This window comes from Bos indicus x Bos taurus, chromosome 5 (genome assembly GCF_003369695.1).
Source record: "Bos indicus x Bos taurus breed Angus x Brahman F1 hybrid chromosome 5, Bos_hybrid_MaternalHap_v2.0, whole genome shotgun sequence".
In the NCBI taxonomy this organism is placed as follows: Eukaryota; Metazoa; Chordata; class Mammalia; order Artiodactyla; family Bovidae; genus Bos; species Bos indicus x Bos taurus.
In genome coordinates this window covers 77,802,555-78,336,264 of record NC_040080.1, presented here as the reverse complement: position 1 = coordinate 78,336,264, position 533,710 = coordinate 77,802,555, and the positions used below count along the sequence as shown (strand labels likewise).

The window sequence follows — 533,710 nt, the reverse complement described above, 5'->3', positions numbered from 1 at the left end:
TTTCTGCACAGAGGGCGTGTCTCAGGGCTACCAAACATGGTTGCACACATTGTGCACTGCACAACTAAAGAGATACCATTCACTTTTAGACATGATCAATTTATACATTTGTTAAAAGCTTAGATGACATTAAGTCACTTGTTATTAAAAGTAAAAGAATACAATGATAATTTCAGCATATGGAAGAAAAACTGTGTTAAGAAAGGCATCTTTTTCTAATTTGAACAAGGGGTGCCTATGGCCTAGTGCCCTTTGATGTGAAGGGGATAAGCTCAGGAACCCCTGGCTTCATGTAATTTTTCATTAAAAATTCAAAATTTTAAGTACCACAATATTTTCTTTCACACACCTTTTTTAAAAATGTGATAAAAATAGCTGTTTGAATGGAAAGATTTGGATGAGATGGCATATTAAAATTTTATCTATGACTAGTACCCAAATGTTCTGTGAATAATTGAAATTTTTGATCAGAATTTTATTTAATACAGATTTTATGTTGTCTCTGGATCCCACATGGTGGCATGGAAGCCACTGGGCAGGACACTGTTGCTGCACTTGCTTTCTGTCATCTCCACTAAGATGCTAAAAAGTCTGCAGATGTGCACTTGAACAGTGTGTAACTTTTGCACTTGCCTCCTCCATACATACATGAAGGCCAAAAGGAAAGTGAAAGCTGAGTATAAACACATAAAGGAGCCTAAGTCTGGATCTAGTAGTTACCATTTTTTTTTAATTCTTGCAATTTAACTGACATCTAATTGACATTTAGCACTGTGTAAGTTTAAGATGTAAGCATAATGATTTGAGTTTTATATATCATGGAGTGGTTATGACAGTTTAATGAACATCATCCATAATCTCGTATATATACAAAATTAAATAAACAGAAAAAAAATGTTTTCCTTGTGATGAGAACTCAGGATTTGCTCTCTGAACAATTTTCATACATAGCATATAGCAGTTTTAACTATCTGTTGTATATTACATCCCTAGTCCTTATTTATCTCATAAGTGGAAGTTTGTATATTTTGTACAAACTTTATCCAATTCCCCCTCTCCCTAACCCCACCTCTAATAATCACAAATCTGATCTCTTTTCTATTGTTTGTTTCGTGGGGAATGTAATGACCTACAACACTATGGGTGTGTGCGTGCTAAGTCGCATCAGTCATGTCCAGCTCTTTGTGACCCCGTGGACTGTAGAGTCTGTCAGGCCCCTCCGTCCATGGAATTCTCCAAGCAAGAATATTGGAGTGGATTGCCATGCCCTCCTCCAGGATATCTTCCAGACCCAGAGATCAAACCTTAGTCTCCTAAATATCCTGCTTGACAGGCGGGTTCTTTACCACTAGCACCACCAGGGAAGCCCCTACAATACTGTACTAGTTCCTGTTACACAGTATAGTGATTGCATATTTCTATACACTTCAGAATGATCACCACGATATGTCTAGTTGCAATCTGTCATCATACTAAGATATTACATAATTATTGACTATATCCCCCCATTATTATTTGAAATATTAATTTCAAATTAATTTGAAATATTATTATTTGAAATTACTGTGAAATTGGAAGATTATACCCCTTATATCTCCATCACCTATTTCTTTCCTCCCTGACCCACCTGCCCTCTGGCAACTGCATTTTTGTTCTATATACCTGCAACTGTTTCTGATTTGTTTTGCTTGTTCATTTGTTTTGTTTTTTAGGTATCCCATATAAGCAAAATCATACAGTACTTGTCTTTCTCTGTTTGACTTATTTCTCTTAGCATAATGCCTTCCAGGCCCGCTGAAGTTCTTCCAAGTGGCATGGTTTTATGTGGCGAATGTATGTGTACACACACATATGCCATGTCTTCTTTACTCATTCATTTATCAAGGGGCACTACAGTTGCTCTCATATCTTGGTTACTGTATATAGTGCTGCAATGAACACCAGTGGGCATATAAATTTTCCAGTTAATATTTTCATTATCTGGATAAGTACCCAACGGAATTGTGGCATGATATGGTAGTCTTATTTTTAATTTTTTGAGCACCTTCCATACTATTTTCCATAGTGGCTACATCAGTTTACATTATGACCAAGCACTCCCTTTTTGCCACATCCTCACCAACCAACACTTTCTACTTGTTATCTGTTTGATAATAGCCATTCTGACAGGTGTGAGATCTCATATTGCAGATTTTACTTTACATTTATTTGATGATCATTGATGCTGAGTATCTTTTCATGTGCCCATTGGCCATCTGTATTTCTTTGTCACAAAAATGTCTATAAGATCCTTTACCCATTTATTAACTGTTTTTGTGATATTGAATGGTATAAAATTTTTGTATTTTTTGGATATCAACTCTTTATCATATATACTGTTTGTAAATATCTTCTCCCATTCAGTAAGAGGTCTTTTCATTTTGTTGATAGTTCCCTTTGCTATGAAAAACATTTTTTGTTCGAAGTGTTCCCATTTTTTAATTTTAGTTTTTGCTTCCCTTGTCTGAGGAAACATCCAAGATTGATGTCAAAAATATACTTCCTGTTTTCTTCTAGAAGTTTTATACTTTCAGGCCTTACATTTAAGTCTCATTTCATTCTGAATTTATTTTTGTGCATGGTGTGAGAGAGTAGTCCAGTTTGATTCTTTTGGATGTAGCAGTCCAGTTTTCCCAGCACCATTTATTGAAGAGACTTTCCCCATTGCCAGCCAACCCCACCAGTGGTGCAAGTGGTAAAGAATCTGCCTGCCAGTGCAGGAGACATAAGAGACACTGGTTCCATCCCCGGGTCAGGAAGGTCCCCTGGAGAAGGAAATGGCAATCCACTCCAGTATTCTTGCCTGGAGAATCCCATGGACAGAGGAGACCAGAGGGCTACAGTCCAGAGGGTCTTGAGTGGCCCTACATGGCATGGCTCGTAGTTTCATTGAGTTAGACAAGGCTGTGGTCCATGTGATCTGATTGGTTAGTTTCCTGTGATTGTGGTTTTCACTCTGATGGAGAAGGATGAGGCTTATGGAAGCTTTCTGATGGGAGAGACTAATTGAGGGGGATATTGGGTCTTGTTCTGATGGGCAGGGCCGTGTTCAGTAAATCTTTAATCTAATTTTCTGTTGATGGGTGGGGCTGTGTTCCTTCCCTGTTATTTACCCTTCACTTTAATGTGATTGATTTCCTTTCTTTGCAGCTTTAGAAAAAAACTCATTTAAATTTTCAGATATATCTGAAAAATAGTTGCCATATCATGAGGTTATAATGTAAATTTTAGATTTTCATTGATTGAAAAGATTGACTATAGTATCAAAGACTGAACAAGGTGTTTTTTTAAAAAATATTCTTTGGAGAGCTCTCTTCCTCCCATGTTCAAAAGAAACTAAGGTTGTGTTTTTCTAACAGTGAGTCCCAACACTTAGTGTATTCTGAAATAAGTTCAGTGGCTTGAAACCAATTTACTATTTTTTTAATGGATAATAAATAGTAGTTTAGAAAACATGAGAACATCTTTATTGGTAAGGGTAATATTTCTGGTGAAGTATGTATTTGATTTTTTGCCTCTGAGTCCAGGTGACATGTTAAAGGTATTTCTCACAGTGGGTCATGATCAAAATTTTTGTTAAACTGTGGGCAAGAGGATACTGTGAATAGAACCAAGACAGAGATCAAACTACCTGGGACAAGAGGAAACTTAATCAGAGAAATTACTGATGATACATCTGATGAAATTAAGTTTCTCAGCTGTCTGGCTTAGAGAGTTAGGATCCTTAGTCAAGGGTCACTTCCATATCTCCGGAGTTGAGTTGAGACTTCCTTCTCTTATAGGATTTTCCTACTATAATCTGCACGAATGATGATACAAACACAAAGTCATATAGTATCTGTGCCACTGGGAAGTAAGGAAAACACTCTGATTAAACAAAAAATTGTAAATAATTTCTTAATTTACAATCTTGTCTTGTACAACAAGAAGCCTATTCAGAATTGAAAACAATAAAACTTGGATTCATGAAATCTTCAAAATATTAAAATGTCACCATGCAAGTAAATTATCAATGTCATACTCTATTAATGTTGCCTAGTTAACACTTGACATTCACCTGTGAATTTTGATACTCTTGAAAATTGTCCAGCACAGAAAAGAATATATATTCCTATCAATTTGTCATTTTATCAAAACCAAATAGTTCCATAGGAAAAGATATCAATTACATCTATTTTGTAGTTATTTAACACAAGAAAGAATGCCGGTGTTTTGCTGCTGAATAAAGATTATGACACAAGATAACTAGAGTGATACAGCGGCACCTCTGTATAGAGGACAAACATTATCATTAATTTTGGGTTTGTGTATTCTCTTATTTACGTTGTTATTTGAGAATACCCAGTATTTGCTTATTAAATTCTGCTGCTAAGATAATTTAGACATTGTATTATTGTATCTGTGGGAACTATGACAAGGTACATTTATCAGAGCTAGTTAATCTATTTGAGGCATCTGCTCCCTTTTGTAGCCTTGCTACTTATATTAGATGATAACCTTAACTGTAAGTGTAAATATATTAGGAGAACCCTATGATACTGATGGGAAACAGACCAAATACAGATCTGACCTTTGCATGGAGAGGTCTCCTGCTGGGTTAGAGTCAGGTGAGGAAGTACGTGAAATGTGAGCAGGGTTTCAACTCATTCATTTTATGGAGAATTCTTCTAAGTCAGTGTTGTCTGATAGAAATACAATGTGAGCAACAAACATAATTTAAAATTTTTTAGCAGCTACATTAAAATAAAGTAAAAAGGATAAGTGAAATTAATTTTTAAAAAACAAATTTATTTATTTATTTGGCTCTGTTGGGTCTTAGTTGCAGCATGCAGGATCTTCATCGTGTCATGCAGGATCTTTCACTGTGGCATGCCATCCCCCACATTGCAAGGCAGAGTCTTACCACTGGATCACCAGGGAAGTCTTGGTAAAATTGTTTTTAATAATATATTTTATTTAGCACAATCTATCCATGGAACAACAGACTGGTTCCAAATAGGAAAAGGGGTATGTCAAGGCTGTATATTGTCACCCTGCTTATTTAACTCATATGCAGAGTACATCATGAGAAACACTGGGCTGGAAGAAGCACAAGCTGGAATCAAGACTGCTGGGAGAAATATCAATAACCTCAGATATGCAGATGACACCATCCTTAAGGCAGAAAGTGAAGAGGAACTAAAAAGCCTCTTGATGAAAGTGAAAGAGGAGAGAGTGAAAAAGTTGGCTTAAAGCTCAACATTCAGAAAACAAAGATCATAGCATCTGGTCCCATCACTTCACTGCAAATAGATGGGGAAACAGTGTCAGACTTTGTTTTTCAGGGCTCCATAATCACTATAGATGGTGACTGCAGCCATGAAATTAAAAGACATTTACTCCTTGGAAGGAAAGTTATGACCAAACTAGAGAGCATATTAAAAAGAAGAGACATTACTTTGCCAACAAAGGTCCATCTAGTCAAGGCTATGGTTTTTCCTGTGGTCATGTATGGATGTAAGAGTTGGACTGTGAAGAAAGCTGAGCGCCGAAGAATTGATGCTTTTGAACCGTGGTGTTGGAGAAAACTCTTGAGAGTCCCTTGGACTGCAAGGAGATCCAACCAGTCCATCCTAAGAGACCAGTCCTGTGTGTTCATTGGAAGGACTGATGCTGAGGCTGAAACTCCAATACTTTGGCCACCTCATGTGAAGAGTTGACTCATTGGAAAAGTCTGATGCTGGGAGGGATTGGGGGCAGGAGGAGAAGGGGACAGCAGAGGATGAGATAGCTGGATGGCATCACCGACTCAATGCACATGAGTTTGGGTGAACTCCGGGGGTTGGTGATGGACAGGGTGGCCTAGAATGCTGCGATTCATGAGGTTCCAAAAAGTCAGACAGGACTGAGCCACTGACTGAACAGAATCCAAAATATTATCTCAGCATATAATCAAAATAAAAAATTGATGAGATATTTTATATTATTTTTTCACTGTTTTTGTAAACCTAGGGTAATTTAACACTGATAGCATATCTCAATTCAGACATTAAAATTTCATTTTCAGACAGTAAATTTTTTTTAGGATTCTTATTGTAGAGACCATTTGAAGATGAATTAATTAAGGTGACTGAGGCTAAATCAAGATAGATACAATGTATGATTCTCCAGGCGAGAATACCTGGAGTGGGTTGGCACGCCCTCCTCCAAGGGATCTTCCCAATGCAAGGATGGAACCCAGGTCACTCACATTGCAAGCAGATTCTTTACTGTCTGAGCCACATGGAAAGCCCAAGAATACTGGAGTGGTAGCCTATCCCTACTTCAGGATATCTTCCAAACCCAGGAATCGAACCAGGGTCTCCTGAGGAACTTGATCGGCTGCAGTCCATGGGGCTGCAAAGAGTTGAACATGACTGAGTGACAGAATGATCTCTGTTCATTTCCAAGGCAAACCATTCAATATCACAGTAATCCAAGTCTATGCCCCAACCAGTAACGCTGAAGAAGCTGAAGTTGAACGGTTCTATGAAGACCTACAAGACCTTTTAGAACTAACAACCAAAAAAGATGTCCTTTTCATTATAGGGGACTGGAATGCAAAAGTAGGAAGTCAAGAAACACCTGGAGTAACAGGCAAATTTGGCCTTGGAATATAGAATGAAGCAGGGCAAAGACTAATAGAGTTTTACCAAGAAAATGCACTGGTTATAACAAACACCCTCTTCCAACAACACAAGAGAAGACTCTATACATGGACATCACTGGATGGTCAACACCGAAATCAGATTGATTATATTCTTTGCAGCCAAAGATGGAGAAGCTCTATACAGTCAGCAAAAACAAGACCAGGAGCTGACTGTGGCTCAGACCATGAACTCTTTCTTGCCAAATTCAGACTTAAATTGAGGAAAGTAGAGAAAACCACTAGACCATTCAGGTATGACCTAAATCAAATCCCTTATGATTATACAGTGGAAGGGAGAAATAGATTTAAGGGCCTAGATCTGATAGATAGAGTGCCTGATGAACTATGGAATGAGGTTCATGACATTGTACAGGAGACAGGTATCAAGACCATCCCCATGGAAAAGAAATGCAAAAAAGCAAAATGGCTGTCTGGGGAGGCCTTACAAATAGCTGTGAAAAGAAGAGAAGCAAAAAGCAAAGGAGAAAAGGAAAGATATAAACATCTGAATGCAGAGTTCCAAAGAATAGCAAGAAGAGATAAGAAAGCCTTCTTCAGCAATCAATGCAAAGAAATAGAGGAAAACAACTGAATGGGAAAGACTAGAGATCTCTTCAAGAAAATCAGAGATACCAAAGGAACATTTCATGCAAAGATGGGCTCGATAAAGGACAGAAATGGGATGGACCTAACAGAAGCAGAAGATATTAAGAAGAGATGGCAAGAATACATAGAAAACTGTACAAAAAAGATCTTCATGACCCATATAATCATGATGGTGTGATCACTGACCTAGAGCCAGACATCCTGGAATGTGAAGTCAAGTGGGCCTTAGAAAGCATCACTACAAAAAGCTAGTGGAGGTGATGGAATTCCAGTTGAGCTATTCCAAATCCTGAAAGATGATGCTGTGAAAGTGCTGCACTCAATATGCCAACAAATTTGGAAAACTCAGCAGTGGCCACAGAACTGAAAAAGGTCAGTTTTCATTCCAATCCCAAAGAAAGGCAATGCCAAAGAAGGCTCAAACTACCGCACAATTGCACTCATCTCACACGCTAATAAAGTAATGCTCAAAATTCTCCAAGCCAGGCTTCAGCAATACGTGAACCGTGAACTTCCTGATGTTCAAGCTGGTTTTAGAAAAGGCAGAGGAACCAGAGATCAAATTGCCAACATCCGCTGGATCATCGAAAAAGCAAGAGAGTTCCAGAAAAGCATCTATTTCTGCTTTATTGACTATGCCAAAGCCTTTGACTGTGTGGATCACAATAAACTGTGGAAAATTCTAAAAGAGATGGGAATACCAGACCACCTGATCGGCCTCTTGAGAAATTTGTATTCAGGTCAGGAAGCAACAGTTCGAACTGGACATGGAACAACAGACTGGTTCCAAATAGGAAAAGGAGTTCATCAAGGCTGTATATTGTCACCCTGTTTATTTAACTTATATGCAGAGTACATCATGAGAAACGCTGGACTGGAAGAAACACAAGCTGGAATCAAGATTGCCGGGAGAAATATCAATAACCTCAGATATGCAGATGACACCACCCTTATGGCAGAAAGTGAAGAGGAACTAAAAAGCCTCTTGATGAAAGTGAAAGAGGAGAGTGAAAAAGTTGGCTTAAAGCTCAACATTCAGAAAACAAAGATCATGGCATCCAGTCCCATCACTTCATGGGAAATAGATGGGGAAACAGTGGAAACAGTGGCAGACTTTATTTCTTTGGGCTCCAAAATCACTGCAGATGGTGACTGCAGACATGAAATTAAAAGACGCTTACTCCTTGGAAGGAAAGTTATGACCACCCTAGAGAGCATATTCAAAAGCAGAGACATTACTTTGCCAACAAAGGTCCATCTAGTCAAGGCTATGTTTTCCTGTGGTCATGTATGGATGTGAGAGTTGGACTGTAAAGAAGGCTGAGCACCAAAGAATTGATGCTTTTGAACTGTGGTGTTGGAGAAGACTCTTGAGAGTCCCTTGGACTGCAAGGAGATCCAACCAGTCCATTCTGAAGGAGATCAGCCCTGGGATTTCTTTGGAAGGAATGATGCTAAAGCTGAAACTCCAGTACTTTGGCCACCTCATGGGAAGAGTTGACTCATTGGAAAAGTCTGATGCTGGGAGGGATTGGGGGCAGGAGGAGAAGGGGACGACAGAGGATGAGATGGCTGGATGGCATCACTGATCGATGGATGTGAGTCTGAGTGAACTCCGGGAGTTGGTGATGGACAGGGCGGCCTGGTGTGCTGCGATTCATGGGGTCGCAAAGAGTCGGACATGACTGAGCGACTTATCTCTGATCTCATCTGAGTGACAACGCACAGCACAGAGGCTAAATCAGTGGTTGAGAGGTTAGTGAGGGAAAAAAAGAAATCGAATAATAGGGACTAAGCTCCTCTGACCTTTTTAACTTGTAAGTTTCTAAAGGGTTAGTTTTGTTTTTTTTTTTTTTTTCCTGTTGAGCTTGCAGTTTTTGTCCTGAGATTTTGATCTTTATGAGAACAGTCTCAGAAACAAATTTTAGTTTTTCCACCAGGGGGCAGTGATGTCCTCTACAATTTGGTGATTATGGTTGAAGAGCAATATTTATTTATTTCTGACTTGAAGTTGGTGTGAGTGGGAAAAGCTGATTAATTTTGACTGCCCATGAACCTTAGGGTGGATTTGGAACTGAATTCCAACAGAAGATAAGAGTGAGAAAGGTTAAATTGTGTCAACTACAAATTGGCTCTTGCCATCTACCTCTGTGCACGTGCATGCTAAGTTGCTTCATTCATGTCCAACTCTGTGTGATGCCATGTACTGTAGCCCACCAGACTCCACTGCCCTTGGGATTCTCCAGGCAAGAATGCTGGAGTGGGCTGCCATGCCCTTCTCTAAGGCATCTTCCCTACCCAGGGATTGAATTCATGTCTCTAATGTCTCCTGCACTGGCAGGTGGGTTCCTTACCACCTTACCTGGAAAGCTATCTACCCCATGTGCTGCTGCAGCTGCTGACCTTCAATACACCCTGAAGGGAGTTTAGGGTAGAGATGAGGAATGAGTTACACTGTGCTCTGGAAAACCAGCAGAATGGGTCTTCAGATAGTTAAGTATTTTCAGGAACTGATTTTATTAGATCAATTCTTGCTTGCCTCATATCTAGAACAGCACTAAATTCCTTTGTAGTGACATCTGCTCCTTCTGACTAGCAGAAACCTACAAAGATATTATGCTTGATTGCATCAACTCCCCCTTCAAAATCATATATATATTGACGCCCCCCATCCCCCACTTCTTTGGAGCAGTTTCTCAGAGCTATCTGAGGTGCTGTCTCCTGGGCTGCAATCTTCATTTTGCCCCAAATAAAACTTAACTCACAACTCTCATGTTGTGCTTTTTTTTTTTAAGTTGACAATAACATTGGTAGAACTAGAGTCTTTTAAAATAGAATTACCACTTGATTAAAACAGTTGCCATGGTTAAATTGGGTAGCCATCTTAAGACAGAAAATTCATAATTTTTAAAGTTCTTATCTAGCAGCCATAGGAAATTTGAGGACTTTGATTTGCCAAGAATTATGTGCCCTCATGTCCTGGGCAGCCAGCGCCAAGCAGTGAGACTGCAGTGCCCTCCCACTCATGGGCATCTTCAACATCGGATCCAGACTTTCCAAGACCCCCTTCCCAGCAACTTCATCAGGACCTCTACCTTGGCCCCAAAGAGGACCAGCTGTGGGAAAACCAGGGCACTGGGCTTGTCATTCACCTTTGTGGAGTGACTGACGGGTATATCCCTGCTAGTCAGGGTCTGACAAAATGTGGTCAACTGGAGATGGAATTATCAAACCACTTCAGTATTTTTGCTTTAGAGACCCATGAACATTATGAAAAGGCAAAAATATATGACATGGAAGATGACCCTCCAGGACAGTAGGTGTCCAATATACTACTGGGGAAGAGTGGAGAAATAGCTCCAGAAAGAAGGAAGAGGCTGAGCTAAAGCAGAAACGACACCCAGTTATGGATGTGTCTGGTAGCTTCCCTGGTAGCTCAGAAGGTAGAGTCTGCCTGCAATGCGGGAGGCCTGGGTTCAGTCCCCGGGTCAGGAAGATCCCCTGGAGAAGGAAATAGCAACCCACTCCAGTACTCTTGCCTGGAAAATTCCAGCCTCCTCCAGCCTGGAGGAGGCTGATAGGCCACAGTCCATGGGATTACAAAGAGTCAGACACAACTGAGCAACTTCACTGGTTCACTGGTGGTGAAAGTAAAGTCTTATAAGACTGTAAACAGCAGTACTGCAAATGAACCTGAAATGTTAGATCCATGAATCAAGGTAAATTGGAAGTGGTCAAACAGGATATTGCAAGAGTGAACATTGTGTGACATTGTTCATGAGTGTCATTTTAGGAATTAGTGAACTAAAATGGATGGGAATAAGCTAATTTAATTTAAATGATGATTATGTCTACTACTCTGGGCAAGAATCCCTTAGAAGGAATGGAGTAGCCCTCATAGTCAACAAAAGAGCCCAAAATGCAATATTTGTGTGCAATCTCAAAAATGACAGAATGATCATTTGTTTCCAAGGCAAACCATTCAATATCACAGTAAACTATGTCTATGCCCCAACCACTAATGCCAAAGAAGTTGAAATTGAAGGATTCTATGAAGATCTACAAGACCTCCTAGCACTAACACCACAAAAAAATATGTCCTTTTCATCATAGGGGACTGGAATGCAAAAGTAGGAAGTCAAGAGATACTTGGAGTAACAGGGAGGGTTTGCGTTGAAGACAATGAAGCTAGACAAAGGTTAGCAGAGTTTTGCCAAGAGATCACACTGGTCATAGCAAACACTCTCTTCCAGCAACACAAGAGATGACTCGACAGATGGACATCATCAGATGGTCAATACCCAAATCAGATTGATTATACTCTTTGTAGCCGAGGATGGGGAAGCTCTATACAGTCACCAAAAACAAGACCGGGAGCTGACTGTGGCTCAGATTATCGGCTCCTTATTGAAAAATTCAGCTCAAATTGAAGAAAGTAGGGAAACTCACTAGGCCATTCAGATATGACCTAAATCATACCCCATACAGTGGAGGTGACAAATAGATTCGAGTGGCTTAATCTGATAGACAGAGCGCCTGAAGAAATATTGATGGCAGTTCATGCCTTTGTACAGGAGGTGGTGACTAAAACCATCCCCATGGAAAAGAAGTGCAAGAAGGAAAAGTGGTTGTCTGAGGAGGCCTTGCAAATAGCTGATGAAAGAAGAGAAGGGAAAGGCAAAGGACAAAGGAAAGGATATACCCAACTGAATGCAGAGTTCCAGAGGATAGCAAGGAGAGATAAGAAAGCATTCCTCAGTGATCAATGCAAAGAAATAGAGGAAAACAACAGAATGGGAAAGACTAGATAAAGATCACTTCAAGAAAATTAAAGATACCAAGGGAACATTTCATGCAAAGATGGACACAATAAAGGACAGAAATGGCAAGGACCTAACAGAAGCAGAAGATATTAAGAAGAGGTCGCAAGAATACATAGAAGAACTGTACAAAAAAGGTCTTAATGAGCCGGACAACCACAATGTTGTGGTCACTCACCTAAAGCCAGACATCCTGGAATGTGCAGTCAAGTGGACCTTAGAAAGCATTACTAGAAACAAAGCTAGTGGAGATGATGGAATTCCAGCTGAGCTATTTAAAATCCTGAAAGATGATTCTGTTAAGTGCTGCACTCAATATGCCAGCAAATTTGGAAAACTCAGCAATGGCAACCGTACTGGAAAAAGTCAGTTTCCATTCTTGTTTCAAAGAAGGGCAATGCCAAAGGATGTTCAAACTATCTCACAATTGCGTTCATTTCACATGCTAGCAAGGTAATGCTCAAAACCCTTCAAGTTAGGCTTCAGGAGTCAGTGAACTGAGAAATTCCAGATGTATAAACTAGGTTTTGAAAAGACAAAAGAACCAGACACCAAATTGTCAACATCCGTTGTATCATAGAAAAAGCTAGGGAATTTCAAAAACACATCTGCTTCATCGACTAAGCTAAAGCCTTTGACTGTATAGATCACAATAAATTGTGGAAATTTTTGAAAGAGATGGGAATACCAGACCACCCTACCTGCCTCCTGAGAATCCTGTATTCAAGTCAAGAAGCAACAATTAGGACCTTACATGGAACAACAGACTGCTTCAAAATTGGGAAAGGAGTACATCAATCTGTATATTGTCACCCTGCTTATTTAACTTATATGGAGAAATCATGCGAAAATGTCAGACTGGATGAAGCACAAGCTGGAATAAAGATTGCTAGGAGAAATATTAACAACCTCAGATATGCAGATGATACCACCCTAATGTCAGAATGCAAAGAGGAACTAAAGAGCCTCTTGATGAAGCTGAAAAGAGGAGAGTGAAAAAGCTGGCTTAAAACTCTACATATACACAATGGAGTATTACTCAGCCATTAAAAAGAATACATTTGAATCAGTTCTAATGAGGTGGATGAAACTGGAACCTATTATACAGAGTGAAGTAAGCCAGAAAGAAAAACACCAATACAGTATACTAACACATATATATAGAATTTAGAAAGATGGTAACAATAACCCTGTGTACGAGACAGCAAAAGAGACACTGATGTATAGATCAGTCTTGTGGACTCTGTGGGAAAGGGAGAGGGTGGGGAGATTTGGGAGAATGGCATTGAAACATGTGTAATATCATGTATGAGACGAGTCTCCAGTCCAGGTTCAGTGCACGATGCTGGATGCTTGGGGCTGGTGTACTGGGATGGCCCAGAGGGAGGGTATGGGGAGGGAGGAGGGAGGAGGGTTCAGGATGGGGAGCACAGGTATACCTGTGGCGGATTCATTTCGATGTTGGGCAAAACTAATACAATATTGTAAAGTTTAAAAAAAAATTTTTAAAAAAATCTACATTTAGAAAATGAAGATCATGGCATCTGATCTTATCACTTCATGGCAAATAGATGGGAAAAAAATAGAAATAGTGACAGATATCATTTTCTTGGTCTCCAAAATCACTGAGAATGGTGACTGCAACCACAAAATTAAATGAATATTGCTCCATGAAGGAAAAGCTATGACAGTGTGTTAAAAAGTAGAGACATCACTTTACCAACAAAGGTCTGTATAGTCAAAGCTATGGTTTTTTTCCCAGTAGTCATGTACAGATATTTGAATTGGACCATAAAGAAGTCTGAGTGCTAAAGAATTGATGCTTTTGAACTGTGGTGCTGGAGAAGACTCCTGAGGGTTCCTTGGACAGCAAGGAGATCAAACCAGTCAGTCCTAAAGGAAATCAACCCTGAATATTCTTTGGAAGGACTGCTGCTGAAGCAGAAGCTCCGATACTTTGACTACCTGATGGGAAGAGCTGACTCTTTGGGAAAGATTCTGATGTTGGGAAAGATTGAGGGCAAAAGAAAGAAGGGGCTGACAGAGGATGAGATGGTTGTATGGCATCACTGACTAAATAAACATGAGTTTGAGCAAACTTGGGGAGATAGTGAAGGACATGAAACCCTGGCACAGTGTAGTTCATGAGGTCACAAAGAGTTGGACGTGACTTAGGGACTTAACAACAACAACAACGACATGTTCCATGAACTCTAAGGAGCAAAATTTGTAGAATAAATAGCAAGGGAGAATTACTTCTGAACTCGGTGAATTCAGCCTGCATCTTGTCACTAATTCCATCTTAGCTAGTTAGGGTGTTACTAAACACAAGTTCATGTGTCTGACACACAGTGAGGCTAAACAAACTGGAACATTAGAGTTTGGAGCAAAGAAAGATTTGTTGCAGGGCCAATTAAAGCAACAGGTGGCCTGTGCTCAAAACTCCTGAACCCCCAAGTGGTTTCAGGGGGCGGGGTGTTATAGACAAAATTTGGGGTGAGGGCTGCCTGCTGTGTGACTTTCTTCTGAGTGATTGGTGGTGAGCTAACAGGGCAGTGGCCCTGGAATCTTGTGCTCAGCTTGAAGTTGCCATCCTCCTTCTGGAGGGGAGCCTTAGTTCCAGCAGAAGAACACAAAGATATTGTTACATATATATCCCTTGACGGAGAAGGCAATGGCACCCCACTCCAGTACTCTTGCCTGGAAAATCCCATGGATGGAGGAGCCTGGTGGGCTGCAGTCCATGGGGTCGCTAAGAGTCGGACATGACTGAGCGACTTCACTTTCACTTTTCCCTTTCATGCACTGGAGAAGGAAATGGCAACCCACTCCAGTGTTCTTGCCTGGAGAATCCCAGGGATGGGGGAGCCTGGTGGGCTGCCATCTATGGGGTCGCACCGACCCCATAGAGTCAGACACGACTGAAGTGACTTAGCATAGCATAGCATAGCATAGCATATCCCTTGAAGAGGAACTAAGATACTGCTTTAATCATGGCACTATTGTTTCTTGATTGTTCCTCTTTTGTTTCTGCCTTTCCTTACTTCCCTGATCAGCAACTGTTTAAACCTGCCCTTTGGTATTCAGGGAAGGTTGAGGAGTTTGAAGCTTTTTTTCCTACAATCGAAGTAAGGTTATGGAGAGGATTTGTTCTCAAGAGGCCTCACAAGGTCCTGCTTGGTTTCAAGGAGATATTTGGTTGCTAGAAAAATAAGCTATGTTTCTACTCAGGTAGGTTTAATTGGCAGGGGCCTTAGCAAGACTGTAAGCAAAGATATTTGAATCCTGGTATAGCCCTTTTAATGACAGAGAACCATGACTGAACTATAATGGGTGTGGAGTAGGATCCCACAATCCGAGCTTTTTTCCTGGCTCTGCCACTAACTGTATCATCTTGACTAAGTCATTTGGGCCCTCTGCTCTGTTACAGCTCTTATCTGCAAAGTGAGTCACTTGGTCCAAGTGAGCTTCTGGATTCATCATAATTATAAAATTCTTAACTATATGAAAACACAAATCATTCACACTGTATGATTTAGCTACCAGCTTAACAGCTCAGAGGAACTCTGGAAGAAGAGGTTCTTCAGCATGATATGGAGGGTGAGTCCAACTAGTTTTATCTTGCAACACAGAATTTGAACTCAATTATAAAAGAAGAATCGAGAAGGCGATGGCAACCCACTCAAGTACTCTTGCCTGGAAAATCCCATGGGTGGAGGAGCCTGTTAGGCTGCAGTCCATGGGGTCGCGAAGAATGGGACATGACTGAGTGACTTCACTTTCACTTTTCACTTTCATCATTGGAGAAGGAAATGGCAACCCACTCCAGCGTTCTTGCCTGGAGATTCCCAGGAATGGGGGAGCCTGGTGGGCTGCTGTCTATGGGGTTGCACAGAGTCGGACACGATTGAAGTGACTTAGCAGCAGCAGCAGCAGCAGCATAAAAGAAGGCTCCTTCTTGAATTCACTGGGCTAAGAGCTCAGAGAAATGGATCATATAAAGTTTCATTTAGAAAGCTTTTGTACTTTTATTTCTTCCCCATTACTTTACAGTTGAGGAAGAGGAGTCACAACGAAATTCTTCAAGATTCATTCATGCAGATGCTGTTGTTAATGAAGATAGACAAAGGACATAAAGTCCCTGATCTCTTGAGTTTAAGTCTCATTTGGAGGAGAACTACCTGTATAGTGCTGTGGAGGATGGGAAATGGGAAAGTTAAAAGTAGAGTAAGGAGGAAAGGGAATCCCAGGTTTCCAATTCATTTATGTTGTCCAGGAAGGCCTCTCAATATATTTGAACAGAGCCCTGGGAATATGGGCTTCCCTGGTAGCACAGACAGTAAAGAATCTGCTTACCAATGCAGGACACATGGGTTCAATCCCTGGGTCAGGAAGATCCCTGGAGAAGGGAAAGGCAACCGGCTCCATTATTCCTGCCTGAAGAATCTCATGGAGAGAGGAACCTGGTGGGCTACAGTCCATAGGATCACGGAGTCAGACGTGACTGAGCAAGTAACACCTAAGTACTTATTAGGGAATACATCTGGGGGAAGATTGTTTCAGGTAGAGAGGATAGTGAGTGCAAAGGATTGGTGGCAACCCAAGAATAATAAGTAGAGCCAGGATTTGCATATTCACTTGTCCATTCATTTCAACAGTGCCTATTCTGGACTATGGACTGTTTCAGCTCCAAGTCTGGAAACTTGTTTAATTCTAAAGCATTTGTATTCAACTACTTCAAATGTTGCCTTGCTTGCAGAGTACCCTTTTTCTGAGCACCCACACTTTGGTAGGTACTTTTTAGATGTCTTATTGAAAATAACTTTTATAACAACTCCATAAGCTTATTTCATAAAGAATAAAAAGAAACATACTAGGAAATGAAACCTAATGCCATTGATTTTGAGAAACGAGATAGCTGGGCCCCCGACTGAGCAGTTGAAATTTACTCCTGTAGACACTTCAAGATAAAGATAAGGCAGGAGCAGAGAGGAGCTGGACCCTGTTTCAGTACAAGGAGGCCACATAATTATCATCCTTGGGGTTAAGGAGACCTCTCAGATCATACATACACAGAAAGGATCTTGAGGGGTCAGAGAATGGAGGGGATGCCAGCCCATAATAGGTCCTGCCAACCTTCCAGAAACCCTTGTGCTAGAATCCATCTTAGCTACAAGATGCACATGCACATCAGGGAAGGCCCTGAGTAAAATCAAATATGGACACGAGCTGGAAAATTGGTCAGAGATAATCTGGAAAACTGTCCCCCTTATAAATGATTTTAACTACCCCATTGACTGTAGCCCACCAGACTCCTCTGTCCATGGTATTTCCCAGGCAAGAACACTGGAGTGAGTTGCTGTTTTCTTCTCCAGGGATTCTTTCCAACCCAGGAATTGACCCCAGGTCTCTTGCATCTCCTGCATTGCAGGTGGATTCTTTACCACTGAGCCAACAGGGAAGCCTCTTTGCTGAATTCTTTCTCAAGGAAGACAAGAACAGAGGTTCTGCTTCAAGTCTGCTGACCCTTGTAGTCCAGTAGATAGGATTCAGTGCTTTCACCATCCCAACAGGATTTGATTGCCAGTCGGGGAACAAATTTCTGCTTCAAGATGCTGTACCTTAAAGCACTCCCAGATCAATTTCAGTTCAGTTCAGTTCAGTTCAGTCGCTCAGTCGTGTCCGACTCTTCTCGACCCCATGAATCACAGCATGCCAGGCCTCCTTGTCCATTACCAACTCCCAGAGTTTACTCAAACTCATGTCCATCAAGTTGGTGATGCCATCCAGCCATCTCAGCCTCTGTCGTCCCCTTCTCCTCCTGCCCCCAATCCCTCCCAGCATCAGGGTCTTTTCCAATGAGTCAGCTCTTCGCATGAGGTGGCCAAAGTATTGGAGTTTCAGCTTTAGCATCAGTCCTTCCAAAGAACACCCAGGACTGATCTCCTTTAGAATGGACTGGTTGGATCTCTTTGCAGTACAAGGGACTCTCAAGAGTCTTCTCCAACACCACAGTTCAAAAGCATCAATTCTTTGGCGCTCAGCTTTCTTCACAGTCCAACTCTCACATCCATACATGACCACAGGAAAAATCATAGCCTTGACCAGATGGACCTTTGTTGGTAAAGTAATGTCTCTGCTTTTGAATATGCTATCTAGGGTGGTCATAACTTTCCTTCCAAGGAGTAAGCGTCTTTTAATTTCATGGCTTCAATCACCATCTACAGTGATTTTGGAGCCTGAAAAAAAATAAAGTTTGACACTGTTTTCACTGTTTCCCCATCTATATAAATTAGATGGAAAGACTTACCATTTATCTTGTGAATAACTACTGTATTGTTATCTGAGTGACTTCATTGATAGTAAATTCACACGAGCATTTATTGAATTTATGGTTTGTGCCTAGAGTACTATTATAAAGCTGTATAAAGTATGAAGTCACAAAAAGAGTTACATTGGAATTGATAAATCTTCCAAGTGTTAGGATGAACTCTAAGAGAATGAGCAAAGTGCCATTGATCTGAGTAAAGATCTGAGTTGTCCTGGGGAAGTCAGGAAAAGCTTTATAAATTAAGACTTGGGCAGGAAGTTGAAGTTGTGCCAAGGGATCATGAACACACACCATGATCACAGCATGGAGCAGATATTTTAAAGGGAGATATTGGGAGGAATCTTAACAAGCAGAACATTAGTGGAGAACATACAAACTGCTGATTTCTCACTGACCCACAGTTCAGACCAAAGGGCTGCATATGTGATGGTGAACATTCAGACTGAAAGAGGTTCCAGCCCTGTAACTATGTATTTATAGGGTCAGAGGAGTAGCCTGCCACTATGTAACAAGTTGTAACATTGTTAGAAAGGCAGAACCTCTGAAGATTAGAAGCTGGTATCATCCAGGAGCAATTCAGACCTACTGACTCCTCTTTGCTAATCTAACCAAGGCAGAAGCCATGAGCCTGTAGGCCCATCAGGACCTGTCTTTCTTGGATGGATGAGTAGGAGTTTCAGGGTGCTCAAAGGCATTCCAGATAGAGGGAACAGCATGTGGAGCTGGAGGGAAACCAGAGGTCATGGTGTGTTCGGATGATTAAAGTATGCAGTATGAGGGCAGTTGGAGATGGGCATCAGAAGGTGAGGGGACATCTGGAAGAGAATGATTCCAGAAAGGTTGCCCTGAAGATGCATAACTGTTAGATGACTTTGTATGTCATGTTAAAGTATTCAGATTTTGCTTTTTACAAAAAGTAAAATAACCAGTTATATAACCTAAGTGACTGACATGGGCTGGGGCTGGAGCTCAGGACACCCAGTCTATAGGAAGTAGGTGGTGTTTAGTTCCCTGTGATGGCTATGTGGAAATGTGTGTCCAGTGTCACAGTTCCGTTCAGTTCAGTTCAGTCGCTCAGTCGTGTCTGACTCTTTGCGACCCCATGAACCACAGCACGCCAGGCCTCTCTGTCCATCACCAACTCCCGGGGTGTTACAAGACACTTGAATTTTTCAAGTGGAGTCGTAACTTTTGTACAACGAATATTCCAATTTTAAATGTTGAAAACTGTTTCAAATTTACTTAACAAATGTACGGGGCTGACTAAACATCGACTGAATTGATCTTTTGTTTCTAATAGATCCAATGGGAAGTGAAAGGGCATGCAAAACATTAGAAGGCATATCAATGTTACCAGATTTGCTTAGTGGAAGGATTATTCTGAATATGATGAGCAGAATAAATTGAAGGAGGCTAGAATAGAGTCAAGAAGAGTAATTACGATCCTTTTGAAATAAAAATTGAGAAGCTGAACTAAAGCAAGGTAGCAGGGATAAAGCACAGATATATTTAGAACTGGCAAGATCAGTAACCAGGGGGATATAGGTAGTGAAGAAAATTGAATGCAAAATGATATTTAGATTTATGATCTGGATGGCTAAGTAAATGATCATTCCAGTTATTTCACAGGAAATGAGGGGCAATGTTGTTTTACAAAGCAATATTAATAGTTATTTTTGTGTATGTTGAGTTTGAGGAATCTACAGTACATCTAAATGAACATCTCATAGCCATTATAGTGAATCCGGAAGCTTAGGAAAGAAATCAAATTGGGACAACATACTGGGGAGTCATCAGTGAATGGCTGATATTCATTCTTTCAACAAATACAAATATTTTCTCATCATCTGACATTTTATTAATATCATTCACTAAAACCTACTTCATCAGAGTCTTCTCCACCTCAGCAAATGACAAATCCATTCTTCCAATTGCTTAGGCTAAAAAGCAGTAAGCCCTGTCAGTTCTACCTAAAAAGTACATCCAGAATCTAATTACTTCTTATCACCTCACTGCTACCACCTTGATTGAAAACTACTAATATTTATTATTTGGAATATGGCAATCCAAACTGATCTTCTTCCTTCAACCCATGAACTCCTTCATTCTATTCCAAAAGAGCAGCTAGAGTTATCCTGTTAAAATAGGTCTTACGTCACTTCTTTGTTAAAATCTCCCAAAGAGTTCTTGCCTCAATAGGAGTAAAAGAGAGTTAGTTATGTATGACTCTTTGTGACACAATGGACTATAGAGTCCATCGAATTCTCTAGGCCAGAATATTGGAGTGGGTATCTTACCAACCTAGGAATTGAACCCAGGTCTCCCACACTGCAGGCAGATTCTTTACCAACTCAGATATCAGGGAAGCCCTCCAAAGTTGATACAAGGTCTTATATAATCTGTTCCTAAATACCTCATTTCACTCAATTTCTGTTTCTCTGCCCTGTGTTTGCTTGGCACCAATCACACTGGTCTTGAAGTTCTTCTAATATAACCCACACATTGAACCTCAGGGCTTTGAAATTATGTTTTCTCTGCCTGGATTGATCTTGTCCCAGAAATCTACATGGTTAACTCCCTAACTTCTTTCAGGATTTTCAGTTCAGTTCAGTCGCTCAGTCGTGTACTACTCTTTGTGATCCCATGAATTGCAGCATGCCAGGCCTCCCTGTCCATCACCAACTCACAGAGTCTACCAAAACTCATGTCCATACAGTCGGTGATGCAATCCAGCCATCTCATCCTCTGTCGTCCCCTTCTCCTCCCACACCCAATCCCTTCCAGCATCAGGGTCTTTTCCAATGAGTCAACTCTTTGCATAAGGTTGCCAAAGTATTGGAGTTTCAGCTTCAGCATCAGTCCTTCCAATGAACACCCAGGGCTGATCTCCTTTAGGATGGACTGGTTGGATCTCTTTGCAGTCCAAGGGACTCTCAAGAGTCTTCTCCAACACCACAGTTCAAAAGCATCAATTCTTTGGAGCTCAGCTTTCTTCACAGTCCCACTCTCACATCCATATATGACCACTGGAAAAACCATAGCCTTGACTATACAGACCTTTGTTGGCAAAGTAATGTATCTGCTTTTGAATAGACTATCTAGGTTGGTCATAACTTTCCTTCCAAGGAGTAACCGTCTTTTAATTTCATGGCTGCAATCACCATCTACAGTAATTTTGGAGCCCTCAAAAATAAAGTCTGACACTGTTTCCACTGTTGCCCCATTTATTTGCCATGAAGTAATGGGACAAGATGCCATGATCTTACTTTTCTGAATGTTGAGCTTTAAGCCAACTTTTTCACTCTCCTCTTTCACTTTCATCAAGAGGCTTTTGAGTTCCTCTTCACTTTCTGCCATAAGGGTGGTGTCATCTGCATATCTGAGGTTATTGATATTTCTCCTGGCAATCCTGATTTCAGCTTGTGCTTCTTCCAGCCCAGTGTTTCTCATGATGCACTCTGCATATAAGTTAAATAAGCAGGGTGACAATATACAGCCTTGGCGTACTCCTTTCCTATTTAGAACCAGTCTCTTGTTCCATGTCCAGTTCTAACTGTTGCTTCCTGACCTGCACACATGTTTCTCAAGAGGCAGGTCAGGTGGTCTGGTATTCCCATACCTTTCATAATTTTCCACAGTTTATTGTGGTCCACTAGTCAATAAAGCAGAAATAGATGTTTTTCTGGAACTCTCTTGTTTTTCCCATGATCCAGCGGATGTTGGCAATTTGATCTCTGGTTCCTCTGCCTTTTCTAAAACCAGCTTGAACATCTGTAAATTCATGGTTCATGTATTGCTCAAGCCTGGCTTGGAGAATTTTGAGCATTACTTTGCTAGCGTGTGAGATGAGTGCAATTGTGTGGCTGTTTGAGCATTATTTGGCATTGCCTTTCTTTGGGATTGGAATGAATACTGACCTTTTCCAGTCCTGTGGCCACTGCTGAGTTTTCCAAATTTGCTGGCATATTGAGTGCAGCACTTTCACAGCATCATCTTTCAGGATTTGAAATAGCTCAACTGGAATGCCATCACCTCCACTAGCTTTGTTCGTAGTGATGCTTTCTAAGGCCCACTTGACTTCACCTTCCAGGATTTCTGGCTCTAGGTCAGTGATCACATCATCGTGATTATCTGGGTCATGTATTCTTGCCACCTCTTCTTAATATCTTCTGCTTCTGTTAGGTCCATACCATTTCTGTCCTTTATCGAGCCCATCTTTGCGTGAAATGTTCCCTTAGTATCTCCAATTTTCTTGAAGACATCTCTAGTCTTTCCCATTCTGTTTTTTCCCTCTATTTCTTTGCATTGATCGCTGAGGAAGGCTTTCTTATTTCTCCTTGCCATTTTTTGGAACTCCGCATTCCGATGCTTATATCTTTCCTTTTCTCCCTTGCTTTTTGCTTCTCTTCTTTTCACAGCTATTTGTAAGGCCTCCTCAAACAGCCATTTTGCTTTTTTGCATTTCTTTTCCATGGGGATGGTCTTGATCCCTGTCTCCCATACAATGTTACAAACCTCCATCCGTAATTCACCAGGCACTGTATCTATCAGATCTAGTCCCATAAATCTATTTCTCACTTCCACTGTGTAATTGTAAGGGATTTGATTTAGATCATACCTGAATGGTCTAGTGGTTTTCTCTACTTTCTTCAATTTAAGTCTGAATTTGGCAAGAAGGAGTTCATGATCTGAGCCACAGTCAGCTCCCAGTCTTGTTTTTGCTGACTCTATAGAGCTTCTCCATCTTTGGCTACAAAGAATGTAATCAGTCTGATTTTGGTGTTGACAGTCTGGTGTTGTCCATGTGTGGAGTCTTGTCCTGTGTTGTTGAAAGAGGGTGTTTGCTATGACCAGTGCGTTCTCTTGGCAAAACTCTATTAGCCTTTGCCCTGCTTCATTCTGTACTCCAAGGCCAAATTTGCCTGTTACTCCTGGTGTTTCTTGACTTCCTACTTTTGCATTCCAGTCCCCTATAATGATCAAATATCACATTTTCTGGCTACTTTCTTTAAAATTACAACTCCAAACTGCCTGAACTCTTTATCCCAATTTTTCCATTTTATTTTTCTTATTCTTAGCCGTTCTCATTTTATAGTATATGAAGTGTTTTACTTATTACTCTATGTCCTTCTTTATAATGCAAATTCCATGAGATTAAGCATTGACTGTTTAATTTACTATTGTATTCACAGAATTTGTAAGCATCTGGCACATAATAGGATATCAATAATTATTTTTCAAATGAAAGAACACAGTGTTAGGGAACCAGCAAAAGAGCAACCCTTTCTAGGAAAATTCATTTTCAAGAAAAGAGTGGATAATAATCCTCAAAGTACAGAAACAATAAGAACTGAAAGATAGACTATATATTTGGCCAGTGAGAGGCCACTAGTAACTATAGTGAGAAAGAGTAAGGGAAGTGGAGGTTGTTAGAGTGCTACAAAGAACCAAACCAGAAAGAGTGGTGAGGAAGCAGCAGCAAAGTATGCAGACCTTGCTCATGAATCAGGCTGGGAATTAGGGCAATAGCTAGAGTGTTGTTAAATAGAACAGGACAGAGAGACTTGAGGTCTTAGTGTTTCTTTATAGTAGTGAGATGTAGTCTCTCAGATTTGATTGTGCTAGACTTTGTAATTTCCCACGTTCTCCGAATTTTTACCTGTGATAAAATAAAGTGGGGTGGAATTGTTAAGTTCTTGAATACTTCAGAAATAGTTTCAAATGTCCCAGGTATTTTGAGGCTTGTTTGTGTTCAATCAGTATTTAATCTTTGATTATCTTAGTTTTGTCAACATACAAATATCTTTTCAATAATGTTGTTAGCCACTTATGTTATTTTGGTGTTTTCCCTGGTCAAAGCTTATGTGAATTGCCGCTAGACTTCTTTGTTGATTTGAAGGACCTGGCTTGGTTTGATTAAAAACCTCATTAAAAAAAATAAAATCCATTATTTACTGACAATTGTTTTTTAATCTCTTGTGACAGAGTATACTTTCTTCACCCTAGATCAATCATTAAAAGTCATTTTCTAAACTTTGATGTATTGAGATACATACAAAAATAAGATCAGACTACTTTTACAGTCTGTATTATTTTGTCAGAAAATATTATAAAATATTATAAGTATTATAAATATTTATATTATATTATAAATATAAAATATATTATAAAATACTTGTGTCAGAAATGTCAGAATTTAACTGACTTTTATCTCTTTTTTGGGGGCTGTCCTGGTGGCTTAGACAGTAAAGTGTCTGCCTGCAATGTGGGAGACACGGGTTCGACCCCTGGGTTGGGAAGATCCCCTGGAGAAGGAAATGGCAACCCACTCCAGTACTCTTGCCTGGAAAATCCCATGGACAGAGGAGCCTGGTAGGCTATATTCCATATAGCCTCCGTGTCGCAAAGAGTCGGACACGACTGAGCGACTTCACTTCACTACCTTTTTTGCTTTCTCTTTTATTTTTTTGAATGTTTAAGACCCTATCCATGGGTGCTGGGCTGTACTGCTTATTAATGTGGTTCAAGATAACAGTAACCCATTACATTCCTCAAAAAAGGAAAAAAAAAAAAAGCTTCTTTCTAAGGAGTAGAGGTGAACCCAAGTAGAAATTCAATTTCTGACTAAGAGTCAGCCTGTATTTTTTTAAGAAAGAAGAAGAAAATAAAAAGATAGAAAATTTGACCTCAGAATTACAATTTCATGCTTCTATATAAAATGAAACCCTTATGGTAGAAGACAAGTTGTCACTAATTCTATGGAACAGATGGATTTTTTTTCAAGTGACAAAAGAACCTACATCTTTATTCTTAAACTATTATGAAGTGGAAGAAAGCAAGATTTATTTTCATCATCATTTTCCATTTCACTGATGTTTTTTTAAAAATCACTAGGCATCAGCAGGAAACTCTTAAATAAATTAGCATTAAAACACAAAATTGTTGCATCATCCATTTTATAGGAAACACAGATATTTTTTAAAGTGCATTTACTCTTAGTTTGCTTTTTTATTTCTTCATTCATTTCCATTTTCTTTTCTGCTTTTCACTAATTTAAAATTTTAAATTTAATTCCATAAACAATGAAAAGCAATAAAGTCTTATTTACCCCTACCTATTCTTCAAACACATACTTTAGAAATAAACTCTTTGGTAATTTCTGTTTTTGCCTTTTGGTGATTACTTCAATGAACCAGAAAATATGACTATCTTTCTATTTTTACTTCACCAATAAATAATTACCAATTTAGATGGAAGTGTAAAATAGATAACATTGATGGAAGTTCTGTTGTGAAAGATGAGGCTGTGGTTTCACTGACTCCTGTTTCTTTCTACTTCTTCCTGTCTATGTCTAATGGTTATATTACTCTCATATTACTCAGTTACTTAACTTGGTAATTTTAAATAGAAACTTTGATTGTTTCTTACTTTCTTTATTTCCATTGGGTGTTTTCACATCCCATTGTGTAAGATACATATATTGGCATCTTTCTCCTTTTGTCTGATCTTCCTCCCTTCTGTATCATCTACTATAAAATCAATTAAGATTTTGCTTTATGTTATATAGGTTATTAGGAGAAGGAACTGGCAGCCCACTCCAGGGTTCTTGCCTGGAAAATTCCATGAACAGAGGAGCCTGATGGACTACAGTCCCTGGGGTTGTAAAAAGTAGGCCATGACTGAGAGACTGAGCACATTAAAGGTTATTAAAATTTGTTTTTTTGTTCAGAAACCACACCCAAATCTTCCAAGTTTTTTTCCATATATTAAATCAAATGTTGGACAATGGTATAGAAAATTATATTGCTATAACAAAATGCATAAAATTTAATTTGTGACCAGAGTATGCATTGATTACAATTCTTCTCTTCTAGTGTAAAGACATGGACCAATTATCTAAAATAATGTTGCATTTAATTTTGTTTTATATTTGGACCTTGACTTTTTGTAGTGCCTTTTTTGTTCCCCTTTGTTCTCTATTTTAGGAACTTTCTGTAATCAGTGTTCAGAACTTATTGCCAAATCCTGTATCTTTTTCCTTCATATTATCTGTCACTTCTTTTTTGCTGCATATCTTGGAAAATTTACTGGACTCTTTTACAGTATTTAAAAAAATATTTTTAAATTTACTTTATACAATTTGTGGTACCAGAACTCATAATCATACGGATGTCTAAGAAGATACTGAGACTAGAGACCACACTCTCATTCTTCTCAATTCCCAAAATGAGCCATGTAGGTCCTCCCAAAACTAGAAGCCATTTTGGGAAGCAGGGGTATGAGGGATATACTTTGAGAGAAAAGACAAAAATCTTGTGAGAAATTTTAAACTGTCACAGTTTTTAGCATTTCTTCAGAAGAGAAAGCATCCTCCCCTACTCATAGACATTAAAGCCAGAAGAAACAGAAAAAACTTTGTTAAATTTTCAGTAAAAATTAGGCTCTAGAACAAAATGAAATCAACTTTAGAAACAAACATAACTACTTGATTTTGCACATGTGAGACTCATGAATAAATTTGACTCCTATATTATAATTTCTTTGAGTATTCAGTTCAGTTCAGTCAGTCATGTCTGATTCTTCGTGACCCCATGGACCACAGCATCCCAGGCCTCCCTGTCCATCACCAACTCCCGGAGTTTACTCAAACTCATCCTCATTGAGTCCATGATGCCATCCAGCCATCTCATCCTCTGTCATCCCCTATTCCTCCTGCCCTCAATCTTTCCCAGCATCAGAGTCTTTCAAATAAGTCAACTCTTCACATAAGGTGGCCAAAGTATTGGAGTTTCAGCTTCGACATCAGTCCTTCCATGAACACTAAAGATTCTTAGGATTGACTGGTTGGATCTCCTTGCAGTCCAAGGGATTCTCAAGAGTCTTCTCCAACACCACAGTTCAAAAGCATCAATTCTTCGGTGCTCAGCTTTCTTCACAGTCCAACTCTCACATCCTTACATGACCACTGGAAAAACCATAGCCTTGACTAGACGGACCTTTGTTGGCAAAGTAATGTCTCTGCTTTTCAATATGCTATCTAGGTTGGTCATAACTTTTCTTCCAAGGAGTCCATGTGTAGTCTTCTCTTATGCTGTTGGAAGAGGGTGTTTGCTATGACCAGTGCGTTCTCTTGGCAAAACTGTATTAGCCTTTGCCCTGCTTCATTCTGTACTCTAAGGCCAAATTTGCCCATTATTCCAGGTGTTTCTTTACTTCCTACTTTTGCATTCCAGTCCCCTATAATGAAAAGGACATCTTTGTTAGGTGATAATTCTAAAAGGTCTTGTAGGTTTTCATAGAACTGTTCAGCTTCTTCAGCATTACTGGTTGGGGCGTATACTTGGATTACCGTGATGTTGAATGGTTAGAGTACTTTTATATACTCTCAAGTTGAGAGTAAATCAGAATCTCTGGGGATGAGACCCAGACACCAGTAATTTTTAAAGGTCCCAGATCACTTCAACCTAAAGCCAAGTCTGATAAGTAGTGAAGTAGAATCGTGACAGATTGATATTTGTGAAGTGGTTTTGTTGGTAGTGTAATGCTAATGAGATATAGTTTTACCTCCAAATTTATTAAAACTTTGGAAGCTCGAAAATACACCTTGATTTGAAAAAGCTTTGCCAAAATCCCTCTTATATTAAATTTTATAGGTAGGCTAGGTGAGTTCAGTGTTTGAGGATATACGTATAAACATCTGTAACAAGTTGTCTGAAGAACAATCCCAAAGTACATTGGGATTGAAGAGCAATCAGTAATGGGCAAAAATAGAGAAAAAGTTTGTTCAACTTTCCTGTAGTTTCTATAAAGCTACAATTTATATTTTTTGCTTTGGAGAGTAAAATTGAAGAAATGTAATCACAGCAGCATGGAGGAGCAATAAGTGGTATTTAGAAACATTGTCTCAAAAGTGACCATTGAATTGGGCTAAGATAGGAAACAAAGGGCTCAGCCAGTGTTTACAGGGCAGTGATTTCAGGGAAGTCAGCTCCTGGTGGTGATCCCCTGACACCACTGAGCATTTTCTACCTTTCTATCTCCTTCCTACCAAACATCTTAATAGATACTGTTTGGCAGGCTTAAGTAACCCTTTCTACCCTGGATTTTTTTTAATGCATCAACATTTTAGGGTTATATGCCTTTTAACCTTAATTCTTGTTTTCTTGCTGTTGATCTCAGAATATGCAGTTGATGGGAAAGCTTTCTTACCAAGTTGCTCTGTGGTCCCAATTAACAAGCCACAGGCTAAGAGGAGTTTTAAGTGTTTAACGCTGAGCTCTTATTATATTTGATATACCAGTTTGGGTATCTGACTCCTATAGCTTTTTTAATATTTATGTACCATTGCCAAAGACTCACAGAAGAACCATCAGGAAGTGACTCCATTTCCTGTTTCTAGGTAAGATAACCCTTTTCTATACAAGTGATAATATCTTTGTGTGTAGCAGGCAGTTTCCATAGTAGTCTGTTACAGTATTTCACAATTTAGCAACCACATCCCTAATGTTATATATCTAGCCAAATTAGCACAGCAAGAATTCTCATTTTCATATATTGTGGATCTTTTGAAAAGTCATAGTACTCTTTCAGTTAATTTATTTTCTTCATTTTCTCTTTTCTTTTTCTTGGCAGCATCATACAGCACATGAAATCTTATTCTCAGGCCAGGAATGGAACCCATGCCCCATGCAGTGGAAGCTTGAAGTCTTAACCACTTGACAGCCAGGGAAGTTCCTAGAGTAAGTTCTTGACTATTAAAATAATTGGCAGAATCTGTAAGCAAGAGAGCCAAAGGAAAACCCTAAGGAAAAATATAGACATATCAGATTACATAAAACACAGATATTTGTTGGCAAAAGATTCCACAAACAAGCTCAAAAGAGAAAACTTAGAATGGAATCCTTTATATATAAAGAAGGTAGGTAAATGTGGGGACTTCACTGGCAGTACAGTGATTAAGATTTTACACTTCCATTGCAGATGGCATGGGTTAAATCCCTGGTGGGGGAACTAAGATCCCACATGCCATGTGACATGGCCAAAAATAAATAAATAAAGAACAAGACACATCAAACTGATAATATTAGTTATTTCATGGAGATTGAAATTGGGGGTGGTGTTGGGCTAGAGACTAAAGATAATGGAAAATGTCTTCGTTTTTGGTCTGTTTTCTTGTTACAGTTAATTCATATAACTTTTATAATAACAAAACTTTAAAATAACATGTGTTAAAATGGAAGAGTTAAATGTAAAATCAAGCTATGATACATATCAGAGTCTAAATGTGATTTGGAAGATAGACTATGATGTAAAAATTTCCTAGTAGATTTCTAGAAACAATAGACCATTCAAAGTGAATAAAATGGTTGGACAGTTAGGATGATGGAGTTTAGGAGAGACTTGAAAAGAAGTACTTCGGGGAGAGTTGCCCAAGGTAGTGGCTTTCTGGTGGCTCAGTGGTAAAGAATCTGCCTGCTAATGCAGGGATGCAAGAGATGCAAGTTTGATCTTTGGATCAGGAAGACTCCCTGGAGGAGGGCATGGCAACGCACTCCAGTATTCATTCTTGCCTGGAAAATCCCATGGACAGAGGAGCCTGGTGGGATATAGTCCATGGGATCGCAAAGAGTTGGACAAGAGTGAACACTGGGCCGTAGAGAATGACCAATCCTGCAAACAAGCCTAGTAGGGAATGGGGGCTTCAGTGGAAATCCTGAAGAGCTTTATGTGCGATCTTCCCTTCCTCCCTCCCATTTTTCAGGGCTCCTTGGCTGTTGTCTGATTTGTGCCTGGAGAATCTCATGGCCAAGAAAGAAGTTCCCTTTGCTTCCCTGGTGGCTCAGATAGTAAAGTGTCTCCCTACAATGCGGGAGACCTGAGTTTGATCCCTGTGTCCAGAAGATCCCCTGAAGAAGGAAATGGCAACCCACTCCAGTATTCTTGCCTGGATAATCCCATGGACTGAAGAGCCTGGTAGACTACATCCATGGGATCGCAAAGAGTTGGACACGACTGAGCGACTAACACTAACACACTTGAAGCCCAAGCAAAAGAGAGTTGCTGCTCTCCCAGAGTATTTTGGTAAAGGATGGGCAATGAGATTCCAGTAGAGAGAGTTCCATGGAGTTGACTACTGGAAACCTGAGGACTGATAAGAGAAAAGCAAGAATAGAATCCATCAACAGCTTTACAGGAATTTCAGTCAGATAATTTTCCCCCAGAATAAGCATTATCATTAAATGGGTTGCCCAGAGATTTTGAAAACAAAGGCTTCTTATATTTTAAATGAAGTAAGAACTTTTTTACTACTCTTCAGAAACATGCCCAGGCAGCTGTGGAGGGAGGGGCTGAAAAAGGGATGTTAGTTTCAAATCAAGTGTGGAGTTTTGATTATTATCTAGAATCAAAAATGTTTATAAATGCTTAGAGACTATGTTGGTAATTTGAACTGGAAAATACTAGGGAGCCTGATGGAGAAATAACTCCACTAGGAGATGTGATTTGAAAGTATGTAGAAACTGGTCATTTAATTGAATCTTCTGTCCAAAATAACTGAGATGAGGCTAAAATATATATTCCTTTAATTAATTACATTATTATTTGAAATCTTTCTGATAGGGAACAATTATTAGTGAACCACTATGGTCATGAACTGAAGTCTATTCCTGAGAAATAAAGGGCTTTCTTTTCCTTAAAGGAGGTACTCAATGAAAAAATGATTACTAGTTCTAACACCCAGGTGTTTTAATGTCATACTCCTCAGGTGAGTTCCTATTTATGATGTCTCCTCCAACTCTTGGGAAACTGGCTGCATAAAAGTCCTAAAACCTTGGCTCCAGTTTACGAACAGATATCAGTTGTTGAGATTGGTGTCTGAATCACTAGCATCCAACTCAGGGAGACTGAATTCCTCTGTTCTCTAGGTCTTGATAGAATTTACTTCAAAAAAGCATAATGTTAGCATATTGCCAATAAAAATAACAAATGATTACATTAATTGAATTGAGTACATTTGTGACAGTTTGTTTCCTCAACTCCTATTTTAATGCTAGTGCTCTTTCTGTTCCCTGTACTTCAAATTACTGGATCTCTATGGCTATTAATGAGAACTTCATCTAGCCTTTTCCTTAGGCTAACATTTAGGATCTGCTTTATGCTAAGCACTGTCTACAGACATTTCTTCTTGTACTCAGAATAAGAGATGTTAGAGTTCTTTAGCTTTCATTTCTGTTTTAGTTATGCTTATTTTTCCTTTACTTTTTTGAAAATATGGATTATATATATAATACCTGTTTTAACGTCTTTCTTTACTAGTTTCATAATTGCTATAAATTCTAAATATATTTCTATTGATTCTTTCCTTCTCCCCCCACCATTTATGTGCCATATTTTCATATTCAATTAATTATTTTTTACTGCATGCTAGACATTGTGTTACAATATTCATTGCTGTATTTTGCTATATTATTTTAGATATGATGTTGGATGTCTTTCTGACATAAATTTTAGTTAATTAGAATCTGTTAGATCTTCTCAGGGCTCTTTTGGTGGCTCATTTGTAAAGAATCAGCCTGCCAATGCAGGACATATGGATTTGATCCCTGGGTTGGGAAGATCCCCTGGACAAGGAAATGGCAACTCACTCCAGTCTTCTTTCCTGGAAAATTGCATGGACAGAGGAGCCTGCTGGGCTATAGTCTACGGGATCACAAAAGAGCTGGACATGACTTAGCAACTAAACAATAACAAAGATCTTCTCAAGCTTTTTAAGCTTTATTAGGATAAGTCTTGGAGAAGGCAATGGGACCCGACTCTAGTACTCTTGCCTGGAAAATCCCATGGACGGAGGAGCCTGTAGGCTGCAGTCCATGGGGTCTCTAAGACTCAGCCACAACTTCACTTTCACTTTCACTTTTCACTTTCATGCATTGGAGAAGGAAATAGCAACCCACTCCAGTGTTCTTGCCTGAAGAATCCCAGGGACAGCAAAGCCTGGTGGGCTGCTGTCTATGGGGTCACACAGAGTTAGACATGACTGAAGTGACTTAGCAGCAGCAGGATAAGTCTAATGACGCTTTTAAGTCTAGGGTCAATTTAGCCCATTACTATAGCTATATCATTTTTAGGATATAGTCAGTGTCTGATTCTGTGCGGGCTCCAAATGTTCTGCTGTTGCAGAAGTTGAGAAACAAAGCACTGCACTCAGAGAGTTGGAGAACTCAAGTTTATTACACTGGCGGACCCAGAGGAGTTAATACTCCAAGCTCTGAGCCCCGAACAGAGGGGTTACAAGGATTTTATAGACAGTGCATGACATCAGACTATAGTGGGCAATGCTAATTGTTAATAGGCTGGTTTAAACCGAGGGTTTCACGTGTGCGGGAATAGCAGTTAGGACACGTCGGGGAACGCCTGACCTTTATACAGACAAGCATAGTTAAGCAGGATTACAGGGTCTGGGCAATTGAAAAAGCAGGGCAAGGGTGAGTGAGATAAGCTTCAGTGCCTAGCATTGTTGTGTACGTCTCCATTTTCTCGAGGTTATGTGACTTTCCAAACGTTGGAAGGAACAAGTGGAGTTACAGAAGCAAAACGAGCAGGAAGTTATTGTAAATTTTAACTTTTCCTCTTCATCCCACACCACCACCCCCCCCCACCCCCCACCATGCTCCTTAAATCTTATAAGGCATCAACCTCTAGATCTTCTTGGCTCAGGGGCTGATAACCCTTCAGGGCTAGGAGGTATGTGGTGGCCCTCCTGTCTGTGATGGTCTCAGGTAGACTGGAAATGGCCTTCGTGAATAATGACAAGAGGCAAGGTAAGAGGAGACAGGTGCCAAGGAGGAGCAGGACTAATCCCACTAGAGTTTTGAATATTCCTAGATAAGAAAACCATTCCCCAAATAGCTCTCCAGGATTGCATCCTTTCCAAGTCTGGACTGGGACATGAGCTCTGTTAGTCATCTTTCTGGTTATTTCTTCTATAACCTTGCCCTTATCATCTATCTGTAGACAATAGTTGCTAAGACTGAACTTTCCACAGACGCCCCTGTCTAGGTGGTGAACTTCTAACTAATTTTCACTAGGAGCAACCAGGGGTCAAAACAAATATATTGGCCTTCTTGTTGACAAATAGAATAAGTTGTTTTGTTATGTATGCAAGTTTCCTTGACCTCTCCTTGGCAAAGGAGTATGGTAAAGCAAGATCCAAGTAACCCCTTGACCTGATCTAGTCACATGGATGCATGGAGTGCATGTGGGGTCTATTTTACTTCCTGATCCACGACAGCTCAGCAGGATATAAACTGCTATTACACAAAACATTTGATTCCACTTAACAATCCCACTACTTCTGGGTGGATCATAGTCAAAGTGACCTCTTGTATCTGACCCACAGAAAGCATTAAGGCCAATGGTGCAACCAGTCTCTATTCGGCAGGCTTTCAGCATAACCCTGATTCTCTGATGTCCCTCATCCAAGGGTGGGGCTGACTGGAGAGTGATTACAAGAGGCACCTGATAAGGATGATACTTCCCACTATGATGAGATAATAGACAGCTGACAGCAGCCTCTGACCAAACTCCATTTTTGGGGTACAGCTGAGGCCAGTCCTATAGCAAAGAGCATGGCAGTAATACTGATCGGGGAAAGAGACTAAGTGTGACAATGGTAGCCGATTAATATCTTGATAAACAGATCCTCAAGTTTCTGCTGTGCATCAACCAGCCAGCTGCCGGGATGTGGCTGGAGCATGACCAAAGAATCCTCAAGCTTCTGCTGTGTGTTGACTAGTCAACTTCTGGAGTAACTAGAGCAGGGCTCGGAGTCCTTTGTAGGTGAGGGCTGTAGCTTTTGGATCCAGACTTTGAAAGGGTTCTTGGGGTCTTGAACTGCCTTCCAGATGTCTTTGTCATGCTGCTGTCTTGACTCTGATGTGGTGGTCCAGGCGTGATACCTGTAACTTTAACAGCAGTAGAGGTTGCCAGGACTTCCATAGAGGGCCGTCCAAACTGGCTGAAGTGGTCCCTTTTTCCAGTCTTTAACCCATACCTCATCTCAGGGCTGATGAACCCAGTTGCCTAAAGGAATGAGTGTCCTTTCTAAGGTTTCTTGGGTGATAAGGTGGAAGACTTTTCCCAGGGCCTGGAGGTGTCGCGACATCTCCACATCAGCTAGCTGTTGGAGGTCTCCGTTGAGCTTTCCTATCACTGGGGGCATTCTCCTGTATAAGATCTCAAAGGGAGAATAGCCTGAGGACCTTGGGGTGCACTGGGTTCAGAGCAAGGTTAGGGGTAGCATGTCAACCCAAGGTAACTGGGTCTTCTGACAGAGCTTAGCTAACGTAATCTTGAGGGTCCAATTCATGTGCTCAGCTTTATGGCCTGTAGGCAGTGTGGAGCTTCCACTTAACTCCCAGTGTCTTGGACAAAGTCCAGATTATCTCCAACACAAAGGCTGGCCCATTGTCAGACCCTATGGAGAGAGGTAGCCCATATCTCAGGATTATGTCTCTTAGTAAGGTCTTGACTACCTCTCATGCCCTTTCAGTGCATGTGGAATAGGCCTTAGCCTGTCCCAAGAAGGTGCAGACTACCACAAGTAAAGGGTTTCCCTCATAGCTCAGTTGGTAAAGAGTCTGCCTGCAATGCAGGAGCCCTGGGTTCGAATCCTGTGTCAGGAAGATCCCCTGGAGAAGGAAATGGCAACCCACTCCAGTATTCATGCCTGGATAATCCCATGGACAGAGGAGCCTGGCAGGCTACAGTCTATGGGGTTGCAAGAGTTGGACACGACTGAGCGTGTCCAAGCACACAGCACCACAAGTAAATACATATAGCCCCTATAGGGCTTGACTTCAGTAAAGTTCACTTCTAAATCTTCAAAGGGCAGTGTCCCAACTGTCTGCACCCCTGGGTTGGGTCTTGGTCCTTGGCTGGCATCGTTCTGTGCACAAGTCTCACATCTAGCACTGATCTGGGTATACAGGGTTGGGAGCTTAGGAACGAAATAGTAGTGGCTCAGTAAACTTTCGAGTGCAGTTTTCCTAAATCAGTTGTCTCATGATGCTGTTTCACCAGATCGACTGCTATATTGCTGGGGACAAAGAGTCTTTGGTCTGGGAGCTTCCACCAGCCCTCTTTTCCTTTTGTTCCTCCATCATCTAAAGCCCACTGATCTTTTTCCTTGCTATATCTCAAGGACGCAGGCAATTCTGGTGCCAAGAGGACCTTAAAGATTGGCTCAAGGTCTACTGTGGGGCTCTGTTGGGTTGCTGCCTCCTTGGCTGCCTGGTCAGCCAACCGATTCCCTTTGCTGACTGAATCAGTTCCTATTTGATGGTCTTTGCAATGGATGACTGCCACTTGGGAAGGCTTCCAGACTGCCTCTAACAGCTGAAGGATTTTTTCTTTGTTTTTGATCTCCTTTCTCCCTGCTGTCAGTAGTCCTCTTTCTTTATAAATGGCTCCGTGAACATGTAAAGTAGCAAAGTCATACCTCAAGTCAGTGTAGAGGTTGACTCACTTTGCTTCAGCAGGGCTTAGTGCCTGGATATGTGCCCACAGCTCAGCCTGTTGGGCTGACCACCCTTATGGCAAGGCCTCAGCCTTCACTATCTTTGTTATGGCATAGCCTACCTTGCATTGTCCATGTTGGATGAAACTGCTTCCATCAGTGAACAGTCCCAGTTCTGGGTTCTGGAGGGGAATGTCCGTCAGGTCTGGTCTGCTGAAGTAAATTTCAACTATGACTTCCTCGCTGTTATGATTGGGGGTTCCCACTTCCATAGATAAGATGGTGGTGGGGTTCAGCGTCTGCACAGTCTCAAGGCAGATCCATGGGTTTTCACAAAGCAGTCCCTGATAGTGTGTCATCCTGGTGTTGGTCAGCCACTTATGCCCCTGGATGTCCATCAGGGCAGTGCATGGGGAACTTTTACACTTATATTTTGTCTCAGCATAAGCTTATCAGCTTCCCTGACCAGGACCACAGTGGAAGCTAATGTCCAGAGACTGGTAACCATCCTGCAGCCATAGGATCCAGTCATTTGGACAGATATGCGACTGGGCACTGCCATGGCCGAACTGTTTGCGTGAGGACCCACAGTGCAGTGTGACTTTTCTCATGCACGAAGAGATTAAAGTCCCATGTCACATCTGGCAGCCTTAATGCTGGAGCACTGGTCAAGAGGCTCTTTATATCGCTGAAGGCTTTTTCTTTTTTAGGCCCCCACTCTAGGGTGTCTTTACCAGAGCCTGCTGTGGCTTCATACAATGGCTTGGCAATTTCAGAAAAACCCAGTATCCAGATCTGGCAGAATCCAGCAGCTCCAAGAAACTCACGGACATCTTTCTTGGTGCTTGGATGAGGTGTTGAGCAGATGGCGTGTTTTCTCTCATATCCAAGTGCCTGATGCCATTTTGAGATGACAGACCCAAGGTACTTGACCTCCTATCTGCAGATTTGAGCCTTTTTCCATGACACCTTGTACCCCGTGGTAGAGAGTAGAGCCTGTAGGATTTTGGTGCCTTTCCAGCAGTCCTCTTGGGTGAGACTAACTAGCAATAGGTCATAAACATACCAGAGTAGGGTGTAGCTCAAGGTTTCTCCAGGGAAGGCAGAAAGATCCGTAGTCAGGACTTCACCAAACAGGGCAGGTGAGTTCTTGAAGCCTTGCAGCAGTCAGGTCCAAGTCAGCTGTGTCTTTCTCCCTGTGTGGGGGTCTTCCCACTCAAAGGTGAACAAGGGCTGGCTGGCCAGTGATAGCTGGAGGCAGATGAATGCACATTTGAGATAGAGGCAGGTGAACCAGCTTGCTTGAGTGACTAAAAGACTCAGGAGTGGAAGGGTTCAGGACAACTGGATGGATGGTGATCACTGTGTTGTTGATGGTGTGGAGGTCCTGGACAGGGCAGTAGTCATTTCCTCCAGGCTTCTTGACTGGTAGGAGCCGAGTGTTCCAGGGAGACTGACACTCAGTTAGGATTTTGGCTTCTCACAGGCCCTGGATGTGGTCCTGGATCCCCAGGTGTGCTTCCTGTGCTACTGGATATTGTCTCTGCCTGCAGGACAGGCCCTGGCCTCAGGTCCACCACAATGGGCACATGGTTTTGGCCAAACCTGAGGGCCCCTTTTCTGCCTAGAAAGCAGGGAATTCTTTTAGCAGGCTGGTTGGATTTATTTGTTCTCTCTCTGAAGAATAGAGGTTCCATTCATCTTCCCTGGGCATGGTCACAGCCATCATCAGAGCTGATGGCTCCCCAGGGTGAGCTTGCAGGCTTCCTGGGGGGGAAGATGATCTGTGCTCCCAGTTTTGTCAGTAAGTCTCTGCCCAGCAGGGGAATGGGGCATTCTGATGAACACAGAAATTAATAATTCACTATTGGCCCCCTAATTGGTATCAGTGGGCCTTGCAAAATGAGAGGGTAGTCACGTCCCTTGTGGCTCCAATGATAGTTGCTGTTTGGCCTGTGAGGGGAGCCACAGGTGTGGTTGCCACGGAGTGTTCAGCTCTGGTGTCCACCATAAAAGTCATTGACTGGGCCCCCTACTTTCATGACTGTAGGTTCCCGGGGGCCCAGGATCAGGGAACCCGGTCCTCCCTAATGGTTCTAGGCTGGAGTCTTGCTCATGAGGTGGCACGGGGGACATGGAGGGAGGTGGACTGTCCAGCAATGGATCTAACACTGGTTGTGCTGGAACCTGTGGAGCATGGGAATATATGGCAGGGGCAGCGGCAGATCTTCCACTGGGTCTCCTTGGAATATATATTTTTTCTTCTTCCTTCTTCTTTTTGAGCAGTTGAGCCGTAAATATCCTACTCTGTCTCGTCCATTCACGCAAAATCTTGCCTATGGGTTCTGTGCTCTTTGGAGCTAAGAGTCTATGTACAGAAATTCATCTGGATGTCCTGGTGCCTTGATAACTACCCAGTACACGGCTTGGATGGTGGGCAGGTCGAGGGTGCCCTCTGGTGGCCATTCAACATCAAAGGATGGGTATTCGAGCTCACGTAAGTTATGGAGCTTCCAGGGAGTCATCTTGACTCTGTAATCTCCTATGAAGCCCTTTTCAAAGTTACCATGCAATCTAAAATCGCTGGCCTAGAGAAACTTCCCCCACGCTTACAAATGTAATCTACCTCTTTGACGAGACAGAAGAAGGGCATGCACAGGAGGGGGCCTTATAACCTAGGTAACACTGATGTTGCCACTCCTGGAAGGCCCAGTATTCCTACACAGCATGATTACATGCCTCCTTGAAGATGGCCCTAATTGCTAAATGTCCCAGAGAGAGGGGACTGAAGGAGGTGATCCCTTGTAATGGGGTTTGCAGAGGAATAGCTTCAAGTGGGCCTCCAGAGGGGGTCTAAGGTGATTGACCCTCTTGAGGACACTGAGCAGGCAGAGAGAGCAGTATGCATACTCTTTACCTAGGTAAAGGGCCTGAAATGCTCGGGGAATCAGGGAATTATGAAGGAAAAAGGTGCCAGAGGAAAGCAGCCTCATAATGAGATTCCAAAAGTATGCAGGAGCATGTCAGAGTGTGCCAGTCCACACAGGCTGGCTCAGGCTGCCAAGAGAGAGGAAAATACAGATATACCTGGCAAGTTTTCTGAAGAAAGCCTAATTTCTCAATAAGGTGACTCAAGGAGTCAGCTGACAGAGGGGAGAGTGAGCCTTAAAAATTTCAAGAAAATAATTTTGGCGGAGGGCCCTAGGGCAAAAGTGCCGTTTGGATATACACAACTATTAAATCAAATCAGTAACCAACTGTCCCTCTTCCTGTGTATCCTGTCCTATGTCAGTGGTGCAAAGGCAAACAAGGGTGGTTGCCCCCTGAAAAGAGGAGACCATTCAAGTGCCCACCTGGCCACATCCCTATAGGGAACTTAGGTGCCTCTTAGCTCTGATGGGTCTGATAATCCCCTGATCCAGATCTGACTCACAGGGATGGACTGGGTCCCCCGGAGACAGACATTGCTTTGAGCCATATGAGGTCTCCATGGAACCGCAGGTTAGGGCCCATGCAGACTCTGTAGCCACGAAGGCCGTGGAGCCACATAATTGAGTATGAACCAGGGTGCTCATTCACACACATTTGGACCAGAGTTTATCACAGTGTTTCTCCACTCTGGGAAGGTCCCTGACTGGTGGTCTTCTTACTGAAGACTAAAGAAAGTGATCAAACTCCTCTTCCATCTGGAGCCGAGACCTGACTGGGTTCTGTGCCCTGCGGCCTTGCCTTAAACTGTGACCATTCCTGGTGAGTTGGTCTATTCCTCCAATGAGTCCGATTGGGGCTTGGCTGTCCAGAGAGTCAGAACACAGGTCTGAAAGAGAAACCGGAAAACCATTAGGTGGCACACCTCCTTGATTGTCTCAAAGTTCCTCTGCCTAGGCCCAGCCAAGGCACTGGTCCAGCAACTCAAGGGGCTGGCATGGTTGGAATCTTGCTGGGGCCTCCAGAAATGTTGCAGAAGTTGGACCATCAAAAAACGAAGCACCGGACTTGGAGAGTTGGAAAACTCAGTTTTATTACACCAGCAGGCCCAGAGGAGTTAACACTCCAAGCTCTGAGCCCCGAACAAAGGGATTACAAAGATTTTATAGACAGTGCATGACATTAGACTATAGTGGGCAATGCTGTTAATAGGCTGGTTTAAACTAGGGGTTTTGCACACATGGGAACAGCAGTTAAGACAGGGTAGGGGAATGCCTGACCTTTATACAGGCAAGCATGGTTAAATAGGATTACAGGGGCTGGGCAACTGAAAAAGCAGAGCAAGGGTGAGTGAGACAAGCTTCAATTCCTAGCATTGTTGTAAGTCTCCATTTTCTCCAGGTTATATGATTTATGTGACTTTAGAAAGAGCAAGCTGAGCTACAGAAGCAGAATGAGCAAGAAGTTATTTTAAATTTTCAAATTTCCTCTTTACTTCCTGCTCATTTTCACTGTGAAAGTGCTGCACTCAGTATGCCAGCAAATTTGGAAAACTCAGCAGTGGCCACAGGGCTGGAAAAGGTCAGTCTTCATTCCAATCCCAAAGAAAGGCAATGCCAAAGAATGCTCAAACTACTGCACAATTGCATTCATCTCACATGCTAGCAAAGTAATGCTCAAAGTTCTCCAAGACAGGCTTCAGCAATACATGAACCGTGAACTTCCAGATGTTCAAGCTGGTTTTAGAAAAGACAGAGGAACCAGAGATCAAATTGCCAACATCCATTGGATTATAGAAAAAGTAAGAGAATTCTAGAAAAACATCTACTTCTGCTTCATTGACTATACTAAAACTTTTGACTGTATGGATCACAACAAATGGTGGAAAACACTTAAAATGATGGGAATACCAGACCATCGTACCTTCCTCCTGAGAAACTTGTATGCAGTCCAAGAAGCAACAGTTAGAACCAGAAATGGAACAATGGACTTGTTCCACACTGGGAAAGGAGTATGTCAAGGCTGTATATTGTTACCCTGCTTATTTAACTTACACATAGAGTGTATCATTCGAAGGGCCAGGCTGGATGAAGTACAAATTGAAATCAAGATTGCCAGAGAAATATCAATAACCTCAGATATGCAGATGATATTATTCTTATGGCAGAAAATGAAGAGAAACTGAAAAGCCTCTTGATAAAGGTGAAATATGAGAGTAAGAAACTTGGCTTAAAACTCAGTATTCAAAAAACAGAGATCATGGCATCCAGTCCCATCACTTTATGGCAAACAGATGGGGAAACAATGGAAACAGTTACAGACTTTATTTTCTTCAGCTCCAAAATCACTGCTGATGATGACTGCAGCCATGAGATTAAAGGACACTTGCTCCTTGGAAGAAAAGCTATGACCAACATAGACAGCATATTAAAAAGAAGAAACATTGCTTTGACCACAAAGGTCTGTATAGTTAAAGCTATGGTTTTCCCAGTAGTCATGTATGGATGTGAGAGTCAGACCATAAAGAAAGCTGAGAGCCAAAGAATTGATGTTTTTGAACTGTGTTGTTGGAGAAGACTCTTGAGAGTCCCTTGGACTGCAGGGAGATCAAACCAGTCAATCCTAAAAGAAATCAACCTTGAATATTCATTAGAAGGACTGATGCTGAAGCTGAAATGCCAATACTTTGTCCATCTGATGCCAAGAACTGACTCATTGGAAAAGATCCTGATGGTGGGAAAGACTGAATGCTAGAGGAGAAGGGGATGACAGAGGATGAGATGGTTGGATGGCATCACTGGCTCAGTGGACCGGAGTTTGAACAACTCCAGGAGATGGTGAAGAACAGGGAAGCCTGGCAAGATGTAGTCCATGGGGTCACAAAAAGTCAGACAGGACTGTGCCACTGAACAACAATAACAAAATTCTCTTTCAGATTATAATTTATTGCAAGATATTGAACATAGTTATTTGTGCTATAGAATAGGACTGTCACTGAGCCCAAACTTGCTCTACTCACTGCACAACAGGTTTATGAGTCTGAGAGATGAGGTCTTGAGGCAAGGAAGAGACTTGTTGTTTATCTAGTTTATGTATGGTAGTTTATATCTGCTAATCCCAAACTATTAATTTATACCCCCTCCCCATTTTTCCTATAAGCTTATTTCCATGTCTGTGAGTCTGTTTCTGTAGAACTTTTATAAACAATATTTTTCTTGTAATATTTTGACTCGGCCGTGGTGTTGTATTCATGTCATTTTATTTTGCTTTCTATTTTTATTTCTTATACCTGGGGTACTTTGCACTATCTTGGTGACTCAAAGCAAAATGACCAAAAAAAAAAAAAAAAGTTTTTTTCCCCCTCCCTATTATGTTTGTATCTTAATCATTTGATCAAAGCTCAACAGCTGAAGAGGAAGTTACAACTAACTTTATTTTTTCTCTATCAGGCTATAGATATTTCTCCATCCACCCCTGCTTGATATTCACATATACGTATTATTTGTACAGTGGGGAGTTTCACTGGAACCCAGAAAGAAATACAAATCCTATTAGATGAAAATCTTTTCTAAGTTATTGTTGAAACTCAGATGGTTAAAGAAAGTCTCTTGATTTTTCTTTAATAATACTGTTCCACTAAAAAATATACTTGCTATACATTAAGATTTTAAAAATAATCTATCATGAATATTAATAATGTGATTGATTTACATATATAAGATTGATTAAAATTTAATTCCTATAAGAATTTTTTAAAGAATAATACAGAAAATTGAAAATTTTAAGTGTATCTCTTTTCTCTACACTTAACCAGGAAGTATGCCTTTATATAAGAGCTGTTGTAATTATTATATGAGAAAAATAAATATTAACCATATATCTATACATTACATAGGAAAAATATTTGTTATTCCATAGGATTACTCTAATGAATGCCAAAGTCATAAATAAAGCAGATATCACATATTGTTTGTATGAATTTTATGTGTCTGCCTATTTCTACAAGCTATATTCTTTTCATGTTTTTATTAAAGGATAATTTAGGTACAGTAACACTCAAGTATTTTACAGTTCTGTGAGTTTGATAAATGTGTATGGTTGGGTAACTTCCACAATGATCAAGATATACAGCAACGGTTACTCCCCCCAATTCCTTTACAAATCTTTGTAATAAACACTGTATACCACTTCCAGTACCCAACAGTCACTGATCTATTTTTGTCCTTATGAAGTTACATATTCTAGAATGTCGTATAAATGAAAGTAAGTCTTTTGGATCTTGTTCCTTTCATTCAACATAGTGCTTTTGAGATTCATCCATGTTTTTGCATATATCAGTAGTTCTTTTCTTATTAAGCTGAGTGGGTTCAATCCCTGGGTAAGGAAGATCCCCTGGAGAAGGAAATGGCAACCCACTCCTATATTCTTGCCTGGAGAATCCCATGGACAGAGGAGCCTGGTGGTCTACACCCCATGGGGTCTCAAGGAGTCGGACACCACTGAGCAACTAACACACAGACACAATATTCCACTGATGGATGTGCTATAGTTTATACACTCTCAGCTTTTTCTGATATTAATATAGGTAGTCTAGCTTTCTTTTGAGTAGTGTTTATGTCTTCCTCCATCCATTTACTTTTCTCCTATCTCCATTCATGTAAAATGAGTTTTTTGCAGACGTCTCATCATGTATCTTTTAAAATTTATCTATAACTTAATTGCCATGTTAAGAATCCTTGTATTTAATATAATGATTGATATAATTGGATAATTAGATTAAGATGTACTATCATACCAAGAGCTCTTTCTCAAAAGGAAAGTAGTTCTCTGCAGAGGATGGCAAAATTTTGTCTCAAAATTGTAAGGGCCTGGGCTGCAATTCACAGGTAGGGGCCTACTAAAGCTTCCAAACAACAAACCTATCTGCCACTGACACTTCAAGGAGTATGTCAAGGCTGTATATTGTCACAGCCTTTAAATTTCATTAGATCTGGTGATTCATATTGCCCAAGTAGCAGAGCCAATGTAGCACCCAAATGAAAAATACATTACCTCAAAAATCCAAAGATTCTCACACTGAGCATCAGTTCAGTTTCAGTTCAGTTTAGTCACTCAGTCGTGTCCAACTCTTTGCAACCCCATGAACTGCAGCACGCCAGGCCTCCCTGTCCATCATCAACTCCCGGAGTTCACTCAAACTCATGTCCATCGAGTCAGTGATGCCATCCAGCCATCTCATTCTCTGTCGTCCCCTTTTCCTCCTGCCCCCAATCCTTCCCAGCATCAGAGTCTTTTCCAGTGAGTAAACTCTTCGCATGAGGTGGCCAAAGTATTGGAGTTTCAGCTTTAGCATCATTCCTTCCAAAGAACACCCAGGAACGATCTCCTTTAGGATGGACTGGTTAGATCTCCTTACAGTCCAAGGGACTCTCGAGTCTTCTCCAACACCACAGTTCAAAAGCATCAATTTTTTGGTGCTCAGCTTTTGTTACAGTCCAACTCTCACATCCATACATGACCACTGGAAAAACCATAGCCTTGACTAGATGGACCTTTGTTGGCAAAGTAATGTCTCTGCTTTTAATATGCTATCTAGGTTGGTCATAACTTTTCTTCTAAGGAGTAAGCATCTTTTAATTTCATGGCCTCAGTCACCATCTGCAGTGATTTTGGAGCCCAGAAAAATAAAGTCTGACACTGTTTCAACTCTTTCCCCATCTATTTCTCATGAAGTGATGGTCCCAGATGCCATGATCTTCGTTTTCTGAATGTTGAGTTTTAAGTCAACTTTTTCACTCTCCTCTTTCACTTTCATCAAGAGGCTTTTTAGTTCCTCTTCACTTTCTGCCACAAGGGTGGTGTCATCTGCATATCTGAAGTTATTGATATTTCTCCCAGCAATCTTGATTCCAGCTCGTGTTTCTTCCAGCCCAGCATTTCTCATGATGTACTCTGCATAGAAGTTAAATGAGCAGGGTGACAATATACAAACTTGATGTACTCCTTTTCCTATTTGGAACCAGTCTGTTGTTCCATGTCCAGTTCTAGCTATTGCTTCCTGACCTGCATACAGGTTTCTCAAGAGGCAGGTCAGGTGGTCTGGTATTCCCATCTCTTTCAGAATTTCCCAAAGTTGATTGTGATCCACACAGTCAAAGGCTTTGGCATAGTGAATAAAGCAGAAATAGATGTTTTTCTGGAACTCTCTTGCTTTTTTGATGACCCAGTGAAGGTTGACAATTTGATCTCTGGTTCCTCTGCCTTTTCTAAAACCAGCTTGAACATCTGGAATTTCACGATTCGTGTATTGCTGAAGCCTGGCTTGGAGAATTTTGAGCATTACTTTGCTAGCGTGTGAGATGAGTGTAATTGAGCGGCTGTTTGAGCATTCTTTGGCATTGCCTTTCTTTGGGATTGGAATGAGCACTGACCTTTTCCAGCCCTGTGGCCACTGCTGAGTTTTCAAATTTGCTGGCATATTGAGTGTAGCATTTTCACAGCATCATCTTTCAGGATTTGAAATACCTCAACTGGAATTCCATCACCTCCACTAGCTTTGTTCATAGTGATGCTTTCTAAGGCCCACTTGACTTCACATTTCAGGATGTCTGGCTCTAGGTGAGTGATCACACCATCATGATTATCTGAGTTGTGAAGATCTTTTTTGTATAGTTCTTCTGTGTATTCTTGCCACCTCTTCTTAATATCTTCTGCTTCTGTTAGGTCCATACCACTTCTGTCCTTTATCGAGCCCATCTTTGCATGAAATGTTCCCTTGGTATCTCTAATTTTCTTGAAGCGATCTCTAGTCTTTTCCATTCTGTTGTTTTCCTCTATTTCTTTGCACTGATCGCTGAGGAAGGCTTTCTTATCTCTCCTTGTAGGACTTCTCAGACATTCATTTTGCTTTTTTTGCATTTCTTTTCCATGGGGATGGTCTTGATCCCTGACTCTTGTGCAATGTCATGGACCTCCGTCCATAGTTCATCAGGCACTCTGTCTATCAGACCTAGTCCCTTAAATCTATTTCTCACTTCCACTGTATAATCATAAGGGATTTGATGTAGGTCATACCTGAATGGTCTAGTGGTTTTCCCTACTTTCTTCAATTTAAGTCTGAATTTGGCAATAACAAGTTCATGATCTGAGCCACAGTCAGCTACCAGTCTTGTTTTTGCTGACTGTATAGTGCTTCTCCATCTTTGGCTGCAAAGAATATAATCAATCTGATTTCGGTATTTGCCATCTGGTGATGTCCATGTGTAGAGTCTTCTCTTGTGTTGTTGGAAGAGGGTGTTTGCTATGACCAGTGTGTTCTCTTGGCAAAACTCTATTAGCCTTTGCCCTGCTTCATTCCATATTCCCAAGGCCAAATTTGCCTGTTACCCCAGGTGTTCTTGACTTCCTAGTTTTGCATTCCAGTCCCTTATAATGAAAAGGACATCTTTTTTGGGTGTTAGTTCCAAAAAGTCTTGTAGGTCTTCATAGTTGAATCAATTCAACTTCAGCTTCTTCAGCGTTACTGGTTGGGGCATAGGTTTGGATCACTGTGATATTGAATGGTTTGCCTTGGAAACAAGTAGAGATCATTTTGTCGTTTTTGAGATTGCATCCAAGTACTGCATTTCAGACTCTTTTGTTGACCATGATGGCTACTCCATTTCTTCTAAGGCATTCTTGCCCACAGTAGTAGATATAACGGTCATCTGAGTTAAATTCACCCATTCCAGTCCATTTTAGTTCTCTGATTCCTAGAATGTCGACGTTCACTCTTGCCATCTCCTGTTTGATCACTTCCAATTTGCCTTGATTCATGGACCTAACATTCCAGGTTCCTATGCAATATTGCTCTTTACAGCATTGGACATTGCTTCTATCACGGGTTATATCCACAACTGGGTATTGTTTTTGCTTTGGCTCTGTCCCTTCACTCTTTCTGGAGTTATTTCTCCACTGATCTCCTGTAGCATATTGTTTAGACTGTTTTTTCTTTTTTGGCTACACTGTTGGCCATGCAGGATATTAGTTCCCTGACTAAGGATTGAACCAGTGTCCCTTGCAGTGGAAGTATGTTTTCTTAACCACTAGCTCTCAAGGAAAGTCCCTTGATCACTTATCTTTACTTCACTTAGCTCTCTTGTGATTTATCTTGTTCTTTTCCTCTGTCTCTTCATCTTGCCAAATTCTCTGTGTTTATTCTCATGTATTAGATAGGTTGGTTATATCCCTGATCTTGGAAAATGGCCTTATTAGGAGACATTCAATAGGCCCATTAGCATCACCAGAGCTATATGCTCTATGGTAGCACCTTTGTGGGCTAGGTGGACCCTTCTTTTGTAGTGGAACCAACTATAATGGGCATACAAGTAGGTGGGGCTGACCCTGGCCTCATTGGTTGTCAGGCCTTGCCTCATCTGGTGGCTAGTTGACCTGCTAATAGGTGGGGCCAGGTCCTGTGGCAGCTGTGTGCTCAGCCTAAGGAGTCCCAGAACCTATGCTAGCTCACTGATGGCCTGTAAGTCTTTGGCATTAATAGTATAGAGGGAGGATATTTAAGTGGCACTTGTCAGCCTTCATATCATCATAGTAAAACATGCTTCTAAAATTGACTGTGAGTGTTCCTAGGGGGATCCCATGCTCTCTTCTGCCTCTCTGGGATGTTCTCTAAGATCGACAAGTCTAACCCTAGTTTCTTTTACATTTCTGCCTCCACCATGGGACTCAGAGCCTGTGAGATTTTTGCAAGTACCATTTAAAGTGGAGTCTTTGTTTCCTACAGTCCTCTGGCTTTTCTGTTCACAAACTGTGCTGGCCTTCAAAGCCAGACTTCAAGGGACTCATCTTCCCGGTATAGGATCCCTGGCTAGGAATCTTAATGTGGGCCTCAGACGCCTTGCTCTTTAGGGGAACCTCTGCAATTGTGATTCTGTTCTCACTGATGAGTCACCTATACAGGAGTGTGGGTCTAGACCACCACAACTCTGCCTCTTCTACATATCTCATTGTAGCCCATTCTTTATATCATTAGCTGTGAAAAATCTTTTCTGCTAGTCTTTAGGTTGTTATCACTGATAGTTGCACTTATATAGTTGTAAATTTGCTGTGTCTATGGGAGGAAGTGAGCTTGGGATCTTTCTACTCTGCCATCTTGGCCACACCTCCCTCTTCATAATCTTGATATAATTTTCTTTGGCTTTATATTCACAACTGGCATGGCTGTATCATATGGTAATTCTATTTTTAATTTTTTGAGGAACCTTCTTAATATTTTCCATAGTGGCTGTGGAAATTTCCATCTTACTAATAGTGCTGCAGGATTCCCTTTTTCTTTATAATCGCTTCATCACTTGTTATTTTTTGCTTTTTTATAATACCCATTCTAATGGGTATTAGGTGATATTGCATTGCCGTTTTGATTTGCATTTCCCTGATGACTAATGTGGAGAAGGCAATGGCACACCACTCCAGTACTCTTTCCTGGAAGATCCCATGGATGGAGGAACCTGGTAGGCTGTAGTCCATGGGGTCCCTGAGAGTCCGACATGACTGAGCAACTTCACTTTCACTTTTCCCTTTCATGCATTGGAGAAGGAAATGGCAACCCTCTCCAGTGTTCTTGCCTGGAGAATCACAGGGATGGGGGAGCCTGGTGGGCTGCCGTCTATGGAGTCGCACAGAGTCAGATTGACTGAAGTGACTTAGCAGATGATTAATGATGTGAACAACTTTTTCATGTATCTATTGGCAATTCTGATGTTTTCTATTAAAAATAACTATTTAGACTTATTCAGGGCTTTTGCCATTTAAAAAGTTAGATAACTTCTCTCGTGTTCTTGAGATGTATGAATTTCCTATATATTTTGAATATTAATTCTTATTTTCTCCCATCCGTGGGTTTGTTTTTTCATTTTATTGTTTTGCTATGTATACGCTTTTTAGTTTGATGTCATCTCACGAGTTTATTTATTTTTTTGCTTCCAGTATTCTTTCCAGAAAAATCCTTACCAAGATAAATGTCAATGAGCATATTCTCTATGCCTACTTCTAGGTATTTGCATTTTCTCTGCGTTTTCTTCTAGGAGTTTTACAGTTCCAAGTTTTGCATTAAAATTTTTAATTCACTTCAATTTTTTAGAAGCAGATTCTCAGGATCTAATGAATCACAAACTCCTCTAGTTGTAGATTTTTGAAAATTCACTGGAAATAAATGTGTAGAGTTCTGGAATAAGCCTTGGCTGGGAGAAGCACGCTGGCTTCGATGGACCGTGCAGAAGCATGGCCTAGAGGAGCTAACCCTCGCCCAAATCAGGGGTGGCAGCCGAGAGGAGCTACCCCACGTCTGAGGTCAGGGGCGGTGGCCGGAAGGAGCTACCCCACGCCCAAAGTCAGGAGGGGCGGCTGTGAGGAGATACCCCTTGTCCAAGGTAAGGAGCAGAGGCTGCACTTTGCTGGAGCAGCCGTGAAGAGATACCCCTCGTCCAAGGTAAGAGAAACCCAAGTAAGACGGTAGGTGTTGCAAGAGGGCATCAGAGGGCACACACACTGAAACCATAATCACAGAAAACTAGCCAATCTGATCACACAGACCACAGCCTTGTCTAACTCAATGAAACTAAGCCATGCCGTGTGGGGCCACCCAAGACAGATGGGTCATGGTGGAGAGGTCTGACAGAATGTGGTCCACTGGAGAAGGGAATGGCAAACCACTTCAGTATTCTTGCCTTGAGAACCCCTTAAACAGTATGAAAACACAAAATGATAGGATACTGAAAGAGGAACTCCCCAGATCAGTAGGTGCCCAATATGCTACTGGAGATCAGTGGAAAAATAACTCCAGAAAGAATGAAGGGATGGAGCCAAAGCAAAAACAATACCCAGTTGTGGATGTGACCAGTGATAGAAGCAAGGTCTGATGCTGTAAAGAGAAATATTGCATAGGAACCTGGAATGTCAGGTCCATGAATCAAGGCAAATTGGAAGTGGTCAAACAGGAGATGGCAAGAGTGAATATCGATATTCTAGGAATCAGAGAACTAAAATGGACCGGAATGGGTGAATTTAACTCAGATGACCATTATATCTACTACTGTGGGCAGGAATCCTTCAGAAGAAATGGAGTAGCCATCATGGTTAACAAAAGAGTCCAAAATGCAGTACTTGGATGCAATCTCAAATGTGACAGAATGATCTCTGTATGTTTGCAAGGCAAACCATTCAATATCACGGTGATCCAAGTCTATGTCCCAACCAGTAATGCTGAAGAAGCTGAAGTTGAATCGTTCTATGAAGACCTATGAGATCTTTTAGAGCTAACACCCAAAAAAGATGTCTTTTTCATTATAAGGGACTGGAATGCAAAACTAGGAAGTCAAGAAACACCTGGGGTAACAGGCAAATTTGGCCTTGGAATACGGAATGAAGCAGGGCAAAGGCTAATAGAGTTTTGCCAAGAGAACACACTGGTCATAGAAAACACCCTCTTCCAACAACACAAGAGAAGACTCTACACATGGACATCACCAGGTGGTCAACACCGAAATCAAATTGATTATATTCTCTGCAGCCAAAGATGGAGAAGCTCTATACAGTCAGCAAAAACAAGACTGGGAGCTGACTGTGGCTCAGATCATGAACTCGCTATTGCCAAATTCAGACTTAAATTGAAGAAAGTAGGGAAAACCACTAGACCATTCAGGTATGACCTAAATCAAATTCCTTATGATTATACAGTGGAAGTAAGAAATAGATTTAAGGGACTAGATCTGATATAGAGTGCTTGATGAACTATGGACGGAGGTTCTTGACATTGTACAGGAGACAGGGATCAAGACCATCCCCATGGAAAAGAAATGCAAAAAAAGCAAAATGGCTGTCTGAGGAGGCCTTACAAATAGCTGTGAAAAGAAGAGAAGCAAAAAGCAAAGGAGAAAAGGAAAGATATAAGCATCTGGATGCAGAGTTCCAAAGAATAGCAAGGAGCGATAAGAAAGTCCTCCTCAGTGATCAGTGCAAAGAAATAGAGGTAAACAACAGAATGGAAAAGACTAGAGATGTCTTTAAGAAAATTAGAGATACCAAGGGAACATTTCATGCAAAGATGGGCTCGATAAGGGACAGAAATGTTATGGACCTAATAGAAGCAGAAGATATTAAGAAGAGGTGGCAGAAATACACAGAAGAACTGTACAAAAAAGATCTTCACAACCCAGATAATCACAATGGTGTGATCACTCACCTAGAGCCAGATATCCTGGAATGTGAAGTCAAGTGGGTCTTAGAAAGCATCACTACGAAGAAAGGTAGTGAAGGTGATGGAATTCCAGTTGAGCTATTTCAAATCCTGAAAGATGATGCTGTGAAAGTGCTGCACTCAATATGCCAGCAAATTTGGAAAATTCAGCAGTGGCCACAGGACTGGAAAAGGTCAGTGTTCATTCCAATCCCAAAGAAAGGCAATGCCAAAGAATGCTCAAACAGCCATACAATTGCACTCATCTCACACGCTAGCAAAGTAATGCTCAAAATTCTCCAAGCCAGGCTTCAGCAATATGTGAACCGTGAAATTCCTGATGTTCAAGCTGGTTTTAGAAAAGGCAGGGGAACCAGAGATCAAATTGCCAACATCCACTGGATCATCGAAAAAGCAAAAGAGTTCCAGAAAAACATCTATTTCTGCTTTATTCACTATGCCAAAGCCTCTGACTGTGTGGATCACAAGAAAGTGTGGAAAATTCTGAGAGATGGGAATACCAGACCACCTGACCTACCTCTTGAGAAACATGTGTGCAGGTCAGGAAGCAACAGTTAGAACTGGACATGGAACAACAGACTGATTCCAAATAGGAAAAAGAGTATGTCAAGGCTATATATTGTCACCCTGCTCATTTAACTTGGGGAGAAGAAAAACTTCTAGATGTTCATTTAATTGGCTTTGGCCCACATTATAAACAGCTTATTTTATGTTGGGTATACCTTTCAACATTTCATGCAAAGATGGGCACGACAAAGGACAGAAATGGTATGGACCTAAAAGAAGTAGAAGATATTAAGAAGAGGTGGCAAGAACACACAGAAGAACTATACAAAAAAGATCTTCATGACCCAGATAACCATGGTGGTATGATCATTCACTTAGAGCCAGGCATCCTGGAATGCGAAGTCAAGTGCATCACTACAAACAAAGCTAGTGGAGGTGATGGAATTCCAGTTGAGTTATTTCACATCCTAAAAGATGGTGCTGTGAAAGTGCTACACTCAATATGCCAGCAGTTTGGAAAACTCAGCAGTGGCCCCAGGACTGGAAAAGGTCAGCGTTCATTCCAATCCCAAAGAAAGGCAATGCCAAAGAATGTTCAAACCACTGTACATTTGTACTCATCTCATACACTAACAAAGCAATGTTCAAAATTCTCCAAGCCAGGCTTCAACAGTACCTGAGCCGTGAACTTCCAGATGTTCAAGCTGGATTTAGAAAAGACAGAAGAACCAGAGATCAAATTGCCAACATACATTGGATCATAGAAAAAGCAAGAGATTTCCAGAAAAACATCTACTTCTCATTTATTGACTATGTTAAAGCCTTTGACTGTGTGGGTCACAACAAACTGTGGAAAATTCTGAAAGAGATGGGAATACCGGACCACCTTACCTGCCTCCTAAGAAACCTGTATGCAGATCAAGAAGCAACAGTTAAAGCTGGACACGGGACAATGGACTGGTTCCAAATTGGGAAAAGAGTATGTCAAGGCTGTATATTGTTACCCTTCTTATTTAACTTATATGCAGAGTACATCATGAGAAACGCTGGGCTGGATGAAGCACAAGCTGGAATAAAGATTGCTGGGATAAATATCAATAACCTCAGATACACAGATGACACCATGCTTATGGCAGAAAGCAAAGAAGAACTAGAGGAGAGTAAAAAACTGGCCTAAAATTCAACATTAAAAAAACGAAGATCTTGGCATCCAGTCCCATCACTTCATGGCAAATAGATGGGGAAACAATGGAAACAGTGACAGACTATTTTTGGGGGGTTCCAAAATCACTGCAGATGGTGACTGCAACCATGAAATTAAAAGATATTTGCTCCTTGGAAGAAAAGCTGTCACCAACCTAGACAGCATATCAAAAAGCAGAGACAATACTTGACCAACAGAGCTAGTTGGTAAAGTCAAAGCTGTCTATCAAAGCTATGGTTTTTCTAGTAGTCATTTATAGATGTGAGAGTTGGACTATAAATAAAGCTGAGAATGAAGAACTGATGCTTTTGAACTGTGGTGTTGGAGAAGACTCTTGAGAGTCCCTTGAACTGCATGGAGATCCAACCGGTCAATCCTAAGGGAAATCAGTCCTGAATATTCATTGGAAGGACTGATGCTGAGTCTGAAGTTCCAATACTTTGGTTACCAAAGAACTGACTCATTGGAAAAGTCCTGATGCTGGGAAAGACTGAAGTCAGGAGGAGAAGGGGATAACAGATGATGAGGTGGTTGGATAGCATCACCAACTTGATGGACATGAGTTTGAGCAAGCTCTGGGAGTTGGTGATGGACAGGGAAGCCTGGCGTGACGCAGTCCATGGGCTCACAAAGCTCTGGACAAGACTGAACAACTGAACTGAACTGTTACTTTTCAAGCCCAGTTTTTTTGGTCTGTTTTGTCTTTATGGTAGTATTCAAAAGCCTTCTGAAGCTAAACTATTATTTATTACTTTTTTGAAACTGCTAAGTCAGCAAATAGACTAAGTAAAGAATAAGACAACTGTGAAAACACCTGCTAATTATCTCTTAATCATTTTCTACTCCTCTTGTGTTTAATCTCTAATTATGAGCTATGCTTATTACATTTTAGTCATGTAGAAAAATATTTTACTTTAAAAAATAAATTTATATGTTTCTATAATTATATACAATGTAAATATTTTAGATTATTTCAAGTGAGATCACTGAGCTTGTTCTATTGTTATTTACATCAGTTCTTCTCAAACCGTAATTTTCATAGGAATCATCTCAGAATCTTATTAAAATGCAGATTCTGCATTTCTAACAAATTTCCAGGTGTTACTAATGTCGCTAGTTCATGGGGCGCACTTTGAGTAGCACAGATTCAGGTACAATAGACTAAATTGAAATGCATCAATTCAAATGAAATGCATCAATTCAAAAAATATCCTATTTTGGAGCTATTTAAAATAATGAGGTTAAAAATGGAGAAATCTGCAAGGTGTACTGTTTATATGAAAAAGCTAAAATGAAGAACTCAGTGTGATTTTTTTCCCATCTAAATATTTATAAGTTCATTGGTTTCACAAAATTTATTTTTATCCTTAGCACAATTCTAGGAGGTAGACTCTCTGATAATCATGTTTCACCAGAATTAAAATTTCATTGATTGTAACATGCATCTTTATTTTTATGTACCATTAACCACAAAACAAATGTGTCAATTAAACCCTATCACAATGCCTTCTTATTTATTAGAACTAGCACTTTGTACTTATTGAAATTATATTTTCTAGGCTTATTTAGACTTTTTTGGTCATACATTATGTTGTGCAACAGAAATGGAAAACATGAATGAAATAAATTGGTATTACTAAAACTTTTTCCCAAAGTCCATTTCTTCTGAATCATTGGCCTAATTGCTTACCATGAGAGGCCCTAGCCTTGCATTCTAGGTCCTAAGCAAACAAGTAACTGCTGTAATTTAGAGTGGTGTAACTCCAATCGGAGAAGGCAATGGCAACCCACTCCAGTACTCTTGCCTGGAAAATCCCATGGGCGGAGGAGCCTGGTAGGCTGCAGTCCATGGGGTCGCAAAGAATTGGACACGACTGAGAGACTTCAGTTTCACTTTTCACTTTAATGCATTGGAGAAGGCAATGGCAACCCACTCCAGTGTTCTTGCCTGGAGAATCCCAGGGACAGGGGAGCCTGGTGGGCTTCCATCTATGGGGTCACACAGAGTTGGACACGACTGAAGTGACTTAGCAGCAGCAGCAGCAACTCCAATATTGAAGTTATAGCCATTATCTGCTAATTTTTCAAGAAAAATTCCAAATGCTTTATTTATACTTCATTTGGTTTATTGATGGTTGGCATGCCCCAACATATATCTTTCAGCTAAGGGATTATTCTGTTTTTAGAGAGATGAATAAGACGAGGCCAACCAAGGCCTAGTCCAGAACTGTAAACCTTTATTAATATTTCCAATGAATTCTAAAAATCTACACCTGGATGAGCCACAGACTATTCTATCACAGTGATTTTCAAATTTCAGATGCTTCAGCATTATGTGTATTGCTTGTTATTAAAAAAAAACAGAATGATAGGCTTATCTTCAGAGTTTCTGATTCAGCAAGTCCTGAAAATCTGCTTCTAAGAGGATAGAGGATATATTACAGATGACTCTGAGATTATTAAGCTTTCTTGATTAGCTATTAGGCCTCTTAAGCTTCTTATTTCTCCAAATTTTGCTTTTTTTCCACAACTAATCAAATTCAATGATAGTTACTGCAATATATATACTGTGGTCATCAAATAGAATAATAAACATTTTCATGCAAATAAAGGTTTCTCCTTGTGAAATTGTTTTTCACGATTTCTTTTGAGTGATTATAGCTCTTTGCTTACATTTCCTCAGCATTTACAGAAATTCACAAGTGCTGTGATTCAGTTCCCACTGAATCATGATAAAAAGGAAGACAAAACTGAAAGAACAACACTAAAATTCTAAAAATGGTGTTACCATATTTCTCTCAGACTTTTGGAGGTAAAAGGATCTTCATCTCTCCTCATCAGGTGATACAAAGAAACAGGAAAATCTGATATGAAAGCTACCCTGTGCTTTCCTCAATAGAGTACTGAGCACAGGAAGTGAGGACCAAGAGAGATGGAAAGTCAGCTTAGCCATCTAAAGCAATGTGCTTAAACCTACTGGGAGCTGGGAGCCGAAGAAGACTCACCACTCACTCACCAGTGATCTCCAGTCATTCTTCTAAGAGGGTGGAAAGTAGGCTTTTGATGCCATCAAGATGATGTTAACTGCCTTGATTCTGCAAGATGGCCCAAATGGTAAATTAAGTAATTTAAAAAATTAAACAAGTTTTTCTTATGTGGCAGGAATTATGAATGATATTGGGATAAAATGAAGAGCAGCAAACCAACATGCTTCTCATCCTCATGAAATCTATAGTCTAGCAGGACAAAAGAGATGTCAACACTTAATGGTAATGAGTGGTAATGTGGAATAAGGGGAAAAGCACAGGTTTTGGAGACAAACATACTTGGATTGGGTTTTTGTCTCCGTCACTTGTCAGGTGTTTAAGGTAGAATAGACTTTTCAAAAGGCTTTTCATACTGGCATGCTGAGAATAAAAACTCAGGGAAACAATAGAAGTTTCCAGATTCTCAAGGCTATTTTTCACTGTCACAAAAATAACAAGGCCAATTCCATTTTTTTTTTGCAGGGGGCAGAACATTAATACAAAATGTCCAGATCACTCTGCCATTGTTTTCCATTTCTATGCACATCCTTCAAGTGGTTTTGACTTGAGTTGAAGATTCATGACCAGATGAAAATTTTAGTCAAGAAGATATACTTGGTAATGTGTTAAAGAGCTGTTTAATACATAAAAATTTAACCATTTCATTATATTTTGTTTTTATTTTTATTTTGAAGAGGACAATTTTGAAAACTAACTGACAATAAGTCAAATTTAAAATTTTCAGAATTAACTACTAAAAATCTTAGAGTAACTCATTTTCTTCATAAATAATCAGGTAGAATTAATGTTTTTTTCACTTTATTCCTGCTTTTCTAAGTAGTTCAGAGAAATTTTGCATAAATGGGATGATTTACCTTCAAAACTTACTTAGAATACAACTAGGGAAATGCCATCATAATCTCAAGTTTGAATACATATAAAAAAGAGAGAAATTTATCCTGGACTAGACTTAGGTGCCCTAGTTCTTTCTAATTATCTTGCTGTCCTGCCAATGAAGGCTATTGGTTCAGCTAAAAATGAGATTTTTTTCCCCTGAAAGGCATTAACTGCCTTGATTCTTCAAGATGGCCAAAATGGTAAATTAAGTAATTAAAAAAATTAAACAAGTTTTTCCTATGTGGCAGGAATTATGAATGATATTGGGATAAAATGAAGAGCAGCAAACCAACATGCTTCTCATCCTTATGAAATCTATAGTCTAGAAGGACAAAAGAGATGTCAACTGATATTAGATCAGGAGATTAGAGGCAAGGCTGGACCAAAGATCTAATTTTGGACTCAATATAAATAGTAATTGAAGCTCTAGGTAAGAATGAGATTGGCTAGATGAGTATTCCTCAACACTTTATTGCATATTAGAGTAACTTAGGGAATTTAAAAAAATTCTGAAGCTTAGATTCTATCCTAGACCAATTAACTCAGGCCATCTCCTGGGTTTGCACTCCCATACTGGTATTTTAAAAGTTTCCCAGGTAATTGCTAATATGCAGCCAGAATCGAGAACCACTTGTCTAGAGAGGACAAAAGAGACACATAAAAAAAGAACCTGTGGGAATGCATAAATTCCAGTTACTAATTAGATTCTTAAAAAAAAAATCTCTTTTAAAGAGGAGTTGGCATATCAAGTTCCTAAGTGCTGAGGAAAATGATTTGATCTGCATATGTGTGTAATTTGGAGTTTTGATGACTTTCCTAAAGCATCAGGACGATAAACCATTCTTACAGCTTCCCAGAATCAGCATCGTTTTGACAGCTGTGGAATTGGCCCTGGGTGTGAACTTTGACCAATGAAAGAGTCAAAATAGACCTGGAAATAACATTTCTATGCTTGACCATTTCTGTTCTTCTACTACATAAAGATTTCTGGACTTACGTGTGTCTGATTATAATACATTATCTTCTGGTGTGTTTCCTCCTACCACACAATTCAGATTTTATACCATGCACAAAAGGCTTTGGTAGGTTTTTATTTCAGGATTAATAGGTATTATTACATACGTCCAAAATCCACAGTGTAACATAATTCGTGTCTGAATTTAAATAACTCCATGTTCAATTTGGTAAGTATCTTTTATTTTAGTGTTTACCACTGTAATAAGTTCAGGAAGTGGAGAGGGAAAGAAGGGCCATCTGACCCCGCATTCTCAAGGAGCTTACCAAAATGATTAAACAGCAGATAAGTGCCACATGTTATAATAAATGTGTTAGAAGAGTTATAATGTATATGAAGAGGGTATTTTTCCCTGTGCTGTGGTAACAACTGTGTTCAGAGAAGGGCAGAGATGGAATGTCTATCTTTAACTTTGGGCTCGACAGAGGGCTTAAAACATTTCATCTCCTGAAACAGTACAACTTCCTTTCTTCTGCTGTGTGCCCATTTTGCTTTATCCAATTACAAAGAACTCTGACTATTGCCATCTAGGATCCTGTCATTTTGGTAAAGTGTTTCTTCAAACCATTCCTTCAAAAACAGAAAGATTCCCTAACTTGGGATTCTACCTCACGGAAGTACCAGCGCACTGTGTGGTTTATATGTTTTTCTAAATTGCTTTTCTCTCAATAGTAGGTCATGACATTTTTCTAACTAAATGCGATCACCACCTTTGCTTTGAGTTGTGAGTGGGCAGGATCTAGGTGTCAGGCAAACTGAAGGACAAAGCCAGAGCCCTAATAGATGGCTGAGCCTGGCATTCATAGTATAAATTGGGCACGAAAATCCATCTCTTTGTCAACCTTACCAGGCATCATGCTCAGTGCTTTTTACTTATTGTACCATCAAGTACTCTCATGATTCCTATTGAAAAGGCCCTCTTAAACTCCATCTTAAACATGAGAAGTAAAATATCATAAAGAATAAGGTCCCATAAATTCTTCATTGCAAAGCTTAGATTTAAATCCAAGTCTGAGTCCAGAGTACCTCATACATCCTACAGTCAAAATATGTGTCAATTCAATATCTAGAAATCTAATCTGGGGATAGGAGACAGGATCCATAGCTGGAATTTGTGTTGCAATCTCAGCAAAGTGTGGGTGTTGTAAAATCCAACAGATATGGGCAGACAACTCTATACAATTAGTGTATGCCTGTCTTCTATTTAAAACACAAATATATTTTCCCCTGACAAATGAAAAACTTCTTTTTAAAACTATCCTTTCACTTAAATATTTCAGAAAAAAAAAAAAGGACAGACACATATATCCTAGTCATATAACACTTGGTAAACATGGTGCTCTTGGCTTAGCACTAGGGATAATATAACTTCAGGCACAGAAAAGAGAAATTTTCAAAAAATAATGACACATCTCTAAAGTTGAATGAAGAATGATAAAATGTTTTCCTAAATAATTATTTTTGTGGTAACTCAAGGAGTCAACTTGCCTGGAGAATTCCATGGACAGAGAAGCCTGGCAGACCACAGTCCATGGGTTTGCAAAAAATTGGATATGACTAAGTGACTAGCATACACAGTCTAAAGAATATTCACATGGAACTCAATGCATTCCTCACTAACAAGGACATGATTATGAAGGAAGATTGTCTTTATAGTAATCAGTCAGTATTTTACTACTCCTCAAATCTTGAGCATTTCAGTTATTATGTTAGCTTTGTTTCAAACACTAAATCATATATTGGCATTTTCCGTGGTGGTGATTAGAGTATATTTCATCATCAATAAACACAGCCTAGATAAATTACAAAATTCTGGGACTTATTAGGTCTAATGTAAACAGAATGATTTTGGTTATATCAGCCTTCATAATCATGTCCTTGTTAGTGAGGAATGCATTGAGTTCTATGTGAATATTCTTTTTTATTTTATTTTATTTTTAAACTTTACAATATTGTATTGGTTTTGCCAAATATCGAAATGAATCCGCCACAGGTATACCTGTGTTCCCCATCCTGAACCCTCCTCCCTCCTCACTCCCCATAGTGAATATTTTTTAGACTATGTGTGATAGTCGCTTAGTCACACCCAATTTTTTGCAAATCTGTGGACTGTGGTCTGCCAGGCTTCTCTGTCCATGGAATTCTCCAGGCAAGAATACCATTTGTATTTGTAGGTTGCCATTCCGTTCTCCAGGGGATCTTCCCCATCTAGGGACTGAACCTGGGTCTCCTGCATCACAGGCAGATTCTTTACCATTTGAACCACTAGGGGAAGCCCAGAGTAAGATTTTATTTGAGAAAAAGAAAATCTATAGTAAAAAAAAAAAAACAAAAAAACCTCAGAAACTCACTAATATAGATTATACTGATACTTCCTCAGATCATGACAGTATTTCTTTTTCTTTTTCTTTTTTCTGGGTATAGGGTACTTTTATTGATGGTACATGACAAGGCAGGTCTCTCTAAGCCCCTCCCCTTCCTTAGGGCTTTGGGGATGGAAACATGTGGAGGTCAGAAGATTCTCAGTGTGGTGGAGGAGCGAGGTGGGGAAGGACTCCCCAGCAGCTGAGGAACTCTCTCTTCCTCTCGTGCTCCTGCTGGGGCTGGGGGTCTGGGGACCTTACTCCTTGGAGGCCATGTGGACCGTGAGGTCCACCACCCTGTTGCTGTAGCCGAATTCGTTGTCGTACTAGGAAATGAGCTTGACAAAGTGGTCGTTGAGGGCAATGCCAGCCCCAGCATGGAAGGTAGAAGAGTAAGTGTCGCTGTTGAAGTCGCGGAAGACAACCTGGTCCTCAGTGTAGCCTAGAATGCCCTTGAGAGGGCCCTCTGATGCATGCTTCACCACCTTCTTGATCTCATCATACTTGGCAGGTTTCTCCAGGCAGCAGGTCAGATCCACAGTGGACACTTTGGGGGTAGGGATGCGGAAGGCCATGCCAGTGAGCTTCCCGTTGAGCTCAGGGATGACCTTTCACATGGCCTTGGCAGCTCCAGTAGAAGCAGGGATAATGTTCTGGGCAGCCCCTCAGCCATCATGCCACAGCTTCCTGGAGGGGCCATCCACAGTCTTCTGGGTGACAGTGATGGCGTGGACAGTGGTCATAAGTCCCTCCATGATGCCAAAGTGGTCATGGATGACCTTGGCCAGGGGGGCCAAACAGTTTGTGGTGCAGGAGGCATCACTGACAATCTTGAGGGTGTTGTTATACTTCTCATGGTTCAAGCCCATCACAAACATGGGGGCATCGGCAGAAGGCACAGAGATGATGACTCTCTTGGTGCCACCCTTCAAGTGAGCCCCAGCCTTCCCCATGGTAGTGAAGACCCCAGTGGACTCCATCACGTACTCAGCACCAGCATCACCCCACTTGATGCTGGCAGGATCTCGCTCCTGGAAGATGGTGATGGCCTTTCCATTGATGATGAGCTTCCCGTTCTCTGCCTTGACTGTGCCGTGGAACTTGCCTTGGGTGGAATCATACTGGAACATGTAGATCATGTAGTGAAGGTCAATGAATGGGTCATTGATGGTGACGATGTCCACTTTGCCAGAATTAAAAGCAGCCCTGGTGACCAGGCACCCAATGCGGCCAAACCCTTTCACTCCGACCTTCACCATCTTGTCTCAGGGATGCGGCTGGCACAGCACGGAAGTTACGGCTATCTGTCGAACGGGCAGGAGCAGAGAGCCCATAACAGTATTTAATTGTAGTATTTCATATAGTATTTTATATTCATATAGCATCTCGTGTGTCATTTATATGCATGATGTACTCTGCATAAAAGTTAAATAAGTAAGGTGACATTATACTGTCATGACATATTCCTTTTCCAATTTGGAAACAGTCTGTTGTTTCATGTCCAGTTCTAGCTGTTGCTTCTTGACCTGCATGCAGATTTCTCAGGAGGCAGGTAAGATGGTCTGGTATTCCCATCTCTTTAAGAATTTCCCACAGTTTGTTGTGATCCACACAGTCAAAGACTTTAGCATAGTCAATGAAGCAAAAGTAGATATTTTTCTGGAATTCTCTTGCTTTTTCTGTGATTCAATGGATGTTGGCAGTTTGATCCCTGGTTCTTCTGCCTGTTCTAAAATCCAGCCTGAACATCTGGAAATTCTCGGTTCACATACTGATGAAGCCTAGTTTGGAGAATTTTGAGCATTATTTTGCTAGCGTGTGAGATGAGTGCAATTGTGCAGTAGTTTGAACATTCTTTGGCATTGCCTTTCTTTGGGATTGAATGAAAACTGATCTTTTCCAGTCCTGTGGCCTCTGCTAAGTTTTCCAAATTTGCTGGCATATTGATTGCAGCACTTTCACAGCATCATCTTTTAGGGTTTGAAATAGCTCAGCTGGAATTCCATCACCTCCGTTAGCTTTCTTCATAGTGATGCTTCCTTAGGCCCACTTGACTTCACACTCCAGGCTGTCTGGCTCTAGGTAAGTGATCACACCATAATGGTTATCTGGGTCATTAAGATCTTTTTTGTATAGTTCTTCTGCGTATTCTTGTCACCTCTTCTGAATATCTTCTGCTTCTGTTAGGACCAAACTATTTCTGTCCTTTACTGCACCCATCTTTACATGAAATGTTCCCCTGGTTTCTCTAATTTTCTTGAAGAGATCTCTAGTTTTTCCATTCTATTGTTTTTCTCTATTTGTTTGCATTGATCACTTAGGAAGGCTTTCTTATCTCTCCTTGCTATTCTTTGAAACTCTGCGTTCAGATTGGTATATCTTTCCTTTTCTCCTTTGCCTTTTGCTTGTCTTCTTTTCTCAGCTCTTTGGAAGGCTTCCTCAGAGAATCATTTTTCCTTTTTTACATTTCTTCTTCTGGGGGATGATGGTTTTGATGACTGCCTCCTGTACAATGTAACAAACCTCCATCCATATTTCTTCAGGCATTCTATCCTTTAGGTTCCCTTTCTCTCCTTCTTAAGAGTGAAGTACCAGAAAGTACAATGAAAGATCTATGATCTACAAGTGGGCTTCATTGCAGGATGGTCAGGCAACTTGCCAACCTTGGGGGACTGGTACATATCTGAGGTAGTTCAGTTTCTGAAAGAGAGAATGAGTCTGGCTCATGTACGTGTTTACAGTTTTCTGGGAACAGGTGTGAGAAGGAGGCTGAAATATTCACTGTTTATGATAGAAATACTCATTCCATATCCTTTTTTTCATCTTGTCACCTCATTTCAGTTGTAAATGCTGCCTGGAGTCCCTGGGCATGGTGATAAATTTCTAATCTCCTGTAGGGAATATGGGAATCAAATGGGGGGAAAGGAAGTTTTCCGCATTTGAAAAAGCTGGGTACAATAACATGGTTGATAGGTGGTTGATGGATTCAGATATTTTCATTTTCATAAGGAAGAACTACAAATATTGGTCCTGGGGCCATATTAGTTAGTTGTAGTAATTAAGATGAAAGTGACTTTGGGGCATACAAATTAGAATTCATTATTCTATAATCATGAGTTTTGTGTATGATCATTATCAAGAGCTATATGTTTGGAGAACTTCATAAATTTATTTTTTGTAATCAAAATGAAAGAGAAATAGAGTTTGGGACATGATTAAGGAAACTGATGCTGCTTATCCACCATTAAATTTTTGAACAGTATTACATTTTAATTTTTCATTTATTTGGTTTTGATTTATCTGGAAAGAATGATTGCAAACTTTGACTAAATATTCATACTAATAAAAACAAAAATGCTGCACAAAGAAATAGACTTGTCAATTTTATTTTTAGGATGAAATGATTTTATGTATTTGAAAGTTTACCACATGGAAATAATTTAATACTTTTTACTACACCATAAAAGACAAAAAGGCTATGTTTTCCATAATTATTTCAAGACTTTTCCATTAATATACTGTCTCAAGTTTCACAATAAAAATGCAAGAATCCTATTCCTATTTCCAACTCAGCATTAAAAATCCTCCCTTTAGACACCACTATTTACATACATGCTTTCCAAGTGAAGGAGGAGACAGACAGAACAGGCTCCATCTTGAAAGCAGGACTCCATCTTGGGCCACACTCTGGGCTTTGAGCTATGTGCCCAGTATCTATGGAAATGATGTACCAAGTGGAAAACCAGACCCCCTGGATGCAAGAGCCCCAGGGCTCATACCTTCACCCAAAAGAATACCTTAATTATCTGTGTAACCGAATAGAATCATAAATTCTATTATGCTTATTGGGGTATGACCACAGGCCTATTGATAATTGTCCACTATTAACTACCTAGGCTTAAGGCATACAAATCACGGGTTTAAGGCATATGAAACACAAGTTAACTTTAATTGTATCTTTCTCTTCCTTTGTTCAAACTAGTTTCAGAGAATTTGGGGAGGTGGGTTTGAACACGTACACTTAGGGTATATAAAGTTTTCACAAAAACTGGTTGGATCCTTGGCTAAGAGGAGACTCTGCCTTGGGCCCGCTGGTGTAATAAACTGCACTCCACTATCTGCATTGTCCTTCTGAGTGAGTTTGTTTCCCGGAATGCGTGGCTACAACACAAGAACTGGCAATTATGTATCTGTAGCCAGTTAGAGTTCATAAATAAGCATGAACTTTCTTTATATGTGTATTTTTCAATTTGAAGAGGTATAATTCTAAGACTTTCATAAATTATGAGTAAGAATAACATTACTTTCAAAATCTGAACTTAATGAAATTAAAGTTACTAAAATTGCTTACTGGAAGACACAAAAATTAGATGTATCTTCACAAGGCAAAATTTTCTTACCTACTGTACTGATTTTCTAGGGTTGTCATAATAAAACACTAGAGACTGGGTGGCCTAAGCAATGCAACTTTAATTTTTTTATTATTATGGAGGCTAGAAATCTGGGATCAAGGTGTCTACAAGATTGCATTCTTCTGAGAACTGTCACTTAGCTATGCAGACATCCATCCTCTCCCTGTATCTTCACATTGTCTTTCTTCTGTAAGTGTCTATATGCACACATCACTTAAAGGCAAATAAGCTCATATAATCTGTTATCAAAACGACATGTAAAAAAGCTTTCTTGAACAGAAAGAAAAACCAAATCCAAGTCTTAGCTTACTCTCAAACCAGATTCGTTCACTCAAATAAATTCAACCTAGTTTTAGGAGATTTTGATTATGTGTAACTCTTCCATATTTTTCTTGTTGATAAATCTGTGACAAAATACTGCCTTATTTATTTTAAACCCAGGCACAATTGAAGTATTATATTTAGTATATATTTAATGTCTTGATGATTCAAGACATGTCTATGTTATTACTGTTAGATCAATAAACTTAAATATTAATATCAGGTACTAATTTAATATTAAATATTTCCCAGTTCATGTGAACCTGAAACTCATTTAATTTAATTTATTTTGTATTAAAAAATTTTTTTGTTTGTTTGTAAGCACTTACTTTAGTTTAAGCCAATCAAATAAAGCTCTTCTGCAAATTAACCATTGCAATGTGATTTAAAAAAAATCAGGACCTATATAGACACACAGTGAGGCCTCAGCTTTTATTTTGTTTCCATTCTGAGTCAGGTACAGTAATATAAAACTCATTAGTTTACAAAAAGTTTAAAGATTGGATTATAGGCAGATTTTTATTTTTCCTATTCTAAAATCGCATTCCAAAGGACAGCAGAGATGAGACCAGATAGGACATTTGCATCTCAAAGACATAGAGAAATGTAAGTTTATCTCTACAGAGTCTCCATACAAACTCACTGGGGGCTCTGTTTGTTTAGAGCATTTTTCTGTCTTCCCTCTTATGCAGTGGTGGACAGCACTGCGTGCCCCTGGCAAGCCTCAGGTAGGGGGATGTGTGAGTTTCACTTCCTTACAGTCATTTCATGGATAGTGTGAAATGGAATATCTCCTGTCATATCAACAAAGATGTCACATCTATCTGTGATTCTGGCCTCCCCAGATGTAAGTTTCTGGGCTCTGTGGATAAACAGCAGCAGAAGAGAGATGGGTACACAAAGACTTAGAGAATGTTACAGTCCTTCACAGGTGGGCAGGGTCAGGTTATCTCCCTGAGGCAGGCCCTTACGTATGTTTATAATAACAAAAGTGGCAAGATAAAGGTTAAAGTCACAGAAGCAGATCCAGGGTAATTTAAAATTAACCCTTCCTGGTTACTGGACAGTGTGTGCTGCTTAGGAGCTTACTCCTCCCGTGTTGTCCCAGAGTTTTTTCAGCCCTTTCTTATGTTCCTCAGGTTTCCCAGCATAGTACAAGACTTCCATGAGTGCTCAGATCGTGGAATGGCTACCTCTTATGTGCATCCCTGGTTGAGCAGTTTGTTAATTAAGTGAATGGGTTTCCCTACAGAAGCAAGCTGTGCATGATGTTTTGCCTCCACCACTCCTGCAAGTTTTCAGTAGCCTGAGAAAGCTCTTGCTGGTGAGGAGAGAGTCCCTTCTTTGGAGCACAAAAGCTCTCATGAGATTTCAGTTTTATTTTGACAAACTCCATTAAGGTAGCCAATTCATGGAAAAACGACAATCCAATCTTCCCCTAATAACTCAGTCCCACTTTACTCAGTGTTTAACTGAGCAAGGTCTTCTCATTCTCTAAAGTGAGGCTATCCCCTTGGTATCCTAACTAAATCTTCCCAGTGCCTTCTCCAAGAGTCCCCTGCTTGAGCAAAATCTTCCCAGTACATTCTACACTGAAGATCTCCTATATAGTCTAAACTGAGCAACCCAGTTTCAAGGATCACATTTTTCCCCCAGTGAATAGAACTTAGGATCATCAACCAACAATGGGAGATCCTAGAACCAGGAGAGACTCACTTAAGTCCATCTCGACTTCCTGAGGAGGTGGGAGGGCACAACAGGCCTCTGCTGGTACTAAGGTTCCAAATAGAGAGTTCAGGAGTAGAAGAGGAATTTGCTCTGGGTCCCATCATGCTGGTCACCAAACCTGTCAACTAAAATATAGTCATAACCTGGGAGTAAATAGTATTTATTTGGTGGGAATTCTTAGGACTTCAAGCCCAGGAGGCATCACTTTAGGTAAAACTGCTCCAAGGAGGCAGAGGAAGAAGTCAGATATATAGAAGTTGGCAACAAAGGGGTCAGGCAGTCTGAATGTTGCATGGAGGAATACAATTCGGACTCCATGTTGGAAACTGTTTCTTTGACTTGCTTTTACTATTACAATCATACTCAGTGGCTTGCCTGGAGGACCCTGCCCTCTGCTTGACTGTAAACTAAAGTGCCTTTGTTCAGCTCACGGAGAGATAGTTTGTCCCTGCTCACCTGTGGATAGAAGAGATGAGCACACCCCTTCGGAAGGCTGGACATTCCCTTGGAGATGTTTTACAAGCCTGAAGACCCTTTCACTTTACTTCCCCACTGCATCTCCCTCTCTATACAACCTTTTGACTTTAGTTCCTCATCGCTTCTTTCTCTCTGATCTATAAAAGAACCTGGCAACCAGGCCCCCAAAAGATGGTTATTTTGAGGCACTAGCTTGCCGTCTTTTAGGCCTGCCAGCTCCCTGATTAAAGTCTCTTCCTTGCCTTGGCACCTCATCTCTTGGATTCATTAGCCTGTCATGTGGCAAGCAGAGAGAGCTTGAACTTGGTAACAGTTTGGTAACAGGAGCCTTGCTACCCGTGGCTAACTGGCCCCAGTCAAGGAATATTGGGGCAAGACCATAGCAGCTGCTGGGGCCATTTGTTGTCCTGAGGGTCATTCCTTCAAAATTCCCTGAAGTGGCACCTGCTACCCCCAGTGCTTGGCTGTTGAGACAAGAAACCAACAGACTTCTACAGTTGATGGACTCAATTTTGTTTGTCGGGTAAGTCTACCCAATTCGATAGTTGGTTCAGCCAGTTCACTTGTTTTGTGTGTCCTTTTGTGTTAAGAGCCGATGAGCTTAATTTTGGAGGGTAAGTCGTTCTGGAGTGCACACCAAGAATATGTTTTCCCCTCAGTTTGAGCTTTTCCTTTACAGGATTAGCCAATTTGGTTAGGTACACATTTGCAGAGGGGAGGTGTTGTTGGACTCTACCCTGGTTCATTGGGAACTAGTCTTCGTGGGGTGAGCCCACCCAAATTGGAATTAGCTCCTTTGTAAGGTAAATTTATTTACCTGATTTGGGAACTGGTACAGTTGGAACCAGTTCATTTGGGAGCAAGTTCTTGTGAGGGTGGGTAGCCTAGTTAGAATTATTTCATTTGTTTTTATACAGTACATTTATTTACCCTAGCTGGGAATTGGTTTGTTTGGATGCATCAATGCTGGAATTTGTACAGTTTGTGTAGGAATTTGTCTGCTTCTTTTGTGTTTGGTGTTATACAGCTTATAAAAGTGGGAAATATTTCATCTATTCTGAGGAAAGATCTTCGGGGTTCACATTAGACATGTTAAGGTCAGAAGAACAATGGCCCCTGAATGGCTCACAGTTAAACAATCTGGCAGTCAAGGAGCACATTACAAGGCGCTGATAATAAACTTGCCCAGGGGGGCTCCCTTGGACTTGAGACATCCAATTCTAAATTTCCCTACAGGAGCCCCAGGTAATTTTGACAGTGGGAACAAGCTGACTGTCTCTCTAATAGACACTACTCTCCTTTGTAAATTAAATGCTCAAATAACCTTTTGCTCAGAATAGCTTGACATCAGGGCCCCACGGTGGCCTGTTTGACCCTGTCCAATCTGGGGAGCTTTGGCTCCCATCTGAGCTGCTTTGGCTCCTATTTGGGGTGTTCTCCCTGTGAAGGGAAACTCCCTTTATAAGGCACTTTGGAGAAAGGTCACCAGTCAAATGGGACTGGGAACCCATGTTAATGAGACTTTTTGGCTGATTGGGTTTTGGTTTATTCTGATCACCTTGGTGATGTGCACATATGTGGTACTGCTTCCTGTAAGGCTTTCTCTATGGTTTTCTTCTTGTTTTTTCTCCTCACACCCTCTGGGAATAGGTCAGTGGCTGTGGAAACAACTGAGAGATTCTGGCCAGAATCACCCTCAGACATATTCCAAAGGCCCCAGTTCTCACTGGGCCCCAGTAGCTACTGCCCAAGTGGGTGAGTGTCTATCCTTCTGACTCCTTTCTGAGGACTAGGCCAGTGGCTCTCAGGGCAGATTCCTCAGTCTTCCCTATCTTTCTTGTTACATTTGCCTCTTTTGTAGGAGGCTGAGTGTTGCCCCCACGCCTTCCAGAGAGGCTTTCTCCCTTAGGCTAGAGGAAGAGAAGTGAAGCTTTCCAACATGGATGAATAGATGTGTCAATCCTTGTTGAGGCAGCCACCCAATTCTTTTGGGAAAGGAGGGAAAAATAGAACTGTCCTTGGCTTACAAATGTAGCCTTTTAAGGACCAGAAGCATGGTTCCAAAAATCCTTTCACCACTCCCAAAACCTCTGTTCATCTTATGAAGCTTATAACTACTAAGCAAAGGGGAAACAAAGCCATCCTAGGAAAAATTTGCCTGTATCTTTGAGATGAAAATATCCTCTCTGGTCATTCTTGGACCTTATATCTGCCATCTTTTTGAAATGCAAATTTTAGAGAGGGTAAACTCTTGAGAGTCCCTTGGACTGCAAAAAGATCCAACCAGTCCATTCTGAAGGAGATCAGTCCTGGGTGTTCTTTGGAAGGAGTGATGCTAAAACTCAAACTCCAGTACTTTGGCCACCTCATGCGAAGAGTTGATTCATTGGAAAAGACTCTGATGCTGGGAGGGATTGGGGGCAGGAAGAGAAGGGGACGACAGAGGATGAGATGGCTGGATGGCATCACCGACTCGATGGACGTGAGTTTGAGTGAACTCCGGGAGTTGGTGATGGACAGGGAGGCCTGGCGTACTGGGATTCATGGGGTTGCAAAGAGTCTGACACCACTGAGCGACTGAACTGAACTGAAAGTAATTTAGAAATTGGCTTGTCCAAGGTAATCAGAAATTGCTTTTTCTGCAAAGATAATATTCAGCCATCTAGCCAAGTGAGCCTGACTTGTTTCATCTGTAAGAACCCCAATTTTAATCCAACCTCTTTTGTAAACAGATGGGTTTGCTGTACCTGAGTCAGAAATGAAATCTTGAAGTAAGAACTGAGGCCTCACCATTTGTGTGTGTGTGTACCTATATATATATATATATATATATATATATATATACACACACATATTTGAATAACATTGCCCCAGTTGACTTGTAAAAACAGCTCTATTTAATTGGCTTATATAATAATAATAAGCACTTACAAACCAAACAATTCTAAATACAAAAAAATTAAGTTAAGTGAGTTTCAGGTTCACATGAACTGGGAAATATTTAATACTAAATTAGTACCTGGTATTAATGTTTTAGTTTTTTGACCTAATTATAATAATAAAGACTTGTTTTGAGTCATCAACATATCAAATATATAATAAATATAATGCTTCCATTGTGCCTGTTAACATAAATAGGTTATTACACATTTTACAAATTTGCCAGCAAGAAATGTACTTCCTTGTGGAAAAATCTTTAGGGAAAATAAGATGTGCTTTTAGTAGAAAAAGATGTGAAGAAAAAGAAATACTGAAAATAGGTATGCATGATCACAATTTCCTAAGACTTGGATTTGGCTTTTTCTCTCTGTTCAGAGGAAAGTTTTCTTTTTTTAAGTGATTTATATTTGCTTTTGAGATCTCTTGTTACTTTGATTAAAGAATAAGTATTGTTCAAGTGTCTTTATAATTTATTAAATGCTTTGCCATGATTTTTAAGTTTTTTGTCATTTGTAGATACTTTTTGCACTGTCATGCTATTACAGAAAGGGCTTCACTATCAAGGAGATTTACAGGAAGGCTATAAAAGCACTTACAGCAGTTCCACATCAAAATGATGGCTATGTGAGCCAAGATAGTGCAGTAGTCGACTTCCACTAGACCTTGAGCCTCAGTGTATGCTCTTTGTAACACTGAAGGAGGAAACAGAACAGGCTCTCTCTTGAGGACAGGACTCCACCGCAGGCCGGACTAAGGACTTTGAGCTATATGCCCCGTATCTATGGAAACAACGTGCCAACTGGAAAACCAGGCACCTGAAAAGAAGAGCCCCAGAGCTCTCCATCGCCTAAAAGAATACCCTAATTATCTGTATAACCGAATAGAATCATACATTCTATTGCCTTATTGATACTTGTCCACTGTTAACTACCTAGGCTTAAGGCATATGATCGCGGGTTAACTTTGATTGTATCTTTCTTTTTCCTTTGTTCAGACTAGTTTCAGGGAACCTTAAACACTTAGGGTATATAAGGTTTTCACAAAAACTGGTTGGTGTCCTTGGCTAAGAGGAGACTCTGCCTTGGGCCCGCTGATGTAAGAAACTGCACTCCACTATCTGCATTGCCCTTCTGAGTGAGTTTGTTTCCCGGAACGCGTGGCTACAACGTTTGGTGCATTGGCCGGGAAACTCCTCACTTTGAGGAGACAAGTCTCATTTGGGACTACTCCGAGGCCTTGCAGCTTGAATCTTCTAGAAGGGGAAAGGCCCCTCACTCTTCTGGAAGGATTCTGCTTCTCAATGCCTGGACCTTTCACATTAGCAGGTAGTGAGCAGCAGCAGGGAAACTGAGTGCTCAGGTGAGGAGGAACCCACCTAGTAGGGTGGAAGAGGGGGCCTGTGAAGGAGTCCTTTGGGCCCAGAAAAGAAAACAACAGTCTCAAAGGCCCTTGTTGAATTATCTAACTTCGGAGAAAACAAAACAGAACTTTAGGTCCTGCCCTGATGCTCCACGCCAGTTGCATCTATCCGGGACTTATCACTCCCTGTCCATAAACCTTCCACCCCCTACACCTGTCCAGAAGACTTATCACCTCCTGTCCAGAAACCTTCCACCCCCTACACCTGCCCAGAAGACTTATCACCCCCTGCCCAACTACAAATGCCATCACAACTAAAGAATACCTGAAATATCCCACCTGATGAACGTTTCCCTTATTGCTTCCACAAACCTCCCTATAAATATGGAACCTCCCTGATCCCTCTCTATTCTCAGCCTGGTCGTTAGGCCGACTGTTGCCCCTCCTTGCCTGAATAAAGGTAACCTACTTCTTTTTTTTTATTTTTTAACTTTACAATATTGTATTGGTTTTGCCATATATCAAAATGAATCTGCCACAGGTATACACGTGTTCCCCATCCTGAACCCTCCTCCCTCCTCCTTCCCCATACCATCCCTCTGGGTCATCCCAGTGCACCAGCCCCAAGCATCCACTATCGTGCATCGAACCTGGACTGATGACTCGTTTCATATATGATATTATACATGTTTCAATGCCATTTTCCCAAATCATCCCACCCTCTCCCTCTCCCACAGAGTCCAAAAGACTGTTCTATACATCAGTGTCTCTTTTGCTGTCTCGTAAACAGGGTTATTGTTACCATCTTTCTAAATTCTAAATATATCCGTTAGTATACTGTATTGGTGTTTTTCTTTCTGGCTTACTTCACTCTGGCTTACTTCACTCTGTATAATAGGCTCCAGTTTCATCCACCTCATTAGACCTGATTCAAATGTATTCTTTTTAATGGCTGAGTAATACTCCATTGTGTATATGTACCATAGCTTTCTTATCCATTCATCTGCTGATGGACATCTAGGTTACTTCCATGTCCTGGCTATTATAAACAGTGCTGTGATGAACATTGGGGTACATGTGTCTCTTTCAATTCTGGTTTCCTCAGTGTTAAAGGTAACCTACTTCTGTTGAGGTCTTCTTTCCTTTTTCTGCCTTGGCCTGAACTATACCTTACATTCTTGGTGCCGAAACCCAGGAAGGGGCAAGGTACTCATCTCACTCTCTCTCACTCTCCCTTCCTCTCATTGTTTTCCCTTTTCTCAAAGTCAGCCTGGGAGCATGAACATCCACCGAGCTCACTTTTCTGCCAGGGCTCAAGTTCCCCTCGGGGACTCCTAATGCCTTCGTGAGGTGTAAGCCTTGTGCTAAGGCTTTATTGGTGCTTTGCGTACCCCCAGGCCTCAGCTTTACCCCCTTTTCCTCTCTCTCTCTCTCTGATGACCTCCAGAATAGGGAACTCTTGCCATTCGACTGCTTTACATGCAACACTCCACTCAAGCCGGCCTAGATTAAGGTAAGATCCGGACGGTGTTCTAGAGGCACCCTAGAACTCAGTCCTCTCTGGGTCTGGGGGACCCCCAGCCCGGGGCTACTCTGTAGGCTACGGTGGGGGATGCTCCACCTCGACACAGAGCTCTCTTCTCATAACTCCTATTGCGACTACCGGTGATGACTCTAGCTCTCAATAGGAGCTGCTGCTTGCCTTTCAATTATAGGATCTGGCCAATCTGTCCCACAAGATTCCCCTCTGACCTGTGTTCTCAAAAATCTCAAACCACTCTCACTCACTGAACTCAAAGCTAACCGTTTAAAACAACTCTGTACACAGATTTGGCCTCAATACCAACTAGATAATTAAGACCACTGGCCTGAAGTCGGCACATTTGACTTTAACATTCTTCAAAATCTCTCCGACTTCCTTAAACGAAATGGCAAGTGGTCGGAGGTCCCATATGCCCAAGCCTTTTGGGCCCTTCAGAGCAGGCTCTCCCTATGCAAGGCCTGCTCCACCCACGAGGTCCTTCTATGCACCTTGCCTCCCAAGCAAAAGGGCTCTTCTTCCTCAACTAACCGCAGACCTCGACCTTCTGCAGACCTCGACCTTCCCGCGGACGAGTTCGACCCTGTGGTCGAGCCCCCTCCCTACCCGCTACCCTGCCACCCCTCTCCTTCCCCTTCATCCAACTCACCTACTGGCCCAGAAACCTCTCCTGACTCCCCCTCCACCCCGCTACCCCATCTCCCTGACTCCCCTCCCCCCTTCCTTCCCCTGCTTCCACACAGTCAGGTACCAAACACATGTTTCCCCTGAGAGAGGTGGCAAGACCAGATGGCCCCACCAGAGTCCACGTGCCATTTTCATTGTCAGATATGAGCCAGATAGAAGAAAAGTTAGGATCACTTTCTGAAAATCCTACCAGATACAGAAAAGAATTCCTGAGACTCTCCCAGGCCTATAACCTCACACGGAGTGACGTATATTATATCCTAAATGCCACTCTCACCCCTGATGAAACAGACCATATCTGGCAAGCGGCAAAAGCCCATGCTGATCATTTACATGACCAAGACCGGGATAGCCCAGTTGCTGATGAGGCGGTGCCTCAGTTAGATCCCCACTGGACTTACCAGCCTGGTGACCCAGATATCAGGAGACCCAATAATATGATTACCTGTATTCTAGATGGAATGCATAAAAATACTCATATCCATGTCAATTATGATAAAGTCAGAGAAATCACCCAAGGGGCAGACGAAAATCCAGCCTTATTCTTGGCACGTCTCACAGAGGCAGTCCAGAAGTATACCAACCTAGATATCACCACCCCTGCTCAGTTACTCTACCTTCATGTTCAATTCATCAGCCAGTCTGCCTCTAACATCAGACGCAAGCTTCGACAACTAGAAAAGCGCCCTGAGACCCCCCAAAGAGACCTTCTAGAAGTAGCCTTCAAGATGTTCAATAATAGAGAGGAGGAGGCTAAGAAAGAAAAAGAACGTGAGAGAAAAGCGAAATATGCCTTTTTGGTGGCAGCAATTAAGGGAAGAGATCAGCCTGGCCCAAGTTACCCCAGAACGGGGCTTAAGACCTCCCCCCAGACCCTGCTTCTGATGCAACCAGTCAGGACACTGGGCAAAGTCATGCCCAAACCCGCAGCCCCCCACAAAAGTATGCCCAGCCTGTGGCCAATGGGGACACTGGAAGATAGACTGTCCCCAGGGATGCCCTGGCACCCCTGGGGAGGTCCCCACTTCCCAGACCTGGAGAGTGGAATGTCCACAGGGACGCCTTGGCACCTCTGGAGAAATCCCCACTTCTCCCCAGAACCCCAGCCCAACCCTACGAAAGTTGTTCCAATGACAGGGCCTGGGTTCCAGCCTCTCAGCCCGTGTCCCGAACACGAGCTTGGAACTTAAGGTAGACGGGGTACTGGGCAGAAAAAAGACCTCTTTTATAGTAGACACTGGAGCCACTTTCTCTCTCTTAACTTCCTACTCTGGCCCACCTCAAGACTCAGAACTCACAATCAAGGGGGTCTCCGGAATTTCCCTAAGGCCAAAAATCAGCTCTCCATTACTCTTTCAATTTGGAAAATCGACCCTTATACACTCATTCCTCATAATGCCTCAGTGCCTGATGGCACTCCTAGGGAGACATTTGTTATCCAAATTGGGGGCCTTTATTACCATACCCCCCCTCAACACAGTCTCTATATTCTGCATGCAGATGGCACCTGGAAGGTCCCTATCCCTCACCCCTGACCTTCCCTTGGATCTACCCACCTTAGACCCCGAAGTCTGGGACACTGATCACCCATCCATAACCAAACATCATCCCCCAGTTCACATTACCCTAAAAGACCCCTCGACTATAATCACCCAACAACAGTACTCTGTCACCCCAGAGGCCCACAAGGGACTTAAGCCTATAATAGACCATCTTCTTCAAGCCTCTATCTTAATTCCTACCCATTCACCACACAACACCTCTATTCTGGTAGTAAGGAAGGGACCAAACTCTTGGAGATTGGTCCAAGATCTGCGAAAAGTCAATGAGGCCATCACATCAACATTCCCAGCAGTCCCTAACCCTTACACCCTTCTGTCTACCATACCCCCGACTGCAACCCACTTCATGTTATTAAATCTCAAAGACGCCTTTTTCACCATCCCCCTCCACCCCCTCTCCCAACCCTTCTTCGCCTTCACCTGGCAAGACCCTGAGACTCACGTTTCCCAACAACTAACACGGAGAGTTCTCCCCCAGGGGTTCAGAGACAGTCCCCACTTTTTTGGACAGGCTTTACAAAAGGACCTACAGACACTCGACCTAGCCCCGAGTCATCTCCTCCAATACATAGATGACCTCCTCCTTTGTAGCCCAACCTGAAAACTCTGCCTCCAACATACTCCCAAACTCCTTGGGGTCCTGGGATCCTGGGGTTATCGGGTATCCCAATCTAAGGCCCAAATAGCCCAGACAAACGTCACCTACCTGGGGCTCTCCATATCCCATCAACAAAGAACTATTCTCTCAGATAGAATCCAGGCCTTAATTAACTGTCCACTTCCAAAAACGAAAAGGGAACTCCTATCTATCCTTGGCCTCCTAAACTTTTTCCGTATCTGAATCCCTAACTTCTCCCTAATTGCAAAGGCGCTCTATGAGTCAACTAAAAGATGTCTGGATGAGCCCCTCTTTAATCCCTCCTTGCTGGCCAATTCTTTTCGTCAGCTTACCCAGAGCCTCCTCCGAGTGCCAACTCTCCACCTGCCAGATCACACCAGACCATTCTTTCTCTTTGCACATTCCAACCGAGGACAGGCCCTGGGACTTCTGTGTCAGCGGGCCAGAGACAACTGGGCTCCCATAGCTTATCTATCAAAACAGCTTGACATGGTGACCAAGGGGTGGCCTCCCTGTATACAGGCCATGGCTGCTATCGCAGCCCTCATACCCAAAGCAAATAAACTCTCTAGACATGCCCCTTTAATAGTCTGTTCTCCACACACCTTCCGAGACTTACTATCACATAGGGCTTTCCTCTCCCTTCCCCCTTCCAGGGTACTGGTCCTACATGCCTTTCTCCTCGACCCTCAGTTCTCATTCTCCCCCTGCTCTCCCCTTAACCCCACCAGCTTATTACCCATGTCCTCTACAACAGACTCTTTCTTACATAGCTGCAGTCTAACAGTAGGTCTTACCCAAACCCCTTCCAACATTTAACATATCAGCCCATCCTAGACCCAGACACCCCACACTGGTTCGTTGATGGCAGCTCTCAAAAATCCCCACCTTTTGCAGCAGGATATGCCATCATCCAGGGGGACCTTTGTCACAATCACAGAACTCAGACAATTGAAGCTTCATTTCTGCCACCTCACACCACCTCCCAATAGGCAGAACTGATAGCTCTCACCAGAGCTTTAACTCTGGCTAAAAATCTAAGGGTTAACATCCACACAGACTCCAAATATGCCTATAATATGCTTCACTCAAACATCCTAATGTGGAGAGAAAGAGGATTCCTAACCCAAAAGGGATCCCCCATTATTAATTCAGACCTGATCCACAAACTTCTACAGGCAGCACTCTTATGAAACAAAGCCACCATCCTCCACTGCAGGGGACATCAAAAGGGAAGTGTCATATCAGCCTGCAACAATGCTGCAGACCAGAAGGAAAGGAGATAGCACTGTCCCATCCTTCCCTCCAGTCCCCTGTCATCTTAGCTCTGACTCCACCCGACCCTCCCACCACCAGAGAAATCCTCTTATCTACACTCACTTTTTCATCCCTCTTCCAAGACACTCCAACAATTCCTCCCTAACCACTTCCCCATGTCCAATGCCGGCCAACAATATTTAGATAAACTTATCCGCTCCTGTTAAACATGTCAACGTACTAACCCCAATTCCAACCTCAACTGGACATCCTTTCCAATCCATCAAATGTGAGGCAGCCTCCCAGGACAGGATTGGTAGATAGACTTTACTCAAATGCCCCCGGTCCAGAGAGTCAGATACCTCCTGGTCCTTGTGGACACCTTTTCAGGATGGGTGGAAGCATTTCCCACTACAAACAAAAAAGCCCAAATTCTCCTCACAGAATTATCCCCAGGTTTGGTCGGCCTTCATCCCTACAGTCTGATAATGGCCCGGAATTTACGTCCAAGATCACCCAACAACTTGTGCAATTCTTACAGATACCCTGGAAATTTCACATTCTATACCGTCCCCAGTCCTCAGGACAGGTAGAAAGGATAAATAGAATAATCAAAGAAACTCTTACCAAACTAACCCTCAAAGTACATCTGGATTGGACTAAACTTTTGCCAATTGTTCTCCTCAGAATATGGACTTTGCCCAGAAAGCCTCTGGGGCTGAGCCCCTTTGAGGTGATGCTTACAAATAGCTGTGAAAAGAAGAGAAGTGAAAAGCAAAGGAGAAAAGGAAAGATATAAACATCTGAATGTAGAGTTCCAAAGAATAGCAAGAAGAGATAAGAAAGCCTTCCTCAGTGATCAATGCAAAGAAATAGAGGAAAAAAACAGAATGGGAAAGACTAAAGATCTCTTCAAGAAAATTAGAGATACCAAGGGAACACTTCATGCAAAGATGGGCTCGATAAAGGACAGAAATGGTATGGACCTAACAGAAGCAAAAGATATTAAGAAGAGGTGGCAAGAATACACAGAAGAACTGTACAAAAAAGATCTTCACAACCCAGATAATCATGATGGTGTGATCACTCACCTAGAGCCAGACATCCTGGAATGCAAAGTCAAGTGGGCCTTAGAAAGCATCACTACGAACAAAGCTAGTGGAGGTGATGGCACTCCAGTTGAGCTATTCCAAATCCTGAAAGATGATGTTGTGAAAGTGCTGCACTCAATATGCCAGCAAATTTGGAAAACTCAGCAGTGGCCACAGGACTGGAAAAGGTCAGTGCTCATTCCAATCCCAAAGAAAGGCAATGCCAAAGAAAGCTCAAACTACCACACAATTGCACTCATCTCACACGCTAGTAAAGTAATGCTCAAAATTCTCCAAGCCAGGCTTCAGCAATATGTGAACCGTGAACTTCCTGATGTTCAAGCTGGTTTTAGAAAAGGCAGAGGAACCAGAGACCAAATTGCCAACATCCACTGGATCATCAAAAAAGCAAGAGAGTTCCAGAAAAACATCTATTTCTGCTTTATTCACTATGCCAAAGCCTTTGTGTGGATCACAAGAAACTGGAAAATTCTGAAAGAAATGGGAATACCAGACCACCTGACCTGCCTCTTGAGAAATTTGTATGCAGGTCAGGAAGCAACAGTTAGAACTGGACATGGAACAACAGACTGGTTCCAAATAGGAAAAGGAGTACGTCAAGGCTGTATATTGTCACCCTGCTTATTTAACTTATATGCAGAGTACATCACAAGAAACACTGGGCTGGAAGAAGCACAAGCTGGAATAAAGATTGCCAGGAGAAATATCGATAACCTCAGATATGCAGATGACACCACCCTTATGGCAGAAAGTGAGGAAGAACTAAAAGCTTCTTGATGAAGGTGAAAGAGGAGAGTGAAAAAGTTGGTTTAAAACTCAACATTCAGAAAACGAAGATCATGGCATCTAGTCCCATCACTTCATGGGAAATAGATGGGGAAACAGTGGAAACAGTGTCAGACTTTATTTTGGGGGGCTCCAAAATCACTGCAGATGGTGACTGCAGCCATGAAATTAAAAGATGCTTACTCCTTAGAAGAAAAGTTATGATCAACCTAGATAGCATATTCAAAAGCAGAGACATTACTTTGCCAACAAAGGTCCGTCTAGTCAAGGCTATGGTTTTTCCTGTGGTCATGTATGGATGTGAGAGTTGGACTGCGAAGAAAGCTGAGCACCGAAGAATTGATGCTTTTGAACCATGGTGTTGGATAAGACTCTTGAGAGTCCCTTGGACTGCAAGGAGATCAACCAGTCCATTCTGAAGGAAATAAACCCTGGGATTTCTTTGGAAGGAATGATGCTAAAGCTGAAACTCCAGTACTTTGGCCACCTCATGTGAAGAGTTGACTCATTGGAAAAGACTCCGATGCTGGGAGGGATTGGGGACAGGAGGAGAAGGGAACAACAGAGGATGAGATGGCTGGATGGCATCAATAACTCGATGGACGTGAGTCTGAGTGAACTCCGGGAGTTGGTGATGGACAGGGAGGCCTGGCGTGCTGCGATTCATGGAGTCGCAAAGAGTTGGATACAACTGAGCAACTGAACTGAACTGAACTGAACTCAACTGACGAAAGGCCCATGCTCCCTCCTGAACTGCCGCCTTGAACCTCCTCCCATACCAAGCTTCTTACACTCCCCTCTGCTGGCGGAACTCCGCAATGCGTCTGGAAATCCATCAACCACAACTTGCCTGTCCCTGACCCCCAAGCCTCCCTGCCCCCTTTACAAACTGGGGACATGGTCTATCTGTCTGATAATCCCCAGGGTGACCTAACCCCAAAGTGGCAGGACCATTCAAAATCATCCTCCTTAACCCGACTGCAAATAAACTCGAGAAGGTCACCTCCTGGGTATACCTCTCTCGCCTAAAACGGGTCACCTCCAATGCTGCGCTGCCGTCCTTAAATGACACCTATCAGGTCTCCCTCACAGGACCCAGTTCCTTAAAATTCATGCTGTGACAACCTCTGTCAACTATCCAAGAAGACACTGAATGATCTGGACTCTCTTTAACCTACGACTGTTCCTGACCCAATTACTACAAGACCTCTGGAGCAGCGCCCTGACAGGAGCCTCCTTCAAAGACCTGACTACACTGGTGTCTCAACTGTGGCTCCAGGGAACCTTCTACAACCTGACTCCAGACGAAAATGATTTCTTTACTCTCGTTCTCTACATCATTCTACATCCTAATGAACATTGTTCCTCTTCAGATTCAAACAACCACCAACTTGGGGCCTTTTCCCCTCGCCCTGACTGGCTTCTCTCTGTCTCTCTAACTATAACAGCACTCTTAATCTTAATCCTTGCTATAGGCCTAGTAACTGTCTCCCCTCAGGACTGGCCACCTATCCTTCGTCTTTCCGTGGGTATCGCCTACATTGCTAGCTGTGTTCTACTCTTGTGTGCTGTTTCCTCTGGACTGCCTAACTAACAGCCCCATGACTCCTCTGTTCCTTATCCTTGCTGCACTCCCCAGCCTCTGGCTACTCTCTGCCCCTGCTCTGACATTTATTCCTATGTACATTCCTCATGTTATAATACAGCTCCAAAACCATATACCATGAACCTTGGGGGTGGGAAGTCCAAATCCCTACTCACTGTTAAAGTACAAAAGAGAGGGAGTTTCGTGAGTACCTGCTATAAGCCAAATGGAAGAAACATATGTTTCTATCCCATTACCCACTGGGGGTACTCAGACGGGGGTAGGGTACTAGATCAAAATCGGGAAAAGAAACAAGTCATAAAGAACATAATTTCCCGGTTACAGGCAACCCCTGAGCCTTATAAAAACCTAGATCTTCTTTTCCAATTATGGCCTCTCCTAAAACCTCCCTCTGGCAACCAACACCTTACCCGCCTTCTCAACTCTTCCTTCCAATTCTTCCAGTACACACAACATCCCAGTGTTGGATACGCATGTCACTGTCTCCCTCACTACACATAGCAATTCCTTTACCTTCAACCTGGCTGTCACAGGGCAACTATACCTCCCCTTCCCAACAAAAAACTACACAACTCATTGGGCCAGTCTCTGACAATGTCCTACTCTCAGCCTCTTCAAAACTAACCTGTATTAACTACTCTAGTCCCAACTACACTGGTCTTACAAACTCCGCTCCCTCCTTCTGTTCCACTTGGGTTCTCTGGAACAGCACAAATAATTGCACCAATCCGGGAATCTTCATTCTCTGTGGGACCTATGCATATTCATGTTTCCCCTTGGACCCCCCTGGACCTTGCATCTTGGTCTTCCTGACCCTGGGCTTAACATTCCTCAAAGAAGAAGAGGTAGAACAAATAGTCTACCCACAAGGGGAACTTTCCCACAGGAAAAGACGAGCTGTCATAGCCCCTATCCTGATTGGAACTGGCATAACAGCAGCCTTAGGTACCAGGATTGGAGGCATCTCGACCTCTGCCCATTTCTACTACAAGCTGTCCCAAGAACTTAATGAAGACATGGAGCAGGTAGTGGAGTCCTTCATTTCAATCCAAAGACAAATTAACTCATTAGCTTCTGTGGCCCTACAAAATAGGTGAGCCCTGGACCTTCTCACCACAGAAAAGGGAGGGACCTGCCTTTTCCTAGGAGAGGACTGCTGCTATTTTGTTAATGAAACAGGCATTGTCCAGGGCAGAGTCAAAGAACTTAGAGACAGACTTGAACGCCACAGAAAAGAGTTTCAAAACCTTTACAGTCCCCAAAACCTGTTCCAACAGATCCTCCCTTGGTTGCTCCCTTTCCTGGGACCACTGGTACTTATCATTCTATTCCTCTTTTGGACCCTGTCTCTTCAATCTCTTTCAAAGGTTTCTCCAAAAATGGATTCAGGTCATCTCTCAAGATCAGGTCAAGACCATTCTTCTTCTCAAGAGCCTCACCCCAAGCTCAGAAAAAGGAGACCCTGGGCCCTAGGAAAATCCTCCATTCCAGACCTAAAATTGTCGCCCCTATCCAGCAGGAAGTAGCCAGAGAGATATGGCGCCCTTTCCCCCAATTTTTTATGATTTCAGGGTCTGGAATGAAGAAGTCTTTGGGGCCTAGAAAAGAAAACAACAGTTTCAAAGGCCCTTGCTGAATCATTTAACCTCGGAGAAAACAAAACAGAAGTTTAGGTCCTGCCCTGATCCTCCAGGCCAGTTGCATCTATCTGGGATTTATCACCCTCTGTCTGGAAACCTTCCATCCACTACACCTGCCCAGAAGACTTATCACCCCCGGTCCAGAAACCTTCCATCCCCTATACTTGCCTAGAAGACTTATCACCCCTTGCCCAACTACAAATGCCATCTCAACTAAAGAATACACGAAACATCCTACCTGGTTAACGTTTCCCTTATTGCTTCCACAAACCTCCCTATAAATATGGAGCCTCCCTGATCCCTCTCCGTGCTCAGCCTCGTCGTTAGGCCGACTGTCGCCCCTCCTTGCCTGAATAAAGGTAACCTATTTCTGTTGAGGTCGTCTTTCCTTTTTCTGCCTCAGCCTGAACTATACCTTACAGCCTGATCAACCCCTGGGAGGGACTAGAAGGGGCATGGACCCACAGAAGCCTCGAATAGGCAGTGATTGCTTGGTACGCAGGTCGACGAACATGTTAGGGCTTAGGAAGGATATTTATGAAGGTCATTTAGGAGATGTGTCCATGTCGTCTTGGGGAAAATTATTACCAAGCAATCACCAGGGGATTTAAAGGAAACTTGGTCTTTGTGTGCTCGTATTCTACCCTCCCCTAGGTGTCCCATCTGCTGTCCCCCTTGGAACTGTCAGGCTAAAAGGAGGGGGATACATAAGTGAGTATGAGTTGGCTTTTCCAGAGAAGGCCTAGACCTGGGATATTTAACCCATCTGTGTTTTTATCCACACCTATCAAGCCCACCAAGGAAGAACAGACTTTAAGGGAGAAACAGTCTTGGACCATGTGGTGTTCTGCTTCAGCAGTGCTGCCCCACAGGTGAAGACACGCCAATCCCCCGTCTCCCTCTGGGATCTGACAGGATTTAGACAAGGATGACCCGCCCCTCCCCCATACTGGATGATGATGCACCTGCCGCCCAGTGCTCCACCAGGACCGGAGGCTGCCTTAATGCCTGATCCAGGGCCAGGTGAAGTTCCTACAGCAGCCACTGCTCCTCTGCCAGCTCTCCCAGAGGTCGTAGAGCTGCCACCTCGACAGGTGCCAATCCCAGCGGCAGAAGCCTCTGGCCAACACTTCCAGGATCTGGCTCCAGCCAAACCACCCAAGCTATACCTGCCCCCAGTGAGTACTGACAAGAAGGGGAAAGGAAACACCAGAATCAAACAGAGGCTGCACTCCACTAAGGAGCCAGAGGAAAGGGCCCCACTACAAATGCCCCTCAGAGAGTTACAGCAGCTTCTGGTTCAGGGGGCAGATGGCCACCACCATCAGCCCCCTGTAGCCTATTATTACCAGATTAGGGTAATGGAGACTATTTTTCGAACCCACTGCCTTACATGGGATGACATAATCCAACTTCTAGTCTCCCTCTTCAGCACTGCGGAAAGACACAGGATCCTGAGGCCAGAAAATGGTTAAGAGAAATGGTACCTGAGGGTACTGCAAACCTGCAGTGGTGGGCAGAACCAGCCACCCCCTATCAGAGGCCCAACTGGGACTGTAACACAGAGAAAGAGAGGGGCCACCTGGAGAGATATTGGGCAGCTATTTTCCAAGGTCTCAAGAGGGGGGGCCAAAAAACCCATGAGTAGGGCAAAACCCTCCAAAATGATTCAAAGGGAAAGCGAATCACCCTCTGAGTTCTACAAAAGACTGTGTGAGAACTGTATACTTTATATGCCAATAGATCCAGAAGCTGCTGGGTCTCAGATAGTGATAAATGAAGACTTTGTGTTTCAAGCCTACCCTGAAAATATCAGATGGGGGGACACAAAGTGACTCATGAATTTTTATACATCCCTGAATTCCCAGTACATTTGTTGGGAAGAGACTTGCTGCCTAAATTGGGGACACAAGTGACCTCCCCCCCAACCCCCCATGAAAGACTACTTTTTGAGTGGGCTCAACCACTTACTTAAGGATGAGGAGGTAGCACGATCTCCTGAAAGGGAAACCGGACAAGCTAAACAGTTGAGAGAGAGAGAGTTAACTCAACAATTCCCTGAGGTCTGGGCAGAAGACAACACTCCCAGGCTTGCAAAACAAGTCCCAGTGGGAACAGAACTCAAACCCGGTATAATTATGTCAGCACCCGCCTTGGGCCTGCCAGACCTTGCTAAGCCATTTACTCTTTACATGACTGAAAAGGACAAGGTGGCTATGGGAGTGTTGTCCCAGACTATGGGGACATGGGACAGACCTGTGGCTTATCTCCTGAAATGGCTGGACAATGTTGCCACTGATTGGCTGGGATGCTTATGGGCAGTTGCTGCTGTTGCCTTACTGGTCTGGGAGGCAAGCAAGCTGAATTTGGGCCAAGATTTGATCATAAAAGTCCCGCATGAGGTCAACACTCTCCTGCGAGGGGACCTCCATAAATGGCTGTCAACATCCTGGATTACTCAATACCAGGGCCTGTTATGTGAGAATCCCGATGTTACTACTGAGCCTTGTCAATCCCTGAATCTGGCCACTCTCCTTCCTGTGGGAGAAGGTGGGCCCTCACATCATTGCAAGGAAATCCTAGAAAAGTTTATGCCAGCAGACCTGACTTGCGAGACCAGCCAATCCCAGACCCAGATTGGGCCCAATACGCCAGTGGCACCAGCCCCGTAAAAGAAGGACAACGACTGTTGGGATATGCAGTAGTCATGGAAGAAACCATTGTTGAGGCTAGCTCTCTGCCATCACACTGGACTGCTCAAAAGGTCCAAATATATGCTCTAATCCGGGTCCTCCAGCTGCCAAAAGGTAAGAAGACAAACATTTACACAGACTCAATGTATGCTTTTGCTACTTTACATGTACATGGGGCTTTATATAAAGAGAGGGGTCTTCTGACAGCCAACAGAAAGGACATTAAAACTAAAGAAGAAATTCTGACCCTATTAGATGCTGTCTGGGAACCAAAAAGAGTTGCAGTGATACATTGCTGAGGACATCAAAAAGGATACCCCCCAGGCTTGGGGAAACAAACTGGCAGATAAGACCGCTAAACAAGCAGTCAAGGGCTTGGGGGTGACCAATGAAGCCCCTATTAAAGCTCTCGTATTGGTGGAGCTGCTTGAGCTAACGCTGGAGTCTCCAAAATACATTGAAGGCCAAAACCAACTAGCCAAAGTGGAAGGGGCCATCAAGACTAAAAAGGGATGGTGGGAATTGCCAAGTGGCCAGTTATTGGTACTGGAGGAACTGGCACCCACTCTGGTAAGCCAAACACACCAAACGACCCACCTAGGCCATGATAAACTTGGAAGAGCTAATTCGAAAATATTTCTTGGTTCCCCTGCTTCTCTTCTCTGTGCAGGATAGACTCTCAAAACTGCACTGCCTGCTCACAGGTTAATGCTGCCTCTCAGCACAGACAAAAACCTCTGGGGATTCAGCTGAAAGACACACAGCCCTTTGAACACCTGGAAGTGGACTTCACTGAAATGAAACCTCACTGACACTACCGTTTAAACATCAAATGGAAGCTACACATTGCATGTAGGCCCCAGAGTTCTGGGATGGTGGAACAAACCAACCAGACACTTAAAGAGACACTCTCTAAGTGTCTCATAGAGACTGACTGCTCCTGGGTGGACTTGCTTCTGACGGCTCTGCTCAGACTCAGGATGACCCCACGGTCCCAAGGCTATTCTCCATACGAAATTGTGCATGGGAGGCCCTCTCCCATAATAAAACAGGTGTCAACAAATTTGCCTCAGGTAAAGGGAGATAGGATTTCTCAGCAGATGGAACTGGGTAAGGTAATAAATCAGGTAACTAAGTTTGTACAAGAAAAGCTGCCGTTCCCTCTTGGGGAACAGATTCATGAATTTACGTATGGTGACCAAGTATGGGTCAAAGATTGGAAACATAATTCACTAGCCCCTCGGTAGAAGGGCCCTTATACTGTTATTCTAACTACCCCTACTGCAGTTAAAGTTGCAGGTGTTGCTCCTTGGATCCATCATATGAGGGTGAAGAGATCATACCACGCAGACCCAGAAAACGTTGAGCGGACTGCACAGAGGGACCCCACTGACCCTTGAGAGACTAAGATCATCCTTAAGAAGAAGAAGGAAAAGAAGATCCCGGATGAGCTCCTTCGGGATGAAACCGCATGATCAACTCCTGCTTCTTGACCTCATCGACATGAACGTTCCTACGCCAACTTCCACAATACCTCCAACTGTTGGGTATGTGGGACAGTGCCTCTGCCTGTGATGGATGGATTTCCTGGTGAGTGTCATCCCTCTGCCAAGGAGATTTTAAACCACTCTGCTCTTTTCTGGGACAAGAAAAAGAGACTTTCCTTTCTCTTGTCAATCATAATCTCTCCCTGCTCTCTTGGTGTAAACCAGACCTACAGTCAATAGACTCGGGTCGTGGGGTTACATATTGTGTAAATACCAGTTTCATAGAAGTAAGAAAAGAGGTAATTCAAAATAGAATGGTTTTGGACATGCTCACAGCTGCTCAAGGAGGGATCTGTGCTATAATTAAGGTTGAATGTTGTGTATATATTCCTGATTTATCTGCCAATGTATCAGCTGCTTTAGACGTCATGAAAAACCAGGTAAAAGCAATGTCAAATGAAAACATTCCTTTCTGGACTTTGGTACTTTGGTAGCTTGGGTGAAGGGTGATTGATGGAAAACTATACTTACCATTGTTATAGTTGCCTTGCTAGTTCTGCTCTGTGGACCCTACATTTTACAATGTATTATGAACTTTGTAACCCAAAGATTGGTGTCATTCTCCAAAACTGGCTATTGGAGAGCCAGGGTGCAATATATACTTATGAATGATGCTCATACTATGAGTTAAGAGCATCAAGAGCTGGGAATGAAGGAGGAAACAGAATGGGCTCTCTCTTGAGGGTGGGACTCCATCTTGGGCCAGACTAAGGACTTTGAGCTATATGCCCAGTATCTATGGAAACAACATACCAACTGGAAAACCAGGCCCCTGAAAGGAAGAGCCCCAGGGCTCTCCATCACCTAAAAGAATACCCTAATTATCTGTGTAACTGAATAGAATCATACATTCAATTATGCTTATTGGGGTATGACCACAGGCCTATTGATAATTGTCCACTGTTAACCATCACTTCATGGAAAATAGATGGGGAAACAGTGGAAACAGTGTCAGACTTTATTTTTTGGGCTCCAAAATCACTGCAGATGGTGACTGCAGCCATGAAATTAAAAGACGCTTGCTCCTTGGAAGGAAAGCTATGACCAACCTAGATAGCATATTAAAAAGCAGAGACATTACTTTGCCAACAAAGGTCCGTCTAGTCAAGGCTATGGTTTTTCCTGTGGTCATGTATGGATGTGAGAGTTGGACTGTGAAGAAGGCTGAGTGCCAAAGAATTGATGCTTTTAAACTGTGGTGTTGGAGAAGACTCTTGAGAGTCCCTTGGACTGTAAGGAGATCTAACCAGTCCATCCTAAAGGAGATCGGTCCTGGGTGTTCATTGGAAGGATTGATGCAGAAGCTGAAACTCCAATACTTTGGCCACCTCATGTGAAGAGTTGACTCACTGGAAAAGACTCTGATGCTGGGAGGGATTGGGGGCAAGAGGAGAAGGGGACGACAGAGGATGAGATGGCTGGATGGCATCACTGACTCAATGGACGTGAGTCTGGGTGAACTCCGGGAGTTGGTGATGGACAGGGAGGCCTGGCATGCTGCTATTCATGGGGTCGAGAAGAGTCGGACACGACTGAGCGACTGAACTGAACTGAACTGAACTGAACTATCTAGGCTTAAGGCATATGATCTCGGGTTAACTTTGATTGATTGTATCTTTCTTTTCCCTTGTTCAGACTAGCTTCAGGGAACCTTAAACACTTAAGGGTATATAAGGTTTTCACAAAAACTGCTCGGGGTCCTTGGCTAAGAGGAGACTCTCCCTTGTGCCCACTGGTGTAATAAACTGCACTCCATTATCTGCATTGCCCTTCTGAGTGAGTTTGTCTCCCGGAAAGCATGGCTACAACAACATATCAGCAAGCTAACTGATGCACCCACAAGTAGATGGTGTCTCAATTCAATGTAAAGAAACTTCTCCAGATATTCTACAGCTTGATAGTTAAAATTGTGCTGAAATAAGTTGTGATGAAAGGTCTGTGGAAAATGGACCACCAAAAGGATTTTGTACATGATTGGTCAGGATTTACCAAGACTAAAATAAGTTTCAACTAGATTACAGCTAGTAATACTAATCATTGTTTAAATTTGTTCTTTGTTTTCAAATTGTGCTTTGTGTCTCCCTGCTGCACTATGTCATTGTCTGCATTATTTATATCCTGTTTAATTTTTAAATAAGATTTTGGTCTCTTGCAATAGCTAATGTGTAATCAGGCCTCCAACAAAACTTCTATTGCTAAATGTTTTGAGAAAATCGCATTTGTAACATAAAATAATTGCAGTAGTGTGATTCTAAATATGGGAAGAAGCAACAAGGGAATCTGTCTTCTGGATTTTAGTCAAAATAGAGAATTTTAATTATTGATGGGGCCTGGTCCAAAACTTAACACTTGGAGTGCCATATCAAGAATGTTTGACTGAACTGGGATGAGCCTCCCAGCGCTGCTGACAAAAGTTGATCATGAAATGTCTCCCAGATAATGGCCATTCATAGCCAAAAAGGGAAGACCTGAGGAATGGAATCAGTGGTTGCAGCCCTTCAATGTGAACCAATGAGCCCCGAGGAAGGGGAATACCTGCCACCTGGCAGTCATCCCACTCCAGCCACTCCCTATGGTGAACTCTGAGGAAACTCAGAATGCAAGATTACAGGCCCCAGATGGCTGAGGTTCATACCAAGGAAATTAAATTTTAGTGAACTCTGACTCTTGCATCTTCCTATATGTAGAAAAGTGCTAAATTTCTTAACTTGAGATCTTGTCTCATGGATTTGAAGTTCAGTGTTCCTAAGTCTACAGGTATAAAATAGACACTTTTCAAAAGAGGATCAAAAAGAAGACAAATCTCAACTCTTGGAACACTGGCAAAGATGGTGGACACTCCCAGAAAGATCCATCTGACTAAGCATAAAGGGCATCACTCCCTTTTCCCACAAGATTGTGGAATGGACTTTGACAGTGTGGAATTGTTGCAGGGTGGAAGCCAGTTCTGACTCCACATTGGAAACTGTTTCTTGTTTTTGTTATTGTAATCATACTCAATGGCTTGCCTGGAGGACCCTACCCTCTGCTTGACTGTAAACTAAAGTGCCTTTGTTCAGCTCATGGAGAGGTAGTTTGTCCCTGCTCACCTGTGGATAGAAGAGATGAACACACCCCTTCTGAAAGCTGGACATTCCCTTGGAGACATTTTACAAGACTGAAAACCCTTTCACTTTACCTCCCCACTGCATTTCCCTCTCTATACAGCCTTTTGAATTTAGTTCCTCATTGCTTCTTTCTCTCTGATCTATTAAAGAACCTGGCATTCAGACCCTAATAAGATGGCTACTTTGAGGTGCCTGCCTGCCATCTTCTCTGTCTGCCAGCTCCCCGATTAAAGTCTCTTCCTTGCCTGAACACCTTGTCTGTCAGATTCATTGGCCTATTGTGTGGCAAGCAGAGTGAGCTTGGACTTGGTAACATGAGATCGGAATATTATAAATTAATAAAATCAGATGTCTCAAGGGCTTTAGCTCTCTGAACTGTGGTGTTGGAGAAGACTCTTGAGAGTCCCTTGGACTGCAAGGAGATACAACCAGTCCATGTTAAAGATCAGTCTCAGGTGCTCACTGGAAGGACTGATGCTAAAGCTGAAACTCCAATACTTTGGCCACCTCATGCAAAGAGTTGACTCATTGGAAAAGACCCTGATGCTGGGAGGGATTGGGGGCAGGAGGAAAAGGGGGCGACAGAGGATGAGATGGCTGGATGGCATCACCGACTCAATGGACATGAGTTTGAGTGAACTCCGGGAGTTGGTGATGGACAGGGAGGGCTGGCATGCTGCAATTCATGGGGTCGCAAAGAGTCGGACACTACTGAGCGACTGAACTGAACTGAACTGATGTATAGGAAGATGCAAGCTTCTGGATTCACTGAATTCATTCCTTTTATGTGCATCTCAGCTATTTGGGGCCAGATCCTACTTTACATCTTTAATTACTCATTTAGTATAGGGAGTGTTGGATGTGGTGGATGACTGCCTCTTGTGCTTTCTTGCAAGCCTGTGAGCTCCTCACCTGGGGAGCACTTACTGGGGAAGTGGCTGATGGCTGCTGCTGCTAAGTTGCTTCAGTCGTGTCCAACTCTGTGCGACCCCATGGACTGCAGCCTACCAGACTTCTCCGTCCATGGGGTTCTTCAGGCAGGAACACTGGAGTGGGTTGCCATTTCCTTCTCCTGGATAGCCATTATTATTTTCTTGGCTCAGAAATGTACATTTAAAAGGCTGGAGTCCCTAATGACATCCTTGTGATTGCTGTGTTTACCAATATGGCAGGAAATATTCCATTTCACACCACACTGATAAGTTGATGTTCTTAAAATATTTTTCTGGAAGAACCACTGAATAACATACATTCAACTCATTGCTGTAAGTGTGTCCTGGGGTTTGTTATAACTTTCTTAAATTAACATTTGTTAAGTGGAACACAGGATGCCAGATGGTGAACCATGGCTCAACAACTGACAATAGAAATTCAAATAGAGAAGTTTATTACTCATGGGTCCTGGAGGAAATACACAGCATGCCTGGAGGGCATCAGCTTATCAGTGTAGTGTGAAATGGAATGTTTTCCTGCCTGTGTTTACCTCTGTGGTAAACACAGAGGTCACAAGGATGTCACCAGGGATTCAAGCAGCCATCAGCCACTTCCTCAATAAGTACTCCCCAGGTGAGCGCTGAGGAGCTCAGAGGCATGGAAGAAAGCACAGGAGGGTACAGAGAGAGTATGGAGAGATACAGGACCTGGAGCCTTTGCCTTTACTAGGTCTACAGGTAGAGTGCTTCAGTGTTCCTGGGCTAGGGTTGAACTGATCTATTCAAACTAAAATAACAAGGCTTTGATAAACCCACAGAGGTCTTATCTAAGGTGAGCACAAGGCATACAGGTAGTGGGAGGCAGAGGAAACTGTAATCATGAGGGCTGTTGCAAAAATCATATTGTTACAGCAGGCAGATAGCTAGATATGAGCAGAGAAATGGGGGCAAGCCCAGATGCTTGTATCTTCACAACTATATTTTTTTCATGTGAGAAATTTAGCTTTTAACAGTAGTCTTTTAATATTCAGATTACCTGCTCCTCTTTGCAAAACTTGTATATAGCTTAGCTCCTCTCCTGTCTCCTTGGAGTCAGCTTTCTCAGGGTCACCAGAGATGCTGCCTTCTGGGCTCAAGTCCTAACATTTCTACCAAATAAAACCTAACTCTCAGCTTTTAGGTTGTGCATATTTTTCTGAGCCAACAATTTGGTGACTATGAAGGGACCCAGAGCAGACTTCCTTTTTTTCACCTGAACGCTGGAGGAGCTGGAGCCCTGGTACCAGCAGAGGCCTCTTGCACCTGTCTCTTCCCCAGTTGGGAAACCTGTTTCCTTCCTAGTTGGGATGAATTGAGTAAGTCTTTCCTGGTCTTTAGATCTTTGAATCTAAGCTAGGTAAGGACATCAACCATACTGGTACTGTACAGGGACACCCGGTGGGAAGACACCAGGAAATACCCACCTGGGGGCTAGATACTGGGTGGGGCTCAGTTGGAAGATACTGAAGGGAATTGTCACCAAGTTGAAAGACACTGTTGTGGGAGGGAGACAGTTAATGACACCCAGAGTTTGGTTGGAAGAAACCAAGGTTACTTGGTGCAGAACACTGAGTGGTCTGTGCTGGATAGTTAGATAAGAAGCTCATCTGACTCTTCCTCAATTCAGATGCATTAATAGAAATTGTTGGGATAAAAGTGAAGCTACAGATATTTACATGAGAGTCTTGCTCTGAAGAAAAGTTACAAAATTACTCCCAGCTGTAAAACATTACACATAAGAACTGGCCATTCAGTGACCTGAGCACCCACAGCAGTCTTAGACTGCTGGAGGGAGAATCTGATGCACCTAAGATGAGATGAAATGATTCTGGGATGACTCCTGGAGGAGTTAAGTTCACAAGAGGTCCACTACACGACTTCAGTAGTAAATTTTATTCCTGACAAATTCAACTTAAGATCGGAAATAGTTCAGTTCAGTTCAGCTGCTCATTCGTGTCTGACTCTTTGTGACCTCATGGACCGCAGCACACCAGGCTTCCCAGTCCATCACCAACTCTTGGAGTTTACTCAAACTCATGTCCATCGAATTGGTGATGCCATCTTACCATCTCACCCTCTGTTATCCCTTTCTCCTCCTGCCTTCAATCTTTCCCAGCATCAAGGTCTTTTCAAATGAGTCAATTCTTCACATCAGGTGGTCAAAGTATTGTACCAGTCCTTCCAATGAATATTCAGGACTTTAGCACCAGTCCTTCTGATGAATATTCAGCAGAGATTTCCTTTAGGATTGTTTGGTTGGATCTTCTTGCAGTCCAGGGCTCTCAAAAGTCTTCTCCAGCACCACAGTTCAAAAGCATCAATTCTTCCATGCTCAGCTTTCTTTATGGTTCAACACTCATATCCATACATGACTACTGGAAAAACCATAGCTTTGACTAGATAGACCTTTGTCAGCAAAGTAATATCTCTGCTTTTTAATATGCTGTCTAGGTTGCTCATAGCTTTTCTTCCAAGGAGCAAGCATCTTTTAATTTCATGGCTGCAGTCACCATCTGCAGTGATTTTGGAGCGCCCTCCCCTGCAAAAATAAAGATAGAATGTAGAATCTTCCAAAAACAAAAGAAAAGGGCATCAGAAAGCCACCCTCCAACTAACACCCCAGCCAATTTCATATATAATATATATGGAGCTCATACTTGCAAGTACTTAATTAAATGGGGAAATTTTAGTAAAAGAGATCTCAATGTAAAGTGGCCTAATTGGGATTCATTTGATATTACAAAGCTGGTATTTTTGAATACACAATTAGGAGAAGAAAACAACAACAACAACAACAACCATAAGATCAAACAGATTGAATGGAATGCTTATTTTTATTCGTATTTAGAAGCTTCTAAAAGAGGAAATGACAGAATAACTTCTTTGCAGTAAACCAACCAAAAGGTTACTTGAAACTGTATCAGAATTTTTAAAAAGCCGCAATTGTTAACCCTGTCTGTCCCCCTGTTCCTCCTTTATATCCTTATCTGAGCTTCCTATCCCAGAAGCTCTCTCTCTCTCATCCATCAGCCACACCTCCTATCATTTCGTCTTCCCCAGAAAAGGAAGTCAGAAAATCAAAAGTAATTGTGGCTCTCTTCAAGGAGAAACCTAATACAGGAAGGGGCCAACTGCCCTCCATTCTTACTTATACACCCTGGACCTGAATAGAACTTAGAGATCTGTTGTTGTTGTTGTTGTTGTTGTTCAGTCACTCAGTCGTGTCCAACTCTTTGCCACCCCATGGACTGCAGGACACCAGGCTTCCCTGTCCTTCACCATCTCCCAGAGCTTGCTGAAACTCATGTCTATTAGTCAGTGATGCCATCCAACCATCTCATCCTCTATCATCCCCTTCTCCTTCTCCTGCCTTTTCCAGCATCAAGGGCTTTTCTAATGAATCAGCTCTTCTTATCAGGTGGCCAAAGTACTGGAGCTTCAGCTTCAGCATCATTCCTTCGAAATGAATATCAAGATTGATTTCCTTTAGGACTGACTGGTTTGATCTCCTTGTAATCCAAGGGACTTTCAAGAGTCTTCTCCAACACCACAGCTCAAAAGCATCAATTCTTCAGTGCTTAGCCTTCTTTATGGTCCAACTCTCACATCATATATGACTACTACAGAACTTAGAGCTCTAACTAAGGAATTTCCCAAACCTAGCCAAGATTCAGTGGAATTTACTAAGGAATTTGAGCTAACTATTCGAATCTATGACCTAAGGTACTCAGATCTATATCAATTAATACACCTATTAGTTTCTGAGAGTAAAACAAAGGAATGGATAGAGAAAACAGGATGGAAAGATCCTTTAGCAGATTTTGAATTATATAAACCACAGGATCAAGAAAACTGCAAGGAATTAACCCATAAATTACTTAAGCTTATTCCAGAGCTTTTCCCACAAGTAGAAGATTGGTTAAAGATTCAACAATGCAAACAAAGACCAGATGGATTAATTCCAGATTACTATGAGAGGTTCAATAAAACCCTTAAACAATATTCAAGCATGACACCAAAATGACCTCTAACCACCAAAATGATTCTTTACTCAACTTTGCCTTTTTAGAAGGTTTGGGTGAGGATTTGCCTACCCTAATTAAAAGACATAATTTAGGTTGGTCTGGATTTCATACAAATGCCCTAGTCACATTGGTAGGCAATCTTTTCAGGATCATTGAAAAGAAAGAAAGAATAAAAAGAAAATAAAAATTATAAACCTTCAAATGCACCAATTAAGTACTCAACATCAGGCAAAAGTTAATCAACTCCCATTTAATTTTCAACTTAAAAAAAAAAAAGAGAATGAAGGGTTTCTTCTACTACAAAAAACCAGGGCATCCGAAAGGGAACTGTAAGTTTAAAAAGTGAAACCTGGGGAGAGAACTGGATTTTAAGCCAGAATTTCAAGTTAAACAAGAATAAGGCTGCTCTGAGGGTTCATGAGGAGTCTTCCTGCTTCTCTGTTCTAACACTTTTGGAGAAGTGGGGCCACCTTTTCAGTTTTAAATGCTACCAAAATCAAAGGCTCCATCCCTCTGAGTAAAACTTAAGTATAAATGATGGGAATTTCCACTGTGCCCATTAAGGTATTTAAATCATTACTTTCAGAATTTTACTTAGAAGAACTTAAAGGAAAACACTCCTTTTTCTTAGTAGAAAGTGCCCCATTCACTTGATAGGTAGAGATTTGTTAGAAATCTATGAAGCCCACATTTCTTTTACTCCCAAGGGAGAAATGTTTTTGGACTTGAAAGATCAGATTTTTTTTTTAAATCACATAATGTTCTTAGTTCAGTTCAGTTCAGTCGCTCAGTTGTGTCCAACTCTTTGCGACCCCAAGGACCACAGCATGCCAGGCCTTCCTATCCATTACCAACTCCCGGTGTTTACTCAGACTCATATCCATTGAGTCAGTGATGCCATCCAATCATCTCATCCTTGGTCATCCCCTTCTCCTCCAACCTTCAATCTTTCCTAGCATCAGGGTCTTTTCAAATGAGTCAGTTCTTCTCATCAGGTGGCCAAAGTATTGGAGTTTCAGCTTCAACATCAGTCCTTTCTGTGAATACTCAGGACTGATCTCCTTGCAGTCCCAGGGACTCTCAAGAGTCTTCTCCAACACCACAGTTCAAAAGCATCAATTCTTTGGCACTCAGCTTTCTTTATAGTCCAACTCTCACATCCATACATGGCTACTGGAAAACCATAGCCTTGACTAGACTCATGATAAAGATAATGCAAAAAGGGGAAAATTGATAGACTTAGTCCCCCAAAATTTATAGGCATGTAATTCTACTGACATAAGGAGAATATATTCTACATCGCCCATTAAAATTACCATAGACCAAAATAAACTCCTGCCCAATATTCACCAATTTCCATTAGGGCAGAAAGTTATAGAGGGAATAAAACCCTTGATATCAGTATACATTAATAAAGGGCTTATCATACCATGTACTAGCCCTTGTAACATTCTCATTCTACCAGTTAAAAAATCTAATGGCAAAGGTTGGAGATTTGTACAAGATCTGAGATCTATAAATGCCATAAACCCCACACCTTACTATCCTATATTCCTGAAAATAGTGACTTCTTTTCAGTGACAGATATCTGCAGTGTATTTTTTAGTATCCTTGTACATCCTGATGACCAATGTCTTTTTGCCTTCACTTGGAATGAATGGTTATATACATGGGCTGTGATGCCACAGGGCTACATTGAAAGCCCCACTTACATCCCTCAGATATTAAAGACAGATTTAGATGATCTAGTTTTTCCTCATAAATCAGTCTTGATACAATATGTAGATGAATTGCTATTGTGTTCAAATTCTTTAATAAATAATCAGCAATACACTCTGTACTTACTCCAGAAATTAGCTTCAAAAGGACATATGGTTTCCAAAAAGAAATTTTAATTTTGCAAATCCAATGTAAAGTACTTAGGATATGTGACATCAAAGGATGGGCTTTTAATTTATCCAGATGGAGTGAAGGGCGTTTTGGCCTTCCCTACCCCAAGAACAAAAATATAGCTAAGAGGATTTCTAGGCCTCTCAGGCAACTGTAGGAATTGGATCCCAAATTTTTCATTAATACCTCAATCATTATATGATTTACTTAAACAATATCAAACTGAACCTCTTTGCTGGGAAACAGAACATTCTAACGCCATGGAGACTCTAAAAGCTCTCCTGGTAAAGACCCCAGCCTTAGGGCATGCAAACTATGGTTTATCCTTTGTCCTCTTTGTCCATGAAAACAAGGGAACTGCCCTAGGACCACTAAAACCCAACAGCATGGTGGCTACTACACAGACAGCAGCTATGCATTTGGAGTGGCACATGGTTTTGGTATGCTATGGAAACAAAGAGGGTTTCTAATATCCTTGAAGGAGCAAAACAGGCCGACAGATTCCATCTTGGAAATTAGTCTCCATCTTGAAACTACTGTGAACTTTGGACTACATGCCTGGGTGCCTTCCTATGGACTCTGAACTATGTGTCCGGTATCCAGAGAGACAACAGACTGGAATAGACACCCTAGATAACAGGCCTCCAGGACTCGTACCTTGACATCCCGTCGCCAAGGAATGTACTAATCTACCCCAAAGCAAAACAAATTGCTATTTGTACAATGCCTATTGAGATATGTTACCCTGTTTAGCCAACTAAGACTTATTGCACGTGAATCATAGTTAGCCTTGATTGTATCTCTCCTTTATATTATCCAGACTAGTTTCAAGGAATGTGGGGATGTGAACTTGAGCATATACACTTATGGTATATAAGGTTGTCACAAAAACTGGTTGGGGTCTCTGGCTAAAGAGGAAACTCTGCCTTGGACCCGCCGGTGTAATAAACTGCACTCCATTATCCTCAGCGTCCTTCCGAGTGAGTTTGTTCCTGGAGAGCATGGCTACAATATCCTCAGGGCAACCTATCAAAAATGGAAAACAAGTAGCAGAACTATTGGATGCAACCCTGCTGACAAGTCCGCTTGCCATTAATAAGGTATAGGGCCATCCAAGGACTGACACTGCTGAGGCCAAAGGAATTCTTCAGCTGATCACACTGTCAAGGCAGCAGCCTCTCAAATCATCAGTGACCAACTAACATCTGCTTTCCCTGTCAGCCTCCCAGTAACCTTACTAACATGTTATCAAGATTTCAGAGAACAGCACCAGACAAGGAAAAAGACACCAGGATACAGAAAGGAGGAAGATTCAACTCTAAGAGAGAGCTGTGGGTAGGCCCAAATGGGAGGCCCATCCTTCCATTTGGAGCTCAGTATACTGTTTCACAATACATTCATAAGTTATTGCAACCCAGATAAGATGGTGTGGGGTAAACAACATATTTGGAAACCATCCTTTACTGTAGCTTGGAAGGTCTATTAAGGATGCAGTATGTGTCCAAAATATAATCCAGAAAGGCCATTGCATAGTTCTCAGGGAAGTGTTCCATTACCTGCAGGTCCTTTTGAAATATGACAGATCAATTTTATACAGCTCCCTCCCTTGCAAGGTTATCAACATGTTCTTGTTAGGAGAACGTATTGATGTTCTCCTGCATGTTTTCATACTGGGTAGAGACATTCTCATACAGAAGGGCTATGGTACAATCTGTAGGGAAGCTACTTTTAGAAAGAGTGATTCCCTTCTGGGGAATACCCTCTGAACTACATCGTGACAGAGGAACTCATTTTACTGGACAACTTGTTAGGGAAATTTGTAAAATTTGGCTGATTATGCAACATTTCCATTGTGCCTATCACCCCTGATCTTCTGGGTTAGTGGAAAGGACAAATGGAACAATTAAAACACAATTGGCTAAAATTACAGATGCTTATTCCTTACCCTGGCCTAAAGCCCTTTCACTGATTCTCCTCAACTTCCGATCTACTCTTTTAGGCAAACATCTTTTGTCTCCCTTTGACATTATTATAGGGAGACCAGTGAGACTAGATGAAGGATTGCATGATCCTATATTACTAAAGGGATATATATTATATTATTACAAGGATTTAATAAAATTATTGGCAGGTCATTCTTAACTTGTCTCTGAAGCTTATTACAGTAATTTATCTTCAAATGAAGACCAGATGTCTCATGACTTACAACCAGGAGATTATGTATATTGAAAAAGACACCATTTCAAGGACTCCTTCCAACCTAAATGGAGGGGCCCTTTTCAGGTTCTTTTAACTAGCTCAAGAGCAGCAAAACTGAAGAGAACTGACTCTTGGACTCATATTTCCCACCTGTACCAGACTGGTCTATAGAGAGAACAACTGATCTCAAACTCGTCTTAAAGCAATGCTCTGATAATAAGGAAACACCAACACCAGGATGAGAAAAAGACAACATTAGAGGTAGACAGCTGACCCAAGATGCTGGAGACCTGTCTGACTGTTCATAGCATTTGTTTCTTGATCACTGGACTCTTGCACATGAATCAGATGCTTTTTCTATCATGGGCATGATCTTATGCAAATTTTAGAAATCAATAAAATTGTTGAGTTTGTGGTCAATTACCTGCATCCAGCACCTCTGGATGGTGGGTTTCTCCCCTCCAAGGCTCTGACTGGAAGGCTGTTAGAAACCTTATTTTAGAAGAAAGGAGTTAGAATTCTGTCTGGGCTAGTACTGACATCACTAGATGGGACACACTCACTTGGCTAATCGAACATACTTATTCTGACGCTGGCCATAAATATGACATTTTCCTTAAGATTACTCTTGCTCAGTCAGAACAACAGGCTAAATTCCACTAAAAAAAAAAAAAAGTGTAAACTCTAGATTATTAGGAGTGATGCTTCCTCAGTTATGGATGGATTTATCTGGCTAACATCAGGCTATGGTCATCTAAGCCCAAAGGCTCCCCTATACGGGGAACAATGGCACCCCACTCCAGTACTCTTGCCTGGAAGATCCATGGACGGAGGAGCCTGGTAGGCTGCAGTCCATGGGGTCACTAAGAGTCGGACACGACTGACCGACTTCACTTTCACTTTCCACTTTCATGCATTGGAGAAGGAAATGGCAACCCAGTCCAGTGTTCTTGCCTGGAGAATCCCAGGGACAGGGGAGCCTGGTGGGCTTCTGTCTATGGGGTCGCACATAGTCGGACAGGACTGAAGTGACTTAGCAGCAGCAGCAGCATGCAGGGAACAATTAAACAATACCAAAGATAATCAATCTAATAACACTAGAAAATTAGGCTGAGTGTCTTATAAAAATTGCTGATATACCATTTCTCTTAAAGAGAGTGATTGGTATGGGATAGTTGCGTTAGATGACCAAAAATATACTGGCTAGCACCTAAAGGAATTCAATGGCTTTGTAGATTCAATTTATGGCCCTGGCTTCTGCCAGGATGACTCGGGGAGTAAGTTAGGGTTCCCTTGGGCTCAAGGTCACTTTCATGCAAGCTTAGATGTGACTCCAACAAATTTACCATCAGCACAAGCCTGATGGGGCAAGAGATCTGTATTTCATTGGTATGATCATTTAGCAGCTATTTTTGTGCCTTCAGTAGGATTGGAAAGTGTTATTTCTCACACTGAAACTTTAACAAAAGTCACTCAAAAGGCCTTAGATGATAGCAACAAGGCTATTAGCCTACTAAATTCTGAAGTCTTTGTGACAAGAAAAGCTGTCTTACAAAATTGTATGGTCCTTTAATATCCTTACAACATCTCAGTGGGCACCTGTGCCATAATTCAAACTAAATGTTGTATTTACACACCAGATGAATCCTCTAATATAACACATTTAATGACTCACATGAAAAATCAGACTGTTGCCTTAGATGAGCCACTACCTAGCCTTGGTGATCTTTTACGAAGTTGGTTTGGTTCTGGAAGTTCATCGCTTAATTATCTACTTGTAACTTTAACAACATTATTAGCTGTATTATTTGTAATCAGTTTATCTTATAAGATTGTTGTCTTTTGTATTACCAGGCCTCTGGCCAAATTAATGATAGCTAAACATATTAAAGAAATAGATTGTATTTATAACAGAATAATTGTGCCAGTGTGATTCCAGGTATGGGAAGAAGCAACAAGGGAAATATCTCCTCGATCCTATGAGGTTAGAAGATAGGGGATTCAGAAAATCTTTTATTATCTACCAATGGGCCCAGTCTGGAAATTAACACCTGGGGGGACATATAAACAAAAAGCTTTCACTTGATCTGGGATAAGCCTCCCAGCAATTTGAGACAACAGGAAATAGTGGTCATAAAATGTTTCCCAATATGGTTGAATTTCCCAAGGGGAGGGACTGTCAGATGAAATATTTTCTGCTCTACTTTTTACCAGGAAACAAGCCTCTTCCAAATGCAAATATCTGAGCCCAGGTGAAACAAAGCCAGCTATTTGGAAGCCATCAACTACTTCCTCCCTGGTAGCACTGAGGAAAGTGAAAGTTGCTCAGTTGTGTCCGACTCTGTGTGACTCAATGGACTATACAGTCCATGGCATTCTCCAGGCCAGAATACTGGAGTGGGTAGCCTTTCCCTTTTCCAGAGGATCTTCCCAACCCAGGGATTGAACCCAGGTCTCCTGCATTGCAGGAGTATTCTTTACCAGCTGAGCCACAAGGGAAGCCCAAGAATACTGGAGTGTATAGCCTATCCCTTCTCCAGTGGATCTTCCTGACCCAGGAATTGAAACGGGGTCTCTTGTATTGCAAAAGCATATTCAAAAGCAGAGACATTACTTTGCCAACAAAGGTCCCTCTAGTCAAGGCTATGGTTTTTACTGTGGTCATGTATGGATGTGAGAGTTGGACTGTGAAGAAAGCTGAGTGCTGAAGAATTGATGCTTTTGAACTGTGATGTTGGAGAAGACTCTTGAGAGTCCCTTGGACTACAAGGAGATCCAACCAGTCCATTCTGAAGGAGATCAGCCCTGGGATTTCTTTGGAAGGAATGATGCTAAAGCTGAAACTCCAGTACTTTGGCCACCTCATGCGAAGAGTTGACTCATTGGAAAAGACTCTGATGCTGGGAGGGACTGGGGGCAGGAGAAGAAGGGGAAGACAGAGGTTGAGATGCTGGATGGCATCACTGACTCGATGGACGTGAGTCTGAGTGAACTCCGGGATTTGATGATGGACAGGGAGGCCTGGCGTGCTGTGATTCATGGGGTCACAAAGAGTCGGATATGACTGAGAGACTGAACTGAACTCCTGTATTGCAGGTGGATTCTTTACCAACTGAGCTATCAGGGAAGACCCAGGACCTTTGTCAACAAAGGTCCATCTAGTCAAAGCTGTGGTTTTTCTAGTAGTCATGTATGGATATGAGAGTTGGACCATAAAGAAAACTGAGCACCAAAGAACTGGTGCTTTTGAACTATGGTGTTGGAGAAGACTCTTGAGAGTCCCTTGGACTGCAAGGAGATCCAACCAGTCAATCCTAAAGGAAATCAGTCCTGAATATTCATTGGAAGGACTGATGCTGAAGTTTAAGCTCCAATAGCTTGACCACCTGATGCAAAGAACTGACTCATTGGAAAAGACCCTGATGCTGGGAAAGATTGAAGGCAGGGGGGGAAGGCGACAAAAGAGGATGAGATGGTTGGATGGCATCACTGACTTGATGGACATGAGTTTGAGCAAGCTCTGGGAGTTGGCGATGGATAGAGAAGTTTGGTGTGCTACAGTCCACAGGGTCACAAAGAGTTGGACATAACTGAGCGACTAAACTGAACTGAACTGACCACTGAAGAGCTGGGGTGATGTGAGAGATGGATATCCACCAAATCCACCATTCCTTACAGTAAACAAGGAATTAGGAAGTTAACAGTAAGGAAAGCAGGATTGGCCCCAGATAACTAAATGCATATGAAAAAAAAAAAAAATGATTTCAACAAGCCCAGGTGCTTGCAACTTCAGATACATAGAAGATCACTGTATCTTTCCATGTGAGAAATTTAGCTTTTAACAGCAGTCTTTTAATATTCAGATTACCTGCCTCTCTTTACAAAACTTGTATATAGCCCAGATCCTCCCCTACCTCCTTGGAGTCAGCTCTCATGATTGCCAGAGACGCTGCCTCCTGGGCTCCAGTCCTAACATTCTCACCAAATAAATCCTAACTCTCAGCTTTTATGTTGTGCATATTTTTTCCTTTGACACCCTCATAACTGACTTTCCAAAGAAACCCAGTGCGGCAGTTCCTCTCCTGCCTGCCCCCTCTCCCTTTGAGGGCGTATTGTTGCTAAATAAACTTCTGCTTTACTTTCTCAACCTCTCTGCTTTGTCTCTGAATCCTTTCGTGATGTCAACTACAAATTGGCACTTGCCAAAGGCATTTGCCATCTGCCTCTGTGGAGATTGAATCCTGTGCTGCTGCAGCTGGTGACCCCCAACGTACTCTGAAAGGAGTTTGAGGTGAAGAGTGAGGGACTCTGTACTCTAGGGAAACTGGTGAAACAGATCTTTAGATAGTTAGACATTTTCAGGACTGATTTCATGAGCCCAATTCTTACATCTCCTCATATCTAGAAAAGCACTAAATCCCTTAATGGTGACATTAGCTCCTCATAACTAGTAGAAAACTTATTGTAAAATAAATGCTTGATTTCACTGAACTCCCCCTTCACCAAAATCATATATATTGACTTTCCCCCATGCCTTCTTTGGAGCGGGTTCTCAGAGCTATCTGAGAAGCGGTTACAGAATGAGAGTGCTTCCCCTTTCCCTGGCAGCCATATTCTCCTAAAAGAAAAACAAGGGAATGAAAGAGTTAAAGCTTAGGCAGGCAGTCCAAAGGGCTTTAAAAAGGTGAACATTCTTGCTCATGCTTTCCTTAAGCCATGTATAACAATGTATCTTGATGGAGAACTGGCCTTTCTTTAGGTCCCAACTAATGACTACAAGCACAATATATTACTCATGGAAATGCTTTTCTTAGGCTCTATGTTAATGATTATAATTGTAACAAATCTTGCCTGGGAACCTGTTTTTCAAGACTTGTACCGCTGATTTCACAGCAACAGTATATCTTGCCCAGAGACTGTTGCCCAGAACCCATTCTCCCTGGCTAATCTTGTGCCAAAGTTATCTCAGGATGTGTGCCTTGGGAAAGGATCTGGTGGAATTTTTACAAATCTTGAGGCATTCTTATCTATTCTCAGTCACCAGTTGAGAAGTATATTACTTAAACTAGTGAGGGTGGGTACTGTCCTGCCCCCTTCTGATGTCTAGGTCAGAAGCTTTTTCTGTCACTTTCACTTTAAATAAGATGGCAAGGTGAGCTGTGAAGACATAAATAAACAAAGATGTATTAGAAGTTCTTTGAAGTCAGTAAATGACAGTTGAATGTGCCTTGGGAAAGTAATCCAAATTAGATGTATAAGATGATGGAGTCTTAAGAAATGAGGTTTTGTGCTTTGAAGATTTCATTCCAATGAACTACAGGTCAATGTGGTCCCCAGAACAGAGATAAAACAAAGCAGGGAATTATACCACAGTTTCTCCCCTATGAAATGTCTACCAAGGAATGTGAAAGCTTTTCAATTAAATGAGGGCAAAAGAAGGAGCGGGTAAAGAGACAGGATGGAGAGATGACTGAGCTTGGATCACACAAGCAGTTGAAAGTCTCGTTAAGATGTTTGGGCTCCCTTTTAAGATAACTAGAGGATAAGAAATTGTTTTATTAAACTTAAAAAAAAAAATCTACACAAAGCTCAGAGTGACTGAAACTGTCTTTGGTCCTGGAATTAACTCTTCTCCTTCAGAGACCACAAATCTTGCAGCACCATTGCACCATTCTCCGTATGCTTAAGTATCATCACTATATTTTGCTGGGCATATTTCTGTCCCCAGCCTCACTCCCTAAATGCGGGCACAGTTATTAAGGAAGAAGGGTACTAGACTAGCAATGGCCACAAAGTACAGTTGGCCCATTAATAATTGATTCACTTACTTATCAAATATATATTGAGAGCCTATTATGTATGTAACAAGAGGTTTTCTGGATCCTGGAGATAGAACAGGAAACAAAACAGACACAGGTTGGCTCTCAAGGCTTTCATGTTATTATGTAGAACACTCATATTTGTGGGTTAAAAAAATGAAAAAAAACAAATATCAGAAATTTCATATGCTCTAATTTTCTAACAACTATGTATGCTCCTGGAATTGGTGATGGACAGGGAAGCCTGGCATGCTACAGTCCATGCGGTCACAAAGGTCAGTCATGACTGAGCCACTGAACTGAATGACTGATGTAAGCATTACTTACTATGTATAAATAATTATTTGATGATGATGCTTCTTTTTAGTAGAGCCTAGAAGGCATTTTAGTTTACAAAATAGACTCTTGTGATGAGTGCTTGATTGCACTGGGTATATAGACAGACGTGTTCAAACTAGTTTAAATAAAAGATTTGTTGTTTTTAAGAAAACACATGGACAGAAGGAATCAAAGCAGTCTCATGAAGATTAGTGATAGAAGATAGTTTTGAATTCAAGTTGGCTACAAAGAATTAAATGGCAATAATTTGTGAATATTTATTCTAATTTTTTCTATTAACTTTCCTTGGCCTTTGCATTATGGCTTTACTTCTATTAGTATTTTCATATGAGCTGGATGTTGATGACTTTATTTTATTATAGTCTCTCTGATCTGCATTCTTCCTATTGGCATACTTTCCTTCACCTTTTCTCCCCTCTCCCCTGCGTGCCACCCCCCCCCCCCCACTTTAGCCAGTGGAATTACTGGGAAAAATAATATTTTTTCCCTGCATTCCTCACTTACAGACTACATATTTGTGTTCCTCAAATTTCAAATATTGAAACCATAACCCCCCAAAGTGATGATATTAGGAGTTGGGCCTTTGGGAGCTGCTTAGGTCATGAACATGGAGAGGGATTAGTGCTCTTTTAACTGTAGCCCCAAAGAGGTCTTTTGCCTCTTCAATTGCATGAGAGGTTATAGCAAAAAGTGGCTGTGTATGAATCAGGAAACAGGTTATCATCAGACACTGAATTTACCAGAGCCTTGCTCTTGGACTTCTCAGCCTCATGAACTGTGAGAAATAAATTTCTGTTGTTTTTAAGCTACTTAGTCTATAGCATTTTATTATAGCAGCCTGAACTATAAGACACTCATATTTCTGATTTTAAATTACTGAAAGGAAAGGATAACATTATTTACCAAAATCAGTTTTTTCTTTCTCCCAGGTTGCATATAGTTTGCCCATGGTTAGATTGCCTTTGGGTCACAAGTTCACCCTAATTTAATAACATGTCACCAAAGTAGAATTACTTAGTCTTATTTATAGCTGCTGCTGCTAAGTCACTTTAGTCGTGTCCAACTCTGTGCGACCCCACAGATAGCAGCCCATCAGGTTCCCCCGTCCCTGGGATTCTCCAGGCATGAACACTGGAGTGGGTTGCCATTTCCTTCTCCAATGCAGGAAAGTGAAAAGTGAAACTGAAGTCGCTCAGTCCTGTCCGACTTTTAGCAACCCCATGGACCGCAGCCTACCAGGCTCCTCCATCCATGGGATTTTCCAGACAAGAGTACTGGAGTGGGGTGCAATTGCCTTCTCCACTTATTTATAGCACTTACTTTAATACTTCTTATACAGAGCACGGTTTTTTAATAATTAGATTATTATTAGTAACTGCATTACTTCATTTGGTGAGACATAATGCTGACACATAATGCCAGCAAATATGGAAAACTCAGCAGTGGCCACAGGACTGGAAAAGGTCAGTTTTCATTCCAATCTCAAAGAAAGGCAATGCCAAAGAATGCTCAAACTACTGCACAATTGCACTCATCTCACACGCGAGTAAAGTAATGCTCAAAATTCTCCAAGCCAGGCTTCAGCAATACACGAATTGTGAAATTCCAGATGTTCAAGCTGGTTTTAGAAAAGGCAGAGGAACCAGAGATCAAATTGCCAACATCTGCTGGATCATGGAAAAAGCAAGAGAGTTCCAGAAAAACATCTATTTCTGTTTTATTAACTATGCCAAAGCCTTTGACTGTGTGGATCACAATAAACTGTGGAAAATTCTGAAAGAGATGGGAATACCAGACCACCTGACCTGCCTCTTGAGAAACCTATATGAAGGTCAGGAAGCAACAGTTAGAACTGGACATGGAACAACAGACTGGTTCCAAATAGGAAAAGGAGTATGTCAAGGCTGTATATTGTCACCCTGCTCATTTAACTTTTATGCAGAGTACATCACGAGAAACGCTGGACTGGAAGAAGCACAAGCTGGAATCAAGATTGCTGGGAGAAATATCAATAACCTCAGATATGCAGATGACACCACCCTTATGGCAGAAAGTGAAGAGGAACTCAAAAGCCTCTTGATGAAAGTGAAAGTGGAGAGTGAAAAAGTTGGTTTAAAACTCAACATTCAGAAAACGAAGATCATGACATCTGGTCCCATCACTTCATGGGAAACAGTGGAAACAGTGTCAGACTTTATTTTTTGGGTCTCCAAAATCACTGCAGATGGTGATTGCAGCCATGAAATTAAAAGACGCTTACTCCTTGGAGGGAAAGTTATAATCAATCTAGATAGCATATTAAAAAGCAGAGACATTACTTTGCCAACAAAGGTCCATCTCTAGTCAAGGCTATGGTTTTTCCTGTGGTCATGTGTGGATGTGAGAGTTGGACCGTGAAGAAAGCTGAGCACCGAAGAATTGATGCTTTTGAACTGTGGTGTTGGTGAAGACTCTTGAGAGTCTCTTGGACTGCAAGGAGATCCAACCAGTCCATTCTAAAGGAGATCGGTCCTGGGTGTTCTTTGAAAGGAACGATGCTATAGCTGAAACTCCAGTACTTTGGCCACCTTATGCGAAGAGTTGACTCATTGGAAAAGACTCTGATGCTGGGAGGGATTGGGGGCAGGAGGAGAAGGGGACGACAGAGGATGAGATGGCTGGATGGTATCACCGACTCGATGGATGTGAGTTTGAGTGAACTCCAGGAGTTGGTGTTGGACAGGGAGGCCTGGCGTGCTACAATTCATGAGGTCGCAAAGAGTTGGGCACGACTGAGCGACTGAACTGAACTGAACTGAACTGAATGCAGACACTAGTTGAATTTATGAAGAATTGACTGAGATATGAAAAAATAAACAATATTATCTGTGATATAGATGATTTTCATTGAACATATTGATTAGAGAAAGTTAAAGTTGAATAAATATCACATTTATCACTGCTTCTCTCACAGTCTTATTTTCACAGGTCTTAGTTCCTGCAACACTTGGCAGGAGAGAATAGGAAAAGCATAACCTCCAGGAATACAAGAGTATTTCTGTTTCTGTTATCTCCTGTGTGATGAAAAGTTGATTCTTTTTAATATCTTAATGAAAATAATCTAGGATATGCAAGTGCTCATTTTTTTGTAATGGATTTCTCAAATGCCTCTTTTAATCAATGCTATAGCAAGAATATTGAGTAATTATTTCTTTAAACTTTTGTCTTTTAAATGGTTTGTCCCTCATTTAATGGAAAAAAGCATATATATATATATGTATATACATATACATATATATATACTAAGTAAGCTCTTAGATATCATAACAACACATAACACAATTTACACAAAATTTTATTATTTTCAAAGAACTTTTGTTAACATTGCTTCATTTTCTCTTGAAAAGAATTTCAAGAGGTAGAAAGATGTTACTTATTTTTTTCTAGTTGGAACTGCAACTAAGAAAATTTAAATGATGTAAATAGGTTCATATGACTGGTGGTTGAGAGTAGTAAAGAATCCTTTTCATTTCCAGGCTTGTGCCTTCTTTACTACTCAAGGATCTCTTATAAACAAAGAGTTTAGTTATTTTAAGGACAGATCTTCTTTGGAAAAATAGCACTGAAAGTTTGTGTTTGCATATATGTGCATCAGATAACAAGTAAGATAAAAGAGAGGGAATTTGATAAGCCATACAGGAAAAAAAAATACCTTTGCATTTTTGAATAACGTGTTTTCAAAGAAATACATTTAATGGGAATGTTCTGATTTTCCAAACTTTAATATTATACTGCACATACAAGTGTTAGACTGTGTGTATCATTCAAACATATGGATAAGAATTTTCTGATGAATAATATCTGATGGTAGTAATATAAGTTAAATATTTTTTGAGATTAAATTTCAGTCAAGGCTATATTCTATTGGTGAATTTATTTTCTCACTTTCCTTTTTTAGATTAGAAGGTGGTCAGAAATATTTTGGACTTGTATATCTGTTTCTCAGAAGCAGGCAACTACTCTTGAAAAAAGCTGTTTAAAACAAATCAGTGCAGAAACACCTTCACAGTTGTGAGCTAAAATGTTTGTGTATACTTCAGTATTCATCTTAATTCTGTCTTTTATTCATTACTCATATTCTCTGGCATTGTCACTTTTTAAAGGATTTGTTGGGAGTAGATTGGCCAAAAGCTCCATTCTTTGAGGCTGATGTCTGTGAAAGGATTCTGATAGTGAACACTATTATCTTTTTTGCTTTGTGAAGTCAGTCTAGGAAATCTATTCCATGAATGCTGTAGTCCTTAAGAGTAAATTAAGTTCTGGCTAATGAGAAACCTTTTAAAATCAATGAATGAGGTGTCAATCTCAGATAAATATATAGCTTGAAATCTTATCTTTACATCAGAATAGTTGTTTTTCTTTTAAGTTGAAGACACATCTGTGATTTTAATTATATATTCTCTGAATTTTAAAAAATAAATACCTACACATTATAAAAAGCAAATAATTCAGAAACCTTATGGTAATAAGTTACAATTTCTTGATCACTCCTCATGTCCATTCCAATGCTACAGTGAACATTTCAAAAAGAGCTCCATTTTTTAACATTTCTAGTGACTCTTTTCTTTACTATATGTACTTCTTCTTTTTTTTTTTTTTAATTTTAAAGAATGTTTGACTCCTCCACTGGAAAAAAATAAAGTAGTAGATTACTCCTATTATATCTTTACTCTTCCTCGGTATTTGGAGAGTAGCTCATTTTTAGTGGAGGTGTCAAACATTGTCTAAAACATTTAACATTTACATTGTGTTTGCTACTCCAATTGAGATGCTTTGTCAATTGATTGACTTGAAAGGTTGACATCTTGTAAATGAAAAGATGTAACAAAAGGCTTTTTCATTATTAAGGATTATGTAAATATCATTCACTGTCCTATGCAGTGCATCAGTGTTATATTTCCTTTACTATTGGCCCAATTTCTAACAAGGCAAATAGACTCTTCCTTCTTATACTTTTCCCATACATAAAATGATACTTTTGTTTGCCTTGTTCTTGAACCAGTTTTCTCATGACTGTTCAGCATGTTCCTGATGGTTAAATTTCTAATTGCATATTATCTAATTAATAAGGTCTCCATGTCTGCAATCATTTTTATTCTGTAAATTGTATGATGTATTACGCTTAATTATTTGCCTGAAAACACCCTTTGTAAGTAATTTACCATTTCATACCAATCTTAATCAGTGGCCCAGCTATGCCTGCTACCTTGCTGTCTTAGGATTTAGGATGAATTTCCAGAATTTCCGGAATTGGGTCCTAGCTTCAATTAAAAAGATCTCTGCTGAAAATATTTGTATTTCTTTTATAAAAATTGAATTATTTTTATTAATTTATTTTCATTGGAGGATAATTGCTTTATAATGTTGTGGTGGTCTCTACTGTACAACATCATAAACAGTCATAACAATATATATATACACCCTCCCTCTTGAGACTCACTCCCATCCCCATCACATCCCAACCATCAAAGTCATCAAAGAGCACCAGTCTGGGCTCCCTGTGTTATATAGCAGCTTCCCACTAGCTATTTATTTTCTACATTGTAGTGTATATATGTCAATGCTGATTTGTCAATAAGTCTGACTGTCTCCTTCCCCACTGTTTCCACAAGTTTGTTCTTTACATCTCTGTCTCCATTTCTTCCATGCAAATAGGTTAATCAGTATCATTTATTCAATCCCATGTATATGCTTTAATATACTATATATATATTTTCTCTTTCTGACTTACTTCACTCTATGTAACATACTTTATGCTCATCCACCTCACTACAACTGACTCAAATTTATTTCTTTTCATGGCTAAGTAATATTTTCTTGTATATATGCACCACAAATTCTTTATTTATTTATCTGTTAGTGGACATCTAGGTTGGTTCTATATTCTGCCTATGTGTCTTTTTGGATTGTGCTTTTCTCAGTGTACATGCCCAGTAGTGGGATTGCTGGGTCATATCCCAGCTGGGTAGTTTTATTCCTAGTTTGTTTTTTTTTTTAAGAAATCTCCATACTGTGCCCCATAGAGTCTGTATCAATTTATATTCTCAGCAAGAGTGAAGGAGGTTTGGAATACCCTTTTCTCTACTTCTTCTCCAGCATTTATTGTTTCTAGATTTTTTTGATAACGGCCATTCTGACTGGTGTGAGATGATACCTCATTGCAGCTTTGATTTGCATTTCTCTAATAATAAGCAATGTTGAGCATCTTTTCATCTATTTATTTGCCATTTGTATGTCTTCTTTGGTGAAGTGTCTGTTTAGGTCATCTGCCCATTTTTTTGATTGAGTTGTTTGATTATCTGATATTGAGGGTATATGAGCTGCTTATATATTTTGGAGATTAATCCTTTGTCAGTTGCTTTGTTTGCAATTATTTCCTCCTATTCCTGGTGTTGTCCTTTCATCTTGTTTATAGTTTCTTTGCTGTGCAAAATCATTTAAGTTCAGTTCAGTCCCATTTGTTTATTTTTGTTTATATTTCCATTATTCTAGGAGGTGGGTCAAAGACGATCTTGCAGTGATTTATGTCAAAGAGTTTTCTGCTATATTTTCCCCTCAGAGCTTGTACATTCTGGTATTACATTTAGGTCTTTAATCCGTTTTGAGTTTATCTTTGTGTATGGTGTTATGAAGTGTTCTAGTTTCATTCTTTCACATGAAGCTGTCCAGTTTTCCCAGAACCACCTATTGAAGAGGCTGTCTCTTCTGCATTGTATATTCTTGACTCCTTTGTCAAAGATAAGGTACCCATAGGAGCATGGATTTATCTCTGGGCTTTCTACCTTGTTCCATTGGTCTATATTTCTGATTTTGTGCCAGTACCATACTGTCTTAATGACTGTAGCTTTATAGTGTAGTCTGAAGTCAGAAAGGTTGATTTCTCCAGTTCCCTTTCTATTTCTCAATTTTGCTAGTTATTCTGGGTCTTTTTTTGTTTTCATACACACTGTAAAATTTTGTTCTAATTCTGTGAAAAATACTATTTCTAGTTTGATAGGGATTTCATTGAATATGTAGAATGCTTAGGGTAGTATAGTCATTTTCACAATGTTGATTTTTCCAATCCAAGAACATGGTATATATCTCACCATTTGTTTGTGTCATCTTTGATTTCTCTCATTAGTGTCTTATAGTTTTATGTGTATGGGTTTTTATCTCTTTAGGTAGGTTTATTCCTACATATTTTATTCTTTTTGTTTCAGTGGTGAATGGGATTGTTTCCTTAATTTCTCTTTCTGATCTTTCATTGTTAGTGTATATAGGAATGCAAGGGATTTTTGTGTATAAATTTTGTATCCTGCAACTTTACTAAAATCACTGATTAGCTCTAGTAATTTTCTGGTGGCATCTTTAGGGTTCTCTATGTATAGTATCGTGTCATCTGTAGGCTAGGACTTCCAAAACTATATGGAATAATAGTGGCAAAAGTGGGCAGACTTGTCTTGTTCCTGATCTTAGAGGAAATGATTTCATTTTTCACCATTGAGAAAATGTGTGCTAAGGGCTTGTCACATATGGCCTTTATTATGTTGAGGCAAACAAAACCATCACAAAGAAAAAGAAAAGCAAGAAGGCAAAGTGGTTATCAGAGGAGGCTTTACGAAGAGCAGAAGAATGAAGAGAGGAGAAAAGCAAGGGAAAGAGGGAAAGGTACATCCAATTAAATGCAAAGTTTCATAGAATAGCTAGAAGAAACAAGAAGGCCTTATTCAATGAACAATGTTTAAAGGGGAAAGACTAGAAATTGCTTCAGGAAAATGCAAAATATTAAGGAATTTTCCACCCAAAGATGGGAACAATAAAGGATAAAAATGGTAGAAGCCTAGTAGATGCTGAAGAGATCAAGATGAAATGGAAAGAATACATGGAAGAACTGTATAAAAAAGATCTTAATGAACTGGATTACTACGATGGTGTGGTTAGTTACGCAGAGCCAGACATTCTGGAATGTGAAGTCAAGTGGGCCTAAGGAAGCACTGCTGTCAATAAAGTTAGTGGATGCATTGGAATTGCAGCAGAACTATTCAAATCCCTATAGGAGGATGCCATCAAGGTTTTGCATTCATTATGTCAACAAATCTGGAAGACCCAGCAGTGGCCACAGGACTGGAAAGGGTCAATCTTCATTCCAATTCCCAAGAAGGATAGTACCAAAGAATATCCTAACCATCAGACAATTGCACTCATCTCACATGTTGGTGAGGTTATGACTAAAATCTTGCATGATAGGCCTCAGCATTATGTGAACCAAGAACTTCCAGAACTCCAACCTGGTATTAGAAAAGGAAGAGAAACTAAATATCAAATTGCCAACATTGGCTGGATTATAGAAAAAGCAAGGGAATTTTAGAAAAACATATATCTCTGTTTCATCGACTACACTAAACCTTTGACTGTGTGTATGTGTTAGTCGCTTAGTCATGTCCGACTCTTTGTGACCCCATAGACTGTAGCCCACCAGGCTCCTTTGTCCATGGCATTCTCCAGGCAAGAATACTGGAGTGGGTTGCCATTTTGTAGATCATGAAAAACTATGGAAAGCTCTTAGAAAGATGGGAATATCAGATTATCTTAATGTCTCCTGAGAAACCTGTATGTGGGTCAAGAAGCAATAGTTAGAACCCTTTACAGAACAACTGATTGGTTCAAGATTGAGAAGGGAATATGACAGGGCTGCTTGCTGTCACCCTGTTTGTTTAAACTATACACTCACCACATCAATTCTGAAAGAGATGGGAATACCAGACCACCTGACCTGCCTTTTGATAAACCTATATGCAGGTCAGGAAGCAACAGTTAGAACTGGACATGGAACAACAGATTGGTTCCAAATAGGAAAAGGAGTACGTCAAAGCTGTATATTGTCACCCTGCTTATTTAACTTATATGCAGAGTACAACATGAGAAATGCTGGGCTGGATGAAGCAAAAGCTGGAATCAAGTTTTCCAGGAGAAATATCAATAATCTCAGATATGCAGATGACACGACCCTTATGGCAGAAAGCCAAGAAGAACCAAAGGGCCTCTTCATGAAACTGTAAAAGGAGGGAGTGAAAAAGTTGGCTTAAAGTTCAACATTCAGAAAACTAAGATCATGGCATCTGGTCCCATCACTTCATGGCAAATAGATGGGGAAACAGTGGCTGATTTTATTTTTCTGGGCTCCAAAATCACTGCAGATGGTGACTGTAGCCATGAAATTAAAAGACGCTTACTCCTTGGAAGGAAAGTTATGACCAACCTAGACAGCATATTAAAAAGCAGAGACATTACTTTGTCAACAAAGGTCTGTCTAGTCAAGGCTATGGTTTTTCCACTGGTCATGTATGGATGTGAGAGTTGGACTATAAGGAAAGTTGAGCACTGAAGAATTGATGCTTTTGAACTGTGGTGTTGGAGAAGACTCTTGAGTCTTGGACTGAGTCCGACTGCAAGCAGATCCAACCAGTCCATCCTAAAGGAGATCAGTCCTAGGTGTTCATTGGAAGGACTGATTTTGAAGCTGAAACTCCAATACTTTGGCCACCTGGTGCAAAGAGCTGACTCATTTGAAAAGACCCTGATGCTGGGAAAGATTGAGGGCAGGAGGAGAAGGGGATGACAGAGGATGAGATGGTTGTATGGCATTACTGACTGAGTGGACATGGGTTTGGGTGGACTCCGGGAGTTGATGATGGACAGGGAGGCCTGGCATGCTGTGGTTCATGGGGTCGCATAGAGTCAGACATGACTGAGCCACTGAACTGAACTGAACTAATTGAGCACATCATGAGAAATGCCGAGGTGAATGAGTTACAAGCTAGAATCAAGGTAAGTGGGAGAAACATCAACAACCTCTAATGGCAGAATGGCAGAAAGTGAAGAGGAACAAAAGAGCCTCTTGATGAGGGTAAAGGAGGAGAATGAGAGATCTGGCTTAAATCTAAATATTAAAAAAACTAAGATCATGGCATTTCATGGCAAATAGAAGGGGAAAAGGTGGAAGTAGTGACAGATTTCCTCTTCTTTGGCTCTAAAATCACTGCAGATGGTGACTTCAGCCATGAAATCAGAAGACAATTGCTTCTTGCAGGAAAGCTATGACAAACCTAGACAGTTGTGTTGAAAAGCAGAGACATGACTCTGCTGACAAAGGTCCATATAGTCAAGGCTATGGTCTTTCCAGTGGTCATGCACGGTTGTGAGAGCTGAACCATAAAGAAGGCAGAGTGCCAAGAATTGATGCCTTTCTGACTCTTTGTGACCCCATGGACCAAAGCATGCCAGGCGTCCCACTCCTTCACCATCTCCAGGAGTTTGTTCAAATTCAAGTCCACTGAGTGGGTGATGCTATCTAACAATCTCATCCTCTGCTGCCCCTTCTTCTTTTTCCTACAATCTTTCCAAGCATCACAGTCTTTTCCAGTGAGTTGGCTCTTCGCGTCTAGTGGCCAAAGTATTGAAGCTTCAGCTTCAACATCAGTTCTTCCAAAGAATATTCAGGGTTGATTTCCTTCAGAATTGTTTGGTTTGATCTCCTTGCAGTCCATGAGGCTGGAATCAAGATAGGCGGGAGAAACATCAACAACCTCAGATATATGTATGATACCACTCTGATGGCAGAAAGTGAAGAGGAATAAAAGAGCCTCTTGATGGGGGTGAAGGAGGAGAGTGAAAGAGCTGGCTTAAGGCTAAATATTTAAAAAAGCTAAGATCATAGCATCTGGCCCCATTACTGCATGGCAAATAGAAAGGGTAAAGGTGGAAGGTCATACCAAATCTCCTTAGCAGCAGGCAGAATCAACTTTTTACCAATAGTAAAGGACTTCTTAGCTTTAGTAATGCAGTTAGTTACTAAGAATGATACTCTTAATGCAGACATATTTAATAAAGTGGTGACTTTCAGTAATTGCTTCTGTTCTTCATGTTTTTTTTTTTTTTTTCTTTTGAAAAACTCTAAAGACTTGTCTTTTAATGTTGAGGACTTGGTTACTATGTGGCAAAGAAGTTTTGAAGGTTTTGTGGCTTTGTTGCATAGCCAGTTGCTACATGTTATACAGGACAGGCTTGGAGAATGCCAAATCACCTGTTGCAATAAACCCATAATGTTTACTGGGTTTATTTAAAGGACTCAGCATTTTCTTTCAAATGCAGCTTTCTTTTTGTTGGCAGTATAATAGAGCCTTCTGTCATCTCATCATTGCATCTTTTCCCCCTTTCCAAGAAGCTCTCCAGTGATGTTTGTTTTTCACTCTTTTTGGCTAGTATTAACTTGTGGGCTTGCCAAAACTTTGACTGAGACAAGTGCAGTGTGGGAAAGAGGCACAGATGGAACTGGTAAATAAAATAACTGGCAGATCATATATAGACTAAAATAGTGTCTATTTTTTTAAACCTGCCACAACATGCAGCTATACAATTGAAGCACATCAACTCACTTGCCACTAAAAAGCCTGCGATCAGATGCCAGTCCTCATTTGCCACTCACTGATATGGTTTTGATATGAGCCTGCAAGCAATCGATTTACTATGGTCTCTGTGCAATCAAACTTCTTAGCTAATGATAATCTGCATTTTCAGTCACTCCCCAGTGGTATCATCACTGCCTCAACTCCACCTCAGATCATCAGGCATGAGATTCTCATAAGGAACATGCAACCTAGATCCCTCACATGTGCAGTTCACAGTAAAGTTTGCACTCCTATAAGAATCTAATGCTGCCACTGATCTGACTGAAGGCAAAGCTCAGGTGGTAATGCAAGTGATGGGGGGTGGTTGTAAATAGAAATGAAACTTGACTTACTCACCCATCACTCACCTCCTGCAGTGTGGCCCAGTTCCTAACAGGCAGTGGACTGGTACATGTCTATGGCCTAAGTTTGGGGACCCCTGCTCTAGACCAATGACTATAAATATGAAAAGTAAAGATATGTACTGGCTCCACACTTGGAAGAAAAATGAAAAAAAAAAAAAGATTATTGAAAGTATAGACTACCTTCCCCTTTTATGGCTGTTAGTATTTACCATATATATTGGGGTGCTCCTATGTCAGGTGTACTATATTTACAATTGTTATATCTTCCTCTTGGATTGAGCACTTGATTGATTGATCATTATTTCGTTCTTTTTATGGCTGAGGAATATCCTATGTCCAATATATATGTATATACATCTACGTATATATACATATACATCTATTCTTCCATTGATGGACATTTAGATTGCTTTCATGTCCTATCAATTGTAAATAGTGTTCTAATGAACATTAGGGTATATATATATAAAATTATGTTTTTCCCTAAATATGTGCCGAGGAGTGGAAGTGCTGAATCATATGGTGACTTTACTTTTAGTTATTTAAGTAACTTTCATACTGTTTCCATAGTGGTTGTACCAATTTACATTTCCACCAGTGGTGTAGGAGAATTTGCTTTTCTCCATGCCCTTTCCAGCATTTATGAAGTGAAGTGAAATTCACTCAGTCATGACCCCATACGACTCTTTGTGACCCCATGGACTATACAGTCCATGGAATTCTCCAGACCAGAGAGTCCTTCAGGCCAAAGGGTAGCTTTTCCCTTCTCCAGGGGATCTTCCCAACCCAGGATCAAACCCAGGTCTCCCACGTTGCAGGTGGATTCTTTACCAGCTGAGCCACAAGGGAAGCCCAAGTATACTGGAGTGGGTAGCCTATCCCTTCTCCAGCAGATCTTCCCGACCCAGGAATCAAACTGGGGTCTCCTGCATTGCAGGCAGATTCTTTACCAACTGAACTATGAGGGAAGTCCTCTAGCATTTATAGCTTTTATATTTTTTGATCATGGCCATTCTGACCAGATATGATTCACTTTTCTATACAGCAGAAATTAACACAATATTGCAAGTCAATTATACTCCAATAAAAATTAATTAACTAAAAATACATGAGAACATTTTAAAGTGCAAAAATATAATTTATGAATATAATTCATGTATCAGTCTCAGAAGTATTGTTCTTTAAGACAATACTTCTTCCTATTGTGGGTAATAATGGAATGAAGGAAAGGAATCTGTTCAGATGTATTCTGTTTTAGCTTGATAAGATTAAGTCCCCAATGAGCTTACCATATGGAGTTTCCGGAAAAAGCAGTCCTCTGACTTTTGACATTGTCATCCCAGCAGACATATTATTAAATTATCTCCTTGCGTCATCACCAATTCTGTTTTCCATTCATCACAACCTTCTCCAAAGTTGCTATGACAACAGTATGGTACTTATAACAAAGAGGTTGGTTAAGTCTATGCCTATAGACAGTATGAAAGTGCTAGTTACTCAGTGGTGTCAGACTCTTTGTGACCCCATGGGCTGTAGCTCACAAGGCTCCTTTGTCCATGGGATTCTCCAGGCAAGAATATTGGAATGGGTTGCCATTTTTTTCTCCAATAGACGGTATGAAGCAATTGTAAAATATCATCATCTATTGAATTTCAAGAGCTTCTGGCTGTTTTAATAATTTTAATGAAGTTTACTGAAATCCAGATTGATTCTAGGATTGAATTATTTGAACCAAGGATGTACATATCACACTGTAGAAAAAGTTTAGTATTCAAATTCCTTATTGTGCTTAGAATCCAGTACTTTTATGGCACAGGCTATGGTATAGTTTCACTGCAGTGAACAAGGGAGAAAAGGGCAAAACAAATGATAATATTTTAAACTTCTCAAGAAGGTGATCAGGTTTTTCAGATAAATAACCCTATCCAATGTTTTCTGTCCTTAATTCATTCTACAAAATAAATTATGATCCTTCTCTTTCCATCTCGATGCGTCCATCTCTTACTTTAAGTAGCACAGAGGATAATTCCTGGAGCCAATGATGAATAAACACACCTCTCTTCACTCAAGAATATATAAAGTGTTCCTAAAATTTGAAGATACAATGGTAATCAAGTTATGATTTTGTCCTTTGAGAGCTTTGGTTCAGTTATTTACGTGAAATAAAGCAGAAAAAATGAGAAGACTGAAGGCTTTGTGTCAAACACCAGGAATCTTTTGTAACTTCTCAGATGAAGAGCCTGATTCTAAGTGACATTTTTAAGTTCCTGAAAGGGTAAATCATTCATCTGAAAGATACGGCCATAAAAGTGCTTCATGAAACTTTAGAAAATCACTTTGTACTGGAGAACATTTACAACTAATGTTAAGAAAAATGAACTTGTGAGGATGTGTTCCAAGTTCCAAGGGAAAAAGAAGATATAAAAAGACATCTTCATAGTGGTGGTCTTGCTAGCTTATAAATGGCACAAGCTAGTTCCAATCCCAAAGAAAGGCAATACTAAAGAATGTTAAAACTCTCGCACAATTGCACTCATTTCACATGCTAGCAAAGTTAATGCTCCAAGCCAGGCTTCAACAATATGTGAGCTGAGAAATTCCAGATGTTCAGGCTAGATTTAGAAAAGGCAGAGGAACCTGAGATCAAATTGCCAACATCCATTGGATCATAGAAAAAGCAAGAGAGTTCCAGAAAAACATCTACTTCTCATTTATTAACTATGCCAAAGCCTTTGACTGTGTGGATCACAACAAATTGTGGAATATTCTTAAAGCTATGGGAATACCAGAGCACCTTATCTGCCTCCTGAGAAACCTGTATGCAGGTCAAGAAACAACAGTTAGAACTGAACATGAAACAACGGACTGGTTCCAAATTGGGAAAGAAGCCATATACTGTTACCCTGTTTATAAAACTTTTATGCAGAGAACATCATGAGAAATGCCAGGCTGGATGAAGCACAAGTTGGAATCAAAATTGCCAGGAGAAATATCAATAACCTCAGATAATCAGATGACACCACCCTTATGGCAGAAAGCGAAGAGGAATTAAAGAGCCTCTTGATGAAAGTGAAAGAGGAGAGTGAAAAACTTGGTTTAAAACTCAACATTCCAAAAAAAAAAAAAAAAAGATCATGGCATCCAGTCCCATCACCTCAAGGCAAATAGATGGGGAAACAATGGAACAGTGACACACTTTATTTTCTTGGGCTCCAGAATGACTGCATATGCTGATTACAGCCATGAAATTAAAAGACACTTCCTCCTTGGAAGAAAAACTATGACAAACCTAGATAGCATGCTAAAAAGCAGAGACATTACTTTGCCGGCAAATGTTCCTTTAGTCACAGCTATGTTTTTTCCAATAGTCATGTATGAATGTGAGAGTTGGACCATAAAGAAAGTTGAGGGCCAAAGAATTGATGCTTTTGAACTGTGGTGTTGGAGAAGACTCTTGAGAGTCCCTTGGACTGCAAGGAGATCCAACATGTCAATCTTAAAGGAAATGAGTCCTGAATATTCATTGGAAGGACTGATGCTGAAGCTGAAGCTGAAGCTCCAATACTGTGGCCACCTGATGCAAAGAACTGATTCACTGGAAAAGACCCTGATGCTTGGAAAGATTGAAGGTAGGAGGAGAAGGGGATGATAGAGGATGAGATGATTGGATGGCATCACTGACTCGATGGACATGAGTCTGAGCGAGCTCTGGGGGTTGGTTTTGGACAAGGAGGCTTGGTGTGCTGTAGTCCATGGGGTTGCAAAAAGTCAGACACAACTGAGGAACTGAACTAACCTGATTTAATTTGAGAATAACTGATACCAAGAGCAAGGGCACAGCTAAAGCAGTGCTGTATACACTTTTTCATTAGAAATCACTAAAGTCCAAATCAAATTAATTTTAACAAAAGTGGAAAATTTGTTAGAATACTGGGATTTCTTATAAAGTTGAAGGAAGAATCACTGGAACATAACAATACCAAAAACCTCAGGATTTTGACATCAGAGTTGGCCTGAGGATTCTCCACATTTTGTCCTCCATTTGTGCCATTTCATGGATGGGATTATTATAGCCAGGAGCTACGTTATCACATTTGTATCCTTAGAAGGGAAGAAGGCTCTATTATTTCCACATAGAAAAAGGCTGTAGATTATCTCCAACTTGACCAAATTGTTAGCAACATGCTTGAGCCAATCGCTGTTGTTAAAAAAAACACAACACATGTTCACTAGTGCATGGAATGTGTGTGTGTCAGTTTCTCAGTCGTTTCCAACTCTATGTGACTTCATGCACTGTAGCCCACCAGGAGGGTTCTATTATAATCTGAGCAAGAGATTCAATTGCACTGGGTAGACAATACCATAATTGGTAGACTGTTGTTATTTGGTTGCTAAGTTGTGTCCCACTCTTTTGTGACCCATGGACTGTAGACTACCAGGATGCTCTGTCCATGGGATTTCCCAGGCAAGAATACTGATATGGATTGCCATTTCCTTCTCTAGGGGATCTTCCTGACCCAGGGGTTGAATCTGCATCTCCTGCATTAGCAGGCAGATTCTTTCCCACTGAGCCACCTGAGACGCTCCAATTGGCAGAGTAGTCCTATTTAAATTGAGGATATCTATTCTTAGATTATGTTTATTAAGGGCTTGAATAAAACTATTTTTAAATATGATGACTAATTTTTTGTCGGAAATGTGGAGGTTTAATTTTTAATGGGGCACATGTAGCTTTTCTGCTTTGCATTCAAAACTGGGAAAGTTGGTATAAGCTTTTTTATAATATATGTCGAAATGATCATTGTCAAATCACAATATCCTTACTTGCCCTCTTGGCTCCATCTCTTTTTTCAAAGAGAATCTTGTTCATGTTAAAATAGATCATTTCTTGAGGCTCTAATTATCTACAACAGAACACACAGCTATGAATTCATCATTGTTATCGAAACTTCCATATATTACAAGTGCACACTTACAGTGTTAGCTGCCTCACAGACAAAATAATTGTCAGTAATCTTGAATTTGAATATGTTTGCCACTGGCAAGGATAAATTTGTAGGTGACTTAGAGATATGCAGATATAGGTAGATTTAAGTTCATTTGAGAATGATGGTGATAATTCCAGAATCTTATACATACATCATTGGTCAGAAGAAACCCTTGGTAACAGATTTAGCCTAGGAATGCCCATGAAGATTTTATAAGGAGATAAAAACAAAAGATAAAAACATAATGCTAAAGAATTAAACAAAAGACAAAAAAAGTTTATCTGGAAATAATGTATTTTTCTTTAAAAAAAAAAAGTAAATTAATAAATAATTTCAAATTTCCCACACCTGAAATTCATTTCATATGGACAGAATTTGGAGGACTTTTCACTGTTCTATGCAAATTATCACAAAAAAATATGGTCTCTGCTTTTCCAAAAAAATTCATAACATTACTTCAATAATAGCTGCAATTATTAAAGAAATCATTTAAGGGAGAAAAGGTAAATAAATCAATTTTATTTAACAATTTCTATATGCCACACATTCTGTCAGATACTTAGATTTCTTATCTTAACCTCTCATGTATCTGAAAAGTATATAATCATTCCCCTTTCAAGAATATGGGAATTAAGATTCCAGAGATTAAGCGATTAGCCAAAGGAATACACCTATTAATAACCAATATTTAAATCTTATCTGCAAATTATCTGTTCATTTATTGAGCCAATATTTACTGAGTATCAATAAGAGCTAGGAGTACAAGAGGAACAACAACAAAAGACTGGAAACACTTCCCAGGGGAGCTTAACTGAGAATGCCATGAATACGGCCTCAGCTGCGATGTCTGTCCAGTGTGGACACACATCAACCAGTGTGTCTGGTCCTTTATAGTTGAGCCTCTTGATTGTCATTGGATTATTCTGAAATGGAGAAAGCCTAGTCCCACGTCTTATCCTGCAATTCTATCTGACTTTATTGATCTCTACCCTAAACCCCAGTAAGGAGTGAGAGTGAAAATCATCAACCACCTATTTGGTCAAACCAAATTATATTCCTGTTTAGTATCTGATTCTTGATTCTGGTTTTTGGTTTTTGGCTTTTTTTGGTCCTAATTGCTATTTCTGTGAGTTCTATTAGAGTAATTTTAGCTATGATGAGTATATAAATCATGTTTAATTTCATAGATTAAACCTAAGCGGCACTTAATCTATTTTAAGAAGAGGCTGACCTTTCCTAAGGCAGATTGTGAGAAGAGGCCCTTTTAATTCTAGTGTAGAGTTTTCCCTTAATTTTAATGAAATCATACAGATGTGACTAAACCTCTGAACAGAATATGGATGTGGAGGAAATCTGAGATTGTTGGCCAATTCTGCCTTGGGGAGGAGGAAATCTTTCCTAGTGACAAATTTTAATGACTGAGCAGGTTTCTGACTATAGAGCAGGGTTCAGGGCATTCAGGCCAAGATGCTGAGGAGAGCCAGAGGCTCTGAACACTAAGGCTGGGGGTGGCAGGGGTGGGGAGGTGGGTCAAATTGGCTGATTTGAGGAACTAAATTTAGAGAGGTTAAATTACCTGACAGAAGCCACTTGTTACAACCCAGTTTTTAATTTAAATTTAATGTTTGTTTTTTTTCTGATAAAGCATTCCTTCTTATGTTTTAAAAAGTATTTTAATGTATTTTATTCTATAGTGCCATATTTTAATAGGAATATAGTGTTTTTATTACCTGTTACCTGTCTCTGGTACCTTCCTGAGAAACATGTATGTTTCCTGAGAAATTGCTATGTGGGTCAACAAGCAGCAGTTAGAACCGAACATGAACAATGGACTGGTTCAAAATCGAAAAAGGAGTCCATCAAGGCTGTATATTGTCACCCTGCTTATTTAACTTATATGTAGAGTACAGAATGCAAAATTCCATGTTAAATGAATCCAAGCTGGAATCAAGATTGCTGGGAGAAATACCAACAACCTCATATATGCAGATGATAAACACTCTAATGACAGAAAGTGAAGAGGAGTTCAAGAGCCTCTTGATAAGGGTGAAAGAGGAGAATGAAAAAGCTGGCTTAAAACTCAACATTCAAAAAACTAAGATCATAGCATCTGATGCCATCATTTTATGGCAATTAGAAGGGGAAAAATTGGAAGCAGTGACAGATTTTATTTTTGGGGGCTCCAAAATCACTGTGGATGGTGACTGCGGCCATGACATTAAAAGACGCTTGCTGCTTGGAAGGAAAGGTGTGACAATCTAGACAGCACATTAAAAAGCAGAGACATCTCTTTGCAGACAAAGGTCCATACAGTCAAAGCTGTGGTTTTTCCATTAGTCATGCACCGATATGAGTGTTAGACAGTAGAGAAGGCTGAGTGCTGAAGAATTGATGCTTTCAAATTGTGGCAATGCAGAAGACTCTTGAGAGTTGCTTGGACAGCAAGGAGATCAAACCAGTCAATCCTAAAGGAAATCAACTCTGAATACTCATTGGAAGGACAGGTACTGAAGCTGAAATTCCAATACTTTGACCATCTGATGTGAAGAACTGACTCATTGGAAAAGGCCCTAACGTTGGAAAGATTGAGGGCAAAAGGAGAATAGGCAGCAGAGGATAAGATGGTTAGATAACATCACTGACTCAACAGACAGGAATTTTTAAAAATTATTTATTTTAATTGGAGGATAATTACTTTATAATATTTTGATGGTTTTTGCCATACAGTGACATGAATCAGCCACAGGTAAATTTGTGTCCCCCCCATTCTGAACTCCCTCCCACCTCCCTCCTCACCATATCCCTCTGGGCTGTCCCACAGCACTGGCTTTGGGTGGAATGCTTCATGCATCAAACTTGCATTGGTCATCTGTTTTACATATGGTAATCTACATGTTTCAATGCTATTCTCTCAAATCATCCCACCCTTGCCTTCTCTCATAGGGTCCAAAATCTATTCTTTACATCTGTGTCTCTTTTACTGCCCTGCATGTAGTATCTTCATTACTGTCATTCTAAATCCCGTATATATGTGTTAATATATAGTATTTGTGTTTCTCTTCCTGACTTACTTCACTCTGTATAATAGACTCCAGTTCATCCACCTCATTAGAACTGACTCAAATGTGCTCCTTTTTATAGCTGAATAATATGCCATTGTGTATATGTACCACAACTTCCTTATCCATTCATCTGCTGATGGACATCTAGTTTGCTTCCATATCCTAGCTTTTGTAATTAGTGCTGCAATGAACATTGGGGTTCATGTGTCTCTTTAAATTCTGGTTTCCTCAGGGTGTACGCACAGCAGTGATATTGCTGGGTCATATGGCAGTCCTATTCCCAAATTTTTAAGGAATCTCCACACTGTTCTCCATAGTGGCTGCACCAGTTTGCATTCCCACCAACAGTGTAAGAGGGCTCCCTTTTCTTCACACTCTCTCCAGCATTATTGTTTGTAGACTTTTTGATGATGGCCTTTCTGACTGGCATGAGATGATACCTCATTGTGGTTTTGATTTGTGTTTCTCTAATAATGAGTGGTGTTGAATATCTTTTCATGTGTTTATTAGCCATCTGTATACCTTCTTTGGAGAAATGTCTGTTTCGTTCTTTTGCCCACTTTTTGATTGGGTTGTTCATTTTTCTGGTATTGAGCTGTATGTGCTGCTTGTATATTTTGGAGATTAATCCTTTTCAGTGGTTTCATTTGCAATTATTTTCTCCTATTTTGAAGGCTGTCTTTTCAATTTGTTTATAGTTTCTGTCATTGTGCAAATTATTTAAGTTTAATTAGGTTCCATTTGTTTATTTTTGTTTTTAGTTCCATTACTCTGGGAGGTGGGTCATAGAGGATCTTGCCGTGATTTATGTCAGAGAGTGTTCTGCCTATGTTTTCCTCTAAGAGTTTTATAGTTTCTGGTCTTATATGTAGATCTTTAATTAATTTTGAGTTTATTTTTGTGAATGATGTTAGAAAGTGTTCTAATTTCATTCTTTTGTGTGTGGTTGATCAGTTTTTTCAGGATCACTTGTGGAAGAGACTGTCTTTTCTCCATTGTATATTTTTGCCTCCTTTGTCAAAGATGATGTGTAGTGGACATGAATTTGAGCAAACTCTGGGAGATAGTGGAGGACAGCTGAGCCTGTTGTACTGCAGTACGTGGTATCACAGAGTTAGACATGACTTAGTGACTAAACAACAGCAACAACAAATGCTTTTATTTGGCATCTTTAATGAGTTTGTTTTGAAACAATTCTGTATTGTACCAGATTTGATGATTATTGATACCATTTGTTTGGGTAACTCTGCCAACAGGGGACAAGTTCCATTTGATTTCAATTTGTCTTGCTGTATATATTCATACAGCAACCTGGAGAGTGGGTGTGTGCTCAGTCACTCAGTTGTATCCGACTCTGTGACCCTTTGGATTGTAGCTTACCAGGCTCTTCTGTTCATGGATTTTTCAGTCAAGAATACTGGAGCAGTTTGCCATTTCCTCCTCCAGGTAATCTTTCTGATCCAGGGATCACCAGCTAATATAGTATTATCATATTTGTCACGAGAACCAGTTACAACCTCTGGTGTCTCTGCTGTGTCATTATTTGCTGAATACTTTAAACTTGGAGATGACTTAGTGTGCTTTTTGTCAAGGGAAATGTCAAGAAGTTGAAGATGGAGCTGCAACAACTGTAGCTGGTTTTGTGAAACTCTTTTCCAGGTAAACTTGCCAATATTTTTAAAAATTGTAATAAACACATAATGAAATATACCCTATTAACAGTATTATTAACTATAATCACAGTGTCATACAGCAGAGCTTTAGAACTTATTCAGTTTGAATGACTGAAACTCTATGTCCACAGAATAACAACTTGTCATCCCTCAAGCAACCACTTGAAATGTAATTCTATTTTTTTCTGTGAGTTCCACCACTTTATAAACCTTATGTAAGTGGACTCATGACACCATTCTTGCCTATTTTTAATCAGGTTATTTTTTAGTTTTTAAAATTATTTTATTGAAATATTGTTGACATACAATATTATTTAAGTTCAGTTCAGTTCAGTTCAGTCTCTCAATCGTGTCCAATTCTTTGCAACCCTATGAATCACAGCACACCAGGCCTCCCTGCCCATCACCATCTCCTGGAATTCACTCAAACTCACGTCCATCGAGTCGGTGATGCCATTCAGCCATCTCATCCTCTGTCGTCCCCTTTTCCTCCTACCCCCAAGCCCTCCCAGCATCAGAGTCTTTTCCAATGAGTCAACTCTTCGCATGAGGTGGCCAAAGTACTAGAGTTTCAGCTATAGCATCATTCCTTCCAAAGAACACCCAGGGCTGATCTCCTTTAGGATGGACTGGTTGGATCTGCTTGCAGTCCAAGGGACTCTCAAGAGTCTTCTCCAACACCACAGTTCAAAAACATCAGTTCTTCAGCGTTCAGCTTTCTTCACCGTGCAACTCTCGCATCCATACATGACCACTGGAAAAACCATAGCCTTGACTAGACGGACCTTTGTTGGCAAAGTAATGTCTCTGCTTTTGAATATGCTATCTAGGTTGGTCATAACTTTCCTTCCAAGGAGTAAGCGTTTTTTAATTTCATGGCTCCAATCACCATCTGCAGTGATTTTGGAGCCCCCCAAAATAAAAGTCTGACACTGTTTCCACTGTTTCCCCATCTATTTCCCATGAAGTGATGGGACTAGACGCCATGATCTTCGTTTTCTGAATGTTGAGCTTTAAGCCAACTTTTTTGCTCTTCTCTTTCACTTTCATCAAGAGGCTTTTGAGTTCCTCTTCACTTTCTGCCATAAGGGTGGTGTCATCTGCATATCTGAGGTTATTGATATTTCTCCCGGCAATCTTGATTCCAGCTTTTTCTTCTTCTAGCCCAGCGTTTCTCATGATGTACTCTGCATAGAAGTTAAATAAGCAGGGTGACAATGTACAGCCTGACATACTCCTTTTCCTATTTGGAACCAGTCTGTTGTTCCATGTCTAGTTCTAACTGTTGCTTCCTGACCTGCATATAGGTTTCTCAAGAGGCAGGTATGCAATATAGTAATTCACAATTTTAAAAGGTTGTACTCCATTTATTGTTATTATAAAATATGGGCTATATTTCTTGTGTTGTATAATATATCCTTGTATATATCTTTTGTCCCCTTCTCTTGTGATTTGATGACTATCTTCAGTGTTATGTTTGGTTTACTTTGTGTGTGTGTGTATCTATTATAGATTTTTGGTTTATGGTTACCTAGAGGTTTCTATACAGCAATATATATCTATTTCTCTATATCTATTTGTCTACATGATTGTTTTAAGTTGCTGATCTCTTCATTTCAAATGCCTTTTAAAAACCCTGCATTTGTACTCTCCTCTCCTCATGATTACTGCTTTCACTATCATACTTTACATCTAATTGTTCTGTATACCCTTTAATTGATTATTTTAGATATAGAATATTTTTTACTACTTTTCGTCTGGAACATATTTTTTGGTTACCTCATTTTGTCTTAATTTCAATTTATATTTTTATATATGTAATAGGTGAGTTATGTTTCTCAACCTTGGGCTTTCTGTAGCAGATCTCTTATGCATCCCAGCAGTACATTCTCCTCTCATGACCTAAGCTATATGCTCTAATAGTACCCCCTGATAAGGTTGTGTGGATCCTTCTGTTGTGACAGGCATATTGTGTGGGCAGTCTTCCAGACTTAGTTGCCCCCTGGCCTGTTCATTGCCAAACCCTCTTTGGGTGCCTGCTGGTTAGTGGGGCCTGGTGTTGAGATGGCTAACTGCAGAACCCCAGGGGTCCCTAGCTCAATGGTGGGTGGAGTCAGGATCCAGAAGATGCTGAATGTGTTGCCCATCCACTGGTAGGTGAAGCCAAGCCTTGTGGGTAGTGCTGGAATACTGGCAGGCAGAGCTGGGTCTTAGAGTCTGGTTGCTGGGCCTGCTGCTGCTGCTGCTAAGTTGCTTCAGTCTGACTCTGTGCGACCCCATAGATGGCACCCCACCAGGCTCCCCCATCCCTGGGATTCTCCAGGCAAGAACCCTGGAGTGGGTTGCCATTTCCTTCTCCAATGCGTGAAAGTGAAAAGTGAAAGTGAAGTCGCTCAGCCGTGTCCAACTTGTAGCGACCCCATGGACTGCAGCCTACCAGGCTCCTCTGTCCATGGGATTTTCCAGGCAAGAGTACTGGAGTGGGGTGCCATTGCCTTCTCCGGGTTGCTGGCCTAGGGATCCAAAAACTAATGTCAGATTGCTGGTGGGGGAAGGCAGTTTTTTACATAGCTGGGTATGGAGTTTGGAGTGCTCTGAAGATTATGTTGGGCTGCTAAGGGGGCAGTTCTGGGGCCCACTAGACCCAGGGTAGGGTCAGGCCTGCTATAGGTGGGCTAGGTCCACAGGCTTTGAAATTGTGATTTTCTTGCATTGAGTATCTAGACTGTGGTTGGGGAGGTTGGTCTAGAGGCCGTGCAGGCTTCCTGGAAGGCAAGGCTAGTCCCTGCCTACCAGCAGGTGGAACTGGGTCCTGGCCCTCTGTTGGGCAAGGCCATGTCTAGAGGAAGCTGTGGGCTCAGGAAATCTTTAGGTAACCTGTCTGCTGATGGATGAGGCTGTATCCCTGCCCAGTTAGTTGTTTGGCTTGAGGTGTCACAGTTCTGGTACCTATAGGTTGGATAAGGTCAAGCCTTAGTGACAGTGAGCTTGAGGATGGGCCCCATGATGGCATCTGCCTATGGAAGAGCCCATTCAGGAGAAAGCTCCCAAATATAGCTGCTGCCAGTGTCCATGTGCCTAGAGAGAGCTATACCTGCCTCTGCCTCTCCTGGAGAAGCACCAAGACCAGCAGGTAGGTATGGCCCAGGCTCCTATTGAATTACTGCTTTTGCTGGGTCCTGGTGCTCATGAGATTTTGTGTGTGTCCTTTAAGAGTGAAGTTTGTGTTTTACCCAGTCCTTTGGAATTCTCCAAATTAAGCCTTTCTGGCCTTCAAAGCCAAATGCTTTTGAGGTTTATCTTCCCTGTTCAGGACCCCAGGCTGAGGAGACTGACATGAGGCTCAGAACTCTCCTGTGGCAGAACCTCTGCATTATAATTATTCTCTAGTTTGTGGGTCACCCACTAGGGGATATGGGACTTGATTATATTACTAGTCTAGCCCCTCCTACCTCTATTGATAGTTGTATTTCCTTCTTTATATATTTATTTGTAAATCATTTCTGATAGCTTCTGGTCTTTTTTGTTGATGATTGTTCTGCAGGTATTTGTGTGTTCATGAGAGGAGGTGAGTTCAGGGTCTTCCTACTTTGTTATTTTGGCCAGTCTCAATCTACTAGAGAAGCTTTCTGTGGAAAGAACCTTTCATGGTCTTGGGTTCCAATGAGGTGCAGACTTTATCTTGCCAAAGAGCTGCTTTTCCACAGGCCCAGTCTTTCCCTGTAGTCAACTAACTGATCATAGTCTTCAACAGAATACTTCTGAAACTCTAATCAGGTTATTATTATTATATTTTATATATTATTATTATTATTATCAGGTTATTGTTATTACTGCTATTATTTGTTACTATTGAGTTGTATGAGCTTCTTATATATTTTAGATATTAACCCCTTATTAGATAGATGGTTTACAATAATTTTCTCCCATCCCATAGGTTGCTTTTTACTCTGTTGATTTTTCCTTTGCTGTGTACAAGCATTTAATTTGGTATTATCCCACTTATCTATTTTTGCTTTTGTTTCCTGTGCTCTTGGTGGTATCCAAAAAATTGTTGCCCAGATATAGCTCTTTCAGTATTTTTCTTCTCCTAGTCTTACAGTTTCAGGTCTTGTGTTTAAGCCTTTAAACTATCTTGAGTAGTATAAGACGGGTCCAATTTTATTCTTTTGCCTATGGATGTCTAGTTTTCTGAATATCATTTATTGAAGAGAATATTATTTCTTCATTATATAGCTCTTCTGGCTATAGCAAGCTGCTCCCAACTCATGTTAGTTCTCAATGGCCCCTAGGTTTCCAAACTATGCTAGGTGTACCAGTGCTCTGAATATACTGCTAGTGTTATGTGAGGCAGAAAGAAACCAGTCCCTTAGGTAGCCTGTCAAAAAGCTAAAATATTGGATGTAAGCTCCTCTCTTTATTTTCCTCTCTGAGTGAGAAGTTGGGGAATTCTCTCCTGGTGCTAAGCTATGGCAGGTTTGGGAAAGGTCTGTATGGGGAGAGAGCAAACTAGCCAAGATGACGTGTTCAGGCTCTCTCACTCCACGGTTTGTAAATAATGACTACGTAACAGCTAAGATAGTTTACAGCACTGCACATGCGCATCACGAGGTACTCTTCTGATCACAGGTTTGTGTGTGGTACACTTGTATAAATGGGCTTCCACGGTGGCTCAGCAGTAGAATCTGCTTGCAATGCAAGAGATATGGGAGATGTGGGTTCAATTCCTGGGTGGCGGGGGGAAGATCCCCTGGAGGAAGAAATGGCAACACACTCCAGTATTCTTGCATGGAAACTCTCATGGACACAAGAGGCTGGTGGCTACAGTCCATGGGGTCTCAGAGTTGGACAAGACTGGGCAACTGAGCACAGTACACCTGTATAAGCTTCACCTGGAAAAGCCCTGAAGGGCTGTATGCGATTATGTTGTGTTACGTTACGTCTGCTGCAATAACTGCTATGCCAGCCATGAGAGAATAAATGTGTCTGCAGTTCCTATGGCTCCTCCTGTCTTCTTCCAGCCTTTCAGCTCAAGCCTTGCCTACTCTGGGTTCAGTGAACAGTGCACACAGTGAGATATAGTGAGACAACTGGCATCACAAACGGGATCAGCAATATAATTGGCATAGTCGACAGGATCCCCAGCAGGTAGAAAAGCCTGAGGTTCCATTGGATGGAGAAAGTCAGTGGCCACCATACAGCATGTGGCACCGTGTGGCCACAGTCCTCTCAGGGTGGACTCCAGCGGAAGACTGGAAGGCAGTGGACAGGTCACCAGATAGCATTGAAAAGGTGTTATAGGTGGTGAGTTCCCATTTGCTGAACAAGGTGGCACAGACTGCTGCTGGCACCATGGGGTGGATTTTCCTGACTGCCCTGAAGGCAAATATGGATAGTGCTCTCCATGATGCCACACCAGCGTGCAATGTGCAGAGATGCTTGGAAGAACTAGAGCAATGAATATTGACATTAGAGCAAGAACCCCATGGCCCTGAAGAAGCCAGCGTCTCTGACAGTAAGGTGCTAAGTGACGGTGAAGGTGAACATTATGAGACTGTGTCTACCTGCTTGGCAGCAAGGCCCATTGTGCAGAAAAAAGTGAAAACTGAGCAGCCTATGGCAAGAGGTGGGGACATCCTCAAGGAGCCCCCAATGTGTCTGAGTTCACGGTGTATCAACCATATACTCAGGAGGAAATGGTTGACTTGAGTAAGCAGTTTCAGCCAATGCACGGGGAAACTCGGGCAGCTTGGCTTTTGTGACTCTGGGACACAGTGTTGGGCCCAGCACCTGTGGGGGTTTTGCAGGTCCTCACTGAGACAAGCAGAGGCATGACACGTGAGACACCACTTTGAAAGTATGAAGACCCCAAAGGGGGCCTAAGCTGGCAGGGATCCCATCGGGTATGCAGATGCAAATGTGAGCTGATTTGTGCAGAGGTATTCTGTAAAGACTGTGTCCTATATTGAACATAGTACTGTAAGGCTGTGTCCTATGATGTAGATTTAGTAGAACACAGTATACTGTAAAAGCTGTGTCCTGTGATGTAGGTTTAGAACAGTGTACTGTAAAGGCTATGTCCTGTGATGTAGATTTAGTAGAACCGTGTATAAAGTCTGTGTCCTATTATGTGCTACTAACCTCTGACTCTCTGGCAGATTTAGAACAGTGTGAAAGCATTTGGAATCCTGTGGGTGGGCTGCAAATGCCACAAAAATTCCCTCCTTGAAGGGGTGAGCCTGGCACCTGTGGGGGCTTTTGCAAGGTTCTTAATAAAAAACTCCAGAGAGGAGGAGTTGCCTCTCTGGAAGCTTTCCTGCAATTTCACAAGGACAGACAGTAGACTGGACTTGGCCATGGAAGATAAAGGTACTCCAAGTGCAGTGGGTGGCTCTTCTAGCCCCATAAGGGCAAGGAGTGCAACATGAGTTCCAGGTGATACCTGGCATTGGGTTTTGTTGTGTACCGGGGTTGTAACTGTTTGTTGTTGTAGCTTCTGCTGTTGCAAAACATAAATCCAAGGGTCAGTGTTACTCGCCAAGGGAATATTGCAGAAGATGGACTATGCAGAATGTGAGGTGAGAGACAATGAAGGGATGGAGTGTGGTGAGAGAGGAAATTAGCCGAGATAGTGTGTTCAGGCTCTCTTGCTCCACATTTTGTAAATAATGACTGTGTAACAGCTGAAATCATTTATAGCACTGTGCATGGACATCATGACGTACTTGCTTTTATGGCTCCCTGCGCCTTCTTCCAGCCTCTGAGCTGGAGCCTTGCCTACTGTGGGTTCAGTGAACAATGTGGACAGTGTGAACAGCAAGACAATTGCAGCTCTGAGCAGGATGAACTGCGAGACAGTTAGTGTCACAAACAGGATCAGCAACACAGGCTGGTATCAGTGAAGTACAATTCCTCTTACCCATTTCAATCTGAGTGTTCTAGATTTTTGCTCCTGTGGGATACTACAACTTCTTAACTGGATTCTAGAGATCTCATAAGGTATTTCAGCAGGTCTATCTTTGGTAAATCAGTGGTTCCAGAAGGAAATAAAGGCTGACTTTCTATTCTGCTGTCTTGCTGATATCTGTTTTTAAGTTTATATTACCTAGGAAATTATATTACAATGATAGGTAAATAGAGCAATTCCCTTATGTTCAATAGAGCTTCTCCAACTTCATCATAAAATTGTCAGATAAAGTGATAATAAGCTTACATGTTCAACAGGGTTTTACTTCATGTGGCTGTTAAGTTACTATCAAATAACTGCCAACCTCTGTAAAATATTTCTGAATAGACTATTTAAAATTTAGTTAATAAAATATTTAGACTTCCAGTACTAATGTAAGATAGGAAGTCTTTCTTATCAAGTGTACGGAATAAGTACAGGACTGTGAAACAAACTACTTGAATTTGAATCCTAGCTCTGACCTTTGTTAGCTTTTCAAATTTGGACTGGTTTTTTAACCTGTTTCCTAAAGTTTACTTGTAAAATGAGGATAGTGAAGCTACTTACTAACTTATATCATCTTGGGGATATTCCATACATATACAATATCAATATATGTAAAAATTTAGAGTAGTACATCAGATCAGATCAGTCGCTCAGTCATGTCCAACTCTTTGCGACCCCATGAATTGCAGCACGCCAGGCCTCCCTGTCCATCACCAACTCCCGGAGTTCACTCAGACTCACGTACATCGAGTCAGTGATGCCATACAGCCACCTCATCCTCTGTCGTCCCCTTCTTCTCCTGCCCCCAATCCCTCCCAGCATCAGAGTCTTTTCCAATGAGACAACTCTTCACATGAGGTGGCCAAAGTACTGGACTTTCAGCTTTAGCATCATTCCTTCCAAAGAAATCCCAGGGCTGATCTCCTTCAGAATGGACTGGTTGGATCTCCTTGCAGTCCAAGGGACTCTCAAGAGTCTTCTCCAACATCACAGTTCAAAAGCATCAATTCTTCGGCACTCAGCCTTCTTCACAATCCAACTCTCACATCCATACATGACCACAGGAAAAACCATAGTCTTGACTAGACGGACCTTTGTTGGCAAAGTAATGTCTCTGCTTTTGAATATACTATCTAGGTTGGTCATAACTTTCCTTCCAAGGAGTAAGCATCTTTTAATTTCATGGCTGCAGTCACCATCTGCAGTGATTTTGGAGCCCAGAAAAATAAAGTCTGACACTGTTTCCACTGTTTCCCCATCTATTTCCCATGAAGTGGTGGGACCGGATGCCATGATCTTCATTTTCTGAATGTTGAGCTTTAAGCCAACTTTTTCACTCTCCTCTTTTACTTTCATCAAGAGGCTTTTGAGTTCCTCTTCACTTTCTGCCATAAGGGTGGTGTCATCTGCATATCTGAGGTTATTGATATTTCTCCTGGCAATCTTGATTCCAGTTGTATTTCTTCCAGTCCAGCATTTCTCATGATGTACTCTGCATATAAGTTAAATAAACAGGGTGACAATATACAGCCTTGAAGAACTCCTTTTTCTATTTGGAACCAGTCTGTTGTTACATGTCCAGTTCTAACTGTTGCTTCCTGACCTGCACACAGATTTCTCAAGAGGCAGATCAGGTGGTCTGGTATTCCCATCTCTTTCAGAATTTTCCACAGTTTCTTGTGATCGACACAGTCAAAGGCTTTGGCCTAGTCAATAAAGCAGAAATAGATGTTTTTCTGGAACTCTCTTGCTTTTTCTATGATCCTGCGGATGTTGGCAATTTGATCTCTGGTTCCTCTGTCTTTTCTAAAACCAGCTTGAACATCAGGAAGTTCACGGTTCACATATTGCTGAAGCCTGGCTTGGAGAATTTTGAGCATTACTTTACTAGCGTGTGAGATGAGTGCAATTGTGTGGTAGTTTGAGCATTCTTTGGCATTGCCTTTCTTTGGGATTTGAATGAAAACTGACCTTTTCCAGTCCTGTGACCACTGCTGAGTTTTCCAAATTTGCTGGCATATTGAATGCAGCACTTTCACAGCATCATCTTTCAGGATTTGGAATAGCTCAATGGTAATTCCATCACCTCCACTAGCTTTGTCTGTAGTGGTGCTTTCTAAGGCCCACTTGACTTCACATTCCAGGATATCTGGCTCTAGGTCAGTGATCACACCATCGTGATTATCTGGATCATGAAGATCTTTTTTGTGCAGTTCTTCTATGTATTCATAGTATATAATATATGCTATGAATTAATTATGGCTATTATCTGAATTTTATTAAATAAAGTTTAATAAAAGATGCCATTATCTTTTGTTTTGAGGCAACAAAGTCAGTTCAGAATCTCACATATTTTGTTAGAGGAAATCTTTCTACAATTTATGAAAATATTTAAATAAATTTACATGAACCAGTGAAACATAATAAAATATATGCAAGATAATAATGAGGCAGTTTTAAAAGATGAAAACCTTAATCATTTGGAGATAGGAAATTATAATTGACATCTAACAAAACTCAGTTTGTTTAATAAATCAGCAGTGAAGACTACAGATAGAAAACAATAATCACTGGTTTGGAAGCATGGATAAAGATTTGTTAGACTCTGTATCTGAGACTGTATCAACAGAGATTGAAAGAAAAAAGGATTATTAATTTGTCATTAAAATTTATAAAATATTTGATATTGACATTTAAAGAATCTATAGAATTTTCTTTTCTTCATTTAAAATGGAAAGTGTATGGCACATTGATAACATTAAAATTATTTAAATTTCCCTCCATTTTGATCTTTCATAAGCATTCCTAATGCTAACTTACATGAGTGGCTCTGTTGAGGTTGAGAAATATATTAGACATTGTTGATTTCCTATGCAGCTACTCTTTCTATACTCAACCATTTTCTTCTTAATGAAATCTTGTTGTATTCGGAATATCAGGGACTCATGAATTTCAGAGGAAACTAGGCCACCTTTGATTTCAAGGGATGCATCTTACTTTTTTATTCAATTGTTAAAAATCTGATAAAATACACATAACAAAAAATTTACCATCTTAACCATTTTTAAGTGTAAAGTGGAAACAAATACAGTCATGATGTTGTGCTATCATCACTACCATGGAGGGAGGAATCTTGGTTAATCTAATGCACTCATGGAAATTCTAAACCCTCTTGTCAGAAATCGGTTTAACTATGAGCATGTGATGCAATTCTGGCCAATGAGATATGAAAAACAGTACTTCTAGAGGGCATCAGAAAGATTTCCTCATCCTAAAAATAAGACACAAAAAAGAGGTACTCTGTCTTCTAGCTTTCAATCATAAAAAGAAGTGTCTAAGGACAAAAATCAGCAGACCAAAGATGGCAGAAATAGAAGACGGAAAGGACAGGGGTCTATGATGAGGTTATAGAGTTCTTGAACTAGATTTCTCTGGAATCATCTAATTTCAGAATTTTTCTTTTTATGAGTTAATAACTGTCTTATTGTTTAAGGCTTTTTTAGTAGGTTTTCTGTTACTTGACACTGAAAATTTACTCAAGAAAAAAGGGAGAAAGGAGTATGTGTGTTGTGCATTCAGTCACTCAGTTGTGTCCAACTCTTAGTGACCCAAAGGACTGTAGCCCACCAGTCTCCTCTGTCCATGGGATTTCCCCAGCAAGAATACTGGAGTGGGTTGCCATTTCCTCCTCCACAGGATCTTCCCAACCCAAGGACTGAACCCGAGTATCCTACATCTCCTGTGCTGCATCTCCAGGTGGCTGGATTCTTTGCCCCTGAGCCATCTGGGAAGCCCCATGAATGGAGTATATCTGCATGTAATAAAGAATGTAGTCTTCACCTACTAACAGAAGAAAACTTGTCATAGTTGAGAAAGAAAATTTCTCACTTTTATAAACTAAATGGGGTTTTTGGTGAAAAGAAACAACAAAACAATCACAAGACTTTTCAGGATCTTCTTGGTAGAAAATCTGTAGGTTTTATTATATAGTACAGTCTTCAATCTTATGGGAGCTTGCACTGAAGCCTTGGATAGAAACAATGACTATACCACTTACTTGCTGTGTCAGTTCAGTTCAGTTTAGTTCAGTCACTCAGTTGTGTCCGACTCTTTGTGACCCCATGGGTTGCACCACGCCAGGCCTCCCTGTCCATCACCCACTCCCAGAGTCTACTCAAACTCATGTCCATTGAGTCGATGGACTCAACCATCGACTCAACTCAACCATCATCCAACCATCTCATCCTGTGTCGTCCCCTTCTCCTCCCGCTTTCAATGTTTCCCAGCATCAGGGTCTGTCAGTCTCCGGGAACCACGTTAAGCATTACTGACAAGGGTCTTTTCAAATGAGTCAGCTCTTTGTATCAGGTAGCCAAAGTACTGGAGTTTTAGCTTCAGCATCAGTCCTTCCAATGAATATTCAGGACTGATTTCCTCTAGGATGGACAGGTTGGATCTCCTTGCAGTCCAAGGGACTCTCAAGAGTCTTCTCCAACACCAATTCAAAAGCATCAATTCTTCAGTGCTCAACTTTCTTTATGGTTCAACTCTCACATCCATACATGACTATAGGAAAAACCTTATAGCCTTGACTAGACAGAACTTTGTTGGCAAAGCAATGTCTCTGCTTTTTAATATGCTGTCTAGGTTGGTCATAACTTTCCTTCCAAGGAGTAAGCATCTTTTAATTTCATGGCTGCAGTCACCATCTTTAGAGCATTTATTTTGGAAAATTTGTGATTGTAAATTCTTTCTTTACCCCCTTAAAATGCATACAAATCTTCTCCCAACCAATTGAAACATTGTTGAACCGTGAAAGACACCGAGATTCTTGGACTCCGGAGGACAGGAATTCAATCCAAAGCCAGTGAGGAGGCTTGATCGCTCAGAGCTTTTGTGTAATAAAGTTTTATTAAAGTATAAAAGAGATAGAAAAAGCTTCTGACATAGACATCAGAAGGGGGCAGATAGAATGCCCCTCTGCTGGTCTTTAGCCAGATGTTTTATGTCTGTTAGAAAGCTATTAATCAGATAAGAGAGACACCTCAAGGCTGACGGAGTTTCACCAGGCCCTTTTCCCACAATATGCATTTTTGAGACAGAACGGCCCTAGGGGTGTCATCCCCCAGTCATAAAACAATTGATATGAATACTGGTTTGTTGAGCTATTATCAGCCCAAGGTTTTAGAAAGGAAAAAAGTTAGTCTTAGGTGGAACCATTTTGAAGAAAGGCAAATTCCAAAGCAAATACATAGTTTCATTAACATAATTTAAGAAAAACATTTCCATAAGAAAAACACGTTGGTTAGCTCAAAGTTTGAGAAAAGTTTAAGTTCAGATGAAATCAGGTGTCATCATGGCAACACAGAATTTTTTTTTTATTGTTTCAATTATTTCTTTATTTTGCTGCATTGTTTCTCATTTTTCAATGTTTTCTCGTGACATACATGGAACCTGATATTTTGTTTTTACCTCCTTAATAATTTTTTTTCCATATTTTTAAATATTTCTCTTCAATTAAAGAATTTTTAAAAGAAAAAAATCTGACACTTGCGGTCTATTTCCTCAGTTTGGAGATCCTTGCCCTTCCTGCCTGTTGCCCTCTCACTATGACCAACTTTATGGTGCAGGAATATCTTTCCCAACGACCTGGGTGTCATCCCTTTGAAATGTACTCGTTTACCACAGATAGTCTAATCACAGAAAAACACATTTGCCCACTCAATATATTGGACACATCCCATTGATCAACCTCTCTCCTTGTTTCTTTTTTGTCCCATTGAACCAGTTGGAACTGCCAGTAAAATGTAGGATACAAGTTGTGAGATTAATTTGCCTAATTCCCAATGTCAATGAGAGAGATGTAAATATTTCACTGTTACATTTTATGTCTATTGTAGGCTTTTCATAGTACTCATATCAGAATGAAGTTCCATTCTATTCTTAATTTATTAAGAATTCTTTTCATCTGTACATGTTCATTTCTTTTCAAATGTTTTTAATTTGCAACATGTATTCATGTGATTTTTTTCTCCTTTATTCTGTTAAAATGGTGGATTATAATAGTTGATTTCACACCTTAATATCTTGCATTCTTGTAATTAAAACAACTTAGTTGTGAGATATTATTTTATTTTATATATCTCTGGATTCATTTGATAATGTTTTGGCTTAGTATTCTGTGTATGTTTATGAGACATAATGACCTGTAATTTTTTTACAATTAAAAAAATTTGATGTCAATTTATGCTGGCTTAGAAAAAATAAATCCAACTAGGAAATGTTCATTTTATATTTCAGAAAAAATTTGTGTATTTTTTCTGGGAAGCCATTACAGCCTGTAGATATACTTGTGGGACAATAATAGATTCACCTTCTGTAATATATATAGGAGAATTCTGATATTCTATTTCTTCTGTCCATTTCAGTAATTATGTCTTTCAAGAAATTTATTTCATGTAAATTTTATTTTTTTCTGATATAAAGTTGTTTATAATTTCTTATTTTCTTTCTAATGTTTTCAAGATATGTAATGTTATATTGGGAATGTCGGAAAAGCCATTTCTTTCCCATTGAGCTGTCTTGGGACCCTCTTGTAAAGTTAATGATAAATGGAAGAGTTTTCTTCATTCTACTGCATTGATCAATGTGTTTAGCCTTATGTCAGTACCACACTATCTTGGTTACTTAGCTTTGAAATGAGTTTTGAAATCCAGTTGTGAAGGAGCAAACAGACAGAATAGGCTCCATCTTGAAATCAGGACTCCATCTTGGGCCGGACTGTGGACTTTGAGCTATATGCCCAGTATCTGTGGAAACGATATACCAACTGGAAAACCAGACCCCCCAGATGGAAGAGTCCCAGGGCTTGTACCTAGACTCTTCTTTGCCTAAAATAATACCCTAATTACCTGTGTAACCAAATAGAATCATAAGTTCTATTATGCTTATTGGGGTATGACCACAGGCCAGTTGATAATTGTCCACTGTTAACTACCTAGACTTAAGTCATACGAATCACAGGTTAACTTTGATTGTATCTTTCTTTTCCTTTGTTCAGACTAGTTTCAGAGAATTTGGGGAGGTGGGTGTGGGCACGTACACTTAGGGTATACAAGATTTTCACAAAAATTAGTCGGGGTCCTTGGCTAAGAGGAGACTCTGTCTTGGGCACCCCTGGTGTAACAAACTGCACTTCACTATCTGCATTGTCTCTCTGAGTGAGTTTGTTTCTCAGGATGTGTGGCTACAACATTGTAACTCCTTCATCGTTTTTCTTTTTAAAGATTTTTGAGCTATTCTGGGTTCTTTGTATTTCCATATAAAGTTTAGTAGTAGCTTTTCCATTTTGCAAGAGAGGCAGCTGAGATTTTGATAGAGATTACATTGAGCTATAGATCAATATGAAGATTATTTCCATCTTACAATATTAAGTCTTCTTATTCATAAGTATAAGATATTTTGATCTTTAATTTCTTTAAAAAGCATTTTGAGATTTTCACCATCCCCTACAGATAATACTTCTGATGTATTGATCACTACAGTAATGGAGCTGAAGTTGTTTTTCAGGAATTCAGAGTCAGCTTTTGTCCAGTTCAAGCTAGCTGAAACTGATGGCTTGGAGCACCAAGCCTAAAACTGGGCCTGTTCATTTGTCAGATGAATGGCCTTTTCATGGCAGAGAGTTAAAAATTCCTACCTCAGATCATGCTAAGTGCCTTCATTTTTTGAACATACTTCCTGTAAAGAAGGATGTCATTCAGATATGCTTGTACAGAACAATGATTACCTCATATTTTTCCTACCTCTGTTAAACTTTCACAACACCTACTCTTCACCCATAAATACGCAAAGGTTCTATTATTTGGGGGAGGTTAATTTGGATCCTAATCCCATCTCATTGTTTAGCTGTCTTGTGACAGCTTTCTCTGCTGCAAAGCTCGGTGTCTCAGTGTTTGGCTTTGTGTTTTACATTTTGGCTTAGTTTGTCTCATCTGTTTACAACTGACTGTCTTGTCTGCTAAGAACTGGCTATCTGGGGCTGAGTTTTTTGGTGGTCCTAGCAAAACTCCCCTATGAATCAAATTTATGAGGGTCTTTTAATTCCAAAGAAATAGGCACTGTTCTTCTCTGGTCTTTTGGGATATTTCTAGGCAACTGGGGGATTTAAGGATATGTCAGGCATCTGCCTGTGACATATAATGTCCTCACAGAGACCTTCTTGTAAGAAATCACATCTTTCAGGCCTTTATCATTCACAGCAAAGCAGTTGGCTGTGGCAGCTCATCTAGGGCCAACTTTCATGGAATTTGTTGGCTCTGAATAGTTTCTGCAAACATTACATAATCAGGACTTAATTGAAACCCTTAAAAGATCATATCGCTGTAGCAACCTGGAGGAAAACCCCTTCAAAATGGGAAATTGCATTTTGAAAGACTAACTGACACCACCCTTATGGCAGAAAGTGAAGAGGAACTCAAAAGCCTCTTGATGAAAGTGAAAGAGGAGAGTGAAAAAGTGGCTTAAAGCTCAACATTCAGAAAACGAAGATCATGGCGTCTAGTCCTATCACTTCACGGGAAATAGATGGGGAAACAGTGGAAAGAGTGTCAGACTTTATTTTTGGGGGCTCCAAAATCACTGCAGATGGTGACTGCGGCCACGAAATTAAAAGATGCTTACTCCTTGGAAGAAAAGTAATGACCAACCTAGATAGCATATTCAAAAGCAGAGACATTACTTTGCCAACAAAGGTCTGTCTAGTTAAAGCTATGATTTTTCCAGTAGTCATGTATGGATGTGAGAGTTGGACTGTGAAGAAAGCTGAGTGCCTAAGAACTGATGCTTTTAAACTGTGGTGTTGGAGAAACTCTTGACAGTCCCTTGGACTGCAAGGAGATCCAACCAGTCCATTCTGAAGGAGATCAGCCCTGGGTGTTCTTTGGAAGGAATGGCGCTAAAGCTGAAACTCCAGTACTTTGGCCACCTCATTCGAAGAGTTGACTCATTGGAAAAGACTCTGATGCTGGGAGGGATTGGGGGCAGGAGAAGAAGGGGACGACAGAGGATGAGATGGCTGGATGGCATCATTGATGGACGTGAGTCTGAGTGAACTCTGGGAGTTGGTGATGGACAGGGAGGCCTGGTGTGCTGCGATTCATGGGGTCACAAAGAGTCGGACAAGACTGAGCGACTGAACTGAATTGAAAGAAAAAAAAAAGGCGAAAAGAGGCCTTTTAAAATCAAGTGAGTAAACTTAACTGATTCCAACTGTTATTTATAAACTAATGAGTTTTATATTACAATACCAGATTCATGACTGTCTTAAAAAGAAGCTACAAGATCTCTGATATTGTCTACCTTTATGTCTGTGTCTAAATTACAAGTATGAAATATCTTAAACTCTGGATGATTTTACCAAAATTAATTTGTAAATGAGCTCTAATTGGCTTAAATGAAAATAAGTGATAGAGAAATTCTCGGAAATTTAAATAAAACTACTCTGAATGAATTTCAAGTTCACATGATCTGAGAAATATTCAGCATTAAATTGATATCTAGTATTAAAGTTAGCTTAAGTTTGTTGTTTTAATTACTACAGACATGTATGTAGAGTCACCAGTCTTAAGTATGATATTTTTATTTTGCCTAGGTTTATGGAAAGACAGTAAGTTCCTATTATTTTTGCTGTAAATTTTCTCAGCAAGAAAAATAACATGATATGATAAAATTTTAAGTAAATAAAATGTAAATGAGATAATGTTTTTAGGTGAACTCTTTAGAAATGATTATGTTTTAGGGCTATCTACTTAAAAATAGTTTTTTCAGATTTTTGATAATGTGAAACTTTAGAGTTTTGCTAAATTAAGTATAAAGATGAGCATTCATTGAATATTCAGGTCATTCCAAATAAGATAAAACACTGGAACAATAATCACTAAACAGGTCTATCTCCTTTGTCTCCTTATGAGAGAGCAACTAAAGATGTTTGGTTTTATTATACACATACCTTGTACCACATTAAGGAAAGAAATTATGTTGTGAGAAAATGCATATTTCTAGAAGTTGTCATATATGTTCATAAGTTTGCCAAACAGGAAATGCTAGTATGACAAACCATCAACAGTTATTTACTTCTTGGTTTTTGCTAGAAATTAAGGTTTGTGAGGGTTAAAAATTGTAACATATAATTAAGTCCACTAAAAATAGTAAGGGAAACATTTCAATATGCAAGAAAAGTAGGACATGTGTTTCAGTAAAATAAGGCATAAGGAATGGAAATGCACTTGTTAAAGGAAAAGAAAGTGATTTTTTTAAAAAGCTGGTTATTTATAAATGTGAAACAAAGAAGGGAGAAACTAATATGGATACATAAAATTATAAAATTTGGTAGACAAGGAACCCTGAGGAAAAATGTTTTGTGCATGGTCAGGACTGGCTAAGATTAGATTGAATTTAATTAAGTAAATGAATTTTGTTATTAAAAGTAAGCTGATCCAAGACTGGAGTTTGGTTTTCTCTCTCTGTTAAGAGAACTGAGTTTTCTTGGACTATTGAGCTGTTTTTTTTATTACAGATTGTAAATTTCTCTACCTTTTAAGTGATCTTTTGTAACATTCTGTACTTGCATTTCAAATATTTTATTGTCACTATGGTTAAGTGAATAGGTATTATTTCACAGTGACCTATGATCACATTTATCCAAATATTTTAAAGCCTTTTTGATATCTTTAACATACATCCCAAGGATTGAATTCAAATTGAAATTCTTGTGACCTCTAGCTAACTCTGGGATTCTTCAGAGGGCCCCTTGGAGCATTTCAGGAAAAAAAAAAAAAAACCTGAACTAATTAGAAGTATTTTGTACATTAAATTACATGAAAAATATTATCACGGGGTCGTGATGAATCTTCTTTGGTTATCTTGTATGGTAAACGTCATAAATGTTATGAAAATTATATGAAATTTGTAAAAATTAGATATGTCCTGGTATAATGTGATAGTCATCTTAAAATGTATGTTACAGCAATAGCTAATTTTTTTGTCTAGTACGTTGTAATCAGATGTATCCTTTAGTCTTTTGTCATTCATAGACAGCTATTGTGTCACTGATGCTTTTAAAAAATGTTTTATCTTCAAGACATAACAATAGAAAGGACTTTTTGACAAGTATAGATTTCTGATACCTTTCATATCATATGGCTGAAATTAAAGAAATCTAATAGGTCTAAGGGGAACCCTGATGGCTTCATAAAACTGCTAAAAACTAAGATCAAGGATTAGTTACATATGGCCTAGTGAGCTGATGAATATGCTTATAGTTTTTATAGTTTTTGTCTGATATACTATGTTTTTTGGATATAAGGAAATGTCATACCTTAAGTAAATGATGACTTAGAACATCTTGGACCTTATACCTTTGTAAGTAGAATTGAAACATTTATCTATTCTAACCTAGTTCTCCCAGAATATGGAAACTCCTAGTGAGTATTCTTATTTTTGTGGATATGGTTATTTGCATGAGTTTAGAAACAATCTCTTCTCTTTATAACAGGACACAGTGGAAATATGGGTATATTATCATGGTTTTGACTGAAAATGTCAAATTTGGAAATATACATAAATATAACCAGATAGTTTTAAAGAACTAAGGTGACTCTTTGGAGGTATAAAATTTCTTGGAAAGACAACCTAGTACCTACTTACAGAGTTCCCAGAAGGATTTCCTGGTAAGTAAGAAAAACCACTTCTTTGTAGGTACAGGAACCTATATATTTTGGATCCCAAGAAGAGAGGCAGTCACCCAAATCTATAGATATTGCAGGCAAAATCTGTAATGTTCTTGGCCTTGAGACCTCTTTTAAAAAATTCAACTTGAAATTCCTTATGAAAAGTCCTAGCAAAAACCCATTTTAAAAGAACCTATGTGAAAATAAATAAATAAATAAAAGAACCTATGTGATAAATTACACTTACAGAAATAATCAGGCAAAATTTATTGAAACCAGGTTATATTGTAAGCAAATTGGTCTTCATCTGACTATATTTGGTAGAAATGATAATAATTTATGGAAAGAAATTATGTTTTAATAATATACTTTTGTGGATATTGAGTTTTCACATACACTGAGGTTTTGCATTTATTATTGTGTATAAGACGGCTCCTTGTTGTTATGATACATGATTGTAAGGTTCAACTGAATTATTAAAAGGATGTTCTTAGCTTGTTTCTGAAGCTGATCATAATAATTTAGCTTTGAAGATCAGATGCCTAATGGCTGTCAACCAGGAAATTTTGCATATTGGAAAATAAATTACTTAAAGAATTCTCCAACCTAGATGAAAGTATGCTCATGAGGTATTCTTAAGTAGCTCATACACAGTGAAACTGAAGGTAATTTACTCTCCAATTCATATTTCCCACTTACGAAGGGTTTTGGCATTGGTCTAGTCTCTTACAAGGACTGTTGACCCCAAATGACATCAACACCAGGACGAAAAGATGACAGCAGTGGTAGACAATTAACTCAAGAATCTAGACTGGACCTGTAAGAACCATGCTTCTAATTCAAGTAAACTGTTACCAAATGTTTGTCCCTCAATCAAAACGTAAAGTTATTGTTTTACTTCTAATCATACTTTTGTCCACAGTGTTCAGGATGGAAAGAAAATTCTCTAGTGTAGTTGTCACAGAGTATAATCACTCATGACATGTACCACTGCTTGCGCTACATCTACTACTAATGGATTAAATGCCTCAACTGAAAGACACAGACTGGATGAATGTATTCAGAAACAAGACCCATGTATATGCTACAAGAGACACACCTCAGACTGAAGGACACATGTAGACTAAAAGAGGGTGGAAAAAGATATTCCATGAAAATGGGAATCAAAAGAAAGCAGTAGTAGCAATATTCATATCAGGCAAAATAAACTTTAAAATAAAAACTGTTACAAGAAATAAGGAAGGATACTATATAATAACCAAGGGATCAATCCAAGAAGATATAGTATTTGTCAATATTTATGCATACAACATAGAAGCACCCCAATACAAAAAAGCACCCCAATACAAATACAATTGTTTTATACCAACAACCATAAAAGGGGAAATCACAATAATCATAGGGAACTTTAACACCCCAATTACACCAATGAACAGATCATCTGAACAGTAAATTAATAAACACAAGCCTTAAATCACACATTAGATTAGATGGACCTAATTGATATTTTCAGCACATTCCATCCCCAAACAGCAGAATGCACTTTTTTCTCAAGTACACATGGAACATTCTCCAGGATAGATCAAATCTTGAGTCACAAATCAAGCCTTTGTAAATTAAAGAAAATTGAAATAATATCAAGAACCTTTTCTGACCACAACACTATAAGATTACATATCAACTACAGGAAAAAGAAATGTAAACCACAAAAACACATGGAGGCTAAACAAGACACTTCTAGATAACCAACAGGTCACTGAAGACAACAAAAAGAAAATAAAAAATAATTAGAAACAAATAACAACAAAAACACAAAGACCCAAAACCTATGCTATGCTAAGTCACTTCAGTCGTGTCTGACAGCAGCCCACCAGGCTCCCCCGTCCCTGGGATTCTCCAGGCAAGAACACTGGAGTGGGTTGCCATTTCCTTCTCCAATACATGAAAGTGAAAAGTGAAAGTGAAGTCACTCAGTCGTGTCCGACTCTCAGCAACCCCATGGACTGCAGCCTACCAGGCTCCTCCGTCCATGGGATTTTTCAGGCAAGAGCACTGGAGTGGGGTGCCATATGGGACACAGCAAAAGCTGTTCTAGAGGGAAGTTAATAGCAATACAAGCCTACCTTAAGAAAAGAGAAAAACATCAAACACACAGCCAAACATTACACCTAAAACAACTAGAAAAAGAAGAACAAAAAACTTCCAAAGTTAGTAGAAGAAAAGAAATCATAAAATCAGACCAAAAATAAATGAAAAAGAAATGAAAGAAACAATAACAAAGATTAATAAATCTAAATGCTGGTTGAGAAGATAAACAAAATAGGCAAACTACTACTGAGATTCATTAAGAAAAAAGGGAGAAGAGTCAAATCAGTAAATTTATAAATAAAAAAGGAGATACAACAGAAAACGGGGAAATACAAATGATCATAAGGGACTACTATGAGCAACTATATGCCCCAAAAATGGACAGTCTGGTAGAAATGGACAAGTTCTTAGAAAAGTACAACTTTCCAAAACTGAAACAGGAAGAAGTAGAAAGGATGAACAACCCTATTACAAGGACTGAAATCAGAAATGTAATAAATAATCTTTTGACAAACAAAAGCACCAGTCAGATGAAGTCATAGGGGAATTCTAACAAAAGTTTAGAGAACAAATAACACATAACAATATGGACATCACCAGATGGTCAATGTGATCATTGATGGTCAGTGTGGTCAAAGATGGTCAAAATCAGATTGATTATATTCTTTGCAGCCAAAGATGGAGAAGCTCTTTACAGTCAGCAAAACAAGACCTGGAGCTGACTATGGCTCAGATCATGAGCTCCTTACTGCAAAATTCAGTCTTAAATTGAAGACAGTAGGGAAAGCCACTCAATCATTCAAATATGATATAAATCAAATCCCTTATATTACACAGTGGAGGTGACAAATAGTTCAAGGATTAGATCTGATAGATAGATGCCTGAAAACTATGGACAGAGGTTTGTAACACAGTACAGGAGGTGGTGACAAAAACAATCCCCAAGATAAAGAAATGCAAGAAGGCACAATGGTTGTCTGAGGAGGCCTTACAAATAGCTGAGCAAAGAATGAGCCATGAAAGGCAAAGGAGCAACAGAAAGATATACCAAACTGAATGTAGAGTTCCAGAGAAATTAAAAAGGATTTATTAAGTAAACAATGCAAAGAAATAGAGGAAAACCATAGAATGGGAAAGACTAGAGAACTTTTCAAGAATATTGGAAATATCAAGAGAATATTTCATGCAAAGTAGACATCATAAAGGACAGAAATGGTAAAGTCTGAAAAAAGCAGAAAAGATTGAGAAGAGGTGGCAAGAATACACTGAAGAACTATTTAAAAAAAGGTCTTAATAACCCAGATGACCATGATGGTGTGGTCACTCACCTAGAGCCAGACAACTTGAAGGGTGAAGTCAAGTGGGCCTTAGGAAGCATTACTATGAACAAAGCTAGTGGAGGTGATAGAATTACAGGTGAGCTATTTAAAATCCTAAACAATGATGCTGTTAAAGTGCTACACTCAATATGTCAGGAAATTTGGAAAGTTCAGCATATCCACAGGACTGGAAAAGGTTCCATTCCAATTCCAAAGAAGGGCAGTGCAAAAAAATGTTCAAACTACCACACAATTTCATATGATAGCAAGGTAATGCTCAAAATCCTTCAAGCTAGGTTTCAGCAGTACGTGAACCAAGAAATTCCAGATGGACAAACTGGATTTAGAAAAGGCAGAGGACCAAGAGATCAAACTGCCAATATCCATTGGATCATTAAAATGTGAAAAAATTCTAGAAAAATATCTACTTCTGCCTCATTGACTACATTAAAGCCTCTGGAAGTGAAGATTACAACAAACTGTGGGAAATTCTGAAAGAGATGGAAATATCAGACCACCTTATCTGCCTAATGAAAAACCTATACATGGATCAAGAAGCAACAGTTAGAATCAGACATGGAACAAAAGATTGATTCCAAGTGGGAATCCTTTCAAGGATTTCAGTATGTTAAGGCTGCATATTGTCACCCTGCTTATTTAACTTATATGCAAAGTACATCCTGTAAAATCCAGTCTGGAAGAATCACAAGCTGGGTACAAGATTACTGTGACAAATAACCACCTCAGATATGCAGATGACACCTCTCCAATGGAGGAAAGTGAAGAGAAACTAAAGTGCTTCTTGATAAGGGTGAGGAAGGAGACAGAAAAAAACTGGCTTAAAATTCAACATTTAAAACACTAAGATTACAGCATCCAGTCCCATCACTTCAGGGCAATAGATTAGGGAAAAGTGGAATCAGTGGCAGATTTTATTTTCTTGGGTTCCAAAATTACTGTGGATGGAAACTGCAGCCATGAAATTAAAAGATGTTTGCCCCTTGGAAGAAAAGCTATGACAAAACTAGACAAGCATATTAAAAAGCATAGACATCATTTGCTGACAAATGTCCATCTAGTCAAAGCTATGGTTTTTCCAATAGTCATATATGGTTAAAAGAGTTGGACCATAAAGAAGACTGAGTACTGGAGAAGTGATACTTTTGAGTTGAGATTCTGGAGAAAACTCTTGAGAGTCCCTTGAACTGCAAGGAGATCCAACCAGTCAATCCTAAAGGAAATCAGTCCTGAATATTCATTGGAAGGACTGATGCTGAAGCTCCAATATTTTGGCCACCTCATGGGAAGAACTGACTCATTGGAAAAGACCCTGATGCTGGGTAAGATTGAAAGCAGGAGGAGAAGGGGATGAGAGAGGATAAGATGGTTGGGTGCCATCATATACTCAGTGGACATGAGTTTGAGCCAACTTTGGGAGATAGTGAAGGACAGGGAAGCCCTGTGTGTTATAGTCCATGGAATTGCAAAGAGATGGATATGACTTAGCGACTTAATAACAATTATAACAACATCTATCTTGCTCAAACTCTTCCAGAAAATTGCAGAGGGAGGAAAGTTCCCAAACTCATTCTACAATTCCAACATCACCCTCACACCAAAACCAGAAAAATGTATCACAAAAAAGAAAACTACAGGCCGATATCATTGATGAACATAGATGAAAAGTCCTCAGCAAAAAATTTCAGCAAATGGAATTCAACAACACATTAATAGTATCATACACCATGATCAAGAGGGATTTATCCCAGGAATGCAAAGATTCCTCAGTATACACAAATCAATATGATACTCCATGTCAACAAACTGAAAAATGAAAACCTAGGATCATCTCAATAGATGCAGAGAAAACTTTTGATAAAATTCAGCATCCATTTATGATTTTTAAAAACACTCCAGAAAATAAGCATAGAAGGAACGTACCTCAACATAATAAAGGCCACATACAACAGAACTACAGCAAACATTATTCTCAATTATAAAAAAACCTGTAAGCATTTCCTCTAGATCAGGAACAAGACAAGTGTCTCCACTCACCAGTATTATTTAATATAGTTTTGGAAGTCCTAGCCATGGAAGTCACAGAAGAAAAAAAAAAAAAGGGTGAAATCACCTTTTTGGAGCCTAAGAAAATAAAGTCTGTCACTGTTTCCATTGTTTCCCCATCTATTTGCCATGAAGTGATGGGACCTGATGCCATGATCTTAGTTTTTTGAATGTTGAGTTTTAATCCTGTTCTTTCACTTTCCAATCTATATTTCACACCCTGCCCCCCCCCACCTAGATTTCATGAGGACAAGGGTATGACATGAGATGGTTGGATGGCATCACAGAAGTGATGGACATGAGTTTGAGCAAGCTTGAGAGCTCGTGATGGGAAAGGAAGCCTAGCTTGCTGCAGTTCCTGGTGTCTCAAAGAGTCAGACACAACTGAGTGACTGAACTGAACTGAACTGGATTAGAAATGAAGTAAAACTCTCACTGTTTGCAGATGATATATTACTATACATAGAAAACCCTGAAGATTCCTCCAAAACTACTAGAGCTAATCAATGAATTTAATAAAGATGCAGGATATAAAATTAATACACAGAAATCCCTTGCATTCCTATACACTAACAATGAAAAATCAGAAAGGGAAGTTAAGGAAACAATCCCATTTACCACTGCAGTAAAAATGATAAAATACCTAGGAATACACCTAAATAAAGGGACAAAAGATCTGCATGCTGAAAACTATAAGACACTGATGAAAGAAATCAAAGATGATAAAAATAGATGGAGACATATACGTGTTCTTGGATTTGGAGAATCAATATTGTGAAAATAAGCATATTACCGAAAGTAATCTACACATTCAATGCAATCCCTATCAAACTATGCAGGTCAGGAAGCAACAGCTAGAACTGGACATGGAACAACAGGCTGGTTCCAAATAGGAAAAGGAGTACATCAAGGCTGTATATTGTCACCCTGCTTATTTAACTTCTATGCAGAGTACATCATGAGAAATGCTGGGCTGGAAGAAGCACAAGCTGGAATCAAGATTGCCGGGAGAAATATCAATAACCTCAGAGATGCAGATGACACCACCCTTGTGGCAGAAAGTGAAGAGGAACTAAAAAGCCTCTTGATGAAAGTGAAAGAGGAGAGTGAAAAAGTTGGCTTAAAGCTCAACATTCAGAAAACGAAGATCATGGCATCTGGTCCCATCACTTCATGGGAAGTAGATGCGGAAACAGTGGAAACAGTGTCAGACTTTATTTTTGGGGGCTCCAAAATCACTGCAGATGGTGACTGCAGCTATGAAATTAAAAGATGCTTACTCCTTAGAAGAAAAGTTATGACCAACCTAGATAGTATATTCAAAAGCAGAGATATTACTTTGCCAACAAAGGTCCATCTAGTCAAGGCTATTGTTTTTCCTGTGGTCATGTATGGATGTGAGAGTTGGACTGTGAAGAAGGCTGAGCGCCAAAAAATTGATGCTTTTGAACTGTGATGTTGGAGAAGACTCTTGAGAGTCTCTTGGACTGCAAGGAGATCCAACTAGTCCATTCTGAAGGAGATCAGCCCTGGGATTTCTTTGGAAGGAATGACGCTAAAGCTGAAACTCCAGTACTTTGGCCACCTCATGTGAAGAGTTGACTCATTGGAAAAGACTCTGATGCTGGGAGGGATTGGGGGCAGGAGAAGGGGACGACAGAGGATGAGACGGCTGTATGGCATCACTGACTCGATGGACGTGAGTCTTAGTGAACTCTGGGAGTTGGTGATGGACAGGAAGGCCTGGCGTACTGCAATTCATGGGGTCGCAAAGAGTTGGACACGACTGAGCGACTGAACTGAACTGAAGCCAAAATTTTTTGCAATTTCTTTGGAAACACAAAAAACCCAGAATAGCCAAAGTAATTTTGAGAATGGAAAAAGGAGCTAGAGAAATCCACTTTCCTGACTTCAGACTATACTACAAAGCCACAGTCCTCAAAACAGTATGGTACCAGTATAAAAACAGAAATATAGACCAATGAGGCAAGATAGGAAGCCCAAAGATAAATCCACATACTTATGAGTACGTTATCTTTGACAAAGGAGGCAAGAATAACATACAATGGAGAAAAGACAGAGTCTTCAACATGGGTGCTGAGAAAATTGGGCTGCTGCTGCTGCTGCTGCTAAGTTGCTTCAGTTGTGTTCAACTCTGTGCGATCCCACAGATGGCAGCCCACCAGGTTCCCCCATCCCTGGGATTCTCCAGGCATGAACACTGAAGTGGGTAGCCATTTCCTTCTCCAATGCATGAAAGTGAAAAGTGAAAGTGAAATCACTCAGTCATGTCCCACTGTTAGCGACTCCATGGACTGCAGCCTACCAGGCTCCTCCGTCTATGGGATTTTCCAGGCAACAGTACTGGAGTGGGTTGCCATTGAAAACCACGAAACTAGAACACTTCTTAACACCACACACAAAAATAAACTCAAAATGTATTAGAGACCTAAATGTAAGTTCAGAAACTATAAACCTCTTTGCAGAAAACATAATCAGTACACTCTTTGACATACATCACAGCAAGATTCTCTTTGACCCTTCTCCTAGAGTAATGAAAACGAAAACAAAAATAAACCAATGGGACTTAATTAAACTTAATTGCACAGTAAAGGAAACAATGAACAAGATTAAAAAGAACCTTCAGAATGGGAGAAAAGAAAATAATAATAAATAAAACAACTGACCAAGGATTATTCTCCTAAGTATATAAGCAGCTCATGCAGCTCAATAACAGAAAAACAAATAGCACATTCAAAAAGTGAGCAGAAGACTTAAACAGAAATTACTACAAAGATGACAAACAGATGGATAATAAACATGAAAAGACGCTCGGCATCATTCATTATTTGTTGTTGTTCGTCACTCAATTGTGTCTGACTCTGTGCTTTCCTGTCCTTCACCATCTCCCAGAGCTCGCTCAAACTCATGTCCATTGAGTTGCTGATGCCACCCAGCCATCTCATCCTCTGTAGTCCCCTTTTCCTCCTGCCTTCAATCTTTCCCGGCATCAGAGTCTTTTCCAAGGAGTCAGTTCTTAGAATCAGGTGGCCAAAGTACTGGAGTTTCAGCTTCAGCATCAGTCCTTCCAATGAATATTCAGGACTGATTTCCTTTAGGATTGACTGGTTGGATCTCCTTGCAGTCCAAGAGAGTCTCAAGAGTCTTCTTCAACACCACAGTTCAAAAGCATCAATTCTTCGCACTCAGCTTTCTTCACAGTCCAACTCTCACATCCATACATGACTACTGGAAAAACCATAGCTTTGACTAGATGAACCTTTGTCAGCATAGTAATGTTTCTGCTTTTTAAAATGCTGTCTAGGTTTGTCATAGCTTTTCTTCCAAGGAGCAAGTGTCTTTTAATTACATGGCTGCAGTCACTATCTGCAGTGATTTGGGCAAGCAAACCAAAGCTTAGTTTGCTACCAACTGGATCTATTAATCAGCCTGCTTTTTTGAATTTGCCTTTCAAAGCAGATTTTAAGTAAAAATATTTTTTAAAGTAGTGCCCCTACCCTGAAAGGCTAAAGTGGGAGCCCCAAATAGACATTATTGAATAGATTAGCAGGAAAGTGCCAGTGACATTTTATAATCAGAGCTTGCCAGTGTTCTTGAAATTCAAAGTGGGAGAAGAGGGAAGGATTAGAAAACTCTAATTTAGCAACACGCCTTTGCCCATCTCTAATAAGCTGCTTCCTTTCTTGCCTGGGAGTTTCCTAGGAAATAAGCTGCCTGTGACATAGTTAGGGCAACTTCAGTGGCTTTATTTTTTTGTCTCCTGATTCAATGAACAGGCAGTACACAAACCTATGAAGCTAGTCAATAATTTAATTTTGTTATCTAGCCTGGGAAGTTTACCCCTTGAAACTAAACTAAATCCTTTAAAATGATCATATCATTAATCAGCTACAGACACTGCAGAACAACCAAATGTATGGCCGTGGGAAAATCAGGCTTAGAGAAAACTCAGGGCTAAAGCAGGAAGAGTACTTCTTGCTTCAATTTTTACAGGTAAGTTACCAGGGAGGTGATTTAGTAGTGTCTTCTTGCTCAGCTGTTGGAAGATATATTTTTATTATTCTTTCTCTGAACCAAAGAGCTTCCATGGTGACTCAGACAGTAAAGAATCCACCCACAATGCAAGAGACCTGGGTCCCATCCCTGGGTTGGGACAGTCCTCTGGAGAAGGGAATGGCTACCCACTCCAGCATTCTTGCCTGGAGAATTCTTTGGCCAGTGGAGTCTGGCAGGCTATAGTCCATGGGGTTGCAAAGATATATTTTTACTATTCTTTCTTTCAACAAGTTACCACTGGGTTTAACAGTGCAGCATCACATACTATATATAATAATACCTTTTGTGAATGGATGGGAAAATGATGCTACCCAAAGTGGAGAGAGCCATCCAGAAGGACTTTGTATTTTTGGTCACTATTTAATCATTTTCTAAAATTAAGCAAGATGATTAAACCTAGATATGATTAATCATTCAGTCCATACAAAGACATAAAGTAAGGTTCCCATATGAGTGGATATTAAAAGATATATTTTCACCAAATCACTCTGGGGAATTTACTCAGAGGGAATGGGATGGAGTCCCACCTCTGCCTTTTACTGGTAGCAGGAACTTGGCTCTGTCTCTTTATCCTTGTTGGGTTTAGACTTCCCATATGCAGACAGGGATAATGATACCAGGCCTGCCTCCTCACAACTTTCTGTGAGCAACTCCTAAGAAAATAAATTAAAAAACTTCTGGAAAGCACTGGGATACCACTGAATATGAGAGAGTAGTACTAATAATTTTCTACTTTTTGCCTTAAAACTTGACAGCTAAAAGTGTGTTAATTCTGTGTCAGATAAGCTGTTTTCCTTTGCAGCGTAAGCTGCTTAGTTAGTTCAGCTGAAACTGAACATAGATGTTTGTAAGAAATTGATTCTCTAATCCAAATGTCTTCCATCATTTATCAGTTGATTTCATAAGCTTCACAGAGTTGGGAAATATTTAATAATAAAATTCTGATATTGGTAGGGGTTGAGTTCCTTGGTTATATCATATTTTAGTTTGAAAAATCTTGATTATTTGCATATGATTTTTTATAGACAATTTTCTGGCTCAGAGGAAATTAGAAACTTATTTTCTGTTTTCTACCCAAATTCTGGTCCTATTTTGGTTTGACTGTAGCAGTTTGAACTTGTGAAGCTATAGTTTACATTATATGGTGAGAAAGCAATCAGCCTTGTGTTATCTGCTCTGTCCAGTTCTAACAAATGTGTAGTGTTGCATCAAGCTTCTCTGTAATTTAGATTTCCTGTGACTAACCAAAACCATTACTGTAGCTAATTTTAAAACATTTCTCCTAATTAGCTTTTTATAGCTCCCTCTTACATTTGTTACTAAGAAAAAATTTAGGCGAATATCATAACAGCGGCTTCCCAGGTGGCACTAGTGGTAAAGAACTTGCCTGCCAATATAGGAGATGTAAGAAAGGCTGGTTCAATCTTTGGATCAGGAATATCCTCTGAAGGAGGAAATAGAAATCCACTCCAGTATTCTTGCCTGGAGAATCCCATGAACAACGGAGCCTGAGGGGCTATAGTCTATAGGATTGCAAAGAATTGGACACAACTGAAGTCACTTTCACTTTTCACTTTTATGCATCGGAGAAAGAAATGGCAACCCACTCCAGTGTTCTTGCCTGGAGAATCCCAGGGACGGGGGAGCTTGGTGACCTGCCGTCTATGGGGTCGCACAGAGTCGGACACGACTGAAGTGACTTAGCAGCAGCAGCAGCAGAAGTGACTTAACACACATCATAACATCTTAAGTCATGAGTTATGTAACTCATTTGAAGTCTTGGAATTTCAAAGGAAACTTCAGAGTAAATCCATAGGTACAATCCTCCCTGAAGCTTATCATGCTAAAAAAGTGAAAACCACTTACTCAGCTTTTGGGCTTTGCATTTCATTTCCAAAGTCTATACACTGCTGGTATGAGGCTCGCTGTAGCCAATCATAGAGGAAAGAAGAGACTTTTATTCAGCCTCTTTACTGACTAATTGAGAAGACAGAGCTCTGGAGAGATAAACTGGCTTGCTTAAAGTTACACAGCTGGCCCTGAGTACAGAGCTGGAGTCAGGATGCAGGTCTTCAGTACAGAGAAATGCTTTTTCCACTACTCTACTACTTCATGGAGCCTATCTAAATTCTTTACTGCTTCATGTGCCTTTCTATTGGAGAAGGCAATGGAACCCCACTCCAGCACCATTGCCTGGAAAATCCCATGGTTGGAGGAGCCTGGTAGACTGCAGTCCTTGGGGTCTCTAGGAGTCGGACACGACTGGGTGACTTCACTTTCACTTTTCACTTTCACTTTTCACTTAAATGCATTGGAGAAGGCAATGGCAACCCACTCCAGTGTTCTTGCCTGGAGAATCCCAGGGACGGGGGAGCCTGGTGGGCTGCCGTGTATGGGATCGCACAGAGTCGGACACGACTGAAGCAACTTAGCAGCAGCAGCAGCAGTGCCTTTCTATAAGAAAGCTCAGAAATGCAGGAATTTTGCCTGTTTGAATACTTTATTTCCTGACAAAATCTATTTGACTACTATGGAAATGTTGATCAGTGGAGATGCAACTGAATTTTACAGCTTCCTGCTGTAAATATAGGCTTTCTTGAAGTACAAACACAAATGGGAAAAGATAATAAAAACTTTTTAATTGTTATCAAATCAAATTATAAGAAAAGAAACTTTCCCACCTCAATGAACAACTATTCAGAGAAGCATCAACTTGAAAATACATTTCTTGATATATGAAAAGCAAATTAATTCTTCCTGCTTCTCAGAACTGATTTCTTTAACCTCTGTAAGTGCATCTAATTGACTTTGAGTAGAATAAATAATCTGATGATTTATTTAATAATAAGGAGAATTACCCATGTCCTCACTTAGTACTCAAATTCTTGCTTAGTACTAATGAGATTTTTGGTTAACAAGCATGTTTTACCTTTCTAGTTAATATATTCACATTTATGAGAGCAAAATTGTCAGTATTAGACTATGATGAATAATTCCTGAGCACTGAAATCTTTAACAGTCATCAGCTTTTTATTTACCATTAAGTTATGGATCAGGCCCACAGAAATTTGGGCATAAGAATTTTTCTAAACATACTGAAGGATTATTTGGAAGATTATTTTTTCTTTTACTTCTCTAGAAAGCATATATTAATAATGTGGGGATGTTTTTCTTGTTTAAAGATTAAGAAATTACTTGAAGTTAATTTTCAATAAATTTGAAATCACAGAATAATCTCATGTGATGAAACCATCATAGTGCAGTGGAAAGAGTAATGTATTTAGAATAAAAGCAGCTGATTCAACCTCTCATTGATTGAGAGATTAAGGGAAAGTTGTTTAAGGTTCTCATTTGTTCAAATTGAGGTAAAAATTCTTATTCAGAGTTGTTCAGACAATTGCATGAGAAGATTTTTTTTGAAAATAAATAATAGGACCTAGTGCATAGGGAATCCATAAATGAAAAATTATTCAATATAAAAAATTTAATTCAATGTAAGATAAAGTAAGGAAAGAGAAGTCATTAAAATAAAGTAGGTAGTGATGACAAGCTTTCAAGTTTATTTTTTATTTCTCAGAATATTTTGACATTTTGTTTTACTGAAGTTCTATTAATGTTAGAACTTATAACAGGATTAGTTTTCATTAGCCAAACTACTGTCTATTAAATTTTGTCTTTAATTAATGTCTTGGCCTGTAAGAGTGCTGAGTGCTGACTCAAGCAGATCAAAAGGACAATGTTCAGAGCTGGAGTAAAAAATGAGGCCATTTAAACTATGTCATGTTCAGTTATACATGATTAGTAACAATTATCAAATGTCTAAAATCTTTCTTCAAAACAAAACTAAAATACTTATTTAGAAATAAAATGTCAAAAAAACTTCTGTGACAGTGTCCAAGCTTTCTCTGCTCACCGCATGGCAGGCCAATGAATCCAAGAGACAAGGTGTTGAGGCAAGGAAGAAACTTTAATCAGGGAGCCAGCAGACCGAGAAGATGGCAGACTGCTGCTGCTGCTGCTAAGTCGCTTCATCATGTCTGACTCTGTGTGACCCCATAAATGGCAGCCCACCAGGCTCCCCTGTCCCTGGGATTCAGACTAGCACCTCAAAATAAGCATGTTATTGGGGTATGGATGCCAGGTTCTTTTATAGATTGGAGAGAAAGAAGTGAAAGGTTGTTGTTGAATCACGTGAATACACCGGGATTCTTGGCCCCGGGAGGAGAAGAATTTAATCCGGGGCCAGAGACGAGGCTTGATCGCTCAGAGCTTTTGTGTAATAAAGTTTTATTAAAGTATAAAGGAGATAGAGAAAGCTTCTGACATAGGCATCAGAAGGGGGCAGAAAGAGTACCCCCCTGCTAGTCTTCAGCTGGATGTTATATAGTCACTAGCAGTCTGTTAATGAAAGAAAGGAATGTCTTAAAATTCAGAATGGCACCAGGCCCCTCACCCATAAGATGCATTTTGGGATAATCTTGGCACCAAATGGCTTATCCTGGGCCATAAAATGATTAACTTGAATCTTGAAGAAGGGCAGACCACCATACAAATAGTTTCATTTACAATAGATTAGGGGAACAATATCTGAGTATAACATACTGGTTTGTCAAGTAGGTTCTGGGCCAAGAGGCGGAACCGACTTGGAGACAGAGTTTGGGGTAAAGGCATAGTACATTAGCATAGCTTAAGACAAACATTTCCATAAGAAAAAGGCATTGGTTATCTCTAGGCTCAAGAATAGCTAACTTCAGGCGAAACCAGGTGTCATTATGGCAACACGGTATTTTAAGAGAAACCTCCCTTTAAATTTATATAGAGAAGGAAAAAATATTGCTAGTTTGTTTCCTCCTGCCGCTTAAGAGAGATAAAAGTGTCTGACACTTGCAGGCTATTTCCTCCATTTGGAGACCCCTGGCCTTCCTGCCTGTTACCCTCTCATTTTCATCGACTCCAGTCCCCAGGTCCTGGTCTACAAAGACTGTGAGAAATTTGTCCTTTCTTCCTCCTTGAGAATTCCAGACCCCTCTCTCCTTGGGGACCCCTAGATTTCCTATCAACCTGCCTAGGAAATGACTCTCTTAGAAGCAATGGGGAACTAAAGTCAAAAGACAGACTAGAGAGGGAGATGCAGTGGGGAAGTAAAGTGAAAGGGTCTTCAATCTTATAAAACATCTCCAAGGGAATGTCCAGCTTTCAGAAGGGGTTTGTTCATCTCTTCTATTCACAGAAGGGCAGGGACAAACTATCTCTGAGCTGAGCAAAGGCACTTTAGTTTACAGTCAAGCAGAGGGCAGAGTTCTCCAGGCAAGCTATTGAGTATGATTATAATAATAAAAACAAGTCAAAGAAACAGTTTCAAACATGGAGTCAGAATTGGCTTCCACACTGCAACAATTTCCCACTGTCAAAGCCCATTCCAAAATCTTGTGGGAAAAGGGAGTGACAACCTTTCTGCTTAGTCAGATGGATCTTTCTGGGACTGTCCACCATCTTTGCCAGTGTTTCAAGCATTGAGATTTGTCTTCTTTTTGATCCTCTTTTGGAAAGTGTCTATTTTACACCTGTAGATTTAGAAACACTGAACTTCAAATCCATGAGACAAGATCTCAAGAAATTCAGTGCTTTTCTACAAATGGGAAAATGCAAGAGTCAGGGTTCACTAAAATTATTTCCTTGGTATGTATCTTAGCCATCTGGGGCCTGTAATCCTGCATTCTAAGTTTCCTCAGGGTTCACCATAGGGAGTGGCTGGAGTGGCTGCAGTCCAATGACTGCCAGGTGGCAGGTATTCCCCTTCCTCAGGGCTCACTGGTTCAGGCTGAAGGGCTGCAATAGCTGATTCCATTACTGAAGTCTTCCCCTTTTGGTCACGAATACCATTATCTGGGAGACATTTCATGATCAACTTTTATCAGCAGCGCTGGGAGGCTCATCCCAGTTCAGTCAAACATTCTTGATATGGCACTCCAAGTGTTACATTTTGGACCAGGTGCCATCGATAATTGAAATTCTCTGGATTCTAACTACAACCCAGGAGACATTTTCCTTTGTTGCTTCTTTCATACTTAGAATTGTTAGGTAGTTAGAATAGGAAAAAGGAGTCCAGAATGGTGGAGGCTAAAAGACAAGGAATGGAAAAGCCTATGCAAATAGAACAAAGGAAAGTCTGAGGATGGGAGTGAGGACCTCAAGTAGAACAAACAGCACTCCTGGCAATTTACATAGGGCAACCCCAGGGGGAAGAAAAAGATGTATAAAAAGAGGAGCCAAAGGGCCGGGTGTCTCTCTCTCTCTCTTATCTTTGAGTCTTTTGGTCAGCATGCCCTCACACCTCAAGGATGCATTTTCCTTTATTTTCTAAATAAATCTGAGCTGTAACACTGAGCTGTAACACTGATCTGTCCGAGAGCTGTGACACAGTCTGTCTGAGGACTGTAATGCTGGTCCGCTGCTTCAAATTTTTGTTGTGATGAGACAGAACTGAGGAAATTACACACTCCTCTGACAGAATCATACTACTGCAATTTTTTATGTTACAAATGTGATTTTCTCAAAACATTTAGACATAGAAATTTTGGTGGAGTCCTAATTATACATTAGTTATTTCAAGAGACCAAAATCTTATTTATAAATTAAACAGGATAGAAGTAATGCAGACAATGCCAGAGTGCAGCAGGGAGACACAAAGCACAATTTGAAAACAAACAACAAATTTAAACAATGATCACTATAACAAGTGTAATCCAGTTGAGGCTTACTTTAGTCTTAGTCAATCCTGACTGATCATGTACAAAATCCTTTTTGTGGTCCATTATTCACAAATCTTTCAGCACAACTTATTTCAGCACAATTTTAACTATCAAGCTGTAGAATATCTGGAGAAGTTTCTTTACACTGAATTGGCACACCACCTACTTGTGCGTGCATCATTTAGCTTGCTGATGTGTTACAAAGGGCATGTACTGAGACTTAAGGTTCAGTTTAGCCACTATCATGGCTCACGTAGCCATCATTTTGATATGGAACTGCTGTAACTGCTTTCTTAGCCTTCCTGTAAATCTCCTTGATAGAGAAGCCCTTTCTTGATATCATGACAGTACAAAATAATCTACAAATAACAAAAAACTTAAATTCATGGTTAAACATCTGATAAATTGATAAAGACATTTAGACAATACTTTAATCAAAGTAACAAGAGATCTCAAAAGCAAATATAAATCACTTTAAAAAAGAAAACTTTTCTCTGTACAAAGAGAAAAAGCCAAATCCAAGTCTTAGGAAATCCTGATCTTGTATAACTCTTTTCAGTATTTCTTTTTCTTCACATCTTTTTCTACTGAAAAGACGTCTTAGTTTCCCTAAAGTTTTTTTTCCTTAATGAAGTACATATCTTGCTGACATATTTGTAACAGATGTAATACCTTATTTATGTTAAACTTAGGCACAATGGAAGTACTATACTTAATATTATATTAAATATGTTAATGACTCAAGATATGTCTATATTATTATAATTAGATCAGAAAACTTAAACATTAATACCAGGTAGTAATTTAATATTAAATATTTCCCAGTTCACATGAACCTGAAACTCATTTAACTTAATTTTTCTTATATTTAGAATTGTTTGGTTTGTAAGTGCTTATTGTTATTTAAGCCAGTTAAATAGAGCTCTTTTTACAAGTCAACTGGGGAAATTTTATTCAAATATATCTATATGTAGATACGGAAATATGTACACACACAACACAAACAGTGAGGCCTCAGTTCTTACTTCAAGATTTCATTTCTGACTCAGGTGCAGCAAAGTAAAACCCATCTGTTTACAAAAGAGGTTGGATTAAAATTGGGATTCTCACAGGTGAAACAAGTCAGGCTCACTTGGCTAAATACTCTATTTGCAAAAAAAGCAATTTCTCATTATCTTGGACAAGGCAACTTCTAAACTACTTTACCCCCCTCTAAAATTTGCATCTCAGAAAGACAGCAGAGATAAGGTCCCAAGGAAGACCACAGAGGGTAGTTTCATCTCAAAGACAGAGGCAAGTTCTTCCTAGGATGACTCTTTCCCCCCTTTGTTTAGCATTTATGAGCTTCATAAGATGAAGAGAGAAGGTTTGGGGAGTGGTGAAAGGATGTTTGGAACTACCCTTCTGGTCCTGAAAAGGCTACAATTGTAAACCAAGGGCAATTGTTTTTTCCTCTTTTCCCAAAAGAACTGAGTGGCTTTCCCAAGAAGGACTGATACATCTATCCATCCATGTCAGAAAGCTTTACATCTCCTCCTCTAGCCTAATGGAGAAGGCCTCTCCAGAAGGCCTGGGGAAACACTCAGGCTTCCACAGGAAAGAGGCAAAAATAACAGGAAAGATAGGGAAGACTGAGGAATCCATCCTGTGATCCACTGGCCTGGTCCTCAGAAAGGAGTCAAAAGGAGAGACCCTCACCCATTTGGGTGGCAGCCACTGGGTCCCAGTGAGCATTGGGGCCTTTGGAACATGCCAGAGGGTAATCCTGGACAGAGTTCCTCAGTTGCTTCCATAGCCACTGGCCTGTTTGCAGAGGGTGTGAAGAGAAAGAAATGAGGAGAAAACCATAGAGAACACCTTAGAAGAAGCAGTACCACATGTCTGCACATCACCAAAGTGATCAGAATAAACCAAAACCTAACCAGCTGGAAAGTCACATTAACATGGCTTCCCAGTCCCGTTAGACTGTTGACCTTTCTCCAAAGCACCTTATAAAGGAAGTTTCCCTTCACAGGGCAAATACCCTCTGTTGGAGCTATAGCCCGCCAGATGGGAGCCGAAGATCAGATTGTTCAAGGTCAAAAAGGCCACCATGGGATGTTGACGTCAAACTGTTCAGGGCAAAAAGTTATTTGAACATTTAATTTACAAAGGAGAGTAGTATCTATTAGAGAGACACTCAACTCCTTCCCCACTGTCAAAATTACCTGGGGCTTCTGTAGGGAAAGTTAGAATTGGATGCTGCAAGTGCAAAGGAGCCCCCGGGCGTGTTTATTATCAGCACTTTGTAATGTGCTCCTTGAGTGCCAGATTGTTTAATTGTGAGCCATTCAGGGGCCATTGTTCTTGTGATCTAACATGTCTAATGTGCACCCCGAAAATCTTTCCTCAGAATATATAAAATATTTCCTATTTCTATAAACTGTCTAACACCAAACACAAAAGACACAGACAAATATCAACAAAAATGGCACAAACAGATTCTAGCATCAATGCATCCAGACAAAGTGATTCCCAGATAGGGTTACCCTATAAAACAAATGAATTAATTCCAACTAAGCTACCCACCCTCACAAGGACTAGCTCCCAATTAACCTGTTCCTACTGGACCAGTTCCCAAATAGGTAAATAAATACCCTACAAATGAGCTAATTCCTAGAGTGGGCTTGCCCCACGAGGACTAGTTCTCCATGAATCGGTACAGGGTAGAGTTCAACAACACCTCCCCTCTGAAAATGGATACCCAACCAAATTGACTAATCCTGTACAGGAAAAGCCCAGACTGAGGGGAAAAAAATGTTCCTGGAGTGCACACCAGAATGACTTACCCTGCAAAATTAAACCCGTTGGCTCTTAACACAAAGGGACACACAAAACAAGTGAACTGGCTGAATCAGCTATTGAATTGGTTAGACTTAACCGACAAACAAAATTGAGTCCATCAGCTGCAGAAATTTGTTGGTTCCTTGCCTCAATGGCCAACCATTGGGGGCAGCAGGTGCCATTTCAGGGGATCTTGAAGGAATGAACCTCAGGACAACAAATGGTCCTGCCAACTGCTACAGTCTTCCCTGATTGGGGCCAGCTAGCCACAGGTAGCAAAGCTCCTGTTAGCAAACTGTTAGCAAGTCCAAGCTCTCTCTGCTCGCCACATGATAGGCCAAGGAATCCAAGAGATGAGATGTCAAGGCAAGAAAGAGACTTTAATCGGGGAGCTGGCAGGCCAAGAAGATGGCAGGCTAGTGCTTCAAAATAACCATCTTATTGGGCCCTGGATGCCAGGATGTTTTATAGATCAGAGAGAAAGAAGCAATGCAGAACTAAAGTCAAAAGGCTGAATAGAGAGGAATATGCAGTGGGGAAGTAAAGTGAAAGGGTCATCAGTATTGTAAAACATCTCCAAGGGAATGTCCAGCCTTTAGAAGAGGTGTGTTCATCTCTTTTATTCACAGGTGGACAGGGACAAACTATCTCTCTCTGAGCTGAGCAAAGACAGTTTTGTGCCTTTTGCAGTCAAGCAGAGATGCAGGGTCCTCCAGCAAGCCATTGAGAATGACTACAACAATAAAAGCAAGTCAAGGAAACAGTTTCCAACATGGAGTCAGAATTGGCTTCCTCACAGCAACACTTCTTTAAAAAATATAAAAATTAAACTCAGAAAATTAAGAAAAATTGAAAAGAAAATTAAGCTCAGAAAAAAATAATGCAACATTGATACAACTCAGCTGACATCAAAAGCTAATCTGCCATTATCAAGTGTGACTGCCTTGGGGGAGTTTTCCTTTGCAACAAAAACATGTGGCATGCAGTGAACCAGGTAACTTGTTGCATGTGTTCCAGCAATAGAATTTGTAATGGCCTCTTTTCTTAATATCAATTCTAAACATGTATGCCTAAATGCCACACCTCCAATACAAATTTACTTTTTATTATTTCCAGCCTAAATTCTCTACTTCTGTCTTTAGGCATGAATGTTACTCACTTCTGCCTGTTTCTCTTTGTACATTTCTGTTAGTTACCTATCTACCTAGGAAAAGCTATATTTTCCAGTGCTTCTATGACATTTTTTAGCTTACTCCAGGCTTTTCAAATCTTCTTTTTTAGCTCAGTCCTACTATGGCACTGATGGTGCCATATGGTATTTTATCTGTTCCAGACATTTTGCTACATGATTATCTTCTGACCAAAGAATTTCATATTTGTATATACACATATACATATATATACTTAATAGCAGACACATTAAAGGCAAGAATAAATATCATATATTTTATCAATACTTACTAAATTATTTTTTATTGAACTGAATAAACACTTGTATCTCAAGAATTTGGATATTCCTTATTGCATTTCTACCTCTTATTTACTTCCCAAAGTTCTAATATTTGAAAAATGTGTTAACTTGCAGTAATAATAAATAAGTTTTCTGTCAGAAATTGGAAATGAGAATCTTCTCACTTCTTACTGGAGGTAACCATACCATCAGAAAATAAAGATTTAACACAGGCTTTGTGTCTTCTTTTCTTTTTGTTTCTCTCTGTGTTCTTTCTATTCAATCTGCCATCTGATATTTATCATCCATCTACTTGTAGCAGGAGCTTCCCTTGTAGCTCAGCTGGTGAAGAATCCTGGGTTTGAGACCCTGGGTTGGAAAGATCCCCTGGAGAAGGGAATGGCTACCCACTCCAGTATTCTGGCCTGGAGCATTCCATGGACTGTCCGTTCACAAGTGCAAAGAAATATGATACCTAGTTATTTGGGGCTTCCCTCGTAGCTCAGTGGGTAAAGAATCTGCCTGCAATGCAGGAGATTCAGGTTCAATTCCTGGGTTGGGAAGATCCTCTGGAGAAGGAAATGGCAACCCAGTCCAGTATTCTTGCCTGGGGAATCCCAAGGACAGAGGAGACTGGCAGGCTACTGTCCATGGGGTCTCAAGAGTCAGACACAACTTAATGACTAAACCACCACCACTTGTAGCAGGCACTATACTAAACAATTTATATGTATATCTCCCTGTTTTCTCCATTTTTTAAAATACAATGTCTCTAACATTCTCTGAACCTTGATTGTTCCACCTGTAGGATGGAAGTCATAGTATCTCACAAAGTTATAGAAGGATTACATGAGATCACGTCACACCTTGCACTCAGTCTATAAAATACAACCATCTAACTTATTATTCCATGATCCAGATAATCATAATGGTGTGATCACTCACCTACAGCCAGACATCCTGGAAGTGAAGTCAAGTGGGCCTTAGAAAGCATCACTATGAACAAAGCTAGTGGAGGTGATAGAATTCCAGCTGAGCTATTTCAAATTCTGAAAGATGATGCTGTGAAAGTGCTGCACTCAATATGCCAGCAAATTTGGAAAACTCAGCAGTGGCCGTAGGACTGGAAAAGGTCAGTTTTCATTCCAATCCAAAGAAAGGCAATGCCAAAGAATGCTCAAACTACCGCACAATTGCATTCATCTCACACACTAGTAAAGTAATGCTCAAAATCCTCCAAGCCAGGCTTCAGCAATACGTGAACCATGAACTTCCAGATGTTCAAGCTGGTTCTAGAAAAAGCAGAGGAACCAGAGATCAAATTGCCAACATCTGCTGGATCATCAAAAAAGCAAGAGAGCTCCAGAAAAACATCTACTTCTGCTTTATTGACTATGCCAGTCTTTGACCGTGTGGATCACAAGAAACTGTAGAAAATTCTGAGAGATGGGAATACCAGACCACCTGACCTGCCTCTTGAGAAACCTGTATACAAGTCAGGAAGCAACAGTTAGAACTGGACATGGAACAACAGACTGGTTCCAAATGGGAAAAGGAGTACATCAGGGCTGTATATTGTCACCCTGCTTATTTAACTTCTATGCAGAGTACATCATGAGAAAAGCTGGACTGGAAGAAACACAAGCTGGAATTAAGATTGCTGGGAGAAATACCAATAACTTCAGATATGCAGATGACACCACTCTTACGGCAGAAAGTGAAGAGGAACTAAAAAGCCTCTTGATGAAAGTAGAAGAGGAGAGTGAAAAGTTGGCTTAAAGCTCAACATTCAGAAAACGAAGAACATGGCATCTGGTCCCATCACTTCATGAGAAATAGATGGGAAAACAGTGGAAACACTGTCAGACTTTATTTTGGGGGGCTCCAAAATGACTGCAGATGGTGATTGCAGCCATGAAATAAAAGATGCTTACTCCCTGGAAGGAAAGTTGTGCCCAACTTAGACAGCATATGCAAAAGCAGAGGTATTACTTTGCCAACAAAGGTTCGTCTAGTCAAGGCGATGGTTTTTCCTGTGGGCATGTATGGATGTGAGAGTTGGACTGTGAAGAAAGCTGAGTGCTGAAGAATTGATGCTTTTGAACTGTGGAGTTGGAGAAGACTCTTGAGAGTCCCTTGGACTGCAAGGAGATCCAAACAGTCCATTCTAAAGGAGATCAGTCCTGGATGTTCTTTGGAAGGACTGATGCTAAAGCTGAAACTCCAATACTTTGGCCACTACATGCGAAGAGTTGACTCATTTGAAAAGACCCTGATGCTGGGAGGGATTGGGGGCAGGAGGAGAAGGGGATGACAGAGGATGAGATGGCTGGATGGCATCACCGACTCGATGGACGTGAGTTTGAGTGAACTCCGGGAGTTGGTGATGGACAGGGAGGCATGGCGTGCTGCGATTCGTGGGGTTGCAAAGAGTGAGACACGACTGAGTGACTGAACTGAACTGAACTTTTTATAGTCTTCCTTGCTTACATAATCTTTTACTTGAAGGACAAATCAGTAGTGCCGTAAAACTGCAGGCATCTAGTTATGGAAACATTTCTGTTTGTTATTTCAAAATTCCAGAGAGGTTTCTAAATGTGGTTTTTAATTAATCAACTCTTACAAGGATTTAGTATTTTGCATACAGAGACACATGTCATTTACACAGTGTCATTTTGTAAAATCAAATGTTGCGCTTAAGCTTATACTAAGGATATATCCTGTAGAAGTGACATGCTTATCTTTGTATTTTGAGATTCCCTCAGAGGATAGGTTGGATGAAATGGAATGTAAAATATAACTTGAGAATCCACTTTTTTCCTTCTTCTTGCATTTTAAATACTAGATTGATTTTAATTCTTTTTTTAAATGTTGTGTCCTCATGAGGGTTTGAATGTGAGGGCATTAGGGAGCTTTGGCATTTTGATTTTCCATCAATTTCACAATCAGGGAAGACAGGTGGAGTCATCCTTGTGTTTAAGCAATTTCTTTGCATAAAATTAGAATCTGTTTACATATCCCTATTAAATATTTCCACCCATAATACAACTCATCATCTCACTTTTCGTTAACTGTTGCAGTCAGAAAACCTTCATTTTGTGATATTTTTTCTATGCTGTGCTATCGTCCATTTATCTAGAAATATGGGATTTTTATTTTTTATGAGCAATAGGCACTTGATTTTATAAACACTCTCAAATTATTATTGTCCAAATTTCATAACTTTGACAAATGAAAAAACCTGCCATAGCTCAGAACAAAAAATTGCTAACATTATGATTTAAGAGAAGAACGTGAACTGAAAATCCATTTCTTTTTTCCTTTCCTGTCTCTGTTCCTACACTTTACATGTGTACTGAAGACAGGTTACTTTTCCTCCCTTAGTTTCAGTTTCATCTTTAGTAAAACTGGAAAGATAGCTTGTTCATTCCAACTGAATTTAGGTTTCACTAAAAATTTCCTTTTAAAATGGATCCTTTGAAAAGTTCCTGTAATTTTTATATTTTGTTAGTGTAACAGCAATGATTACCCAAACATAATGGTATTTGCATCCACCTTATTTTCAACTCTGCCCAGAAAAAAAATATAAGCCAGAGAAATATAAAGACATTGGAATTTTTTTTTTCTTTTCTTGGGTCTGGCAATATAGTGTTCTGGAGATGAAAATTTATCAGGTTCTGAGTCAGTTCTGATTCAAGGCTCAGTCAACTTATACAATAACTTTGACCAAAGATTTGTAACCTTTGATAATTTGTAACCAAAGATTAGATCCTTTGTGAACATCCTCACCCTAATATTTCTTTTGCATTTTTCAGCAGGCAGGATCCAGGACTTTCATCAGACAAATCAAAGGGTCTATGAGATAAAACTTGCTAAGAACACTGTTTCCTGTGGTTTTCCAAATTATAGATTGCTTAGGAACCTCAGAAAGTGACAGTCAAAACACTAAGTTCAACAAAGCTGTTATAATAAAAGGAAAACAGAGTTGTAATTTTCCAGAACTTGGATACTGGAAACATTACTCTTCAGAGATGCTTCAGTATTATGAATAAGAGGATGTTTAGTGCTGAAAGTGAAAGTGAAGTTGCTCAGTCGAGTCCGAACTTTTTGCGACCCCATGGACTGTAGCCCGCCAGGCTGCTCTGTCCATGGGATTTTCCAGGCAAGAGTACTGGAGTGGGTTGCCATTTCCTTCTCCAGAAGATCTTCCTGACCCAGAGATTGAACCCGGGCCTCCAGCATGCAGGTAAATGCTTTACTGTTTGAGCCATCAGGGAAGTCCTTTTTAGTGCTGAGTGAGAAGGTAAACCTATGAGGATATAGCAGACCACAGAATAATGATTAGGAGCAGAACACCTTTCCTAAAGCTGAGAAACGGTAGCCTATCACATCATAGCTTGTGATATGTGTTGAATATGAGGCTGGTCTTTTTTTTTTTTTTTTTTTACATTAATCTCCCTTATTTTACCTAAAATATTATCATGGGATATTTGTTCTTTCTATTAAGAAGGCTGGCTTCTGAAAAAATTATATTAAAATATATGCATCTGTAAAAATGATTCTTAAAAGTCTGTTCTGGGACGTCTATCCTAAATATATATTAATCACATTGTTTTTCAGTTACTAAGTCATGTCCAACTCTTTGCAACCCAGTAGACTGCAGCATGCTAGACTTTCCTGTTTTTCACTATCTCCTGGACTTTGCTCAGACTCATGTACATTGAGTCAATGATGCCATCCAACCATCTCATCCTCTGTTGCCCCCTTTCACCCCAGTTCTCAATCTTTCCCAGTATCAGGGTATTTTTCAATTAAAAATATTAGAGCATCAGCATCAGTCTGTCCATTGAATACTCAGGGTTGATTTCCTTTAGGATTGACTGGTTGGATCTCCTTGCTGTCCATGGGACTCTCCAGAGTCTTCTCTAGCATCACAATTCAAAAGTATCAATTCTTTGGCACTTAATCTTCTTATGTTCCAACTCTCACATCCATACATGGCTACTGGAAAATACATAGCTTTGACTATGTGCACCTATGGCAGTAAAGTGATGTCTCTGCTTTTTAATATACTATCTAGATTGTCATAGTTTTCTTTCCAAGGAACAAGTGTCCTTTAATTTCATGGCTATAGTCTCAGTCTGCAGTGATTTTGGAGATCAAGAAAATAAGATCTTATACTGTTTCCACTTTTCCCCCACCTATTTTCCATGAATTGATGGAACCAGATGCCAGGTTTGAATCCTGGTTCTGGAAAATCCCCTGGAGTAGGGCACAGCAACTCACTCCAGTATTTTTGCCTGGAGAGTTCCATGGATACTGGAGCATGGTAGGCTGCAGTACATAGGGTTTTACAGAGTTGGACTTGACTGAAGCAACTTAGCATGCATGCATGCACATACACAACGGGACTGGACAGCATGATCTTCATTTTTTAAATGTTGAGTTTTTAAGCCAGCTTTTCCAGTCTCATCTTTTACCTTCATCAGGAGGCTTTTTAGTTCTACTTCACTTTCTGCCATTAAAGAGGTATCATGTGCATATCTAAGGTTCTTGATATTTATTTCTCCTGGAAATCTTGATTCCAGCTTGGGATTCAGCAAGCCCATCATTTTGAGTGATGTACTCTGCATATAAGTAAAATAAGCAGAATGACAATATATAGTCTTGACATAGTCCTTTTCCAATTTTGAACCAGTCCATTGCTCCATGGTCAGTTCTAACTGTTGCTTATTGACCTGCGTACAGGAATCTCAGGAGACAGGAAAGGTGGTCTGGTATTCCCATCTCTTCAAGAATTTTCCAGTTTCTTGTAATCCACACAAAGGCTTTAACCTAGTCAATGAAGCTGAAGGGGATGTTTTTCTGGAATTTCCTTGCTTTTTCTATAATCCAGTGGATGTTGTCAATTGATCTCTGGTTCCTCTGACATTTCCAAATCTAGCTTGTACATCTAGAAGTTCTCAGTTCATGTACTGTTTAAGTCTAGCTTTAAGGATATTGATCATTACCTTATTACCATGTGAAATGAGCACAGTTGTACAGTAGTCTCAACATTCTTTGGCATTGCCCTTCTTTGTTTGCAATGAAAACACTTTTATTAGTCCTGTGGCCACTGCTATGTTGGCAAAATTGTTGACATAATGAGTGCAGCACTTTAATGGGGTCATCTTTTAATATATGAAATAGCTCAGCTGGAATTCCATCACCTCCACTAACTTTGTTTGTAGTTCAGTTCAGTTCAGTTGCTCAGAAGTGTCCAACTCCTTGTGACTCCATGAATTGCAGCACACCAGGCCTCCCTGTCCATCACCAACTCATAATCCACCCAAACCCACGTCCATTGAGTAGGTGATGCCATCCAACCATCTCATCCTCTGTCGTCCCCTTCTCCTCCTGCCCTCAATCTTTCCCAACATCAGGGTCTTTTCCAATGAGTCAGCTGTTTGCATCCGGTGGCCAAAGTATTGGAGTTTCAGCTTCAACATCAGTCCTTCCAATGCACCCAGGACTGATCTCCTTTAGGATGGACTGGTTGGCTCTCCTTGCAGTGAAAGGGACTTGCAAAATCTTCTCTAACACCATAGTTCAAAAGCATAGATTCTTCGGTGCTCAACTTTCTTTATAGTGCAACTCTCACGTCCATACATGACCACTGGAAAAACCATAGCCTTGACTAGACAGACATTTGTTGGCAAAGTAATACCCCTGCTTTTTAATATGCTGTCTAGGTTGGTCATAACTTACCTTCCAAGGAGTAAGCGTCTTTTAATTTCATGGCTACAATCACCATCTGCAGGGATTTTGGAGCCCAGAAAAATAAAGTCAGCCACTGTTTCCCCATCTATTTGCCATGAAGTGATGGGACCAGATGCCATGATGCTAGTTTTCTGAATGTTGAGCTTTAAGCCAACTTTTTCATTCTCCTATTTTGTTTTCATCAAGAGGCTCTTTAGTTCCTCTTCACTTTCTGCCATAAGGGTGGTATCATCTGCATATCTGAAGTTATTGATATTTCTCCCAGCAATCTTGATTCCAGCTTGTGCCTCATCCAGCCCAGCATTTCTCATGATGTACTCTGCATAGAAGTTAAATAAGCAGGGTGAAATATACAGCCTTAGCGTACTCTTTTTCCTATTTGAAATCAGTCAGTTTTTCCCTGTCCAGTTCTAACTGTTGCTTCCTGACCTGCATATAGGTTTCTCAAGAGGCAGGTCAGGTGGTCTGGTATTCCCATCTCTCAGAATTTTCCACAGGTTATTGTGATCCATACAGTCAAAGGCTTTGGCATAGTCAATAAAGCAGAAATAGTTGTTTTTCTGGAACTCTCTTGCTTTTTCAATGATCTGGTGGATGTTGGCAATTTGATCTCTGGTTCCTCTGCCTTTTCTAAAACCAGCTTGAACATCTGGAAGTTCATGTTTCACGTATTGTTGAAGCCTGGCTTGGAGAATTTTGAGTATTACTTTGCTAGCATGTGAGATGAGTGCAATTGTGCAGTAGTTTGAGCATTCTTTGGCACTGCCTTTCTTTGGATTGGAATGAAAACTGACCTTTTCCAGTCCTACGGCCACTGCTGAGTTTTCCAAATTTGCTGGCATATTGAGTGCAGCACTTTCACAGCATCATCTTTCAAGATTTGAAATAGCTCAACTGGAATTCCGTCACCTCCACCAGCTTTGTTCATAGTGATGCTTCCTAAGGCCCACTTGACTTCACATTCCAGGATGTCTGGCTCTAGGTGAGTGATCACACCATCATGATTATCTGGGTCATGAAGGTCTTTTTTGTACAGTTCTTCTGTGTATTCTTGCCACCTCTTCTTAATATTTTCTGCTTCTGTTAGGTCCCTACTGTTCTGTCCTATTGAGTCCATCTTTGCATAAAATGTTCCCTTGTTTGTAGTAATGCTTCCTAAGATCCACTTGACTTCACATTCCAAGATATTTGGCTCTAGATTCAAGCCAGCCAAGAAGTCCTTTGTCATGGTAATGTTCCATCATAGTATTAGTAACCTTGCATGCTACTTGAGTAGAATAGTCACATACAGTGCTATTAGTATCATCTGAGCAGTTAGACAACCACCTACCATGGGGTCTCCAATCAACAATGGTGTAATTAAGTATTAATTTCCCTGATTTAGCTTGACATCTGTCCCAATGAACAAGAGTATATTTAAAGTTCTTATATGTAAACCCTTCGCATAATGATTTTTGTCCTTTTCCTACTGTTTCAGTAGTGTTGACATGGTTCTTATAGAAAGAAGGAGCAGTAAACAGTCCAAGCAATGTCTGAAAGTTCTTTTTTGGAGGCAGAAAGAAAGCCCATGTTTATCAGCTAACATTAATGCATAATTCTGCTGGACCCATGCATAGACGAAGGACTTCATATCCTAGAGAAATATTAATTAGTCTCCCTTTTTCCTCAGGATGAAAGGGCCCCTCCAAGCTCCAAGGAGGAGGCATATGTACTGAGTCATTGGTGGATATGATCAGTCCTTTATCTGTCCATTCTACAACCTGCAGTAAAGGGGGGTTGAGTATATAGGCCCAGTAAGTATGATTAATTAATTCAGCTTGAGCAGGGGAAGCAAAATCAAGCAAAGCAAGCATTGCAACAAAAATATTTTCCGGATTCCGAGGCATTCCCTATTGAGAAACCAGATTTTCATCTTGATTAGTAAGAATTTTTATTTGTCCCCAAGTAGGGAAATCATGAGGTCAATGACATCAAGGGCGGTGCTTCTTGGAGATTTTTAGAGCTGCCATGGCCTGTATTGGAATTTCTTCCTCCTGGGAGTTTTGTCTTTTCATCTTTATTTTGAACACCGGAGGCTCCCCTGGGACGGATCTTCTGAAGAGAAAGCCAATTGAGTTCGTTGGATCCCTCTAGAGAAATACAAGCATACCCCTTTTCCTGTAAGATTAATTTCCCAGATTTCCATTGCTTAGTTAGCCCATCTTGATACCAAATGGGCAGAGGAAGAGAGGTATCCTTCAATTCCTCGAAATGTTTTTCTGCTCATGTCAAGATATCTCCTTGTGGTAAGCTTAAAAAATTTAAAACAAATAAAGCTGTATTAACAATAGTTATAGGATTAGAGAGTATATAGTGTTGAGATCTAGTAAAATCTGCTCTGGATAAGCAGGATAGAAATGTTCCTGTGTATTCCCCCTTTTTGAATTTTTTTATTTGTAGTTTCAGTGTGTTACATGCTTGTTCAACTATGTCCTGTGCTTGTGGATTGTAATGAATGCCTATAATATGTTAAGTAGAAAAAGATTGTAAAAATTGTTTGAATTGCCTAGAAGTATAGGCAGGGCCATTGTCTGTTTTTATAGAGTTGGGAGTTTCCATTAGTGCCGTGTAGCCTCACCTGGAAGAGGTGTGGTCCATATAAAAGAAGAATTTGTGTCGATACAGACATGTAGAAAAGAAGATGGAGAAAGTTCAGGGCAATGAGTTACATCCATTTGCCATAATTCATTGGGTTTTAATGCTCGAGGATTAACACTCTGTGCAATGTGTCAAAAATGTAGGGATCTACAAATAGAGCAATTATTAATGATATCTTTAGCATGGCGGTATGGAATTTTCCAAATTTGGTGTTAAGAGCCAGCATTATTGTACAATAGAGCATGTTGTTCCTCGGGAGTAACAAAAGAAACAAGTTTATCAGCTTGTTCATTACCATGAGTCATAGGGCCAGGAAGGCAGGAATGTGCTTGAATATGGGTAATATAAATGGGGGAAGTGTGGTCCCTAATAAGAGACTGTAGTTCAAGAAAAAGTTGTTGAATAATAGGTTGATTGGAATTTATAATAAAGGTTTCTATATTTCCTAATATAAAAACTGAATATAAGGAGTCAGAGACTACATTAATAGGGTAAGGATATAGGTGAATAACTTGAATAAGAGCATATAATTCATTTTGTTGAACAGAATGAAATTTAGTGTAAAAGACTTTATATTCTTTGAGAGATCAGAATGAGGCTTTGGCGTTTTTAGTCCCATTTATATAGAAAACATCAGCCTGAGGTATAGGTTCTGATGTGACAATGTGAGAGATAATAAATTCAGTATTTTTGAAGAAATTCCAGAGTTTGTTAGAAGGATAATGAAATGAAATTTTTCAATTTATTTTGTATTAAACAGAGTTCTTCTCGTGCCTCTTGTGAAAGTAAACGAGGGCTATTTAAATCGGGATCTCCTTTCAAAGTATTAAATAGATTAGTCAGTTGATAATTTGCGATGCCTAAAGAGGGCCTAATCCAGTTTATATCACCTAAAAGTTTTTGAAAATCATTCAAGTTTGATAATTTATCAACATGAATCTGTATTAGTTGGGGAGTAATACGTTGTCTATTAACAACAGATCCTAAGTAATGATAAGGTGTAGAGGTTTGAATCTTTTCAGGGGCAATGATTAATCCAGAGTCCTTTAAGTATTGTTGAGCTATGTCAAACATTTGTTGAGTTTCTATAACAGATGGAGCAGAAAACAATATATCATCCATATAATGAATAACAAGAAAGTTAGGAAATTGTTTTCTCACAGGTTCAAGGGCTTTGGCTACATAATATTGACATATGGTGGGAGAATTCATCATTCTTTGAGGCAATACAGTCCATTGATATCATTTATGAGTCCTGATATGATTAGGATAAGGAAGAGAAAAAGTAAATCTCTCATGGTATAGAGGGTGTAAAGTTATAGTAAAAAAGCAATTCTGGAAATCTATAATAATAATATGCCAGTTTTGAGGAATAGTGGTAGGTGGTGGAATTCCTGGTTGCAATGCACCCATAGGTTTCATAGATGCATTAACTTTTCTAAGGTCTGTTAAGAGATGTCAGTTGCCAGATTATTTTTTTATTACAAAAATGGGAGAATTCCAAGGGGAATAAGATTTATCAATATGTTTTAATTTCAATTGTGCATCGATAAGTTTTTTAGTAGCCTCTAATTTCTCTTTTGTAAGGGGCCACTGCTGTGTCCAAATAGGCTCGTCATTTTTTCAAGTTATTTTAATAATTGTATTGTTTGTTAAGTGAGCAGTGGCCCCTAGGAAAAATGTGGAATATATATTTGAGTTTTTCATTGCATAAGTAAATCTCTTTTTACTAAATTAAGGGGTGTATCTATCACATAAGTTCGTAATGTTGCAGGCTGGCCTACTGATCCCTCACATGGATATATTTGGACACTTTGATAAACCTCTTCTACTTTGGTTTGAGAAACTCCTGTAATTTTGCAAGAAATTTTCTGTATAGGCCAAGATTTGGGCCCTAAGTGTTTGGAAATAATAGTAATATTGGATCCAGTATCAAGAAGACCAGAAAATCTTTTGCCATTAATTTTGATATTTATATTTGGTTGTGCATATTCATTACAAACAAAGCTAGTGGAGGTGATGGAATTACCGTTGAGCTATTTCAAATCCTGAAAGATGATGCTGTGAAAGTGCTGCACTCAATATGCCAGCACATTTGGAAAATTCATCAGTGGCCACAGGACTGGAAAAAGTCAGTTTTCATTCCAATCCCAAAGAAAGGCAATGCCAAAGAATGCTCAAACTACCACACAATTCCACTCATCTCACACACTAGTAAAATAATGCATAAAATTCTCCAAGCCAGGCTTCAGCAATACGTGAAACATGAACTTACAGATGTTCAAGCTCGTTTTAGAACAGGCAGAGGAACCAGAGATCAAATTGCCAACATCCACCGGATCATGGAAAAAGCAAGAGAATTCCAGAAAAACATATATTTCTGCTTTATTGACTATGCCAAAGCCTTTGACTGTGTGGATCACAATAAACCGTGGAAAATTCTTCAAGAGATGGGAATCCCAGATCATCTGACCTGCCTCTTGAGAAACCTATATGCAGGTCAGGAAGCAACAGTTAGAACTGGACATGGAACAACAGACTGGTTCCAAATAGGAAAAGGAGTATGTCAAGGCTGTATATTGTCACCCTGTTTATTTAACTTATATGCAGAGTACATCATGAGAAATGCTGGACTGGAAGAAGAATAAGCTGGAATCAAGATTTCCAGAAGAAATATCAATAACCTCAGATATGCAGATGACACCACCCTTATGGCAGAAAGTGAAGAGGAACTAAAAAGCCTCTCGATGAAGGTGAAAGAAGAGAGTGAAAAAGTTGGCTTAAAGCTCAACATTCAGAAAACGAAGATCATGGTGTCTAGTCCCATCACTTCATGGGAAATAGATGGGGAAACAGTGGAAACAGTGTCAGACTTTATTTTTTGGGGCTCCAAAATCACTGCAGATGGTGATTGCATCCATGAAATTAAAAGACGCTTACTCCTTGGAAGGAAAGTTATGACCAACCTGGATAGCATATTCAAAAGCAGAGACATTACTTTGCCAACAAAGGTCCATCTAGTCAAGGCTATGGTTTTTCCAGTAGTCATGTATGGATGTGAAAGTTGGACTGTGAAGAAAACTGAGCGCTGAAGAATTGATGCTTTTGAGCTGTGGTGTTGGAGAAGACTCTTGAGAGTCCCTTAGACTGCAAGGAGATCCAACCAGTCCATTCTAAAGGAGATCAGTCCTGGGTGTTCTTTGGAAGGAATGATGCTAAAGCTGAAACTCCAGTACTTTGGCCACCTCATGCGAAGAGTTGACTCATTGGAAAAGAATCTGATGCTGGGAGGGATTGAGGGCAGGAGGAAAAGGGGACGACAGAGGATGAGATGGCTGGATGGCATCACCAACTCGATGGACATGAGTTTGTGTGGACTCTGGGAGTTGGTGATGGACCGGGAAGCCTGGCATGCTGCTATTCATGGGGTCGCAAAGAGTCAGACACGACTGAGCGACTGAATTGAACTGAACTGTGCATATTCAGATACTATTGATTTCTATAAGGATTGTTTTTGATCTGTACTGTCAAATCCACCTGTCCATATGTCATTAGAGGAGTTAATAGAAATGTAAGTTAAAGGAAGTAGTTGGGCAATTTTGTCCCCCTTTTTGCATTGTCATAGTATCTGAGATGACATCATAATTTGAGTTTTTCCCTTATAATCTAAATCAATTATTTTAGGATGAATAGTAATTCCTTTATAAGTCAAATTCGATCTGCCAAGTAAAAGGCCGAAGGTTTGTCCGGGTGGGGGTCCAAAAAGTCTGGTAGGTATTCTAGAGGGGGCTGCTTGAGGAAAAAGAAGAAAATCATTTAGGGGTGGTGTATTGATGGCAGCATTGCTGGATGTTGAGGGTTTGATGGAAAAGATGGAGTTTGTCCCTGGTTTTTGTTGATGGGGACCTGGAGAGTCCCCACATTGCAAATTCCTTCTAATCTAATGTCATTTATGTGCTTCCTTATTAATTTTATGTCTGGATGATCTATTTTTTTATGTAAATGGAGTGCTAATGTCCCCTACTATTATTTGCTGCTGTTGACTTATCCCTTTATATCTGTTGATATTTGCTTTATATGTTGGTGTGCTTCTATGTTGAGTGCATATTTGTTAACAATTGTTATATTTTCTTCTTGGATTGATCACTTGATCATTAGGAAATATCCTTCATTTCTCTTGTAACAATCTTTAATGGCTATTTTATCTATATAAATGTTGATACCCTGGATTTCCTTTGATTTTCATTTGAATGGAATACCTTTTTTTCATCTCTTCACTTTCCCTCTGTGTATATATCTTTATATATGAGGTGATTTTCTTGTAGACTGCACATATATGGGTCTTGTTTTTGTATTAGTTTTGCCACTCTATATTTTTTGATTGGAGTTTTGTCCATTTACATTTAAAGTAATTATTACTATATGTGTTCCTATTGCCATTTTGTTCATTGTTTTGCAGTTTATCATTCATTTTTGTTCCTTTCTTTTGGTTTAAAGGCTCTCAGTAGGGTTATATTAGAATTCCTTTGCGTGTTTGTGTATCTGTTATAGATTTTTGGTTTATAGCTATCATGGAATATGTATATATATCTTATTTTTAAGTGTATTTAAAAACCTTGCATTTGTATTCTCCTCCCTTCATAACTATTGTTTTTGACACCATATATTATATCAGAATTTTTTGTGTATCTTTTAACTGCTTATTTTGGATATAGATGATTTTACCACTTATTTCTTTTAACTTTTCTACCAGATTTGTATGTGGATAATTTCCTAACTTTACTATATGTTTGCCTTTGTTATTGTTCAGCCACTCAGTTGTGTCCAACCCTTTGTGACTCCACGGACTGCAGAACGCCAGGCTTCCTTGTCCTTCACCATCTCTGGAGCTTGCTCAAACTCATGTGCATTAAGTCAGTGATGCCATCCAACCACCTCATCCTCTTTCATCCCCTTTTCCTCTTGCCTTCAATCTTTCCCAGAATCAGTGTCTTTTATAATGAATTGGCTCTTTGCATCAGGCGCCTAAAATATTGGAGCTTCAGTTTCAGTATCAGTCTTTCCAGTGAATATTCAGGATTGATTTCCTTTCGGATTGACTAATTTGATCTCTTTGCAGTCTGAGGGACTCTCAAGAGTCTTCTCCAACACCATAGTTCAAAAGCATCAATTCTTCATCATTCAGCCTTCTTTACAGTCCAACTCTCACATCCATACATGACTAAAGGAAGAATCATAGCATTGACTATATGAACTTTTGTTGGCAAAGTAATGTCTGTGCTTTTTAATATGCTGTCTAGATTTTCCTTTACTGATAGACTTTACTTTCATAATTTTCAGAATTCTAGTTGTGTTCTTTCTTTTTCACTTAGAGAATTCCCTGAAAGGTTCTTGTAAAGGTGGTTTGTTGGTGCTAAACTCTTTCAGCTTTTGCTTTTATATAATTTTTATTTTCCCATCCAATCTTAATGAGAGTCTTTCCAGGTAAATTATGCTTGATTGTAGGTTTTCCTTTCATTACTTTAAATATATTGTGTCACTCCCTTCTGGCCTGCAGTGTTTCTGCTGAAAAATCAGAGGATAGACTTATTGGAATTCCTTGTATGTAACTTGATTTTCTCTTGCTTCTTCTAAGATTCTTTAATTTTTGCCATTTCAATTACAATCGCAAGATGTCCATTGTGTTCCTTTAAGGACTTTTCCTGTACAAGATTCTCTGCACTTCCTGAGCTTGACAGTCCATTTCCTTTCCAAGTTAAAGTTTTCAGCTATTATATCTTCAAGTATGTTCCCAGAGCCTTTTCTATCCTCCTTCTGCAACCCATATAATTGAATATTAGTGTCTTTGGTGGTGTTCCTGTTTTTGTTGTTCAGTCACCAAGTAATGTCCAACTCTCTGCAAGCCCATGAGATGCAGCAAGCTAGGCCTCCCTGTCCTTCACTATCTCCCAGAGTTTGCTCAAACTCATGTCCACTGAATCAGTAATGTCATCCAACCATTTTATCCTCTATCACCCCTTCTCCTCTTGCCCTCAGTCTTTTCCAGCATCAGTGTCTTTTCCAGTGAATCAGCTCTTCATATCTGGTGATCAAAGTATTGGGCCTTCAGCATCAGTCCTTCCAATGAATATTCAGGGTTGATATCCTTTAGGGTTGACTGGTTTGATCTCCTTTCTGTCCAAGGAATTCTCAAGAGTCTTCTCTAGTATCACAGTTTAAAAGCATTAATTCTTCAGCCCTAACCTTCTTTATGGTCCAACTCTCACATCTGTACATGACTACTGGAAAAACCATAGCTTCAACAATATGGACCTTTGTTGGTAAAGTGATGTCTGCTTTTTAATATGCTGTCTGGGTTTCTCATAGCTTTTCTTCCAAGGATAATTGGTAGGTTTCATGGTGTCCCTAATGTCTTTTTGTTTCATGGTGTCACTAATGTCTCTTAAAAAAAAAAAAAAAAAAAAACCTTCATTTTTTTGGTCTTTTTTTTCCTGTTCAAAATCAGTAATTTTCACACCTCTGTTCCAGCTCACTGATCTGTTCCTCTGTTTCATTTAGTTCAATGTTGATTCAGTCCAGTGTATTTCTCATTTTGTTACTGTATTCTTCATCTATATTTGGTTCTTCTTTATATTTTCTTTCTCTTTGTGGAAACATTTTAACTTCTTTAAAATTTGTTGGACTTGTTGAGCTTTGTTGACCCCCAGTTCAGTTTGTTGTCATGTCATGCTTTATGTGGAGACTGTCAGCTACTGGTTGTAGGAACGGAGTCATGAGGCAGCTGACTGTGGAATCCTTGGAGTCCCTCAGCCTAGAGCTGGATCACTGGTTGGTGGTATCAAGTCCAGGAAACCCTGGGGCTATTATCCACCCACAAGTGAAGCCAGGCCCTGTGCCTAGTGCCAACCTATAGTTGGGCAGAGCTAGGTCCTGTGATTTTTTTGCAGGGCTCAGGGATCCTAGAGTTCACGTCAGATTGTTTATGCTGCTGCTGCTGCTGCTAAGTCGCTTCAGTCGTGTCTGATTCTGTGCGACCCCATAGACAGCAGCCCACTAGGCTCCTCTGTCCCTGGGATTCTCCAGGCAAGAATACTGGAGTGGGTTGCCATTTCCTTCTCCAATGCATGAAAGTGAGAAGTCAAAGTGAAATCGCTCAGTCGTGCCCAACTCTTAGTGACCCCATGGACTGCAGCCTACCAGGCTCCTCCGTCCATGGGATTTTCCAGGCAAGAGTACTGGAGTGGGTCGCCATTGCCTTCTCCACAGATTGTTTATGGATAGAGCTAATTACTGATATAGTTGTCATTGGGGCCATGTTATCTTGAAGCCTGTGTTGACCTGCTAATGTCTGGGACCATGGCTCATCTAAGATCTAGCCTACTGTTGGTGGGCTAGTATCGTAGGCTGTGGCATTGTAGATTTCTTGTGTCTGGTATCTGCCCTTTGGTGGGCAAATCTTATCCAGAGTATAGAGAAGCCTTGCTAAGTGAATGGGGCTGGGGCCCAAGAAATCCCATGGTCTGATCTGTTGGTAGGCAGGCCAGTTTCTCAGACTGTGGGATTACAGTTTTCTTGCAACTGGATTCTATCTGCTGGTGGGTGATGCTTGGCCTGAGGTTAGAGCAGGCGTAGGTGAATGAGGCTGGGGCCCAGTCAGTCTCAGTGCACCATCTGGCCTGCTGTTTGATGGACTAGATCTGCAGACTATATGTCTGTAGTTTTCTTGTATTTGGTTCCCTTCTCCTGATTGTTGGGACTGGACCAAATGCTAGAGCAGTCTCTGGATGGGAAACCCAGGGCCTAGGGGATTTGGAGGCTGGTGCCTACCCACTGGTGTGTACAGCTGGGTTCCAGCATTTTCAACTGCATGGCCCTGGGGGTCTCAAGTCTAATGCCTACATATTCATGTGTAGGCTGGGTCTTAGCTCTCTGGCAAGCAAATACAGCTGTGTGCTCAGGGATTCTAGAAGTAGAATCTAAAGGATTCTGTTGATAAGAAGAATTGTGTCCCACCCCAGTTAGTTGCCTAGCCTGAGGTATCTGAGCACTGGCACTTACAGACTGTTGGGCCAGTGCAAGAAAGGGTCATGGGGCTGATCACCTAGGGAGAGGATTGCAAAACAGGGTGTGCTAGCACCAGTGCTCATGTGATGTGTCACATTCATTGATTTGCATATGTTGAATCACCCTTCTGATACTGGGATAAATCCAACCTCATCACAATATATGATCTTCGTTATGTGTTGTTGGATTCAATTCACTGTTTTGTTCATAATTTGCATCTAAATTCATCAAAGATATTGGCTTATAATTTTTTTATAGTGTTTTTGTCTGGCTCTTGTATCCATGTGGTGGTTGCTTCATAGAATGAATTTGGAAGTGTTCACTCTTTTTGGTATTTTGGAAAAATTGGAAAAGGATCAGTATAAGTTCTCATGTTTGGTAGAATTGATCAGTGAAATTATCTGATCCTGGACTTCTGTTTGCAGGGAGTTTTAAAAATTGTTATTACAGATTCTATTTGACTTCTAGTGAATGGTCTGTTCAAATTGTCCATTTATTCAGTATCCCATTTTGGTGTGCTATATATTTCTAAAATATCCATTTCCTCTAGGTTGTCCAACTTGTTGCCATATAATTGTTTTTCAGATTCTCCTATGGTTTCTTTTACTTCGGTGGTACTGTTTGTTATTTCTCCCCTTTTGTTTCTTATTTTGTTTATTTGTATCCTTTCTTTTACACTTGGTGAGGCTGGTCAGAAGTTTATCAATTTTGTTTGCCCTTTCAAAGAACCAAATTTTGGTTAATTTTTTTCTATTTTTTTAAATCTCTGTTTTATTTACTCACTAATCTTTATTATTTCCTTCCTTCCACTAAAGTTAGGTTTTATTTGTTCTTTTTCTGATTTATTTAGATGGTTGGTTAGGTTGTTTATTTGATTGATTTTTTTTTTTTCCTTTGAGGAAGGATTTTATGGCTATGAATTTCCCTCCTAGGACTGCTTTTGTAGGCACCCTGTAGATTTTATATTGTGTTTTCATTATCTTTCATTTCAACTTTTCTTTTTTTTTTTTTCCTCTTTGATTACATCATTGACCATTGGTTTTGTAGTAGCATGTTGTTTCTCCTCCAAGTAATCTTTTTTTTCCCTAATTCTTCTGTCTGTTTTAACTGCTAGTTTCACGACTTTGTGGTCAGAAAAAAATGCTTGAAATCATTTCTATCTTCTTAAATTTGCTGAGGTTTGTTTTTGACCTGGTATGTCATCTATTCTAGATAATGTTCCGTGTGCATTTGAAAAGAATGTGTATAGTGGTTGCTTTGAATGTAACATCCTGAAAAGATCAGTTAAATTATGTCACTTTGGAAAAGACTATGATGCTGAGAAAGATTGAGGGCAGGAAGATAAGAGGGCAACAGAGGATGAGATGGTTGGATGGCATCACCAACTCAGTGGACATGAGTTTGAACAAATTCTGGGAGATAATGAAGGACAGGGAAGCCTGGTATGCTGCAGTCTATGGGGTCTCAAAGAGTTGGACACAACTTGGTGACTGAACAGCAACATTATGTCACTTAGAATCTCTTTTGCTTTATTTTTTTTTCTGTCTGGAAGATCTGTTCATTGATGTCAGTGGGGTATTAAAATGTCCTATTATTATTATATCCCCTTTATTTTTTCCCTTTATGTTTGTCAGTATTTGTTTTAGGTTATTAGGTGCTTCTATAATCAATTCAGTTCCGAGTCGGTTCTTTGTATCAGGTGGCCAAAGTATTTGAGCTTCAGCTTCAGCATCAACCCCTCCAATGAAAATTCATGCCTGATTTCTTTTAGGATTGACTGGTTTGATCTCCTTGCTGTCCAAGGGACTCTCAAGCGTCTTCTCCAACACCACAGTTCACAAGCATCAATTCTCCTATATTAAGTGCATACATGTTAATGAGTGTAATATCCTTTTCTTGTACTGATCCTTTCCTCACTATATAGTGCCCTTCTTTATTTTCCCTTATGACATTTGTTTTAAAGTCTATTTTAACTGATATGAGTACTGCCACCCTGACTAGCTTGTCATTTCCATGTACTCAAAATATCTTTTTTAATCCCATCGCCTTTAGTCCATGTGTGTCCTTCACCCTAAAGTGAGTCTCTTGTTTTGTTATCCATTCTGTCACTCCATGGCTTTTCACTGGAGCATTTAGTCCATTTACATTTTATGCAATTATTAATAGGTATGTATTTATATCCTTTTTAAACCTTGTTTTCCAGTTGATTCTGTATTTCTTCTTTGTTCTTCTTTATTGTTTTCCCTTTTGTTGTTTAATAGTTTTCCTTTGCATTTTGTGTGTTTGTGTTAGCCTCTTTTTGGTTTTCGCAAATCTACTGCATGTTTTTGATTTGTGGTTATCCTGTTTGTCATGTATGTCTACCCATTGCTATATCCACTTTCTTTAGACTGCTAGTCATATAGGCTCAGACACTTTCTTAAAAATCTGCATTTTCTTACTTCCCTCCCCCAACTTTTATGATTTTGATATCCTCTTTTACATCTTAGTGTTTATTCTTTAGCTATTCATTGTAGTTATCATCATTTTCAAACACACACACACAATTGTTAATCTGTGTACTGGCTCTTTAAAGTGATTTACTTTCCAATTGTGATTTTTTTATTTCCTATAGATTCTTACTTCTTTTATATTTAAAGAGGATAGGTTTAGTATTCTGTATTCTTTTAGTATTTACTTGCCTTAGAAATTCTTAATCTCGCCTTCTTTTCTAAATGATAATATAGCTGGATAGAGTATCCTAGGTTGCAGGTTTTTCCCTTTCAGAATTTTGAATGCATCTTGCCACTCCTTTCTGGCCAGTGACATTTCTGTGAATAAATTAGTTGATAGTCTTATTGAGGTTCCCTTGTAAATAACTCTGGTTTTCTTTTGTTGCCTTTAGAATCCTGTTTTTATCTTTAAATTCTGCCATTTTAATTATTAATATGTCTTGATGGAGCTTTCTTTATCATGTATGAGACCTCTGTGCTTTTTGTGCCAGATTATCTGTTTCCTTCTTTAGGTTTGGGATGTTTTCAGCCATAATTTCTTCAAATACTTTTTTAATCCCCTTTTCTTCTTATTCTTCTGGGATCCCTATTATGCATAGATTGGTGCACTTGATATTATCTTATAGGTCTTATATATTGTTTCTATTTTTTAAAAATTTGTATTTCTGTCTGCTGTTCTGATTGGGTGATATCCATTAATCTGTCCTCCAGATCACTTATTTGTTATTCTGCATTATTCAATTTGCTGTTTATTACTTTTAGCTCAGTTTTCTTATCGGCAAATGAGTAGTATAATTTTATTTGACTACTCTTTGTAGTTTCTAGTTCATTTTTACAGTAATCTGCATTTCTATCAATAGCCTTTCTTAATTCCATCAATAGTTTTATTACTTTCTTTTGAACTTGGGGGTCTAGTAGACTGGAGTGGTCTGTTTCAGTGTTTATTCTTTTAGGGGAATTCTCTTGATTTTTAATTTAAGAATGGTTCCTCTTCTTCATTTTACTTATATTTCTCTGACTCTATGAGTTTAGAAGTTATCTATTGTGGTCTTGAACGATTGTTTTTTATGCAAGACTGCCAAGTACCTTGAATGAGCTTAATTTTTTGGCATGAAGGCTGTTTTTTATAGGGAAGATTTCCATGTCTTTCCTTGGTGTGAAATTGCTGTTGTATCATTGATAAGGGTTGTGATTGGTATTGTAGTGACCAGAACCTGAACTGAATATTGGATGGGGTCTCCTCTTTTCTCTGTGGTTGTCACAGCCCTATTGGCATGTGGTGTGCTCCCCAGTTGTTAGAGTAGAAGCTCCCAGACTTGTTTCCGAGCTGCAGTGCTTGGTAGGCAGGACTGGATCCCTCCCACTGAGAGAGGAACCCTTGAGTGTTCCTTTGTAGATGTCCACCAGAAAAGTGCACTCCATAGTGTTGCCTGTCACCTGTTGTGTGGGCTCACAAAGTACAGTTGTTGGCACTGTCCTCTGCCTCACCATATTCATCAGAATAAAAGCCACTGACCCATGTCTCACTCAAGTACTGACCTTATGAAGCCAAAAGCAAAAGATCTGCAGAGGCAGATCTGCTGAAGTAGGCACTAGGACCACAGTAGTCATTCACCTGGACCCAATATATGAGCTACAGAATCAGTGCAGAGCCTGGCCCTGCATGCATTTAGGCAAAATCTGCAGCTGTTAACCCTGAACCCACCCCAACCATGGGAGCACCAGTAATCTGTCCAGACATCCTGCAGGTGCAATAGCAAAACACATTTGCTATTGGTGTGTAAATCCAAGGATTGCACATCCACTAAGTCATGCCTCAGATTTCATCCCTGCTTTCAAACTGGCATGTGGGGATTATCTCAGATTTTATCCCAGCCTCCACTCGTGGGTAACACAAAAAGGTATGTATCCTCCCAGAGCTTGCACCTGCTATGCATATGATTTTCCTTTTGTGCATCTGCCAAGAAGAGGGTTTTCATGGCAGACCCAGGCCCTGTCCTGAGCACATCACTAGCAGTGGCCCAGACCACATTCCAACCACCTCAGGCTCTCTTCATACAGCCAAACTCAGTCCTCTCCTTGAGTCCATCCACTGAACTTCAAGCCTCAGGACCCAGCCATTGCATGTACCTACAGATACACATCCCTGGCTAAAGAGTGTAGTGAAGTGGCCAGGACTTTTTGTACTGGTCCCTCTCATTTCTGCTCACAGCAAACCAACACAGCACTATTCTCTGGGCCACTAAACCTCCCATTCTGTCCCGACCAATCTCCCAGTCCTTAAAGGGGTCTCCCAGAGTGAGAGAACCCCTCCTTCTCCATAGTGCCCTCTAAGGTATACAGGACCCATCCCAATTCTCTTCTTTTTTTTCTTTTGTCTTACCCAGCCATGTGGTGATCCCTCTGTAACTTTGGTTCTATGAGATCTTGTGTTAGTGTTCAGTAGGCAACCTGTGAGAACCATTATACATGTAGAAGCATCATGATATATTTGTGGGAGGTGGCTGCTCCATGACCCTCCACACTGCCATTTTGATCTCCTCCATTAATAGCATTTATTATGTTGATATCTGTTCTCTCTATACAAACTCTGATGATGAGAGTTTTTATTATGAGTAAATGTTGAATTTGTTCAAATGCTTTTTTGGAGTCTATTGAGATGATCGTGTGGTTTTTATCCTTATTTTTGTCTATATTGTTTATTTTGACTATTGCTAACCCTACTTTCTTGTCATTTCCATTTCTATCCATGGCTTTTTTCATTCTTTCACTTTCAGGCTTTGTGAATTTTTAGTTCTCAGGTGAGTCTCCTGTGAGCAATATATAGATGGATCTTGTTTTTCATTCAATCAGCCATCCTCTATCTGTCGCTTGAAGCATTTAGTCCATTGCCATTTGAAGTAATTATCGATAGGTATGTTCTCAATGCCTGCCATTTTATTACTTGTTTTCTGTTTGTTTTGTAGTTCTCTGTTCATTTTGTCATCATTACGTTTCTTCCTGTGGTTTGATGATTTTCTTTGGTAGTATCCTTGTGTTCCTTGCTTTCTAGTTTTAGCATTATCTATTGTAGGTTTCTGATTTGTGATTACCATGGGGGTTCATTGTGCTAACCTATAACTACATCTATTTGTTCTAAACAGGTAGTTGTTTAAGTTTAAACATATTCCAAAAGATCTACATTTTTTACTCCCTTCCCCCATATTTTGCGTTTTGATTTTACATTGTCATGTTTACCCCTTTACAGATTATTATAGTTATACTTGATTTTACATTTCTTGTCTTTAATAGTCATACTAGCTTATTTACTTTGACCACCTGATGTGAAGAACTGACTCCTTAGAAAAGACCCAGATGCTGGAAAAGATTGAAGGCAGGAGAAGGGGATGACAAAGGATGAGATAGTTGGATGGCATTACCAACTTTATGGACTTGAGATTGAGTAAACTCTGGGACTGGGTGATGGGCGTGGAAGGCTGGGGTGCTGCAATCCATAGGGTCACAAAGAGTCAGGAATGACTGAGCAACTGAACTGACTGATCTTATTTAAGTGATTAATCCTCAGCCTTTACTATATATTTTCTTTTCATAGTGAAAATTTTGCCTTTCTTATGTATATTTACTTCTTATTATAACCTTTTCTTTTCCACTTAGAGAAGACTGCTTAACACTTCTTTTAGGGTTAGTTTAGTATTTATGAATGCTTAGTTTTTCCTTATCTTAGAAGTTATTTATCTCTCCTTCCATTCGAAATTATAATCTTGTTTGGTAGAAAATTCTAAATTGCAGATTTTTCCCCTTCAGCACTTTTAATATATTATGCCACTCCCTTCTGGCCTCCAGATTTCTCATACAAAAATCAACTGAAAACCTTATGGGTATTCCCTTAAATATGACTCTACTTTTCTCTTGTTGCCTGTCAAAATCCCTCTTTGTCTTTGTCATTTGCCATTTTAATTATATGTATTAGTGTGGGCTGTGCCTGTCTCAGGTCATTTTGTTTGGGATTCTCTGTACTTCCTGTACCTGGGTATCTGTTTCCCTCTTCAGGTTTTAAGAGATTTCAGCCATAACTTCATTAAATTAATTTTAAAATCACTTTTCTTTCTCTATCTTTTTAGAACCCCTATAATGCAAATGTTGGCTCACTTCCTGTTATCTCAAATATCCTTTAAACTGTTATCATTTTTTAAATTGCTTTTCTTTTTGCTATTCTGTTTGATTTCCAAAATTCTAAATCCCAGATAATGTGTGTATTTTTCTGTGTCATGTACTCTGCTATTCATTCCTTCTACTGTGTCTTTTGTTTTATTTACTATATTCTTATGTTTTGACTCATTCTTTTTTTATGTATTTTTTAGTTCCTTATTAAAATTCTCACTGTGTTTACCTCTTCTTTTCCCTAATTCAATTAGCATTCTTGTTTCTAATGCTTTGAATTCTTTTTCTGGTAAATTATCTATTTCTTTTTTATTAGTTCTTTTTTATTAGGAATTATCAGTTGAAATCAGTTTTTCTCTTTCTTTTCATTTTGTGTAAACTCTTTCTGTCTCTATGAATATAGATGAAACAGTTACCTATGTCAATATTGATGGGATTTCCTGTTGGGAACATCCCTATATTGTCTGCAGGTGCTCAGTGGTTCTGTCGGGAGAGCTGGATTTGACATGGACAGAAGTCATATGTGCCCTCAGGTAAGGCTGGCAGCTATCACCTCAGTAGAAGATAGGGTTGGAGATGGAGTGGCTAAATTTGAGCCAAGTGTGAAATGGTGGCCATTACTGCCCCAACAGGGGTGGAGTCGGTGGAGTCAAGTCCCAGGGTTTTGAAGCAGAAGTCCTGAAGTTCAATTTTGAGTTGGCTCAGTTTCCTTTAAGGTGTGTTCTTCACTGCCCAAGCATCAGCACCTTCACTCTGAAGGGGCAGTGGTGGAGCACAAATGTCTGTTTTAGATATTCAGCAAGGTTTCAGGCACTGACTGTGGCAATCTAGTAGCCATCAAAGATCTGGTCAACTTCTGGTATGCCACTTATACAATTGCCAGTAATGGCTCCCCACTCCTGGCTAAGATGCAGCTTAGGGTTTGAGCCACCTTGAAGTCTCATGGCCAAGTTTTTCTCTTGATTGTGGTGGTCCTTGATCTACTGTGATACTATGGTGCTGAAAAGTAGGGCTGGAGCATTTGCTTGGCTCAAAATGGGGCACACCCAGGATAGTCATAGGAAACCAGATAGATACCCATGCAATTTCAATCCATCCATCTGCCATACTTCTGGAGCAAAGAATCATGTGTGTACTCCACATGAGTGGAGTACAGGCTTTCCACAGCCCTCCAATTAGTCCTACCAGCCCTCCAATCAAGTGTCTCATCTTCTTTTTCTCAGACCCCAAAGGCTAGGGCACCCAACATGTTGCTCAAATCATTCACTCCTGAGAGAGGGTCTCCACCAGTGTAATCCTTTTTTTTTTTTTTTTTTTTTTGCTGAATCACCTCCCAGAGGAACAGGTCCTTACATGATTATTTCTTTTCCCTTCATACCGGATGCCATGTGAATGTTCCTTATTCCTTTGTTTGTACAAACCTTTCTCCTAGTATCCAGTTAGTTTTTGGTGAGAATTGTTCCACATGTATATGTATTTTTGATGAGCTCATGGGGAGGAGGTGCGTTCCACATCCTTCCATTCCTGCATCTTGATTTGAGTCCCACAGCATGATTTCTAACACAAATACAGATAAGCAACACAGAGCTCAATATATTGAATTTTCATTTCCTTTGTTAAAAAATTAATAAATAATTGATAACAAAGTCATTTGAATAATAACCAATCAAAACTTATACTCTTATAATTGGACAAATTTTCTCTCTAGGGAATTTTGTTGAGTAAATTCTTTGATATCTTAATCATAATAATGATTCTTTACTTAAAGTTTTATCATTTACAGAGCACTTTTAACAACCTGATTCCATTTAATTCTCCTGGGAATATATCAATATGGTCAATATTATCATCCAGATTTTAGACAGTGAGAGAGTCATTTCCTAGGCAGGTTGATAAGGAGTCTAGGGGTCCCCAAGGAGAGAGGGGTCTGGAATTCTCAAGGAGGAAGAAAGTACAAACTTTTTTTTCTTTCTCCACATTCCTTAGGATTATATAACAATAATGTATCCTACTTAAGGACAGTTTTTGGATTAAACCTTCTGTTATCTTAAAATGTAAATTATGGGAGTAGACCTGGTCTTTACAAGGATGTATCTTGCCTGAGGACAGTGTTACCTTAAAATGTAAATTATGAGAGTAGGTCTGATGAGGTCTTTACAACATCCAGACATTCTTTGGATTATATAACCTCATTGTTAACACTAGCAAGCGGGTACTCTTTCTGCCCCCTTCTGATGCCTATGTCAGAAGCTTTCTCTATCTCCTTTATACTTTAATAAAACTTTATTACACAAAAGCTCTGAGCGATCAAGCCTCGTCTCTGGCCTCGGATTGAATTCTTCTCCTCCGGGGGCCAAGAATCCCAGTGTATTCATGTGATTCAACAACAACCTTTCATCTTGGGGGTTTGTCCGGGATCCTTCAGGACAAGGTAAGGATGCTTGGAGCTTTAGTTCTTTGTTCTCTTAGCGAACATGTTTTCTGCCGTGCTTTACTAACTCTATGGTGTGCTTGAATGAATGAATGGCATGCCCTGTGTGAAGAAAGTAAGGGGCCCTGCTCTGCGGTTCCACGGTGATCTCATACAGCTTATGGCAGAAACCTGTCGGGGCGTTATACCGACCTGCCAATGCCAAGAGGCACCCAATGTCTCCTTCGGGAACCAACCAGAAATGGGCAAAGCGTGTGGACCAAACTCTCCTTTCTCGGTCAAAGTTTTCGGTCTCTTTGATCATTTCATAACTCCTTGGGAATTAGAAGTACTAACCTAATCTATCAGATCATAGACTTTCAAGGGACTTGTGATCTATACTCTTACTGTGTACTGTGGCTTAGGTCCCAAACTTGGATTGGTAGTCAAGAAAGTGTCTAGCCTCGCTAGGAATCGAAAGTTCGGAAGCTAGATGGAGCTCTAGCTCCCAGAACATCTCTGAGGTTAAAGGTTACTCAGATTGGGACTGCAATGGGTTTTTTCCTTTGGTAATGCTGGCTCTTAGTGGATCAGAGGAGGCTGTTATACTGGTGTGGTGATGCTTGGAAAGAACATCTCAGTTTTATGTTCGCGTCGGTCTTATTGTGGTCAAGAAATACTCAGGGTCGTGCACAGGCACTCAGGTGACGAATGTTTCCCCCGGTAGTCTTAGCTTGGGAGGCATTCTGGAAGGTTACTCTGACTCACCCCGGGTGACATCAGAGGCAAGCAAGGTTAAGGGTGAAGAGCTGGACGTCAAGTAGGGATGCTATCAAGTCTATCCCTGGTACGTCCCCACCCCATCTCGGTGGTAGAACCGGGAGGGACGAGTACGGCGCCTGCGTCAGTAAGGGACAGACTAAGTCTGACCAGGAAGGAAAAGCTTTTGGTGTAACGTCTGTCTACACCCCCATCTAGAGCAGGGAGGGACGCCTCCGGTAGAAAAAATGGCGCTGGTCGCTTTTTTTCTCTCTTACAGATGGGAGCTAACAATTCCAGCCTCACTCCTTTGAACTGTATCCTGAAAAACTGGGATAGATTTGATCCCCAGGGCTTAAAGACGACACACCTGGTCTTCCTATGTGATACTGCATGGCCACAGTATCCATTGGAGGACGGCGAACGGTGGCCAGTTGGAGGGTCTCTTAAGTATAATACTGTTCTACAATTAGACCGGTTCTGTAAGGAACAAGGGAAATGGGTAGAAGTAGCATATGTGTTGCCCTTTTTCTCTCTGCGAAATATGCCAGACTTATGTCCTAAGGGTATAGATTTGGGCGTGAAATCTTCAGCTCCCTCCTGTCCTCTTACTTTGCCCTGTACCAGGAACTCCAAACTGGGATTCAAACTGCCCACATGGAGGTCCAAACAACTCCTGTCTCAGTACGACCTCAGACTACTCTGGTTTCAGTAGAAACTCAGACCATCGAAGTAAGCGATGAGATGGAGGACAGGAGACAAAGAGAAGAGGAAAAACAGGTTTCTCCAATCTATCCCTGGGATCATATGCGCAGAGCAGCCAGAGAGACTGAGGAACAGCCACACAAGCTGTTGCCTCTTTATGAAACACCCACCGGGAGAAATAATCAGTCCATGAGAGTTAATAAGCCTTTTTCTTATCAAGAAATACAAAGAATCAAGGAGGATCTGGGAGACTATTTAGAGGACCCAGAAAAATATATTAGAGCTTTTAAAGGTGTTACTCTGCTTTATGACCTCACTTGGAAGGATGTGATGTATATCTTGGGACAAACGCTGACTCCTGAGTCAAAGACTTGAGTTTTGGGAAAAGCGGTTGCTTATGGAGATGAATGGCTTGGTAATGAATCAGTAGAGAAGAGGGAGAATGAGATAGTGGCCCTCCCCACTGGGAATCAGGCGGTCCCAACTATAGAACCAGACTGGGACTACAACACAGCTAAAGGAAGATGGGATCAGAGTCATTTTGTTAGATGTATTCTTGAGGGACTTAGGCTGGCGCGTTCTAAGCCTTTAAACTATGGCAAATTGGCAGACATAGAACAGGAGGAGAAAGAAGCTCCTGGTAAATTCCTAGATAGACTGGGAGAAGGCCTTCTCAGATTCACTGAGATTGATCCCGAAAGTGAAGAGGGAAAAGTGATCTTAAAGGATAGATTTCTCACTCAGTCGGCTCCAGATATCCTTCATAAGCTATTAAAACAGGAGTATGGACCAAATCAGTCTTAAGATACTCTGTTACAACTGGCTCAGACAGTCTATTATGGTAGGGAATATGAGGAAAAGAAAGAAAGGCAAAAAAAGACAAAGGAAAAGGCGGAAGCCTTCGCCATGGCTATGAAAAACGTTCTTAAACAGCCTGAGAAAAATGCCCAGAGGGGCCCAGGTAAAAGGGATGGGCTTGCTACTACTGTGGGCACCTCAAGCGGGATTGCCCTCAGGCATCTAAGCCGCCCCTGGCTCCATGTCCAGTCTGCAAAGGACCACACTGGAAGACAGACTGCCCCCAGAGGCGTAGGTCTCCCGGGTCGGACTCTCAAGACAATCAGGACTGAAGGTGCCCGGGGGTCCCCACACAAGCTCCCGTCCTAATTACACCTGAGGAACCCTGGGTATTAATAGTTGTGGGGGGCCAATCCGTCGATTTCCTTTTAGATACTGGGGCAACTTATTCTGTGCTTACTGAAGCCCCTGGCCCACTTTCTTCCTGATCCGCTTCCATAATGGGACTGTCTGGACAAGCCAAAAGGTATTATTTCAGTTATTCTTTATCTTGCAACTGGGATTCTGTGTTGTTTTCACACGAGTTTCTGATCATGCCAGAATCTCCCTCACCCCTTTTGGGAAGGGATATACTGAGCAAGGTCCATGCCTCTGTTTTCATGAATATGGAGCCCTCCCTTTCTCTCCCTTTAGTTGAACAAAATGTAAATCCTAGAGTATGGGCTGATGGAAAATCTGTGGGTCGAGCACAAAAGGCTATTCCTGTAGTTGTTAAGCTCAAAGACCCACACGTATTTCCACATAAGAAGCAGTATCCACTGAAACCTGAAGTTAAGGAAGGGTTAAAACCCATCATCAAAAATTTAAAAGAGCAGGGACTATTAATTCCCTGTAACAGTCCTTGCAACACTCCTATTTTTGGTATAAAAAAATCGAATGGTAAATGGAGACTAGTTCAAGATTTACGAATAATAAATGAGGCTGTAGTTCCTTTACACCCCGTGGTGCCTAATCCTTATACTCTATTGTCTGAAATTCCTGAACGGGCCAAATATTTCTCAGTAATTGATTTAAAGGATGCCTTCTATTCAGTGCCTTTGGCGGAAGAAAGTCAATTCCTATTTGCCTTTGAAGACCCTGCACAGCCAGCTTCTCAGTTAACCTGGACAGTTATGTCCCAGGGATTTCATGACAGTCCTCACTTATTCGGACAAAGTTTGTCACGGGATCTACAAAACTTTAATAGCTCTGAAGCAGTGGTGTTACAATATGTAGATGATATTTTGCTCTGTGCTGAGACAGAGGAAGCTTGTTTGCGAGCCTCAGAAGATTTCTTAAACTTTCTGGCAGACTGTGGTTACAAGGCATCAAGAGAAAAGGCTCAGCTTTGTCAACAATCAGTTAGATATCCGGGCCTAATCATATCAGAAGGGACTAGGGCCATAGGCCCTGAGAGAATTAAACCTATACTAAATCACCCCCTACCTATGACTTTAAGACAAAATTGAGAGGATTTTTGGGAATTACAGGTTACTCTCGCATTTGGATTCTGGGTTACGGGGAACTTGCCTGGCCTTTATATAGGGTTACGGGGAAATTGCCCGGCCTTTATATAAACTTATAGCTGAAACTCAGCAGGCCCAAACCGACAAACTGGTTTGGTCTCCAGAAACTCAAAAGGCTTTTAAGGTTCTTCAGACTGCTCTCCTGCAAGCTCCAGCTCTGAGCTTGCCCACAGGGTCAGAATTTAATTTGTTTGTCACTGAAAGAAAAGGTGTGGCATTGGGAGTTTTGACACAACCCCAAGAGCCTCACCAGCAACCTATTGCTTATCTAAGCAGAGGATTAGATGTAGTTTCACGTGGGTGGCCCCACTGCCTAAGAGTAATTGGGGCAGCGGTTTTATTAGCACCTGAAGCTTTAAAAATAATTAATGGACGAAACCTTACTGTACTGACTTCTCATGATGTGAGTGGAATCTTAACTTCTAAGGTTAATATTTGGATGACAGACAGTAGGCTTCTTAAGTATCAGTCATTGTTGTTAGAAGGACCAATAACTAAGCTTAAAGTTTGTGGAAATTTAAATCCTGCCACTTTCCTTCCTGAGAAGGAAAATGAAACACCGGATCACGATTGTTCTCAATTCCTAACTTTAAATTATGCAGCTCAGGAGGATCTAAAGGATACCCCATTAGCCAATCCTGACATGGAAATATTTACAGATGGCAGTTCTTTTGTTCAGGATGGAAAGCATAAAGCAGGTTACGCCGTGGTGACTGCTGAACAGGTTTTGGAAATAAAATCTCTCCCCCAGGGAACCAGTACTCAGTTGGCAGAGCTTGTGGCTCTGAAAAGAGCTCTAGAGTTAAGCAAAGGGCAGCGGATGGGCCTGATAATCTATGTGAGTCTACTTCTGCTGACTCCAAATATCCTGAGTCTGCCGTTGGATCCTCAAGACAATGTATTCCTGTTCTGGGCTCACTCCTATGCTGCATTCCACAATCGGTCTAACTGCTGGGTCTGCAGAGAGCTCCCCTCTTCATCAGTGGAAGGCTTCCCGTGGTGGACATCCCCACTCCAAGGAAAAGACTTTCTCCAAGTCTGTGAATACCTTCAACAACAATCACATGCGATGCCTCTTCTTCATCTGATGACATTTACCAACCCTAAAATGGACTGGTGCAACACTTTGCACTTTAACTATAGACATGATGTGACTTTTAATTTTGATTCTGATTGTTTTGTTCTTGCTGTTTGCTCCCTGCATCTGTAATTGTATAACTGGATTTGTTTCTAGCCACATGAAAGCTTTTAAGTTACAAATGGTTGCTCAAACTCCTGCTACTGCTGTAGCTTCCTCCAACTACTATTTGGGGCCCCTGGATCATATATCCTCAATATGAGGATTAGGAGAATAAGTTGCCTCACCAATTTAGGGACAACGCCCCTTGTCAGCTCAGAAGTAGTTATGGAATGAGAACGACGCCCCTTTTCCCTAGGCAACATAATTCTCCTAAAAGAAAAGGGGGGAATGAGAGAGTCATTTCCTAGGCAGGTTGATAAGGAGTCTAGGGGTCCCCAAGGAGAGAGGGGTCTGGAATTCTCAAGGAGGAAGAAAGTACAAACTTTTTTTCTTTCTCCACATTCCTTAGGATTATATAACAATAATGTATCCTACTTAAGGACAGTTTTTGGATTGAACCTTCTGTTATCTTAAAGTGTAAATTATGGGAGTAGACCTGGTCTTTACAAGGCTGTATCTTGCCTGAGGACAGTGTTACCTTAAAATATAAATTATGAGAGTAGGTCTGATGAGGTCTTTACAACATCCAGACATTCTTTGGATTATATAACCTCATTGTTAACACTAGCAAGCGGGTACTCTTTCTGCCCCCTTCTGATGCCTATGTCAGAAGCTTTCTCTATCTCCTTTATACTTTAACAAAACTTTATTACACAAAAGCTCTGAGCGATCAAGCCTCGTCTCTGGCCCCGGATTGAACTCTTCTCCTCCGGGGGCCAAGAATCCCAGTGTATTCACATGATTCAACAACAACCTTTCAACAGGAAGAAACAATCTCTTTGAATAATCTTACAGTTAATAAGGAAGTGATAGAAATCCCAATCTGCCATTCCTTTTTCCTGTTTTCTGCTCTTTCTTTTTTTCTAAATTACTAGATAAACAAAAAGTGATAACTAGGTCAAGAAAGTGAAACCACCTTCTTTGGAAAATTAGTTTCATAAATTTTGGTTTCATGTATGTGTGTGGCTGATCTTGAACAAGAGACGAAAAATCAAAGAATGACTTGATAAAGTTCTGTAGGATACAACGATCTCTTGTATAAGGCGTTTAGTTGGAGGACTCTACAAATATATATTGTTAGCACGTCAATCACTTAATAACTGTACCTTATTCCAACTTGTGCGTGTGTGTATATATACATATATTATTTTATGATATATCTTATGCATATGTATTATTACATGTAAATGTAAAAGTTACCACTTAATACTTGGTAACATCTCATTATCTTTATAGCATCATAAGTTAATTGCAGTGACTTCAATTTTAACTGAAGTTCTTTACACTGATTTTCTTTTGCTTATTCATTTCCTCTCTCACCTGTTACAGAAAATCACTATATGTAATCTGCAGTCTTTTCCCAGGATCTGACTATTCTATTTGAGTACTGAAAATATTTTAAAAACAACCACCAAAACAACAGTAGTGAAAAGTTGTCTACAACAGTTAAAATTTTTGGAACAGTGGTTAAATTGCAGTTTAACTTGAACAGTAATACAATTTAAATATTCAAACTTGTGTGTTGTTTGTGTGATATTACTCAAATTTTCTGACAGTGTTTTTTACAAAAACTGACAAAATACTACACAAAACTTCCTCCACCTTGTAAGGACTGATATATATTGAAATGATGAACAGATAAGATTGTTTCCTGGTCTTCAAAACAAGTCTTTGAAAAATGTATTGTGAAGTCTTTAGCTGAGTAGAATGTTTGTGAGTCCAATGAATTTCAGCTTCTAACAAAAGGTAACGTTTTGTAAATCCAAATTTTTAGCAGAAAAATGTGTTTCTTTTTTTAACTGGAAACATATATTTGATTTCCATTTTAGATTACATAAGTTTTCCCTTAGAAGTAATATAATAAAATAAAATTTTTAGTTTTTGTGACTTGAAGAAATATCTGTACACAAATTTACTCATGGGAGTCAAGTGTTTCAAGAAACTGTTTAACTTTTCAAAGCACTAGCATAATAATTTATTGCATCAAGTTAACTATCCAATGGTGATTATGGTATTAAGGTAGGAGGAAGCCAAGAGAGATTCTCCTAAGAGTCAAGTGAAAAAAATCTTTCATGACTATCATAAAGGATATATGCCTCTGGAAAAAATGTGTGGATAAATTAAGTAAATAGGCTGTTCAAAAGTGACCATTGGATTGGGCAAGGTAGCTTTTGTTGGTTAACATGACATGAGGGAATCAAGTGCACTAGAGTAGTTCTAGGAGAGTATATGAAGGAGGATTGAGTGTAAACAAATTATTTAGAGAAAGTTGTTAGGGGAAGCCAATATCAGGCAAAAGTTAGAGGAAATCTGGGTACAGGGTTGTTTCCATGCTTGTTTTTTAAAATGGAACTTTTTCAACATAACTGATAGGAAAAATGATATGAAAGATAGAAATAGAAATTAATAACAAGGATTAAGAGAAGGAAAACCTCAGGAGCTAAGTCTTTAAATAAGTGCAAGTAGATGAAATTTAATGGTCAAGCAGAGAATTTGGAATTAGAAACACAAAGAGTTCCTTCATCACCAAAGCATGGAAAATAGAGTGTGTGTTGGTGGACATATAGCTTGATTTGGCGGTGGGAAAGTGTGGACGTTCTTTTTTTTAATAGTTTCTGTCTTCTCAATTAAAGAAGAAGCAATGTCACCAGCTGAGAATGAGGACAGGAAAAGTAGAATTAGAGAGAAGGTGGGAGAGAAAGAAACAGTAAGTTGATGGAGTTATAAAGGAATTGCTTCTTATCACTAAGATCTCACTTAGATTGGTTGGTAATTTCTCCAGCCAAATTCAGCTGCTTGGATGCAAATGGGAACTAGCAGGAGAGTAGAATTTAACTGAGGTGGGCACTTTGTCAGGGGACTAAAAGGAAGGAGAGGGGGCAAAGAAGCTGAAGGATACAAGAGAATGATTATAATGATGGATCTGGAGTCCAGTTTGGTAAGGAAAGAAATGAGGACATACAGAATGTGAGGTACAAAAAACAGGGAGTGGGGAGTGGTCAATAGATCAGAAATCCCAGTAAGCTGGAGGAATTGTTGGGGAGGGTGGTTGGGAAGTTGGCAGTGGGACAACGGGTTTCTTGAACTTAATTTTATGTGAACAGAGTCTATTATATGAATACTGGTCATATGTGCTGTATCTGTGTTTAGATGTTTCCTCTGTTTGAACTTGAGACTGTGATTAAAAAAAAAAAATTCAAACAACAAAACCCACTACACACCTAATTGAATGGCTAAATTCTACTAAAAACTGCTAGTAACAACTACTCATGAGGATACAGAACAATAAAAACCCTTATTTAGGACTGCAAAGTTGTAAAGTCGCTTTGGAAGACAGTTTAACATTTTCTTATAAAACAAAACATAGAATCACCAAAAGTGACCCAACATTTATGCTCCCAGGTATTTGGGTTGGAGGAAGCACACGCTGGGATCAAGATTGCCTGGAGAAATATCAATAACCTCAGATATGCAGATGACACCACTCTTATGGCAGAAAGTGAAGAACTAAAGAGTCTCTTGATGAAAGTGAAAGAAGAGAGTGAAAAAGTTGACTTAAAGCTCAACATTCAGAAAACTAAGATCATGGTATCTGGTCCCATCACTTCATGGCAAATAGATGGGGAAACAGTGGAAACAGTGGCAGACTTCATTTTAGGGGGCTCCAAAATCACTGCAGATGGTGATTGCAGCCATGAAATTAAAAGATGCTTACTCCTTGGAAGGAAAGTTATGACCAACCTAAACAGCATATTAAAAAGCAGAGGCATTACTTTGCCAACAAAGGTCCATCTAGTCAAGGTTATGTTTTTTCCAGTGGTCACGTATGGATGTGAGAGTTGGACTATAAAGAAAGCTGAGTGCCGAAGAATTGATGCTTTTGAACTGTGGTGTTGGAGAAGAGTCTTTAGAGTACCTTGCACTGCAAGGAGATCTAACCAGTCCATCCTAAAGGAGATCAGTCCTGGGTGTTCATTGGTGAGACTGATGTTGAGGCTGAAACTCCAATACTTTGGCCACCTGATGCAAAGAGCTGACTCATTTGAAAAGACCCTGATGCTGGGAAAGATTGAGGGCAGGAGGAAAAGGGGACGACAGAGAATGAAATGGTTGGATGGCATCACCAGACTCGATGGACATGGGTTTGGGTAGACTCTGGGAGTTGGTGATGGACAGGGAGGCCTGGCGTGCTGCGGTTCATGGGGTCACAAAGAGTTGGACACGATTGGGCTACTGAACCGAACTGATTTACTCAACAGATTTGAAAATTGCTGTTCAATAAAAGGGTACATGAAAATATTTACAGCAGTTTTATTCATAATCACCAAGCCAGAAGCAACAGAGATATATTTTAGTAATCTTTCTTCTTTTTCCAGAACTTCTTTACTTTTTGGCATTATATTATACTCCAGATTATCTTATATATTTTCTGTCCCAGGCTTAGGCCTATATGTTCTCTAGATATATCGTGTTGAAAATGACACTCCACCCTCTGTTACTATTATTCCTCAAAACTTTAACCCTAGTCTAACTATGAGAAAAACATCAGATGAATCAAACTTAAGGGATATTCTACAAAATACCTGACCAGCACTCTTCAAAAACTAAGATCATTAAAACAAAAGAAAGTCTGAGAAATTGTCACAGTCTAGAGAAAAGAATGGTGACAAATGTCATGTGATTGTGTATCATCGTGTGATGACAAATGTCATGTTAGATAGGCTCCTGGAAGAGAAAAATATCGTTGAGGAAAAACAATGAAATCATATAAACTATTGATACAATGTATCGATATAAATTAATTAATTATGACAAGTGTACCATAGTGATATAATATGATACCAGTAGGAGAAACTGGGTGCAGAATACATAGAAATGGTCATAATATCATTAAGACTTTTCTGTAAGACATTTTTTTCTGCAAAGCTTTTCTATTAAATATCCTAAAATAAAAATGTTTATTAAAAAAGAAAACATATTAAGTTTCACAAGAGTTCATATAGTTGCTAGAAATTTGATGTCAACTTCCTGGTAGGAATCACTCTGGTGGTGGTTTAGTCACTAAGTTGTGTCTGACTCTTGCGACCCCATGAACTGTACCCTGCCAGGCTCCTCTGTCCATGGGATTCTCCAGGCAAGAAAACTGGAGTGGGTTGCCATTTCCTTCTACAGGGCATCCCCAGGGGTTGAACCCAGGTCTCCTGCATTGCAGGCAGATTCTTTACCAACTGAGTTACAAGGGAAGCCCCAGATATCACTCTAGTCACTATTAAGTTATCTCTTCATGTTATAACCATTTCAGCTTCCCATTCAACATGGCATTTGTAATGAGATAATTGGTTACCTTAAGTTTGTGTACAGTGTAAAACAATTATAAAACTATAATTATATTTTTAAGTTCAGAAGCTTCCAGTTATATATACTATTTCTAATAAAACTTTATTGAAATATAAATTGTTCCAGTATTAAATTTATGTTCTACTTAGAATTAAAAAGATATAATAAATAAATGTGGATAGGGCTTCCCTGGTGGTTCAGATGGCAAAGAATCTGCCTGCAATGCAGGAGACCCAGGTTTGATCCCTGGGTCAGGAAGATCTCCTGGAGAAGGGAATGGTACTGCAGTATTCTTGCCTTGAGAATTCCATGGACAGAGGAGCCTGGCAGGCTACATACAGCCCATGATGTTGCAGTCAGACATGACTGAGTGACTAACACTTTCACTTTCACACTTAATGATACAGTTTCTGTCTTCTAATATGATCTTTCCAACCCAGGGATCAAACCTGTGTCACTTTATATCTCTTGCATTGGCAGGTTAATTCTTTACCATTAGTACCACCTGGGAAGGCCCACTGATATTGCCAGCATGGGCTAAATCAACTCATTTATTTATGAGGTCTGTGTCATGGACCTCATATGGGACAAGCATTTTGCTAACTGCTAGGGATACAAAGGGGAAAGACATTATCTCAGACCTTTGGTCTATTACATTTTCATCCTCTTTAATAAAACATGTCAGGGTCAACTGGAAAGGAGAGTGCAAAGATCAAGCATCTTGCCAAATCCTTTAAAAGTCTCAGATGCTGATATTGACTCAAGATCCCCAGATTAAAAAAAAATGTCTTCGGGCAGAATCAGTTCAGTTCATTTCAGTTCGGTCGCTCAGTCATATCCGACTCTTTGCAACCCCATGAACTGCAGCACGTCAGGCCTCCCTGTCCATCATCAACTCCCGGAGTACACTCAAACTCATGTCCATCGAGTGGGTGATGCCATCCAGCCATCTCATCCTCTGTCATCCCCTTCTCCTGCCCCCAATCCCTCCCAGCGTCAGAGTCTTTTCCAATGAGTCAACTCTTCACATGAGGTGGCCAAAGTACTGGAGTTTCAGTTTCAGCATCATTCCCTCCAAAGAAATCCCATTTCCCAAAATCCTAGCAAGGACTCCTGCAGGTCAGGAGAGACAATGGGAGATTTTAAAAAGCTATTCAGGCTTTGATGAACAAGGGGAAAACATCAAATATTTATCACTGTTGAGGAACATCTTACCCTATAAATTTACCCCAGAGACATTTTAAATTTCAAGAACTTTTAAAGAACTACATAAAACAAATATTTCTTTTCAGAAGACACAAGCCACACCACTGGCAGCATGTCACATTCCATCAAAACATCACATCATGACTATCTCCCTGAACAAGCTTTCTACTGTAAGAATCTTTGAAGTGACTCCATTGAATTCTTAGCAACATCATCAAATTTCTCTCATGCTACTCTTTTCAAAACAAATGTGATTTTAAAAAGAGGAAAAAAAGAAACGTATTGAAATGAATCACTTGACTATCACCTTTAAAATGGCTTTTGAACTGTTCTCTGCCACTTTGTTAAATCAATCTCCTTGCACTTTTAAAAATCTTAGATCACATAGAGCTGTCACAAAATCCTTTATGCAACATCCATTAATAAAGATTTTTATGGTTTCTTTGTTTTTATTTCTACATGATATATAATATTAATGTATTTTACTAGAAACAAGCATTAAACAAAAATAAAATTAAATGAAAATATTATGACTGTCAAGCCTAACTCTACCAGGAAAAATGGTATTAATTTCTTTTCAAATATATTCTGAGGACTAATTACAGTCTGTATTGTTTTGATAGCACATATCGAAATAATATTTAGTTCAGTTCAGTTTAGTCGCTCAGTCGTGTCTGACTCTTTGCGACCCCATGAATTGCAGCACGCCAGGCCTCCCTGTCCATCACCAACTCCCGGAATTCACTCAAACTCACGTCCATCGAGTCGGTGATGCCATCCAGCCATCTCATTCTCCGTCATCCCCTTCTCCTCCTGCCCCCAATCCCTCCTAGCATCAGAGTCTTTTCCAATGAGTCAACTCTTCGCATGAGGTGGCCAAAGCATTGGAGTTTCAGCTTCAGCATCGTTCCCTCCAAAGAAATCCCAGGGCTGATCTCCTTCAGAATGGACTGATTGGATCTCCTTGCAGTCCAAGGGACTCTCAAGAGTCTTCTCCAACACCACAGTTCAAAAGCATCAACACTTCAGCACTCAACTTTCTTCACAGTCCAACTCTCACGTCCATACATGACCACTGGAAAAACCATCGCCTTGACTAGATGGACCTTTGTTGGCAAAGGAATGTCTCTGCTTTTGAATATGCTATCTAGGTTGGTCATAACTTTCCTTCTGAGGAGTAAGCGTCTTTTAATTTCATGGCTTCAATCACTATCTGCAGTGATTTTGGAGCCGCCCAAAAATAAAGTCTGACACTGTTTCCACTGTTTCCCCATCTACTTCCCATGAAGTGATGCAACCAGATACCATGATCTTCGTTTTCTGAATGTTGAGCTTTAAGCCAACTTTTTCACTCTCCTCTTTCACTTTCATCAAGAGGCTTTTTAGTTCCTCTTCACTTTCTGCCATAAGGGTGGTGTCATCTGCATATCTGAGGTTATTGATATTTCACCTGGAAATCTTGATTCCAGCTTGTGTTTCTTCCAGCCCAGTGTTTCTTATGATGTATGCTGCATATAAGTTAAATAAGCAGGGTGACAATATGCAGCCTTGACATACTCCTTTTCCTATTTGGAACCAGTCTGTTGTTCCATGTCCAGTTCTAACTGTTGCTTCCTGACCTGCATACAGATTTCTCAAGAGGCAGGTCAGGTGGTCTGGTATTCCCATCTCTTTCAGAATTTTCCAGTTTCTTGTGATCTACACAGTCAAAGGCTTTCGCATAGTCAATAAAGCAGAAATAGATGTTTTTCTGGAACTCTTTTGCTTTTTCGATGATCCAGCAGATGTTGGCAATTTGATCTGTGGTTCCTCTGCCTTTTCTAAAACCAGCTTGAACATCTGGAAGTTCACGGTTCACGTATTGGTGAATTACCTAAGTCCAATTTCAACCCCAGAACATGTTATCACATGGGGTGAGGAAGATGGAGGCTGTGTCACAAAGTGTAATTCACATAATGATTATGAATCAAATTTCTTTATTTGCTAGCAAAATAGGGCTCTCTGCTTATTTTCCTCAGTGAATTTACACAGAAGGCAAACTCACTCTGCTTTTCCACACCAAGGAAAACAAACAATACTGCAATTGGAAGGAAATTGGTAACAATTAAGACAATCGTGCAGCTGTGAAAGAGGGCATGTTTATGCTTAGACTACTGCCATTATGGTATGCTTAATAATGGCAAGTCTAACAATATGATATATAAATCAGGCTTATAATTTCCCACAAAGTTTTAACTTTTATTTACCAAATGGTACTATTTTTATTCTGGCTCACAAATTGGAACAGATTTGTGTAAATTATTTAAAACACATGCTGTAGTGTTCATTGTGTTGTCACATTTTTCCATTTGCATTCTCTGTTCTGTCATTTTTTTTCCTCAGAGAATTCTGTACATGTTAAAATAGATCACTTGTTGTTAATTATGCATAAGAGAAGACCCAACTGTGAATAGATTGGCATCATCAAGGGTTTTACAGTTTTAGCCTTAAATCTTTTCTTATATGTGGTAGTATTCAGAGCTAGGTGGACACAAAATAATATCAGTAGCAGATCCTGCATTCTCAGATATTTTGTAGATGGATTTGTAGGCAACTTACAGACATACAAGAAAAAGGATTCCAAATAGAGAACATATGTGTATATAATTAAATGTTGCTGTTGTTCAGTTGCTCAGCTGTGTTCGACTGTTTGCAACCCATGGACTGCAGCACACCAGGTCTCCCTGTCCTTCACCATCTCCCAGAGCCTGCTCCAACTGAAGTATTTCTGATTAAATATGCATATATATATGTATAATTAAATACATATATATGATTAAATACTCATATTACATAGAAGCTAGTTTTTTTTTTAAGTAAGCATGATAGCATTAACATAAAGTAACTGGCTTCTCTGATTGTTAAAATTTTTGTACATGAGAAAGAATTCGGCTTCAAATGAATTTTAAAAGTGATCTTATTGGACCTAAGGAAAGAAATTGGAGGGATCATAAAGTATAAGACAGAAAGCACTTTCAAGGTAGAAAATGTTGCAAAGCTTTCTAAAAGGATGGAAAGTAGCTTATAATGTCACCTCTGAGAAGTTCATTTTAAATCAGATCACAATTGCACTGAAGGCATTCCTCTCGGTTGAAAGGGAAATAAAAATAAGACTGTGTGTTTTTGGACATAAGAGATTAGTGGCTTTACTCTCCCATCTTTAATAACTGAAAAAAACAAAATATATGAAACATTTTGCGGGCAGTGGAAAACAGGCAGTTCAGGACAGTAATCCTTGAGACAGAAAACAAAGGAGGGAAGTTTCAGGAGTACTCCAGAGTTGACTTCAAAAATGCACAACTTGAAAGTTGCGAGTTAAGTTGTATTTGGAGCAAAATGGGAACTGTAGCCTAGGAGACAGCAACTCAGATAGTTCTGAGAAACTGCTCTAAAGAGATGGGGGGAGGACAGTATATATGTGATTTTGGTGAAGGAAGAGTACATGCAATCACAGCACATATTCCAGAAGGTTTCTACTAGTGTCATGAAACTTTCTTTTACTTACAAGGAGCAGTTGTCACCATGAAGGATATAAAGAAATACAAGAGTTGGACTCATAAAATCAGCTCTTGAAAATATCTAACTATCTGAAGACCTGTCCTGAGGTTCTCCTCCACAGAGTGACTCATTCTGCTCTTCACCTTGAACTCCTTTCAAGGAGTGTTGAAAATGAACAGCTGCAGCAGTACTTGTTTTAATCCTTGTAGAGGTATATGGCAAGTGCCAGTAGCAAATGCCAATTTGTAGTCAACATCAGCTTCCTGCCAGGACAGAGTTTCTGGCCATGGCTCACAGAAGCAACTCAAACACAGCACAGCTGACTGCCCAACTCAGGAGACAGAGTTTGGAACCCAGATGCCAAGGCAGCTAGAATTTGTAGGGCAGAGAACTAGAGAGGAGAGAGCTGCTTTATACTTCCATGAAAGGAGTCTGAGATTGTCAAATAAATCAAATATCTTTTTTTTAAATTTTATTTTATTTTTACACTTTACATAATTGTATTAGTTTTGCCAAATATCAAAATGAATCCACTACAGGTATACATGTGTTCTATCATTTTTAAATTGAGTTCTAACCTATTAATCTAAAAATCTAATACACTAATTAAAGTGAAACTGAAACAGTCCTGGCATAAGTCCTTTTGAAGGACCTACCATAATTTGATCTCAGGCCAACTTACAGGCAGGGAACACAGCCCCACCCACCAGCAGAAAATTAGATTAAAGATTTACTGAGCATGGCCTCTCCCATGAGAGTAAGACCCATATTTCCCCACACCCAACCTCTCCCATCAGGAAGTTTCCACAAGCCTCTTATCCTTATCCCTCAGAGGGCAGACAGAATGAAAACACAGTCACAGAAAACTAACCAAATTGATCACATAGATCACAGCCTTGTCTAACTCAATGAAACTATGAGCCATGCTGTGTAGGGACACCCATTATGGATGGTCATGGTGGAGAGTTCTGACAACATGTGGTCCACTCAAGAAGGGAATGGAAAACCACTTTAGTGTTCTTGCCTTGAGAATTCCATGAAAAATATGAAAAGACAAAAATATGTGACACTGAATGATAAACTCTCCAGGTCAGTTAGGTGTCCAATATGCTATTGGAGAATGGTGGAGAAATAACTCCAGAAAGAATGAAGAGATGAAATTAACAGTAATTAGTCCTCAGAATGTACTTGAAAAGAAATTAATACCAAAGTGAAAAAAAGACACAGTTGTGATGTAAGAGGTGATGGAAGTAACATCCAGTGCTGTAAAGAACAGTATTGCATAGGAACCTGGAATGTAGGTCCATGAATCAAGGTAAATTGGAAGTGGTAAAACAGGAGACGGCAAGAGTGAACATTACACGTACTACTGTGAGCAAGAGTCCCTTAGAAGAAATGGAGTAGCCCTCACAGTCAAAAACAGAGTTTGAAAGGCAGTACTTGGATGCAATCTCAAAAATGACAGAATGATCTCTAGGCAAACAATTCAATGTTACTGTAATACAAGTCTATGCCCCAACCTCTAATGCCAAAGAAGCTGAAGTCAAACGGTTCTATGATACCTACAAGGCCTTCTAGAACTAACACCAAAAAAAGATGTCCTTTTCATCATAGGGACTGGAATGCAAAAGTAGGAAATCAAGGAACACCTGGAGAACAGGCAAGTTTGGCCTTGGAGTAGAAAATGAAGGGCAAAGGCTAACAGAGTTTTGCCAAGAGAATGCACTGGTCATAGAAAATACAACACAAGAGACTACTTGACACATGGACATCACCAGATGGTCAATACTGAAATCAAATTGATTATATTCATTGCAGCCAAAGATGGAAAGTTCTACAGAGTCAGCGAAACAAGACCGGGAGCTGACTATGGCTCAGATCATGAACTCCTTCTTGTAAAATTCAGATTTAAATTGAAGAAAGTAGGGAAACCCACTAGATATTCATGTATGACCTAAATCAAATCCATTACAGTGGAAGTGACAAAGAGGTCAAGGGATTAGATCTGATATATAGAGTGCCTGAATTATGCATGGAGATTCGTGACATTGTACAAGAGGCAGTGATCAAGATCATCCTCAAGAAAAAGAAATGCAAAAAGGCAAAATGGTTGCCTGAGGAGGCCTTAAAAAAGTTGAGAAAAGAAGCAAAAGGCAAAGGGGAAAATGAAGGATATATACATCTGAATGAAGAACTCCAAAAAATAGCAAGGAGAGATAGAAAGCCTTCCTAAGTGATCAAGGCAAAGAAATAGAGGGAAACAATAGAATGGGAAAGACTAGAGGTCTCTTCAAGAAAATTATAGATGCCAAGGGAATATTTCATGCAAAAATGGGCACAATAAAGGACAGAAACTATATGTACCTAACAGATGCAGAAGGTATTAAGAAGAGGTGGCAAGAATACACAGAAGAACAATACAAAAAAGATCTTAATGACCCAGATAACCACGATGGTGTGATCACTCACCTAGACCCAAATATCCTGAAGTCAAGTGGGCCTTATGGAACATCATTATAAACACTAGTGGAGGTGATGGAATACCAGCTGAGCTATTTCAAATCCTGAAAGATGATGCTGTGAAAGTGGTGCACTCAATATGTCAACAAATTTGATAAACACAGCAGTGGCCACAGGGCTGGGAAAATTCAGCTTTCATGCCAATGCCAAAGAAAGGCAATGCCAAAGAATGCTCAAACTACCACACAATTGCACTCATCTCACACGCTAGCAAAGTAATGCTCAAAATTCTCCAAGCCAGGCTTCAACAGTACATGGTCCATGAAGTTCCAAATGTACAAGCTAGATTTAGAAAAGGCAGAGGAACCAGAGATCAAATTGCCAACATACATCAGATCATAGAAAAAGCAAGGGAAGTCCAGAAAAACAGCTACTTCTGCTTTATTGACTATGCTAAAGCCTTTGATTGTGTGATCACAAGAAACTGGAAAATTCTTCAAGAGATGAGAATACCAGACCACCTGACCTGCCTCCTGAGAAATATGTATGAAGGTCAAAAAGCAATAGTTAGAACTTGACATGGAGCAACAGACTGGTTCCAAATTGGGAAAGGAGTATATGAAGGCTGTAATTGTCACCTTGCTTATTTAACTTATATGCAGAGAACATCATGTGAAATGCCAGGCTGGAGGAAGCACAAGCTGGAATCAAGATGCTGGGAGAAATATCAATAGCCTCAAATATGCAGATGACACCACCCTTATGGCAGAAAGCAAAGAGGAACTAAAGAGGCTCTTTATGAAGGTGAAATAAAAGAATGAAAAAGCTGGCTTAAAACTCAACTTTCAAAAAACCAGTATTATGGCATCCTGTCCCATCATTTCATGGCGAATAGATATGGAAACAATGGACACAGGGACAGACTTTATTTTCTTGGGCTCCAAACTCACTGCAGATAGTGACTGCAGCCATGAAATTAAAAGATGCTTGTTCCTTGGAAGAAAAGCTATGACAAACCTAGACAGCTTATTAAAAAGCAGAGACATTACTTTACCAACAAAGCTCTGTGTAGTCAAAGTTGTGGTTTTGCCAGTAGTCATGTATGAATGTGAAAGTTTGACCATAAAGAAAACTGAGCACTGAAAAATTGATGCTTTTGAACTGTGCTGTTTGGAAAGACTCTTGAGAGTCCCATGGACAGCAAGGAGATCAGCACATTCAATCCTAAAGGCAATCAATCCTGAATATTCATTGGAAGGATTGATGCTGAAGCTGAAGCTCCAATACCTTGGCCACTTGATGGGAAGAACTGATTCATTGGAAAAGACCATGATGTTGAGAAAGATTGAATGCAGGACTAGAAGGGGATGACAGAGGGAAGCTTGATATTCTGCAGTCCATGGGGTCTCAAACAGTGGGACATGACTGAGCAACTGAATTGAACCAAATTCTAAAATACCCACATCTTTCAAATGCTCTTAAATGGTACAATTTCCAATCTGTAATAGTTTATCCTAAAATCCAATTCTGTCACAACCTTCCGCTGAACAGGGGTTATAATTTGTTGAATTCCTCACTCTCTTCTTCAACTCTTCAAACTTCAGCAAGAGGCAAGAGTGATCCTAGCTTTTGCTCTCCTGTTCCCTCCCTCTCCTCTCCTGTCACCCACCCCTCTAGATTTTTCCTACCCTTTCTCTATATTTTACAGTACAAAATCCCAACAGCTAGTATCTCTTAAAATTCTCTTTTAATGGAGGGGAAGATAAGTGGGCTAAGACAGATCTGAGCAGTACCGATAGAGCAGAGAGAGGGCAAGAAACATTTGCAGGTGAACAAATCCTGTCCCTCTCCTACAAAGATAAACTGTTATATATACTTCTTATTCTTTTTTGCATTTAAATAAATGACCTCTTCAATGGGAGCAGTTAATAATATTTAAGACTGAATACTGTGGTCAAGCAATTAATCACACATCTCCATAGTCTTTCTTGGGATCAAACTGGTGGGAAGGAATTTTTGGACAATTTTCAGGCTTCCCTTGTGGCTCAGCTGGTAAAGAATCTGCCTGCAATGTGGGAGACCTGGGTTTGATCCCTGGGTTTGGAAAATCCCCTGGAGAAGAGAAAGGCTATCCACTCCAGTATTCTGGCCTGGAGAATTCCATGGACTGTATAGTCCATGGGGTCACAGAGAGTCAGGCACTACTGAGCGACTTTTACTTCTTGCAAAGCCTAATAGTATTGAATCTATTTGAGAGAAATAAATTTACAAGTTGGAACAAAACTACAAGGTTATGTTTTTCCTTGAATAGCAGGTCATTTGTATTAGCCAGATTCCACACATATATACAAAAATGCCAGGTTTTCCTCACATAGATTTTATCAGTAAATAGTGAAACTTTAAATAAATCTCATAATCAATTCTATCTGAAAATTTCAAAGGTGATAATGAGCAGACAGAATTATTGATATGATAAAAACCTATGAAAATGTGTTAATCTCTATTGAAAAGATGGGCAATCAAATGAGATAATTGTACATTCATGTACTCCAGCTGCCAAATCCTGAGTAAAATTCCTTGATCACAAATTTTGAAGCATAAGTTTGAAGCTTAATTTTATAACTTATGATAACTTAATCAGAAATCTCTTAAGGTAAAATATTATTAAAAAGAAATATATGACTATCTTCATATTTAAATTCTTTGATTTAAATGGCACCAGCCAAAGAGCCTCATGGGATCATAATAACCTATAGCAAAAACTTTTTCTCTTCAGAACCTTGATTTTTGTCTTAACAACAAAGACAATTTTTGTTCCCACTTTTAGGATTCAGTGAAGTGTGTTACAGCATCTTACTACAGAAATAGTAAAGATAATTTATTTACATCATCTTAGGCACAATTAGTATCAGGAAAGAAATAGTACTTACCAAATGGAGGATGCAAAGATGCACATAAATGGAGATGATCTGCTCACCTACAGCAGTGAACAGTGTATGTCCTAGGACTTATGTAAAGATTCTTATCTGTACTGGGAAAAGTCATGAGACATTTAGAGGGAGAGGAAATCAATTGGAGCTAAACAGAGACAGGAGAAAAGAGATGCCAGCATGACTAGGATTCACCATGTAGGAACTTTTATCATAATTCTCTGGTAATATTCCCAAATGAAATGAAGAAAAAAAAGGGTGCGGCCCCATATTGTAACCCCTCTGACATAGACCCAATGCCATTTTTATGGTACAATAAATTCCTCCTCATTATTTTCATATCACATAATTATATTCCAATACTGAAGAATCCTTACATGCCTGGGATAAAACCAATTTGATCATGGTGTATGATCTTTTCAATGTTTTGTTGGCTTCTGCTTGCTAGAATTTTGTTGAGAATTTTTGCACTTATGTTCATCATGATATTGGCCTGTAACTTTCTTTTTCTTTTTTTGTGATACCTTTATCTGGTTTTGGTATCAAGGTGATAATGGCCTGGTAGAATGAGTTTGGAAGTCTTCCTTCCTTTGCAATTTTTTGGAAGAGCTTCAGAAGGATATACATTAATTCTTCTCTAGATATTTGATAGAATTCACCTTTGAGATCATCTGGCCCTGGGCTTTTGTTCTTTGAGATATTTTTTATTACAGTTTTGATTTCAGTGCTTATGAATGACTTGTTCATAGTTTCTATTTCTTCCTCTTTCAGTCTTGGAAGGTTGAACTTTACGGAGAATCTGTCCATTTGTTCCAGGTTGTCCATTTTATTGGCATATAGTTCATATAACTGCTCATAATAGCCTCTTATGATCCTTTGTATTTCTGCATTGTCTGTTGTAACCACTCCTTTTTCATTCCTAATTTTGTTGATTTGATTCTTCTCCCTTTTTTCTTGATGAGTTTGGCTAATGGTTTGTCAATTTTGTTCATCTTCTCAGAGAACCACCTTTCAATTTAATTTGTCAATATTGTTTTCTTCGTTTCTTTTTCATTTATTTATTCTCCGATCTTTATGATTTCTTTCCTTCTTACTAATTTTAGGGGTTTTTGTTCTTTTTCCAGTTGTTTTAGGTGTAAAGTTAAGTTGCCTATTTGAAGTTTTTTTGGTTTCGTGAGGTAGGATTGTATTGCTATAAATTTCCCTCTTAAAACAGCTTTGTTGCATCCCATATGTTTCAGGTCATCATGTTTTCATTTTTTCCTAGGAATTTTTGGATTTCCCTTTTTATTTATTCAGTAACCTGCTTGTTATTTAGAACTATATTGTTTAATCACCATGTATTTTTGGTTTTTAGTTTTTCTTTTCCTGTAATTGATATCTAGTCTCATAATTGTGGTCAGAAAAGATGCTTGATATAATTTCAATTTTCTTAAATTACTGAGGCTTGATTTGTGACCCAAGATGTGGTCTCTCTTGGAGAATGTTCCATGTGCACTTTAAGAGAAAGTGTATTCTTCTGCATTTGGATCAAATGTCCTGATGATATCAATTAGGTTCATCTGGCCTATTGTGTCATTTAAAGCTTGTGTTTCCTTATTAATCTTCTGTTTTGATGATCCGTCCATTGGTATAAATGGGATGTTAAAGTCCCCTACTATTATTGTGTCACTGTCTATTTCTCCTTTTATGTCTGTACTCCAGTACTCTTGCCTGGAAAATCCCATGGACAGAGGAGCCTGGTAGGCTGCAGTCCATGGGGTCGCGAAGAGTCGGACACGACTGAAGTGACTTAGCAGTAGCAGTGTTTGCCTTATGTATTGAGATGCTCCTATATTGGGTGCATAAATATTTACATTTGTTATGTCTTCATCCCAGAAGTCTCCAAACTTTCACTTTCACTTTTCACCTTCATGCATTGGAGAAGGAAATGGCAACCCACTCCAGTGTTCTTGCCTGGAGAATCCCAGGGACAGGGGAGCCTGGTGGGCTGCTGTCTATGGGGTCGCACAGAGTCAGACACAACTGAAGTGACTTAGCAGTAGCAGTGTTTGCCTTATGTATTGAGATGCTCCTATATTGGGTGCATAAATATTTACATTTGTTATGTCTTCATCCCAGAAGTCTCCAAACTTATCTTTTTAAAATTCTTTTCCTGTTGTTGTTCAGTTGGTGATTTTCACTACTCTATCTTCACTTCAGTTCAGTTCAGTCACTCAGTCATGTCCAACTCCTAGCGACCCCAAGAATTGCAGCATGCCAGGCCTCCCTGTCCATCACCAACTCCCGGAGTTTCCTCAAACTCACGTCCATTGAGTCAGTGATGCCCTGCTTTGCTTTCTGCTATAAGGCTGGTGTCATCTGTGTATCTTGATTCCAAATTCTGCTTCATCCAGCCAGGCATTTCTCATGATGTACTCTGCATGTAAGTTAAATAAGCAGGATGATAATATATTGCCTGGATGTACTCCTTTCCCAGTTTGGAGCCAGTCTGTTGTTCCATATCCAGTTCTAACTGTTGTTTCTTGACCTTCATACAGATTTCTCAGGAGACAGGTCAGGAGGTCTGGTATTCCCATCTCTTGAAGAATTTTCCACAATTTGTTGTGATCCACAGAGTCAAAGGCTTTGGGATAGTCAATAAAGCAGAAGTAGATGTTTTTCTGGAACTCTCTTGCTTTTTCAATGATCCAACAGATGTTGGCAATTTGATCTTTGGTTCCTTTGTCTTTTCGAAATCCAGCTTGAACATCTGGAAGTTCATGGTTCATTTGTTGAATTGTGGCTTGGAGAATTTTGAGCATTACTTTGCTAGCATGTGAGATGAGTGCAATTGTGCAGTAGTTTGAGCATTCTTTGGCATTACCTTTCTTTGGGATTGGAATGAAAACTGACTTTTTCCAGTCCTATGGCCACTGCTGAGTTTTCCAAATTTGCTGACATATTGAGTGCAGCACTTTCACAGCATTATCTTTTAGGATTTGAAATAGCTCAACTGGAATTCCATCTTAAACTTTAGCATCCTAAATTCCTGCTGCTGTATTATCATAATTGCTTTGAATTTATACAGTAATTTCATAAATTTGGCTTTAATTTATTGACAAAAGTAAAATATATCTATTTAATTGAAGCTTCTTTTATACTATTCAATCAAATTCAATAGTTTTATTCCTAGAGCTTTTAGATAATTTTCATGTTTATTTTAGCTCTGGAAAAGGAAATTTAGAAGATGAACATAAATCTTATCTTTTCATACCACCAAGCAAGAAGCTATCAAAGAGTCATGTCAAAAAAGCTTAGGATCCAAGTTGAATAGGCTCTTAGGCTAAAGATGAGAAAAAGTGGTTGCCAACCAAAGCAGTATCTTCAGTGGCTTTAGACAAGAATATTTTAAAATTGATACGTTCATAATAGTAGTAGAAAGTCATTTGTTAATTTTGAGATTGCTAATGAAAGCATTATTTGGAAAGCTAAGAGACAAAAGGAAAAAATAAGTCATCATGCTTTTCTTATACACACTGTACCTCAGGTAACCAAATATTTAACGATGGATGTATTAATATTAATATTTAAAGAGACAAAGAGCCACTAGATCTATCAATTTCTAAGAAATACAGAGGGTAGAAGAATATGTTAATATATAAATCACAAATGTACTCAGCAAAATAATGACTGTAATAAACTCTAATAGGACAAACAACACAGTTGTTTAAAACACAATAAACCCTCTCCAGAAAAAAAGAAAAGTCACAAGAAAAAATATGCAGGGGAAAATTGAGAATAAAAGCGATGTAAAAGATTTATCAAACAACTAAACTGTATGTATGTTCTTTTTTGCAAAGGTCCGTCTAGACAAGGCTATGGTTTTTCCTGTGGACATGTATGGATGTGAAAGTTGGACTGTGAAGACAGCTGAGTGCTGAAGAACTGATGCTTTTGAACTGTGGTGTTGGAGAAGACTCTTGAGAGTCCCTTGGACTGCAAGGAGATCCATTCTGAAGGAGATCAGCCCTGGGATTTCTTTGGAAGGAATGATGGTAAAGCTGAAACTCCAGTATTTTGGCCACCTCATGCGAAGAGTTGACTCATTGGAAAAGACTCTAATGCTGGGAGGGATTGGGGGCAGGAGGAGAAGGGGACCACAGAGGCTGGATGGCATCACTGACTTGATGGACGTGAGTCTGAGTGAACTCCGGGAGTTGGTGATGGACAGGGAGGCCTGGCGTGCTGCGATTATTGGAGTCACAAAGAGTCAGACACGGCTGAGCAACTGAACTGAACTGAACTGAAACACTAAAAGACAATGTAAACTAGCTGGATATAAAATAATAAAAGAAATGTGTTTCTTTTTAAATTGTATAGCAAAATTGAAATTATGTTTTAAACTTTATCCTGAACAAATATTGACCTTGTAGTCAATAATGTAATCTAGCTACATTTATATTGCTATATGTCCATTTGCTAAAGTTTTAATACTTTATCACTTTTCACATTTCCACACTCTTTTTTCTGAGTTTAGTTCAGTCGCTTAGTTGTATCCGACTCTTTGTGACCCCATGGACTGCAGCACGCCAGGCTTCCCTTTCCATCACCAGCTCCCAGAACTTGCTCAAACTCATGTCCACCGAGTTGGTGATGCCATCCAACCATCTCATCCTCTGTCATCCCCTTCTCCTCCAAGTGCCTTCAATCTTTCCCAGCATCAAGGTCTTTTCCAATGAGTCAATTTTCGCATTAGGTGGCCATAGTATTGGAGTTTCAGCTTCAGCATCAGTCCTTCCAATGAATATTCGGGACTGATTTACTTTAGGATTGACTGATTTGATTTCCTTGCAGACCAAGGGACTCTCAAGAGTCTTCAACACCACAGTTCAGAAGCATCAGTTCTTTGGCACTCAGGTTTCTTTAAATCCAGTAATATGCTGTGACTATAATAAGTTTAAATTTTCTTTCAGTACATTATTTTTAGCTTAATGTTTTTTATTTATTTTTTTTAAATTTTATTTTATGTAGTATTCTACTCATTCTTCCCTCCCCCTCAGACATTAGTCATTTTTTTGACTGAATTCAGTGATTCTCTTTCACAAGGTTGATTTTCCCTAAATTATTACAACTGTTTTTTAGAGTCTTAATATTTTAAATATGTGTAATTTCTAAGGTGAAATCTGACATACAGGTGAAAATTAGCTAGGTAAGACAAGGAGAAAAGCAGAGAGTGATAAAGTGAGGGAAAACTCAGGATGAATACAAAAATGTACATTGCTTAGTAGAGCTGAGATAAAATTTGTAAAGGGCTGTGATTATTATTTTTGGGGGGTAGGTGGAAATTTTTAATAAACAAGGGAACTTACATACAGCGCTTGCCTTGGATAGCTACGGATAAGTAGATTTTTGCACCCGCCAGACAGGATCTCAATGTTTTTATAGAGGTCTTAATGGGGTATCCAGTCAGATAGAAATACCACATTTCTTTCTCAAAGCTGTATCCTCAGAACACTTATGGAAGTGGAGAAGGCAAGCAGAAGGCACATTCCAAGCAAGGGAGGTGATAAGCTGCCAATTGCTGGGGTAAATGTGTGCAATTATGATAGAGTAGGCTAGAGAGTTAAAAAAAAAAAAAAAAAAAGGAAAGGCTTTATATGTAATGCTAAGACACTTTGGACTGTATTATACAATTTATGTGGAGTAATAATTGTGGCTTACAGAAATTACTTAGAATAAATTGTTTTCAAGGAAATGTAAGGCTTTTTTTTTTTTTTTTTTTAAGAGAATGAGATTTGAAGACAGGCTTGATTTGATAGCTAGCTTCACAACTTGCAAACTTCACAGTGTAAGGCAAGCTATATTACCATGCCTTGCTAAATTTCAATGCCTTTAAAAAATTTCAGCTAATAATACTCATCTCATGTGTCCTGTAAGAATTAAGTTAGTCTTACATGGCACTTACAAAAATAATATACTAAGTTCTCAAGGAATTATGGGCTTCCTGGGTGGTACTAGTGGTAAAGAACCCATCTGCCAATGCAGGAGACATAAGAGATTTAGGTTCAATCCCTGGGAGAGGAATATCCACTGGAGGAGGGCATGGCAATCCACTGCAGTATTCGTGCCTGGAGAATTAAATGGACAAAGGAGCCCGGTGGAGTATAGTCCATAGGATTGCAAAGAGTTGAACACAACTGAAGCAACTTAGCATGGCACAGCAAGGAATTATAGCTATTATGATTATTTTCATGCTGGTAAATCTTTCTGTAGATACTCTGAGTTGGAGTTGCTGTAGGTTATTACATTAGTCCCCTATTTACAAACCTTCAAGCTGTGTACTTTCAAAGATGTGGATGTGCCTTCACATGTCCAGTCACATAAATTAGTTCACACATCTGGCATACATTGCATGCACATACATCCTCTACAAATGGTTGTGCTTTTGTGTACTTTACAGTACTATATAGAGTACATAGCAGAGTATCTTTATTTCAAGCCCAGGATGTCCAGAAACAGGTACAAAATAAGCAGTGATATAACTGGTACTGCTGAGAAGTGCCAAGCAATAACAATGGAAACAAAAGTAAAAATAATTGAAAGAGTGAAGCCAGGCAAAAGATGGTAGACATCACTCATTCTTACAACATGAATCTTTCAACCATCAGCACAATTCTAAAAAATAAGGACAAAATCATGGAACACGGGAAGTTTGCTGTCAATATGATGTTGACAATAATAAAGAAGTGTGAAAAAGTAATGGAGGAGATGGAGAAATTTCTCAGTACATGGATGTAGGATCAGTATCAGCTTCGAGTCCCACTCAGCTTAGTGCTGATTCAAGAGAAAGCTAAAATCTTTTATGAAGACTTAAAAAAGAAACACAGCAAAGAATCAGTGGACATATCTTTTACTGCTACCTATGACTGATTTCATTGGTTCAAGCTAGAACCAACCTTCACAACCTAAAAGTAAGTGGTAAGGCAGTGAGTGCAGATATGGTAACTGCACAGCAATTTCCTGAAATGTTCTGAGAAACTATTGATGAAGGCACTCATTTACCTGAGGAGGTTTTTAATGTGGATGAGACAGGGCTGTACTGGAAGAGAATTCCAGGCTGAAGTTACCTCAGTAAGAAGGAAAAGTTGATTCCAGGCTACAAAGCAGCAAAGGATAGGCTAACTCTGTTTTTTGGCAGTGCTTCTGGCAATATGAAGCTGAATCCTCTCTTAGTTTATCGTTCAGAAGACCCAAACCCATTAAAAACAAAGCCAAGGGCTCTCTTCCTTTTGTGTGGAAGAGTAACCCAAAAGCCTGGGTTCAGTTCAGTTCAGTTCAATTCAGTCACTCAGTCGTGTCCGACTCTTTGCAACCCCATGAATCGCAGCACGCCAGGCCTCCCTGTCCATCACCAACTCCCGGAGTTCACCCAGACTCACGTCCGTCGAATCAGTGATGCCATCCAGCCATCTCATCCTCTGTCATCCCCTTCTCCTCCTGCCCCCAATCCCTCCCAGCATCAGAGTCTTTTCCAATGAGTCAACTCTTCGCATGAGGTGGCCAAAGTACTGGAGTTTCAGCTTTAGCATCATTCCTTCCAGAGAAATCCCAGAACTGATCTCCTTCAGAATGGACTGGTTGGATCTCCTTGCAGTCTAAGGGACTCTCAAGAGTCTTATCCAACACCACAGTTCAAAAGCATCAATTCTTCAGCGCTCAGCCTTCTTCACAGTCCAACTCTCACATCCATACATGACCACAGGAAAAACCATCGCCTTGACTAGACGGACCTTTGTCGGCAAAGTAATGTCTCTGCTTTTGAATATGCTGTCTAGGTTGGTCATAACCTTCCTTCCAAGGAGTAAGCGTCTTTTAATTTCATGGCTGCAGTCACCATCTGCAGTGATTTTGGAGCCCCAAAAATAAAGTGACACTGTTTCCACTGTTTCCCCATCTATTTCCCATGAAGTGATGGGACCAGATGCCATGGTCTTCGTTTTCTGAATGTTGAGCTTTAAGCCAACTTTTTCATTCTCCTCTTTCACTTTCATCAAGAGGCTTTTTAGTTCCTCTTCACTTTCTGCCATAAGGGTGGTGTCATCTGCATATCTGAGGTTATTGATATTTCTCCCGGCAATCTTGATTCCAGCTTGTGATTCTTCCAGTCCAGCATTTCTCATGATGTACTCTGAATATAAGTTAAATAAGCAGGGTGACAATATACAGCCTTGACGTAATCCTTTTCCTATTTGGAACCAGTCTGTTGTTGCATGTCCAGTTCTAACTGTTGCTTCCTGACCTGCATACAAATTTCTCAAGAGGCAGGTCAGATGGTTTGGTATTCCCATCTCTTTCAGAATTTTCCACAGTTTCTTGTGATCCACACAGTCAAAGGCTTTGGCATAGTCAATCAAGCAGAAATAGATGTTTTTCTGGAACTCTCTTGCTTTTTCCATGATCCAGCGGATGTTGGCAATTTGATCTGTGGTTCCCCTGCCTTTTCTAAAACCAGCTTGAACATCAGGAAGTTCACGGTTCACATATTGCTGAAGCCTGCCTTGGAGAATTTTGAGCATTACTTTACTAGCGTGTGAGATGAGTGCAATTGTGCAGTAGTTTGAGCATTCTTTGGCATTCTCACACAGGCCATTTTCCAGGACTAGTTTATCCCAGAGGTAAAGAAATATTGTTCGGAGAAAGACATTTCATTCAACATTCTTTTGCTCCTCATCAGTACTCCAGACCACCCAGGCATTCATGGATAACTTTCATCCCAACGTCAAAGCAGGGAATTTGCCACTGAATACTACCTTGTTCCTTGTTCATCCAGCCTATGGACCAGGGAGTTACAGTGAGTTTCAAGAAATATTACTTATGTCACAATTTTTGTTAGGCAGTAAATGCAAGTAATGAATCAGGAATGGCTTTGTGATAATTGGAAGGACTATACAACTCCAAAGTTATAAAAAAAAAAATCATTGACTTTGCTTGTCTTGAGATTATGGCCATCTCCATGAATGGGGTTTAGAAAAACTTTTGCCTGCAGTTTTTTCAGTTTTCATGGAATTGAGAAGGTGGATGAGGAGTCTGAAGAGGTCTTCAGCAAGAAGATGAAACTGGATCTACAAGAGGGCAACTTCACTGAGCTCCTTGCTCTGCAGCATGAGGCGCTTACTAACGAAGACCTGATGGAATTGAAGGCCCAGAGAAAGAATGAAGAAAGGCAGAGGAAGAGGAAGTAACTGAACAACTGAAGAGATTCATGATACAAGAAATGACAAGGGGATTTTCTTCATTTGAGAAGATACTGTTACTTTTTGAGGCACAGGACCAGAATATAGAATGGCACACAAAGGTTGCAGCAGCTGTTCAGAATGCAATCTAGTGCTACCATGTCATCTATGATAAGAAATAAAAAGCTACTACCCAGACATCACTGGATAATTTTTTCATGAGTGTAGATAGAATTGAATCTAGTAAGGAACAAGCACCTATGCCATCATCATCAGGTATGAGTGAAATTGCAGCTAACCCTGTGTCTCCCATTGCTGATGATCCTTCAGCTCTACCGTCTGCCACATCTCCTTCCTTCTCCAGTCAGTAACTCTTCTTGCCTGTTCACTTGGTGCCAGCCCCTGAGGATCAGGTGTTGTACTTCCTACTGTACTTTTCAAGGTACTATACTGTAAGATTAAAAATGTTTCTGTTATTTTTTTATGCATTATTTGTGGGAAAGTATGAAACCTATTACAGTACAGTACTATATAGCCAATTGTGTTAGTTGGGTACTTAGGCTAACTTTGTTGGGTTTATGAATTAATTGGACTTAACAAATATGCTCTCAGATCAGAACTCAGTCATATGTAGGGCACTTATCCCATTAAAAATCAAGGAGTTGACATTTTAATTTGGGCAGAGATTCTTAGTGCAAGCAAAATGTTCTATATTTCCTTGTGTCTCGTTCAGTAAATTTGGGGCCATTTAATTAGTTATAGCTACTGAAATCTGAGATGTGATATATGTCCATACCATAAAGAACTTATAACAGTGAGAGAATTTCTTTGGTATTGTTCTCCAGTGCACCCACCCACCCAGTGGATATGGAATTTGATTTTATTATGATTGCACCTGCCCCCCACCACCATCTCATTGTGTCTTCCTTTGTCTTTAGACATGGAGTATCTTCTTCTGGTACATTCCAGTGTCCTCCTATGATGGTTGTTCAAAAGCTAGTTGTGATTTCAGTGCTCTCGCGGGAGGAGGTTAGCACACATCCTTCTGCTTTGCTCAACGAGGTCCTACTGTATGGCATAGGGAACTTGGCTCAATGTATTATGCCAGCCTGGAAGGGAGGGGAGTTTGGGGAAGAATGGATATCTGTATAGGTATGGCTGAGTCCCTGTGCTGTCTACCTGAAACTATCATAGAATTATTAATTGGCTATACTCCAATATGAAATAAAGAGTTCAAAATACACACACACACACAAAGACCTTATAGGTCATATGTTGCATATGTCATAGCTAAAATATAGAAGTGAGATACATGATTTACACAGGTGTTTGATATCGTTGTAGCCACGCTTTCCGGGAAACAAACTCACTCAGAAGGACAATGCAGATGGTGGAGTGCAATTTACTACACCAGCGGGCCCAAGGCAGAGTCTCTTGTTAGCCAAGGACCCCAACCAGTTTTTGTGAAAACCTTATATACCCTAAGTGTACGTGCCCAAACCCACCTTCCCAATTCCCTGAAACTAGTTTGAATAAAGGAAAAGAAAGATACAATCAAAGTTAACCTGTGATTCATATGTCTTAAACCTAGGTAGTTAACAGTGGACAATATTCAATAGGCCTGTGGTAATACCCCAATAAGCACAATAGAATTTATGACTCTATTCAGTTACACAGATAATTGGGGTATTCTTTTAGGTGAGGAAGAGTCCAGGTACAAGCCCTGGGGCTCTTCCATCAGGGGCAGTGGGGAGGGGGGGTCTGGTTTTCCAGTTGGTATGTCGTTTCCCTAGATACTGGGCATATAGCTCAAAGCCACAGTCCAGCCCAAGATGGAGTCTTGCTTTCAAGATGGAGCCTGTTCTGTTTCCTTCTTCAATATAAAGGAGAAATAAAACTTTGTTTTGTTAATTTTTGTTGTTTTGTTAAGTCACTCAGGTTTGAATGTTTACCTGTTACTAAAACCTATCTGATAGTACTAATAGTAAAATATGATCAAATTATAAATGGTAGAATGGGGGACCCTGGAGAAGGCAATGGCATGCCACTCCAGTACTCTTGCCTGGAAAATCCCATGGATGGAGGAGCCTGGAAGGCTGCAGTCCATGGGGTCGCTGAGGGTCGGACATGACTGAGCAACTTCCCTTTCACTTTTCACTTTCACACATTGGAGAAGGAAATGGCAACCCACTCCAGTGGTCTTGCCTGGAGAATCCCAGGGACGGGGAAGCCTGGTGGGCGGCCATCTGTGGGGTCGCACAGAGTCGGACACAACTGTAGTGACTTAGCAGCAGCAGAAGGGAGTAAAGTTTAGAACATAGTAAACATGTTGAAAGGGAAGACTCCAAGGCCCCAGTATAGATTTTCTGATTGAGAATTTGTTTAAGTGATAACTCGAATATTTCACAAGTGACTAAAATGAAATTTAATCTGTACTGTAAACTTTGATAGTCCCTGATCTGAAATATGGCTTTAAGACATTCAAATTACTAGAAGAAAGAATGCATGTGTTGACTGTAAAAAATAGTCAAAACCTAAAGTTGAGAGATATGTTTTATTTGGTGAGAATTTTTAGGACTTCAAGCCCGGAGACAGCATCTCAAGTGACCCTGAGAGAGGTGTTCTGAGGACGTGGGGGAAGGAATCAGGTTATAGAATTTTGCAGCAAGGTGCAGGTCGTGTGAACATCAAAAGCTTATTGTTAATTAAGGAAAACCATATAACCCAAGTTTAGAACTTTAGTACTTTTCTATGCAGAAGCATTCAGAAGAGGCAAGAGTCTGGGCTTTCTGAAATCATTCCTGTCATATGCATCTCAGCTTTCTGGGGCCAGTTCTCACCATGAGGAGTGGCTAATGGTGCTACCTGAGCTTTTTTGCATCCTTGATGGCTTCTGGATATTCAGTATTGCTCTTCCTGGGCACAGAAATTCACATTGCAGGGCCAGAATTGCTGATTGCTGTGACATCCTTGTTTATTGATATAGCAGGAAATACTTCATTTCGCACATAATAATTATGAGAGATATAAAAGTAAAATGGTAGAAGAGCTGTTGACTTAAAAAATAGTCACTACCTAAAAGTTGAGAGTTATGTTTTATTATGTGGATATTTTTAGGACTTAAGTCCGGGTGGCAGCATCTCAAGTAGCCCTGAGAGAACTGTTCCAAGGAACAAGGGAAGGAGCCAGGTTTAAAAATAAAATAAAATTTAAAAAATAAAAATAGAAGATGTGGGTCAACATCAAAAAAAAAAAAAAGAAGAAGAAGAAGTCTTACAGCAAAGGGCAGGTAGTCAGAACATCAAAAGATTATTGTTAATTAAGGAAAACTAGATATCCCAAGTAAAGGAATTTAGTGCTTTTCTATGTACATAAATATGCAAGAGTCTGGGCTCACTGAAATCATTCCTTTTGCATGCATCTCAACTATCCTGGAGCCAGTATCCTGTGTTTTTCACATTCTGAGTTTCTTGGGTTCAGCAGAGGGAGTGGCTGCAATCTGATGGCTGTTAAATAGTGGGTATTTTTCTCATTCCTGAGTGCCCCAGAGAGCTGGAATTGCTGATGACTGTAATATCCTTGTTTATTCATATGCAAGGAAATATTTCATTTCTCAGAGCTGAGTGTATATTTCTAAGATGTTTTGTGTTTAATTCTGTTTTAGACACTGGAGAAGATGTGGAGGTGTTTGTATTTGAGATGGGGGATAAAAGTGTCAGGCGAATGTAATTTCCTCAGTTCTGTCTTGTCACAACAAATATTTGAAGTGACGGACATTAAAGCCCTCAGTGTATCACAGCTCTTGGACAGACCGTGTTATAGCTCTTAGATAGATCAGTGTTACAGCTCAGTTTTATTTTTAAAATATCAGGAAAATACATCCTCGAGGCATGAGGGAATGCTGACCCAAAGATGAGAAGAGAAGAGAGAGCCCCGGCCCTTTGGCTCCTCTTGTAATATGTTTTCTCCTCCCCCTGGGCCTGCCTTATGTAAATTGGGCTATCCAGGAGTGCTGTTTGTTCTACCTGAGGTCCTCACTTTGGTCCTCGGGCATTCCTTTGTTCTATTTTCTCAGGCTTTTCCATTCCTTGTCTTTTAGCCACCGTCATTTTGGACTCCTGTTTTCTATTCTAACTACCTACCAAAACTATGATAAAATTCTGGCAGATGAACATAGGCAATTCAGGTGAAGGAAATGATATAAGCCAAAGGACACTGGTTCCAAACAGGAAAGGAGTACGTCAAGGCTGTATATTGTCATCCTGCTTATTTAACTTATATGCAGAGTACATCATGAGAAACACTGGTCTAGAAGAAGCACAAGCTGGAATCAAGATTGCCGGGAGAAATATCAATAACCTCAGATATGCAGATGACACCACCCTTATGGCAGAAAGTGAAGAGGAACTCAAAAGCCTCTTGATGAGAGTGAAAGAGGAAAGTGAAAAAGTTGTCTTAAAACTCAACATTCAGAAAACGAAGATCATGGCATCTGGTCCCATCACTTTATGGGAAATAGATGGGGAAACAGTGGAAACAGTGTCAGACTTTATTTTGGGGGCCTCCAAAATCACTGCAGATGGTGATTGCAGCCATGAAATTAAAAGATGCACACTCCTTGGAAGGAAAGTTTTGACCAACCTAGACAGCATATTCAAAAGCAGAGACATTACTTTGCCAACAAAATTCTGTCTAGTGAAGGCTATGGTTTTTCCAGTGGTCATGTATGGATGTGAAAGTTGGAATGTGAAGAAAGCTGAGCGCCAAAGAATTGATGCTTTTGAACTGTGGTGTTGGAGAAAACTCTTGAGTGTCCCTTGGACTGCAAGGAGATCCAACCAATTCATCCTAAAGGAGATCAGTCCTGGGTGTTCTTTGGAAGAAATGATACTAAAGCTGAAACTCCAGTACTTTGGCCACCTCACGTGAAGAGTTGACTCATTGGAAAAGACTCTGTCCAGGTTTGATGCACAATACTGGATGCTTGGGGCTAGTGCACTGGGACGACCCAGAGGGATGGTATGGGAGGGAGGAGGGAGGAGGGTTCAGGATGGGGAACACATGTATACCTGTGGCGGATTCATTTTGATATTTGGCAAAACTAATACAATTATGTAAAGTTTAAAAATAAAATAAAATTAAAACAAAACAAAACAAACAAACAAACAAAAAAGACTCTGATGCTGGGAGGGATTGGGGGCAGGAGGAGAAGGGGACGACAGAGGATGAGATGGCTGGATGGCATCACTGACTCGATGGACGTGAGTTTGAGTGAACTCTGGGAGTTGGTGATGGACAGGGAGGCCTGGTGTGCTGTGATTCATGGGGTCGCAAAGAGTCGGACAAGACTGAATGACTGAATTGAACTGAACTGAAAGGACAGTAGGCAGCCCAGATGGTGAAGGATCACCTGCAATGTAAGAATTGAGTCCAGGATTCAATGCCTGGATCAAGAAGATCCCCTTGAGAAGGGCATGGCTACCCACTGCAGCTTCTTCCCTGGAGAATTCCATGGACAGAGGAATCTGATGGGCTACAGTCAATCAGTTCACAAAGAGTGGGGCATGACTGAGCAACTAACACTTTGACTTTAGCTATCATTTTCAAAGGAGAGTAGAGGTAGATATTGAACTTGCACCAAAGGCAATCTAAAAGATAATCTTTGTAAATTGCTTACAAATTTTATGTCGAAGATTCTTAAAGATAGCTCTCCAACTTTGATTTCTCTCCCTATGTTGTAGCAGGATGGTAGCTAGGTATGGGCAGAAAAATGGGGGCAGGGGCCAGGTGGTGGGAAATTATACATCTTGCAAAAAGCTGGGGCCCATAGGCAGACGAAGGAAAGCAGGAACCTCCACACTGACAGGAAACCACATATTTGGGGTGATAAGGGTTTAGATAGCAGACAGAGAAAGGTGGCAAAGGGCAGGAATCTGCTGCATCCAAATGTAACTTGATCAGTTTGTTAGGGTCCATAAGTGGCTCATAGTATATTGTTTAAAAACGGCCCATTGTGGTGACCTGAAAAACAAGGGATGAAGTGACAGTGGCCACGTGGCCCTAATGGCATTCCATTTTTTCCTTAAGACGACATCCTGTTTTTCCATGTTGGTGCCAGTTTCTCAAGACTACATGACCACCCAACTATGAGACCCCTCTGAATACGTGATCATAAGACCCCAGCTGTGGGCTAAAGATAAACTAAGGCCCCCTCCCTTTGGGGCACAGTTTCCCATCAATAGGGTATAAGAAGTGTGACTGTAAAGGGAGAGCCCTGATTTTTCACTAAAGCCAGTCACTTTCTCTCTTCCTATAATAAATCCTTCTCTGCCTGACTGCCCAGCTTGTTCTCTTTTTCTCTGCTTTATGATGTTCTTATTGCAATAGAAATAACCTTACAGATAAGAAGTGCCCATCATGCACTGACATCATGACACTTTCTGATCTAAGCTAAATAAGGATAAAAATCCCTCCTCCCCTTGGGAAATTGGAGGTGGGATGAGAATCCTGGGAAGATGACCCCCAAACTCCTCCTTCCTTAGTAAATATTCTGCCCCTTCGTTTGTACATCCCTCATAACCAGCTTGCCAAAGAAACCTAGAGCAGCAGCTTCTCACCGGTCTGCCTGCTCTCCCTCAGAGAGCACACGTATCCTTGCTTAAGTAAACTTTTACTTTGCTTTCTTAACTTCTCTGTTTCTTCTCTGAATTCTTTCATGATGAAGAACCTTAAATTCACTGGCAACATCAACATCCTGTTGCAAAGACAAAGGTTAGAGTTTCTGATTTCATATAGATATTTGATTTTACCTATAATACTTTAGAACTACCTTTTGAAATTGATAATTTTATAATTAAAGAAGTAATAATTTTCTGCTAATATTGTAGACTGATTTTATTATAAATTTATAATGCTGTAATAGCAAGACTTAAACTTATTACTTGTTTATATTTTTTTCCATAAATGGATGGATTACTAATCCTTCTTGCTATGACAATTGTTAAATTTTCCTAGCCCTTCAATTAAATAACAGTTTTTAGAACTCTCCTTAGATTCTGAGTCATGAAAGATCTCCAAGATGTGTTAATTAATGACTTACCATGGAAACAAAGAAGGAGATTGTGGAGGAGTGATTGATATTTACATCCTGTGGTACTTCAGTTCAATTATACCATTGAAACCTAGAACAATGCAATACTTTAAAGACCAGTTTTTTAAATTCTTAAATGTTCTATGCCTACTTATTCTAGAGAATTGTAGGTTATTTACAGGCTCTGGGAGGAAGGCCTTTGTGTTTTAAGCTAGGTGAGAACTCATTATTTGGTGTCTATTATTTTTTATGACACCTCATCATCAACGACTACTGCTAAGGCATTTATGCAACATTACTCTAACTCCTGTTTAGTGAGTTACTATAGAAACACATGTTCATGTAAAAATATCTCTTTTGACTTAAAAATTAAATTTTTGCTCAATTTACTACTTACTTGTTACATTCCTTGAGTCAAATGCATGGAATCCTTTGGAATAAGTGTCATAACGTGAAGTACAATAGGAAATATATTTTTCTAAAGACGAATTCTCCATGTAAACCGTTTTGTGTTAACGTTTCCTACCTTTCAGCTAGAGAAAGTGACTTGTGTTATTTCCTACAATTATTGGTAGGAACTGTATAAAAGCATACAATGAATAAAACTTTTCAAGTCACCATCTTGCAAGAAAAGCAAGTCTTGGAACAAGGCTCTTTCTGATCAAATTTTAAGTATAGTAACACAGTGCTATTTAATACCAAAAATCAAAGTAGGAAGTAAGGAGAACATGAAATAAGTCGTCCCTGGTGTCAGCATTTATGGTTCACTTGGGTAACATTTCAGAATGCTGGTCTTGTGATATTAGCTTTTTCCGCCAAGTGGCACATAGTGTTGTGTTTTCTGGTCTAAATTCCAGACTTAGAATGAGTAGCTTAGAAACTGAGGCAAAAGGGTGCCTGCTAACATCTAGTTTAATTTTAGAAATGTTTTTAATTGTAGTCAGCTTAATTTTTACTAAGGATATGCATATAAAATAATGGAGGAGATGGATCAGTTCATTACTGTTGACATTGCACAACAGAATCAGTCTGCTAATGTGTTTCTTCTTTATTTATTCAATCATTAAGCACTTTTGAGTATTTATTTCTATGCCAAGATTACTATCAAAGTTGCTGAAAAGAAATAGAAACATGAATAAGGCACGGCTCCTGGCTTCCAGAAATCAGTACAGGCTAGTGAGAGTTTAGTATTGCCCGTGCATGTATGCTGCTGCTGCTGCTGCTAAGTTGCTTCAGTCGTGTCCGACTCTGTGCGACCCCATAGACGGCAGCCCACCAGGCTTCCCCGTCCCTGGGATTCTCCAGGCAAGAACACTGGAGTGGGTTGCCATTTCCTTCTCCATTGCATGTATGGGGGGATTTTAAATTGTTGATCATTTAAATTAAAATTTGGCATTTGCAACTGACTAAAAATAGAAGAGCATAATTGGAGGAAGTTTATTAAGAGTTGCCAGTCCAGGTTCTATGTAAGAAACTGGATGCTTGGGGCTGGTGCACTGGGACGACCCGGGGGGATGGTATGGGGAGGGAGGAGGGTTCAGGATGGGGAACACATGTATACCTGTGGCGGATTCATTTTGATGTATGGCAAAACCAATACAATATTGTAAAGTTAAAAAATAAAATTAAAAAAATGGAAAAAAAAAAAAGAAGATATTCTAAATCACTAATGCAGAGAAGGAGCAGATTTCTCATTCTATGAGACTCATATCCCTCTCAAACTGAGGTTACTCACAATCTTAAGTTCCTATTCTAATTGAGTTTACTCTTTAGGTAAGCTCAATCAATGTTTGGTATTCTCCTGTCCTCTCTCCCTTGGTAAGCATTTAATTTTCTTGAGGCATCATGACAGCATAAGGTGGAGGTAAGAAAGTTTGAATTCACTCATGCTTGATTCCTGTCCCTGTATTCTGGCCTCTACTTCATAGTAATGAAGATACATTCCTTGGATAGAAGTATGTTATATGGCATGCCATGACAGTGATTAATGTTTGGCTGTATGAGCACTTGATGCAGAATGCTTTCAACTAGTCCACACAGTAATGGTTCTTTTGAATTAGAGCTGTGTCTACCAGCTGGGAAGATGATTGTTATCTTGCTTTTTGAAGTTATTCAGTCAATCAGTATTCATGAGATACATATTTGTGATACAGTGAGTTGATGTGCATGGGTTTTCCTGGGTTTACCATATACCCTAACATTGAGAGAGTTTCCCTGGTAGTTAAACTGGTAAAGAATCTGCCTGCAATGCAGGAGACCTGGGTTTGATTCCTGGGTAGGGAAGACCCACTGGAGAAGGAATAGGCTACCCATTCCAGTATTCTTGGGCTTCCCTGGTGGCTCAGCTGGTAAAGAATCTGCCTGCAAGGCGGGAGACCTGGGTTGGATCCCTGAGTGGGGAAGATCTCCTGGAGAAGGGAATGGCTAGCCACTCCTTATTCTGGCCGGGAGAATTCCATAGACTGTATACTCCATGGGGTCACAAAGAGCCAGACACAACTGAACAAGTTTTACTTTCACTACCACTGAGAAGCAGTTTGTCTTATAAAAGAGTAGAAAACTCAGGAACAGTTGGGAGTCAAATTCCTGTGAGGTTGTGAAGTGTTAGTCACTCAGCTCAGTGATGTCCAACTCTGTGATCCCACGGACTGAGGCTCACCAGGCTCGTCTGTCCGTGGGATTCCCCAGGCAAGAATACTGGATTGATTGCCATTTTCTTTTCCAGGGGCTCTTCCCCACTCAAGGATAGAACCCATGTCACTTGTGACTCCTGCATTGGCAAGTAAATTATGTACCACTAATGCCACCTGGGAAGCTCCACTTTAAAGATTATTGAGACAAAATTATGTTGGAATAAGAAAAGCCATGAGCATCCTCTAAGAGAGAATCTTGAAACAGGTTATAGTAACTATTATGTCTTTGTGGTGGTAATGAGTGTCCATTTGATGTGCGAGGCATAGTTTCCATGTGTTATATGTAATCATACAAGTGGGTATATGCATCCAAATACATATTTAGAAAATTTGTATTTAGAAATTCAGTGAAATTTGTATTTAGAAATTCAATGAAATACAAAGAAATTTGTATCTATAAATGTCCTCAATATGATCTATCTGATGGTTAAAAATGCCCCCCTGTGGACTCACTTAATTATAATACCATCCTCCAACTAGACCTCTTTTGTAGATGAGAAGGAAAATGGTCAGAAGTCCCATATATACAGGTTATCTTTGTTTGGAAATAAAAAAACCTCTAATGCAGGAGTTGTGGGCTTATTTCTTCTATACTCCCTATAATTTCCCCAAAACTTTCAGGTTCAAACTGTCCCCCTTATCCAGGGCTGCCCAAACCTAGCCCACAGGAGCCTCCACAATCTCTGGTAATGCCTCCATCATGAGCAGTAGCAGCTCCTATCCCAGTGGATCCTAACCCAACTCCGATAACCTCTAGGCTATATCCTTCTGTCCTTCCAGTACAGGAAGTTCCTAATGGGGACTTGGGATCCATGCAAGTCCATGTCCCTTTCCCCCTCCAAGATTTAAGACAAATTAAATTAGACCTAGGAAGCTTTACTGAAGATCCTGACAACTATAAAGTGTTTTCCAGGATCTAACACAATTTTTTGAAATGGCATGGAAAGATGTCATGCTAATCCTGACTAGCACCCTTACTGACAATTAAAGTAGTAGACTAAAAATGCCCAGTAATGGGGAGATGAATGGTATGCTACTAGCATGCAGGGGAGATCTGACAGTTAATCAGCCTGGTTACCTACAGGGTTCCAGGCAGTGCCCATCAGTTCAGTTCAGTCGCTCAGTCGTGTCTGACTCTTTGCAACTCCATGAGTTGCAGCACGCCAGGCCTCCCAGTCCATCACCAACTCCCGGAGTTCACTCAAACTCACGTCCATTGAGTCGGTGATACCATCCAGCCATTTCATCCTCTGTTGTCCCCTTCTCCTCCTGCCCCCAATCCCTCCCAGCATCAGAGTCTTTTCCAATGAGTCAGCTCTTCGCATGAGGTAGCCAAAGTACTGTAGTTTCAGCTTTAGCATCATTCCTTCCAAAGAAATCCTAGGGCTGATCTCCTTCAGAATGGACTGGTTGGATCTCCTTGCAGTCCAAGGGACACCCAAGAGTCTTCTCCAACACCACAGTTCAAAAGCATCAACACTTCAGCACTCAGCTTTCTTCATAGTCCAACTTTCACATCCACACATGACTACTGGAAAAACAATAGCCTTGACTACACGGACCTTTGTTGGCAAAGTAATGTCTCTGCTTTTCAATATGCTATCTAGGTTGGTCATAACTTTCATTCCAAGGAGTAAGCATCTTTTAATTTCATGGCTGCAATCACCATCTGCTGTGATTTTGGAGCCCCCAAAAAGTAAAGTCTGACACTGTTTCCACTGTTTTCCCATCTATTTGCCATGAAGTGATGGGACCAGATGCCATGATCTTCGTTTTCTGAATGTTGAGCTTTAAGCCAACTTTTTCACTCTCCACTTTCACTTTCATCAAGAGGCTTTTTAGTTCCTCCTCACTTTCTGCCATAAGGGTGGTGTCATCTGCATATCTGAGGTTATTGACATTTCTCCCAGCAATCTTGATTCCAGCTTGTGCTTCTTCAAGCCCAGTGTTTCTCATGATGTACTCTAATCTTACTGCACTGTGGTCAGAAAGGATGATTGGGATGATTTCAATTTTTTGAATTTACCAAGGCTAGATTTATGGCCCAGGATGTGATCTATCCTGGAGATGGTTCCATGTGCACTTAAGAAAAGGTGAAATTTATTGTTTTGGGATGAAATGTCCTATAGATATCAATTAGGTCTAACTGGTTCATTGTGTCATTTATTTATTTATTAATTTTTTAAAATTTTATTTTATTTTTAAACTTTACATAATTGTATTAGTTTTGCCAAATATCAAAATGAATCCGCCACAGGTATACATGTGTTCCCCATCCTGAACCCTCCTCCCTCCTCCCTCCCCATACCATCCCTCTGGGTCGTCCCAGTGCACTAGCCCCAAGCATCCAGTTTTGTGCATCGAACCTGGACTGGCAACTCATTTCATACATGATATTTTACATGTTTCCCAAATCTTCCCACCCTCTACCTCTCCCACAGAGTCCATAAGACTGTTCTATACATCAGTGTCTCTTTTGCTGTCTCGTACACACGGTTATTGTTACCATCTTTCTAAATTCCATATATATGCATTAGTATACTGTATTGGTGTTTTTCTTTCTGGCTTACTTCACTCTGTATAATAGGCTCAAGTTTGTGTTTCCTTGTTGATTTTCTGTTTCGTTGATCTATCCATAGGTGTGGGTGGGATATTAATATCTCCCACTATTATTGTGTTATTGTTAATTTCCCCTTTCATATTTGTTAGCATTTGCCTTACATATTGTGGTGCTCCTATGTTGGGTGCATATATATTTATAATTGTTATATCTTCTTCTGGGATTGATCCTTTGATCATTATGTAGTGTCCTTCTTTGTCTCTTTTCATAGCCTTTATTTTAGAGCCTATTTTATCTGACATGAGTATTGCTACTCCTGATTTTTTTTTTTTTTTTTGTCTCCATTTGCGTGAAATATCTTTTTCCAGCCCTTCATTTTCACCCTGTGTGTGTCCCCTGTTTTGAGGTGGGTCTCTTGTAGACAACATATATAGGGGTCTTGTTTTTGTATCCATTCAGCCAGTCTTTGTCTTTTGATTGGGGCATTCAACCCATTTACATTTAAGGTAATTATTGATAAGTATGATCCCGTTGCCATTTACTTTGCTGTTTTGGGTTCGAGTTTATATACCCTTTCTGTGTTTCCTGCCTAGAGAAGATCCTTTAGCATTTGTTGGAGAGCTGGTTTGGTGGTGCTGAATTCTCTCAGCTTTTGCTTGTCTGAAAAGCTTTTGATTTCTCCTTCATATTTGAAGGAGATTCTTGCTGGGTACAGTAATCTGGGCTGTAGGTTTTTCTCTTTCATCACTTCAAGTATGTCCTGCCATTCCCTCCTGGCCTGAAGAGTTTCTATTGAAAGATCAGCTGTTATCCTTATAGGAATCCCCTTGTGTGTTATTTGTTGTTTTTCCCTTGCTGCTTTTAATATTTGTTCATGTTTGATCTTTGTTAATTTGATTAATATGTGTCTTGGGGTGTTTTTCCTTGGGTTTATTCTGTTTGGGACTCTCTGAGTTTCTTGAACTTGTGTAACTATTTCCTTTCCCATTTTAGGGAAGTTTTAAACTATTGTCTCCTCGAGTATTTTCTCATGGCCTTTCTTTTTGTCTTCTTCTGGGACTCCTATGATTCAAATATTGGGGCATTTCACATTTTCCAGAGGTCCCTGAGGTTGTCCTCATTTAATTCTTTTTTCTTTTCTCCTCTCTGCTTCATTTATTTCCACCATTCTATCTTCTACCTCATTTATCCTATCTTCTGCCTCAGGTATTCTACTGTTGGTTCCCTCCAGAGTGTTTTTGATCTCATTTATTGCACTATTCCTTATTGATTGACTCTTTTTTATTTCTTCTAAGTCCTTGTTAAACATTTCTTGCATCTTCTCAATCCTTGTCTCTGGCTATTTTTCTGTAACTCCATTTTGTTTTCAAGATTTTGGATCATTTTTACTATCATTCTTCTGAATTCTTTTTCAGGTAGACTCCCTATCTCTTCCTCTTTTGTTTGGTTTGGTGGGCATTTGTGATGTTCCTTTACCTGCTGAGTATTTCTCTGCCTTTCCATCTTATTTAGATTGCTGTGTTTGGGGTGGCCTTTCTGTATTCTTGCAGTTTGTGGTTCCTCTTTATTGTGGAGGTTCCTCCCTGTGGGTGGGGTTGGATGAGTGGTTTGTCAAGGTTTCTGGTTAGGGAAGCTTGCGTCTGTGTTCTGGTGGGTGGAGCTGGATTTCTTCTCTCTGGAGTGCAATGAAGTGTCCAGTAGTGAGTTTTGAGATGTCTGTGAGTTTGGTGTGACTTTGGGCAGCCTGTATATTGAAGTTCAGCTATGTTCCTGCTTTGCTGGAGAATTTGTGTGGTATGTCTTTCTCTGGAACTTGTTGGCTCTTGGGCGGTGCTTGGTTTCAGTGTAGGTATGGAGGCTTTTGAATGATCTCTTATTGATTAATGTTCCCTGGAGTCAGGAGTTCTCTGATGTTCTCAGGTTTTGGGCTTAAGCCTCCTGCCTCTGGTTTTCAATCTTATTCTTACAGTAGCCTCAAGACTTCTCCATCCATACAGCACCAATGATAAAACTTCTAGGTTAATGATGAAAAGATTCTCCACAGTGAGGGACACCCAGAGAGGTTCACAGAGTTACATGGAGAAGAGAAGAAGGAGGAGGGAGATGGAGGTGACCAGGATGAGAAGAGGGGGAATCAAAAGGGGAGAGAGAAATCCAGCCAGTAAACAATTCCCTATGTGCTCTCCACTGTCTGGAACCCTCAGAGAGGTTCATGGAGTTACACAGAGAAGAGAAGAGGGAGGAAGGAGATAGAGGTGAGGGGGAGAAAAAGGGGAATCAAAAAGAAAGAGATAGATCTAGGCAGTACTCTGTTCCCTAAGTGTTCTCCACAGCCTGGAACACACACAGAGATTCACAGAGTTGTGTAGAGAGGACAAGGGGGAGGGAGGAGATAGAGTTGACCTGGGGGAGAAAAAGGAGAGTCAAAAGGGGGATAGAGTAATCAAGCCAGTAATCACACTCTTAAGTAAAAATGGGTACTGAAGATTGGATTCTTAAATGTACAATATTGATAACAAATACCAAAAAGCAAAGATTAAAAATCTACAGTAGAGGTTAGACTCTCAAAAATACAATATTAAAAAAAATCACAAAAAGTATAAGAAATATATATGAAGTTTGCTTTAAAAATAGGGTCTTTTTTTTTTTTTGCAAGGTAATAATAGTAGATTATAGAAATGAAAATTAAAGGAGTAATAGGGGACTTTAAAAAAAGAAAAAAATTTAATTAAAAAAATGATAATAGTAAAAATACATCTAAGAATTTCTCTGGAACTGTTGCGGGCAGTGTGGGGTCAGTTCAGTTTCAGATAGTTCCTTGTTCCCGCTTATACTTCTCAAAATCAATAGGCCCTTTCCAGTGTAGTCAGTGTTAACTACAGGGATTTTAATCTGTTGCACCTGTCACTTCCAAAGCGGTTGCCTCTGTTTATCTGGCTTCTTCTGTTTGCAGGTCTCTTCAGTGTCTAATTTCTGCCCTGACACAAGAAGGTGAAAGTGGTCTCTTGTTTAGGCTCACTTGTTCAGTCGTGCTGTGGGGAGGGAGGAACACTGAAAAAAAAATATCACTGGCATGTGTGGGGAGTGTTCGCAGTGTCTCAGCCGCACTAGGTTTGCCCCGGCTCATGGTGTGTGTGCTTTCCCAGTCTGTACTGCTCAGGCTCCAGGTTGCCCTGCAGGGAGTGGGCCCTGGATTGCGTGCACTTCCCCGCTCTAAGCCACTCAGGTTCAGGTTCTTGGGTAGTCCACGAAGGCACAGACTCAGTTGGGCCTGTGTTTTGTGCCCTTCCCAGGTCCAAGAAGCTCAGGCAACCAGGTGCTTGGTGAGTGCACTCTCCTCAGGTGGCGAGTGTGTCTTATCACCTCCCTGGTCCCAGCCGCTTGGTTTCCTGGGTGGCAGTGGTGCACCCATCTCCAGCGTGCCATGTGTCTCTTCGGGGAAGCTGAGCTCTGGCTGCGACCCTCCCAGATGTCAACAGTCTGGAATCCCAGGAAGTCTTGGTTAGAAACCGGAAGCCTGTTCGCAGTTTGGTAGGGAATGCCATCTCTGGGGCCAAGTTTGCTCCTTTCTGGCTATGGCTGGTGCCCATCTGCCCCCTGCCTCCAGCGGGGGTTGGACTGGTCCACAGCCTGCTAGCTCTCCTCTGGTATTCGTTCAGTCCTTTGTTCTGTGAGCAGGCCTGGCAGTGCCTTAGGTCAGGGCTTTTGCAGGATAGTTCTGTCGCTCTCTCTCTCTCTTTTTTTATCCGCTCTCTCTCTCTGGCTATCCCACAGTTTAGGTTGCTATCTCATGTTAGCTCCCTCAGATTGCCCTCAGGGCATTCAGGCCCAGTCCTTACCCCAAGCAATGCAGCCTGCTCCTCCATGTTCAGCCCCCTCTTGCTGGTGCCAGATGTGAGCGTCTGGGGTACTTCTCTCCTGGGAGTTGCCATTAGGCACATAATCTGTGGATTTTATTTATTTATTTATTTTTCCTCCTGGTTATGTTGCCCTCTGAGATTCCAAAACTCCCCACAGACCTGCTAGTGAGAGGGTTTCCTGGTGTTTGGAAACTTCTCCTCTTTGAAGACTCCCTTCCCGGGATGGATCTCTGTCCCTAACTCTTTTGCCTCTCTTTTTATCTTTTATATTTTGTCCTACCTCTTTTCGAAGACAATGGGCTGCTTTTCTGGGTGCCTGATATCCTCTGCCAGCATTCAGAAGTTGTTTTGTGGAATTTGCTCAGCATTCAAAAGTTCTTTTGATGAATTTGTGGCGGAGAAAGTGGTGTCCCCTTCCTATTCATCTGTCATCTTAGGACCGCACCCCCCCACCCCAACCACACACACACACACACACACACACACACACTCCAGTATTCTTGTCTGGAGAATCCCCACGGAAAGAGGAGCCTGGAGGGCTATGAATGGTCCATGTGGTTGCAGAGTCAGACACGACTGAGCAACTAAACACAGCACAGAGATATATAAGACTTTGTAATCCTATATATACAAGATAGAATAAATAAGAATCATAGAGTCACTACTCCTATGGAAAGCTACTCAAATAACAGTGTCTTGTGGGCTGTTTAAATTCCTGTGGTATAATATGACACTAATAATTTATGAAAAGGAAACAGAAGGAGGCAGAAAGGAAGGAATGGCTAGACAGGAAGTTAGAGAACACATACCTTCAAGCAACTTGCTTTTGTGGTCAGTGGAATTGGAAAGGAGGCCAGCCAAGAGTGAAAAACGAATAATAGTTGGTACAGTCGAACTGGCTGAATATTTTCCCAAAGATCTAAGAAACATTTATAAAATATTTAAAGAGGTAAAAGTTTCAGCTAACTGTGTATATCATAAAATAGATATCCTTTAATTGACTGAGGTCTAATGATAGTCTTTATATTTCAAGGTTGGAGGATATAATTTTCTGGTGCCATGAAATATTCCTCCACTTAAGAGGCCTAAATCTTCTTGTTTTCTCTCTGTTATTCATGTCATTTATTCTCTTGGGCCTACTAGTACTTTATTTAGCTAAAGTCTATCTACATGATGAAAGTGAAAGAGGAGAGTGAAAAAGTTGGCTTAAAGCTCATCATTCAGAAAACTAAGATCATGGCATCCAATCCCATCACTTCATGGCAAATAGATGGGGAAACAGTGGCTGACTTTATTTTTTGGGGCTCCAAAATCACTGCAGATGGTGACTGCAGCCATGAAATTAAAAGATGCTTACTCCTTAGAAGGAAAGTCATGACCAACCTAGATAGCATATTCAAAAGCAGAGACGGACCTTTGCCAACAAAGGTGCGTCTAGTCAAGACTACGGTTTTTCCAGTGGTCATGTATGGATGTGAGAGTTGGACTATGAAGAAAGCTGAGCACTGAAGAATTGATGCTTTTGAACTGTGGTGCTGGAGAAGACTCCTGAGAGTCCCTTGGACTGCAAGCAGATCCAACCTGTCCATCCTAAAGGAGATCAGTCCTGAGTGTTCATTGGAAGGACTGATGTTGAAGCTGAAACTCCAATACTTTGGTCACCGGATGCAAAGAGCTGACTCATTAGAAAAGACCCTGATGCTGGGAAAGACTGAGGGCAGGAGGAGAAGGGGATGACTGAGGATGAGATGGTTGGATGGTATCACTGACTCGATGGACATGAGTTTGGGTAAACTCTGGGAGTTGACGGACAGGGAGGCCTGGCATGCTGTGATCCATGTGGTTGCAAAGAGTCGGACACGACTGAGTGACTGAACTGAACTGATTTTATACTAGCAGACAATGAACTAACTCTTTAATATGCCTACCTAATATTCAGTTGTGAAACATGATTTATTTATCAAGATCCTTACGGGTGAGCATTTCATTTATTTACATTCTTTTGGTATTATTAACTGTGGTATAATAACTTATCATGGGAAAATATAATTTCACACACTTGTAAATACTGATTTTTTGTAGAATAGAATAGATTTCTGAATTGCAATTTCCAGGTCAAATGGTATATGCATTTTAAAAGCAGCTTTATTGAGGTTTTATTAACATACAATAGACTATACATGATTAAAGTGTTTGTTCAATTTAATAAATTTTGATGTATATGTACAACCATGATCCATGATCACAATCAAGATTATGAACATATCCATCTCCTGCCAAAATATATTCATGCCCCTTTGTATTCTGTCCTAGTCTGTCCTTTTGCCCAACACCTTCTGGTTCTTAGGCAACCAGTGATCAGCTATATTTCACTGTGGGCTAGTTTACATTTTATAAAATTTTATGTAATCAGAATTATGCAGTATGTACTCTTTTGTTTGGAGTTCTTTCATTGGAATAATTATTTTGAGATTTATTTGAGTTGTTGCCTCTATCAATAAACCATTGTTTTTATTGTGTGCCTGTCAGCATATCTGGAAGTTCCAGCAGTGGCACAGGACTGGAAAAGATCAATCCTCTTTCCAGTTTCCAAGAAGGGTAGTAGTAAAGACTGTTCAAACCATCAGACAATTGCACTCGTCTCCCATGCTAGTAAGATCATGCTTAAAATCTTACATGCTAGGCTTCAACATTGTTCAAACCAAGAACTTCCAGACATCCATGCTGAGTTTAGGAAAGGCAAAGGAACCAGAGATCAAGTTGCCAACATTCTCTGGATCATAAGCACGCAAGGGAACTCCAGAAAAACATCTACCTGTGTTTCATCTACTAAGCTAAAGCCTTTGACTGTGTGGATCATAACAAACTATGGAAAGCTCTTAAAGAAATGGGAATACCAGACCATCTTACCTGTCTCCTGAGAAACCTGTATGTGGGTCAAGAAGGAACTGTTAGAAACCTGTATGGAACAATTGACTAGTTCAGGACTGAGCAAGGAGTACAACAGGGCAGTCTGCTGTCATCCTGTTTGTTTAACCTACATGCTGAGCACATCATAAGAAATGCTGAGGTGAATGAATTACAAACTAGAATCAAGATAGGTGAGAGAAACATCAACAACCTCTAATGGCAGAATGGCAGAAAGTGAAGAGAAATGAAAAGAGCCTCTTGATGAGGGTGAAGGAGGAAAATGAGAGATATGGCTTAAAACTAAATATTAAAAAAACTAATATCATGGCATCTGGTCCCATCACTTCATGGCAAATAGGAGAAAAGTTGAAAGTAGTGACAGATTTCCTCTTCCTTGGCTCTAAAATCACTGCAGATGGTGACGTGACTTCAGCCATGAAATCAGGAGATGATTGCTTCTTGCAGGAAAGCTATGGCAAACCTAGACAGTTGTGTTGAAAAGCAGAGACATTACTCTGCTGACAAAGGTCCATATAGTCAAGGCTATGGTCTTCCCAATGGTCGTGTATGGATGTGAAAGATGGACCATAAAGAAGGCAGAGGGCCAAGAACTGATGCCTTGTCTGACTCTTTGTGACCCCATGGACCGAAGCATGCCAGGTTTCCCTCTCCTTCACTATCTCTGGGAGTTTGTTCAAATTCAAGTCCATTGAGTGGATGATGCTAACTATCTCACCCTCTGTTGCCCCTTCTTCTTTTTTGTTCAGTCTTTCCAAGCATCACAGTCTTTTCCCTTGAGTTGGCTCTCCGCATCTAGTGGCCAAAGTATTGAAGCTTCAGCTTCAATATCAGTCCTTCCAATGAATATTCGAGGTTGAATTCCTTTCAGACTGACTGGTTTGATCTCCTTGCAGACCATGGGACTCCAAGAGTCTTCTCTAGCATCACAATATGAAAGCATCAATTCTTCAGTGCCCAGCCTTCTTTATGGTCCAACTCTCACATCCATACATGACTTCTGGGAAAACCATAACTTTGACTATACAGAATTTTGTCAGCAAAGTGATGATTCTGCTTTTTAATGTGCTGTCTAGGTTTGTCATAGCTTTCCTTCCAAGGAGTAAACGTCTTTGAATTTCATGCTTGCAGTCAATATCAGCAGTGATTTTTTAAATGTTTACCTTTTTTTAAAATAGATGGTCAAATTATTTTGTCTATATTTTGCTATCTTATTAATATATTTAAATTGAAACATAATTGATTCACATAATTATATTAGTTTCAGGTGTACAGCATACTGATTCAATAATATAATTATACTCCTCTTAAAATTACTGCAAGATAATGACTATATTTCCCCATGCTATATAATGTATCCTTGTTGCTTATCTATTTTACAAACAATAGTTTGTGTCTTTGAATCCCATGTCCCTGTCTTGCTCCTGCTTCCCATCCCCACTGGCATCTACTAGTTTGTTTTCTATATCTGTGAGTCTGTTTCTGTTTTGTTATATGCATTCATTTATTTTATTTTTTAGATTCAACACACAAGTGATAACATACTGTCTTTCTCTGACTTATCTCACTAAGCATAATAATATCTAGGTCCATCCACACTGTTGCAAATGGCAGAATTTCATTCTTTTTAATGGCTAATTAATATTCCATTATGTGTGTATATATGTGACATTTTTCTTTATCTTTTGATGGGTACTTAGATTGCTTACATATCTTGGCTATAGTTGCTAGTGCCGTTATGAGTATTTGGATGCATGCTTCTTTTTGAAATAGCATTTTCATTTTCTTTGGATATGTTCCCAGCAGTGGAAATGCTAGATCATATGGTAGATCTCCTTTAATTTCTCTTCCTGTGTTCCATACTGGCTGCAGTAATTTACAATCCCACCAACAGTGTACTAGGGTTCCATTTTGTCGACATTTTCATAAACATTAGTTATTTGTAGACTTCTTGGTGATAGCCATATATACAGGTATGAAGTGATAACTCACTGTTGTTGTTTTATTTTTTAATCTGTGTATCTCTGATAATTAGTGATGTTTTACTTTTTTTTTCATGTACCTGCTAGCCATCTGTATATATTCTTTGAATAAATGTCTACTTATTTCTTAATGAGTGTCTTATGAGCTGTTAATATGTGTTGAATATTAACTACTTGGTCATATGATTTGCAAATAATTTCTCTCATTCAGTTGGTTACCTTTTCATTTTATTAATGGTTTCCTTTGCCACACAAAAGTTTTTAAATTTAAGCTGGTTTCACTTGTTTATTTTTGCTTTTACTTATTTTGCCTTAGGAGATAGATCCAAGAAAATATTGTAATGGTGACCTTACAGAATGAGTGTTTCTGAACAGATTGGCAATGGGTATTAGATCTTCTTTATATGTTCCATTGAATTCCCATGTGAAGACATTTGGCATTGAACTTTAAACAAAAAAGTTTTGTCTGCACTGTTTTTATTGCAAAGCACAGGCCCTTTGTTGATGCACATGGGTTTTCTCTAGTTGTGGGACATGGGCTCTTGAGTGAGTGGGCTCAGTAGTTGAGATGTGTGGGCTTTGTTGCCCCATGGCATGTGGGATCTTAGTTCCTTGACCAGGGATCAAACTTGAATACTTGCACTGGAAGGCAGACTCTTAACCACCGTACCACCAGGAAGGTCTGTAGTTTTGAACTTTTGTTTGCAGGGAGATTTTTGCTACAAATTCAATTCCACTACTAGTGATCAGTTTGCTCAGATTGTTTATTTCCTCCTGATTCAGCTCGAAAGGTTGTATGTTTCAAGAAACTGCCAGTTTCTTTTTGGTTGTACATTTTATTGGTATATAACTTAAAAAAATTCTTATTGCAAAAAAAAATTTTGGCAAAACTATGTTAAATCATAGTTTCCTTTCATTTTTTTTTTTTTTCTCTCTCTATGGTATTGGTTGTGATTTCCCCTCTTTTATTTCTTGCTTTATTTGTTCAGGTCCCCTCTCTTTTCTTCTTGATGAGACTGGATATAGTTTATCAAATTTGCTAATATTTTCTAAGAAGAGCTCCCAGTTTCTTTGATATTTTCTGTTGTATTTTAGTCTCTATTTTATTTATCCCTCTCTGATCTTTATTTTTCCCTTTCTCTTGCTGACTTTGGGCTTTCATTGTTTTTCTTTTCCTAATTCGTTTAGTTGAAAGGTTAGGTTTGTATGGTGGGTTTTTTCTTGTGTGAGGTAGGCCTGCAGTCACTATTCTAAAACTTCCCTTTTTGAACTGCTTTTGCTGCATCCCATTTTTGTCTTGTGGTATTTTATGATTTCCTATTTGCTTCCTTATTGCCCTTTGGTTTTCTGGTGCTACGGTGTTTAGTCTACAGGCATTTGTACTTTTCCCATTTTCTTTCCTGTGATTGATTTCTAGTTTCACTCATTGTAGTCAGGAAAAAATGCTTGATATAATTTCTGTCCTCTCAAATTTGTTGAGATGTGATTTGTGGGATAACATATAATCTATTCTGTAGAATGTTCCTTGTGCACTTGAAAAGAATATGTATTCCGCTGGTTTAGATCAACTGTCTTATAGATATCTATTAAGTCCACTGGTTTATTATGTTATTTAAGACCACTGTTGCCTTATTGGTTTTCTGTCTGGGTGATATGTAGATTGAGGTAAGTGGGTCATTAAAGTACCCTTCTCTTAATGTATTGTTTTCAATTTTCCCTTAATGTCCATCAGTATTTGCTTTATATATTTAGGTGCTCCTTATTGGGTCCATTTATATTAACCAGTGTAATATCCTATTTTGGTATTGATCCTTTCATCATAGTATAATACTCTTCTTTGTCTTTTGTTAAAGATTTTGTTTTAAAGTCTATGTTGCCTGTTATGAGTATTGCTAATCCCACTTTCTTGTTATTTCCATTTCCATCTAATGACTTTTTCCATTCTCTCACTTTCAGGCTCTGTGAATCCTCAGTTCTCAGGTGAGTCTTCTGTGAGCAATATATAGATGGATCTTGTTTTTCATTCAATCAGCCATCCTCTATCTTTTGCTTGGAGCATTTAGTCCATTGTCTTTTAAAGTAATTATTGATAGGTATGTTCTCAATGACTGCCATTTTGTTACTTGTTTTCTGTTTGTTTTGTAGTTCTTCTCTGTTCATTTCTTCATCATTATGTTTCTTCCTTGTGGTTTGATGATTTTCTTTGGTTGTATGCTTGTGCACCTTTCTTTTTCATTTTGCATTATCTATTGTAGGGTTTTGATTTGTGATTACTATGGGGTTCCTTTAGTAAGTCCTAAAGGAGATCAGTCCTAGATGTTCTTTGGAAGGACTGATGTTGAAGTTGAAACTCCAATACTTTGGCCACCTGATGCAAAGAGCTGACTCGTTGGAAAAGACTCTGATGCTGGGAAAGATTGAGGGCAGGAGAAGAAGTGGAAGACAGAGGATGAGATGGTTGGATGGCATTACTGACTCAATGGACATAGGTTTGGGTGAACTTTGGAGTTGGTGATGGACAGGGAGGCCTGGTGTGCTGCAGTTCATGGGGTCGCAAAGAGTCAGACACAACTGAGTGACTGAACTGAACTGAACTACTATGGGGTTCATTATGTGGACCTATAACTAGATTTATTTGTTTCAAATAGGTATTCCTTTAAATTCAAGCACATTCCAAAAAAGCTACATTTTTAACCCCCTTCTCCTACATTTTGTGTTTTGATTTTACATTATCATGTTTATCCCTTCACCGATTATTGTAGATATACTTTATTTTGTATTTCTCTTTAAACTTAATACTATCTTATTTAAGTGATCAATCTCCAGCCTTTATTATATATTTGCCTTTCATAGAGAAATTTTGCCTTTTCAATAGATATTTAACTCTTATTATAGTTTTTTATTTTCCACTTTGAGAATGGCATTTAATATTTCTTTTAGGGTTCTGTGCGTGATGTCACTTCAGTTATGTCCAACTCTTTATGACCCCATGGACCATAGCCTGCCAGGCTCCTCTGTCCATGAGATTCTCCAGACAAGAATACTGGAGTTTTTTCCCACGCCCTCCTCCAGGGGATCTTCCTGACCTAGGGGTTGAACCCACATCTCCTAAGTCTCCTGCATTGCAGGTGGATTCTTTACCACTGAGCCACAAGGGGAGTCCATTTTAGGGTTAATTTAGTATTTATGAGCTCTTAGTTTTTCCTTGTTTGAAGCTGTTTATCTCTCCTTCAGTTATCTGTCTTCCATGGTGGCTCAGACGGTAAAGCATCTGCTTACAGTGCGGGAGACCCGGGTTTGATCCCTGGGTTGGGAAAACCCTCTGGAGAAGGAAATGGCACCCCACTCCAGTACTCTTGCCTGGAAAATCCCATGGATGGAGGAGTCTTGTAGGCTACAGTCCATGGGATCACAGCAGAGTATCCTAAATTGTAGGGTTTTCCCTTTTGGCACTTTGAATATATTATGCCACTCCCTTCTAGCCTTCAGATTTTCTGTGGAAAAGTCAGCTGATAGCCTCATGGGGACTCCCTTGGATACAACTTTTTGTTTTTCTCTTGCTTCCTGTAAAAATCTCTCATTATATTTATCCTTTAGCATTTCAATTATATATATCAGCAAGGGTCTGTCTCAGTTCATCTTATTTGGGACCCTCTGTGCGTCTTAAACCTGGATATCTCTTTCCTTCTTCAGGTTGAGAATTTTTCAGCCATAATTTCATTAAATTCATTTTCAACTCCCTTCTCTTTCTCTTCCCTTCTAGAACCACTATAATGAAAATGTTGGTTTGTTTCCTGTTATCTCAAACATCATTGAAACTGCTATCATTTTGTAAAGTTACTTTTGTTAGTACTATTCTGATTGGGTGAATTCTATTATTCTAAATTCCAGATCATTCTGTATCACCTACTCTGCTGTTTATTCCTTCTACTCTGTTTTCCATTTTACTTACTGTATTCTTCAATTCTGACTTATTCTTTTTATGTTTTTTTTTAGCTCCTTGTTAAAATTCTCACTGTGTTTATTTATTCTTTTCCAAAATTCAGTTAGCATTCCTGTTTATGAGAGGGTTAACAGGTAGGAAGGCCAGAGGTCGCCAGGCAGCAAGAGGAAATAAACTGCAAGTGGCAAACTTTTTCTTTTTTCCTTCTCTATTGGTTCAGAACATCTGGTTCTGTATGAACTTAAATTTTCTCAAACCTTGAGCTAACCAATGCATTTTCCTTATGAAAACATTTTGCTTAAGCTATCTTAATGAACTATACAAAAAAGATCTTCACAACCCAGATAATCATGATGGTGTGATCATTCACCTAGAGTCAGAAATCCTGGAGTGTGAAGTAAAGTGGGCCTTAGGAAGCATCACTATGAACAAAGCTAGTGGAGGTGATGGAATTCCAGTGGAGATATTTCAAATCCTGAAAGATGATGCTGTGAAAGTGCTACACTCTATATGCCAGCAAATTTGGAAAATGCAGCAGTGGCCACAAAACTGGAAAAGGTAAGTTTTCATCCCAATCCCAAAGAAAGGCAGTGCCAAAGAATGCTCAAACTATCACACAATTGCACTCATCTCACACACTAGTAAAGTAATGCTCAAAATTCTCCAAGCCAGGCTTCAACAGTACATGAACCGTGAGCTTCCAGATGTTCAAGCTGGATTTAGAAAAGGCAGACGAACCAGAGGTCAAATTGGCAGCATCCTATGAATCACTGAAAAAGCAAGAGAGTTCCAGAAAAATATCTACTTCTGCTTTATCAACTACGCCAAAACTTTTGACTGTGTGGACCACAAGAAACTGTGGAAAATTCTGAAAGAAATGGGAATACCAGACCACCTGACCTGCCTCTTGAGAAACCTCTATGCAGGTCAGGAAGCAACAGTTAGAACTGGACATGGAACAACAGACTGATTCCAAATAGGAAAAGGAATATGTCAAGGCTGTATATTGTCACCCTGCTTATTTAATTTATATGCAGAGTACATCATGAGAAACACTGGGCTTGGATTCCAAGTATCCTTGCACCAGAGGGTAGCAACGCTGCAGTAAGAGAAGTCCACGTGGGCTTTTGGCTTATAACAGGACATGGGCTGTGATGGGCTGGCCTCAGACAGAGGTTTGCTCTGCCTCTGTTGTGCAGTCTGTGCAACCACCAGCAATGTCAGACCCACTGTATCTGAGTCTCTTTTATATCTCACAGCTGTTGACCCCAGCTTCCAGTGCTCCCACTCCTTTGTGGCATTGATCTCTAGGGCATGCAGGGTCTGTGTGGGCTCTCAGAATGTATGTGGTATGAGTCCTGGCTGTCTGGATGCTGTCAAAGTTTGGGACCATCTATAAACTCTATCTGTGCAAGCAACTGCAATGGCCACCTGCAGTGTGTTCAGATACTACCCCTAGTCCAATTCACCTCTGAGTCCCATAGTTGAACTCTCACTCAGTTTAACTATAGGCACACATAGGAAAGTCATGGGAAACTAGGCAGTCACTGGAACAGTCCTCAGTCTGCCCTCTCTCCTCTGCCTCAGTGGCAAGCCAGTGCTCATATGCTCCTCGTGAGCAGAGCTCAGGATTCCCAAAGCCCTCCTGTTAGTCTAAGTTTCCCTCCAACAAACCATGGGGGATCCTCTTCCCTGTGTCTGACTTCAGGGCTGGCACACCCAATATATGGCTTATAGCTCACTCCCAAGGGTAGACCTCCACAAGTGTATTTTCCCCTTTACTCTGAGTCCTCTCCCAAGGACAAAAGTCCCAACCCGATCACATTTATTCCCTTACTATTCAATTCTGTGTGAGTATTTCTTACACCTTTGGTTATAAAGGAGTCTTTCTGCCAGTTTCCAGTTAGTTTTCAGTGGCATTTATTCTACACATAGATACATTTTTGATGTGTTCACAGAGGTAATTGAGTTCTATGTACTCCTACACTACCATCTTGGTCAACTTCTCTATGTCGAACTTTTAAGGAACTACCAAACTGTTTCCCAAAGTTCTTATATCATTTTATGTTCCCACTGGAGGTATTTGAAAGTTCCAGGTGTTCTAGACCCTTGTCAATGTTATGTATGGTAAATCTCTAACTTCAACATTCTAACAAATGTGTAGTGGTATCTCATTGCGGTTTTAATTTATAGTTTTCTAATCAATAATGTTGAGCATTTTTTCATGTTCTTATTTGCTATTTGTAATCTTTGGTGAAGTTGTTAGTTCTTATAGATTTTGAGTGTTCTTTATATATTCTGGGTGTATGTTATTGATCTATATATATTTTGTAAAATATTCCCCCAGTGGGTGCTTTGTCTTTTTATTTTCCTTATAATATCTTTCAAAGAAAAGGAAAATTTTAATTTGAAGTTCACTGTAATAGTGTATTCTTCTATGGATCATGATTTTTGTATTATATCTATGAAATCTTTGCCTAACTCACGTTCATAAAATTTTTCTGTTATGTCTTTTTCTAGAAATTTTATAATATTAGGTTTTATGTTGAGATATATGATACATTTTGGGTAATTTTTGTATATGGTATAAGGTATGGATTAAATTTTATTATTTTTTCAAATAGATATCCAATTAAACTATTTTTAATTTAGCTAACTATTATCACATTGTTCTCTTTAAGGGTCATACAATTTAAACTTCTAACAAAAATGTATGAGGGTGTCTCTCAGTCTGACAATACTTGTATACTAGGAAAGAGTAGTATCTTCATCTATTGTTGAATTGCTTTTTAAAATTGTGAGGTTAAGCATCATTTTTTATATTTTAGAACTATTTCATTTCCTTTCTGTGAACTAATTATTTCTGTCCTCTGCTCATTATTTTCTATTGGGATGTTGGTCATTTTTTTCTGTTTTAGGAAATTAATTTAAAATATTGAATTCTATTTGATTGCTTTTGTAAAAATAAAATAACCTTCAGAGTATAATACATGAACACTGAGTTTGTAAAAAGTATTTGAACTTTTAACACTCCAAAATAGTGTTTTTAAAGGGCATCTCAAACGGTTTCATTAGAAAACTATTACCGAGTTAAATGTAGGACTTTGTAAGATTCAGATCTCTTCATTCACCAAGATAATTTTCAGTAACATGGACTGATTAAAACAGCATTTGAAAAGTCCAGAGACACTGTGAGGCCATCTAAATAAGCTGCTTTGACTTAAACGGGCTATTGCTTTACTGTCTATACTTGCAAAACAAGACCTCAAAATAAAAAAGCCTGACTCCAGTCAATAAGATGTGTGGGTCTCAACTGACTGATTTCCTACTATGAATCTCTTTAATAGCATCAATATTATTTGGCAAATATATCTATGGGGCTTTGGTCCCTCAACATCCATAGGCAAAACAGGAATATATTATGATGTTAAAACATTAAGATTTCTTGGACAGCTGTTGATGGATGAATTTTAACTAAGGAGGAACTTAATAAATGCCATAAATTATCTTTCATTAAAGCAGAAACTAAACCGCAACACATTTTCATAGAATAAATAACTTAGGTTCTTCTTCTTAAAACAAAATCATCATTCTCAGTGTCTATGTAAACTTTTTCTGAGCATCAAAAACTAAAATCCATGTTTATTTCTATTAACTTACAACATTCTAAGAGACTCACTTGAGAAACATAGTGATTTAATTATTTGAATTTGAATAGAAAATACCCCATTTAATGTGACAAATCATGGTAAATTTAACAGCAATTGTTAAGGTATGAGACAGTTTTGTGAATTACAGAATTTTGCCCAAATCTCTTGAGCATTAGGGGAAGTTCCATTGAAATAACTATTTTAAAATATATCAAAAAAGGTGCTAAGTGTTAATATCACTAAATTATTAAATATGTAAAATTTATATACTTATCTTGTATGCTTCTCTAGTTTCCAATAAAACTTTCATTTTAATGCACCTTCTAATTGTCCGAGCAGGTAAGAAACCAGAGTATACTCTGACCATATACTAATTAATGCTTATCTGCCCTGCTCTAAGAAAGGTCTAAATAAGGTTTAAAAATTAGGCATTAGCTCCTTACACATTATGCCCATAAAATGCCAGAAAGCTTGTTTCTGTGTGAGGTCCTCAGCAATGCAATTACTTACTCGATGCGTAGCTTTTGCACTAATGACTTCCAGAATGGGGTGGGCTTCATGTTCAAGGCAGTAAAATGGGGCTAGAGGTGAGCTTCCTGAAGCATTTCAGCAGAAGAATCTGAAAAATAAACCTGGAATAATAATTGAAAATCTTTAGTATTTTGTAATATCAGTAATTGTCCAAGTAAGAGAATGAGGCAAGTGCAGCATCAGAAAAACACAAGGCAGTAATGTGACCTCTGCAGGATCTGCTACAATGATCCTGTTGGTCTTTTTCTCTTGAGAGCCTCTTCTTCCTTTTCCTTAGTATCTTTGTCTTGTTTTCTTTTTTCTTTCCTATTTGTTCAAGTGCTTCTTCCCTACCCATTTATTTGGTGGGATCCTTCTTTGTCTTTCATCCAGGGCAGATACTCATCCTACTTGATTCTTATTTTCATATTTCTTTCTCCTTTTTTCCCTGGAGTGTTCACCCATATCCTTGGATTCAACTCTAACTCTAACCCATTGACTCCAAGCTCAGCAATCCTATTTCTTCACCATAGCTTCAAAAGCCTCTTGTACTTTTCACCTGAGTGTTCAGCTCTCATTTTAACTCAATGTAGCAAAGCAATTTTGACACATTCAACAGTTGCTGGCCACACAGCACCTGAATCACATCTTCTTAACTCCATCATTTAGTTCAGTTCAATTCAGTTCAGTAGTTCAGTCTCTGTCATGTCCGATTCTTTGTGACTCCATGGACTGCAGCATGGCAGGACTCCCTGTCCATCACCAACTCCCAGAGTTCACCCAAACCCATGTCCATTGAGTCAGTGATGCCATCCAACCATCTCATCCTCTGCCGTCCCCTTCTCCTTCTGCCCTCAATCTTTCCCAGCATCAGGGTCTTTTCCAATGAGTCAGCTCTTCGAATCAGGTGGCCAAAGTACTGGAGTTTCAGCTTCAACATCAGTCCTTCCAATGGACACTCAGGATGGATCTCCTTTAGGATGGACAGGTAGGGTCTGCTTGCAGTCCAAGAGACTCTCAAGAGTCTTCTCCAACATCACAGTGCAAAAGCATCAATTCTTCTGCATTCAGCTTTCTTTATAGTCCAACTCTCATGTCCATACATGACTAATGGAAAAACCATAGCCTTGACTAGACGGACCTTTGTTGGCAAAGTAATGTCTCTGCTTTTTAATATTCCATCTAGGTTGGTCATAACTTTCATTCCAAGGAGTAAGCATCTTTTAATTTCATGGCTGCAGTCACCATCTGCAGTGACTTTGGAGCCCCAAAAAATAAAGTCAGCCACAGTTTCCACTGTTTCCCCATCTATTTGCCATGAAGTGATGGGACCGGATGCCATGATCTTCGTTTTCTGAATGTTGAACTCTAAGTCAACTTTTTCACTCTCCTCTTTCACTTTCATCAAGAGGCTCTTTAGTTGTTCTTCACTTTCTGCCATAAGGGTGGTGTCATCTGCATATCTGAGGTTATTGATATTTCTCCTGACAATCTTGATTCCAGCTTGTGCTTCATCCACCCCAGCATTTCTCATGATGTACTCTGCATATAAGTTAAATAAGCAGGGTGACAATATATAGCCTTGACATACTCCTTTCCCAATTAGGAACCAGTCTGTTGTTCCATGTCCAGTTCTAACTGTTGCTTCCCGACCTGCATACAGATTTATCAAGAGGCAGGTCAGGTGGTCTGGTATTCCCATCTCTTTCAGAATTTTCCACACTTTCTTGTGATACACACAGTCAAAGGTTTTGGCATAATCAATAAAGCAGAAATGGCTGTTTTTCTGGAATTCTCTTGCTTTTTCAATGATTCAGAGGATGTTGGGAATTTGATCTCTGGTTCCTCTGCCTTTTCTAAAACCAGCTTGAACATCTGGAAGTTCACAGTTCACATATTGCTGAAACCTGGCTTGGAGAATTTTGAGCATTACTTTACTAGTGTGTGAGATGAGTGCAATTGTGTGGTAGTTTGAGCATTCTTTGGCACTGTCTTTCTTTGGGATTGGAATGAACACTGACCTTTTCCAGTCCTGTGGCCACTGCTGAGTTTTCCAAATTTGCTGACATATTGAGTGCAACACTTTCACAGCATCATCTTTCAGGATTTGAAATAGCTCAACTGGAATTTCATCACCTCCACTAGCTTTGTTCGTAGTGATGCTTTCTAAGGCCCACTTGACTTCACATTCCAGGATGTCTGACTCTAGGTGAATGACCACACTATCGTGATTATCTGGGTCATGAATATCTTTTTTGTACAGTCCTTCCATGTATTCTTGCCACCTCTTCTTAATATCTTCTGCTTCTGCTAGGTCCATACCATTCCTGTCCTTTATTGAGCCCATCTTTGCATGAAATGTTTCCTTGGTATCTCTAATTTTCTTGAAGAGATCTCTAGTCTTTTCCATTCTATTATTTTCCTCTATTTCTTTGCACTGATCATTGAGGAAGGCTTTCTTATCTCTCCTTGCTATTCTTTGGAACTCTGCATTCAAATAGGTATAGCTTTCCTTTTTTCCTGTGCCTTTCACTTCTCTTCTTGTCACAGTTATTTGTAAGGCCTCCTCAGACAGCCATTTTGCTTTTTTGCATTTCTTTTTCTTGGGGATGGTTCGTGATCCCTGTTTCCTGTACAATTTCATGAACTTCTATCCATAGTTCATCAGGCACTCTGTCTATCAGATCTAATCCCTTGAATCGATTTCTCACTTCTACTGTATAATCCTAAGGGATTTGATTTAGGTCATACCTGAATGGTCTAGTGGTTTTCCCCACTTTCTTCAATTTAAGTCTGAATTTGGCAATAAGGAGTTCATGATCTGAGCCACAGTCAGCTCCTGGTTTTGTTTTTGCTGATGGTATAGAGCTTCTCCATCTTTGGCTCCATCATTACTTAGTCAAATTTCAAGCATCCCTTATGGCCTATATGTGTCCAATAAATACCTTTGCATTGTTTTTAAATAACTAATCTGACAGGACAACTTTATGCATACAGAAGAATCAAAGATGAAATTCTATGATTCTTTTATCTAACAAGAAAATGGCAGTTTACATTTCTTCTAGAATTATTGATGTTCATCTGAATATGATTATCTAGTGATAACTAGCCAACTTTAAGAACTTTCACAGAATAAACCCTACGTTTCTTGAAATACTTAAAATGTCTTTAAAAGATGCTTTAAGAATTTTACAAGAACATGTTTTCATGATTACTAAACACAGAACAGGTCTTACATTTATTTCTTCAATAGGCTTCTATAAAAGTATGGTTAGCTTAAAAAAATATACTTAAATCTCTTTCCCAAAACTAATTTTGGTAGCACAGTGGAAATGTCTAGAGTTTTAGGGCATGTCCAAACAGGGAAAGGGAAAGAAGAACAGAGAACTTTTAACTAACTAAAGGGTGACAAGTGCTGGGTGGGGGTGGGGGGTGAAAGGAAAGGAAACCAAGAATGGAAGGTGGGAAGGATTCTTGGGAGCATAAAGCCTCAAGACTGCACCCACACATCCTCATCTGCAACTCTATAGATTCTCTAGTCAGGTGGCTCCCAGTTGTATTAAAATATTACAACGTAGGGCAGGTCCTCAACGACGAAAACGGTTTGCCCCCTGAGTCAGTCTTGCCAGCTGGTAACTCAGTTATTGGTGTTATAAAGGAAGATGGATATGTCCACACTCATTGTCCCTCCTCCAGTCCCCGCCCCTCTCCTGCTTTTGCAGTACTCCGAGTGCTGATCTCTGTCTCCCCCTGGTGGCAACCGTCCAGGGACAAGCAGGCGCTCGGGCAAGGCAGGAGGGAACATGCCTGTAAAAAAGATCGCGGCAAGGGAGCTGGGCGGCGGGTACCTCCTTCTGCAGCTTCTGCATACTGGTACAAGTCTGGCCTTCCCAGAAAACAGTTCCCCAAAGGTGGCGCTCACTCCAGCTTAGTTCTGTTTTTATCTGTCCAGCTTCATTCAGGTCTTACCGGTTGAGAGTCCTATTTTGTTGTGACTTGTCAGGTTTTAGGGCGTAACTTCCACCCATTTGGAAGCGAGGGGGCGCAGGAGAGTCCAGACGGTAAAAGGATTATAGACATTAGCACCCCCCGCCCTTATTTCGAAGAACTGAGGGAAGAGGGAAATCAGATTGCTCCCTTAAATCCCAAATAGTCCCCCCTCCCCGCCCCTCGCTCCACCTTAGGTTTCCCCTGCTCTCGGCTTGTTCCATATATTGATCTGTTACTTTACCACTGCTTAGAGAAGGTTGGAGATCGTCTCGAAGCCTGTCTCATTGTCCTCAACCCTTAAGTGGCCGAGAGTGGGCAGCCCAGAAGCGAGGATTCGGCTCATCTGCTGTAGGGCACAGTGTAGGGGAGGACCTCCGTGGACTCCGAGGGCGAGATGAGGATCACCGGTAAATGGGAAGGGGTGGGTTTATGACGCGGGATTTAGGAACAGGCGTGGGTGTAAAGAGGCGGAGATAAAACACAAACCGCTTGCCAAGCCGGCCAGGGGTTGTTCTACTAGACGGTTGGGGTCTGTGTCTGATGCCCCCAACCCCGCTAGGCTGCCCAGTGGCTCCGCCGAGCCTGAAGCCTAGAGCGAGTAAAGGATCGCGGAGTGTCCTCAGCTCGGGCTGAGGGGGCAGGGAAGCCGAAAGCCCCGTGCGCCACTTCCTCAGCAGCTTCAGCTTCTGCGGGCCTGTTCCCTCGCGGCTTTACCCTGAGATCCGCCTCTTCTCTGCCTCCCCCTTTCCGCGAACTGCCTCCGCCTCCTTCCTCTGCCTCCACCCTCAATCCCCAACCCTGTTTGTCTAGAGCTGGGCTGGGAGCCCTCAGTCGGCCAGAGCTCTGGATGTGGGTGCCAGACAATTCTACGGCTCCTCTCAAGATGGACAGCCGCTACACCAGCTCCGCGGGCCTCGGGGATTTAAACCAGCTGAGCACGGCCATCCCGGCCACGCGAGTGGAGGTGTCCGTATCTTGCAGGTGAGGACGCAGCCCTTCCCCTCCGTCCTTTGCCCCCACATCTACTGGGTCGGTAGCGTTTGGAAGCGCGCAGGGTACGCCGAGGCTCCGCGAGGGTGAGAAGTTGCGCCATGAGTGGGAAATAGCTCAGTCGTGGGTCTCGAGTCACCGCCGGGTTGAGTCGCAGAGCGAAGAGCCAGAACTAGGAGCGAATAGTGGGATATGGGACTGAGACTTTCTTTCTGGGAAATGCTGTAAAAGTTGGCTGGGCTGTGACTCAGCGGCGGGAACCCCCGGCCGCCGCCCACTTTACGAGCCCTTTTTCACGTCCCAAACTCGAGCCGTGGGGTTGGGTGATGACAGGAATCGAAGGGCACAGCATTGCCAAAAGCGCTTGTGGCCAATGCGCGCAGTGGCCCAGGATTCCCTCTGCTAGGCTATGCAAACCTGAGGTTGGCACAGTTGGCTCCAAACCGGGCAGCTTCCTTCCCACCCACTTCCTGGAGCCATCCAGCTTGCTTCCCCGCCTCCTCGCCCTCACCTCCCCCGGGGGAGCCTTTTTGCCTTTGACCTACTACGTAGAGATTTCCACCGCAGCCTTACCTAAACTGTGGGAAGTCACGACTTTGTGCCTGCAAGTGGATACATTTGAGTGCCTGTAAAAACCTACACTCTGCTGTACATTTCAAACTCCTTTGGCTGACGTTCTTTGGGTCAGTTTCCTTGTAAATAAAGTAGCGTAATTGCTATATCGCAGATGATTTTAAGATGACAACACTGAATGGAGCCCACTCCCATGTTTGCAGACTTTGATCTTTCTCAGTGGAAAACTCTTAACCTGAACACTTTTCACTTGTTTTTAAAGCCCTCAAATCCTTTCCTTCCTTTTTTTTAAGAAAAAAAAAAAAAAAGGAAGATATCTTGAAGAAATCTAATAAACATGGTTAAGTATCGATGTAAATAAGCACCTAGGCTTAAAATACTATCAATCTAGTGATATTTAATTTTGCATTGTCACAAGAGTAAACCTGAAAGCCAGAAGAATGATTTCTTAAGGCTGACTTCAGACCATTAAACACTAATGCTGATAGTGATAGCTAAATGCTGCCTGAGATTTCTGTCAGTTGAACAAGTGAAACTGTATGGAAAATTCTTCTTAGACATTAATTTCTAGATCTTTTTCTCTTTTCTGAAGCTGGCTTTGGATGCTAGGGGGAGGTTATCAGTATTTAACAGGTAATGAATGCATAGCCTGAAGTCCTACAATAACAGCATTTTCTAGAGTTCTTATTTTCTGCTGAAATCCTATAAATCTGAATGGCATGTGGCCTGTATGAGGAATGAATACAAATGTCAGTTAAGTCTGAGTTGCCTATAAACTTTTTAGGGGTTGTGGGGAAATGATACTTTAGTCTTCCTGCCAATAAGGTCCATATTTAACCACTCTCTCTCCCGCCTCTGATGCTTGTTTGCTGTGGTGCTGGCAATCCTGGTCAACTGGCTTTAATCCAGTTTCTTTCAGCTTGCTACCTCAGAACCTGAAGATCCCCTTGTTTCACCCCCTTTTTTTGATACCATTGATTTCATGTATTGTTTTTAATTTTTCATGTTCAAATAAAAAAGTTTTGGAAGAGAACCCAAATACTTGTAGTACTTATATTATTGATAATTGAATCTTGTGATGATAGATGATGGTGTCCCTGGGGCTTTGGCATAAGAGATCTGGTTACACATTCTGGCTTTATATATATTCTGATGTCTAAAATGAAGATAATTTGGGCATTTATCTTATATAGGGTGTTATCAGAGTTTAATAAGATGATACCTGAAAAACACTAACAATGTAGACATGAAAGAAAGGGTTAAAAATATTAGCTATTATTATGATATTGGAAATAGTATTTATTGAATCAGTATATTGCATATGGTTCAGCTATGGAATTCTGTAAATAGTCCTTCTCTTTTGAACTTCAATAAATTGGTTAAAGAAGACACAGATAGAGGCAGCCTCAGGATATCTGTTCTTTCTTTCTCTTTCTTCTTTGATATATATATAAAGAGCATATTTCCTAGATTGCCTGTGGGGATTTTATCTAGCAGCAAGGCACAGTTGTAGGTCCCTTAGCCTTACCATGGGCAAGCAGAGCAAGGAATCACCTTGCTTTTTTATATTGAAGACTTCTGATGATTTGCTGATGACCTTTTTGATAACCTCCTTTCATTGTGCCCAGCCTAAGATTTTTTTAAAAGCTTTATGATGTTTGCATCTTCATTTTGAGTGAGGTGAGAAAATCAACAATTGAAGCTTGAAGTAAAATATAATTTGTGGAAATCATTTAGTCTATTCACTTAAGGAAGTGTTTGAGTGTCTTTAATGCTTAGCACTATGCCATGTTCCATGAGAAATGCATGAGAAGTTCTCTAAAAAAGTGAAATCTTCTTGGGAGATAAATATTATATAACACATAATTACATAGGACTAAATCCAAAGATGAGGTTCATGAAGAGGAATGGAACATATCATTGTGAAACAGAGTACTTGGAATGTGCTACAAAGAGGAAATGGGGCATGAGTGGAGACAAGACAGATGACATGGTTTTATGAGAAAAAGAGCAGTGGAGTTTCTGTAGTAGCTACAAAGTTGGTGTGTTAAAGTGACAAATATTTTCTAGCTATATTTATGCAGAGATAAAGCTCCAACTCTTTAACTTAACTTCTACTCATTATTCAGCTCTTCTTGCATTCATTTTTAAATTTTATGTTAATTTGTAAATTTAAAGATTTTTAAGTTATTGGGTTACCTAATTAAACTATAGATGAAATGACACAACCTTAGAAACGTAAAACAACATTCCTGTTTTATTCTGAAAACAGATTAATATAAAATAAAGGTAAAAACAATGGGAAAAGTAATACACAGTAATTAACTGTTTTCCCTGAGACCTTGGTTTGTTGCACTGTTTCTTACACATTGTTTTGATGATTTTGTTATTGTCATGTCATTTTGATAAGCCAGTGAGAAACTGGCTTATCAAGTATAAAAGCAGGGATAGCAGTCTATATTTCTAGACTTTGTAGATTAGATATCACAAATGAATCTTATTGAAGCAATAATCCTATAATGGTAATAAAATTAATTTTAAAATCTAGTGTGGAAGGAAGAATACAAAGTGGAAAGTAATGAGTGCCTATTTTGTACTCAGTTCAGTTCAGTTCAGTCACTCAGTCGTGTCCGACTCTTCGCGACCCCATGAATCGCAGCACGCCAGGCCTCCCTGTCCGTCCCTAACTCCCGAAGTTCACTCAGACTCACGTCCATCAAGTCAGTGATGCCATCCAGCCATCTCATCCTCTGTCGTCCCCTTCTCCTCCTGCCCCCAATCCCTCCCAGCATCAGAGTCTTTTCCAATGAGTCAACTCTTCGCATGAGGTGGCCAAAGTACTGGAGTTTCAGCTTCAGCATCATTCCCTCCAAAGAAATCTCAGGGCTGATCTCCTTCAGAATGGACTGGTTGGATCTCCTTGCAGTCCAAGGGACTCACAAGAGTCTTCTCCAACACCACAGTTCAAAAGCATCAATTCTTCGGCGCTCAGCCTTCTTCACAGTCCAACTCTCACATCCATATATGACCACAGGAAAACCATAGCCTTGACTAGCTGGAACTTTGTTGGCAAAGTAATGTCTCTGCTTTTGAATATGTTATCTAGGTTGGTCATAACTTTCCTTCCAAGGAGTAAGTGTCTTTTAATTTCATGGCTGCAGTCACCATCTGCAGTGATTTTGGAGCCCCCAAAAATAAAGTCTGACACTGTTTCCACTGTTTCCCCATCTATTTGCCATGAAGTGATGGGACAGGATGCCATGATCTTTGTTTTCTGAATGTTGAGCTTTAGGCCAACTTTTTCACTAGGAATTCTATTTTGTACTAGGAATTCTATTTTGTACTAGGAGTTCTAAAAAGCACTTCCTGACCTGGCTTTAGGAGAAGACAATGGCACCCCACTCCAGTACTCTTGCCTGGAAAATCCCATGGACGAAGGAGCCTGGTAGGCTACAGTCCGTGGGGTTGCTAAGAGTCGGATGTCACTCAGCGACTTCACTTTCACTTCTCACTTTAATGCATTGGAGAAGGAAATGGCAACCCACTCCAGTATTCTTGTCTGGAGAATCCCAGGGACGGAAGAGCCTGGTGGGCTGCCGTCTACGGGGTTACACAGAGTAGGACACGCCTGAAGCGACTTAGCAGCAACAGCAGACCTGGCTTTAGCTGTCTTGCCTAATCTCCCACTACTCCTCACATAAGCTCTATGACTGAACATAGTGTCGACTTAAAAAATAGTCACAACCTACAAGTTGAGAGTTATGTTTTATTTGGTAGGAATTTTTAGGACTTCAAGCCCAGGAGACAGCTTAAGTGACTCTAAGAAAACTGCTCCTAGGAGGCACAGGGAGGAGTCAGGTTATATGGAAGTTTGCAACAAGAGGAAGGTAGTCTGAACATCAAAAGATTATTGTTAATTAGGGAAAACCAGATATCCCAAGTTAAGGAATTTAGCACTTTTCTATGTATGGGAAGATGCAAGAGTCTGCGCTTACTGAAATTATTCCTTTCATATGCATCCCAGCTATCTGGGACAAGGTGCTCACCAGGGGAACTGGCTGATGGCTGCCGGATTGTTTTTCTTGGGTGCCCTCTGGGCTCAGAAATTCACATTTGGAGGGCCAGAATCACAGATTGCTGTGATATCCTTATTAGTTGATACAGCAGGAAATATTCCATTTCACAATAGCCTGACATCTATGTGCTTAGTATATGCAAAAGTTGGTGCCAGATAAAAGTTGACTACAGAACAGTACTAAGAGGTACAGTCCCAAAGCATGTTCTGTTATCCTGTTGAACCAAACTGTCTTTGCGTGTGTGGCTGTGCACATGCTTTTCTCTGACCTGAATGTCCCTTCCTCCACTCTCTTCCTTTCTTGATTAGCATTGTCTCCTTCTTCCAGACTCAGATATAACATAATTTTCTATCACGATCCTCTCCCAAGCTGTATTTTGCTATATTCTCAGTGCAGCTGGAAATGGCAGCCTGCTCCAGTATTCTTGCCTGGGAAATCTCATGGGCAGAGGAGCCTGGCAGGCTACAATCCGTGGGTTGCAAAGAGTCGGACATGACTGAGCAACTAAGTATTCAAAGCAACTAATATGTACCAATATCATGGTTATAATTACTGGTCTATGTAGTCTTCTTGGGGACAAGTTTTGTCTCTTTCCTGTCTGTGCATTCTGAACTTGGCACAGAATAAGTAGTCAATAAATGCTAGATTCTGTAATTCTCTGAATGAATCATCTGGCATGGGATAGAGGTTTGCTTGTTAAAATATAGACTCAGATTCCAAACTAGATCTACTGAATGAAAATGCCTGGAACTACGGCCCAGGAATCTGTACCTTTAGCATGTTTACCATGTGCTGGCTACACACATTAAACTAAAAAGAAATATTGGTGGAATGAACAAATCTGTGAATAAATCAACACTGAACCTAGTAGTCAGAAGTTTCTGTTTGCTTTGTATAGTGTCATTAGTGATTCATTCTCAACTTGTACCACACGCCCCAGCAAGCTGACAAGATGTCAGGCTCTCTTGGCACTGCATTCTTCTCAGACACCTCATATATACATATGTTTTAATTGGAGGATAATTGCTTTACAATGTTATGTTGGTTTCTGTTATACAACAACTTGAATCACCAGAGAGCATGGAACTTAGTCCCCTATATTATACGGCTGCTTCCCTCTAACATCTATTCTACACACGGTAGTATATTTGTCAGTGCTATTCTCTCAGTTCGTCCCACTCTTCCCTTTCCCCACTGTGTCCACAAGTCTGTTCTTTACACCTGCCGTGCAATAGGTTCATCAGCACCATTTTTCTAGATTCCACATATATGTGTTAATGTATATTTGTGTTTCTCTTTCTGATTTACTTCACTCTGTACAACAGGCTGTAGGTTCAGCCACCTCACTACCACTGACTCAAATTTGTTCCTCTGCTGGCTGCATGATATTCTATTGTGTACCACAACTCTTTTATCCATTCATCTGTTGATGGATATATAGGTTGCTTCCATGTCCTGGCTATTGTAAATAGTGCTGCTATGAACATTGGGGTACATGTATCTTTTGGAATTATGGTTTTCTCCGGGTATATGCTCAGGAGTGGGATTGCTAGGTCATATGGTAGTTTTATTCCTAGTATTTTAAGAAATCCATATTGTACTCCATAGTGTTGTATCAGTTTACCTTCCTACCAGTAGTGCAGAAGGATTCCCTTTTCTTCATCCTCTCTAGCATTTATTGTTTGTAGATTTTTTGATGATGGCCATTCTGACTGGTAAGAGGTGATACCTCGTTGTAATTTTGATTTGCTTTTCTCTAATATGTGATGTTGAGCATATTTTCATCTATTTGTTGGTCATCTGTATGTCTTCTTTGTCAGACACCTCATATTACATAAAGCTTATGGATTGTCTTTGGAAGTTTTTTGTCAGACTGTTTTTTTTTGTTGTTTTTTTCTTTTACTATTTCTCTCTACACCAAAAGTGTTAATTTACTAGTTTGATGAGTTTATGTCTCTATGACTATAGTTACTTGGTTTGGATGAACAATACTGTCGATTAAAAAAGACACACATGCAACCTAAAAGTTGAGAGTTAGGTTTTATTTGGTGAGAATGCTAGGACTCAAGCCTGGAAGACAGTATCTCAGGTGACCCTGAGAGACACTGACTCAGAGGAAGCAGGGGAGGAGCCAAGGTATATACAGGAGGGGCAGGTAATCTGAATATTAAAAGATTACTGTTAATTAAGAGAAAGTTAAATCTTTCAAGAGATTTAGAGGTTAAATCTAAAGAGATTTCGTGATCTAATGAGATAAAGTGATCTTTTATGTATAGGAAGAGATGTAGTGAAAGTGAAAGTGAAGTCGCTCAGTCGTGTCTCTTTGCGACCCCATGGACTGCAGCCTGCCAGGCTCCGCTGTTCATGGGATTTTCCAGGCAACAATACTGGAGTGGGCTGCCATTTCCTTCTCCAAGGGATCTTCCCAACACAGGGATCAAACCCAGGTCTCCCACATTGTAGGCAGATGCTTTTCCCTGAGCCACCAGGGAAGTACCTAATGCCAGAGATTTAGAGATCTTCTAAATAAAGAGATTTAGAGATCTTCTAAATAAAGAGATTTAGTGATCTTCTATATATGGGAAGCTGCAAGCATCGGGCTTGTGAAATCATTTCATTCATATGCATCTAGCTCTCTGGGGCCAATCCTGCTTTCTTTATTATTCACATACTAGTTCCTTGTATACTGTAAAAGATGGTGAATGTGGCAGATGGTCACCTGCCTCTCACTTCCCCCTAGCTCCTTTGTGCTCACTGGGGAGGAAGTAGCTGATGGCTTTCAAATAACTGACTTTCTTTCACCTGAGCTCAGAAATTTGCATTTGGAAAAAACTTTTTTACTGGTAGAGCATAGAGGAGAAAACATTTCATTTCATCGTCTCTCCCCATGGTTGGAAATTCGACCATGTTGGGAGATATTTCATAACCATTGTTTCTTTTGTCCCATGGTGTTGGGAGACTGATCTTAGGTCAGGTGGAAATTTTTTGTTGGTAAGTCATTCCAGGTGTTAATTTCTGGATTAGTCCCATTGATGGATAATAAAAAGATTCTCTGAACCTCTATCTTCTAACTTAATAGGATCCAGGAGATATTTCCCTTGTTGTTTCTTCCTATACCTAGAATCACACAATTGTAGTGTAATCACACAATAATTGTAATGTAGAATATTACAGTTATTCTACATTATAAACATGATCTGTTTCTTCAAGCTGTTTAACTGTCATTAATTTGGCTGGGGCCTGGTTATACATCATCTAATACAAGAGACAACAATCTTATGAAATAAACAGATTACAAGCAATATAGCTAATAACTTGTTAAAGTTACAAGTAGGGGTTCAAACCATGAGCTTCCGACACCAAACTGTCTTCCTAAAAGATCACCAAGGCTAGAAAGTGGATCATCTAAGGCAGCAATATAATTTTTCCTGTGAGTCATTAAATGTGTTATATTAGAGGATTCATCTGGTATGAAAACATAACATTTAGTTGAATTATAGCACTGTTGCCTCCTTGAGATGTGCTAAGGATATCAAGGGCCATACGATTTTGTAATACGGCTTTTCTCCACATAGAGACTCAGAATTTAGTAGGCTAATAGCCTGGCTGCTATCATTTAAGGCCTTTTGAGTGAATTCTCTTAAGGCTTCAATGTGAGAAATAATGTTTTCTCACATTGTAAAGAAGGTGCAAAAGTAGCTGCTAAATGATCATACCAGTGAAATACAGATCTCTTGGTTCTTCAGGCTCATATTGGTGGTAAATTTGCTGGAGTTACATCTAAGTTGTACATAAATGGCCTTGAGCCTAAGGGCATCCTAAAGTATACCTTCCTGGCCCTCTTGGCAGAAGCCAGGGTCATAAATTGGATGCACAAAGCCATTGAGTCCCATTAGTTGCCAGCCAGCTTATTTCTAGTCTTCTAAGCCAATCTATTCCATATCAATCACTGTCTTGAAGGACATAGTACACTGGCAGTTTTCCTAAAATACCCAGCCTAATTTTCTAGTTTTATTAAGTTGATTTTCTTTGGTATGGTTTAATTGTTCTAAGCATAGGGGGAGCCTTTAGGCTTAGGTGACCATAGCCTGGTGTTAGCAGATAAAGCCATCCCATAACTGAGGAAGTGTCCCTCCTAAAAGTCTAGAGTTTACATTGTTTTGTTTTGTTTTTTTAGTGGAATTTAGTATGTTGTTCTGACTGAACTAGAATAATCTTAAGGGAAAATTCATATTTATGGCCAGGGTTAGAATAAGTGTGTTTGACTGGGCAAGTAAGTGAGTCACATCTAGTGATAGTAGCCCAAGCCGAAAACTGTAATTCCTTTCTTCTAAAATAAACTTTCTAAGAGCCATCCAATCAGAACTTTGGAGGGGAGAAACCCACCAAGGTAAACCAGAGGTAATGGACGCAGGTAATTGACCACAACCGAACAATTTGATTGATTTCTAAAATTTGCATAAGATTTTGCCAATGATAAAAAAAAAAAAATTGATTTACATGCAAGAGTCCAAGAGAACAAGAAGAAAACATAATGAACAATCATACAGGTCAGGTCCAGGATCTCGGTTCAATTGTCTACTTATGATGTCATCTTCTTGTCCTGGTGTTGGTCTTTCCCTGTTTCAGAGCACTGCTCTAAGGTGAGTTTGAAAGTCAGCAGTTCTCTTTATATACCAGTCTTATGCAGGAGGCCTTTTTAGGTGAGAATTATGAATTCAAGAGTCAACTCCCTGTCTCCCAGGCTCGAGTTCTAACATTCCCACTGAATAAAACTTAACTCTCAACTTTTAGGTTGCGCATGTTTTTAGTTAACAATACCTTCCTCAATAGGGTGTTAGAAATATTCTTTTCAATGACGTGCTGCAACTGCTTTAATGGGATTGAAATAGGAATTTATGTGCTGGTAGTTAAACAAACGGAGAAGGCAATGGCAAGCCACTCCAAGTACTCTTGCCTAGAAAATCCCATGGATGGAGGAGCCTGGTAGGCTGCAGTCCATGGGGTCGCCACGAGTCAGACGCGACTGAGCGACTTCACTTTCACTTTTCACTTTCACTCAATGGAGAAGGAAATGGCAACCCACTCCAGTGTTCTTGCCTGGAGAATCCCAGGGATGGCAGAGCCTGATGGGCTGCTGTCTATGGGGTTGCACAGAGTCGGACACGACTGAAGCGACTTAGCAGCAGCAGCAGCAGCAGCAGTTAAACAAAATGATTGTAAAAATGTAAGTTATATAAGCCTAAAGTTAAATAGATTACAGTAAAACAAAGTTAAGGCATACTCAAAAGTTATTACTTTCTATTTTAGTAACTACATTTTGTTAGACATCTAGATTCTTTGCTATCATCTTTGCTCTACTTTTTTAATCTGTGGGTTGAGAATATTATGCATTCGTGTGCTACTGCTCATCTCACTTCAGTCCATGTTCAGTGACATCACGATTGGTGGCTTGAAATTGACCATAGTGGGAATATTTATAAGTGACAAACACTGCAAATCAGAGTTTGAGTTATTGTTTTGTTGTTGTCTACACATAAGACATTCTGTGGGAATCAGTTGGCTCCACAGAATTTATAAGAAAAGTATTATATATATTATTATTTGTAAATTGTGTGCTCATCTACACATACTTTATATCAATAAAATTTATAATAAATTATGTACACACAGCATGTACATGCATTTAGCTTTTTTGGGGAAAACCTGTGGTTAAAGATATTTGCACATCACTGTTTATAGGCCTTTTATAAAACATACAGCATATACAGGGGGATATTATTGCTTTTGTTAGATTGTCACTATTAGAGATGGTGATATCAAGTTTGGCTCTGTCTCTGGTTTTACTCTTTACTATAAGTGGGGTTGTGTGGTCTTTTATAATCTACGAAAATTTTGGCCGCCTGCAAGTATCAGTTCAGTTCAGTCGCTCAGTCGTGTCCGACTCTTTGCGACCCATGAACCGCAGCACTCCAGGCCTCCCTGTCCATCACCATCTCCCGGAGTTCACTCAGACTCATGTCCAAAGAGTCGGTGATGCCATCCAGCCATCTCATCCTCTGTCATCCCCTTCTCCTCCTGCCCCCAATCCCTCCCACATCAGTCTTTTCCAATGAGTCAGCTCTTCACGTGAGGTGGCCGAAGTACTGGAGTTTCAGCTTTAGCACAATTCCTTCCAAAGAACACCCAGGGCTGATCTCCTTTAGAATGGACTGGTTGGATCTCCTTGCAGTCCAAGGGACTCTTGTGAGTGAAATAAGATGATTGAAATTTTGTATACTTTTTCCTTTCTTCTCCTTTTTATATGGTCCTTTCTGTATTCTTATTCTTCTTTTCTTTGAAGAGTTTTTTGTTTCTCCATCTACTAGTGGAATGTACTTTGCAAATTTAGGTGTTACAGTTCCAACTCATTTAGTGATTCATTGACCACTGGGGGAAGCAAATTGAGATTTGAAGAGACAGAATCTGATTGGGCCAGTGAGAAATGGTCTAGTTTGAAACAGATACTGATACTGTTATGAAATCTTTGGTGAAAAAGAATCAAAGTGCTCAAACACAATTGGCAGCTCCACCCCAGTCCATATTGGTTTATTTCTTAGACACACTTTACCATTCTTTTGTCAGACAAGATGTTTGATGTTAGCATGTAAGTAGTGTTTCAAATGAGCTGAGCTAGGAAAATAAGTACAATGTGGGAGTTGCCTAGGTATATCTCAGCAGAGAAAAGCTTTGCTCATGTTCTGTCAGTATTTTGGTCTACCCTGCATGTATGTATGTATGTGTATATGTGCATATATATATATATATATATATATATAAATGCTAATATATATATTAGCACTTGAAATGTTCAAAACAGCCTTGTGATGTCAAGAATGTGCATCTAGAAGCAATTCACAAAGCAGGGCCCCATGAGAGAGGATGCTAAAGCTGTGCTTTTTTAGGTATGCTGTTTGTGGCATAACAGTCAGAAACCTGAATTCCTCACTTGATTTTAGTCAAGTCAGAGAAGAAAAACAATTCCTCTCAAAGAAGTTTTATTCATTTGTTAGCCTGTTTTATAACAATAGCCAGCTTGCTTACTCTTGAGGAGCATGGGTGTGGAACTAGACCACATGAACCTCTTTGTTTCCCAATTTCTTCATTTGTAGAGTGCAGATAACAATAGTCCCTACCTCTTATATTTGTTTTGAGGGTTACATAAGCTAATGCAGCTACATGAGTTAAAATAATGTTTGTCATATAATTGCAAATAGACATAAGCACAAAATAAAAATCACTCAGTCTTTCATCAAACTATATCCGTTTAGTTCATTTCTCTCTGTTAGGAGGTGAAGATGTTGAGTAATAGCCTCCGAACTGAGAAGGAATTTTGAGACTGAAAAAAGGAGCAAGCAAATAAAGTTTCTATTATGAAGTTTACTGTGGGTAACATATAGGCAGGAAAGATCTGGTGGACAGAAGATCCAGCGGCATTGACAACTGTACTCTGTGCTGCCAAAAGGGATACAGGGGGTTCTAAAGGAGCCAAAGGTAAAAACAGAATCTGACTACCAAGTGAGAAGCATATCCACAGTCTAGAACTGGGGGCACCCACCCTACTTAACCATCTCAGCAAAAGGCACTCTTCCAGCTTTCACTTTAAATGAAGGCAAGGGTAAAAGGGAACTCAGTCTGGCTTGAGTGCATTAGTTTGTGAGTTAGGCTAAATCTCAGTCAGGTGGAAAGGACTGCAGACCTAGATGGAGCTGAAAAGGTGGAGCCAGAATGGTTCAGCTACACACTCCACCCCCACCATCTATATGGCCTATCTTTATCCACCATTCTTCCAAGAATACTCTAGAGCCAGATAGGAGGAGTTTACCTGCCATCCCCACACATTGTCCCCATGTCATAAGGTTGAAGACAACGACCCCGACATTACTTCAGGAGTGGACATTGGCAGCAATCTATACACCTGTAAGTCAGAGCAATTGTGGATGTCAGCATAGGTGGTGGTCCAGGGCAGGAAGGCAATAGTGGAGGTATGTGGCACTAATCCTAGAAGGAAAACACTAAGGATAATAAGTGTTTTAAAGGTTGTGCTTGCCTTAGTTGTTCAACCATGTCTGACTCTTTGCAACCCCACTAGGCTCCTTTATTCATGGGATTCTCCAGGCAAAAATACTGGAGTAGATAGTCACTCCCTTCTCCAGGGGATCTTCCTGACCCAGAACCTAGGTCTTCTGCATTGCATGCAGATTCTTTATTGTCTGAGCCACTGGGGAAGGTCTTTGAAGGGTAGCAAGAAAGACAAATCTTCATTCAGAAACCACGCTGTAGTTTGTTCTCCATGAGCCAGGATCACCCTGGACTTTGGCACTTTTCCCATGAGCAAATTCCAGACATTTTGTCCCTTTACATTAGAACCAGGCAGGGAGATATTATATGTGGGGGCTTTAGTAGGGCCCATAAAAGAAGCCCTATTTCAGTCTCCCATTTGATTTCTATATGGGAGATCACCTTGGTTATTCTGGGCCTTCACTTAGAAAGATTGAGGAATTACTATGTCAAGGCCTAGCCTTGCCCTTGTCCCCAAGGTAAAAGAATGCCAAACCCCTGTGAGGGGTATACCATTACATCTCCAATCTCAAATAATCTTCCCAGGTAGAAGGTTGTGTGGCACTCCTAGGATAAGACCTGCATCCCACTGGATAAGTCTCAGTCCTTCTTCTAACACTTGAAAATTTAAGGATCTAGTTGGTAGAATAGGTACAGTCAGCCTCTCAGAAGCAGACATGTGGCCTGCTGTGGTTTGGTGTTTAACAGTCAGATGGCCTCTAATAATAGTCAAGGTAGCCTCTTAAAGACTCATCTGGAGAAGGTTTCTTCAATGTCTCTTTCAGTTCTTTCTACCAACCCTGCATCTGTTGGGTTATATGGCAGATGGAAGGTCTATAAAACCTCATGGGCTTCAGCCCATTCCTTTATGTCATGCCCAGTGATATGGGTCCCTTGGTTGCTATCTATATAAATGGGGACCGGGTACATACTTTCTAACTTGGTCAAGCCCCTAATAGTGGCTTTTTGATTTGCTCTTCTACTAGGAACAGCTTCTATCAGTCAGGTCTCTGTATTTGCACAGGTCAATCACACTTGTGTCCTTCTGATAAAGGCAAGGGGTTGATGTAGTCCACTTATCCTCTGGTCACTGGGCTAGTGGCTAATCTGATGTGACCAGGAATATGTCTCAAGGGTTGTCACCACAAGCTACAGTGGGGCAGTCCCTGTCAAATGCCTGCCTGTCAGTGTATTTGATGTAGAGGTGGAACCTCTTGGCTATCTCCCAGATGGTTTTGGGGCCTCAGTGTCTCATCGGTTTTCAGTGAAGCCACTGTGCCATATCCAAGGAAGTCTTTAAGTCTTCTAGGAGAACAGCTCCTGCCTTGGCTAAGGTGTCTGCTTCGTGGTTCCTGGGTAGTGTAGTTGGAGAATATGCAGAGATGCGTCTTACCTTGATGGCAGCACTGGGTCGTGTGCACACATCCCATATGTCCCTCCATAGGTCAGCTCCCCACAGGGGCTGTCACAAGATAGTCTAACTTTTCTGATATGTTGTGGCATCCACATGGTCAGACCCTTCACACAGTCCACCTGTCTGTGTTTGTGTAGAAGGGCATAGATTCCTGAGTTACCATAGTCCTTACTACCCTCAGTTTAGCCCATTGCCTGCTGTGCTTAATGTCTTCTTCAAACCAAGTGACACTGAAATCCAGGAGAACTGCTGCAGTGGGCCAAGTGTAAGTATTGCCTTGACTGCTGCCATTGTGAAACAGGTCTCAGGATGGAGGGAGTTGTAATTCTCCTTTTGACTTGGCTGAGAAGGGGAGAGATGGGTGGTGTCTGAGTGGCCATATCTGGATGCATGTAAGACACTGGCCCAAAGACGGAATGTAATTCCATAGACGGCAGATTTGAATTGTGCACATTACCTTGTTGCAGATACGGGTACCACTTTTGCAGTGTGCTTACTTGGGCACAGTTACTTTTTGGTTTAAGAACTTACTGGCAGTAAAGTTTGAAAGTTGAAATCAGTCCTGGGTGTTCATTGGAAGGACTGATGCTAAAGCTGAAACTCCAATACTTTGGCCACCTCATGCGAAGAGTTGACTCATTGGAAAAGACTCTGATGCTGGGAGGGATTGAGGGCAGGAGGAGAAGGGGACGACAGAGGATGAGATGACTGGATGGCATCACCAACTCAATGGATGTGAGTTTGAGTGAACTCCGAGAGTTGGTGATGGACAAGGAGGCCTGGCGTGCTGCGATTCATGGGGTTGCAAAGAGTTGGACACGACTGAGAGACTGAACTGAACTGAATAAGTCAATGGTGAGGCCTGTTTGCTGCAGGGCCAGGATGACTATCAGGAGCTGTTTTCCAATAGAACTTTACTTCACTTGGGGTCCCTTCCACAACTGAGACTAACATCCTAGTGGGATGCGTTTCCATTCCTGCCTTTCCCACAGACCCTAGCCAAAATTTCTAGATACAAGCTTACGTCTAATTTGCAGACAGCATTCCATATACATATGCCCAGAGCTTGAACTTGTTTTACTACAATTTTGGCCTTTTCAAAGGCTTCCTGATGGTGGATGCCCTAATCCCATTTTTGCCCCTTTCTAACCAGAGAGTACTATGTGAAAAGAATGTCACTCAGTTGTGCCCAACTCTTTGTGACCCCATGGACTATACAGACCATGGAATTCTCCAGACCAGAATACTGGAGTGGGTAGCCTTTCCCTTCTCGAGGGGATCATCCCAACCCAGGGATTGAACTCAGGTCTCCTGCAATGCAAGTGGATTCTTTTTGAGCCACCAGGGAAGCCCAAGAATACTGGAGTGGGTAGCCTATCCCTTCTCCAGTGAATCTGCCTGACCCAGGAATCGAACCATAGTCTCCTGCATTGCAGGCAGATTCTTTACCAACTGAGCTGTCAGGGAAGCCCAGAGAGTACTGTAGGAGCCAAATTATTTGTGCCAAATACAGTATGAAAGGATCACATTCCTGTGATCCCAGAAAGGATTGTAATTCCTTGACTGGCTGGTGTGGCTAAGGCTTGAATTTTATTGATAACCGAGGCTGGGATAACTTTTGTCCTAACCTGACCAAATATCTCCCCAAAACTTTACTTACTACCTGGGTCCCTGGATCTTGTCAGTGTTTACTTCCTATCTTTGGTTCTGTAAATGTGTCTATAAAAAGGCAGCAGTTTGGGAGAGAAGGGACAAGTCATCACAGGTTAACAGTGACATTTATCTAATGAAATAATTCCAACTCAGGGTGGGACGTTCACCAGATTTCTAGGTCCTGACTGACCAAACTATAACAAATGATAGGACTGTAAATAACCCTGAGGCAATGCCTGAAAGGTTCACTGCCTCTCATCCCAGATGAAGACAAATTGATCTTGAAAGCTAGCACCCAAAGGAATGTTGAAAAAAGGGATTACGCAGGTCAAGCACACAATGGAAAGTTTTCAGTGCAGAGAAGAGCTGTTGTAAGATAGCAGCAATATTGGAGACCTCCACATGAATGAAACAACACTGGTCAAGAATCAGCAATTAGAACCCTGTATGGAACAGGGTTCAGGACTGAGAAAGGAGTACAGCAAGGCTGTTTGTTTTCACCCTGTTTGTTTAACTTATATGCAGAGTACATCATGTGAAATGCCAGGCTGGACGAGTTAGAAGCTGGAATCAAGATTGTCAGGAGAAATATCAACAAGCTCAGCTATGCATATGATACCACTCTAAGGCAGAAATCGAGGAGGAACTAAAGAGCCTCTTGATGAGGGTGAAGGAGAAGAGTGAAAAAGCTGACTTAAAACTCAATATTAAACTAAGATCATGGCATCTGGTCCCATCACTTCATGGCAAATAAAAGGGGAAAAGGTGGTGGCAGTGATAGATTTCCACTCCTTGGGCTCTAAAATCACTGCAGATGGTGACAGCAGCCATGAAATCAGAAGATGATTACTTCTTGGCCAGAAAGCTATGACAAACCAAGACAGTGTGTTAAAAAGCAGAGACATCACTTTGTCGACAAAGGTCCATATGGTCAAGGTTGTGGTCTTTCCAGTAATCATGTACAGATGTGAGAGCTGGACAATAAAGAAGGCAGAGCACTGAAGTGTTGATGCTTTTGAACCGTGGTGCTGAAGAAGACTCTTGAGAGTCCTTTGGAAAGAAAAGAGATCAAATCAGTCAATCTTAAAGGAAGTCAACTCTGAATATTCTTTGAAAGGACTAATCCTGAAACTGAAGCTCCAATACTTTGGCCACCTGATATGAAGAACTGTCTCACTGGAAAATACCCTGATGCTGGGAAAGATTGAAGGTAGGAGGAGAAGGGGATGACAGAGGATGAGGTGGTTGTATGGCATCACTGACTTGATGGACATGAGTTTGAGCAAGCTCTGGGAGTTGGTGATGGACACGGAGGCTTGGCATGCTGCAGTCCATGGGGTCACAAAGAGTGGGACACAACTGAGCAACTGAACTGAACTGAAGGTTTACTCAGCTGTGGTGTCTACAGCGCTAAGATTTTTTGTTTCTGCTTAGTAAATCAATAAATAAGTCACCACACAAAGCAGAGGGCAACATTGTGCCAACTCCTGGTTACTCTGCATGTAGGGAATCTACTCTTGGGTTCTACTTCCAGTGATGGGACTCTGGGACACATTGCCACACATTTATGGTCAGTAGACATAGGAGTGAACTGTCTTTTGTTAGGGCTTTCTGCAAAGATAACAGGACTGAATTATGTGGTTTATCTGTCTTCTTTGGAGTCCTTGCTACTAATAATCCTACCAAATTTGTTTCCATGTCAGCTGTGTTGGTCCTTTGTCTGTTTTTTCTCCATCCTTTGTTTCACCTTTCTTTCTTTTTTTTTTAATTTTATATTTCCCTGGTGGTGGACTCTCTCTGTTTCACTGAAATCTGCTATAATTGAAGCTATCAGAGCTACTGACCATTGGTGCCAGGACTGATAATAAGCTGCCACACCAAACACCAGGAGCAAGACTGTAAGATGCAATCCTTCATGTGTGTGTGCTTAGACGCTCAGTCATGTCCGACTCTTTGCAACCCCATGGACTATAGCCCACCAGGCTCCTCTTACCATAGGGATTTTCTAAGCAAGAATACTGGAGTGAGTTTCCATGCCCTTCTCCAGGGAATCTTCCCAACCTAGGGATCGAACCCAGGTCTCTTGCATTGCAGGCAGATTCTTTATCATCTGAGCCACCAAGGAAGCCCAAGAATATTGGAATGGGTAGCCTATTCCTTCTCCAGAGGATCTCCCTGACCCAGGAATCGAACCAGGGTTTCCTGCATTGCTGGTGGATTCTTTACCAGCTGAGCTACCAAAGAAGCCTGAAATCCTTCATACCTGCTGTAGATAGCTATTTATCTGGCCCCTAAAGTTTTCTGCGTATATAGTATGTCTCATTGGAGAAGGCAATGGCACCCCACTCCAGAACTCTTGCCTGGAAAATCCCATGGACAGAGGAGCCTGGTAGGCTGCAGTACATGGGGTTGCTAAGAGTAGGGCATGACTGAGCAACTTCACTTTCAGTTTTCACTTTCATGCATTGGAGAAGGAAATGGCAACCCACTCCAGTATTCTTGCCTGGAGAATCCCAGGGACAGAGAAGCCTAGTGGGCTGCTGTCTATGGGGTCGCACAGAATCGGACACAACTGAAGCGACTTAGCAGCAGCAGCAGCAGCAGTATGTCTCATTCCCAATTCTCTAATGAAGTCATAATTCTTCTATTAGAGTTTTACCTGAGTCCTAATTCAAGTAACCAATTCAGCTACCCATCCTCAGTTTGTCTCATTCCAGCAGCATATGACCTTTACCTCAGGACTGGCTATTCTTTCACTGAGGCTATTTGGACATCTCTAGGTCATTTAGTATGAAATTGTCTCCATTCTTGTCCCATAGGCAGTTGCCATGCAACTACTTCTTGCCTTGTCTCTTTTTGAACTTAGTGTCAACTTAGCTACTTCTGCAGAGGAGTATTTCGTCATAGTTATCTTTTGGCTAGTTATTATCTGTTGTTGATTCACAAATTACCTTAGTCTTTGTTTAAATGAGGGAGTGAACCCTTAGGTCATTTTTTTCTTCAATAATTTTATCTTCGTACTCAGAGGAATCATTATACCTTGGATCCACTATTTGGGATTCTGGTCTTCCTGTGTTCACTTTCTTGGTGAATACAGGTGCTGTATATGTGCTTAGTTGCTCAGTGGTGTCTAACTCTTGGCAACCCCATGGACTGTAGCCTGCCAGGCTCCTCTGTCTGTGGGATTCTCCAGGCAAGAATACTGGAGTGGGTAACCATTCCCTTCTCCAGGGGATCTTGCCGACCCAGGGGTTGAACCTGGGTCTTCTGCATTTCAGGAGGATTCTTTGTCATCTGAGTCACCAGGAAAGCCCAAATACAGGTGCTACCCTTGCATTTTTAGTATGGCTTCCAGGTGTTCTTGTTGTTATACCTTTTTGGCTAGTAGATCCCATCTAGAGGAACAAGCCACTTGTAGATCTTATTCTCATGCCAGAGCTTCTTTAGATTTTTCTAGTTCCTACCTGAGCTGGAGCTCATTTTCTCTATCAGTTGCAGGACCCAAAGCAGAGGGCATAACCTACCTACTTTCACACCTTAGTTTCTTTTTCCCTATTGTTTTGGTTAGAATGTCTAGTAACTCTTTTGGTGTTTTCAGGGTGTCCTCAAACTCATGTGACTATCTGGAGCATTCCAAACTTGGCAAGATATCCCTACATGGAGGAAGTTAGCCATCCTTGGATTTCCACCACGGACAATGGGCTTTCCCTCGAAACAGTTTCTTTACCTATGCCTGTTTCATTTTTGGTCTCTGGCTGGCTTGCCAATTGTTGGGAGGCTGAGATATTGAATAATATCTCCCCAAATTAGAAGGAACTTTGAGACCAAAAAACAAAGCAGGCAACTCCATAAAGCTCAGTGGATGGAAGGGAAGGGAGTAGGCCTGGGGGCTTAAGATGGAGCTGACAATGGAGCCAGTGTGGTTCAACCACATACTGTCATTTATAGTATCATATTTATACTCTCTCCCTCTGTCTGTGTAATTATGTGTATGTTCACACACATTGTATAGTGGGATTATACTATAATTCTATATAATATATCTTTTGCACTTCTCTATTAATTTTATGTCATGAAGATGTTATTAGTTCTTTTGCAAATACAACCCTCTATACCTGTGTTGTATTCTGTTATTTGGGTGTACTGTATCAGGGCTATGGTTTTTCCTGTGGTCATGTATGGATGTGAGAGTTGGACTGTGAAGAAGGCTGAGCACTGAAGAATTGATGCTTTTGAACTGTGGTGCTTCTGAACTGTTGGAGAAGACTTTTGAGAGTCCCTTGGACTGCAAGGAGATCCAACCAGTCCATTCTGAAGATCAGCCCTGGGATTTCTCTGGAAGGAATGATGCTAAAGCTGAAACTCCAGTACTTTGGCCACCTCATGCGAAGAGTTGATTCATTGGAAAAGACTCTGATGCTGGGAGGGATTGGGGGCAAGAGGAGAAGGGGACGGCAGAGGATGAGATGGCTGGATGGCATCACTGACTCGATGGACGTGAGTCTAAGTGAACTCCGGGAGTTGGTGATGGACATGGAGGCCTGGCGTGCTGCAGTTCATGGGGTTGCAGAGTCAGACACGACTGAGCGACTGAACTGAGAACTGAACTGAGTATTTATTTAACTTATCTCTTATTTTCCAAAAGTTACTGTTCAAAATATGCTTCAGATGAGCATTCTTAGTTATAAACACATGAGTACATTCTTTTTTTCTAGGGAATAATTTTCTAGAGCTGAAGTTATTGATAAGCTATCTCCTCAGGGGGATTTTAATAGCTTTTTTTGGTTATTTCTCCCTATTCCTCTTTTAATAAACAGAGCCAAGTATAAACTTCTTGCTGTACCTTTCTAAATGCTTTCATTCCCATGAGTAAATTGCACTTAATGATTAATGAGAATTTGGGGCAGCAGAGCGAAACAGCAAGAAAATTGATTTAGGGGTCAGAAGGTGTCTTTAAATCTCATTTTTATCAGTTTTTGTAATGTTATTTTGGATAACATTTCAACTTCTGGAATCTTATTTCCTAATCAGTAAAATTGAAATGCTTAAAAACCAAATTAGTAGGATTATTGGGGAAGTAAATGAAGTAAAGTCTATAAAATGCCTAGCATTTTATAGCCACTAAAAGGAACTCAATAACTGTTAGTCTTATCTCAGTTTCTTATCAATATATTGCCATGTGGCATACAGGCAATAGGGCTTCCCTAGTGGCTCAGACAGTAAAGAATCTGCTTGCAATGTGGGAGACCTGGGTTTAATCCCTGGGTCAGGAAGATCCCCTGGAGAAGGGAATGGCAACCCACTCCAGTATTCTCCAGTATTCTTGCTGGGAGAATTTCATTGACAGAGGAACCTGGCACAACTGAGTGACTTTCACTGTGTATTTTTCATTTCAGTTATTGTGTTCTTTATCTCTGTTTGGTTCTCTTTTGTATTTTCTAATTCTTTGTTTGAGCATTCTTTGGCATTGCCTTTCTTTGGGATTGGAATGAACACTGACCTTTTCCAGTCCTGTGGCCACTGCTGAGTTTTCCAGATTTGCTGGCATATTGAGTGAAGCACTTTCACAGCATCATCTTTCAGGATTTGACATAGCTCAACTGGAATTCTATCACCTCCACTAGCTTTGTTTGTAGTGATACTTTCTAAGGCCCACTTGACTTCACATTCCAGGATGTCTGGCTCTAGGTGAGTGATCACACCATCATGATTATCTGGGTTATAAAGCTCTTTTTTGTACAGTTCTGTGTATTCTTGCCACCTCTTCTTAATATCTTCTGCTTCTGTTAGGTCCATACCATTTCTGTCCTGTATCGAGCCCATCTTTGCATGAAATGTTCCCTTGGTATCTCTGCTGCTGCTGCTGCTGCTAAGTCGCTTCAGTTGTGTCCGACTCTGTGCAACCCCATAGACGGCAGCCCACCAGCTCCCCCGTCTCTGGGATTCTTCAGGCAAGAACACTGGAGTGGGTTGCCATTTCCTTCTCCAGTGCATGAAAGTGAAAGTGAAGTCGCTCAGTCATGTCTGACTCTGTGCAACCCCATAGACGGCAGCCCACCAGGCTCCTCCGTCCATGGGATTTTCCAGGCAACAGTACTGGAGTGGGGTGTCATTGCCTTCTCCGTTGGTATCTCTAATTTTCTTGAAGAGATCTCTAGTCTTTCCCATTCTGTTGTTTTCCTCTATTTCTTTGCATTGATCGCTGAGGAAGGCTTTCTTATCTCTCCTTGCTATTCTTTGAAACTCTGCATTCAGATGCTTATATCTTTCCTTTTCTCCTTTGCTTTTCACTTCTCTTCTTTTCACAGCTATTTGTAAGGCTTCCTCAGACAGCCATTTTGCTTTTTTGCATTTCTTTTCCATGGGGATGGTCTTGATCCCTGTCTCCTGTACAATGTCACGAACCTCCGTGCATAGTGATTCATGGGGTTGCAAAGAATCGGACACAACTGAGCGACTGAACTGAACTGAATTCTTTGTTGAAAATCTCCAACTTCTTGCTCTATGCCTCTACTCTCAAGTTTTTCAAACATTTTTATGATCATTACTCTGAACTCTTTCTCAGGTAGATTGACTTATTTCCACTTCATTTAGTTATTATTTTGAAATTTTATCTTGTTTCTTCGTCTGGACTTTATCCCTCTGCTGCCCATTTTGTCTAAGTTGTTATTTTTATTTTTGTATCTGTGGTGTCTTAGTTATGTTTCTTGACCTTGAAGAAGTGGCCCTCTCTAGGAGACATCCAATGTATCCCAGTGATCTACTCTCTTATTGCCCAAGTTATATCTTCTAGGGAGAATGCTGCATAGATTCTTCTGTTATGGCAGGCTATGAGGGAAATTAGATGGAGGTAGTCTTGTTCAGACTTCAGAGACAAAGAAAGTAGAGCAGGCCTCTGACCTTGCTTCTGACCTGCCTGGATACTGCCTGACTAAGTGCCTGCTGTGAGTACAAGCAACATGGCACCACAGAGAAGATAAGGGAAGGATCTTGAGATTGTTGAGACCCTGGAGCGGGTCTGGCCAACCATTCTAGAGGCTTAACAACACTCCAAGATTTACAAAGCAAAGCAAACAGCATTAACATGAAACCAGAGCTGCAATTTGCTCACAAGTTAATGAGGATATCATTTTGAGGCCTGGGATTATAAATGAGAATCCTCAAACTGCAATTTTGAGGTCTCACCTGTGGAGTGGATGTGCTGCCCAGCACCTTTCCCAGGTAGAATTCTGGATTGCTGTGACACAGGGATTTCCCAGTGCTGTTTGAGTTCTACATGTTGGTCAAAATACAATTTGATGATGTTGTCTGCTGTTCTATTTCTCTTTCCTTTTAATGATTGTTTATTGAAAGTAAGTTAGATAATTCTCTATTAAATATTAGAATTGTTTATTTGTGTGTAACAAGTGGTTTATTTTCTTAACAGATCCTTTGAACCTGAGATGAAAGTTAATAAAACTTTGGAGAGAACACAGGCTATGTGGGTAGTCTGATAGGCTTGGTTGGTCCCTAGTCTGATTGGTTGCCAGATCCTGCCTTGTGCAGGTGCTGCTGGATGCTGTGGTCACAGAGTGACTGGGTTGCAGAACCCTAGGAGGTCCTAGGGCTACTGCTGGCTCACTGATGGGCGGAGTCATGGTCCCACAAACTGGGGCCCACCACTGGCAGGTGAAGCCAAATTATGGGGTTAGTGCTAGCAGGCAAGGCCACTTCCTGGAGTCTGATTTCAGGGCCCAGGAATCCCAGAGCTCATTTCAGTTCATTGGTCGGGGAGGGTCAGTTCTTAACATAGCTGGGTATGTGGTCTTGGGTGTACTAAAGGTCATATTGGTCTGCTATTGGGCAGGGTCAGGGACCAGCTGGTTCTAGGGTAGGGTCTGGCTTGTGTTATGGGATCATAGGTTTCTTGATTCTTGCATCTGCCCCTTGGTGAGTGAGGCTGGTCTAGAGGCTTGTGCAGGTTTTCTTGAAAGAGGGACAGTGCCTGCACATCAGTGGGTGGAGCTGGGCCTTGGCCCTCATGTAGGCAGGGTGGTATCTAGGGGCATGTCTGTAGGCAGCTGTGGGCTCAGGAAGCCTTTAGATATCCTGTCTGCTGATGGGTGGGTGGGGCTATGTTCCTACCCAATTAGTTGTTTCCCCTGAGGTGTCTCTGCACTGGAGCCTATAAGCTCTTGGATGAGGCCAGGTCATCTTGCTAATGATCTAATAGGTCTGCCTCCAGAAGTATTCATCTGGTTGAATGTTCCCTAATATATGTGTCACCCATGTCTGTCTTCCATTTAGCAACGGCTGCCCACTGCCTCTCCAGGAGACTCCTCAAGACCAGCAGGTAGGTCTGGTCCAGTGTCTTATCAAGATACTGCTTATACTCTTATATGGGTCCCAGTGCAAGTGAGATTTTGTGTTTGCCCTTTAAAAGTGAGATCTCTGTTCTCCCATTCCCATGGGACTAGTGAAATTAAAAACCCTACTGACCTTCACAGACAAGTGCAGTGGGGGCTCATTTTCCTAGTGCTAAAGCCCCACACCAGGTGCTCAGAACTCTCACTCCTTTGGGAGACCCCCTGCGATGTAATTATTCTCCAGTTTGTGGATTGTGCACCCATGAGGGATGGCATTTGATTATATCACAAGTCTGCCCCTCATACCTATCTCACTGTAGTTCCTTCTTTATGTCTTTAGCTCTAGAAAATCTTTTCTGCTAGGCTCCAGTCTTTTTTTCTTCCTTTTTAAATCAATGTCCATTTTACAGATAGTTGTGATTTTGGTGTGCTTGGGAGAGATGAGCTCAGGGTCTTTCTACTTCACTCTCTTGGTCACTCTCCCCTTTGATTTTAGTTTGACTTTTCATTTTAAAAGTATGTCTATAGTATCTTTATTTTAGGATTTAAGGGTAGAGGTGCTTCCTATCAGAATTTAGGTGTTGGTGACTGAAGAGAAACCACAAAGCTGGGAGAAATCATTATAGTAGATGATTATCAATACTATCACAAAGGGATGTATGGAATTCTTTTGTATTTTTTCCATCATCACCTGGTGAGACTATGGGGAGAACAATTCAAATGAGTGACAAACTTTGATAATTTGAGTTTTATTTCCCAAGTATTGATTCTTACCTTTTTTCACTGCTGAGTTACCTAATGAAGGAGAAATTAAGTAAGGAGAGGACTATTTAACTAGAAACCAAAAGGCAGGGTGAGATGAAAGCTAAAAGAGAAAGGTGATGGAGTGGGCAAATGAAAAGTGTAGGAATATTAATTGAATTATTCTTCAGAATTCAATGTAAATAAAATAATTACTTAGATTTTGAAAATGTCACTATAGTATTATGACTGAGTTGTGACATGAGTTTATAAAGTCAGTATTTTCTATGTTGCTAATTAGCTGCTCTCTTTCTTTGAGTCTATATATGTGTGTGTGTATATATATATGTATAATGTGTATACACATACACAATATATATATATTTATAATATGTATATAGTAAGTACAGACTTTATTTTCTTGAGCTCAGAAATAACTTTGGATGGTGATTGCAGCCATGAAATTAAAAGATGCTTGCTCCTTGGAAGAAAAGCTGTAAGAAGCCTAGACAGTGTATTGAAAAGCAGAGACATCACTTTGCCAACAGAGGTCCATCTAGTCAAATCTATGATTTTTCCAGTAGTCATGTATGGATGTGAGAGTTGGACCCTAAAGAAGTGCTGAACAATTGATACATTTGAACTATGGCTCTGGAGAAGACTCTTTAGAGTCCTTTGGACTGCAAAAAGATCAAATCAGTCAATCCTAAAGGAAATCAACCCTGAATATTTATTGGAAGGACTGATGCTAAAGCCCCAATACTTTGTCCACCTGATGCATAGCCGACTCCTTGGAAAAGACCCTGATGCTGGGAAAGATTTAGGGCAGGAAGAGAAGGAGGCAACAGAGAATGAGATGGTTGGATGGCATCATTGACTCAATGGACATGAGTTTGAGCAAACTCTGGGAGATAGTGAAGGACAGGGAAGCCTGGTGTGCTCCAGTCCATGGGGTCACAAAGAATCAGACACGACTGAAAGATTGAACAACAACAACAAATATAATAAATAACAAGTGATGCATTAGTTTTGTTAAGGTGGTAGTGGTGGTTGAGTTGCTCAGTCATATCCAACTCTTGTGACCCCATGGACTGTAGCCCACCAGACTCCTCTGTCCATGGGATTTACCAGGCAAGAATACTGCAGTGGGTTGCCATTTTCTTCTCCAGTTTTATTAAGAATAATCTTAAATGTTATTAGAGAATGTAATGAACCAGATATGTTTATATTGTCATAAATGGTTAAAAACAACACATTTCTATAGTGATTTTAGAATCATTTTGAGAAATTTGTTCCTCAATGTGTATTACTCTGTGAGCATTCTTACAAACTTTTAAAAAAAAATCTAAATGAACTCCCATAAAGGGAGTATCATATTATTTATGGTTTTCTGGGTAATTGAAAGCTCAGTTGTTCCTCTTTAATGTCTTCTGTCAGTTTTAATGTTTCTCTGCTATAAAGCAAAGAATATAAAAGCTAGAGAGAGAGCTAGTAGAGTGAGAGCTACCGAGACTAATACTTCAGAATTGTATCAGAAATAATACATTTATTTGCTAAGCACTTCTAAAAGATCTAAAGCTATTTTGAACATAGCTTATTTTCTGACTTTCCTTGATATCTCAACTTTCAAATTAATCATGAAAGCAGAAATATTAAGAAAATTGATTGCAATTGATTTTTATGCTGGTGGTTTCATCTAGTGGGGTTTGGTAGGCATTGGGAGACGATATATCATCAATATTAAGTTATTAGTGAAAGCTTTTCTTAATGGTAAGTTCAGTTAGTAAATTGAAAAATATATTTGGGGACTTCTCTGGCTTGCCAGTGTTTAGGACTCTGCCCTTCTAATGCAGTGGGCATTTGGATTAACCCCTGGTCGAGGAGCTATGATCCAATAGACCTCACAGCATGGCCAAAAATTAACTAAATAAAGTACAAAGTCATACAACATATTTTTAAAAATAAAAATATATTTGTAGTGAAGTTTGAACTATACTTTTAGCTAAAAGATTGATTTTCAACTTGATATTTGCATCATGGGGTTCTCAAAGCAAGAATGCTGAAGTGGTTTATCATTCCCTTCTAATTGGGAAAGGAGTATGTCAAGGCTGTATATTGTCACCCTGCTTATTTAGCTTGTATACAGAATACATCATGCAAAATGCCAGGCTGGATGAAGCACAAGCTGTAATCAAGATTGTTGGGATAAACATCAATAACCTCAGATAAGCAGATGACACCACCCTTATGGCAGAAAGAAAAGAGGAACTAAAGAGCCTCTTGATGAAGGTGAAAGAGGAAAGTGAAAAAGCTGGTGTAAAACTCAACATTAAAAAAAAAAAAAACAACAAGATCATGGCATCTGGTCCCTTTTACTTCATGGCAAATAGATGGGGAAACAATAGAAACAGTGAGAGACTTTATTTTCCTGGGCTCAAAAAATCACTGTGGATGGTGACTGCAGCCATGAAATTAAGATGCTTGCTCCTTGGAAGAAAAGCTATGACCAACCTAGACAGCTTATTAAAAAGCAGAGACATTACTTTGCCAACAAATGTCTGCATAGTCAAAGCTGTGGTTTTTCCAGTAGTCATGTATGGATGTGAGAGTTGGACCATAAATAAGGCTGAATGCTGAACACTTGATCTTTTGAATTGTGGTGTTGCAGAAGATTCTTGAGAATCCCTTGGACTGCAAGGAAATCAAACCAGTCAATCCCAAAGGAAATCAGTCAAGAATATTCATTAGGACTGATCCTGAAGCTCCAATACTTTGACCACCTCGTGTGAAGAGCCGACTCATTATAAAGACCCTGATGCTGGGAAAGATTGAAGGAAGGAGGAGAAGGGGACGACAGAGGACAGGATAGTTTGATGGCATCACTGACTGAATGGATATGAGTTTGAGCAAGCTCCAGGAGATGGTGAAGGACAAGGAAGCCTGGCATGCTGCAGTCCATGGGGTTGTAAATAGTTGGACATGACTAAGCAACTGAACAACTGAACAGCAACCACAAAATTTGCCTCATAATTTAAATTAAATGGTTTCAGTTTCTTTGTTTCACTTAAGTCATTTTGCCATTTTAATGTCCTTTATATGACATTGTTTCCTCACAGAATATGTCAGCAAGTACAGTGGAAATCTCTGAGTTTTCATTATGTTTCTGACACTGGTTTTATGACCTTCGACAATCTCACCACTTCTTGGGCATTTGTTCCCATGGAAGCTTGAAATCTTTTTCTAATTGATTTGATATGTCACCTGGAACTTAATAATTATTAATAATAATATCACATGCTTAATAATAATAGCATCTATAATTTTAGATATGGGAAATTGTGTGTTTTAGTCACTCAGTCCTGTCTGATTCTTTGCGATCCCATGGACTGTAGCTCACTGGGCTACTCTGTCCATGGAATTCTCCAGGCCAGAATACTGGAGTGGGTAGCCTTTCACTCCTCCAGGGGATCTTCCCTATCTAGGAATTGAACCCAGGTCTCCTGCATTGCAAGAGTATTCTTTACAGTGTGAGCCACCTGGGGGTATCAGCCAGAAGAGAACCTTGAAACAGAGTGTAAACATGCTCTGTTTTAAGAAAATGTGATCGTCAATGCACATTTGAAAACTTAGGCTTTAATTCTAGTGTCTGAGTCTTTAGAGGAATATTTTGGTAGATTTAGAATAATGTTAACTACTTTCTACTTCAGAGCCCTCATTTTACTTAATATTCTCCCTCAGGGATGCCAAGTTCTGTTGTTGCTGTTCTAGTTTTTCCTCTCAATAGGGATCTACAGCTAGCTTGCTTCATCATGAAAATGAATGTTTGATATTAATAGATATCTGTACCTTTTTGCAATTTACTTTTGTAATATGTTACCATTTTCTCTCTCCCCTCACCATTTATATCTCTGTGGCAAATCTAGGGCTTATGGTGGAGAAGGCTGAAGTTGCACCTAGAAGGGCTTTTGAGGGAGTATCTGGGCTTTGTGGGAAAAAATGCAATAGTTGACTTTTGAAGTAAAGTAAATGTGGCTTGTAATCTATTGCTTTTTATTCTTAACCTTTGATTTACTGACTGATCGGTCACTGAAACTTGTCTATTCAGCAGTTTGGAGTATCTGTTGCTTCCCTCCCTTTCTATTTCTGCAGTCACCATTCTTGTTCAAGAAGTTGTCACCTTATCCCAGACTACTAGAATGTTTTCTGAATTATTCTCTGTGACAACAGAATTCTTGTCTTTGATCTGTTTTTCACATGTTGTGTAGTTAGCTTCTCAAGCAAACATTGAATTGTGTGATTTTTCTTTACAGAAACTTTCCAGTGTTTCCCCTTTGCTTACAGAATGGGACCCAAGCACCTTAACATGCTGTTCAAAGTCTTTCCTCATCCTGACCACATATCCCCTTCCAGTCATGTCTCAGACATGAGATCTAGCAAAAGTGGAGTATTTGCTAAATGCCAAATCTCGTGTGTGTACGCTCACTTCCCACTATTGTTGGTACTTTCCTTTGGGGTGAGACTTCACCTTCTTCCTGGTAATTTCTGTACCTATCCTTGCTTATCAAGGTTAACTCATGATGTTTTACTGGATTTCTGAAACTGGAAATAATTTTCCTTCTTTGAGTTCTCACACTACATTTCCTGTAAGTTCAGTTCAGTCACTCAGTTGTCTGAATATTTGAGACCTCATGGACTGCAGCATGCAGTTCCCTGTCCATTACCAACTCCCAGAGCGTACTCAAACTCATGTCCATCACGTCAGTGATGCCATCAAACCATCTCATCCTCTGTCGTCATCTTCTCCTCCTCCTTTCAGTCTTTCACAGCATCAGGGTCTTTTCCAATGAGTCTGCTCTTCACATCAGGTAACCAAAGTATTGGAGTTTCAGCTTCAATATCAGTCCTTCCAATGAATATTCAGGACTGATTTCCTTTAGGATTCACTGGTGGGATCTCCTTGCAGTTCAAGGGACTCTCAAGAGTCTTCTCCAACACCACAGTTCAAAAGCATCAATTTTTTGCCACTCAGCTTTCTTTACAGTCCAACTCTCACATTCATACATGACTACTGGCAAAACCATAGCTTTGACTAGACGGACCTTTGTTGGCAAAGTAATGTCTCTGCTTTTTAATAAGCTGTCTAAGTTGGTCATAGCTTTTCTTCCAAGAAGCAAGCACCTTTTTATTTCATGGCTGCAGTCACCATCTGCAGTGATTTGTGAGCCCAAGAAAATAAAGTCTCTCACTGTTTCCATTGTTTCCCCATCGGTTTGCCATGAAGTGATGGGACCAGATGCCATGATCTTAGTGTTTTTAACGTTGAGTTTTAAATCAACTTTTTCACTCTCTTCTTTTACTTTTATCAAGAGGCTCTTTAGTTCTTCACTTTCTGCTGTAAGGGTCGTGTCATCTGCATTTCTGAGGTTATTGATATTTCTCCCAGCAATCTTGATTCCAGCTTGTACTTCATCCAGCCCAGCGTTTCTCATGATGTACTCTGCATATAAGTTAAATAAGCAGGGTGACAATATACAGCCTTGACGTACTCCTTTTCCTATTTGGAACCAGTCTGTTGTTCCATGTCCAGTTCTAACTGTTGCTTCCTGACCTGCATACGGATTTCTCAAGAGGCAGGTCTGGTGGTCTGGTATTCCCATCTGTTGAAGAATTTCCCACAGTTTGTGGTGATTCACACAAAGGGACTCAGGCATACATATATGTGTATTCTTTCTCCCCCAAGTCCCCTTCCCATCCAGGCTGGCACATAAATTTGAGCAGAGTTCCATGTCCTATACTATAGGTCTTTGTTGTTTATCTGTTTTGTATATAGTAGTGTGTATTGACCTTTCCGAAGTCCCTAACTATCCCTTTCCCCCAGGCAACCATAAGTTTGTTTTCTAAGTCTGGGAGTCACTTTCCCTTTTGTAAGTAAGTTCATTTGTATCATTTTCTTTGGGATTCCTCATATAAAGGATGTCATATGATATTTTGCCTCTGTCTGATCTACTTCACTCAGTTTGACACTCTCTAGGTCCATCCATGTTGCTGCAAATACATTATTTCATTTATTTTAATGGCTGAGTACTGTTCCATTGTAATTATATACCACATCTTCTGTCGATGTACATCTAGGTTGCTTCCATGTTTTGGCTCTTGTAAACAGTACTGAAATGAACACTGGGGTGCATGTATATTTTGGGCCTTGTTTTTCTATAGATATATGCCCACAAGTGGGATTGCAGGGTCATATGGTACTAATATATTTAGTTTTTTAAGGAATTTCCATACTTTTCTCTATAGTGGCTGTACCGGTTTACATTCCCACCAACAGTGCAAGAGAGTTCCCATCCATCCACATCCTCTATAGCATTTGTTGTTTGTAGATTTTTTGATGATAGGCATTTTCACCAATGTGAGGTGATATATCATTGTAGTTTTGATTTACATTTCTGTAATAACTAGTGATGTTAAACATTTTTTCATGTGCCTGTTGGCCATCTGTGTGTCCTCTTTGGAGAAACATCTATTCTGGTGTTCTGCCCATTTTTTGAGTGGGTTGTTTGTTTTGATGCTATCATCATAAGCTGTTTGTAAATTTTGGAGACCAATCCCTTATCAGTCATATCTTTTGCAAATATTTTCTCCCAATCTGTGGGTTTTCATTTCCTTTTATTGTTTCCTTTGCTGTGCAAAAGTTTTTGAGTTTAAGAAGATCCTTTTTTTTTGTTTTTTGTTTTTTTAATTTTTGCTTTCATTTCCATTTATGGAGATGGATCAAAAAAGATACTGTTGTGATTTATGTCAGAGATTGTTCTGCCTCTGTTTTCCTCTAGGAATTTTGTAGTGTTCAGTCGCACATTTAGGTCTTTAGTCCATTTTGAGCTTATTTTTGTGTATCGAGTTAAGGAATGATTTGATTTCATTTTTTAACATGTGTACTCTATGTGCACTATATTTTTACCCTTGCATTATATGTTAAGAGACTATTTTTCCAACATTGTCTTGCCTCCTTTGTCATAGATTAATTGACCATAGATGCATGGGCTTATTTCTGGGTTTTCTATCCTGTTCCATTGATGTATATTTCTGTTTTTGTGCCAGGACCATACTGTTGTGATGACTGTGGTTCTGTAGTATAGTCTGAAGTCAGGGAGCCTGATTAGAACTGCTTTTGCTGCATCCCATAAATGTTGGATTGTTGTGCTTTCATTTTTGTTTGTCTCTAGGTAATTTTTTAATTTCTTTTTCGATTTCTTCAGTGATCCAGTGGTTGTTTAGTATCATATTGTATAGCTGCCACATGTTTGTGTTTCTTAGAGGGTTTTTTTGTAATTTATTTCTAATCTCATAGAATTATGATCAGAAAACATGCTTGATATGATTTTGATTTTTTTAATTTACCAAAGCTTGCCCGCCCTGTGGCCCAGCTTGTGGTCAGTCTTGGAGAATGCTCCATGATCGCTTGAGAAGACTGTGTATTCTGCTGCTTTTGGATGGAATGCTCTATAAATATCAGTTAAGTCCAACTCATCTAAAGTGTCATTTAAGGCCTGTGTTTCCTTATTGACTTTCTTTCTGAATTATCTGTCCATTGATGAAAGTGGTAAAGTCTCCCATTATTATTGTATTATTGTCGATTTTGTCCTTTATGTTTATTAGTATTTACCTTACATACTGAGGTGCTCCTTTATTGGGTGAATTTGGATTTATAATTGTTATATCTTCTTCTTGGATTGAACCCTTGATCATTATGTAATGTCCTTCTTTGTCTTTTATAACAGTCTTTGTTTTAAAGTATATTTTGTCTGATATGAGTATTGTTCCTCCAGCTTTCTTATGATTTCCATTTGAATGAAGTACCTTTTACCATTCCCTTACTTTTAGTCTGTAAGTGTCCACAGGCCTAAGGTGGGTCTATTGTAGACAATATATGTATGGGTCTTGTTTTTGTATCCACCCTTCCAGTCTATGACTTTTGGTTGGTACATTTAATCCATTTACATTTAAGATAATTATCGATATGTATGAACCTATAGCAACTCTGTTCATTGTTTTGGATTTGTTTTTGTAGATTTTTTCCTTCTCTTGTGTTTCCTGCCTATAGAAATTCCTTTAGCATTTGTTGAAAAGCTGGTTTAGTGGCATTGAATTCTTTTAACTCTTGCAAGTCCTGAAAGTGCTTAATTTCTCCATGAAATCTGAACAAGAGTCTTATTAGGTAGAGAATTCTTGGTTGTAGGTTCTTCCCTTTCATCACTTGGAATATATCGTGCCATCTGCTTCTGGCATGTTGTTTCTGTTGAGAAATTGTCTGATAACCTTATGGCGTTTCCCTTGTATGTTGTCTTTTTGTCCCTTGTTAGTTTTAATATTTTATGTTTGTTTTTAATTTTTTCAGTTTGATTACTGTGTGTCTGAGTTTGTCCCTCCTTGACTTTATCCTGCTTTGAACTCTGCCTTCCTAGACTTAGTTGACTATTTCCTTTCCTATATTGGGCAAATGTTCAGCTATTATCTCTTCAAATATTTTCTTGGGTCCTTTCTCTCTTCTCCCTCTGGAACCTCTATATTGTGAATGTGCATTTAATGTCATCCCAGAGGTCTCTTAGGCTGTCTTCATTTCTTTTCACTTTTTTTTTCTATATTCAATTTTGCAGCATATGCTTCCACCATTCTGTCTTCCAGGTCACTGATCCATTTTTTTGCCTCAGTTATTCTGCTATTGATTCCTTCTAGTGTATTGTTCGTTTCTGTTTGTTTGTTCTTTAGTTTTACTAGATCTTTGGTAAACATTTCTGTAAATATTTCTGATATCTTCTCCATCCTGGATCATCTTCGTTATCATTATTCTGACTGCTTTTTCTGGAAGGTTGCCTATCTCCACTTCATTTAATTGTTTTTCTGGGTATTTATCTTGTTCCTTCATCTGGAACATAATCTTATTTCTTTTCATTTCTGTAAGGTTTCTGTGATTGTGTTATTACTGCTGGAGGCTGCTTGGATTATAATTCTTGTTTCTTCTGCCATCTCTGGATGAGGATAAGTGGCCTGTGTGGGCTTCCTGATGGGAGGAACTTGCTGTGGGGAAACTTGTGGGCAGGGCTATGCTCAGTAAAACTTTAATCCAATTGTCTGCTGATGGGTAGGGCTGTGTTTCTTCCCTGTTAGTTGTTTGCCCTGAGGCAACCCAGTCCTGGAGTTGCTAACTCCAAGAGGGCTTAGGCCTGATAGGTACCTCCCAGGACTGTTGCTGCTAGTGCCCCTGTCTCCATGGTGGATCACTGCTGATCCATGCTTTTGCAGGAGACTTTCAAACACTCATAGGTAGGTCTGGTTCAGTCTCTTGTAGGGTCACTGTTCCTTTCCCCTTGGTCCTGGTACACATAAGATTTTGTTTGTGCCCTTCCAGATTGGAGTCTCTTTTTTCCCCAGTACTGAGGAAGTAATATAATCAAATCCCACTGGCCTTCAAAGTCAGATTCCTTGGGGATTTCCAGTCCATTGGCTGGATCTGTAGGCTGGGGAGCCTGATGTGGGGCCTAGAACCTTCATAACAGTGCAAGAACTTCTTTGGTATTATTGTTCTCCAGTTTGTTGGTCACCCATTTGGCAGGTATAGGATTTGATTTTATCGTTTGTGTCCTTCCTACCATTGTGTGTGTGTTGGGGGAGTGTTCCACTGTGCGGGGAGAAATATCAGTAACCTCAAATATGCAGATAACACCACCCTTATGGCAGAAAGTGAAGAACTAAAGAGCCTCTTAATGAAAGTGAAAGAGGAGAGTGAAAAAGTTGGCTAAAAGCTCAACATTCAGAAAACTAAGATCATGGCATCCAGTCCTATCATTTCATGGCAAATAGATGGGGAAACAGTGGCTGACTTTATTTTTGGGGGCTCTAAAATCACTGCAGATGGTGATTGCAGCCATGAAATTAAAAGACGGTTACTCTTTGAAAGAAAAGTTATGACCAATCTAGAGAGCATATTAAAAAGCAGAGACATTACTTTGTCAACAAAGATCCATCTAGTCAAGGCTATGGTTTTTCCAGTGGTCATGTATGGATATGAGAGTTGGACTATAAAGAAAGCTGAGCACGGAAGAATTGATGCTTTTGAACTGTGGTATTGGAGAAGACTCTTGAGAGTCCCTTGGACTGCAAGGAGATTCAACCAGTCCATTCTGAAGGAGATCAGTCCTGGGTGTTCATTGGAAGGACTGATATTGAAGCTCCAATACTTTGGTCACTCTATGTGAAGAACTGACTCATTTGAGAATACCCTGATTCTGGGAAAGATTGAGGGCAGGAGGAGAAGGGGACGACAGGATGAGATGGTTGGATGGCATCACCGATTCAATGGACATGGGTTTGGGTGAATTCCAGGAGTTGGTTATGGCCAGGGAGGCCTTGCGTGCTGCAGTCCATGGGGTTGCAAAGAGTCGGACACAACTGAGTGACTGAACTGAACTGACTGTCTTCCTGTCAATGGTTGTTCAACAGCTAGTTTCGATTTTGGTGCTCTGGCAGGAGAAGATGCCTAACTGATTTTTATCTTGATGATCTCTCCACTGATGTCAGTACGGTGTTGAAGTCTCCTACTTTTATTGTATTGTTGTTGATTTCTCCCTTTATGTCTGTCAGTATTGGCTTTATATATTTAGATGCTCCTCTATTGGGCATACATATGTCAGTAAGTGTCATTTTCTCTTCTTCTAGCAATCTTTTTATCATTATACAATGCTCTTCTTTTTCTTTACAGTATTAATTTCAAAGTCTGCTTTGTTTGATACAAGTATTGTTTAGTACAAGTATCCCTGCTTTCTTGTTATTACCATTTCATGAAATATCTGTCTTTCACACTAAAGTGAGTTTATTGTAGGTAGCCTGTTGACGTTTTTTATTTTAATCTAATAAGACATTCTATATTTTTTGATTGGTGCATTTAGTTCATTGGTATTTAAAGTAAGTATTGATAGTTTGTATTTATTACTATTTTTATTCCTTATTTTTCAGATTTTTTTAATTCTTTGGTCATTTCTTCTTTGTTTCCCCCCCTCCCCCCCATTGTAGTTTCATAATTTTCTGTGGTAGTATGATTGAGTTCCTTTTTTTTTTTTTGGTTTTCTTGAATATTGAGGTTTTCAATTTGTGGTTACCATGGAGTTCATGTATCTTGACCTATAATGATATGTACTTCTTTAAATTGATTATCACTGATGTTCAACACATTCTTAAAGTTCTACATTTGTTACTCCACTTCACATTTTGTGTTTGATGTTATGTTTTCATCTTCATGCTTATCCTTTTACTGTTTATTGTAGCTATCGTTTTTACAATCTTTTTTTTAATCTGTGTACTGGCTTATTTTGCTCTTCCCCCATGGCTCTATGATAAAGAATCTGCCTCTAATGCAGGACTCGGGATTGAACACTGTCTTGGGCAGATCCCCTGAGAAGGAAATATCAACCCACTCCAGTATTCTTGCTCGGGAAATTCCATGGACAGAGTAGGCTTGCTACAGTACGTGGGGTCACAAAGAATTGGACATGACTTAGCAACTAAAGAACAACAATTCAAACTGGCTTATTTAAGTGCTCTTCAATTCTTACCATATACTTGGCCTTCCTGTTGTGGATTCCTATTGGGATTCTAGACGCTTCAAGATTTCTTTTAGGGTAGGTTTGAAATTGCTGAATTCTTTTAGTTATTGCTTGCCTGAGAATTCTTTTCCTTTGCTTGTATTCTAAATGATAAAATTTTGTGGTAGAGTATCCTAGGTTGAAGGCTTTTATTTTTCAGGACTTTGACTATATTCTGTGACTCCCATTTGGCCTGAAAAGTTTCTATAGATAAATTAGCTGATAGTCTTATCCTTTTATATAGAGAATGCCCTATATGAGTGGTTTTCTCATGCTTCCTTTAGCATTCTCTACTTTTAGCTTTTGCAGTTTTAATTATATGTCTTGGTGTGGGTTTTTGTTGTTGTTGTTGTTGTTCTGGTTTGGGAGCCTCTGTGCTTCCTGGACTTGGATATCTGTTTCCTTCTTTAAGTATGAGAAGTTTACAGCCATAATTAATTCATATACATTTTATTCCTTTGTCTCTCTTTCTGGAATTTCTGTTATATGTAGTTTGGTATGTTTTGTATTATTCCATAGATCTTGTATGTTGTTTTGTTTTCACTTTTCTATTTGCTGTTCTGTTTGGGTGATTTCCATTATTCTGTCTTCCAAATCACTTTTGAAAACTTTTGTGTCATTTATTTATAGTTTGCTATTCATTGCTTCCTGTCTTAGAAATTGAGGTATCTATTTTTATGTCACTTTTATAATTTTTAATTCCTTGTTAAAATTGCCATTCTTTATATCAATAAACTTTCTCAATTCATTCAGCATTTTTATTACTGACATTTTGAACTCATTGTCTGGTAGACTGATTATCTCTGTTAAATATTTTTTCAGGGGTTTTCTTTTGCTGTCTCAGTTGAGAATAGTTTCTCTGCCTTTTTATTTTATTTAACTTTCTCTGTGAATTCAGAAGAAACAGTTATCTTTTGCGGTCTTAAAATGTGTTTTTATGTAGCAGCATCCCTGAGCAGGCTGTGTGTGTTCAGTGACTTTCATATGATGGGTGGTTTTGATATGGACGCCTGTCATGTCTTTCCTTAGGATGTGCTGGCCACTGTCTGTCACTGCCCTATCAGAGGGGGGTGTTCTCTGCAGTTGTTTGACTAAAAGCCTTGAGGGTGAAGGTGATCAGGTATTATTAATCTTTAGTGTCTGTCCTGTACCAACAGAAAGGATTGCTGAGGCAAGTCCCATGCACTCACCAAGGTCTAATGTGCTACTTATCTAGGCATCTGCAGGTCTTCATCCTTGATCTAATACAAGTCTATGGCATGGAATGGATTGGTCTAGAGCATTTGCTGGACTAGATTTGGATTTTAAAAGTCCAAAAGGACTGATGCTGAAGCTGAAACTCCAATACTTTGGTCACCTGATGCAAAGAACTGTCTCATTGGAAAAGACCCTGATGCTGTGAAAGAATGAAGGCAGGAGGAGAAATTTTTTAAATTCATGAAAAATTTTAAATTCATAGCTGCAGTCACCATTTGCAGTGATTTTGGAGCCTAAAAAAAGAAAATCTCTCACTGTTTCCGTTGTTTCCCCATCTGTTTGTCATGAAGTGATGGGACTGGATGCCATGATACTCATTTTTTGAATGTTGAATTTTAAGCCAGCTTTTTCACTCTCCTCTTTCACTTTCATCAAGAGGCTCTTTAGTTCCTCTTCACTTTCTGCCATCAGCATAGTGTCATCTGCATATCTGCAGTTATTGATATTTCTCCCAGCAGTCTTGATTCCAGCTTGTGCTTCATCCAGCCAGGCATTTCACATGATGCATTTTGCATATAAGTTAAATAAGCAGGGTGACAATATACAGCCTTGATGTACTCCTTTCCCAATTTGGACCCAGTCCATTGTTCCATGTCCTGTTCTAATTATTGCTTCTTGACCTTCACACAGAATTCTCAGTAGGCAGATAAGGCTGTCTGGTATTCCTATCACTTGAAGAAGTTTCCACAGTTTCTTGTGATCTACACAGTCAAAGGCTTTGGCGTACTGAATAAAGCAGAAGTAGATGTTTTTCTCATAATCTTTTGCTTTTTGTATGATCTAATGGATGTTGGCAATTTGATCTCTGGTTCCTCTGCCTTTTCTAAATCCAGAGTGAACATCTGGAACTTCACAGTTGAATACTATTTAAGCCTGGCTTTGAGAATTTTGAGCATTACTTTGCTAGCATGTGAGATGAGTGCAAATGTGCAGTAGTTTGAACATTCTTTGGCATTGCCTTTCTTTGGGATTAGAATGAAAACTGCCATTCTACAGTCCTGTGACCACTGCATGGTTTTCCAAATTTACTGGCATATTGAGTGCAACACTTTCAAAACATCATCTTTTAGGATTTGAAATAGCTCAATTGGAATTCCATCACCTCCACTAGCTTTGTTCGTAGTGATGCTTCCTAAGGCCCACTTCGCATTGCAGGATGTCTGGCTCTAGGAGGGTGATCACACCATTGTAGTTATCTGGGTTGTGAATTTCTTTTTTGTATAGTTCCTCTGTGTATTCTTGCCACCTCTTCTGCTTCTGTTAGGTCCATACCATTTCTGTCCTTTATTGTGCCCATCTTTGCATGAAATGTTCCCTTGGTATCTCTAATTTTCTTGAAGGGATCTCTCGTCTTTCCCATTCTGTTGTTTTCCTCTATTTCTTTGCACTGATCACCGAGAAAGGCTTTCTTATCTCTCCTTGCTATTCTTTGGAACTCTGCATTCCAAATGGATATATCTTTCCTTTTCTCACTTGCTTTTAGCTTCTCTTCTTTTCTCAGCTATTTCTAAGGCCTCCTCAGACAACCATTTTGCCTTTTTGCATTTGTTTTTCTTGGGGGTGGTGTTGATCACTGCCTCTTGTTCAATGTCAGGAACCTCCGTCCATAGTTCTTCAGGTACTCTGTCTATCAGATCTAATCCCTTGAATCTATTTGTCACTTCCACTGTGACAAATTAGTGCTTTGTGTTTTTTTTAGGTCTTGAACATAGAGTAAGTATTTGCTTGACAAATACTTGCAAAATAGCATTGAAGTTTAAATGGAATTGCTATTTTCCTATTAGAGAAAAAGAAGCCTCAGATGTCGCTTTTAGGGGCTAGTTGGCTGTTCAGTCTTGGTATGCCACTTAAGAATAAAAACTCTAACGGTCAAGAAAACTGTAATATTCCTCTTGGCCACTCCACACAGTTCTGTGCTAATATCTATATGAGAAGCTATCTTAAAACTGGCAGGTGGCTTGTTGAGCCTAAAATCAGAGTAAGCAAGGTTGTCTAATGAGGTAACTGGCTATTGTCATCAAGGGAAGGTCGCTATATGCATTGGTCTGTTTTAAGAGACTAGTATCAGTGATGATTGAATAATAAAGGGAAAAGTCAGGGAAGCTTTTCTCCTGGATGGTGCTGGAAAGATGTTACTAAACTCTTGCTTATCTTTTACTATTTCAGGCTTCATGCAAAATATGCTCTAGCATTAACCTAGTATTTCTTCGTACAGGTTAGAGTTTAATTCATTAGGCTTCAGCTTTAGTTGTGCTGTTTCAACCATACTCTTAAGTCCAGGCATTTTAATTGCAATTTGAGATGAGTGGTTACTGGAACAACTCATGCAGTTGACAGATCAAAGTTTTGATTAGGTTACTTCTTCAGGTAAGTTTTCTAACTCATACACTCTATTTTTCCATAATTTCTTTTCAGGAGTTTGTTCTCTTCCTTGATTTATCTACATCAAGATTTATAGAATAGAAGGGGCTGTTCAAGATTTTAACTTAATGTTCAGTTCAACTTCACATTATAAAATTGTAGGCATAATATTAAAGGCATCCTAACTCAAGCAAATGACAACACCATGGAGGGAAGTGTATTTAGCCTTCCTATATAAGAGCTGATGAGGAGTGGTATGTGTGTGTGTGTGTGTTATTTTTTCTTAAGAACTGTTTTATGTAGAAAAAATAATATTTTTCTGCAAGTAAATACAGTTATGTTTGGCTTCCTATCCTAGTTCTGTTTGTTCATTGCATAGGTGGCATCTCTCTTCTCATTAGTCTGTAAACAATATTGTATGTATACTCTTTTGACACAACCAACAGGTATAAGATGAAACCTTTCCTTTCACAATTCCAACACTTGTAGGAAAACAGGTGTTTCTCTCAGACTTCTCCAGACAATGTAGCATTTTGTAAAGTTGAGAGAAATTGGGTTCCAAAAGTTGACTTCTTTGGAATATTTCATACAGGGCTGTGTGCTCTTATTCATTTACTCAATTTCTTTGAGCCTCAACTTAGTTTCTATTTCTTCTTCTTTTTTTTTTTTTAATAAAATAGCCATTGGAATAATACTTCTTGTTTAACTTAATGTGGGTGTTTTGCATCTATATTAGGGAGAAAAAAATTGTTGCATTTCTGTCATCAATCCAAACTTTGTGATTCATTTTGATAATCACTGGTCTTTTGCAGTGTGTATAGCATTTAAGAATATTTGTCTTTTCCAAACTTTAAAAATCATACAGTTCAATTAGTTCAGTCACTCAGTCATGTACGACTCTTTGTGACCCCATGGACTGCAACCCGCCAACCTCTCTGTCCATCACAAATACCAGAGTTTACCCAAACTCATGTCTATTGAGTCGGTGATGCCATCCAACCATCTCATCCTCTGTCATCCCTTTCTCCTCCCGCCCTCAATCTTTCCCAGCATCAGGGTCTTTTCCAATGAGTCAGCTCTTTGCATCTGGTGGAAATGTATTGGAGTTTCAGCTTCAACATCAGTCCTTCCAATGAACACCCAGGACTGATCTTTACAATGGACTGATTGGAGCTGCTTGTAGTCCAAGGGACTCTCAAGAGTCTTCTCCAGCACCACAGTTCAAAAGCATCATTCTTTGGTGCTCAGCTTTTTTTATAATCCAACTCTTACATCCATACACAACTATGGGAAAAACCATAGCTTTGACTACATGGACCTTTGTTGGCAGTGAAGTCTCTGCTTTTTAATATGCTGTCTAGGTTGGTCATAGCTTTTCTTCCAGGAGCAAGCATCTTTTTATTTCATGGCTGCAGTCACCATCTCCAGTGATATTGGAGCCCAAAAAATAAAGTCAGCCACTGTTTCCACTGTTTCCCCATCTATTTGCCATGAACTGATGGGACTGGATCCCATGATCTTAGTTTTCTGAATGTTGAGCTTTTAGCCAACTTTTTCACCCTCCTCTTTAACTTTCATCAAGAGGCTCTTTAGTTCTTCACTTTCTGCCATAAGGGTGGTGTCATCTGCATATCTGAGGTTATGGATATTTTTCCCAGCAATCTTGATTCCAGCTTGTGGTTCCTCCAGCCCAGCGTTTCTCATGATGTACTCTGCATTTAAGTTAAATAAGCATGATGACAATATATAGCCTTGACATACTCCTTTTCCTATCTGGAACCAGTCTGTTGTTCCATGTCCAGTTCTAATTGTTGCTTCCTGACCTGCGTACAGATTTCTCAAGAGGCAGATCTGGTGGTCTGGTATTCCCATCTCTTTCAGAATTTTCCAGTTTATTGTGATCCACACAGTCAAAGACTTTGACATAGTCAATAAAGCAGAAACAGATGTTTTTCAGGAACTCTCTTGCTTTTTCGATGATGCAATGGATGTTGGCAATTTGATTTCTGGTTCCTCTGCCTTTTCTAAAATCAGCTTGAACATCTGGAATTTCATGGTTCACGAATTGCTGAAGCCTGGCTTGGAGAATTTTGAGCATTACTTTACTAGCATGTGAGATGACTGCAATTGTGTGGTAGTTTGAGCATTCTTTGGCATTGCCTTTCTTTGGGAGTGGGATGAACACTGACCTTTTCCACTGCTGAGTTTTCCAAATTTGCTGGTATATTGAGTGCAGCACTTTCACAGCATCATCTTTCAGGGTTTGAAATAGCTCAACTGGAATTCCATCACCTCCACTAGCTTTGTTGGTAGTGATAGTTCTAAAGCCCACTTGACTTCACATTCCAGGATGTCTGGCTCTAGGTGAGTGATCACACCATCATGATTATCTGGGTTGTGAAGATCTTTTTTGTACAGTTCTTCTGTGCATTCTTGCCACCTCTTCTTAATATCTTCTGCTTCTGTTAGGTCCCTACCATTTCTGTCCTTTATTGAGCCCATCTTTGCATGAAATGTTCCCTTGGTATCTCTAGTTTTCCTGAAGAGATAACTAGTCTTTCCCATTCTATTATTTTCCTCTATTTCTTTGCACTGATCACTGAATAAGGCTCTCCTCTCTCTCCTTGCTAGTCTTTGGAACTCTGCATTCCAAATGGGTATATCTTTCCTTTTCTCCTTTGCTTTTCACTTCTTTTCACAGCTATTTATAAGGCCTCCTCAGACAGCCATTTTGCTTTTTTTGCTTTTCTTTTTCTTGGGGATGATCTTGCTCCTTATCTCCTGTACAATGTCATGAACCACCATCCATAGTTCATCAAGCATTCTGTGTATCAGATCTAGTTCCTTAAATCTATTTCTCACTTCCAGTATATAATCATAAGCGATTTGATTTAGGTCATACCTGAAAGGTCTAGTGGTTTTCCCCACTTTCTTCAAGTTAAGTCTGAATTTGGCAATAAGGAATTCATGATCTGAGCCACAGTCAGTTCCCAGTCTGGTTTTTGCTGACTGTATAGAGCTTCTCCATGTATGGCTGCAAAGAATATAATCAATCTAATTTCATTGTTTGCCATCTGGTGATGTCCACGTGTAGAGTCTTCTCTTGTGTTGTTGGAAGAGGGTGTTTGCTATGACCAGTGCATTCTCTTGGCAAAACTCTATTAGCCTTTACCCTTCTTCATTCTGTACTCCAAGGCCAAATTTGCCTGTTACTTCAGGTGTTTCTTGACTTCCTACTTTTGCATTCCAGTCCCCTATAATGAAAAGGACATCTTTTTTGGGTGTTAGTTCTAGAAGGTCTTGTAGGTCTTCATAGAACCATTCAACTTCAGCTCCTTCAGTGTTACTGTTTGGGGAATAGACTTGGATTACCATGATATTGAATGGTTTCCCTTGGAAACAAACAGAGATCATTCTGTTGTTTTTGAGATTGCATCCAAGTCCTGAGTTTTGGACTCTTTTGTTGACTAAGATGGCTACTCCGTTTCTTCTGAGGTATTCTTGCCCACAGTGTAGATATAATGGTCATCTGAGTTACATTCATCCATTCCAGTCCATTTTAGTTTGCTGATTCCTAAAATGTCCTTTTTCACTCTTTTTTTTTTTTAATTTAACTTTATTTTTATTTTATTTTTTAACTTTACAATATTGTATTGGTTTTGCCATATATCAACATGAATCCACCACAGATATACATGTGTTCCCCATCCTGAACCCTCTTCCTTCCTCCCTCCCCGTACCATCCCTCTGGGTCATCCCAGTGCACCAGCCCCAAGCATCCAGTATCGTGCATCGAACCTGGACTGGCGACTCGTTTCATATATGATATTATACATATTTCAATGCCATTCTCCCAAATCATCCCACCCTCTCCCTCTCCCACAGAGTCCATAAGACTCTTCTATACATCAGTGTCTCTTTTGCTGTCTCGTACACCGGGTTATTGTTACCATCTTTCTAAATTCCATATATATGCGTTAGTATACTGTATTGCTGTTTTTCCTTCTGGCTTACTTCACTCTGTATAATAGGCTCCAGTTTCATCCACCTCATTAGAACTGATTCAAATGTATTCTTTTTAATGGCTGAGTAATACTCCATTGTGTATATGTACCACTGCTTTCTTATCCATTCATCTGCTGATGGACATCTAGGTTGCTTCCATGTCCTGGCTATTATAAACAGTGCTGCGATGAACATTGGGGTACACGTGTCTCTTTCCCTTCTGGTTTCCTCAGTGTGTATGCCCAGCAGTGGGGTTGCTGGATCATAAGGCAGTTCTATTTCCAGTTTTTAAAGGAATCTCCACACTGTTCTCCATAGTGGCTGTACTAGTTTGCATTCCCAACAACAGTGTAAGAGGGTTCCCTTTTCTCCACACCCTCTCCAGCATTTATTATTTGTAGACTTTTGGATCGCAGCCATTCTGACTGGTGTGAAATGGTACCTCATAGTGGTTTTGATTTGCATTTCTCTGATAATGAGTGATGTTGAGCATCTTTTCGTGTGTTTGTTAGCCATCTGTATGTCTTCTTTGGAGAAATGTCTATTTAGTTCTTTGGCCCATTTTTTGATTGGGTCGTTTATTTTTCTGGAGTTGAGCTGTAGGAGTTGCTTGTATATTTTTGAGATTAGTTGTTTGTCGGTTGCTTCATTTGCTATTATTTTCTCCCATTCTGAAGGCTGTCTTTTCACCTTGCTAATAGTTTCCTTTGATGTGCAGAAGCTTTTAAGGTTAATTAGGTCCCATTTGTTTACTTTTGCTTTTATTTCCAATATTCTGGGAGGTGGGTAATAGAGGATCCTGCTGTGATGTATGTCAGAGAGTGTTTTGCCTATGTTCTCCTCCAGGAGTTTTATAGTTTCTGGTCTTACGTTGAGATCTTTAATCCATTTTGAGTTTATTTTTGTGTATGGTGTTAGAAAGTGGTCTAGTTTCATTCTTTTGCAAGTGGTTGACCAGTTTTCCCAGCCCCACTTGTTAAAGAGATTGTCTTTAATCCATTGTATATTCTTGCCTCCTTTGTCAAAGATAAGGTGTCCATATGTGCGTGGATTTATCTCTGGGCTTTCTATTTTATTCCATTGATCTATATTTCTGTCTTTGTGCCAGTACCATACTGTCTTGATAACTGTGGCTTTGTAGTAGAGCCTGAAGTCAGGTAGGTTGATTCCTCCAGTTCCATTCTTCTTTCTCAAGATCGCTTTGGCTATTCGAGGTTTTTTGTTTTTCCATACAAATTGTGAAATTATTTGTTCTAGCTCTGTGAAAAATACTGTTGGTAGCTTGATAGGGATTGCGTTGAATCTATAAATTGCTTTGGGTAGTATACTCATTTTCACTATATTGATTCTTCCAATCCATGAACATGGTATATTTCTCCATCTATTACTGTCCTCTTTGATTTCTTTCACCAGTGTTTTATAGTTTTCTATATATAGGTCTTTAGTTTCTTTAGGTAGATATATTCCTAAGTATTTTATTCTTTCCGTTGCAATGGTGAATGGAATTGTTTCCTTAATTTCTCTTTCTGTTTTCTCATTATTAGTGTATAGGGATGCAAGGGATTTCTGTGTGTTGATTTTATATCCTGCAACTTTACTATAGTCATTGATTATTTCTAGTAATTTTCTGGTGGAGTCGTTAGGGTTTTCTATGTAGAGGATCATGTCATCTGCAAATAGTGAGAGTTTTACTTCTTCTTTTCCAATTTGGATTCCTTTTATTTCTTTTTCTGCTCTGATTGCTGTGGCCAAAACTCCCAAAACTATGTTGAATAGTAATGGTGAAAGTGGGCACCCTTGTCTTGTTCCTGACTTTAGAGGAAATGCTGTCAATTTTTCACCATTGAGGATAATGTTTGCTGTGGATTTGTCATATATAGCTTTTATTATGTTGAGGTATGTTCCTTCTATTCCTGCTTCCTGGCGAGTTTTTATCATAAATGGATGTTGAATTTTGTCAAAGGCTTTCTCTGCATCTATTGAGATAATCATATGGTTTTTATTTTTCAATTTGTTAATGTGGTGTATTACATTGATTGATTTGTGGATATTGAAGAATCCTTGCATCCCTGGGATAAAGCCCACTTGATCATGGTGTATGATCTTTTTAATGTGTTGTTGGATTCTGATTGCTAGAATTTTGTTAAGGATTTTTGCATCTATGTTCATCAGTGATATTGGCCTGTAGTTTTCTTTTTTTGTGGGATCTTTGTCAGGTTTTGGTATTAGAGTGATGGTGGCCTCATAGAATGAGTTTGGAAGTTTACCTTCCTCTGCAATTTTCTGGAAGAGTTTGAGCAGGATAGGTGTTAGCTCTTCTCTAAATTTTTGGTAGAATTCAGCTGTGAAGCCGTCTGGACCGGGGCTTTTGTTTGCTGGAAGATTTTTGATTACACTTTCAATTTCCGTGCTTGTGATGGGTCTGTTAAGATTTTCTATTTCTTCCTGGTCGAGTTTTGGAAAGTTGTACTTTTCTAAGAATTTGTCCATTTCTTCCACGTTGTCCATTTTATTGGCATATAATTGTTGATAGTAGTCTCTTATGATCCTTTGTATTTCCGTGTTGTCTGTTGTGATCTCTCCATTTTCGTTTCTAATTTTGTTGATTTGATTTTTCTCCTTTTGTTTCTTGATGAGTCTGGCTAATGGTTTGTCAATTTTATTTATCCTTTCAAAGAACCAGCTTTTGGTTTTGTTGATTTTTGCTATGGTCTCTTTTGTTTCTTTTGCATTGATTTCTGCTCTAATTTTTAAGATTTCTTTCCTTCTACTAACCCTGGGGTTCTTCATTTCTTCCTTTTCTAGTTGCTTTAGGTGTAGAGTTAGGTTATTTATTTGACTTTTTTCTTGTTTCTTGAGGTGTGCCTGTATTGCTATGAACTTTCCCGTTAGGACTGCTTTTACCGTGTCCCACAGGTTTTGGGTTGTTGTGTTTTCATTTTCATTCGTTTCTATGCAAATTTTGATTTCTTTTTTGGTTTCTTCTGTGATTTGTTGGTTATTCAGCAGCGTGTTGTTCAGCCTCCATATGTTGGAATTTTTAATAGTTTTTCTCCTGTAATTGAGATCTAATCTTACTGCATTGTGGTCAGAAAAAATGCTTGGAATGATTTCTATTTTTTTGAATTTACCAAGGCTAGCTTTATGGCCCAGGATGTGATCTATCCTGGAGAAGGTTCCATGTGCGCTTGAGAAAAAGGTGAAATTCATTGTTTTGGGATGAAATGTCCTATAGATATCAATTAGGTCTAACTGGTCTATTGTATCATTTAAAGTTTGTGTTTTCTTGTTAATTTTCTGTTTAGTTGATCTATCCATAGGTGTAAGTGGGGTATTAAAGTCTCCCACTATTATTGTGTTATTGTTAATTTCTCCTTTCATACTTGTTAGCATTTGTCTTACGTACTGTGGTGCTCCCGTGTTGGGTGCATATATATTTATAATTGTTATATCTTCTTCTTGGATTGATCCTTTGATCATTATGTAGTGACCTTCTTTGTCTCTTTTCACAGCCTTTGTTTTAAAGTCTATTTTATCTGATATGAGTATTGCTACTCCTGCTTTCTTTTGGTCCCTATTTGCATGGAAAATCTTTTTCCAGCCCTTCACTTTCAGTCTGTATATGTCCCCTGTTTTGAGGTGGGTCTCTTGTAGACAACATATGTAGGGGTCTTGTTTTTGTATCCATTCAGCCAGTCTTTGTCTTTTGGTAGGGGCATTCAACCCATTTACGTTTAAGGTAATTACTGATAAGTATGATCCCGTTGCCATTTACTTTATTGTTTTGGGTTCGAGTTTATACACTGTTTTTGTGTTTCCTGTCTAGAGAATATCCTTTAGTATTTGTTGGAGAGCTGGTTTGGTGGTGCAGAATTCTCTCAGCTTTTGCTTGTCTGAAAAGCTTTTGATTTCTCCTTCATACTTGAATGAGATCCTTGCTGGGTACAATAATCTGGGCTGTAGGTTATTTTCTTTCATCATTTTAAGTATGTCTTGCCATTCCCTCCTGGCTTGAAGAGTTTCTATTGAAAGATCAGCTGTTATCCTTATGGGGATTTCCTTGTGTGTTATTTGTTGTTTTTCCCTTGCTGCTTTTAATATTTGTTCTTTGTGTTTGATCTTTGTTAATTTGATTAATATGTGTCTTGGGGTGTTTCTCCTTGGGTTTATCCTGTTTAGGACTCTCTGGGTTTCTTGGACTTGGGTGATTATTTCCTTCCCCATTTTAGGGAAGTTTTCCACTATTATCTCCTCAAGTATTTTCTCATGGTCTTTCTTTTTGTCTTCTTCTTCTGGAACCCCTATGATTCGAATGTTGTAGCGTTTAATATTGTCCTGGAGGTCTCTGAGATTGTCCTCATTTCTTTTAATTCGTTTTTCTTTTATCCTCTCTGATTCATTTATTTCTACCATTCTATCTTCTGATTGACTACTCCTATCTTCTGCCTCTGTTATTCTACTATTTGTTGCCTCCAGAGTGCTTTTAATTTCATTTATTGCATTATTCATTATATATTGACTCTTTTTTATTTCTTCTAGGTCCTTGTTAAACCTTTCTTGCATCTTCTCAATCCTTGTCTCCAGGCTATTTATCTGTGATTCCATTTTAGTTTCAAGATTTTGGATCAATTTCACTCATTATTCGGAATTCTTTATCAGGTAGATTCCCTATCTCTTCCTCTTTTGTTTGGTTTGGTGGGCATTTATCCTGTTCCTTTATCTGCTGAGTATTCCTCTGTCTCTTCATCTTGTTTAAATTGCTGAGTTTGGGGTGTCCTTTCTGTATTCTGGCAGTTTGTGGAGTTCTCTTTATTGTGGCGTTTCCTCACTGTGTGTGGGTTTGTACAGGTGGCTTGTCAAGGTTTCCTGGTTAGGGAAGCTTGTGTCGGTGTTCTGGTGGGTGGAGCTGTATTTCTTCTCTCTGGAGTGCAATGAAATGTCCAGTAATGAGTTATGAGATGTCTATAGTTTTGAGGTGACTTTGGGCAGCCTGTATCTTGAAGCTCAGGGCTGTGTTCCTTTGTTGCTGGAGAATTTGCTTGGTATGTCTTGCCCTGGAACTTATTGGCCCTTGTGTGGTGCTTGGTTTCAGTGTCGGTATGGAGGCATTTGATGAACTCCTGTCAATTAATGTTCCTTGGAGTCAGGAGTTCCCTGGAGTCAGGGTTTGGACTTAAGTCTCCTGCTTCCGGTTATCGGTCTTATTTTTACAGTAGTTTCAAAACTTCTCCTTCTATACAGCACCATTGATAAAACATCTACATTAAAGATGAAAAGTTTCTCTACAGTGAGGGTCACTCAGAGAGGTTCACAGGGTTACATGGAGAAGAGAAGAGGGAGGAGGGAGTTAGAGGTGACCCAAATGAGATGAGGTGAATCAATAGTGGAGAGAGTGGGCTAGCCAGTAGTCACTTCCTTATGTGCACTCCACAACTGGACCACTCAGAGATGTTCACGGGGTTATACAGAGAAGAGAAGAAGGAGGAAGGTGACAGAGGTGGCCAGAAGGATAAAAGGGGGGAATGAAAAGGAGGGAGACAGATCCAGCCAGTAATCAGTTCCCTAAGTGTTCTCCACCGTCTGGAACACACAGAAATTCACAGAGTTGGGTAGAGTAGAGAGGGGTTAGGGAGGAGACACAGGCGACCTGGTGGAGAAAAAGGAGAGTCCAAAGGGAGAGAGAGCAGTCAAGCCAGTAATCTCGCTCCCTAGTGAAAAATGGGTCCTGAAATTGGGTCCTTAAAGGTACAAAATTGGTAACAAATACATAAAAGCAAAAATTAAAAATCTAGAGTAGAGTTTGGAATTTCAAAAATATGATGTTAAAGAAAAGAAGAAGGAAAAGAAAGAGAGAAAAAACAAACAAACAAAAACAAACAAGATTGCGAAAATTATAAAGAAAGTACAGGTACAAAATTGATAACTAATACCAGAAAGCAAAAATTAAAAATCTAGAGTAGAGTTTGGAATTTCAAAAATACGATGTTAAAGAAAAGAAGAAGGAAAAGAAAGAGAGAAAAAACGAACAAACAAAAACAAACAAGGTCGCGAAAATTATAAAGAAAGTACAGGTACAAAATTGATAACTAATACCAGAAAGCAAAAATTAAAAATCTAGAGTAGAGTTTGGAATTTCAAAAATACGATGTTAAAGAAAAGAAGAAGGAAAAGAACGAGAGAAAAAACGAACAAACAAAAACAAACAAGGTCGCGAAAATTATAAAGAAAGTACAGGTACGAAATTGATAACTAATACCAGAAAGCAAAAATTAAAAATCTAGAGTAGAGTTTGGAATTTCAAAAATACAATGTTAAAAAAAGAAAAAGAAGAAGAAGAAGAAGAAAAATAAAGAGAGAAAACAAACAAATACAAACAATGTCACAAAAATTATAAAGAAATTACAGGTACAAAATTGATATCAAATACCAAAAAGCATAAATTAAAAATCTAGAGTAAAGTTTGGAATTTCAGATATACAATGTTATATAAAAGAAGAAGAGAAAGAAACAGAGAAGAAGAAGAAGAAAAAAAAAAGTCACAGAAATTATATAAAAAAAAACTATAGGTACAAAATTGATAACATATACCAAAAAGCGAAAGTTAAATATCTAGAGTAGAGTTTGGAATTTCAAAAATACAATGTTAAAGAAAAGAAGAAAAAAACAAACAAAAAAAAACAAGGTCAAAAAATTATAAAATATATATATATGAAGTTTGCTTAAGAAGAAAAAAATAGGGTCTTTTTTTTTTGCAAAGTAATAGGTTATAAAAGTGAAAATTAAAGGAACAATAGAGGACTTAAAAAATTTTTTTAATTAAAAAAAAAAGAAAGAATGATCATAAAAATAATAAAAATATATCTAGGACTTTTTTGTTTTTTTGTGTGTGGGTGTTGTGGATTCAGTTCATTTTTGGCTAGTTCCTTGGTCAGATTTATATTTCTCAAGATCTATAGGCCCCTTCCTATGTAGTCCGTAGTAACCACAGGGTTTTGATCTATTGCCTGTAGCTTCCAAGGCGTTTCCCTCTGTTATATCTTCTTCTGTTTGCTAGTCTCTTCAGTATCTGGTTTCCGCCCTGACACAAAGGGCACGGTGGAGGACACTTTTTTTTTTTTTTTTAGGATTACTTGTTCAGTCGCGCTGTGGGGAGGGAGGGAGGGATGCTGCAAACAAATAACACTGGCGTGGGCTCGCAGTGCCTCAGCCACCCTGGGTCTGCCCCCGCTCACGGCGCGTGTAGCCTCCCTGTCCACACTGCTCAGACTCTAGGTTGTTCTGCCGGGAACAATCCGAGGCCGGCCCTGGGCTGCATGCACCTCCCAGGTCCAAGCCGCTCAGGTTCAGGCACTCGGGTAGTCCTCAGAGGCGCAGACTCAGTTGGGCCTGCGTTTTGTGCTCTTCCCAGGTCCGAGCAGCTCAGGTGATGAGGAGTTTGGCGAGTGCCAATGCTGCGACTTATTGCCTCCCCGCCACTCGGTTATCTGGGTGTAAAACCGGCACACCTTCTCAGGCAGATGTTGACCATCCAGACCCCCAAGAAGTTTTAGTTAGCAAAGAAGCCTGCTTACAGTTTTATAGATAATGTCTCTCTGGGGCTGCGATTGCCCCCTTCTGGCTCTGGCTGCCTGTCACCGGAGGGGGAAGGTCTGCAGCCGGCTATCTCTGTTCAGTCCTTTGTTCCGTGCGCGGGCCTGGCGGTCTTAGGTCAGGGCTGGCTTTTCGCGTGGTATATATCCCACAGTCTGGTTTGCTAGCCCAAATTCTTTCGCTCAGATAGCGCTCAGGGTATTCAGGCCAGATTCTTACTCTCAGCGATGCAGCCCACGCCGCGCCTCCCTGCCCAGCCCCTGCTTGCTAATGGCGGATGCAGGCGTCTGCGCTGCTTCTCTGCTGGGGGAGTTACCGTAGGGCTCGCAATCTGCTAGTTTTAATTGTTTATTTATTTTTTCTCCCTGTTATGTTGCCCTCTGTGCTTCCAAAGCTCAGCACAGATTCGGCAGTGAGAAGGTTTCCTGGTGTTTGGAAACTTCTCTCTTTTTAAGATTCCCTTCCTGGGACGGAACTCCGTCCCTCCCTCTTTTGTCTCTTTTTTTTGTCTTTAATATTTTTTCCTACCTCCTTTCGAAGAGTTGGGTTGCGTTTCTGGGTGCCTGATGTCCTCTGCCAGCATTCAGAAGTTGTTTTGTGGAATTTACTCGACGTTTAAATGCTCTTTTGATGAATTTGTGGGGGAGAAAGTGTTCTCCCCATCCTACTCCTCCGCCATCTTGGCTCCTCAGTCGTGGTTAAAAATTGTATGGGTTTTTTTTTAAGATAAGTAAGGTACTAGAATCACATTATTTTCATTTATATGTGTATAACACAGTTTTTGAGTTCTAAGCTCCCTGCAATATTTGTACTGTCTCTCCTTGATTTTTATGATCTCTGAAAGAAAGAGCTGAATTACATTTTTTAAGGACAGTTAATGAGCAAAACTAGACACAGGGAAAACTAGAAAATTTCCACTTAAGTGGAGCACTTCCTTTATAAATATATAACAAAGTATATTCTCAAATGGAAATGTTTTAAAATGTTACTGTGTTTTCAGTCACTGCTGAAGTCATAGTGTCTGCTTAAGGGACAAGTGGATTATTTTAATTTGATTTCTGACTAGTGGTCTTTGAAACTACAGTTCCAAATACAAACATTTCTGATAGTTTCTTTTCTTTTTGAGAATATTTGAAGATGTAGTCTGATTTTCTTTTTTTTTTTTTGGTGTGTGCTGTTCTGTTGATTGTATTTTCTCAGTGTATCATGATTCCATGGAAAGAGTAATTTTTAAAAACCTGGAATATGAAAGTGTATCAGGTTGATATGAAAAAAAGCCTTTCAAATATTAAGCATGGTACTGATAAGTGCACATGGGTGGTACTCTTGGTAGAAAAATAGGACAGGGTAAACATGAGATTTTTATTGTAAGTATTAAATATAAAAATGTAAAATAGCTTTTATAAATCATTACCAGTTAGTGGAGGATGAATATCCAGCACAAATTTAAATTTTAGAACTTGTAAGTCATTACATTACATTTATATGTTTATACATTTATATAAATATTTTGATATTACATTTATCTAGTATTTTCTTTTTTCTTCAACAGAAATCTTCTGGACAGAGACACGTTTTCTAAATCTGATCCAAGTAAGTATTTAACTTGCTTTTTGAAATAGTCTATTCAGGAGGAGAAGGGGGCAACAGAGGGTGAGATGGTTCAATGGCATCACTGACACAATGGACATGAGTTTGAGCAAACTCTGGGCAATAGTGAAAAAAAAAGGAAGCTTGGTGTGCTGTGGTTCGTGGGGTCAAGAGTTGGACACGACTTAGCAACTGAACAACAACTTATTTTACTTACTTGATTTTGTAAAAAGTTGTATGAAAATTATAATTTTTACTTAAATATTGTCTTAAAGACTAGAAAGTAAGGAGGAATATGGTCTCAGGCCCTGCATTCTTATCTACGTGGGCAGTACTCTGGCTAAAGAGAGGGAATTGCTTAGCACTTAGAGACTAAGAAGAAAACGCAAATGACTCCAATGCAGGACAATTCATTTTGAAATTAAAACCTCGTTGTAAAGCCATATGGTAGAAATTATATTTGAAAGACAGCTGTAATGGGCCATAATTCTAAGTGATCAAGTCACAGAGTAACAATTTTCCTTTTTTTGTGAATAAAGGAAGTATATAAAGTCATGTATAACCAAGTGAATTATATAACATCTTGAATGAGTTGAATTTTTTTATTACTAATTACATATATATTGAGAACTGGAGATGAATTGTACAATGAAAGCCAATTTTAATTAGAAAACAATAGAAATAATGTATAAGTCAAAAAAAGAAGTTGATATCTAGTTGCTCTCCATCTGTACAAATGTATGAAACTGTGTGGTTTAATGACGGGAGAGAGGTGTTTTCAGTTGATGAAAGAACTCTTGAGATTGTCACTGGAGAAAAGGCATTACAATTGTGAGTATTTAAAGTTCCCAGGACTCATTAGTAAGTGAATGGGATATTTTTATCCCTTAATCTTTACTCTAGACTCTTAATCTACTCTTTTTGGACTTGTTTGTGGTTGATAGGATTTCTTGTTTACAAACATTGAGGATAGGAGTTGCAGATATTAAGTTTAGCATTTGATTTGGTGCAGATTTTCCTTCCTATGATGCTTCTGAGGATTTTAAGCATCCTAGGAAGAGCGTGACCTATGACTGGTAACATACTGAAATACTTCAAAACTGTTTGTGTGTGTGTTAGTTGCTCAGTTGTATCCGACTCTTTGAGACCCCATGGACTGTAGCCCACCAGGCTCTTCCATCCATGGAATTTTCCAGGCCAGAGAACTGGAGTGGGTTGCCATTCCCTTCAATAGGGGATTTTCCTAACCTAGGAACTGAACCCTGGTCTCCTACATTGCAGGCAGATTCTTTACCAGCTGAGCCCACAGAGAATTCACAAAACTGTTTTACCTTAGTTTTAAAAAAAAATCATCTACATTTGTAGCATAATGTAATTGAAGACGTTAGCAAATAACTATTATATTTTTGTGCCAAGACCTATACATGTTAATATCTAAAGACCTGTTATAGTTTTTTTGCTTATTTACAAAAATTTTAATCATGCGATGATTTATTAGCAATTTTCCTGCCAGAGTAAGGTGAGGTATTAAGAACTAATTTTAACATACCTGTTGGACAGCTGAAAAATAAATTGGGTTTGTTCACTTGATATTTATGAAAAATGTTTAGATACATTTATTTTTTTCATCTTTTTATAGTTTGTGTCTTATATGTACAAGGAGTTGGAAATAAAGAATGGAGAGAGGTAAGAATTGGAATTTTAAAAATATGATTTTTATGCTGTAAGACATGGCATAAGTTACAATGTAATCAAGATGATACTTTCTTGTTTTTGGTTATTTTAAGTCATCTTCAACCCAAAGATTGAATTTCTTTTTAATTTTATTTCATTTTAATTTGATGAAAGCAATTTTGTTTTGTTTTATTTTATTTAACTTTACAATATTGTATTGGTTTTGCCATATATCAAAATGAATCTGCCACAGGTATACATGTGTTCCCCATCCTGAACCCTCCTCCCTCCTCCCTCCCCATACCATCCCTCTGGGTCGTCCCAGTGCACCAGCCCCAAGCATCCAGTATCGTGCATCGAACCTGGACTGGTGACTCGTTTCATATATGATATCATACATATTTCAATGCCATGTGTTTTGTTTTTAATAGTCTTCAATGTTTAGCTCATTTATGATCTTTCTGTGAAATAATCTAGCCTTGATTTGTGTTCTCCTCAGTCTTACCTAAATTTAGTGTGATCCAGTTCTTACACAGTTGAAGTGTGGGTTCAGTCTCACTTTTTGAGGTCAACTGCTGGTTTTATAAAATATTGCTTTAAAGGATTTTAAGTCTGGTGATTGATATCAATTATCTGCCCTTTGACAGGTAGTAACTTGTTATTTGAAAATAAAGTAGAAACTCAGTTCCCTATTGCTGCTGCTGCTGCTAAGTTGCTTTAGTCGTGTCTGACTCTGTGCGACCCCATAGACGGCAGCCCACCAGGCTCCCCCATCCCTGGGATTCTCCAGGCAAGGACACTGGAGTGGGTTGCCATTTCCTTCTCCAATGCATGAAAGTGAAAAATGAAAGTGAAGTTTCTCAGTCGTGTCCGACTTTTAGCGACCCCATGGACTGCAGCCTACCAGGCTCCTCCGTCCATGGGATTTTCCAAGCAAGAGTACTGGAGTGGGGTGCCATTGCCTTCTCCTATTAGGTTGGTGCAAAAGTAACTGCAGTTTTGTATTGTTGAAATTGGCCATTTGATATTGGAATACATTCAAAATAAAGGTTATGTCATGCATCATTATAATGGGCATTTCTCTATTTTTTTGCTAATGACTTATTGCTTGGTGTAATATTATTACTTGTTTATTTTATATTTATTTTAAACCATGTAAGTGATGTTAGACAAATTGCAAATTCGGGCAATTTTCTTATTTGAGTACAAAATGGGTTGTAAAGCAGCTCATAACATGAACAATGCATTTGGCCTGGGAATTGTTAACAAATGTACAATGCAGTGGTGGTTCAAGGAGTTCTGCAGAGGAGGCAAGAGTCTTGAAGTTGAGAAGTGTAATCACTGGCTATCAGAAGTTGAGAACAACCAACTGACAGCCATCATCGAAGCAGATCCTCTTACAACTAAATGAGAAGTTGCCCAAGAACTTAACATCAACCATTCTATGGTCATTTGGCATTTGAAGCAAATTGGAAAGGTGAAAAAGCCTGATACATTTATCATGCCTCATGAGCTGACCAGAAATCAAAACAAGCATTTTTGAAGTGATGTCTTATTTTACACAATAATAATGAGGCATTTCTTAACTGGATTGTGATCTGTGACAAAAACTGGATATTTTTGTGATGACTGGCAATGACCAGCTCAGTGCTTGGACGAGAAGAAGCTCTATAGCACTTTCCAAAACCAAGCTTGTACCAAAAAAAATCTCATGGTCTGCTGCTGGTCTCATCCACTACAGCTTTCTGAATCCCAGTGAAATCATTACATCTAAGAAGTATGCTCAGCAAATTGATGAAATGCGTTAAAAACTATAACGCCTGCAACTGGCACTGGTCAACAGAAAATATCCAATTCTCCATGGCAAACCTGACGGCATGTTGCACAACCAAAGCTTCAAAAGTTGAACAAATTAGGATATGAAGTTTTACCTCATCCACCATATTTGCCTAACCTCTCACCAACCACCACTTCTTCAAGCATCTCTATAATATTTTGCAGGGAAAACACTTCCACAACCAGCAGGATATAGAAAATTCTTTTCAAGAATTTGTCAAATCCTAAAACATGGATTTTTATGCTACAGGAATAAGCAAACTTATTTCTCATTGGCAAAAATGTGTTGATTCTAATGGTTCCTATTTTGATTAATAATGGTATATTTGAGCTTGGTTATAATGATTTGAAATTCACAGCATGAATGCATAATTACATCTGCACCAATCTAAATACAAATTAGGGAACATTTCATGCAAAGATGGGCTCACTAAAGGACAGAAATGGTAGGGACCTAACAGAAGCAGAAGATATTAAGAAGAAGTGGCAAGAATACACAGACTGTATAAAAAAGATCTTCACGACCCAGATAATTACAATGGTGTGATCACTCACCTAGAGCCAGACATCCTGGAATGTGATGTGGAATGGAATGGAATGGAATGTCAAAGTGGGCCTTAGAAAGCCTGGAATGGAAAGTCAAGTGGGCCTTAGGAAGCATCACGATGAACAAAGCTAGTGAGGTGATGGAATTCCAGCTGAGCTATTTCAAATCCTGAAAGATGATGCTGTGAAAGTGCTGCACTCAATATGCCAGCTAATTTGGAAAACTCAGCAGTGTCCACAGGACTGGAAAAGGTCAGTTTTCATTCCAATCCCAAAGAAAGGCAATGCCAAAGACTTTATGGCCAAACTACCACACAATTGCACTCATCTCACATGCTAGTAAAGTAATGCTCAAAATTCTCCAAGCCAGGCTTCAGCAATACGTGAACCATGAACTTACAGATGTTCAAGTTGGTTTTAGAAAAGGCAAAGGAACCAGAGATCAAATTGCCAACATCCAGTGGATCATCAAAAAAGCAAGAGAGTTCCAGAAAAACATCTATTTCTGCTTTATTGACTATGCCAAAGCCTTTGACTGTGTGGGTCACAATAAACTGGAAAATTCTGAAAGAGATGGGAATATCAGACCACCTGACCTGCCTCTTGAGAAACCTATATGCAGGTTAGGAAGCAACAGTTAGAACTGGACATGGAACAACAGACTGGTTCCAGATAGGAAAAGGAGTACGTCAAGGCTGTATATTGTCACCATGCTTATTTAACTTATATGCAGAGTACATCATGAGAAACGCATTATTTATTTCAGTATAGTTGATGTGTAATATTGTATAAGTTACACATGTACAATATACTGATTTGCAGATTTTAAAGGTTGTACTCCAATTATAGTTATTATAAAGTATTGACTAAATTCTCTACGTTTTGTAGAATATCTTTATAGCTTATTTCATACATAATGGTTTTTACCTTAGTCCTTAGTTTAAGGATCTTTTCACTTTAGTCTTGGTTCTCTACCCCTGAATTGCCCCTCCCACTCTCTCTCTCCCCATTGGTCACTGCTAGTTTCTTCTTTCTATCTGCGAATCTTTTTCTCTTTGTTATATTCACTAGTTTGTTGTATTTTTTTATATTCCACATATAAAGTAGCTTATTTCACTTAACAAAATATTCTCCAAGTCCATTCATGTTGTTGCAAATGTAAAATTTTATCCTATTTATATGGTTAATGTGCCATTATATGTATGTGTGTGTATATATATATATATAGAGAGAGAGAGAGAGAGATACAGATATAGATATATCTGTATATATCTATATCATGTCTTCCCGTTCAAGAACATGGTGTATTTTTCCATCTGTTTCATCTTCAGTTTCTTTCATCCGCATCTTATAGTTTTCTGCGGATAGTATCATTTCAACTACAAACAGTGACAATCTTACTTCTTATTCCTTACCAATTTAGATTTCTTTTATTGTTTTTTCCTGTTTACTTTCTGTGGTTAAGATTTCCAATACTGTGTTGAGCAAAACTGGTGAGAGGGGGCAACATTTTCTTGTCCCTGATCTTAGAGGTAATTCTTTCAAATTTATACTGTTGAGTATGATATTAGCTATTGGTTTTTCACATATGGCCTTTATTATGTTGTGGTATATTTCATCTATGCTCACTTTCTAAAGAGTTATTATAATTAATGGATATTGAATTTTGTCAAAAGCTTTCTTCTGCATTTATTGAGATGATCATATGGTTTTTAATCTTTAGTTTATTAATGTGGTGTATCACATTGATTGATTTGTGGATAATGAAAAATCCTTGCATTCTTGTCATAAATCTCATTGGTCATGATGTATTGTCCTTTAATTTATCATTGGAGTCAGTTTGCTAGTATTCTGTTGAAGATTTTTGAATCTGTTTATCAATGATATTGGTCTGTACTTTTCTTTCTTTCCTTTTTTTTGGTCTAATATTAGTATAAAGGTGATGCTAGGTTCATAGAATGATTTTAGAAATATTCATTTCTTTGCAATTTTTGGATATATTTTTGGAAGAATAGGTGTTAACTCTTCTGTAAATGTTTGGTAGAATACACCTCTGATGTCATCTTCCCTTGGACTTTTGCTCATTGGGAGTGTTTTAATTATTGATTCAGTTTCAGTACTGGTTATTATTCTGCTCATATTTTCTATTTCTTCTTGGTTCAGTCTTGGGAGATTATATGTTTTTAAGTATTTGTCTGTTTTTTCCAAGTTTCTATTTTATTGCTGTTTAGCTGTTGTAGTCTTCTTGTGATATTTTTTAGTAACATTTCTCTGGTATTGGTTGTAACTTCTCCTTTATTGTATCTGATTGTAGAGATTTTATTCCTCTCCCCCCTTTTCTTTTCTTGTTAAGTCAGGCTGAAGGTTTATCAATTTTGTTCATTTTCTCAAAGAACCAACTTTTAGTTTAATTGATTTTTTCTATGGTTTTTTATACTCTGTCATTTATTTCTTCTCTGATCTATACTTTCTCTCCTAATAATTTTGAATTTTATTTGTTCTTTCTCCAAGTTCTTTAGGTGTAAGTTTAAATTGTTTATTTGAACTTATTCTTAAATCCTGATGTAAGCTTGTATTGCTGTAGACTTCTCTCTTAGAACTGCTTTTACTGTGTCCCATAGGTTTTGGATCATCATATTTTGTGTTCATTTGTCTCCAGGTATTTTTTTTAATTTCCTCTTTGACTACTTCAGGGATCTGTTGGTTGTTTAGTAGCATATTGTTTAGCATCCATGTGTTTGTGTTTTTTTGCAGTTCTTTTCTTGTAGCTGATTTCTAATCTCAATCACTGTGGTTTGAAAGATGTTTGATATTATTTCAATTTTCTTAAATTTCATAAGGTTTGCTTTGTGGCCTACTATGTGATGTGTCTGAGAGAAGGCTCCATGTGCACTTAAAAAGGATGTATATTCTGTTGCCTTCAGATGGAATATCATATATATAAATATATATATATATATATATTTATGATTCATCTGGTTTAATGTGTCATTTAAGGCAAGTGTTTCCTTATTGATTTTACATATGGATGATCTGTCCATTGATATAAATGGAGTTTAGAGTTCCTTACTATTGTGTTACTGCTGTCAACTTCCTCTTCTATGTCTGTTAACATTTGCCTTTTGTAATTTATTAATAGGTTCAGCATATATACTTATTTGCCATTTAGCAATAATAAGTTCATATATATATATGGTCTGTTAATATATATACTTACAGTTGTTATATCCTCTTGGATCTATTGCTTCATCATTGTGTAGTGTCTCTCTTTGTCTTTTGTAGCAATAATTATTTTATAGTCTATTTTACTAAGTATTACATCTTTCTTAATTATTAATCTTTCTTTAAAGGTTCTAATTTCTCATTATTCTTCTGAATTCTGTGACCATCTTTACCATTACTACCTGAACACTTTCTTGAGTAGATTGCCTATCTCTATCTCACTTAGTTCTTCTGGAGTTTCTCTTTACTTTTGTTCCTTCATCTCATACATATTCCTTTATTGCCTCAGATTTCCTAAGGTGCTATTTGTATTTTCATGTTCTTAAAGTTCTGTTATGTTTCCTGACCTTAGAGAAGAGGGCTTATGTTGCTGCTGTTGTTGTTCAGTCGCTAAGTCGTGTCCAGCTCTTTGTGACCCCAGGTCACAAGTGCAGCACTCCAGGCTCCCCTGTCCTTCACTGTCTCCTGGACTTTGCTCAAGCTCATGTCCATTGAGTCAGTGATGCTATCCAACCATCTCAACCTCTGTGACCCCCTTCTCCTCCTGCCCTCGGTCTTTCTGAGCATCATGGATTTTTCTAATGAGTCGGCTGTTTGCATCAAGTGGCCAGAGTGTTGGAGTTTCAGCTTCAGCATCAGTTCTTCCAATGAATATTCAGGGTTGATTTCCTTTAAGACAGACTGGTTTGATCTCCTTGCTGTCCAAGGGACTCTCAAGAGTCTTCTCCAGTACCACACTTTGAAAGTGTCAGTTCGTTGGCATTTTGTCTTTTTTATGGTCTAGCTCTGACATCCATACATGACTACTGGAAAAACCATAGCTTTGACTATATGGACCTTTGTTACCAAAGTAATGTCTCTGCTTTCTAATACACTGTCTAGGTTTGTCATAGCTTTTCTTCCAAGGAGCAAATGTGTTTTAATTTTGTGGCTGCAGTCACCATCTGCATTGATTTTGGAGCCCAAGACAATAAAATCTGTCACTGTTTCCACATTTTCCACTTCTATTTCCCATGAAGTGATGGGACTGGAGGCTATGATCTTAGGTTTTGTAATGTTGAGATTTAAGCCAGCTTTTTTTCCCCACTCTTCTTGCACCTCATCAAGAGGCTTTTAGTTCCTCTTCAGTTTCTGCCATTAGAGTGGTATCATCTGCATATCTGAGGTTGTTGATATTTCTCCCAGCAGTCTTGATTCTGCCTTGGGGTTCATCCAGCCCAGCATTTTGCATGATGTACTCTGCACATAAGTTAAATAAGAGGGTGACAGCATACAGCCTTTTTGTTGTATTCCTGTCCCAATTTTGAACCAGTCCATTGTTCAATGTCTGGCTTAACTCTTGCATCTTGACTGCATGCAGTTTGCTCAGGAGACAGGTAAGGAGGTCTACCATCTTAAAGGTCTTATCTCTTTAAGAGATTTTCAGTTTGTTGTGATCCACACAGTCAAATGTTTTAACGTAGTCAATGAACAGGAGTAGGTGTTTCTCTGGAACTTCTTAGCTTTCTCAGTAATGCACCAGATGTTAGCAGTTTGATCTCTGCTTCCTCTGCCTTTTCTAAACCCAGCTTGTACATCTGGAAATTCTTGGTTAATGTACTGCTGAAGCTTAGCTTGAAGGGTTTTGAGCATTACGTTGCCAGCAGGTGACATGAGCACAATTGCACGGTACTTTGAACATTCTTTGGCATTGCCCTTCTTTAGACTAGGATGAAAACTCACCTTTTCCAGTCCTGTGGCCACCACTGAGTTTTCCAAATTTGCTGACATATTGAATATACTACTTTAACTGGATCGTATTTTAGGCCTTATGTAGCAGATGTCATCTTTGCCCCACAAGCACATTCCTCTTTTGTCACCCAACATGTTTGCTCTAGGGGTTTCCTCTAAGAGAGCTATGTGCATCCTTTTTTGGTTAACTGACTATGTGTGACCCCAGGGACTGCAGCACTCCAGGCTTCCCTGTCCATCAGCAAATCCTGGAGCTTGTTGAAACTCACGTTCATCAAGTTGGTGATGCCGTCAAAACATCTCACCCTCTGTCGTCCCCTTTTCCTGCCTTAAATCTTTCCCAGCATCAGGGTCTTTTCTAATGAGTCAGTTCTTTGCATCAGGTGGTCAGAGTACTGGAGATTCAGCTTCAGCATCAGTCACTCCAATAAATATTTCAGGACTGATTTCCTTTAGGATTGACTGGTTGGATCTCCTTGTAGTCCAAGGGACTCTAAAGAGTCTTCTCTAACACAGCAGTTCAAAAGAATCAATGCTTCAGCACTCAGCTTTCTTTATGGTTCAACTCTGATATCCACACACAATTCCTGGAAAGAAACATAACTTTGACTAGATAGACCTTTATTGGCAAAGTATTGTCCCTGCATTTTAATAAGCTGTCTAGGTTGCTCATAGCTTTTCTTCCAAGGAGCAAGCGTCTTTTAATTTCATGGCTACAGTCACCATCTGCAGTGATTTTGGAGCCCAAGAAAATAAAGTCTGTCACTGTTTCCATTGTTTCCCCATCTATTTGCCATGAAGTGATTTTTCCAGTAGTCATGTTTGGATGTGAGAGTTGGACTATAAAGAAAGTTGAGCTCCAAAGAATTGGTGCTTTTGAACTGTGGTGTTGGAGAAGACTCTTGAGAGTCCCTTGGACTGCAAGGAGATCCAACCAGTCCATCCTAAAGGAGATCAGTCCTGGGTGTTCATTGGTAGGACTGATGTTGAAGCTGAAACTCCAATACTCTGGCCACCTGATGTGAAGAACTGACTCATTGGGAAAGACCCTGATGCTTGGAAAGACTGAAGTGGGGAGGAGAAGGGGATGACAGAAGATGAGATGATTAGATGGCATCACCCACTCGATGGACATGAGTTTGAGTAAGCTCCAAGAGTTTGTGATGAACAGGGAAGCCTAATATGCTCCAGTCCACAGGGTCACAAAGAGTTGGACATGTCTAAGTGACTGAACTGAACTGATGGAACCAGATGCCATATTTGTTTTTTGAATGTTGAGTTTTAAGCCAACTTTTTCACTCCCCTCTTTCACTTTCAAGAGGCTTTTTAGTTCCTCTTCACTTTCTGCCATTAGGGTGGTGTCATCTGCATATCTGAGTTTATTGATTTTTCTCCCGGCAATCTTTATTCCAGCTTGTGCTTCATCCAGCCCAGGATTTCACATAATGTACTCTGCATATAATTTCGATAAGCAGGGTGACAGTATAGAGTCAAGGCTTTGGCATAGTAAATAAAGTATAAATAGGTGTTTTTCTGGAATTCTCTTCCTTTTATTATGATCCAACAGATGTTGGCAATTTGGTCTCTGGTTCTTCTGCCTTTTCTAAAGCCAGATTGAATATCTGGAAGTTCTCAGTTCACATACTGTTGAAACCTAGCTTGCAGAATTTTGAGCATTACTTTGCTAGCATGTCAGATGAATGCAATTGTGTGGTATCTTGAACATTCTTTAGCATTGTCTTTCTTTTGGATTGGAATGAAGACTACCCTTTTCCAGTCTTTGGCCACTGCTGCATTTTCCAAATTTGCTGGCATATTGAGTGCAACACTTCCACACTTCACATCTTTTAGGATTTGAAATAGCTCAGCTGGAATTCCATCACCTGCACTAGCTTTGTTCATAGTGATGCTTTCAAAAGCCCACTTGATTTCACACTTCAGGTTGTCTGGATCTAGATGAGTGATCTCACCATTGTGGTAATCTGGGTCATTATGATCTTTTTTTGTATAGTTCTGTGTATTCTTGCCACCTCTTCTTAATATCTTCTGCTTCTCTTAGGTCCATTAAATCCATACCATTTCTATCCTTTATTGTGCCTGTCTTTGCATGAAATTTTTCCTTGGTATCTCTAATTTTCTTGAAGAGATCTCTAGTCTTTCCCATTCTGTCATTCAGATGGATATATCTTTCCTTTTGTCCTTTGCCTTTTGCTTGTCTTCTTTTTTAAGCTATTTGCAAGGCCTCCTCTGACAACCATTTTGCCTTTTTGCATTTCTTCTCTTTGGGGATTGTTTTGATCATCACCTCCTGTACGGTGTTACAAACCTCTCTCTATAGTTCTTCAGATATTCTATCAGATCGAATCCCTTGAATCTATTTGTCACTCACACTGTATAATCAAATTGAATTTACTTATCTTCCACTTAGTATATGACTGAATTATAGTAAGACATTATATGATTAAGGCTACAATGGTTCTCTAAGAGATCAAAATACCTTTTTAAGAATAAAAAAACTGGTAAGTGGCTGGTAAGTAAACTCTTACATTATAATATTCTGTAAAGTTTATTGCAGAAGACTAGCTGTCAATGGGAAAATTGCCAGTGGGATTTATTTGGCTTCAAACCTAATATGATGCTTTGGTGTTACATAGCTGTTCAAAAAGCTAATGGGATTGGAGAATTTATTGAATAATATTCAATACTTACACTAAGGAACATAATGCTATTATGCTGAACTGTATGAAACTGTCATTCTTGTAGCTCAAAAATTGAGTGTTTGCAATTTCATGTGATTTCAATTAAATGCCCTTGTATTTTGCTCTTGTAGAAGCAACTCTGGAGTGTTTGTTTTCATTTCTCCATTTGAGATTATTGAATGCCAACTATATATCTGAGGAGGGCCACCATCTTGAATAAAGTGATAGATGTAATATGAATGAAGGAATGTTTAACCTGAAAAATGCAAAGTCTCTGAATAGTCATAATAATTGTCTTCAAATTCTTAAAGTATTTTGCTCTAGACATGGGGGTACAGTTACTTAATGTTGAGACAAGAAAGCAGAAAATAAAATATAGGCTCAAAGGATGAAGAGACAGAGCTGCATTATTTTGTTCACTACAGGGAAGACATTTGTAACATTTAGAGTATCTCATGGTAGAATGGATTTCTTTGAGCAGTATTCTGGAGCTAGAACTATAGTGGGTGCCCTGTGTTCAGTCTGGGGCTGGACTAATTCATCAGGAAAAAATAATTGAACTTGTTTAGTTCTAACTACTTGCAAGTCTAATATTATGATGCTATAGAAGTTATAGTTTTGTATTCTTATTATCAATTTTCTCATTATCTTTTAAGTATTGAACATTATTTTACAGAATAATAGCAAGAACCACCCTTTTCTGATCTTCTGTTTGTGCTAAGTCCCTTCAGTTAGTGTCCGACTCTTTGCGACCCTATGGACTATAAATTGTCAGGCTACTCTGTCCATGGGATCCTCCAGGCAAGAATACTGGAGTGGGTTGCCATGTCCTGCTCCAGCGGAATCTTCCCAACCTAGGAATCAAACCTGCATCTCTTGTCTCCTATATTGGCAGGCCGGTTCTTTACCACTAGTGCCTCCTGGGAAGTCCCCTTTTGATCTTAAAACATTTATTTCTCTCATGAAGGAGTTATTTAAAAAACAAAATAAACAGCTAGAATTTAGAGGGGTTGAAGTTGAACAAAGGAGTGAAATAACTGTAGATGTTCTACTTCAAAAATTTTCTGACATCTGAGCCAGAGGACTTTCTGCATCTATCAGTGACTTCCTCTTTATGTGTCACAGGAAGAGTTCAACATGTGTTACTAAATCCATTACATTTTAAGACCATTTCCAATAGCTGCTACCATAAATGAAGAAATCCATTTATTCAAGGTTACTTATGGAGAATTAATCACACAAAAAACCACTCTAATAATTACTCTCAGTATATTTGGAATTAGACAAGTAAAATAATATTATAATATTATAGATACTTTGTTAAATAGTTTAAAATATCTATGTCAGTAATATACTGGTCATGTTTTTATTTGAATTTAGATGTATCCTGGAAAATTATGTATTAACTAGGCACATGATTTTATTTCTGTGATGAATTACTTTTCTATAATAAGGAGAAAAAAAAAAGGAGCTTAAAATATGTGGAGACAAATGCTCCAAATAAAGTTGTAAAATTACTTAAAATTAATCTGTAGTTGAAATCTGCAAATTAAAAATTATATCTTACACTATTACAATTACCTGCATATCTTCAATAAATTCTAATGATTATGAGTTATCAAAGTAATTGATCTTTTAAAACTAAAATGTTATTTCAGTGAATAATTTTGGAGCTAGAAATGATGAAGTGATATGGATTTTAAAAATATGAAAACTCTTAGTGGCAAATGGAAATAGCAAAATATCTCTAAAGAGGCACACATATTTGGTTTTGAGAGTTTCTGAAAATGTTAGGATTAATTTCTTTGAGTTAAATTTGAGTCATCCATAGGTCATGTATTTTGTGAATTCTTTTAAACACTTAAAATTATAGAGTTGGTTCCCAATTCCCTAGGTTTGTGTGTAATGAAGCAACCTGAAGTTGTTTATAACACACTTTGTGAGTGTAGTTTGGAGGCAAATCTACTGCCAAATGCTGATTACTGAATTTTGACATTGTCTCTGTTCTGCACCATTCCATTGACATTGAGCTGTTTTAATATTTATTCATGTCCATGCTGAATAATATATGTATAATATGTAAATGCACACATATTCAGAAAGGATTAGAAACTTATTCATAGCTCACCTTAAATGTTACTTTACCCATTAGTCTTTTCTAACCTTCACAACTAGAATTTCCTCCTTTCACCTTTATGAAATACCATAACTTAAATAACTTTCTTATGGTCCTTGTCACCTTCTACTTTATATCATTCAACAAATATCAAAGACTTTTTTTGAACTTATTTTCCCTTATGTCTTAACTTCACTTCTTAATTCAGTGCTGTTTAAAGGTCAGTCTTCTCTGCTACAGCATTTAGGATACGGCTTTTGTTCTTAGAAGACGCTCAGTTAAGATTTGTTGAAAGGATACATTTGAGGATACCCTCAAATATGGGCTAACACTTAACAACTGTCCTTTCAGAAATTATGAGTTGCAGGAATCATCTGTAGATAATTTTGTACCAGTGTTACATTTGTCAGATGAGAACATTTGTGTCGCATGCTAAATAAGTTATAAGAGCTCAGTGCTTATTCTGATGCTTTTTGTCATAACTTTAACTACATATTTAGGAATTTGAATTATAGCATCTATTGAAAAACATGCTTTTTACATCTTAAAGCTTAGGCTTGAAAGCTCATTTCATTCTATCTTTTTGTTCTATGAAAATTATAGAGGGAAGCATCTGAAGTTATTGATACAGGAAAGAGGAAATTCCCCACAGTCTTTGGGCAATCACGTGTTGCTAAACTGTTACGTGTCCTGCATTTTTACTGACACCGTCTTCACTATTGGATTCATGCTGTAGAGCATCTGAATATTTTTGTTTGGTTTACTTTTACTTTCTGACTCATAAAAGAGATTTTAATTACAATATACTGCAGAACATTCAGTCTATCGATACTATATTCCTGTAGTAGATATTTGAAGGTTTCTTAATGTATGTATCAGGTCTCCATTACTGTAATTGAGGGGATCTTAACAGAAGAGAATTGATGAGAAGCTGTGTGGCATGTGGTTGAAAGAATTTCATAAAAACAACATTTTCTGTGGAAGATATAGTCAGTTTTAAGGCATTGCTGTTTTAGTTTCTTTTTCCCCAAGAAAAGGAAATGCAAAAAGGCAAAATGGCTATCTGAAAAGGCCTTACAAATAGCTGAGAAAATAAGAGAAATGAAAGACAAAAGAGAAAAGGAAAGATATGCCCATCTGAATGTAGAGTTCCAAAGAATAGCAAGGAGAGATGAAAAAGAGTTTCCTAAGTGATCAATGCAAAGAAATAGAGGAAAACAATAGAATGGTAATGACTAGAGATCTCTTGAATAAAATTAGAGATACCAAGGGAATATTTCATGAAAAGATGGGTACAATAAAGGACAGAAATGGTATGGACCTAACAGAAGTAGAAGATATTAAGAAGAGGTGGCGAGAATACACAGAAAAACTATACAAAAAAGGTCTTAATGACCCAGATAACCACAATGGTGTGATCATTCACCTACAGTCAGACATCATAGATTGTGAAGTCAACTGGGGCTTAAAAAGCACTATTAACAAACAAAGCTAGTGTAGGTGATAGAATTCCAGGTGAGCTGTTTCAAATCCTAAAAGATGATGCGACTAAAATGCTGCACTTAATACGCCAGCAAATTTGGCAAATTCAGCTGTGGCCACAGGAATGGAAAAGGTCAGTTTTCATTCCAATCCCAAAGAAGGGTAATGCCAAAGAATGTTCAAACTACTGCACAACTGCACTCATTTCACATGTTAGCAAAGTAATGCTCAAGATCCATCAAGCTTGGCATCAGTATTATGTGAACGAAGAACTTCTAGATGTACAAGCTGGATTTAGAAAAGGCAGAGGAACCTGTGATCAAATTGCCAACATCCATTGGATCATAGAAAAAGCAAGAGAATTTCAGAAAAACATCTGTTTCTGCTTCACTGACTAGGCTAAAGGCTTTATATATGTTCCTTGTGCCAGAGATTATTGTAATCAGGTGTGTAGGTACTTCTAAAAATTCAGTATTGTTGATATTCAGAAAAAGATGTTTTAGGATACTGGTTGCATTTTTTTTAAGTAGCTGTTTCTGGTTGTATACAATTACCAAATATTAATATTTCTCTTTCCTCAAATTGTAACTCTTTGTGGCCTGCTGTCAGGGAGTGTTTAACAGGAGGATTCCTATGTGCTGTTTCTCACAAGTCCTTTGTTTCTTTTCAGATGGAGCAGCACGCTGCTCCCAGGAACCAAGGTCGTTGTGTGAGACAGGCTTGAGTCTCCTTTAGTAAACATTCTCGTTATGACAAAACTGCTTAGTCTCGATCCCCTTTCTTGAGATATGGATGGTCTTCTGACTTTGTGACCATTATTAATCCCTTGTTCCCTTGGTAATGGTTGCTGTACGCTGGGTTTTCTGATCTTTATCATAGTCATAAGAAACTTCTTGTACCACAGCTTATATATACTCATAGAAAAATCATTAAAGCACCTTTGCTCCATCAGAGCTTAGGTCCCCATGTCTTTCTTTCTTTCTTTCTGTCTCTCTCTCTCTCTGGCTGATTCCTGATTCCTTGAAGCACAGAGACCCGTCTTGCTCACTCTCCTTCCCGGGCTTCTAAGACTCTCTCCAGAAGGTGCCCTGTGCCTTCACCCCACCTCGAGAGGGCGCCCGGTGCCTTTGTGAGAGGCGCAAGTCCTGTGTCAAGGACTTTATTGGTTTTCTGCGTAAACAAGGGAGTATCAGCCTCTTTCTCTCTTTCACTTTCTTATGGTCGCTTCTGGACTGCCAGGTCCTGGTCCATTAAAGGACCCCAACAGCCTGCACAGAATAATATGCAGCTGTGCATTTTCCAAAGAATTAAAAAATTTTTATTTTGTGATTTAAGTTATCAGCTAAGACCTAAACTTGAGTTTGAGCAAACTTCAGGAGATAGTGAAGGACAGGGAAGCCTGGTATGCTGCAGTCCATGGGGGTTGTAAAGAATCAGACACGATTTAGCAACTAGACAAAACAACAACAACAACACAAATTTTATTTAAGTCAAGAAGATTAATCACTTGGTTGATAGTTAATTCCACCCTCTGGGTAAAAATTAGCATTTTTTTCTGTGAGATGAATTGTCATAATTTATCTGTAAATTTCTTATTATGCCAGTTTGCACTTTTTATGAGGAAGCTTCCACAAACCTCTTATCCTTATTCCTTAGAGGGCAGAGAAAATGAAAACCATAATCACGGGAAACTAACCAAACTGATTGCATGGATCACAGCCATGTCTAATTCAAATGAAACTGTGAGCTATGCCATGTAGGGCCACCCAACACAGATGGATCATGCTGGACAATTCTGACAAACTGTGGTCCACTCGAGAAGGGAATGGCAAACCAGTGTTCTTCCCTTGAGAACCCCATGAGCAGTGTGAAAAGGCAGAAAGATTTCACTCTGACACCCCAGGTTGGTAGGTGCCCAATATACACTGGGAAAGAGTGGAGAAATAACTCCAGAAAGAATGAAGAGACAGAACCAAAGTGAAAACAATGCCCAGTTGTGGATGTTTGGAGATGTTTGGAAGATGGATTGGAGATGGAAGTAAAGTCCGATGTGTTAAAGAACAATATTGCATGGGAAAACGGAATGTTAGGTTCATGAATCAGGGTAAATTGGAAGTGGTCAGACAGGAAATGGCAAGAGTGAACATTGACATTTTAGGAATCAGTGAATTAAAATGGACTGGATTGGGTGAATTTAATTAGGATGACCATTACATCCACTACTGCTGTAAGAATCACTTAGAAGAAAAGGAGTAGCACTCATAGTAAACAAAAGAGTTCAAAATCCAGTACTTGGGTACAGTCTCAAAAATGACAGAATGATCTCTGTTTGTTTCCAAGGCAAACTGTTCAATACCACAGTAATCCAAGTCTATGCCCCAACCACTAATGCCAAAGAAGCTGAAGTCAAATGGTTCCATGATGATCTATAATATCTTCTAGATCTAACATAAAAAAAAAAAAATGTTCTTTTCATCATCAGAGACTGGAATACAAAAGTAGGAAGTCAAAAGATACCTGGAGTAACAGGCAAATTTGGCCTTAAAGTACAGAATGAAGCAGGGCAAAGGCTAACAGCCAAGAGAACACACTAGTCATAGCAAACACTGTCTTCAAAAACACAAGAGAAGACTCTACACATGGACATCACTGGATGGTCATATAAAATCAGATTGCTTATATTCTTTGCAGCCAAAAATGGAGACGCTGTATACATTCAGCAAAAACAAGACCAGGATCTGATTGTGATTCAGATCATGAACTCCTTATTGCCAAATTCAGACCTAAATTGAAGAAAATAGGGAAAACTGCTAGGCATTCAGGTATGACCTAAATCAAATCCCTTACAATTATACAGTGAAAGTGACAAACAGATGCAAGGGATTAGATCTGATAGATTGTCTGAAGAACTATGGACAGAAGTTCATGACATTGTACAGAAGGTGGTGATCAAAATCATCCCCAAGAAGAAAAAATGCAAAATGGTTGTCAGAGGAGGCCTTATAAATAGCTGAGAAAAGAAGAGAAGTGAAAGGCAAGGGAGAAAAGGAAAGATATATGCATCTGATGAGGAATTCTGAAGAATAGAAAGGAAAGTAAAGAAAGCCTTGCTAAGTGAACAATGCAGAGAAATAGAGGAAAACAACAGAATGGGAAAGACTAGCGATCTCTTCAAGAAAATTAGAGATACCAAGGGAATATTTCATGGAAAGACAGGCACAATAAAGGATAGAAATGTTATGGACCTAACAGAAGCAGAAGATATTAAGAAGAGGTGGCAAGAATACACAGAACTCTACAAAAAAAGATCATAATGACCCAGATAACCACGATGGGGTGATCACTCAATTAGAGCCAGACATCCTGGAATGCGAGGTCAAGTGGGACTGAGGAGGCATCACTATGAACAAAGCTAGTGAAGGTGATGATATTCCTGCTGAACTATTTCTAATCTGACAAAATATCCTCTGAGAGTGCTCCATTCAATATGCCAGCAAATGTGGAAAACTCTGCAGTGGCCACAGGACTGTAAAAGGGCAGTTTTCATTCCAATCCCAAAGAAAGGCAATGCCAAAGAATGTTCAAACTACTGCAGAATTGCACTCATCTCACACACTATCAAAATATGCTCAAAATTCTCTAAGCTGGCTTCAACAGTATGTGAACTGAGATGTTCAAGCTGGATTTAGAAAAGGCAGAGAAACTAGAGATAAATTGCCAACATACGTTAGATCATAGTAAAAGCAAGAGAATTCTGGAGGAAAAAAAAAACCCACACATCTATTTCTGTTTTATTGACTACATGAAAGCCTTAGACTGTGCAGTCACAGCAAACTGGAAAATTCTTCAGTTCATTTCAGTCACTCAGTCATGTCCGACTCTTTGTGACCCTATAGACTGAAACACTCCAGCTTCTCTGTCCATCATCAACTCCTGGAGCTTGCTCAAACTCATGTCCGTCGAGTCAGTAATGCCATCCAACCATCTCATCCTCTGTCATCCCCTTCCCCTCCCATCTGCAATCTCTCCCAGTATCAAGGTCTTTTCCAATGAGTCAGTTCTTTGCATCAGGTGGCCAAAGTATTGGAGTTTCAGCCTTAGAATCAGTTCTTCCAATGAATATTCAGGACTGATTTCCTTTAGGATGGACTGGTTGGATCTCCTTGCAGTCCAAGGGACTCTCAAGAGTCTTTTCCAACATAACAGTTCAAATTCATCAACTCTTTGGCACTCAGCTTTCTTTATAGTTCAACTATCCCATCCATACATGACTACTGGAAAAACCATTGCCTTGACTAGATGGACCTTTGTTGGTAAAGTAATATCTTTGCTTCTTAATATGCTGTCTAGGTTGGTCATAACTTTTTTTCCAATGAGTGAGCATCTTTTAATTTCATGATTGCAGTCACCATTTGCAGTGATTATGGAGCCCCAAAAATAAAGTTACTGTTTCCACTATTTCCCCATCTAATTGCCATGAAGTGATGGGACCAGATGCCATTATCTTAGTTTTTTGAATGTTGAGTTTTAAGCCAATTTTTTCACTTTCATCAAGATGCTCTTTAGTTCTTCTTCACTTTCTGCCATAAGGGTGGTGTCATAATTTTCCACAGTTTGCTGTGATCCACACAGTCAAAGTCTTTGGCGTACCCAATAAAGCAGAAATAGATGTTTTCTTGGAACACTCTTGCTTTTTTGATAATGCAACAGATATTGGCATTTTGATCTCTGGTTCCTCTGCCTTTTTAAAATCCAGATTGAACATCTGGAAGTTCGTGGTTCATGAACTGCTGAAGCCTGGCTTGAAGAATTTTAAGCATTACTGTGCTAGTGTGTGAGGTGGGTGCAATTGTGCAGTAGTTTGAGCATTCTTTTGACATTGCCTTTCGTTGGGATTGGAATGCCAAACATTCTTTGTCATTGCCTTTCTTTGGGATTGCATTGGAAAATTCTTAAAGAGATGGGAATACCAGACTACCTTACCTGCCTCCTGAGAAATCTGTATGCAGGTCAAGAAGCGAAAATTAGAACAGGACATAGAACAATGGACTGGTTCCAAATTGGGAAAGGAGTATGTCAAGGCTGTATATTGTCACCCTGCTTATTTAACTTATATGCAGAGCACATCATGCAAAATGCCGGGTTGGATGAAGCACAAGCTGGAATCAAGAATTCTGGGAAAAATACCAATAACCTAAGACGTGCTGATGACACCACCCTATGTCCGAAAGAACTGGGATTGTAGCTGTGGTATAAAATAAATATTTCAGTTTAAATGTTAATTGTGAGGACCCCATAAGAAAACCACATGTATAAGTCAACAAGATAGTTGTATGCATGAGTCTTTGTTGTTGTTGTTCAGCCACCATGTCATGTTGTGACCCCACAGACTGCAGCATGCCAGGCTTCCCTGTCGCTCACCACCTCCTGGAGTTTGCCCAAGTTCATGTTCCTTGAATCTGTGATTCCATCCAACCATCTCATCCTCTGTCACCCTCTTCTCTTTCTGCCTTCAATCCTTCCCAGCATCAAGGCTCTTTAGTTCCTTTGCTTTTTGCCATGAGAGTGGTATCATCTGCATGTCTGAGGTTGTTAATATTTCTCCTGCAATCTTGATTCCAGCTTCTGCTTCATCCAACCTGGCATTTTTGCATGATGTGCTCTGCATATAAGTTATCTAAACAGAGTGACAATAAACAGCTTTGTCCAGTGGTTTGGACATTCTTTAGTACTGCCCGTCTTGGGAATTGGGATGAAGATTGAACTTTCCATTCCTGTGGCCACTGCTGGGTTTTCCAAATTTGCTAACATATTGAGTGCAGTGCTTTAACAGCATCGTCTTTTACGATTTTAAATAACTCAGCTGGAGTTCCATCACCTCCACTAACTTTATTGGCAGCAGTACTTCCTCACACCCACTTGACTTCACACTCCAGAATGTCTCGCTCTGAGTGAGAGATCACCATTGTGGTTATCCGGGTCATTAAGATCCTTTTTGTACAGTTTTTCTGTGTATCCTTTCCATCTCTTCTTGATATCTTCTGCTTCTATTAGGTCTTTACTGTTTTTGTCCTTTATTGTGCCCATCTTTGCATGAAATATTCCTTTGATTTTTCCAATTTGCTTGAAGATATTACTAGTCTTACCCTTTCTTTAGTTTTTCTCTGTTTCTTTGCATAGTTCATTGAAGAAGGCATTGTCTCTCTTTGCTATTCTGTGGAACTCTGCATTTAGTGAGTGTACCTTTCCCTTTCTCCCTTGCTTTTTGCTTCTCTTCTTTCCTCTGCTCTTTGTAAAGACAACTAGTTTGCCTTCTTTGTCAGACAACCACTTTGTTTTCTTGCATTTCTTTTTCTTTGGGATGGTGTTGTTCACTGCCTCCTCTACAATATGATGGACCTCTGTCAGTTCTTCAGGCACTCTGTTTACTAGATCCAATCCCTTGATTATATTCGTCATATCCACTGTATATTTATGGGGGATTTTATTTGTCATATCTGACTGGCCTAGTGGTTTTCCCTGCTTTCTTTAGTTTAAGCCTGATTTTTGCTGTGATGATGATCTGACCCACAGTCAGCTCCAGGTCTTGTTTCTGCTGACTGTATACAGCTTCTCCATCTTTGTCTACAAAGAATGTAATCAATCTGATTTCGGTATGACCATTTGGTGAAATCCATGTGTAAAGTCATCTCTTGTATTGTTGAAAAAGGATATTTGCTATGACCAGTGTGTTTTCATGGCAGAATCCTGTTAGCTTTTCCCCTGCTTCATTTTGTACTTTGAGGCCAAACTTGCCTGTTACTCCAGGAATCTCTGGACTTCCTACTTTTGCCTTCCAATCCCCTATGATGAATAGGACATGTTTTTTTTTTGTTTGTTTTTTTTTTTTTTTTTTTTGCTATTAGTTCTAGGAGATCTTCTAGGTCTTCATAGAAGTTATCAACTTCAGCTTGTTCTACATCCATGGTTGGAGCATAGAGTTGTATTACTGTGATGTTGAATGGGTTGCTCTGGAAACGAATTGAGATCATTCTGTCATTTTTAGGGTTGCACGCAAGTACTGCATTTCAGACTCTTTTGTTGATTATGAGGGCTACTCCATTTCTTCTAAGGGATTCTTTCCCACAGTAGTAGATATAATAGTCATCTGAATTAAATTCATCTATTCCCATCTATTTTAGTTCACTGATTCCTAATATGTCGATGTTTATTTACTCTTGCCATCTCCTGCTTAACCACATCCAATTTACCTTGATTCATGATCCTAACATTCCAAGTTCCTATGGAAAACTCTTCTTTTCAGCATTGGATTTTACTCTCATCACTAAGCACATCCAAAGCTGAGGGTCATTTCTGCTTTGGCCTTGCCACTCCATTCTTTCTGGAATTATTAGTTGTTGTTCTCTGCTCTTTCCCAGCAGCATATTGGACACCTTCCAACCTCAGGGACTCATCTTTTAGTGTCATATCTTTTAGCCTTTTTATACAGTTCATGGGCTTCTCATGGTTAGTATACTGGAGTGGTTTGCCATTCCCTCCTCCAATGGATCACATTTTGTCAGAGGTCCCTGCTATGACCCGTCCATCTTTACTGGGAGGAAAATCTGAGTTGATGATATACATTTGGAATTTATCATCATGTAGATGGGATTTAAAGCCAAAGAACAGAGTAAGTAATCTAATAGAAGAGTGAAGATAGACAGATGAAGAAGGCCTGGAATTGTACTGACGAGAGATTGCATATCTCAGAATCTAAGAAGAAGAGAAAAATGGGAAAATGTGGTGTCAAAGAATCAGAAGAGGCTGCTTCAAAAAGGAGGAAATGGGCAATTCTGTTCAATGCTGCAGAGTAGTCTGATATAATGAAAGCTGAAATGTGACCACTTAATTTAGCAATATGAAGGTGACGTTGTTAAAAGCAATTTCAGGGCTATGTGTCAGGAGGCATATTAGATGTTCATATTTAATAGATGCTTAGCTAAAATTTTAATGGCTTCATGTTAATTTTCTGTTGAGATAGCAGAATATACTCAGCCACCCATATTGCTGAAAAGCCATTGTCCATTAAGACAAACTTGTTTTAATGGCTCAGAGGCCCTTCTTCCAGAAGATATTCAAGCTGAATTTAGAAAAGGCACAGGAACCAGAGATCAAATTGCCAACATCTGTTGGATCATTGAAAAAAGCGAGAGAGCCCCAGAAAAATATCTACTTCTGCTTTATGGACTATGCCAAAGCCTTTGACTGTGTGGATCACAACAAACTGTGGAAAATTCTTCAAGGGATGGTCATACCAGACCACCTTACCTGCCTCCTGAGAGATCTGTATGCAGGTCAAGAAGCAACAGTTAGAACCAGACATTGAGCAACAGACTGGTTCCAAATTCAGAAAGGAGTACGTCAAGGCTGTATATTGTCACCCTATTTATGTAACTTATATGCATAAACTTATATAAGTTTAATTTATATAACTTTCACCATGTGAAATGCTGGGCTGGATGAAGCAGTAGCTGGAATCAAGATTGCTGGGAGAAATATCAATAATCTCAGATATGTAGATGATACTACCCTTATATCAGAAAGCGAAGAGAAACTGAAGAGCCTCTTTGTGAAAGTGAAAGAGGAGAGTCAAAAAGTTGGCTTAAAACTCAACATTCAAAAACCTAAGATCATGGCATCTGTCCCATCACTTCATGGCAAATAGATGGGGAAACAATGGAAACAGTGACAGACTTTATTTTCTTGGGCTCCAAAGTCACTGCAGAAGGTGACTGCAGCCATGAAATTAAAAGATGATTGCTCTGTGGAAGAAAAGCTACGACCAACTTAGACAGGATATTAAAAAGCAGAAGCAGAGACTTGACTTTGGCAACAAAAGTCTATCTAGTCCAAGCTATGGTTTTTCCAGTAGTCATGTATGGATGTGAGAGTTGGACTGTAAAGAAAGCTGAGCACTGAAGAATTAATGCTTTTGAACTGTGGTGTTGAAGAAGATACAAGAGTCCCTTGGACTGCAAGCAGATGAATCCAGTCAATCCTAAAGGAAACCAGTCCTGGATATTCATTGGAAGGACTGATGCTGAAATTGAAGCTCCAATACTTTGGCCACCTGATGTGAAGAACTGTCTCATTGGAAAAGACCCTGATACTGGGAAAGATTGAAGGCGAGAGAAGGGGATGACAGAGGAAGAGATGGTTGGATGGCATTACCATCTCGATGGACATGAGTTTGAGCAAGCTCTGGGAGTTGGTGATGGACAGAGTAGCCTGGTGTGCTGTGGTCCATGGGTCGGAAAGAGTCAGACACAACTGAGCGACTGAACTGAGGCCCAAATTGCTGCCTTACATGCAACTCAGTCAACCTTACCGTGAGAATTCCACACTATCTTCTTCCTTCTGAGTGAGAGTTTGTGTTAAAATCCACACGAAGAATTGGAGTGCTGAGGAATATGGGTACTGGCTGAGTTTCTCTTTGAGAGTGTTATACATTTGCTCATTTGATACAGTTTGCTTTGGTCTGAGAACCATCTTGCCTCCTGGCAGGACAAAGGCTGGGAAGGCCCTGATTCTCTCTGATTCAGATTTTTACTTCTTGACCTCTGCACTGCTTTTGTTGGGTGTGTGAGTTCTCCTGGATTATTTGGTACATGTCCTTATTCCCATTTCTTTAAAATTAAAGACCAAGGATAGGTTTATTTTTTAATCTTCCCAGGACCTAATATATTCTGTGTTAAAATAGAGAAGAGCCCTAGAAAGAATGAAAGTAAATTTTGTAACCAAAGTGGGTTAGGTTGGGACACTATATATCAATTTTCTCATCTTTAAACAAGAATACTAATACCTACCTTGTGGAGTTATGATAAAGATTTAAAATAATGTGTGACAAGTGCTTAAAACAAAGTAAGTGAAAGTGAAAGTGTTAGTCTCTCAAGTGTGTCTGACTCTTTGTGACCCCAGGGACCATAGTCTGTCAATGGGAATTCCAGGCAAGAAAACTGCAAGGGGTTGCTGTGGGGAGAGAGCAAATTAGCCAAGATGGCTGTTCAGGCTCACTCACCTCAGGTTTTGTAAATACTGTGTAACAGCTGAGGTCATTTGTAGCACTGCTCATGTGCAACATGAGGTATTTGTTTGGTCACAGGCTACTTTGTGCTGTAATATGTGCACACCGATATATGAGTTCCACCTAAAAAGCAGCGGGTATTACTGCTGCATCACAGCTGTGTCAATTGAGTCAGCCAGGAGAAGAGAGAGCATAGTGCGTCTACTGCTACAGCTGCTGCATCAGCCAGCAGTGAATACTGTTATGGCCTCTGTGCCAGCCAGGAGAGAGGTTTGTGTTGTGTTAGGTTATGCTGTGGCTGCTGCTTTGTCTGCTGTGTCAACCAGGAAAGGATAAATGTGTCTGCAGTTCCTACCTCTCCTCGAGTCTTCTCCCAGCCTTTTACTTCGTGCTTTGCCTGCCATGGGTTCAGCAAACAGTACAGACAGTGTGAATATCAAGACAATTGGCACTGTCAGTAGCATCAGCAATACAGTTGCCATTCCAGTATCCAGGGGATCTTCCCAAGCCAGGGATCGAACCCATGTCTCTTACATCTTTCACATTGGCAGGGAGATTACCGTCTGAGCCACCAGGGAAGAACAAAGTAGAGTACTCAATAAATGGTGACTGTAATTACTATTATTGTTCAGATAAATGTTTAATATTTTTGAAATGAATTAGTTACCTGGTTTATGATTGCCTTTATGATTTTGGTCCAAGATATAAAACATTGCCCAATGCATAAGCTTCTGCAACCTAGTTCTTTTTTGGATAGTTAGCAATAGCCATAATGAATCTTCATCATCAATTTTTCTATCATAGTTTTATTATCACAGTTTATGTGATAAACTCATGACCTTTACTTTATGATGGATTGATAATTTTCTTGTTGTTTAGTCACTAAGTTGTGCTGGACTCTTTTTTGATCCTATGACTGTAGCCTACCAGGGTCTTCTGTCCACGGGATTTCCCAGACAGTATTCTACTGGAGTGGGTTGCCATTTTCTTCTCCAGGGGATTGAACCTGGGATTCAGTCTTCTCCCTGGGATTTCCGGCCCAGGCACTGAACCTGCATCTTTTGCATTCGCAGGCAGATTCTAGTTGTTTTATTATTCCTAATAAAAAGTTTTTCTTTGAACTTTAGTAAGTTAGTTCTCTGATAAGACAGCATGATTAATATTTTCATGGGGTTCTCAAGATGCAAATAAATGACTCATTGGGAAAGACCCTGATGCTGGAAAAGATTGAAGGCAGAAGAAGGGGATGACAGAGGATGAGATGGTTGGATGGCATCACTGGATGGATATGAGTTTGAGCAAGCTTCAGGAATTGGTGATGGACAGGGAAGTCTGGTGTGCTGCAGTCCATGGGGTCGCAAAATTACAGACATGACTGAGCCACTTAACTGAACTGAAGTGAACTGACAATATTGTTCAGAACTAAAGATTAAGATTCCCTCTTTAGAGTTCCATGTCAGTAGAAAGGGAAGAAGGAAAGCCAAATACAAAAAAAGAGATATGAGATTTGAATTTTTGATCATCTTTGAAAGCAATGCAGATGACCTTCCTTCACATTGCAAGGAAAGAGTACTAGATATGGAGTTTTGTTTACTGGTTTCCATTTCCCCTAAGATGGAAAAAAAATTTTTTAAGCAAAAATAATACAGTAGCTTAAAAACATGCAAGAATCATAGGTCTCATTGTGACTCTCTAGATACTTTAAGAATTAAAAGACAAGGAAACAAACCAAAAAAATGACTGAAGTGTGTAATATATTATAAGAAAGTTCTTCCAAGAACATCCTAAGAAACTATTCTATGTAGAGGACTACTTGATTATGAACTGAATATGAACACGGTGCCCTCCAGTTGTAAGAATATGCATTGGTTGGCTTAGTTATGCACTAGGTTAAGAAGAATATTTGTGATAAACTAAAGGTAGAAATAACTTCTTTCGAATGGAAAAGGATTTGGCTTTCAAGTGGGGAGAAAAGTGGAGGAAGTATACAGTTGTTATGTGAATTTTCAGAAGCTGCTTTTCTAATAAATTTGTATGAACTCAGGGCTCATTTTCTGAATTCCCTGAGTGTTGAAGAGGGATGATTTGATCTTTAAAACCTTTTCTGAAGGGCTTTATCCAGCATTTGAATATTCATTGTGTTTTCAAGGAAATATATTAAGTTCTATACTGCAATAACTAACCATGCAAAGCTCGATTTTAACCTCTCTTTTTTTTCTCAACAGTTTGGAAGGACTGAAGTAATTGATAATACTTTAAATCCTGATTTTGTAAGAAAATTTATTCTGGACTACTTTTTTGAAGAAAGAGAGAATCTTCGTTTTGATTTGTAAGTTCCAGGAAAACTTGTATTTGGGGAAAAAAAGATTTTTAAAGACTACATTCATAACATGATGCTGGGTGCTACAGTTGTACTAAATAGATATTAGCAGGAAATCAGATTAAATCTGCTTAGAGTGTGGCCTGAGCACTGTCCCCAGCACTGCTTTGCATATTATACATTATTTGCTATTTATTAAAAATATATAAAGTAATTACTTTACCTTGTTGAAATGCTGGGTGGAATATATGGGCATTCTTTCAAATTCTCCTGTGGAATAGGTGTCTTACAAATTCTGCATATACTCCAGAGGGATCCTCATATATTTCCATGGCTCACTTTCTCAGATCTTTAGATTTCTCTCAGTTGTTTCTTTGTATGGTACATGGTGTGTGTGTGTGTATATTTGTGTGTGCATACTCAGTCATGTCTTGACTATTTACAACCCCATGGACTGTAGCCTGCCAGGCTCCTGTCTCCATCAGATTTCCCAGTCAATAATACTGGAACAGGTTGACATTTCCTCCTCCAGGGGATCTTCCCAACCTAGGGATTGAACTCACATCTCCTACATCTCCTGCATTGACAAGTGAATTCTTTACAACTGAGCCACCTGGGAAGCCCCATATTACATGGATCTTTACCTAATTATGGCTCCTTTTATTTGTTCATGGACTCATATTTCTAAGCTTAGGCTGCCAAAGCTAAAATTTTTAATATTCTTATTATTTTGATACTGAATCAGGCATATTAAACTATTATCTTTAAATTCAACTCCCTGTCCACAGAGAATCTGGAGTCAGTCTATAACTGAGTTATTACACTTTTGTTCCCCAGAGGTGAACTATAGTGATTGTTGAAGGAAATCTATTGAAAGGGAAAACTATAACGTGTATTACAGTATGTGCTTTATATATAAAAATAACCAGAGACTTTATGAACATCACAAGTATTTAAAAAGAAAAATGTCTTAAGTAGCTGAAAACAATACAGTATACATGCTGTAACAGCTTATAGATATTTTTGATAACAAAAGCTATCAGTGTCTTATTTGAAAATGCTATAATTTTCCTCCCAATGAAAAACAAAAGTTCTTTGCTTTTAGTAGTCTTTCTCATTTTCTTCTAAAATGTGTACAATAAAATAACCTGTAGTGTTTCTGTTTAAAAAAGGAGAATCTTAAACCACTCCCTTTCCTCATGATCTATAGGAGTTCTAAGTATTTATTATTTTATCAAACAAAATTTATTAGGCCTCATTTATTTCCTTGAAACACTTTTCCAAATAATAAAAATGAGGTTCTTGAGAAAAAACTTAAAAGTGGAATGTAATGATTCCCTGACCATGTTTATCACGGTGATTGCATACAGTGTTACTATTTAAAAATCATACAGAACGTGGTTTCATTCTTCCGTTGTTCAAGGCCTCCATAGGAATCATTTTTAAGAAATTTCCTTCTTTCTCAGAATGGTACTCCCTTAATTTTTAGCAGTTACATTCAGATCTAACTTTATTATGTTAGTCAGTATTTCCTGATTCTTTATTCTCATTCTTTATTTTCCTTTCTCTCTTATTTTCTTTCTCAATTATCTGTATTGTTTTCTTGCATTTAAGAGAAATACATTCTTATTATAAACTTTAAATACAGGCACTTATAAAGTGAAAGTTCCCTGTAACCCCAGCACCAAAACATACACATATGCACAAACAACCAAAACTGTAAATGCATTTGCAGATCCCTTTTCTTTAAATATATCCCTGCATATGGAATCTCAATATTTTGAATATCTCAAATACTTTCTAGTTACTTGTATTATTTAGACATCTTTCTATGCCGCTAAATATATAGATATTCTTTCATTAATTTTAATGATTGCATAATTTTCATTATTCAAAGAAATGCAGTTTACTTACCCAGACATTTACTGATGAACATTTTGGCTGGTTCTATTTTCACTATTACATGTAATCCTGCAGTAAGTATTTTTTGCAGAAACATTTTGCTGTTTTCTTGCCTTTTCAGAATATATACTACTCAGTAATATTTTAAAATGAAATGATATGGCCAAGACTGCTTCTAACCTTTGAGACCATCTTAAAGATCATATGTGCTTTGTTGGTTCTTTAAACTCTTTGTCTAGATATTTGCTCTGATTTTCAGAACCATCATTCTGTTTTCTTTTGGTTACTGTCTGTCATCAGAACCCTGTCATCATCATGAGCAGCTGCTGCCAGGGGACTCTACTCACTCATTTTTTCCACAGTGTCTCATTTTGCCCTCCTTTTATTGGTTTCTTAAGTTCATGTCATTTGACATTCATAATTGTGGCTATTATAGAATTGTATGAGTAGAATGAAAAGAAGGAAAATGTTGGTCTCAAAAGGATGATAGCAATCAAATGCAAGTCAGTAGACTAGAGAGCAAAATTTAAGAGCTGGGCAGGTCATTCTGGAAAGAAGTAGGTAAAGAATGATTTACCTGAACACAGATGGTGATCAGCTAAAGGCTCATCTCTACTGAACTTGAGATGAAGGAAGCTAATGTATTTTAAAGAGTTTCCAGTAAGAAAATAAATTTCACTGAATTCAGTGTTGGTTAGTCATTTAAATATTATGCCTGTTTTGCTAAATATCATTTCAAGAGTTACTTTCACAAATTAATGACTCAAATGAGAATATATTAGGTTTAGGAAGCACCAGATACTTGTACCATGTTTGACAGGCTTACCTAGGTATCCTTAGCATGGACAAGGAAGTCTTAAAGATAGGAAGGAAGTTAGGGCATTGATAGAACTTAATATACATCTCTAGTATTTTGTCATAAATCAGTAATATTGTTTAACTTGACTGTACAAGATTCAGGGAATTAAAGAAAACAAAACTTCAACACACTCACTGATGGAAATATAGAAGAGAAGAATGATTGGATGGATTAATATGTTTGTTACTAATATCTTCCAGTTATTTTTAAGCTACAATAATTATAGAAACTCATGTAGTTTGAGGGTTAGTATGTAAGTTCTGTAAGTACCAGACAAAAAGATGTGGTGTGTGATAGTAATACTACTGTTATTGTTTACAGTTTGTAGTAGAATCATTAATATATGTAAATAGATTTAACCAACCCAATAAATTTATGAGGCAGAGTTATCCCATTGTTATAAAAGAGAATACCAAGGCCTGGATAGGGGTTTAACTTGACATGCTCAAGGGTCTGAGCTTTCCAATATAGAGTCAAATTTTGCATAAAAATAGTTAATTTTTTTAAATCTTCTTTGTAAATTGGCAGAATCAACCATCTTTCTTATTTACTTTTGGTTGTCCTGGGTCTTTTTTGCTACGTGAGGGTTTTCGCTAGCTGTGGTGAGTGGGGACTACTCCTTGTTGTGGTGTGTGGTCTTCTTATTGCAGTGGCTTCTCTTCCTGTAGAGCTCTAGGCATGTGAACTTGGGAGTTGTGGGCATGCAGGCCCTAGAGCATAGGCTCAGTAATTTTTGTGCACAGGCACAGTTGCTCCATGGCATGTGGGATCTTCTCGGATCAGGAGTCAAATTCAATTTCTCTGCATTGGCAGGTGGATTCTTAACCATTGGACCACCAGTAAAGCCCATGCCTGAAATAGTTTATAATTTAATGGTACAAAACCTGAATTTCTAAAACTTTATGGAGAGTAAATAATGCCTGAACTATGTAATTTTAATTTTCCTCTTGGTTATCTAAAACAAATGAAAGTATTATGGTTTAAGTGTTCTATTTTACTCTGAATATAACAACAGAATATATTTACTCTAACTATGCAAAAGTAGGAATATGTAGGAAAGTAGTATGTTTGATTAGAATGGACAATATTGTATTATTTTATCATAGTGTAACAAGAATAAAGAAAGTACCAAAGCAGTGTACATGATTGATATATTTTAACTTCTTCAACTTTTTTCTTTTTTCCAAAAATAATATAATATTTTTCATAGAAATTGTATAATGTTTGAAATGTGAGAGCATGTTGTAAAATGTAATTAAGCATCAGTAAATAAGCATCTGTAAATAAGCATCAGTAAATAAGCATCTGTAAATAAGCAACGGATGTAAATAAGCATCAGTTAGAGGAGGACATAGCAACCCACTCCAGTATACTTGCCAGGATAATCCCATGTACAGAGAAGCCTGGTGGGTTACAGTCCATGGAGTTACAAAGAGTTGGACACAACTGAATGACTGGGCATTTCAAGCGTCATATAAACTTTTGAAGGTAATTGGTTAATTTCAGAAGTTTGAGTCAAGTAATATTATCTTCCTCCTTGGAAGAAAAGTTATGACCAACCTAGATAGCATATTGAAAAGCAGAGACATTACTTTGCCAACAAAGGTCCGTCTAGTCAAGGCTATGGTTTTTCCAGTGGTCATGTATGGACTGTGAAGAAAGCTGAGTGCTGAAGAATTGATGCTTTTGAACTGTGGTGTTGGAGAAGACTCTTGAGAGTCCCTTGGACTGCAAGGAGATCCAGTCAGTCCATTCTGAAGGAGATCAGCCCTGGGATTTCTTTGGAGGAATGATGCTAAGGCTGAAACTCCAGTACTTTGGCCACCTCATGCGAAGAGTTGACTCATTGGAAAAGACCCTGATGCTGGGAGGGATTGGGGGCAGGAGGAGAAGGGGACGACAGAGGATGAGATGGCTGGATGGCATCACTGACTCGATGGACGTGAGTCTGAGTGAACTCCGGGAGTTGGTGATGGACAGGAAGGCCTGGCGTGCTGCAATTCATGGGGTCGCAAAGAATCGGACACAACTGAGCGATTGAACTGAACTGAACTGTATATTATTTGAATTTTATATGATCTCTAAAACATTCAGAAAATTAAGACCTGATAAAGGGATGCCTAGATAAGATTATCAAGAAAAGTAACAAATATATTTTCTTAGTTTATGCACTATTTTTGATATCACTTTAACTTGGAAGGAAAGTTATGACCAACCTAGACAGCATATTAAAAAGCAGAGACATTACTTTGTCAACAAAAGTCCATCTAGTCAAGGCTATGGTTTTTCCAGTAGTCGTGTATGGATGTAAGAGTTGGACTATAAAGAAAACTGAATGCAGAAGAATTGATGCTTTTGAACTATGGTGTTGGAGAAGACTCTTGACAGTCCCTTGGACTGCAAGGAGATCCAACCAGTCCATCCTAAAGGAGATCAGTCCTGGGTGTTCATTGGAAGGACTGATGTTGAAGCTGAAATTCCAATACTTCAGCTGATGTACTCCAGGAGTTGGTGATGGACAGGGAGGCCTGGCGTGCTGCAGTTCATGGAGTCGCAAAGAGTCGGACACGACTGAGTGACCAAACTGAACTGAACTAACAATTTCTTCTAATTATCCATTTATATAAGTATATAGCCTGTGAGAGCAGGCTTTCTTTCTTTTTCTAACACTGATTTTTCTACCATATCTATCTAAATAAATGTGAAAAGTAGTGTAATCTTTCTCTAGTTATGAGTACCTATTTATCCATTGTTCCTAACTGATTAGTTTTTACATTTTGTCTTAGCAGTGTGTTGCTTCTAGGAAAAAATATTCATTGCTGAAAATGTGGAAAATTAGAAAAGGATAAAGTGGTTAATGAAGTTACCTGTAATCCCAACCTGGGGCTTCCCTGGTGGCTCAGTGGTAAAGAATCCACCTGCCAATGCAGGAGACAGGGGGTCGATCCCTGGGTTGGGAAGATGCCCTGGAGATGGAAATGGCAACCTACTCCCAGTATTCATGGACAGAGGACCCTGGTAGGCTACAATCCATGGTGTCACAAAGAGTTGGACATAACTTAGCAACTAAACAGCAACAGCAACAACAATCTCTACCTACCTCACTCAGAGCACTAATGGAAATACCCTGACATACTTACAGTAGCATGGCCTTTTGAAGGAGCAACAGTGTTGAATAATACAATAGTCTAAATTGGACAACATAGATGTAATTGGTTTTCAGAATTGTTTTTTTATTTATTAACCTTTATGTTAATTTTACAAATTTCTATTATTTTTTTATTGAAAAGAAGCTTTTCAGTTGCACATTATGGAAGGTTTGAAAATGGCTTTCAGAAGATTTTTTTAGTTAACTTTTAATGCTGATGGAAAATTGCTATTAGAGAGAGAGAGAGAGAGAGAGAGAGAGAAAATGAATGAATATATATTTCTGGCAGCACTGGCCCAAATTCCAGTAAGTTCTGATTAATCCAAAATTATTATTATGGTGATTTGGTTGAGATATTTTAAGGTTAGTTTGTCAGCTATGAGTTGTAAAATTCTCCTGCCTGTTTGATTTGATGTATCATTCAAGAGACATGGTTTCTGTTATTATGCTGTTTTATCACAGTGCTATGCTTTATCACAGATAAAGTCATAACTTTAGCATTCATTTATTTTGTTATAATTGTTACATGTATAATAGTATCAATACTTTATAATTCTCCTTGTTGTCATAATTGAAAACTTTATTATTGGTAGAACAGTTGTCATTGAGAAAGAAGTGGGTAGCTATTTCAGTATGTAGTATTTTCTGAAGAATACGAGAAATCATATATAACTACTTATGCTCTAATTTTTCCATTTGGGTACACCAACAAGGGAGTTACAGGTCTAAATTTGACTTAGGTGAAAAGTGAAAGTGAAGTCATGAAGTTGTGTCCAACTCTTTGCTACCCCATGGACTGTAGCCCACCAGGCTCCTCCATCCATGGGATTTTCCAGGCAAGAATACTGGAGTGGGTGCCATTTCCTTCTCCAAGAGATCTTCCCAACCCAGGGATTGAACCGGGTCTCCCACATTGTAGGCAAATTCTTTACCATCTGAGCCACAGTAGATGATTTCCCTCCTTTGTAAATGAATGGTGATAATTATGGAATTATCAAAATTCAGTTGAAGCTGAAACTCCAATACTTTGGCCACCTGATGCAAAGAGCTGACTCATTTGAAAAGACCCTGATGCTGGGAAAGATTGAGGGAAAGAGGAGAAGGGGACAACAGAGGATGAGATGGTTGGATGGCATTACCGACTTGATAGACATGGGTTTGGGTGGACTCCGGGAGTTGGTGATGGACAGGGAGGCCTGGAGTGCTGCAGTTCATGGGGTCGCAAAGAGTCGGACACGACTGAGCGACTGAACTGAACTGATAATTATGGAATGCATATTGTTATTGCAATCTATTTTTGAAGATTCTCAACACTTTGAGGGAAAATATGTTCCTTTATTTCTTCCAGTAATTGTCTCAACACTGCCAATTTCAGTTTCTCCAATTGGTTAAGTGTCGTCTTAACAATGCCAAGGTCTAACTGCATGACTTTTTAGTCACTTTATATTAGAACTATCTCATTTGTTAATAGTTATATAGTATTTATTTTAAAACTTTAATCGCACACTTAATCCAAAACTCTTTGCTTTCTCTCCCTTCAGTTGGAGATATTGTCATAGCTACTTACAAAAGAGAAGGAGGTTGGGATAGCAGAAAGGTAGGGGAGTTGGGAAGCAGATAAGTGTGTCTTTCTCCTGTGTTCTGAAAAACCTAGGCCTTAGAGTGTACTGGCCTCAGGGGATACATATCAAACACTCTGTCCTCATTGTGGAGGAGGAACTAAAAAGTTGTGCATCAGTGCTAAATCAAATCTCAGAGGTATAGTTTTGGATGAAGTAGAAAAAAAAAAATAGCTTTATTGCTTTGCCTGGCAAAGGGGGACACAGCAGACTCCTGCTCTTGAAAACTTGTGTCCTATCCTGGGAAGATGTGATGAGGAATTTTATAGCAATGGTTCAAGGGTGGTGTTGTTGATAAGACTAGGGTGTGTGAAGGACCTGTACTCTTCTAATCTGGTCTCAGGTCATCTCTTGATTTGCTTCTCTAGTTCCTTTAGTCTGGCCTTGGGTGGTATTCTCTGGGAAAAACATCTTCCATTTGTTGAAAATTTTACTTCTATAAAGAGCTTAATGATATTGTTAAGTGGAATCAGTACTCTGCTCCAAGGCTTCACTATTGTTTCTTGGCTGCTCCTCCTCTGTCTTTGCATCCCTTCACTTCCATGATTAGCAACTGTGAAATCTGCAATTTTGGAACTCAGGAAAGGTCATGGAGGTGAGAGTCTGTTCCTTACCAACAAGAAATAGGAGACATGGAAGGCTTCCATACCCAGGAGCCCGACAGGTCCTGCTTGATTTCAGAAAGACGTCGTTCTTTGTACGTCAGCTTTCAGAAGGCACTTCCCAGCATTGTCAGCTAACATTCTCTTCCACTGGCAGCCAAGGATGGACCTATTGTTGTTGTTCAATTGCTAAGTCGTGTCCAACTCTTTGCAACTCCATGACAGAGGGCTAGATGCTATCCTCTCCTTCACACAATCATCCTAGATTTTGGAGCTCCCCTTCACCTTGCTTTGGGGAATGGAAAGAACCTCCTCCTGCCCCTTCAGAGATAGTGAATAGCTTGTCACGTCATGAGTAAGCTTTGTAGAGAAGGGTTTGACCCTAATGAGAGTGACTTACTGGCAGCTCTGAGCTAAGCATGAGAAGGAACTTAGTATCTCTTGTTTTCAGCTTTGGGCCTTAGTTGGAATTTCAGAAATACAAGAAAAATTCCAGTCAACATCTGTTGCCCTCTATTAGAAAACATAATCATTAGGAGTCACCCAAATCAGTTACTGCCAGTTCAGTATTTTACTAAGATTTCAACAGCAGAATGAAGTGGTTTACAAAATTCCTGTTAGTAAATTTAGGCACAAGTGTACAATCCTGGGGATAAACTACTGAACTTTTGCTTTGCAATATATCTTTTCTTATTTAGGGGGATTATGGCATTCATAAACATAGATACACACCCACACTCACACTCCCCAGCCCCATGCACACAGATATATTTTTACCATTTAGGATGTAGTGTTTATGTTCTGACTTATGAGAATTAAAGCCAGTGATATTTTTAGAAAGTTAGAAGGAAAATTCCCATAAAAGAAAAATCATGGTAATTTTGAAAGCATTGTAATACAACATATTACAATGGGAATTACCTATTTTTGAGATAATAGCATTATAAAGCTTTGTTAAAGACAATTAAGGAGGATTGTATTTGAAGATACTTAAATTCTTTGTGATGAAAACACAAACACTTCATTTTTGCTTATTGAATTGAACTAAATATACCATGTTCATTTCTGTTCAGTTCAGTCGCTCAGATTTCCCCTCCTTCAGATTTCCTTTTCCCTTTAGGTTCACCACAGAGCACTGAATAGAGCTCCCTGTGCTATGCAGTATGTTCTCATTCAGTCCAGTCACTCAGGTGTGTCCGACTCTTTAAGACCCCATGGACTGCAGCACGACAGGCCTCCCTGGCCATCACCAACCCTCGAGTTTATTCAAACTCATGTCCATTGAGTAGGTGAGGCCATCCAACCATCTCTTCTCCTCCTGCCCTCAATCTTTCCCAGCATCAGGGTCTTTTCCAATGAGTCAGTTCTTCGCATCAGGTGGCCAGCGTATTGGAGTTTCATCTTCAACATCCGTCCTTCCAATGAATATTAAGTACTGATTTCCTTTAGGATGGATTGGTTGGATTTCCTTGCAGTCCAAGGGACTCTCAAGAGTCTTCTCCAACACCACAGTTCAAAAGCATTAATTCTTCGGTGCTCACATCCATACATGACCACTGGAAAAACCATAGCCTTGACTAGACAGTTTTTGTTGGCAAAGTAATGTCTCTGCTTTTTAATATGCTATCTAGGTTGGTCATAAGTTTTCTTCCAAGGAGTAAGCATCTTTTAATTTCATGGCTGCAGTCACCATGTGCAGTGATTTTGAAGCCCCCCAAAATGAAGTCTCTCACTGTTTCCACTGTTTCCCCATCTGTTTGCCATGAAGTGACGGGACCAGACGCTGTGATCTTAGTTTTCTGAATGTTGAGCTTTAAGCCAACTTTTTCACTCACCTCTTTCACTTTCATCAAGAGGCTTTTTAGTTCCTCTTCACTTTCTGCCATAAGGATGTTGTCATCTGCATGTTTGAGGTTATTGATATTTCTCCTGGCAATCTTGATTCCAGCTTGTGCTTCTTCCAACCCAGCGTTTCTCATGACGTACTCTGCATGTAAGTTAAATTAGCAGGGTGACAGTATACAACCTTGCTGTACTCCTTTTCCTATTAGGAACCAGTCTGTTGTTCCATATCCAGTTTTAACTGTTGCTTCTTGACCTGCATGCAGATTTCTCAAGAGGCAGGTCAGGTGGTCTGGTATTCCCATCTCTTTCAGAATTTTCCACAGTTTGTGGTGATCCACACAGTCAAAGGGTTGGGCATAGTCAATAAAACAGAAATAGATGTTTTTATGGAACTCTCTTGCTTTTTCAATGATCCAGTGGAATTTGGCAATTTGATCTCTGGTCCCTCTGCCTTTTCTAAAACCAGCTTCAACATCTGAGAGTTTACAGTTCACGTATTTTTGTAGCTGTCTTAGAGAATATACTATGCTATTTCTCTCCAATCCACACTAAACCCTTTATAGAAAACATTTTCCAGGGATGATACTTGAAAAGGGTCCAGGAGAGTTATACTTTACATATGATATTGCTACAGTTGCTAATTTTAATCTTACCCTCAAAAATTGTCTTGAATAAGAATTTTTTTTTTACTAATATTGTAGGCCTTTAGTAGATGTTGGCAATTTGCTGATTCAGAACTCTAGTTTACAACTGTTGAGAGTGATCAAACTGCCCTGATATGAAGGAAAGTAATTTGTAACTCTATTTGTAATTCTTCTGAGACTGTCATTTGCATCGCACAAATTTAAAGCCAGTTTGTGGCAAACATTCTTTACTAGGGAGTAAGCATACCTGTGCCAAGAATCAGTATACACAGTGAACTCTGTTTCTATGCTTTTTTTTGACTGAGATGCTTTTCTTCCTCTGGGAAAACATTCTTGTTATGTGAGATGGAAGATTTTAATGAGCCATTAAAAAAAAAAAAGTTATTTTTTTGTAGGTAGCTATGCACAGTAATGTGAAAAGAATATGATTTGGGAGAAAGATTGGAGCCAGTACAAATATTTTCCTATTCAAGAATTCAGCAAATTGAGGTTGATTTAAATGTTAGCAACCTTTCTGCTTTAAAAAAAAAAAAATTAAAACGCGGGACTAAGTGATAGTGAGTGATATTTTCCCAGGATATCTTCAAAAAATAATGTGCTTCCAGTACCAACTAATCAAAAATAGGAAAATAGTAGTCTTATATAAACACATTTTTCTTTCTATAAAATACATGTTTTCCCTAAATCATATGATTGGAGAAAATTAATTTCTCATTACTTTTGCCAATTTCAAAACTAATAAGAGTATTTATGATATTAAATAAGAATTATTATATATACAAATGACAGCATGTTATCAGCACTTTTTTAAAAGAGAAATTTCAGTTTTTAGGGAGGATTTTGAATCTATTGATTCACAGAAAAGGGAAATTTTAAAATTTTCTTATCAAGAAGAAGAGTTGATGACTGTGAAAGTATTAAAATTAAGACTTCTACTTAAGTGGTAGAAATAAAAGGACCCAGGGTTTATGAATTCTGCCTTTAGTATGTAGGCCAGAGTTTATGAGAAATTTCTAAATTTGCTAAATTTTTCTCTGTATCATATACTTTTGATTCATTTTTTTATATCATTTATATTTTGGGGAAACACTAATGTTTTTCTCTAGCTTCACTTGTGGAAATAATTTAAAGTGTATATTTTAATTTTTTAGGTATGATGTTGATTCGAAGAGTCCCAACCTGTCCAAACATGTAAGTTCATATCTTTATGTTTTTTAAGATGATTAAAAATTAAATTCGTGTATCATGATTTCACTGGTATTTATGTTAATTGAGTCATATTAAAGTTGTATACGGAGAAGGCAATGGCAACCCACTCCAGTACTCTTGTCTGGAAAATCCCATGGACGGAAGGGCCTGGGAGGCTGCAGTCCATAGGGTCGCTAGGAGTCGGACATGACTGAGCGACTTCACTTTCACTTTTCACTTTCATGTATTGGAGAAGGAAATGGCAACCCACTCCAGTGTCCTTGCCTGGAGAATCCCAGGGATGGGGGAGCCTGGCGGGCTGCTGTCTATGGGGTCACACAGAGTCGGACACGACTGAAGCAACTTAGCAGCAGCAGCAGCAAAGTTGTATGTCCACAACTTACCTAATAATTACATTGAAAATAAATAACATTTTATTTACATTTAATTTTTTAAATTAGACCATAGTTACTTTGCAATATTGTGATGGTTTTTGCCATACATCAACATGAATCAGCATTAAGTATATATATATTCCCTCCTAATTCAACACCCCCTCCCACTTCTTTCCCCATTCCGCCCCTAAGGTCACAGAGGCTTTTGGTTCCCTGTTCCGTGCAACAAACTCTCATTGGCTATCTGTTTTACATATGGTAACATATATATTTCAATGCTATTCTCATATACCATGCCACCCTCTCCTTCCCTCACTGTGTCCAAAATGTCTGTGTCTCCTTTGTGCTCTGCAAGTAAGATTTTCAGTACTGTCTTTCTAGATTCCTCATACATGTGTTAATATATGATATTTGTCTTTCTTTTTCTAACTTATTTTTCTCTGTATAATAGCCTCTAGATTCATTCACCTCATTAGAACTGACTTAAATGCATTCCTTTTTATAGCTGAGTAATATTCCATTGTGTACATGCCATAACTTCCTTATCCATTCATCTATTGCACATCTAGCTTGCTTCCAAGTCCTAGTTATTGTAAATAGTGCTGCAATGAACATTGGGGTGCATGTGCCTTTTTCACTTATGGTTTCCTCCAGAAATATGCTGAGCAGTGAGATTGCTAGGTCATATGGTAGTTTTATTCCTAGTTTTTTAATGAAATGTCTATTCTCTTCTACGTAGTGGCCATATCAGTTTTTATTCCCACCAATAGTATAAGAGAGTTCCCTTTTCTCTACAACCTCTCCAGCATTTATTATTTGTAGACTTTTTGATGATGGCCATTCTGACCTGTGTGAGATGTTTCCTCATTATAGTTTTGATTTGTATTTCTCTAATAATAAGCAATATTTAGCATCTTTTCATGTGTTTATTAGCCATCTGTATGTCTCCTTTGGAGAAATGTCTGTTTATGTCTTCTGTCCACTTTTTGATTGGATTGTTTGTTTTTCTGATATTGAGCTGCTGAACTGCTTTTTGTATTTTCTCCCACTCAAGGGCTGTCTTTTCACTTTATGTATAGTTTAATTTGTTGTGCAAAAGCTCTTAGATTTAATTAGGTCCCATTTGTTTATGTTTGTATTTCCATTACTCTAGGAGGTGGATTATAAAAGATCTTGTTGTGATTTATATCAGAGAGTGTTCTGCCTATGTTTTCCTCTAAGAGTTTTATAGTTTCTCATCTTCTGTTTGGGTCTTTAATGCATTTTGACTATATTTTTGTGTATAGTGTTAGGAAGTGTTCTAATTTCATTCCTTTACAAGTAGCTGACCAGTTTTCCCAGCACTGCTTGTGGACAAGAGTATCTTTTCTCCATTGTACACTTTTTGCCTCCTTTTTTAAAGATAAAGTGTGCATAAGTGCATGGGTTTATCTCTGGGCTTTCTATCTTGCTCTATAGTCTATATTTCTATTTTTGTGCCAGTACTATACTGTCTTGAGGACTGTAGCTTTGTAGTATAGTCTTAAGTCAGGAAGGTTGATTCCTCCAGTTTCATTCTTCTTTCTCAAGATTGCTTTGGCTATTCAGTATCTTTTGTGTTTTCATACAAACTGTGAAATTATTTGTTCTAGTTTTGCAAAAAATACCTTTGGTAGTTTGATAGGGATTGCACTGTATCTAAGTTGGTACTATAGTTGTTTTCACTATGTTGATTCCTCTAGTCCAAGAACATGGTATATCTCTCCATCTGTTTGTGACATTCTGATTTCTTCCATCAGCGTCTTACAGTTTTTTGCATACAGGTGTTTTGTCTATTTAAATAAATTTATAACTAAATATTTTATCTTTTTGTTGCTGCGGTGAATAGGATAGTTTTCTTAATTTCTCTTTCTGATTTTTCATTGTTAGTAAGTAGGAATGCAAAAGGATTTCTGTATATTAATATTATATACTGCAAGTTTACTATATCCATTGATTAACTCTAGTATTTTTCTGGTGGCATCTTTAGGGTTTTCTTTGTAGATATTCATGTTTTCTGCAAACAAAGTTTTACTTCTTTTTCAATCTTGATTAATTTTATTTCTTTTTCTTCTATGATTGTTGTAGCTTGGACTTCCAAAACTATTTTGAATAATAGTGGTGAGAGTGGGCACCTTTGTCTTGTTCCTGATTTTAGAGGAAATGCTTTCAGTTTTTCACCATTGAGTATAATGTTTTCTGTGGGTTTGTTGTGTATGGCCTTTACTATGTTGAGTTGTTTCTTCTTTGCCTACTTTCTGAATTGTTTTTATCATAAATTATACTGAATTTTGTCAAAGTCTTTCTCTGCATTTGTTGAGATGATCATATGGTTTTATCTTTGAATCTGTTAGTATGGTGTATCACATTGACTGATTTGTGGATATTGAAGAATCTTTGTATCCCTGATATAATGCCCACTTAAGCAATGGCACCCCACTCCAGTACTCTTGCCTGGAAAATCCCATGGATGGAGGAGCCTGGTAGCCTGCAGTCCATGGGGTCGCTAAGAGTTGGACACGACTGAGCGACTTCACTTTCACTTTTCACTTTCATGCATTGGAGAAGGAAATGGCAACCCACTCCAGTGTTCTTGCCTGGAGAAACCCAGGGACAGGGAAGCCTGGTGGGTTGCTGTCTCTGGGATCGCACAGAGTCGGACACAACTGAAGTGACTTAGTAGTAGTAGTAGTAATCATGATATATGGTCTTTATAATGTGTTGTTGGATTCTGTTTGTTAGAATTTTGTTGAGAATTTTTGCACCTATGTTCATCAGTGATATTAGCCTGTAATTTTCTTATTTTGTGGATCTTTGTCTGGTTTTGGTATTATTATGATACCAGGGTATAGAATGAGTTCATGAATTTTCCTTCCTCTGTGATTTCCTGGAAGAGTTTGACTAGGACAGGTGTTAACTCTTCTCTAAGCTTTTGGTAGAATTTGCCTATGTAATCTGGAAAAGGAAATGGCAACCCACTCCAGTGTTCTTGCCTGGAGAATCCCAGGGACGGGGGAGCCTGGTGGGCTGCCATCTATGGGGTCGCACAGAGTCGGACACGACTGAAGTGGCTTAGCAGCAGCAGCAGCCTATGTAATCATCCACATGTGTGCCAAGTTGCTTCAGTCGTGTTCAATTCTGCAACCACACGGACTGCAGCCTGCCAGGCTCCTCTGTCCATCGGATTCTCTAGGCTAGAATACTTGAGTGAGTTGCCATGCTGTTCTCCAGGCGATCTTCCTGACCCAGGGATTGAACCCGTGTCTCTTATATCTCTTACATTGGCAGGCAGATTCTTTACCACTAGTGCTGCCTGGGAAGCCCATGTAGCCATCTAGCCCTGGGCTTTGTTGGAAGATTTTTTTATTATAGTTTTGATTTCTACGCTTGTGATTGGTCTGTTCGTATTTTCCTTTTCTTCCTGGTTCAATTTTGAAAGATTATACATTTCTAAGAACTTGTCGATTTCTTCCAGGTTGTCCAGTTTTATTGGCATATAGTTGTTCATGGTAGTCCCATGGGCCTTTGTATTTCTGTGTTGTTTGTTGTAACTTCTTTTTCATTTGTAATTTTATTGGTTTGTGTCTTCTTCCCTTTTTTCTTGATAAGTGTGGCTAACGGTTTTATAATTTTGTTTATCTTCTTAAAGAACCAACTTTTACTTTTATTGAGCTTTTCTAGAGTCTCCTTCATTTCTTTTGCATTTCTTTTGCTATGATCTTTATGATTTCTTTCCTTCTACTAACTTCAGGTTGTTGTTGTTGTTGTTGTTTGTTTTGGTTTGTTGTTTTTGTGTTTGTTTTGTTGGTGTTCTTCTTTTTCTAGTTGCTTTAGGTGTAGTATTACATATATTTTATGTCTCTTGCTTCTTGATGTAGAATTGTATTGCTTTAAACTTCCCTCTTAGCACTACTTTTCCTGTGTCCCATAGATTTTAAGTTGTCATGTCTTTGTTGTCATTTGTTTTTAGCCATATTTTCATTTCCTTTTTGATTCTTCAGTGATCTGATGGTTCTTTGTAAGTGTATTGTTTAGCCTCCATGTACTTGTGTTTTTCATAGGTGTTTTTTTTTTTCTATAATTGCTATCTAATCTTACAAAGCTGTGATCAGAAAAGATACTTGAAATTATTTCAGTTTTTAGAAATTTACCAAGGCCTGATTTGTGGTCTAGGATGTGATCTAGCCTAGAGAATATTCCATGTGCATCTGAGAAAAAAGTGAAATCTATTTTGGGGGGTTGACATGCCAATAGATATCAATTAGGTCCAACTTGTCCTATGTATCATTTATAGCTTGTGTTTCCTTACTAATTTTCTGTCTGGATGATTTGTCCATTGATGTGACTGTTGTATTAAAGTCTCCCACTATTATTGTGTTACTGTCAGTTTCCTCTTTAATAGTTGTTAGCATATGCCTTACATATTGAGGTGTTCCTATGTTGAGTGCATGTATACTTATAATTTTTAGGTCTTCTTGGAATGATCCCTTGATCATTATATAGTGTCCTTTGTCTCTTATAACAATCTTTGTTTTAAAGTCTATTTTATCTAATATGAATATTGCTGCTCCTGCTTTCTTTTGATCTCTGTTTGCATGGAGTATCTTTCCAGCTTCTCACTTTCAGGCTGTGTGTGTCCTTAGGTTTAAGGTGTTTCTCTTGAAGATAGCATATATAGGGATCTCCCTTTTGTACCATTCAGCCAATCTGTGTCTTTGGGTTGGAGCATCTAGGCCATTTACATTTAAGGTAATCATTTATAAGTATGATCTGTGAACATTTAATTTATTGTTTTGAGTTTGTTTTTATAGGCTTTTTCTGTCTTGTCTAGAGACATTCCTTTAGCATTTATTAAAGAGCTGCTGTGGTAGTGTTGAATTCTCTTAGATTTTGATTGTCTGTAAAAGTTTTGATTTCTCTTCCAAATCTGAATGAGATCCTTGCTCAGTAGAGTAATCTTGGTTGTATGTGTTTTTTCTTTCATCACTTAAATATATCCTGCCATTCCCTTCTTGCCTGCAGAGTTTTTGTTGAAAGATCAGCTGAAAGATCATTATGGAAATCCCCTTGTATGTCATTTGTTGGTTTTCCTTGCTACTTTTAATATTTGTTCTTTGTGTTTAATTTTTGTTAGTTCGATTAACACGTTTTTTGGCATATTTCTCCTTGGGTTTATCATGGATGGGACTCTCTGGGCTTCCTGGACTTGGGTAGCTATTTCCCTTCCATTTTAGGGAAGTTTTCTACTATAATCTCCTCACGTATTTTCTCATGCCCTTTCCGTTTGTCTTCTTTTTCTGGGACTCCTGTGATTTGAATGTTGGAGCTCTTAGTGCTGTCTCAGAGGTCTCTGAGGCTGTCTTCATTTCTTTAACATATAAGATAAGATACTTTTGGATTTTATAATGATGCTCAAAATGAGCATTTGTACTGACCAAGAATGTAAAGCAGTTTGGGAAAGAAAATATATAATTTTATTCAGATATTTATAATATTTCCAGTACTATAATCTAGTGGCTAGTGGAACATTTAGAGCATATAGTAATATTCTTTAATTCCAGGAAAGTAGGGAAAGAGAGAGGAGGCATATTTTTATTAAATACTTACTATGTTCCAGGTATTTATTCTAAGTGTTTTGAATATGTTATCTAACTTGGATCTCCCAACAATTTAATTTGTAAATATTATTTATAAAATTTATTTTATAGATTAGAATACTGAAGGTAAAGGCTTTAATAAATCTTTCAGTCAAAATACAAACACAGGTGGTCTAGGTTTGTTCAATATGGTTTATAGGCATTTCAACAGACTTCAAAACTAAGTTCTATCCATATATTATTTAGACTGTAAAATAATGATGAATACATTTAACAGATATTTGTTGACCTCCTGGTCAGTTTTTTAAAAGTCTTATAGTTAATATGTTGAAATTATTTGAAGCATTCTCAATTGCAAGGCAATGGCAACCCACTCCAGTACTCTTGCCTGGCAAATCCCATGGATGGAGGAGCCTGGTAGGCTGCAGTCCATGAGGTCTCTAGGAGTCGAACATGACTGAGCAACCTCACTTTCACTTTTCACTTTTATGCACTGGAGAAGGAAATGGCAACCCACTTCAGTGTTCTTGCCTGGAGAATCCCAGGGACAGGGGAGCATGGTGGGCTGCTGTCTATGGGGTCGTACAGAGTTGGACATGACTGAAGCAACTTAGCAGCAGCAGCAGCAGCCACTCTAAAGTGTATTTGGTCTATGTGTTTGTTAGAGTTCTAGTAAGGTGCTTGGATTTATTACTGGAAATTCTATTATGATCTAATTATAGTGGTTCATCAACTGAAATGCAACACTATAATAAGAAACAATAAAGCGGTTTCTATTTTAGCTAGTCTTTATTTCTCTATCTAAATACAGAGCAAATATCTAAAAATATCCATTAAGGGACACTAATGTACTACTACTTACTTAGAGTTCATTATATCTACTACCCATTATATCTACTACTGTGGGCAAGAATCCCTTAGAAGAAATGGAGTAGCCCTCAGAGTTGACAAAAGAGTCTGAAATGCAGTACTTGGGTGCAATCTCAAGAATGACAGAATGATCTCTGTTTCCAAGGCAAACCGTTCAGTATCACAGTAATCCAAGTATATGCTCCAACCATTAATGCTGAAGAAGCTGAAGTTGAAGAACTCTATGAAGACTTACAAGACCTTCTAGAACTTATACCCCCCAAAAGTTGTCTTTTTCATCATAGGGGACTGGAATGCAAAAGAAGGAAGTCAAGAGATACCTGGAGTAACAGGCAAATTTGTCCTTAGAGTACAAAATGAAGCAGGGCAAAGGCTAACAGAGTTTTACCAAGAGAACACACTGGTCATAGCAAAGATCCTCTTCCAATAACACAAGAGAGTCTACACATGGACATCACCGGATTCTCAATACCTAAATTAGATTGATTATATTCTTGGCAGCCAAAGATGGAGAAGCTCTATACATTCAGCAAAAACAAGACTAGGATCTGACTGTGGCTCAGATCATGAACTCCTTATTGCCAAATTCAGATTTAAATTGAAGAAACTAGGGAAACCATTAGACCATTCAGGTATGACCTAAATCCAGTCTCTTACAATTATACAGTGAAAATGACAAACAGATTCAAGAGATTAGATCTGATAGACAGTGCCTGAAGAACTATAGACAAAGGTTTGTGACATTGTACAGGAGGCAGTGATCCAGATGATCCCCAAGAAAAAGAAATGCAAAAAAGCAAAACAATTGTCTGAGGAGGTCTTACAAATAGCTGAGAAAAGAAGAGAAGCAAAAGGCAAGGGAGAAAAGGAAAGATATACCCATTTGAATGCAGAGTTCCAAAGAATAGCAAAGAGAGATAAGAAAGCCTTCCTCAGTGATCAATGCAAAGAAATAGAGGAAAACAATAGAATGGGAAAGACTAGAGATCTCTTCAAGAAAATTAGAGATACCAAGGGAACATTTCATGCAAAGATGAGCACAATAAAGGACAGAAATGGTATGGACTTAACAAAAGCAGAAAATATTAAGAAGAGGTGGCAAGAATACACAGAAGAACTATACAAAAAAGATACTCATGATCCAGATACCACGATGGTGTGATTGCTCACCTAGAGCCAGACATCCTGGAATGCAAAGTCAAGTGGGAATTAGAAAGCATCACTAGGAACAAAGCTAGTGAAGATGATGGAATTCCAGTTGAGCTATTTCAAATCCTAAATGATGATGCTGTAAAAGTGCTGCACTCAATGTGCCAGCAATTTTGGAAAACTCATCAGTGGCCACAGGACTGGAAACGTCCGTTTTCATTCCAGTCCCAAAGAAAGGCAATGCCAAAGAATGTTCAAACTACCACATAATTGCACTCATCTCACACACTAGCAAAGTAATGCTCAAAATTCTCCAAGCCACACTTCAGCAGTACGTGAACTGTGAAATTCCAGATGTTCAAGCTGGATTTAGAAAAGGCAGAGGAACCAGAAGTCAAATTGTCAACATCCACTGGATCATCAAAACAAGAGAGTTCCAGAAAAATATCTAAGTGTTAAGTGTTAGTCACTCAGTCGTGCTTGACTCTTTGCAACCCCATGGACTGCAACCCACCAGGCTCCTCTGTCCATGAGATTTTCCAGGGAAGGATATTGGAGTGGGTTTCCATTTCCTCCTCCAGAGGATCTTCCCAACCCAAGGATCAAATCCAGGTCTCCTGTACTGCAGGCAGATTCTTTACCAACTGAGCTACAAGGGAAGCGTCATAAAAATATCTACTTCTGCTTTATTGACTGCGCCAAAGCCTTTGACTATGTGGATCACAGCAAACTGTGGAAAATTCTTCAAGAGATGGGAATACCAGGCCACCTTACCTGCCTCCTGAGACATCTGTATGCAGTTCAAGAAGCAACAGTTAGAACTGGATATGGAACAATGGACCGGTTTAAAATTGGGAAAGGAGTACATCAAGGCTGTACATTTTCACCCTGTTTATTTAACTTATATGCAGAGTACATCATGCGAAATGTGGGGCTGTGTGAATTACAGGCTGGAGTCAAGATGGCCAGGAGAAATTTCAATAACCTCAGATATGGAGATGACACCACCCTTATGGCAAAAAGCAAAGAAGAACTAAAGAGCCTCTTCATGAAAGTGAAAGAGGAGAGTAAAAAATTTGGCTTAAAATGAAACATTAAAAAAATGAAGATCATGGCATCTAGTCCCATCACTTCATGACAAACAGATGGGAAAACAATGGAAACAGTGAGAGACTCTTTTCGAGGGGCTCGAAAATCACCTCAGATGGTGACTGCAGCCATGAAATTAAAAGACATTTGCTCCTTGAAAGAAAAGCTATGACCAACCTAGAGAGCATATTAAAATGCAGAGACATTACTTTGCCAACAAAGGTCCATCTAGTCAAGGCTATGGTTTTTCCAGTAGTCATGTATGGATGTGAGAATTGGAGTATAAAGAAAGCTGAGTGTGTAAGAATTGATGGTTTTGAACTGTAGTGTTGGCAAAGACTCTTATTGAGAATTCCTTGGACTGCAAGGAGATCCAACCAGTCCATCCTAAAGGAAATCATTCCTAAATATTCATTGGAAAGACTGATGCTCAAGTTGAAACTCCAATACTTTGGCCACCTGATGGGAAGAACTGACTCACTGGGAAAGACCCTGATGCTGGGAAAGATTGAAGGCAGGGGGAAAAGGGATCAACAGAGGATAAGATGATTGGATGGCATCACCGACTCGATGAATATGAGTTTGAGCAAGCTCTAGTTTTAGTGATGGAGTCACAAAGAGTCAGACATGACTGTGACACTAAGCTGAACTGCCTGAATGAATTACTAGTATTGTGTAAAACGCATAGGGAATGTAGACCATTGAGCTGACTTGTGGTCTTTACAGACCGGGACCTGGGGACTGAAGTCGAGGAAAAGAAAGTGATGAAAAGAAGGACGTGGGGGACCCAAGTCTTGAGTGAAACAAGGGTGCTTTATTCATGGCAGCATGTGTGTATATATTGTTATACAAGGAAGCTTTAGGCAAAAAATAAATTTGAGCAAAAACACGGAAACCAGATGCATAACTACAGTGACTAAGCGAATAACAATCGTCACAGGGCCATGACAACAGTAACTAGTGGAATAACAATTGTCACAGGGCCGGAAGACAATCCATGTCTTGAGAAATAGGAATATGATTAAGTAGTTTTACAGAAAAGTAAAAAGTTACTGAAAGGAATCCACATATGCTTTCTGTCTCATGACCTCAGTCCTGAGAACTACGTGCAGCTCTGCTCGTTCCTGTTTTCCAGGAACTGATAAGGAACAGAGGACCCTTGAGGAACAGAAAACAACATACAGGACTCCTTAAAATTAAACATTCCCTGACACTGGCTGAAAAACGGATTCAGTAGACCTTTTCCAACGCAAGGAGTAGTTGACAAATATTAAATATTATGTGCTGATTTTTGCATTATGAATAGCACATGGATTGTATGCACATCATGACTACACAAACATAGGCAGATGTAAAACAATTACATAAGTACCATAATATTTAGGGGCAGAGATTGCAGTAGCAGTAGCTACTTTATTGCAGTAGCAATAAAATGTTTCAGTCCACACTACATCTTTTTGATGCTCATTTTATTGATTTTATTATTTTTATTTCCTTTTAGTTCAGTTATGATGATATGCATGTGTTCTATGCTAAATTATATATGTGGACTCTTATATGGAATGTTCAATATATCTGTTCTGTTTTCTTGAATTACTACAGCAGTGAAAAGCTTTTAGTGAGACTTGTTCTTTTATTGACCAAATCCATTTAATATGCAGAATGAACAGCTGCCCATCAATATTAATATCCTTAGAAAACAGTTGTAGAATCCCCATGTATATTTTGCTGCTGACCTAGAAGACCAATGACATTTCAAATCTTTAGTATCAAGCTCTCATGTACAGTGTGACTTAGAAAAATTTATGTTTGTTTTTAAAAATCCATAGACACTTTTGTAAAGTCTGTTATGAAGTTGGCAAAGACATGTTATTTTTAAGGATATTTAATTTAAATGTGTCAAGCCTTTACCTGAAGTACATTTTACTTACTTGAAAGCAAAATTTAAAATGATTTGCAGTTTAATGAAAGTATTGATATTCTGTCAGCAATCAAGATCCAAATCCAGATTTATTTTCTTTCTCCCTCTCTTCATTGCCCCACCCCCACTATGTACAAGTATCGGTGTGCTAAGTCACTTCAGTCATGTCTGACTCTGCAACCTGCTGGACTGTAGCCCTCCAGGCTCCTCTGTCCATGGGATTCTCCAGGCCAGAATATTGAAGTCGGTTCTCATTCCCTTCTCCAGGGAATCTTCCCAACCCAGGGATCAGATCCACATTTCTTATGTCTCACCGCATTGGCAGGCAGGTTCTTTACCCCTGTTGCCACTTGGGAGGTCCAAGTGCAAGTACAGTTTACACCAAATCCTGACATTTTTCTGCACATTTCCCAAGTGTCTTTTACAACTTTAGCTTGAGACTTAACACTTTGCTTCTTATTAACTACTTTAGCCTTTTGATTGATCTGACTTTCAGATTTTTCTTCACTCCTCAGTCCTTTCTGCAAATTGGTAGCTAAGTAATCATGTGAATCCACTGTTCTAATGGTGTCCCTGCTTTGCTGAAAGGTTGCTGAAAGGCTGCCAGTTGCTTCTAAGGCTTTTTTTTTTTGGCTTGGCCAAGAGGGCTCACCACAGTATTGGTTCTTCATCTCTGTTTCTGCCCTTTATTTAAGGTCTGCTCTTTTTTTTCATTGTACCCTTGTCTGTTATTCTGATTTATTCTCTAGGACTGCAATGCTCCAACTCTCTCCTATTCGTAGTCTGAATCCTACATGGCTCTCAAGGCTTACGTACTTAGGAAAAATATTCCCTTGACTGTCCTAGTCTACAGTGGCCTTTTTTTCTCTCATGAGATTTAGGGTAGCTTCCTGTGAATAACACAGTTTTTACTTTTATGGCTTGTTAGGTATTTAAAAGTTTTATTTAGTAAAACTTAAAACAGCATTTTGTTTGCCATCATTCTTTCTTAGGGATTTTCCTAGGCCAGTTCACAGTACAGCTTAGACAGATCTCCCACTTTCTCCTTTAAGGCAGCTTGGAATCATACACAGGCAATGATATGCTTCTCCCTGAACCACCTCTATGTTTTCTTGACGCACATATCTGGATGGTGTTGGAACCCTTATTTTATTAACATGGGGAGTTGCATTGTATTTATGATATTCAAATCTTTAGGCAGTATTTCAGCCTTGAATCAGAATATCTGGGTTAGTTTTATCTCTGCTATTCATTGACTCCTTAAAACATGAAGGAAAACCTCTTAGATGATTAGTTTCTTTATATGTGAAATTTATTAATAGTATTAGTAAGAAACCTCTCATTTTGCAGGGTTATTCTGAGTCTTGAAAATAAGATTTAATATTATACTTAACCCATTTGGGGGCACTTAGTATCTACAAATATCATCTCATGCAATAATAACTCATTGAACTCACAATAGCTCTATAAGGGGGCAACTACGTGCTTGAGGAAACTGGACAGCATAATAACTGCCATTTCATAAATGGTCAGTGGTCGTGCTAGAATAGACATCTGGCAGTGTGACTCTGGATCCTGGTTGTAGCCGTGCTATCACACTGCTTCTCTGTAAGTAGCACTGTTAGTGTTAGCCACCACTGCCCTGTGCGTTTATGATTTGCCTTCTCAGACAAAAGGTTAGTAATTTCAGGGCCATCTCAAGTCAATTCAGTTGTGAATTCAAATCCTGGAACTTGTTTTCCATTTTCATTTTCATTTAAAAAAGAGAAAGAAAGCAAATACAATGTCTGAGCACTCATAATAACAAACTAACTTAGTGATTAAAAGAACAGAAGGCTGTGCAAACTTAGGGGACAATCATATGCTTAAATTCATGCATTTTGAGCTCATTTTGTTTATTATTGGAAGTTAGAGAATTCAATATCTTAACAATGAAAACAACGCAGATATGATGTACAGAATACGTAAAGACAGTTTGGGAACTTAAGCGCCTTAATCTTTTTATCTATTTTAGGACTTTCTGGGACAAGTGTTTTGTACATTGGGGGAGATTGTTGGTTCACAGGGAAGTCGCCTGGAAAAGTCCATAGTGTAAGTATTTTTTTTTTTTTAATTTTAGACAATGAAATGTCAACTTTTCATTTTCTATTTTGGAAGTTTGGAATTGATGAATATGTGGTTGTAGACCAAAACTGCATTTTAAAATCTTGAGTTTTTTTACTTCCAACAAATCATTTTGACATTTTTGTAAAGGATAATTTGTATTTCAGCTGTCATATGCCATGCTACAAAATGTTCACAAAATGAAATGAGAAAATTTAAGCAAGAAAACATGTTGTCTTCCTTTTGGTTTTAATATTATTTCTTAGATACAGTACTTTTTAAAGACAAGATTTTACTTCTTTGAGCCAATGAGTATATGTAGTGCCACCTTTTATGTTTAATAAATGCATGTTTAGTGATTGAGATTTTAATAATAATTTTTACTGAAAAATTTGTCTGAAAAGAAGGCAATGTATAAATGTTAAGAAAAGATGTTCACTAAGAATTATACTTTTCATATTCACCTTCAGTTATGGAAATAATGTTTATTTTCCAGATTAATTGCATAGGCTGATCTATTTTCTCTAGTTCCATATAAGACAGTAAACAAACTATAGACATTCTCCCTAATCTTTTCCTTTTCTCTTCATCCTTCTTCTCCCATCCCTAAATTTTGATGTTTTGGATTCAGTTAACTGTTTTTAAACATGTAAAGATCTAGGAAGATCTAAGGCAACTGCAGAATGAACCACAGTGTCTAAAGATTTGGGGAGTTTTGAAGTCTCTATCTTCACCAATCTTTTAAGAATCTCAAACTCATAATATAGTGATGTCAAAACCCATCAAATGTATTCACCTTTGACATCAAAAATTGAAGTGATTAAAGCGTCATTCTCACATTCTCTGTATATAATGAAACGTTATACTTAATGTGTTTTTCTTCAGTTAATAAGAAGTCTATAAATTCTAACTTCTTTTATTTATAACTTGATTTTCTTAGAAAATTATTGTGAAATATCAGTAGGAAAGCTTTTGCATACCAACTGCCTTTTAAACATTATTTTCACATATAATTTGTTTTTTATATCACTGTAGGATTTGGAAGGATTATAGGATTTGGTTCACATATATTTATGCTCACTTAAATAAACCAATGATAAATAATCTATAAAGAAAACATAAATATTTTTATTAAGCATATATAATTCTTACTGCATTGTCTAGACTAGTGAGATAGGCCCATAAGCATTCTTAGAAAATTACTAAAACACCCTTTCTTTTGCTAAAAGAAATAATCAGTATTATCTATTCAATGCCACCTTAACTATGCCTTTAATATTCTCTGAGAGAAAACAAAAGAAGTAAAAATGTAAAATTTTTATTTCAGAGTAACAGAACAGAGATTTTTAAGATTTCACTCATATTTTTAAATTGCTAGTTTTATTAAACAGTTTTATTTCATTTTATTTTTTCCATAAAAGGAAATCATAATTCATTTCAGAAAACTCTTAAATATCATAAAATTTTCCCAGTGGAAAAAAGCTTTATGTTAGTCTTCAGTACAGTTTAGTTCAGTCGCTCAATCGTGTCCTACTTTTTGTGACCCATGGACTGCAGCATGCCAGGCTTCCCTGTCCACCAACTCCCAGAGCTTGCTCAAACTCACCTTCATCAAGCTGGTGATGCCATCCAACCATCTCATCCTCTGTCATCCCCTTTTCCTCCTGCCTTCAGTCTTTCCCAGCATCGGGGTCTTTTCCAGTGAGTCAGTTCTTTGTATCAGGTAGCCAAAGTACTGCAGTTTCAGCTTCAGCATCAATCCTTCCAATGAATATTCAGGCCTGATTTCCATTAGGATTGACTGGTTTGATTTCCTTGCAGTCCAAGAGACTCTCAAGAGTCTTCTCCAACACCACAGTTCAAAAGCATCAATTCATTGGTGCTCAGCTTTCTTTATAATCCAGCTCTCACATCCATACATGACTACTGGAACAACCATAGCTTTGACCAGATGGAAACATGCAAAATATTAGCCTTGAAAGATAAATAAATAATAAAAAATGTTAGTCTTGAAACGTGCAAAAAGTTGTTATTATATTGACTGGGGTATGTCGTAAATAGAATGTAGTATAAGATGTGGTCCTTATTCAACTAATTCAGTAAGTTCTACTACACAAGACCAACAGAAGCAAATTCATGCTATGGAGTGAAGATTCCTGGAGTAATGATTGGCAGAATATGCCAATTGTAGGGGAGTATTTGCCCACAATTGAGTCATAATGATTTTACATAATCAGAAAGGATAAAATGCTCTTTAGATTTTTCTAAGCTTCTGCTGAGGCTGGAGTAGCACAAATGAAGCAAAACCTTGGGAACCTTTTCAGACAACATGGATCATTATAACTGCATGTTTTATCTATAGGATATTTTGTAATTTAGTCAAGTTTATCATAAGTGTTAATATTATACCTTATTGAAAAAGATGTAATTCATTCACTTTTTAAGTATGTGTAACTAACCTTATATTCAAAGTCTCCCTTAGGCTTTATTGGGCAACCTTACCAGATACATTCACATTAAGGAAGGGGCTGAAACAATAAGGGCTTATTGTTAAAACTGTGGAAAATGTTTTGATTTTCTAAATAAGTTTAGCTAGGCAAGTGTTAGTACTAAATGGGTAATGAAGTGTAGAGTTTGAGTATAGCAAATAAATTGGCTATCAAAAGAACCAAAGAAAAAACTATAAGAATTGTAGAGTGGTGGCCTATTACATGAAGGAATTAAATTAGATACTTGAGATAAAGAGAACAGAGGAAAGGGATGAGAGGATTCTGAGGAGATTAATCAGAAATAGGACAGTACAACAGTACAAGTGGATACATTTAGCTTGCTAGCAGAAGGATATTTTGGACTTACTCATCAAAACATCATGTAACATGTTCTCTCACCTGAGCAGTTACTCCAACCCAGGTGGATACTGGATTAGATAAAACACACAAACAAATATTTTGTAGTCACCCACCCTCTTACTTGAGAAAATACTGGCTTTTATTAAAAACTCTGTGTGTGTATCTGTGCTAAGTCATGTATGACTCTTTGTAACCCTGTGGAGTATAGCACACAAGGCTCTTCTGTCCATGGAATTTTCCAGGCAAGAATACTGGAGTGAGTTGCCATTTCCTACTTCAGGGGATCTTCCTGACAGGAATCAAACCCATGTCTCTTGTGACTCCTGCATTGGCAGTTGGATTCTTTTCCACTGTGCCACGTGGGAAGCTTTAAAAACTCTAGCTATGGTGCACTGAGATAACCCAGAGGGATGGTACGGGGAGGGAGGTGGGAGGGGGGTTCAGGATGGGGAGCACGTGTATACCTGTGGTGGATTCACGTTGATGTATGGCAAAACCAATACAATATTGTAAAGTAATTAACCTCCAGTTAAAATAAATAAATTTAAATTAAAAAAAATAAATAAAAATAAAAGCTCTAGCTATGAGAAAGGTATTTGTCTAGAGAAAGGGGAACATGTGAATTAAAGAACCAGGTACACTGGCTAAGCATTCTGTCCTGGGTCTTGGAAGTTCAAGTTCTTTGAAAAAAGATACAACTTCTATTCAAATGGCATGCCACCTCTTTACCTCAACTTCAAATGAAAAGCAATCTAAACTATTCATAGTTTTTGTTTGAAAGAGCATGGTTTGCTGGTTGAGGACAAAAGTGAAGCTGTATTGCTCATAGTGTCTAAGTAAGGCTTCATAGCAGCTGGTGCCCTCCATGGATGTGTTCAGATTCCACACTTTTTCCTGCTATCTCCTGATCAGTGCCACCTTTTTTCCATGTATTTGACTATTTTGAACAAATCTAATGGATAGATGGTAGGGAGAGATGGGAAGATTGGAAGATATGGCATTTCAGTGCAGAAGGGAATGGCTTTGGAAGAAAAGATAGAGCCAGGTTGGGTACTGGAGTTGATGCAAAGTCAGGGAAGTATTTTCCCTGATAACTTCTAAAGATTTCTTGTTTTATCACATGATATATAAAAACAGTGGAATAAATGAAAGCCTGGTAGAAATGATGAAGTTCATATTGGACAAATAGTATAATATATATTTAACATGCAGATCTTAAATCTATTTCTCATAGTCCGTTTTGCTTTCTCCCATCTTTCATCTCCCTTGTGAACAGCTCTAGCCAGACTTAGCTGTTTAGGGCAAAGATAATATTGCAGGATGGTCATTAAAGATGTTTTCATGGTCTATTTCTCACAGCTGGAGATAGAGAATTTGTAAACTCTCCTGCAGCTATTACCTTTGGCAATTTTGTTCAAGAGTTAGGCAATTTTTTGTGTGTGGTTAGGTATAGACTTAAGAATAGTAGCACAGGACACCCCCTGAGGCAGATAATCTACCTGCAATTAATACAAATGGCTCATTGTGAACTTGTGTCCCATATATTATTTATCTTAACATGATTCAAATGATTTAGTGTTTTAGATTAGAGTTTTGTTTTCCAAATAGTATCTCATTTATATTATAAGTTATTAAAAATATTCCCTTGTTTTCTTCTCTATAAATGGCCTAGTTTAAATTATTTGTGGCTAAGGTATTGAGAAGAATGTCTGTCGCTTCTTAGTTGCAGTTGTGTGATAATATACCCTCAGAGATGGCCTTTTTAAAAATGATGTTAAATGTGAAACCTGGAATTTTAGTATGACCAGTGCCAAGGGACTGCCAAATTGCCAAGGGAACACACTGGGTATAGCAAACACCCTCTTTCAACAACACAAGAGAAGACTCTACACATGGACATCACCAGAGGCTCAATGCTGAAACCAGATTGGCTATATTCTTTGCAGTTGAAGATGGAGAAGCTCTATACAGTCAACAAAAACAAGACCAGGAGCTGACTGTGGCTCAGATCATGAACTCCTTATGGCAAAATTCACACTTAAATTGAATTCAGTAGGGAAAAGCACTAGGCCAATCAGTATGACCTAAATCAAATCCTTTATGATTATACAATGGAAGTAACAAACAGATTCAACGGATTAGATCTGATAGAGTGCCTGAAGAACTATGCAGGGAGGTTCAGGGCCTTGTTCAGGGTGGTGGTCAAAACTATTCACAAGAAAAAGAAATACAAAAAGGCAAAATGCCTGTTTCAGGTGACCTTACAAATGGCTGAGAAAAGAAGTTAAAGGCAAAGGAGAAAAGGAAAGATATACCCAACCAAATGCAGAGTTCCAAAGAATAGCAAGGAGAGATAAGAAAGCCTTCCCAAGTAAACAATGCAAAGAAATAGAGGAAAACAATAGAATGGGAAAGACTAGAGATCTCTTCAAGAAAATTAGAGATATCAAGGAAACATTTCATGCAAAGATGGATTTGGACAGAAATGGTATGGACCTAACAGAAGCAGACGATATTAAGAAGAGGTGGCAAGAATACACAGAAGAACTATACAAAAAAGATCTTCATGACACAGATAACCACAATGGTGTGATCACTTACCTAGACCCAGACGTCTTGGAGTGTGAAGTCAAGTGGACATTAGGAAGCATTACCATGAACAAAGGTAGTAGAGGTGATGGAATTCCAACTGATTTATTTCAAATCTGAAAAGATGGTGCTGTTAAAGTGCTGCACTCAATATGCCAGCAAATCTGGAAAACTCAGCAGTGGCCATAGGACTGGAAAAGCTCAGTATTCATTCCAGTCCCAAAGAACAGCAATGCCAAATAATGTTCAAACTACCACACAATTGCACTCATTTCACACGCTAGCAAAGTAATGCTCAAAATTCGCCAAGCCAGGCTTCAAAAGTACATGAACAAAGAACTTCCAGATGTTTAAGGTGGATTTAGAAAAGGCAGAGGAACAACAGAATCAAATTGCCTATGTCTGTTGGATAATAGAAAAAGCAAGTGAATTCCAGAAAGACACATGTTGCTTCATCGACTACTCAAAATTCTTTGACTGTGTGGATGACAACAAACTGTGAAAAATTCTTAAAGAGATGGTCACACCAGACCACCTCACCTGCCTCCTCAGAAACCTGTATGCAAGTCAAGAAGCAACAGTTAGAACTGGACATGGAACAATGCACTGGTTCCAAATTGGGAAAGGAGTACGTCTAGGTTGTATATTGTCACCCTGCTTATTTAACTTATATGCAGAGTACATCATGTGAAATGCTAGGCTTTATGAAGCACAAGCTGAAATCAGGGTTGCTGGGAGAAATATCAGTAACCTCAGATATGCAGATGACACCACCCTTATTGCAGAAAGTGAAGAGGAGCCAAAGAGCCTCTTGATGAAAGTGAATGAAGAGAATGAAAAAGTTGTCTAACAACTCAACATTCAAAAAATGAAGATCATGTTATCTCGTCCCATCACTTCATGTCAAATAGATGGGGAAACAATGAAAACGGTGACAGACTTTGTTTTCTTGGGTTCCAAAATCACTGCAGTTGCTAACTGCAGCCACACAATTAAAAGATGCCTGCTCCTTGGAATAAAAGCTGACCAACCTAGGCAGCATATTAAAAAGCAGAGACATCAGTTTGTTGACGAAGGTCCATATAGAGTTGGACCATAAAGAACACTGAGCACTGAAACATTGATGCTTTTGACCTGCAGTTTTGGAGAAGACTCTTGAGAGTCCCTTGTACAGCAAAGAGCTCAAACCAGTCAATCCTTATTATTCATTAGAAGGACTAATGCTGAAGCTGAAACTCCAATACTTTGGCCACCAATGTGAAGAGCTGACACATTAGAAAAGACCCTGATGCTGGGAAAGATTGAAGGCAGAAGAAGAGGTTGACAGAGGATGAGATTGTTGGATGGCATCATTGACTCAATGGACATGAGTTTTGAGCAAGCTCTGGGAGATGGCGAAGGACGGGGAAGCCTGGCATGCTGCAGTCCATGGGGTGGCTAAGAGTAGGACATGACTGAGTGACTGAACAATGCTGCTGCTGCTGCTGTGTGAGCCCATAGACGGCAGCCCACCAGGTTCCCCTGTCCCTGGTATTCTCCAGGCAAGAACACTGGAGTGGGTTGCCATTTCCTTCTCCTATGCACTGAACAATGCTAGAGCTTTAAATTATTTATTATTAATCAAGACTTGGAAAATTGTTATGTTGACTACAAAGGAAAAATGGTTTCTTGGACATAGCTTGATAACCTATTAAATAATCAGAATTTGAATATAAACTTATTCAACTTATTCAATTCATTTTCTGTGTTTTAGTTACTGCTGTCACTTTTAAAAGTAGATTTTTCTCATTTTTATGAGAATAAAATTAATTTTTAGCATTTTATAGGAAATTTTATGTGGAATTTTAAAAAATTGATGTTGAAGAATTCCTAGTATCTCATAATTTTCATAATTTCCAACAGTGTTTCCTGTTGGATTCATGTTTAAGCAAACACATTTTTTACATTTCTTGTATTCCATCCTACACTTGAATCTTTTCTGTGAACTCCTGAAGTGAGTCTTGTGCTGCTTAATTTATCTGCAACATTTACTGTGTCTTCCTATGACTCATCCACTTTACGTCATCCCTTTATTATGTACCATTAAACCCACTCAGCAGTGTGTTTTCTCATGCTGTGAGATTATAGCCAGTTTTCTTCAGAGAAATCTGTCAGAGAACCTCTATCTTTAGAGATCTCATTCATGGTACTGCAAAACCTTCCAAAATACTAGCATCAGCACCAGTTTAATAATGATTGCCATTGTCTCTCTGGAAGGAAAGCATTTATTATATTTATAATGTAATATACCTGTTTGTTCCTGTTACTCACATCCAGACTTGACTGATTCCAAATAAAAGAATCAAGTAAAAAGGTAGGGACAAGTTGTGGTTAGAAAGAAGATTCTTACTCTGGGGAAGACGGGAAATTCCAGGGGTTATGGAATCAAGAGCTCTTTTGGCTACAGAGAAAGGTTATGTTCTTTATAGGTTGACTATAGCAGCTTGTGACCTGGCAATGAGTAGAAATAAAGGAGGGATCCAAGAGGGATTCATGAGTGTCCTAAGAGGTGTGAAGAGTACAGAGATAGGAACTTGAAGGCAGGTGATAATTGGAAGAGTAGCTTTTAGTTGTCTGATTGATATTGGAATCTCAGTTCTAACATAGAGTTCAAGGGTGAAATGAAGTGAAAGTGAAAGTCGCTCAGTCGTGTCCGACTCTTTGCGACCCGTGAACTAGTCCACGGAATTCTCCAGGCCAGAATACTGGAGTGGGTAGCCTTTCCCTTCTCCAGAGATCTTCCCAACTCAGGGATCGAACCCGGGTCTCCCGCATTGCAGGCGGATTTTTTACCAGCTGAGCCACATGGGTAGAGCCCATTATATGCTTAAGTTCAACAGGAGAAATCTGGGAAGAGGAATAAACCAGAAAGAGAGCTTGAAAGTAAGGCAGAAGATTCAAATAAAAGAATAGGGCTTGAGGGAGACCTTAGAACCTTAAAGCGTTGGCTTAGAGATCTGTCTCAAATGTAGCCTTGCCCTGAATGCTATGCTGAGGTGGTAAGTGTATATAAAGGTCCAGAATCAACATGAGGAAGAAGAGGAGTACAAAGAAGGATAGAAGAATGGTTAGTCTTAAAGGTGAGCCACATACAAATTTACAATAAAGCAGTGCATGTCTTTATTGTGCAACTTTTGCATATGAAAATATAGTCAACTTGGGATGAAATTTTGACTTTCAAAGTCTTCTTGACTTTATTAAGTTCTCTAAAAATTAGATTGATACAGTTACTCTGTCTGGTTTATTTTGTTAGAAAAAATATGGGTCTGGGAATCAGATGATGTTTAAAATCCCAACTCTGCTACTAACTTGCTATGTAATATTACAAATTGATACATTTGTGTTTTATATATATATATATACATACACACACACACATATATATATGTCACATTTTTAGTATGAAGAATTTAGTCTCGGAGAAGGCAATGGCACCCCATTCCAGTACTCTTGCCTGGAAAATCCCATGGACGGAGGAGCCTGGAAGGCTGCAGTCCATGGGGTCACTGAGGGTCAAACAGGACTGAGCGACTTCACTTTCACTTTTCACTTTCATGCATATGAGAAGGAAATAGCAACCCACTCCAAGTGTTCTTGCCTGGAGAATCCCAGGGACAGGGGATATGTCACATTTTTAATATGAAGAATTTAGTCTATAGATAAGTAAATAGCCACCATAGTGAAGTTGATAATACATAAACTCTGGGGGCAATCAGACATGGGTTTCATAGATATATAATTCGAGGAAATTACTTAAAATTCCTGAGCTCCAGTTTCCTCATCTGAAACATATGAATAATACACTTTCAAAAGGATTGTTGTTAAGAAGTAGAAATACTTAATATAATACATTTGTCATGGATAACACTGGAATTTAATAAACACTTAATAGTGGTTATTATTATTGTTTTTGTCATTATTAAATATAGTCAATATCTTTTAAGAAAAGTCTCTTAAATTGACTCACTCAATAATCTTCCTTCTATGCTGTCTCATGGAGTTTTCCATTTAGTCATTGAAAAATAATGACAAATAAGTATAATTACATATTGATATAAACTATGAAACAGAGAAGGGCATGGCAGCCCATTCCAGTATTCATGCCTGGAGAATTCCATGAACAGAGGAACCTGATGGGCTTTCAGTCCATGGGGTCACAAAGACTGAGACATAACTGAAAGGCCATAGCATGCACTTAAGCTATGAAAATTAGGGTACAGACTAAAAATTAGGCTGTTTTTAATACTTTGAATTTTATCATAGATGCAGTTGAAAAATTCATGATTTTTATTCAAAGATGTTCATTCCCTTCTTTGTAGAAGAAGATTGTGGGTGATTAAAAGAATTATCAGCTATTTAATTATTGATGAAATAATCTAGTTTGGAGAAGACAAGTACTCCAGACTAAGAAGATAAGGAGAAATGAACAGATTAAAAACATACTTTGAAGGCTGATTTTTTTTTTTTTTTTTTGGTCATGCAAGTTGTTTTTAAGAATGGGCTTTGTTCCTGAAAAAATGATGGAAATAATATCATGTATGAAAAGTTAAATATTGAAGAATTATCCATTCCAAAGAACATTTTTGCAACTTTTTTATTGTGGTGAAAAAACTATTTTTCTAATTGTGAAACATGAGAACGGCTTAAGACTTTTCCACAAAAGTAATTTGTAACTGTATTCTGACCAGGTCAGATATTCTGTATTCTGACCTGGTCAAATAAGCGTTATTTGAGTTCTCCATTGATTACTCTTTATATCATCATAGCCTTGATTGTTGATAAGTTGATAGTCTTGGTTCAAGAGGAAGATTTCAAGGATGACTTTCAGATTTCTTATACAAGTAACTGAGTGGATAGATGTACCATATTCTTACAAAGAAAGGATCATCCATTTCCAGGTTGAGTGGATGGGTGTACCATATTCTGACAAAAAGAAAATCATTCATTTCCAGGTTTATCACTGATCAGTAAGCTTTAGGAGTGATGGGTCATTTCAGTCTTCTGTTGTAGATGCTTGTGTTCACCTAGAGTGTAATCATCTACAAAACTTTGCTTCTGTTTGTATTTGCCTAGTCTTACTGGGTTGGGCTGATAACCTGGTGGAAAATCCTAATGTAACGAAAGAAATGATGAGACATGATCTGTGTTATTTTGAAAGTGTGTGTTAGTTTCTCAGTCATGTCGCACTCTTTGCAACCCCATGGACTGTAACCAGCCAGGCTCCTCCATCCATGGGATTTTCCAGGCACGAATACTGGAGTGGGTTGCCATTTCCTTCTCCATTATTTTGAAAGATGGTTTCTAAATTATATAGTACCTGCCTTTATTGAATAAACATTCTTAGTTTTACTTAATTTTAATTTTGGGTGAGTTTCTAAAGGGTAACTGCAATGACAATGTTTAGATACCACATTGGTGTAAATCTTCCAAAGAAATCAGTTTCTTCTTCTTCATTGCTCCTTTCTTCCTACTTCCCTTCTGTATATGGTCTTAATTTGCTAATTCTGGAGTTGAAAAATGCAGGCTTGGAATATTAGTTCTACAATTAAGCAAGGTAACTGGTGCCTTGCCCATAAGCATCTTGGTCTAAATTCTAACATTCTGATGAAATCAATGTCTATGAACAAAACTAGTGGAGGTGATGGAATTGAAGCTGAGCTATTTCAAGTCCTAAAAGATGATGCTGTTAAAGTGCTGCACTCAATATACCAGCAAATTTGTAAAACACAGAGTGGCCACAGGACTGGAAAAGATCCGTTTTCATTTCAATCCCAAAGAAAAGCAATGCCAAAAAATATTCAAACTACCACACGATTGCACTCATTTAACACTCTACCAAAGTAATGCTCAAATTCTCCAAGTGTGGCTTCAACAGCATGTGAACAAAGAACTTCCAGATGTTCTAGATGGATTTAGAAAAAGAGAGGAATCAGAGATCATATTGCCCACATAATTTGGATCATGGAAAAAACAAGAGAATTCCGAGAAATCATCTACTTCTGCTTCATTGCCTATGCTAAAGCCTTTGACTGTGTGGATCACAACGAACTGTGGAAATTTCTTAAAGAGTTAGGAATACCAGACCACCTTACCTGTTTCCTGAAGAACCTGTATGCAGGTCAAGAAGCAACAATTAGAACTGGACATGGAACAATGGGCTTGTTCCAAATTGGGAAAGGAGTACATCAAGGCTGTATATTGTCACCCTGCTTATTTAACTTGTATGCAAAGTACATCTTGAGAAATGCTGGGCTGGAGGAAGCACAAGCTGGAATCAAGATTGCCAGGAGAAATATCAATAACTTCAGATATGCAGATGACACCACTCTTTGGCAGAAAGTAAAGAGGAACTAAAGAGCTTCTTCATGAAAGTGAAAGCGGAGAGTGAAAAAGCTGGTTTAAAACTCAACTTAGAAAAATGAAGATCACGGCATCTGTCCCACCACTTCATGGCAAATAGATGGGGAAACAATGGAAACAGTGACAAACTATTTTCTTGGGTTCCACAATCACTGCAGATGGTAACTGCAGTCATGAAATTAAAAGACACTTGCTTCTTGGAAGAAAAATTATGACCAACCTAGACAGCATATTAAAAAGCAGAGATATTACTTTGCCCACAAAGATCCATCTAGACAAAGCTATAGTTTTTCCAATAGTCATGTATGGATGTGAGAGTTGGAACATAAAGAAGGCTGGGTGCTGAAGAATTGATGCTTTTGAATGATGGTTTTGGAGAAGACTCTTGAGAGTCCCTTGGACTACAAGGAGATCCAACCAGTCCATCCTAAAGGAAATCAGTGTTGAATATTCATTGGAAGGACTGATGCTGAAGCTGAAGCTCCAATACTTTGGCCACCTGATACAAGGAGCTGACTCATTAGAAAAGACCCTGATCCTGAGAAAGATTGAATGCAGGAGGACAAGGGGATGATAGAGGACGAGAAGGTTGGATGGCATCACAGACTCAATGGACATGAGTTTGAGCAAGCTTCAGGTGATGTTGAAGGTAGGGAAGCCTGGCGTGCTGCAGTTTATGGAGCTGCAAAGAGTTGGACAGAACTGAGTGATTGAACAACAATGACAAAAGGTTGTTTGACTTCCGAATCCATGCACTTCACTGTAGCCCTGTATTACCTTCAACAAATGGATATATCTATGTGTAACTTTTAAGTAAATTTTATTATTACTTTTTTTAATACAAAAGTAAAAAGTGTCTCTGGATGGTGAAAAGAGCTTTGAAGGGACACCCATTCTGACCCAGATCATTTCAAGGATGAAGTCCTTCTCACTATTTCTCAAGCACACAACTCTTCTACAATCATAGTCTAATGTCCAATTTTTCCTTGAGGTAAACAGTACACATCTCTCTAGCAGTTTCTCCTTCTTGCACCTACCTGGGTATGAAGACTTATCTGCTATTGATTAGTCTTCCTTAGGATGTGCAATGAAACTCTTTCTTTCCTGTGGCTATTAAGAATGTGGCTTCCCAGTGCCCCCAGTCTTCACTCTAGGGGGACAGCAGTAACTCTTTCTGTGGTCAACTAAGATTAATGTACTCTTCTCTAGAGGCAGTGTTAAATTTTCTCAGAGCCAACACAGTCTTAATAGGAAGTTCATAAGTTGGAAATAAGAAATCCATATCTGGTTTTAGATAGTAGTAAGTAAGTTTATCAGTTTTTTTCTGCGTCTTCTGGAGAATCATTCAGTTTGAATTCACAATGTGCTAACAAGTAACTACATGATGTTCTTTCCTGGTTACTTCTTCCATTCAGTAATGGAAGATGACTTGCCTCCATTACTAAAAATATTGCTTTCTTCCTTTTCAAAGTTTAAAAAGGAGAGAGTATTAAACATCCTGTTAGTGTTTCCCTCTCATCCTCCCTCCTTTCTTCCCTTCTTTTTTTCCTGTTTTTTTTTTTTTTTTTTTTTCAGAGCAACTTTTGTGAATATTTAGCTTTGATTAGGCTATGGTTTCATTTTAGGTACAAGTAGATTCTCATGGCTTCCCTGGTGGCTCAGATGGTAAAGAATCTGCCTGCAATGTGGGAGACCAGGGTTCCATCACTGGGTTGGGAAGATCCCCTGGAGAAGGAAATGGCTACCCACTCCAGTATTCTTGCCAGAATTTCATAGACAGAGGAGCCTGGCGGGCTTCAGTCTATGATGTTGAAAAGAGTCAGACACAACTGAGCAACTCTGAGAGAGAGAGAAATTCTTATGGCTGCCTTGAGAGTAAGTTCTTTGGTTGACTCTGATGAAAGACTAAACACAGAAGATGATTTAGTAAACTGACATTTCTACTAGATCTAGATCCCAACATATATTAGCAGTCACTTGCATGAATTTATTGTTTTTTAAAAAAATATACCGATTCTAGCTAACTAAATAGCTTCTCCCTTCACAGGTTGTTTTGTCCCTCTTCCTTTCACACTATTTTTGTTTGTTTGTTTGTTTTAAATTCTTTATCATCCTTTCTTATTCAAGTCCATTGGGGGAAAAAACAAACAAAAAACAAAGGAATACACATTAGATGTTCCTGATCTATTCTTATTAATTCTTCTGTGAACCATGACACATGTGGGTTCCTCAGCATGCTGGCGCAAACCACCTAAACAACCTTCTACAATTCAATCAAGAGGCTGACTACTTCCCTCTCCCATCCCTTTCTTCATATAACAGTTGTGAAAAGACTTAAAAATAAGCCATTGTACCCTCCGTATGGTAGAGATCTATTGTACCTTGTAAATAGAAGAATTCAATAAATGTTGGACTGAATTTTCCAGAAAAACAGTCACATTGCTGTGCTTCTTTTTTGTTAAGTTCACTAAATGTCTGTCTTGCACACTTAACAACTTTGTTTCCTAGGACTTGGAATTTTAGATTATATTGTTACTACATATGGTGTTTTACTGCATTACAAATGCAAAGTATACTTTTAGCAGTATTAGCAACCTAATGGTTATGTAGGTAGATGGATAGATCTAGTTTATCACAAGCAAATTTTTTTTTTTAATTTTGACAAATGTGATTTTTTAATTTTTTATTTGAAAGTTTTTTTTTAATCGGAGTACAGTTGATTTACAATGTCCTAGAGGTTTCAGGTGTATAGCAAAGTGAATCAGTTATACACATACATATATCCATGTTTTTTCAATTCTTTTCCTGTGTTTGATATTAAGAGTTAGGATTGCACCATTTCTGCCAAGAGTTAACTACTTCTGAAGAAAATCTCAATCTCCTGAGATTTTAAGCAGTTTACTTTGTTTCTATTACTAGAAAATGTGTATTAAATCATTGATTGTATTGTGATAATAACCATCTTGATTTTCTTTTAATGTCAGTGTTTACTGTCTCAATGGACATGAGTTTGAGCAAGCTCAGGGAGATAGTGAAGGGCGGGGAAGCCTGGCCTGCTGCAGTTTATGGGGTCACAAAGAGTTGGACATGACCTAGCAACTGAACAACAACAATTTACATTTTAACTACAAAACAAGATTGAATTTAAGTAAATGTTATTAAAAATTACAGGATAACAGATGAGTTTCTTCAACACAGTGTTTCAAATTATAAACAAAATTTGTGGTTGCAGTTTTTTGGCATATGACATATTTTAACAGTGAACACAATGAGTTTCCTTTTGTGATAACTGATTTGATAAAAATCTTAGAAATGACATTTTACCAATACTTAGAACATACTTTTGTTAACATTTTAGAGAGAAAATAGGAAGATATATTTTTCAAATTTAAAATAAGTGAATCATTAGATATGTAAAATACTTGCATGGGTCTTTTTTTTTCTTTGGAAGTGACATGATTTCCTCATTCAGAATCAGTAATCAGATCTCAAAAGAAAACTAACATAGTAAAAGTAACATTCTCTCTACTTGAATGTTTGTGTTAGAGTTTTCAATTATTGAAAACTTTATGTAGCTTTGATTTTTCTTTGTTTAACAAGAAATATTTAATATCTATGTCATCAGCCCCAGCTATTTACCTTCTCTGCATCTACACCCGTGTGGTCTGAGAATCACAAGGTCATAGTACAGAACCAAATGACCCCTTGGGTACATTTTTCATTTCTCTTTGGCAGCTTTTCAGAATTTTTTAAGTAACCTTCTTCAAGTAACTTTCTTTAAGTTACCCTTTTCTCTCTTCACTCCCAGTCTTTTACAAATTTACCTTTTATTCTCATAGAATACCATAAACATTCGTTACTATATTTGTTATGTAACACTCTATCAGACTGCAGCAAGAGTTGTACACATTATTGCATTTAATCTTTCCTCAGCCTATCAAAATAGAAATTATTGATTATATTTTGTAGATGAGAAAAGTGAGGCTTAGGAAAGTTAAATGTATTGCCCAAACTCAAGGAAGGATGGAAACAAGAGCAGAACTGTGCTTTATTTAATAATTTAGTTGCATATTTAAAATTTTGTTTTCATTGGTGGATAATTGCTTTATAATATTGTGACAGTTTTTGCCACATATCGACATTAATTGGCTGTAGGCATACATGTGTCATGTCCCTGCCCAACCATCTTTGTCAAAGATAAGTTGTCCATAGGTGCGTAGGTTTGTCTCTGGGCTTTCTATGTTGGTCTGTTGATCTATATATCTATTTCTGTCCCAGTACCATACTGTCTTGATCATGTCTAGCTTTTTAGTATAGTCTTATATCAAGAAGGTTGATTCCTATAGCTCCGTGTTTCTTTCTCAGGAGATTGCTTTGTCTATTCAGGATCATTTGTGTTTCCATACGAATTGTGAAATTTTTTGTTCTAATTCTGTGAAAAATACCATAGGTAGTTTGATATGGATTGTACTGAATCCATAGATTGCTTTTGGTAGCATAGTCACTTTCACAATATTGATTCTTCCAATCCAAGGACATGGTATTTATATCCATCTGTTTGTGTCATCTTTCATTTCTTTCATCAGTGTCTTATAGATTTTCGCATACAAGTCTTTGGTCTCTTTGTTGTTATTTGTCATTCAGTTGCTAAGTTGTGTCCAACTCTTCGAGACCCCATGAACTGAAGCACGCCAGGCTTCCCTGTCCTTCACTATCTCCCTGAGTTTGCTCAAACTCATGTCCATAGAGTCAGTAATGCCATCCAATCATCTCATCCTCTGTCACCCCCTTCTTCTCTCGCCCTTAATCTTTGCCAGCATTAGGGTCCTCTCCAACGAGTTGGCTCTTTGCATCAGGTGACCAGAGTTTAGGAGCTTCATCTTCAGCATCAGTCCTTCCAACAAATATTCAAGGTTGATTTCCCTTAGGATTAGTTTCTTTAGGTAGGTTTGAAAGTGAAAGTGAGGTCACTCAGTTGTGTCCAATTCTTTGCGACCCCGTGGACTGTAGCCTACCAGGCTCCTCTGTCCATGAGATTCTCCAGGCAAGAATACTGGAGTGGGTTGCCATTTCCTTCTCCAGGGGATCTTCCTGACCCAGGAATCTAACTCCGGTCTCCAGCATTGGAGGCAGACGCTTTAACCTCTGAGCCACCAGGGAACCCTTAGGTAGGTTTATTGCTAGATATTTTATTATTTTAATTGCATGGGTGAATGGGATTGTTCCCTTAATTTCTGTTTCTGATTTGTCTTTGTTAGTGTATAGGACAGAGAAGGCAATGGCACCCCACTCCAGTACTCTTGCCTGGAAAATCCCATGGACGGAGAAGCTTGGTAGGCTGCAGTCCATGGGGTCGCTAAGAGTTGGACACGACTGAGTGACTTCACTTTCACTTTTCACTTTCATGCATTGGAGAAGGAAATGGCAACCCATTCCGGTGTTCTTGCCTGGAGAATCCCAGGGATGGCGGAGCCTGGCAGGGTGCCATCTATGTGGTCGCACAGAGTCAGACACGACTGAAGTGACTTAGCAGCAGCAGTAGCAGCAGCAGTGTTTAGGAATGCTAGGGATTTCTGTGTATTAATTTTATATCCTTCAGCTCTACTATACTGTTTGATTAGCTCTAGTATTTTTCTTGTGATATCATTAAGCTTTTCTATGTATAGTATCATGTCATCCAGAATAGCAAGAGTTTTACTTCTTTTCTAATCTGGATTCCTTTTATTCTTTTTCTTCTCTGATTGCTATGACTAAAGTGTTGAATAATAGTGGTAAGATTGGGTATCCTTGTCTTGCTCCTGATCTTAGAGGTAATGCTTTCAGTTTTTCACCATTTTAGAATAATGTTTCTGGAGGGTTGTTGTGTATGACCTTTACTATTTTGAGGTATGCTTCTTCTATGCCTACTTTCTAAAGAGTTTCTATCATAAGTGGGTATTGGACTTTGTTGAAAGCTTTCTCTGCATCTCTCAGGATGGGATCTATGGTTTTTATTCTTCAGTTTGTTAATATGGGGTATCACATCGATTGATTTGCATATATTGAAGAATCTTTGCATCCCTGAGATAAAGCCCCACTTGATCATCATGTAGGGTACCTTTAATGTGTTTTTGGATTCTCTTTGCTAGAATTTTGTTCAAAGCTTTTCCATCTATGTTCATCATTTAATTGGCTCTTTTGTGTGTGTGTGTGGCATCCATTCTAGTTTTTTATCAGGGTGATGGTGACCTCGTAGAATGGGTGTGTGAGTTTTCTTTCCTCTTCAGTTTTCTGGAAGACTTTGAGAAAGATAGGTGTTATCTCTTCTCTAAACTTTTGGTAGAATTTGCCTGTGAATCCATCTGGCCCTGGGTTTTTGTTTGTTGGAAAATTTTCATTACATTTCCATTTTCCATGCTCACGATTGGTCTGATTGTATTTTCTATTTCTTCCTGATTCAGTTTTGGAAGGTTATACATTTCTAAGAATTCTATCATTTCTACCAGGTTGTCCATTTTGTTGGCATATATTTGCTCATAGTAGTCTCTCATGATTCTTTGCATTTCTCTGCTGTCAGTTATAACTTCTCCTTTTTCATTTTTAATTTTATTGATTTGTGTCTTCTCCCTTTTTTTCTTGTTGAGTCTGTCAATTTTGTTTATCTTCTCAAAGTGTCAGGTTTTAATTCATTTTTGCTATTGTCCCCTTCATTTCTTTTTTCACATATTATTAATTCTCTCTGATCATTGTAATTTCTTCCCTCCAAGTAATTTTTAGGTTTTATTTTGTTCTTTTACTGTTTTTTTTTTTTCAACTTTTTTCTAGTTGCTTTAGGGTGTTTATTTGATTTTTCTCTTGTTTCTTGAGGTAGCCTTGTATTGCTTTAAACTTCTCTCTTAGCTCTACTTTTACTTCATCCCTTTGGTTTTGATTTGTCATGTTCTCCTTCCCATTGTTTCTAGATATCTTCTGATTTCCTGTTTAATTTCTTCAGTAACCTCTTGATTATTCAGAAGCATAGTGTTTAGCTTCCATGTGTTTGTGTTTTTCTTAGTTTTAGTTTTAGTTTTTCCTGGTAGTTGATGTATACTCTTATAGCGTTGTGGTCAGAAAAGATACTTTAAATTATTTAATTTTTTAAAATTTTTCCAAGGCTTGATTTGTGACCCAAGATGTCATATGTCCTGGAGAATGTTCCATGTGCACTTGAGAAAAAAAGTGAATTGGATGAAATACTTTGTAGGTATCAGTTAGTTCCAGATGGTCCAATATATAATTTAATGTTTGTGTTTCCTTATTAATTTTGTCTTGATGATATGTCCATTGGTGTAAGTGGTATATTAAAGTCCTCCAGTATTATTGTATTAATGTTGATTTCCCCTCTAGTAGTTATTAGCATTTGCCTTATGTATTGAGGTGCTTCTGTGTTAGATCTATATATAATTGTTATATCTTCTTGGGTGGCTCCCTTGATCATTATGTAGTATCCTACCTTGTTTCTTATATTAGTCTTTATTTTAAAGTCTATGTTATCCTATGAGTATTGCTACTCTTGTTTTTGTTTGATTCACATTTGCATAGAATATCTTTTTCTAGACTCTCGCTTTCAGTTTTTATGTGTTCCTACATGTGATGCAGGTCTCTTGTAGACAGCATATATAGACATCTTATTTTTTTTATACATTCAGCCAATCTGTGTCTTTTGCTTGGAGCGTTTAGTCCATTTTCATTTAAGGTAATTATTAATATGTATAATCCAATTACCATTTACTTTATTGTTTTGGGTTTCATTTTGTAGGACTTGCTCTCATTTTTTCAGTCTAGAGAAGTTGCTTTGCATTTGTTGTAAAGTGGTTGGTGGTGCTGAATTGTCTTAAGTTTTGCTTATCTGTAAAATTTTTTATTTCTCCTTCGAATCTTAATGATATCTTTGCTGGCTAGAGTATTCTTGATTGTAAATTTTTCCCTTTCACTTTAAGTATATCTTGACACTCCCTTCTGGCTTGCAGTTTCTGTTGAAAGATCAGCTATTAGTCTTATGAGGATCCCCTGTATGTTATTTGTTGCTTTTCCCTTGCTGTTTTTAATGCTTGTTGTTTGTGTTTAATTTTCATTAATTTGATAAATATGTGTCTTAGCATGTTTCCTCTTGTGTTTATCTTTATGGGACTCTGGGCTTTTCTGATTTGAGTGCTTATTTTCCTTTTTCATGTTAGAGAAGTTTTCTACTATAATCTCCTCAAGTATTTTCTCATACCTTACTATTTTCCTTCTTCTAGGACCACTGTAATTATAATTTTGCTGTGCTTAATATTAACTTCCCTGGTGGCTCAGATGGTAAAGTGTCTACCTACAGTGCAGGAGGCCTGGGTTCGATCCCTGGGTTGGGAAGATCCCCTGGGGAAGGAAATGGCAGCCCACTCCAGTACCCTTGCCTGGAAAATCTCATGGACAGAGGAGCCTGGTAGGCTACAGTCCATGGGGTCACAAAGAGTCGGACAATACTGTCACAGATATCTCTGAAAGTGTCATCATTTCTTTTCATTCTATTTTCTTTATTCTGCACTGATTCAGTTATTTCCACCATTCTGTCTTCCATCTCAGTTACTCGTTCTATTTATCTGTCTCTCCACTTATTTCTGAGATTGTGGATGATCTTTACTATTATTACTCTGAATTATTTTTAAGGTAGGTTTCTTATTTCCTCTTCATTTATTTAGGCTTATGCACTTCTACCATGTTCCTTCATCTGCTGCAAGTTTCTCTGTCTTTTCATTTTGTTTAATTTACTGTGTCTGAGGTCTTCTTTTGCAGGCTGGAAAGACATAGTTCCTCTTATTTGTGGAATCTGCTCCCTATGTGTGGGGTTGGACCAGTGCCTTGTGAAGGTTTCCTGGCTGGGGGGACTTATGCCTGTGTTCTGGTGGATGGATCTGGATCTTGTCTCTCTGAAGGTCATTGTGTTGTACAGTAATGTGTTTTGGGGGTCTATGGGACTGGCATGGCTTTATGCAGACTTTCTGCTCATTGGTAACATTGTGTTACTCCTTGGCTAAAGGTTTGGTGTAAGGCATCTGGTATTGGAGCTTTCTGGCCTTTTGGTGGGGCTTGGTGTTAGTTTTGATATCAGTAACGATATAATGATCTTGGTTTGTATCCAAGGCAATCCATTCAGCATCACCATACTCTAAGTCTATGCCCCAACCACTAATGCTGAACAAGCTGAGATTGACCAGTTATAGGAAGACCTACAAGACCTTCTAGAACTATCATCAAAAATAGAAAAGAAAAAGTTGTACTTTTCATTATAGGGGATTGGAATGCAAAGGTAGGTAGTCAGGTGATACCGGAAGTAACAGGGAAGTTTGGCCTTGGAATACAAAGTGATTTGTACTTGGATTTGCCATAGGAATACAAAATAAATTTCTAAATTTAGTGAATAAACTATGTTCAACTTATCAATAGCATTGATATTTTCAAAGATATCAATCAAAAGCCCTCTAGTAACAATTCATATTTAAATAGGATACCTACAAACCTGACTGACCTGAAACTGGCTTGTAATAAGAAAAACTTACAAGTAATTTTTCTCAACCTATAGGTGATAAAATTAAATGGTACAAAGTCCATATATATTAGCCTTGACATTCTCCTTTCCCAATTTTAAACTAGCCAGTTGTTCCATGTCCAGATCTAACTGACTCATACAGGTTTCTCAGGAGACAGGTATGGTGGTCTGATATTCCCATTTCTTTAAGATTTTTCACAGTTTTTTGTGATCCACACAGTCAAAGTCTTTAACATAGTCAATGAAGCAGAAGTAGATGATTTTCTAGAACTCCCTTGTTTCTCTATGATACAACAAATGTTGGCAATTTGATCTCTAGTTCCTCTACCTCTTCTAAAGCCAGACTGTATATCTCAAAGTTCTCAGTTCATGTATTGCTAAAGCCTTGCTTGGAAAACTTTGAGCATGACCTTACTAGCATATGAAATGAGTGTAATTGAAGGATACTTTCAACATCTTTGGCATTGCCCTTCTTTGGGACTAGAATGAATACTGAGCTTTTCCAGTTCTGTGGCCACTGCTGAGTTTTCCAAATTGGCTGACATATTGAGGGCAGCACTTTAGCAGCATCACCTCTTAGGATTTTAAATAGCTCAGCTAGAATTCCATCACCTCAACTGCTCTGCTGCTGCTGCTGCTAAGTCGCTTCAGTCATGTCCAACTCTGTGCAACCCCATAGACGGCAGCCCACCAGGCTCCCCCATCCCTGGGATTCTCCAGGCAAGAACACTGGAGTGGGTTGCCATTTCCTTCTCCAATGCATGAAAATGAAAAGTGAAAGTGAAGTCGCTTCAGCCATGTCCGACTCTGTGCGACCCCATAGACGGCAGCCTACCAGGCTCCTCTGCCCGTGGGATTTTCCAGGCAAGAGTACTGGAGTGGGTCATCACCTCAACTAGCTTTGTTTAAAGTAATCTTCCTAAGGTGTCAGTTGACTTCCACACTTCAGGATGCCTGGTTATCCAGGTCATTAAGATCTTTTCTGTATAGTTCTTCTGTGTATTCTTTTCACCTTTTCTTAATCTCTTCTGCTTCTGTTAAGTCTTGAGTTCTTTGCTGACAAAGTTCTGTATAGTCAAAGCTATGGTTCAGTAGTCATGTACAAATTGGAGAGTTGGACCATAAAGAAGGCTAAGCATTGAAGAATTGATGCTTTCAAATTTTTGTGCTAGAGAAGACTCTTGAGATTCCCTTGCACTGCAAGGAGATCACACCAGTCAATCCTAAAGGAAATCAACCCTGAATATTTATTGGAGTGACTGATGCTGAAGCTGAATTTCCAGTTCTTTGGCCACCTGATATCAAGAGCCAACTCACTGGAAAAGACTCTGATGCTGGGAAAGATTGAAGGCAAAAGGAGAAGGGACTAGCAGAGGTTGAGATGTTTAGATAGCATCATCAACTCAATGGGCATGAATCTGAGGAAATTCTTGGAGATAGTGAAAGATAGGGAAGCCTGGTGGCTGCCGTCCATGGGGTTACAAAGAGTCAGACATGACTTAGTGACAGAATGGTGCTCTGATTGATGTGAGGTAATACCTCATTGTAATTTTAATTTGTATTTATCTAATAATTAGTGGATAAGGAAATGGATCTTATAATTAGTGGATAAAGAAATGGAGAAGGAAATGGCAACCCCCTCCAGTGCTCTTGCCTGGAAAATCCCATGGACAGAGGGAGGAGCCTGGTAGGCTACAGTCCATTGAGTTGCAAAGAGTCAGACACAACTGAGCGACTTCACTTTCACTTTGAATAATTAGTGATGTTGAGCATCTTTTCATGTTATTTTTTACTATCTCTATGTGTTGGAGAAATATCTATTTAGATCCTTTGCCCTATTTTGTTTAGGTTGTTTACTTATTTGATATTGAGTTGTTTGAGCTATTTGTGTATTTTGGAGATTAATGCCTTGTCAGTCACTTTGTGTGCATATATTTTATTTTATTTTTTGATCCACCTCCTAGAATAATGATAATAAAAATAAACGAATGGGACCTAATTAAATGTAAAAGCTTTTGAACCTCAAAGGAAACAGCAAACAAAACGAATATCTTTCTTATAAGCATATTCTCTTATAGAATCACAGTTCAATAATCAAAATCAGGAAACTTTGCAAGAAAATAATGAAGTTATATACTCCACATCTTATATTCAAATTACACCGTTCGTCCCAATTTTTATAGCTATCATTCTCTAGTCTAGAATTTTAGTCAAAAATTGTACATTGAGTTTAGTTGTCCTAATTTTTGTCACTTTTAACCTAGAATACTCAGCCTGATTTTCTTTTTTTACCTTGCCTTGTTTTGAATAAGAACTTTAGCCTTACAAAAATGTTGAGAAAATACGGCAGAGAATTTTGCATATTCCTCACCCACTTTCCTTTGATATTCATATTTTGCATTGTGTGTGTATGTTCCTTGCTTAGTCATGTCTGGTTCTTTGCAACCCCATAGACTTGTTGCAAACCAGGCTCCTGTGTCCATGGAATTCTCCATGTAAGAATACTGGAGTGGGTAACCATTACCATCTCTAGGGGAATCTTCCCAACCTAGGAATCAAACCCAGGTCTCCTGCATTGGATTTCTTTACCCTCTAAACCACGAGGGAACCCCATGTTTTACATTACTGTGATATGTGTGTCACAATATACCCATGTTGCTACACTTCCCTCATAGCTCAGTTGGTAAAGAATCTGCCTGCAATGCAGGAGACTGGGGTTCCATTCCTGGGTCAGGAGCATCCTCTGGAGAAGGAAATAGCAACCCACTCCAGTATTTTTGCCTGGAAAATCCCATGGACAAAGGAGCCTGGCAGTCTGTAGTCCATGGGGTTGCAAGAGTCAGACGTGACTTAGTGACTAAACCAAACTACAGACTTTATTAGAGTTTCACTTGTTTTTCCATGAATGTCATTTTTCTATATCAGAATTCACTTCAGGATTCCTTTTTCCATGTAGTCAGCCTCTCTCCTACTATTCTCTGTTATGTGACAATTTCTTAGTCTTTCCATGATTCAGATATCTTTGGCAGTTTGAGGAGTACTAGTCAGATATTTTGTAGAATGTTTTTCAAATTGGGATTGTCTAATATTTTTAATATGTCTAGATTGTGGTTATAAATTTGAAGGGCAAGATTACAGTGGTGTAATGCCCTTCTTATTACATCATATCAGTGTTACATGATGTCAACGTGGCTTATCACTTGTGATTGTTAGCACTGATCACTGACCAATGTGGTACATACCAGGGTAGAATTGCTCAGCCTAATGGTATACTGCCCTTTTGTTTGTATGGTCAGTTCTTAATGTATATTTCATAGATGCATGCAATACTGAGATTGTTGTATCTTCCTAATCGATTGAACCTTTTATTATTGTACAGTGATGATTTTCAGATATGTTTACCATTAATGTAGATACACTGGTTTGCATTAGTTATTTTTGTTTCCTTTAGTGTAACTTTCCATTTTTTGAATTTTCTAGATTTTTAAATTTTAATGTCTTTTAAATAGCTATGTATGAATTTTATTCTTTATATAGAATGACAGTTTTTGTTTTTAATCTGTAGCATGTAGTTCAACAGCTTCCCTGGTAGCTCAGTGGGAAAGAATCCACCTGCAATGCAGGAGTTGTGAGTTTGATACTTGTCAGGATCATCTTGTCAGGAAGATCCCGTGAAGAAGGAAATGGCAAATCACTCAAGTATTCCTGCCTGGGAAGTCCCATCAACAGAGGAGGCTGGCGGGCTACAGTCCTATGAACAGAGGAGCCTGGCAGTCACAGAGTCAGACATGACTTAGCAGCTAACAACAGCAATGACAGCATTTAGTTTATTAATGTGTATTTTTGTAACTGTTTCTCTGGATTTAATTTGATCACTTATTTAGTGCTTCTCATGTGCTCCACTGTTTTTTCTTTAGTGTCTTTGGAATTGCTTATATTTTTAAAACATCATTCCACAATCTTCCTTATCTTTTAGATATAAAGTCCTTAAGAATTGTAGTTTCCTAAGAGTTTATAAATATTTTTATGTAACTTATCAAGTTCTATTTATTTTAAAGCATCTTGTACTTTCTTCCTGAATAATAAAAGTACATCAGGGGACTTTAACTTAAATTCTCAGTTTCCTGGTCAATGCTATCATCATTTTCATTTATTTGTTTTTTAATATTACTATTATTGATTTATCAATAATATTAAGATTTTAAATATTATATTTTTCATATTTACAACTTCCCTTATTATTTCTTTATTCGTCTCATGTTTGGTTATTCTCCTTCATCTTTCAGAAATTCCTGAACAAATGTGCTTGGCTATGTTTTTGTTGATTTTTAGTTGCTAAGTCATGTTTGACTCTTTTGTGACCCCATGGACTGTAGCCCCCCAAATTCCTCTGTCCATGGGATATTCTAGGCAAGAGTTCTAGAGTGGGTTGCCATTTCCTTCTCCAAGGGATCTGCCCAACCCAGGGATTGAACTTATATCTCCTGCATAGTGAGGCGGATTCTTTACCACTGAGCCACCACAGAAGCCCATTCTTGACTATAAATTCACTCAATTCTATTTTGTTTAAAAATCTGAGGTGCATACTTGTTCTTAAAAGGGATATATACAGTCCTAGGGTAACAGTTATTTTCTTTTGAAACCATTCAAGAAATTTTTTCAATTGTCTTTTATCTTCCAATGCTCCTTCTCAGTAGTCAGCTCTAGTAGTCCTATTTTTTCTCCATATATTCCTGATTATTTTTATAGTTATTTGCTAGTTCCTCATATTTCCATTCTTCTCTTTACGTTTTAGGTATAGTATACATACTTAGAAGCTTCCCAGGTGGTGCTAGTGGTAAAGAACCTGTCTGCCAATGCAGGAGACATAAGAGACTCAGGTTCCATCCCTGGGTTGGGAAGGTCCCCTGGAGGAGGGCATGGCAACCCACTCGAGTATTCTTGCCTAGAGAATCCCATGGACAGAGGAGCCTGGCAGGCTATAGTCCATAGGGTCACAGAGTCTAACAGGACTGAATGTCGTGTATATTATGCATAATATTTTTAGTGTTAAGTCTGTGTTAGATTTTGTAGCCTTCTTTCTCTGGAGACTCTAAAATATGGTACATTTTTTCTTTAGAGTTTTGAGATATTTTTAAATGAGCTCACATATATTTTTATACTTTAATGTGATAGTATTTTGAGATGTGGTTTGAATGCAAACCCTTCCACAGAGATTTTTCATTTACCAAGTAACTGTGATCACTTGAATTAAGCCAAATTCTCAGTTTAAAGTTTGTCACTACTCTAGTAGTGAAAATTAAGATGGCAAGCCTGATTGAGGTCTGAATTATTAGGAGACATTTTTTCTATTTCATTAATCACCACATTTTAAGGCATGGATTTATTTTGTAGATCCTGTCAAAGAGAATGTTTATGTCTAATTCATGCTACAATCAGGCAATATAGTCTTCATGATCCAAGCTTTATGCTGTGAAATTGTTTATTTATTGAATTTCCCACCTTGTGAATCCTTACTCACCTTTTGCCAGGGAGGAGGGTTCTCATTTTTATGCCCTAAGGAGCCATAAAAAACAAGCATAAGAGTAAACACTCTAGGGTTTACTTCTGTTCATCTTTCTGGCTTTACATCTTCAGTTTCTGATTAGTCCTTACTTATTTTGATGGTTTTTCCAGAGCATTTATAAATACTACTTGCAAATTTTATTCAGCATTTTAAATTATTTTCAGGTAGATGTTCAGTCAAGATGCTTTAGTTTGCCATAATATTGAAAGTATAAATCTTGTGATTCACAAACAGAGAAAGGAATTTTTTTGTAATTCAGCAGTATTATAAAAATTAACTGATGACTGATGATGGAAGGATACTAAAAATGATGTTTTAATTATTCTAAGAAAAAATGTGCAAGGATAAAGTAACTTACCTTTTAATCATAAAGATCTGGAGAAAATGTCACATGCAAACTGGCATAGATTTTTAGAGATGAATCATATTTTTGAAGACAAAAACACTCATTTTATTCTAATTCAATAACCTATAGTTCCCTAGAAAAGCAGAAGAGTCTGGACTATGATTTGTGACAGGAAAAAAGAAACATGAAGTATACCTTTAGATCATTAGGATTAGTCTTTGAAAGATTCCCTCAGGTAAAGCAGGGAACTGTGAACATACCTTGCATTCTCCTAGTGCACTTTGCTTTTGGTGTCAGCAAGTTTTTGAGCATAAATATTATATGCCATAGACATATAGAAAGAAAATTGAGTGGAAGTATTGCTTTGCATAATTTTGCTTATGTATTATATACTTTCCTAAAACAATGAGTGCCTGTTATTAACAGATATTTAAATCTGTTGGTTTACAAGGGATTTATAGGATGAATTTTGCTCTAATAGAGTTTATAATCAACTTGAGGAAAGAGGGTTAAAAACATGGTATTGTAATAATTTAGGAAAAATTAAATGCTCAAGTTATGGAACTGGCTTTAAATGCGATAGAAATGCAGAGAAGGCCAAGTTTTGTGTGAGGTTGACTGGGATAAAGTTTCCTGGGACAAGTAAAACTTCATCTGGGATGTATGGAGTTTGAGGCAGAATAGGGAAGAGTTTATTCTTACCATCTTCTGCTTGACCACGTTCAATTTACTTTGATTCATGGACCTAACATTCCAGGTTCCTATGCTATACTGTTCTTTGTAGCTTCAGATTTTACTTTCATCTCCAGACGTATCCACAACTGGGAGTTGTTTCTGCTTTGGCCCACACACTTCATTCTTTCTGGGGCTATTTGTAGTTCTCTTCTGCTCTTCTCCAGTAGCGTATTAGACACGTTAAGACCTGGGGGACTCATCTTTTGGTATCATATCTTAGCAACAGTTAGAACCCTGGTATGAAACAACTGATTCAATATTGAGAAAGGAGTATGACAGGGCTATCTGCTATCACCCTGTTTGTTTAACCTATACACTGAGCACATCATGAGAAATGCCAGGCTGGATGGTTACAAGCTGAAATCAAGATAGGCAGGAGAAACATCAACATCCTCAGATATGCAAATGATACCACTCTAATGGCAGAAAGCTAAGAGGAACTAAAGAGCCTCTTGATGAGGGTAAAGGAAGAGAGTGAAAGAGTCAACTTAAAACTATTAAAAAAAACTAAGTTCATGGCATCCAGCCCCATTACTTCATGGCAAATAAAGGGGGAAAATGTGGAAGTAGTGACAGATTTCCTCTTCTTGGGCTCTGAAATCACTGCAGATGGTGACTGCAGCCATGAAATCAGAAGATATTTGCTTCTTGGCAGGAAAGCGATGACAAACCTAGACAGTGTGTTGAAAAGCAGAGGCATTACTCTGCCAACAAACGTCTGTATAGTCAAGACTATAATCTTCCTAGGGGTCATGTACGGTTGTGAGAGCTGGACAATAAAGAAAGTGAAGCACAGAAGAATTAATGCCTTCAAACTGTGGTGCTGGAGAAGACACTTCAGAGTCCTTTGGACAACAAGATCAAACCAGTCAGTTTTAAGGGAAATAAACCCTGAATACTCGTTGGAAGGACTGACGCTGGGGCTGAAGCTCCAGTATTTTGGTCATCTGACTGGAACAGCTGACTCATTGGAGAAGTCCCTGATGCTGGGAAAGATTGAGGGCAGAGGAGAAGAGGGCATCAGAGGATGAGATGGCTGGATGGCATCACTGAAGCAATAGACATGAACTTGGGCAAACTTCGGGAGATGGTGGGGGACGGGGAGGCCTGGCCTGTTGCAGTCCATGGGGTCGCAAAGAGTCAGACATGACTAGATGACTGAACAACAGCAGGGAAGAGTTTTAACACACTGTAGTATGCTAAGGTGTAGGAACCGGCACAAAGGAAAAATAAGCCCAAATAAATAACCATATTGAAAGAAGAAAGAAATATTGAAAACTAAATTAGGAATACATTGTAATCACATAATAGATATCTTAGAAATCATGGGAGAATATTTCTCATAGATACTGTGTTATATTGTATTAATTATCTATTATAAACAGTATGAAGCTATTGGAGATTCTTGGGCAAAGTACTGAAATGTTGAAAAGATTTATTAGTAAGTGTGAATCTATTAGTAAGTGTGGATCTATTAGTAAGTGTGGATCTATTAGTAAATGTGGTTTTATTAGTAGTAGGATAAACTCAAGTTTGAAACAGGATATATTTTATTAGAGCACAATTATTAGTAGTATGCTTTTTTTTGGTTATATAAAAATAGCATATATATTTAATATTAATTTATTTTCTATATAATATTAATAGAAATATCATTGTGTTTAAATATGCTTTTTGTTGTTTTAGAGGAATTCCAGGGAAGAAATGTGGTACAATCATACTTACAGCAGAGGAATTAAACTGTTGCAGAGTAAGTAAATATTTCTTTGGATTAGACAGTAGTTCCAAAACTTCTTTGAAATGGTATTTCTCAAACTATATTTAAATGATTATTCTTGAGTAATTTTAGCAAAAATAATTAAAACTAAATTATATAATTCTATGATTCATAAAAATATTATTTTAAGTAGTACTTTAGCTAGAGAGGCTACATTCTATAGTCCAGTTTTAACAGTCTTTTTAATGAATAGAAATTGTTAAAATAAAATCTAATATCATTTTGGGGTGGCATTAATATAAGGAATTGTCAATTGTATTAGTTAAGTTTTTGTAAAAATTTGAAGATTTTATATGTGATCCTGAAGAAATATTTCTAGTCAATTGTCTGTAACCATTTTGTGTAACATACTTGTTTTTCTGTATTTCTGACTGAATTAATTCAGTATTTATATGTGGGGTCATATTTTCTTAGCTTGGGAAGCCCACATTTATAGAAATAACCAGCTACCACTCCAACTGAGTGTAATAACATAGAGTGTATATTTATTAATCTTAGAAAATGACTAGTTTTAGTTGTGATTTGTGGACCTAAACAGCTTTCATACTTCTTGTCTCTGAATTTGTATATGTGTAAGATAATCCGTGTTTATATGATGAAGGATACATATTCTTTATTGTGACATTAAAATGCTATTTTGACAAAATCTTGATATTATTTTGTGTAACTGTGCTAATGAACAAACTATTTTAAGTTCTGTTTTGTACTATGTGTAACATATCAAGGGCATAGATTGAGAGTATTGCCAGTCTGCATCTTAAACATATTTTGCTTTCAATTCTGTTGTTTAATTTGGAGAAACAGAAAACTGTAAAGCTTCCATGCAAATGAAGTGGAATATGTTATTTAGTGATCTAGAGGCATTTTCACCACTCTTTATGAAAATAAAGCTTTAAAACATCTGAAATTTCCTTTCAATATATTTATTAATAATACTAATTATTTTTTACATATTTCCCATACTTAAAAATTATAGATCTAGAATTTTTTAATTTTTAGGAATCTTGACCTAACTTCACATATGCATCCTACATTCTTATTCTTAGCTAAAGACACTGATAATCAGCATCAGTGAAATAATATAGCTGTGCTAGTAGAGTAGAAGAAACAAGTGTGTTCAAAGCAGTGATCATAGTTAACTTCAGAAGTGAGAATGTGTTTTATTTATTTTTTTAACTTTTTATTTTACATTGAAGTATAGCCAATTAACAATGTTGTGATAGTTTTAGTGGACAGCAAAGCAACTCAGCCATGTATATAAATGTCGCCATTCTCTTCCAGACTTCCCTACCGTTCATGCTGCCACATAACGTTGAGCAGAGTTCCCTGTGCTACATAGTAGGACCTTATTGATTTTCTATTTTAAATGTAGCAGTGTATACCTGTTGATCCCAAAATTCCTAAATGTCCCTTCCCCCCACCCATCCCCCTAGCAACCATAAGTTAAGTCTGTGAGTCTGTTTCTATTTTGTAGATAAGTTCATTTGTATTATTTCCTTTTAGATTTCACATATGAGGGATGTCATGGAATGTTTCTCAGTCTCTGTCTGACTTAGTTCACTTAGCATGACAGTTTCTAAATTCATACAAGTTTTAAGTATTTTATGGTACTTTAAAAGTATCAGGCATTATCACTTAAAATTTGTCATGAAATAATTTTATTTCATATTAGAAATTATCAAATTGACAAGTACTTTCTTGAAAACACATTGCCAGTTGTTAGCTTGAGCATACAATGTAGAATCAGGACACCTAAATTTCAGTATGTCTCTTTCACTATTTGGCTGAGTGAAAAGTTTTGGAGCTTTAATTTCTACATTTTTAAACTGCTATAAGACTTCATACAGGCGCACTTCATTTTATTGTGCTTCACTTTATTGCATAGTGCATCTATTGTATTTTTTGCAAATTGAAGGACTGTCATAGACCTGGGGTGAACAAGTCTTTTGGCACCATTTTTCCAGTAGTATTGCTCACTCTAATCTCTGTGTCACATTTTATTAGTTTTTTCAAAATATCAAAATTTCTCATTATAACGTTTGTTATAGTGATCTGTGATCAGGGGTCTTCAGTGTTGCTATTGTAATTGTTTTTGGGCACCAAGAAATTAATAAAAGTGTCTGTGCTGCCTGCTCCATGAACTGGCCATTCCCCCATCTCTCTCCCTCTTGCCAGGCATCCTTATTCTCTGAGATACAACAATATAGTAATTAGGACAGTTAATATCCCTATACGGACACGACTGAGCGACTTCACTTTCGCTTTTCACTTTCATGCACTGGAGAAGGAAATGGCAACCCACTCCAGTGTTCTTGCCTGGAGAATCCCGGGGACGGGAGAGCCTGGTGGGCTGCCGTCTATGGGGTCGCATGGAGTCGGACACGACTGAAGCAACTTAACAGCAGCAGCAGCATGCTCTATTAATGAAACAATAAGGCCTGATTGACAGCGTATCTGTTTACAACATGGTTTACTGAATTTTATAAATTAATTAATTAATTTTAATTGGAGGATAATTACTTTACAATATTATGACAGTTTCTGCCAAACATAAAAGTTTCAGCCACATGTATACAGTTGTCTCCCCATCCTGAATCCCTCACCAACCTCCCTCCCCACCCCTATCCCTCCGAGTTGTCCCAGAGCACTGGCTCTGGGTGCCCTGCTTCATGCATCAAACTTGCACTGGTCATCTGCTTTACATATGGTAATATAAATGCTTCAATGCCATTCTCTCAAATCATCCTACCCTCGCCTTCTCCCACAGAGTCCAAAAGTCTGTTCTTTACATCTGTGTCTCTTTTGCTACCCTGCATGTCAGATCATCACTACCAAATTTCTAAATTCCATATATATGTACTAATATACAGTATTTGTCTTTTTCTTTCTGACTTTCTTCACTCTGTATAATAGGCTCCAATTTCATCCACCTCATTAGAACTGCCTCAAATGTGTTCTTATTTATAGCTGAGTGTTTAAGCCCATGAGCTTCCCAGGTGGTGCTAGTGATAAAGACCCCACCTGACAATGCAGGAGACATAAGAGATCCAGGTTCAATCCCTGGGTTGGGAAGATCCCCTGGAGAAGTGCATGGAAACCCACTCCAGTATTCTTGCCTGGAGAATCCCGTGGACAGAGGAGCCTGGCAGGCTACAGTTCGTTCATAGGGTCATATAGAGTCGGACATGACTGAAGTGATTTAGCACAGCACAGCACATTTAAGCCCACTGTCGTGACCTATTGTTCAGAAAAAAAAAGGTTCCTTTCAAAATAATACTGCTTATTTACAATGCACCTGGCCACATAAGAGTTCTGATGGAGATGTATGAGTTTGATGTTATTTTCATGCTTACTAACACACTAATTCTGCAAACCATGGCTCAAGGAGTAAGTTTGACTTTCAATTCCTGTTACTTAAGAAATAATACATTTCATAAAGTTATAGCTTCCACATTCCATAAAGTTATATGAAATAATACATTCCATAAAGTCATAGTGATTCCTCTAATAGATCTGGGCAAAGTCAATAGAAAATCTTCTAAGAAGAATTCACCATTCTAGATGCCATTAAGAACATTCATAATTCATGGGGAGAGGCATAGATATCAACATTAACAGGAGTTTGAAAGAAGTTGATTCCAACCCTCACAAGAGGATGACTTTGAGGGGTTTAAGACTTCAGTGGAGGAAGTAACTGATGATATTGTGAAAATGGCAAGAGAATTAGAATAGAAAGTGGAGCCTGAAGATATGACTAAATTGCTGAAATCTCATGATAAGACTTGAATGGATGACAAATTGCATCTTATGGATGAACAATGAAAGTGGGTTCTTCAGATGGAATCTACTGGTAAAGATGCTGTGAAAGTTATTGAAAGGACAACAAAGGTTGTAGAATATTATATGTACTTAGTTGACAAAGCAGCAGCATGATTTGTGTGGATTGACTTTGGTTTTGAAAGAAGTTCCAACTATGGGGAAAATGCCAGCAAATAGCTTTGCATGCTACAGGGAAATCAATCCTGAAAGGAAGAGTCAATTGATGGGGCAAATTTCATTGTTGTCTTATTCTAAGAAATCACCACAGCCACCCCATACTTCAAGAACCATCACCCTTATCAGCAAGCATCTGTTGACATCAAGTCAAGGCCCTCCACCAGCAAAAATATTGTGACTTGCTGAAGACTCAGATGATAGCATTTTTAGCAATTAAGTATTTTTAAATCAAGGTATGTGTATTGTTTCCTTAGACATGTGCTACTGAACACTTAGTAGACAAAGTAGTGTGAGCAATAACTTTTATGCGCACTGGGAAAGCAAAAAATTGATGTGACTTGCTTTATTGTGATAGTCACTTTATTGTGGTGGTCTGGAACAGAATCCACAATATCTTCGAGATGTGTATGTATCTCCCACAGGTGGTTCTTTGCAGAATTAAAAAGGGACTGTATTTCTTTCTTGAGAGAGGAAAAGAGCTGGAGGAATCAGACACCCCAAGTTCAAACTATGCTACAAAGCTGTAGTCATCAAAACAGTATGGTACTGGGACAGAAATAGACATAGAGATGAATGGAACAGGATAGAGAAAACAGAGACAAACCCACACACCTGTGCCCAATTAATGTATGAGAAAGGAGGAAAGACTATGCACTATGGGAAAGACAATCTCTTCAACAAATGGTGCTGGGAAAACTGGACACTTACATGCAAAAAAATGAAATTAGATCATTCCATACACAAAAATAAGCTCAAAATGGATCAAAGACCTAAATGTGAGACCAAACACTATGGAGTTTTATAGACAGAACACTCACTGACATGAATTGCAGCAGTATCTTTGTCTGTATCCCAGAGTAATGGGAAAGAAAACAAAGATAAACAGATGGGACCTACTTACACTCAAAAGCTTTTACACAGCGAAGAAAACAGTAAACAAAATGAAAAGATAACCCACAGATTGGGAGAAAATATTTGCAAATGAAATGACCCACAGGAGATTAGTCTCTAAGATTTACAAATAGCACATGAGGCTTAACATCATCTAAGCAAAGAACCCAAACAAAAAACACGCAGAAGACCTAGATAGCCAACAGGCAAATGAACAGATGTTCAACCTTGCTAATTATTGAAGAAATATAAATCAAACTTAGAATCAAAATGGATATCTTAAAAAAATCCACCAACAGTAAGTGCTAGAGAGGGTGTTTCAAGAAGGGAACCCTCCCACACAATTGATGGAAATGTAAATTGCTACAGCCATTATGGATAACAGTATGGAGATTCCTTAAAACACTAAATTTAGAACTACCATATAACCCTGCACTTCCATTTCTGGGCATATGTCCACAGAAAAACATTATCTGAAAAGGTACATATACTCCAATGTTCATCTCAAAATTTCTACAATAGCCAAGACAAGGAAACAACCTAAATGGCCATCAACAGAGAAATGGATAGAAAAGATATGGTACATATAAACAATGAAATATCACTTTGCTATTAAAAAAAATGAAATAATGCCATTTACAGCAACATGGATGGATCTAGAGAGTGACATACTGAGTGAAGTCAGTCAGACAGAGAAGGAGAAATATTGTATTACACGCCTTAGTTGTGGAATCTAAAAAGAAGTGATACTAATGAACTTATTTACAACACAGAAACAGACACAGACTTAGAGAACCAACTTATGGTTGCTAGGGGAAAAGGATGGAGGGAAGCAATACTTAGAGAGATCAACATGTACATACTACTATATTAGAAATGGATATCCAACAATGTCCTACTGTATTAAAAAAGGGGGCATATTAGAGAAATGGATAAATTATAAATTTATACAAATGTTTACTTGTAGTGTGGTAATCCTAATTATTTCAACTTAGTATCCCATAGTTTATTTCAAATGCAACTCTTGTGATATATCTTATCAAATTCTAGGATAGATATTAATTTTGAAGTCATATTGGAAATGTTTCCTCACTCAGTATTTTTAAATAGCTTCAAATTGTCCATAAATAATGTTTTTCATTCTGATTGATTTAACAATATTCACAAAATGTATAATATGCTATTCCATGGTAAGGAAGCTTGTAATAGAATGGCAAGAAAAATAACAACAAGCAACCTCTGTCCTTTTATTCAACACACATGTATTTTTTGAAAACAATATATATTAATCAGATGATTCTGTAGGCAAATATTGATTTTACCATGGAGAATCTAATTTATATTGGGTGGAGGTAACCAAGACTCTTTGAGAAAATTCCTTTTTAGCTTCAGTTCAGTTCAGTTCAGTTGCTCAGTTGTGTCCGACTCTTTGCAACCCATGAATCGCAGCACACCAGGCCTCCCTGTCCATCACCAACTCCTGGAGTTCACTGAGACTCACGTCCATCGAGTCAGTGATGCCATCCAGCCATCTCATCCTCTGTCGTCCCCTTCTCCTCCTGCCCCCAGTCCCTCCCAGCATCAGAGTCTTTTCCAATGAGTCAACTCTTCGCATGAGGAGCCCCAAGTAATGATAAAGATTTCCAGCAGGACAAGCAACTTATATTGGGCCCAAAGAGGGAAAGAGTGTATCCGGTGTGTGTCAGCAAGGGGATGGGAGTTGGGGAATGACTGAAATAAAACTTTATCAGATGAGTATGGAAAAAGTTGGTCAGAGTTTTTTTGGTGTTGAGCTTTTGTAGACTATGTTAAAGATTCTGTGCTTATCCAAGGAAAGGCTTAAATAATTTTAAGTTATGAACAAAATTATTTATTTGATGTTTTAAGTCTATTATTCTCCCTGCTGAATGGAGAATCGATTGGATAGGTCCAAGAGCAGAAGAGGGAGAAGTGAACAAATGCCACTGTGCATATCCAGGTGATTGAAGATTTGATAAATGTTTTAGAGATAGCATCTTGCAACTTGGAGATGAACTAGGTAAGAGGTCAGGAAAGGGAATAGGCAAGGACAACTTCCTTGAGCACTTTGGGCGGATGATGAGTCACTCATTGAATCTGGAAAAATTACAGAACATGTTTGGTTTGAACTTGTTAGAACTTGTTAGAAATGTGAAACATTTAAGTGCATTTCTTCATTAGGAAGTTTGTTATATTAGCGTGGAGTGTTAAAGAAAGTCTTAGAATTCTCTCAGGGTGCATTAAGCATAAGAGTTTAGAAAAATGTAATGATGTTCTTATATTTCTAAAAGTAAGTGAATGCTTGTGTTTTCCCCAGAAATTAGATTTCGTGTTTGATATAGATGGAATCTCTCCTGTTATTATCCTGAGTAATTCCAAAAATATTTTCCACAAGTTTATATCATTTGGTGCATTGAAAGCAATATTTTATTTTGAGTTATTCATTTTCCAAGCCTTATGAAATATAATTTGAAAAACTACAATTTGGTATTACATTTACCAATGATCGGGCTTCCCAGTTGGTGCTAGTGGTAAAGAAACCCCCTGTCAATACAGGAGATATAAGAGACGTGGGTTGGATCCCTTTGTTGGGAAGATCACCTGGAGAAGGAAGTGTCAACCCTCTCCAATATTCTTGCCTGGAGAATCCCATGGACAGAGGAGCCTGGTGGGCTACAGTCCATGGGGTTGCAAATAGTTGGACATGACTGAAGTGTCTTAACATGCATGCGCACGTTAACAGTGATCATATGAAAATTCATTTTACTCTTTGAAGTGTAATTCACCATCCATTTGAAATATACACAGTTCAGAATTCTACTGTGTATTTTAAGTGCATCATAATATTTTTTTGGTAATTTATGTTTTGTTTTAGGTGCTTTGGAAGAATGTCTTAGAGAAGTCATTTATTTCTGTGGCAAGACTAATGTCTTTGTCCCATGTTCTTGGAAAATCACCTCTCTCCTAAGGGCATTTTAATATATGTGAAGATGAGAGGGAAAGAAAAGAAACAGAAAAGTAAAACCAGTCCTTCCTTTTCAATTTGCCTTGATTTTATGTTTTATTTTCAGGGTGACTCTATCATTATTTCCTTAAAGAAATTTTTGATTTTTTAACCTCAAATTGATCATGGTTGCAAAGTTTGAGTTGATGGTGATATCCATATTTTTATTTTCTCTGTTCTTTCAGTTTTCTTGAAAATATTTATTGTTACTATGCCAGCTTAGGCATGTATTTCCTTCTCTATTATGGGTGTTCAACTGGTAAAGTTGAACTTCTATATGACTTCTATATGTTAAATAACAAAGTAAAATAATACCCCCCAATGCTTTTGAAATCCAGAAATCTGGAGTTATAAACTTCTTGGAAACCATCTCTTCATTCCCAGACTCTAGCCTAAGCATTCCTTGAGAAATGTTTGCTGAGTAAGAATATGAATGGATTAATCAATGAAAAAGACAGATAGCATCACCTCTTGAATGGAGTTCTGGAATTGCTGAAAGAAAATAAGGAGAATTAGGTGGATGCTTAGTAACTTTTGTTGAACTCTGCAAAATGAAGCAGTGAATGAGAGAGTGCCTTTTTAATCTTTGTCAACATTTTCACCAAGCAGTATTTAAAAATGTGACCTTTTGATTTAATATGAATTACTTTGACTCTTCCATCTTCAAAAATTAACATCTGCTTTCATTTAAAGAAAAACAAATCCAGAATACCGATTTTAATTTTTAAATTACTATATAATTTATACCTTTTAAATATGTTTATCATCACTGAATAATGTTTAACTTCCTTGATTTACGATACCTCACCTTGTTTAAGTTAGTTATGAGGATTATAAGTCCTTGAGTATATAAATTGATAAAAATATTTGGTTTTATATAATAATTAGTATAGAATAAGTGATTTAAATTGGGGGTGAAATGAAAGTGCTTAACTAAAAGCCCAATATAATACAAATTATTTTTAAATGTAGCTATGGAGAAATTGTGGTGCACTTTTGCTTAATTAAGAAGGAACCTTATCCCCCATTTAGATAGCAAACTATGTTGTCAGTCTGGATCTGTCTTATGCTTCATCTAATCATCTGATACATCTCAATATCTAATACATGGTAGATAATAGTAGATGCTTAACAAATATTTCCTGAGGAAATTAAAAAAAAAAAAAAAAACTTCTAAAAATGTGTACCTGAATAACTGAAGATGTGAATAGAGATCTTATAATATTGGCTACACAGAGTTATCTAACTTACTAGCAGTTTTCCAGGGCAGGAAAGGTTAAAGGATTTTAATAAATAATAATTCTGTGACTAGAACAAGAACTTCCAAGAGTCAATTTTTTAGTCTTATAGTCCCTTAAAATGTAATTTGATGTTTTCTGGAATTTTCCCACATTTGGCCATTTGTATGAAAATGGAAAATTTGTTTGCTTGTCAGGTCTTGCTTGTGATCTGCAGTTTCTAGTTACTTATAACCCAGGTTTTGAGCTTTTATATTAATTTTGTTTGTAGGATGCTGTTCTAATGCAATTTTGTGCAAATAAATTGGACAAGAAGGACTTCTTTGGAAAATCAGATCCTTTTCTTGTATTTTATCGAAGTAATGAAGATGGCAGGTAGATTTATCTTTTATGCATTTTAAGTCTATGATAAGTATGCTATTTAAATTATCATTTTTTCTAGAGAAGCTTATTAAATTGATAAACAGTACAATATTTTGGTATTCACAAGATTGATAGGATTTTTTTCATTTCAATAACAATGTATAACTTTATAAGCATTTTATATGTTTTGTTTGATATTTATAATGAATGGTTTTCAGCTTCATAGAAATATTTCCTCTTCTATTGCATTAATAGTATGGAAGTTTTTTTTTTTTTGTAGAAATCTGAAATGCTGAAACTAATGTATTTTGTTAATAGAACTGAACTCAAGCAGATTTCTTGGAGAGAAATCTGCTTGGTTGCTTTTTATACTACATGGTTTTTTCAATAATATATGGCATTCAAGAAAATTTTTCATTTTATTCTAGTAATTTGAATATTTTACCAGTTATGATTAGACTGGTTTCTATGTGATTTGAAAATATATTATAATTTATTTTAATTTTTATTGCAGTATTGTTGATATGTAATATTATATGTTACAGGTGTGCAAAATAATGATTCACAATTTTTAAAGGTTGCACTTCATTTATAATTATTATAAAATATTGGCTGTATTCCCTGCATTGTACAACATATCCTTGTAGCTTATTTTATGTGAAATAGTTTGTACCTGTTAATCCCTTCCAGTATTTCTCCTCCTATGTCCTATCTCCTATCTCCTCACTGATAACCGCTAGTTTGTTCTCTGTATCTGTGAGATATTTTATATCTGTATCTGTGCTTCTTTTTGTTATGTTCACTAGTTTGTTGTATTTTTTAAATTCCCCATATAAGTGACATCATACAGTATTTGTCTTTTTCTGTCTGACTTACTTCACTTAGCATAATACCCTCCAAGTCTATCTATGTTGTTGCAAATGGCAAAGTTTTATTTCTTTTTTCATGACTGAGTAGTATTCCGTTGTGTAGAGTATAATTTAATACATATGACTTTACCATGAAATACATTTGTATTAGTTTCTGTGATTCTTACTGTATTTTAAATATTAAGGAGAAAGTTTAATTGTTAAAATTATGAGCTAATAAAGGTCCTACTGCCTAGGTGTAAACTGTGACCCTGCTACTTAATAGTTATGGTACCATAGGCAAGTTTTAAAACTCATGTGGGGCTCATTTCCTCATGTGTAAAATGGGTTAATAATCATAGTTACCTCCCAGGGCTGTTGAGAGTATTAAGTGCATTACTACACAAAAATCATTAAGAGCTTACTTAACGTAAGAATTATGTTAGCTGTTATTATTATTTTATTATCTTATGGTATAATGTTTCCTGTTTTCCTTAACTATGCATAATAAAGTAGTAGCTAAAAAGAAAATGTCATTGGGAGATTAAAATGAGAGGAATTGGCTGTTTTAAAAAAAAGGTAACCTTCTATACTTATAAATGAAATTATACATGTTAATGTTATGTAATAAGTATAAAATAGTACATAAAAATAGAAAGTTTGCTATTTAAAGCGAATATACCGAAATATAAAATGATGCTTTACAGAGTGTAGAATTTTTGTTGATGCAATCACTGGGAAACTATTGATTATTTTTGTTATGGTATCATATTGTTAGATTTTGCATGCTTCTTTTGTATTTCAGTGGTAAAAATGTTAGAGTAGCATTTACATCTGAACACTAATTTTACCCATGTGAAAAATATTGGACAGTGAAGACAATAATCATATTTTTCAGTTTTTTGCAGAGTTAAAAATAAAAAACTAAAAAATCATTCAAAATTTCTTGAATAACAAAGAATAAAGTTCATGTTTACTCTTGTCTGAACAACCTATTTCCTGAATTTTCTTTTATTCTTACTTCTTTACTTACAAAATTAGTTGCACAATTATAGAGTTTCAGTCCACCACACATATAATGCCACTGGTAAGAGAATATTACAAAATTTTGTTATGCTTGTAAAAATGGTATTAACTTATTTATTAAATAAAATATGAACATTGAGTACAACTAATCTAAAAATCTAAAATCATTTAAAAACAACTCAATGTATTTTAATACAGGTTATTCAATAAAAATATTTTTCTTATAACACTATTTGTAATAAATATATACACATGCTTATATGTATATAGCAGTACTCCTGAATATTAGCACTGCAGAGACTCCTGTCAGAGTTTTCACTAGTGACACTAGTGCTGGAATTATTAGTGACTTTTTGTTGCCTATATAGCATATAAGTTCAGTTCAGTTCAGTCGCTCAGTCATGTCCGACTCTTTGCAACCCCATGTACCACAGCATGCCAGGCCTCCCTGTCCATCACCAACTCCCAAGTTTACCCAAACTCATGTCCATCGAGTCGGTGATGCCATCCAACCATCTCATCCTCTGTCGTCCCCTTCTCCTCCTGCCCTGAAACCCTCCCAGCAATGAGGGTCTTTTCCAATGAGTCAGCTCTTCACATCAGGTGGCCAAAATACTGGAGTTTCAGCTTCAACATCAGTCCTTCCAATGAACACCCAGGACTGATCTCCTTTAGGATGGACTAGTTGGATCTCCTTGCAGTCCAAGGGACTCTCAAGGGTCTTCTCCAACACCACAGTTCAAAAGCATCAATTCTTCAGTGCTCAGCTTTCTTTATAGTCCAACTCTCACATCCATACATGACCACTGGAAAAACCATAGCCTTGACTAGACGGACCTTTGTTGACAAAGTAATGTCTCTGATTTTAATATGCTGTCTAGGTTGGTCATAACTTTCCTTCCTGGGAGTAAGCGTCTTTTAATTTCATGTCTGCAATCACCATCTACAATCATTTTGGAGCCCACAAAAATAAAGTCAGCCATTGTTTCCACTGTTTCCCTGTCTATTTGCCATGAAGTGACTGAACCGGATGGCATGATCTTAGTTTTCTGAATGTTGAGCTTTAAGCCAATTTTTTCACTCTCCTCTTTCACTTTCATCAAGAGGCTCTTTAGTTCTTCTTCACTTTCTGCCATAAGTGCTTTACAAATGAGAATGACAGATGACTACTTAGTTTATAAGTAGCTCACTAAGAAGGTGAGTCAGTTTATTAAGAGAAGTTTCAAAGTAATTTTGATTAATCTTTTAGAGTTTTCTCTATCATTTATGTTTCTTTTAATGTTTTTTTTTGCCCTGGGTGATTCCTATATTGCTTTGGGTGATTCAACTTTGAGAGCATTTGACCACATTATACAAACACATATTCTCTTGAGCTCTGTCAATTTAGTAACATGAGTTTCTTTCGACAGGTAAGGCTACTACCAGGAAGAGTGTAGTGCTAACGCCATAAATCTTAAACTGAAAACATGATCCATTCATATTATGTTTCTCTTTGATCTCGTAATGAAGAGAGACCCTTTCTTGACCGTGAAGAGGAAAATGGACTCAGTGCCCTTTCAAAATGGAATTATTTTCTTATAGGGTCTAGTTGCAATATGTTCATCATGGTGTAGTTATATAATACTCTCATGATCATGACTATACGAGGTATCCCTGCATTTAGAACACTACATGCCTAAGGGTTTAGTGAAAGTTGAATTTAGGTATTGTTCTAACCAAGATCATTTAAAACATTTTATAGCTCTTGAACTGCTGCATAAATTTGCATTGCTGCTACGTAGCTTCAGTCATGTCCGACTCTGTGCGACCCCATAGACGGCAGCCCACCAGGCTCCCCTATCCCTGGGATTCTCCAGGCAACAACACTGAAGTGGGTTGCCATTTCCTTCTCCAATGCATGAAAGTGAAAGTGAAGTCGCCCAGTCGTGTCCGACTCCCAGCGACCCCATGGACTGCAGCCCACCAGGCTCCTCTGTCCATGGGATTTTCCAGGCAAGAGTACTGGAGTGGGGTGCCACTGGCAAGAATATTACCAGGACCTGATTGATGTCCAGAGATTAAATGGCTTGGTGGAAACAATACTGAAATTTGAATCAGAAAACTAGTTTAAGGTTTCATGGATTCTACTGCTTATTATATATTCTTTAATTGCTATCTTTTTTCCCTCTAGGAATAAGCAACAGTTTAGATTTTAAAAAAAGAACCACATATTGAATGGTCTCTACTATAAATCCATTATGTTAATCTTAAATAAGCCTTTGACCCTCCTCAGAAATCATTCCTTTTTCTTAATCCATCAATGTTCCTCTCTCCCAGACAGTTATGCACTTTTTCCCTCTTTCTTATTTACTGTTTATCTTGTTTCCTATTTAATAAGACAATGCAAGCAAATGGAGAAATTCCTTAAGATCCCATCACAATATCTACCCCTGTGTTTGGTCTTCCCAAATGCTCTGCAAAATGACAATCCAAGTGCTTCCAAGGCCTACTACTCCATTTTGATGCCCTCTGTCCTATCCACTTCCATCTACTTCAGGACATTAGCCTTCTTCCCCTTTCACTCATACATCACAAATAGTCTTTTCTCTAATGTATTTTTCCTTTAGCATACACTCTTGTTGTTCTTAATTTCATCTTGAAAAAAAAATTAAAAAGTGACAAAAAACACACCTTTCACTTGACTAATCTTTCCCCTTTAAGTTATCCTCAAGTTCTTTTTTTTCTTATTACAGCTAAACTGCTCAAAAATGTTTACACATTCTGCCTGTTTCTCTTCTCTTTCTTAGACTCATTCTAACCAGATTTTTGTGCCCAGCATTCCAATAAATTTCTCAAAATTACTGATAACCTTCATGTTTAGTGACTGATAGATACTTTTCACTGCAACATGTCACTACAATTTTTATAGAGATTATTTACACAGCAGTTTTAGGATTTATTGAATGTTCAGGTCATTTTTAGTAAACTCATTGCACAATTGCAATTTTTAATTTTTTTAATATTTTTTCATTTATTTTTGGCTGTGCTGGGTCTTTGTTGCTACACGTGGGCATTTTCTAGTTCCAGAGACCAGGGGCTATTCTCCAGTTGTGGTGTATAGACTTCTCACTGTGGTGGTTTCTCTTGTGGAGCCCGGGCTCTAGGGCATGCGGGCTTCAGGAGTTGCGGCACATGGGCCCAGTAGTTAATAGTTCAAAGGCTCCAGAGTGCAGGCTCAGTAAGCTGTGGTGCATGGGCTTAGCTGGCCCATGGCAACGTGGGATCGTCCCAGACCAGGGATAGAACTGGTGTCCCCTTCATTGCAAGGTGGATTCTTAACCACTGGGCCACCAGGAAATTCCCTCATTGCTTTATGTTATGATGCTGCTGCTGCTGCTAAGTCGCTTCAGTCGTGTCTGACTCTGTGCGACCCCATAGATGGCAGCCCACCAGGCTCTTCTGTCCCTGGGATTCTCCAGACAAGAATACTGGAGTGAGTTGCCATATGTTATGATGAGCTAATCTTTAAAGTTTTGAAACAGCAAATCTTTTTATTGACTGATATAACAGTAACAGAGGGACAGGCAACCTGTATTCTGAACAAAATATAAAGAAAGAAATGATTGCTAAGGCATATATTAGAACTAAATCATGAAAATAACTGGAAAACTTTTTTTTTTTTTTTACAGTTTTACAATCTGTCATAAAACAGAAGTTGTCAAAAACACTCTAAATCCTGTATGGCAAGCATTCAAGATCTCAGTAAGAGCTTTATGTAATGGCGATTATGACAGGTAAAATAAGTGTCAACTTGTCTGAGAGTTTTAATCACTGTAGATTTTGTATCCAATAGTCTAAGTTGAATTTTTAAAATTAAGATGGCTTCTTTGCCAATGTAAATGTGTATTTACCAAAGCATAGTTGACTTATTAAGAATTTTTTAAGTAACATTTTTTACCCATAATGATATGGGCAAGAGGAATAATTTGACTAATTAAATTTTGATTTGACTGAATTTTCAAAAACAAAAATGTGCAAAGTGCTAAAAATATATTGAATATTTGTTTATTTTAACATATGCAAAAGTATCCCATAATTTTTATAGCCTCAGAAACCTTTTATAGGTTTTCATTTGGTATTATCTTTCTAGAAAGGAATAAGTAAATATACAAAAGATGTAAAATTATGATTATGTATGTTATCAACCCTGTTTACTCCTGAGAATCCTATTTGACATCATCATTCTCATGGTCACTGAATTATAAAAGTTCTACAGATCTAGAACAGGGAGATTCTGGTGTTTTACAAATAAGTAGGTCATGTGGCCCTAAAGATCTTCCCACAATATACCTGAAGATTTATTCATATCAAAGTTTTTTCTTTTTCTTATGAAGATGGATTATAAGATTACTATATAAAAACCCCTTCTCACCCCAAAACATATTTTATCTTACTACTTGTATATTAGAAAAATGAAAATTTATTCTATTAACTAAAATCATAGGAAAAACTATCCATTACCAATATGTCATTAGATGTTCTTAAAATGTATTATGCTACTTGCCTGTCACTTTATTCATTTAATAATGTCATAACTTTATTTAATTGGACTCATTCTTTCTAAGACCATGATTTGTATAATACAGTTAGCAGCATCAGCATCACCTGATGAAACTTGTAAAAATTCAAGTTCTTGGGCCCACCCCCGGGACTACTGAACCAGAAACACTTGGGCATGAGGTCACATAATTCACATTTTTACAAGCCTTCCATGTGATTCTGATATATGCTGAGTTTGAGAAATACAAACTCAGTGTCAAAACACAAAGTCAATGGTTTTGAAGACTGGAAAAGTAGCTCTATGCTCCTCATTGAAGAGCTGTGTCAAACTATAAATGGTTTTCCTATTTAATTTCCTATTCTGTTTAAAGAATTTAAAAATCTATGTGATTTTAAAAACCTATTTTAAAGTAAAAATTGAAGACTAGTATTAAAATCAGAAAATCAGCTTTATTTTGTAAAACTTGAAAGTATACAATATTTTATCTTAGAAAGTCTATAACTTATTTTTTAACTTTCAGTCATATGTTAATTTGATCTTACTAAGTAACTTTACCCTGTGTGTATGTTTTCACCATGGACAGAACCGTCAAAGTAGAGGTGTATGACTGGAATCGAGATGGAAGGTAAGACATTGTCTTTTGTTTTGTTTTTGCTTTTACAAATTAATATGCTTTAAGAAGCAAATATACTGAAATGACCACATTTTCACATTTTAAATTTTGAATTGTGTATTTTTGTCTTGTTTTTCTGTTACTAAAATGTTCACGTGATATTTTAAGAATGAGTGTATTCAATTTGCAAAATAAAATAGAGGTCTTCCTCTATTTTTAATAGTAATAAAAATATAGTAATTTTAGAAACTACTAAAATTGCTAGTAACATATTAAAGATTACTAGTAATATAGTAAAGATTTTCAACTTGGACTTGATTTCTCATTGTGTACAATTTATAGACATCTAGTTTTATAGCTGTAGAGTTGTGATTCTCAAATTTCTGCATCTCATAATCTCTCTGAAGATTTATATAACCTTTCTACTGCACATCATCCATGGGAACACATCTGAGCTCCCCTTCCACAAAAAAGGAGCACATACCTCACAAACAAACAATAAAACAAAACTCTAGAATTATGTCTGCTAATTGCCAATAAAAATAGGTAAGCAGAGTTCTGAAATTATGGTTTCCCTCTGCATAGCGCAACATGTTAATAAGTAAGAGAGGAACACACCACTGTTTTTTCTTTAGATATATTCTCACTATTTCTAATGTTTTAAGTAAGACTGATATTGAGGTGTGTTTTTAAATTTATTTATTTTTAATTGAAGGATAATTGCTTTACAATATTGTATTGGTTTCTGCCAAATATCAATATGAATCAGCCATAGCTAAACCTATGTCCCCTCTCCCTTGAGCCTTCCTCCCGCCTCCCTGTCCATCCGACCTCTCTGTTACAAAGCCCTGGTTTCAGTTCCCTGAGTCATATAGCAAATTCCCATTGGCTATCTATTTTACATATAGTAATACATATGTTTCCATGTTACTCTCTCCTTACAACGCATCCTCTCCTTCCACACCCCAGCCCTGTGTCCGTTAAGTCTGTTCTCTATCTTTAGGCCTCCATTACTGCTCTGCATATAGGTTCATCAGTAGTCTTTCTAGATTCTACATATATGCATTAATATACAATATTTGTTTTGTCTTTCTGACTTATTTCACTCTGTGTGATAGGCTCTAGGTTCATCCACCTCATTAGAACTGACTCAAATGCGTTCCTTTTCAAATGCTGAGTATTTAAGCCCATGGGCTTCCCAGGTGGTGCTAGTGGTAAAGAACCTGCCTGACAATGCAGGAGACATAAGAGATCCAGGTTCGATCCCTGGGTTGGCAAGATCCCCTGGAGAAGTCCATGGCAACCCCCAGTATTCTTGCCTAGAGAATCCTGTGGACAGAGGAGCCTGGCAGGCTACAGTTCATAGGGCCACACAGAGTTGGACATGACTGAAGTGACAGAGCACACCTAAGCCCACTGTTGTGACCTATTGCTCAGAAGAAAAAAAAAAGGTTCCTTTCAAAATAATACCTATTTACAGTGCACCTGGCCACACAAGAGTTCGATGGAGATGTATGAGTTTGATGTTATTTTCATGCTTCAGATCAGATCAGTCACTCAGTCGTGTCCGACTCTTTGCGACCCCATGAATCGCAGCATGCCAGGCCTCCCTGTCCATCACCGACTCCCGGAGTTCACTCAGACTCACCTCCATCGAGTCAGCGATGCCATCCAGCCATCTCATCCTCTGTCATCCTCTTTTGCTCCTGCCCCCAATCCCTCCCAGCATCAGAGTCTTTTCCAATGAGTCAACTCTTCGCATGAGGTGGCCAGAGTACTGGAGTTTCAGCTTTAGCACCATTCCTTCCAAAGAAATCCCAGGGCTGATCTCCTTCAGAATGGACTGGTTAGATCTCCTTGCAGTCCAAGGGACTCTCAAGAGTCTTCTCTAACACTACAGTTCAAAAGCATCAATTCTTCAGCGCTCAGCTTTCTTCACAGTCCAACTCTCGCATCCATACATGACCACTGGAAAAACCATAGCCTTGACTAGACGGGCCTTTGTTGGCAAAGTAATGTCTCTGCTTTTCAATATGCTATCTAGGTTGGTCATAACTTTTCTTCCAAGGAGTAAACATCTTTTAATTTCATGGCTGCAGTTACCATCTGCAGTGATTTTGGAGCCCAAAAAATAAAGTCTGACACTGTTTCCACTGTTTCCTCATCTATTTCCCATGAAGTGATGGGACCAGATGCCATGATCTTCGTTTTCTGTATGCTGAGCTTTAAGCCAACTTTTTCACTCTACTCTTTCACTTTCACTCTCCTCTTTCAAGAGGTTTTTAGTTCCTCTTCACTTTCTGCCATAAGGGTGGTATCGTCTGCATATCTGAGGTTATTGATATTGCTCCCGGCAATCTTGATTCCAGCTTCTGCTTCTTCCAGCCCAACATTTCTCATGATGTACTCTGAATAGAAGTTAAATAATCAGGTTGACAATATACAGCCTTGATGTACTCCTTTTCCTATTTGGAACCAGTCGGTTGTTCCATGTCCAGTTCTAACTGTTGCTTCCTGACCTGCATATAGGTTTCTCAAGAAGCAGGTCAGGTGGTCTGCTATTCCCATCTCTTTCAAAATTTTCCATAGTTTCTTGTGATCCACACAGTCAAAGGCTTTGGCATAGTCAATAAAGCAGAAATAGATGTTTTTCTGGAACTCTCATGCTTTTTCGATGATCCAGTGGATGTTGGCAATTTGATCTCTGGTTCCTCTACTTTTTCTAAAACCAGCTTGAACATCTGGAAGTTCACAGTTCACGTATTGCTGAAGCCTGGCGTGGAGAATTTTGAGCATTACTTTACTAGCGTGTGAGATGAGTGCAATTGTGTGGTAGTTTGAGCATTCTTTGGCATTGCCTTTCTTTGGGATTGGAATGAAAACTGACCTTTTCCAGTCCTCAAATACTATAGGTGTATAATTATTTAAATTGTATATCTAAGTGTATATCAGTGCTTTTGATTCCTCTTTTTAAGGAAGAGTATTTGCTTGGTGGATTCCATCATTTTTTTTTTTTTTTTTTCCCTTTTTGACAGCTCAACTTAGTTTTGATCACTGGAAATACAATGTTAGTCACATATGTATTTCAAATTTTCTAGTGGCAGCATTAACAAGTGTCAGTGTAAAAAAAATAGTTACAGTTTAGAAGTTAGGAGTTATGTTTTACTTGGTGGGAATTTTTAGGACTTCAAGCCTGAGAAACATCATCTCAAGTAATCCTGAGATAACTGCTCCAAGGAGGTGGAGGGAGAGGAGTACGTTTATATAGAAGCTCATAACAAGGGGTAGATAGTTTGAACATCAGGAGATGATTGTTAATTAAGGAAAACCAGAAATCTCAAGGAACTTAGTGCTTTTCTATGTTTGGGAAGATGCAAGAGTCTAGGCTTGCTGAAATCTTTCCTTTCATATGCATCTCAGCTAGCTGGGGCCAGTGCTCACCATGGGAGTTGGCTGATGGCTTCCAGATAACAGATATTGTTATTCCTGGGCTTAGAAATTCACATTTGGAGGGTGGGAATCCCTGATGGCTATGACATCCTTGTTGATTGATACAGCAGGAAATAACTCCCTTGCACAGAAGTAAAACTAAACCAATGAAACTTATGTACATATTAATTTTCTAGTGTCAGCATTAACAAGTAAAACTCAACCAGTGAAATTGATGTAATATTTAATTTTATATGTGCAAAATGTTTTTAACTATGCAATCAATATCAACTTATTACAGAGAAAATTTTAAATTTTTATACTAAGTCTTTGAAATCTGATATGGTATTTCATGCTTATGGTACATCTCAATTGAGACTGGCTACAATTCAAGTGCCCTATAGCAACATCTGGTTGTCAGTTGTCATATTGGATAGCACTCTGTAGAGTGTAATAAAATTATTGACCTGAAACAAATAAGCTGCCAAATATTCCTTGACCAAAGAAGGCTTTATCTTTGATTAGTATAGAATCTCAATTCAGAGACTGTGACCAGGACAACTCATGTGCAAGTCCCTGCAGGCAAGTGAAGGTGCTGATTTATAGAGAAAAGGGAGTTGGGAGGGCCATAACAATGAAAGAGTCTGTTGGTTTTGATTTTCTGAGTCCTTGCCAAGAAGGAAGAGGAAGTTTCTTCTGCTTTGCATGTATGTGCATGCTCAGTTGCTTCATTCATGTCCAACTCTGCAACCCCATGAGCTGTCGTCTGCCAGGTTCCTCTTTCCATGAGATTCTCCTGGCAAGAATACTGGAGTGGGTTGCTAGTTCCTCCTTCGGGGGACCTTCCTGACTAAGAGATCCAACCCGCATCTCCTACAACTCCTGCATTGGCAGGCAGATTCTTTATCACTGAGCCACCTCACCTCGGAAGCTCTTATATTGTTGGAGCTCTTCTATTGTTACAGGGCAGGAGAGCTCCCCCTGTTGGTCTCCTTGCTGTATTTATTTGAGGTTTCTGTTTTAATAAAGTTCATATACAGTGATATAACTAACTTTATATCAATTGTCTTATTCTTAAATCAGTTTGATTTTCTGAATTTGATACAAGTTGAGAGTTTTTCCCTTATAAAGTGGAGAAAAACTGGTCAGACATATGTATTATTTTGTCTATAAGTTTAATCATAAGAAGTAAATAGAGTAATTTGATGTTTCAATCCAGAAAGTATTTCAGTCAAAAATTGAAGTGAAAAATGTGTGATAGTGTTACATGCTTATATTATGTTTTATTTGCTAAGGTGCATTATATAATTGAAGTGTTAATAATATTCCCTGATTGTTCTATATAGCATCAGGCTTTGCTTTCACCACGAGACACAACCACAACTGAGCATCATTTCCTCTTTGGCCCAGCCTCTTCATTCTTTCTACCCTGCTTTTTCAGTAGCATATTGGACACCTACCAACCAGGGGAGCTCATCTTCCACTGTCATAACTTTTGCCTTTTCATAATGTTCATGGGGTTCTTGAGAAAAGAATATTGGAGTGATTTCCAGTTCCCTTCACCAGTGAACTCGTTTTGTCAGAACTCTACACTATGACCCATCCATCTTGGGTAATCCTGCATGGCATGGCTCATAGTTTGATTGAGTTGCATAGGGCGGTGATCTGTGTGATCATTTTGGTTACTTTCCTGTGATTGTGGTTTTCATTCTGGAGGCTATGGGATTGTAGTTCTTGCTTCTCCCAGAGATGACAGAGTAGAAGGACATGGGCTCTTCTTCTCCTTCCTGTGAGTGTTTGAAGGTCTCGTGCAGAGGTATGCATCAGCAGTGTCCTGCAGCAGGGACAAGGGGACTGACAGCTGCAGTTCTGGGAGGTGCAGGTTGGCATAAGTCCCTTTGAAGATTGCCTTTAGACCTACCATAAAGCCTATAGACTCTAATATTGTGTAGGAACCTGGAAGGTTAGGTCCATGAATCAAGGTAAATTTGACATGGTCAAGCAGGAGATGGGAAGAGTGAACATCAACATCTTAGGAATCAGTGAACTAAAATGGAAGGGAATGGGAAAATTTAATTAATTTGACCATTTTATCAACTACTGTAAGAATCCTTTAGAAGAAATGGAGTATCCCTCATAGTCAACAAAAGAATCCAAAATGTGGTACTTGGGTACAGTCTCAAAAATGACAGAATGATCTTGGTTTGTTTCCAATGCAAACCATTCAACATCAGAAGAATCCAAGTCTGTGCCCCAATCACTAGACAGTTCTATGAAGATATACAAGACCTTCTAGAACTCAAAAAAAAAAAAAAAAAAGATGTCCTTTTCATCATAGGGAATTGAAATGCAAAAGTAGGAAGTCAAGAGAACCTGGAGTAACAAGCAAGGTTGGTTTTGGAGTACAAAATGAAACAGAACAAAGGCTAACAAGTTTTGCCAAGAGAACACACTGGGCATAGCAAACATGCTCTTCCAAAAACACAAGAGATGACTCTACACATGGACATCATGAGATGGGCAGTACTGAAATCAGATTGATTATGTCCTATGCAGTTGAAGATAGAGAAACTCCATACAGTCAATAAAATCAAGACCTGGAGCTGACTGTTGCTCAGATCATGAGCTCCTTATTGCAAACCTCAGGCTTTCTTGAATAAAGTAGCTAAAATCACTAGGCTATTTAGGTATGACCTAAATAAAATACCTTATGATTATACAGTAGAGGTGATGAATAGATTCAAGGTATTAGATCTGATGGACAGGATTCATGAAGAACTATGGATAGAGGTTTGTAATATTCTACAAGACCCTGTGACCAAAAGCATCCCAAAGAAAAAGAAATGCAAGAAGGCAAAGTGATTATCAGAGGAGGCCTTACTGATAGCTGAGAAGAGAAGAGAAGTAAAAGGCAAAGAGAAAGGGAAAGATATTCCCAACTGAAAGCAGATTTATGGAGAATAGAAAGGAGAGATAAGAAACCTTCTTATATGAATGATGCAAAGAAATAGAGAAAAACAACAGAATGGGCAAAACTAGAGATCTCTTCAAGACAATTGGTGATACCAAGGGAATATTTCATGCAAAGATGGCCACAATAAAGGGCAGAAACAGCAAAGACTCACCAGAAGCAGAAGAGATTAAGAAGAGGTGTAAAGAATACACAGAAGAACTAGGAAAAAAAGACCTTGGTGGTCTGGATAACCACTCTGGTATGATCACTCACTTAGAGCCAGATATACTGGAGTGTGAACTATAGTGGGCATTCAGTTCAGTTCAGTCACTCAGTCATGTCTGATTCTTTGTGACCCCATGGACTGCAACACTGCAGGCTTCCCTGTCCATCACCAACTCCTGGAGCCTATTCAAGCTCATGTCCATCACGTTGGTGATGCCATCCAGCCATCTCATCCTCTGTTGTCCCCTTCTCTTCCCACCTTCAATCTTTCCCAGCATCAGGGTCTTTTCCTATGAGTTCTTTGCATCAGGTGGCCAAAGTATTCTGCTTCAGCATCAGTCCTTCTAATGAATATTCAGGACTGATTTCCTTTAGGATTGACAGGCTGGATCTCCTTGCAGTCCAAGGGACACTCAAGAGTCTTTGCCAACACCACAGTTCAAAAACTTCAAGTCTTCAGCACTCAGCTTTCTTTATAGTCCGACTCTCACATCCATACATGACCACTGGAAAAACCATAGCCTTGACTAGACAGATCTTTGTTGGCAAAGTAATGTCTCTGCTTTTTAATATGCTGTCTAGGTTGGTCATAGCTTTTCTTCCAAGGAGCAAGTGTCTTTGAATTTCATGGCTGCAGTCGCCATCTGCAGTGATTTTGAAGCCCCAAAAATAACATCTCTCACTGTTTTCATTGTTTCACCATCTATTTGCTATGAGGTAATGGGACCAGATGCCATGATCTTAGTTTTGTGAATGTTGAGTTTTAAGTAGTGGGCATTATGAAGCATTACTATGAACAAAGCTAGCGGAAGTGATGGAATTCCAGCAGAGCTATTTCAAATCCTAAAAGATGATGCTGTTAAAGTGTTCCACTCAATATGCCAGCAAATTTGGAAAACTCAGCAATGGCCACTGAACTGGAAAGGGTTAGTTTTCATTCCATTCGAAAAGAAATGCAATACCAAAGAATGTTCAAACTACAGTACAGTTGTGCTCATTTCAATGCTAGGAAGGTAATGCTCAAAATTTTTCAAGCTGGACTTCAACAGTATGTTAACTGAGAACTTCCAGATGTACAAACTGAATTTACTAAGGACAGCAGAAACAGAGGTCAAATTGCCAACATCCAAGGGATCATAGAAAGAGAAAGGGATTCCCAGAAAACCATCAACATCTGCTTCATTGACTATGCTATAGCCTTTGACTGCATGGATCAAAATAAAGTGTGGAAAAATTTTAAAGAGATGGAAATACCAGACCAGCTTCCTGAAAAACCTGTATGCAGGTCAAGACAGCTAAAACCAAGCATAGAACAATGGACTGGTTCAAAATTGGTAAAGGAGTAAGACAAGGCTGTATATTGTCACCATGTTTGTTTAACTTGATGCAGAGTACATCTTGCGAAGTGTCAGGCTGAATCAGGCACAAGCTGAAATCAAGATTGCTTGGTAGAAATATCAACAACCTCAGATATACAGATGATACCACTCTAATGACAGAAAGTGAAGAGGAACTAAAGAGCCTCTTGTGAAGGTGAAAGATCAGAGTGAAAATCCGGACTTAAAACTCACATTCAAAAACTAAGTTAATGGCATCCAGTCCCATCACTTCATGGCAAATAAATGGGGGGAAAGTGGCAGATTTCATTATCTTGTGCTCCAAAATCACTGTGGATAGTGATGGCAGCCATGAAATTAAAATATGCTTGCTCCTTGGAAGAAGAACTATGACATATTTAGACTGTGTATTAAAAATCAGAGACATCACTTTGCCAACAAAGATCCTAATGTCAAAGCTTTGCTTTTTCCAGTAGTCATGTACAGATGTGAGAGTTGGACCATAAAGTAGACTGAGCACTGAAGAAGTGATGCTTTCCAATTGTGATGCTGGAAAAGACTCCTGAAAATCCCTTTGACAGCAAGGAAATCAAACATGTCAATCCTGAAGGAAATTAACCCTGAGTATTCATTGGAAGGACTGAGGCTGAAGCTGAAGATCCAATACTTTAGCTACCTGATGTGAAGAGCTGACCGGCTGGAAAAGACTGAGGGCAGGAGGTAAGAGAATGACAAAGGATGAGATGGGGATAGCATCACTGACTCAGTGGATATGAATTTGAGCAATCTCTGAGAGATGGTAAAGGACAGGGAAGCCTGACATGCTGCAGTACATGGGATTGCAAAGAGTCAGACACAACTTAGTGACTGATTAACAGCAACAATAATATTCACTGATTAGGAACTTCAGGAATTTGTGTGATCTTTAATTTAGAAATCTGATGCTGTATTTGTCTGAAAACATATACTTGAAATTAATTCTGTAGCAAATATCTTGTGCATCTATGAGACATACAAAAATGTGATAATGCTGTTGAGCAAGCAGCCATCTGACATTAAAATGGGTATCCTGATCTTAAAATAAAAGAATTATAGTCATTGGTACTGTTTTTTAAAGTCTAGACACATTAAAACACATTAACAATGACCTGTGAACACAGAGACATTGCATCACCTTGGTATGATTATTTTAACTCTGATGCTGGGAGGGATTGGGGCAAGAGGAGAAGGGGACATCAGAGGATGACATGGCTGGATGGCATCACTGACTCGATGGACGTGAGTCTCAGTGAACTCCGGGAGTTGGTGTTGGACAGGGAGGCCTGGCGTGCTGCGATTCATGGGGGTCGCAAAGAGTCGGACACGACTGAGTGACTGATCTGATCTGATCTGATCTGATGTACTTAATTTCAACCAGTTATACCACTTTTCTAAAATCATTCCCATAATTCCTACCATATCTTCAAATCATGTGAGGGAAGAATATTTAAACCTCATTTTAACAATTGAAAAGCTGAAATGCTGAGAAACTGACTTGTCTAGATTACAGAGCAATCAGTAGTAGTATCCTTAAAATGATTGAAATTCTTCCAGTTGCTTCAGCTGAGTTAGTAGCTTAATTTGAAATTCAGGGTGCATTAATGGGACAGCTCTGCCTTAAAACCATGTGGTTCCAATGTAGGACTGATTGTAAAAGACTCACTGAGTAATTTGCTATCTCCCAGAAAATGATTTGATGAAACAGTTGAACTAGTGAACTTCCAGTCATAAAATCCTGGCTTGTAGTGTCCTTTGAACAGAGAGCAAAAATTTCATTTTTATTACTGTGCATTTTATCAAATGTAGTCATTTTAAAAAGTGATAAGACTTTTCTATACATCTGTGTCTCTTTTGCTATCTTACATACAGGGTTATTGTTACCATCTTTCTAAATTCCATATATATGCATTAGTTTACTGTATTGGTGTTTTTCTTTCTGGCTTACTTCACTCTGTATAATAGGCTCCAGTTTCATCCACCTCATTAGAACTGATTCAAACCCAGAGGGATGGTACAGAGAGGGAGGTGGGAGGGGGGTTCAGGATGGAGAACAAGTGTACACCTGTGGCATATTCATGTTGATGTATGGAAAACCCAATACAATATTGTAAAGTAATTAGCCTCCAATTAAAGTAAATAAATTTATATTTAAAAAAAAGAAAATAAAAAAATAAATAAAGTGATAATACTTATAAATAAATAAATCTGTAAAATGCTATCCAAATGCTATCAGTCTCTTGTATGTCGCTTTTGAAAGTAATATTTGTTAAATGTATTTGATGTTTTATACACATAATTATAGGTCATCATGGTATGAAATAACAGTGATTCCTGGTTCAGTGCTTCATTCAAGAATTTAAGTTTTCTGAGTCATTATAACTCATTAAGTTTTCTGAGTCATTATAACTCATTTACAAGGAGCCTTTTATATATACCTTTATATTTTTCTGATTTATTTTAATTTCCTCACATATTCTGATTAGTCTTTTTCTAGCAATAGACTTCAATTTGCCTGCAATTAATCTTTAGTGCCCTAAACACATATTTAATGATGGGATTAGTATATTTTCTTATTCCATTACCTATCACTTACTTGAAACTTTTAAAAATGCTAATTGTTTTTATTTATTTATGATCCAATTAATTCTATTAATTTTAGAATAAATTATTATTGTGTGCCAAACAGGTTACCATGTGATTGATTTAACAAAACACTCCAGTCTTTATACAACAATATTTTAATTTTTTGTATTTTCATATTCTTTCACTCACTTTGATTATATATTCTCTCAGATGTGTATTTCAAGGAAAAAATATTTTTCTTATTTTCAATAAGATTTTAAAGAAAATTATATAAACATTTCACATTGGTGCTTAACTAAAAGGTATATGCAAGATAGATCTTGGGAAGTATAATTCTAATAAAGACTGGTTCCAAATCAGGAAAGGAGTACATCAAGACTATATGTTATCACCCTGCTTATTTAACTTATATGCAGAATACATCATGAGAAACGCTGGGCTGGAAGAAGAACAAGCTGGAATCAAGATTGCCAGGAGAAATATCAATAACCTCAGAGATGCAGATGACACCACCCTTACGGCAGAAAGTGAAGAACTAAAGAGCCTCTTGATGAAAGTGAAAGAGGAGAGTGAAAAAGCTGGCTTAAAACTCATCATTCAAAAAACAAAGATCATGGCATCTGGTCCAATCACTTCATGGCAAAACAATGGAAACAGTAAGAAACTTTATTTTCTTGGGGTCCAAAATCACTGCAGATGGTGACTGCAGCCATGAAATTAAAAAACACTTGCTCCTTGTAAGAAAAGCTATGACCAACCTAGACAGCATATTAAAAAGAAGACACATTACTTTGCCAACAAATGTCTGTCTAGTCAAGGCTATGGTTTTTCTGGTAGTCATGTATGGATGTGAGAGTTGGACTATAAAAAAAGCTGAGCACTGAAGAATTGATGCTTTTGAACTGTGGTGTTGAAGACTCTTGAGAATCCCCTGGACTGCAAGGAGATCCAACCTGTCAATCCTAAAGGAAATCAGTGCTGAATAGTCATTGGAAGCACTAATGCTGAAGCTGAAACTCCAATGCTTTGACCACCTGATGGGAAGAACTGACTCCTTGGAAAAGTCCCTGATGCTGGGAAAGATTGAAGGTGGGAGGAGAAGGGGACAACAGAGGATGAGATGGTTGGATGGCAACACCGACTCAATGGACATGAGTTTGAGCAAGCTCTGGGTGTTGGTGATGGACAGGGAGGCCTGGCATGCTGCAGTCTATGGGGTTTCAAAATCAGACACAACTGAGCAACTGAACTGAATTGAGCATTGAAAAACTGATGTTTTCAAACTGTGGTGCTGGAAAAGAGTCATGAGAGTCTGTTGGACAGCAAGGCAATTGAACCAGTCAATCCTAAAGGAAATCAACCCTGAATATTCATTGGAAGGACTGATGTGAAGCTAAAGCTCCAATACTTTGGCCATCTGATGCAAAGAGCCAGCTCATTGGAAAAGACCCTGATGCTGTGAAAGATTGAAGGCAGGAGAAGGGGACAACAGAAGATGAGATGGTTGGATGGCATCACCAACTCAATGGGCTCGAGTCTGAACAAGCTCCAAGAGATGGGGAAGGACAGGGAAGCCTCCAGTTGAGACCACTGCTGTACTGGTTCATAGTGTTTCTGGCACATTTTTTAGGTGCCACATGTTTGCATTTTTCCCATCTTCTTTCCTTCCTGCCTTCCTCCCTTCCTTCCTTCCTCCCTCCTTCTCTCTCTTGCTCCCTCTCTCCCTCTTCCTAGCTTCCTCCCTTCTTTCTGTTTCCTTCCTTTCTTTCTTTCATGGTTGATTTCAAACCTCATTTTTTTGTGACTAGAAAGGATACTTGATATTATTATTATTGTCTTAAATTTATTGAGATTTGTTTTGTGGTCTAGCATGTGATCTATGCTGAAGAACATTCCATGAGCTCTTGGAAAGAGCATATATTCTATTGCATCTAGATGTAATGTTCAATTTGTATCTATTAGTCCATGTGCTCTAAAGTTCAGGGTATTTTCATAGTTTTTCTGCATCTCTCTGTCAATATAAATGGAATGTAAATTCTATTATTATTGTGTTACTCTCAACTGCTCCCATTATTTTTTTTCCAAACTTTATTTAGATATAATTGACATACAACATTGTGTATGTTTAAGGTGCACAACATGATGATTTTTTAAATTAATTAATTTATTTTAATTGGAGGCTAATTTTTGTAAATATTTGCTTTATCTATTAGGAACTTGTCGGCTGGGAGAATATGTATTTATAATTGTTATATCTTCTTGTTGGATCAGCCCCTAAAATTATGTGATGTGCTTCTTTGTCTCACTTTATAATTTTGTTTTAAAGTATCTTTGGTCTGATATATGTATTCATACCATAGCCTTTTCTGTGTGTTTTGTTTTCATTCACATAAAATACCATTTTCCATCCTATCAACTTTCAGACTGTCTCTTTAAATCTGAAATGAGTCTCTTGTAGGCCACATACATATGAGTCTTGTAATTTAATTCATTGATCCACTCTATGTCTTTTTAATTGAAGTTAGTATCAGTTTGCATCTTTTTTGAAGTATAGTTGATGTATAATATTATATAAGTTACAGATGTACAACAGAATAATTCATGATTTTTAAAGGTTATACTCTATTTACAGTTACAAAATACTGACTATATTTACTGTGTTGTAGACTATATCCTTTTAGCTTATTTATTTTATATGTCATTGTTTCTACCTCATAATTCACTGCCTCTATGCTGGCCCTTCTCCCCCGCTCCCCGATAACCACTAGTTTGATCTCTGGATCTGTGAGTCTCTTTCCTTTTTGTTGAATTTCCTACTTATTTTTTAAGATTCCATACATAAGTGGTATCATACATTATTTGTCTTTCTTTGTCTGATTTATTTCACTTAGCATAATGCACTGTGAGTCCATCTATGTTGTCACAAAAGGCAAAATTTCATTGTTTTTTGTGCAGTATTGCATTTCAGATAGATGCTACATTTTTTATCCATTCATCTATTGAAAGACACTCAGCTTGCTTCCGTATCTTGGCAGTTGTAAATAATACGGCTATGAACATTGGAGCTCATGCATCTTTTCACATTAGTGATTTTGTTTTTCGTTATACATGCATGAGTGGAATTGCTGGATCATGTAATAGTTCTATTTTTCCTTTTTTGAGAACACCATACTATTTTTCACATGATGTGCACCAACTTACATTCTCACCAACAGTATAAGAGGGTTCCTTTTGCTCAACATCGAACCACCAACATTAGTTATTTGTGCTCTTTTTCATGATACCCATTTTGACAGATGTGAAGTGGTATCTCACTCTGGTTTAGTTTGTATTTCTCTAATGAATAATGATATTGAGCATCTTTTCATGTACTTGTTGGCCATCTGTCTATATTCTTCAGAAAAAAAAATGTCTGTATAGTTCTTTGGTCCATTTTTTAATTGGTTGAGTCTTTTTGATGTTGATTTATATGAGCTCTTTATATATTTTGGATGTTAAGCCCTTATATTAGAAAATATTTTCTCTAATATTTTGTCTTTTCATTCTGTCAATGGTTTTCTTTGCAAAATTTTTTAAGTCTAAGTCCCATTTGTTTATTTTTGCTTTTATTTCCTTTCCTTTCAGGGACAAATCCAGAAAATATTGCTATGATTTTTGTTAAAGGGTGAACATGTAAAAGGGTCCATGTTTTCTTCTAGAAGATTTAGCCTTTCATTTATGTCTTCATTCCATTTTGAGTTTATTTTTTATATGATGTAAGGAAAATGTCTGGCTTCATTTTTTATATGTAACTTTCCATTTTACCAGCACCACTTATTGAATAAACTGTATTTCCCCCATTGCATATTTTTATATCCTTTGTCATAGATTAAATGACTGCTAATGTATGGATTTCCTTCTGGGCTCTCTGTTCTGTTGAGCTAAGTGTCTGATCTTGTGACAGTACCGTACTGCTTTGATTATTGTTCCTTTGTACTGTAGTTTAAAGTTGAATGTTATTCCTCCAACTCTATTCTGATTTCATAAGATTTCACAAGATTTTCAGTCTTTTGTGTCTCCATACAAATTTTAAAATTACTTGTTCTACTTTTGTGAAAAATACCTTTGGGTTCACATTAAATCTTTGGATTGCCTTTGGCATTATTGTCATTTAAACAATATTAATTCTTCCAAATCATGAATGCAGTAAATCTTTCCATCTGTTGGTGTCATCTTAAGTTAGTTTCTTCAGTGTCTTATAGTTTTCAAAGTACAAGTCTTTTGCCTCCTTAAGTAGATTTATTCCTTGGTAGTTTATTCTTTTTCATGCCATTGGAAATGAGGTAGTTTCTTTAATTTCTCTTTTTGATAGTTTGTTGTTATTGTATAGAAGAGCAACAAATTTCTTTATATTAACTTTATATCCTGCAATGTTACCAAATTCGTTGCTTCACCCTAAGTTTTCTGGTGGTATATTTACAATTTTTTATGCATAGTATCATATTATCTTCAAACAGTGAAACATGTAGTTTATCCTTTGCAATTAGGATTCATGTTATTCACATTCTTTTCTGATTGCTGTGGCCAGGACTTACAAAACTATGTTGAACAAATGTGGTGACAGTGGGAATCCTTTTGTTTCTGATCAAAGAGGGAATGATTTTACTTTTTCATTGTGAAGTATGATGTTAGCTGTGAGTTCACCATATATGGCATTTATTGTGAACAACTATTTGCCAATAAAATGAACAACCTAGAAGAAATAGACAACTTCTTAGAATTTGCTTTCTCCCAATATTGAACCAGGAAAAAAAGTGGAAAATATAAAGAGACCGTTGATGCAGACCAGTATGAAATTGGATCAGTAATCAAAACACTCCCCACAAACTAAGTCCAGGACCAGATTACTTCACAGCTGAATTCTAGCAAAAATTTTGAGAGAAGTTAACATCTATCCTTCTCAAACTTTTCACAAAATTTCAGAGAATAGAATGCTCCTCAACTCTTTTGTGAGGTCAGTTTCACCCTGATACCAAATCCAGAAAAGATAACACAGAAAAAAAGAAAATTAATGGCCTATATCAGGGATTAAAATAGGTATACACATCCTCAACAAAATATTAGCAGCCAAATCAAGCAATACATGAAAATGACCATAAAGCATGATTAATAGAATTATCCCATGGATGCAAGGATTTTTCAGTATCTGCCAAGCAATCAGTGTGATACACCCCATTAAAAAATTGAATAATAAAAACCATATCCCTTTCCCAATAGGTGCAGAAAAAACTTGCCATACTTCAACTTCCATTTACAAAACAAACTCTCCAGAAAGTGGGTATAAAGGTATCATACAATGATGAAACCAGATGAATAAATATACCACAGTCTTCAATTGGAAGAATAAATATTGTGAAAATGAATATACTGCTCAAAGCAGATTCAATGCAGTCCCTATCAAATTACCAGTTGCATTCTTCTCAGAGCTAGAACAACAACAACAAAAAAAGTTGATTTGTATGGAAACACAAAAGGCCCCAAATAGCCAAAGCAATCTTGAGAAAGGAAAACAGAACTGGAGTAATCAGGCTCCTTGACTTCAAACTATACTGCAAAGCCACAATAATCAAGACAGTATAGTATTAGCACAAAAACAGAAATATAGATTAATGGTACAAGGATAGAAAGCCCAGAGATAAATGAATGCACCTATGGACACCTTATCTTTGACAAAGGAGGCAAGAATATATAATGGAGAAAAGACAGTCTCTTCAGCAAGTGGTGTTGGAAAAGTTGGACAGCCACATGTGAAAGAATGAAATTAGAACATTACCTAAGACCATTCACAAGCATAAATTCAAAATGTATTAATTAGCTAAATGTAAGACCAGACACTGTAAAACTCTTAGAGGAAAACAAGAAAATCACTCTTTGACCTAAACCATATCAAGATATTTTTACACCTACCTTTTAGAGTAATGAATTAAAAACACAAATAAACAAATGTAACGTTATTAAAAGGTTTGCACAACAAAGGAAACCATAAACAAGATGAAAAGACAGCCCTCAGGATAGGAGAAGATATTTGCAAATGAAGCAATGGACAAAAGATTAAACTTCAAAATATACAAATAGCTCATGGAACTCAATATCAAAAAACCAAGCAACCCAATCTAAAACTGGAAAGAAGAACTAAATATCTCTCCAAAGAAGACATACAGATGCCAAAGAGGCATATGAAAAGATACTCAGGCTTACTAATTATTAGAGAATTGCAAACAAAGTCTACAATGAAGTATCCCCTTACACTGGTGAGAAAGACCATCATCATAAAATCTACAAACAATAAATGCTGGAGAGAATGTGGAGTAAAGAGTACCTTCTTGTATTGTTGGAGGGATTATAAATTGATACAGCCACTGTGGAGAACAATATGGAGTTCCCTTAAAAAGCTAAAAACTACCATATGACCCAGAAATCCCTCTTCTGGACACACACCTGAGAAAACCATAATTCAAAAGGTCACATGCACCCCAGTGTTCACTGAAGCACAATTTACCCAGCACATGGAAACAACCTAAATGTACAATGACAGATGAATGGAATAAAATGTTTGTGTGTGCTCACTCAGTCCTGTCCAGTTCTTTGTGAAACTTACAGAATGTAACCCACCAGGCTCATCTGTCCATGGGATTTTCCAGGCAAGAATACTGGAGTGGGTTGCCATTTCCTCCACCAGGGGATTTTCCTGACCAGGGAATCAAGCCACATCTGCATTCCCTGCATTGTCAGACAGATTCTTTACCACTGAGCCACCTGAGAAGCCCTGAAGATGTGGTACATGTATACAGTGAAATATTAGCCACTAAAGGGAATGAAATAGGGTCCTTTGTAGAGATGTGGGATAAACCTAAAGTTTATCAGGCAGAGTAAGTCATAGAGAGAGGAACAAATATTGTTTATTAACACATATATGTGGAATCTAGAAAAATGATACAGATGAAACTATTTCAGGGCAGGAATAGAGATACAGATGTGCAGAATGGAAATGTGGATACAGAAGTGAATGGGAAGGTAGAACAAATTGGGAGATTAGGATTTTCATATATACAGTACCATTTGTATTGATAAAATAGGTAGCTAGTTGGAACCTGCTATAAAGCACAGGAAGCTCAGCCCGGTGTTCTGTTGTTGACCTAGATGGGTGGGATGGGGCAAGGGAGGAGGAAGGACTAAGAGCAAGAGATATACGTATACATATAGCTGATTCACTTCATTGTACAGCAGGAACTAACAAAATATTATAAAACATTTAAATACCAATTTAAACAAAATCAAAGCAAGCAAGCAAGAGAAAGAGGAAGTGAGGGAAGGAAGAGAGAGAGAAAGAAAGGAAAGAAAAAATGAAAGAAAGAAAAAGTAAAATCATTTGTAGATATATACTTACTGTCATTTTGTTCACTGTTCTCTATTTGGTTTTGTTGTTCTTTTTTGTTTCTTTTATTTTGCTATCTTGTGATTTGATGGCTATATTGTGTTATATTTGAATTCCTGTTTCTTTTTTGTGTGTTTTTGGACAGGGAGGCCTGGCACGCTGCGATTCATGGGGTCGCACAGAGTCGGACACGACTGAGCGACTGAACTGAATGATAATTTTTTGGTATGCAACTATATATGCTGCTAAGTCGCTTCAGTCATGTCCGACTCTGTGCGACCCCGTAGACGGCAGCCCACCAGGCTCCCCCGTCCCTGGGATTCTCCAGGCAAGAACACTGGAGTGGGTTGCCATTTCCTTCTCCAATGCATGAAAGTGAGAAGTGAAAGTGAAGTCGCTCAGTTGTGTCCGACTCTTCATGACTCCATGGACTTCAGCCTACCAGGCTCCTCCGTCCATGGGATTTTCCAGGCAAGAGTACTGGAGTGGGTTGCCATTGCCTTCTCCGTGACTATATATACTCATATGTAAATGATTATTTTTGAATGATAGTTTTAAGTTCAAATGCATTCCAACAATCACGTACATTCATTTTACTCCTCACCCTGCCTTGTTTAAGATCTTGACATCATACTTTATATCATTTTGTTTCATATCTGTCTCATCAGTACTTGTTTTGGGTATAGTTGATTTCACCACTTTTGTCTTTTAATCTTCCTAATGATTTTATTAGTGCTTGATCTAATTACCTTTACTGTATATATGCTGTTACCAACAAAATTTTCCTTTCATAATTTTCATATTTCTAGTTGTGGTCTTTTATTTTCCATTTAACATTTTTTTTTGTAAAATCATTTTTGATGTGATAAACCTTTTTAGCTTCAATTGCCTGTAAAATTCTCTCCTTGAAATCTGAATTAAGCCTTGCCAGACAGAATATACTTGGTTGTAATTTTCTTCCTTTTATCACTTTATATATATCATTCCACTCCCTTCTGGTCTGCCACGTTTCTGCTGAAAAGTTAATTGATATTTTTACAGAGTTCCCTTGTATGCAACTAGTAGCTTTCCTTTTGCTGTTTCTAAGATTCTCTCCTTATCTTTAATTTTTTCTCATTAAAAAAAATTATTTTGTATTGGTGTAGTGTTGATTAACAATGTTGTATTAGTTTCAGTTGTATAGCAAAGTGATTTCATTATATGTATACATGAATCTATTCTTTTTCAAATTCTTTTCCCATTTTATTACAGAATATCCCACAGAGTTCCCTATTACCTATTTTAAATATAGCAGTGTGTACTCGTCAATCCCAAACTCCCAATCTTTCTCTCCCTGACACCCTTCTCTTCTGGTAACCATATGTTCTTTCTCTGTGTTTCTGTTTTTTAAATAAGTTCATTTGTAGGGCCATCTGTGACAGTACAGTGATTAAGAATTTGCCTTCCAATGCAACAAGTACAGACTAGATCTCTGACTGGGGAATTAGGATTCCACATGTAACATGATTTGGCTGAAAAAAAAGTATAGTAAATAAGTTTATTTGTATTTTTTTTTCAGATTCCACATATAAGAGGTATCATATGATATTTGTCTTTCTGTCTGACCTAGTTTGCTTAGTATGATAATCTCAAGGTTCATACATGTTGCTGCAGATGACATTATTTCATCCTTTTTAATGGCTGAGTCATATTTTATTGTATTTTTGTACCATATCTTCTCTATCCATTCATCTGTCTATGAACATTTAGATTGTTTCCATGTCTTGGCTTTTGTAAACAGCACTTCAATGAACATTGGCGTGCGTGTACCTTTAAAACCATGTTTTTTGCTGGATATATGCCCAGCAGTGGAGTTGCTAAATCATATGGTAGCTCTATGGCTATTTTTTGAGGAACATGTATATTGTTCTCCATTGTAGCCGTACCAATTCATATCCCCAGTGACAGTGTAAGATGGTTCCTTTTCTTCATACCCACTCCGCCATTTATTGTTTGTAGATTTTTTGATGATGGTGATTCTGACCAGTGTGAGGTAATATCTCATTGTAGATTTGATTTTCATTTCTCCAGTAATTAGTGATATTGAACATCATCTTATATGCCTCTTAGCTATTGATAAGTCTTCTTTAGATAAATGTCTATTTAATTATTCTGCCCATTTTTTTAATGTTCTTTTTGGTTTTGTTTTATATCGACTTGCATGAACTATGTTTGTAAATTTTGGAGACTGATCCTTTGTCATTTGCTTCATTTGCAAATATTTTCTCCCATACTAAGGGTTGTCTTTTCATTTTCTCTATGGTTTCCTTAGCTGTGGAAAAACTTTTGAGTTTAATTATTTGCTTATTTTTGTTTCTAGTCTCATTACTGTAGGGGATGGATCCAAAAAGGTATTGCTATGATTTATATCAAAGAGTGATCTATGTATGTTTTCTTATCAGTTTCATAATATCCAATTTTATACGTTTAGATCTTTAATCCATTTCGAGTGTATTTTTGTGTATGATGTTAGGGTGTGTTCTAGTTTCTTCTTTTTTACATGTAGCTATATAGTTTTCCCAGCATCACTGGTTGAAGAGACTCTTTCCTCCATTGTATAGCTTTGCCTTCTTTCCCATAGAATAATTCACCATAGGTGACTGAGTTTATTTCTGGGCTTTATATCCTGTTCCATTAATCTATATTTCTGCTTTTGTGCCATTATCATAGTGTTTTCATGACTGTAGCTTTATAATATATAGAGTGAAGTCATGGAACCTGATTCCTTCAATGCCGCTTTTCAAGATTGCTTTTGCTATCCAGAATCTTTTGTGTATCCATGCAAATTTTAACATTTTTTTGTTCCAGTTCTGTTAAAAATGTCATTGATAATTTGATAGGGATTGCACCAAATCTTTAGATTGTCTTTTGAGTAGTAAAGGCATTTTTTAAATGGTGATTCTTCCAATCCAAAAACATAATATATTTTTGTTTAACATAATATATTTTAATAGAACAAATATGTTCTATTTACATCTATCTGTCATCTTCAGTTTCTTTCATCAGCATCTTACAGTTTTCATTGTACAAGTCTTTTGTCTCTTTAGGTAGGTTTATAACTAGGTATCCTTCTTTTTGATGTGATGGTAAATGGCCATTTTGTCTGACTTACTTCACAATGGTATTTTTTTTTTAACTTCTCTTTCTGATGGTTCATTATTACTGTGTAGAAACACAAGAAATTTCTTTGTATTAACTTTGTATCCTGCGTCTTTACCACATTCATTGGTGAATTCTGTTAGATTTCTGGTTTTCTTTAGGGTTCTCTATGTATGTATGTATAGTATCATGTCTTCTGCAAACAATGACAGATTTGCTTCTTCTTTTCCAATTTGGATTTTTTGTTGTTGTCTTATAGCTAACACTTCAAAATTATGTTGAATAAAAGTGAAAAAAAGTGGTCATCCTAAATGGTTCCTGATCTTAGAAGAAATGCTTTCAGCTTTTCACCATAGAGTATAATGTTAGCTGTAAATTTGTCATATATGGCCTATATTACGTTGAGCTATATTCCCTCTTATGCTCACATTCTGTACACATTTTTATCATAATTTTGTCAAAACCTTTTTCTGCATGTATTGAAATAATCATATGGTTTTTATTCAGTTATTTAATGTGGTGTATCACACTGCTTGATTTGTGGAAAATGAAAAATCCTTGCATCCCTGGGATAAATCCCACTTAATTATGGTGAATGCTCCTTTTAAAGTATTATTAGACTCAAATTGCTAGTATTTTGTTGAGTACTTTTATGTATACTCAAAGGGGATATTGGCCTGTTATTTTCTTTTTGTGGTGTCACTATCTGTTTTTTGTATGAGAGTGATAGTGATCTCACAGAATGCATGCAGTCATGTACACGTGTATCCATTCTCCCCCAGTCTCCTTTCCCACCCAGACCACTACATAACATTGAGCAGAGTTCCATGTGCTATACAGTAGGTCCTTTTTGATTATCAATTTTAAATACAGCAGTGTGTATATGTCCATCCCAAAGTCCCTGTCTCTTTTTTAAATCACACTTTCAATTTCAGTACTGGTAGTTGGCCTCTTTATATTTTCCAAGTCTTCCTGGTTTAGTCTTGGGAGATTTTTATAATGCCCTTCTAAGAATTTGTCCATTTCTTCAAGTTTGTCCATTTTATTGGCATACAGTTGCTTGTAGTAGTTCTTTATGATCCTTTGCTTGTCTGTGGTGCTCACTGTAACTTCTCCTTTTTCGATTCTAATTTTATTGATTTGAACATTCTCCCTTTTTTTCTTGATAAACCTGGCCAAAGGTTTGTCAATTTTGTTTATGCTTTGAATGAACCAGCTTTTACTTTCATTTATCTTTTCTATTGTTTTGTTCATGTCGATTTTATTTATTTCTTCTCTGATCTTTATGATTTCTTTCCTCCTAATAGCTTTCTATTTTGTTTGTTCTTCTTTCTTTAGTTACTTTAGGTGTAAGGTTAGGTTATATGTGATTTTTATTGTTTCTTGTTATAAGATTATATTGATATAAACTTTCCTCTTGGAACTGCTTTTGCTGTGTTCCATAGGTTTTGGGTTGTCATGCTGTCATTTTCACCTGTCTCTGTGTATAGTTTTATTTCCTCTTTGATTTCTTCAGTGATCCATTGGTTCTTTACAAGCATATTGCTTTAGCTTCCGTATGTTTGAGTTTCTTACAGATTTTTTTCTTATAGTTGATTTCTAATCTCAGCATTGTGGTAGGGTAAAAAATTTGATTTCAGTTTTCTTAAATTTACTGAGGCTTGCTTTGTGGCCCAGTATTGAATCCTGGAGAATGTTCCATGTGCATTCCAGAAGAATGTTCCCTTCTTCTTGAGAAGAATGAGTACTCTGCGGCTTTCAGATGAAATGCTCTATCAATATCAATTAAGTCCATCTAATCTAACGTATCATTTAGGGCCTGCATTTCCTTTATGATTTTGTGTCTGGACAATGTGTCTATTGATACATGTGAGGAAGGTTTAAATTGCCACACTATTATTGAGTTACTTTAGATTTCTCCTTTTATGATTTTTAGTGTTTACCTTATTATATTGAGGTGCTCCTAATGTGAGTGCTCCTATAAATTGTTACATCTCCTTGGATGATTCACTGATCATTATGCAATGTCCTTCCTTGTCCCTTGTCTATTTTGTCTAATATATGTATTGCTACTCTAGGCTTCTTTTGATTTCCATTTGTATGAAATTTCCCTTTCCATCCTCCCACTTTCAGTCTGTATGTGTCCCTGTATCTGAAGTGGTTCTCCTGTAGGCAATATATATGTGAGGTGTTTGGTTTTTTTTTTAATCCATTGAGTCAGTCTATGTCTTTTGGTTGAAGCACTTAATCTGTCTTCATTTAAGATTATTATTGTATATATGTTCTGATTGCCATTTTGTTGTTTTTTTAGTCTTTCTTCTTCCCTTCTTTTATTCACTTGTCTTATGATTTGATGACTAATTTTTGTTTTGTGGTTGGATTCCTTTTTCTTTTTTGTGTATGTATCTCTTATAGGTTTTCAATGTGTGCTTACCCTGAGGTTTTGTTATAGAGGTCAATATACAAACAAGATTGTTTTAAATTTCTGTTCTTTTAATTTCAAATGTATTCCCAATATCTTCCATTGGTGCTGTCCTCAAAATTGCTGGTTTTGATATCCTTTTTGTGTGCAGATGATTTTCTACCTTTACTGTGTGTTTACTTTTACATCATTTTTCATTCATAATTCACTTTTTTCAGGTAGTAGCTTTTTATTTTACATTTAAAGAAGTTCCTTCAGCATTTGTTGTGACGCTGGTCTGGTGGTGATGAATTCTCTTCACTTTTGCTTGTTCGCCAAGCTGTTGATTTCTCCATTGAACCTGAATAAGAGCTGTGCTGAGTAGAGTACTTTTGGTTGTAGGTTCTTGCCTTTCATCACATTAAATATATCGTGCCACTCTTTTCAGGTCTGCAGATTTTGTGCTGAGAAATCAGTTGATAACCTTACCTGAATTCTTTTGTATGTTATTTCTTGCTTTTCCCTTGTTTCTTAATATTTTTTTCTTTCCTTTTAATTTTTGTCAATTTGATTACTCTTTGTCTCTGCATGTTACTCCTTGGGTTTAACCTGCCTGAGTCTCTCTGTTCTTCCTGGACTTGGGTGACTGTTTCTTTTTCCATATTAAAGAAATTTTAGCTATTATCTCTTCAAATATTTTCTCAGGTCCTTTCTCTCCCTCTTCTCCTTCTGGGACCCATATAATGCAAATGTTGGGTGCATTTAATGTCCCAGAGATCTCATATACTGTCTTCATTTCTTTTCATTCTTTTTTTCTTTATTCTCTTCTGCAGCAGTGATTTCCATCATTTTGTCCTCCAGCTTACTTAACAATTCTTCTGACTTAGTCATTCTGCTATTGACTCCTTCTAGTGTATTTTTCATTTCAGTTATTGTATTATTCATCTATATTTGCTTGCTTTTTAGTTCTTCTAAATCTTTATTAATCATTTCTTCTATATTCTCAATCTGTGCATTCCTTCTTTTTCTGAGATCTTGGATCATCTTTATTATCATTACTCTGAATTCTTTTTCAAGTAGATTGCCTATCTCCCTTTCATCTAGCTTTTCCTCAGATTTTTATTCTGTTCCTTCATCTAGGGCATATTCATCTGCTATCTCATTTCCACAGGCTACAGGATTGTAGATTTTCTTCCTTATGCTGTCTGCCTTCTGGTGGATGAGGGTGAGCAAGAGGCTTGGGAATGCTTCCTAGTGGGAGGGACTGGTTCCTTCCCACTGATGGAAGCTGATTCTTCTGCCTCTGGTGGTCAGGGACATGATCAGGAAAAATCATAAGCAGGCTTTCTGCTGATGGGTTGGGCTGCATTCCCACCCTGTTGGTTGTTTGGCCTGAGATATCTCAGTGCTGGAGCCTACAGGCTGATGACTTGGTCTAGGTCTTGAGGAAGAGATTGTGACCTTCAAGAGGACTCCCACCAATGGATACTCCCCCAAAGTACGTCTATTCGTTCTTTGTCCCTCGAGTGAGGACACAGTCACCTTCCACCAACAGGAGACCATCCAGTACTGGGAAGTTGCTGTTCAGTTGCTGTCATGTCCTGCTCTTTGCAACCACGTGAACTGCAGCATGCCAGGCTTTGCTGTCCTTCACTACCTCCCAGAGTTTGTTCAAGCTCATATCCATTGAGTCAATGATGCCATCCAACCATTTCATCCTCTGTTGCCCCCTTCTACTCCTGCCCTCAATCTTTCCCAGCATCAGGGTCTTTTCCAGTGAGTCAGCTCTTCGCATCAGGTAGCCAAAGTATTGGAGTTTCAGCTACAGCCTCAGTCCTTCCAATGAATATTCAAGGTTGATTTCTTTTAGAATTGACAGGTTTGATCTCCTTGGCTGTCCAAGGGACTCTCAAAGTTTTCTCCAGCAACACAGTTTGAAAGCACCAATTCCTGTGGAATTTCTCTGATTAAACCCCACTGCCTTTCAAAGCTAGATTCTCCTGGGGCTCCTCCACCCATGCCATACCCCCATGCTGGATAACCTGACACGGGACTTAAGACTTTCACTCTTATGGAATAACTTCTGTGGTATAATTATTTTCCAGTTTGCCCATCGCCTACTTGGCAGATATGGTTGATTTTATCATAGTTGCTCCCCTATTACCATCTCATTGTGAATTCCTCTTTGTCCTTAGATGTACGTATCTCTTTTTTTTGGTATGTTCCAGCATATTTTGTCAGTGGTTGTTCAGCAATTAGTTGTGATTTTGATATTTTGTGAGAAGGGATAAGCACATGACCTTGTACACTGCCATCTTGAGCTACCATGTCAATTACAGTGTATCTTCTTGTGGACCTCTTTGGGTTCATCTTGTTTCAGAGGCTGTGCTTTTAGTCCTGGATATATGTTTCCTTTTCCAGGTTGGGAAAGTTTGGAGCTTATTTCTTCAGTGAATTTCTCTGCCTGTTTATCTCTCCTTTTTTCTTCTTGTATAAGTGTTGGTACACTCAGTGTTGTTCCAGTAGTCTCTTTAAAATGTCCTCTATTTAAAAAACGTTTTTTCCTTTTGTTCTATTCATCATGGATGTTTTTCACTACCAGTCTTCTAATTTGTTGATTTGTTCCTCTTTATCATCTAATCTACCAGTAAGTCCTTCTAGTGAGTTTTAAATTTCAGTTTTTATATTCTTAAGATTTGTTTGGTTCTTCTTTATATTTCTCTGTCTTTATAAACTTCTCATGGCATTCGTACATCCTCTCCTGAATTTGTTGAGCATTTTTATGATCATTGGTAGTCTTGAATTCTCCTTGGTACTGTTCTGTATTCCAGTTCATTTTTTTTTTCCTGAGGTTTTGTCTTACTACTTCATGTGGAACTGATTCTTCTCTTTATTTTGTTTAATTCTCTGTGCTTGTTTTTATGTTTAGGTAGGTTTGTTATGTTTCTCAGTCTTGGAGAAGTGACTTTATGTTGGAGACATCCTATGGAGCCCAGTAGCCTACCTCCCTCTGGTCACCATATCATTCTTGCAGATCCCCCCTGTGAGCAGTGAGCAGGCCTTTCTGTTGTGTCAGTGCCGACTGCTGGAGCATGTTGGTAGGCAGGGCTGACTCCTGTCCTGGCTGCCTGCAGGCCCTGCTTTGTGTCTTGGTTAGTGGCCTGCTGGCAGGTATAGTTGAGTTCCAATACTGGTGGTTGTCTGGCCTGGAAGTTCTCAGGATTGGTGCTAACTGCTGGTGATGGGGACTGGGTCCTGGTCTTAAGAAAAAATGTCAGCCATATGTAATAAAATATCAACATTATAAATGAATCAATTTGGCATACCAACTCGCCACTTCCACAGAGTGACTGGATAGCTCAATTCCTAAACCAGTTCATACTTCTTTATATGTGGAGTTAAGAGACAGATGATTAAGTCAGTAAGCAGAGATTTTCCTTCTGGGACAGATACACAGTGGAGGGTATGTAACAAAGAATTCTATCTAGAAGATCTTTGGCAATAGATGCAAATTTAAGTAATAGTAGTATGATTAACTGTTATTAGAAAATGTGATGTCTTTTTACTGAGTTACAATCTATTGTTCTCTTTCAGTTAAGTCCAGAAAAATCTGGTTGCTTCAGATGAGCTTGGGAAGATCCAAGAGATGGAATTCTACATTACAAAAATAAATACTTAGGCTTCCCTGATAGCTCAGTTGGTAAAGAATCTGCCTGCAATGCAGGAGACCCTCGTTCAACTCCTGGGTCAGGAAGATCCCCTGAAGAAGGGATAGGATACCCACTCCAGTATTATTGGGCTTCCCTTGTGGCTTAGCTGGTAAAGAATCCACGTGCAATGAGGGAGACTTAGGTTCGATCCCTGGGTTGGGAAGATCCACAGAAGGGACTCTAGTATTCTGGCCTGGAGAATTCCATGAACTGTATAGTCCATAGGGTTGCAAAGAGTCAGACACAACTGAGTGACCCTCACTACTACTACAGTAACTACATTTTACCCTGCTTCTCTTTATCTCTCTCAAAAATGTATTGCTTAACACACAGATTTTGGCATTCAATGTATTTCCTTTTCTCTTTCCAACCCCCACTTCCTCTTTTCAAAATTATGGTCCACAGTGGAGACATGCAACAGGCTATTAGAAATATGAGACTAGGGAATTGGAGAGATGTTGAAATATAAATTAAAGGTATAAATTGGAGAACCTTATACTTTAAAAATTTGTTTGAAGCAATGTAAATATATGTGATTGCTTCATGAATGCTTTGGGAGAAAATTTAAAGCCAGTTCCTTTTTGGCTATAAAGAACTTTCAGTTAAATGAAACTTCTAGTTGTACGTGATGAAGACTTTTTGTTAATAATGATGCTGGTCCTTTATACAATATGATGATTATTGGTATGTAATGGTTACCTACTATTTTCTCTGTGATTCTAAACACCAAAATAATTTGAGATTATGTGTTAACAACATGTGTTGTGTAGCTCTGTGCTTGTCAATCATCAATTAGTGTTCCAAATACACATGAAATTAAACAGCAGTAAGTAAGTCCTGTAAAAACAGTTTATTAAAATTCAGCCAGTGAGAAGTTCACTCTATAGATTTGCCAAGTACATTTATTTTGTAATAATTTTAATATTCCATTGCAACTGGTTAGTCAGAAAGAGAGAGAAAGAAAATAGAGACGGACTAAGAATGGGAAAGAAAGAATGTTGTGGTGTGGTCTTTTTGTTGTATAAATTTCTCTGACAGAATAGTTTGATAATCCCAGTTCATTATTATTCAAGTATAAGAGTTTTAAATTTTGAAATTCCAAGCAATTGTACATAGCCATCTCAATTGTTTTACTAACTATATAGAATAAAATATTTAATATGTAGAAAGAGTTGGCCATATATGTATTACCACTTTAGATTACATGCTAGTATATTTGTATATATTTCAGCACAGTTTAAACAAGCAAATGGATTATAGGTATTATAAATTTATATTTAACCTCAAATTAATATATTGAAACTGTACACATATGGCTATTTTTTAAGATAATACCATTCTTCCAAGAACCCAAAATATATTTCTGGTGTTCTGTTCAAAACCACTCACGTTAATCAATTCAACTTTTTTTAATGTGGATGCTGCTGCTACTGCTGCTAAGTAGCATCAGTCATATCGGACTCTGTGTGACCCCATAGGTGACAGCCCACCAGGCTCCTCCCTCCCTGGGATTCTCCAGGCAAGAATACAGGAGTGGGTTGCCGTTTCCTTCTGCAGTGCATGAAAGTGAAAAGTGAAAGTGCAGTCGCTCAGTCGTGTCTGACTCCTCGTGACCCCATGGACTGTAGCCCACCAGGCTCCTCCGTCCATGGGATTTCCCAGGCGAGAGTACTGGAGTGGGTTGTCATTGCCTTCTCCGTTAATGTGGATGAGAAAATATATTTTATGATTTTGAGTGGTGAAAAAATTTTACTAGGAAGCTTAATGATTTGCCTAGAGTCAGTAGAACTCAAAGGTAAAATCGATAGGCAAACACTATTCTTTTTTAGTTCCATGGATAGTTCTTTGCTTTCCACTAAGAAATTCACAGATTTTTAGGATAGGTTCCAAGGACAAGGTTCCTACTGTGCTTATCGCTAAAGAAGAAGGACTTCTATAAATGGATAATATATGTAAGCATAAGTACACTTGGTACTTTTTATGTTGCTTAATATCTTAGATCTGTGTTTCTTGAAAACTCAGATATTCTGATATTTTGCTTCACAGTCTTCTGGAGTCTTATATTGTTAAAAATATATTAACTTATTCAAGCATCTAGCCAAAGAATTTTTGTGAGATATGTCATTTCCATATTTGAATATTTTGAAGATATTTAGGCTGTTAAAACCATTATCATAAAATGACACTGCTCTGAACATAGAAAGAATTATTAAAGTCTCCTAAAATACCTAGTTTGTTTCTCCATAAGTAGTGTAGGAAAGTAATATAGATATAACAATAAGCACAAGACTTTCTGAAGCTGAAACTCTTTCAAATGTGCAAGTTCTGAGCTGCCATATGAGATCTGTGTTAAGGATTACAGTAAACTGTCAGTTTGTGAAATTTCATTAAAGTGGGATGATAATTTTCTAAATTTATAACATGTACTTTTTTTTGCTGACAATGCCTGACCTAAACAGCACAAAATAAAAGTAAATTTTGTAAATTGCTTGGTTTTATTTGAGATAAATATTCTAGGTAATTTGGATGACTACTTTCAGATTTGAATTATCTGTATTATATATACATATTTATTAAAAACTGTATCAATAATTCATAGTTTTCTACTGACTAAACACTTTTTTTAGCTTATTATATATATAGTATTTATATCTTTTAAAAATTCTGTCTGTATTAGAAATGGATCAAGGGACAGGTGTGAATCAGACTGATAAAATTAGCCTATTTCTCCTATAAATTGTTAACATTTGAGAGTAATTATACAACTTTCTTCCTTGGAGGCTCAGAAATGTAGCTGTAATCTACAGAGGGGTAAAGAAAATGTAAACTTTTTGAAATTACTGAAAATTTCAGTAAAAATAGAGATAAATAACTTCTACATTAAACACTTTCATTTATATGTTATATGTGATCATTTCTACCAGTAAAAGCAAACCAGGAAAAACAATTAGTTTTTCAGAATGTGCTTACAATCTCTGTTTACTGAGGAAGAACCAAGATAGTTCTTTAAATTTAAATTTAGACCAACTCATAATTGAATAATATTTAAAAGCATATTTCTGAACTTTTTAAAGGAAACTAACTTTTTTTCAGGACTTAAGGAAATTAAAAGGATAAAAAAGACTTGATTTTATTGAAATTTTAAGAATAAAGGAAGGGTAGTGTTATGGCATGGATAAAAATGTTCCTAAATGCTGAAAAGTTATGTTAAAGTCAAAGTTTTGTCTGGAAAGAGAAGTAAAGAAATAAAAGCAAAATCAAGGACAACTGGTACGTTGTTAGCTGGACTTTTGTGATGATCATGGGAAATCAAAATTCTCATGATACATTTTACTTACAATTATGGAATTAATGTCTTGACTTCAGTCACCTCTGGGAAAAAAAAAAAAAAACCACTGCTGCTCTTCTCCTACAGTAAAAATAATATAAATTATTCTTAAATATAGCTATTGAGAAATTGTGGTACACTTTTGCTTAATTAACAAGGAACAGTAAAAAAGAAAAAAGAAGGAAACTTATCCCCCATTTAGATAGCAAACATGTTGTCAGTCTGGATCTGTCTTATGCTTCATCTTATCATCTAATACATCTCAACATCTAATACATGGTAGATACGTAGTAGATGCTTAATAAATATTTCCTGAGGAAATTAAAAAAAAAAAAACACTCTTAAAAATGTGTACTTCAATAAAAAGATATGAATAGAGATCTTATAATTCTGACTTCCAAATATCAATTCATAAGCCTGTTACATCTTCAGATATTATTTTGATTAAAGCTTCTTTAAGACACATATAGGTATCTAGAGTCATATTACTTAAAAATCAGAAAAAAAAATATTTTAATAATGACTTGTATAAGGAATTATGTGCCTTTCACAGAAAAAAAATCAAATGAATTATCTAGATTTATTTTCAAAACAGTAAATAGTCATTGCCTCCAATTTTTAGATGAATACATAAAGATCCCAAAGTGACTTACACAAGACAACATGATGATAGAAAAGGGTAAGATAGATTCAGTATGTATTTGCTGTTTCTACATATATGGAATATTAATTTAATGATTGCAAGGAAAATAGGCATCATCCATTGTGCCTAAAGTAGGATTTCCTTCAGGAAAACCATTGGAAATGCCTAGAAAAGACAATATTCTGTCTCTTTTTTTATATCTTTTGTGTGATAATGTGGGTGCATTTTTATGGGAAAATAACAGTTATCAGTTACCCTCAGAGAGAGTTGTTTCAAAGGAATAGAGTAGGAGTGGCTAATATGCTCAACATTTGTCCCATTCTTTTGTACTAACGATAATTCACGTGAAGCAAAACTGTTAATATTACTGGTAAGGTAAGATTACAGCATGATTGTGACATTGCCTTGAATATATTTGCAACATTCAATAATGCCTATGGGTTACCAGGCACTGAAGTAGATGCTGAGAATATGGAGATGAAATTAACATCTTTCCTTTTCTTTTTATTTATTTGTCTGTTTTGTGATCTTTGATCTTCATTGTGGCATTTAGGATCTTTTTTTTAGTTGCAACTTGTTGGATCTTTAGTTGTGACACTGGACTCTTTGTGGCATGTATGTTCTAGTTCCCCAACCAGGGATAGAACCAGGGCCTCCTACACTGGGAACAGAAAGTCTTAGCTTCAAGACCACCAGGGAAAGTCACTCAGCTTTCATAACTTTGAGTATGTTATAAAAACTAGAAGGGGAGATTTTTAAACAACAGCTATTACACAATATAGGAAGTGTGTGGCAGATTCATTTTGATATTTGGCAAAACTAATACAATTATGTAAAGTTTAAAAATAAAATTAAAAAAAAACAACAAACAAACAGAAAGCACATAAAGGAGGAGAGATTTCTTAGAGGAGATAATACTTAAGCAGTAGTGTAAAAGGTAAGTAAAAGAAGATGTCAAAAATGGGAAAGATGGACACTTTGTTAAGTAGGGACTGTCTTACAGATTTCAGATGTAAATATAAATATGCAAAATACTCCTTTTCCACTATTAATAGAGTATAGAAATACTTATAATATTCAAACTTTATTCAAAAATCAATCAGTTTACTCTAGACATTTTGAGAGTTGACGTACTACCTATAATATTAATCAATTTGTTCTCAATATCTGTTTATTTCTTCAGATTTTAAATAATATATTTCAATTATAAAAAATTTTGAAAAAAATTAGAAATGTAAATGGACACAAATCAGATCAACCACCGTGGAGTAAACTTTATTTTGTAAATGCAGAGAACTTTGAGACTTATAACACAGAATAATTATTTTAGTTAGAACTAAACTAACAAGAAATATCAAAGCAGTATTATTGAATCTCAGGGAAACTGTTGATTGTAACATATTATCAGAGAACTTTTCATCATATTCCTCTGTGTAGTGAGAATTATTTCAATATTTTTGTATTGACAACTATGAACAGATAAAATATTAAAATAAATTACTTTTCTTTCTTTTAATCTTAGTAAAATCCAATAATAATTAATGATAGGGGAAAAGATAAGAATAAATCAGTGAAGAGCACTTTCAATACTTTCTTTAAAGTACTTATTTATGATTTAATATACAGTATTTGGATTACAGAAGTTCACAAAGGAAACTAAATATTCTCATTCATTTCAAGAGATCTGTAACAAAACTGACCCGAGAATTATTCACTTATGCACCTAGATTCTTGAGATGTATTTTTGAGACAAAGCACCTTATGTCTAGGCTTGGCTGTTATATTGCTGTCGCCACTCACTGCCTTGTGTTTATGACTAGTGTGGTGAGCTCTGGTATACGAAGCTTGTCCACACTTAACCAATATAAAATATTGCGTTTGAAGTGCTTTAATAGAACCTTTTCTTGGTGACCATTACCTAAGATATCAAAACACACACAGCAATGAAGAGAATAGATTCTAAGCAGAGTCTCAGAGATTTCTATAAAGATACCATGGTTATAAGCTTGCACTTCTGAAAGTCAAAGAGATTTATTTTATTTATAAGAAATATGTAGCATGAAATTACTGTTTTGTAATTTTCCCCATATAAATTGAAAGAGCAAATACTGAGGGTTTTGGATTCACAAATACAAATGTATTTTAAGTATGGTCTTCAATCCTCTTTTCATTTACTAATTTCATGTGTGTACATCTGCTTTTAAAACAACTGTAGAAGAGGTCACGGTGATACTGGGATAAAGAGAAATGCCCTATATAGATTATTGTCATAAATGTACAAGATGTTTAAAATATGGGAGAACTGGGAAACCGGATATCTAGATGAGTTGTATCTTACATCCTAATTTTTAAAAATTTATTGCAAAAACACTACTTAATGACCACTAGTTTTTTTTTTCTTTGAAATCCCAACTTTAGAAATCAGTTGTGGTTGGCTAGCAACAATTTGCTTATTGCTTGTTACTGGTTATCAGATCTATGGATTTTAATGATGCAGAGTTAAGCAAAAACCTGCCTGGATTTTGGGGGAAATATCTGTTTTTGTGGTAACACCTCATATTTGCAAGCAAATGGGCCGAGTTTAAATTCTATCACACAAATAACAGCAATATCCCTTTTTGTTATACTAATTCAGCTCCTACAATCTTTTATCTTCCTCCTCTAATCTATTACACTTCAGCATTGCACCAAATACCAGCATTTTGTGTTTATGTCTCACTGTGTGTTCTGTGTGTGTTCAACCTAGTTTTGACCATAAAATTAGTGTGTGTGTGTGTTAGCTGCTCAGTTGTGTTTGACTCTTTGCAACCTTACACATCCACTCTAATCTGCCGAATGCATAACACTTCTTTTACAGTTGCATAAATCAAGCTCAGTAATTACATTGTTAAGTATTTTATAGTGAAAACAAACATATGCTTTCTCAATCTTTACCCTTCCATGTCTAAATTGAGAAGGCACTTGTAAAAGTTCTACTTTCTGAGAAAGCAGTGATGATTGCTTTATGGTAAAGTTCAGATTAACCATGTTTGGTATTATCAATGTACTTTAAAATTATTAGTATAAAGCTTAGTGACTATTTTCTGTCAGGGGAGTGTGTAATTTCCTCAGGTCTGTCTCGTCACAACAAAAACCTGAAGTGATGGACCAGTGTTACAGCCCTCAGATGGACCAGTGTTACTGCTCAGTTTTACTTAGAAAGTAAAGGAAAATACATCCTTAAGGTGTGAGGACATGCCAACCCAAAAGACACGAAGAGAAAAGAGGGGCCCAGCCCAATTTTGGCTCCTCTTTTTATATGGCTTTTCTCCTCTGTCTGGGCCTGCCCTATGTAAATTGGGCTAGCCAGGAATCCTGTTTGTTTTACCTGAGCTCCTCACTCCGGTCCTCAGACCTTCCTTTGTTCTATTTTCGCGGGCTTTACCCTTCCTTGTCTTTTAGCCACCGCCATTCTGGACTCATTTTTCTTATTCTAACTACCTGACATTCCATGTCAACGTGGGATTCCCTTTTAAAAATAGTGATCTATTACATACTGGTCATTGGAAGGTTTGAAGATTTTGTATATTCGTGATTATTGATATGTGTGGTAATAAATTTTGTGTGTCTTAAAATTTCATCCTAGTTAATGGTTAATCATTAGGATAGCATAGACAAAATGCTTTTGAAATATGAGTTATTGACACTAATAAACCTATTTGAAATATTAACATTGGTGTGATAAATGAAATATTTTTGAATACTAACAAAATTTAATTTGGGATATACATAACAAAGTATCAATGTGTTTTAAATTATCATATTAGTATTATTTTCATAGTAATATCAAGAATTTTTTCATGATAAGAATATATATTTAAAGTTTTAATATAAAATTAACAAATGTCTGAAAGCTAATACTATATGTATTTCCTCCTTAATTATAGTCATGATTTCATTGGGGAATTTACAACAAGCTACAGGGAACTTTCTAGAGGGCAATCACAGTTCAATGTATATGAGGTAAGAGGAATTTTACTTTATATTTTTCTGGAATAAGTACAATTATGCTTTTAAAATACGGATTTTTACAAAAGATAATTGCCAAAAGTTACCAATATAAATAAGAATCTTTAAACTTATTGAGAAGATTGGTTTTTGAGATTAAATAATATTTCTCTTCAAATCACATGGTCATTTGAATCTACTTTGTTGATTTAAAATTCTTGCCTATGAAACATTTTCTTATTTAAAAAACATCCAATATGGATATGTTTATTTTTCCTTGAGCTTCAGCCTTTATGTTTTGCCTTCCTACTAACATTCTCCTCAACCCTTTTTTTTAATTAATTCATTTTTTATTGAAGGATAATTGCTTTACAGAACTTTATTGTTTTCTGCCAAACCTCAACATGAATCAGTGACAGGTATACATATAACCCCTCCCTTTTGAACCTCCCTCCCATCTCCCTCCCCATCCCACCCCTCTAGGTTGATACAGAGCCCCTGTTTGAGTTTCCTGAGCTATACAGCAAATTCCCATTGGCTATCTATTTTACATATGGTAATATGTTTCCATGTTACTCTTTCCATACATCTCACCCTCTCCTCCCCTCTCCCCATGTCCATAAGTCTATTCTCTATGTCTCTTTCTCCATTGTTGCCCTGTAAATAAATTCTTCAGTATGATTTTTCTAGATTCCATATATATGCATTAGACTACAATATTTATCTTTCTATTTCTGACTTACTTCACTCTGTATAATAGGTTCTAGGTTCATCCACCTCATTAGAACTGACTCAAATGGGTTCCTTTTTATGGCTGGGTAATATTCCATTGTGTATATGTACCACAACTTCTTTATCCATTCGTCTGTCAATGGATATCTAGATTGCTTCCATGTTCTAGCTATTGTAAATAGTGCTGCAATGAACAATGGGATACATGTGTCTTCTTCAATTTTGGTTTCCTCAGAGTATATGCCTAGGAGTGGGATTGCTGGGAGATGGGAATACCAGACCATCTGACCTGTCTCTTGAGAAACCTATATGCAGGTCAGGAAGCAACAATTAGAACTGGACATGGAACAACAGACTGGTTCCAAATAGAAAAAGGAGTACATCAAGGCTGTATACTGTCCCCCTGCTTATTTAACTTCTACGCAGAGTACATCATGAGAAACTCTGGGCTGAAAGAAGCACAAGCTGGAATCAAGATTGCTGGGAGAAATATCAGTAACCTCAGATATGCAGACGATACCACCCTTATGGCAGAAAGTGAAGAGGAACTAAAAAGCCTCTTGATGAAAATGAAAGAGGAGAGTGAAAAAGTTGGCTTAAAGCTCAACATTCAGAAAACGAAGATCATGGCATCTGGTGCCATCACTTCCTGGGAAATAGATGGCGAAACAGTGGAAACAGTGGCTGACTTTATTTTTCCAGGCTCCAAAATCACTGCAGATGGTGACTGCAGCCATGAAATTAAAAGACTCTTACTCCTTGGAAGGAAAGTTATGACCAACTTAGATAGCATATTCAAAAGCAGAGACATTACTTTGCCAACAAAGGTTCATCTAGTCAAGGCTATGGTTTTTCCAGTGATCCTGTATGGATGTGAGATTTGGACTGTGAAGAAAACGAGTGCTGAAGAATTGATGCTTTTGAACTGTGGTGTTGGAGAAGACTCTTGAGAGTCCCTTGGACTGCAAGGAGAGCCAACCAGTCCATTCTAAAGGAGATCAGTCCTGGGTGTTCTTTGGAGGGACTGATGCTGAAGCTGAAACTCCAATACTTTGGCCACCTCATGCAAAGAGTTGAATCACTGGAAAAGACTCTGATGCTGGACGGGGATTGAGGGCAGGAGAAGGGGACGACAGAGGATGAGATGGCTGGATGGCGTCACCGACTCTATGGACATGAGTTTGAGTGAACTCCGGGAGTTGGTGATGGACAGGGGGGCCTGGCGTGCTGCAATTCATGGGATCACAAAGAGTCAGACACGACTGAGAGACTGAACTGAACTGATGGTGGTTTTATTTCTAGTTTTTTAAGGAATTTCCATACTATATTCCACAGTGGTTGTATCAATTTACATGCCCATAAGAGCATTCCCTTTTCTCCACACCCTCTCCAGTATTTATTGTTTGAAGACTTTTTGATTATGGCCATTCTGACCAGTGTGAGGTGATATCTCATTGTAGTTTTGATTTGGTTTTCTCTAATAATGAGCAATGTTGAGCATCTTAGGTCTGAAGTAGGTTTCTTGTAGACAGCATATATATGGGTCTTGTTTTTGTATCCATTCAGCCAGTCTGTGTCTTTTGGTTAGAACATTTAATCCATTTACATTTAAAGTAATTATTGGTATGTATGTTCGTATTGCCATTTTCTTAATTGCTTGGGGTTGATTGTAGAGATCTTTTTCTTTCTCTTGTATTTCTTGACTATATAATTCCCTTTAACATTTGTTGTAAAGCTGGTTTGGTGGTACTGAATTCTCTTAACTTTTGCTTGTCTGAAAAGCTTTTGATTTCTCCATCAATTTTGAATAAGATCCTTTCCAGGTATAGTAATCTTGGCTGTAGATTTTTCCCTTTCAGTGCTTTAAATATATCCTGCCATTCCCTTCTTGGCTGCAGAGTTTCTGCTAAAAGATCAGCTGTTAAGCATATAGGGTTTCCCTTGTATGTTACTTGTTGCTTCTCCCTTCCTGCTTTTAATATTCTTTCTTTGTGTTTAGTCTTTGTTTTTTTGATTACTGTGTGTCTTAGCATGTTTCTCCTTAGGTTTATCCTATATGGGACTTATTGTGCCTCTTGGACTTGATTGACTATTTCCTTTTCCATGTTGGGGAAATTTTCAAATATAAATTTTATCATACCCTTTCTTTTTCTCTTCTTCTTCTGATGCTGCTGACCCCTATAATTTGAATGTTGGTGCATTTGATATTGTCCCAGAGGTCTCTGAGACTCAGTTCTTTTCATTCTTTTTACCTTATTCTGCTCTTTAGAAGTTATTTCCACCGTTTTATCTTCCAGCTCACTGATTTATTCTTCTGCTTCAGGTATTCTACTATTGATTCCTAGTTGATCGTGTGGATTTAATCTGTAGCTTGTACAGCTGGTAGGAAGGTTTTGAGTCTTCTTCCTTAGCCGCACTGCCCCTGGGTTTCATTTGTGGTTTTATTTCCACCTCTACATGTAGGTGATTTACTGGAATTTGCTCCTGAGGCTGCCCTGGAGGGCTTGGGTTTGCCCCTGTGAGAGCCAGGTGTGGAGGTGGTGCAGCTGCTTGGGTTTCAGGGGTTCTGGCAGCACCAGTTACTCAGGGGAGTTGGTGGCTAGGGCAGTAGGAAATATAGTGCTCTAGAAGGGTATGGCAACCAGTATTGGCCAATACAATTCCAGTATTCTTGCCTGGAGAACCACCTCCCTGATGGAGAAGGCTGGCAGGACACAGTCTACAGGGTTGCAAAGCATCGGACATGGTCGAAGCAACCCTGCATGCACAGACACAAGACTTTTTTTTGCCTGTAGCAGCTCTGCCCCAGTAAGAGTTGAACATGAAGATCGCACCACTGCTTGGCTTGTGGGGACCCTGGTGGTGCCAATTGTGCAGGGACATGGACTGCGTCTGCCACAGAAGTTATCGCCCTATCAGAGTCTTTTTTTATGAGCCTCTTGTAATTGGCGATTAGAAGGCCTCTTTGGCCAGTCTTTATCCATAGCTCTGCCCATTCAGGCACTTAAAGGGCTCCCTTGCTGGGGTCCTTCTCTGTTGTTCGGTGCATCAGGTATAGAGAGACTGCCCTGGCTGGGGTCCTACCCTGTAGATCGGCACATGAGGCACTTAAAGGGGCACCCTGGGTGGGGTCCTACTCTGTAGTTTGCGTATCAATCACTTAACAGAGCACCCTGGGTGGGGTCCTATGCTCTAGGTCAGTGCATCAGGTGTTTGGGCCACACTCTCTATCATTCGGCTGCTGATGCTGGCGTGTGGGGAGAGAGAGGCTATGGTGATGGCTGCATCCCCTACAGGTGACTCAGCAGTATCACCCTGCTTCCATGGCTGTCTGGCATTCCTCCACTGGCATTTCCCACCACAATCTCCTCTCTCACATCCCCTCACAGTCTCTCCACAGTCAACAGCAGCCCTTCCACTGGGATTGCTCCACAATCCCTAAACTCCAGCTCCCAGCTGCTGTGCCTTCCAGGGGACCAGCGTCCCTGTCCAGAGTATGAATGGCTGTGTTAAGGACTGTCTGATTCTCATCCCATTTAGGCTGCCACAAATCAGCTGTTTCACTCTCAGCCTTGAATGTTTCTCCTCTGATTCGGAAAATTGCCTTGATGTGAGGATCGGACCCCTGCTTCAGTACTCCCACCCACCGTGGACAGGTCCAGTTTTACTAACACTCCTTGTTTTCCCCCTAGTTCCTTCATCCTACCGTGTTTTGTATGGTTCTATATATTCTTTTCTGGTCAGGTACTGGTCAGGTACTCCTGTCCACTCTCAGCTTGTGTTCTGCATGCACTTCTGTGTCTGAAGGTGTATTCCTGATGTATCCGTGGAGAGAGATGTACTCCACGTCCACCTACTCCTCCTCCATCTTGTTCTCACTCTCCTCAACCCTTTTTTAACACAAAGAGAAAAATATGCATTTTAGTTGTGTCAGCAAGGTGTTACATAATTAGTTGTTTTTTTGCTTCGTGTGTTTGAACATCTTAACTGTTATTTAGATGAAGACTGAAGGAAATGAAAAAGTATGATTCAGTCATTAAAGAAACCCAAGTTATCAAAGCAAACAGATTAGTTATTTCTGACTTAAACCTACCTTGCCAGTTAACTGCCACATATTTGTTGAGCATAAGATATGTTCTAGCACTATTAATCCTTGAGGTTTGTCATTTGTTACATTTTCTGTAATTATTTAAATTTAATATACATCAATAGCAAAGGAGAATATCCCAGTACTTAGTCAATAATGACAAATATTTTCCTCCAAACTGACACTAAACTAAAATTGGCCTCCTTTAAGTTAAGTGGAGAAATCTCCTCCTGTTGCTTTCCTAGGCTAAAGCAGTTGTATTTCACACATTCATTTGTTTATTAGTTTATGAATAAGATATTTATCACATGACTTCTATATTCTGCACTCTATATTAGACCCAAAGGATGGAGAGATAAATGAAAACTTCACTGTCTAATGGGAGAAACAAACACATAAAATATGTTTACATTACCTCGATAGGTGCTATATATAGCTAGCAGATATGAGATATCTAGAGGGGAGTGCAGCAAATTTAGCCCAAGAAACCTTCCCAGACAAAGACGAAGTTGGAGTAATGGAGCAATTTTTCTATCTGAGTCTTTCAGAAACCCATGTTAAGGCTTGAAATAGACAGTGAAATTAATATGACAGGTTGTACTTATATAGATATCTGTTCTTTCTCCATACCCTTAAGGTTGAAGAGGAACAACGCAAGCATATTAGTCCTTTTGTACTTAGAACACAGGTACTTTGCCTGTGTTCAGTAATAATGCTCCAGAGATCAATTACATTGAATTTCCGTATCTTTAAAATATGTTCTTCTCTTTGGATCTCTCTTATCCAACAAAGTTTGCTTAATGAGATTGGTGTCACATCTAATAACAAAAAAGCTTAGTAACAATTGTTCCTTATTAAATACCCTGCATGAATATTTGTGCCAAAATTTCAGATAACAATGTGTTCTGATTCTTTGTGTTATCAATAGAAGAGATTAGTCTGAAGAATATCTGGAAGAACTTTGTATGTTATATATAACATATATATAGATCTTGGTCCTATATACATTGGAAACTTCATTTTTTGCATACATGTAAGGGAATTCAGTTTTGTTGAGGCAACTAGGGAAATTTTCAATCATTATTCCTTCAAATATTCTTTGCCCCTTTCTCACTTTTCCTTCTGGTACTCCAAATACTTTCTATCTATCTATCTATGTATCTATCTATATATATATGTGATCATATCCCACATGTCTCATATGATTTGTTCTTATTTTTTATTTTTGTTTCTTACACTAGAAAATCTCATTTGACCCATCTTCAAGTTTACTCATTATTTCTTCTGCCAACTCAAATGTTTTATTAAGCCTCTCTAGCAAATATTTCATTTGTTACTGTACTTTTGAGAATTTCTATTTGGTTCTTTTTAATAATTTTGATCTTACTGATTTTTCTATTTGGTGAAATGTTATTTCATAGTTTATTTCACAGTTTATTTCTTCTTTATTTTGTAAATGTATTAATAGTGACTGATTTGAAGAATATATTAAATAAATTTCATATCTATAAGTTACCAAGGATATAGTCTATTGATTGCTTTTTTCTATGTATGGACCATACTTTCTTGTTTCTTTGCATATCTTATAATTTTGGTTGTTGTTGAATGCTGGAAATTTTTAAATATATAATGTAGTTACACTGGAAATCAGATCCTCTGCTTTTTCCAGGATTTGCTGTTGTTGCTGTTTATGGATTTAGTGACTTTCTTGGAGTAATTCTGTAAAGGCTCTTTTCCTTTTCTGTGTGGTTCACTGCAGTCTGTGCCTTGTTAACTAGTGGTCAGCACATAATTTGACCAAGATTTGTGTATGTTGGTGCACTTCTTATATGTTCTAAGTGTAATATTCTGCCTTGGCTTTCACTTGATGCTTAAACAAAGACTCAGAGTCAGCCATAGATGAAGAATTATGGTTTCTTCAAGGTCTTCCTTGGCCATTCACACAGTTCTACACAAGCACGTGGCCTTCTAGATCCCCAGTAATATGCCTGGGCTTTTAAAAGCCCTCCTATTTGACACTGGATCAAGACGGTGAAAGAGTAGGCTATGGAGCTCATTTTCTCCTATAAATACATAAAAAATACATCTGCAAATGGAAGAGTTCTCATAGAACATCTATTGAACATGGGCAGAAGACCTCTGACTTCCAAAAAAGCAAGAAAATCGCTGGGCAGGGCAAAAGAAAAAGTTTAAAAAAAAAAAGGAGAAGGGGAGAAAGGAATCAGGATGGGACCTGGGACCTGTGTCCTTGGGAGGGAGCTGTGAAAGGGAAAATTTTTCTGCATGAAGGGAAGTCCATTCACTGGCAGGCAGATCAGCAGGGACAGAGAGGGAGCTTTGGAGCCTCAGAGGAGAGCATAGTAACTGGTTCACTGAGGCCAAAGCAGAGAGAGACTTGCACAGTCAGTGCTGCCCAGCACTCCCAAGCTTGAGGTACTCATCACTGAGGTAATGAGGGGCTTGTGCTTTGGAGGTAAGACCTAAGGAAGAGGACTGGGGTTGGCTGCATGGAGATAGCCTGAGGAGGCTAGGGTGTGTTGTGAGAGGAAGCCTGGGCCCACCAAGGAGGGAGGGCAATAATGTTGGAAGGGTGTGAGAGGAGAGGGGTGGGCCCACCACAGGCGCTTCTTTCTCTGCACTCACTCTGAGGTGGCAAGGCACCAGCAAAACAAGCTCCAGGGGTAGGTACGAGCCCCTGCTGTCATCTCAGACTCCAGAGGTAGGATCAGACTGCTGGTGAGGGTCTGTGACCAGGAGCCAACCACTGCTTCTCTCTTTCTGGGAGCCTGCTTGAGCTGTGTACCTGCACACCCCTTATCAAGGGGATAATGGCCAGCACAGGCTATAAAGAAAGAGACAGCAAGCCTCCAAACCAAAAATAGCCTTCATACCAAAAAAATGTTAAACCATTTAAGCTACACAGAGAAGCTTCTGCATATAAATAGCCCTTTAAGACTACAGTAGATGATTGTTTCTGCTAAACTGACAAGAGAACTATAAGCAAAATGACAAAGTAGAGGAGCCACTCTCAGTTAATAGACCAAGAGAATTCCCCTGTGTCGGGAGCCGCGTTAGGCATTACTGACAAAATGGAGGCATGGCCCCAGGCACCCTTTCCTCATTCCACAGGCACAAACCCAGAATGAAGGAGTTATGCCTTGTAATTCTGACTTGTTTTTTCCTCTCCTTGCTGAGTTGACTGAAAAGGAATATTAAGGTGCTTATTGTTCTTGAGAGGAGCATGAGAAGGCACAAAGCCTTCTGCAGCTGTGCTCAGAGAATAATTCATAAAGTTAATCATTGACATTTGTTTAAGGACTTTACAAAAGAGTGTTCCAGGATGAGCACATAGGCTGCAGCTCGAGGCCATGGGAGAGATTGCTTTCTGAAGCCTGTTTGTGAGGAAAATGTTTATGGCAAAGGAGTTTACTGAATTTAGGCTTAAAAATAATTAAAATAGTTAGAAGTTAAAAGATTTAAGGAATGATGTAAAGTTAGCATATTTTACTATAGCTCATAGAAGTTAGGAATTTTTAGAGACACTATAGCTAGAAGCCTTTTTAAGAGAGAGTGAACTCAAGATGTTAGAGGCAAACAAGATTTAGGAAGATAAGTAGTAAACTGAGGAATGTAGCATGAGTTACAATGTAATCACAAGTTAACTATAGGACACATTAGAGGAAGTAGACAATAGATGGTAAGGCTGATTCTGAGAGAATCACTGAAGCAGGAACTCTGTTTGAAGAGCAACAATGATTTATGGAGATAATAAATCTGGGTGAGGGGGAACTGAAAATGTCAAATCTCTGACATAATGTTTTTGTAAAAGTATAAAAGAGAATCTTAAACTTGAAATAAAGAGGCAGTCCAAAAGAAAATTGAGAGGCTGTCTCATCGCCGACACCATTCATCTCTTCAGGTTGAATCCCTGGCTGCGGGAGCTGGACTCTGGCACCCCTGAAGGAACAATGAAACACACCATTTGAATCTAATAGACACTTAGATCCAAATGGAGGTAATGAAAATACTGAAGAAATTAAGAAAGGATATGGACAGAAATGCAGATTACAGTAAAAAGGACTAGAAACTATAAGGAGGAGCCAAGAAAAGTCAGAAAATTAATTTACTGAGATGAAAACTGAGCTAAAAGCAAGATTAATAATGCAGAATAAAGAATAAGTGATATGAAAGATAGAATAATGGTCAGTAACCAATCAATAGCAGACAGAAATCCAAATTGGGGAAAAAAATATTGAAAGCAATATAAGAGACCTGTGGGATAATATAAAGTGTGCCAGTCTACACATAATCAGGGTTCTAGAAGGAGAAGAAAGAGAAAGGAGGACTGAAAATGTATTTGAAAAAATTGTGGCTGAAAACTTCCCAAATGTAATCAAGGAAACATGTATTCAGATACAGGAAGCACAGAGGGTTCTAAACAAGATGAACCCAAACAGACCTACACCAAGACATGTTAAAATGGCAAACATTAAAGAAAGGATTCTAAGGGCAGCAAGAGAAAAACAAGGAGTTCATTACAAGGAAATTCCCAGAAGGCTATCAGCTGATTACCTACAGAAACACTGCAGACCAGAAGGGAGTGGCAGAATATATTTAAAGTCTTGAAAGGGAAAATCTACAACCTAGAATACTCTATCCAAAAGTTTATCATTTAGAAAAGGAGGAGATGCAAAGAATTTCTCAGACAAGTAAAACCTAAAAAAATATGGCAACGCTAAATCTACCCTACAGTAAATATTGAAACATCTCCTCTGAGTGGAAAAGAAGCAAGAAGATACAGGAAGAAGAAAATCATAATTTGAAAGTAAATCACTTAAATTAGCCAGTACACAGATCAAACAGAGATAAAGAAAAAAAAATGTAGTTTTGAAATTAATGATAAACACAAGGAACAGCAAAAAGATAAAGATGAAGGTGTAAAAAATGACATCAAAATCATAAAATATAAGGAAAGAGTAATAAAATGCAGATTCTTTTTTTTTTTTTTACAGTGTGTTTAAGCCTATATTGCTATCAGATATAGGAAGGTGTTAACATACTTGAAAAATAGGGAAACCACAAATCAAAAACATACAATAGATTCACAAAAAATTAAGAGAACACAAGCATAAAATAAATCCTCAAACCACAAAAAGAAAGAAACAAGGAAAAAACAAAGAATCAATCAGAAAACAAGGTTTAATATGTCAATAAATATTTGCTTATCAATAATTGGGCAAAGTAATCAATATTCAGAAAACCAAGATCATGGCATCTGGTCCCATCACTTCATGGGAAATAGATGGGGAAACAGTGTCAACAGTGTCAGACTTTATTTTTTGGGCTCCAAAATCACTGCAGATGGTGATTGCAGCCATGAAATTAAAAGATGCTTACTCCTTGGAAGGAAAATTATGTCCAACCTAGATAGCATATTGAAAAGCAGAGACATTACTTTGCCAACAAAGGTTCGTCTAGTCAAGGCTATGGTTTTTCCTGTGGTCATGTATGGATGTGAGAGTTGGACTGTGAAGAAGGTTGAGCACCGAAGAATTGATGCTTTTGAACTGTGGTGTTGGAGAAGACTCTTAACAGTCCCTTGGACTGCAAGGAGATCCAACCAGTCCATCCTAAAGGAGATCAGCCCTGGGATTTCTTTAGAAGGAATGATGCTAAAGCTGAAACTCCAGTACTTTGGCCACCTCATGCGAAGAGTTGACTTATTGGAGAAGACTCTGATGTGGGAGGGATTGGGGGAAGGAGGAGAAGGGGACGACAGAGGATGAGATGGCTGGATGGCATCACTGACTCGAAGGATGTGAGTCTGAGTGAATTCCGGGAGTTGGTGATGGACAGGGAGGCCTGGCGTGCTGTGATTCATGGAGTCGCAAAGAGTCGGACACGACTGAGCAACTGAACTGAACTGAACTGAATTGAATATTGTTGTTGTTTAGTTACTAAGTCATGATGAACTCTTCGCCACCACATGGACTGTAGCCTGCCACACTCCTCTGTCCATGTGGTTTCCCAGACAAAATTTTTGAATGGATTGCCATGTCTTTCTCCAGGAGAGCTCCCCAACCCAAGGATAGAAACCACATCTCCTGCATTGCAGACAGATTCTTTACCACTGAGTAGACACCCTTCTTATTCACAGTCTCAATAAGATATTTGGTTTTTATTAATATTTATTGGCCTATCAGTTCAGTCGCTCAGTCATGTCTGACTCTTTGTGACCACATGGACTGTAGTAGGCTTCCTTGTTCGTCCCCAACTCCCAGAGCTTACTCAAACTCATGTCCATCAAGTCGGTGATGCCACCCAACCATAGTTTCTTTTAAATGTTGTTAGTTTCTTGCTATAAAGCAAAGTAAATCAATCATACAAATACATTTACCCACTCTTTTAAATTTCCTTCTAATTTAAATCACAATAGAGCAATGAGTAGAGATCCCTGTGCTAAACAGGAAGTTCTCATTAGTTGTCTGTTTTATACATAGTAGTGTAAATATTTCAGCCCCAGTTTCCCAGTTCATCCATCCCATTTTCCTCCCTTGGTAACCATATCTTTGATCTCTACATCTGTAACTCTATTTTTGCTTTGCAAATAAGTTCATCTCTACCATTTTTTGAGATTCCACATATAAGCCATATTATGCGATATTTGTTTTTCTCTTTCTGATTTACTACACACTCTGTATAACAACCTCTAGCTGCATCCATGTCTTTGCAAAAGACACTCTTTCATTCCCTTTTATGATTGAGTAATATCCCATTGTGGACTTCCCTGGTGGCTCAGCAGTAAAGAAGGAAAGGAAGAGACAGCTCCTTTCCTGCAAGGAAAGAGAGACAGCTTCAATCCTTGGGTCAGGAAGATCCTCTGGAGAAGAAAATGGCAACCCACTTGAGAATTCTTGCCTGGGCAATCCCATGGGCAGAGGAACCTGGTAAGCTACAGTGCATGAGGTCACAAAAGAGTTGGGCACAACGAAATTACAATATGCTGCCTATAAAAGACCCACTTAAGGGGAAAAGACACACATAGATTGGAAGTGAGGCGATGGAATGATTGTATATTTTGGAGATTAATCATTTATCAGTTGCTTCCTTTGCAGTTATTTTCTCCCATTCTGAGGGTTGTCTTTCCACCTTGTTCATAATTTCCTTTGCTGTGCAAAAGCTTTTATGTTTAATTATGACCTATTTGTTTACTTTTGTTTTCATTTCCATTACTCTAGGAGGTAGGTCAAAGAAGATCTTGCTGTGATTTATGTCATAGAGTGTTCTATCTATATATTCCTCTAAAAGTTTCATAGTTTCTGGCCTTACATTTAGATATTTATTCCATTTTGAGTTTCTTTTTATGTATGCTGTTAGGAAGTGTTCTAATCTTATTCTTATACATGTAGCTGTCCAGTATACCCAGCACCACTTATTGAAGAGGCTATCTTTTCTCTATTGTATATTCTTGCCTCCTTTGTCAAAGATGCCAATAGATGCACAGGTTTATCTCTGGGCTTTCTATGTTCTTCCTTTTGTCTATATTTCTGTTTTTGTGCCAGTACCATGCACTCTTGACTATAGCTTTGTAGTATAGTATGAAATCAGAAAGTTTGATTGATCCAGCTTCATTTTTCTTTCTCAAGAATTCTTTGTCTGTTCAGGGTCTTTTGTATTTCTGCACAAACTATATAATTTTTGTTCTAGTTCTGTGAAGAATGCTGTTGGTAATTTGATGAGGCTTGCATTGAATCTGTAGATTGCTTTGGGTAGTATAGTTATTTTCACAGTATTGATTCTTGTGATCCTAGAACAGGCTATATCTCTTCATCTGTCTGTGTCGTCTTTGATTTCTTTCATCAGCATCTTACAGTTTTCTGCAACAGATCTTTTCTCTCTTTAAGTAGGTTTATCCCTAGTTATTTTATTTTATTTTTTTGTTGAAGCTTATGCAGCTCAATTTCAGAAAGAAAAAAAAAAAAAAAAAAACAATCAGAAAATGGGCAGAAGACCTAAACAGACATTTCTGCAAAGAAGACATACAGATGGCCACCAAACATATGAAAAGATGCTCAGTATTGCTCACTATTAGATAAATGCAAGTCAAAACTACAATGAGTTATCACTTCACACTGGTCAGAATAGCCATCATTTAAAAATCTACAAACTATAAATGCTGAAGAAAGTGTGGAGAAAATGGAGTCCTCTTTCACTGTTGGTGAGAATGTACTCTGATACAACCACTATGGAAAACAGCATGGAGATTCCTTCAAAAACTAGGAATAAAACTACTATATGACCCAGCAATCCCAATTCTGGGCATATATTTTGAGAAAACCATAATTCAAAAAGACCTGTGTGCTCCAATGTTCATTTTGCACTGTTACAATCACCAGGATATGGAAGCAATGTAGCTATCCATTGACAGATGAACTGATAAAGAAGTTGTGGCACATATATACAATGGAATATTACTCAGCCATAAAAATAAATGAATTTGAGTCAGTTAAAATGATATTGATGAACTTCAAGTCTGATATACAGTGAAGTTAAGTCAGAAAGAGAAAACAGATATCATATGCTAATGCAAATATATGGAATCTAGAAAAATGGTGCTGATGAACCTATTTGCAGGGCATTTCTAGAGACAAAGATGTAGAAGACAATCTTGTGGACACAGTGGGGGAAGGAGAGGGTGAGATGAATTGAGATAGTACCATTAACATGTACACACCACCATGTGTAAAACAAGTAATGGGAAGCTGCTCTGTAACTCAGTCTGGTGCTCTGTGACAACCTACAGGGATCAGAGGAGGGAGTGAGAGGGAGGCTCAAGAGGGAGAGAATGTATATACTCACGGCTGATTTGTGTTTCTATACAGCAGAAACCAACACAACATTGTAAAGCAGTCATCCTCCAATTAAAAATAAAAAGTGAGGGAATGGAAAAATGTTTTATGCAAATGGAAATGAAAAGAAACTGGGAGCTGCAATACTCATATCAGACAAAATAGACTGTAAAGCAAAGACTATATAAAGAAGGTAAAAATGTATATAGAAAAAGGTAAAAAAAATACTTGATGAAAAAAGAATCAATTACAGTCATTAGCATATATGCATCTAATATAGAAGCACCCAAATACATAAAATAAATGCTAACAAACATAAATGGAGAAATCAACAGGATAGTAGTAACAGTAGGAGACTTTGACACCCCGCTGACATCAATGGAAAGATCTTCTGGACAGAAAATCAATAAGCAACATAGATCCTGAATGATGCAATAGAGCAGTTAGACTTAATTGGTATTTTCAAGACATTACATAAAAAAAATCACAACACACATTCTTGTCAAGTGCACATCAAACATTCTCTAGGATGGACCACATACTGGGCACAACAAACTTCAACAAATTTAAGAGTAGAGAAATTATTTCAAGAATATTCTCTGACCACAACAACATAAAACTAGAAATCAACCATAGGAAAAGACAAGAAAAAATATGATTACATGGAAACCAAAGTACAAGCTACTAAAAAATGAATGGATCAAAGAGGAAATCAAAAGGAAATTTTAAAATACCTTGCAACAAATGACAAAACACAGCCAACAAAATCTATGAGGTGCTACAAATGCAGTTCTTGGAGAGAAGCTCATAGCAATACAGGTCTTTATCAAAAATCAAGAAAAATCTCAAGCAACCTAACCTATCACCTAAAACAATTAGAAAAAAAAAGAACTAGCAAAACCTAAAGTCAGGAGAAGGAAGGGAATATTAAAGATCAGGGAGGAAATAAAAGACTAAAAAATAAAACAAAACTCCAATAAAACCAAGGTCAAGTACTTTGAAAGGATAAAGAAAATTGAATGCCTCTGGCCAGGCTCACCAAAAAGAAAAGTAAAAGAATCCAAATAAAATAAGAAATTAAAAAAGAGAGTATCAAAAATCTGATACTGCAGAAAACCAAAAAAATACATAAAAAAATACTATGAACCATATATGCCAACAAATTTGACAACCTAGAAGAAATGAACAACTTTCTAAAAACATACAGCCCACCAAAATTGAATCAAGCAGAAATAGATAATTGAACAGACCCATCACTTGAAGTTAAATAGAATCTGTGATTTTTTAAAAAAAAGAAAACTACCTTTAAAAAGCACCCTATAAACAAAAGTCCAGGACCAGATGGTTTCATAGGTACATATGACCACACATACAAAGAAAACTGTTTCTCTTCAAACTCTTCCAAAAGAGAGTGAACACTCCCAAGACATTCTGTGAAGCCACAATCATCCTGCACCAAAACCAGATAAGATGCCACCAATAAAGCAAATTACTGGTCAATGTCTTTTATGAATATAGATTCAAAAATTTTCAACAAAATATTAACAAATTGAATCCAACAACACATAGAAAAAGTTCCTACACCATGACCAAGTGGGATTCATTAGAAGTTCACAAGGATAGTTTAACATGCACAAATCAATTAATGCAGTACACCACATTGAAAAAGAAAAAAAACACATGATCAACTCAATAGATGCAAAAAAAAAAAAGCATTTAAAAAAATTCAATATTCATTTATGATAAAAAAGAAAAACTCTTACCAAAGTGAAAATAGAAGAAACATCAGTTCAGTTCAGTTCAGTCCCTCAGTCGTGTCCGACTCTTTGTGACCCCATGAATCGCAGCACACCAGGCCTCCCTGTCCATTACCAGCTCCCGGGGTTCACTCAGACTCACGTCCATCGAGTCAGTGATGCCATCCAGCCATCTCATCCTCTGTTGTCTCCTCCTCCTGCCCCCAATCCCTCCCAGCATCAGGGTCTTTTCCAATGAGTCAACTCTTCGCATGAGGTGGCCAAAGTATTGGAGTTTCAACTTCAGCATCAGTCCTTCCAATGAACACCCAGGACTGATCTCCTTTAGGATGGACTGGTTGGATCTCCTTGCAGTCCAAGGGACTCACAAGAGTCTTCAGCTCCACAGTTCAAAAGCATCAATTCTTCGGCACTCAGCTTTCTTCACAGTCCAACTCTCGCATTCATACATGACCACTGGAAAAACCATAGCTTTGACTAGATGGACCTTTGTTGGCAAAGTAATGTCTCTGCTTTTGAATATGCTATCTAGGTTGGTCATAACTTTCCTTCCAAGGAGTAAGAGTCTTTTAATTTCATGGCTGCAATCACCATCTGCAGTGATTTTGGAGCCCAAAAAAATAAAGTCTGACACTGTTTCCACTGTTTCCCCATCTATTTCCCATGAAGTGTTGGGACCAGATGCCATGATCTTAGTTTTCTGAATGTTGAGCTTTAAGCCAACTTTTTCACTCTCCTCTTTCACTTTCAGGGCACCATAAAACTCCTAGAAGAGAGTACAGGCAAAACATTCTCTGACATAAATCAAACAAATGTTTTCTTAGGTCAGTCTCCCAAAGCAATAGAAATAAAATCTAAAATAAGTTGCACCTAATCAAACTTACAAGCTTTTGCATAGTAAAGGAAACCATTAAAAAAAAAAAAAAAAAAAACAATGAAAAGGCAACCTGCAGAAGGGGAGAAAATGTTTGCAAATGATGCCACTGACAAGGGCTTAATCTCCAAAATATACAAACAGGTCATACAACTCAACAACAACAACAAAAAAAAACAACCCATTTGGAAAATAGGAAGAAGCCCTTAATAGACATTTCTTTAAAGACATCTGGCCAGTAGGCACATGAAAAGATGCTCAACATCGCTAATTAGTAGACAAATGCAAGTCAAAACTGTAATGAAGTAGCATTTCACACCAGAGTGGTCATCATTAAAAAGTCTACAAATAACACATGCTAGATAGGGTATGGAGAAAAGGGAATCCTCCTACAGCATTGGTGGCAATGTAAGTTGGTGCAGTCACTATGGAGATTCCTTAGAAAATTAAACATAAAAGTACCATGTGATCCAGCAATCCTATTCCTGGGCATATACCCAGACAAAACTAATTCAAAAGGTATACAGACATCTATGTTCATAACAGCACTGTTCACAGTAGTCAAAATATGGAAGCAACCTAAATGTCTATTGACAGATGAATGGATAAAGAGTAGGTGCTACAAATATACAATGGAATACTACTCAGTCATAAAAAATAATGCCATTTGCAGCATCATGGATGCAACTAGAGATTATTATACTAAGTGAAGTAAGTCAGAAAGAAAGACAAATACCATGTGATACCACTTGTATGTGGAATCTAAAATATGGCACCAATGAACCTATCTACAAAATAGAAACAGACTCAGAAACATAGAGATCAGACTTGTGGCTGCCAAGAGGAAGGGTGACTAGGATTTGGGGTTGGTAAATGCAAACTATACATTTAGAGTTGATACACAAGTCCTACTGTTTAGCACAGGGAACTACATCCAATGTCCTAGGATTAACCCATAATGGAGAAGAATATTTAAAAAGATTGTATTTATATATGTATAAAACTGAGTCACTTTGCTGTACAGCAGAGATTGGCACTACATTGTAAATCAACTATACTTCAATAAAAAATATATTATAAAAAGAAAAAATTTTAAATATAAAACAAAACAAAATGTTAGAAAAGAATCAGAGACAACTCAAGCAGCAAGAACATTAAGGAACACATTCAAACAATTAGTAAGTCTACAAGCTGGCATTTAATCAGGTGTTTGGGTTGTTGTTTTTGACTCCAATAATAGTTAAAATCTTTTTCTACATGTATTCTTTTAAAGGCTGTGTAGAAAAAAAAGCATAAATCACACAGATTACTTTTATATTCCTGTTAAAAGTCTATAACTACTAATAAGAAGATAAGACAAAGAGGAGTAAATCCCTATGGATGGCTTCTTATCTTGCCTACCTTGTAGGGTATGATTCTCAGCCATGCAGAATTAAATGGGACAATGAAAAGCCCGTAGGTCATATCATTTAAAACCCAATTGAGAACTAAATAAAATTCCTAAAGTGAAAATACATAAGTAAATAAATAAATGCTGCCTGCTGATTTATAGACTTATTTTGTCAGGTAGAGACCTTTTCCTCATGGTTCTCCGGACTTATGGGGCTACCTTCAAAACTGCAGTTGTGGTGGTTTAGAGCTGGCATTGAAGTAATTGCTAGGTATACAGTAGGATCTACTGATGGTATGCTTGTTACTAGGGGCTCAGGTGAGTGTGGGTTAGGTTTGCTGCTGGGTGGATGAGACTGGCTCCAGTACCTTTGTTCAGTAGGGTGGTCCTGGGCCACAGTTCCTTTTCAGAGTGCACAGTTGAGACCTCAGTTGGTCAGCCTATTTCTGGGTTTGTGAATCCGTGTGACTCCCACCAGGACTCCCACCAGGACTCCAAACTTTTACACATTATTATGTGTCTGATGGAAATTACTATCATTATTAAGCAATAAGTGCAGCCCTTAAATGCCTTCCCAGGTGATGCTATGAGGGGCTTCCTCCTAGCTCAGTTGGTAAAGAATCTGCCTGTAATGCAGGAGACCTGGTTTCCATCCCTGGGTCAGGAACATCCCCTGGAGGAGGAAATGGTAACCCACTCCAGTATTCTTGCCTGGAGAATCCCATGGACAGAGGAGCCTGGCAGGAGCCTGTGTCATGAGATCACAAGAGTCAGACACGACTTAACAACTATACCACCAACACCACCACCAGGTGACGTTAGTGGTAAAGACCACCTGCCCATGCAGGAGGCATAAGGGACATGAGTTTGATCCCTGGGTAGGGAAGATCCCCTGAAGGAAGACATGGCAACCCACTCCAGTATTCTTGCTGGAGAATTCCATGGACAAAGGAGTCTGGAGTGCTATGCTCCATAGGGTCAAAAAGAGTCAGACACAATTGAAGCCACTTAGCACGCATGCACAGAGACCTTAAAGAGTCAAATATTTGAAGATTTGTCATTAGTGTATATAATCAAATAAGAACTGTTATGTCTTAAGTATATTTTATTTGAGAAATCTATAGTTTTTCTACAAACCAATCACTAATATTGAGACCTCACAGCAAGAAGGTGTATTTGGGTAGGGTAATCAATGCATAAGGTAATTGAGAAGAATATTACTGAAAAAAAGATTTTTTTTAAGAAGATAATCACTAGTCATTTTGCGGAGACGTTTTGGCTGATAGACTCAAGGAGTTGTACTAAAGACATTGCTGCTGCTGCTGCTGCTACGAAGTCGCTTCAGTCATGTCCGACTCTGTGCGACCCCATAGACAGCAGCCCACCAGGCTCCCCGGTCCCTGGGATTCTCCAGGCAAGAACACTGGAGTGGGTTCCCATTTCCTTCTCCAATGCATGAAAGTGAAAAGTGAAAGTGAAGTCGCTCAGTCGTGTCCGACTCTTTGCGACCCCATGGACTGCAGCCTACCAGGCTCCTCTGCCCATGGGATTTTCCAGGCAAGAGTAGTGGAGTGGGGTGCAATCGCCTTCTCCAGCTAAAGACGTTAGTAAGTAAATAAATCCATAAGATGTGAAGACACCAGGTTGGACTATACATTTTTAAAATATTTCAGTATAAATCCTAACATTGTAATTGTTTTATCTGCTCTTTAAGGTGATAAATCCCAGAAAGAAAGGAAAAAAGAAGAAATATACTAATTCAGGAACAGTAAGTCAAATTTTATGTTATACATTAAGGATTCAAATAGATGAATTAAAAAATATATATATATATATAAAATATTTGGTATCAAATAGAAGCAACTAAAAACTGAACTCTTTCATTAGGGTTTTAATATGAAGGTATATAATACAAAATTAACTTTGTATGGGAATGATTGTATAGAGAACACCTCATAGGACATAGCAATACAGCTTCCTGCAAGTTGGTTAGGGGTTGAATTGTGTCTGAGAGAAGAGGAAGTTTCATTATGAATTCTTCATTTAATGAAATCACACGAGAAAATCAAGCAGGCCTGAAAAAGTGAAGTAACCCTGTGTCCTTGTAGATAATTTGCATGTTGTTCTTCAAAGGAAGTAAATTGGTCATAGAAAGGAGTTACTTAATTTTTAGCCCCTTTTCTTCTGATAATTTTAAATATAAGAATAATCAGTCCTAGAAGAGTTTGAAATAGATTATCTTTATTGATTTACAAAATGCTAGGAAATATAATTTTCTCTCTAACACTTAGAAAAAAGTCCAGTTGGGATTGCAATTAGTACTAGTATATAATTCTCTTGTTTTTATTTTCTTTTGTTTTCTTTCTTCAGGTCACCTTGCTGTCTTTCTTGGTAGAAACAGAAGTTTCATTCCTTGACTATATTAAGGGAGGGTAAGTCATTATCTGAAATTGTTTCATTGCTTAAGCAATGCTGAAAGGCAAGTTTGAATGTGTTTAGAAACTTCATGACAACAGCTGTCAGAGACATCACTTCTGTAAACCTCTTCCAAATGATGATTAAGAGGGTTTTGTTGTTGTTCTTTTTTGTTTGTTTTTGCCAATACTGATTTATTGCTAGAGTGTTGTCAAGCCAAAGTGGAGGCAAAGGAACAAACACAGTTTCCTCCAAAACAGAGAGCTTAACCCCTATTGCTGTTTGTTAAAAAAAAACAAAACAAAACAAAAGCTATACTAGCCCAAATGGGCATTCTTTGCTACATATGGGCATCTTGAAACCTGCCACTTGGATATAGACTGAGACTACAGGCTGATTGTTTCAATAAAGTCAAAGAAAAACATACTAAGAAGGAAAAATGTTTGCCAACTCTCCTTAGTATTCCAATATCTCTGAATATTGTCTTTTGAAGATGGGAAAATAGACAGTTGAATTTGTCATAAAAAATATATTCCTATGTAAATAAACTCCTTGGTACAGTAGGTAAAAAGATAAAAAAGATGAACTCTCTTAGCATGCTCTTTATAAACTTTTTTTTTTTTTTTAAGAAAAAAAAAGCACTTGATAGATCTGGCTATAATTTGCATGTTGAAATGATCATTTCAAGTTTTAAAATTCAAAATTCCTTTCAAGTTTGTTCTTTTGGCTTTGCTTTGTGAGTCTTTAAGTTAGTGGTACGTGTGTGTGTGTGAGAAAGAAATACCCAATATGTATTGTCAGCAGTACAAATCTAATAATATTTTCATGTGAATCTATCATTAAAGATATTTTCAGAATCTGTTACGAATAAATCAATTTTATTGGGTATTCATATTCTTCTTTTGAAGATTCCTAGGGCTAATTAGGGAGAAGGCAATGGCACGCCACTCCAGTACTCTTGCCTGGAAAATCCCATGGACAGAGGAGCCTGGTAGGCTGCAGTCCATGGGGTCTCAAAGAGTCAGACACGACTGAGCGACTTCACTTTCACTTTTCACTTTCATGCATTGGAGAAGGAAATGGCAACTCACTCCAGTGTTCTTGCCTGGAGAATCCCAGGGACGGGGGAGCCTGGCGGGCTGCAGTCTCTGGGGTCTCACAGAGTCGGACATGACTGAAGCAACTTAGCAGCAGCAGCAGCAGCAGGGCTAATTAGAACAAATGGGTTTCAGTAATACCTAAGCAATAAACTTCTTGACCACTGTCATTTTTATACTGCTTACCACCTCCAAGATTTTATTTTATTTATTTTTGGCTTACATGTGTCCAACTTACAGCACTATCTGTGCTGGAAGAAATGTGACATTTCCTGCCAGATTGTTGTTTTTTAATAGCTACATTGTCTTTGGCTCCTTGCAACCCTATGGACTTTAGCATGGCGGGCTCTTTTGTCTTCCATTATTACCTGGAGTTTGCACAAATTCACGTTCATTGAGTTGATGCTGTCATCCAACCATCTCATCTTCTGCCACCACCTGCTACTTTTGTCTTCAGTCTTGCCCAACATCAGGTATTTTTCATCTCTTCGCATAGGTGGCCAAAGTATTGGAGATCCAACTTCAACAATAGTCCTTCCAGCGAACATTCAGAGTTGATTTCCTTTAAAATTGACTGGTTTGGTCTCCTCGCAGTCCAAGAGACTCTCAGGAGTCTTTCGGCATCACAATTTGAGAGCATCAGTTGTTCGGCACTTAGCCTTCTTTATGGTCCAACACTCACATTAGCATACGACTACTGGAAAAAACATAGCTTTGACTATGCAGACGTTTGTTGACAAAGTGATGTCTCTTGCTTTTAAATACAATGTTTAGATTTGTCATAGCTCTTTCCAAGGAACAAGCATCTTTTAATTTCATTACTGTAGTCATCGTCTGCAGTGATTTTGGAGCCCAAGAAAAGAAAATCTGTCACTGTTTCTACTTTTTCCCTTCTATTTGCCGTGAGGTGATGGGACCAGATGCCATGATCTTAGCTTCTCATTTTTTTTTTTTTTAACGTTGAGTTTCAAGCCAGTTTTTTTCACTCTCCTCTTTCCTCCTCATCAGGAGGCTCTTTGATTCCTCTTCACTTTCTGCCATTATAGTGATATCATCTGCATATCTGATGTTGCTGATATTTCTCCTGGCAGGCTTGATTCCAGCTTGCAATTCATCCAGCCTGGAATTTCGCATGATATACTCTACATAAAAGTTAAATAAATAAAGTGACGATATACAGCCTTGTACTCCTTATCCAATTTTGAACCAGTCAATTGTTCCATTTCTGGCTTTGTTGCTTCTTGACCCATAGGTTTCTCAGGCAACAGATAAAGTGGTCTGGTACTCCCATCTCTTTGAGTATTTTCCACAGTTTTTTGTGTTCCATATAGTCAAAGGCTTTAGCATAATCAATGAAGCAGATGTAGATATTTTTCTGGAACTCTCTTGCTTTCTCTATGATACAGTGAATGTTGGCAATTTGGTCTCTGGTTCCTCTGCCTCTTCGAAACTCAGCTTGGAATTTCTGGAAGTTCTCATTTCATGTACTGCTGAAATCTAACTTGAAGGATTTTGAGCATAACCTTGCTAGCATGTGAAATAAGCACAATTGTGCAGTGGTTTGCACATTCTTTGGCATTGCCCTTCTTTGGGATTGGAATGAAAACTGAACTTTTCCAGTCCTGTGGCCATTGCTGAGTTTTCTAAATTTTCTGGCATATTGACTGCAGCACTTTCATAGCATAATCTTTTAAGATTTTAAATACCTCAGCTGAAATTCTGTCACCTCTAATAGCTTTGTTTGTAGTAATGCTTCCTAAGGCCCACTTGACTTCACACTCTAGGATGTCTGACTCTAGGTGAGTAACCACGCTATCCTGGTTATCCAGGTCATTAAGACCTTTCTTATTTAGTTCTTCTTCATATTCTTTCCACCTCTTCTTAATCTCTTCTGTTTCTGTTATGTCCTTACTATTTCTCTCCTTTATCATGCCTATCCTTGCATGAAATGTTCCCTTGATATCTCCAGTTTTCTTGAAAAGATTTCTAGTCTTTCCTATTCTATTGTTTTCCTCTATTTCTTTCCACTGATCATGTAGAAAGGCCTTCTAATCTCTCCTTGCTATTCTTGAATGGAACTCTGCATTCAGTTGGGTATATCTTTCGCTTTCTCCCTTGCCTTCCACTTCTCTTCTTTCTTCAAATATCTGTAAAACCTCCTCAGACAACCACTTTGCCTTCTTGCATTTCTTTTTCTTTAGGATGGTTTTGGTCACTGCCTCCTGTGAAATGTTATGAACCTCTGTTCATAGTTCTTCAGGCACTGATTTAATCCCTTGAATCCATTCATCACCTCTCCTGTTTAATTAAAAGGGATTTGATTTAGGTCATACCTGAATGGCCTATTGGTTTTCCCTACTTTCTTCTATTTCAACCTGAATTTTGCAATAAGGATCTCATGATCTGAGCCACAGTCAGCTCCAGATCTTGTTTTTAATGACGTATAGGGCTTCTCCTTCTTTGGCTGAACAGAACATAATCAATCTTATTTTGATATTGATCAATCTGTGATTTCTGTGTTTAGAGTCATCTCTTGGGTTGTTGGAAAAGGGTGTTTGCTATGATCAACATGTTATTTTGACAAAATTCTGTTAGCCTTTGTGCTGCTTCACTTTGTACTCAAAGGCCAAACTTGCCTGTTTTTCTGGGTATCTCTTGACTTCCTCCTTTTGCATTCCAATCTCCTATGTCATTTTGGAGACTGCACCGAAGTACTGCATCTCAGACTCTTTTGTTGATTATGAGGGCTGCTTCTTTTCTTCTAAGGGATTCTTGCCCACAGTAGTAGATATAATGGTCATCTGAATTAAATTCACCACTCCTGTCCATTCTAGTTCACTGATTCTGTAGATGTCAATGTTCAATCTTGCCATCTCCTGCTTGATCTTCTCCCATTTACCTTGATTCATGGACCTAACATTCCAGTTCCTATGCAGTATTTTTCTTTATAGCACTAGGTCAGATTTTACTTTCACCAGTTGATACATCCACAGCTGAGCATCATTTCAGCTTTTGTGCAGCTGCTTCATTCTTATTGGAGCTATTAGTAATTGCCCTGTGTTCTTCCTCAGTAGCATATTGGACAGCTTTTGACTTGAGCTGCTGATGATCTTCTGGCACCATATCTTTTTGCCTTTTCACATTGTCCATGGGATTCTCCAAGCAAGAATACTGGAGTGGGTTGCCATTTCATCCTCTTATGGACCACATTTTATCAGAATGCTTCACAATGACCCATCCATTTTGGGTGGCCCTGCGCACATGGCTTCAATGAGTTATGCAATCCCCTTCACCATGATAAGGCTGTGATCAGTGAGGGGGTTTCTAATAGAAGTCATGTATAAATGGAGCCCCAACCCATGAGGTATACTTTGTTCCAATCCTGGCTTCCCAAAACTTTTACAGGAACCCATTTTTTACTTATAAATGGATCATGGAGAAATAGAATTTGAAATTTACTACATAATTAATGTAACTATACTTACATTTATACCTAAAAAGGACATGAAAAATATCTTCATATGATTCATTTTTATATAAAAAATTTATATAATAAAGGCATGTATCTTTTACATATACTACAATTACACATTTACCTATTGTTCATCACTGTTTCTAATACTTAGTATTATACAGATATTGTCCCTTTTGATGATAGAATCCAAATAGGGAATGCAAGATAGTTGTTGTAGTATGTATATTTATGTGTCTTTGCTCTTGAGGACTTGTTGTAAGCAACTGGGTATGAAATTTAAATTCTAATTTGTGTTAATAATACAGTGAGGAGATCTGGTTTTATCATGACACTCCTATCACTTCAGTTTCCTGTAGTTTACATGAGTTGCCTTCATTTCTTTCATGAGCTTAATATACCTTATTTATTTCCTTTCATTCTGAAGTTCTTGTTTATATTCCTACAGAAAACTTACTCTCACCTATCAACTTATTACACAGTGTAATTTGCATATAGTAAAATTGCTAATACCTGATAGTAAGTGCCTCAAAGTAATTAACTTTACCCATCTCTCCATTGGCTCCTTTTCATTTCTGCTCACCTCCTTTCTCCTTCTCCCTCTTTCTCTCATGAGTAATATTCATGTTGATAATTTCCTCTTTTTTGAAACAAAAATAATGAAGTTTATTTAGTTGATGTACTGGTAATTTTCAATCTTTTTGGAACTAATGTTTTTTATCTCCATTGCTGCTAGTGAAAAAATACAGTTTATTTAACATAGCCTAAGGAAGAGTGATGCTTTGGCATGTAGAATATCTAAAAATTTTAATATCTAAATTTCTAAAATATTTCAATAATATCTAAAATATCTCAATAATATCTAAAATAATATCTAAAATATCTCAATATCTAAAAATAAGATATTGATATTTATGAAGATTTAAGCTTTATTTAAATGTGAGTTATAGGGATTTATTAGGGCAATTACTTCATGGATTTCCTGATAGACTCTAATTATAAGAAATGAGGAACAGAGTTTTATATTGTCATTTTCAAAATCTCTACTGGTATGAAACCATAAATTGTAGCCATTTGAAATGGAGAACATGGAAACCAATGCAGAAATGTAGCAACATCTATTCCAAATATTTCAACAGATAACATTTATTTTTCTTAATATATTTCCTATTGATTTCTTTAGACATTGTAAGAGACTTCCCTGGCAGTCAGTGGTTAAGACTTGTGCTTCCACTGCAGCGAGCATGGGTTAAATCCCTGGATAGGTATTATTTTCTTCATTTACTATTAAGAAATCTCATCCGCTTAGTAGATAAATGCACTGCAATGTTGGAAAATTGTACTGAGCAGACACATAATAACATAAACTTTCTGAATAACAGCAAAACAGAATATGAACTGCATTCATTTCAAATTAGAATTAAGTATAATAATTGACAGTTATTATGTTTTCAATAATGTCTATTGACTATTTTGTGTATAACCTTGGCCTGGATTTCCAGTTTTTTGCAACTAAAAACATTCTGTAAACTGGTAAACAGCTCAGTAGTATTTAGTACTATTCATAATAATTTTTTCTGAAACCACAAAAACTTTGATTTTATTAGTATTTTATTTCCAAATTTAGGTAAAGAAGTATTATGTCTCCCAAATTTTAAATATAAATATCTATATTTGTGTTTCACATTGTAAATGTGAAATGGTAAAAAGAAAGTAATGTAAAATGAAAATAATCTATTATGACACTAGAATCCCATGTAATCATACTCTCTTGATAATCACTATTAGATATTTATTTATTCCCATGCACACATCATTATTTTAATGAGTGGGATCACACTGTGTACAATATTTTAATGTATATTTTCTTCATTAAATATATTGTGTATATATGTTTCTTTGTCAGTACTTATAGATTTACCATATTTTAACAGTTTTCCATCATATAGATGTACATAATTCAGTTTAAAAACCTGTTGATACACACTTTGAAAGTGAGTGTGGCAGATTCATTTTGCTATATGGCAAAACCAATACAATATTGTAAAGTTAAACAAAATAAACTTTTTAAAAAAAGAATTAAAAAAAACGGGAATCATATAAAAAAAAGAAAAGAAAAGAAAGTGAGTGTTAGTTGCTCAGTTGTGTCCAACTGTTTGCAACTCCATGGAAGAATTGTGTCCATTTTATTTTCTTATTATAAACAAGGTTACAGTGTAAACTCTGTATACTTTTTGTATACTTTGTATACTTCATCTAGCATATCTACAAAGTCACATCCTAGAAACAGTACTGTCATATTTCTAAATTATTGTGCAGATAAAAGCATAAAGATAATAATTTATACTTCTCATATCTGCATATGCAAGTTTACCATATACTTTGCTGTTGTTCAGTCACCAAGTCGTGTCTGACTCTACGCAACTCCATGGACTGCAACACACCAGTCTTCCCTGTCACTCACCATCTCCCCAAGTTTGCCCAAGTTCATATACTTTGAATCAGTGATGCCATCCAACCATCTCATTCTCTGTCACCCTCTTCTCCTTCTGCCTTTAATCTTTCCCAGCATCAGGGTCTTTTCCAATGAGTCAACTGTTTGCATCAGGTGGGCAAAGTATTGGAGCTTCAGCTTCAGCATCAGCCCTTCCAAAGAGTATTCGGGGCTGATTTCCTTTAAGATTCACTGGTTTGATCTCTTTGCTTTCCAAGGGACTCTCAAGCATCTTATCCAGCACCACAGTTTGAAAGCACCAATTCTTTGACATTCTTCCATCTTTATTGCCCAGCTCTCACATCCACCCATGACTACAGGAAAGATCATAGCACTGACTATACGGACCTTTGTCACAAAGTGATGTCTTTGCTTTTTAACACACTGTCTAGGTTTGTCATAGCCTTCCTGCCAAGAAGCAATCAATCGTCTTCTTAATTTCATGACTGCAGTCACCATATGCAGTGATTTTAGAGCCCAAGAAGAGGAAATCTGTCCCTGCTTCCACCTTTCCTCCTTCTGTTTACCATGAAGTGATCGGATCAGATGCCATGATCTTAGTATTTTTAATATTGAATTTTAAGGCTGCTTTTTTCACTCTCTTCCTTCACTGTCATCAAGAGGCTCTTTGGTTCCTCTTCACTTTTTGCCATTAGAGTGGAATTATTTGCATATCCGAGGTTGTTGTTATTTCTCCCAACAGTCTTGATTCCAGCTTGTAACTTACCCTTACTGAATAGCTTTATTACTTTTAAACTTTGCTAATTTAATAGATAAATATTATGTCACTGTCAGTTTTTAACCTGTGGAGCCTCTTTTTTAGCCGTTGTGATGTTCTTTGTAAAATTCCATGTTTAACCAGTCATATCTTTGGAAACACAGGTTTCAGAACCTTTTGTTTTTGCTTTTCCTCTGCTCCATCTTCCCTAGTCCCACAGATAGAAATTGAGGGTTTTCAGCTAAGGACTTAAGACCAAATTTAGCTGGGAGCTACGTACTTCCCTGCAGCTAACACTTCAACTAAACTTCCCCAAAACTCACATCTTAGTCTTTGACACCACTTCTCTTCCACACACATCTAAAGAGACTCTTCTTAATCTGGCCTTGCCTTTTGCCCTGTGATTTCATTGAAGAAGAGCAATAAAATTAACTGCATTTTGGGTTGCAATTGATGAAGCAATCCAAAGGATTATTTTAGAGATCAAAGCTATTTGCAGATTTGTGGAGTTATCAAGGTTAGTTCTTTTGAAGAGATGTTCCACCATATTTCTGAATAAGTATGACATTTCGGAAGTGATTGGAATCAAGTGTTGAATTGTTTTGTTTGTATAAAAATTATAGTAAGTACTTACTTTTAACTTAAAATATCAAGATATCAGCATTTGCTACTGTTATTTGTGGATTTTTTTGTTGCTAACTTAGGGAAGCATCATTATGCTAATTTGGTTGGCATCAATTCAGAAACTTACTCACCCTACTCTAGTTCAGGAGAAACTATTGTTATGTTTTGCTTGTGCTAAATCTTGACAAATAAAACCAGAGTTCTTCAAATAAGGTGAAAAATCATCATATAAAATATGAGTAACTAAAATTAAATTGGTACTCTAACCAGCTGTGGCTTATTCCAAATAACATTAGTTTAGGTTTTCCTGTTTTCATTTTGTTCTCTACATGAATTTAGTATAAACTATTTTCCTTACCCTGGACAACATATAGGAGCATAAGAATAGACAAAGAGGGCAAAACAGGTGACTGGTGTGGAACATGTAGGACTAACAGATTGTGATTAAGCTCTCAGAAGGAAATTCTTGAATTGCACTTTAAAATGTAATCTCTGTTTTTCATCCCACAAAAAAATAATTGAACAGAAAATTGTGAAAATACTGTTTTTGCATGAATCCAGGTAGAAATTATGCATAATTAAGAAGGAACACATTTAAATATTAAACAAAATTATTTTCATAATCCTTTAATATCTTCCCCTTCAAAGGAACTCCTTTATAGGTCTAATTCTTAATATTGGATATTCTAGGTTCGCATTACTTTAGTAGTTATTGATATAAATATGTACCTGATTGCTTGTGAAATCATGTTGCTAGCATGTTACTCTTCATTCATTTTCTCAGTTCCTAACACCCTTTGTTTACCTGCAGTAGACAGATCTGTGGAAGGAAGTACATAGTGAGCAGATGAGACAAATGCATTCTCAGTTAGTCAGAGTCCAATTTTTATGGAAACATTATGTGAAATAAAAACTTAATTTTTAGCCCTTTTTTCCTTTAGCTGTTTGTTTGTTTCCTTTTTTGTTTTTGTTTTTTTCTAAGCAGCACCATGCTTTCCCTGGAGCATAAGATACAATTAGAATTCATGACTTGTGGTAATAAAGAGTTTTATTTTCTAAATAGAATAACATCCACAAAGGAGATCTTACTGTAGAGTCAAAAAAAAAAAAGGAAGAAAAAAAAATGCCTCTTCTGGGTAGTTGACCTTGTGGTTATTATTTTTAATCATATTCTGTATGTTTTTCCCTGTGATTATTTTATTTCTTATTAAAAATAATTTTAATTCCAAAAGTCCAGTATAATTGGCAACCAAATTAGTAATTTTTAATGTATAACACTGAATATCCCAGTTATATTGGTAAGGACAATGTTAGATTCATTTAAAATCAGAGACAGTTCTGAAATCCAAATACTCCTTTAAGGTAACATCACCATTTTGTAAATTTGTATAATTATTATTTGCGAAGTGGGTTTATTGACCTCTATAGACAACAGCTCACAATATAAGTATCTGAAGACAGCATCATAAATTTCAACTTTGTTTTGTCTGCCTTCCTGTCATCTGTGTCTCTCAGGTCTTTATGAAACTCCACTCTACCACTAACATAACCAAGGAAAAAATTACCTATAAAGTTTTTCACATTTCTTTGACTGGCAGATGAATGGGGAAAACAGATCTCAAGCTCTCATGCACACTGAGTACCCCTAAGCAACCATCATGTCAATCTGAAACCCTAGTCTACATTTTTAGCAGAAAATTCAGTGTATTAGAATCTTGTAGGCCTACAGACTGTCATTTACTTCCTCTGACTAAAGCCCAAAATGTCATCTACCTGGTCCCAAATGAACCTCACAATTGCTTATATACAGTGGTTGCTAGTTTCTCTGGGTGTCATTTTAGTTGTTCATTTGTATCACTTTTCTCCTCAAATGTCACTTAGTTGTGTCCAACTCTCTGCGACCCATGGACTGTAGTCAGCCAGGCTTCTCAGTCCGTGGCAAAAATACTAGAGCGAGTTGCCATTCCTTTCGCTAGGGGATCTTACTGACCCAGGATCCAACTGAGGTTTTCTGCATTGCAGTCAGATTCTTTACCATCTAAGCCACCAGGGAAGTCTTTTTCCGTAAAAAGACGGGCAATATAAAAACATTTTTATAGAACAGAACATACAGTAGACCCTGAATAAATACAGATTAATTAGAAAGCCACTGTAAGCCTGACTTCCAGCTCTTTTGCCCAAATCTCTTAGCATAATGAAACATTAGAAACAAGAATGAACTTTAAGCGAAGAGTGTGACAATTTATTTTACTAGATTACAAACCTCCATGTCTGTCTAGCTCAGATTTTATCATCTGTGATCTTCCTCTTTCTATAGCTCATATCACAAGCACCAAAAAACAAAACTGATAGACAAGACTTTCCCGGAAAAGAAAAAAATGCTTTTTTGTGTTGCCTCTGCCAGAAATTATCTCAACTCTATATCTGGTTTTAGTGATTTGGAGGAAGGCAAGATCAAGATTAGGAGCATGAACTGCTTATTTTCCTTACATACTAACTGAAAGGGAGCATCAGAGAAGGTAATAGGAGAGATACTAAGTGGGCAAGTTCCAGGAAAGACAAAATAAGAGAGAAATGTTTGGAAAAACATTAAGTCAAATAAATGGTTGCTGATGGTAGTGCCAGACCAAGCTTACCTGACTCCTGAAAAATCTGTATGCAGGTCAAGAACAACAGTTAGAACCAGACAAGGAACAATGGACTGGCTCCAAGTTGGGAAAGGAGTACATCAAGGCTGTATAATGTCACTCTGTTTATTTAACTTGTATGCAGAGTACATCATGAGAAATGCCAGGCTGGATGAAGCACAAGCTGGAATCAAGATTGCCGGGAGAAATATCAACAACCTTAGATGTGCAGGTGACACCACCCTTATGGCAGAAAGAGGAACTAAATAGCCTCTTGATGAAAGTGAAAGAGGAGAGTGAAAAAGCTGACTTAAAACTCAGCATTCAAAAAACAAAGATCATGGCATCCGGTCCCATCACTTCATGGCAAATAGATGGGGAAACAATGGAAACAGGCAATAGTGACAGACTGTCTCCTTGGGCTCCAAAATCACTGCAGATGGTGACTGACTGCAGCCATGAAATTAGAAGACGCTTGCCCCTTGGAAGAAAAGCTATGACCAATGTAGATAGCATATTAAAAAGCAGAGACATCAAAGGTCCATCTAGTTAAAGCTGTGGTTTTTTCAGTAGTCATGTATTGATGTAAAAGTTGAACCCTAAAGAAAGCTGAAAGTAAAAGTCGCTCAGTCATGTCCTACTCTTTGCACCAGTTCTCCAGGCCAGAGTACTAAAGTGAGTAGCTGTCCCCTTCTCCAGGGGATCTTCCAGACCCAGGAATCAAATCGGGGTCTCCTGCATTGCAGGTGGATTCTTTACCAGCTGAGCTACCAGGGAAGCCCTAAAGAAAGCTGAGCACTGAAGAATTGATGCTTTGAACTGTAATGTTGGAGAAGACTCTTGAGAGTCCCTTGGACTGCAAGAAGACCAAACCAGTCAATCCTAAAGGAAATTAGTCCTGAATATTGATTGGAAGGACTGATTCTGAAGCTGAAGTTCCAATACTTTGGCCACCTGATGGGAAGAACTCTCTCACTGGAAAAGACCCTGATGGTGGGAAAGATTGAAGGCAGGAGAAGAGGAGGACAGAGGATGAGATGTTTGGAGGGCATCACGGACTCGATGGACATTAGTTTGAGCAAGCTCCAGGAGATAGTGATGGACAGAGAAGCCTGGCATCCTGTATTCCATGGGGTCTCAAAGAGTCAGACATGACTGACTGAACTGAACCAAATTCTAAAATACTCTCATTTTTCAAATGCTCTTAAAAAGTCCAATTTCTAATCCATAATAGTTTATCCTAAAATCCAGTTCTGTCATATCCTTCAGCTGAACCAGGGTTATAATTTGTTGAATTCTGAATTTAACTGATGACAATGCATTATAATAACCAAGAATTTGGGTTCTGGTACTAACTGCCTGGTTCAAATCTTAGATCTTTCCTTGCTAGCAAAATCTGTTTATGTTTCTATGAAATAGGAACATAAATAAAAATAATAATACCTATCTCATAGGCTGATTTTGTGGATTAAATTGCAAATAGTTATCATTTTTCTGAATAATCTGAATTTGTTTAAAGTTCTAATATGTCTTTACTCACTTGATCATCATAATATTGTTGGTGGCAAATGTCCTAATTATCAGAGACAGGAAGAGAAAAAGACATATTCAACTTCATAAAGTTAGTAAAAGTCTTTTTTAAAGTTCAACTCTCTTTGAAGGATAATGCCAGGTTATTCCTTCCATTGCAGTCAATCGCCCAAACTCTTGACACTGAATCTAAAACTTGTCCAAAATTATACAGAAAAGATTTACATTCCACTCTAATTAAAAAGTCTTAGAAGAAGAGCTAAAGCTACCTTCCTACCTATTATAAGCTCATTGTAGAGGCTCAAAGCTGGTTTCTTAATATGCCATTTTAAAGGTGAATTGAATATCAGTAAGTGCCATTATTAATAAGCCCCATAAGGATTTTTTGAAAACTACTTGAAGCAAGTGCGTGATGCTATAAAATGTTAGTTTTATAAAATTGGTGGCATTGTATTGGATATGTTATCTCAGGAACCATATCTTGCCAGAAGATGCAGCACTTTAAGTGTTGTTTTGAAAAATGAATATACATATCTAGAGTTTTTATAGTGCTTTACACTGCTTCTTGTGGCACCTAGGTGTTTTGCATTCATCAATTAAGAGCTAAACCCTGCAGTGCTGAATGGGCATAAATATAATAAAAAATAAAGCTATTCTGCCTTCTAAAAATGCATTCACATAAAACATTATCATATCCAAACTAAAATCGTCTAAAATGTGATTTGGAAAAGAAACTTTTGGAAGTGTTAAGATACAAAGGCAGTATTTTGGCTAATGCTCGATTCTAATTTTTGCATAGACAAATGCAGGCTTGAAAGATGTCCAGTTATAGCCTGTAAGACTGCGATTTAATTGCCAACTTATGCTATTTTTTTCAAGTGATTCTTTTCAAAACTATAGATTTCAAAGTCAAAGAAAATTGCATGTATGTTTCATCATCAGAACCAATGCTAATTTAGCCAAAATATTGACAGTCTATTTTGTACTAAGAAGTTTCTTAGTTATGTTTCATTATCAGAGTGTGCACTACTAGCCACACTATGTCTAAAATAGTTTCTTTCTGGTGAGCAACTGAAACCTTGGGAGCCAGCAGAAAGGAAATCAGTAAAGGTGGCTTACCAGGGGCAGGCTGTGAAAGGGTGGGACGTTATCACTGACATTGCTTAGAACTGTTAAGAGTATGGGCTTCCCAGGTGGTGCTATTGGTAAAGAACCTGCTTGTCAATGCTAGGAGATCAGAAGTCATAGAAGTCATGGGTTCGATCCTTGGGTTGGGAAGATCTCCTGGAGGAGGGCATGGCAACCCACTCCATTATTCCTGCCTGGAAAATCCCAGGGACAGAGGAGCCTGGTGGGTTGTAGTCCATTGGGTTGTAAAGAGTTCGACACAACTGAAGCAACTTTTCATGCACATGCATGTTAAGAGTATGGTAATATTAAGATGTAGTCTGTATATTAGTAGATTATATTATTGTTTTTAAGTTATCTGCAGATTGTGTACCTCTTACTGCCTACACCCCTCGGGGTTCATTATACCAGTTGTGATACACCACTTACCATCTCTATGGGAAGAATTAATTGAAAAAGAAATACCTATATGTTAATGTAATGGAAGAACTGTCTCTTCTGTCTCAACAGAGGAAAAGATTAATATGAATAAGGAAAGGACAACATGGATTACTCAAGAGATTTGTCGTCCAGCATGCAGAACATTTATTATATTCCAGTACTTCAGGATTTTATTTCTAATAACCAGATATCTTCTTCAGAGCAGCTGTTACCTATCTATCATATGAGCAAATTGAGATTCAGAGATGTGGTAATTTTGCAAATGAGTTATAACTCCAATCTATAACATAAAAGTTCATAGGTTTTCTGTTAGGCATCATTCATCTCTTCAGCAACTACCTCATTTCAAATGAGATACTAGGGAATTCCTTGGTGGTCTAGTGGTTAGGATTCAGTGCTTTCACTGCTTGGGCTCGGATTCAATCCCTTTTAGGAAACTAAAAGTCTGCCAGCCAGAGGCTGACCACAAATAAAATAAAAATGGGATTCTATCGGATAGTGCTTCTGTTTTTGGTTAGGTGTAATATGACTTATTTTGTTTGTTTTGATTATGTCACTTATGAGATATTTTCTAAACTAGATTTGAGAAAAGGTTGGCCATCTTGCATACCTTCTTTGTAGTTCTTGAACTACAGGATTATGAGCTTATCTGCTTGCAAAGTTGTATTTTGGAACACTGGGTTCAGGATGGGGAACGCGGGTATACCTGTGGCGGATTCATTTCGATATTTGGCAAAACTAATACAATATTGTAAAGTTTAAAAATAAAATAAAATTTAAAAAAATAACACTGAAATCAAGCTTCAAAGTCTGGAGAGTGTACACAAGTTTGTTAATTTATGAAAGGTAAATTTAATAAGGACAAAAATATTAGCATAAACAGTTCAGGAATCATATCACTTGTCTCCAGTTTCTTTTTATTCTTACTTTTGACATTTCATTGATCCCACAGAAATCCAAAATTTTAGGAAGGAAAATAAAGTCATAATAAAAGCTTATAATTACCTCCTGGAGGGCAATTTTGTTTAAAGTACCCAGATGACATCTTCTAACAAAATTAGATCATTTATAGCTCTGTTTTGGGTTGAATAGATCGGGACCTTAGAAGCCAGTGTGAAAAAAAGGAAATCTAACATGGGAGGATCAGGTTCTAGAAAAAACCTGAAATTCTGGTAGATCCAGAAATTTGATAAACTCTACACACTTCAGTTTTCAAAGAAATATGCTAAACTTGGATTCTAAAAAACTAATTTCAATAAGGTGATAATAATAATAACAATTCTTAAGTGCCTGCTATAAAGGACAGGTACTTTTCTTGTCCTTACAGCAACAATCCAAGAAAGATTTTGTTAATCTTATTACAAAGGAGGTTTAGGGAGGTTCTGAAAGAGATGGGAATACCAGACCACCTGATCTGCCTCTTGAGAAATCTGTATGCAGGTCAGGAAGCAACAGTTAGAACTGGAAATGGAACAACAGACTGGTTCCAAATAGGAAAAGGAGTTCGTCAAGGCTGTATATTGTCACCCTGCTTATTTAACTTATATGCAGAGTACATCATGAGAAACGTTGGACTGGAAGAAACATAAGCTGGAATCAAGATTGCCGGGAGAAATATCAATAACCTGAGATATGCAGATGACACCACCCTTATGGCAGAAAATGAAAAGGAACTAAAAAGCCTCTTGATGAAAGTGAAAGTAGAAAGTGAAAAAGTTGGCTTAAAGCTCAACATTCAGAAAACGAAGATCATGGCATCCAGTCCCATCACTTCATGGGAAATAGATGGGGAAACAGTGGAAACAGTGTCAGACTTTATTTTTTTGGGCTCCAAAATCACTGCAGATGGTGACTGCAGCCATGAAATTAAAAGACGCTTACTCCTTGGAAGGAAAGTTATGACCAACCTAGATAGCATATTGAAAAGCAGAGACATTACTTTGCCAACAAAGGTTTGTCTAGTCAAGGCTATGATTTTTCCTGTGGTCATGTATGGATGTGAGAGTTGGACTGTGAAGAAAGCTGAGCACCAAAGAATTGATGCTTTTGAACTGTGGTGTTGGAGAAGACTCTTGAGAGTCCCCTAGACTGCAAGGAGATCCAGCCAGTCCATTCTGAAGGAGATCAGCCCTGGGATTTCTTTGGAAGGAATGATGCTAAAGCTGAAACTCCAGTACTTTGGCCACCTCATGCGAAGAGTTGACTCATTGGAAAAGACTCTGATGCTGGGAGGGATTGGGGGCAGGAGGAGAAGGGGATGACAGAGGATGAGATGGCTGGATGGCATCACTGACTTGGTGGATGTGAGTCTGAGTGAACTCCGGGAGTTGGTGATGGACAGAGAGGCCTGGGGAGCTGCGATTCATGGGGTCGCAAAGAGTCAGACATGACTGAGCGACTGATCTGATCTGATCTGTAGGGAGGTTATATAGCTTTTCTAAGATCGTATTTCAAGTAGGTGAAATTATTTACATTTTAAGTTGCATTTTGTATCTCAAAGCATGATCTTATTCTAGCAGATCTAACTTGTCAAGAGCAAATAATCCTGTCAGTATTTTAATGGGCCCAGAAAGCAGGAATTGAAAGTGAAAATCACAGTCGTGTCCAACTCTTTGTGACCCCATGGACTGTCCATGGAATTTTGCAGGTCAGAATACTGGAGTGGGTAGCCTTTCCCTTCTCCAGGGAATCTTCCCAACCAGACAGCTCTAAATTTGTTATTCAGGTAGTTGGCATTCAGGTAGTCTTTAAGAAAGAGGGAAAAGGTAAGACAGAAAATTTCAAAGTTTAGGCCCTGGTGAGCTAGGCACAAGAAGGGTTAGGCTGGATAATAGTTCCTGAGGAAGTGAACCTGAGTTCAGGGCAGGTCCCAGAACCCAAGAGTGAACTACAGTGCATATCACTATATCAAGGCAGAAGCATAGTCTTGGTACTGGCATGGCAAGAATGAAAATATTAGAGGCGTGTGGGCATCTCACCTTCATTTATGGGTTCTAGATTTCAACAGCTAGTTGGTATGCATCTGCCTCTGTCAAGATGATGAACTGCTGTGCTGTTTTGTTGTTGTTTTTAATTGTATGAAGTTGAAGTGGAACTCGATTGAGTTCGAGGATAGTTGCTTTGCTCCCATTTTCTCTTTTTCACTTAGCACAGTCCTTGACAATCAGAAGATGCTGAATACATAATCGTAGCGTTTTGGATGGAAAAATCCAAATGGCGTGATAATAAGTTAAAGGATCATCACAACCATGAAATGATTTATGAGCCATCATATTTTCCTTTCTGATTAGAATACTGCTGGTTCAAAACAATAAAGGAGTGAGATTCTTCCTGATACACAGAATGAGGCAAGGAAGTAATCTGATCTTGAAATCAACTAAACACCAAATGATTGTTTTTACTTGTTGACTTTCTCTGTGGCACCATTATTATCAAATGGTCTTAGTTATCATTTAGTGCTAAATGCACTTATCTTTTATATAGTCTTGGAACGCCCCACCCTTCAAAGTTTCATAAGTACTCTTGGTACCGCCTGGCTCCCCTTCTCCCCGCTTTTCCTCTTCCTTTCTCTTTTCCTTCCTTCCTCCCTCTCTCCCACCCTTCCTTCCTTCTCCTCTCCCCTCCTTCTTTCTTCCCTTCCTTTCTCTTCATTTCTTTTTGAATTTACTCTCCTTTGTTTTTTGTTGTACCTAATCTACTTGGTTTTATCATTTAGTTTGTTTATCTAGCTGAACTTTTCAGTAAGTACTTTCCTCTCGTTTTTTATCCTATGTACACTATAGTTCTTTAGTTAGTAGCCTGTCTTTTCTTTGAAGTTTATGAATATGGTCTTGGAGGTTACATGTGAATTTGAATTCCAGAACTTGCATTTATAACTTAGGCGGAAAGTTTAGTGTTCAGATCAGATCAGATCAGTCACTCAGTCGTGTCGGACTCTTTGCGACCCCATGAATCGCAGCACGCCAGGTCTCCCTGTCCATCACCAACTCCCGGAGTTCACTCAGACTCACGTCCATCCAGTCAGTGATGCCATCCAGCCATCTCATCCTCTGTCATCCCTTTCTCCTCCTGCCCCCAATCTCTCCCATACAGGGATTAATTTCCTCATCTGTAAAAAGAAGAGACAGACAGACAGAATATTTCATGTAGTTTTTCTGTCAGTCCTTGCTTTATTGTTACTTGCCAAGCACCTGCCCTCTGAGAGTTTTTAAACTTGGCTAATAATCAAGGCTATGGTTTTTCCTGTGGTCATGTATGGATGTGAGAGTTGGACTGTGAAGAAGGCTGAGCGCCAAAGAATTGATGCTTTTGAACTGTGGTGTTGGAGAAGACTCTTGAGAGTCCGTTGGACTGCAAGGAGATCCAACCAGTCCATTCTAAAGGAGATCAGCCCTGGGATTTCTTTGGAGGGAATGATGCTGAAGCTGAAACTCCAGTACTTTGGCTACCTCATGCGAAGAGTTGACTCATTAGAAAAGACTCTGATGCTGGGAGGGATTGGGGGCAGGAGGAGAAGGGGATGACAGAGGATGAGATGGCTGGATGGCATCACTGACTCGATGGACGTGAGTCTGAGTGAATTCCAGGAGTTGGTGACGGACAGGGAGGCCTGGCATGCTGCGATTCATGGGGTCTCAAAGAGTTGGAAACGACTGAGCGACTGAACTGAACTGAACTGAATGTCAGCAACTGGGTTGCTGACATTCAAACCCAGTTCATTCAGACTTAAAATCTAATAAACCCTTTCTAATACACCATACTATACCCTGTATTATAGTTACTTTCTCTGTAGCAGCAGAATGACAAAGCAATGTGCTGATGACTGTTCTTACCAATTCCTCAAAGGGATTTATTATCTAAAAATATTCTCCCAAATGTTCCACTGATTCTTTTTCTAAATGTTGTATGTGTTTTAAACTGTTATGCTGCAAATTAGCCTATATTCTTAGCCTATAAACCTAATTTCTACTCTGAAAAAAAATTACCATCTAACTATAAAGAGGATCCATATTAGTTTTCATTAATGTAAAGCACAAACTTATTTATTCCCTAGGAAGAAGTAGTGAACTTTTTTCAACAACTGAATAATACTAAGGATTTTTCAGGCTGAATGGTTATAGAAAGAAAGAAATAGTATACTATACTTTATACTAACAGAACTACAAGGAACTCTATACTGTCACACCCGTCATCATCACCATCATCATTATCATCACCACCACTATTTAAACAACAGCTCCAACTTTGATGTGTTAGATAAATTCTACAATGTATCAAAAGTAACTTGTTTTTAAAACACACAAACATAGACTACATACTCATATTTTCAAATTACTTACTTTATAAATTAAAAGTTATTTTGTAAATTATATTTGATAGCAAGTTTTCCCATATCATTGTCATTTATTTGTGCTTTATGCCTTCTTTGGTGAGAAAGAAGTGGAATTACATATAGGAAGAGTCAGTTCAGTTCAGTTCAGTTCAGTCACTCAGTCATGTCTGACTCTTTGCAACCCCATGAATCGCAGCACACCAGGCCTCCCTGTGCATCACCAACTCCTGGAGCCTACCCAAACTCATGTCCATAGAGTCAGTGATGCCATCCAGCCATCTCATCCTCTGTCGTCCCCTTCTCCTCCTGCCCCCAATCCCTCCCAGCATCAGAGTTTTTTCCAATGAGTCAGTTCTTCACATGAGGTGGCCAAAATTTTGGAGTTTCAGCTTCAGCATCAGTCCTTCCAATGAACACCCAGGACTGATCTCCTTCAGAATGGACTGGTTGGATCTCCTTACAGTCCAAGGGACTCTCAAGAGTCTTCTCCAACACCACAGTTCAAAAGCATCAATTCTTTGGTGCTCAGCTTTCTTCACACTCCAACTCTTATATCCATACATGACTACTGAAGAAACCATAGCCTTGACTAGATGGACCTTTGTTGGCAAAGTAATGTCTCTGCTTTTTAATATGCTATCTAGGTTAGTCATAACTTTCCTTCCAAGGAATAAGTGTCTTTTAATTTCATGGCTGCAATCACCATCTGCAGTGATTTTGGAGCCCCCAAAAAATAAAGTCTGACACTATTTCCACTGTTTCCCCTTCTATTTCCCATGAAATGATCAGAGGTATATCCAAAAAAGTGAATTTTTACTGTGAATGCCAGTTCCTTGGCTCTAATCCAGCAAAGTAATTTTGTGTAATTACCATGTGCTGAAAATTTTAAAGCATATATAACCAATCTCGTCTATGTAGGTATTTGTATAATCTATAAATACACACATGAGCACAAGAATACTGTGAGCACTGAGGGATAGATCAGTATTTGAAACACTTGAGTTACGAAGAAAGCAAAAGAAAATCCTGTTTTTCAGGATTATTGGAAAGAATTAGTTTAAGGAAAAATATTATTAGACATGATTTTAGCAATGCCATACTTTTAAGGATATAATAATTTCACATTGACTAAAGAATAGTCTTGAAAGTAAGTTAATAATAAATGTTGACATTGGATACTGGCAAATTATTATTTACAGTTTGACTTCATTATGAGCTCCTCACTTAATTATCGTGCTCTCAAACAGGATCTATATTTATTCCTGATGCTTAATTTTGTATTTTATAGTTGCATGATTGTAAAAGTATTTTGACAAGTTCTTAGCTTGTAAAACTGCCTGTCTGATACTATTCAGTGTGTGCTGTAACATAGGTGTAGTAATACTATCTAAGAAAATTAATGATATTAAAAATGTAGCAAAAATAAAAATCAAACTTCTTTTTATGAGGTTATTCAATTATTAATGATTCTTATTTATTTATATTTTAGAACACAAATCAATTTCACAGTGGCTATTGATTTTACTGCATCAAATGGTGAGTATTATGACTGTCTTATAATAAGAATTATCATCTATTACATTAAAAATAAATATTTTCATGAGGTTTAGATGTTTTCTTTCCACATATACATACTTCTGAAGTGCTTCATAAAAATTCAGATAATTTTTCTTTTTTTAATGTTATGAAATAGTTTAGGTATATAACACTATAAGAAATACAAGAGTTCATAATAGTCCCATTCAAATGTATTAACTATTGAAATACTGTCTCTTTTGTTTTACATGTTTTTAAAAGGAAAACTTTAAATTTAGTTAAGCTTGTTGTGTACCCTTCCCTTTTTCTCCATACATAGCTGTAATTCTGAAGCATGTCTAACTATAATCCTCATTTTTATAGTACTTTTTTGTACATTAATTTATATAAATGTAATTCAAGTACTTGAACCTTCACAGCTTGCTTTTCTTTTATTCAACTGTTTTTAATAATTACTTATGCTAGCACATTTATATTGAATTAATTCAGAGGGACCATCAACTAAATCCCATACTGAGTTTAGAAAAGAAAGAGGAACTAGAGATCAAATTGCCAATATTCACTGGATTATAGAGAAAACAAGGGAGTTTCAGAAAAACATCTATCTCTCTTTCATTGACTATGCTAAAGCCTTTGACTGTATAGATCATGACATATTGGAAAGTTCTTAGAGAGATGGGAATACCAGACCATCTTACCTGTCTCCTGAGAAACCTATATGTGGGTCAAGAAGCAACAGTTAAAACCCCATATGGAAAAATTGATGGGTTCAAGATCAAGAAAGATGTACAACAGGGCTGTCTGCTGTCACCCTGTTTATTTAACCTATATGCTGAGCATATCATGAGAAATGTGGGCTGGATGAGTTACAAGCTAGGATCAAGATAGGCAGTAGAAACATCAACAACCTCAGACATGTGGATGATACCACTGTAATGGTAGAAAGTGAAGAGGAACTAAAGAGCTGCTTAATGAGGGTGAAGGAGGAGAGTGAAAGAACTGACTTAAGACTAAATATTTTAAAAACTAAGATGATAGCTTCCGCCCCCATTACTCCATGGCAAATAGAAGGGCAAAAGGTGGAAGTAGTAACAGATTTCCTCTTCTTGGGTGCCAGAATCACTGCAGATTGTTGACTGCAGCCACGAAATCAGATGATTGTTTCTCAGCAGGAAAGCGATGACAAGCCTAGATAGTGTGTTGAAAAGCAGAGACATTACTCTGCCAACAAATGTCCATAGAGTCAAGGCTATGGTCTTCCCAGTGGTCACGTACAGTTGTGAGAGCTGGACCACAAAAAAGGAAGAATGCCAAAGAATTGATGCCTTCAAGATATGGTGCTGGAGAAGACTCCTGAAAGTCCCTTGGACAGCAAGGGGATCAAACCAGTCAATCTTAAGGGAGATCAACCCTGAATATTCACTGGAAGGACTGATGCTGAAGCAGAAGCTCCAGTATTTTGGTCATCTGATGGGAACAGAGAACTTGTTGGAAAAGTCCCTGATGCTGGGAAGATTGATGGCAGAAAGAGAAGAGAGTGTCAGAGGATGAGATGGCTGGACAGCATCACTGGTGAAATGAACATGAACTTGGGAAAACTCTGGGAGATGGTGAGGGACAGGGATGCCTGGCATGTTGCAGTCCGTGGGGTCACAAAGATTTGAACACGGCTGGATGACTGAACAACAACATGGATAATTTGTATATCAAACATTTTAAGAAAAGACAATGAGTGGACTTTCAATCTTATTTCAAAGTGACTTTATTTCAACAGTTATTATGTATCATAAAAAAGAATATCATTATTTAACTTTTACCAAAATTTGCCATCAGTTTATATATTTATCTAGTTTTCTTCAAATTGGTTATTGTGCTGTAACTCTCACATTAAATTCCCTTTTCTTCATATTTCTCTCACATTCACTCACGTTTCCCAAAATAATTGAATTTTTAAGTAAGAAAGCATCTTAGAGGTCATTCACTAAAGCCGTCATTCTCTTAGGGCTTCCCTAGTGATTCATTCAGTAAACAATCTGCCCCCAATGCAAGAGACCACCTGCAATGCAGGAGACCCAGGTTCTATCCCTGGGATCTCCCGGAGAAGGAAATGGCAACCCACTTCAGTATTCTTGCCTGGGAAACCCAATGGACAGAGGAGCTTGGCAGGCTACAGTCCATAGGTTCTCAAGAGTTGGACATGACTTAATGACTACTACCACCATCACCCTCATATACTAAGAAGGATATTCAGATCTAGAAAATCTTTTACTAATAAAATCTCTGCCTTGTTAGCAGAGGTGAGGAGACCAAAGTAATATAGCCTTTGACTACATGGTAAATTTATTCTTCAACATTGTGGTTTCAAGTTGATGATTTTTACATATGTGTTTTATTCAGTAAAATATGAAACATATATACCTAAAGTCAAACTGGATTAAAATGCTAGCTTTTGTTTACCAATGAACATTAGCACAAGAGCTATAAGAACAAGACTATATTCAATGGAGCAATACAAGCTACTGAAACTGTCTTAAGAAAATAGACAATCTGAAAAACCTATAATAGAGATTGACTTAGTAATTTAAAAACTATCCACAAAGTTTTGTGGGCCCAGGTTTAGATAGCTTCACTGATGAACTCTGTTTAAAGAGAAATCAATACTAATTCTTCACAAATTCTTCTAAAAAATAGAAAAGGAAGGAATATTCCCAACTCAATCCAAGAGGCATTACCTTGATACCGAAACCAGATAAAAACATAAGAAAAATCAGAAAACAATACCTTTTATGGATACAAAAGTTCTCAGCAGAATACTAGGAAACTGAATCCAGCAGTACATAAAAAGAATTATATATTATGACCAATTAAAATTTATCTCAGTACTGCGAGGTTGGCTTAATATTCAAAAGTCAAATAATGTAACACACCATACCAATCGAAGATAATGTAAAGCACACATGGCCACCTCAAGGTTTGACATACTTTTATAATGTGTCTGTATGTGTGTGTGTGTGCTCAGTTGCTCAGTCATGTCTGACTCTTTGCAACCCCATGGACTGTAGCCCGCAAGGCTCCTCTGTCCATGGAATTTTTCAGGCAAGAATACTGAAACTGGTTGACATTTCCTGCTGCAGGGGATCTTCCCGACCTGGAGACTGAACCCATGTCTCTTGCATCTCCTGCATTGGCAGGTGGATTCTTAAGGGCTGTGCCAAATAAAAACATATAAACTGGAATATAAAGTGACTTATTAACCTTATGAAGGGAAAATATGAAAAACTATAGCAAACATCATTCTTAAGAGTGAAAATCTGGATGCTTTCACCTGAAGACGAGGAAAAGAACAAGGATGTGAGCTCTCCCTTCTATTTTACATTGTACTGGAGGCCAGGGCAATTAGGCAAGAAAAAAATAAAAGATATCCAGATCAGGAAAGAAGAAGTAAAATTATTTTTATTTGCAGATGACATAATCTTGTATGTAACACATACAAAATCCTAGGGAATCCACTAAACAATTAGAACTAATAAATGAGTTTAGTAATATTGAAGGATGAATGATCAATATATGAAAATCAGTTCTTTTTCTATACACTTCTAATGAACAATCTGAAAATGAAATTAAGAAAACAATTCCATTTTTTAATAATATCAAAAGGAATACAGTACTTAGAAATAAATTTAACAAAAGATTCTTTACCATCTGAGTTACCAGGATAGTGAGTGCAAAATTTATACCTTGAAATTATATGCTGAAAATTTTTGAAAGAAATTAAGTATGAAAATAAGCTGAAAAACATGCCATGTTCATTGATTAGGGAATTCAACATTGTTAAGATGGCAATATTTTCCACAGAAATTATCATATTCACTGTAATTTCTATCAAAATTGGAAAGATTCTTCAAATTTTTTAAAGAAGTAGGTAACTGACCCAGAAATTCATATGGAATTTAAAGAGATTCAGAAGAACCAAAGCAGATTTGGAAGAAAAAAAAAAGAATAAAGCAGGAAGATTCATACTCCTCATTTTCAAAACTTACAATAGTAATTTCAAGGCAGTATGGAGCTGGCATAAAAATATTAATAGATACATAGATCAATGAAATAGAATTGAGATTCCAAAAATAAACCCATGCATCTTAAGTTAACTGATATTGAGAAGAGTACCAAGACAATTCAATGGAAGGAAGTATATTGTCTTCAGCAAATGGTACTGGCACAACTGAATGCGATATGCAAAAAAAAAAAATGAGGTTGGACCCTAGCATCATATACAAAACTAATAGAAAATAGACCAAGAATCTAAATGTAAGGGTTAAAATTTTAAAGCTATTAAAAGAAAACAGAGATATATTTTCATGATCTTGGATTTGACAATTGATTCTTAGGTATGACACCAAACACATGAGCAACAGAGCAAAAAATAAATAAATTGAACTCCATCAAAATTAACTTTTTTATATTCCATGAAGCATAATTAGCAAAGTCAAAAGACAAACCCCAGAATGAAATAAAATGTTAGCAAATCAGATATCTCACAGAGGATTTGTATCTAGAATATATAAAGAACTCTTATAACTCAAAAAAAAGACAAATAGTGCAATTTAAAATGACATTCCCGTTATTCAAAAGAGCTATATAAATGACCGGTAAGCCCATGAAATGGTACTAGGCAACTTATGTATCAAGGAATGCAAATCAAAATCATAATGAGATACAATTGGGTTGGCCAAAATGTTCACTCATTTTTTCTTTTGTTTTTCCTGTTAGATGTCTCTAATAGAGTTTAGTTGTCTTTAACTTCATTTGAAACAATTTTATTAGATTGAATTGTAACAGCTGTCATATCAGTGTGCATTTAAAAAAAATCAAGATTGGTGGATTTTTGTGTGCCATTTGAATACTGAAGATGGAAGAAAAAAGCAATATTTTCAGCATATTTTGTTTTATTATTAATGTTTCAAGAAAGGTAAAAAAGCAACTGAAGCACAAAAATAAGACAGAGAGAGAATTGTACAGTTTATAAAGAATGTGCTGTGATTGAACAAACATGTCAAAAGTGGTTTGCAAAATTTCATGCTGGAGATTTCTTACTGGACGATAATCCACAGTCTGGTAGACTAGTTGAAATTGATGACAATGACATCAAAACTTTAACTGAGAACAATCAATGTTATACCACACCAGAGATAGCAAACATACTCAACATTTCCTAATCAAGCTTTGAAAATCATTTGCACCAGTTTGGTTATGTTCATCACTTTGATCTTTGAGTTCCACATAAGTTATGCAAAAATAAAACCTTCTTGATCATATTTCTGCATGTGATTCTCTACTTAAATGTCATGAAAGCATTTCACTTTTAGAACAAATTGTGACAGGTGATGAAAAGTGGACATGCTAAGATAATGTGAAATTGAAGAAATGGGAAAAGTTAAGTGAAGCACCATCAACCACATCAAAGGCTGATCTTAATCCAAAGAAAGTAATGTGTATATGGTGGGATAGGAAGGGAGCCCGCTATTATGAACATCTTCTGGAAAGCCAAATTAATTAACTTGTTGGGTTAACTGCCACAAGTATCACTCCCAATTAAAGCAACTGATAGCAGCACTTAATGAAAAGCATCCAGAATTAGTCAACAGAAAACACATACTCTTCCATCAGGATACTGCAAGACCACATGTCTCTTTGATGACCAGGCAAAAACTGTTACAGTTTGGCTGTGAAGTGCTGATTCATCCACCATATTCACCAGACATTTCACCTCCCATTATCCATTTATTTCAGTCTTTACAAAACTACCTGCATGAAAGAAATGTTAATTTCCTGGAAGACTGTAAAAGTCACCTGAAATAGCTCTTTGCTTAAATGATAAAAAAAATTGGGAGAAGATGAAATTATGAAGTTGTCTGGAAAATGACATAAGGTAGTGGAACAGAACAATGAATATGTTGTTCAGTAAAGTTCCTGGTGAAAATGAAAGATGTGTATTTTTTTTTTTAATTGAAGGATAATTGCTTTACAAAATTTTGTTGTTTTCTGTCAAACCTCACATGAATCAGACATAGGTATACATATATCCCCTCCCTTTTGAACCTCTCTCCCATCTCCCTCCCCTTCCCACCCCTCTAGGTTGATACAGAACCCCTGTTTGAGTTTCCTGAGCCATACAGCAAATTCCCATTGGCTATCCATTTTACATATGGTAATATAAGTTTCCATGTTACTCTTTGTATTTCATTTTTACTTAGAAAAACTGAAGAAACTTTCTGGCCAACCTAATATTTCATACCCACTGCTGCTAAGTCACCTCAGTCGTGTCCGACTCTGTGTGACCCCATAGACAGCAGCCCACCAGGCTCCCCCATCCCTGGGATTCTCCAGGCAAGAACACTGGAGTGGGTTGCCATTTCCTTCTCCAATGCATGAAAGTGAAAAGTGAAAGTGAAGTCGCTCAGTCATGTCCGACTCTTAGCGACCCCATGGACTGCAGCCTACCAGGCTCCTACATCCATGGGATTTTCCAGGCAAGAGTACTGCAGTGGGGTGCCATTGCCTTCTCCATTCATACCCACTAGGATGACTATAATCCAAAAGTCAGAAAACAGCAAGTGTTGGCAAATATGTGAAGCAATCGGAACCCACCCTCACATACTGCTGATGAGAATGTAAAATAGTGCAGCCACTTTGGAAAACTCTGTGGCGGTTCTACAAGTTGTTGCACATAGTTACCATATGAACTAGCAGTTCCACTCTTGGCTAATATATACAAGTGAGATGAAAACATGTGTCCACACAAAAATTTGTACATGAACATTTATAGAAGCATAATAGCCAAAATGTGGAAACAACCCAAATGTCCATAAACTGATAAACAAGTTTGAAAATGTAGTACATTCAAACAATGGAATACTGTTCAGCAATAAACAGGAATGAAATATGGCACACTAAAACATGCTAAACACAGATGAACCTTGAAATCACTGTGCTGAGTGAAACCTAGTTACAAAAGACCACATGTTATGTGATTCTATTCATAGAAAATGTCCAGAATAGGTAAATTAAAGAGACAGAAAGTAGATTAGTCATTGTTTAATTCTGGGCTGGATAGAATAATAAGGGAATGATAGTAAATAGCTACATTTTTTTGAGGTGATGAACATGTTCTAAAATTGACTGTTGATGCTTGTGCATATCTGTAAATATACTTAAAATCATTGAATTGTGCATTCTAAATGGGTTAATTGTAAGTTATATAAATTATATCTCAATAAATTTTTTAAAAGAGCTTGGTGATTGTTTAGTCGCTAAATCATGTCCAACTCTTGTCACACTATGGACTGTAGCCTGCCAGGCTCCTCTGTCCATGGGATTCTCCAGGCAAGAATACTGGAGTGGGTTGCTATTTCCTTCTCCTGTTAAAAGAGCTTATTCAAGTGTTATTTTTTTATGAAGGCATAGTGACCTCTAAAACAAAATCATGTATGTTTTATAATATGCAAGGTTTAAAATATTACAAAATCTTCAAGCAAAGAGTTATAACTAACAGTAAGAGCTATGAAATATACCTAGATTCTTATTCTAGTTTGACCAGTTATTACAGTGTAATTGGGGCAAGTTACTTAGTCTGAAAGTTATTTGATATGAAAAACAAGTGTAATAAGCTTGTTGAAAAGGGACTAAGTGAAACATGAAGTAAGTTCATACATGTTATAATAGCATGTATGTTATGTTCTATGCTATTATAATTATTATTGTTATTAGCTGATAACTCAATGTTATTAACTTAGTACAAGTTTACTTTTCCATGTGCATTGCTGCTGATATGGAGATGGTACAACTGTGGTCCCAGTTTCAAGAAGTTGCCAAATTCTGTGGTGCAGAACACAAAAGCATAAGAGTAGAAGAGGAAAGACAATAAAGGCCAGACTAAATAAGGAAGGTCATCTCATGCGTGTGAGACAAAAACTGTAGGAGGAGAAAGTGAATTTCAGAATTGGGTGGCAAACTTAGTGGTAGAGATGGAAAGAAAGATAGCATTAGTGATACAGTGAAGAGATTGGTCTGGGTGAAGATGCTAGAAAGAGATAGGGAACATCTTTGAATGGGTACAGTTGGGCTCTGCTAGGCATGATAGCAGAGAAGGCAATGGCACCCCACTCCAGTACTCTTGCCTAGAAAATCCCACGGATGGAGGAGCCTGGTAGGCTGCAGTCCATGAGGTCACTAAGAGTCAGCCACAACTGAGCGACTTCACTTTCACTTTTCACTTTCATGCATTGGAGAAGGAAATGGCAACCCACTCCAGTGTTCTTGCCTGGAGAATCCCAGGGATGGCGGAGCCTGGTGGGTTGCCATCTATGGGGTCACACAGAGTCGGACATGACTGAAGCGACTTAGCAGCAGCAGCAGCAGGCATGATAGGCCAAGTGTTTAGATATGCTGGGGTACTAGTAGTGCTTTTAAGTTGAGGTTCTCTTAGAGAAATAGAATTAGTCGTGTATTGCAACCATTGGGTAACAACTCTTATATTTGAGAGTTGGGTTAAATAATCTCTTAGGCAAGTAGAGGCATTATTTATCTGTGATTCCAGTAGGTCTTTGAACAAGAAACAAAAATATCTACTTTAGAAAGAGCTGTCAAAAATTGCACCAGGTAAGTTAAACAGACAAGGAAGACTGTCAGGATTTTTGCAATAGAGACCAAAGCTACAGCAATGGAAGAAAGAAATTGAACTCTTCTCCTCCAAAACAAAAGATGAAAGAGTTTATAAGTGCTGTTCTTAACTAGTGGAAAGGTATTGAGAGATACTGGAGCCGAAATTAGTCTGTGTGATTAGGCCATCTGTGTTTACTGCATGCTCTTTGCGACCATTTGGACTGTAGCCTGCCAGGTTCTCTGTCCATGGGATTTTTCAGGCAAGAATTCTGGAATTAGTTGCCATTTCCTCCTCCAGGGATTTTTCTGACCCAAGGATCCAGGGATCGAACCCCAGTCTCCTGGTTTCTTGCGTTGCAGGCAGATTCTTTACCACTAAGCCATGGGGAAGCCTTCTGTGTTTTCTAATTAGCAGCTATTGAAGTTAGGCTCCTACTCTCTCATAGAGACTAAGCAACAGAGGTGATATTTTTCTTGATTATTACATTTCAAAGAAATGACTCCCAGGTCTCTGAGAAAGACATTCCTGAAAGATTTATACTTCAAAGGAACAGAGAATGAATTCACAATTCCAAGGTTTCTAAAGTAACTGCTCTAAGAAATAAGAGGTCAAGGGCCTATAGTCAGGAGAAGCCTTTCTAAAGTTAGTCAAGCTGAAGGAAACATTAGGGCCCATCTTGATCATAAGACACTTAAAAAAATTTTTTTTTGTCATGTGACCGTTGAATGCTGATAACACTTATAAATATATAAGCATTTACACGATGAATTATCTTTAAACCAAAAATGTTCTGGGTATTGTTATATGCATTATAAACTACAGGGAGATCTTTACTTTGTTTCTCTCCAGAACCCAAGTGCTTATTATTACTTTTTCCTTAACAAAAAAGAACTATGCTTTGCGGGTTTCCTTCTTTGGGCAATGTTTTAATGTAGAAGTGAGCTTTATGAACTGCTACAAGTCCCATTCAATTTCCATTTTCACTTAAAAAACTAAAGGGACTTTCAGGCTGCCTTTGTGCTGGTAATTAGGGCAACTGAATCTGAATCTCAGTGAGTTTGAGTCGTGGCGCATATATTGCTTTCTTTGTCAAATTCATCTTTATTCATGTGAGACATCCTATATCTGTGGATGACTCACACAATAACAGTAGTAAACTTTACATTTCCATTTGTTTAGTCACGAAGTCCTGTCTGACCCTTTGAGATCCCATGTGGTATAGCACACCAGGCTCCTCTGTCCAAGGAATTTTCCAGGCAAGAATCCTGGAATGGGTTGCCATTTCCTTCTCTTACATTTCTATGGTGTTTTATAATTTTTAATCACTTTCACATATATAATCTTAGTTTTTCTTCTCAGTAAACACTGTAGTAGGATTTCTAACAGGAATTTTATAGTTAGTTGTCCTACAGATGGAAAGACTTTACTTTGGGCCTTTTTACTCCTAACTTAGTGTCTAGTTAGAAACTGAATAATTTTTCAGATTCAGATTTTCAGCATAAATTTGAAAATCACCATGTTCTCCTCTTTTCAAGTAATTAAATTGGGATAGGTCTCACATATTCAATTTATGTTTGTGATACAACTTTAAGAAGGCTCATAATTGTTGAAACCTATTAACATCAATTGGGTCCTTTGATTTATAGGCATAAGGAGTCAAGCCAAAGGCACATAGTTTGTTTGTTTTAAATAAATATTACAATAAAATATGATCAACAAAATTATTTTTATGCTTCTGGGGCTAAAACTCAAGAATTGCCTATGGCATTGACAATGAGAAATAATTTTTGAAAAAAGTCTGAATATCTTTGGGAAATTTTATACATGTCTGATCTAATTTAATAAATATCTCTCTGTCATGTGCATCCGAAAGAAACTATTGAGTTGACCAAAGGTCTGCTTGGATTTTTCCATAAAATGTTATTTAAAAACCTGAATGAACTTTTTGGCCAACCCAATATTTAACACGTTATGAATGTAGGCAGAAAAACATATTATTGATATTTCAATGTGAAATAGATATCAAGAAAAATGTCTAAAAACTATACCTTTAGCATGATCTCTCATGTTTTCATTTTTTTTCTTTCATCAGGCAACCCTGCCCAGCCCACTTCTCTCCACTACATGAATCCTTATCAACTGAATGCCTATGGTATGGCACTGAAAGCAGTGGGAGAAATCGTTCAAGATTATGACAGTGATAAAATGTTCCCAGCTTTAGGTTTTGGTGCAAAACTGCCTCCGGATGGAAGGATATCTCATGAGTTTGCATTGGTAAGAATACATGGAAATAATTGATATTTTGGAAAAAAAATAGTATTTTGGATCTTTTCATAGGTTCATTGCTTACGCTTAATTACTCAGGTAGCAACTTCTTATAACTATACAATCAGCTCAGTTTGGTAAATGATTGATTTAGAAGTGTGATATTAATGGAAAAAACACAAATAAATTAGCAACAAGTCTACCTAAAGTGCATATGATTTAAAACCTATTCTGGTTTTTGGTTGCTACGTAAGACCTTCCATTATATTCATGATTTGTGGGTCAAGAATTTGAGCATAATACAAGAGAATGGTACGTTTGTTCAAGATACCTGGGCCACATCTGGGATGCCTTGCTTGGCTAGATATGGCTGGAATTGTTCTACTGGAGCCATATATGTGTTCCGTTCTGACTGTTGGTTGGGTTCCTCGGTTTTCTTCATGTCATATCTCCTGGAGCTAGTACATCCACTAAGATGTCTCATTTGCTCATGACTAATGCCTACAGCTAGGATGGCTAAAATACCTGGATTCTCTTTCCTTCTTTCTACATACAGTTTATCAATGTGGTTTTGTGGGCTACTATCTCAAGGTAGTCATATTTCTTACACAGCAATCAGCTTTCTCAGAGTGGATATTCTAAAAGGCTGGGGAAGAAACTTCAAGGACTTAGAAGTCTCAGAAAGTTATTTCTCCTACATTCATTTTTGTCAAGCAAGTCACTAAGTTCAGCCCACTTTCGAGGTAGTGGAAGTAACCTTCACCTCTCAAGGGGAAGGGTATCAAAGAATGAGTAGCTATCTTTATTCTTCCATCTTCCAAAGTGTCATTTCTTTTCAAATATAAAGGATCAGTTATTGGTAGAATTATTATTTTTCAAATGTAAAGCAATAATTATAGGTATAATTAATTATGTTTTCAATATAATGGAGTAGATGTGACTCAAATATTTATCTAATTAATGTTTAATTTACATAAATCCACTCCTGTTGTATGATTACAAATAAGCAATGTACTATATTCTACCTTTAAAATAAACTTCACACAGATAGTGCTTATAGGCCCAATCAGCCTTATTCTCGCTTGCATTTTTTTATAAAAATAATGGGAAAAACTATGTGGGAATGGTTAGATATCATTTTGGAAAAAATTTAAATTTTCCTAATAGAAATGCCTCCCTGCTTTACTCTATATATTGTGAAATTAAAGTCTTCCGTGCCCAACAATTTTTGTAGGTATTTTTTGTTGTTTTTATTCTTGTTACAAAAATAATGTGTGGGATTTTTTTTTTTTTTGAGTTCTGCAAGAAGAATAGACAAATAAACAATTCAATTATTTACTAATTACTGAGTATCAAGCCAGGTACTTTATGCTCATTTCTTGTACAATCTTCATAAAATTCTTATCTGATAGGTATGTCATGAGATGAGTGACACATCACACTACTATCAAGAGCCATTCATATTAAATACAGTGAAAAGAGTACCCCCAGGAGTTGCATAATTTAGCCCAGAGTCACAGAATTTAATCAGGTTTCCAGAAGACAGGACTTGAACCCAGGTCAGTCTTATTATAGAATCTTTGTTCTTAACCACTACTAAACCACATTTTATAAAAGCATCTATAATAATACCACCTCTTAGATATGTCCTTTATGAGCCCCATTATGTACACACACACACACACACTTCCAGAACCTCCTATATGATGAGACTTTATCTTCTTTAATATATTTTAAGAGCTGTATTATAATTTTTTTCCCATATGTATTCTTGATTTTTCTGTTCCATCACCCCCATTTTGGGAAAGGTTGCTGGAGGTTTTAATTTTCTTCTGTGAAATAGCCCATATATGACCACCCCCAATGTCATATAAAAAATGAATATCTGTTGCAATTTTGTTGTGTCCTAGAGAATTAAAATTTCCCAGAAATTTATAAGACCACAAAAATCACTCATGTGATCCTATGTCTTGTGTGCCTCAGGAAAAAGGTCCTGACTATTTTAAAGCTTAAGAAAGGAATAATAAAAAATAATAATTATGCTAAACTAAATGATATTAATTTTCCTTCCACAAGTTTTTCCTCACCTTTGTGTATGATTTTTTTCCATTTGTTATCTAATTCTCTCCTTTTCTGTTTTTCCTGCCTCCATATTCATTCCTTACAACCAAACCTATGCAAAGGAGAGACTTTTTATTCTTTGCATCTTAAATGATTCTTTGAACCGAACTCAAATATTTATAGAAGGTCACACTCTAAATTTATGAAAAATAGTTTCTAAAATTGAGAAAGTGATGATGATAATGCTTCATCTTTAATTTTACCTAATAACTATATGACTTTAACTTTTTTCAAAGCACTTTTTTCTTGAATAAGACAGACAAAGGTTAAGTAGGTCTTTGGAGAGATAGTACTCCATTTAATTTTTGTGTTAACCTCATCCTAAATAACTACAATATATAACTGCAGATGCTGAAAATGGCAAATAGAAAAACTTCAGTCCATGTCAATCTGGCAATTAGTGTACTACCTAATGTTACCAAACCTTCACATTTCCATGGTAAGAATTTGTGATATATATATTAACAATCGTTAATGTTTATCAAACCGAATTCAAATAATCTTTCAGATAGCAAGGGAAGTGTCTCACTATTCACACTGTTCACTGAACCTGGGGTAGGTAAGGTACAAGCAAGGAAACTGGAAGAAGATTCAAGGAGCCACAGGAACTGCAGACACGTTTATTCTCTAATGGCTGGTGCGGCAGCCATAATGCAGCCATGCTGTATTCTCTGATGATTGACTCAGCAGACACAGCCATAACACAGCTGCAAGGGCTTTTCAGGTAGAGCTTATACAGTTTTACAGAAAAAAAAAAAGTGGTCCATGACCAAATGAGTACATCATGACATGCAGGCACAGTGCTATAAATGATCTCAGATGTTACATAACCATGGAAAGTCATTGTTTATGAAATGAGGCAAAAGCAAGAGGTCCTGGGGCAAGAGAACCTGACCATTGCCATCATGGCCAATTGCTTTTTCCCTACAAGAGCTCTTTAACAAAAATTTTGAATCCCTAATTGGTGAGTTTGAGGCTGGCACAAATGTTGAAGTTGAGCTTTAAACAATCAAAAGGATCTAAGGTAAACCCCATCTTTTTATTTGAAATATGTGTAGGAATAGGTATTGTGGAAAAAGAAAGGGTAAATATCCCCGTATTACCAATTTAGCACTTTTGATTGTGGAATGCCATGGCTCACAATGATATTTGATGACTCATTACACTGTACCTGAAGATATAATTACTCATTACCCTGTACCTGAAGATACTGAAGTTTTCAACAGTATGTAAACCAGGAACTTCCATATGTTCAAGCTGCATTTAGAAAAGACAGAGGAAGCAGATATCAAATTGCCAATATCTGTTGGATCATCAAAAAAGCAAGAGAGTTCCATAAAAAACATCTACTTCTGCTTTATTGACTATGTCAAAGCCTTTGACTGTGTGGGTCACAACAAACTGTGGAAAATTCTTAAAGAGATGGGAACACCAGACCACCTGACCTGCCTCCTGAGAAACCTGTATGCAGGTCAAGAAGCAACAGTTAGAACTGGACATGAAACAACAGATTGGTTCCAAATCAGGAAAGGAGTATGTGAATGCTGTATATTGTCACCCTGCTTGTTTAACTTCTATGCAGAGTACATCATGAGAAATGCTGAGCTGGATGAAGCACAAGCTGGAATCAAGATTGCCAGGAGAAATATCAATAACCTCAGATATGCAGATGACACTGCCCTTAAGGCAGAAAGTGAAGAACTAAAGAGCCTCTTAATGAAAGTGAAAGAGGAGAGTGAAAAAGTTGGCTTTCAGCTCAACATTCAGAAAACTAAGATCATGGCATCTGATCCCATCACTTAATGGCAAATAGATGGGGAAACAATGGAAACAGTGATCATTGAGACTTTATTTTTGGGGGCTCCAAAATCACTGCAGATGGTGACTGCAGCCATGAAATTAAAAGATGCTTGCTCCTTGAAAGAAAAGCTATGACCAACCTAGACAGCATATTAAAAAGCAGAGACATACTTTGCTGACAAAGGTCTGTCTAGTCAAAGCTATGGTTTTTCCAGTAGTCATGTATGGATGTATGAGTTGGACTATAAAGAAAGCTGAGCGCTGAAGAATTGATGCTTTTGGACTGTGGTGCTAGAGAAGACTCCTGAGAGTCCCTTGGACTGCAAGGAGATCCAAGCAGTCAATTCTCAAGGAAATCAGTCCTGAATATTCATTGGAAGTTCTGATGCCGAAGCTGAAACTCCAATCCTTTGGCCACCTGATGCGAAGAACTGACTCACTGGAAAAGACCCTGATGCTGAGAAAGATTGAAGGCTAGAGGAGAAGGGATGACAGAGGATGAGATGGTTGGATGGCATCACCGACTCAATGGACATGAGTTTGAGTAAGCTCCTGGAGTTGGTGATGGACAGGGAAGCCTGGCGTGCTGCAGTCTGTGGGGTCACAAAGAGTCGGACATGACTGAACGACTGAACTGAACTGAACTGAAGTTTTTTAAAGTTTTTTAATGACTGCACATTACCACATATCACAATCTATTTAATATTGATATATTATAATCTATTGTTGATTACTCAATTTATTATTATTATTTGCTATTATATATATATAACTGAGTTTTCTTTGAAAAAGACTTTATGGATATCAACATGTGTTGTCCTCTTTTTTAGATTATTTTTATAGACATTATTCATTCTTTTCCTGTTTTTGCTGTAACTTTCTACAGAATGGGAACCCCCAAAACCCCTACTGTAATGGCATTGATGGTGTCATGGAAGCTTATTATAGGAGTCTGAAATCTGTGCAACTGTATGGGCCAACCAATTTTGCTCCTGTAATTAATCATGTAGCAAGGTGAGTAAATAATTTGTTTATTTTAGTGTGCTGGACCAGAATGAAATCATAATTTTATTGTTGGCATGGCTCCACAAATGCAAGTTGTTTTCTAATAATTTACCTCCGAGAAAGTGAAGGAAAAGATATACAGTTAAAAGAATCTCCATTGAGCTATCATGATACTTCAATAAGAACTTTATATCAAAATATCAAATGAAAACTATACACTGGCTTATGTTAGGACCTATATTTGTTCAACCGGAAAAAAATTTTATTATTTGAATAAGCATCCATGAAAGCGATATCGATCACAATCTCAATTGTGAAATCACTCATATCTAAGATTATATTCCATAGCAACATAGAAGTAATAAGAGATTGAATTTATGAAGACAACTAATGCCTTTCAGTGATATATAGGACTTGTATATTTTGTAAATTAATTCTTTGTCAATTGTTTCTTTTGCTATTATTTTCTCCCATTCTGAATGTTGTCTTTTCACCTTGTTTGTAGTTTCCTTTGATATTCAAAAGCTTTTAAGTTTAATTAGGGCCCACTTTTTTATTTTTGTTTTTATTTCCATTACTCTAGGAGGTGGGTCATAAAGGATCTTGCTTTGATTTATGTCAATTGTTCTGCCAGTGTTTTCCTCTAAAAGTTTTATAGTTTCCAGTCTTACATTTAGGTCTTTAATCCATTTTGAGTTTATCTTTGTGTATAGTGGAAAGAAGTATGCTAATTTCATTCTTTTACATGTAGCTGTCCAGTTTTGCCAGCACTACTTTGTCAAGGCTCTCTTTATCCCATTGTATGTTCTTGCCTCCTTTGTCAAAAATAAGGTACTCATAAGTGTGCAGGTTTATCTCTGGGCTTTCTATCCTGTTCCATTGGTCTATATTTCTGTTTTTGTGTCAGTACCATACTGTCTTGATGACTGTAGCTTTGTAGTATAGTCTGAGGTCAGGAAGATTTATTCCTCCAGCTCCATTCTTCTTTCTCAAGACTGCTTTGGTTAGTCAGGTTCTTTTGTGTTTCAACATGAACTGTGAAAATTTTGTTCTAGTTCTGTGAAAAATGCCATTGGTAATTTGATAGGGATCGTGTTGAATCTGTAGATTGCATTTGGTATTATAGTCATTTTCACAATATTGATTCTTCCTACCCAGGAACATGGAATATCTCTCCATCTGTTTTTGTCATCTTTTTTTTCTTTCATCAGTGTCTTATAATTTTGTGTATACAATTATTTTGTCTCTTTAGGTAGATTTATTCTTAGATAATTTATTCTTTTTGTTGCAATGGTGAATGGTATTGATTCCTTAATTTTTCTTTCTGATTTTTCATTGATAGTATATAGGAATGCAAGTGATTTCTATGTATTGACCTTGTATCACTTTTGTACACATGCATATAAATATGTATAATGTATATAAATTTTAGAAAACATGAATTTTTGCCTAACTAAGAAAATTATGATATTTTGATTCCACTTATTTGACTTAGTATTAATAAAATGCTAGATTTCTAATTAAAAAATAGATATGCAACAAGCAACAGAAAGGTTTACCGTATAGTATAGGAAACTATAGTCAATATCTTATAATAACCTATGATAGAAAATAATTTCCAAAATAATATATGTGAATTTGTATAACTGAATCACCTTGCTGTGCACCTGAAACATTGTAAGTCAACTATGCTTCAATAAAATATATCTATGTTTCAGTTCAGTTCAGTCGCTCAGTTGTGTCCGACTCTTTGTGACCCCATGAATCACAGCACGCCAGGCCTCCCTGTCCATCACCAGCTCCCGGAGTTCACTGAAACTCACATCCATCGAGTCGGTGATGCCATCCAGCCATCTCATCCTCTGTCGTCCCCTTCTCCTCCTGCCCCCAATCCCTCCCAGCATCAGAGTCTTTTCCAATGAGTCAGCTCTTCGCATGAGGTGGCCAAAGTACTGGAGTTTCAGCTTCAGTATCATTCCTTCCAAAGAACACCCAAGGCTGATCTCCTTCAGAATGGACTGGTTGGATCCCCTTGCAGTCCAAGGGACTCTCAAGAGTCTTGTCCAACACCACAGTTCAAAAGCATCAATTCTTCGGTGCTTGGCTTTCTTCACAGTCCAACTCTCACATCCATACATGACCACTGGAAAAACCATAGCCTTGACTACTTTGTTGGCAAAGTAATGTCTCTGCTTTTGAATATGCTATCTAGGTTGGTCATAACTTTTCTTCCAAGGAGTAAGCATCTTTTAATTTCATGGCTGCAGTCACCATCTGCAGTGATTTTCTATGTTTAGAAAAAATAAAAGATGAGGGAGCATAACAAGTAAGTGAGCTGGAAGATGGAGTAGCGGAAATCACTACCTCAGAACAGAATTTTTAAAAAAAGAATGTATAAAAAACAAGGTCCTAATATATAGTGCAAGGAACTATACTCAGTAGTCTGTGTAAACCATACTGAAAAAGAATATAGAAAATAATGTTTAAATGTGTATAACAGAGTCACTTTGCTGTGCAGCAGAGACTGGCACAACACTGTAAGTCAATTATACTTCAATAAAAAAAAGAAAAAGGAATGAAAAGAAATGAGGACAGTCACAGTGGCCTTGGGGTCTCATTTGTATTATAGAGGTCCCAGAAGGAGAAGAGAAAGAGTCAGAAAACATTTGAAGATATTGTAGGTGAAAAATTCCCTAACATGAGAAAGGAAACACTGAAGTGAAGAAGTCACAGGGAGTCCCATACAGGACAATTCCAAGGAGGAACATGCCAAGATACATATTAATAAAATTGATAAAAATTACAGACAAGGAAAATATGTTGAAAGTAAAAAGAGAAAAGCAATAAATAACATAAAAGGGAATTCACAAGAGGTTATCAACTTATATATCACCAGAAACTCTATGGGTCAAAATGGAGTGGCATGATATAATTCAAGTGATGAAAAAGAAGAACTTACAACCAAGAATACTCTTATGCAGAAAGGCTCTCATTTTGATTCAGTGGAGAAATCAAAAGCTTTACAGAGAAGCCAAAACTAAGAGAATTCAGAACCACCAAACCAGCTTTCAACAAATGCTAAAGAAACTTCTCAAGGCAAGAAGAACACCAGTAACTTAAAGCAACCTTGAACATATATAGACTACTATATCAAAACCTCACAGAAACAGCAAACCAAAATCTACAGTAGATACACACACTCCCAAGAAATGTATCCCAACCACAACACTAAAGATAGTCATCAAACCACAAGAGAAGAAAACGAAAAAATAAGGGAAGAAATACATGTATGGCTGAGTCCCTTTGCTGTTCACCTAAAACTATCACAACATTGTTAACTGGCTATACTCCAATACAAAAAAGTTTTTAAAAAATCCAAGATAATTAAGAAAATGGCAATAGGAACATACATATGGATAGACACCTTAAACAGATTAAAGCCTCCAATCAAAAGACTGGTTGAATAGATGCAATAACAAGACCCATATTATGGTGTCTACAAGAGACCCACTTCAGACCTAGGGACACATACAGACTGAAAGCGAAGGGATAAAAAGATTTTCCATGCAAATGGTGAGTAAAAGAAAGTTAGAGTTTAAATCCGTACAAACTTACCTCAGGAAACAAGAAAAAATGTCAAATTAAGAACCTAACCTTACACATAAAACAACTAAAAAGAAGAAAAGCCAAAACCTAAAGTTAGTAGAAGCAAAGAAATAATAAAGAACAGAAATAGAGACAGAAGAAACAACAGCAAAGATCAGTGAAACTAAAAACTGGTTCTTTGAAAAGGTAAAATTTGATAAACTTCAGCCAGACTAATCAAGAAAAGAGGAAGAGAACTCAAATCAATACAATTAGAAATGAAAAAGGAGCATAACCAATACCACAGAAATACAAAGAAATCATAAGAAACCGCTACAAGCAACTATATGCCAATAAAATGGGCAACATATAAGAAATGGACAAAGTTACAACCTTCCACACTAAACCAAGAAGAAACAGAAAATACAAACATACCAGTCACAAATACTGAAAATGAAACTGTGCCTAGAAAACTTGCAACAAACACAAGTCTAGGACCAGATGGCTTCACAGTCAAATTCTACTAATATTACATATTTGGAGAAGCATTAACACCTATCCTTCTCAATCTTTTCCCAAAAAATTGCAGAGGAAGGAACACTCCTAAGTTGTGTGCTCACCATCTCCCTAATACCAAAATCATACAAAGATATTACAAAAAAGAAAATTATAGGACAGTATCACTGATGAAGATAGATGCAAAAATATTCAACAAAATACTAGCAAACCAAATCCAACAACACATTAAAAGGATCGTTCACCATGATCAAGTGGAATTTATCCAGAGATGCAAGAATTCTTCAATATGCACAAATCAATGTGATAACACCACATGAACAAAATGAAAAATCAAATCAATATGATTATCTCAGTAGATACTCAGAAAAAACTTCTAACAAAATTCAACAGTAGTTTTTTATAAAAACTCTCCAGAAAGTGAGCATACAGGGAACAAGTTCTTGCTGCTGTTTAGTCACCCAGTCATGTCTGACACTTTGCAACCCCATATGCTACACCACACTAGGCCTCTCTGCTTCTCATCATCTCCCAAAGTTTGCCAAGTTCATGTCCATTTCATCAGTGCCATCCAGCCATCTCATCCTCTTGACACCCTCTTCTCCATCTGCTCTCATCTTTCCCTGCATCAGGAACTTTTCCAATGAGCCAGCTGTTTGCATCAGATGACCAAAATACTGGCATTTCAGCTTCAGCATCAGTCCGTTTCAGCTTCAGCATCAGTCCTTCCAACAAGTATTCAGGGTTTCCCTTAAGACTGACTGGTTTGATCTCCTTGCTGTCCAAGGGGCTCTCAGGAGTCTTATCCGGCACCACAATTCAAAGGCATCAATTCTTTGGACCTTCTGTCACAACTGTACATGATCACTGGGAAAACCCATAGGGAACATATCTCAACATAATAAAGGCCATGTATGACAAACCCACAGTAAACATCATTCTCAACAGTGACAAATGGAAAGCATTTCCTCTAAGATCATGAACAAGACAAGGGTGTCCATCTTGCCACTTTTATTAAACATAGTTTTGGAAGTCCTAGCCAAAACAATCATATAAGAAAAAGAAATGAAAGAAATCCAAATTGGAAAATAAGAATTAAAACTGTCACTGTTTGCAGATGACATGATACTATACATAGAAAATCCTAAAGATGTTATCAAAAAGCTACCAAAGCTCATCAATGAATTTGGTGCAGTTGCAGGATACAGAATTTATGCATGGAAATGCCTTGTATTTCTATACACTAGCAATGAAAGATCAGAAAGAGAGATTAAGGAAACAATCCTATTTACCATCACATCAAAAAGAATAAAATACCTCAGAATAAACCTATTGAAGGACCTATGCTCAGAAAACTATAAGATACTGAAGAAAGAAATTAAAAGATGACACAAACAGATGGAGCACTATACCATGTACTTGGATTGGAAGGATCAGTGTCATCAAAATGACTATATTACCCCAGAGTAATCTATAGATTCAACTCCTGCCAAATTAGCAATAGCATTTTTCACAGAATTAGAACAAAAACATTTACAACTGTTTGGGAACACAAAATATCTCTAAAAATCAAAACAATATTGAGAAAGATAGAGCTGAGGGAATACGGCTTCTTGACTTCAGATTAAACTAGAAAGCTACAATAATCAAGACATATGGTACTAGCACAAAAACAGAAATATAGATCAGTGAAACAGAAAGTCCATAGATACACCCATGCACCTATGGTCAACTAATCTATGACAAAGGAGGCAAGAAAATCCACTGGAGAAGAGTCTCTTCAATAAGTGGTGCTGTCCAATGGAAAACTGGACAGCTACATGCAAAACAATGAAATTAGAACATTCTCTAACACTATATAAAAAAAGAAATTAAAAAAGGATTAAAGACCTAAATATAAGACTGGATATCATAAATCTCTTAGGGAAAACATAGGCAGAGCACTCTTTGACATGTTGCAGACAGATTTTTTGATCCACCTCCCAGAGGAATGAAAATAAAAACCAAAATAAATGAATAGGACCCAATTAAACTTAAAAGTTTTTGCACAGTGAAGCAAACCTTAAAATGAAAAGACAACCCCACAGAATGGATTAAATATTTTCAAAAGAAACAACTGACCAAGGATTAATCTCAAAAATATATAAACAACTCATGCAGCTCAATACAAAAAAAAAATTTTTTAATTGAGCAAAAGATCTAAAGACATTTCTCCAAAGAAGTCCTACAGATGACCAAAAATTACATGAAAAGATATTTAACATCTGTAATTATTAGATAAATTCGAGTCAAACTACCATGAGGTATCACCTCACATAAGTCAGAATGTCATCATCAAAAAAAAAATCTACAAACAATAAATGCTAAATAGAGTGTGGAGAAAAGGGAACCCTCCTACCCTGTTGGTGGGAATGTAAATTGGTATAGCCAGTATGCAGAACAGTATCAGTTCAGTTCAGTCACTCAGTCGTGTCTGACTCTGCAACCCGATGAACCGCAGCACGCCAGGCCTCCCTGGCCATCACTAACTCTCGGAGTCCACCCAAACCCATGTCCATTGAGTCAGTGATGCCATCCAATCCTCTCATCCTCTGTTGTCCCCTTCTCCTCCTGCCCTCAATCTTTCCCAGCATCAGGATCTTTGCAAATGAGTCAGCTCTTCACATCATATGCCCAAAGTATTGGAGTTTCAGCTTTAACATCAGTCCTCCCAATGAACACCAAGGACTAATCTCCTTTAGGATGGACTGGTTGGATCTCCTTGCAGTCCAAGGGACTCTCGAGAGTCTTCTCCAATACCACAGTTCAAAAGCATCAATTCTTTGGCACTCAGCTTTCTTTATAGTCTAGCTCTCACATCCATACATGACCACTGGAAAAACCATAGCCTTGACTAGACGTACCTTTGTTGACAAAGGGATGTCTCTGCTTTTTAATATGCTGTCTAGGTTGGTCATAACTTTCCTTCCAAGGAAAACAGTATAGAGGTTCCTTTAAAAACCTGAAAATAGTAATCAGTTCTGTCACTCAGTCGTATCCAACTCTTTGTGACCCCATGGACTGCAGCATGCCAGGCTTCCCTGTCCATCACCAATGTGATCCAGCAATCACACTCAGGAGCATATAATCCAAGAAATCTGTAGTTCAAAAAAATAACTGCATCCCAGTGTTCACTGTAGCCAGGACGTGGTAGGAACCAAAATATCCATTTATGGAGAAATGGATAAAGAAGATTTGGTACATATGTATAATGGGATATTAATCACGAAAAAGAATGAAATAATGCCATTTGCAGCAACATGGATGGACCTAGAGATTGTCAAACTGAGTGAAGTAAATCAGACAGAGAAATACAAATATTGTAGGATATTGCTTATATGTGGAATCTAGAAATAGAAAATAGTACAAGTGGACTTATTTAAAAAAAAAAATAGAAATAGTCACAAATGTAGAAAACACATTTATGTTTGCCAAGGGGGAAAGGTGAGGGAAGGATAAATTGGGATATCTGGATTAATACCTACATACTACTATATATAATGTAGATAACTTGTAATGCTGCTGCTGTTGCTAAGTCACTTTAGTCATGTCCGACTCTGTGCAACCCCAGAGACAGCAGCCCACCAGGCTCCGCCGTCCCTGGGATTCTCCAGGCAAGAACACTGGAGTGGGTTGCCATTTCCTACTGTATAACACAGGGAACTCTACTCCATACTCTTCAATGTCCTACATGCGGAAATAATCCACAAAATAGTGAATATATTATAACTGATTCATCTTGCTGTACAGCAGAAAGAAACTAACACAACCTTGTAAATCAACTACACTCCAGTGAAAATTAATTTTCAAAAGGTAAACAATACCCCCCCACCAAAAAGAGATCAATTAAGCCACCTAGAGTAATATTTATATTACATAATACTCAATTTTTTATAATCCATCTCACCATTTTTAAAGCATAATTTGGTATGAAAATCATAAAAGCCATACTGTTGTTGAACTCATAGAAGCATCTCTCTCTACCATTTATTGTTACTGTTGTTCAGTCGCTAACTCATGTCCCACTCTTTGAGACCCCATAGACTTCAGGGTGCCAGGCTTCCCTATCCTTCACTATTTCCCAGAGTTTGCTCAGACTCATGCCCTTTGAGTCAGTGATGCTATCCAACCATCTCATCCTTTGACCCTCCTCCTCCTGCCAGTATCAGGGTGTTTTTCAATGAGTCAGCTCTTAGCATCAGGTGGCCAAAGAATTGGAACTTCAGCTTCAGCATCAGTCCTTCTAATAAATATATTTCCTTGCAGTCCAGGGGACTCTCAAGAGTCTTATCCAGCACCACAATTCAAAAGTATCAATTCTTCAGCAGTTGGCCTTCTTTATGGTCCAACTCTCGTATCTGTACAGGATTACTGGAAAAACCACACCTTTGACTATATGGACCTTGTTGGCAATGATGTCTCTGCTTTTCAATATGTTGTCTAGGTTTGTGATAGCTTTTCTTCCAAGTAGTAAGTATCTTTTAATTTGATGACTGCAGTCACTGCCCACAGTAATTTTGGAGCCCAAGAAAAGAAAATATGTCATTGTTCCCACTTTTTCCCCTTCTATTTGCAATGAAGTAATGGGACCAGATGTTGTGATCTTTCTTTTTTGAATGTTGATTTTTAAGCCAACTTCTTCACTATCAACTTTCACCCTCTTCAACAGTCTCTTTCTTTTTCACTTTCTGCATTAGAGTGGTATCATCTGCACATCTGAGGTTGTTGATATTTCTCCCTGCAATCTTGATTCCAGCTTGTCCTTCATCTAGCCCTGCATTTCTCATGATGTACACTGCATATAAGTTAAATAAGCAGGGTGACAATATACAGCTTTATTGCACTTCTTTTCTATTTTAAATCAGTCTATTGTTTCGTGTTTGGTTCTGACTGTTGCTTCTTGACCTGCACACGGGTTTCTCAGGACACAGGTAAAGTGGTCTGGTATTCTCATCTCTTTAAGAATTTTCCACAGTTTGTTGTGCTCCACACAGTTGAAGGCTTTAGCATAGTCAATGAAGCAGAAGCAGATGTTTTTCTGAAATTCTCTTGGTTTCTTTATGATCCAGTGAAAGTTGGCAATTTGATCTCTGTTTCCTCTGCCTTTTCTAAGTCAAACTTGTACACCTAGAAGTTCTTGGTTCATATACTATTGAAGCCTGCTTGAAAGATTTTGAGCATCACCTTGCTAGTATATGAAATGAGCCCAATAGTATGGTAGTTTGAACTTTTTTTTTTCATTTCCCTTCTTTGGAATTGGAATGAAAACTGACCTTTTCCAATTCTTTGGCCACTGCTGAGTTTTCCAAATTTACTGACATACTGAGTGCAGCACTTTAACAGCATCACCTTTTAGGATTTGAAATAGCTTGCTGGAATTCCATCATCTCCACTAGCTTTGTTTGCAGTAATGCTTCCTAAGGCCCACTTGACTTCACACTTCAGGATGTCTGGCTCTATGTGAGTGACCACACCATCATGGTTTATCACCAGATAACCATGATGACCTTAAAGGTCATTGAGACCTTTCTTATATAGTTCTGTGTATTCTTGCCACCTCTTCTTAATCTCTTTTGCTCTGTTAGGTGATTACTGTTTCTGTCTTTTATCATGCCCATCCTTGCATGAAATATCCCCCTGATATCACCAATTTTCTTGAAGAGATCTCTAGTCTTTTCATTCTGTTGTTTTCTTCTATTTCTTTGCATTGTTCATGTAAGAAGGCTTTCTCATCTCTCCTTGCTATTCTTTGGAACTCTGCATTTAGTTGGGTATATCTTTCCCTTTCTCACTTGCCTTTTGTTTCTCTTCTTTTCTCAGCTATTGTAAAACCTCCTCAGACAATCACTTTGCCTTCTTGCATTTCTTTTTCTTTTCAGTGCTTTTGGTCACCACTTCCTGTATAGTTATGAACCTCCGTCCATAGTTCTTCAGGGATTCTGTCTACCAGATCTAATCCTTTGTATCTATTTGTCACCTCTACCATATAATAAGGGATTTGAGTTAGGTCATTCCTGAATGGCCTAGTGATTTTCCCTACTTTCTTCAATCTAAGCCTGAATTTTGCAGTAAGGAGTTCATGATCTGAGCCACAGTCAGCTCCCATTCTTGTTTTTGCTACTGTATAGAGCTTCCTCCTGTTAATCACATGAAATATAAACCTTATGTTTTTGAGGAATAGTCAGTAAAAAATGCTTTTTAAAAATAATGAGTACTTAAATTTTTTTTTAATTAACTCCTAAGGGACATTATCCTATTTCTTAAGAAAAAAAATTTTAATATAAAGTAGGAGAGTAGGTTCATACTTTGGATTTTCCATTGCTTATGTTACGGTCACATTAATACAAATGTCTTAGTGCCAAGATCAGTTGTTCAACATTGTGGGAGCATTTTTGACTATATGTTGTAGAACTGGTTCCATAGTGTATGAAACTGTCACTTAGACTGTATTCTCTTCATAAGTCTATAAAATTACCATACATTTTATTAACAGATGTGTAATTATTAGTTTCTCTTGTCTGTGGCAAAGTTGTAGTGTTTCTTGTTCATATAGTTATTAATTCTGCTTTACAAGAAATTAAATTTTGCCCTGATCTATTAGGCCATTGGTTTGTCCACAATGTATTCAAACTTTATTATTATAGAGTCCATCAGGTACTGATTTTCATTGATAATCAGCAGATATTTCATTGAAATAATTTTTCTGTGATTTACTTGATGATTTTTTATAAACTGTCCTCTATGAGCTTCTTCATTACTCATACCATAATGCTTCTTCATTACTAGATATGACCATTATACTAGTTATGTACTAAAAGTCATAAAACATATTCTATTGAGAATGTCATCAAGATACTCAGAATGGGAGAACAAAATGGAAAAAAAGAGAAAATATAGTAGTAAAATTCTCCTGTTTATTTCTAGTATTATTTGGTGAGAATTCTGCAGTAGAGTACAGAAGATAAGTACTAGAATATGTTCTCATTACATGCCTAATTTTTGTCTTTGTTTTTTATATCACCAATTTAACATGTATTAAAGACCTAGAACTATAGCTTTGTCAAAAAGTATTTCTTTTCTTCCATTGCATTTTTTTAATTAAGGTGAAACTCACATGACATAAAACCAACCATTTTAAAGTTTACAGTTCAATGACATTTAGCATTTTCACAGTGTTATGCAATCATCACTGCTATCTAGTTCCAAAACAAGAATAATCATTTATATAATTTAACATACATAAAAATCTACCAGTGTAAATGGTATAAATATTTACTACCATACATGAAATTTCCTTATTAACAATAGAAAGTTGCATTATCTTGATTTTAAAGATAAGAAAATAAAGTTTAGGTAGCTTATGCAATTTATGCAGAAGATCATACACATTATATGTTGCTTAGACAAGATGTCTATTTCCAAAAGCCATAGCCATTTCTCTGTGGTAACATACCTTCCAGCTCACCTTTTATTAGTGAATGAATTTCTAAGGCTTCCCAGCATTTCTGTGTGCCAGCATCCAGTATGCTGTTATTCTAGTGTGATATCTTGTATGCTGTTATTCTAGCAGCATGCTGTTATTCTAGTGTGCTATTTCAGAGAAAAAAAAACTGTATATTTGAGAATTTGCATAATATAGGCTCCTAACAAATGTTTAAATATTTTCTTGAGATTAACAGATGTGTTGACTATTCCTAATTATATTTAGCAGCTATCATGTGAGAGAAACTGTTTTATTTTGGGTATTGTTTACCTTTTATTTGCCTTTCAGATATGCTGCTTCCGTAAAGGATGGCTCACAGTATTTTGTGCTCCTAATTGTGACAGATGGTGTTATCTCAGATATGGCTCAAACTAAGGAGTCCATAGTTAATGTAAGTAGGAGTCATTCTGTCTTGGGCTGGCTAAATGAAAGCATGGTGCTACTTAGGTTAATTAACTGAAGTCTTCTTAGTTGACTTAACTGTGAAACAAAATGCCTTTGCAGCCAGTGCATTATCTAGACAACTCTTTTATAAATAAAAATAAATAATATCATCAACTTCATGTGCATGAGTGTGTTTATTAGTTTAATGTATATAGTCTTACAATTTGTACAGAATATTTATTAATATTTGCATTTCAGTTACAGGAGAACTGTGCTAATTTCTATGTTTATAGAACTGGATGGGGACTAGTTGCTAATTATGTGCTACATTTATGATTAATTGATTGTCTTCTTTATTAGACTATAATCTATAAAATCTGTATTTATTAGATTGCAATCTATAAAATTATATCTGGTTTTACTTACCTTTCTATATTCAAGTTGAGCAGTATTTGACACGAAGTAGACATTAGTAAAAATGGTTGTATGAAAGATTGTTTATCATATTTCATAGTTATTAATGACATAATTATTACTAGCATATAATTAGCTGTTTGTGTGAAAAAAACTAGTTACATGTGGGAAAAATCAAATTTCTATAGACATATACTTAGCAAAACCAAACACAAAATGAAAGAGAGGTAAAAGCTTGCACATTATGTGGCACACTATCTTGCATAATATGTGGGAGCCTGGATGGAAAGGAAGTTTGGGAAAGAATGGATATATGTATATGTATGGCTGAGTCCCTTCACTGTTCACCTGAAACCATTGTTAGTTGGCTATATTGGGCTTCCCTGGTGGCTCAGATGGTAAAGAATCTACCCACAATGCAAGAGATCTTGGTTTGATCCCTGGGTCAAGAAGATCCTCTGGAGAAGAGAATGGCAATCCACTCCAGGATTCTTGCTTGGAGAATTCCATGGATAGAAGAGCCTGGCGGTCTACAGTCCATGGGGTCGCAAAGAGTCAGACATGACTGAGCAACTAACTTTCACTTTCACTCCTATACAAAAGAAAAAGTTAAAAAAAAAAAAACTTGAAAGGTGTTTCTCCAAAGAAGATACACAAATGATCAACAAGCTAAAGAGCCTCAACATCACTAATATTTGGAAAATGCAAACCCAAACCCCAGTTAGATATCACTTCACACGTTATGGCGGCCAATATTAAAATTTTTTAAAAACTTAAAATAAAAAATAAACTAATAGGACATGTACTGAAGAACAATTATTCATATTTCAACGACCTAATGATGTGGTTGCTATATTGTTCCATCTTTCTGCTGGTGGATCTCATAGTCTTAGCATAAAATTATTTAATCATACTAATAATAACTTTCTATAATTACCATTGTAGTCACACATTTACTATAAAAATTGCTTTTCCTAACCATAACTATAAATGAGATAGAGTACTACTTTTTCTTCCCAGGTGACCCTATTGGTAAAGAACCTGCATGCTGATGCAAGAATGGCATGGGTTCAATCCCTAAGTTGGGAAGATCCCCTAGAAGAGGGCACTGGCAACCCACTCCAGTATTCTTGCCTGGAGAATCCCACGGACAGAGAAGGCTGGCAGGCTACCATCCATAGGGTTGCACAGAGTCAAACACAACTGAAGCAACTTAGCATGCATGCATGCACTACTTTTTCACAAATATGGTATCTTTTTTCACCTTTCAGTAACAAAAAGATCTTCAAATAGAGAGAGAACATGAAAAAAGAGACTAAAGATATCCAGAGTCAGCTTAGGAAGATTTTGCCTGAAAATAGCAAGTGTAAGCAAATACTCAGTTTTTTAAAAAAATAATATTATCCAAGACTGGTCATTCCTGAAGAAAATCCAAGTGAATTAGCATATGTATGGAGTTCAGAAAGGATAAGAGTGGAGTCAAGTATATTATTCTGTGTTAATATTAAATATGTCCAAAAGTATTTTAATGAACTTCTGTGAAAAAGTGTCAATACTTAGGATATTATTTTCTTCCTAATTCTTAGTTGTTTTCCTAATTCATTTTCTTAATTGTGAACAAATTCTGTATTCTCTTTGAAGGCTTCGAAACTTCCAATGTCAATAATTATAGTAGGTGTTGGACCAGCAGAATTTGATGGTGAGTAACAAAATTTCTATAGCATTAATTGGGAATTTATTAACTGTAACTCATCATGTACTTACATATCTATCACTCTTTTGTTTGCATATAGGGATATGAGTGTGCATGTGGATTTGTATACTATGTCCATGTACATACAGACATAGATATCACATGATAGCGTCTATTGAAGTGAGCAAATTAAAAGAATGTCTTCTGAGTAGTTCATTATCTCTCTAGTATAGGTTAATTCAACCATGTAGTTTTCTGTTTTATTATAGATGAATTGTACCTCAAAATATTCCTTAATATTGAGTGATAAATTGAGTTTTTGTTCCTAAGGCAAAACACACTCTGGGTTCCCTAAAAACTTTTAAGGGTGAGCCCTAAATAAATAAACCACTATGCTGTGAAGCATAATAATGGATTTTCAGACCTTGGCTAGTTGATAGACATTATCTTTAGAAATATTTATGTTCTGTCATATGAAAGACTAAAGTAAAATGAAAATGGATATGACTATCTGAAACTTAATAAGACTATATAATTATGCTAAATTCACGTATTGGGTAGTTTTCTGTTTCTGTTGGCTCAAGCCATCTTCAAATGCCAATTAGTGATGGGTGTTCATGTAACTAGTAATCTGGGTAAATTCTAAAGTTAGTCTGTTTCTTGTCACCTGATGGATTCCTTTAAGAGAACTCTATGCTAGATAGCAACTGTATAACCACATAATATTCACCTGATTCATGTGTTTTTACATTGATAATGAGAGTATTTAGCTTGGAACTTTAGAAATTAGAATAATTTAAAAATATTTGAAACAACTCTTGGTATGTTACAGGTTAATTTAGGCACATAGGTGACTAATCATAATATGATCATCACTAAGATGATTCTTGCTTAACTACCAGTGCCTCCCCAATACGAACAGTATAGATCTGTCAGTCTCAGGTAAAACAACACAGCAGTTATATTGCTGATCTTGGAGATTCTTTCCTTTGATCCCATACTTGGCTGGTCACACTTTGCATCGTTATACTCTTCCAGTTTCTAAAGCAAAATCAGTTTAGCCCTGCCTGCTGTTGCTCCTGCTAATATTTTCTCTGTCTCTGAATATTTACATCTGTTTTCATTGTCCATCAGGCATGAATCTGAGCTACCTCTCTGGAGTCAGGAAAACTAAGACACATCTTTCTTGTTAATACTTTGTGTACTTGATCATCTGCATTGAGCAGTGATAGGCTACAATTCACAAACTTTACCAATTGCTAGGTTAAAGTAATTCATAATTTCCTTTTCAGTTACTAATTTGCTTTTGCCTCTCAATTATGCAGTTTTCACTGGGTACATCCCACGCCTCCCAGAGTCCTGTGGAAGACCATTGTTAGGTGTAAGACCTCAGTCACTTGTTCCTCAACCTCCCACACATAATGTGTGAATACAGAGCAACTGACATTTCCTGGTGAATATTTCTGGTCATAGATTTCTATTCAAAGCAGCAGGCACAGCTATTTGGGTACTACCCTCATACAATAGCCACACGTATTTATTTTCCTCAATTCTTTTGTTCCCCATGAATTATTTATCAGAGTTTTGAGGTATGAAAATTCATTATTTCCCCCTCTGACTTCTTGAACTAACTAAAAAAAATATGCAAGAGTCACTCAAATAGAAATCAAAATGTAAGTTTTATTAATAGTAGTTCAGAATTAGAGAATCTGAGTTACCCTGTGCACAAACTCAGATTTCTTGTTTCTTTTCTGCTCCAAAATTAAATGACCTCACCTTTATCTCAAGGCCTCCTCTGGACAGCAGAGCCTTGCCTATTTCTCATGCCACAGGGAGAAATTGCCTTCAACCTGAGGATAGAATACTCCAAAAAGAGATTCAAGGTCAGTTCCATCTCCCAATCTTAGTTATCCTATGAATCACTCTTCTCAAGAGGAAGAGTGAGTGAAGATTATAGACATAAGGAAGTTGCCTGCCCATAGAATTCTGTCCTGGGAATTAAAGTGAAATTTTCCTCTGGCAAGCCTACAAACAGGGAATTAGGGTCCTGAAACAGCTGATTTTTGTTTTCACCCTGATGGAAGAAAATTTCTGAGTTACATTCAAGTTGGTATTATCTTATCAGAGGAGCCTTTTTCTAGGCACTTCCAAATCTACCACAAGTAAGTTTATATAGTATGCATATAAATTAGTAGGAAAAGACTGAAGTAAAACTTGAATATTTTCTCAGTTAGCTACATAAATCCAACATCTACATGTATTTCAACCAAGAGGTTTACATAGGCAAGAAATACAACATATTGCCATCTATTCTTTGAAAGTAGAAGAAATATAAATTAACTGTTAGATTAATGAGTAATGTCTTATTTCTGAATTTAAATATCTTATTTCTAAATTTCAATGAGAATAATTTAAAACTTTCTGTATACTTTTTCAAAGCAGAATTTCTTTGCCCTTAAAATGCAACAAGTCAATGTAGTATCCATATAATTGCCTTGATCCAAGTTTAGGAGAGGGGGGAAAATATAAGGGGTTCTAACATCATTTTGTCTCCCAAGGCTAGAAAGAAATACAGGTCTGTTTCTTACACATCTTTTTTCCAAAGAGGGGATCAGGTGGGGAACTGGGACTTAACGATTTCAGGCTCCTTAAGGACCAGATGATCTGAAAAATTGAAGGGTGAACATTTCCCTTCCACCACTTACATGTCATTTCTTTTCTTCTTGCTCTCAAATGTGTAGTTCCCAATTCTGCTACCTGCAGCCTTTTAACCCAAAGGACATACTGAAAAGTGGGTGATATTTTTATAGCATCTCATTCTAATACATTATTGCCTGAATAACTGCCATTTTCTTTAACTGAAATGAAACACTCACAAAGACCAATGGAGATTGTAGAGGACTGTGGAAGGTGAGGCCCAGAACATCATCTAATTTTTGTTTTCTATTTTTGAGTGAGTGTAGGGTAATCATTATGAGTTGTTAGCAAATTAGATAATATAGGAGAAAATTCTCTGATTGATGACATGTCACCATCAATGTTCATTTATGTCTCAAAGCAATATGAAAATTTTGAAAACAAACCTAGAAGAAAAAAGAAATTAATTATTGAAAATATTTGAGTATATTGAATTTTCCTATTTAGATCCCTATAAATAGGAAAGGAAAAAAAGTTTTTTTGTATTTTAAATAATTTAATTGCCTTGTTAATGGAAATTTATATAATTTACTAAATATTGACATATATTATATATCTAAGCAGATTACTAGATGATGGTTCACTATCAATTATGTGTACTGGCAATGTTTCACCCCAGATATTTATTCCTGAAAATATGTAGAAAAGTAAAACTTAAAAAACATGTTGTTAAAAAAAAAAAGCATAACAATATAAAGACCAGTTTGATGGTTGCCAGAGGCTTGCCAGGGTTGGAGGTGGGTGAAACAGGTGAAGGAAGTCAAAAGGCACAAACTTCTAGTTATAAAATAAGTAAGTCATGGGGAAGTAATATACAGTGTGGTGAGTATAATTAATACCATGTTGCATATATGAAGGCGGCCAAGAGAATAGACCTTAAAGTTTTTATCAAAAGAAAAAGAATTTATAATCATGTGTGTTCAGTTAGACTCATTATGGTGATCATTTCACAGTATACACAAATAGTGAATCATTACATTTTACTGCTAAAAATAATATAATGTTATTTTTCAGTTATACCTCAATCAAAAAAAAATAGGAAAAGCAGTAAAATATCTTTAACTGAAATGCATTATCCAAGCACTGAAGAAAACAGTGAAAAGGTGAGGACTGTTTTTAGAGGGCAAAAAGCAAACAGTTGCAAATGGCTCTCTGGAGTCTGGTGAATATCATGTGTGTACAAAATGAGTTATTAGTAAGAGAATTATACTTTAAGTACAAATTAGCATTCCTCATGTAATTAGTTATTTACAGAACTCTCACCAAAAAACATTAAACTCTGGAAAATGTTCTCAATTGCAGCATAACACTACTGTATACCATCAATCCTGTTATATCACAGCATTCCCAAATAACAGTTGACCTATGTAATGTCAATATTATTTTTAACCAATGAAAAAAATCATACCTCAGAAAAATTATGATTTATCCAGTCACTAAAAGATGCCTTTTGTTTTTTTTTAATTTTATTTTATTTTTAAACTTTACATAATTGTATTAGTTTTGCCAAATATCAAAATGAATCCACCACAGATATACATGTGTTCCCCATCCTGAACCCTCAAATCTATTCACAAAAAGATTACAGACAATATGATTGCATAGTTTGTTGTAATTTCAAAGAGAATAAAGTTCAAATTATTATTGGAAATTCTATAATGATTAGTACCAAGTTTCTTAAGTCAGGAAAAAACCATTAAAACTGAATGAATTAGCCTCATTTGATGAATCCATTATGTAAGCATGTAACCCAGAGTTGAGAATTTTTAGGATGGGAGATGTACCTAAAGACTTCTACACTGTATAGGCTGTCCTCACTTTTCAAAGCATCACATGAGGTCTTCGCTTGCTTTCTGCATTTGTAAAATTGTCATTCAATTAAGTTTTGGGGAAGAAATTGCTGCGGAGATGAAAGGATCAGCAAGCTTTCTGCCTTTACATAGGACATATTGTTACTTCATACATCTTGATTTCCTTATTGCCTGCATTGTTAGAGTATAATGGCTAAAATGCATTAGATAAATTATCCTATTTTATTTTCAAGCAATGGTTGAATTGGATGGAGATGATGTAAGAGTTTCCTCCAGAGGAAAATATGCTGAAAGAGACATTGTGCAGGTAAGACATTTGATGAAAATTATTTATTTTGTTCATTATAAAGAGTCCATGTCAGTTCTGATTTATAAATGAACAGCTTAAATTGAAATCAAACCTCAGGTTCTGTTTAATTTAGGCAGATGATTATGAGATGCATGTTAAGTAACAGGGCCTAAAATAAGCACCCAATTACTTTCCCCTGTACTTCATGTTCACCACATATAAAACAGAATTGTTAGTAAGTATCTTTTCTTACTTTATTATTATCAGAAAAGATCATTGAAGTCTTTAGTAAAATTAAAATTCAGAAACACAACAAACTTTTAATGATGCTTATTTATTATTTAGTCCTCAATAAAGATTAAAAATATTTTAAGATAGCTGATACATATGAAGCCTAGCTAAACTTAGTAGAAACAAACCAAAAATGTAAAATTTTTTATTTTTCTCATAGATTATTGCTAGAAAAGTAGAAAAATAGATCTTAGAATTATATATAAATACAAAAATTATATAAAGAATATGTATTAATATAGCAATATATAATAACAATAATTTGTATAACAATATAATAAAATATAGCATAATAGTAGATTATATGTTTCTTTATAAATATATATATATATATATATACACATGATTCATAATTCTGTTAGAATCAAGAAAAATACTTAACTGAAGTCTGTTCTGGGAGGGAATAGAAAGAAAAGAATCAGTTTAACCAAATTTTAACCAATACAGTAAGTTTATGATTGAAGCAATGGAGTTAAATCAATTAAACTTCTGCATACTTTAGAGTGTTTATATCTTTTAGGATGTCAGAAACAAAAAAGACTGTGAAGTACACCTTTTAAATAGGAAATGGAAGTCCCTGTTACAATTTGAGCACATGATTTAAGTTTTGAAAGTGCAAATAATGGAATTCAATATTATCTCCTAAATAATAACATATATTCACCCATAATATAGTCATTAACAAAATCTATTTGGAATCTAATAGAATTTGGTTCAAATCCTGGATTCTCCTCCGTGATAACCTGGACGAGCTTTCTAAATTTCAGTGTTCTGGCATTGTTGTAAAGATTTAATCATTAATGTATATAAAATACATTACTTAACACTCAATAAAATGCAACAAAAATAATTTTTAAAATTAGGGAAAATAATATAAAATAATCCATGAATATAATAAAAAAGATTAATCTTGACAAAGACAAATGCATTGTTCTTTATCAGTCAGCAAAGTTGTTTTACGATAGAAACATCTGTATAACAATTTTTTAAGGAAACAATTAAATATGATTTAAACTTTTAACCTAATGTTCACATTAGGTTAAAAAGCACACACACGTGAATAATTTGTTTAAAAGCATTTGACAAAGGGAACATGGTGATATGGTAATCTATTTAAGAATCCCACAATGTTTTGTTTTTATAATTAGACACTTTATTCACCTTAACCTGGTTAGCATAATTATAGATCCAGGTAACTGCACTTTTTTTTAAAAGTCTCTCCATAATATTTCATTCACAATTTCCTTAAAATCAAATTACTGCAAGGAAGTATAAATTTGAAGTCCCTTAAAATGTGTTACGTTGCTGTTTTAATGCATTTTTACAAAGTTAAAAGAGGCAACTTCATTTTCATAGTATCATCTAAATGATGCTTAAAGGAAATTGGCATTACTGTCTCCCTTATAAGGTAGCTGCCTCCCAGGTGGCGCTAGTGGTAAAATATCTGCATGCCAACACAGGAGACACAAGAGATGTAGGTTCGATCCCTGGGTGGGGCAATCCCCTGGGGGAGGAAATGGCAACCCACTCCAGTATTCTTGCCTGGAAAATTCCATGGACAGAAGAGCCCACAGGCTACAGTCCATGGGGTGCAAAGAGTCAGACACAACTGAGCACACACACACAGTAGAGGGTGGTTAAGATTGCTCATATCTTTAAGATTTCCTTTAAGATGACTAATATATTACGTTAGTGACAACCAAGTGTTTTAGTTATTTCATTTATGAAACAAAAGTTCCCTTGATCATGAAAGTCTTTTGTCTCTAATTGGATTTGCTACATTGGACAGAATATTGAGATAGGATTCAGGTCTACGAAATTAAAATGTTGTCATTCTGATCTTGAACAAGTCAATAAATTTCCCTGAGCCTTTCTTTCATTATCTCCAGACTCCATCTTTCTCTCTCTCTCTCTCTCTCTCTCTCTATATATATATATATATATATATATATAATGCATAAATGCATTACAACAGCAACACAACACATTTTTAAGGACTTTAATTTTCTCATTAAAAGTCAGAATCTTGAGACTAATATATCATCATAAAGTGACACTGAGGTCACCAAAGATTTTGAAGACACCTGATGATATATAGCTAAAGACTCAAGGAATTGACTCAAGCTATTCTACCATATAAAGCTGAACTGAAAAAGTCATGAGATGGTACAGATACTGAACAGGATCTTCCCAGAGAATTAGTAGCCTCCTGAGTGACAATGGCATCTTGACTTACATGTCTATATTTATTTAAAGATATTTGATGAATCCTTTTCTAATCTTACGGAAAAGTTCCTAAATGCTGATTATCTTTTAAAAATAGTTTGCAGGGTAATCATTTACATATCACATTGTATTCAAGAAGAATTAGCATTTTTCCTCTCACCTTAATTAAAATCTCAGAACATTGCACAATTACAGGTTTCCTGGTTCTACCATTCACTAAAACATTTTTAAATGAGTTATTTTTAAGAATAGAAATATTCTTGAATATTTATAATATTGAGGTTGCAAAGACACACCAAGAATAATATTGTCAATCTTCCTACCATCAGAAAATACCTAAGTCATCATAATCAATGCTGTAAACACTGGTGGTTAAAATAATGTCAGAAAATAAGATCTATTTAGGCTGTCTTAACTTTTTGCTACTTTCAATTTCTTACACATTGCTAATCAAGTTAACACACTCCAAATGATATCCCAAATTTCTTAAGTGGACAAACAAAAGCCTAACTGTAAATGGTAGAAGGTAGCTGAGTTCCACAGAAAGTTGGGAGTGGTAGATGGGATTTTTATTATTATGTCAAATATTAAGCGGCATCCAACTTCTCCATTGCTGTTGCTGTTCAGTCACTCAGTCATATCAGACTTTTTGTGACCCCATGGACTGCAGTACACCAGGCTTCCCTGTTCTTCACTATCTCCCAGAGACTTCTCAAACTCATGTCCGTTAAGTGGATGCTGCCATCCAACATCTCATCCTCTGTCATCACCTTCTCCTTCTGCCTCCTATCTTTCCCAGCATCAGGGTCTTTTCCAATGATTGGCTCTTTGATTCATGTGGCCAATGCATTGGAGCTTCAGCATAAGTCCTTCCAATGAATATTCAGGGTGGATTTCCTTTAGGATTGACTGGTTTGATCTCTTTGCTATCCAAGGGACTCTCAAGAGTCTACTCTAGCACAACAGTTTGAAAGCGTCAGTTCTTCGGCGCTCAGCCTTCTTTATGGTCCAACTCTCACATCCATACATGACAACTGGAAAAACCATAGCTTTGACTCTACGGAACTTTGTTGGCAAAGCATGTCTCTGCTTTTTTAATATGCAGTCTTGGTTTGTCATAACTTTTCTTCCAAGGACCAAGCGTCTTTAAATTTCATGGTTATAGTCACCATCTACAGTGATTTTGGAGCCCAAGAAAATAAAATCAGTCACTGTCTCCACTTTTTCCCCATCTATTTGCCATGAAGTGATGGGACCAGATGCCATGATCTTAGTTTTCTGAATGTTGAGTTTTAAGCCAGCTTTTTTTACTCTCTTTCATCTTCATTAAGAGGCTCATTTCATTCCTCTTCACTTTCTGCCATAAGGGTGGTGTCATCTGCATATCTGAGGTTATTAATATTTTTCCCAGCAACCTTGATTCCAGCTTTTGATTTATCCAACGGGGCATTCTGTATGATGTACTCTGCATGTAAGTTAAATAAGCAGGGTGACATTATACAACCTTGACATATTCCTTTCCCAATTTGGAACCAGTCCAATGTTCTGTATCCAGGTCTAACTGTTGCTTCTTGACCTGCATACAGGTTTCCCAGGAGGCAGATAAGGTGGTCTAGTATTCCCAAATTTAAGAATTTTCCACAGTTTTTTGTGATCCACACAGTCAGAGGCTTTAGCATAGTCAATGAAGCAGAAGTAGATGTTTTTCTGGAATTCCCTTACTTTTTCTGTGATCCAACAGATGTTGGCAATTCAATCTCTGGTTTTTCTGTCTTTTTTAAATCCAGCTTGTATATTGGGAAATTTTCAGTTCACATACTATTTGAAGCCTGCTTTGAAGGATTTTGAGCATTACCTTCCTACTATGCGAAATGAATGCAATTGTGTGGTAGTTGGAACATATTTTTGCATTGCCCTTCTTTGCGATCAGAACGAAAACTGACCTTTTCCTTTATGTCAAATCTTAAGTGGCATCCATCTTATTCATATAATAATAATACTTAATCATTTATTAAGTCCTTCATATGCTAGGCAGGCTAAGAGCTATAACATTACTTCACCTTGACCTTATGAGACAAGTACTTGATTACCATATTTTATAAAAGAAAAAATGAAGTTTTATCTTTCTTGTCCATACTCACATAGCTAGTAAGAAGTAGTGAAATGAAAATGATAGTCACTCAATTGTGTCCAACTATGTGCGATGCCATTGACTCCAGCCCCCCCAGGCTCCTCTGTCCATGGAATTCTCCATGCAGGGACACTGAAATGGGTAGCCATTCCCTTCATCAGCAGATCTTGCCAATCCAGAGATCAAACACAGTTCTCCAGAGATCAAACACAGTTCTCCTGCATTGTAGGCAAGTTTGTACCATCTGAGCTACCCGGAAAGCCCAGTAAGAAGTAGAGTTACAGTTTAATCTTGAAATTTCTTATTCTAAAATATTTAACAAGTATTTTGTATATCTTTGATTCTAAAACCTAAACATAGCATTTAAGAGAATACATGGTCTGCCTTAATCTTCCTTTTTAGCTATACACAAATACAAGCAAACACGCATGCCCACTTTGCCCAGGCAAATAGGACAATTAATTGTCTTTGCATCACCCATTTCTCTAGTTCTGCTCTTATTTTCTCTTGTCATTTTACCTGGAATACTCTTCCACCTCATTGGGCTGACTAAAACCCTACATTTTGAAATTTCCCAGTGTACACAGCCTTTTACAAAGCTCTCCACCTGAACTCTTGAATAAATTCCCCCATTCTTTTACTTTATTAACGTATTGCTTTATATCTTCCTCAAAATACTGGCCACTTTGACTTTTAACGTTTATAAATAAGGACACTGAAGCCCAAGATGGAATATTAACCAACTGGTGAGAAATTATTTAGGTCACAAGTCTGTAGATCCAAAAAAGCCAACAGAGTTCTGATTCCAAAATCTTTTCTGTTATAATGCATCCACTCTCCTAAAAGGCCAAATTATAATTAAGATTAAGAAGATGTATTCCCCTTTTCATATCACTGTAGTAGTTAATGTATAATAGATCAATTTGAATTTAATTAATATCTCTGATACATACAACTATCTGATCTTGGGATAAGTTAATGAAACTTAAAGTTTTTATTTTCTTCTTTGTAAGTTCATAATATCCTTATAAGAACTAAATAGATATTGTACTAAATCACTCAGAAGAAAGCCTTCCAACTGCCAGTTGCTCAAAAAATTAATATCAATATCAGTTATTATTGACAGTATATTAGCATAGTCCAGTGTGAAGGCATTTTTATATCATTGTTTCCTAGCAGCCGTACCTTGGCATATGACATTGTAGTCAGTCTTATGTGTGATTATATTCATTGTCTCAAGATTCACTCTCATATGGCTATAATATAAACAGCATGCAGGATGAGATTCTATTGTTGTTATTATAAAACTTCAGTGAGTTATTTTCTAAATCAATATATGTAAAGGTTTTCCATTTACTTGCTTATGCTATGGATTGGCCATTTAATATAATGCAGTATCATTTATCCTGGCTTCATTCAGCTGCTATCCAGCCTATCATTCCCTTAAAAAATATATTTAAATCATATCTTCCATTAGAAGGTGAATAATAACCTTGAAGGCTTAGACATGAAAAGCACTAACGGAGCTCTGCAAAGTAGGAACAACAAATTTAGGTACCAGTACCATAATCTAAAAAATGTAATTCCTGATCTATTTGTTATTAAAACATCTGTTTTTTCCACTTTTCCAGCAAATGCTGTAAGATGTGTTAAATTTTTATTGAAGTAAATATAAATTTATTTTTAACAATGTTATGACACTCTGGAATGTCAAAACTAAGACTCAAAATCATTGTTCTCACAATACATACAGCTCTACTTATCCTTAAAACACGTTCATAAATAATGGGTAAGAAAGAAATCTTAGTTTTCAACCAAGCAGGGAGGTATATATCTCACTTAACTTATGTTTACTAAATGTGGGCACAGATTCTGATATGTCCCTTGAGTATGGACTTTGCTCCTGAGTTAAGAGTACCTGTGATATTATCAACAGGAGTATGCCTGATCCCATATGTGTGTTGGGAGCAGAGAAAAAGATGGCTGACAATGTTCTACTCACTAACCTAAATTATCTCATCCTTTCCAAAGGAACATTCAACTCTTCAGTAAGTCAAGAAGCACTTCCCTACATGAGACATGAAAATGATAAGTGACTCTGTTTCCTTTACCTCTTATCAATGTTGAACCTCACACTATTCATGACAAAATTATACTCTCTTTCTTCTTGGACTATTGTTCATATACTTCTACAGTAACTATTTTCCACTCAACTTATCAGACCCTTCTGTTTATTGTCCCTTTTAATCACTTATTTCTGATCACTGTACCTAGGGACCTTCTGTTCAAAATAACACCCACACATTTATGAATGTATGTTGGTCACTGGTACCATAAATTAACTTGGACCCTTAAACTGTTCAGGTTAGGGGAACAAATCAATTTTTACTTTGAACAATTTGTCATATTCATACAAAGAATACCAATAAATGCATTTTATTCAGTGGAAATATACCATATCCTTGACACTCTGCATCTTTATTTTATACTTATATCCAGTATAAGGAAAATGTTCTACAGAGTTGCTCTAACAACTAACTTTGCCTATTTGTGAAAAAAGTGAATCAGTTTGGGCAAATGAGCTTTAAGTTGCAGTTCTGTTCAATTTAGTTGTTCCTTTTTTTTTCTTTTTTTTAATTTTATTTTATTTTTAAACTTTATATAATTGTATTAGTTTTGCTAAATATCAAAATGAATCTGCCACAGGTATACATGTGTTCCCCATCCTAGACCCTCCTCCCTCTTCCCTCCCCATACCATCCCTCTGGGTCGTCCCAGTGCACTAGCCCCAAGCATCCAGTATCGTGCATCGAACCTGGACTAGCATCTCGTTTCTTACATGATATTTTACGTGTTTCAATGTCATTCTCCCAAATCTTCCCACCCTCTCCCTCTCCCACAGAGTCCATAAGACTGTTCTATACATCAGTGTCTCTTTTGCTGTCTCGTACACAGGGTTATTGTTACCATCTTTCTAAATTCCATATATATGCGTTAGTATACTGTATTGATGTTTTTCCTTCTGGCTTACTTCACTCTGTATAATAGGCTCCAGTTTCATCCACCTCATTAGAACTGATTCAAATGTATTCTTTTTAATGGCTGAGTAATACTCCATTGTGTATATGCACCACAGCTTTCTTATCCATTCATCTGCTGATGGACATCTAGGTTGCTTCCATGTCCTGGCTATTATAAACAGTGCTGCGATGAACATTGGGGTACACGTGTCTCTTTCCCTTCTGGTTTCCTCAGTGTGTATGCCCAGCAATGGGATTGCTGGATCATAAGGCAGTTCTATTTCCAGTTTTTTAAGGAATCTCCACACTGTTCTCCATAGTGGCTGTACTAGGTTGCATTCCCACCAACAGTGTAAGAGGGTTCCCTTTTCTCCACACCCTCTCCAGCATTTATTATTTGTAGACTTTTGGATCACAGCCATTCTGACTGGTGTGAAATGATACCTCATAGTGGTTTTGATTTGCATTTCTCTGATAATGAGTGATGTTGAGCATCTTTTCATGTATTTGTTAGCCATCTGTATGTCTTCTTTGGAGAAATGTCTATTTAGTTCTTTGGCCCATTTTTTGATTGGGTCATTTATTTTTCTGGAGTTGAGCTGTAGGAGTTGCTTGTATATTTTTGAGATTAGTTGTTTGTCAGTTGCTTCATTTGCTATTATTTTCTCCCATTCTGAAGGCTGTCTTTTCACCTTGCTAATAGTTTCCTTTGATGTGCAGAAGCTTTTAAGGTTAATTAGGTCCCATTTGTTTATTTTTGCTTTTATTTCCAATATTCTGGGAGGTGGGTCATAGAGGATCCTGCTGTGATGTATGTTGGAGAGTGTTTTGCCTATGTTCTCCTCTAGGAGTTTTATAGTTTCTGGTCTTACGTTTAGATCTTTAATCCATTTTGAGTTTATTTTTGTGTATGGTGTTAGAAAGTGTTCTAGTTTCATTCTTTTACAAGTGGTTGACCAGATTTCCCAGCACCACTTGTTAAAGAGATTGTCTTTAATCCATTGTATATTCTTGCCTCCTTTGTCAAAGATAAGGTGTCCATATGTGCGTGGATTTATCTCTGGGCTTTCTATTTTGTTCCATTGATCTATATTTCTGTGTTGTTGTTCCTACTTTCCGAAATTTGAAAGAGATAAAAACTTGATAAAAAAATATTTCTTGTAAAGTTTGATATGAGTGTAAACAAAAGACTAGTAAGAAAATAGTCCAATATTTATATTGCATATATAAATGTATACATTAATGAATAGTAATAATGACTATCATACATATTATGAGCTTAAAACTGTTTTAAGCACTTATTTGTTGATGTTTTTAATATAACAAACAGATAAAGAAGGTTTTATTATTATCTTCATTTTATAGAAAAAGAAACTGAATGACAGTAGAAAATAACTTGTCCAAGATCACGCAGCTAATAAGCAGCAGGACCAGCCTCTGAACCTGGGGAGTCTAATTCCAGAGTTTGTGAGTTGAGGGAATAAAAAGATAACTGCATTTAGCTTCCATGGTCTAGGAAAAAAGTCAAAACCAAAATAAAAGTAAATAAAAGAGCAAAGTTGAGGTAAAGGAAAGACACAAGCAGGTAAGGTCTCCCTCTTCCCTAGAAAAGAATAAACTATTTGCCAGAGTGTTGCCATTTCCCTGAAATATAGGTGTTAGCTATAAATTGTTCAAAAACTGATCTCCTATAAAACAGATATAGATCTCTACTTCCCAGGTGCTGCTAGTGGTAAAGAACCTGCCTGCCAGTGCAGGAGACATAAGAGACGCGGGTTAGATCCCTAAGTCAAGAAGATGCCCTAGAGGAGGTCATAGAAATCCCCTCCAGTATTCTTGCCTGGAGAATCCCATGGGCAGAGAAGCCTGGTGGGCTACAATCCATAGGGTTGCAAAGAGTCAGACACAAATGAAGGGACTTAGCACACACACAGGCAACCAAACCATCACTAAATGTTTATTTTTAAAATAATATGCCTTTTAAAATAAGAATGAAATAAACAATAGCAGAATTTAGATATTTTTTCTCATCAGTCCTTCACTGTGTTCACCTTATAGTGTCAGAAAGAAAATAACCCTAACTTTGTTTGCATCTCTTTGCTTTTTTGTTAAAAATATCATATTGTCCAAATTAGATAATAACTTTACAAACATTCATATATGCCTATTTCTTTTCTCAACTGAAGATTATATTTACTCTGTCAGTGTTTTTCTTATCCTTACTTAGCTACCTTTAAGATAAGAGAAAGATTTGTCACCTTCTATCACATTTCTAAAAGTTGTGTTGTTTTCCTCTTGGTACCATAACAGGGTAAAATTATGATCATATAAGTATTCTTCTGTCTGTAGTATGCCTTATATTAAAAAGAAAGAAGTACTTTTCTGATCTTCCTTAAAAGATATTGCTTTCACTGTATAAGTGGTATTACATTTGCTATTTAACATTTTAACTTGTTTTATCTATCACAAGTATCTGACTGGTTTAAAGTCTGCTTCCTAATAACAGTTGTTTTCTGAAAGCACATCTTGAGTAACTGTGTAAATCAAAAGTAAATTTCTCAAAATAAACTTAAAGTAGTTACGTATGAGATGAGAGTGTGCTCACTCCCTGATTCTCTGGGGGGAAAAAATGATTTAATTTAAACTTCAAAACATTATATTTTAAAGTTGTTCAACCTCCTGAAACGTCTTCACTGTGCCTTTTCTCCAAAACCTAAAATTACTGCATGCCCAAACTATCACAACATTACCAGTTCTCAAGTTGCTTTCAAGAATCATCATGTCTCTAAGGGGAAATTGAATCACTCCTCTCAAACAGCACAATGTTTTATTAAGTAACCTTTATAACAGAGAACAGAATCAAGCAATCTATTGTCAGAGTATTCAGTGATACAGATTCTCACATGATTGTTTATATAAAGATAGAGCAATCATTTTTATGTATTGTAAAAATAATTTTGATATTTGGTATATGTCAATAAGAAGTATACCAAAATCTATGCTGAAGTTTTCCAATTGTTTATTGTTTGCCTTTCCAAATAACATACAAAAATCAAGCATATTTCAGGTTCATACTAATATGAAATGTATAAATTTTTTATTCATTGTCCATGTGGTTTGATGGTCTGGTAATATAATTTAAACTACTTAACATGTGTTCAGGAATCTTTAGCAATGTACACTATTTTTTAACCCTGAATTGAGTAATATTTCTACACTGAAAGCTGAGTTAAGCATGCATTAACTTCATTTGAGAAGAAACTGAACCCTGAGGAAGATAGTGCTCCATTCAATTGGGAGTCAGGTTAGGTGTAGAACTCAGAACTGCATAATGCATGTAGCAACATGATGGGTGTATCAGGACCAGGAGACAGTTATTGTGGGGAAAAAACATAAATAACAATCACATCTCATTTTAGAAAAATTATAAGAAAGTTGTGGTCACTGTTAGAGCTATTTATAATGAATCAAATCTCTTTAAATCATAGTAATTATTATGCATCTTGCCATTCATTACTCTAGTTTCTCTGATTCTCCTACAACCAAAAGTTCATATATGTTAGTTTTGTGTCTATTTTTTTATTTATTTAAATAGCATGGTAAGCTCTGTTAAATAACTTACTTTCAACTCTGTTTTAGTTCGTGCCATTCAGAGATTATATTGACAGAAGTGGAAACCACATTCTGAGCATGGCTAGATTAGCTAAAGATGTCCTAGCGGAGATCCCTGAGCAGTTTCTGTCCTACATGAGGGCCAGAGGAATCAAGCCATCGCCTGCACCTCCCCCATACACCCCATCTACACATGTGTTACAGACTCAAATATAACTCTGTTCCAAAATGCTAATGTAACTACACTTTGGTTAGAACTGCTGAGTCCATTCTTTTCTCCTGGTGCTCCATAATGAACCAGGGAATAAAATATTCATCTCAGTTTGGTTTCAGCAGAATTGGTTAGTATGCTGTTTTCTATCCAAAATTTATTATCTTCCTAAACCAAAACTGTAAATATGGTTGTTGCATGAGCAACAGAAAAACTGTTTATATGCTTGACGCAAAATATGATGTCTTGTATGAATCTTTAAAAGTTTTTGGAAAAACAGCTAATTTCCAGTGAATTGTCGGGAAAAAGCACAACCTATGTTTTTAACTCAGATATTGTCTTAGACTGCTATGTGTATAGGAAAGCAGTCTCTCTGTATCAATGTTTACATGTTACTACTTTTTAAATTACAGTACTTTTATAACTATTCTTAAGAATACAAGTTTTGAATATTGAATCCTTTGTCTTCTAAATTGCAATAGCTATAATCACAAGAGCAATATCTTTGAATGACTGTCTGATCAAGTGCAATTGCAAAGAAGGGAAAGTAAAAATAAGTTCACATTTCTCAGTGAGTTGTCTTATGAAGCTGCATCTGTTTAGTAAACAGTTTTCCTATGCTATTTGTCAAGTATGGGAATTTACACTTAGCAGCTGTGTATCCTGAAAGAACATGCACTTTTTCATCAAGTTTGGGTTCTAAATTTAAACTGCAGTTTGTTTATGTTTTGTAATAATAAGTAGAAATAATAAAAAGTCAAACATTGTGTACTATAAATGCACAGAAAATACTTTGTGTAAAAAGTAATGTCTTTATATTGCAATACTATGTAGAAAGACTAAAATTCAGAGTATTTAACTGTGCAGCAGATGTTTTAAACACTTTTTTTCATTATACCTTGCTTAGATATTATTTTAATTCAAAGGGATACTGGCTCTTTTGATTTGTATTCCTTTCCAAGTTGCCACACAGAATGTACAGGCAAGAAGTTTTTTGTGAAATTCCCAATTAAATATATACAACTGCGTGACTTAATACTCGACACATTTGTGAAAAAAATCTGCTCCTATGTTCTGATCTGATAGTACACAGTTAAAAATTGTAAAGAGCTTTTGCATGTACAGTTTTTATGAGGATTACAGTTTTGTGGCAAGAATGACAGTTGTGTCTAAATTAAAGCATTTCTCTAGAACAAATGGCCTTAAATTCTTAAAGAATTCCTGGAAATGATTGTGAATTTCCTTTAAGTAATAGAAAAGTATGTTTATTTCTTTCTTTTATGTCAACAGTGTACCTGCTTTATAATATTTTCCTTATATCCTATTTATTACTCGGTTTATTTCTACTATGTGTTGTTCTATTTGTCCCAAGTTGACTAAAGGTGACTTTTATAAGCATGAAATTATTTTACAGAAAAGGAAAATATACATATATTCACATATCTAACAATAGCAATGTTATATAATTATGCAATCTTTAATTGTTCATTTTGGAATATAAATTAAAATCTTTGAAAGGATAACTGTTTGCTCTCTAAATTTTATGTATAAATGACATAGAATCTGATGATTTCCTTTACTGGTCCTAAATGTTTATGCCAGCATAGTTTATTACCCTGCAATTTTATTATTATTTGCCGTCATTCTTCAGTTCAAAAATAAAAATAAATAAAATCAATATTCTTTCCCTCTTGTAAAACATCAGTTGTTTCTTTTTTAATTGATCAGAAAAAAATGAAAGTTGTGTGCTTCTTTGTCTAAATATTAGTGTGCCCAAATCTTGAGGGGGCACAAGGTTAAGAAACAGGCTCAGTTACAAGCTTTATCCTTTGCATGGTTGAGAATAATAATTAGAAATGTGTGTAATATTAGTAACAAGCATAAGATTAGAAAATACCTAGACTTGTCTCTTTGTTGCATAAATGAAGACACCAGGACTGAAAGGGTTAGGTGATTTATCTAAAACTGTAAAAATAGAATGGGAAAGACTAGACATCTCTTCAAGAAAATTAGAGATACCAAGGAAACATTTCATGCAAAGATGGAAAAAATAAAAAATAGAAACAGTATGGACCTAACAGAAGCAGAAGATATTAAGAAAATGTGGCAAGAATAACTGAAGAATTACACAGAAATATCTTAATGATCTGGATAACCACTATGGTGTGATCACTCACCTAGAGCCAGACATCTTGGAGTGCAAAGTCAATTGGGCCTTAGCATCACTACAAACAAAGCTAGTGGAGGTGATGGAATTCAAGCTGAGCTATTTCAAATCCTAAAGACAATGCTGTGAAAGTGCTGCAGTCAGTATGCCAGCAAATTTGGAAAACTCAGCAATGGCTACAGGACTGGGAAAGGTCAGTTTTCATTCCAATCCCAAAGAAAGGCAGTGCCAAAGAATGTTCAAACTATTGCACAATTGCATTCATTTCACATGCTAGCAAAGTAATGCTCAAATTTCTCCAAGCTAGACTTCTACAGTATGTAAAATAACAATATTCAACATGTTCCAGATGTTCAAGCTGGATATAGAAAAGTCAGAGGAACCAGAGATCAAATTTTCAATATCCATTTGGACCGTAGAAAGACATCTACTTCTGCTTCGTTGACTACACAAAAACCTTTGACTGTGTGGATCACAGCAAATTGTGGAAAATTCTTAAAGAGATGGGAATACCAGACCACCTTACCTGACTCCTGAGAAACCTGTATGCAGATCAAGAAGCAATATTTAGAACCAGACATGGAAA

General features: G+C 38.4%; 2 protein-coding genes and 1 pseudogene across 5 annotated transcripts; 1 reads left to right on the top strand and 2 right to left on the bottom strand.

Moving 5' to 3' along the window:
• Positions 1–60,227: 60,227 nt before the first annotated feature.
• LOC113892995 (glyceraldehyde-3-phosphate dehydrogenase-like) lies at positions 60,228–61,051 on the bottom strand. The gene has a single exon (XM_027542565.1). The coding sequence runs from the start codon at positions 60,741–60,743 to the stop codon at positions 60,495–60,497; it is 249 nt and encodes an 82-aa protein (XP_027398366.1). The 5' UTR covers positions 60,744–61,051; the 3' UTR covers positions 60,228–60,494.
• Positions 60,314–61,496, bottom strand: LOC113892994 (annotated as a pseudogene). The gene has a single exon (XR_003511189.1). The product of XR_003511189.1 is annotated as a glyceraldehyde-3-phosphate dehydrogenase pseudogene (transcript).
• A 193,705-nt stretch (positions 61,497–255,201) lies between these two features.
• Positions 255,202–532,646, top strand: CPNE8 (copine 8). Of its 3 annotated transcripts, none has more exons than XM_027542564.1 (22): positions 255,202–255,502; positions 255,906–256,076; positions 280,188–280,233; positions 309,392–309,432; positions 311,069–311,115; positions 337,024–337,127; positions 348,889–348,928; positions 361,979–362,055; positions 391,785–391,848; positions 401,294–401,397; positions 406,928–407,032; positions 408,383–408,424; positions 443,539–443,614; positions 463,003–463,056; positions 463,659–463,720; positions 484,656–484,702; positions 495,457–495,638; positions 500,437–500,564; positions 512,467–512,569; positions 514,618–514,675; positions 519,411–519,484; positions 530,774–532,646. In XM_027542564.1, exons 10-22 carry the CDS (start codon positions 401,306–401,308, stop codon positions 530,960–530,962), a joined length of 1,212 nt encoding a protein of 403 aa, XP_027398365.1. In that variant the 5' UTR covers positions 255,202–255,502; positions 255,906–256,076; positions 280,188–280,233; positions 309,392–309,432; positions 311,069–311,115; positions 337,024–337,127; positions 348,889–348,928; positions 361,979–362,055; positions 391,785–391,848; positions 401,294–401,305; the 3' UTR covers positions 530,963–532,646. The 3 variants fall into 3 exon arrangements, with proteins under 3 accessions (XP_027398365.1, XP_027398364.1, XP_027398363.1); XM_027542563.1 differs by lacking the exon at positions 280,188–280,233 and adding an exon at positions 516,458–516,552 and having other exon boundaries at positions 255,422–255,502; positions 530,774–531,134; XM_027542562.1 differs by lacking the exon at positions 280,188–280,233 and having other exon boundaries at positions 255,422–255,502.
• Positions 532,647–533,710: the final 1,064 nt, after the last annotated feature.

What these genes read in the sequence shown, in the direction of transcription:
- CPNE8 (XM_027542562.1), top strand. Translation starts at nt 255,943, where the DNA reads ATGTGGGTGCCAGACAATTCTACGGCTCCTCTCAAGATGGACAGCCGC. An exon ending in GAAATAAAGAATGGAGAGAG is followed by an intron (nt 311,116 to 337,023) that starts GTAAGAATTGGA and finishes TTTTCTCAACAG; the next exon opens with TTTGGAAGGACTGAAGTAAT. An exon ending in GTCCCAACCTGTCCAAACAT is followed by an intron (nt 348,929 to 361,978) that starts GTAAGTTCATAT and finishes TATCTATTTTAG; the next exon opens with GACTTTCTGGGACAAGTGTT.
- LOC113892995 (XM_027542565.1), bottom strand. Translation starts at nt 60,743, where the DNA reads ATGGCCTTCCGCATCCCTACCCCCAAAGTGTCCACTGTGGATCTGACC.